This window comes from Carcharodon carcharias, chromosome 5 (assembly GCF_017639515.1).
Source record: "Carcharodon carcharias isolate sCarCar2 chromosome 5, sCarCar2.pri, whole genome shotgun sequence".
NCBI lineage: Eukaryota > Metazoa > Chordata > Chondrichthyes > Lamniformes > Lamnidae > Carcharodon > Carcharodon carcharias.
Window position 1 is genome coordinate 150,471,595 of NC_054471.1, and position 576,716 is coordinate 151,048,310.

At 43.5% G+C, this 576,716-nt stretch overlaps 5 protein-coding genes across 16 annotated transcripts; 3 read left to right on the plus strand and 2 right to left on the minus strand.

The window, feature by feature from the left end:
• Positions 1-9,698: 9,698 nt before the first annotated feature.
• Positions 9,699-213,140, minus strand: usp45 (ubiquitin specific peptidase 45). Of its 11 annotated transcripts, none has more exons than XM_041187566.1 (18): positions 213,046-213,140; positions 211,140-211,248; positions 207,066-207,235; positions 175,324-175,427; positions 167,729-167,826; positions 131,751-131,887; positions 128,538-128,633; positions 116,591-116,721; positions 64,458-64,545; positions 41,357-41,438; positions 40,911-41,002; positions 39,875-39,931; positions 35,364-35,534; positions 33,357-34,068; positions 23,814-23,911; positions 22,647-22,733; positions 14,297-14,450; positions 9,699-10,735 (listed from the first exon to the last, which is right to left on the minus strand). In XM_041187566.1, the coding sequence occupies exons 2-18, from the start codon at positions 211,240-211,242 to the stop codon at positions 10,608-10,610; spliced, it is 2,508 nt and encodes an 835-aa protein (XP_041043500.1). In that variant the 5' UTR covers positions 211,243-211,248; positions 213,046-213,140; the 3' UTR covers positions 9,699-10,607. The 11 variants fall into 11 exon arrangements, with proteins under 11 accessions (XP_041043500.1, XP_041043503.1, XP_041043498.1 ...); XM_041187569.1 differs by having other exon boundaries at positions 33,357-34,065; positions 212,903-213,053; XM_041187564.1 differs by having other exon boundaries at positions 212,903-213,051.
• Positions 213,141-213,191: 51 nt separating this feature from the next.
• On the plus strand, positions 213,192-241,175 carry tstd3 (thiosulfate sulfurtransferase like domain containing 3). The gene is made up of 4 exons (XM_041187576.1): positions 213,192-213,325; positions 220,344-220,520; positions 236,566-236,725; positions 240,386-241,175. Exons 1-4 carry the CDS (start codon positions 213,217-213,219, stop codon positions 240,450-240,452), a joined length of 513 nt encoding a protein of 170 aa, XP_041043510.1. The 5' UTR covers positions 213,192-213,216; the 3' UTR covers positions 240,453-241,175.
• A 2,209-nt stretch (positions 241,176-243,384) lies between these two features.
• On the minus strand, positions 243,385-286,575 carry ccnc (cyclin C). Of its 2 annotated transcripts, none has more exons than XM_041188207.1 (12): positions 286,368-286,575; positions 282,648-282,754; positions 280,595-280,679; positions 274,636-274,705; positions 273,108-273,159; positions 265,102-265,157; positions 259,039-259,074; positions 258,488-258,579; positions 256,426-256,493; positions 254,979-255,058; positions 246,080-246,198; positions 243,385-245,565 (listed from the first exon to the last, which is right to left on the minus strand). In XM_041188207.1, the coding sequence occupies exons 1-12, from the start codon at positions 286,397-286,399 to the stop codon at positions 245,511-245,513; spliced, it is 852 nt and encodes a 283-aa protein (XP_041044141.1). In that variant the 5' UTR covers positions 286,400-286,575; the 3' UTR covers positions 243,385-245,510. The 2 variants fall into 2 exon arrangements, with proteins under 2 accessions (XP_041044141.1, XP_041044140.1); XM_041188206.1 differs by lacking the exon at positions 286,368-286,575 and adding an exon at positions 286,281-286,299.
• A 20,739-nt stretch (positions 286,576-307,314) lies between these two features.
• Positions 307,315-364,421, plus strand: zgc:172323 (uncharacterized protein LOC564165 homolog). The gene is made up of 11 exons (XM_041188870.1): positions 307,315-307,541; positions 315,384-315,534; positions 316,988-317,137; positions 325,629-325,748; positions 326,142-326,237; positions 326,751-326,885; positions 348,757-348,867; positions 356,675-356,785; positions 357,816-357,940; positions 362,537-362,680; positions 364,328-364,421. Exons 1-11 carry the CDS (start codon positions 307,315-307,317, stop codon positions 364,419-364,421), a joined length of 1,464 nt encoding a protein of 487 aa, XP_041044804.1.
• Positions 364,422-409,822: 45,401 nt separating this feature from the next.
• prdm13 (PR domain containing 13) lies at positions 409,823-418,753 on the plus strand. The gene is made up of 4 exons (XM_041188869.1): positions 409,823-409,963; positions 412,029-412,160; positions 412,279-412,399; positions 417,276-418,753. The coding sequence occupies exons 1-4, from the start codon at positions 409,823-409,825 to the stop codon at positions 418,751-418,753; spliced, it is 1,872 nt and encodes a 623-aa protein (XP_041044803.1).
• Positions 418,754-576,716: the final 157,963 nt, after the last annotated feature.

Below are 576,716 nucleotides of genomic sequence, written 5' to 3' on the forward strand. Positions count from 1 at the left end.
TTCACATCCTTCAGACTGGGGAGGTGATGGCGTAGTGGTATTGTCACTGGACTAGTAATCCCTGGGTTCGAATCCTGCCACAGCAGATGGTGGAATTTGAATTCAATAAAAATCTGGAATTAAAACTCTAATGATGACCATGAAACTATGGCCAATTGTTGTAAAAACCCATCTGGTTCACTAATGTCCCTTTAGAGAAGGAAATCTGATCTGGCCTGGCCTGCATTTGACTCCAGATGCATAGCAATGTGGTTGACTCTTAAATGCCCTTTGAAATGGCCTAGCAAGCCACTTAATTTATCAAACCGTTACAAAGTCTCAAAAAAGGAACGAAACTAGATAGACTACCCGGCATCAACCTAGGCACCAGAAACAACATTGGCAAACTCAGCCCTGTTGACCCTGCAAAGTGCTCCTTACTAACATCTGGGGGCTAGTGCCAAATTCACCAAGGCTCCTTAGACAGCACCTTCCAACCCCACGACCACTACCATCTAGAAGGACAAGGGCAGCAGATAGATGGGAACACCAAGACCTGGAAGTTCCTCTCCAAGTCACTCACCATCCTAATTTGGAAATATATTGCCGTCCCTTCACTGTCACTGGGTAAAAATCCTGGAACTCCCTTCCTAACAACGCTGTGGGTGTACCGACACCAAATGGACTGCAGCGGTTCAAGAAGGCAGCTCACCACCACTTTCTCAAGGGCAACTACAGAGGGGCACTAAATGCTTGCCCAGCCAATGAAGCCCACATCCCGTGAATGAATGGAAAAAAAATGGGAGAGCCGTCTCACAGACTAGTTAAGCAACATAGTCATCCTCACGGAATCATATCTTCCAGATAACGTCCCAGACACCACCATCACCATCCCTGGCTACATCCTGTCTCACTGGCAGGATAGACCTAGCAGAGATGACAGCACAGTGGTATACAGTTGGGGGGAAGTTACCCTGGGAGTCTTTAGCATCGAATCCGGAGTTTCCTGGCATCAGGTCAAATATGATGTTCACAGGACTCTCTGTGTTTTCTAAATTAGCTGATGAATCAGTGTTCCTCCATGTTGAGCACCACTTACCACTTAAAAGGTGGCAAGAGTGCAGAATGTACTCTGGGGGACTTCAACGTTCATCACCAAGAGTGGCTTGGTAGCACCACTACTGACTGAACTGGCCAAATCGTAAAGGACAGCTGCTAGACTGGGTTTGCAGCAGGTGGTGAGGGAGCCAACAAATGGGAAAAACATACTTGACCTCGTCCTCACCAACCTGCCTACCGCAGATACATCTGTCCATGACAGTATCAGTAGGAATGACCACCGCACAGTCGTTGTGGAGACGAAGTCCCGCCTTCACATTGAGGATACCCTCCATCATGTTGTGTGGCACTACCACTGTGTTAAATGGGATAGATTTTGAATAGATCTAACAACTCAAGACTGGGCATCCATGAGGCGCTGATTACTATCAGCAGCAGCAGAATTGCATTTGAACACAATCTATAACCTCAAGGCCCGCCATATCCCCGACTCTACCATTACCACTTAGCCAGGGCATCAAATCTGGTTCAATGAAGAGTGCAGGAGGGCATGCCAGGATCAGCACCAGGTATATCTAAAAATGAGGTGTCAACCTGGCGAAGCTATATCACAGGACCACTTGCATGTTAAACAGCAAAGCAGCAGGTGATAGACAGGGCTAAGTGATCCCACAACCAACGGATCAGAACTAAGCTCTGCAGTTCTGCTACATTCAGTCGGAAATGGTGGTGAAAAGTTAAACAACTCATTGGAGGAAGAGGCTCCACAAATATCCTCATCCTCAATGATGGGGGAGCCCAGCACATCAGTGCAAAAGATAAGACTGAAGCATTTGCTACAATCTTCAACCAGAAGTGCCAAATGGATGATCCATCTCGGCCTCCTCCGGAGGCCCCCAGCCTCATAGATGCCAATCTTCAGCCAAATTGATTCATTCCACGTGATATCAAGAAATGCCTGAATGTACAGGATAGTGCAAAGGCTATGGGCCCTGACAATATTTCGGCAATAGTAATGAAGGCTTTTTCTCCAGAACTTGCTGCACCCCTATCCAAGCTGTTCCAGTACAGCTACAACACTGGCATCTACCCAGCTATGTGGAAAAATGGAAGGTATGTCCTGTACACAAAATGCAGGACAAATCCAACCTGGCCCTTGGATCAAACATGGACAAAAGAGCTGCACTCCAGGGGTGAGGTGAGAATGTCTGCCCTTGATATCAAGGCCACATTTGACCAAGTGTGGCATCAAAGAGCCCTAGCCAAACTGGAGTCAATGGGAATCAGGGGGAAAACTCTCTGCTTGCTGGAGTCATACCTAGCACAAAGGAAGATGGTTGTGATTGTTGGAGGTCAGTCATCTCTGCTTCAGGAAATTACTACAGGAGTTCCTCAGGGTAGTGTCCTTGGCCGAACCATCTTCAGCATCTTCATTAATGACATTCGCTCCATCATAAGATCAGAAGTGGGGATGTTCGCTGATGACTGCACAATGTGCAGCACCATTTGTGACTACTCAGATGATGAAGCAGTCCATGTCCAAATGCAGCAAGACCTGGACAATATCCAGGCTTGGACTGACAAATGGCAAGTAACATTCTCGCCACACAAGTGCCAGGCAATGACCATCTCCAACAAGAACCATCACCCCTTGATGTTCAATGGCATCAACATCACTGAATCCCCCACTATCCCCTGGGAATTACAATTGACCAGAAACTGAACTGGACTAGCCATATAAATACTGTGGCTACAAGAGCAGTTCAGAGGCTAAAAATCCTGTGATGAGTAACTCACCTCCTGACTCCCCTAAGCCTGTCCACCATCTACAAGGCACAAATCAGGAGTGTGATGGATGAGTCTGTCCATGACAGTATCAGTAGGAATGACCACCGCACAGTCGTTGTGGAGACGAAGTCCCGCCTTCACATTGAGGATACCCTCCATCATGTTGTGTGGCACTACCACTGTGTTAAATGGGATAGATTTTGAATAGATCTAACAACTCAAGACTGGGCATCCATGAGGCGCTGATTACTATCAGCAGCAGCAGAATTGCATTTGAACACAATCTATAACCTCAAGGCCCGCCATATCCCCGACTCTACCATTACCACTTAGCCTGGATGAGTGCTGTTCCCACAACACTGAAGAAGCTTGACACCGTCCAGGACAAAGCAGCCTGGTTGATTGGCACCATTGACTCCCTTTACCACCAATGCACAGTAGCAGCAGTGTGTACCATCTACAAGATGCACTGCAGAAACTCACCAAGGCTCCTTTGACAGCACCTTTCAAACCCACGACCACTACCAACTAGAAGGATAAGGGCAGCAGATACAAAGGAACACCACCACCTGGAAGCTCCCCTCCAATTCACTCACCATCCTGACTTAGAAATATATCGCCATTCCTTCACTGTCGCTAGGTCAAAATCCTGGAACTCCCTTCCTAACAGCACTGTACACCACGACGACTGCAGTGGTTCAATAAGACAGCTCACACCACCTTCTCAAGGGCAACCATGCATGGGCAATAAATGCTAGCCCAGCCAGCGAAGCCCACATCACATGAATGAATAAAAAAAGACAACAGCCAAAGGAGTCTGTGCATCATTTCATTATTTGCTGTAGAGAAAAGGACAGAGATTGTGATTTTTCTGATAGTTGGCTGAGAATTGGTGATAGAATCAACATCTATTGAGGCTCATCAAAAACAAATCTCGACAAGCCTAAAGGGTACACTCTTGAAGCACTACTGAATGATGGGTTCAAGCATGAGGCAATTCTTGCAGGACGGCAAAGTTAACAAGATCTGTGCGCAGCTTCAACAATTGGCATGTAGCTAGGTCAACCAAACTCAGCAAACCATGTGGAAGATGTGGTCTTTTGCATGCACCTTGCAGTTGTCCGACACATCATGACAAATGCAAGGCATGTGGTAAAGGGCATTGGAAGTGCGACTGTAAAAATCCTAAAAATCCTAACCCAGCAAGAGTCACCAAAACTCAGAAAATTGGAAAAACACTATGGGCAAAGGGTGTCACTGGAACAAGTGCCAATTCCACTCCCTTCCCCATGCTTAGAATTCTAAAAACTGCATCTATCCACAGAATTGAAAGACAATGGCACCGTCAAAAACTCACGGCGTTTCATGGATCAGCAATTCCGTGCGCTAGATCCATAACAATGGAGTGCAGATAAGGGGAATCACAATGGTTGTCGCAGTTATTCTACATCATGAACACCAAAGGTCCAGCAATTGTTGGCCTATCAGTGTGTAGAGACCTGACATTGGTTACAATCCATGGGATTGTTCAGATGCCTTAAGATGTAGAGGACAAATCTATCAATTTGGTTCTCGACCTTACATGACATGAATCTGTAGTACAAGGGCAGCCTTAATAAAACATGCCTGATGTCTATAATTACAACAAAAGATGTCGAGAAACATCTCCAGAACATTGATCCAGAGCACATCCCAAACCATGCACTTAAAACTGCAACAAGTGAATTTACATCAATGTTACAATATATTTTCCAACACATAAACACAGGAGAACTACCCATTAACTGGCTATGAGCTAATGTCTCTCCAATTCACAAGAAAGGATGCCCCATTGATTCAGCAAGTGACTGACCCATTTCGCTTACTTGTGTTTAGTGTAAATTACTGGTGTCTGCTGTAAAGAACACACCATTGATAGTCAGCTAATACGATATCTGGCATGGTGGCACTGTCAATGCACTAGTATTCCAGATGCTCTGGAGACCCAGGTTCGAATTCCACATGGCAGATGGTGAAATCCCAATTCAATAAAAATCTGGAATTGCTGATTGTCATAAAAACCTACCTGGTTCTCTACTGGCTCACTAATCTGCCATCCTTACCTGGTTCGGCCTATATATAACTCCAGACCCACAGCAATGTGGTTGACTCCGAACAAGGGCAATTAGGGATGGGCAATAAATGGTGGCCTAGCCAGCATGGCCCACATCCCGTGAACAAATAATAAAAAAAGGAAGACCTAAATAATCTCGTCAAATTCAAAATAGAAAATATATCATGCGAATCAGCAATACTTGATGACCATCAGTACCAAATTATACAATGCATGCTTCTTTCTTTGAAGTTATTAAAGAATGCCATTACTTAGGAATCTGCATCCAAAATAATTTAAACTGGAATGCACATGTCAATACGCAGCCTCAAAGGCACCCAAGATGCTTAGGTTCGTGAAACAGAACTTCTATCACTCTTCAACTGCAGTAAAGAAAATACTGTACCAGACATTGGTTAGGCCACACTTAAGAGCACGGCGTAGCCACTTGGGACGTTTGTACTCCTAACACATTACCTTCTCGCAACCTGAGTCTCCTCGTGGAAATGCCCTCTGTGCCCTTTAGCACAGCGCAGAGGTGTTTCCTTTATGGGCTGCTGCTGTACACCCTTCACTTGCTTACCCTCGCCTGTTGCACAGACACGCCTTGGCGTGCCTTGTTGTCATAGGGCAGCGGAGATCCCCAATACAGGGTTCTCTACACAGGAGTTCTCCCACTTTCCATTGGAGACCTGGGATGGAAGATATTGCATACAACTGTAAGATATGTTGGTTCACAGACTCTCAAGATGCCTGCATTTTTGGGGCCTTGTGGAGTCCGCGGATCATGTGTCTGTTACTTGTTGTAGGCTGCATCCCCTTTTTAGTTATTTGAAGAACCTTTTGCTTCTGCTTTGTTTGCACTTCAGTCCCTCTTGAACCTGCTCCTGGATCTGGCCAAGTTGGCCATTAACAGGTCTAGGCAGCAGTCGATTGATGGGGTTATCCGGCCCAACTGTCTGTCCCTCTTCCGCGGCTACGTTCGTGGCCGGGTGTCCCTGGAAAGGGAGCATGAGGGGTCTGCTGGCACTGTCGAGGCCTTCTGTGCTTGGTGGGCACTATGGGGACTACAGTGCTTTATTGACCCTTTTGCTCACATTTTGATTTAATGTTGGTAAGTTTCCCTTAAATGTTGTTTTTGTAGTTTCCCTTTAAGGGGCAGCCTTTCACTTTATCCCTGATTTTGTTAATTTAGCTTATTTGGTTTGACTCGAAAGAGTTAAAAACATTACCTTCCTCGAGAAAGTTCAATGCTGGGCAGCTCGTTTTGTTACAATTACTCACAAGATTCTAGTGTAGTCATGGGTAACCTGCAGTCCGTGGGCTGCACGAAGCCCATCAGGGTTCTGAATATGGCTCACAATACATTTTGTTGACTGTTGCCACATGCAGGGTTGCCAGATTCCACTGGTTTCTGTCTGCATAATTTTTTTCCTACCAGTATTACTAAAGCAAGGGCGCGTGAAATGAGGTATCTGCTGACTGCACACACCATTGACTGTGAGAGTTGCATCCAATCAAAGCGCTGCTATGGTTCAATCGGCATGCCCCGCAAATTCTAGGTACGCAAGCACAGTTAACAAAATTACCCTATCCCAGGAGATTCTCTTGGTTACAAAACCAGTGGACATGGAAATTTGCTTTTTGATGTTACTTTTACCAGTAATTTAATTTTCCCTTAATTATACGATAAATCGCTTCGTGTTGAAGTGGCATGATAAAGAAGGAGAATCAAGTACAGAGGAAGAAGCAGCAGCCAAAAAGAGGAAAATCGTTGACGAGGGCAGAATGGCAAAAGAGAGTTGGGAGATGGATTATTTTGTTATTGAACAGAAAGGGAGGCCACTTTGCTTAATATGCAATGATGTGATAACAGTTCCAAAAAAATGTTAAGAAACTTTATAAAACATGCCATTCCACTCACGTAGAAAAATTTCCAGCAGGTTCTGCCCAACGTGCTCAACAGCTTCCAAATCTGAAGTGTGGAAACATTTTCTATAACTCGTTATGAAATAGTCGGTGGGTATTAAATGTATTTAATCTTATTTATTGGTCATGGTTAATACACATGCCTGATTTCAATCTTGCGGCCTACTGAGATGAAGGAGGGCCATTCATGTGGCCCAATCCCTAGCCTAGGTTTCTTTCATTCATGGGATGTGGGCTTCGCTGGTTGGGCCAGCATTTATTGCCCATCCCCAGTTGCCCTTGAGAAGGTGGTGGTGAGCTCATGTGAAATAATGGGCAAAATTTTTACCTTGGTGGGCAGGCGCGCACCCGAACTATTCAAGTGTAAAATGACTTGCATTGATGTCGGACAAGCATCCCAATGTCAACGTGCTGTTGCGTGATATTTCGGTCGGCTGGAATGTGCCTGACTCAGCAGCGTGCCGCCGACAATTAAAATGTCTATTAAGGCCAGTAACAAGGTAATAAAAATAGATTTTGCGCTGCCCATCCAAACTTACTGCTGGTGGGCAGGCGAAAAGGCTAAGCACTTTTTAGGAAACCTTATTCACGGGCAGGATGATGTTTCCTAAAGGTTTTAAAACTTAATTAATAACGTGTCCCTGCTCATGTGACAAGAGTCAGTGAGAGGACATGTTTTATAGCATTTCTTATGTAAAAAAAGCTCATCTCCCTGAGGTACCTCTGAGCCTCAGGGAGATTCTCAAGCGCGCACTTGCAAACATGTGCGAAGTTCACGCTTGCCCTGATTGCACTCTTCACCCTCTGCCCGCACAGGCAGCTTTGAGCCACTCATGTTTCACGCTGGGCAAGCCTTATTTGGCCCAACAGCATGAAATCGCCTTCCAGCATCGATCGCAGGCGGCGGTTGGCTTCCCAACCACCCCCCGCCGAGCTTGCCCGAGAAGGGTGAAATTCTGCCCTATAATTATCTTCTCTGTGGTTTTTGCCCTGTACCTCTTTCTTTTCCTTATCCCTCTTTTATTGAAAGTGAAAAAGGAGGCTACGTTATGCCTCTCCTCTCACGTTTGAGTATGTGCGAATAAACTAACCCTCTGATTTTACCCTATCTTGAGTCTGTTGTGGAGCTATTAATAGAAATTGGATCACACCAAAACTGAGGGGTTGGGAAATTACACCACCCCTTATAAAGCGGGAAATCGAAATCAAAACATACTTCTGTTTATAGAAGGGTGGTGAGAAGAGAAATCAGAGCTATTTAAATTAAACCTCGCCCTCCTGTCTGTAACACTTTGGTAAAACAAAAAAGGAACATGATCACAATGTGGTCAGACAGCACATAGATAGAATTGACTTCAACAGTCGTATGTGTGAACTTAATGTTCAACAAATCAACCCTTTTGGCTCAATTTACCCAAGTAGTGGCATCCATCCAGACCCAAGTAAATTGGAGGATATACATGCAATGCCAGCTCCACAAGATAAGGAGGATCACCAATACTGTTTGGGGTTGCTCAACTTTCTTTTCCACATATTTCTAACTTCACACAGAAAGTGTCGCCACTTTAGGAATTGCTCAAGAAATAAGTGTCTTTTCAATGGCACAAAGACCACCAATATATGTTTAACGAGCTCAAGAATTTGCTATCTGAGGAAACATCCTCACTACAATTCTACAATCTGAGAGAAGAGATTACTATGGAAATAGATGCTTCTCAAAAAGGGCTAGGATGCTGTTTACCTCAAAAGGAAAAGTCAATTGCATTTAGTTTCAGAAGCATATCGGCAGCCTAATCACACTACTCCAACATAGAGTGGAAGTGTCAGGAAGAGATATTAGTGTCTTAATTAAGATATATAAGAGATATATCATGTTATTGGAAATGTTTTTTAAAATAGATGTTTAACCTGTGTCTGTGAGTTTGTGTGTGTGTTAATTGGATTAAAGCCAGCTAGTCTGGGTGCTTTGATGTATAGTAGCCGAGATGTAAACAGTAAGGTAAAGGATGTCTTTGCATTTTGTTGAATAGAGCATTCAAAAGTGGGAGTGAAATCTTGCACCTGGCTAGGAGACACCAAGAAATATGTTTATATTACTAATAAAATTGGTATTATGAAAGGAGTTTTATTGTTAGAAGAAGTGGAGTTCAAAGGGCCTGGTGATACAATGAGAATTTGCATTCAAAGGGAAAGGCTGGGTATAACAGAAAGGAGTTTGGGTATGCAGGGTAGAGGCATATAATATCTAAGCAGCTGTAAGCCTACAATTGTCTGCAAAGGAACCAAATTGAAAGGACCCTCATTTTGAATTCGTAAGGTGAAAATGCTTTACTTGGTGTCTGATTAAATCCATAGGTTATCGTTGCCTTAGTGGAGATTAATTTGGGAATTTGTAAAAAGTTATTATAGGAGTAATTTGTAGCCATGTGTATATGTTTAATATGTTGTAAATAATTAAATGTTTCATTTAGTTTGATTTAAAAACCTCTCGAGAACTAGTGGTCTTATTCCTGAATTTAGAGCTGCAACTCAAAACATAGCAATTGAAAATATAGGCTATGACAATTGTTTAAAGTTTCCCTCAGGGATTTTAAAAAGCTCAGCCTTTACAAACTGCTGTGTCAGAACAGGAAGACATTAGCTCTCGTGATTAGGATCATGCGATTCCATACCTACATCTTCGGAAAGCAATTTGTGGTGGAGACTGACCACAAAACCACTCATTCTTCTTCACTCCGTCTTTGACTTTTTATTGTAAATATATTGCAAATGTTTTCTTTAAAATATAAATTACAGTTGAAAAATTAGATCATATTAGTTCAACTGTTTAATAAAACAAAAGTACACATGCTAGGAGATAATTATTTATTAAAATGTGCTTGAGCATGAAACATGTTTATCATAGCAAGCATCAATAAAGATTAGGGGCAAAAATACATAAGTTAAATGGCATGGTGAAACTGTGCAAGTTAAATCCATAAAGAAATGTATGGGTACCGAAAGAGACCCTCAGTGCATCAAGCATCAGTGTGCCTTTCTGATATTATGTTTTGTGGGAATTAACGCAGATAACATTCCAAATGTACAAAATTCCTCAGGTTCCATTCATTCTTGGGCACCACTATGTTTTAAGATTCAAAATTTGTGGCAATGGTTTTATCATGCAATGCACTGCAAAGTAAACATAGCATGAAGTGAGATGGGTTTCCAATGAACAAAATTATCTCCATTTAAAAAAATAAATCTGTCAGATAATAACTCATAATTACTCAATATGTCAGTCGATATGCCCATTGCTCTTATTTCCGTCTTTGATAGTAAATATCATCACTAATAAAACATGAGAATATAATTGTTTCTACTCTAATACATAGAGAGTAATCTTCCTCACTTTTGAACGTGCATGGTCATTGTCTTTCCAAATGAAATCAAAGCAGCATCTTTTTGAAGTTGAAAAAGATTTGTCAAATGAAAATGACCTTAATGAAAATGCCTGCATTTCAGTAAGTCAAACTATAAATCTGGGGAAAAAAACAATGAAGTATTATAGGTATCATTTGTAAGTAACATCCTTTTTCACTGAATTTACAAACATTCATTTTTTTTGCATTTAATTTTACGACTGGTTGCAATAAATTTTGATCGTGATGTCCTTGTAACTGATTGTAATAAATAACAGGTTTGGAGAAGCCACATGGATTGTTACAAAGTAGAGTGTTACAAGCCTGTTCCATTACAGTACACTTTCCAAATAATGCTTTTATAAAAGTTGTTCATAGAACAATAGATAGGCCTGAGCATTGAGTACTCTGGCTTCAGGAACTATCTGTACATGGGTGTCATTGACATAAACCCACTGCCCTGGTGGTGCTCCAACATCTCTGAAACCTGAAAAGCAAAGATCATGATGAGTAAATCTGTTAATCACAGGCTAGAAACCACATGGCATTCCTGCTGAATTGATTGTTAAATTTTGTGATGTAATGGTTTTTAAAATAAAAATTGAAATAAGGAACAAGTTCAAAATTTAGGGCTCATTGTATGCAGAGGAATATTTTAGCGTACATACCTGGCTATTTTGTTCTAAGTGATTTTCTCCATGACTAAGCTAAAGAATCATGGAGAAAGCTACGTTTTCACAAATATTTTCAATTTTATGCCAATGGAAAGGTAAAGGGTGGCAAATGCTGACCTTAGTTTCTTTTGCTGGGAAAACAATTTTCCTCTGCCTTCCCAACCCACACCATTTTCATCTGACCTTTTAGTGGGTTGGGAAGGCCTTGGGTGCAAAACACACATGCACTTCCTCAGCGATTGGGTTCCCATTGTGAGGGTCATAGAAAAACTGTATTTCCTCCTGCAGCGGTTCAAAAAGGCAGCTCACCAGCGCCTTCTCAAGGGCAACTAGGGATGGGCAATAAATGCTGGCCCAGCTAGTGAAGCCCACATCCCGTGAATGAATAAAACACACTTTTTTCATGTGCTGGTATGGGTTTTGTAAGCCCTAAAAATGCACCACCTTGCAGAGTTCATGATCAATGGAGGAAGCCTGCTGAGGAGTCAGGAACATTCTGAAAGGCAATTATAAAATATTTTTATACCTTCAAGTGTCACTATTAGAAGTTGTATTGTAATGTAGATGTGTCTGTAATGCAGTGGTTCAGCATAGGAATCTGTCATGTAAAGGTAAGTTGATCCTTACGTTGACCAGTATTGTGTGATTGTTGTCATGCATTAAGTGCTTTTCCAATGGTCAGAGGTGCTTAATGCATTAAGAAATGTTTAAATTAGTCCCTTCAACCTCTGCTATCATGTTTGTGCTGTGTTAAATTGACTGACAGCTCTAGCTGTTTTTTTTTAAAAAACTTTGTTTTTGAAAGCTGAAAAAAATCTCCTACTCGCCTTCATTGATTGACAGGCACTCTGCTTTGAAATGGAAATGGGACATAATCTGTTCTGTCAGTTTCAGGCAAAATAGCTGGAAGCTATTTTTTATGATAGCTGTAGCCATTATAAATGTTTGGCTGGGTTTCAAAAGCTTTTAATTGCTTCAGCTCAGCAGGTGGTCTATTGATCCAAGAACGACTGAAATTTTTAAGAGGCTACAATAACAGAAGATGCCTTTGACATGGTTTCTTGTTTGCTTACAAACCTAATAGACACTTAAAGAATTACAATGTTTTAACTGGGAAAAAAGCAGCAGCAGGCTTACCAACCTGGTGAAGCTACAACACAGGACTACCTGCATGCTAAACACTGGAAGCAGCATGCAATAGGCAGCAAGTGATCCCACAACCAACGGATCAGATCTAAGCTCTGCAGTACTGCCACATCTAGTCGTGAATAGTGGTGAACAATTAAACAACTCACTGGAGGAGGAAGCTCCACAAATATGTCCATCCTCAATGATGAAGGAACCCAGCACATAAATGCAAAGGACAAGGTATTTGCATCCATCTTCAACGAGAAGTGCTGAGTGGATGATCCATCTCAACCTCCTGAATTTAATTCACTCCATGTAGCATTAAGAAACGGCTGAAGGCACAGGATACAGCAGGGGCTATAGACACTGACAACATCCTGGCAACAGTACTGAAGACTTGTGCTCTTGATCTAATTGCACCTGTAGCCAAACTGTTCCAGTACGGCTACAACACTGACATCTACCCGACTAAGTGGAAAACTGTCCAGGTATGTCCTGCCAACAAAAAGTAGGACAAATCCAACCCGGATAATTACTGCCCCATCAGTCTACTCTCGTTCATCAGCAAAATGATGGAAAGTGTTGTCAAAAGTGCTTTCAAGCGGCACTTACTCAGCAATAGCCTATTCACTGATACTCAGTTTGGGTTCCACCAAGACCATTCAGCCCCTGAACTCATTACAGCCTTGTACCAAAATTGGAGAAAAAGACTAAACTCAAGAGGTGAGGTGAGAGTGACCCCCCCTTGACATCAAGGCAGCATTTGACAGAGTGTGGCATCAAGCAGCCCTAGTAAAATTGAAGTCAATGGGAATCGGGGAAACTTGTTGGAGTCATACCTAGCATAAAGAAAGGTGATTGTGATTGTTGGAGATCAATTATCTCAGCCACGGGACATCGCTGGAGTTCCTCAGGGTAGTGTCCTAGGCCTAACCATCTTCAGCTGCTTCATCAATGACCTTCCCTCTATCATAAGGTCAGAAGTGGCAATGTTTGCCTATGATTGCACAATATTCAGCACCATTTGCAACTTCTCAGACATGTCCATATGTAGCAAAACCTGAACAACATTCAGGCTTTGGTTGATAAGTAGCAAGTGAAATATGCGCCACACGAGTGCCAGGCAATGACCATGTCCAGCAAGGGAGAATCTAACCATCTCCCTAGGACATTCAATGGCATTACCATTACTGAATTTCCCACTATCAACATTCTGGAGACTTACCATTGACCAGAAACTGAACTGGATCAGACATATAAATACAGCGGCTACAAGAGCAGATTAGAGGCTGGGGAATTCTTCAGGGAGAAACTCACCTCCTGACTCCCCAAAGTCTAACCACCATCTACAAGGCACAAGTCAGGTGCATGATGGAATTCTCTCCACTTGCCTGGATGAATGCAGTTCCAACAACACTCAAGAAACTTGACACCATCCAGGACAAAGCAGCCCGCTTGATTAGCACCCCATCCATCACCTTAACATTCACTCCCCCCACCGCCAACACACAGTGGCAGCAGTTTGTACCATCTACAAGATGGCGATGGTGTAGCGGTATTGTCGCTGGACTAGTAATCCAGAGACCCAGGGTAATGGTCTGGGGGCCGGGTTCGCATACCGCCATGGTAGACTAATGATGACCATGAAACCATTGCCAATTGTTGTAAAAACCCATCTGGTTTACTAATGTCCTTTGGGGAAGGAAATCTGCCGTCCTTACCTGGTCTGGCCTACATGTGACTCCAGACCCAAAGCAATGTGGTTGACTCTTAAATGCTCTCTGAACAAGAACAATTAGGGATGGGCAATAAACGCTGGCCTAGCCAGCGACATCCACATCCCATAAATAAAAAGAAAATCACCAAGGCTCCTTCAGCAGCATCTTCCAAACTGGTGATCTCCATGGCCTTGAAGGACAAGAGCAGAGATGCATGGGAACTCCACCACCTGCAAGTTCCCCTCCAATCCATGCACCATTCTTAGTTGGAGCAGTTCCTTCAGTGTCGCCTGGTCAAAATCCTGGAACTCCCTTCCTAACAGCATTGTGAGTGTACCTACACCACATGGGCTGCAGTGGTTCAAGAAGACAGCTCACCACCACCTGCTCAAGGACAGTTAGGGATGGGCAACAAATGCTGGCCAAGCCAACGACACCCACATCATGTCTAAGAATAAATTAAAAAATTGTAACCAAGGTAGCTGTGAGAGTTAGTGGATAGAATGGCCATTATTTTGCCCATTTTACCTGGGATATTCTTGTTTCCAGAAATATGCTCAGATAATTTTTTGTTGGCTGCTCTGACTTGCACATATGCTGTATAGTGCCCTCCACGCATTGAGCCAGAGTGTTCAACTACTCCATACAAACTGTAGAGCACTTTGTTTCCCTCTCCAACATTCTAAAAAGATAGATGCACAAAAGTCAGAGTTACTCAAGTACATTTGCAAGATACAATGATTAGAATTTTAACATTTATAAGTTTGGAGAACTCATCACCAGTGACAAACTCTAACATGAGCTCAACAGAATGCTTGAACCGTGCAAAGATTGCTTCTGCCTCTTCCCCAAGTTCCACAAACATGCTGTTAGACCTTTATTTCCCCTTACCTCAGCTACAAATTTTTCTCCCTTTTCCAGACCCAACCTATTTCCATTAACACCTCCTGCCACTTTAACAAATTCCAGCTTTCTGGTCCCTAACCATCACCTGCTCAACCCTTTTTTTATTCATTCATTGAGTGTCGTTGACTAGGTCAGCATCTACTGCCCATCCCTATTGCCCTTGAACTGACCATAAGATGTAGAAGCAGAAGTAGGCCTTTTGGCCCATTAAGTCTGCCCCGCCATTGAATGAGACCACGGCTGATCTGATACTTCTCAACTCCACTTTCTTGCCCTTTCCCCATAGCCCTTGATTCTCTTACTGATTAAAAATCTGTCTATCTCAGCCTTGAATATACTAATGACACCGCCCCCCCACCCCCTACCTCTACAGCCCTTTGCAGTAAAGAATTCCACAGATTCACTACCCTCTGAGAGAAGAAATTCCGCATCTCTGTCTTAAATGGATGACCCCTTACTGAGATTATGCCCTCTTTTCCCAGACTCTCCAACAAGGGGAAACAACCTCTCAGCATCTACCCTGTTAAGCCCCCTAAGAATCTTACATGTTTCAATAAGGTTGCCTCTCATTCTTCCAAACTTCAATGAGTGCAGGCCCAACCTACTCAATGTCTCCTCGTAAGAAAATCCCTCCATACCCAGGATCAACCTAGTGAACCTTCTCTGGACTGCCTCCAATGTCAGTATATCTATCCTGAGATAAGGGACTAAAACTGTTCACAGTATTCTAGGTGTGGTCCTGGTATAGTTTTAACAAGACTTCCCTACTTTTACACTCCATTCCCTTTAAAATAAAGGCCAACTTTCCATTTGCCTTCCCTATTAACTGCTGAACTTGTATGCTAGCTTTTTGTGATTCATGCACGAGGACCCTCAAATCCCTGTGCTGCAGCTTTCTGCAGTCTTTCTCCATTTAAACAATATTCAGTTCCTTTATTCTTCCTGTCAAAGTGCATAACCTCATATTTTCCTGCCAGGCCATTTCAGAGGGCATTTTCAATCACATTGCTGTAGGTCTAGAGTTACATGTAGGTCAGACCAGGTAAGGATGGCAGGTTTCTTTTTTATTGAATCTGCCATGGTGGGATTTGAACCTGGGTCCCCAGAGCATTACCCTGGGCCTCTGGATTACCAGTCTAGTGACAATACCCTAACACCACTGCCTCCCCTAACTATGACTATGGTCATACAGGCCCTCCACACCTCGGTTCAACTTATCTGCATATGTCACCACCTCGTTTTACCTTGCTGAACTTGTATTTATTTACCTAAACCGAGGATTCCCTATTACTGCGACGAAAAAAGGCCTTCGCCAAGTCCATCCAATTTCCCCATTCTTCAGCCCTCACTTTCTATCCCCTGCCCAAAACTAGGATTCCAATTAGATACTCCAGCTCCATGATCTCACCACAAAACCATTTTACTGCCTTCCCCTTTCAGCATTCCCAAGGGGCTGGTTCTCTATGATACCCTGGTCCACCCTTCCATCACTCTAAACACCTTCCCCTGGAAACTTCCCTTGTGAGTACAGTCGATACAAAACTTGCCCATTCATCTCCTCCCACATCACCATCTAGGACCCCAAACATTCCTTCCAGGTGAGCCAATTATTTACTTGTGCTTACTCCAGCCTAGTATACTGAATTCACAGCTCGTGATACCTCCTCTGAGATCAAAAGGCGCTTGCTTTTCTGAACAGGTCCAGAAGCACAACTTTGAACTCCCAATTGCCGCTAAAATTCTCTGTTTCTGCCATGAACTCTGTCCTTGGACTTATGCACTGTTTCTGTAATCCCTAATATAAGTTTGGGAAACAGAACCTTGTATTTATACTAAAGATTTTGCAATATCTGGCCTTAATATAAACTTCAATAACTTTAGACCTAAACCATAGCTCTAATTTTGTCTGATAGTAGGTGCTGTTAAAGTGATCGTTATTTTAGTGCCTCTAGACATGTGGGAGTGAACATTGGTACACCACCAGAACTTTGATCTGGACCACTAGTGCTACCATGCCTTTTCTTTCATCAGACTCATCACAGTGTTCTGCTTTACTAGATTTTTATCTGCTCCTTCTCCAAATTAGCTAACCCTGCTTTAACTATTCACACATCTCTGGGTCTTGTATTTCTTTTAGTGTTTTCATTTCTCTCATTGTGCCTCTTTCTTGTCACACAGTATTATTGTTTCTGTCAATTAATCATCTTCTGCTTTCAACACTTTACAATTCATCTTTTTCTTTTCTTGGATATATATTTTTCTTGATTCCTTTCCCTCATTCTGTTTCTTCTTACAAGCTGTTCGTCTGTGATATTTTTCAGTTCTGATAAAGAACAATGCCCAAAATATAAATTGTTGCTGCACATGTTTGAGTGTTTCCAGCATTAACTGTTGATACACGTAGAAGAGATGCAAAAAACTGTCTTTATCTCATAACTATCAGTTTCTGAAATTAACAAAACTTTGGCCAGGATTTTATTTATGGCAGGCGGGCTGGGTGGGAACGGAGCTGATCGTCACCCGCGATCAGCTCCGTGCCACCATTTCACGCATGGGCCAATTAAGGCTCCCAAGAATAGTGGGAAGGGGCGGGCAGTGGTGGGGGTTCCAATGACCGCTGGGTCCAATGGCGACTCAGCGGCCTATTCAAAAATGGCGCAGGCAGCCTTCCAAACGCTGCCACCGATGTTGCACAGGAGGATGTCAAGTAGTGCTCTCAGAGAGCAGGACAGGCGGGAGGGCAGGTTGGCGGGGCAGTCGGCCCCGAGGTTTTCCAATGAGTGCCTCGCTGTCTTCCTTGAGGAGGTGGCAGCAAGCCACGAGATCCTTGTGCCAAGGGACGGGAGGAGGAGACTCCCCACATAACAAAACATGCCTGGGAGGAGGCGGCAGAAAGGTTCAGCTCCCACGATATGGTAAGACGCACCTGGGTGCCACAAGTGGTTTAATGACCTCTTGCGATCTGTAAGGGTGAGTACCGTGTCGGCATGGGTCACTTATCACAGCAGTTAGGTTGGCCACCCCCGGTCCCATCAGAATTTTGTTTCTGCATTCATTCATTCACAGGATGTGGCCTTCGCTGGGTGGGCCAGCATTTATTGCTGCCCCTGAGAAGGTGGTGCTGAGCTGCCTTCTGTATCCACTGCATGTGCTGTTGTAACACCCATAGTAGTGTCTGGGAACGAGCTCCAGGATTTTGACCTAGCCACAGTGGTGGAACACCAAAACATTTCAAAGTCAGGATGCTGAATGACTTGGAGTGGAAGTTCCAGGTGGCGGTGTATCCATCTATCTGCTGCCCTTGTCCTTCTAGGTGGCAGTGCTCGTGGGTTTGGAAGGTCTTAAAGTGAGAGTGGCAAATGTGATAGAGGCAGCATCTGGGCAAAGGGGTCAGCCCTGGCTGCTTCGAATGAGTGTATGATGGCTCCAGGGTCACGAATTGGTTGAGCCCTGCAATGTTTCACTCAGGTGGGGGTGGCAAGGCTGCAATGGCAATGCAGGTACAGGGTGGACTAATCAATGTTCCTCTCTCCTTTCAGGAAAAGATATCCCATAATAATGCCGAGCAGCTACAGACTGGCGGAGGGCAGTCCCACCTTCTCATCATGACCAGATACGAGCAGGAGGCACTTGAGCTGGAGAGGCACCAGGTCAACCGGCTGCGGTGAGGTTGGGGTGCCACTGGGAGGTAAGAGTGCAGTACACTGAGGTCACAATGTTTGTCAGTGCAAACATTCCACTGTTGACTGTACATTGAGTTCAGCATCCAACATGGGTTGCCCATTGATAATGGAAGGAGGAGCGCATCCTGATCTGGGTGTCAGGCATGCACATTAACAGTGTATCAACTTCTACTAATCAAGTGTCCTTGTTCTTCCTTTCAGCCCCTCTGGAGCATGCCCAGGCTCAGGAGGCAGATGGACCGCCACTGACCTCTGAGGGCCCAGAAGATATAAACGCACCAGCATCACACCCTCTCAGCCAGGCAGGCACCAGCGCAGATACTAGCACTTCAGTGGGGATAAGATCATTGGCTAGTATCTCGGTGCACAGTGGTGAGGGCACTTCACACTCACTTGAAGTGCAGGTGGAGAAAGAAAGTGCCCAGGCCGCTGGCAGTCGTAGCACTGCTGGGGACCAGGAACATGCTCAGTCGGTGGCTTATGATTGTGCCTCTGAAGTCGTCCCATAGGCAGCAGATGCTGGAAGACCAGCAGGGTCTGCGGGAGGATCTGGCGGAGATACAGGAGGGAATGCGTACCATGATCTCCATGATGGAGGAGTCCATGCGGATCGTGAGCAATGCAATGACCCTCATGGCTGAGTGCAATGCCTCCTCCATGAAGAAAGTGGTGAATCTCATGGAGAGGCTTCTCCAGGAGAACAATCAGGGCTTCCTGGGGATCCACTCGGACCTGCAAGCCCTCATAATGGCATTGACCTCAGGTGGTCAGTGTCAGTGTGGGAGATGGATTGGGCACCCAGTAGCCCAGCTAGGTGCCCAGCCATTAATGGTGACAGGGAGGTCCAAAGCAACATGATGATGGCGCACGAGCTGCCTGTTGTCTCTGCAGGCTCTTCTCAGGGCGCTCCAGATGACGGCAGCAGCTCCTCCGCCCCTCTGCCAGTGACCATGGCATCTGATGAGGTTGCGGCAACTGGGGAGATGCCAGTTGGGGCCAGCACAGGCTCCACGGGCCAGAGGACGCCCACTGAGGTCATCAAGGCCAACAAGACAGCAGAGTGAGCAGGCTGTCTTAAATGCCGGTGCCAGCAGAGCGGTTGGGGGGGGGGGGGGGGGTGGTGGGTGGGGGGTGCGGGGAGGGGGTGTGGGGTTGCCGGGGGAGCACCTAGACATAGTACCCACAAACATAAAGATAAATCACCTTAGGCAGAACACGGACTTATCATTGATTTCTTTTGCCCCCCGTTTCAGTTGTTTTTAAGTAGGTATGCTGTTCAACACCTTTTAGTGGACTTTGATTTCTGTATGCAATCATTAAATGTTTTGGTTCTCAACAAGCCTCTGGGTGCTTCATTAATTCTGCAGGTAAAGGGGAACTCATGATGTTATGAGTGACTTGTTTGTCATTGACCTTTATTGACAAGGCACATAGTTAATGTTCCTGATTAGGCAAATGTTGCTCTCAGGTATCGAGTGTGGAACCTACAGCACTGGCATGTGTTGGAGGTTCATCTTTGGTAGGCTAGCTGAAGGAGTGTTGGATCAAAGCCTCTCAGGTGTCCCTGCCTCCCTGGAGGTTGCCTGGGTCAGCGTCTATCCCCTTGGCATTCTTCTCAGCGTGCTCATCCTTGGACTCACTACTGGACTTATCGTCTGCAGCCAGAGCATCTGTGTCTACATCTTCTTCCTCCACTGTGTCCCCCCTTTTCATCGCCAGGTTGTGGAGAGCACAGCATGCAACCACTATCAGAGACACACGATCTCCAGTATTAGATGTCAGACAAACAATGTGACAAACGGTCACACAACTTGAGATAATGGAAAGGTCGAGAGAGGCTGGTGAAGTAGCACCAAGTGTCATCAGAGTAATTGTGGAAAATAACATTGCATTTTCAGATGATGTCACCAAGGGGCAGCATGTAGATGAGAAATAGGAGAAAGCGAAGGAAAGATGCTTGGGAGCACCAGAGGTTTAAGGTGCAGTTGCAGGAACAGAGGCCATTAGAAGTGATTCTCTGCTATGATGAGATCAATAAGGATGGAACCATGCAAATGTAGTTCCACTAAGCTGGACGACATTGGGCAGGTGTTGGAGGACGAAGATGTGGTCAACCATGTCAAAGGTTTCAGATAAGTCAACAAGGATGAGGAAGAATAATTTATCATAGTCACAGTCACATCAAAGCCACAAATGACATGTTATAAGAACCATTTCGGTATTGTGGCAGAGCTCATCATCACCTTCTCAATGGAAAATAGGAATGGGCAATAAATGCTGGCCTTGCCAGTGACATCCACATCCCATGAACAAATAATAAACAACTGATTAGAGGGATTGAAACATGGAGTTCTGGGAAAGATGGGCAGCAAAAGTTTTTGGTGAGAGCAGGGAGGTGTGGGGAAGAACAAAAAGAAAGGCTTGTGATTTGGTGAAGGCAGCAGAAATTAAATAACGAAAGGAGATGATAATGGGCCAAGTATAGAAACACAAGATGGGTCTAGAGAAGGTTTATTACCCCCCCTCCCTTTCCCTGCCTCTGTACTTGCTTAAAACCTGTTACATCTTTAACTTGTTGCAGTTCTGACGAAAGGATGTCAACCTGTTAACACTATTTCTCTCTCAACAGATGCTACCTCATCTGAAGTCATGTTAAACTTTTATAGAACCTTGGTTAGTTGCACTTGGAGTATTGTGCACAGTTATAGTCTCTATCATAAAACTGATATAGAGGCAGATGACAAAGTGCAAAAAAGATTAACAAGGATGATACAAGAATTGAAAGGTTATGACTAGCAGGAAAAACGTAACAGGCTGGGGCCCTTTTGGCCAGAAAAGAGAAGGGTGCAAGGTGAACTGATGTCGGTATTTAAAATGATGAAGGAGTTCAATAATGAATTTTTGAGAAGATGGGCTGGATTTTACCAGCCCTCTGAAGAAGGGCAGGAAGGCGGACAGCCTGGTAAAATGGCAGCAGAAAGTATGGGGTGGAGAGCTTGACACTATGGAATATTCTGAACGATGGAAAGGGCAGCAATGCAGCCACCTGCCAACCAGCAAGCAATAAGCAAAAGTGATATGAGAAATTTTTTTTCATGCAGTGAATGGTTAAGGTCTGAGATACACCGTCTGAGTGTATGGTGGAGGCAGGTACAATTGAAGCGTTCAGAAGGGAATTAACGCTGTTGTCTGAAAAGGAAGAATGTACAGGTTTATTGGGAGAGGGAGGAGAATGGCACTAAAGGAACTGCTCATTTGAAGAGCAGGTGCAGACACGATGGGTCGAATGGCCGCCTCCTGCACTGTAACAATTCTGTGTTTCAGAATTAGGTGGCCAATTAAACCAATTAATAGACCAATTAAAGGTATTTTACTGGCATCAGGACAGACTCCCACTGCATTTGAAGACCACCAGTCAAATTGTGACGGCCTCCCTGCAGGTTCTTGGGGGAGGGGCCTTCCTTAGTTGCCACTCCATGACCCATAGCAGACCCCCCAGGTCAATGGCCACCCTTTGTGGCTCCAACGCCACTGCTGAAGAGTTAACCCCTCTAATTGCTGGGACCTGTCTGCCTGGTCTCAGCACATTCAATAAAAGAAACTTATCTGTCCTTCATGGATGCTTCATGGATACAAGGCACCCTCTTCTTCCTGCAGCTTCAAAAGCAGGCACGTCTATCGGCGGCACTGCTGAGGCTGCCAACCTGCCAGTCCTCTGATTGGGCCAGCAGCTCTGAGAGGAATTGAAAGGCGGCCCAGGCAGCAACCTCTTAATTGGCTGCCACCTGTAAATTGCCAACAGCCTGCATGAGCTCGTGACCACTTTTGGTCCAGGCTGCTGGACAACCCTGGAATTGAGAAAATTCCAACTGATGTTTCCAATTTTAGAGAATTCATAAACTAGGAGCCAAAATTTAAAAAATAGTCCCTACCAAAGAATAAAAGAGTATGTTGCTAAGGTTAGATGAAGAGGTGTAGGAGGCAGCTTTTGGGGTTTTGTGCAAAGTGGCATTGACCACTTAGACCAAATGACCCATTTCCTTGCTGTAGAATCAATGTAATCACGCTGGTCAGTAACATTATTATTCCATTTTGAAGCAATTCACTTTATTTTATGCAGTTTGAATCACTGCTGGTATAAGACATCCTATAAATGTATTTTTTCGTTTCAACAGCTTCATGTAAACATAATTACAAATAGAAACAAACAGCATTCCTTATTGAATGGTTTTAAAATGAATAGGGTAAAGTAAACAGAAAAAACTGTACTTTGCATGCAAACAGTGTACCTTGCAGTTGGATGAACAGAATGGTGCCAAATCCAGCACTAAAGGGAAATCCACATGCCTATTAATTTTCCGCAAACTCAAACCTGTCTAAGGAATAATACAAATTATTAAAATAATAAGTTAAATTTATATTCTTGTGGGTTTATAATGCAATATGGCAAATTTAAAATATGTTTTCTTATTACTTTAAACAAATAACTTAAATTGGGAAGTCAAGTTGATGAAATTATCAAAAATATATGGGAACCTTTGCTTTATATACAGGGTCACACAGTGCAAAAGCAAGGAAACAATGCAAAATTCATATAACTCATTGCGTACACACGCAATATAATAATGTATCTAATTTTGAGCATCTTGCCTGATGAAGGATATATGGACAATGGAGAAGGTGCATTAGAGATTCACTGGCATAATTCTAAGGATGAGAGGCTTTAGATAAGCGGAGCGACTAGAGAAACTGGAGTACATTAGAACAAAGAAGCCTGGGAGATCTAACACACATAATCAAAATTATGAGTTTTAATTCCGTAAATTGGAAATAAAGCAACTTCCACTAGTCAGAGAGTTAGTCATTTTAAGATTATGACTAGAAAAATGAATGAAGTTAGCCTTTTTTTAAAGCAGAAACTTGTTAGAATATGGAATATTCTACCAGAAATAGTGATGCAAGCAGAATTCATAATATTTTATCCACTTACTGTTATAAGGTATGTGGAAAATAAATATTTTAAAGGTATGAGAAAGGACAGGAGAATGGGACTAAATGCATTGTTCTTTGAGAGCCAGCACCGGTGCGATAGGCCAAAAGGCCTCCTACTGTGCTATAAAGTTCCATGACATAATTTTCTATGATTTGGTGGGAGGAGTTTAATTTTAAACCAATAATTGCTAAGGCATGCTGTACTTCATTGTTATGAACTTAAAAATCTAACACCACCAACTTTTTCAAACCAATTTTTGAAATTATTAATAATACCATTATTAGACAAACCATCCATTTAATGAATATACGTTCAGATATGCTTAAATAACTTGGCACAAGAAGAAAAGTCTGAGAAATTTTACAAAATCTAAACACAACAGTTTCCTTTTAAGCTGATTACCTAAAATGATCAAGGGGGAAAAGAGCACATCGGTGCCTGCTGACAACCTATTGAGAATTACCTGGTGGAATCTTTTAAGGTGAAGATTTAATACAGGTGGGACTGCAGAAATCAACATTTGCTTGCGAGCATTTGTATACATATGTTCTGATTTCTTCTCTATTAAAACAAAATGTTATTAAACAAAGTAAAATGCAACAAAATCTTAAACCCAAGGAAACATACTTGACTCTGTTCAGATAGCTGAATAGTTAAGGATTTACAAGAAGCAATGTCCAGGAATAATTTACTAAGATCACTTAGCTTTAGCAATCCATTCAAAAGATTAATACCTTGGTTTAATTTTTATATATCCTTCACCTTTTTGTCAATCTTCTGTCCCCTCATAATATCTAGGAAAAGTATTGACTTGAGAGGGGGGGTGATGGGAGGTGGTGGAAGAGGAGAAAGAGATAAAAGATCTGCCAATCTACAATCTTACTACTCCATGGCACAGTTCGATTATGTAATAGCTCTGGGAAATGTGCAAATTCAGCTCGACACTTCTCCCAGATGCTCCGTTTAAAAAAAAACATGGAACTGGACAATCAGACATGTAAAAGTACATTTCTAAAATGTTTTCATTAGTCACTTTGGCTTGTATTTGACACTTGCTATAGACAAATTTTAATTTGCTATTAGATTTCATCTTTAATTAATCTATACTTTTGAGGAAAAATATAACTAACCTTTAACCACAAACCAGGAAGCAGGTACATAATTTTAAAATGGCTTAAGGGTACAGTCTAAACAAATTGATCTGGTAGTGGTGTGGCAACGTTACACAACAGCATTTCAACACATAACAAATGGAAGATTTAAATGCATAATGCTCAGCATGCAGGATAAACACATACCTAGGATCAGCAAGGGCAGACTAAATAAAAATAGCTACTAAATGGATTAATTTCACTTCTGATTACTTAAAGAAGAAAAAAGGCACTCCAAATTCTGCAAAGAGAAGGGCCCACTGGGAACATCGGTGTCTATGGTGCCACCCACAACGCAACTGTACCGAGCAGGAGGCATCAAACTCCTGGGGCAGAATTTTGCCGTTGGCGAGCAGGGGGCGGGGCCCTCTCGCCAACACATAAAATGACATGGGATGACGTCAGGCGGAACCCCCGACGTCACCCCGCCCATTTAAATTTTCTGGAAGGCGGGTCCGCAGCAAAATCAGCTGCGGGCCGGCCGACCTATCAATGGCCAATTGAGGTCATTTAAACAATTAAAGGACCTGCCTATCCAACCTTAAGGTTGGCGGGCAGGTTAGGAGCCCCAGTGGCAACTAGAAAAAATACGAACGCTCATCCACTGGCGGGATGAGGTTTAATGCAGGGTTTTAAAAATTTTAATCAAGTTATTGTGTAAATTATGAACATGCCCCAACTCTTGTGACATTGTCACATGAGGGGGACATGTTAGGGAATTTTTTTTTCTATTTTTAATATTTTTCAAAGTCCAGGCAATCTCCCTGAGGCTGCACTTAACCTCAGGGAGATGTGCGCTCTTTCGTGCGCATGCGGAAAAGAGCACACTCCCGCTTTTAGGGAATCCCCCCCGCCCAGGAAGCACATGGCGCGTAAAATGGCAGTGCGGCTCGCTCCGTTGGTGGGGATCGGCTCCCCACATAAAATAGCGGTGCGGCCCGCTTCGCTGGTGGGGATTGGCTCTGTGCCCGCTGGAGATTGGGTCGTTCCCACCCGCCAGGCAGAAAATTCTGCCCTTGGTGAAAGGTACTTTCCAGGTGACACTCAGTAACAAGGACAAAACAATCTGTGAGACCCTGTTGTGGTCCACAACCAAGACTGTTCACTGCTCAGCCGAAAAGCCTGCATTGTCCTTTTACAAAAAATTGACGAGGTCAACCAACAAGGGCCCAGCTCCAAGTATAAAAAGGAGTTCCTGAAGCTCTTTAGAGGGTTGGGGTGACTGAAAAACCCATACGTGATCACACTGAGGGAGGATGCTAAACCCACGTGCCTGTTCACGCCACAAAAGATTCCACACCTATTCATGAAGCAAGTACAACAGCAGCAGATGACAAACATGAGGGGTCATCTCCCCGGTCACACAACCATCTGCATAGTGTTCCAGGATGGTCCCAGTTCCAAAACCGAATGGGTCCACCCCTATTTGCGTCAACTTGACACAGTTCAATAAAGCCGTAGCCAGATGTCCTCAGTGGACGAAGGCCTGACTAAACTCTCCAACAGCACAGTGTTTTCAAAAATGGACACCAACAGCAGTTTTTGGCAACTTCCATTAGATAAAGAGTCCAGGTTGCTGATCACATTCATTACCCCCTTTAGCAGATTCTGCTTTAACTGCCTATCATTTGGAATCATCTCAGCACCGGAAATATTTAACATACAACAAAAGAGGAGCTAGGTTTGAAATGCTAAATTCGTAAATATGGCTGAAGTTTTAGAATGTGAGGTGTGAAGAACATTTGTATTTTTAGATAAATCAGAGTAGTGAATTTCAAAGAGATGGTAAGGTGTTACCCCCAGCCAACAGAAGCTAAGCCAAACTGTGTGTTTATTTTTCCCAAAGATTACTGATAATATGAGTACAACGGAAGATTCATATTATGGGAAAAGTAAAGTTGCAAAGACATATTGGGACAATGGGATTTACATTAAAAAGGGAGAAACATATAAATGAGCTGAGTTATGTGCAAGCAGAAGGAATTCTAAGATCTAACAAGTGTGAAAGGCCTCCAGCCTCAAGGAATCAAGTTGCTGTCTACAGGAACCGAAGCTAAGAAAACGCTCTATGAATATCATTGTCCAGGGTTTTGTGTGCTTTGCCTGGGTCTGTTGAAATTTATTTGTTTTTACTGTTGCCTTAATGGAGGTGTAACCGGAAGTCAGGTTAATTAGGAAGCTAGGAGATATCATTGTAGTAATTTGTAGACCCATGAATGTGCTTAAAATCATTTCTTTTATTAATAAATGTTTAATTTAATTTTGTTAAAAACCTCTAAGACTCGTTGCATCTTTTACTTCTGAATTCAAGGCACGCATCTCAAAATAAAAATACAAATTGCAAAAACAGCTGTGGCAGCTGTTTCAAGTTTCCCTCTGGGATTTGAGCAGCTCAGCATTCATACCATCCGCTGTGCCATAACAAGAGATGAGCCCAGAGTTTGTTCGCCCCATAAAGAGTGGGATAGACCAACCGCCATCTATCAATACATCTGGGGAATCGACAAACAGTGATTTAATGCTAAAGATTGAAAAAAGAGGATGAAAAGACTCCCGGATGCCAGAACAGCGTCCAATTCAATAAAGTTATATCTGCAACGACAGGATCTACCACTCCTCCAACAGTAGTGAGAAAAAGATATGAAAGGGTTATAAGGCCTCCAGGCTGCCTGACCCTATCGAACTCAGAGATTCGAAGAGGGAAGATGGGGTAGTGGTATTAATGTAAATACATGGAGTAAACTGGGATAACTTGTAAGTACAGTATCACAGTATCTTTACATTGCAGGAGATGGCCATTTGGCCCATCAAGCACTGGCTCCCTGAAAGAGCATTCCAACTAGTCCCACTCCCCTGCCTTATCCCCGCAACCTTGAACGTTCTCTCTTTTTAGGTAGCAACCTAATTCCCTTTTCAATGCCTCGATCAAACCTGCCTCCACCACCATTTCAGGAAGTTTGCTCCAGATTCTAACCACCCTCTGGCTGAAAAATATTTTCCTCGTATCAACTTTACTCCTTTTGCCAATTATTTTGAATCTGTGCCCTCTAGTTCTTGATGTTCGCTTGAGTGGGAACAATTTCTCACTATTTACCTTGTCCATACCCCTCAGGATCTTGAATACTTATATCAGTGCCCTCTCAACCTTCTTTTCTCCAAGGAAAACAACCCAACTTCTCCAATCTATTCTCATAGCTACAGTTCTTCATCCCGGGAATCATTCTTATGAATCTCCTCTGTACTCTCTCTGTACTTGGGGACACATTTAGTATAAGGGTCTGATACATAAAGGTTAACATGGGACTGAGTACAGTACCGGCCACACAGTGATGTAAGAGAACACATAACTCACACCTAGGGATGGGTTAAGTGTTGGACAGAGCCGTGTGTAGAAGTAAGCATGTAGATAACTCCTAGCTTGGACCTTTACTGTACCTATGTATATAGTTTCTAGTAGTTAATAAATACTTACTATTGAACTACCTAAGACTCTGAATACCTTAATAAGACCTATCAAACTATGCCCAACACCTCACGACAATTGGGCTTTTTTTTTAAACATTATATTAACAGTAAATAGACAGTCAGAAAAGAGGAAAGTATTATGCAAAATAAGGGGGTGAAGTAGACTATGATCATAACAGTGTGAATATTCTGAATGACTATATTGTCCAAGAAGTCACAAAGTTTTCTCAGCAGCGAAAGCCCAGGCAGAATTAGGGACTTTGAAAAGTGAGATAGGGTACTGGACTCAAAAAATCAATACCCAACAATAGACTGAATGTATTCTTGAGTTCCAAGAGGGGAAGAGATTAATGAGACATTACAAGGTCATTACAAAGGAGTCACTAGAAGATGTACTGTAGAGTAGAAACAAGCAATGGCCATTTTTATAAATTCTCCAAAACAGAATTAAAAACTACAGACTTTAGGATGTCCTGAGGTCAGGATAGGTGCTATATAAATGCAAACTTTTCTTTTTAAAGTATTACTGTGAAAAATTACACTGAACTTCCTATGCAACTTTCCTTGTTGGATATGTCTAACAGGAAGCTTGTCGATGCCACTACTAAGGAGGTCATTAAAAATGTTTAAGAATATGACTTCTACTTTTCACTTCCACAAATTCTCATCCACTTGTTGAAACAATCTTTCCATCATGAGTGTAAAGTGGATATAGTGTATACTATCTATAGGATGCACTGCAGAAAGTTGGTAAGGCTTCTCTGGCAGCACTTTCCAACTGCAACAACCAGAAGACCAATAGAAGGCAATCTGATTGAATTTTTTGAGGAAGTGACAAGAAGGATTGATGAAGGTAGTGCAGCGGATGTTGTGTGCATGGATTTTAGCAAGTCATTTGACAAGGTCCCACATGGCAGATTGGTCAGGAAAGTAAAAGCCCATGGAATTCAGGGTAATGTGGCAAACATGGATAAGAGGTTGGCTTTGTAACAGGAAACAAAGGGTAACGGTCGATGGATGCCCTTGTGAATGGAAAGTTGTCTCAAGTGGTGTTCCACAGGGCTCGGTGTTGGGACCCTTGCTGTTTCTGTGATATATTAACGATTTGGACATGAACGTGGGGTCACGATTGGGAAATTTGCAGTTGACACAAAGATTGGCCGAGTAGTGGATAGTGTAGCGGATAGCCATAATTTCCAAAATGATATAGATGGGTTGGTGGAGTGGGCAGTAAAGTGGCAGATGGATTTTAACACAGAGAAGTGTGAGGTCATACCTTTAGGGAGGTCAGACAGTTACAGGGATTACACAATAAATGGGAATATACTAAGAGGGGTAGATAAAATGAGAGATCTTGGTGTGCAAGTATACAGGTCCCTGAAGGCAGCAGTTCAAGTAGACAAGGTTGTAAAAAAGGCATATGGAATGCTCTCCTTCATTGGTAGAGGTATAGAATATAAAAGTAAGGATATAATGTTGGAATTGTATAAAACACCGGTGAGGCCACAACTGGAGTACTGTGTGCAGTTCTGGTCACCACATTACAGGAAGGACGTAATAGTTCTGGAGAGAGTGCAGAGGAGGTTTACAAAAATGTTGCCAGGGTTAGAAAAGTGTAGCTACAAGGAGAGATTGGATAGGTTGGGGTTATTTTCCTTAGAACAAAGAAGGCTGAGCTGTGACTTGATTGAAGTGTACAAAATTATGAAGGGAATAGATAGAGTGGACAGGATAAAATTATTTCCCTTGGTGGAGAATTCTAGAACAAGGGGACTTGGTTCAAGATAAGTGGCAGAAGGTGTAGGGTGGATATGAGGAAGAACTTTTTTCCGCAGAGGGTAGTGGGTGTTTGGAATTCACTGCCCAAGTTGGTGGTAGAGGCAGAAACTCTAAACTCTTTTAAAAAGTACCTGGATCTGCACCTTAAGTGCTGTAAACTGCAGGATTAGAAACGGCACCTGGGTGTCCTTGGGCTGGCATGGACAAGATGGGCCGAATGGCCTCCTTCTGTGCTGTAACTTTTCTATGGTTCTATCGTAGCAGACACTTGGGAACACCATCTCCATGTTTCCCTTTAAGTTTCCCTCCAAGCCATATATTATCTTGACTTGGGACATATCCTCATCACTGGGTTGAAACCCTAGAACTCCTTGCCTGTCAGCACTGTGTGATGAGCACCTTCAGCACAAAGACTGCAACAGTTCAAGAAGGTGGCTCACCACCAGTTTTTCAAAGGAAACTAGGGGTAGATAATAAATGCTGACCTCACCAGCAACATTCATAGTCAGAAAATATATAATTTAAAAACTAGCAGGCTGAGTTAGTAAATTGTTATTGGCACCACTGCATTTGCATATGTGCTCATCACTCAATAAATACTGTGCAACATATATCCTAAAATCGACATCTATAATCAACTTAGATTTTAAAGTAGTTCTGCCATCTATACTCCACCAATGTGGGTAACTCTTAAATGCCCTCTGAAAAGGCCTAGCAAGTCACTCAGTTGTATCAAAACTGCTAAAAAGTCTGAAATGAATAAAACCGGACTGACCATCCAGGATCAATCTAGACACTGGAAACGTCAGCCCTGTTGATCCTGCAAAGTCCTTTTTACTAATATCTGGGGGGGCTTGTGTCAAAATTGGGAGAGCTGTCTTACAGACTAGTCAAGCAACTGCCTGACGTAGTTATACTCATGGAATTGCACCTTACAGAAAATGGCCCAGACACCACCATCATCATCCCTGGGTATGTCCTGTCCCACTGGTAGGTCAAACCAAGAAGAGGTGGTGGCACAGTGGTATACAGTTGGGAAGGAGTTGCTCTGGGAGTCCTCAACATCAGCCTCTGGACTCCATAAAGACTCATGGCGTCAGGTCAAACATGGGCAAGGAAACCTCCTGCTGATTACCACCTACCGTGCCCCTGTCAGTTGATGACTTAATGCTACTCTATGTTGAAATCCACTTGGAGGAAGCACTAAGGGTAGTGAGGGCGTAGAATGTACTCTGTCCATCACCAAGAGTGGCTCGGTAGCATCACTACAGACGGAGCTGGAGGAGTCTTAAAGGACACAGCTGCTAGACTAGATCTGCGGCAAGTGGTGAGGGAAGCAACAAGATGGAAAAACGTACTCGATCTCATCCTCACCAACCTGCCTGCCGCAGATGTATCTGTCCATGGCAGTATCGGTCGGAGTGATCACTACACAGTCCTTGTGGAGATGAAGTCCTGTCTTCACACCATGTTGTGTGGGGCTAGAACCGTGCTTAATGGGATAGATTTCGAACAGATCTAGCAACTCAAGACTGGGCAACCATAAGGCACTGTGCGCCATCTTCAACAGCAGAAATGTACTCGACACAATCTGTACCCACATGGCCCAGCACATCTCCTACGCCACTGCCAGCAAGCCAGGGGATCAATGCTGGTTGAATGAAGAGTGCAGGAGGACATGCAAGGAGCAGCACCAGGCATACCTCAAAATGAAGTGTTAATCTGGTGAAGCAGGACTACTTGCATGCCAAACAGCATAAGCAGCAAGTGACAAACAGAGGTAAGTGATTCCACAAATAACAGATCATAGTTAAGCTCTGCAGTCCTGCCACATCCAGTTGTGAATGGCAGCGGACAATTAAACAACTTACTGGAGGAGCTAGAATCCATAAATATCCCCAACCTTAATGATGGAGGAGCCCAGCACATTAGTGCAAAAGATAAGGCTGAAGCATATGCAACAATCTTCAGCCAGAAGTGCCGGGTGGATAATCCATCTTGGCCTCCTCCGGAGGTCCCCAGCATCACGGATGCCAATCTCAGCCAATTCGATTCACTCCACGCGAAATCAAGAAATGCCTGAAGGCAATGGATGTTGCAAATGCTATGGGTCCTAACAATACTCCGCCAGTAGCACTGAAGACTTGTACTCTGGAACTTGCCACGCCCCAAGCCAAGCTGTTCCAGTGCAGCTGCAACAGTGACATCTATCTGGCAATGATGAAAGTTGTCCAGGTATTTCTTGCGCACAAAATGCAGGACAAATCCAACACAGCCAGTTATCGCCCCATCAGTCAACTCTCCATCATCATTAAAGTAATGGAAGGGGTCATCAACAGTGCTATCAAACAACACTTGCTTAGCAATAATCTGCTCATTGACGCTTAGTTTGGGTGCTGCCAAGGCCACTCAGCTCCTGACCTCATTATAGCCTTGGTTCAAACATGGACAAAAGAGCTGAACTCCCGAGATGAGATGAGAGTGACTGCCCTTGACATCAAGGCAGCATTTGACCAAGTGTGGCATCAAGGGGCCCTAGCAAAGCTGGAGTCAATGGGAATCAGGGGGAAAACGCTCCACTGGCTGGAGTCATACTTAGCACAAAGGGAGATGTTTGTAATTGTTGGAGGTCAATCATTTCAGTTCCAGGACATCACTGCAGGAGTTCCTCAGGCTAGTGTCCTAAGCCCAACCATCTTCAGTTGCTTCATCAATGGCCTTCCTTCCATCATAAGGTCAGAAGTGGGGATGTTTGCTGATGATTGCACAATGTTCAGCACCATTTGCCACTCCTCAGATACTGAAGCAGTCCATGTCCAAATGCAACAAGGCCTGGATAACATCCAGCTTGGCAAGATATTCCCACCACACAAGTGCCAGGCAATGACCAACTCAAACAAGAGAGAACCTAACCATCAACCCTTGACGTTCAATGGCATTACCATCACTGAATAGCCTTCTATCAACATAGGGACTACCATTGACCAGAAAATGAACAGGACTTGACACACAATAACTATGGCTACAAGAGTAGATCAGAGGTTGGAATCCTGCGGGGAGTAACACACCTCCTGACTCCCCAAAGTCTGTCGACTATCTACAAGGCATAAGTCAGGAGTGTGATGAAATACTCTCCACTTGCCTGGATGAGTGCAGTTCCAACAACACTCAAGAAGCTTGACACCAACCAGGACAATGCAGCCTGCTTGATTGGCACCCCATCCACAAATATTCACTCCCTCCACCACCAAAGAACAGTGGCAAAAGCATATACCATCCACAAGATGCACTACAGGAACTCACCAAGGCTCCTTCGACAGCACCTTCCACACTACGAGCACTACCATCTAGAAGGACAAGGGGAGCAGGCACATGGCAACACCACCACCTAGAAGTTCCCCTTCAAGCCAGTCACCATCCTGACTTGGAAATACATCACCATTCCATCACTGTCACTGGGTTAATATCCTGGAGATCCCTCCCTTACAGGATTGCAGCAGTTCAAGAAGGCAGCTCACCACCACCTTCTCAAGGGCAATTAGCAATGGGCAATAAATGCTGGCCTAGCCAGCGACGCACAGATTCCATGAATGAATTTTTAAAAAACCCACCTGCTGAATATGGTTTCTTGTGTTGTTTCTGTCTTTTCTCCGTACATTTTTCACATAACAGCTTGTTGTTACCTATTAGGAGATCTATAGATGTGAACTGGCTAAGACAGGACTGGAGAGAACATTCCTTCGGTCTGGCTTCATAGCTCTGGGACAGTGTTTGAAATGCTGTAACTGTTTTCTTTGAAATTACAGATCTTTCTTTTGGGTCTTGAATGCTGGATGAAACACAATCTGTCTGTTCCTCATAAACAGAATCAATTATTAGACTTTCATTTTTGGTACTACCAAGGTTGAGTTTTGATACTGCGCTGGAAATAGAGTCATTACAATTGAACTCTGCTTGTTTAGTTTGCACGAAATTACTGTTCGACAGTTTGTGGTTGACAGTTGTCAAATCAAATTTGGAATTAGTGCTGTAACTCAGGGGCTCAACGGGTTTTGAAGGATTCTCAGTCTCTGACGCTTCGCTGTCTGCATCGTTGCTTCCATCTGACTGATTTCCATCTTTATCACTACCTTCTGACTGACTAAAGTTATTGACTTCTAATAGATTAGGGCAACAAAGTGACATGTTACTCTCCTCCTCTTGGTGTCCATTACATTGTTCAGCAGAAGCTCGCCAATTCCTTGCATCATCATCATTATCATCATCATCGTCATATGTTGATCTCTTCATTTCCTTCACCCTTTGCTTCTTTGCATGACTCTGCTAGAAGTATAATAAAGATATGTTAGCTTATTGTGTTAATACATTGCCCTGGAGAAATTCTTGCAGTTAGGACAGAATGTTTGTCGGCGCCCTCTACCTCTACATATCATAATAAAGAATAGTGAAAAAAAGTGATTTTTTTTTTGCTATGGTAAGATAAGTTATCATTGTCCATGTCAGACACTAAGATGTGTCAGAGTAGCCTATATTTGAGACCAACTGTCAAGAGGATTTTTTACTGAGTCTAAACATGCGCAAACAAAATAGAAATAAGCACTTTAGGGTTACTTGTTTATAAATATGTTGGTAGCTTGCTAGGGAGTTTGATTTATGCTTCCACAATGCCACTACATGGCATTCATATTTATCAATCATGAGCAAATTTCTGAATGATCATCATCCAATGCTGCATGTTTAAAGCAAATGTATCAGAAACCTCACATGGTCTAATCGGTCCTTATTGTCCAAATATTTGTGACTTCTTTGTGTATTAAAATGAAGATTAAGGAAGGGTGTCTAACTTCTGTACATGCTGGAGGCATGTCCATGACCCTATCTTAAGTTAACCACATTTTCCTCCAGCACAAAAAGCCCTGTATCCATAAAAAAGCAAAAACCCTATATAAAGAACAAGACTTCTACATACACAAAACGCTCCATGCCAAAATCACAACACCTTCCCACTCACTGCAACATAACAATCTTTGCTCTACTTGAAACGTGAAAACTTTGAAGTGGCAATATGTTAAAGCTCTTGGGCCTGAAGGTTTGATCAAAAAAAAAAGGCTCACTGTTTATTGAGAATAGCAAACTGAGAAATACAATCAGTTGAAAGTCAACTTTGCACATACACAGAATGGAACAGACAGAAGCTTCACAAGCCTAATCAAAAGAATTTGACCTATGGCCTGCATCACAGATAACCTCAAACTAACAGATTCTAAGATTCTAAAGGCATTATGAATGTGCCTACCTGACATGGAGAATCACATAGCAAGGCATATATCAGTAATTGAAGTGTAGAAGTAAGTACATCTCGCAGAATTTCCTGTGCATTCATTTTAATACTAGCAAATTTTGTGGGCTGCTCATCTCTGTGCCTGAATTCCTAAAATGTACTCATGCCCAATGGAACTCCGTACTGGGGGCACTAATCTGTTAACAGCTCAAATTAAGGAGCTCGGAGATGCAAATATTGAAGACTTCAATTATTTAACAGACTGGCAATACTATGATCTTGTTAAGTATAGTTACAAGGTATTCTCTCAACAATGAAAAAAATTGCATACCCTTACCATGTACTTTGTTGAAGTTGGTTTCTTAGAACTCTTTGGTTTATGATTGATTGAGGTAATAGATGTAACAGGAGTGTCCTGTTTACTTGAAGCCAAGATATTTTCCTCATTTTCTGTATCTTTTGCTTTCTGATTTTTACTTATTTTCCCTGATGGCACTGGTTTGGCTGCCTTACCAGTTATAAAAGAAAAGCATTTATAAAACATTGCTTGCACTGTGAAAGCAATAAAGAAACTATTTCAAAAATGCATATGAATTGAGTGAGCTTAAAGATCAGTTTAGAATCTGCCACATACTGACATTCAAATTGCAGTAGCCAGAATATCAAATACAGGTAAACACTAAATTCAGCACCAAGAGTTATGCTGGAGAAATGTAAACATATACTTTTTAGGTCAATACGCCATTTACAATGGAAAACCGTGGTGTACCTAGTTCATTCTACAAGTGAGGAAAACCCACTGACAAAGCTGCTAAACTCGGACAATAGCAGTCATGCAGTAAGTGAGATGGTGTCACCACCTCTGACTCAGATTGGAAAGAGGGTGGCTTCCACATGTGGCTTTGGACGCACAATTACCCAATGATCCAAAATTATGTTTACCATGGAGGTTGTGCTTCCTGACCACTGGCAGGCTAAGTGGTTTGGCCAACCGACATAAGTCTCCAAAACTGTTCTGTTATGCCTACAACCGGCTAGACCAGGCTTGTCCAACCTTTTAGCATGGGGGGGGCCACATTTCAAAATTTGTCTCACTGAAGGGGCTTTTCAGCAAATTTTGGAAGGATAAACATGTTGTTTGGCACAACATTAAACATGAATTTCAAAATAAAACTGAAATATGAAAAGAAACAACTTGCTGAGCAAAAAAAAGAGTAACAGCAGGGTGAGCGTGAGTGTGCGTCTGGCATGGCTCACCGTCAGTCTCAAGGTGCTCACTCACCCTCACCCACTGAGAGAGAGTGGATGAGAGTGTATGATGGAGTGTGGGGGTGAGGGCGAATGAGAACCCTGATAACTGGGAGTGAGACAGACTGATGGGGACACACTCCCCTCACACGCTGTCGCCCATCACACACAAACATTCTGCCCCTCTCTCCTCCCTTGTACTCTCGCTCTCACACTCCTCTCCCCTCTTAATCTCTCTCAAGCACCCTCCCTCGCACTCCCTCTCAATCCCCCTGCTACCTCACACTCCCTCTCAATCCCCCTGCTACCTCCAACTCCCTCTCAATCCCCCTGCTACCTCCAACTCCCTCTCAATCCCCCTGCTACCTTGCACACCCTCTCAGCCTGCTACCTCGCACTCCCTCTCAGCCCGCTACCTCTCACTCCCTCTCAATCCCCCTGCTACTTTGCATTCCCTTTCAAATCCCCCTGCTACCTCGCACTCCCTCTCAATCCCCCTGCTACCTCACACTCCCTCTCAATCCCCCTGCTACCTCGCACTCCCTCTCAATCCCCCTGCTACCTCGCACTCCCTCTCAATCCCCCTGCTACCTCGCACTCCCTCTCAATCCCCCTGCTACCTCGCACTCCCTCTCAATCCCCCTGCTACCTCGCACTCCCTCTCAATCCCCCTGCTACCTTGCACACCCTCTCAGCCTGCTACCTTGCACTCCCTCTCAGCCCGCTACCTCTCACTCCCTCTCAATCCCCCTGCTACTTTGCATTCCCTTTCAAATCCCCCTGCTACCTCGCACTCCCTCTCAATCCCCCTGCTACCTCGCACTCCGTCTCAATCCCCCTGCTACCTCGCACTCCCTCTCAATCCCCCTGCTACCTCGCACTCCCTCTCAATCCCCCTGCTACCTCGCACTCCCTCTCAATCCCCCTGCTACCTCGCACTCCCTCTCAATCCCCCTGCTACCTCGCACTCCCTCTCAATCCCCCTGCTACCTCGCACTCCCTCTCAATCCCCCTGCTACCTCGCACTCCCTCTCAATCCCCCTGCTACCTCGCACTCCCTCTCAATCCCCCTGCTACCTCGCACTCCCTCTCAATCCCCCTGCTACCTCGCACTCCCTCTCAATCCCCCTGCTACCTCGCACTCCCTCTCAATCCCCCTGCTACCTCGCACTCCCTCTCAATCCCCCTGCTACCTCGCACTCCCTCTCAATCCCCCTGCTACCTCGCACTCCCTCTCAATCCCCCTGCTACCTCGCACTCCCTCTCAATCCCCCTGCTACCTCGCACTCCCTCTCAATCCCCCTGCTACCTCGCACTCCCTCTCAATCCCCCTGCTACCTCGCACTCCCTCTCAATCCCCCTGCTACCTCGCACTCCCTCTCAATCCCCCTGCTACCTCGCACTCCCTCTCAATCCCCCTGCTACCTCGCACTCCCTCTCAATCCCCCTGCTACCTCGCACTCCCTTTCAATCCCCCTGCTACCTCGCACTCCCTCTCAATCCCCCTGCTACCTCGCACTCCCTCTCAATCCCCCTGCTACCTCGCACTCCCTCTCAATCCCCCTGCTACCTCGCACTCCCTCTCAATCCCCCTGCTACCTCGCACTCCCTCTCAATCCCCCTGCTACCTCGCACTGCCTCTCAATCCCCCTGCTACCTCGCACTCCCTCTCAATCCCCCTGCTACCTCGCACTCCCTCTCAATCCCCCTGCTACCTCGCACTCCCTCTCAATCCCCCTGCTACCTCGCACTCCCTCTCAATCCCCCTGCTACCTCGCACTCCCTCTCAATCCCCCTGCTACCTCTCACTCCCTCTCAATCCCCCTGCTACCTCGCACTCCCTCTCAATCCCCCTGCTACCTCGCACTCCCTCTCAATCCCCCTGCTACCTCGCACTCCCTCTCAATCCCCCTGCTACCTCGCACTCCCTCTCAATCCCCCTGCTACCTCGCACTCCCTCTCAATCCCCCTGCTACCTCGCACTCCCTCTCAATCCCCCTGCTACCTCGCACTCCCTCTCAATCCCCCTGCTACCTCGCACTCCCTCTCAATCCCCCTGCTACCTTGCACTCCCTCTCAATCCCCCTGCTACCTCGCAAACCCTCTCAAATCCCCCTGCTACCTCGCAAACCCTCTCAATCCCCCTGCTACCTCGCACTCCCTCTCAATCTTCCTGCTACCTCGCACTCCCTCTCAATCCCCCGCTACCTCGCACTCCCTCTCAGCCTGCTACCTCGCACTCCCTCTCAATCCCCCTGCTACCTCGCACTCCCTCTCAATCCCCCGCTACCTCGCACTCCCTCTCAGCCTGCTACCTCGCACTCCCTCTCAGCCTGCTACCTCGCACTCCCTCTCAGCCTGCTACCTCGCACTCCCTCTCAGCCTGCTACCTCGCACTCCCTCTCAGCCTGCTACCTCGCACTCCCTCTCAGCCTGCTACCTCGCACTCCCTCTCAGCCTGCTACCTCGCACTCCCTCTCAGCGTGCTACCTCGCACTCCCTCTCAGCCTGCTACCTCGCACTCCCTCTCAATCCCCCTGCTATCTCGCACTCCCTCTCAATCTCCCGCTACCTCGCACTCCCTCTCAACCTGCTACCTCGCACTCCCTCTCGGCCTGTTACCTCGCACTCCCTCCCGGCCTGTTACCTCGCACTCCCTCCCGGCCTGTTACCTCGCACTCCCTCCCGGCCTGCTACCTCGCACTCCCTCCCGGCCTGCTACCTCGCACTCCCTCCCGGCCTGCTACCTCGCACTCCCTCTCAATCCCCCTGCTATCTCGCACTCCCTCTCAACCTGCTACCTCCCACTCCCTCTCAGCCTGTTACCTCGCACTCCCTCCCTGCCTGCTACCTTGTACACCCTCTTAGCCTGCTACCTCACACTCCCTCTTTCACAGTCTCCAGGGACTCACTTTCTCAAATGCCACTGGGCACTGCTCCTGCTGCCTCGTATTCCATTTCAGCTGGCCTGGGCCCCTCTCTGGTCGCCGCACCACCCAAGCCCTGCTCTTGACGCCTGAGCCCCGCTCTCCGGCATATCCACTGCTTGGGCCCCGCTCTGGCAGACACCTGAGCCCCGTTCTGGCGGATGCCTGGACCCCACTCCTCAGTACCTCCCCTCCCTTATCCATGCTCTCTGGTACATCCACTCTCTTGTCCATATTCCTGAATGCCTCTGTTCCCTTGTCCACAGTCTTCGAAACATCCACTCCTTTGTCCACACTCCTTGGCACACCTGCTCTCTTGTCCACAGTCCTTGAAACATCCACTCCATGGGCCACGCTCCTCAGGCCCCAAACTCACCACCGCTGGCATTCGCTGCTCCTCCAATCACAGATTGTTTCTCTATCACATTTGACTTACCTGTTTGACTGGCATTTTAAGAACTAGTTCTGGGGCCACATTTGGCCTGCAGGCCATACATTGGACAAGCCTGGGTTAGACCATTAGCAAACCTAGAATATTAGATGGCTGCCTGTGGAATAAACCATGTATTCCACTGTTTCTATTACAAACTATGCACATAAAGAGGAAAAAAAGATGCCTACGGATGATAAATTCTACAATTATTTTGCACATAAAAACAAAATTTTTTCTTACCCTTTCTTCAATAATAGGAAGTGAAAGGTCAATAAATGGCTCTTTAAGAGTTGAAATCTGAAATAAGATCATTTTAAAGATCATATACAATTGCTGATAATGAAAATCTAAATTCATAATTCAGAAATTCCTTCCACCAGCTAAACATTAAAATAATCTGATGTAATAAAAGTGTCAAATTTAAACGGATGAAGCAAATGTCCTTGTAAAAAGATTTTAGTTCAAATTAACACCAAAAACTGAGATTGTTTATTCTAGATTAATTTACAATTAGATATTGCTTATTTTCTGCACATTTTCAAGAAATTAGTGTACAATGTTTTCTGACATTATATTTCCTTCCACTCCAAGATACATCAAATTTGAAAATTTACAAACCTTAACCAGAGTCCCATGATCTAAAACTTCAAGGATTTCTTGCTTTGTGAAAGGATTTGTTGTGCAACATTTTAAAATGAAAAAGTGTTAAAAGCAGCATTCTACAGATTATGAATGAAACTGTAAATTAAAAATAGATTTTATCCCACTTTGGCGAGTTACAAGCAGGTTGTGCTCTTCCTCATTTCCATATTTTTTAATCTTATTCTGATGTCACTTCTGTGTCATGAGATTATTTGGCTTAGATTATTGCAAGCAATTCCCTGTAAATTTTACTATTGTAAAGGTGCTATATAAATGCAAGTTGCAGTTGTTGCTGCAACTGTTCTGGGTCTGGGTGCCAGCTGCCACTTGGCATTTCCCATTCCAGTTAGTAATAAAGTTTTTCTACAAACCGTTCTAAAAAAATGTATATCCAGAAGATGTTTAGATGGTTGACAAAAGGATATGTAAGCACCTACTTCTTCACAAGAGACCAAAATCACCATACAATTCATGTAGTAACGTACAAAGGCTCTAAAATGATTGAGCAGTTTTGTATTTTGCATATCATACATTTGGCTGTATTCTATTTTTGATCATGATTAGATGGGAAGAAAGTTGAAATGCAGTAATATTCCTTTACAAATAAAAGTCATGCAACTAAATAAATACTTACGTGTGAGCACTCTTCACACATGATAGTATTTATCAGCTCTCCAACAAAAATCTGGTCGATAAAATTCATCTTCACACCTTCTCTGCCATATACTGTAACATCATATTTAACAGTCAAATATTTGCACATTTAACTCTCAAACTCACAGCTTCTCCTATAAATATATTTCTTTATTGTGAGGACTCCAAAGCATGCATTTGGTTCACTGCACCATAATTTCTAGATGCTACATCCTCAAAAGCAACCTTGTAGATTTAAACAAAATTATGAATTTACATTATTTGTTGAAATGTGTAATGGTTGATAATTGTGATTTTTCAAAAATATAACTAACCCTACTCAATGTTACAGGCATGAAATGGTTACAGATGAAAGGTGTGACTTGCCAAACTTAAACTAATATAAATGCACTAGATGGCGCCCTTCAGCCATATATAAATCTCTACCTTTTACTTTTCGTTTTGTCTCCTCATCAGCAGTTTTGACCGTTGGGCTGTTGAAGGCTTTCAAGATAGCACTCTGTATTCGCTGCACCATAAAATAAGATATAGCATCCATGAGTATAGAACTTACATTTCACAGATAACAAATTATTAGCATTGCTCTGAACATTTGATAAATCAAAAGCCCAGATATTCTGGTCAGCAGTGATGCTGGAGTCACGTCACTGCCTGTAAAGATTATTATGGCCTTACCTTTTACCATCCTTGCAGCCTGGTCTTCCTGCCCCTGCTGCAGTAGCCATCCAGGGAGAGCAACGACAAAGACGAATAGCAGGGAAGACTGCACTGACTTTTGACGGTGCCAGCTCCCATGTTCACATAAGTTTTCAACGGTCTAAAGGATTTTGGTGGGTGTGAAGGGAGTGAGTGAGGGGTATAGGAATGGGATTAGGGGGGATAGACAGTCATGGGGGTATGGGTAGTAAGAGGGGATGAGTATAAGTAGAGGAATGGGCAGCGAGAAGATGGGCAACGGGCTGAGGGGGTGGCCAGTCGGTTCATGTGCATGTGGGCTCCGCTGTTAATCACTAACATATCTAGGTAAGTATTGTGTAGCAGGCCCACGCCTCTGACACCAAGGTTAGTGTCAGAGATATTTTCGGAGGGGCCCAGGCAGCGCAAATCTGCCTTTCAAAAGTTTTAACTCCCTGGGCAATTGTCGCACATGAGCATGAGTTAGGACCTCTGAAGGGTCCCAATATGCAATGGCAACTAATGTCTCAATATTTGCTGCTATTGGCATTGGAAAATCCAGCCCGGTATGTAGCCATCATGTCATCTCAGATATTCAAATGTAAAGCATAAGGATATATAAACTATGAAAACAAAAACTACCAGAATAGGGCAAGCTTTATAGTACAAAACACACAAGCCCATAACTCCAGATCTTCCGATCTCCGGGGTGCTGTACCCGAAGAAGCACACTGGGGTGTCTCCTCTCATGGAAGTCCCCATGTAATGATTGCATGACAATTGCCCAGGAAGTTCAAACTTCTGTTGGGCAATTACCCTGCACTGGGAACCATCTGATACTCCGATTTAAATTGCAGATTTCTGATCTTACAGGAATAATTTCCCAGGAAAAGTTAGAATTAAAACCATTTCTAACTCCTGGGAAACTATATTATTGACCCACCCAAGCTCCCCACCGGACAGCCAACTACCCCTCACCCCCAGCTTACCCTCCCGACCCTCACGGGGTTCCCTGACCACCCCCCATACCCTGATTAACTCCATGCTCCTGACTATCCCCCCCCCACAACCAACTTGACTACCCTCACTGACCAATCCCCGCACCTCCCAGAATCACTGGACCACCCCACTGCCCACGACCACCCAGCCACCCCCTGACCAACTTCCACCACCCTCCCACCCCACCCCTTGACCTCCCCTCCTGCCTACTTATCCTATCGCCAGCTTCTCAATGTGGCTGGACCTTTAAATGTACCTGCTTTACGGCTAGTACAGTAAAATAAAGTGTCTTCCTTTTGTCCAACTCTCCTGCACTCAATTGAGAAGATTCCTGGACAGCTGCACAGCACTTTTCTCACCCTGTCCAAATAGAAATGTCAGGCGAGAAAGGTGTGACTGCATTTTTGTGTAAGTAAATAGGATCTGACTGAGATGCAATGCATAGTTTTCTTACAATCAAATTTAGCTGGATTCCACTATCAGTTAGAACGCTCCAATAACTTGCATTTTTGAGACATCTTTTGTAATGTACTTTTTCATTTCACAGCTGTAGTCTAAACATAGAAGATCAATGGTGCTTTAGTTGGCTTTAAGACATATAAAATAGATAGGTTTGCAAAGTATAAATAAGAAGAAAAAATTGTGACTGCTGGAAATAGGAAATAAAAACAGAAAATGCAAATATTTTACAGGTCAGTCTGTATCTGTAAACACTGGACAGTTAATGTCCTTTAATCTTCTAATCTCCCTTTCATCTCCTCATTTATGGTTTCTATATTGGAATTAAGGAATAGTACAGCATAGGAGGTGGCCATTCGGTCCACTGTGTCTGTGCCAGATTTAATCCTCAAGATTATTGTGTAAAATTTATAGTACAGAAACTTACCATTTAACCCAACTGGTCCTTTATGGTCCACACAAGGAAGCTCCCAGCTCAATTTACTTAACCGTTTTTGCGCAATCTTTTATTTCTTTCTCCCTATCTATCTATCCTTAAACGCCATTCAATATAGGCAAAACCCAGGCTTGGGCTGACAAGTGGCAAGTGACATTCACACCACAGAAGTGCCAGGCAACGACCACCTCCAACAAGAGGGAATCTAACCATTGCCCCATGACATTCAATGGCATTACCATTGCTGAATCCTCCACTATCAACATCCTGGGGGTTACCATTGTCCAGAAACTGAACTGGACTAGCCATATAAATACGGTGCCTACAACAGCAGGTCAGAGGCTAGGAATCCTGAGGCGAATAACTCACCTCATGCCTCCCCAAAGCATGTCCACCATCTACAAGGCACAAGTCAGGAGTGTGATGGAATACTCCCCACTTGTGGATGAGTGCAGCTCCAATAACACCCAAGAAGCTCAACACCATCCAGGACAAAGCAGCCTGCTTGATTGGCATCCCATCCACTAACATTCACTCTCCACCACCGACACACAGTGGTAGCAATGCGTACCATCTACAAGATGCATTGCAGGAACTCAACAAGCCTGCTTAGACAGAACCTTCCAAACCCACAATCACTACCATCTAGAAGGACAAGGGCAGCAGTCACAAGTGAACACCACCACCAGGAAGTTCCCCTCCAAGCCACTCACCGTCCTGACTTGGAAACATATTGCTGTTCATTCACAGTCGCTGGATCAAAACCTTGGAACTCCCTCCCTAACAGCACCGTACCTACAGCACAAGGGCTGCAGCGGTTTAAGGTGGCAGCTCACTACCCCCTTCTCAAGGGCAATTGGGAATGAGCATTAAATGCTGGCCCAGCCAGTGATGCCCATATCCCACAAATGAATAAAGGAAAACCTCAACCATTCTTTATGGCAAGTTCTACATTTCGACGTTCTACAGTCTAAACACTAACTGGGTAAAGGCGTTTCTCATCAAATCCCCTATTGGATTCATCAGTTACTATCTTATATTTATGGACCTTATTTTTGGACTCCCCTACAAGTAGAAGCATTTTACCTATGTGTATCCATCAGAGCCTTCCACAGTCATAAACACCTCCATCAGGTTACCTACAGGTAAGAGCTCCAGACTGGTTGCTCTTACTATTGTTCGCCTAATCTTATAATATGCCTCTTTCTAAGTTTCAATTTGGTTTTCGTTTCTCAACTGATCCATTGAAATTCTTTGATGCACCTCTTTGTTTTACCTTACAGGAATGTATTCTATACTCCATCCATCTCATATTTGAAGATTTCCATCACTGATCTCTTTGTTAAGTTTTATACCCTGAAAATTTGGGCCAAACCCCCCTCTATGATGTTAAGAACGTCCTTAATTCCCACCTCTTTGACTAAGCTTCTATTCACTCAACCTAATATCTCCTCCTGTGGGATTCAGCGCTTTTTAAATTACATCTATATGAAGTGAATTGGGGCATACAAAAATGCTAGTTTTTACTACAAAAGAAAAATACTGCAGATACTAGAAATCTGATTTAACCCAGAATATGTTGTGGAGAGATGTTTCATGTCAATGAAAGGTCCAAAAGTAACCACTCCTGAAGTCTCCTTCAGTTCTGTTGAAGGGTCATGAGGACTCGAAACGTCAACTCTTTTCTTCTCCGCCGAAGCTGCCAGACCTACTGAGTTTTTCCAGGTAATTCTGTTTTTGTTTTGGATTTCCAGCATCCGCAGTTTTTTGTTTTTACTCCTGAAGTCTTGTTTTTTAATCTTTTGCCCTCCCTCCTCAAGCACCCTCTGCAAAATGTCAAGCATACTTCTATTTAATTGGTTCCAACATGGAATATGACTTTTAGTTGGTATTCCATTTTTCCACCTGTTCTATGATGTCCTTCACTTTGCTACTTTGAATCAACATTCTATTTGGACTTCTGGTAAAGACTACAAAAAAGGCCTTTTATTCCTGACTACAGAATTTGCCACAACTACAAATTTCCTAGGCTTGTAAGTCTACTAGCTTTTCATTGCACCCACCACCAGTAAAGAAACGGAAAGAAAGATTACATTTACATAATACCTTTCATGGCCACCAGACATCACAAAGTACTTTACAGCCATGGAAATAAATGTGGTCACTGTTGTAATGTAGGAAATGTGGCAGCTAATTTGTGCGCAGAAAGCTTCTACAAACAGCAATATGATCATGGCCACATAATCTGTTTTATTGCGATGTTGATTGAGGGATAAATGTTGACAAGGGCACCAGGGCTAACTTCCCTGCTATCCTTCAAAATAGCACCATAGAATCTTCTACGTCTACCTGAGAGGGTCATCATCATCTCATCTGAAAGATGGCATCTCTGGCAGCACACGACTCTCAGTACTGCCTTGATTTTGGTGCTTAAGTCCTGGATTGGGACTTGTACCCACAGCCTTCTGAGCCGGAGGCAAAACTGCTACCAACCGCAACTGACACCTAACACCAGATAGTGCCTCGCCCTATGATGTTATAACATTTGCCAGGTCCACCATCCTCAGAGTAACTGTCCATCTCTTACTTGTTCAACAACTTTGTAACATTGCTTACCTCAACTTTTACCTCACTAAAACCCTTGTATCTGTCCAGACTTGATTGCTCTAATGTTCTGCTTGCTAGCCTTCCACCTTCTAGCCTCTAATAGCTACATCTCATCCAAAACTCTGCTCTCCATATCCTATATATTACACAGCAAATATCACTCATCTCTCACCCCTGCCTTGGTTGCCTTATATTGACTCCTTGTTTCTCAATGCCTCAACTGTAAAATTCTCACCCTCCCCACCTCCGAAATTCTCTAACCTTCACCAGCCTTAGAATTCCTCACTCCTATATTTTCAGTTATTCTGACTATCCTCCTGGGTACCCCTTTCTTTTCACCTCACCAGTGCCCATCTGTTAGGTCCCATGCTTTGGAATTCCTCCCTTAAACCTCTCCATCTTTCTTTTGAGATCATTGTTAAAACGAACTTCTGACTACGCTTTTGACCAACCCTTCCAATCACTCCTTCCTCAGCTTAATGTTATTTTTTTACGCTTATGTGAAGTGCTTTAGGATGTCTATTACTGAAAGGTGCTATATAAATGCAAATTGTTGATGATGGAATGCAGGTGGATGGAGGTGGGAGGTTAGCTCCCAAAGAGTATACTTAGAGACAAGATCAGCAAGAGAGTTGGGGGGGTTACTGCTTTCCAGGAGTTATGAAGGACTTTTGGAGAATGCTGAGAAAGGCAGAGAGGGTGCCAGTTGTCTTGTTCAAGGGGGGATAGAGAAGGAAAGCACAGAAGTATTGATGGATTGGGGTGGCGATTAACGGCAAAATGAAAAGTTATGTAACAGCGAGGAGAAGGGAAGAAGAGAGAAACAAAGCATGTAAGAGATTAAAGAAAGGAGATAAAAATTAAGGATTGTGGTCCGAGGCAGCAACCAAAATGTTCATGGAATTTATTCATCACATGTTTCTCACTGTAATTTTGTAGGTGGAAGCATCATTCGCAACTTTGATCTCAGATTACATGAAAATGACATTCCCCCTTTCAACTGAATACCACTAGTGTAAATATTGGCGAGGTTATACACAGACTTTGTTGATGCGTTTTTACCTTTTTTTCTCAGGTGTGAATATCATATTCAGTATGTGGTTTCAGTTATGGATAAAACTTGACCAAAATAAACTCAAGCTTGTTTTAAGTTTTGTTTTCACATTTGCCAGTATACAATGTTGTTAATTAGGGGAGCTTTAGTAAAAGCAGAAATCTATAAGCTTAAAATTTCCAAGTGACAGAGTTTTCCATGGAACAGAAGCTCCTTGTTTGAACAATTGGTTCAAATTGGGTCAGGTGATGGCGTAGTGGTAGTGTCGCTGGACTGGTAATCCAGAGACCCAAGGTAATAGTCTGGGGACCTGGGTTTGAATCCCACCATGGCAGATGGTAAAATTTGAATTCAATAAAGATCTGAAAACCAATGCCGATTGTTGTAAAAACCCAAACGGTTCACTAGTATCACTTTAGGGAAGGAAATCTGCCGTCCTTACCTGGCCTGGCCTACATGTGACTCCAGACCCACAGCAATGTGCTTGACTCTTAAATGCCCTCAGTTGTATAAAACCGCCCTCAGTTGTGTAAAACCACTACAAAGTCTCAAAAAAGGGATGAACCCGGCATCGATCTAGGCAATGGAAACGACAATGGCAAACTCAGCCCTGTCGACCCTACAAAAGTCCTCGTTACTAACATCTGGGGGCTAGTGCCCAAAATTGAGAGAGCTGTCTCACAGACTAGTCAAGCAACAGCCTGACATAGTCATCCACACGGAATCATATCTTACAGATAATGTCCCAGACGCCATCATCACCATCCCGGGGTTGTCCTGTCTCACCGGCAGGACAGACCCAGCAGAGATGGCGGCACAGTAGTATACGGTTGGGAAGGAGTTGCCATGGGAGTCCTCAACATTAACTCCAGGCCCCATGAAGTCTCATGGCATCAAGTAACCTCCTACTGGGCAAGGAAACCTCCTACTGATTACCATGTACCGCCCTCCCTCAGTTGACCAATCAGTGCGCCTCCATGTTAAACACCTCTTGGAGGAAGCATTAAGGGTGGCAAGGCCACAGAATGTACTCTGGGTGAGGGACTTCAATGTCCATCACCAAGGATGGATTGGTAGTACCACTACTGACTGAGCTGGCTGAGTCCTAAAGGACATGGCTGCGAGACGGCAAGAGGGAAAAACATACTTGACCTCATCTTCACCAACCAGCCTACCGCAGATGCATCGGTCCTTGACAGTACCAGTAGGAGTACCAGCAGGACCACTGCACGGTCGTTGTCGCCTTCACATTGAGGATACCCTCCACCGTGCTAAATGGGATAGATTTCGAACAAATCTAGCAACCCAAGATTCGGCATCCATGAGACACTGTGGACCATCAGCAACAGAAGAATTATACGTGAACGCAATCTCTAACCTTGTGGCTCGGCATGCCCCTCTCTACCATTACCATCAAGCCAGGGGATCAACCCTAGTTAATGAAGAGTGCAGGAGGGCATGCCAAGAGCAGCACCAGTCATACCTAAAAATGAGGTGTCAACCTGGTGAAACTATAATACTGGACAATGTGCGCACCAAACAGCATAAGCAGCAAGTGATAGACAGAGATAAAAACAAAAAACTGCGGAGCCTGGAAATCCAAAACAAAAACAGAATTACCTGGAAAAACTCAGCAGGTCTGGCAGCAGTTAAATCTTTTCTGCTCCCCCCACCCCCACTAGAGCTGTACCTTGAGTGCCCTACTATTCATTCTTAATTAGCACATTCGTTTAGATATATATCACCAACTTCAACACCTATGTGTTCTTTTGTTCTTTTGTCTGTGACATCTTTTGATGATCTGCTTCTATCACTGCTTGATTGTCCCTACAACCACACCACCCCCCTTCACTTCTCCCCTCCCACACAACCTGCACCGCCCTGCCCCCCCCACCCCCCCACCACACACACACACACACCTTAAACCAGCTTATATTTCACCCCTTCCTTGGATTCACCTAGTTCTGTTGAAGGGTCATGAGGACTCGAAACGTCAACTCTTTTCTTCTCCGCCGATGCTGCCAGACTTGCTGAGTTTTTCCAGGTAATTCTGTTTTTGTTAAGTGATAGACAGAGCTAAGCGATCCCACAGCCAATGGATTAGATCTAAGCTCTGCAGTCTTGCCACATCCAATCGTGACTTAAACAGTAATTCAACAACTCACTGGAGGTGGAGGCTCCACAAATATCACTATCCTCAATAATGTGGGAGCCCAGCACTTCACTGCAAAAAAGCATTTGCTGCAATCTTCAGCCAGAATTGCCGAGTGGATGATCCATTTCGGCCTCCTCCAGAGGTCACCAGCATCACAGATGTGAGTCTTTAGCCAATTCGATTCACTCCACATGACATCAAGAAACGGCTGGAGGCACTGGATAGTGCAAAGGCTATGGGCCCTGACAATATTCCGATGAAATTCCAGCAATGGTCCAGAAGACTTGTGCTCCAGAACTTGCCGTGACCCTAGCCAAGCTGTTCCAGGATAGCTACAGGACTAGCATCTACCCAGCTCCGTGGAAAATTGCCCAGGTATGACCTGTACACAAAAAGCAGGACAAATCCAACCCGGCCAACTACCACCCATCAGTCTACTCACGATCATCAGAAAAGTAAGGAAAGGGGTCATTCATAGTGCTATTAAGCGGCACTTGCTTTGCAATAGCCTGCTCACTGACACCCAGCTTGAGTTCCACCAGGGCCACTCAGCTCCTGCCTTAATTACAGCCTAGGTTCAAACATGGAAAAAAGGGCTGAATTTCCGAGGTGAGGTGAGAATGACTGCCCTTGACATAAAGGTTGCATTTGACCGAGTGTGGAATCAAGGAGCCCGAGCAAAGCTGCAATCAATGGGAATCAGAGGAAAGATTCTCCACTGGCTGGAGTCATACCTAGCACAAAGGAAGATGGTCATGGTTGTTGGAGGTCAGTCATCTCAGCTCCAGGATATCACTACAAGAGTTCCTTAGGGTTGTGTCCTCTGCCCAACCATCTTCAGCTGCTTGATCAATGACCATCCTTCCATCATAAGGTCAGAAGTGGGGATGTTTGCTGATGATTGCACAATGTTCAGCACCATTTGTGACTCCTCAGACACTGAAGCAGTCCATGTCCAAATGCAGGAAGACCTGGACAATATCGAGGCTTGGGCTGACAAGTGGCAAGTAACATTCACGCCACACAAGTGCCAGGCAATGACCATCTCCAACAAGAGAGAATCTAACCATTGCCCCTTGACGTTCAATGGTATTACTAACAATGAATCCCCCACTATCAACATCCTGGGGGTTACCATTGACCAGAAACTGAACTGGACTAGCCATATAAATACTGCGGCTACAACTGCAGTTCAGAGGCTAGGAATCCTGCGACAAGTAACTTACCTCCTGACTCCCCAAAGCCTGTCCACTATCTACAAGGTACAAGTCAGGAGTGTGATGTAACTCCCCATTTGCCTGGATGAGCTTGACACCATCCAGGACAAAGCAGCCTGCTTAATTGGCACCACATCCTCAAACATTCGCTCCCTCCACCACCAATGCACAGTAGTAGCAGTGTGTACCATTTACAAGATGCACTGCAGGAATTCACCAAGGCTCCTTAGGCAGCACCTTCCAAAACCATGACCACTACCATTTAGAAGGACAAGGACAGCAGATAGATGGGAACACCAACAACTGGAAGTTCCCTCCAAGTCACTCACCATCCTGACTTGGATCGCCATTCCTTCGCTGTTGTTGGGTCAAAATCCTGGAACTCCCTTCCTAACAGCACTGTAGGTGTACCTACGCCACATGGACTACAGCGATTCAAAAAGGCAGCTCACCACCACCTTTTCAAGGGCAGCTAGGGATGGGCGATAAATGCTGGCCAAGCCAGTGAAGCCAACATCCCGGGAATGAATAATAAAAAAAGCTCTAAATATCTGCATTAGCTTTTAAGGGATTGAGCTAAGAATTTCAAAACATTTTGGCTGTGATTTTCCAGTCCAAGGCAGCGCCCCAGCCAGGAGTCCACTGACTTGCGGCAGGAGCGGAAGATTCCAGCGGCTGGCTGGGCTCTTATTAAGTGAAAAACAGCATCTCCTGTATTTATAGAATTCTTTTGGAATCACATACTTAAAACTGAGCTACATGCCCCAAAACAAACAGTGTACAGACAGTGATTTTCCGGTCCAAGGCAGAGCCCCAGCCAGGAGTCCATTGACTTGCGGAGGAAGCGGAAGATTCCAGCGGCTGGCTGGGCTCTTATTAAGTGAAAAATAACATCTCCTGTATTTATAGAATTCTTTTGGAATCACATACTTAAAACTGAGCTACATGCTCCAAAACAAACAGTGTACAGACACACCTTTAAAAAAAAAGTTTATACGGTATATACAAATGAATTGTTTGTTGCCCTACTTTAATGCAGTACTGGCCCATTTGAGAAGGTGACGTGGTCAGTGAGTTTGTTTTCCATTTGCCCTTTCCACCCTCTGACCAACAATATAGTCACACTAGCAGTCAATTGGTAATTGCTCAGCTGAGTACCCCTAAATAGGTTTAGGAATATCAACAGCCCCTTTTGTGAAGTCTTGTGTATTGAACCATTTATTTAGGTCAAACAAAGACATCATCCCTGCATGGTCAGGGTGCTAGTGACAGTGGTGAAAGACATTAATCAATTAGCAGCAGGCTTCAACTATTTCGAAGCCTCTGCACTAACCAATCTATTGCAGATTATATTGGAAAAAATTGCCCTGCAGGGCTTGTCGATTGTCATCCCCCCATCATTTTTATGTTCCCTCCCCCTTTTCTCCAACACAAAAAACAAGTTGCAACTGTGATCTCTAGAATTGGGTGTGTGTAATCAGCTTAAGAATAAAGTATCTGAACAAAAAAGGTAACAATAATCAGTTTTACCCCTTATACTATGTTTCTTGAAAGGCAAACACAGTCATCAAGTTTGAAGGGTTTTGTTAAGCTCACTAGCAAGGATAATTCATGCACGTTGCAACATATCCTTCATGGGGTTTTCTAAACAAGCCTGAACAAGAGAATGTCCGTGGTGGTAATCTTGCTAAAGGATTCTGGTGGCAGGCACATCGCTGCAGGCTCTCTCCCTCTCTCGACACCACATGGTTATGACACTCCACAACAATAACTCGATTAACAGCTGTGGTGTTCCCAGGACAGACAATGCTGCGCTGCTCGGGTACCCGCGGTTCTGACTGGCACAACTGTCACTGCTGTGCAGTTTGAATAGATCCATAGACCTGCCAGTCTAATTTTGTCACACCGTCTAGAGCCCTTCAAGTCATTGCTATGTCTCTGCCTAGTAGCTGTGTCCCTCACTACTCTGCCCAAGGATATACAATGACAGTCAAAAATAATTTACAGTTTAAATTGAAAACAGACTTCACTGCATGATACAAGACATTATCAACTGTAGGCACCAATCTATACATGATGTATTAATAGTAAATGATTACAATTAGAATCAATTTGAATGCAATGTTACCTTAGTATATATTCTTTTATATCTAATAAACATTTTACTGAAAAAGGGCTTCAAATAATGCCAAGGATTTTTTTTAGTCTAATTTTTCCTCACATTTGTTTTACCCGTTAAGATTTCCTGTGCCACTTCCAAGCTGAGACAGCAGGCAGAAGACCCACTTGAAGATCTCTGCATGGTATCTCTAAATTGGTCAACGGAGAGGAATCAAAATGACAAAGATTAACTCTCTCTTTGATTTTTCTCTCATTCATTCAAGAAAGTAGCTTTTTTAGTACATTCCCAGGTGACCTCTTCCAATATTGGAAAATCTTGATGCTGCCAATTGAAGAGAAATAATGCATTGGGATACTCTAGCACACCAATGCATTGCATCCTTTAAACCAAAGCTAATGAAGAGCTTATGACAAAATAGGAAGATTCTGCATTTTATTCCATAGTTTTGAAATAGCTATTGTTAAAATAGAGTAATTCTGTCCTTCTTCCAAATCAAAATAAAGGCTGGATACATTATCTACAGGACCAGACCAGATTGAAGATCGGGAAATTAGTCAGGACATGGGGGCTTTATTATTGGTGCTAATCAAATTGTATATAGTTTGGACATTAACAGGCACTTAGAAACCAGATGTGTATGCAGCTTCTGATCAGTATTATACACATGGATGACTGCCAACTGTGGCTTATCAGGCTTTACAACTGGTTAACTTAACATTTTAATTTTGGGAGGTTTTATACATTATTCAAATATAAAGTGAACCATGCTAGTTGAAAATGTTGTTTCTCCCATCAACTTTATTTCTGGCAGGAAGTTCAAACTTCATGATTGAAGGAAAAATTAGGTCAAACATATACAACCTTCTAGCTGCAAGATTGACCAAGAGACAAATCGCACATTTTAAATTCAAATGTATTACAGCTTAATTGACTGTCAAAGAAATGCATTCTAAGAGGGTATTTAGCCCATTATGAGTTGGTTCCAACTTTAAAGCACTGTGCTGCTGTTTTGGCTTGTGTATTAATTAGACTGTAAATAAATAATTTTAGATCATGCATTCTGAATTGCAGTTTTTTAACCTTTCAGAGGAGGTAGAAAATGTTTTGGGCATCTTACATGATCTTCCCTAAACTATATACCTCATTAGGGACTGTTAGACCAGAGTTCATTGTCCAGTACAGTAGTAGTATAAGGGCACAGGTATCTGATCAAAGGAGCCTTGGGCCAGGATATTGTCCTCGTTGGGCGGGCTTGGCGGGGGCGAGTGGGAACGATTGGGAAGCCGACCGCCACCTACGATCAGCCCGTGGCCATGCTTTCACGTTGGCAGGCTGATTAAGGCCCGCCCAGCATGAAATGCGTGCTGCAGCACTTAGCACTGCCTGTGTGGTGGTGGTGGGGCGGGGGGTGGGGGTGGGGGCGTAGTGAAGAGGAGGGCGAGCAGGGAACTTCCACATGTATGCGCAGGTAAAGCTCCCTGAGGCACAGAGCTGCCTCAGGGAGATGAAGAGTTTTGAAAATTAAAAATAAAGAATTGTAAAATGTTAGAAAAAGTCCCCTCATATGACTATCACATGAGCAGGGACATGTTATTAATGAAATGTTAAAAATTTTAATTTTATTTTTAATTGCCGTTGGAAACCTCATCCCGCCCGTGGACGAGGTTTCCTAAAAAATGCAACGGCTGTTTGGCCTTTTTGCCTGCCCGCTAAATGTAAGGTTGGGCAGGCAGCGAGAAATTTCATTTAATTGGTAATTTAGTGGCCTTAATAGGTCTGTTAATTGTTGGCAGGCGTGCTGGAGTCCCACACACGTCCGCCAACCGAAATATTGTGCAAATACGCGATGATGTTGGGACGCTTGCCCGACGTCATCATGTGTCATTTTACACTTGATCGGGTCGGGCGCATGTCAGCCCGATGAGCGTAAAATTCTGGCCCTGGTCTCCCTACAGAAGCTGTCCTTTTGTTACAAATTCAAAAATGCTAAATGAAACAATGTTTACAATATCAGACATTTCCTTTTCTTATGAATTCAGTTTTTAAAAATCACTATGGACCTACAATTAAATTTTGTTTTTTCAAGGTGGATTTTCCAAAATTCAGAATAAAAAAATTGTCTTAGCCCAGCTAAATACCATCTTATTCCCTCTTCACACTATCAGCCTGGTCCATTGCTCCAGTTCTAACTTTCTCTGTTAGCATATTTGATCTGTTAAGGAATAATGGAGATATTTATAGACAAATTCTGCCCTGGGCGAGTGCTGAAGATACATCATTAAACATTATGATATTGTGTAAGCTTAAGTAATACAGGAAATAAATTACTTCAGGAGTTGACAGCTGCATCATATAGAAATACTGATCAGTAAATATGAACTTCTTCAAAAATTTATTCATTCACAGGATGTGGGCTTCACTGGCAAGGTGAGCATTTGTCGTCCATTTCTAAATGCTCTTGAGAAGTTGGTGGTGAGACACCTTCTTGAACAGCTGCAGTCCTTGTGGTGTTGGCACACCCAACAAGAAAGAAAGACTTGCATTTACATAACGCCTTTCTAGCCACCAGATGTATTGAAGTGTTTTACAGCCAATGAAGAACTTCTGAAGTGCAGTCACTCTTGTAATGTGGGAAACACAGCAGCCAATTTGTTCACAGCAAGTCCCTACAAACAGTAATGTGATAACAGCCAGATAATCTGCTTTTTTTTTATGATGCTGATTGAGGGATAAATATTTGCCAGGACACTGGGGAGAATGTAGCATATTGGAGTGTCAGCCTTGTTTTTTTGTGCTCAAGCCCTGATGTGGGACTTGAACCCAGAACTTTCTGACACAGAGGCAAGAATGAAACCAACTCAGGAGATAGACAGGAGATAGATATTAAGTTAAAGAAGAAAAAGTGTGCTTATGACAGGTGTCAGGTAGCAAATACAATTGAGAACCAAGCTGAATTCAGAAGGGATGTGAGAAAGCAATTATGAGAAGTAAAGAGGGATTATGAAAAAAGACTGGCAGCTAACAGAAAACGAAATCACAAAGTATTCTACAAGCACATCAACAGTAAAAAGATGGTAAGAGGAGTAGGGCCGATTAGGGACCAAAAAGGGGATTTACACAGAGGCAAGAGGCATGTTAAATGAATACTTTGCATCAGTCCTTACCTACGAGGCAGATGCTGCCCAGGCCATGGTAACAGAGGAGGAAACTCAATCACCAGAAGGGTTTAAAATTGATAAGGTGGTGGTAATGGAGAAGCTGTCGGTAACTAAAGTTGATTAGGCACTGGGACCGGATGAGATGCATCCATGGATATTGAAGGAAGTGACAGTGGAAATTGCAGGGGCACTGGCAATAATTTTTCAATGTTCCCTGGATTCAAGGGAAGTGCTGGAGGACTGAAGAAATGCAAACATTACACACCCATGTTCCAAAAAGTTTGTAAAGATCTGCTCTGCAATTACAGACCAGTCAGTTTAACTTTGGTGGTGGGGAAACTTCTGGAAACAATTATTCGGGATAGATTAATAGTTAAGTGGAAAAACGTGGATTGATTTGGAAGAGTCAGCATGGATTTGCTAAAGGAAAATTGTGTCTAACTAACTTGCTGGAGATTTTTGAAGAGGTAACAGATGGTTGATGAGGGCAGGGCTGTTGATGTGGTTTATATGGACTTCCAAAAGGTATTCGATACAGTGCTACACAACAGACTTGTGAGGAAAGTTACAGGATATGGAATAAAAGGGACAGTAACAACGTGGATACAAAATTGGCTGAGGGGTGGGAAACAGAGAGTAATGGTTAATGGGTATTTTTCAGCTGGAAGAGGGTTTGTAGTTGAGTTCTCTAGGGGTTGTTATTGGAACCCTTGCTTTTCCTGATATATATATATATATATATATATATATATATATATATAAAAAAATGATCCAGATCTTGGTGTGCAGGGGACAATTTAGAAGTTTGCGGATGACACAAAACTTTGGAGAATTGTAAACTATGAGGAGGACAGTGTAGAACTTCAAAAGGACATTGACACATTGGTGGAGTAGGCAGATAGGTGGCAGATGAAGTTCAATGTGGAGAAGTGTGAGGTGATACAATTTGGTACAAAGAACATGGAGAGACAGTATAAAATAAAGGGTACTATTCTAAAGGGTGTGCAGGGGCAGAGAGACCTTGGTGTATATGTACATAAGTCATTAAAGGTGGCAGGACAGGTAGAGAGAGCGGTTTCTAAAGCATGCAGTATTCTAGGCTTCATTAATAGGGGCATAGAGTATAAGAGCAGGGAGGTTTTGATGAACTTATATAAGACACTGGTTGGACCTCAGCTGGAGTATTGTGTACAGTTCTGGGTGCCACATTATAGGAAGGGTGCAGAAGAGGTTTACAAGAAGGTTCCAGGGATGAGACACTTCAGTTATGAGGAAAGATTGGAGAAGTTGGGACTGTTTTCCTTAGAGAGGAGAAGGCTGAGGAGACTTGGTAGAAGTTTTCAAAATCATGAGGGATCTGGACAGAGTAGATAGGGAGAAACTGTTCCCGCTCGAGAATCAGAGGGCACAGTTTTAAAGTGTTTTGCAAAAGAAGCAAATGCGAGGTGAGAAAAAAAAAATTCACGCTGCGAATAGTTAGAGCTTGGAATGCACTGCTTGGAAGTGTGGTGGGGGTAGGTTCGATTGAGGCATTCAAGAGGGCATTGGATGATTATTTAAATAGAAACAACATGCAAGGTTACGGGAAAAAGGCAGGAGATGGGTACTAAGTTAAAATGCTCAAGAGTGCCAGTGCAGATACAATGGGCCGAATGGTCTCCTTCTGCACTGTAACAGTTCTGTGATTGTGATAAAGCACACTGTGACTTTTGCATGCATACACGAGAAGTTCACTTGTACACAAATACAGATTACTGAGAAAGATAGGTTGGCCAAATTAGAGTCCGTGAAAAGTAAGAAGGAATATGCAGTTTTTAGTTTGGTGACTTGGGTGGCTTTATACTTTCCTTTGGTGGGCCCGATTCATCCGATTTGAGAGTGTGGCCAGCTGATTTGGTTGTTTTTCTGGAGATGTTAGTGATAGCTGAATTTCTTTGAGCGTCCCTGGACGGTCACAGTCAGCAAACAGAGCTTGAAGCTTACCAGGTGGGTTGGAGAGAGAGGGAGGCAGGAGAGACCCCACTTAGGTTTTCTCTCTCAGCTCCTCAGCTGCTTGTTCTCTGTCCTGCTGAGAAAATATGTGCTTAAAATAATTCATCATATGACCTTCCTTCTCCAACTGCCAGGGGATCCCAAATAAGATCATTGTCCAAGGGTAACTTCATGAGCTCATGTCTAGAAAGCTATCTTGGCCAGGGTCCCATTGTCCAATTGATGAGTCTTAATGGTCCGTCTCCAACAGTTGAATACCTCAGGTGATTGCCTTAATGCCTTGTTAATGGGGCAGGAGATGTGATTCCTTCCTTCCTTCCATTGTTTTTGATGCATTTTGCAGACAGGCTGTGTCCATTCCAATGAATTGAAATATGGCCATGGTCTCAAGTCGTCTTTAGTCTATATTTTAAAAAGTTTGTTTTTAAAAGTTCAATTCAGATTTCCCAGCCAGTGGATTAAAAATATTTTTTTGACATAATGCAGATCTTCAGGGGAGATGATGGTGCAGTGGTATTGTCACTGGACTAGTGCTCCAGATACCCAGGGTAATGCTGAGGGCCTGGGTTCGAATCCCACCACAGTAGATGGTGGAATTTGAATTCAATAAAAAATCTTGAATTAAAAGTCTAATGATGACCATGAAACCATTGTTGTAAAAACCCAGCTGGTTCACTAATGTCCTTTAAGGGAAGGAAATCTGCCATCTTTACCTGGTCTGGCCAACATGTGAGTCCAGACCACAGCAATGTGGTTAACTCTCAAATGCCCTCTAAGATGGCCTAGCAAGCCGCTTAGTTCTCAAGGGCAATTAGGGATGGACAGTAAGTGCTGCTGGCCCAGCCAGCGACGCCCACATCCCATGAACAAATAAAAAAAATATAAGTATATCATTGTGAGTGATATTCACTGTCCAGGTAAGACAGGCACTGATTATCTCTTCATTGCCTAAAATTGTCAGGGCAAATATTTTGGATCAGTATAAATTTTTTTAGCTGTATTTTTGCTGATTTGCAACAATAATGAATGATGTACTTGTTATGATTATGCAACTAGGGCCTGGATAATTATCTGGAGACTTGAGTTCAAATCCCACACAACAACTGGGGAATTTAAATTTATTTAACTAAATAAATCTGGAATTAAAAATTAGTATCACAAATCATTGATATCCTTCCATCTATGTAAGATGATGGACATTCAGCAAATCCACTGGAGTTCGAGTAGCTTTATATGGTGCACTTTTGCTGATGCTTGAAGAGATCCAACCACGAGAGGCAGGTTCTGCCACATTTGTTGCATGTGAACTGGTTATCAGATGTTGTTGTGGGTTGTTTTCAGTGTTGCCGCCTATTGCAAATCTGCTGTAGTCCCTGATTGTTGTGTTGGCATAGGTGATGTCACCATTTCTCTCTGTTGTCGGCTAGTGTCTCCCAGGTGTGAAAATTGGCATTTTCATGGCCTTCATGTCATGCTTGCAACAATCCTTGAAGCAGAGGTTTGGGCATCCTACTGGTTTTCTGGCTGCAGCTACCTTGTCATACAGAAAATCTGTCTTCCGTTCTGTGAACGTGCCTGAGCCAGCAAAGCCATCTCTGCCTGATGATGCTTATGCGCTTGGGAAATTTGCATTTTAGAGCACTGTTGCATTTGTGCCTTTGTCCTTCCATGACATGCCCAGAATGCGCCGTGTACAGCAAAGACAAAGGTCATTGAGCTTCCTTTGTTGATCGCTGTAAGCTGTTCATGTGTCACTGTTGTACAACAGGGTGCTGAGAACACAGGCCTCATAAACCAGCATCTTGGTCTTAAGAGTCAAATTAATGGTTTTTCTATGCACGTTTTTGAGAGTCAGCCAGACGTGTTAGCTGCTTTCCCTATGCCTGTTCAGCATCAAGAGACAAATTGTCTGTCACTGTGGTCCCAAGGTAGCAGAATTTGTTAACTACTTTCAGCAGTTGTAATTTAGTATGATCAATGGCAGAGATGTAACTCTTTGAGTGAAGAAATTTCTTCTTATCTCAGTTCTAAACGTCTTCTCATCTCAGTTCCCCTTATCCTGAGACTGGCCCCGTGTTCTAGATTCTGCAACCAGGGGAAACATTTACTCAACATTTATCCGTTCAAGCTCCTTGAGAGTTGGATGTTTCAATTCTTCACTTGTTATTCTTCTAAACTCCAAGAAATATAGGCCTAGGTTACTCAATATCTCCTCATTGGTTTCTGGAATTTGGGGATTGTCCAGTCTGGTGAACCTTTGTTGCACTCCCTCTATGTCCTTCCTTAGGCAAGGAGGCCAAAGCTACACACAATAATCTAGGTTTTACTTCACCAATGCCACGATTAATTGTAAGAAGCCCTAGTAAAAGTGAAGTCAATAGGAATCAGAGGGAAACTCTATACTGACTATTATGGCGGTTATTGAAGGCCTATAATCTCAGTCTCAGGACATCGCTGCAAGAGTTCCTCAGAGTAGTGTCCTGGGCCCCACCATCTTCATCTGATTCAGCAATGACTTTTCCTTCATCATAACATCAGAAGTGGTGATGTTTGCTGATAATTGCACAATGTTCAATATCATTCCCGGCTCCTCAGATACAGAGCGAGCCTTGTGCCCACATGTAGCAAGACCTGGACAGGGCTAATAAGTGGCTAGTAACATTTATGTCAGACAAGTGCCAGTCAATGATCATCACCTACAAGACAGAATCTAACCATCTCCCCTTGACAATCCACGCATTACCATTGCTGAATTACCCCACCATCAACATCCGGTGAATTACCACCATTGACCAGGAACTTAACTGGACTATTTATCAATAGCAGGAACTATAGGCCAGTTAGCCTAACATCTGTCATAGGGAAATACTAGAATCTATTACTAAAGAGGTTAAAGCAGGGCACTTAGAAAATCTTAATGCAATCAGGCAGAGTCAGCATGGTTCTGTGAAAAGGAAATCTTGTTTGACTAATTTATTAAGAGTTATTTGAGGAAGTAACATGCAACATGGATAAAGGGGAACCTGTAAGATGTGGTGTGCTTGGATTTCCAAAAGGCATTTGCTAAGATGCCATATCAAAGGTTACTACACAAAATGAGAGCTCATGGTGTAGGGGTTAACATATTAACATGGATAGAAGGATTGGTTAGCTAACAGGAAGCAGAGAGTAAGGATGAATTAGTCATTTTCATGTCGGCAAGTCGTAACTATTAGAGTGCCACAGGGATCAGTGCTGGGGCCTTAACTATTTACAATCCTTACGAATGACTTGGGTGAAGGGTGGAAGGTATAGTTGTTAAATTTGCTGATGACACAAAGATAGGTAGGAGAGTTGGTTGTGAAGAGGACATAAGGAGTCTGCAAAGAGATATAGATAGGTTAAGTGAGTAAGCAAAAATTTGGCAAATGGAGCATAATGTGGGAAAATGTGAATCCATCCAGTTTGGCAGCAAGTGTAGAAAAGCAATATATTATTTAAATGAAGAGAGATTGCAGAACTCTCCGGTACAGTAAAATCTGGATATATTGGCACATGAATCACAAAACGTTGGTGTGCAGGTACAGCAAGTGATTAGGAAGGCAAATGGAATGTTGGCATTTATTACAAGGGGAATTGATTAGAAAAGTAGGGAAAATAAAAGCAAAATACTGTGGATGCTGAAATCTGAAATAAAAACAGAAAATGCTGGAAAACTCAGCAAGTCTGGCAGCATCTGTGGAGAGAGAAACAGAGTCAGCTCTTAAGAAGAGTCATACGGACTCGAAATATTAACTGTTTCTCTCTCCACAGATGCTGTCCAGACCTACTGAGAAAAGTAGGGAAGCATTGTTATAGTTCTACAGGGCACTGATGAGACCACACCTGGAGTACAATGTACAGTTGGGGGAGATGGTGGCGTAGTGGGAATGTCGACTGAACTAGTATTTCCAAAGACTAGGCTACTGATTTGGGGACATGAGTTCAAATCCCATCGTGATAGTTGGTGGAATTTAAATTTGATTATCTGGAATTGAAATCTGGAATTGAAAGCTAGCATCAGTGATGGTGACCTTGAAACTATTGACTATTGCTGTAAAAATCCATCTGTTTCACAAATGTCCTTTAAGGAAAGAAACTGCCATCCTTAGCAGGTCTGGCCTACATGTGACTCCTGATCCAGTGATAAGTTGACTCTTAACTGCCCTCTAAAATGGCACTCAGTTCAAGGACAATTAAGCATGGGCAACAAATGCTGGCCTTGAGAGTGATACCCATATCCCATGAAAGAATGAAGAAAAAGAAAAACTTTGGTCTCCTTACTAAGAAAGGATATAATTGTATAAGCGGTTCAGAGAAGGTTCACTCGACTGATTCCTGGGGTTAAGGAATGAGGAATTCTTATGTGGAAAGGTTGGACAAGTCGAGTCTGTACTTTATAAGAATGAGGTGATCTTATTAAAACATATAAGATTCTGAGGGGACTTGAGGGGATGCCAAGAGGGTGGTGGGAGATGCTAAAACTAGGGGACACCTATTTAAAAATAAGGGGTTTCCCATTGAAGATGGAGATATGGAGATTTTTTTTCTGTCAGAGGCTCGTTAGACTGTGGATTCTTTTCTCCAACGAGCAGTGGAGGCAGGGCGGTTGAATATTTTTAAGGCTGAGTTAGACAGATTCTAAATTAACAAGGGAGTCAAAGGTATAGGGGTAGACAGGAAAGTATTGAGGCCACAATCCAATCAGTCTTATCAAATGGCGGTGCAGGCTGCAGGGGCCGAATGGCCTACTCCTGCTTCTAATTCGTTTGTTCATATGTATGTTTGTCTGATACTGTGGCTACAAAAGCAGGCCAGAGGCTGGAACTTCTGCAGCGAGTAACTCACCTCTGGACTCCCCAGAACCTATTCAGCACTTACAAGGCACAAGTCAGGAGTGCAGAAGTGCAATGGAATACGTTCCTCTTGCCTAGATGAGTGCAGCTCCAATAACAATCAGGAAGTTTGACACTATCCAGGACAAAACCGCTTGATTGGCATCCTTTCCACTACCATAAGTGCCAAGCAATGTCCATTTCCAACATGAAAAAATCTAATCATCTCCTCTTGCCATTCAGTTGTTTTACCATTGGCGAATCCCTACTATCAGTATCCTAGAGGTCACCACTGATCAGAAACTTAACTGGACTAGCCACATAATACTATAACTACAAGATCTGGTCAGAGGTTTGGTGTTCTGTGATGAGTGACTCACTTGACCCCACAAAGCCTGTCCACCATCTGTAAGGCAAAAGTCAGGAGCATGATGGAATTCTCTTCACTTGCTTGGAAGAGTACAACTCCAACAACACAAAAAGCTCAACACCATCCAGGACAAAGCAGTAGGTTGATTCACACTCCATTTACCACTGTAAACATTCACTCCCTCCACACCAGCATATTACAAGATCCACTGCAGCTACCCATGGCTTCTTCAACAACACGTCCCAAAATTGCAGCCTCTACCACCTAGATAGACAAGAGCATGAGGCACATGGGAACACCACACATGCAAGTTCTCCTCCAAGTTGCACACCAGCTTGACTTGGAAATATATTCAGTGTCACAGGGAACTCCCTACCTAACAGGGCAGTATGTCAGCTGTGGCTCAGTTCACAGAATCACAGAATTGTTACGGCGTAGGAGGCCATTCATGTCTGCACCGGCTTTCTGAGCATTTTAACTTAGTGCCAATCTCCTGCTTTTTCCCCATAACCCTGCACATTGTTTCTATTTAAATAATCATCAAATGCTCTCTTGAATGCCTCATTTGAACCTGCCTCTGCCACACTTCCAAACAGTGCATTCCAAACCCTAACTATTCGCTGTGTAAAAAAGTTTTTCTCACCTCGTGTTTACTTCGTTTGCAACATCTAGATTATTTACATATATCAGGAAAAACAAGGGTCCCAGTGCCGAACCCCTAGAGAATTCCACTACAAATCTTATTCTAGCCTGAAAAATACCCATTAACCTTAATCCTCTGTTTCCTATCCCGCAGCCAATTTTGTATCCACGTTGCTACTGTCCCTTTTGTTCCATGACCTATAACTTTCCTCACAAGTCTGTTGTGTAGCACTGTATCGAATGCCTTTTGGAAGCCCACATACACCACGTCAATGGCCTTGCCCTCAGCAACCATCCCTGTTATCTCTTCAACAAACTCCAGCAAGTTAGTTCGGCACAATTTTCCTTTAACAAATCCATGATTACTCTTCCGAATCAATCCACATTTTTCCACGTGACTGTTAATTCTATCCCAAATAATCATTTCTTGAAGTTTTCCCACCAGCGAAGTTAAACTGACTGGTCTTTACTTTACTTAGATTGGTTTGGATGTAATAAAGCTAACCTCTTTCTTTGTTAAACTCAAGACAACCTGCCCAATTGATTATTTTATGATCACAGTGCATAAACAGCTTAATAGTCACTGAATTGGCAAGTTTATCATTTTCAAACAAAAAACACCTGCTGCAGTCAAACAAGGGAAGGGAAGAGAGGGAACCTTTCGATCCTTTCTCACCTGGTTATAACAATATGACAATATCAGTACAATATGAATGACAGAGTTTTTAACTGCCTTGCTCTTCTATTTTGCAAAGGAGTTCTGTAATAGCAGAATTTAATGCAATTACCTTAGTTTCTTCAATCCGCATGGCATCCAACAAATAGTGAAGCAATTCTTGGCTGTCCTGCTGCTGGAACCCCCTGAAACGTGGAGCTCTGTTGGGCAGAGAAGTAAAGTATAACAACCAAATCAAGCAGAATAGTAATATTCATGGTACTACAGCATAACTCTTATGCTGTTACATTGTTTCACCTTTGAATCATCACATACATCTGAAGACTTACTGAGTAATAATTTCTGGTCCAGTGCCAAAGGATTTCAAACAGTATTTAAAATTATACAATCTGAAAAATACAGAACTATCAAAAAAATCTTCAATTTTGTTTTAAATCGATACTAAACACATGGAAGGGCATGAGGCAATATTTAAGTGTCTTCTTGAAAGATTGGTGGATAATGTCCATCCACAACAGCCTGGGCAGCTTTCCAGCACCCACGAAGCAATCTCAATTTACAGCTGCCCACTGGTGGTGAAACATTAAATAGTTGCTGGTCAACTTTCTCTACATTCAGAGAAATGCCTGATAAAATTCAGGCAATAGGTGAGCAGAAGTTAGTCTCATATCTGCTGCAAAAGTTGCCTGATTCCTGGGTGCTTCTTTCCAACCAGTACAATTTGGAGGCTTCGCCTTAGTAGGCAAAGACTTAGTAGACAGTAAGATTTCAACTGCTTTAATTAACATTACTTATTAAAATTAAATGCTCAAAATTTGCTATAAGGCTGGATTGCCCTCTACAAATCAGTAGCAGCTCAGGACACAGGAGTTGCTCATTGCCACATGAAACTCAGTCAGGATTTGAAGATTCAAACAATAATTTATATTAATTTAGCACCTTAAATGTACAAGGACCTTCAAAGGAATATTACAAAGCAAAATTTGACACTGAACCACATTCGGAGCTATTAGGGCAGGGGAGCAAAAGCTTGGTTTACAAGTAAGGTTTTAAGGAGCATCTCAACGTAGCAAAAAAAGGTAGGGAGGTGGAGAGCTTTAGGGAGGGAATTTCATAGCTGAGGGCTTTGGCAGAGTGAAGGTATGTCCACTAATGGTGGAGCAATTAAAATTAGGGCAGCTCAAGCATAAATATTAGAGGATTGTGGGCCTTGAGGAAAATGCAGGGATAAGCAGGGGAGAGTCCATGAAGGGGTTTATAAACAAGTTATAAAAATTGAGGCACTGCTTTAATGACAACATAAATCAGTAAGCACTGGGGTAATGAGTGAACGCGGCTTGGGGAGAATTAGGACACAGCAGCAGAGTTTTGGATGACTTCAAGTTTATGGAAGGTAGAAACACGGGAGGCTGGCCAGGAGTGCGTTGGGATAGTCAAGTCCAGAGTTAACAAAAGCAGATGAGCTGATGTAGGGGCAGAGTTGGGTGATGTAATGGAGGGGAAAATAGGCAGTCTTATAGCCTTGGAATCACGGTGGGCATTCAAATAGCAACAATATTTTTTCTTTTATTTTTGCTCCAATTCCCACTTTGGAGAAGGCATTCTTGAAGCATATTGCAATGCTTATGACATATTTATTATACATAGAGTCATAGGCTGGTGACAGCAAAGGGGGCTATGTGACCTGTTGTATCCATGTTGACTTTCTGTAAAAGCAACTCAGTGAGGCTTTCTTCCACAAAGCCTTGTAAATTTTCTCCCTTCAGATGCTTATTCAATTAACTTTTAAAAACCACAATTGAATTTGGCTCTACCACGCTCTTAGGCAGTGCAATCTATATCCCATCCACTTGCTACATAAAAAGGCTTTTCCTCATGTCGTGTTCATTTTTTTGCCACGTGTTTCATTAAGATTCACCATGACTTCCTTCTTCTTGTATTCTTTATAACCACTTTCTGAATGTGTCTAGCCACATTCAATGATTTATGCACATATACCCCCATGTCCCTATGTTGCTGCACCATCTTTAAAATTACAACCTTTATTTTATATTGCCTTTCCTCATTCTTCTGACCAAAATGCTTCACTTCACACTTCTCGGCATTAAATTTCAGCTGCCAAGTCTTCCCATTTCACCAGCCTGTCCGTGTCCTCTTGAAGTCTATCACTATCCTTCTCATTGTTCACAATAATTCCAAGTTTAGGGTCATCTGCAAATTTTGAAATTGTGTCCTATACACCTAAGTCTAAGTCATTGATATATATCAATAAAAGCAGTGATCTTAATGCTGATGCCTGGTGAACCCCACTGTATACCTTCCTCCAAAGTGAAAACAGCCATTTCACTACTGTTTGTTGCCAGTCATGGAGAAGTGGTGGTGTAGTGGTAATGTCACTGGACTAGTAATCCAGAGGCCCAGGCTATGCTCTGGGGACACGAGTTTAAATCCCACACAGTAGCAGTTAAATGCAACTAATAAACCTGGAATTAAAAAAGGCTAGTCTAATGGTGACCACAAAACCATTGCCACAAAAACCTATCTGGTTCACTAATGCCCTTTAGGAATCGCTATGAAGTCTAAAAGGCGGATCAACCTAGCCACTGGAAACGATAATGACATAGTGACCCTGCAAAGCCCCTCCTTACTAACATCTGGGACCTGTGTCAGAATTGGGAGGGTTGTCCCACAGACCAGTCAAGCAACAGCCTGACATTGTCTGTAAGGCATGATTCCACGAGAATGACCATCACCATCCCTGGATGTCCTGGGCAGGATGGACCAACCAAAGGTGGCAGCACAGTGGAATACAGTCGGGGAAGATTTGCCCTGGGAGTCAGGTCAAACATGGGTAAGGAAACCTCCTGCTGATTATCATCAGCCATGCTCCCTCAGCTGATGAATCAGTGCTTCTCTGTGTTAAACACCAGTTGGAAAAAGGTGGCATATACTCTGGGTGGGGGTCTTCAATATTCATTACCAAGAGTGGCTCGGTAGCCACAAAACCATTGACTAACTACTGGCTGAGTCCAAAAGGACATAGCTGCTAGCCATGGGTCTGTGGCAGGTGGTGAGAGAATCAATAAGAGGGAAACGCCTACTTGAAGTCGTCCACACCATATTTTAGTGGCAGATGCATCTGTCTATAACAGCGCTGGTAGGAGTGACCACGGCACAGTCACTGTAGAAACAAACTGCTGCCTCCATGTTGAGGATAACCTCCACTGTGGTGTGTAGCATTACCACAATGCTAGATGGAATAGATTTCAAACAGATCTAGCAACTCAAAACTGGGCACCCATGAGATGCTGTGGGCCATCAACAGCAACACAATTGCATACGGCCACAACCTGTAATCTCATGGTCTGGCATATTCCCCACTATACCATGACCATAAAACTGGGGAATCAACCCTGGTTCAATGAGGAGCGAAGGAGGGCATGCCAGGAGCAGCACCAGGCATACCTGAAAATAAGGTGTCAATCTAGTGAAGCTACAACACAGGACTACTTGCGTGTCAAACAGTAGAAGCAGCATGTGATAGACAGGGCTAAGTGATCCCATAACAAACGGATCAAAACTAAGCTCTGTAGTCCTGCCATATCCAGTCATGAATGGTGGTGGACAATTAAACAACTCACTGGAGGAAGAGACTCCAAAAATATCCCTCTCCTGCATGGTGGTGGAGCCCAGCACATTAGTGCAAAAGATAAGACTGAAGCCATTGCAACCATCTTCAGCCAGAAGCGCCAGGTGGATGATCCATCTCAGCCACATCCTGAGGTCCCCAGCATCATAGGTGCCAGTCTTCAGCCAATTTGATTCATTCTATGTGATATCAAGAAACGGCTGAAGGCACTGGATACTGCAAAGTCGATGGGACCTAACAACATTCCAGTAATAGTACTGAAGATTATGCTTGAGAAATAGCCATGCCTCTAGCCAAACTCTTCCAGTATAGCTGGAACACTGGCATCTACCCAGCAATGTGTAAAATTTCCCAGGTATGTCCTATCCACTAAAAACAGGACAAATCAACTCAGTCAATCAACCCACGTCATCAGTCTACTCTCGATCATCAGCAAGGGTCATTAACAGTGCTATCAAGCTGCAGTTAGTCAGCAATAACCTGCTCACTGATGTTCAGTTTGGATTCCACCAGAGCCACTCAGCCTTAACCTCAAAACTAGCCTTGGGCCAAACTTGGACAAAAGAGCTGAACTCAAAAGGTGAGGTGAGAGTGATATCAAGGCAGCATTTGACAGAGTGTGGCATCAGGGAGCCCTGGCAAAACTGAAGTTAATGGCAGTCAGGAGAAAACTCTCCCCTGATTGGTGCCATACCTGACACAAAGAGAGATGGTTGTGGTTGTTGGAGGTCAAACATCTCAGCCCCAGGACATCACTGCAGGAGTACCTCAGGGTAGTGTCCTAGGCACAACGATCTTCAGCTGTTTCATCCTTACGTCATAAGGTCAGAAGTGGGGATGCTTGTGGGTGATTGCACAATGTTCAGCACCATTCACAATTCCTCAGATACTGTAACAGGCCATGTCTATATGCAGCAAGACCTGGCCAATATTCAGGCTTGGCTGAGAAGTGGCAAGTAACATTCCCACCTCATGTGCCAGACAATGACCATCTCCAACAAGAGAGAATCTAACCATCACCCTATGGCATTCAATGGCATTACCACCGCTGAATCCCCTACTATTAACATCCTGGGGGTTACCATTGACCAGAAACTGAACTGGACTAGCCATATAAATACTGTGGCTACAAGAGCAGATCACAGGCTGGGAATGCTGCAGAGAGTAACTCACCTCCTGACTCCCCAAAGCCTGTCCATTATCTACAAGGCAAAAGTCAGGAGTGTGATGGAATACTCCCCACTTGCCTGGATGAGTGCAGCTCCAATAACACTCAAGAAGATTGACACATCCGGGACAAGGCAGCTCGCTTGATTGGCATCCCACCCACAAACTTTCACTCCTTCCACCACCAACGCACAGTGGAAGCAGTATGTACCATCTACAAGATGTACTGTAGGAAATCACCAAGGCTCCTTAGACAGCGCCTTCCAAATCAAAGATCACTACCATCTCAAAGGGCAAGGGGAGCAGGCAGATGAGAACACCACTGCCTGGAAGTTCCTCTCTAAGCCCACTCACCATTCTGACTTGGAAATATATTGCCATTCCTTCACTGTTGCTGGGTCAAAATCCTGGAACTGTCTCTAACAGCACTGTGGATAGACCTATACCACATGGACTGCAGCGATTCAGGAAGGCAGCTCACCACCACCACCTTCTCAAGGGCAATTAAGGATGGGCAATAAATGCTGACCTAGCCAGCAACACCCACACACCATGAACGAATTAAAAAGGTAACTCATTTTTGACTCTCAAAGTCTGCTCATCATCTACAAGATGCCTGGATGAGTGCAGATCCAACGACACTCAATAAGCTCAACAACATCTAGGACAAAGCAGCCTGCTTGATTGACACCCCATCCACCACATTCTTCAACATTCACGCCCTGCATCACCAATGCACAGTGCCAGCAGTGTGTACCATCTACAAGACACACTGCAGCAATTCACCTAGGCTCCTGAGACAGCACCTTCCAAACCCACGACCTCCACCACTTAGAAGAACAAGCACAGCAGGTGCATGAGAACACTGCCACCTGCAAGTTCTCAAGCCACACACCATCCTGACTTGAAACTATATCACCATTTCCTTCACTGTTGCTGGGTTAAAATCCTGGAACTCCCTTCCTAACATCACTATGGGTGTTCCTACAACACATAGACTGCAACGACACAATAAAGCAATAAGGCTTCTCAAGGGCAATTAGGGATGGGACAATAAATGCGGCCCTAGTCAGCGATGCCCACATCTCATGAAAGAATGAAAAAAAACCTCAGCCAACTTTGTATCCATGCTACCCACTGTTCCTCTTAGTCCATGGCCTCAAATTGTCTGACAAATCTGTCATATATGACTTCTTCAAACATCTTTTGGTAGTCAATATACAGAACATAACCTGCATTAGCTTCACAAACCACATTTGTTACCTCATCAAAAAACTTAATCAAGTTAGCCTTTAACGAATGTGCTGGTTTCCTTAACTAATCCAGCCTTGTCCAAGCAATGTTAATTTTATCCCATATTATAGTTTCTAACAGCTTTCCGAGCAATGAGGTTACCCTGACAAGCTATAGTTGTTGGTTTATCCTTGCACTCTTTTATGAAAAATGGCTAATATTTTTAATTTTCCAGTCCTCTGATTCTATATCTCCCTTATCTAAGGAGGATCAGAAGATTATGGCCAGTACCTCCTCAATTTCTGCTCTTCTCTCAGCATTTTCTGATGCATTCTAACTGATCCAGGTGGCTTATCAACTTTTAAGTACAGCCAGCCTTTCTAATACCTCCACTTTATCAATTTTAACCCATCCAGTGTCTCAATTATTTCCTCCTTCACTATGACTTTGGTGATATGCTCATTCAATACCTCAGTCTTGCCACTGTCATCCTTTTGGACCTTAATCAGCCAAATTCCTCCTCTTATTACCTTTTTACATGTCTATAGGAGACTTCTAGATTCCCTTTTCTGTTAGCTGCCAGTCTCTTCTCATAATGTCCCTTTGCCTCTCTTATTTCCTTTTTCACTGCCCCTCTCAACTTTCCATTTTCAGCCTGGTTCTTTAACTTTAATTATTCTAATACAAACTGGGATGGCATTAGTGTAAAGAGCAGAGGGGGACAATTTTTTGATCAGTTACATTTCTGACCTGATTAGGATTGAGGCATTGCTGGATCTGATTATTTGCATTATCAACCTGACCTCTGTCATATGCGCCCTTTTTGCTTTACCTTACTCTCTATCTCTTCCATCATCCAAGGAGTTCTGGCTTTGCGCTAACTTTCCCCTCATGGGAATATACCTGTACTGCACCCAAACCATCTCCTCTTTAAAAACAGGCCATTGTTCCATTACAGGTTTGACTACCAGTCTTTCATTCCAATTTATTTGACATTGATCTGGTCTCACCACACTGAAACTGTCACTCCTCCAATTAAGTATTTTTATTCTAGATTGCTCTTTGTCTTTTTCCATAGCTAATCTAAATCTCATGATTATTGTTCCCTAAATGTTTGCCGGCTAACACTTGATTCACCTTATTCCACAAAACCAGGTCCAGCAATGCCTCTTTACTCATTAGGTGGGAAATGTATTGGTAAGAAGATTCTCCTGAACATACTTCAGAAATTCTTCTCCCTCTCTACCCTTCATGTTATCGCTATCCCATTTTATATCAGGATAATTAAAATTTCCCACTATCACAACTTTACAGTGCTTGCACCTCACTGTAATTTCCCTGCAAATTTACTCCCCTATATTTTTCCATTTGTTGGTGGTCTGTAGAATACACCCAGTGGTGCAATGGTACACTATTATTGCTTAACCAAATAGATTCTGTCCTTGAGCCCTCCAGGACATCAATCCGTAATACTTTACTCTTACACTTCCAAGTATTATAAAAATTTTATCACCAAGATACCTTCACTGCTTTCCTTTCTCAGCCTCTGCACCAATCATCCTTAGTGAGTTCAACTTCCATCTCAACTCATGTTCTCTCTCCTCTGAATCCGCTATCCTCATCATTGCTAACTCTCTCACTTCATGTAAACTCTCCAACCCATATTCACAGCTATTCCCTTGCCAACTCATGTAGTCTTGCTAGTTCCACTGTATCTACTACAAATAAGGCCATCTCTGATCACTTTCTTATATCACTCACCACCCACATCCTTGCCCTAACCCTATCTCCTTATGTCCCTTGAAAAACTATCCACCAATTTATTATGACTACAGTTTCAAAGTCACAATTATCCAGCCTTTGGCCCTCTGTTCATCACAACACTGGTGCTACTGATTTACTCAACTGTACCCTCACCTCCACTTTTGATATCCGAGTCCCTAATATTGGTGACGTAGTGGTAATGCCAGTGGCCCAGGCTAATGTTCTGGGAACATGGATTCAAATCCCACCATAGCAGCTGATGGAAACTAAATTCAATTAATAAATCTAGAATATAAAGCTATTGTCATTAATGGTGACCGTGACAACTACCACCAATTGTTGTAAAACCTATGTGGTTCACTAACACCCTTTAGGGAAGGAAACCTGTCATCCTTATCTCGCCAGGCCTGCATGTGACTTCAGAGCCCAACAATGTGATTGATTCTTAAATGCCCTCTAAAATGGCCTAGCAAAACACTCAGTTCAAGGACAATTGGGGATGGCAACAAATGCTGGCCTTGCCAGTGATGCCCACATCCCATGAAAGAATATATTAAAAACTGGCTTTTCCACCGGTTGATAACCTTATCACTGCTTCATTAAGACCAACAGACGCAGACTTGAAAGAATATGGCCGACAGCTAGTTGAGCCATCCATTTCCAGGTCTGGCTGGACCACTTAAAATACAATTGGGTCCTGTTCTCGTCTCCCAAAACTGTTTGCTGCACCAGGGTAATAGCAGAATGCAAAGGTAAACCTAATTTCTTTTCTCTACTGCAAACTGTCTTTAACTTCTCTCGCCTGTCTCCTCCACTGCCAACAGTGTGAGATTGCGCCTGTCTGTTCGCAACTTTGGTATCGAATTTGATCCCGAGATGGATTTCTGACCCCTTATTCGTCTTATTTCACTTCTATAACATCGCTCAACTTTATTTCCGTTTCAGCTCATCTGCTGCTAAATCCCTCATTCATGCCTTCGTTAGGCTTGACCATTCCTCGTTGATCTCCCACATTCTACCTTCTGTTAACTTGAGCTCATCCAAAACTCTGCAGCCTGTGTTCAGGCCAAGGCTAAGAAATTGTATGGGAGCTTAAAAATGCAAGGGCACATTCCAAGTTGAAGGTGAGAAACCAGTAAATCATCCCCAAGAGAATATAAAGAGAGAGACATTTTCTGTAATCCAGTTACCCATCGAAACTCGAAACTGTCTAAGGAAGAGACATTGAAAATGCAAAGTACTGGGTATTGAAACAAAGCCTGCCACAGACAGACCCACCTTTGGAACTATACATTGGGTTAAGTATTTCAAGGTAAGGCTCCCAATCAGTAGAGGGAGTTTGCAAGTGACATTGGCGGTGTCCAGAAAACCTTCAGAAGAGGAAACAAGCTCAGGACTGCTCACTCGTTCCCTCTCTCTTTCAGAACAAGCGTGTCACCCAGTTGAGAAGCCAACTCTACAAGAAACCTACCAATGAATCAAGATCTCGCAATAATTGAGACATCTTCTGAGCCTGACCGCATCCAAGAAACCAGCTAACTAAATTGGCCGCAACTTTTAAAATCTATGCTTCAATGACAATCAAAGAACACTTAACCACATATTTGTTTACTGTTTTTCTATTGGAATCTAACTCCCTATTTTGATATGTGTGCGTGTACACATGCGCATGTTTGTACCCTAATGATTGCATGCCGAACACTTGACATCGCATTTTTATTATTTTTCTCAGGTATAGGGGTTAATATATTTATCCTTTCTTTGACTCAAGAAAACCCTGTTTGATGGCTCCTTACTGCTGACAGCTTAAATAGTTAAATAGTCTGATTTGGAAAAGCCATATCCTCATAAAAAGAAACATAAACCTTTGTTGAGACCAACCAAGGAGGTTGAATCAAAGAGAGCCAGTTCACCCCTTCTCATTTGATCCTAACACCAGTTTCTCAGACCCCACCTAAAACTTTACTATTTCCTACGCTATTGCTATCATCTCTTCCAATCCTTCATGTTTATTCTTTCTAAATAATACATCCAAGTTCCCATTACCCTGCCAACTGAGTTTAAACTCTCCCCAACAGCACGAGCAAACCACACCACAAAAACATTGTTTTTAAAAAATTCATTAATTGGATATGGGCGCCTCTGGCTATGCCAGCATTAATAGCCCATCCCCAATTCCCTTGCGAAGGCGGTGGTAAGCTGCATTCTTGAGCCACTGCAGTCCATGTGGTGTAGCTGCACCCACAATGCTGTTAGGGAGGGAGTTCCAGGATTTTGGCTCAGCAACAGTGAAGGAACGTCAATATATTTCCAAGTCAGGATGGTGTAAGGCTTGGAGGGGAACTTCCAGGTGGTGGTATTGCCATCTGTCTGCTGCCCTTGTCATTCTAGATGCTATTGGTTATGGGTTTAGAAGGTGCTGTCTAAGGAGGCTTGGTGTGTTCCTACAGAGCATCTTGTAGCTGTCACATACTGCTGCCACTGTGCTTCAGTGGTGAAGGGAGTGAATGTTTGTGGATGGGGTACCAATCAAGTGGGCTGCTTTGTCCTGGATGGTGTCAAGCTTCTTGAATGTTCTTGGATCTGCACTCATCCAGGCAAGTGGAGAGTATTCCTTCGCAATCCAGATTGGTGCCTTGTAGATGATGAACAGGCTTTTGGGAGTTAGGAGGTGAGCTACTCACTGCAGGGTTCCGAGCCACTGATCTGCTCTTGCAGCCACAGTATTGATATGGTTCAGTTCAGTTCCAAGTCAATGGTAATCACCAGGATGATGATAGTGGGGGATTCAGCGATGGTAATGCCATTGAATGTCAAGGGGCGGTGGTTAGATTCTCACTTGCTGGAGATGGTCATTGCCTGGCATATGTGTGGCGTGAATGTTACTTGCCACTTGTCAGCCCAAGCCTGGGTATTGTAGAGGTCTTGCTGCATTTGGACATGGACTGCTTCAGTATCTGAAGAGTCACAAATGGTGTTGAACATTGTGCAATCATCAGGAGCATTCCCACTTCTGAACTTATGATGGAAGGAAGGTCATTGATGAAGCAGCTGAAGGTAGTTGGGCTTAGGACACTAGCCTGAGGAACTCCTGCAGTGATATCTTGGAACGGAGATGATTGACCTCCAACAACCACAAACATCATCTTTTGTGCTAGGTATGATTCCAACTAGCGGAGAGCTTTCCCACTGACTCCAGTTTTGTTAAGGCTCCTTGATGCCACACTCGGTCAATTGCAGCCTCGATGTCAAGGACAGTCACTCTCACCTCACCAATTGAGTTCAGCACTTATGCCCATGTTTGAACCTAGGCTGTAATGAGGTCAGGAACTAAGTGGCGCAGGCAGAACCCGAGCTGAACTTCAGTGAGCAGGTTACTACTAAGCAAATGCTGCTTGAAAGCGCTACTGATGACCCCTTCCATCACTTTACTGATGGTTGAGAGTAAACAGATGGGGTGGTAATTGGCCGGTTTCAACTTGTCCTGCTTTTTGTGTGCAGGGTATGCCTAGGCAATTTTCCATCTAGCCGGGTAGATGCCAGTGTTGTAGCTGCACAGGAAGAGTTTGGCTAGGACCTAGGGATGTTCTGGAGCACATATCTTCAGTACTATTGCCGGAATACTATCCGGGCCCATAGCCTTTGCATTATACAATGCCTTCAGCTGTTTCTTGATATCATGTGGGGTGAATAGAATTGGCTGAATACTGGCATCTGTGTTTCTGGGGACCTCCAGAGGAGGCCGAGATGGACCATCACTCAGAACCTCTGGCTGAAGATTGTTGCAAATGCTTTAGCCTTATCTTTTGCAAATATGCTGGGCTCCCTCATCATTGAGGATGGGGATATTTATGAAACCACCTCCTCCTCCTTTTCCCTGAGTTGTTTAATTGTCCAGCACCATTTATGACTGGATGTGGCAGAACTGCAGAGCTTAGATCTGATCCATTGGTTGTGGAACCTCTTAGTTCTCTCTATCACTTGCTGCTTATGCTGTTTGGCACGCAAGTAGTCCTGTATGTAGCTTCTCCAGGTTGATACCTCGGGCAAAACTTTCCCAGATTCGCAATACGTAGGTAGCAGGCGGGTAAAATGGAGTCCCACCCGCCAACGAAAATGGCGGGTTTTCACCCCATATTGTCCCGAGCCTACCTCATTATCTATTCACTCCGACGAAACACACCGTTTCCATAGCAGACGGGCTCTCATTCTCCCGCATGCCATCACCCCACTGTTGCATCACATCAGCCTCCAGGACAGTGCTCATCGCCACCAGCTCACCAGCGCTGCCTGGGAGTAATGGCCAGCAAAGAAAAAAAAGACTGCTGCCCCGCTTCAACAACGGGTCCCTCGAGCGACTTATGGATGCCGTGGAGGCCCACCGGGATGTGATCTGGCCGCAGGATGGGCAAAGTCACCAGCCGGCTTGCGAGGTAGTGGCAGTGATGTCAGGGCAAATGGCCTGGAGAGGAGGACAGCCACCCAGTGCCGCAAAAGGATGAGTGATCTCCTCCATTCCGCCAGTGTAAATCACTCTTTTCATCACTCCCAACTCACACACTCACAAACCATCACACATCCAAGTGCCCTCACTCACTGCCAGTGCAAGGAGCATCACCATTCACTCTTTCACACACACCTGCATTTTCCTCAGCCCGTCCATGGGACAACTCACCACCCACAAAGGCCAGGCATACTTATCATCTGGCATGGCCTGGTACACTCTCCCCATCTCAATCCATGCAGGACAAACTGGCACAATACAGGAGGGAAAGGTTGCAGGCAGGTGGAGCAATGCCGGAGATCAAAGTTCTGACAGAATTCTAAAATAGAACCAGCCAGCTGGCCGGCGATGACCCGGACCGTTCCTGCGCTGACAGTGAGGTCGGCGCTGCTCTATCAAGTGAGGATCCAGCAGTGCAACATCAATCAGACAACCATGTTGTGAGTGATGTGTCCTCTTTCACAGGTCACTGCCATGCAGTAATTATCCCCCCTTGCTTTCGCAGGCACATCTGCCCAATAGCTGACAGACTCCATGACCCAGGGCCTCCAATCAAGCTCCGAAGAAACCTCTGAAGGGGAATCTGAAGGCACCCTCCCTTAAGACCTACCACAGCACTCATCCACACCTTCCACCAGCGCAGAGTCACACATCCTGGTGGGATCTAGATTTAGAATAGCCTCGGGATTACAATCTGGTGAGCACATCGCACTCTCTAATCCACAGCAGGCAGAGGCAGGGACTTCCCAGGGCCCCGGCACTCAGAGGACTGCTGGAGGCCAGAGGCCAGAACATTGCTGAGTCCGAGTCAGATGGCGAGACTCTGGACTTGGTCATATGGCAAGCTCGGGAACGTCAGGAAAGGATGCCCATTGCACTGCTCATATTGCAAGGCATGATGGAGGAGTCTGTCCGTCTTTAGGCTGAGGTGATACCGCTGGCATTGCAACGCACCGAGGTCAACACTGGCAGGGCGGGGGCCACCAAAGAGACCTTGGTCCAGGACATCACTCCTGCATTGCTGCGCCATCGGGCTGATGCCATAGTTGGCCTCCAACAGTGTGTATGCGAGAGGGGTGCTCGACAGCTTGATCTCATTTCAACTACCCCTTCAGCTCACTGAGTTATCCAGGAGCCCCTTGGGCACCCATAGACAGGAGGATCAGCAGGTGCAAACTCGGGGGCCATCCACCCCTTGTGACTCTGGGAGTGACCGGCCCATCCGAATCCCCTCTTTCTGTGACTTCCGCAGCTCCAGCTTCACAGGCCGAGGGTGCCACTTCCACACAGCAGGACTCCAAAAGCAGGCCGGGGCCCACCAAGTCTCGGCCTTCCAGAGGACACCCAACAAAATCAGCACAGACAGGGCGTCACACAGTGAGCAGGCTGCCTCCACCTCTACTGTGGATGTCCAGGGAGCACAAAGGCATGGCGGCAGGGTTAGGAAAATTAAGTAAAAGTAGTTGCACAACTTGGGCACAGGTGTTGATCATTTGTACATACCGTTCACTATTGTCAATAAACTCCTAAGAGTGTCTCCCTGCCTGTGGCTCCTTGTTCTGATGAGCAGTTTTCTTGTCACTCAGATGTGAAATCTTTCTGCACAAGATAAAAGGCAAGTGTCTCAGTCCGGGGCCTCTTTCCTGTGCTCTGTGCAGCCTTCAGACCACAATGATAGTCCAGCCTCACACTCCCTGGAAATATTACTGATGCCTGCACCTTGGCGGTGCTGGTCATTGCTGCCAGAATGTAGTGGGCAGGAGCCGCATAGTTCTCTCATTCTCTCTTTGCGCTCTCAGCACCTTTAAAGTGGGGCTGGCCCCCATCACACCAGCATATGCAACCAGTGATGCTGTGCACCAGCTCCTGATGAGCTAAGGTGCTAAGGCAGACAAAGCATCAGATGCGTCTAAAGTTTCATGGCTGCGTCTCTGAGGTGGCCTTGATCATGGAGCACAAGCGAGTTGCCCTTGGCCAGACAGGAGTCAGACATTCTCAGGGGCTATGTGAAGGTCTATGGATTGTCCTCACTGCATGTTGTCATCATCCGACTGCCATCAAGTGACTATTAGTGCTTCCACTGCATCCTCATGACAGGAGCATTCTCACAGAGGGTATTGGTGCTACCATAAGCCAGGCTGGAGTCAAACGTTCACAACTGTGGTGTGAGGATCTATGGGGACACCCCACTGCATGTTGTCCTCCACAAAACTGGCAGCTATGAGGGCCTCCCGAGCATGCCTGCCTCGTCTAGCCAGTGCGAGAGCTTAATCCAGTCATCGTCATCACCAAGGAGCCCCTCACCCTCATCCCCCTTGGCGTCCTCCTCATCCAAGGAGACCTTCAGCTCCTCCTCTGCCAGCTCGTCTCCCTGTTGGGAGTACCAAGTTGTAAATGGCACAGCAGATGACAAAGATGCATGACACCTTCTGCGGACTGTATTGCAGGGTTCCACCAGGCCGGTCCAGGCACTGGAACAGCATCTACAGTGTTCCGACAGTCTGTTGCACCAAGTTGTGAGCTGCTGCTTGAGCCTCATTATAGCATCTCTCTGCTGCAGTCTGAGGCCACCGCATGAGTGTCATCAGCCACAGCCTCTGCAGGTAGCCCTTGCCCCTAAGGAGCCAAATCTGCAGCCTCTGTGGCCCTGGAAGATTGCAGGCATCTGTGAGTGACTCAGGGTGTGGGCATCGTACACACTCCCCGGATGGCCAGAGATGAATGCATGGGGAGACAGGTCCCAGCTGGGGTGCTGAAATTGCAAGCACCTGTGAGCACCTCCAGCAGTGACTGCTACATGGCCAGTGTTGGCGAGGACAATGTACAATGTGCGCAGTCCAACTGCTCCGCTGCCCAATAAAGTGGAGGAGGACTCAAAGTCTGTGCCGGGGGGGGGGATGGGTGGGTAAGGTATGGAGCGCTTAGTGGCCCTTTAGTGCCTCCACGTTGCTTGTTTGCATGAGCAGGTAAGCTAGGAGCCCGACCCCAATCATATCACTGTGACTGCGTCTGATCTGTCTCAATTGCAAAAGCATGGTCGGTTTATACAGGTGTTCCTAAAGCGTGCCCACTTCCTTTGCTTACCCTGATCCCCATCTTGATTGCCTGTGTGCGGGACGCAGCGCCAGAGCAGCACTTGACAGCCCCCAACCGATAACAGTTGCCTCCGAGGCTGGCCAGCACTTACCTCCCGACAACCCTGCCCCCCCCCGCCACACAGCAGTCACCTCCGGAGCCAGGCATCAGTTGCCCCCGCCGCCCCAGTATCCCTGAGGCCTATAAACAACAGGTGAGCTGTGGAGAACGCTGCTGCTCACTCAGCTGAGTTCCCCCAAAGTGAAGGCCGCCACGTGCATGTTGCCTGCGTGCTGTTGTGAAACATGTCGGTGTGCTTTCCCGCCAACATGGACGGACAATACGGCGGGGTTCCAAGAGCCTGGCAGGATGGCCTTTTAATTATATGCTGATGTATTACAATTAGCTCACCACCGACCGATGGTCGTACGTGGTAATCAGCAGGAGGTTTCCTTGCCCATATTTGACCTGATTCCATGAGACTTCATGGGGTCCAGAGTTGATGTTGAGGACTCTCAAGGCAACTCTGTCCCTGCTGTGTACCACAGTGCTGTCACCTCTGCTGGGTCTGTCCTGCCAGTGGGACAGGACATACCCAGAGGTGGTGGTGGTGGTGACTGGGACAATGTCTGTAAGGTACAATTCCATGAATATGACTATGTCAGGCTGTTGCTTGACTAGTCTGTGAGACAGCTCTCCCAGTTTTGGAGAAGCCCCCAGGTGTTAGTAAGGAGGACTTTGCAGGGTCGACAGGGCTGAATTTGCCGTTGTCATTTCCAGTGCCTAGGTTGATGTTCCTGGCCCTGCTGAGGTGCAAACCATCCAGTCTGCATAGGTCCCTCCTCCCCAGAACTGGTCTCAATATCTCCGGAATGTAAAACCCTCCATTTTGCACCATCGCTCTAGTAACATATTCATAGAGTCATTATGACACAGAAAGAGGCAACTTGATCCATCAAATTTTTGCCAGCTCTCTGTAGAACAATCCTGGCAACCCCTGTCCCCCAATCTATCCCCATAGCCTTGTAAGTTTATTTTCTTCAAGTGCTCATTAAGTTTCTTTAAAAAATCATGGTCTCCACTTCCACCAAACTCAGGCAGCAAGTTCCAGGTCATTATCACTCACTGCATAAAAAAGTTCTCCCTTTCATCCCCCCTGCATCTCTTGCCCAAAAGCTTAAATCTGTGCCCCCCAGTCCTTGTACCATCAACAAAATGTCTAATTTGCAAATATAACCCCTCTATTCAAGAAAGGAGGGAGGCAGAAAACAGGAAACAATAGGGCAGTTAGCTTGACTTCTGTCATGGGGAAGGTTAGTCCATCATTAAGGTGGTTTTCGGCTGGGCACTTAGAGAAACTCAAGGTAATCAGCATAGTTTTGTGAAAGAGAAATCATGTTTAACCAATTTATTGCAGTTCCCTGAAAGAGTAACATGTGCTGCGGATAAACGGGAGCCAGTAGATGTGCTGTACTTGGATTTCCAGAAGGCATTTGTTAAAGTTCCATGTTAGGAAATAGGGATAGCTTAAGTAAATTATGCTTGTATTTTTGGGTGTTAGGAATGAGTTTTAGTTTTAAAATTTAAGTTTGGTTTGTATTTCTGTATCTGTGTGTTGAGGTAAAATGGAGTTTTAGTTTCACTTTAAAAGGCTGCTTGCATTTCTAATGAGATGTTTACGACCCCTATAAAGTGAAAGTAAACACAGGAGTGGGAAAAACAGTGCTGTGGCCTGGCAACAGGGGGGCCAGATAAGCAGGCTCCTCCCACAGACACACACACAGAAGTAAAACAGCAGTTGTTTTGAACGCTGTTTAATTTCAGTTGGTTTGAAGGCAGCTGTGAAGCAGAAGCAGCCTAAAATGGGAAAGATAGCAAGTCCAAAGCTAAGAAAAACCCCAAAAGTCCAGGTAAGTGGAAGAAGAGAAAGTCCAAAGAAGACCTTCTGGTTAGAGGGAGGACAGGAGCCTGGGAAAAGGTCCTGTTAAGTGGAGTTAAGAGTGAGGGGCAGAGAGAAAGGCTCCAAGCTTCAGATTTAAAGTGAGAACAGCTTGCAAGAAGCAAGAAGGTTCAAAGAGACAACTGAAGGTCTGTAATTCTTTGGGGAGGTAGCAGCATAGTGGTATTGTCACTGGATTGGTAATCCAGAGACTCAGGGAAATACTCTGGGGACCTGGGTTTGAATCCCTCCATGGCAGATGGTGGATGATGAGCATGAAACCATTGCCAATTGCAGTAAAAACCCATCTAGTTCATTAATGTCCTTTAGGAAAGGAAATCTGCCATTTTTACCTGGTCTGGCCTACATGTGACTCCAGACCCACAACAACGTGGTTGACACTTAAATGTCCTTTAAGCAATTAGGGCAATAAATGCTGGCTGAGCTGGCAATGCCCACATCCCATGAGTGAATAAAAAAAAAATAATTATTTGCTGTGGGCATGTGAAGCAGTGGTGTACTGCTAAGACTGAATTGGTGGGACAGAGCGCATGGAAGACAGCTTGAGTGCGTATGATGACCCAGGGAAGAGGAACATCAAAAGGAGAGTTCAAAACCCTTGTAGAATGTGTCTGAGAGAAAACGTTGGTTTGGGAGAAGATTTCAAGGCGAGGTCGTGAAGATTGGAATACCTCATGTGAAGGACGGAATTCAGTGAGACTGGTTGGCTCACGGTGTGACAAGCATCTGGGGGGAGTTGAGGAGCGATCGATGGCATCTGCTTGAGGTGGCATCTGTCACTTGGTTTCAGAGTGCGGTGTGTGACCACAGGTGCCAAGGACTGTGTATTTACTGTGAACATTAGAGTATAACATAGCTTTTGTAACTTGTGTTATCCTTCCAAATCTGTATACACCTGTGAAAGTATAGTTATGGGTGAATGAGTTTTGTAATATAGTTCATCTTTTCTTGTTGAATAAATGTTTTATTCTTCTAATAAAAGTTCATCAGCTGACTTCTATGCCTCTGTTCAGTAGCTACTCTCCAAGTGCCTAAACAAACAAAAATGAAAGTTAGGATCTATCAAGGTGGGTTCCACTCTGGGATCAGGCTTGTCCAGGGGTAGCCTTAGCTTGGATCATAACATGCCACATCAAAGGTTCACGTGGAAAATAAAAGCTCATTGTTTAGGGGGTAACATATTAGCATGGATAGAAGATTGTCTGGCTGGCAGAAAACAGTATGCATAAATGGGTCTTTTTCTGATGGCAGGATGTGATGAGTGGAGTCCTGCAGGGGTCTGTGTTGGGGCTTCAACTTTTTAAAATTTATATCAATGATTTAGATGAGAGGATTGAAGGCATGGTAGCTAAATTTGCAGATGACACAAAGATATGTAGGAAAGTATGTTGTGAAGAGGACATAAGGAGATTGCAGACGGATATGTTGAATGAGTGGGCATATTCTTATGCTCCTTGTTAGCTCCCTAAGATCTACCTGCAGGACCTTCATCCCTCTTTCCATGTTGTTGGTACCAATATGGACCACAAATTCTGACTGTTTACTCTCCCCCCTCCAGAATGCTCTGCGGCTGCTCAGTGGCATCCTAGATCCTGGCATCAGGGACACAACACACCATCCTGGAACAGTCGCAAAAACACCTGCCTGTCCCCTAGTTATGGAATCCCCTATCACTATTGCTTTCCCAATCTTTCTCCTGCCACCCTGCACAGCTGAGCTCATGTGATGCCATGGACTTGACTTTGGCTGTACTCCTAAAAGGAACTATCACTCGCATCAGTAGTATACCAGTTGGAGAGCGAGATGCACTCAAGGGGCTCCGGCACTATCTTCCTTGTCCTTTTTGTCCATCTGGTGGTCACCAAATCATGTAACAAAAGTCATCTGCTTCAAATCTCCTGTACAACTGGATCCATATCCGTTCCCCCCACATCACCAAAGGCTGTAGTATGTAAGATAGACTACAGTACCTCAAGAAAGTTATGTTGACAACATGATATCACAGTATCTTTACAGTGCAGAAGGAGACAATATGGCACATCAAAGCTGCACTGGCTCTCTGAAAGAACATTCCACATAGTCTCACTCCATGCCTTATTCCTGTAACCTTGCACAATCTCTCTTTTCAGGTAGTAATCCAATTCCCTTTTGAACACCTCGATTGAACCTGTCTCCACCATCCTTTCAGGGAGTTTGTTTCATACTCCAATCACCCTCTGGGTGAAAAAGTTTTTATTCAAATCACCAAATATAAAAAATACCTGGAAAAACTCAGCAGGTCTGGCAGCATTGGTGGAGAAGAGTACAGTTGACGTTTTGAGTCCTCATGACCCTTCAACAGAACTAAGTAAAAATAGGAGAGGGGTGAAATATAAGCTGGTTTAAGGGGGGCAGGGGGGAGAGAAAGGGGGGGTGGTGGTTGTTGCAACAAGCAAGCAGTGATAGGAGGAGATAACCAAAAGATGTCACAGACAAAAGAACAAAGAGGTGTTGAAGGTAGTGATATTATCTAAAAGAATGTGCTAATTAAGAATAGATAGCAGGACAAGCAAGTACAGATAGTTCTAGTGGGGGTGGGGTAAAATAAGACTAAAAGGGCATAAAAGGTATAGATAAATTATCGGTGGAATACATTAAAAATAATGGAAATAGGTGGGAAAAGAAAAACCTATATAAATTATTGGAAAAAATAAAAAGGAGCGGGAAGAAACGGAAAAGGGGTGGGGATGGAGGAGGGAGTTTAAGATCTAAAATTGTTGAACTCAATATTCAATCCGGAAGGCTGTAAAGTGCCTAGTTGAAAGATGAGGTGCTATTCCTCCAGTTTGCGTTGAGCTTCACTGGAACAATGCAGCAAGCCAAGGACAGACATGTGGGCAAGAGAGCAGGGTGGAGTGTTAAAATGGCAAGCGACAGGGAGGTCTGGGTGATGCTTGTGGACAGACCAAAGGTGTTCTGCAAAGCTGTCACCCAGTCTGCGTTTGGTCTCTCCAATGTAGAGGAAACCACATTGGGAGCAATAAATGCAGTAGACTAAGTTGAAGGAAATGCAAGGAAATGCTGCTTCACTTGAAAGGAGTGTTTGGGCCTTTGGACGGTGAGGAGAGAGGAAGTGAAGGGGCAGGTGTTGCATATCTTGCATTCGTGTGGGGAGGTGCCGTAGGAGGGGGTTGAGGAGTAGGGGGTGATGGAGGAGAGGACCAGGGTGTCACGGAGGGAACGATACCTACGGAATGCCACCGGGGGGGTGGGGGTGAAGGGAAGATGTGTTTGGTGGTGGCATCATGCTGGAGTTGGTGGAAATGGTGGAGGATGATGCTTTGAATGCGGAGGCTGGTGGGGTGATAAGTGAGGACAAGGGGGACCCTATCATGTTTCTGGGAGGGAGGAGAAAGCATGAGGGCGGATGTGTGGGAGATGGGCTGGACACGGTTGAGGGCCCTGTCAACTACCGTGGGTGGAAAATGTCGGTTAAGGAAGAAGGAGGACATGTCAGAGGAACTGTTTTTGAAGGTAGCATCATCAGAACAGATGCCACGGAGGCGAAGAAACTGAGAGAATGGGATGGAGTCCTTACAGGAAACGGGGTATGAGGAGCAGCTTATATTTCACCCCTCTCCTATTTTTACTTAGTTCTGTTGGAAGGGTCATGAGGACTGGAAACGTCAACTGTACTCTTCTCCACCAATGCTGCCAGACCTGCTGAGATTTTCCAGGTATTTTTTATTTTTTGTTTTGGATTTCCAGCATTCGCAGTTTTTTGTTTTTATCTTTTGTTTTTATATTTTTCCCTCAAATCACATTTACTCCTTTTGCCAATTATTTTGAATCTGTGCCCTCTAGTTCTTGATGTTCTCTTGAGCGGGAACAGTCTCTCACTATTTACCCTGTCCATACCCCTCAGGATCTTGATTATTTCTATCAAGTCTCCTCTTAGCCCTCTTTTCTCCAAGGAAAACAGACCCAACCTCTCCAATCTATCCTCATAGCTACAGTTCTTCATCCCGGGAATCATTTTTGTGAATCTCTTCTGTACTCTCTCCAATGCCTTCACATCCTTCTTCAAGTATGGCACCCAGAACTGGACGCAGTACTGCAGATGAGGCCTAACTAGTATCTTATACATGACCTCCTTACTCTTGTACTCAATTCCCCTATTAATAAAGCCTAAGATACTATATGCTTTATTAACTGCTCTCTCAACATGCCCTGCCATCTTCAATGACCCATGTACATATACATCGAGGTCCCTCTGTTCCTGCATCTCCTTTTGAGTATCTCCCTTTATTTTATACTGTTGCACCATATCTTTCCTGCCAAAATGAATCATCTCACACTTCTCTGCGCTGAACTTCATCTGCTAGTTGTCTGCCCAATCCACCAACATATCTATGTCCTTTTGAAGTTCAAGGCTAGCCCCATCACAGCTGACAACATTTCCAATCTTCGTATCATCTGCAACTTTTGAAATCATGCCCTGCACGCCACAGTCTAGGCCATTGATACATATCAGGAAGGGCAAGGGTCCTAATACTAACCCCTGAGGAACTCCACTACAAACCTTCCTCCAATCTGAAAACCAACCATTTATCACTACTCTCTGTTTCTTGTCACTCAGCCAATTTCTTATCCCAGTGCCAAGTGCAACACCTCCGCAAGATCTATCACTGAGAAAGACAAGACCAGTTCCCAAAAGTTGTGGAAACTTCATCATCTCCAAGTCACTATTTTGACCTGGACATACATTGATGCTACTTTGCAGTTACTTGGTCAATATCCTGGAATTCCCTAACACTGTGGTGAGTGTGCCACCTCCATAAGGGCTGCAGTGATACACTTATGACTGCGTTTTAGTGTTGAACAATGCATTTCTTCTTAAAGCAACTAAGAGTAGTAACATTTCAAACCACTGTAAATTAACTGTATGTTTGTGAACTTTAAAATTCCACATTAGGAAAATTCCATAGAACATTTACTATTTGAAAATCCTTTCATCATGAAATACATAGTTATCTGACAGTTAAGTATATACACTCTCTTCTCCTTGAAAACTTGCTGCAAGCAAGATCATTGCTGTAGCTGAGGACTCTAGGATGGTTGGTTGAATGCAACATTCACAGATGTGCTGACATATGGAAGCCAGTGCCAAAGCACCACAACCTGTTGTACAGTGCCAGCAGTATCATGACAGAACAGGTCGAACTGCTGTTAATAGCAGAAATTGTCTCAAATGTGAAGGTATGGTTTTAAAAAGGCCATTTGCATTTTCCTGTTATGAAAATTAAAAGTGACTCAAAAGTGCAATGCCGAGCCTTAATATTCAGTTTCAAGCCATCAACCATTTTCTCTGAAAAGCAGTGCAAAATCAATAATGGTTCAATGAAACAAATGCCACTATTTGAGAGTAGAATTTAGCATGCTGTCAATTTCACTCAACACCTGAGTTTACACTGTAATATTTGTTAAGTATGCAAAGGGTTTGTCCTTTTAGGAAACCAGAGAATATACAATATAGCACAGGAGAAGGATATTCTCCATCATTGCTGCTCAGCTATTAAACTTGCAGAATGTGCACATAAATTGGCAAATGAATTTCAACATAGATAAATGTGAGCCATTACAGTTTGACAAGAAAAATGCAGTTGGATATTATTTAGAAAATAAGAATCTAAATGGGGCAAAGGAGCAAGGGAATGTGGAGGTGCTATTACAGAAATTGCCAACACTTGCATCATAGGTTAACAAGGTCATTCAAAAAAAGCAAACCAGGGCTAATTTCTAGAGGGGTACAATTGAAAAGTAGGGGAAGTTATGCTAAACTTGTATTGAACCTTGGTCACACCAGACTTGAAGTACCGCATACAATTTTGGTCACTATATTGTATAGCGCACTGGAGAGGGGGCAAAAAGGATTTATGAAGATGATACAATAAATTACGGGGGTGTATCTAACAGGAGACAATGAACAAGCTCTCTTTTCTCATGAAAAGAGGGCGGGGGTGGCTTAATATTAAGGAAGGTATGGTAGAGCAGACACGGAAAATGCTAGCGTTAGATAAGGAATGACAGTAAAAGGCTTGAGTGGAGCATAAACTGGTTGAGCCGAATGGCCTGTTCCTGCACTATATATCCTATGTAACCCCACCCTCACACTCCATACCATTTGCCTATCCAATCCTTATTAAAAACTTACTCATTTCCTGTTAAATGTACTTTTTAAATTCCTTTTTGTCTGTATCATAGCAGATAAATATTCATCCATTTGTGTCAAAGTCACAAATGATATCCTATGTGATTGTGAAAAAGGTAAACTATTCCTCATCATCCACAGAGCATGCGGACGGTCAACAAAATGCAGGATGAAAGAGGCGAGACCCCCAGCAGAGGATCAGCGTGCAGACGGCCTTATGCAAGAACCAATGCCTCGTGAGGCTCAGCCTGTTATGGCAGATCACTGCTGACATTTGCATCCTCATGGTGAAAGACTGCCTTCCCAATGGATCAGGACATCCATTGCCAGTGGCTGGCAAAGTGTCTGTCACTGGAGGCCTACCCACACCTGCATCTCACAACACGTGCCTGACTCTTGAAGTTGTGTGATCTCTTATTTCGCAAGGAAATAAAGCAAGGAGATAGGATTGTTAGGGCTGGTTTGTGCTCAGATGAGCATCTCACAACATTTTTGTATGGTGACTATGAGGCATGGGTGCTGAGGGTCATTGAGAGTGCTGGCTGCTCAGTTGGGCACATGAGAGAGAGAGAATCAATGTGGCTGTAAGGTGTTTTGACCTGAGACGCACTGTGCAGGAAAATGACGTACAACTCAGAGTGTGGTTGTTGGCACCTGACAGTGTCATGCCACTAACCTGTCAAGTCCTCCTGCGGTCCTGGATCCTCCTTATTCACTATTCCCAGGTTAAAAGGATACACACATTGTGAGAAGCAGGTGAGGGTAGGCCTCCAGTGACAGACAATAAGAGATCACACAACTTTTCAAGAGTCAGGCACGTGCTGTTCACTTCCTCAGCCACTTCCAACCATCCCTGCTTGGTTGAAGAAGGTGCGCTCTCTCTGTCTTCTGCCCTTAGGAAAGTTCACCTCACTGCAGCCTGTCAGTTCCTCCAAGTGGTCTTCCAGGCATGACTGGGAGACCTAGGGGGCCAGCCTTGCTCGGACTCCCCATCACATTTGTGGGTGCTGCAGCCTAAGAAAATCAAGCCCCGAGCATCGCTGAAGTATGCCATGGTACCTTTAGTTAGAAATCTTTCCTGACAAAATGCAAAATAATTCTGCATGTCCTGCTAATTGGCCAGGAAGCCTGGAGGTGAGCTCCTAATTGGTTTGCTCTGATAAAGAACAATGGGGAGAACTGCTAGTGCATCAATCAGGTTTGAGAGCCGAGAAAGGTCCTGACATCCAAATAAAACTAAGCTGGGAAAGTTCAGCCCAATGCCTTTCAATTACAACTTCTAGTGTACCAGTAATTTCTCCCCAATTTCCCATATTAAACTCATGTCCAACTGAATGACACTAGTGGTTAAATATGGACAGTTTTATGCTTAAAAACCACTGCTAACTAGGAACTGGATTGAGACAGCCCAGGAAATCAAAGAATTGTACAGTAAAGGAGATACCAATTTGTTCACTATGAGTGGTACAATTACCACATCATTTTCTTTTTCAAATATTTGCACATCTTTTAAAGCAGTAATGGATTTTGCTTCCATCTGTTTCTTATAAGTCATTACATATCCCAAAAAGCTCGTATGAAAAAATATTTTTGGTGATGATCTGAAATTTATGCTGACTAGTTACTGAAGTTTTTTGTTTTAAGTTTAAGCTTCATTTATATTTTGTATGTGTATGTCCAGGAAGGGGAAACCTGGGTTTTGGTCACTTTAGAATGTTGCCTGCAAGTCTGTGGACTTGTTTATAGTCCTTCATGTTAATGAGGTTTTGTGACCTTTGAAGTGCTTTAGGGAAGTTAAAGCAAAGAAGGAAAAACTGGGCTGTTGCCCAGCAACAGGGGACCCACAGAGACAAAGAAACAGAGAGCAGTTTGAGTTTAGTTGGTGATTATGCTCTAAGGTGAAGGGAGCAGTCTAAGTCTTTCTCTAGCTGGACATACCAGCAGATTGCTGAGGAAAATAACAAAGAAACATAGAAAAATAGAAGCAGGAGTAGATCATTCGGCTCTTCGGGCCTGCTCTGCCATTCAATATGATCATGGTTGATCCTCTCCTCAAAGCCATACTCCCATCCTCTCCCCATGCCCCTTGATGCCTTTAGAGTCTAGAAATCTATTTCCTTCTTAAATATATTCAGTGACTTGGCCTCCACAGCCCTTTGTGGTAAAGAATTCCACAGGTTCACTACCCTCTGAATGAAAAAGTTTCTCCTCATCTCAATCCTATATGGCCTATCCGTATTCTGAGATTGTGACCCTTTGTTCTAGACCCCTCAGCCAGGGGAAATGCCAGCCCTGCATCCAGTCTGCCCAGTCATGTCAGAATTTCCTACATTTCAGTGAGATCCTTTCTCATTCTTCTAAACTCCAGCAAATACAGGCCTAGTTGGCCCAATCTCTCCTCAAATGACAATACTGCCATCCCAGAAACCAGTCTGTTAAATCTAAGAATCTTAGATGAGTTGCTCTAAAGGTAAAGTAACAGTGAATATCGAGTGAGTTCTGGATCTCAAGGGAGGTATCAAGTTGTCAGCAGTCTACTGGAGAGGGAATTGAAGGGGGCAGGTCCTAAAGGGAAAGGAGAAAAATCCCAAAGGACTTTTAAGTTATGTCAAAGGGCAAGGACAGGAATCTTGTACAAGATTCTGTTCAGTAAGGTTAAAATAAGGAGTTGGGGAAAAGGCTCTGAATTAAAGAAAGAAAGCTGCGGGGAGCAGAATCAAGGCAAAGTGGGTTTGTGAGAAGCCAGAAGATCCGAACAGACAGCCAAAAATTTGGTGACTCCTTACTGCAGACCTGTGAAGCAGTAATGTTCTGTTGGCATGGCTGAGTGTCTGAGAGAGAATGTGTGGAAGGCAAAGCTTGAATGCACATGGCGATCCAAGGGAAAGGAACATCAGGAGGTGAGGTTGAAACCCTGGAGGTGAATCCTTGTGGAAGATGACCAAGTGAAAATGTTGTTTGGAGGAAGATTCCAAAGCGAGTTCTTCGAGTGTTGAGATTGGGAACCCCCATCGTGAAAGACAAAGGGCGGAATCATCCCAGATTTGCACTAAGTGCGGTAGTAGGTGGGGAAAACAACGTTTTACCGACCTACCTAGCACAATGGCGGCTTGTCACGCCATATCATTCCAAACCCACCACATTAATTATGCATTTCTGGGAAACATGCTGTTTTGATGGCGGTTGGGTTTTCATTCACCTGCCATGCCATCACCTCGCCGCTTCATCACGCCAGGAGCTGCATTTAAAGTGCAGCTGCACACACATCTCTTTGTGCTTCCTGCCAGGACTGCTGCACAGAAGACAGGATGGCCCTGAAAAGCAAAAAGACTGCAGCCCCCTGGTTTGGTGACATGTCCCTCAAGCGCCTTTTGGATACCGTGGAGGCCTGCCTTTATGTCCTCTACCCCTGCTCTGGCTGTATGAGGGGCAGCAGCATCATGAATCCAGCATGGAAGGCGATGGCAGCAGTGGTCAGCACCAAAGCCCTGCAAAAGCCACCCAGTGCTACAGGGTGAATGGTCTCAACCATTCTGGCAGGGTAAGTCACTCCCCTCATCACTCTCAACTCACACTCACAAAACCATCACACATCCACAAGGGATCTCATACCTCAAGGGACAACACCACTAACTCTCTCACACACACACATATCCTCTGGAGCTCACGTCTTATTCTGGGTATGGCTCCGCTCATCATACATTCTACAGTGCCATGTGTCCTGCTCAGGCTCTCTCCATCTGTTTCCATGCAGGAGAAGCCTGTTCAGAAGGAAGAAGTCCCAGACAGGGGGGGTAAAGTAGCCCACATTAGGCCCCTCACTCACTTTGAGGACCATGCCATCGTGCTTACTGGTGAGGACATAGTCCATGCCTGTGGTGAGGTTGGTGGCGAACGCCCCTGTGAGGGTCCTGCATTACATCATCCCTGTCTCAATGCAAATGTGAGTACTCTCTCTCCTGCTTTTCACTGTGCTGCCCTGCACTAAAATCTCTACTTTGGTTCACAGGGAACTCTGCCAAGCGACTGACACCCTCAGCCAGCCAGCCCCTCCACTCCATTCAGGTCCTCATCTCTAGCCAAGAGGGCAATTCCTCCATTGAATAGGTGGAAATAAGTAGCTTGGAAGACTCATCACAGCGCTTACCCACGCCCTCCACTAGTGCAGAGACGCACACCTCAGTGGGGCCTAGATCTAGAGCAGACTCAGATTCACAATCTGGTGGTAACTGCACGGACATGTGTCCCCAGCAGGAGGAGGCAGGTTCACCCAAGTTCTCTGGCACTCGGAGGACTGCTGGGGAAGCGACATCTGTGAGGTCCAAGTCATAGGACAAACCTCTGGATTTAGCCTTCCAACTTATCCTGGAGAGTCGGCAGAAGGCATGGGAACATCACATAGAGCTGTTGGAAGCCCTCAACAGAGTGGCTCACGAGTCAGTGGAGTGTGTCTGCCTGCTCTCTGATGAAGCGATGCCCACATGTGTATTTGGGATGGCGGACGCCATAGAGACTCTTGTCCAGCAGAATGCGGAAATGTGTGCAGACCTGCACTCCATTGCAGGAATCGTGGGCAAGTTCCTGCAATGGCAACGGGAGAGGGAAACAGGGCACCTTGATGTCCCTCCAGGTGCTCCTTCCCCTCAAGAAGTCAGGCTGGGGCCCCCGGGCATCTGAAGGGAGGAGGAGTGGCGGCTGGACACCCCTGCGTCATCCACTCAGATATCTCAGAGGCTGTCCTCACCCTCCGAGTTCCCTTTGCCTGAGGCCCTCAATCTCATCCTCTGTCACTGCAGATGGAGCAGCTGGCCAACGAGTGATTCTGGAGGGGGAAGTGTGTGTTTGTGACAGGGCCTTTTGGAGCACTTTCCCATGCAAGAGGATCCTTCCATATCACACTCACCTCAATGTCCTCAACATTTTCAATACTGCCTGCTGGGGTTCGCTTTCAGTTGACCATCTGAGCTGACCTGCATCTCTGCCCATCCACTGATCACATTCCCATGCAGCACCTGTTCTCGCCTACCATGACTCTCGTTTCACTTTCGTTTTAGACAGCATGGTGGTGGTTCAGTTTTCTCATTCACTCCCCTGCCCTTTCCCCTCCCCCAGTCACCCATTTCCTTTCCCCCAGCACTGTTGCTACCCTCCTGCATCACCTTTCACCTCCCTTCCGTGATCGACCAGCCACAACCCATTTCCCCGGGGATGATCAGGTGAACATGCATAGTTCTTTCCTTTCCAATAATCCCGCCCCCATCCACATTCACCTCCCTGACCTCCACGCCCACCCTCAATTCGTTCCCCAGGAGGCAGTCACGGTCTCATCAGAGCCCTCCCTTGCACGTTCACCTGGACATCCCTCAGAAACCCTTCCCCCCCACCCCGGACTCTCTCTCCTTTCCCACTCCTCCGGTACATCTTCCTCTCCCAAACACAGCTGGACCTTCTGCTCCATCCCCTCAATCATTATCCGTTGTGAGCAGGCTGTCAGCGGTGACTTTCCAAACTTCTGTGGGTGCTTCGCAGCAGAGCCACGTCCATGAGAATCCTCCCAGCATGCTACGGACGTTTCTCCAGTGTGCCGTTGCTGTCAGGCTCCAGTATCTTCTGCTCCTCGATGTCCACGATGTGAGCAAGGCCCTGGTGGTAAGTCCCGACTTCTGCACTTCTCACTTATGAAGACGTGTTCTGCACCAGTGTGTTTTCCCACCAACATGGGCGGACAATCCAGCGGGGGGGAATGATTTTGGCAGGCTGGCCTTATAGTGATATGCAGATGTATTACAATAAGGTTCCCGACATCCGATGGCGGGAAACGTGGCCTGCCATTGACAGGCTGAGTGGACGATCGCAAACTGGTTTCACAACGCCGAGAAACCAATTTTTGACCTCGCCATCTTGTTTGTTCACTCTGCCGAAAACACCCAGCACCAGCGGGCACGGAAAATGCCACCCAGAGTTTCTGAGAGACCGATTGGCTCACAGTGTGAGGAGCACAAGGAGAGTTGATGAGAGATCCGTAGCATCTGCTTTGGGTGGCATCGGTCACTTGATCTTGAAGTGTGGTGTGCCCTACCACAGATCACCTATTGGTTTACATGGACTGTACATATAATGTGAACATTAGAGCATAAGATAGATTTTTTGTAACTTGTGCTATTCTTATGAATCTGTATTTATCTATAAAGATATGGTTGTGGGTGAAGGAGTCGTGTAACATAGTTAATCTTTTTCTTGTTTAATGAATGTTTTATTCTTTTGTTAAAAGTACATCAGCAGATACTGTGACTCTGTTCAGTAGCCACCCTCCACGTTTCTAAACAAAAAAATAAAAGTTAGGATCTATCAAGCCAGGTTCCACCCAGAGATTGGACTTCTCCAGTAGTATCAGCTGGGATCATAACAGTAGCTACTTGTAATCTCTTCCAACATACGCTAATGGCAGGTAGTAGGAGGGGCAAAAGAGTCCTGGTTGGCCAAGCGATGGAAAGAAAATTGGAACTTCTACCATCACGATTCATAGCTCCAGATTACAACATGCATGTAAAAATGTGTGTTGCCATAGTAGGCTGGCTCAGTTGACAGGACGGTTGGTATGCATCAGATTGGTGCCAACAGCACGGGGTTCAACATTTCATATTTGTTTGAAGTACCTCATTAGCTGTGAAAGATGCCATATAAAAATATTTATTTTATTTTTTTCTTTCTCTTTGCTCTTTCCTGAATCGAATTCCCATGGCCATGAAGCCAACAGGTGCAAAGCTGCCTCACACCTGCCTCTGCACTGATTAGTGGAAGTTGATATTTCCATTGACTTTCTCTGAACATTAAAAATTAACCCACTCTTGAGCAGAATACTGTGTGTAGAAGTCATTTGCTTCTGGCTACTGTAGTATGGGTAGCCAGCAGTAGAACTCAGATCTGTCAGGTATACGAAGAGTTACTGGTATCTATTATCGAATGTAAATCCCTAAAACAAAGCAAAACCTCATTTGCTGAGTTTAAGGTGTTTAGTCTACCACTTAGTCTGTAGAGGGGATACTACAGCTTTGTTTAATGTATCTCCACAACTGCGTAAGTGTTTTGTAATGAGGCCTCAGCGGTGGAAGTTGGATGCACAGGGGCCCTGGCCTGTCCTGAACCTTGGTTTAGCAAGGACCACTCTTGCCATGGTAGCTCAAAGCCTGCCATTCGACAGATAGGCTTTGTCACAAGGAACTTGCAAGTGACTTCCTGTGTTCCCCATTCCTTGCTCTAAAGAATATCTGCTGGTATATCTTGCTCAGGAAGGTTGCTCCATATGAGGCACCAAGATGGAAGATGGGTAGTCAGTGGGTAGAAAAGTCATAATGGAGCAGTACGTGAAATGCAGTATGAATGGTTTTAAACAGCATGTGGGTTTTTGTCAGTCGGTGATGTTTGCAAAGACAGGAAGCCAGAGGAGGGGTGTTGAGTGGAGAGTTCCAGTTATGATGTGCATTGTTGTGTTCAACTGAGTGTTGACGGAATACTGCAGCACATGGCATCTCATGCTGAATCCTTCGAAAACCACATCCAGTGTAGTCCATCTCCACAATGCCAGTGCCAAAAAGAATGTCATGTCTAAATGGATAGCCACAGACAAAAACATGTTTCCAACCCAACATTCTTGGGACTGACTCGAGATAGGACCAGATGCTCTGGGAACATCTGAAGAAAACAGCAGCAAAGATCAAAATCAGAAACAATCTGCTAACCAAACTTTCTGTATTCATGTGTGGCGCTGCTACTACAACACTTTGGACCTCAGCACTTGTCCTATTATACTCCGTATCAAAGTACTGTGCACCTGTCCGGCAAAGGTCATCACTCACACACACTGTGTGGACACGCAACTGAATGCAACAATGTCTATCATTACTGGAACTATTATATCATATAATATATATGTAATATATACCGTATAATAGCATCCCTGAATTCATGTTATGGACTAATTTCACAGAACATGAAATACCAATATTTAAAAGTAAAGCAAGCTTTTGATTGCTGTAATCACAGTAAAGTAACATGGTGTTTTAAGAATACTGAGAAACAATCCACAATTATTTGTTTGCTTTTCCTCTGAAACTAACATATACAATATACTCCTGTTAATTCAAAGGTACTTAATTTGAATTATTAAGAAGTGAATGGTAGGAAAGTTTTGCTGGGATGTGGTAGGAGTTGTGCAAAGGAAGGTAGTAACTGAGAGGACCGGAGAACCTGTGGACAGGAAAAAGTAGGAGAATTACGTTGGAATGAACAGGCATCCAGCCAGTTTTCAGGCACGTGAAAATATTGGGTTTGGATTGGCAGAGTTTCTCCTGATCATCCACTGTAACTTTGGTGGAAGATTCGTAGACACTCTGGAGAAATAACATTGAAGTTCTGTGTTTTTTTTGTTGGAGCAAACTTTGCAATGTTAGGGAATTACAATGCCTGGTATACACATGAACTAAACTTCATTAGCTTCATTGTACATCAGAAACAAATATCAAGGCGGCGAGGAATAATGCTTTTTAAGTGAATAAAATCAAGTCAGCCAGGAGCACTCATGCCCTACAGACATGACAAAAATGTCTCCATGTTCATTGGTTATTTTTTGCCTTGCTTATATCTGCTAGAGATTAAGGTAAGTAAACATTTACAAAAGTAATTAAGAAAATTATTAAGTCTACATCAACTGCCCAAATTAAAACAAAATGCATTAGACAAACTATTTGCCAGTAATCACCAGTTCATTGTTTTTATCAGCAGGAGCATCAAAAAATTGATAAAATTTGCTGTTGGGAAACACAAATTAAAAAGTAATCAAATGTAGAAAACATGGCTCATTTTTAATAAAGATACTTCAGATCCCTTGTGTTTTACAGGATATTTAAATAAATTAGAAGTTTAATCAGTGGAAATAATTAATTTCAAGTTATGAACAATTCAGTAGTCATAGATACACATGCTTTAAGTATTTATAAAAAATGAACTAGATATGAGATAACATGGTTAAATTAATCAACTTTCTTTAAGTTCTTACTTTATGAGGTACTTTATATTCATATTTAACAGCAACGATATTTCCAATGACAGCCACTTTTACTTAAATATTACAATATACTAATAGGTTGTTCAGTCCAACCAATCCCAGTTGGTGTTTTAATCCTCCACTCAAGCAGTAGTCCAAATCCCATGTCCTCTCTATTCTCTATCTCTTTATCTTCTATAACCTGTCTAACCTATTAATAGTGGACATTGTCTTTGCTTCATTCGCTAACTCTAAAAGCGAATTTTGCAACCTGCCATTCATACGTAAAAAGTATTTCTCCTGATTTTCATTCCAAATCTTTTACTTTCAGTTTTAATCTATGTCCTCACATTTTAGACCCCACTATATAAAGTTTTATATAGATTTATTACTACATCTCAACTTTAAATACTATACCTCTTGCCATAATACCCAGCATATGTCCTTATTTATTTGAGGTGCTGCTTTGATGTTGCGAGCTTCAAAGACAAATCTTTCTGTTCTTTCGCATCATCTGACCATATCCCAATCAAAATATAAGACTGGCAAGTAATAAACTTTCCAAGCTTGGCAAAAATATCATAGGTTATGATCACATCAGTGTTTAGAGAGTGGTGAATAGCACACAATTTACTTTCAGCATCTTAATTTCAAAAAGAGCACTGATGAAAAAAATAATATAGCTTAAACCAAGAGTATGCAATTTGAATTTACTGTGATGAGAACATGATCAAGAATGAAGAAAAGAATGAGTGTAAGGGAAAAAGAGAGACAGGGAGATAACAGGAGAAAAGGAAAGAATACACATAAAGCAAAACCAAAAGAGGAAAATTTCAGCAATATATAGTGGCTGTAATATATTCAAAGTCAGTAACTTAAAAATTTACAAAGAATTCTCTTTTAGATAGGAACACAAATGTACCATAAATTTCCATGCAGCAGAAATACACAAGGAACCACGGTCAACAGAAATTTTGTGTAACCTTTATTAAATGTGCTTAATGACTAATTGATGTGTCAATCACTTGTTCATTTGATCAGTCAGAAGTCAGCAATCCTAAAATTCAATATAGTGGAAAACAAACAGAAGGGCCCTGTAGCAATGTACACAATCTGCCCCAACATAACGTTTGCCAGCTGTAACACTAACAAAATTAACAGCGGATGGATTAGTACCAGACGCTAAGCAGCCTATTACAAAAACAGCCTATCCCACTTCAGAAACTACTAACTTTAAACAAATCCAAAGAAGCCTTGCACACTATAGAAGGCATAATCTTTTAAGAAAATCTGTTAAGGCACATTTGTTATTTGGAAAAAAATAAATGCTGTTTCACAAAGTGCTAAGAATTCAAATTTTATCCATTATAGCCACCACCTTATTCCTAAATACTTTACTGCATTGGTTATGTAATAAACAAGTACATGTGCAATATAGGTGAACATCAGCTGAGTTGGTTGCTATATTTGATATTGGGAAAAACCAATGTACTAAAAGCCTCAAATCTTTCTGATAAATCTGTAAATCAGTCAAAAATAGGTTCCAGAAATCTCTCATCACTCAGAACACTGGTCGACAGTTGCAAAGGCAGTTGATAAACAGCAGTCAAGGAGTAGCGTTATTCTAGTTCACCCAAAAGAAATGTAGAACTCAGCCATCTTCCATAAGGTTCAGATACATACTGCACATGTTACATGTATCTTTTATGTCAGACACAGTAAAAAGAAAACTACTGGACAGATTCCTGCCAAATGAAATCTTAACTAATAAAACACATAAACAAAACACCTTTCCCCCTAAAAAAGAACCAGCGCTCAATATTCTTGAGCCATAGAACAGATACAAAAGATGTGGACCAGGGAGCTATTTTCTCACACCCAACAGCAGTGTGGTGAAACACTAATAAACCATTTGTGCATTTCCTCCAGAATGAAATATTTTTGATGCATGTCCTTCAACTGGGATCTCAGCTATTGACAACAATGATCCAAAACATGTGCAACAAATGTCAAGATCCTCCTCTGAATTCACTACATCTAGATTGCACATCAAAGCATTTCCATTACATGAAGCTAATTTGATATAATAATTTTGAAAAATGAGTAAAGAGACAGCCTATGTTTCATTAGAAGAAAGAAGGAAGACTCCAGTGCCATTAAGGGCATCATAATTTAAACCTTCAGAGGTTCTTACACATAAAATACACAGTAACTGAAGAAACCTATGGTCTACTGATGGATGACTAAAAATCCACAAATTCCCAGGATCTGATGGCTTACATTCTAGGGTTTAAAAGAGATGGCTACAGAAATAGTGGATGCACTAGTTTGGACCTTCCAAAATTTCCTAGATCCTAGAACGATTCAAGTGAGTTGAAAAATAGCAAATGTATCCTTGCTATTCGACAGAAATGACAAAACAGGGATAGACCATTTGGCCTGGCATCAGTAGTAGGGAAAATGCTGGAATCTATTATTAGAGATGCTGCAAAAGGACACCTGGGAAAAGCAGAGCGCAGTCAAAAAAGATTTATGGAAGGGAAATTGTGTTTGGCAAATCTGCTTTTTGAGGTTGTAGCTAGCAGGGTAAATAAGAAGGAACCAGTGGATACAGTGTACTTGGATTTTCAAAGAGCATTCAATAAATTGTCATAGGAGAAACTTTACACAAAATTAGTGGTTATGGTGGTGATACATTAAAGGGTCAACTTGTGTGCAACCTATGCAGGAATATGTGCATTGCTGCATGACTGCACAGCTTAGGGAGAACATTGCATACGAGTTGCAAATTTGAAAAGGTAAAAAAAAAAGCCTTAGACACTTATCTTGCATTAACAATAATTGGATGAATAGAGGAAATATAGATCCCAATAGGCCTTACTCTGAGGCACTAAATGCAAACAGTTGACTAGGGGAATAAGATTTCTAAGATGACAGGAATGGAGATCAAAGTTCTATAGTGTCTGACTTGGTAGAATTAATCTTCAAGTCCAGAGCACTGCACTTTGATCAATGCAACAATCTTCAGCCAGAAGTGCAGAGTGGATGAATAATCTCGACCTCCTCCGGAAGTCCCCAACGTCACAGATGCGAGTCTTCAGCCAATTCGATTCACTCCACATGATATCAAGAAATGACTGAAGGCACTAGATAGTGCAAAGGGTATGAGCCTTAACAATATTCCGGCAATAATACTGAAATTTGTGCTCCAGAACCTGCGGCACTCCTAGCCAAGCTGTTCCAGTACAGCTATAAGACTGGCATCTAGCTGGCAATGTGGAAATTGCACAGGTATGTCCTGTGCACTAAATGCAGGACTAATCCAACTTGGTCGCTGCTCGCTGACGCTCAATTTGGATTCCGCCAGGTCACTCAGCTCCTGACCTCATTACATCCTTAGTTCAAACATGGACAAGGAGCAAAACTGGAGTCAAAGGGAATCAGGAGCAAATCTCTCAGCTGGTTGAGTCGTACCTCACACAATGGAAGATGGCTGTGGTTGTTGGAGGTCAATCATCTCAGTTCCAGGCCATCACTGCAAGAGTTCCTCAGGCTAGTGTCCTAGGTCCAGCCATCTTCAGCTGCTTCATCAATGACCTTCCTTCCGTTATAAGGTCAGAAGTCAGGATGTTCACTGATGATTGTACAATATTCAGCACAATTCGTGACTCCTCAGATACCGAAGCATCTATGCCCAAATGCAGCAAGGCCTGGACAACATCCAGGCTTGAGCTGACAAGTGGCAAGTAGGATTCATGCGACACAAGTGCCAGGCCATGACCATCTCCAATAAGAGAGAATCTAACCATTGTCCCTTCACATTCAATGGCATCACCATCATTAATTCCCCACCATCAGCAGCCTAGGGGTTGCCGCTGACCTGAAACTGAACTGGGCCAGCCATATAATTACCATGGCTACAAGAGCAGGTCAAAGGCTGAATATTCTGCGACAAGTAACTCACCTCCTGATTCCCCAAAACCTGTCCAACATCTACAAGGCACAAGTCAGGAGTGTGATGGAATACTCTCCACTTGCCTGGATGAGTGTAGCTCCCACAACACTCAAGAAGCTTGACACTATCCAGCCCGCTTGCTTGATTGGCATCCCAACCACCAACTTAGACCTTCACTTACTTCACCACCAACACACAGTGGAAGCAGTGTGTACCACTGCAATTCACCAAGGCTCCTTCAACAGCACCTTCCAAACCCATGACCCTCTACCTAGAAGCGCAAGGGCAGCAGATAAATAATAACACCATCACCTGCAAGTTCCGTTCCAAGCCAGGCACCATCCCCACTTGGAACAATATTACTGTTCCTTCACTGTTGAGGGATCAAAATGCTGGAATTCCCTTCCTAGTATCATTGTGGATGTATCGGCATCAGATGGGCTGCTGCGGTTCAAGAAGGTGGCTCATGACAACATTCTCAAGGGCAATTAAAGATGGGCAACAAATACTAGTCTTGCCAGCAACACCTAAATCCCTCGAAAGAAAATAAATTGCCAGATACTTTTAATTTTCTATCCATTGTTGGGTATCACCTTTATATCTGTGGGCTTGCTGTTTCCTCTTCCAACAGGCTTTATCATACATGTACATTTGTACATTAAAATTCATCTTCCAGCCCTTAGCCCATCTGCTTAATTGGCTCAGTTCTTCTTTGTATCTTGTTTAGCTTATGCTCCTTACCTGGTAAATTGGCTTGATATCATTGGCAAGTTTTATATTGCAAGTAGTAAGATGCGTCAGAGTCAAGCAGCTGGACGTTCAAAATCCTACAGAGCCTTTAATCTGGGCAAGCAGGGAGTACTGCATTGTGAAAAATGTCATTCAGATGAGATGCTTAACTGAGTTCTTATCTGCCTATTCCAGTGGCACTATACAAAGAGAAGGATTCTTCTGCTGTCCATCCTTAAAAAGCCACCAAAAATCGGTTAATTATACCTGCATTTCACTGCTAATTGTAGGATCTTACTGTGCACAAACAAGACAAACTTGCATTTGAAGTCACTGCATCTCAACCTATTTCACTGCACATGAAGTACTTTGAAATATTTGTTTCAGAATGTGAAAAGACAAAGCCAGACTTCCTTACTATCATCCAAGTCTTTCTGTCTGAGCAGCAGGAAAACCAGTACAGAACTATACAGAATTTCACTAGTTACTTCCCCATTCAGAGCTTTATCCTTTGTGACAAGATTTTATCCACTGACAAGTGTTACGGACAGGGAGAGTTAGTGGGATAACTTTTCCCCTCTCTTCTCACCTCTAAGGTGCCTGCAACAAGATGCGTTTTAGTGGGAGTGTTTAAACCTTTTTTCTGTTATGATTTTCAGTAATAAGTATGAAGCAGGCTTTCGGGTAAGTTTAAATAAAAATAAAGGATAATGTTTATTCACCCTACACCCCAAAATGTAAACACAACTAAACATACTCTCTCATGCACGCAGATATGGACACAAGTAAAAATGGATTCTAGGTACAAAGTATGTACTTAGGTTATTAGCACAAGAAAATACAAGTAGTAAATAATGTATCAAAATTTCAGTCCTTTAAAAATGCATGTGTAACTGGCCTGGATAGACTCTCTCTCGTGGTTCTGTGGATGAATGGAAGTTAGAAGCCTCTGGATCTCTAGTCGAAGTCATGGCCAAGTTTCGTAAAGGCAAAGCTTTGCAGGTGAAAACAAATTGGTTCCTCTCTCTCACTGCCTGGATTGACTGGCTATTAGGAAGAGTTCTGTTCTTCTTGTTGGAGGATGGTCCACTTTGTCCTGTTGGTTTGCAGACTGCTCTGTCCCTCCCTGGTTCTGGGAGTAAAAGAATTTGTGATCTGAAGTCGGTTTTGCTCATATGGCCCCCTGATCAATACCTTCATTGTCCACGAAACTGATTCAAGACTAGAAGCCACTGCTACACAATGGGGTTTTAATGGTGGCTATTTACACCTTCTAACAATGAATTGTTTTCTCTGTACCTTTCTTTAAGGCTTGAGCTCGCAGACACTGCAATGATTTAGAGTTTTGATAAAAATCAAGTCAAAAGGAGGGTAAATTCATAAGTAGTTTCACATTGCGAATATCCATTCAAGGATACTCCACCCACCAGCACTTACATTTTAAGAACTTTCCGGAAGCATGTTCAGGCATTCTTTGTGCAGAAATCACAGAAGGTCACCTGACACTTGGCAACCATCTTGGTCTGCTTTACCACTTTTTAAAGTCAATTTTCAAAAGTTCACATTGACTGATGTCCACACCTTGGAAGTGAGGAATATGATATCCTTGAATTCGTGACATGGCCATCCTATAACCCAGTTCCATTCAAAGTAAAATATGTATTAAATTCATGAATCTTAACCTTCTTTATAGATCTCAAATGTAGAACTTTATCAAATGTTTCTGAAAATCCAAGGAAATTATGTTTGCATACTGAAGATACCAAGGTGATTTTCACTGAATTTGTGTTCTCTTAAATAAATTTGCTTTTTGTGAGAAGTAACGAAAATCTATGAGTAAACATGAAAAGATTTTTAAATCTGTCATTAAAATTAATCTACATTGTAAATAAAACAGGCAACATTTAGCGTTCAGAGTTTTGGGATTGAAAGCCGATTTAGCACAAGAACATTTCAGCAAATTGAGTCATGGCCAACAACACTGTTAAGTGTAGAAGTAACTCAATATTTTTGTTTTATTAATAAAATGCAGAAACTTCATGAATTAAAGAAACAAGTAGATTTTAATGTAAAAAGAAATTTTGCTGAAATGAATCTACTCCTTTCATCAATATATGTACAATTGTGTGGGCACACAAAATGTGACTTAGAATAGAAAGAAAAGCCCCAACAAATTCAACTATAAATAAGGTGTACTTCTAACTGTAACATTTGGCTATTTTTGGAACAGATAAGCTTGTTCGCAAAATTGCTTTATCAGCTATATAAAATATTGAATGGCATGGCATTACACAGAAAATTGCCTTTAATTTGGAGTACTAAGAAACAACAATGGTCCAGATTTTGCAGTAGTATTGACAGCAAAACTATCAGCATTGCCATCATAACTCCGTGGAAACTCTCAACAACTTCTGGTGTCTGCACATGCACTGATAAACATGGAAATCCAGAAGTTCTATGAGTACTCTATGCTTCTCCATAGGCTGCGCTGTTGGAGCCAGGAGACTGCAAATAATTAGAAATCACTGAACTGACAATTAAAAATCACTGAGCTGAGAAGAACTTGTCTTTTTATGCTTTTAGTCTTGCTGAAAAACCCTTGAAAAAGTTACACCTTGTCAAATGAGGTGTAACTGGCTTTTAATGGCATACTAAATTCATAACATAGGAGGCAATGGCATTGTGGTATTGTTGCTGGGCTAGTAATCCAGAGACCCAGGGTAATGCCCTGGGGACCTGAGCTCGAATCCCACCACAGCAGATGATGGAATTTGAGGTCAATAAAAATCCAGAATTAAAAGTCTAATAATGACCACGAAATCATTGTCAATTGTTACAAAGACTTATCTGGTTCACTAATGTCCTTTAGGGAAGGAAATTTGCTGTCCTTACCCGGTCTGATCTACATGTGACTCCGGACCCATAGCAATGTGGTTGACTCTTAAATGCCCTCTGAATAAGGGCAATTTGGGATGGGCAATAAATACTTGCCTAGCCAGCAATGCCAACATCCCATGAATGAATTTTTTTTTTTAATTACTTTGGAGAAACCTCTCTGGCTATAGAAAACTAATTTTCGATTTGTGGATGATTAAATTTCTCCACTATGTTAAAAGTTATTCCACATTTTAAAAGAAAATAAAGTTTGTTTATGACAAATCAGCTTCTCCCTTAATCCCACATGTATATCCATTTTTTCACTTTCTGTAAATTTAATTAAAAGTGAAGGATAATCTGTGCATTTTACTTCCTGGTTTGCTGTCTGTGAGAATACTTGAATGTGAATGGCTGCTTACTCTGATGATGACGACATCACTTTTACATGACACTTGGGATGGATTTTCCCTTCCAGACACTGAGCATACTTGCGTTGGGAGGCATGCGGGGCTGCAATTTCAAAGTTGCCAGGCCATTCCTGTCACCACCATTTTCCATGGAATAGGATAACATGGTGGATCATGACCCGATATGCACTTAGTGACCTCAGGTTCACAATTTAAATCCCTGCTGGAAATTCAAATTTCCCTTTTGATGGCATTTTCTCTGAAGGGGATGGGTTACTGAAGGCTGTGGGAATGCCACCTGGGAAGTTAGTTCCTCAACCTTGGAGGAAACCTGCTGTGGAGTTGGGAACCTATTGACAGGTACATTTAAAAGATCTCATCAATGTCCTCTCAAATCTGCCCCCGTCCCTTCATTTTCCCAAAGCTTCCTTCAAACCTCATTTGCGCTCCACCCTCTCATGCCCCTTCCACAGCCCAAAGTCTTTGAGATGCTCCTCATCATGAATGCTTGACTATGTTCCAAGAATGGTTAGTGGCCTCAACTCAGCAGGACTCTGTTTACACACTTGCAAAGGGGAGTTCCAACTTTGTTTAATTGATTGTAATAAGTCACTCTTTCGTGGGTTTAGTTTTCAATGCCTGTTTATTTATTTATACATTCATTCATCCACCCGATGTGAGCTTCTGGGTCAGCATTTATTGCCCATCTATAGTTGCCCTTGAGAAGGTGGTCGTGAGCTGCCTTCTTGAACCGCTGCAGTCCATGTGGTGTAGGTACACCCATAGTGCTGTTAGGAAGAGAGTTCCAGGATTTTGGCCAGCGACAGTGAAGGAGCGGTGTTATATTTCCACATTAGGATGGTGAGTGACTTGGAAGGGAACCTCCAGGTGTTGGTGTTCCCATCTATTTGCTGCCCTTATTGTTTTAGATGGTAGTGGTCGTGGGTTTACAAGGTGCTGTTGAAGGAGCCTTGGTGAATTCTTGCAATGCATCTTGTAGATGGTACACACTGCTGCTACTGTACGTCGGTGGTGGAGGGAGTAAATGTTTATGTGCTTGTGCCAATCAAGCAAGTGGGCTGCTTTGTCCTGGATGGTGTCAAGCTTCTTCAGTGTTGTGGGAGATGCACTCATCCAAGTAAGTGGGAAGTATTCCATCACACTCCTGACTTGTGCCTTGTAGATGGTGGATAGGCTTTGGGAAGTCAGGAAGTAAGTTGCTTGTCGTACGATTCATAGCCTCTGATCTGCTCTTGCAGCCACAGTATTTATATGGCTAGTCCAGTTCAGTTTCAGGTCAATGGTAACCCCGAGGATGTTGATAGTGTGGGATTCAGTGAGAGTAATGCCACTGAACATCAAGGGGCGATGACTGGATTCTCTCTTGTTGGAGATAGTCATTGCTTGGCACTTGTGTGGTGAGAATGTTACTTGCCACTTGTCAGCTCAAGCCTGGATGTTGTCCAGATCTTTCTGCATTTGGACATGGACTGCTTCAGTATTTGAGGAGTCGAGAATGATGCTGAACATTGTGCAATCATCAGCGAACATTCTCATTTCTGACCGTATGATGCAAGCAAATTCATTGATGAAGCAGCTGAAGATGGTTGAGCTGAGGACACTAGCCTGGGGACCTCCTGCAGTGATGTCCTGGAGCTGAGATGACTGGCCTCTAACAACCAGCGGAGAGTTTTCCTCCATTGACAACAGTTTGGCTAGGGCTCCTTGAAGCCACACTTGGTCAAATGCAGCCTTGATTTCAAGGGCAGTCACTCTCACCTCACCTCGGGAGATCATCTCTTTTATCCATATTTGAACCAAGGCTGTAATGAGGTCAGGAGCTGAGTGGCCCTGGCAGAACCCCAAACTGGGCGTCAGTGAACAGGTTATTGCTAAGCAAATGCCGCTTGATAACATTGTTGATGTCCCCTTCCATTGCTTTACTGATGATCTGATGAGGCGGTAATTGGCCAGGTTGGATTTGTCCTGCTTTTTGCGTATAGGACATATCTGAGCAATTTTCCACATAGCCAGGTAGATGCCAGAGTTGTAGCTGTACTGGAACAGCTTGGTTAAGGGTGCAAGTTCTGGAGCACAAGTCTTCAGCACTATTGTTGGAATATTGTCAGGGCCCATAGCCTTTGCAGTGTCCAGTGCCTACAGCCATTTCTTGATATTATGTGGAGTGAATCGAATTGGCTAAAGACTAATGTCTGTGATGCTGGGGACCTCCAGAGGGTGCCAAGATAGATCATCCGCTAGGCACTTCTGTTTGAAGATTGTGGCAAATGCTTCAGCCTTTTCTTTTGCACAGATGTGCTGGGCTCCTCCATCATTTAGGATGGGGATATTTGTGGAGCCTCCTCCTCCAGTGCGTTGTTTAGTCCATCACGATTCACAACTGGATGTGGCAGGCATGCAGAGCTTAGGTCTGATCCATTGGTTACCTCTATCACTTGCTGCTTATGGAGTTTGGCATGCAAGTAGTCCTGCGTTATAGCTTCATCGGATTGACATCCCATTTTTAGGTATGCCTAGTGTTGCTCCTGGCATGTCCTCCTGCACTCTTCACTGAGCCAGGTTTGATCCTTGGTTTGATGGTAATGGTAAGGTGGGCGATATGCCTGGCCATGAGGTTACAGATAGTGTTAGAGTACAATTCGGCTGCTGCTGATAGCCCACAACACCTCATGGATGCCCAGTCTTGAGTTGTTCGATCTGTTCTAAATCGATACCCATTCAGCACAGTGGTAGTGCCACACAACATGATGGAGGGTATCACCAATGGGGAGGAGGGATTTCGTCTCCACAACGACTGTGTGGTGGTCACTCCTACTGATACTTTCATGGACAGATGCGTCTGTGGCATCCAGGTTGGTGAGGTCAAGTATGTTTTTCCCTTTTGTTGGTCCCCTCAATATTTGCCGTGGACCCGGTCTAGCAGCTATGTCATTTGGGATTTGGCTAGCTCCGTTAGCAGCAGTGCTACCGAGCCACTTTTGGTGATAGGCATTGAAGTTCCCCACCCAGAGTACATTCTGTGCCCTTGCCACCCTCAGTGGTTCCTCCAAGTGATGTTAAATATGGAGGAGCACTGATTCATCAGCTGAGGGAGGGCGCTATGTGGTAATCAGTAGGCAGTTTCCTTGCCCATGTTTGACCTGATGCCACGAGACTTCATGGGGTCCAGAGTCGAGGTTGAGGAATCCCGGCTGTATACAACTGTGCCGCCACCTCTGCTGGGCCTGTCCTGCCAGTGGAACAGGACATAACCAGGGATGGTGGTGGTGGTGACTGGGACATTTTCTGTAAGGTATGATTCCATGAGGATGACTATGTCAGGCTGCTGCCTGACAAGTCTGTGAGACAGCTCTCCCAATTTTGGCACTAGCTCCCGCATGTTAGCAAGGGTGGCTTTTGCAGGATTGACAGGGCTGAGATTGCTGTTGTCGTTTCCGATGCCTAGGTTGATGCCAGGTGGTCTGTCCAGTTTCATTCCTTCTTTATTACTTTCTAGTGGTTTGTTACAACTGAGTGGCTTGCGAGGCTATTTCAGTGGGCACTTAAGAGTCAACCACATTGCTGTGTGCCTGGAGTCACATGTAGGCCAGATCAGGTAAGGACGACAGATTTCCTTCCTTAAAGGACATTAGTGAACCAGATGAGTTTTTACAACAATTGACAGTGGTTCCATGGTCATCATTAGACTTTTAACTCCAGATTTTTATTGAATTCATATTCCACCATCTGCCATGGCAGGATTCGAATCCGGGTGCCCAGAGCATTACCCCGAGTCTTTGGATCACTAGTTCAGCATTAGCACTACGCCATCACTAGGGCAAGATTAAGAGGTATGAAGAGGATTAAAGCTTTTTTCATTGATGCAATGAATGGCTGTGGTTGACTGACACTTTTATAAGGTTATAAGGTGAGCGTTTTTTCTCATAGATGAGTTTCAAAGCATGCTTGCTTTTCTTGTCAGTTTCAGGAGAATTTCAAAGACTTGCTAGCTGTTCACTGGTTCTGTACATATTGGCTACTGAGTGGGTATGGAGGATGCATGGGGGCATGGAACGGACATGGGATATGGAGGGGTGGTGGGGCGAATGAGGGGTGGTGGGGCGAGTGAGGGGTTGTGAAGCAAATCGGAGGGTCTGGGGTAAATGGGGTGGGCATGGGGCAAATGGGGTGGGCATGGGGCAAATGGTGGAGCATGGGGTAATGCGAGGGCATGGAGTGAGGGTGGGGGGGGGGGTGAAGGATGAAGGCTAGTTGGCTAACAACCACGTACAGGACCAGGGCAACATCCCAGCGAACCAAGGCAGACCTTCTAAACAGCCCATCTTGCCAACTGCACAGCTCAGTTGCCACTGTGAACCTGCTTCTGGGGCCGGTGTTCCTGATTCCAGCCCACCCCCTGGCTCCCAGAGATGAAAATATCTTGGGATTTCCCGACTTTTAGAAGTCAGGCACACAACATCAGGAAATGGCCCAACACATCATTTATGACTCTGAGGGGAATATCTGGCCCTTGGGGTCAGATTCATATCAGCACGATAGGAGAAATCCATGTCACAGGCATTGTTGAAAATCCAGGTCAATATTTTATGTAGTTAATAGATCGGAATGTACTTTAACACTTCTTTTTCCCATACGTCTTGCTGTCAAATACGCACATGGTATACAATGGTAAACATAGACTTACACGGAGAACTCAAAAGCCGCTCAAAATGAAACAAACACGATTGACATTTTGCTGAAAAGAAAGACATGTTGCCGAAGCTTTTTGCCTTACAGTCATTAGGTCAAATGGAAGAATGCCAAATTTCAAACAATTTATACTACAAGAGAAAAGGATGCTGATGAGGTCGACTCTGATTGGCCAAGGCACTGCCATGGAGAATGCAATGGGGAACTATAACCTTCACAAGTTCTCGGGTAATTCAAAAAAGGGGCTAGGCTTGAACATTTTCCTTTTGTTTGCATAGAATGGGTCCCTGCGTATGAATGTATGTCATTTCTAGCGATTGTAAATGAATCATGTTACAAGCTCAACTGATTATCTCAAATTGGTAACAAAAACAGAAACAGAAATACCTCAAAAAACTCAGCAAGTCTGGCAGCATCGGCGGAGGAGAGCACAGTTGACGTTTCGAGTCCTCATGACCTTTCAACAGAACTAAGTAAAAATAGGAAAGGGGTGAAATATAAGCTGTGTTAAGGCAGGGGTGCAGGGGGTTGTTGGGACAAGCAGCCACTAATAGGTGGAGATAACCAAAAGATATCACAGACAAAAGAACAAAGAGGTGTTGAAGGTGATGATATTATCTAAAGGAATGTGCTAATTAAGAGTAGAAAGCAGGACAGACAAGGTACAGATCCCCACCCCCTTTCTGTTTCCCCTTTTTTTTTCCCAATAAATTATAAAGATTTTCCTTTTCCCACCTATTTCCATTATATAAAAAAAAACCCACTAGAGCTATACCTTGAGTGCCCTACCATCCATTCTTAATTAGCACATTCGTTTAGATAATATCACCAACTTTAACTTTAACACCTATGTGTTCTATTGTACTATTGTCGTTGACATCTTTTGATGATCTGCTTCTATCACTGCTTGTTTGTCCCTACAACCACACCAACCCCCTCCACCTCTCTGTCTCTCTATCTCTCTGCCCCCCCACACACACACCTTAAACCAGCTTATATTTCAGCTCTTTCCTGGACTCGAACTCAAGTTCTGTCGAAGGGTCATGAGGACTCGAAACGTCAATTCTTTTCTTCTCCGCCGATGCTGCCGGACCTGCTGAGTTTTCCAGGTAATTCTGTTTTTGTTTTGGATTTCCAGCATCCGCAGTTTTTTTGTTTTTATTAAGGTACAGATAGCTCTAGTGGGGGTGGGGGAATACTAAAAGGTAGAGATAAACAATGGGTGGAAATACATTTAATAATAATGGAAATAGTTAGGAAAAGAAAAATCTATATAAATTATTGGAAAAAACAAAAAGGAGAGGGAAATAAACAGAAAGGGGGTGGGGATGGAGGAGAGAGTTCAAGATCAAAAATTGTTGAACTCAATATTCAGTCCGGAAGGCTGTTAAGTGCCTAATTGGAAGATGAGGTGCTGTTCTTCCAGTTTGCGTTGAGCTTCACTGGAACAATGCAGCAAGCCAAGTACAGACATGTGGGCATGAGAGCAGGGTACAGTGTTGAAATGGCAAGCGACAGGGAGGTTTGGGTGATGCTTGCGGACAGACTGAAGGTGTTCTGCAAAGTGGTCACCCAGTTTGCGTTTGGTCTCTCCAATGTAGAGGAAACCGCATTGGGAGCAACGAATGCAGTAGACTAAGTTGAGGGAAGTGCAAGTGAAAAGCTGCTTCACTTGAAAGGAGTGTTTGGGCCCTTGGAGGGTGAGGAGAGAGGAAGTGAAGGGGCAGGTGTTGCATCTTCTACGGCTGCATGGGGAGGTGCCGTGGAAGGGGGTTGAGGAGTAGGGGGTGATGGAGGAGTGGACCAGAGTGTCATGGAGGGAACGATCCCTACGGAATGCTGCCGGGGGGGTGAAGAGAAGATGTGTTTGGTGGTGGCATCATGCTGGAGTTGGCGGAAATGGTGGAGGATGATCCTTTGAATGCGGAGGCTGGTGGGGTGATAAGTGAGGACAAGGAGGACCCTACCATGTTTCTGGGAGGGAGGAGAAGGCGTGAGGGCGGATGCGCGGGAGATGGGCCAGACATGGTTGAGAGCCTTGTCAACCACTGTGGGTGGAAAACCTCGGTTAAGGAGGAAGGAGGACATGTCAGAGGAACTGTTTTTGAAAGTGGCATCATCAGAACAGATAAGACGGAGGTGAAGGAACTGAGAGAATGGGATGGAGTCCTTACAGGAAGTGGGGCATGAAGAGCTGTAGTCGAGGTAGCTGTGGGAGTCGGTAGGCTTGTAATGGATATTGGTAGACAGTCTATCACCAGAAATTGAGATAGAGAGGTCAAGGAAGGGAAGGAAAGTGTCAGAGATGGACCATGTGAAAATGATCGAGGGGTGGAGATTGGAAGCAAAATTAATCAATTTTTCTAGTTTTTATCTCAAATTTGTTGCTAGTGCAGCTATTAGCACATACAGGATTGTTCAAGAGATGCTGCCCAATTGCAAAATCACATCTAACAGTACACATTTTTATTTTGAGTTTTGTAATTGCAGACTGGTTGAGTACGATCTGTAGTCTGCCTATTACAAACAACCGAAGGATCATGCTGTTTGATTCGAGCAGCCTACCGCAGGAACACATGACCCATGTTCCTGGCATTGCACCAGCACTGAAATTCATACACGATGTTGCTCAACTGTATAGTAGGCAGAATGTCTTTTTGAAATGCTGGCAGTATCCTGTCAATGGAAAATAGCCACTGCATATTAGCGGCATGAAATGCCTTGTTTAACCTGTTATTCAATCAGCACCCTTTCCTCCTATGGTATAAATTGTTGTGATCATTTGAAATTTGGCAATCTTGCATTTGTACTGATGAGTGCAAGCTTTGGCAAAGTGCCTCACTTTTCTGCAATATTCAAGATATGTACTACCAGATGACTGTACATATTGCATAGATTTCTATTGAACTCTTCTATTGATCTCAGAAGGAATATGAGTTAGAAAAACAACAAAAGCTTTATTTATACTGATCTTTAGCTGCAACCTGCAACATCAAGATAAAAATATCAGAATTTTTAAAATTAAAAAGCTGGGTGCTGGATGTTCTTGACTATTGCAAGTCTTCCTGAAGTTAGTAAGTGCACTGCATGAGTGAAAAGTTGGTAGGAATATGATATTGTCACTCACACACAAGGATAGTTTCTGTGTATTGATATTATGACATTACGAAATAATTAACGCACGGGGGCCAGAATGGCAGTCATTCTTGAATAGGAAGTCCCAAGTGCAACTAATGAATTTTCTGAAGATACAAATTACAAGTTAATCATCACTTATAACTGACAACTGCAGTACTGCATCCAAAGGAAAACATATTACTAGGTCTACATACTCCTACACAACAAAAACAGAATTGAAGGGTCATGAGGACTCGAAACGTTAACTCTTTTCTTCTCCACCAATGCTGCCAGACCTGCTGAGTTTTTCCAGGTAATTCTGTTTTTGTTTTGGATTTCCAGCATCCGCAGTTTTTTTGTTTTTATCTACATACTCCTACGTTTAGGCTGTTATTGTTTTAAATGTCACATGCTCAGAAGTCACGTGACCAGAAAGGACTACTGCCTACAACTGTAGATTTCCTCCTAAGGGCAAAAGTCCCAAGTGGAAGACACCGCTGGGCAATTATAAAAGATTATTAGCTTGGGATGTCAACCACTCAGGATTGTTGCTCAGCTGATGTCAGACACTAGTTACTTTCACTGCTACACTCACAGATCCTTAGGCAGCAGATGTCCTTGCTGCACAGAAGAAAGAAATGACATTAATTAATGAAGGAAATATATGCACACACTAAATACACAAAAATGTGAACTATTTCCATTACACATTTTTGACTAAGAGTTGCACAATTTTGTTATTATTCCCTTTCCTGTCTCACACTATATAAAAGTTGCAAACTATTCTGGATTTAAAATCAATGCCTAGTTTTGGAGGGGTTAAAAATTTTTTTTTAAAACTTTGAAAGAAGGATTTAGGGATGTCATCTTAATATTAGATTATTACTAGTTGGCAGAAATTGTAATTGTCTATTTAAATAAAGTTCAAAATTAACTTTACAACAAACAGTAGGAAATCTATGGATAACATTTTTGCCCATCAATTGTCCTTGTACATAATATTTGCCCAACAAGGATTAAGGGCTGCAAGTATGTGTAAGAATAAATCAACACAAGTAGCTTTTGAAACCATAATATATCACGGCATTTCTGAAAGTATTGAACATTTTAAGAAAAATATTAAAAGCATACAAGGAGGATATAGGAAAAAAGAATTTAGGAGTAGCAGACTCAGGTGTGGAGCTAACACTATGGACCAAATGTACATACATTTTTGCATTTGATTCAATGATTTTTTTATCTGAGCTTGCTTCTGTCAAGTGCCTTTGGATGTTTTTCTATGTTAAAGGGCTTCTATAAATCTAAGTTGTTGTGTTTTCCAAACTGACAAGTTTTAAATTTTAGTTATATTTTCATTTTACATGAAATTTAGCTGTTCTAAAAATGATAAATCCATAGGGAAAATCTTTGATTTTCTTATTAATGATATATCATATGTACACACCCAATTTCTTACTTCACTGGTTCCTTATACATTTCACCTTCCCAGATGTCTCTACAGGTGATTCTCAGACAGTGAATTACAACGTGCAACAATTAACACACCTACAGCATGGCACCGTAGAAATTTTCTGCCCCAAGAAGCATGCAGTCCTGCAGGGCAGGCAAGCTTTGTTCAATCTGAGTCCATATGCCACCTCAGTACTCCGCTAACATGCGAAGAATCCTTTATATGGGAACACAGCCAAAGTATTTAACTGAGTATCTAAGTAACGAAATATCTGAACATTCATTTTGCAATTTCATAAATGCTGACATTAAATTTATCTACCAACAATCACGAAATATCATGTCCTGATTCATGTTTTTCAAGTATATTAAATGCTATTGACTCATGGAATGCAAGACCTCAAAGATGCTTGTTTTCATATGATGATTAGAAACTGTCATGGGAGGTATTTCATTTCAAAGAATGTACTATCAGTACAAGTTTGACAAAGTTGTGATGGGCGAATGGCCTCTTTTGTGCTGTAAACTTCTAACAGCCCGCATGGAATGCTCCTGGAGAAGATGGGGTGAAGGAGGTTTGAAATTTATGTAGATGTGGAAATAGGCTTGTAGACGATTAAGATAGGGAGGCCAACTAGGAGAATAGTAAGAGGGGCTGTGCCTCAAAAAACAATGACTTACACTAAAGGACATTTGACTCTCATTATGCCACCACAATCCCAATATCTGATGTACAAACTGCAAATTGGGCTATAAAACATAAATCAATTAATACTTGGAACTTCTTTAGAAGATAGAGAGGTGCTGCTGATGATAGAGACATTAACTAAGGTTAGGCTCAGAGCAAGGTCTTCTAAAATGGAAAAGTGATGGGAGGAAACCTAATTATATGTTATACTTAATGAGAATGTCCTTATAAGGTTTTCTCCTACAAGGCGATGGCTAAAACCAACTTGTACATGAAAAGTGAATGAATGAGGGAAAAAAAGAGATGCATAAGCTCCATCTTACTTCCATAGTCTTTTCCATGTAGGGGAGTTTAATTTCAGAATAAAAAACCTGCAGGTATGAGTTTCACAAACATCTTGCAGGTTTAAATCTTTTTTTCATTCATTTGGGGATGTGGACATTGTTAGTATTGCTGGCATTCTTTGTCCGTCCCTAATTGCCCTTGGGAAGGTGGTGATGAGCTGCCTTCTTAAATCACTGCAGTACACGTGACTTACATGGCTGTTCCAGTTAGGTTTCTGGTCAAAGGTGACACCTGTTATGTTAATAGTAGGGGTTCAGCCAAGACAATGCTGTTGAATGTCAAATGGAGATGGTCAGACTCTCTTGTTTTGGAGATAGTCATTCCCTAGCACTTCTCTGGTGTAAATGTTACCTGTCATGCATCAGCTCAAGCCCAAATGTGGTTCCAGTCTTACTGCATGCAAGCACAGGCAACTTCATTATTGGAAGGGCGGGAATGGAATTGAGCACTGTGCAATCATCAGCAAACATTCTGACCTTATGATGGAGGGAAAGTTAATTGATGAAGCAGCTGAGCATGCTTGGGCTTAGGACACTGCACTGAGGAATTCCTGCAGCAATGTCCTAGGACTGAGATGGTTGGCCTCTAGCAACCATCCCCACCTTCCTTTGTGCTTGGTATGACTCCAGCCAATGGAGAATGTCCCAATGTCCCATCCCCCCAGAACCCTCTCTTCTCATACCTTTTCCTATCACCCCAACCCAATTCCTATTAACTTCAATATTACCAGGACTCCTTGATGCCACACTTGGTCAAATGTTAATGGTAGTAACTCTCAACTCATCTCTGAAATTCAGGTCTTTTGTCCATTTTAGGCCAATGGTGTAATGAGGTCTGAAGCCAAGTAGTTCTGGCTGAACCCAAATTGGCGCAAGTTATTGTTGAGTAAGTGTCACTGGATAGCACTGCCGACGATGCTTTCCATCACTTTGCTGATAAGTCAGGGCAGCTTGAAAGTCAGTAACTGGCTGGATTGGATTTGTCCCCTGGACAAAACATATTTCTTAGGTTCTCTTCCCCTACCCTTCGCTATAATCAAAGGAAAAAAGGTTCTTCCATTTTACCTGGCATATACCTACATAATATTTGTCCTGGAACAGCAGTGCAAACTTCAGCATTACAGCTGGATTGCTGTGAGAGCCCATTAATATTGTTGTATCCAATGTGTTTGAAAAGCAGTTCTCCCGGTGTCCTAGCAACATACCTCCTTCAACTACAATTAAAAATAAATTAACTCATAATATATGATTTTCTGTTTGTGGGACCTTAAGACACTTAAATGGGTTGCTACAGCTGTTTATACAACAGTGACTACACCTGAAAAGTAATGCATGTCTGCAGAATGTGATAAAGTACATAAATGCATTTCTCTGATATACTTACTTCTGACATAACTGACTGAAAAGTATTCTTGGAACCAATGGTCCTTTTCCTGCTTCTTTCATACTATGAAGGAATAAATACACAGCTGAGGTCAAAGATCCAGGGCTAGGGAGTATTATCATCAATGGATCCTGCACATAAACGAAAAAGAACAATATGAGAGTGTTATAGCACTACTTTCATTCTTACCTGCATTGTAAATTACAAGTATTTAAGAGTAATGTCAAATCATTTTTCTTTGCTTATAGTGGGATGGAGAACATAATATGAGAAGTAGTTCTTTCAGCCCTTTGAGCTTGCTCTGCCATTTGATATAATCATGGCTGACCTTATACTTCAGTTACACCTTTTCGCAAGATCGCAATATCTCTTATTTCCCTTAGCATCCAACAAATGAGCATTCAGAGCTCTCTGGGCTAGAGGATTCCAAAGATCCACAGTGAAGGAATTTTTCCTCATCTCAGTCCCCTTATTCTGAGACTGTGGTCCCCAGTTCCACAGCCAGGAGAAACATCCTGTCACCATCTAATGCAAGAGTACAGATTAGTGTACAGTTTACTGTAACTTGACCAAACTTAAGGATCAACCAAATTTCACGTAACTGCGTGTTTCTCATAACTGAAAAACTTTTCAAAGCAAAATCATGCAGAGACGGAGGGGAGGGCTGGGTGGACACACAGAGATGGAGGAAGAGGGCCAGGCGGAGAGGCAGAGATGGAGGGAGAAGGCCAGGCAGACACCCAGAGGTGGAGGGAGAGGGCTGGGCGGGCACGCAGAAACTTCCAAATGCTGTAAGCTGTTTTTCACAAATAAGGAAGATCCTGGGCAGGAACGAACCTTGAATTGTTACATAAAACAAAAACATCTCCAGACCATGGCATGTCCAGCTTTGAGATTCATGGATGATTAACAAACTACTGAAAGAGAGGAACTGGAAACAACTCTCGCTGGAATGTGCAAATTAATTAGTGTGAAAGAAATGAGAACAGCTGGACTAGACAGCCATTATGAACAGCTTACCAGCAGGCGTGATGAGCAGCTCTAAGCATAAACAACTGATAAAAGGCAAACACAAATAATTAAGCCCCTGAAAGTTGCCTTGAAGGCCAAGATAGGATGTTTCAAGGGAATTGTGGCATTAATTATAGGAATAGCATAAGGTAAGGGAAGAGGATGTAACAGGCTGATTGATCAAGGACAGAAAGTATATGCAATGTCTCTAGAAGCTCATGGAACATGGATAACATGAGACTGGTTTTACCCCATGGTTTAGACAAAGAACTGGATATTCCATTTGGGAATTTTGTATTCAGGAGAACATTTTAAAGACAATAATGCTCAATCAATATATCACCCAGGTCCAGCCCTGAAGAAGAGTATACAAGTGTTGTAAGAAGATACTCGGGGTTGCAGCTCACAGAACTTTTACAGCACAGGAGGTCGTCATTGAACCCATCATGTCTGTGCAAGCTTTTCAAATTCACCTAGTGCCATTTCCCCTCCTCCTCCCTGTAATCCCGCACGTTCTTCCTTTTCAGATAATGATCCAATTCCTCCTGGAATTTCTCAATTGAAGACTTGTAATTAAAGAGCTACACTGAATTGATGGTGAACTGACCACTTGTTCAAGTTTGTATGAAGTGGGTTATAATCCTAGCCGTTTTTTGGGACTATTCTGGATCAGGCGTACTCCTCAGATGATCACTCTCACTTAAAAATGAGAAGATAGGCCTCAGACATTTAAATGGGTCTGGAGAACTGATCCCACTCTCCCTGAAAGAAAGGAACCAGCAGAAAATATTACTGTCCTCCATCAAAACAAACAAGAACATGTTTATATCGCTTTGGACCAATGAAATCAACAAAATATTTCTGCATTGAGTAGGCATTACTGAAACCAATAGTGGTGGTTTAATAAGTGATGACTTATTAATTAAATGGCATGGATCACAATTAGCCATGTATGTTTTATATACTTCAAGCATGCAGGGCCATCAATATAAAGGAGTTAAATTCCAGAAAGCTGTTCTGGCACCAAAATGTGCTTGACCTATACCCTCATGAGCTTCTATTACAGCTGTTCTCATTTTGACTTGGGGGTACTTCTTGGTTTCCTCGAGGGCAACTTAACTAGTAAAATATCAGCAGAGGATTCATAGTAAAAGTACTTCGAAGGATATCCTGGTGGATTCTCTTTTATTGGATTTAATAGACAAATCAGTTCCCCCACACAAAAACAAAAATACCTGGAAAAACTCAGCAGGTCTGGCAGCATCTGCGGAGAGGAACACAGTTAACGTTTCGAGTCCGAATGAACCTTTAACAGAACTAAGTAAAAATAGAAGAGAGGTGAAATATAAGCTGGTTTAAGTGGGGTTGGGACAAGTAGAGCTGGATAGAGGGCCAGTGATAGGTGGAGATAACCAAAAGATGTCACAGACAAAAGGACAAAGAGGTGTTGAAGGTGGTGATGTTATCTAAGGAATGTGCTAATTAAGGGTAGAAAGCAGGACAAGCAAGGTACAGATAGCCCCAGTGGGGGTGGGGTGGGGTGAAGGAATCGAAAAAGGCTAAAAGGTAGAGATAAAACAAAGGATGGAAATACATTTAAAAATAATGGAAATAAGTGGGAAAAGAAAAATCTATATAAATTATTGGAAAAAAAAGGGGGGGGATCGGAAAGGGGGTGGGGATAGAGGAAAGAGTTCATGATCTAAAATTGTTGAACTCAATATTCAGTCCGGAAGGCTGTAGAGTGCCTAGTCAGAAGATGAGGTGCTGTTCCTCCAGTTTGCATTGAGCTTCACTGGAACAATGCAGCAGGTCAAGGACAGACATGTGGGCATGAGAGCAGGGTGGAGTGTTGAAATGGCAAGCGACAGGGAGGTCTGGGTAATGCTTGCAGACAGACCGAAGGTGTTCTGCAAAGCAGTCACACAGTCTGCATTTGGTCTCTCCAATGTACAGGAAACGGCATTGGGAGCAACGAATGCAGTAGATTAAATTGAGGGAAGTGCAAGTGAAATGCTGCTTCATTTGAAAAGAGTGTTTGGGCCCTTGGACGGTGAGGAGAGGGGAAGTAAAGGGGCAGGTGTTGCACCTTCTGCGGTTGCATGGAAAGGTGCAGTGGGTGGGGTTGAGGTGTAGGGGGTGATGGAAGAGTGGACCAGGGTGTCATGGAGGGGCCCTGCAGAATGCCGCCGGGGGGGGGGGGGTGGGGGGGGGGGGCGGCGGGGCGGGGTTGAAGGGAAGATGTGTTTGGTGGTGGCATCATGCTGGAGTTGGCGGAAATGGCAGAGGACGATCCTTTGAATGCAGAGGCTGGTGGGGTGATAAGTGAGGACAAGGGGAGTCCTATCATGTTTCTGGGAGGGAAAGGAAGGTGTGAGGGCGGATGCGCGGGAGATGGGCCGAACACGGTTGAGGGCCCTGTCAACCACTGTGGGTGGAAAACCTCGGTTAAGGAAGAAGGAAGCCATGTCAGAGGAACTGTTTTTGAAAGTGGCATCATCAGAACAGATGCGACGGAGGCAAAGGAACTGAGAGAATGGGATGGAGTCCTTACAGGAAGCAGGGTGTGAGGAGCTGTAGTCAAGTAGCTGTGGGAGTTGGTAGGCTTGTAATGGATATTGGTGGACAGTCTATCATCAGAAATTGAGACAGAGATGTCAAGAAAGTGTCAGAGATGGACCATGTGAAAATGATGGAGGGTGGAAATTGGAAGCAAAATTAATAAATTTTTCCAAGTCCAGACGAGAGCATGAAGCAGCACCGAAGTAATCATCGACGTACTGCAGAAAGAGTTGTGGGAGGGGGCCGGAGTAGGACTGGAACAAAGAATGTTCCACATAGCCCATAAAGAGACAGGCTTAGCTGGGGCCCATGCGGGTACCCATAGCCACACCTTTTATTTGGAGGAAGTGAGAGGAGTTTAAGGAGAAATTGTTCAGTGTGAGAACAAGTTCAGTCAGACGGAGGAGAGTAGTGGTGGATGGGGATTGTTTGGGCCTTTGTTCGAGGAAGAAGCGGAGAGCCATCAGATCATCCCGGTGGGGGATGGAGGTGTAAAGGGATTGGACGTCCATGGTGAAGTGGAGGCAGTCGGAGCCAGGGAACTGGAAATTGTTGATATGATGTAGGGTGTCAGAGGAATCACGGATGTAGGTGGGAAGGGACTGGACAAGGAGAGAGAGAATGGAGTCAAGATAGCAAGAAATGAGTTCCGTGGGGCAGGAACTGGCTGACATGATCAGTCTGCCGGGACAGTCCTGTTTGTGGATTTTGGGTAGGAGGTAGAAGCGAGCCATCCGAAGCTGGGAGACTATGAGTCTGGAAGCTGTGGGAGGAAGATCTCCAGAGGAGATGAGGTCAGTGACAGTCCTGGAAACAATGGCTTGATGTTCAGTGGTGGGGTCATGGTCCAGGGGGAGGTAGGAGGAAGTGTCTGCGAGTTGACGCTCAGCCTCTGCGAGATAGAGGTCAGTGCGTCAGACAACAGCACTACCCTTGTCAGCGGGTTTGATGACAATGTCAGGGTTGGACCTGAGAGAACGGAGTGCAGCAAGTTCAGAGAGAGACAGGTTAGATCTGTTCCCCATCCTGATTAGCTGCCCTTTTTGCCCATGTGATAACATTAACTTTGGCAGGCCCCTCTCAAGGGGGTGTCATGCAGACTGAATGATTCGACTGTTCATCTGCAAGACTGTTGCCCTTTGAGTGTACTGTACCAGTGATATGCCCGTTTAGATGAATAATCTGAAAATTTTGTTTTCTCGTCCTCAAACAGAGAATGTCCTCCCAAAATGACTTATGATTTATGGGTTTACCCCTATGATTGATAAAGCCTTCCTGTTCCCAGAACACTTAAGTCCTGGTTGTATCTTCGTTTACAATACTCACTATCTGTACAGATCGATGTGGGTTTATTAAGGTCTGCCTTTTCTAAAATATACCATAGTGCTGCTGCTTCAGCATACTGTGTTGTCTTATGGCCAAGCTGTATGAATAGTAATTCTTCTGGTAAAAAGAATAGGAGTCTAGAAAAGTCCCTACTACTTTACCCATCCCAGCTGAGGATTGTTGGGATGTCCCGTTTTTAGTCATCAGTGATGACCCATCACAGTAAATAACCTGATGGCGTTTTGTAAGTGATCTCATAAGCACTTGCTTAATTCCCTCCTCCATGTCAGCAACCTCCATGATGGGGTCGGGGTGGGGGAGGTGGTGCTCTGAGCCCATGCCTGAGGATAGGATTTTAAAAATGAGTGTAGAATCATTCTGAAATGATGCCCATTTATCATATCAGATCTGGGTAGCTTTTTTCTCATCAGAAGCCATCCTCAGTACTGATCTCAAATCTGGTATCTCAGTATAGATGGGAGTGGGATGTTTCCCTTGAACAGGTCATGCCTTAATGAGGCATTGAACTACCATTGTCATGATTCTCTTTTTTTAAATGTGCCTTCTCTCAACATTGGAAAAATTATAAGGATTGAACTGAAAAAGCATAATGTGAATCTCATTATGTAAAAACAGCAGCTGCCACTTTAGGGGACATCCTCATGTGAATATTGAGAGGCTCTTGTAAGCCCCTTTGCTCTAGGTCTACAGCCTTTTGTCCAGCATGGCATAATGCTGCGGTTTGGAGTAATCATCTGGTGAAAAAAGTGAATGATCCATTCACCACCTCGTCCATCCGGGGTTGCTGAGAGTTCAGCAAAGATTGGTGTTAAAGAGTTAATAAAGTTCAGGAATCCTAAACGTGCTTATATGTTTTGTATCTCCTTGCCCTGAGGATTAGCTTCAATAGTGCCATGGGCTCTAATGGCTCCATCGGTATCAAAACCTTCTATCTCGAAGACCAACTGCCTGACCTTGTGGACTTTTTGGGATAGGATTATTTGCTTTAATAAAGCAATTGTTTGAGTTTCCTAAAAGAGAGGCTTGGCCAATTCCAACAGCGTTTGCCATTTTGTCATGATCTAACCTTGGTTAGGATTTATACTGATCTTTATAAGAAATTTCTAAACTTCAATGTGAAATCAAGGGAGTTCTGATCTACAAGGCCGGATCAGGGACTTGTTGTCTCTAGATACTTAAATCTGCATTTTGGTACCACTGTCAGTAAAACACTCCTTCTATACTTAGTAATCTAAGGAATACTTTTTAGATATAAAGATAAGTATAGGTTTCTGTATCAACTCAGGCCCCATGTTGGCACCAGCTGAAGTGGATTATAACCCTAGTCCATTTTTGGGACTATTCCAGATCAGGTGCACTCCTCAGATGATCACTCTCACTTAAGGATGAGAAAGACAGGCCTCACAGATGCTTAAATGGGTTTGAAGAACTGATCTAACTCTCCCTGACGGAAAGGAACTACCAGGGAATATTACCTCCACCAGATAGCCCTTTTAACAAATTTTAGCTAGATTATAACAACCCAGATATTATAAAGGTCTTGGCATCTTTCCTCAACAACATGCCTACAAACAAACCAGAACACAGCAGCAAGCCAAACACCATCTCAACACTCCGCTCACATCCAGGTGTTGTAGGAAGTGCACCAAGAATGGATTCAGATCTGAAATAAGTTCAAAAAGATTTATGTTTCCACCCACATCCTGAGTTAAGAAGGCCACTCTATTCAGAATCATTGGCGGTTGAAAGAAGTGCAAAATGTCAGAAAATGCTGGCAATCCTCAGCAGGACAGTCAGCATCTGTCAAGAAAGAAACAAGTTAATGTTTCAGGTCGATGACCAATAGTCCACCTTTCCATGCAAGCATAGCAGATGCAACACCTGCCTTTTTACCTCATTTCTCTTCACCATTCAAAGCCCAAAACATTCCTCCAGGTGAAACAACAAATTATATGTCCTTCTTTTAATTGATTGGGTAATTGCTTTGTGGAACACCTTGCTCAGTGCACAAGCATGGCCCATAGCTTCCTGTCACCTGACATTTTAATTCTCAGTGCTCTCTTGTTGACCCCTCTGACCTTGGCCTCTTGCAATGTTCCAATGAAGCTCACCGTAAGCTTGAGGAACAGCACCTTATGTTATGATTAGACACTTTAGAGCTTTCAGATTCAACAATTAGTTCAACAACTTCAGACTGTAACCTTTGCCTCCTTCAGTTTCCTGTTCCATAAAGGTTTTAGTTTTGGTTTCGTTTTTCACTTGTTTCTATTTCTGGATGACAGCTGTTCATTATTCTGCCATTCACACCTCCTCTGGATATATCTTTTGTTTCTTTACTTGTTCCTTTACCTTTGGCCTTTCACCATCAACTCTTTTGTCATTTAATCTTTCCTGTCTTCAACTCTATCACAGACCTTCCTTTTTGTTCTTTGTCCCTCCCCACTTTCACTTGCTTAAAACCTATGACATTTCTAACTTCTCCCAGCTCTGATGAAAAGGCATTGACCTGATACATTTTAATTCTGCTTCTCTATCCACAGATGCTACCTGGCCTGCTGAGTATTTCCAGCATTTCTTATTTTAATTTCAGACTTCCAGTGTACATAGTACTTTGCTTTTGTAAACTATTGTTAGTTAACATTGAGAGCCCCTGGGTGGTGCTACCTGACAATGTCATACATGGTCAAACAGTCTCCTGATTTGTGGCTCCAGAAACATGGCTTGTTGGCACTGACTTGGATCTTTTGCTATAGGAAAGAGTGTGAGACAAAACCGAGCCCAAGACATGCACAATAAGGTCTAGCACCAAGGATCCAGTGCAGTTTGATTGAGATGTGGTAGCTAGTTTTCCACTGGCTCTTTTTCTGAATTTTCTCCTGAGTAGCACAGAATATCCTCGTTAGTTTGTACCAAGGCAGGCATTTTTCATGGCCATCAACCATTGTGTAAACTGGTGCATTGATTGCAATGATTAAAGGCCATTGATTGATTTGAGATTCACAACTTGGAAGGTATTGGTCAGCATCAGATGATGCAAAGCATGGAAACTACAAGAAAATGGAGAACAACCAGGAAAGCAAAAGGTTTGGTCAGTTAATAAGGAAAGGAATTCAACAGCACATAGTAATGACAACAAAAAATTAAGAATTTAATTTCAAAATTCTGGCAATGATTGCACTAATAAGAGTTGAACACAATTAAGCTTTGATTACTCTCAGCTGTTTTGAAAATTTTATTTTAAAAATACAAACAATTAAAATGTTTAAAATTGCTTCCTACTTTATAGACAAGGCTTGTCCAACTCCTGGCCTGCAGGACATAACCCAGCTCTTAAAGTCTCCATATCCGCCCCATGGGATCACTGTTCAAATTACCACAAGTTGCATGAAAGATCTACAAGGATCCGTTCCTCCAATCAGAGACCGAATCTCTCCTGCATTTGCGGCTGATAGGCTCACTGGTGAGCCTATCAGCAGCAAATTCAGGAAAAAAATCAGTCTCTCATTGGACAAACAGCGAGTAGTGTGAAGGTGAATGGCTGCTCCCTTGTTTTCAGAGTGTACGTTATCTCCTGATCTCCTGCACAGGCACTGGCTGAAGGAGCAACGGGCCAAGAGGGCAGAGCAAGTGGGGAGGCCACGAGGAAAAGCAGAGCGCGAGAGAAGAAACCAAGGGATCAGGAGAGGATCCGTAAGCAGAGTGCCACGCAGGAAGCGACAAGGTCCGGCAACTGGGGAGGCCCAGGAGCGGCTGGAGGTCAGGTAGGTTCAGGAGCGGCCAGAGGTCGGGTAAGCCCAGGAGCAGCCAGAGATCCCCCTCCCCAAAAAACTATCCACAAAGCAGGTCAGGCCAGGAGGAAAATCCAGGCTGAAAGGCAACCCGTGTCTGACCCCTGCTTTTGTATGAATTCTTTGGAGGCCAGCACGGAATGTGCGCCACCAGAAGCGAATGTAAGGTTGGTGTTTGTTTCACCCAACTCCTTAACTAAGGCCTGGTCCCTACCACTTCCCTGATGACCCTGGGGCCTAGTCTGTCTCCCTCTAGCGCTGCTTAAGTGAAAAGAAAAAATAAAAGGTTTTATTAGTGAACTTTGCAACTTGGCACATTTTAATGGGCATTTTTATTAATTATTTAAAAAAGAATTATGCTTTGACATTGATATTTTTAAAACTCATACTTAATGTTGTATTAAACGTGATCTTACTGAAATTTGATCATTGACCCCTTGAATGAGGAAAAAAATTTAAATGTGGCCCTCCAACATGAAAAGGTTGGACAAGCCTGCTGTAGGCTAACAAATAATGTGAAAAAAGATTAAGATTCCACAAATGAAGGATGCAACTTGTAGATTTTTAAAAATTAATTTACGGGATGTGGGCATCACTGGCTTGGTCAGCATTTATTGCCCATCCCTAATTGCCCTTGAGCAGGTGGTGGTGAGCTGTCTTCTTGAACCACTGCAGTTCCTGTGGTGTAGGTACATCTACAGTGCTGTTACGGCGGGAGTTACAGGATTTTGACCCAGCAACAGCGAAGGAACGGCGATATAATTCCAAGTCAGGAAGGTGAGTGGCTCGGAAAGGAACTTCCAGGTGGTGGTGTTCTCATTTATCTGCTGCCTTGTCCTAGATAGCAGCGGTCGTGGGTTTGGAAGGTGTTACCTAAGGAGTCTTGATGAGGTTCTGTGGTGCTTCTGGTAGATGGTACACACTGCTGCCACTGCTTGTTGGTGATAGAAGGAGCGATTGTTTGTGGAAGGGGTGCCAAGCAAGCAGACTGCTTTGTCCTGAATGGTGTCAAGCTTCTTGAGTATTGTGGGAGCTGCACTCAACCAGGCAAGTGGGGAGTATTCCATCACACTCCAGACTTGTGCCTTGCAGATGGTGGACAGACTTTGGGGAGTCAGGGGGTAAGTTACTCGCCGCAGAATTCCTAGCTGCTGGCCTGTTCTTGTAGCCACAGTATTTATATGGTTAGTCCAGTTCACATTCTGGTCAATGGTAACCCCCAGGATGTTGATAGTGGGGGATTCAGTGATGGTAATGCCATTGAGTGAAGGTAATTCTGTTCCTGGCTGAGGGGAAACAAGCTCTGACATATTCAATGGCTTTGATACAGCATTAGGATCAAAGGTAATTTGGTCCCAATTGATGATGCACACCAATGTCAATAAAAGGTTAAAAACAAAAAAACTGCGGATGCTGGAAATCCAAAACAAAAACAAAAACAGAATTACCTGGAAAAACTCAGCAGGTCTGGCAGCATCGGCGGAGAAGAACCCGCATGGGCCCCAGCTATGCCTGTCTCTTTATGGGGTATGTGGAACATTCCTTGTTCCAGTCCTACTCCGGCCCCCTTCCACAACTCTTTCTCCGGTACATCGATGATTACTTCGGTGCCGCTTCATGCTCTCGTTGGGACTTGGAAAAATTTATTAATTTTGCTTCCAAACTCCACCCCTCCTTCATTTTCACGTGGTCCATCTCTGACACTTCCCTTCCCTTCCTTGATCGCTCTGTCTCAATCTCTGGTGATAGACTATCCACCAATATCCATTACAAACCCACCGACTCCCACAGCTATCTCGACTACAGCTCCTCACACCCCGCTTCCTGTAAGGACTCCATCCCATTCTCTCAGTTCCTTCGCCTCCGTCGCATCTGTTCCGATGATGCTACCTTCAAAACATGTCAGTTCCTCTGACATGTCCTCCTTCTTCCTTAACCGAGGTTTTCCACCCACGGTCGTTGACAAGGCCCTCAACCGTGTCCGGCCCATCTCCCGAGCATCCGCCCTCACGCCTTCCCCTCCCTCCCAGAAACATGATAGGGTCCCCCTTGTCCTCACTTTTCACCCCACCAGCCTCCGCATTCAAAGGATCATCCTCCGCCATTTCCGCCAACTCCAGCATGATGCCACCACCAAACACATCTTCCCTTCACCCCCCCTATCGGCATTCCGTAGGGATCGCTCCCTCCGGGACACCCTGGTCCACTCCTCCATCACCTCCTACTCCTCAACCCCCTCCTATGGCACCACCCCATGCCCACGCAAAAGATGCAACACCTGCCCCTTCACTTCCTCTCTCCTCACCGTCCAAGGACCCAAACACTCCTTTCAAGTGAAGCAGCATTTCACTTGCATTTCCCCCAACTTAGTCTACTGCATTCGTTGCTCCCAATGTGGTCTCCTCTACATTGGAGAGACCAAACGTAAACTGGGCGACCGCTTTGTAGAACACCTGCGGTCTGTCCGCAAGAATGACCCAAACCTCCCTGTCGCTTGCCATTTTAACACTCCACCCTGCTCTCTTGTCCACATGTCTGTCCTTGGCTTGCTGCATTGTTCCAGTGAAGCCCAACGCAAACTGGAGGAACAACACCTCATCTTCCGACTAGGCACTTTACAGCCATCCGGACTGAATATTGAATTCAACAACTTTAGGTCGTGAGCTCCCTCCCCCATCCCCACCTCCTTTCTGTTTCCCCCTTCCTTTTTTTTCCAATAAATTATATAGATTTTCCTTTTCCCACCTATTTCCATTATTTTTTTAAAAAAAAAATTTTTTTACATCTTTTATGCTCTCCCCACCCCCACTAGAGCTATACCTTGAGTGCCCTACCATCCATTCTTAATTAGCACATTCGTTTAGATAATATTACCAACTTTAACTTTAACACCTATGTGTTCTTTTGTTCTATTGTTGTTGACATCTTTTGATGATCTGCTTCTATTACTGCTTGTTTGTCCCTACAACCACACCAACCCCCTCCACTTCTCTCTCTCTCTCTCTCTCCGCCCCCCACACCCACACCTTAAACCAGCTTATATTTCAACTCTTTCTTGGACTCGAACTCAAGTTCTGTCGAAGGGTCATGAGGACTCGAAACGTCAACTCAATAAAAGGTTCCTAGGTGCTTCACACCATGTCCCTTCCCCAGAACTGTGAATCTAGCTTAATTCAACTTTAGCAATCTGTGCCCAATATTCAAGAGTGATATGTAGCACAGCAAGTTTATTCACTTACCAAATTTGACTCTGTGGGTGGACAGATCTTCAGCTTTGTCCCCTTTTCCTTCATCTCATGCATAAAGTCGCCAAGTAAATGGGTTTGAGCCACGTTCTGAAAAAATGAACAAAACTCATGTGATAAAATAAACAACAGGTGTGAATAAGAAGAAACTTAACTGACCTATCCGGGAACCAAAGATTTCAAATATTTGCTAGGTTTAATTTTACACTTTCCAGTTAGTTTGCATAGCTTCAAGTTCTAGGAACTGTTCCTGATATGAAGTAGATCAGAGTGAAATATTCTAAGTAATAGAAATATACTACCTTTTGATACATTGATTCTAAACTTTCTCTGGAAACAAATTTTGGCTCGCTTCAACACAAAGTGTTTTGTGCATTTTCTGCCTATCATTCCTTATGCTAAATTCTGCATCAAATTAAAGAACTTAAGAACGCTAAAAAATAGGAGAAGACCATAGGTCCCATTGAGCCTGCTCCACCATTCAATACAATCATGGTTGAACTTCTGCCTAAACTCCACTTCCTGTCTACTCCAGATATTCCTTGATTCTCTGAGGGCAAAAATTTGTTTATCTCAGCCTTGAATTTGATTGAATTTTTTGAGGAAATAACAAGGAAGGTTGATGAGGGTAGTGTAGTTGATATGGCTCACACGGATTTTAGCAAGGCTTTCGACAAGGTCCCAACATGGCAGACTGGTTAAAAAAAACTGGCTCAGTGGCAGGAAACAAAGGATAATTGCTGATGGCTGTTTTTGCGACTGGAAGACTGCTTCTAGTGGGATCCTGCAGGGTGCAGGACTAGGTCCTCAGCTTTTTGTGGTATATATTAAATGATTTGGATGTAAATGTAGGATGAACTATCAAAAAGTTTGCAAATGACACAAAAATTAGCTGCATGATAAGATAGCGAGCAGGATCCTGTAGACTACAGGAAGATATGAATGGATTGATCAGGTAGGCAGAAAAGTAGCAAATGGAATCAACCCAGAGAAGTGTGAGTTAATGCATTTGGGAAGGTAACGTCTAACAAGGCAAAGGATTACACAATAAATGGGAAGGACACTAAGAGGGATAGAGGAAGTGAGACACCTTGGAGTGAATGTCCAAAGATCCCTGAAGGTAGCAGGACAGGTTGATAAAGTGGTTAAGGCGGCAAATGGAATTTTTGAATTTATTAGCTGAGGCATAGGATATAAAAGCAAGGAGGTTATGCTGGAACCAAATAAAACATCAGTTAGGCCACAACTTGAGTACAGTTCTGGTCACCTTATTATAGAAAAGATGTAATTGTATTAGAGGGTACAGAGGAGATTTACGAGGATGTTGGCAGGACTAGAAAATTGCAGCATTGAGGAAAGATTGGATAGGCTGGGGTTGTTCGCTTTGGCACAGAGGAGGCTAAGGGGAGATTTGTTTGAGACGTACAAAATTGTGAAAGGTCTGGATAGAGTGGATGGGACGGCTATTTATTTTAGCAGAGAGGTCAGTGACTAGGGGGCATAGATTTAAAGTGATAGGTAGAAGGATTAGAGGGGAGAGGGTTCACCAAGATGGTTGTGGTAGTCTGGAACTCATTGCCTGAAAGGGTAGTAGAGGCAGAAATCCTCAACTCATTTGAAAGGTGTCTGGCTATGCATCTCAAGGCTACAACCAAATACTGGAAAATTGGATTAAGGCTGGGTGGCTAATTTTTTGGCTGGTGCAGACACGATGGGCCAAGTGGCCTCTTTCGGTGCCGCAAACCTTCTATAATTCTACGAAATATATTCAATGATGGTGCATCCACAACCCTCTGTGATAGAGAATTCCAAAGACTCACAACCCTTTGATTGAAGAAATTTCTCTTTTCACGCTCTGAAGAGTCATACAGACTTGAAACATTAACTCTGTTTCTCTCTCCACAGATGTTCCCAGACCTGCTGAGTTTTTCCAGCATTTTCTGTTTTTATTTCAGATTTCCAGCATTTGAAGTATTTTGCTTTTATTCTCCTCATTTCAATCCTAAATGATCAGCCTTTTATCCCCAAACTGTGCCCCTTTTTTCTACATTCCCAAGTCAGGGGAAGCAATCTCTCAGGATCTATCCTGTCAGGCCCCTTCACAATCTTGAATGTTTAAATGAGATCACCTCTCATTCTTCTAAACTCCAGAGAATACAGACCCTATTTACTCAGCCTCTCATCACAGGACAATCCCCTCATCCTAGGCGCCAATCTAGTGAACATTCATTGTACTGCCTCAAATGCAAGTATATCCTTTCTTGATTATGGAAACCAAAACTGCACACAGTATCCTAGGTGTGGTCTCACCAAAGCCCCGTAAAATTCTTGTAATCTCCTTGCAATAAAGGTCAACATGCCATTTGTTTTCAAAATTGTTTGCTGTATCCGCTTGCTAACTTTTCATATTCCTTGTACAAGCACAAAGTTTCAAGCCTTCTAAAAAATATTCTGCATTTCTATTCATATGGCCAAAATGAATAGCCTCATATTTCCCCACATTATTCTCCATCTGCCACCTTGTTGCCCACTCACTTAGCTTGTCTATATCTCTTTGCAGCCTCTTTGTGTCCTCCACATGGCTTGCATTCTCACCTAGCTTTGTATTGCTGGCAAACCTGTTTAATTTACTATCTGTCTAAGTCATTAATATAGGTTGTGAATAGCTGAGGCCCGAGCCCTGATCCATGTGGCAGTCCACTGATCGGTCTGCCACCTTGAAAATATCCTGTTTATCCCTAGTCTGCGCTTCCTGCCTGTTAAGCAATCCTCTACCCATGCTAATGCATCACCACCAACTCCATGAACCCTTATCTTGTGTATTCGACTTTTGTGTGGCACCTTATCAAATACCTTTTGGAAATCCAAGTATACATCATCTATTGATTCCCCTTTGCTAGTTATATACTCAAAAAACTCTAATAGATTTGTCAAAAAGGATTTCCCTTTAGTTGACTTTTCTATTCATGCTATACTTTTCTACATGAATCATTAAGACTTCCTTAATAATAGATTCCAGCACTTTCCTGATGGCTGATGTCAGGCTAACTGGCCTGTTGTTCCCAGTTTTCTCTCTCCCTCCCTTCTTGAAAAATGGTGTTACTCCAGATGCTCACAGGTGCAGAGATAATGAAATGGAAGTAAAAAACAGAAGTGAACAAACTAGGAACATAGAGAAGAGGGAAATATTTTGTTCCAGTTTCTTACTTGCATAACAGCATTAAAGAAGCAAGTGTTTCCTAAATTGCATAGTCCTTTGACTGGAATAGCCACGTGTTTTCCTCTCACAGTTTCACTGCTATCTGTATTTTCATCTCGAACCTTCATCGATTTAGAATTCGAACCTATAAAAAGAGTCAAAGATAGGTCTCACAAAAATCGGCAATATTTTGTACTTTGGCATTATTAAACACGTGTTTAACGTGTTTGTGGACAACAGACACATTTAGTATCCAAAAACATTTCAAACTTACTTCAAATTTTCTTTTGTTTAAAATAATACACAAGGATTTATCCCACCAATCCCCTGCCTTAAACTTCTCACACTTACATACTATAGAACTGTATTTTACATTCTGATCTGCTTGAAGTCAAATATACAGAAATCCTGAACTATGTTCAGAATATACAGCAGCTAATCTGTCTACTAAATTAAATGTTTTTACGTTTGAAACTGTAGGGTTTGAAACAGCTATGAGAATCAAGAACTGGAATGCAGAGTGCAGAATTGGCAATGACACAAACAGGAGGAACAACATCAACAAGATATGGATATGGTTCCATCCACAGACTTTCATGTTTCTAGATTCTAATGAGGCAGTTTATTTAAGACACAACCAAATTAAGCACATTAAGCCTCTACAACTATATCATAGTTGAAGTTGCAAACAACAGGGAGTTTGGGGGTGTACTTGTGAACAGGTGGCAAAGTGGTGCTTTAATCTGTGTTTGGCTGCTCCAGTATGGAAGAAATGCAATGTGAACTGTTATGATATGGCAAGTGGTAATTGCCGAGCTGTCCAGATCCCAAAGAGAAACTCCATCTGAACAGTCTGGCATTCTGGTTTCGAAACTTTTACAGAAATCTAAAAGATTTGAAGTCTGTATAAATAGTCATTTCTGAAGAATTACTTGCAACATAAACCTTGAAATGCTGCAATGCTAACACCAGACCTTAAGTCTCTTTTCTGATGGTTGAGTATCTTTTCTAATGTACATTCAGCTTCTGTGAAAAATATCCTGCCAGCTTTTCAATTCCTGTTTCATCTTCTTGTAACTCACATTACTTGCATCAATAGCCAACTTAAACTGCTTGCCATAATTAGGTGCTGCCAAAACTTGTGTAGTAATCAACACAGTTTTTAAACTGTCAAATGCATTCTGACACTTCTGTGTCCATTGAAATTTCTTGTTCCTTTTTAGTAGTTCAGTCAATGGAGCAATCACACTGCAAAAACTTGGTACAAACTTCCAATAAAATCCACTCATGCCTAGAAATCTCAAAACTTCCTGTTTTGTTGTAGGCACTGGGAAATTCATGATGACTCTTACTGTCACATCTCGTGGAGCCACCTGACCATATCCTAGATATGTAACTTGCACTTTCACAAATTCATTCTTAGCGAAGTTCACTATCAAATTTGCTTCCTGCGGTTGATCAAACGGTTCTTTTAGATGTTGTAAATGCTCCTCCCACGTTTGACTGAAAACTCCCAAGTCGTCAATATAAACAGCATAATTGTTCAGTCCTGCAATTACTTTGTTTGTTAGTCTTTGAAATGTTGCAAGTGCATTCTTCATACCAAATGGCATAACTTTGAACCGATGTAGCCCATCTGGTGTTATAAAAACTGATATCTCTTTCGCTTTTTCCGATAAGGATACTTGCCAATATCCTCGCGGCAAGCCATTCTTTGTGATAAACTCCGATTGTCCCACTTTCTCAATGCAATCTTCCAGCCGTGGAATAGGACATGGATCTGCTTTTGTCACTGCGTTCACTTTTCTATAATACACACACAACTTGTATGTTCTGTCTGGTTTCAGTACTATCATGATGGTTGAACTCCAGTTACTGCAACTAGACTCTATGGTGTAATTCTGAAGCATGAATTCAGTTTCTATTTGCACTTGGGGTAATTTTACTGGATTTAATCTATAAGGATGTTGCCTTATTGAAATTGAATTCCCCACATCTACATCATGTATAGCCAAATTTATTTTCCCCAGCTTACTTGCACAAATAGCTTTGAGTGACTGCCATATCTTTTTCAAATCATTTTGACACTTGTCTGGAAGGTAATTCAGTATCACATTTAGATTCTTAAGCACTCATCACTGTCCAAATTAATCAGAGGAACGTCAATTTCAGAATCCTTCACTTCTATCTCCTTTTCTTATCTACCACTACTAATACCTCATTTTGGTTATCTTCCCTATCAAAGTACTTTTTAAGCATATTTACATGACACAGACTCTAGCTCTTTCTTCTATCTGGGGTATTTATCAAATAATTTACTTCACTCAATTTCTTTTCAACCCAGTAAGACCCACTAAACTTTGCCTTTCATGGTTTACCTGACACTGGCAACAAGACTAACACTTTTCCTCCAGCAACAAATCTATGAGCCTGTGCCCTCTTATCTGCATTTGTCTTCATCTCTTCTGTGATATCTTTAAATGTTCCCTAGCTAATTCACATGCTCTGTTCAATCTTTCTCTGAATTTTGTCTCATAATCCAGGAGAGAGGTTTCCGCACTTTGACCCACTAGCTTCTCCTGAATCAGCTTGAATGGTCCCCTTACTTCATGACCACAGATTAATCCAAAAGGGCTAAACCCTGTTAATTTGTTAGGGCATCCCTAATAGCAAACAAGAAGGATGGAATCTCTCAATCTCAGTCCTGAAGGTAGTCTTGACTATATGCTCTTTAAAGTTTCTTTAAAGTATGTCTTTAAAGTTTCATGCCATCTTTCTAAAGCACCCTGTGATTCAGGGTGATAAGCAGAGGGCTTAAACTGCTTTATTCCTAGGCTGTTCATTACTTCCTTAAGTAACTGTGATATGAAATTCAAACCCTGATCCGACTGTATTTCTTTTGGTAACCTATATCTTGTAAAGAATTTAGTCAACTCCTCTGCAATCCTCTTTACTGTAATATTTCATAAAGGCATTGCTTCCAGAAATCTAGTGGACATATCCATGAATTGTCAGCAAATACTGATTTCCACTTTTGGTCTTAGGAAGGGGCCCTTCACAATCATCAGGACCCTGGTAAAAGGTTCCTCACATGCTGGAATCAGAATTAAAGGTGCAGGTTTAATTACTGCTTGAGGTTTCCCTATCAACTGATATATGTGACATGTTCGTCAGAATTTGACTACATCTTTACGCAGTCAAGGCCGATAGAAATGCTTTTGTATTTTATCATGAGTTTTCCTAATTCCTAAATGTCCAGCTATTGGAATTTCATGAAACACTTTTAATATTTTATTTCTATATCCAGATGGAATTACCATTTGATGTACTACCGCCCACTTTTCATCTGCCAGAGCATGAGGAGTTCTCCATTTCCTCATTAACACATTATTTTTAAAGTAATAACACTCTAGAATACATTCTGCCTGTTTCAGAATAAGCTGTCTGGTATAACTGCTTTATTTGTGAATACTTCTGCTGTAACTATACTAACTTCACTGAGCTAAATACTTCAGCATAATTTCTCCAACCTTCTCTTCCTGAACAATCTTTTCAAAGGCAGATGTCAGCATTCTTCCCGTCTTTTAGATTCTTTCTCCTCTTGTTTCAACCGTGAGTTTATGATCTCATTACAACACAATCTGGAAACAATCAAGGATGCTCTTTCTGCAAGACCTCTGGTGATTGCATCGCCACAGGCTGCTTGATTACAGTAGGCATCACCAACATCTGTAACTCAACCAAATTATTTCCTCAGATAAATTGAACCCCTGAAGTGGGCAATTTTTCCACTACCCCAACTATCATCTCACCTACTGTTTTCAGCCTTTTTAACTTTACCTTACACAATGGATTTTGTTTAGTTTCTCCATGATTTCCACTTTGTTAATGCTCTTTCCTCAAAAACGCCTCTGGACAACAAATAGTACCATCCCATAACATTAAGCACTGATTAGCCCGTGTCCCTTAAAATTTTGATATCTTCGCCTGCTCCACCCTGTACACATGGACAGACTTTCCCTTCACATATAAAATCTTTAAAAATCTCTGTAGTCTGCTTTCGACATTCCCTTGGGTAAGTTGTGAACGTATTCCCACTTCTTTAGGCACTACCTGTCCCTTCTTTACTACTTGCACAAAAGCAACTGGTTTTCCATGTAACATCCAACACTTGACTTTGTGTCAAACCTTATTACAATGGAAACATTTAAGTCTTCAAGTGTCACTTCTACCCTCAGCACCTTCCCTTCTGATCTGAGGGGAAATTTCCTGAGAATTCCCAGTTGTCCCTTTGCTTCCCTGACTATCTGCCTTTAATCTTCCCACCTTCTATCCTTCTAGGATTTAAAGGGGTGACGGAAAAAGGGTTTTGATCTATGGACCAGCTCATAATCATCAGCTATCTCTGCTGCTTGCCTAGTTGTTTTAACCCTCTGCTCTTCGCCATAGGTTCTAACTATCGAAGTAAGTAAATCTTTAAATTCTTCCAAAAGAATTACTTATCTTAGAGCTTCATATGTTGTCTCTACTTTTAATGTCCATATCAAACCGTAAAAATTACTTTGTTTTACTCTCTCAATAGCAACACCAATCTGTCCAGGCTGTTTCCTTACATTCTGAAATTTCTGCCTGTATCCCTCAGGAACCAACTCATATGCACAAAGAATAGCCTTTTTTTTACTGCATCATAATCCACAGAAACTTCTACTGACAGCAATGCATTTATCTCATGAGCTCTACCTATGAACGCACTCTGTAAAAGCAATGTCCAGATTTCTTGCGGCCATTTCATTTGCTTAGCTATCTTCTCAAATGAAATAAAGAAAGCCTTTACATCCCTTTCCACAAACTTTGGAAGAGCCTGCACAAACTTAAATATCTCCCCACTAGGATTTGGGTTGAAGGTGGTCATTTCACCATCAGAACCTTCCTCATATCTGAGGTCTCCTTTTTAAAGCTTGCGCTAGGACTTCAACTACGTCTGCTTTCCTCGCCCCTGCAATTAATCCTATCCACCAGCTCTGTTAACTGAGCCTTAGTTACTTATTGTAAAGCAGTCAGGGTTACATCTTCCACTTCCAGGAAAGCCTTAGCAATTGCTAAAGCCATGTTCGCAGTCTAACCACTTTAAAATCGCTCAACACCAACTCCTGAATTCAGTGTTCTTCTCGCACTCGCGGCCTTCAGATTCACCAACTCCAAGCCAATCAAGGATTTTTTTTTAAATCCCGCAAAGAGCCCCCAATTTTGTTATGCTATGGCAGGTGGTAACTGCTGCGCTGACCAAATCCCAAAGGGAAACTTGGTCAAGGTATCACAACAATTTGCAATTTGTATTTATTACGAGAAGGTATGTGTCCTGAAATCAGAAGTAAATATTCCACTACCACTTTTGGAGATTTTAAATATTAAATTAAAACATTTATTAGCAAAAGAAAATAAAACTTAAACATACACAAGGCTACAGTTTCACAGTTAAATTTAGTCTTATAACATTTCACAAAAAAATTCTACTTAGCTAGGCTCACAAATAAGCATCTTTTCCAGGCAACAATCTATATAGATTCTTAATCTATAAACAAAATCCAGTAATATTACTGCAAGGCACCCACTGTTGCTACAGGGAAGGTACTGCACAGGCTTCTCTCTCCCTCTCACTCGACAATGGAAATCCAAGGCTTGTAACAAAACATTGCCTTCTGAAACAAATAGACACTTCTCTGGTAAAGGCAAAATACTGCAGATGCTGGAAATCTGAAGCAAAAACAAAAAATGCAGGAAAGACTCAGCAGGTCTGGCAGCATCTGTAGAGAGAAAGATAGAGTTAACGTTAGCTCTGTCTTTTCCTCCACAGATGCTATCAGACCTGCCGAGTCTTTCCTGCATTTTTTGTTTTTGAAACACTTCTCTGGGTTGGCTAGAGGCTGCTTACATCACTGGTCTGTGCTTGCACAGCACACTCTTCAAGATCTCACATGGCAACACCCCTCATATAGCTTTCAATCTTTCCTTAATTATGCTTTTTCCTTTTCATCTTTAAACACATTGTTCTTAAACTTTCTTTGGAAGTTACCTTTCCCAGAATATAAAATCTTTCCTGTTGTCTTTATGGGCACTACTTTCTGGAAAAACAAACTTAATAACTTTGCTTTATTCATTTATGATCTTTGCCACTTGTAAAACTTCCTTTTTTCTCTTTGAAATTCAACAGCTAAAAATTCAACTCCTCATTTATCTCCTAATGCAAATTCCTATTCATATTGTTTCTACTGGTATCCTATGTTAGTTGTTCATCTCAACTTCAAATTGCCTGCTTTTACACCTAACCCTTTGATGATTTAAACCTTGCAGTCTGACGGTCTTCAGTTTAATTAAATTAGTCTCACACACACACATACACACAACCCCCACAAGCCTGCTTCACAGTGTCTCACAGAAACATTTGAAAAATGGTATTTTCTTTACAGAACAGTGGAGTTAGTGTATGAGAATCAAAGAAGTACATGCCAATTGCTTCCTTACATGTACAGGGTTTCTGGGGACCTTGTGAGAGGTGGTGAATGGACAGATATTACAATGCCTATGCAAATGAGGTTGTTACACGAAAGGTAACAGAGGAGTGAGCCAGTGCATCATGAAGATAACAGTACCTTCAGAAAATAGAGAGCGGAGTTCTGTTTGGTATTGGGATTAGGTTGGGAGCTATGTAAATTACTACAATATGTTATGTGAAATTAAACAAATTTATAAAAGATATGCAAGTACTATACATCTAAGAAAAAACAGTTCCTTCTAGTTACTTGACAACATGGAAGCATTACAGACTCAAAAAAATAGCATTTTTCTGATTTGCCCCAAATTACTTGGAATAATTCTAAACAAATCAGAAACAAAAACTCTCAAATGTCTGAGAGGAAGGCAAAAAATGAAAGGAATTTTCGTCAGCATCATTTATTAAAGCATAGAAAGAGCATTTTAAACATAAATAGATCTTCAAGAACCTGGAATCCCAAACATCTTAATTTATGCTAAGAGTTGTTTGCAACTCTAGGTTACCTATTGGTTAAAAACTTAATAAATGCAACATTTTAAGTAATTAAATGTTTCAAATATCCAATAAGTGACACCCAATGTTTACTTTGGTGCAATCATACATATATCCTAAGCTGCTGTGTAAAAGTACTTATCTTAAGGCTCAATAGGGATTGGTATTAAATATTCAACTGTGAACATAGTTGCAGTCATCTGTGATCACAGATGACAGCTGAAAGTTTTTCGCCGCCAGCACAAGATCTGTTGTGTTGGTCCCAGCTGCAAAAGAAAGCACTGTTTGATTCAAACTAGAAAGCTAAACAGATGTCTGAAATTTCCCAGCAGTAACTGCAACCAGCATGGAGACCTAGCTGATCTATTTGCCATATCACTTAAGAGCTGAGTGGGCAAGGAGATGGGCTTCATTAATTCCTAGCCTAAGGAATACATGGAGTTGGCTGGATTTGTGCAATATTTCACAACTTTTATAATGCCAAAGCGACTGTCAACAACTAGTAAGAACACTTTGCATCTAGTCTTAAGTATTGATGAGAAATACATGTCAAAAATAAGAAGCATGTTAAAAACCTAAGGATTTAATAGGTTCTGGAAACCACAGTGTAAAGGTGAATGGAGTAATGTCTCAAATTGGAAAATAAGAAATCGTCATATACTTCATTGGTGAATTAACAAAATGGTCCCTTTATAGCATGTTATTTAAAGATGGATATAATCACTACGAAGCTTATTTACAGAGAATAAGTAATTTGACTGTTTGCTTCAAATTTTTGTATTTACACTGCAGCTTATAGAATTTTTCATAAATGTCCCTTGTACAGGAAAATGAGGTGGCTGGTAATGTTAACTAAGGCCAAAGCTATTTAAATGAGGCTAAAGACAATGGGTTAACAGGCAGACGTTGTGACCCAAATCAGTGTCATTGGCATATGTAGAATGTGTTATAACGCAGCAGATGATGTGTGCCAGGCAGGTCAAATCCACAAGGGGAACTTGATCATATGGTCACAATGGTTTTGCAATTTGTATAACAAGCAAATACATTTGTCTACAAATTACTACTATAATAACTCCTAAAACCCCTAATTAATCTGGCTTCCAGTTGCATCCCCATTAAGGCAACAGTGAAAAAAATAGATTTTAAACAGATCCAGGCAAGTCAACACAATACCCTGGACAGTAGAATTCAAAGTGATGTTTCCCAGCTTCGGTTTCTGTAGACAGTAGGCTTAATGCACAAATACTGGAGGCTTCTCACACTTCTGGTAGATCTTACAATGCCTTCCCTGACACAGCTTCATTCTCCTTGATACATGTTTCTCCCTTTTAATGTAAATTCCATTGTTCCCATATGTCTTTGGAACTTTATCTTTCTCATTATATAAATCTTTTCAAGGTGCTAATATTATCAGTAAACTTTGGGAAAAATAAACATGCTGCTTGGCTTACTTCTCTGGCTAGGAGTAAACATCCTACCATCTCTGAAATTTAAATTGTCCTGATTTATCTAAAAATGCGAGTTCTCCTCATCTTACATTCTAACACTTCAGCCATGTTAAGATAATTAGCATTTCAAACCTAGCTTCTTTTGATGAGTCATAGCCTCCAGACCAGCTGTCTCCAATTCGATTAAATCCCACACACACAATCCAAACCCCACTATTAACCTACTTTTACAATAAATCATAATAATATGAGAATTATTATACTTTCATGACAAATGCTAGGTGAGTTTCTGCAAGCAGATTTTAGGGAGCTGGAATTAATATGGGGGAGGTGGTGGCATAGTGGTATTGTCACCGGACTAGTATTCCAGAAGACCCAGGGTAATTCTCTGGGGACCCAGGTTCGAAATTTGATGATGACCACAAAACTATTACTGATTGTCGTAAAATCCCATCTGGTTCACTAATGTCCTATAGAGAAGGAGATCTGCTGCCCATACCTGGTCTGGCCTACAGGTGGCTCCAGGCCTACAGCAATGTGGTTGACTCTTAAATGCCCTCTGAACAGGGCGATTAGGGATGGGCAATAATTCTTGGCCCATGAACGAAAAAAAAACCCCCAGAATCTCAGTAGTTATCTCTGAATTACTCCTATGCCACATGCTGATGAAAATAAGCACGTGAGTGAGGGAGAGCAAGTGAGAGAGAGAGAGAGAGAGCACAAGAGAGAGAGGCGTGCGTGCGTGCGCGACAGCACACCTGCAAGAGAGATCACACAAGAGAGAGAGCACACACAAGAGAGCATGCGAAAGTGAGCGGGTGTGACAGCGCATGTGCATACAAGAATGAACAGTTAGCTCAAGGGACCAAATGGCTTACTCCTAATTCCTCTGTTTGTTTGTATTCAGAGTTATGAAAAGGGATAACATGCTAGAAGGATCATCAAATGAGGCCATATGAGTTGAACTGGAGAACAACAAAAAGGGGTTATCAAATAGCTTGGAATATACTACAGGCTCAAAAACAGTAAGGGGAGATAGCAGAACATGTAAGGACGGTGGTGTAATGGTTATGTCACAAGTTTAGTAATCTAGAGGCCCAGGCCAATGATCTGGGGACATGATGGGTTGAAATCCCATCACAACGGCTGATGGAATTTAAATTCAATTAATAAATCTGGAACATAAAACTAATCTCAGTAATGGTGACCATGATAACTATCATCGATTGCTGTAAAAAGCTATCTGGTTCACTAACATCCTTTAGGGAAGGAAATCTGCCGACCGGACCCGGTCTGGCCTACCCGTGACTCCAGACCAACAGCAATGAGGTTGACTCTTAACTGCCCTCTGAAATAGCTGAGCAATTCACTCAGTTCAAGGGCTATTAGGGATGGGCAACAAAGGCTGGCCTTGCCGCATCCTGCAAAAGGGTTTTTAGAAAAGCAGATTTCTGGGAATTGTAAGCAATAGGTCAGTAATAGTAGAGGGATTTCAGCTACCCTAATATTAACTGAGGTGGAATCGTTATGAAAGGTATAGGGATAAAAATTCTTAAAATGCACTCAAGAAACTTTTTTTTAGCCAGTACCTAATATGGAGCATACAGGGTAGGATAAGGCAAAAAAGGAAAGCTTATGTCAGTTGGCAAGCACTGAATACTACAGAAAGCTTAGAGTATTGATTAGTGCAAGGATGAAATTAAAAAGGAAATTACAAAAGCAGAGAGAGCATAAAAAATATTGTTAAGTAAAATCAACGGGGGAGGAGGGCAGACAGCATTGAAACAACATTGCAGACAATGTAGTTAAGGAGAGGAGTGTGAAATACTGGATGGGAAAAACAAATTAGAGAGGAAATATTAAGGAGTTTAGCATCTTTGAAAGCGGATAAATCACCAGGCCGAGATAAAATGCACCCTAGGTTGTTAGGAGATGCAGGATAGAAAATAGCGGAATCTCTGACCATCATTTTCCAATGGCCTACAGACATGGTGCAGACAGCTGATGATTGCCCCACTGTTTAAAGAGGGAGAAAGGGATAAATCCAGTAATTACAAGCCAATCAGTCTAACCTCAGTGGTAGGCAAATTACTGGAAAAAATTCTGAGGGACAATATTACTAGTCATTGAGAAATGCACGGATTAACCAGCATGGATTTGTCAGGGAAAGGTTGTGTCTGACAACTTGGTTGAATTTTTTGAGGAGGTAACAAGGGGTTTGGGTGGTGAAGGTACAGATACAAGACCCCGTATGCAGGAAGCTCGGGACTGGAAGTGTGCCGTATTTGGGAATTGAATGGATTTTGGGTCCTAGGCCTAGCATGTACTTATAATTCATAAAATAAAGTACTAAAAAAAAGAATAAATGAGTTTTATTCAAATTGCTACCCAGGGTGCAATGTTAATTTCTATAATTGTATGTTGAGGAAGAATGAGTCTGAAGCTAGCTTGTACCTTCAAACAGGTTTATTTCCAAGCAAAGTCACACTCTCCCAGTTCCCCCCAGTCAGCCAGCATGAACTGGTTTATGTATTCTTGCAATGACTCCCTAATCCTTTCCCAGTTGGGGACAGCTGTGTTTAATTACCAACTTAAAGCATGTATTCTATTGCAGCACAATTTCAACATTAACAGATACCCGTTTTTTTTTGCTTTTAAAAAAAAGTGCATTTCCTTTTCAGAAAAAACTGAAAATAGACCAATAAATCACCCATATTAACATCCTGAGTCATCATTCTGCTAATACCTCCCACAATTTTTCACTACGAGCATTCCTTTTGGTGAAATAATCTGATAACTGTTGGCTTGTATCAACTCACCAGAGCTTAGAAATTTCCTTTTTCTCCACCATTTGTTGAAGACTTGCAACATCAATTCGTAATCTTTTTTCATTCACACTCTTTGTGGAGTGTACGTTATTCCAAAGGGATCGATTGTCAATACAGCATTCTATTGGAAATTTATTTCATCATTTCCCTCATGTAGTATTTCACCTAACATTTTAGATAAAAAGAATGCTATGTCAACCATCCTCTGCTACCATGTTAATTCCAATAATGTTATGATCCCAGCTGATGTTACTATTGGACAAGCCTGATCCCAGGGTGGAACCCAGCTTGATAGATCCTTACTTTTATTTTTCGTTTAGGTACGTGGAGAGTGGCTACTGAACAGAGTCACAGGAGTCAGCAGTTGAACTTTTAACAAAAGAATAAAACATTTATTAAACAAGAAAAGATGAACTATATTACAATACTCCTTCACCCACAACTATATCTTACAGATATACATAGATTCGTAAGGGTAACACAAGTTACAAAAGCTTTTACACTCTCTTAAGTACAGTCCATGTAAATCAATAGTCAATTTGTGGCCAGGCAACCCACACTCAAACACATTCTGACAGAGGCCACCCCAAACAGATGCTATGGATCTCTCCTCAACTCCGCCCAGATGTTTGTCACACCATGAGGCAACTAGTCTCACTAAACTCCATCTTTCACACAAGGGTTTCCAAACTCCACTCTCGAAGAACTCGCTCTGGAATCTTCTCCCAAACGTTTTCTCTTCGATGTCTTCCACAATGGTCCACCTCCAGGATTTCGAAATCTCTTCCCAATGTTCCTCTCCCTTGGATCGCATTCAAACTTTCTTCCACACACTCTCCCTCACTGACTCAGCCATGCCAACAGAACATCACTGCTTCATATGCCCATACTAAAGAGTTCATCATCAGACATCTTCAGCTGTCCTCCTGGATCTTCTGGCTTCTCGCACGTCTATATCGCTTCAAATCTGCGTCCTGCAGCTTTCTCGCTTTAAACTTGAAACCTTCCTCTCTGCTTCTTATTTTCACTTCCACAGAACAGGACCTTTTCTAGATTCCTGTCCTTTTCCTTTGACTAGGCTGTCCACTTGGGACCTTTCCTGTTCCACTCACTTGGATTTGGGGACTTCCTTCTTTAGTTTCTGGAACCTGCTTCTGCAGTTCCTTCTCCTGTGTCCAGCTTCTCCTGGCAGATGGCTTCAATTTTAGTTTGGGACTTGCTATCTGTCCCTCTGCCGTCTAGCCTCTGGAATCCTGGCTTCAACTGAACTGAAACTGCTTTTATAATTTTCTTTGTCTCTGTGGGGCCTCCTGTTGCCAGGCAACAGCACAGTTTTTTAAAAAATCTGGTGTTTGTTTTAACTTCCCTTCAAGAGTCGTAAAATCTCCTAAGAATGCTGGCTCATGAACAAAGCCTGAGACTTGCTGTCTCCATTCAAAAATGAAACTCGATCCCAGGTTTCATCTTTTAAACCAGAAATAGAAAAAACTGGAAATTAAACTTAAACTTTAAGATATACCTTACACCCAAATACAAATATAACTTACTTAAACTATCTATATTTCCCGACAATAATTGTATGTTGAGGAAGAATGAGTCTGAAGCTAGCCTGTACCTTAAACAGAGTTATTTCCAAAACAGTAAAGTCACAGACTCCCTCCCAGTTCCCTCCAGTCACCCAAGTTTATATACTCTTGCAATAGGAGGAGGCAGTGGCATAGTGGTATTGTTACTTGATTAGTAATCCAGAGACCCAAGATAATGCTCTGGAGAATCGGCTTCGAATTCTGCCATGGCAATGGTGGAATTTGAACTCAATAAAAATCTGGAATTAAGTCTGATGATGACCATGAAATCATTGCTGATTGTCACACGTTAAAGGAAATCCGCGGTCCTTATCTGGTCTGGCCTACATGTGACTCTTAATAACAAGGGATGGGCAATAAATGCTGGCCCAACCAGTGAAGCCCACATGCAAGTGAACGGATTTTTAAAAAAGTGACTCCCTAATCCTTCCCCAGTTGGGGTCGGCTGTGCTTAAGTACCAACTTGAAGCATTATCTACTGCAGCACAATTTCAACATTAACAAGGCAGCTTCGGATGTGACCGGTTTTCAGGTCCTTCTGGATTTTGGGATTGGTAGAAAGACTTTTCACACAGTCTTAAATGGTAGACTGGTCAGAATCACTGGATCCATGGGATCCAAGGGCAAGTGGATTAAAATTTCTAAATTGCAGGAAGCAAAGGGTGGTTCAAATGTATAGCCAAGGTGGTTTTGTGACTGAACAGCTCTTTCCAGCAGGGATCTGCACAGTACTACGTTCTTTGCTTTTCACAGAATATTTTAGTGATCTGAACTTGAAAGGAGCAGGCATTAAGAAGTTGGCAGATGATACAAAAATTGTGTGGCTGATAATAAAGAAGAAAGCAAGAAAATATCAATGAAACAGACTGTACAGGTGCAGATAAGTGGCAAATAGAATTCAGACCCAAGAAGTGCGAAGTAGGTAGGGCAAATAAGGCACAGGAATACACAACTGATTGTAGGACAATGAAAATTGTAGGGGAACAAAAGGACCTAGAGTGCATCTCCACAGATCTCTGAAAAGGACTGGCAAATAAGCTGGATAAGAAGGCATTTCCCTTGATTAGCTGAGACTAAGTTATGATAAAATTGTATAAAACACCAGTTAGGCAACAACTACCGTACTAAGTACAGTTCTGGTCACCACATTACAAGAAGGATGTGGTCACACTTGTGATGGTACAAAAGTTGGTTTACAAGGCTGTTGCCAGGAACAGAGAATTTTAGCTATGAGGAAAGATTGGATAGGACGGCTTTGTTTCCTTTGGAGCAGCAGAAAGTGAGTGAGATTTAATTGAAGTGTATAAAATTGTGAGGAGTGTAGATAGAGTAGCAAGGAAGAACCTATTTCCCTTATCAGAGGTCAGTAACCAGAAGGTATATCTTTGAAGCAATTGGTCGTATTCATTGAGAAGAGAATTTTTTCACTCGGAAAGTGATGGAACTCACTCCCTGAAAGAGTAGTAGAGGCAGAAATTCACATTGCATTTAGAAGATACTTGGCTATGCATTTGAACTGCCATGCCCTACAAGGCTACAGACCAAGAACTGAACCATAGGATTAGTTTGGATAGTCTTTTTTGGCTGGCACAAACATGATGGGATGAATGGCCTCTTTCTGTGCTGCAAATTTCTATGATTCTATTCAAGTGATAAAAATTTTGGCATGATAGATGTACTACTATGATAAATTTTGTAACAAAAAAAGTAATATTAGCAAAGCTTTGGAAGGACAGGGAATATGTCTTTCTAATGGATGTCAGACAGTACTTGTGTATTTTCTTACTGTCCATGATCAATGTGTTTGGTAGGTGAGATGGGATAATAAATAAGCTTCTTTATTTTTAAACTCAGAAAAAAGCTTGCAGCTGGAATGTGATAGTTCTTGGTGAATAATTATTTTGCAATAAAAATACCTGTTGATGTTCCATCCTTAAACAAAGAGATGTGTGAATTTCCCGGCTTACTGTGAACGTACATATTCAATTAGCTATTGCCTGAGAGTTCATTAGAGCATGGCACAGTTCTATCGTAAAATAAATTTTCTTAGTACTAAATATCTTTGGTTTCTTTAATATTTATGCTCTTTAGTTTATACTTTATCAGAACACGAAATAATCAGAAAAATAGCATGTTTCATAGTTTCTGAATAGTCCACATCTTCAAATTCTTCAGATAGTGCTCTGAAAAATTGTTTGAATTCTAAACATTCTAGAAACATTTTGGGTTATATTGTTATGAATTTAGCAAATTTTCTCCTTACAAGTTACTGTACAGTAAGTTGCCATTTTAAATGGCCCAGTTTTAAAGTTGTTCCACTTCAACGTCGATCAGTTAACAGAAGTTTATTTTTAAAGCTGTTTTGCACCAGGTCTGATGTAGGGCCACGTGACCAGTTTGCTGCCATTTTGGAGCAGCCTCTGTCAATCTTTGACTCTTCCTCTTGCTGCTGATCCTCCGGCTCACTGTTTCTTCCACTCCCTGATGCTCCCTCTTGCTGCCACCCTCTGGCTCACCACCTGTGCCACTCCCTGATGCTCCCCCTTGCTGTCGACACTCCAGTTTGTGGCTTACACCTTGCAAATCGAAGCTGCTCTTCCTGCCTCTTACCTCCTTGCCCACAGCAAGGGTTCAGGAGAGGAAAGCGGCAAGCAGCAGAGGCAAGGAGAGGGAGGTTCACAAAAGGAAAGGTCCACAGCAACTGGGAGGGCCAAATAGCAGGAGAGGCCACAAACCAGGGGGTTGGCAGCAAGAGAGAGGGTTGGCAGCGAGAGAGAGGGTCAGGAAGCAGCAGAGGCATTGGGAGTGAGAGGAAGGATCAGAGAGTAGCAGAGACCATGAACTAGAGGGTCAACGAGAGGGAGGGTCAGCGAGTGGGTTGTGTGGCAAGTGGAGGTTCGGAGAGCAGAATTGGCTGCAAGCAGGAGAGGCAGTGAGTGGGAAGTTCAGCAAGCAGGAGGTTCAGCAAACAGGATTGGTGGCAAGCAGGAGTTAAGTAGAAAGTTAGCATATTTCTTTTATATTGTTAAATTTATTTTATTTGAAAAAGTTATTTAATTTATCAATTTAAGAATTTAGCAATGTAAAGTATTACAACTTACAGAGTATAAAGTTTTATTTTTTTTTCTGATGGTAAGGGTCTTATAGAACCTAACAGAATGTTCTTATGCTCATATTACAACAGTTTTTCCATTGGTTTTATTGGGAAAATCGGATTTACAAAGTTGTTTCATTTAAAGCTGCATTTTCAGAAACACAACTTCAATTTTAAGTGTGGGCTTACTGTACAAGATCGAAATTAATGGAAAGGGGAAATGCAGCTTTTTTTAAAAGGCAATGTGGCAAAAAGGTTTTTTTTTTGCAAAATAATTATTCACCAAGTTTTCACAAAATACAATTACTAATTAACTTATTGTTGTGAATCTCAATATTAATCTGAATTTTTTGCCTCGAAGTTGCCCAACACACCAAGGAAATCATCATATTCCAAAAGTGGATCTGCTTAGCTGATACCACTCATAATTCCAAACAGCAAGTTTGGCAGGAAAAACATATGTTAACCTAGCTTTGATACCTGAATGTCTACAGGATGCTGTTGGCTTCTTAAAACAGTAACTAGAGGAATTCTGCTGCATTACAATAAAATTCACGCAATGCATTATTAGGGAATTAATTTACAGCTCCTGAATATTATTCAGGAAAAAACATTGTGCTAACCATTCCATCTGGTGGATGTCCTTAAAGAAACATCAGGGGTTTGTATTATGCAAGCACATCTATGCTCGTCAAATGGTGTGCGTAAAACTGTAATGATCCCTTTCATCTCAAGATTATTCTCCATCGGTACAAACCAAGAGCATAAGAAATAGGAGTGGGATCATAGGGCCCCTCAAGCCAGTTCCCCCTTTAAATATAACCAAGGCTGATCTTCTGCCACAACTCACTCTCCATGCTGTTTGATTCTGAGAGACCAAAAATCTGTCGAACTCGAACTTAAATATATTCAATGACTGAGCATCCATAATCCTCTGAGGATAGAAGATTCCAAAGATTCAAAACCCTTTGAGTGAAGAAATTTCTCCTCACTTTAGTGCTAAACAATCTGCCCCATGAACTTGAAAAATAGCCTTTAAAAACAGGCAAGGGGAACATTTAAGTAGCTACAACGTAGGACAAAGTATTCAAGAGAAAATATTGTTTGCCTGTGATAAAGGGATGGCAATAATCATAGGTGATTTTAATCTACACGTGAACTGGAAAAATCAGATTGGCAGTGTAGCCTGGATGAGGAGTTCTTAGAATGCTTTCGAGCAGCATGTTCTGGAACCAACCAGAGAGCAGGTTATATTAGATTTGGTATTGTGTAACTTGACAGGTTTAATTAATGAGCTCAGAGTAAAGGTGCTGCTAGGTATCAGTGACCACAATATGATTGAATCTTACAAAAGTGGGTCTAAGGCTAATATCTTAAACTTAAATAAGGGCAACGATGTGGGGATGAAAGCTGAGCTAGCTGAAGTGAACTGGAAAGCTATAAAGAAATATTTTAAGGGGAGGACACACCATGAGTGGTTAAATAAAGAAGTTTAAGAAAGCATCAAACTTAAGGAAAAATCATACAACTCCGCAAAGGTGAGTGGCAGAACAGACAACTGGACAGAATATAAAGAACAACAGAGAATGGCTAAAAGGTTAATCAGGAAAATGAAATTAGAGTATGAGTGAAAGCTAGCTAAAAATGTAAAAACAGATAGCAAGAGTTTTACAGATACTTATAAAAGGAAAAGAGTAAGTAACGTGAGCGTTGGTCCTCTCGAATGTGTCGGTGGAGAGTTAATAAGGGAAAGGTGAAAAAAATGAACAAATATTTTGCTTCTGCGTTCACTTTTTTAAAAATATTCATTCACAGGATGTGGGCTTCGCTGGCTGGGCCAGCATTTATTGCCCACCTATAGCTGCCTTTGAGAAGGTGGTGGTGAGCTGCCTTCCTGAACCACTGCAGCCTGCATGGTGTAGGTATACCAGCAATGCTGTTAGGAAGGGAGTTCCAGGATTTTGACCCATCGACAGTGAAGGAACGGGGATATATTTCCAAGTCAGCATGTTGAGTGACTTGGAGGGTAACTTCCAGGTGTGGTGTTCCCACGTATCCTTGTCCTTGCCCCTGTCCTTCTAGATGGTAGTGATCGAAGGCTTGGAAGATGCAGTCTAAAGTGCCTTGGTGAATTCCTGCAGTGCATCTTGTAGATGGTACACACTGCTGCTACTGTGTATCGGTGGAGGGAATTAATGCTTGTGAATGTGCTTGTGAAAGCGAGCTGCTTTGTCCTGGATGGTGTCAAACTTCTTGAGTGTTGTGGGAGCTGCACTCATCCAGGCAGGTGGGGAGAATTCCATTATACTCCTGACATGTGCCTTGTGGATGGTAGACAGGCTATGGGGAATTACTCGTTGCACGATTCCTAGCCTTTGACCTGCTCTTGTAGCCACAGTATTTATATGGCTAATCCAGTTCAGTTTCTGGTCAATGGTAACCCCCAGGATAGTGGCTGAACATCAAGGGATGATGGTTGGATTCTATCTTGTTGGAGATGGTCATTGCCTGGTACTTGTGTGGCGTGAAAGTTACTTGCCACTTGCCAGTCCAAGCCTCGATATTGTCCAAGTCTTGCTGCATTTGGACATAGACTGCTTCATTATCTGAGGAGTTGCGAATGGTGCTGAACATTCATCAGCAAACATCCCCACTTCTGACCTTATGATGGAAGGAAGGTTATTGATGAAGCAGCTGAAAATGGTTGGGCTGAGGACACTACCCTAAGGAACTCCTGCAGTGATGTCCTGGTGCTGAGATGACTGACCTCCAACAACCACAACCATCTTTCTTTGTGCTAAGTATGAATCCGACCAAAAGAGAGCTTTCCCCCGATTCCCATTGACTCCAGTTTTGCTAGGGCTCCTTTGATCAAATGCGGCCTTGGTGTCAAGAGCAGTCACTCTCACCTCACCTCGGGAGTCCAGCTCTTTTGTCCATATTTGAACCAAGGCTGTAAGGAGGTCAGGAGCTGAGTGGCGCTGGTGGAACCCAAACTGGGCATCAGTGAGCAGGTTATTGCCAAGTGCCACTTGATTGCACTGTTGATGACCTCTTCCATTGCTTTACTGATGAGCAAGAGTAGATTAATGGGGCAGTAATTGGTCTGGTTGGATTTGTCCTGCTTTTGTGTACAGGACATACATGGGCAATTTTCCACAGAGCCAGGTAGATGCCAGTGTTATAGCTGTAATGGAACAGCTTGGCTAGGAGCACGGCAAGTTCTGGAGCTCAAGTCTTCAGTGCTATTGCCAGAATATTGTCAGGGTCCATAAGCTTTGCAGTATCCAGTGCCTTCAGCCATTTCTTGATATCACGTGGAATTAATCAAATTAGCTAAAGCCTGGCATCTGAGATGCTGGGGATCTTCAGAGGAGACAGAAATGGATCATCCACTTGGCACTTCTGGCTGAAGATGGCTGCAAATGCTTCAGCTTTATCTTTTGCACTGATGTGCTCTGCTTCTCCATCATTGAGGATACAAAAGAAACTATAGAGGATACAAAAAAATTCCAGTAATAGCTACAAATCAGGAGGCGAACGGGGGAAAGGACCTTGGTGAAATTGAAATCACTAGGGAAATGGTACTGAGCAAATTGATGCAACTGCGGGCTGGCAAGTCTCCGGGTCCCAATGGACTACATTCTATGGTCTTAAAAGAGGTGGCTAATGAGGTAGTCGATGGACTGGTGTTAATTTTCCAAACTTCTGGAATAATTCCATCAGGTTGGAAATTAGCAAATATAAACCCTCTATTCAAGAAGGGAGGGAGGCAGAAAAGAGGAAACTATAGGCCAGTTAGCTTGACGTCTGTCGTGGGGAAGTTGTTAGAATCGATCATTGAGGAGGTTATAGCTGGGCACTTAGAAGAGCTCAAAGCAATTGGAAAGAGTCAGCATAGTTTTGTGAAAGGAAAATCATTTTTAACCAATTTATTGGAGTTTTTTGAAGGAGTAATATGTGCAGTGGAAAGGGGAGCCTGTAGACGTACCGTACTTGGATTTCCAGAAGGCATTTGATAAGGTGCCATATCAAAGATTATTACGGAAAATAAAAGCGCATGGTGTAGGGGGTAACATATTAGCATGGTTGGAAAATTGGCTGGCAGGCAGAAACCAGAGTATGCATCAATTAGTCTTTTTCTGATTGGCAGGATGCGATGAGTGGAGTCCCACAAGGGTCTGTATTGGGGCCTCAACTTTTTACGATTTACATCAATGACTTAGATGAGGAGTTTGAAGGCATGGTAGCTAAATTTGCATATGACACAAAGATAAGTCAGAAAATATGTTGTGAAGAGGACATGAGGAGGTGCAGATGGATATAGATAGGTTGAGTGAGTGGGCAAAGATCTAGCAAATGGAGTTTAGTATGGGAAAATGTGAAGTTGTTCACTTTGGCAGGAAGGACAAAAAAAAGCAGAGTATTACTTAAATAGAGAACGGCTGCATAATTCTGAGTTACAGAGGGACCATAGGGTTCTAGTACACGAGTCACAAAAAGTTAATATGCAGATACAGGAAGTAATTAAGAAGGCTAATGGAATGCTATCCTTTATTACAAGAGAGGTTGGACATAAAAATAAGGATGTTATGCTTCAGTTATACAGGGCATTGGTGAGACTACACCTCAAATACTATGTGCAGTTTTGGTCTCCTTATTTAAGGAAGGATGTAAATACATTGGAGACAGTTCAAAGGAAGCTTACTAGACTGATACCTGGAATGAGTGGGTTGTCTTATGAGGAAAAGTTGGAAAATCTGGGGCTTGCTTCAACTGGAGTTTAGAAGAGTGAGGGGTGATTTGATTCAAGTGTACAAGGTAGACGTTGAAAGGGTGTTTCCTCTTGTGGGTGAGTCCAGAACTAGGGGGTGCTGTTCTAAAATTAAGGGGTTCTCTTTTAGGACAGAGCTGAGGAGAAATCTTTTCTCTCACAGGGATGTGCAACTTTGGAACTCTCAGCCTCAGAAGGTGGTGGAGGAGGGGGTCATTGAATATTTTTATGGCAGAGGTAGATAGATTCTTGTTAGACAAGGGAATCAAAGGTTACTGGGGTTAGATGGGAATGTGGAAATCGAAACACAAGATGATCAGCCATAATACTATTGAATGTCGGCGCAGGCCCAAGGGGCCGAATGGTCTGCTCCTGTTCCTATTTCTTATGTTCTTATAATTTGCATTAAGTTTTTTTTCCCATACACTATATTCCTTGTATTAGCTCAGTGACAAGATTTATTGGACCAAGATGTCATCCTTTCAATTTCCAACATTGTTTGACATTAGCGCTATAGAATTTTAATTTGCTAAATGGTTGTAAACCTGCCATCCATCATAGAAACCTTGCAATTTTTTTCCCATTGAAAAAACAAAGGAAAACCAAGCGGTTTCTAAAGTAAACAGCCAATCTGTTGGTTTTACAGCCAAGTGACAAGTTGAAAAATCTACCTCAACATTTCTTTTAAAAAAATAACTGATTTCGGGATTCGTTTGGCACCAACAAGGCAGTATTTATCGCCCTTAGCTACTCTAAGCACGTAAAGAGTCAACCATTAGTACATCACATGTAGGCCAGAACAGGTGGGGGTGGCAGGTTCCCTTCATTGAAGAACACTGATGCATCATTTGAATTTTTACTATAATCCTGCAGTTTTCACTGCTATTTTCTGGCACAAACAAATTTGTAGATTTTCTTTGAATTCAAATTTCACAAATTGTGATTCTGAGATTTGAATTCATCCCATATGGCTGCTAGATCAATATCACAACAACTGAATCACCATTCTCATAATGCTCAGTATCTGGAGTTATCAAACTAATCTGTACAGCAGAAACAATTAAAACGTCAAAATTAATGAAATTAAATTTTACTCATTCTTGCATTCAGTATTTCTTCCCTTTCCTGATGTCATTCTGTGGGATGTGTTATTTTCAGATTTGGAGGGCTGACAAACAACTAATTTGCAGGCCTCCAAGTGTCAGCTTAGCTCAGTTGGTAACACTCTCATCTGCATCATAGAGGCTTAAGGACTCTAGGTCAGGAACACAAAACATGTCACTTCAGTGCAGCACAGAGGGAGCGTTGCATAGTGGGACACACTACCTTTTGGTTAAGACATTAAACCGATACAGTGGCTGCCTGCCCCACGGATGTAAAACATCCTTGACATTATTTCAAAGGGCAGGGAATTCTCCATGTGTTTTTAGTCAATATTTCTCCATCAGTCAGCACCCACAGAAACAAATTGTCTGGTAATTAATTGATTTGCTGTGTAAAAATTGACTGCTACGTTAGTCTACATTAAACACAAAAAGTCCTGTACAAATGTAGCAAAACTTCTTTATTCTAATACTCCCATCTCATTGTAATAAAGGCCAACATGCCATTTGCCTTCCTAATTGCTTGTTGTACTTGCATGCTAACTTGTGTTCTTTGCATGAGTATAAAATAGTGACTCAAAAGAGTGCAACTCTAACTCTTTTAATCTTTCTTCTCTCCTTCAATTTTCAGGCGTGGCATTAGCCTTTACTTCTTTATTAAATCATCTTGCCTTTTATTCATTTCAGCCTCAATGGCGTCCTGTTCTATTGGCCTCGGCACTACATTTATTTACTGAGAAACACAGGTACTTAAAAGCAAAACTGCTCTATATAAAACTTAGAAGTGGTGTCATGCACAACCAGTCATAAAGCTGACATATTTCATTGCAATGTCACATTTTTATTGGTATTTAGTACCTAGAATGACTGCAAAATTCAATTCCAGTGTCAATGCAATCTCTGCACACTTACACAACAGATCTTGGGAAATTAATTACATAGATGTGAAATGACTTTAAGTCTCATACAGGCATCTTTTGCTGCCTGGAGGCATGCAAGGGAGGTAAATTATCAGACCAGGCCCACATTTACACCACCACAGTACTGGTGTCATACTGGTAGAAATAACAATGACCAGAGGGATAACTCTTAATACTGGTACAATACAAATTGGCAGAGTCTTTTTGCTGAGCGGCGTCATTCCAATATAAATTTGCAATATAACCAAGACAAAAGTTCTCTTCAAGAAATTATCCAAACTAAATAAGTCTTGTACTTGCAGAATTTTAAATGCCAAATAATGGACAATTAGAAAAAAATATCCAGACGTTTTTAATGCATGCCATGAATTTGTAAAATTACTCTTGGGAAGCAATGTGTAGTTTTGCAAAATACAATATTTGCAAGATGTCAAAAAGATTATATATAGAAAAGTAGATTTTACCATTACTCTGAAACATTCTTAGAAAGAGGCAGAAAACTGTAAAATGCCCATGGATAAATCCCACATCTGGGACAGCATCTTAAGGTAAACAATGTTCACAGTGCCATCTGGACAAAACTGCAGGCAAAAAATAAACCAGAAACATATGGAAAAGCAGATTTTTCTCTTCCCTGCAGCACTACAGAATGGCAAATGTCAAGCCTGAATTTATCTACGCTTCACTGTACTAAGCATTGCAGCACCACCTGGTTCTTCTTGCTCAGCCACCAAATATGGATTGCACTGGCGCTGTGGACCATATCTGCAGGGCAAACTCAATAAATACATTCCACTTCATAGCTAAATGACATCTTAGCACAAGTAGCATAGACCTCATTTGTTCTTCAGAGCCTTGCTCTTACTAAAACAGAAAAGGAGCAACTTAATCCACAATACACAATTGTTAAATGATATACGCAAGACATCTGTTTAATATAAATTCAAGTTAATTAAAATAGTTTGAGAACAAGTTGACCATAAAAAAAGTGCTGCAGAATAGAGACTGCATCCTGACGGCAACAAAGAACATTTCTTAGTGATAAATATACTTTCTAAGCCACGAGCAATAAAATCATTGATGGATTCTGAAACTCCAGGTTACTCATGAAATATTTTCCACGTTCAATTAATTTTAATAATTTTTATGATGGAAACAATAATAATTTTTGCAACATTAAAAAAAGACACAATTGCTCACTATTTCAGAAGGAAGCTAGTTGTTCCAATCATGTGAAGGGTCCAGGTGAATGAAGGCAAAAAAGCTTACAATTTTGCACTGGTATGAGACAGATTTGCATAGTAGTAGTAACACAGTACTGCATTCTTTTGGGCATGAAAATAACATTGTTACTTCTTGCCTATTTTTCCAAACTTCTTATCAGTTGCCTTGCCATGATTATGGAACCAGTAGCCCTGTGTCATTTTTTTGTATTCATTTACAGGATGTGGGCTTTGCTGCCGTCCATGTGGTGTAGGTACACCCACAGTGCTGTTAGGTGGGTGGAGGAGAAGTCGGGGGGGGTGGTTCCAGGATTTTGACCCAGTGGCAGTGAAAGAAGGGTGATATATGTTCAAGTCAGGATGGTGAGTGGCTTGGAGGGGGACTACCAGATGTTCTCATGTGTCAGTTGCCCTTGTCCTTCTCTTTGGTAGCAGTCATCGGTTTGGAAGGTGCTGCCTAAAGAGCCTTAGTGAGTTCCTGCAGTGCATCTTGTCGATGGTACATACTGTTGCCACTGTTCTTAGGTGGTGGAGGGAGTGGATGTTTGTGGAAGGGGTGTCAATCAAGCGGGCTGCTTTGTGTCCTGGATGGTGCAAAGCTTCTCGAGTGTTGTGGGAGCTGCACTCATCCAGGCAGGCAAGTGAAGAGTATTCCGTCACGCTCCTGACTTGTAGATGGTTGGCAGGCTTTCGAGAGTCAGGAGGTGAGTTGCTTGCCACAGAGTTCCTAGCTGCTGACCTGCTCTTGTGGTCACAGTATTTGTATGGCTAGTCCAGTTCAGTTTCTGGTCAATGGTAACCCCCAGGATATTGATAGTGGGGGATTCAGCAATGGTAATGCCCCAAAGAAAAATTTATTAAGTCTTTGTTTAAAACTTGTCATGATTTAGGAATGTAGAGTCAGGAGTAGGCCACTTAGCCCCACTTGCCTGCTCCACCATTCATTGAGATGATAGCTGATCTGTGACCAAACTCCATACGCCCACCTTTGCCCTATGTCCCCCAATGCTTCTGGTTAATAGAATCTATCAATCTCAGATTTAAATTAACAATTGATATAGCATCAATTGCCACTGCAGTAGGTGCCAAATTTCTATCGCCCTTTGTCTGTAGAAGTGTTTAATTCCACTCCTGAAAGGTCTAGTTCTAATTGTTAGACTATACCCCCTAGTCCGAGACAACCCAACCAATGGAAATCATTTCTCTCTATCTACCCTATATGTTCCTCTTAATATCTTGAAAATATTGATCCAATCACCAGTTAACCTAAATCCCAACCATATATTCTGTAATCTCTCTTTGCAATTTAACCCTTGGGAGTACAGGTATGATTCTAATAAATCCACACAAGGATTCCCCCATGATCCATGGATCCTCCCTAAGGAGTGGCACCCAGAACTGCTCATAGTAGTCCAAGTTTGTTCTAACCAGGGTTTCATAATGCAGTAGTATGTTTCAACCCTCGCATTCCAGTCCTCTAGATATAAAAGCCAGCATTTCATTAGCCTTTTTGATTATTTTATGTATCTCTGCATGATACTTTAATGGTGTACCTGGATCCAGAAGACTCTTTGGACCTCCACTGCTTCTAGGTTTTCCTAATTTAGAAAGTACCGAGCTCTATCTTTTTAGGTCCAAAGTGGATAACCTCACATTTACCTACAATGAAATCCATTTATCACAGTCATGCCCATTCATTTAATCTATCAGTATCTCTTTGTAATTTTACACTTCCATCTACGCTGCACAAAATACCACCGACCTTTCTGTTACTGGCAAATTTGGTTACATAACTTCTTATCCCATCTAAGTCATTAATAAATACGGTTAATAGTTGAGGGCCCAAAACAGATTGTTGTGGGACACTACTAGACAGATCCTATCAATGAGAGTACCAGGAGATGCACTGGGGACACCCCGGAAATCCATACACAATGACTGCATGGGAATTGCCCAGGAAGCTTCAACTCCCATTGGACAATTACCCTGCATTTGGAACCATTTGAAACAGATTTAAATCAGAGACTTCAGATGGTTCTGATTCTCTTAGCAGAGCTGTTCCCAGAAAAGTTAGGAGAATTAAAATCACTTCTAACGCCTGAGTAATTATGGTACTGATCTCCCCCCCACCCCCCTCCACCGCCCCAACCTCCCGACTGCCCTACCCCAGGACACCCAGGTCCCTTTGTGCATCAACATTTACCAATCTATCACCATTTAAATTATACTCTGCCATTCTGTTCTTCCTACAGAATTGGATAACTTCACACTTATCCATGTTATACTGCATCTGCCATATATTTGCCCACTCACTCAACCTGTCTAAATCGCCTTGAAGCCTCTTAACACCCTCCTCATTGCTTACGTTCCCACCAAGTTTCACGTCATCAGCAAATTTGGGAATATTACATTTCGTTCCCTCATCCAAATCATTCATATAAATTGTGAATAGCTGGGGCCCAAGCACCAATCCCTGCGATACCCCACTAGTCACCGCCTGCCATTCTGAAAAAGACCCATTTATTCCTATTCCGTTTCCTGTCTGCTAACCAGGGATAAGGGGTATTTAACTTTTGGCAAAAATGTGAAATGGGCAATATTGGATTGACTGTCCACTAGACACCTACCTGATTTTCCTTTCCACTGAAGTCAATAAAAAGGATAATCAGGCGCAATTTATAATGGGTGGCCAATCTGCTACGCTCATTTTATATTAGCTAAAAGTTAGAATTACCCCATAATTTAAAATTTTACATTGCATCCCAACCCCTTGATAACCCATTTTTTGAACTAAATATAAAACCTTACCCTGAAACGTTTAATTTTTCACTTACATACCCAAAGAAAATAAAATGTCTCAAATATAATCCTCTATATGAAAACACAGAACTAAAGTATCATGGTTTTTAGGAATTCATCACAAGGTATTTGCCTGCGATATCTTTAATCCACTTGCCTTGATAATAGATCACCATCAGGATATCAGCTTTACAATTACCATAACAGATATAAGTGATGCAAAAACTTAAACAAACTGAGAAACATTAAAATCTCATGACAAATCCCATTTTTTATCCCAAAAAGCAACAATTTTCATCAATTTCTTTGCTGACAACTATTTTACATTTAATAGATTGAATTTTTGAAATTGTTGGAAGCTTTGCTGCTCCCTGTCTACCTTCAAGTGAAAAGAGTTTTGGGCAGATTCCTGTAACAGCTGCTTGTACAGTTGGCATGATTCCTTTACTAGTACTCAAATCTGAACTCTAAACTTAAATGGTGCTGATGCTTGTTGACTGTACGACCAGCTGCTACGGTAACTTGGAAATTTCCTTGCCTATTAGGTGTACGATGAGAAGGAGATTGCTGGCACTTTAAAACATGCTGATTAATATTGATCACAGGAAATGCTAACCTGCAATTAAATGAAAAGCAACCACCCATTATCTCCACCAATTTTTCCCCTTAGAGATAAGCCATGATTTATTATGTCAAATTATTGTCCTATAAATAATAATCATAGTTTGAAATACAAAAATGATCAAGTTAATTCTAAGGACCAGCAATCTAATGGTTGTTGGGGAGGCCTAAGTGGCATATTTAAAAAAGAAAAAGTGAAACAGAAATACAAAATACATTTTATGCTATCCCAGCTAATATAGACTTACATATATCCATTAAGTCTGATGTACAATGGCTTGAACAACAGTACATCCAGGTTATCCTTATGCTTTGATAAAGAATGCTGCAGAAAAATATTTTAACTTGATGAAAATACATGAAAATGTGAGATCTTGCACAAGCTTTCCATTTTAAATCAAGTTTCTTAAAATTCTACATATCCTTCGACAGGCATATAGATTTTTTAATAACTACACAGTTGTGTTAAAGACAATACAGTCCATTAACCCCATAGTCTAAATGTCCTTGTGGCAATAGCATTGCACAGCACCAGGGTTTACTTCCCACAGTTCTTCCGTGTGTCAAATATGAAAAGATTGCACTCTTTCAGCAAATCTAACCTTCAGTAAATGCTACAGTTGGAGCCTTTATATAGGAAATCACAAACAATTATTTCAGGAAAACAAACTTTTGATTCCAACAAGCATATTGCCAAATCATTTATAATGTATTGAATCCAGAAATAAAAGCTATATTTTCCAACAATTGCAGCAGGTAATGAGAAAACATTGACAGCAATAGGTCTCTACTGCTATATAGTACTCCCCAGTTATTCAACCTTCAATTTAATAGCACATTGAACGATTAATAAAAGTTTCTATGGTTGAGTAGTCAATGCCAAAAATAACATACAAGAGTTGCTTAATACATTCATTTTATTTTTAAGAAATTTTTACGAACAAACACCTTCAATTCAAGGTACCTAATCATTAAAAAGATAAAAACAAAATCAGATTTTATGTCTACAAGCTCATACTCTTTCCTCCTGTAGCAAGCGGGTATAGTACAAAACTTTGTCAACTGCACTCATCCGAGGAATCTAATGATATTACTTTTCAGCATTGCCTCTACCTGCTCCAAAAAGAATTACTTCTCTTAAGAATATCTCAAACATCATTATCCATAATAAATAAAAGCTAAAATGACATATTAGGTATGTCTGTGCACAATTTCCTGCAGCATGCTCAGTGATATTATAAAGGAACAGCTTGCTTTACACAGGGCAGGGAAGCCTATGAATGCCTACCTAATGTGACATCAATTTTCCTATGCCTGATGAAATTGTCAGACGCCATTTTAGTTTTTCATCTTTGCTAATCCTCAATCCTAGGACTGCAGTTAGCTGCCGCTCCCCTAACTGTAATGTTTTTTTGATGCCACAGGCAAGCTTCATATCTTGGTAGTGGAACACCACATTTAATGCATACACTGCAGATTATTGCAAGAGTTCAATGTTTCTGACCACAGTGTTCCTTTATTGCATCAGGTTGACAATTTATTTATTTGAACATATAGGTTGTATTAATAACAAATCTCTTGGGTTTTAACACAACATTTAATATTAATCAGCAACACATTTAAATTTATATACAATGCAGTTGTAAAACTTACATCTCCTACTGAATACCAACAGACATTTTGGCTGGATTTTCCATACCCGCTGGCGTCGGGTGTGTTCAGTGGCATGAGCAGACAAAATGATGAGAAGGCCAAAAATCGGTTTCACAACGTCATGAAACCAGCTTGCGATCATCTGCTCAGTTCATCAATGGCAGGCCGCGTTCCCCACCATCAGACATCAGGGACCTCAACGTAATACATCAGCATATCATTATAAGGCTGGCCTGCTGGACTCACCCCGCCGCTGAATCATCCGCCCACGTCGGTGGGAAAACACGCCGACATTTTTCATAACAGCATTTATAAGGCATGCATTTGATGGGCTGCACTTCACTTGGGACCTCAAGGTTTGTCTGTCTATCTTGCTCCAGTCAGCAGTGCCAGGCTTCACAGGCAGCACCACATCACTTTTAGGGGGGCTCATGGGCTGGACTCCACTTACCAGATCAGCCATATGTGGTTGGATTTTCAATGGCAACAAGGCTAGGGCTTGCTTGGGAAATGGGGAGAAGTGGCCTCAGGCAAGGGAAGGGGCTGCAGGACAAGGGCTGAACTGCGGAAGGAGGGTATCCTAGTGTGTGTGTGGGGGGCACATGTTGATCTGTCCAAGAGGCCTCAAGGTCATGAGGAGGCAGTCTTCGCAAGAGATGAGGTCAAATGGACATGTGAGGATATGTGTGTGAGGATGGGTGGTGATGTCCCTTGAGCTGGCAGTGACTGAGATGCCAGTGAATGTGTAATGGGCTTGAATGTGAGAGTTTAGAGTGATGAGATGGTTGCCACACCCTGGCGGCACAGATGAGATCATTCATTATCTGCATTGGATGGCCAACCTCTTCTGTGCAGTATTGGCACTGATCCCCACTGCCATCCAAGCCTACCAAGCCATAGTGGTAATATAGCTGTCCCTCCTGCAGCCAGAACGGGGGTAGAAGACATCACAGCAGGCCCCCACGGCATCTAAAAGGCACTCGAGAGCTGCAGTCTTCTTGCTTTTCGTGGCCATGTCTTCTCTGCAGCACTCCTGAGGTGGAAGCACTGAGCGCGGCTGTACTTTAAATGTGGTACCTGGTGTGGTGAAGCGGTGAGGTGACAGCGTAGCAAGCGAATCGTAGCCCGCCCGCCATAGAAATGACACGTATCCCGGGAACACATAATTAACGTGGCGGGTTTGACATGATACGGTGTGAAAAGCCGTCATTACGGCTGGCAGGTAAAGCGTCGTTTTTCCGCCCGCTACCACACTTAGTGCAAATCTGGGACGATTCCGCCCTTCATGTTTCATTGTTATTTTTAAAATATAGAACTACTTAAAAGTACACTTTCAAATTATGCATAGACATTGCAGTGGTATAGTTATCACACTGTTTGCAACATGGACATGAAAGTCACAGCCGGATTCCCAAGAGTTGCTTATTTGCAATATAACTTCAATTTGCCTATTTTAGAGCAATGACTACAATTCAAAAGTACGTAATTGGCTTTAAAGTGCTTTGGTACAACCTGAGCTTGTGAAAGGCACTATATAAATGCAAGTCTTGTTTTTTTCCCTTCCTACTCTGAAATTTTTTGTATTTTAATGGAATCTATTATAAGCCCATAATAATCAACATAAATGAACATGGAGAGACATGGGCATAAGGCACTGAAGACTAAAAGTTGAGAAATAACATTTTATCTGACAATTTTATCAGGCTCATTCACACTGTAGCTCACGTCCTGGGAAATAATGCCAAGCATGGGTCCCCACTGCTATTGGCTTATCAGAAGTATTTATGTTCAGGAGTGCTATCATTAGCATGAGAACCATCTACCTTCAGTCAATTGTACTGCATTGCAGTTAAACTGTTAAAGTAAAATAACAGTTCAAAGGCACGGATATTCTCATTACAGCCAAAGCCATTTTTTTGTCGAATAGTTACAGAACTCCAGTCATCACTTTTAAATTAATTCAGCTTGGCAGAATATGAAGAAACTTACTCAGGATCTCAGATCCCATAAAGATTCTTGAGCACAGTATGAAAAATACTACAGCATAGCTTGCAGGTTCTATTCTACTTACATTCTTTCTTCTTTACTTCAAGGAATCTCATTTTCACACCATATCAGAATGAAATAGATCATACAATGATTTTTTTTCCATTTCATTCTTGTATAAGCAAGTTTACATTCTATAAGGAATTAAGCCAGGAACGCCCAGTATTGTCAAAAACAATCAATAGTATTAAAGTTATCATTTCGACATTGAGATATAACAGAATCTCTGGGTCAAAATCCTGGAACTCCCACCCTAACAGCACTGAGGGTGTACCTACACCACATGGACTGCAGCAGTTTAAGAAGGCAGCTCACCACCACCTTCTCAAGGGCAATTAGGGATGGGCAATAAACGCTGGCCTAGCCAGTGACACCCACATACCATGAATAAATATTTTAAAAATCACCAGTTTGCATTCACCGGTGCTCCTTGTTCTGCAAAAAAAAAAATGTCAGTCTCACTAGTAGTTACTGGTCCCACTCAGAACTAAACACCAGTCCCACTTCATTGAAAATTGTGCTCCCACATAAAATGGCAATTCTCTCATCGGTGTGTAGTAATTGGAATACTGCAGTCACTGAATTGTACAGCCTCACTATCCATCTTTTTGAAAAGATCAAAAAGCCATTTTGAGCAACATGAGGCTTACGTGCTCATGTTAGACATTTCTATTAAACAGAAACAATTTTCACTCTGAGATCATGAAACTCAGCACCAAGATCAGCAATTTTTTTTGCTTTTGGCACATCTGATTTAACAAACATTTGAAAGAGAGAGTACTGTTGCTTGTTTAAATCATTTAAGTGAATTGTAGCAGGATAATGGAATTCCCACAAGCACATATGGGACAAAGCTTCATGAAAGGGCAGCCATTCATGTTAAATCTGACTACAGTGTCCCAACCCTTAAAATTTAACTGCAACCACCCGTACTATCACTCATTATTTAAGGCTAATGTTTCTTTTTAAATAAAATGCTGAACACGAAATCTCTACAGAAACTGCTTCTAGTAAATGGATGTTGACCCATACACTTGACTATGATAAATAACAAAGCTTCATTTTTCATGCAGCGGGAGAGGTAAAAGGAAAATGCAACTATTTGCAAGATAATCAACAAATCAAGTTTTTAAATATCTTTTCCATCCAAGTGCATGAATCTTTATCCAAATTATAAATCCAATAACACTAAAATATGTATTTTCTAAAATTTAAGATCTCAAAATAGATTTCAAGATCATTTACAATTATTTATATTATTAATACCAACTAATGAAATATTTGTTTGCAGTGTTAATGATGCAGTGTTACTGTGCACAAACACATAAAACATGAAAAACATTTAAGTGTACTATGCTGCCAGTACTGCACCTGTTTTGACAGCAACTGATTTTGTGAACTGCAACCTGTAATGCTACAGTTGGCCTGCTATCCTACTCAAGAGTACAACATTCTGGGTGGCACATCTTGAAAAAAAAGCCCTTGGCCTCGTCTTTTTATGTGGCTAATGAGATCTCTCTTTTCTCTGACAATCTGACAGTGTTCCCTAAACGAAGCTGGGCTAGTTACAGAAAGCCACTGAATTGGCAATGCATTGTTAGCAGCTGTTTACATTCTTTTGGGATCCCAGCATGGAGGTAGAAGGGGTGATTTCAACCGATTAATGTAATTACTGCAACCATTCATGTAGTAATAATATAATTAGAACATTTTTGCAGCTGAAGCCAAGTACAATGGAGATCACATAGAAAACAGGGAGTTTACTGACAACCTACTTCCTTTATATTGCTACCAGATGCTGTGAAATTTTGCTTTTTTGGTACATTTTTATAAGAAATCTTGGTTTACTATGCACAAAGTAATAAAATCAAATATTAAAAGTCAATACATGCAGACACCTGTCATCACCAATTATTCTGGACAAACTAAATTCATATGGAATTTATTCTGGTTTTACAGAATTGGAATATTTAACTCATGGGAGTATGGAATGTCTTTTATACATTGATAATTAATAGCTGTATTATAAAAACATTGAGTTTAGGTTATTTTCTATAAATCTGATTGATCCGTTCCAACTCCATCCTTAGCTCTCTCCTCTTCCTCATCTTGACAACATCATATAAAGACATTTCAGGTTCCAAATGTATGCCAACGACATCCAGCTCTAACCTCTGAACCTTTTCTAATGACTCTTATGCTGCCTGCATTGCCAACCTTCTTGACTAATTCAGCCACAACTTCCTCCAATTAAAACATTTGGTATACCAAAGTTCTCATCTCTATACCCTCACCTCCAATTTCACTGCATTCCCAACCACTGTCTCAGTTTGAAGTTGCAATCTCTGCGTGGTATTTGACTCAGAACTGAGCTTCCAGCCACATATCTTTACCATCACAAGGACTAGCTACTTTCACATTCCAACGTAAAAGAGAAAAAGAAAGAACTTGAGCACCTTTCACATGTCTGAAAGCATTTCACGGCCAATGCAGTACTTTTAAAGTTTAGTTACTGCTATTATGTCAGGAAATATAGTAGTCAATATGTGTAAAGCAAGATCCCACAAACAGCAAAATGATAAATGATTAGAAAATATCTGTTTTTGAGAGTGTTTGTTGAGAAATAAATAGATCAAGTCAGCAGGAGAACTACAATTGTCTTCTTTAGATATTACCATGGGACCTTTTACATTATGAAAAGGCAGATGGGCTTCAGTATTCTGTTTCACCCAAGAGAAGGCATTTCTGACAGTGCACCATGTCCTTAGTCCTGTACTTAAATGTCAGCCTCGGCTACATGATCAGAATTCTGAAGCGGGGCTTGAATCTACAGCCTGACTCAGAAGAGAGATGAAACTATCCATCCAAGTATGCACTTGACAGCGATAATGATGCAAGCAGCTGGATGAGAAACTAAAACTCATGTTTCCCCCAGAATGCAAAAATAACAACAATGAACATGTTACATTAATATAATATAGTAATGCATAATACAATAAAACTATTACATTCAATTAAATAGAAGATATTTTTCAGAATAGTTCATATTTGAGTTACTTCTGCAAATTGAGATTTAATCTACATTTGTCGTTGTTCGGAATCAAAATGGATAACTTAAATAACAAAAATGTTTTCAACCACTTTAGATCAGGTGGATGCAATTTCCATCTTATACGTAAAAGCTTGGATCAAGCTACTGTAAAGAGAATTATAATACCCCCAGCTTTCTCTTGCTGTGCCCAACACATCAATGCATAGAATGGTTATAACATAGGCAGTCACATGTGGTTTGGGGATGAGAGAAACAAGAGAGCAATCAAAGCTAGAGGGATAAATATAAAAAACCTCGGCTAAGATGTTGCTGACATTGAAGAGATGAGAAAGACCAGAGCTTCCTTAGCCCTCTCTCAGCAAGGTACTGAAGAATTGTGCCCAAGCTAAAACTGGCCTACAGAAAAATCTACTGGTACTCTTTATAAATCAACAGGTAGGGCAGGTACACCTTATACCTAGCAAGTCAATAGCTCTGAGATACACTAGAGTAGTGCAGAGCCACTTGGGAGTCATCCAGCATCATATTCTAACTATTAACCTATTTTTCAAGATCAATTGCTTTCCATGAGAGCCAGTAGCAACATATCATATGCAAAAAAATCTCGACAATTTCAAATACTAGTCTGGTGCCTTTAATAAGAATCATGCATCACAAACCATAAGTGGTCGTTTTCACTGCTCCCGGTAAGCCGAAGAGACATACTTAGTCACTATCTGTTTACAGTCTGATCCGGAGAACATATTTAACTTGTATATAATTTAATGCAGCTGTCCTTTCTCCTATGAAAAGCAGCCTCATGCCTTGACCTAGTGCTGTAGGGTGCCCGTATTTCAGAGTTGGATTTGTGGTTTTAGTACTTATAAGTTTAAACATAGTGTTTGAACCTCAATTGCTAACTGACAGTTTCCAAATAGTGAGTTTATAGGCTCTTGCCTGTATTATTAGATAAAGGTAACAAGTAAAAGGTTTACATTTGCCAAGTAGAAGGAAGTGAAATACAAAAACAAGTCAGCTCGAGTTACTTTCAAGCAGAAACAGTCAGATTTAGATTGTTGTTAACAGAGATTTGTGAGCATGCTGCCTATCTATGTCTTACACAGTAAATGGTACACAGAAAAAAAGGCAGGTGGCCAGTTGTGAGGGTTGAAAAAATTCAAACAAAATAAAATTTTACTCTTCTACAAAAAGCTATATTAAAAACTTTAAATATTAACATTTGACCAAATGCAATGCTCACCTTAAGAACATGATATAACGGGGAAGACTGCTGTAGGGTTAAGCATTAGTAAACAAAGACAATCTCACCAATTATAGGAATTGCAAAAGTTCTTTCATCTGTTTAAAAGAGAAGGAACTTACAACAGTTTTTCCACACTGAAAGAATATCTGCTGCGATATTCTATTTTTGGTCATACAGCCCCAATAAAATCTGAAGCACATTTGATGACAGGTATTGCTAAGTAGAATCTCTGTCATGGTTAATATGCGGCCATCCTACTGCACTGGCATAAAGATATAATCAGATGATAGCCATAAGAAAATTAAAATATGAATTTGAACAGTATAACTTGCAGCAGTTTGTCCACCTCCAACAAAATGTTCTAACATTCATTTAACTTCTGAATCATGTCCTACATAGGTGAAATTTGTTTTCCACATATAACAAAATATAGATTCTGTAATTAGATCTCAGACGTTCTAAATTCCCTTAAGCATCCCTTTAATTGGGCAAATTATATCTGAATAGAGTTCAGCTGCATTGAATGTGATACATGCAAAAAGCTTTACCTGAACGGGTCTTAGTAGCATGCTTTTGCAGAAAATCCAGCAAATGAGCAAGAACCTTTTTATTGCATGGTATTAATGCCTCACCACACTCATAGCACCTGTGAAATTAAGAGATTTAGAATAAACAATGCTAAAAATTAAATTCTGTACAGAACTTATTTTAAAAATACAGCCTTTTCATTTTTTGACTTTCATATCAAAAAGCACTATAGATGAAACACACTCTGAATTAAGCATCTCATATTCCAATAGATCTATAATATAGAATAATTATAAGGGGGGACTTTAATTATCATGGTATAAACTGGGATAGCAATAGTGCAAAGGGAAGACGGGGGAAGATTTTCGAAAGTGCATTCAGAGGAATATGTTTCCTGTCCAACAAGGAAGGAGGTATTGCTGGATCTCTTTCTGGAGAACGAAGTGAGCCAAGTGGATCAACTGTAGTGGAGCATTTAAGGGATAGCAATCATAGTATCATAGTGTTTAGGTTAGCTATGAAAAAGAACAAGGAGCAATCCAGAGTAAAAATAATTAATGGGGGAATGGTCCATTTCAATGGGGTGAGAACAGATCTGACCCAGGAAAACTAGAATCAAAGACTGGCAGGCAAAACTGTAATTGAACAATGGGCTGCCTTTAGAGAAGAAATAGTTCAGGTACAGGCAAGGTATGTTCCCACAAGGGGGAAAGGTAGGACAAACAAAGTCAGAGCACCCTGGATGATGAAAGGGATAGAGAGTAAAAGGGAGCAGCAAAAAAGGTGCAAATGACAGATGTCCTGTTGATAATACAAGTGAGAACCAGGCTGAATATAGAAAATTGAGGGAGGAAAAAGAAATAAAAGTAGCAAAGACCGAGGATGAGAAGAGACCGGCAGCCAAAATAAAAGGGAGTCCAAAGGTCTTCCATTGGCATATAAAAAATAGGGCATTTAACCAAGGAAGCAGAAGGCTGTCTGAAGTATTATGTGACTGCTTCGTATCTATATTTATCAAGGAAGAAAATGCTGCCAAAATCATAGTGAAGGAGATAGTTGAGATGTTAGAAGGGCTAAAAATTACCTTTCATCAGAGCTGGGAAGAGTTAGAAGTGTAAGAAGTTTTAAACAAGTGAGGGGGATGGGACAGAGTGTACAAAACTAAGGTCAGATAAGGTCAGAGGTTACAAGAATCTAAGACAAAACTAAAGGTTCTGTATCTGAATGCACATAGCATTATAACAAAACAGATGAATTGACAGCACAAATAGAAATAAATATACATGATCTGATAGCCATTACAGCGACATGGCTGCAGGGTGACAAAGACTGGGAGCTGAATACTCAAGGATACGTGACATTTAGAAAGGACAGGGTGCTAGGAAAATGTGTAGAGGTTGTCTGTTAAATTTTATTTATTTATTCATGGGATGTGGGCTCTGCTGGCAAGGCCAGCATTTATTGCTCATCCCAGCTCAAGCTGCTGGCCGCCAGTTGGGTAAGGAACTATGAGTAACTCAGGGGGGAGGAAGCAGGACCTCTGGCAGCACCCGGCTCCTTGTGCGGCACCTCCCCACCCCAGCTCCATGCGAAGCCACATTCCCCCCCAACATTGCCTCCTCCCCACCCCCCTCACGCCTTGTGTGCCCAACCATCCCCACCCTCCCCCAGCCCCCGGCTCCCTGCGCGGCCCTCCAGCCCCCGGCTCCATGCATGGCCCTCCCGCCCCCGGCTCCCTCCCGGATGAGATGTATCCCAGGCTGTTGAGGGAGGCAAGGGCAGAGATATCAGGGGCCCTGGCAGTAATTTTCAAATCCCCTCTGGCCACAGGTGAAGTGCCAGAGGACTGGAGGACTGCTAACGTTGTCCCATTATTAAAAAAAGAGAGGAAGGGATAGACCAGGAAATTACAGGCCAGTCAGTCTAACCTTGGCGGTGGGGAAGTTACGAGAAAGAATTCTGAGGGATTGTCACCATGGATTTGTTAAGAGGAGTTTGTGTTTGACAAATTTGATCGAATTTTTTAAGGAGTTAACCAGGAATGTTGATGAGGGTAATGCGTTTGATGTGATCTGCATGGACTTTAGCAAGGCTTTTGATAAGGTCCCTCATGGCAGACTGGTCAAGAAAGTAAGAGCCCATAGGATCCAAGGCAAAGAGACACATTGGATCCAAAATTGTCTGAGAGGCACGAAGCAGAGGGTGATGGTAGAGAGATGTTTCTGTGATTGGGAGTCTGTTACCAGTGGGGTTCCACCGGGCTCGGTGCAGGTACCCTTGCTGTTTGTGGTGTACATAAATGATTTGGACTTAAATGTAGGGGGTATAATCAAGAAGTTCGCGGATGACATGAAAATTGGTAGGGTGGTAAATAGTGAGGAGGATAGCCGTAAACTGCAGGACGATGTCCATGGACTGGTCAGGTGGGCAGAGCAGTGGCAAATGGCATCCAACCTAGAAAAGTGTGAGGTAATGCACTTGGAGAGGGCTAACAAGGCAAGGGTTTACACTATGAACGGTAGGACCCTGGAAAGTACTGAAGATCAGTGGGACCTTGGTGTGCATATCCACAGATCCCTGAAGGTAGCAGGGCAATAGATAAGGTGGTTAAGAAGGCATATGGGATACTTGCCTTTATTAGCTGAGGCATAAAATACAAGAGCAGGGAGGTTATGCTGGAATTGTATAAAACGCTTATTAGGCCACAACTGGAGCACTGCGTGCAGTCCTGGTCACCACATTATAGGAAGGATGTGATGGCACTGGAGAGGGTGCTGAGGAGATTTACCAAGATGCTGCCTGGGCTGAAGGGTCCGAGCTATGAGGAAAGATTGGATGGGCTAGGGTTGTTTTTCTTGAAGCACCGAAAATTGGGAGGGGACCTGATAGAGGTGTGTAAGATTCTGAGGGGCATAGATAGGGTGGATAGGAAGGCATTTTTCCATTAGTAGAGGGGTCAATAACAGGGGATTTTAAGGTATGAGGTAGAAGACTAAGAGGGGAGTTGAGGTGAAATTTTTTCACCTAGAGGATGGTGGGAGTCTAGAAGTCACTACCTGAAAGGGTGGTTGAGTCAGAAACTCTCATAACATTTAAGAAGTATTTAGATATTCACTTGCATTGCCATAGCCTCCAGGGCTATGGGCCAAGTGCTGGAAAATGGGATTAGTGCAGTCAGAACTATATTGACCGGCACAGACACGATGGGCCGAATGGCCTCTTTCTGTGCAGTAGATGTCTGCGAGTCTGTGTGGCCCTCCCGACCTGGCTCCCCACGCGGTCGCCTCCCTACCCGACTCCCCGCGTGGTCCCCTCCTGACCCGGCTCCCCGCACGGTCCCCTCCCGACCTGGCTCCCTGTGTGGTCCTTCCTCTCCCCCAACTCCTTGCATGGTCCCCTCCCCGGCTCCCTGTGCGGCACCCCACAGGACAGGGGCTTTGCCCCTACAAACTATCAGGAAGGGGTTCAAGTTCCGGAGACAAATAGACAGGGACAGAGTGAGAAACGAGACAGACAGAGCAGGGAAGGAGAAAGACAGAGACAGAGGGAAAGGAAGGGACAGAGAGAAAGAGACAGAGGGAAAGGAAGGGACAGAGAGAGAGAGGGAAAGGAAGGGACAGAGAGAGAGAGAGACATAGGGGGAGGCGGCCGAGAGAGACATAGGGGGAGGCGGGCGAGAGAGACATAGGGGGAGGCGGCCGAGAGAGACATGGGGGAGGCGGCCGAGAGAGACATAGGGGGAGGCGGCCGAGAGAGACATAGGGGGAGGCGGCCGAGAGAGACATAGGGGGAGGCGGCCGAGAGAGACATAGGGGGAGGCGGCCGAGAGAGACATAGGGGGAGGCGGCCGAGCGAGACATAGGGGGAGGCGGCCGAGACAGACATAGGGGGAGGCGGCCGAGAGAGACATAGGGGGAGGCGGCCGAGAGAGACATAGGGGGAGGCGGCCGAGAGAGACATAGGGGGAGGCGGCCGAGAGAGACATAGGGGGAGGCGGCCGAGAGAGACATAGGGGGAGGCGGCCGAGAGAGACATAGGGGGAGGCGGCCGAGAGAGACATAGGGGGAGGCGGCCGAGAGAGACATAGGGGGAGGCGGCCGAGAGAGACATAGGGGGAGGCGGTCGAGAGAGACATAGGGGGAGGCGGCCGAGAGAGACATAGGGGGAGGCGGCCGAGAGAGACATGGGGGAGGCGGCCGAGAGAGACATAGGGGGAGGCGGCCGAGAGAGACATAGGGGGAGGCGGCCGAGAGAGACATAGGGGGAGGCGGCCGAGAGAGACATAGGGGGAGGCGGCCGAGAGAGACATAGGGGGAGGCGGCCGAGAGAGACATAGGGGGAGGCGGCCGAGAGAGACATAGGGGGAGGCGGCCGAGAGAGACATAGGGGGAGGCGGCCGAGAGAGACATAGGGGGAGGCGGCCGAGAGAGACATAGGGGGAGGCGGCCGAGAGAGACATAGGGGGAGGCGGCCGAGAGAGACATAGGGGGAGGCGGCCGAGAGAGACATAGGGGGAGGCGGCCGAGAGAGACATAGGGGGAGGCGGCCGAGAGAGACATAGTGGGAGGCGGCCGAGAGAGACATAGTGGAAGGCGGCCGAGAGAGACACAGGGGGAGGCGGCCGAGAGAGACATAGGGGGAGGCGGCCGAGAGAGACATAGGGGGAGGCGGCCGAGAGAGACATAGGTGGAGGCGGCCGAGAGAGACATAGGGGGAGGCGGCCGAGAGAGACATAGGGGGAGGCGGCCGAGAGAGACATAGGGGGAGGCGGCCGAGAGAGACATAGGGGGAGGCGGCCGAGAGAGACATAGGGGGAGGCGGCCGAGAGAGACATAGGGGGAGGCGGCCGAGAGAGACATAGGGGGAGGCGGCCGAGAGAGACATAGGGGGAGGCGGCCGAGAGAGACATAGGGGGAGGCGGCTGAGAGAGACATAGGGGAAGGCGGGCAAGAGAGGCATGGGGGAGGCAGGCGAGAGAGACATGGGGGAAGGAGAGCAAGAGGGAGACAGAGGGAAAGGAGAGAGACACAAACAGACACAAAGGGAAATGAGAGAGAGCGATAAAGTGTAATCGGCAAGACGGGGGACACACACAAAGGGGGAAGGAGAGAGGGACAGACAGACAGATGGAATGAAGAGAAAGAGAGACAGAGTGAGAAAGGAGAGTGAGAGAGGCACAAAGGGGGAAAAGAGAGCAAGAGGGAGAGATACACAAAGTAGGAAAGAGGAGGGAGAGAAACACACTCATACAGTGGTAAAAGCAAGCAAGCAAAAAGTTGTGCCGAGTTTCAGGAGTGCTGTGCGTGAGACACAAGCTGTGCTACTCGGGACTTGTTTGGGTGATTTAGTGTTACAGTAGCTAATTTCAATGTGTATAGTATTTTTGTTATATTCAGTGATTTATTTTATTTTGCAAGTTATTCCAGCTAGGAATGCACAGTGCCGCACACGTATAGAATAGTATTTCATCCAGTATATTGGTTTTTCCGAGCAAGAAACGTCTGAAGGAAACTCATGATTTACATTGTTAAAGTCAGAATGAGTTCGCATAGGAATCAAAGTTGTTTCATTTAAAGTCACGATTTTCAGGAATGCAACCACAACTTATTGCGAGGGCTTACTGTAGTTTAAAAATAAGAGATCTCCCATTTAAGAATGAGATGAGAAGAAATTTTTTCTCTGAAAGTCGTGAGTCTTTGGAACCCTTTTCCCTGGAGAGCGGTGGAGGCAGGGCCATTGAATAGTTTTAAGGCAGAGGTAGATTGACTCCCTTGATAGTCAAAAATCTAAGGTTATCAGATCTAGGCAGAACGTGGAGCTGAGGCCACAGTCAGATCAGCCAATATCTTATTGAATGGCGGAGCAGGCACGAGGGGCCAAATTGCCTGCTCCTATTCCCAATTCATATGTTTGTATGTAGGGGTGGGTGGGGAAAAAGAAGATAGAGAAAGGTCAGACAGAGAAATTAAATGACAAAAGGGCTAGTGCTACAGGCCAAAGGGAGTGGTAAAAGGCCAATAGAGAAACAAAAGATGTGTTTAGAGACGGTGAGAATGGCAGAATGATGAAAAGTTGTCATTCAAAAGCAAAAACAAGAGAAAAATGAGTTAAAACCAAAACCTGCAAAGCAAAAGGAAACAAAATGGGAGCAGAGATTATGGTCTGAAATTGGTGAACTCAATGTTGAGTCCAGAAAACTATAAAGTACCGAATCAAAAGATGAGACACTGTTCCCTGAGCTTATGTTGAGCTTCACTGGAACGCTCTTGCAGTGTTCCATTCAACATTTAACATTCCAATCAACATCTCCTGTCTTCTACCTTATTACAGGCCTTCCCTTTTCTTCTTTTTCCCATCTTCCCCCTTTCACTTGCTTTAAACCCATTACATTTCAAACTTTTCCCAGTTATGATGAAAGGTCATCAACCTGAAACCTTAACTCTACTTCTCTCTCCACAGATGTTGCCAGACCTGCTGAGTAATTCCAGCATTTTCAACATCCCCAGTATTCTGTTTTTAAATCCATTATATATATATATATTTGGCTTACAACTGTAAACAAGAAAATGTAATTTAAAATTTAAAAAGCCTAAGAAGCAAAAACTTTAGAGGAAGATTTACATAAAGCTGCAGGACACCAGGTCAGACTTGTGAGTCTTCAGAAGGTAAATTGTCTATTACAACTAATGCACTGAGCAACTTATGAAAACGATATGATTCTTTGTTCTCATGTTCTTCAAATTGAACTATTTACATTAATTCCATTTTGCTACACTTTCCAAGTATCCTTTTCCATTCTTCCTTTTCAAATAACTATCCAATTCCCTTTCAAAGTCAGTCATGGCTTCAACAGCCATTTTAGGTAAATCATTCCAAATTCAGTTCTAAAGGAAAAGACGGAAAGGTCAATGAATTCAACAGGAAGAAAAGGCTGGGAAACTGTGTAGATGCCAGTGCAACAACAAATTTCCAGTTTCAGTACTGTTCATTGTCTAGTACTGCCAAGATGCCTGGTTTTTTCCTCCCATAGAGGGTGTTTTCTTCAGTACTGATCCTTTAGAGATGTACAGATATACCATTCTGTGGAATAAATAGGTCAGGAATCCTGAGAATGCCAGTACACTTTTTAGATGTCAGTTAAGCAAATGAATTGTACAAGACCCCAAACAGAAATGTAGAAAGAAATGTAAAATAAACTGACAAAAACTTAAGCAACTTTTAAATTTTTAGTCAACAAAAAAAGTTTTGCATGCAGTGCAGTTCCTTGGTAACTCAGTTAATAATGTACAGCATTGATGGCACTTGGTGATAAGGGAAGGCCCTCAGTTCAATCATTGGTATGACAATTGACTTCAATGACTCCATGGTCATTCCCCCTCCTAACTTTTATGTTAGAATGTTCTTAACTGTGATGCTATCTGTTGACACTGCTACAAGACCTATACCCACCATAAATTACCAGCTTTAACAAGACGTAAGAACAGAAAATTAAACAAGCAGGGAAAAGAAAGGGTGTTACGTAAGCTCATTCATTTTACATTAAAATTATGCTTGTGAAAATTGTGATAATGAATGAATTGCACTTATAACACTATTATTACTTGTATTTCCTTACCAAACAGTCCACGTATCCAAACTGATCACAATACAGTGTGGGTCCAAGCGAGTAGTCTGGAAATGCTTCCAAGAATGCTGACCTTGTGAGCTTTGACTGCAACCCTAAGTGTAAGAGACACTATGCATAGTCAATCTAAAAATGTAAGAGATAAAAAGAAAAAAAAACTGCGGATGCTGGAAATCCAAAACAAAAACAAAAACAGAATTACCTGGAAAAACTCAGCAGGTCTGGCAGCATCGGCGGAGAAGAAAAGAGTTGACGTTTCGAGTCCTCATGACCCTTCGACAGAACTTGAGTTCGAGTCCAAGAAAGAGTCGAAATATCAGCTGGTTTAAGGTGTGTGTGTGGGGGGCGGAGAGAGATAGAGAGAGAGAGAGAGAGAGGTGGAGTGGGGGTGTGGTTGTAGGGACAAACAAGCAGTAATAGAAGCAGATCATCAAAAGATGTCCACAACAATAATACAAAAGAACACATAGGTGTTAAAGTTAAAGTTGGTGATATTATCTAAACGAATGTGCTAATTAAGAATGGATGGTAGGGCACTCAAGGTATAGCTCTAGTGGGGGTGGGGAGAGCATAAAAGATGTAAAAAATAAATAAATAAATAATTTTTTTTTTTCTTTTTCTCTTTTTATAATGGAAATAGGTGGGAAAAGGAAAATCTATGTTATTTATTGGAAAAAAAAAGGAAGGGGAAACAGAAAGGGGGTGGGGATGGGGGAGGGAGCTCACGACCTAAAGTTGTTGAATTCAATATTCAGTCCGGATGGCTGTAAAGTGCCTAGTCGGAAGATGAGGTGTTGTTCCTCCAGTTTGCGTTGGGCTTCACTGGAACAATGCAGCAAGCCAAGGACAGACATGTGGGCAAGAGAGCAGGGTGGAGTGTTAAAATGGCAAGCGACAGGGAGGTTTGGGTCATTCTTGTGGACAGACCGCAGGTGTTCTGCAAAGCGATCGCCCAGTTTACGTTTGGTCTCTCCAATGTAGAGGAGACCACATTGGGAGCAACAAATGCAGTAGACTAAGTTGGGAGAAATGCAAGTGAAATGCTGCTTCGCTTGAAAGGAGTGTTTGGGTCCTTGGACGGTGAGGAGAGAGGAAGTGAAGGGGCAGGTATTGCATCTTTTGCGTGGGCATGGGGTGGTGCCATAGGAGGGGGTTGAGGAGTAGGGGGTGATGGAGGAGTGGACCAGGGTGTCCCGGAGGGAGCGTTCCCTACGGAATGCCGATAGTGGGGGGTGAAGGGAAGATGTGTTTGGTGGTGGCATCATGCTGGAGTTGGCGGAAATGGTGGAGGATGATCCTTTGAATGCGGAGGCTGGTGGGGTGATAAGTGAGGACAAGGGGGACCCTATCATGTTTCTGGCAGGGAGGAGAAGGCGTGAGGGCGGATGCGCGGGAGATGGGCCGGACACGGTTGAGGGCCCTGTCAACCACCGTGGGTGGAAAACCTCGGTTAAGGAAGAAGGAGGACATGTCAGAGGAACTGTTTTTGAAGGAAGCATCATCGGAACAGATGCGACGGAGGCGAAGGAACTGAGAGAATGGGATGGAGTCCTTACAGGAAGCGGGGTGTGAGGAGCTGTAGTCGAGATAGCTGTGGGAGTCGGTGGGTTTGTAATGGATATTGGTGGACAGTCTATCACCAGAGATTGAGACAGAGAGGTCAAGGAAGGGAAGGGAAGTGTCAGAGATGGACCACGTGAAAATGATGGAGGGGTGGAGATTGGAAGCAAAATTAATAAATTTTTCCAAGTCCCGACGAGAGCATGAAGCAGCACAGAAGTAATCATCGATGTACCGGAGAAAGAGTTGTGGAAGGGGGGCCGGAGTAGGACTGGAACAAGGAATGTTCCACATACCCCATAAAGAGACAGGCATAGCTGGGGCCCATGCGGGTACCCATAGCCACACCTTTTATTTGGAGGAAGTGAGAGGAGTTGAAGGAGAAATTGTTCAGTGTGAGAACAAGTTCAGCCAGACAGAGGAGAGTAGTGGTGGATGGGGATTGTTCGGGCCTCTGTTCGAGGAAAAAGCTAAGGGCCCTCAGACCATCCTGGTGGGGGATGGAGGTGTAGAGGGATTGGACGTCCATGGTGAAGAGGAAGCGGTTGGGGTCAGGGAACTGGAAATTGTTGATGTGACGTAAGGTGTCAGAGGAATCACGGATGTAGGTGGGAAGGGACTGGACAAGGGGAGAGAGAAGGGAGTCAAGATAACGAGAAATGAGTTCTGTGGGGCAGGAGCAAGCTGAGACGATCGGTCTACCAGGGCAGTTCTGTTTGTGGATTTTGGGTAGGAGATAGAAGCGGGCCGTCCGAGGTTGGGCGACTATCAGGTTGGAAGCTGTGGGAGGGAGATCCCCAGAGGGGATGAGGTCAGTGACAGTCCTGGAAACAATGGCTTGATGTTCAGTGGTGGGGTCATGGTCCAGGGAGAGGTAGGAGGAAGTGTCTGCGAGTTGACGCTCAGCCTCCGCGAGGTAGAGGTCAGTGCGCCAGACCACAACAGCACCACCCTTGTCAGCGGGTTTGATGACAATGTCAGGGTTGGACCTGAGAGAATGGAGTGCAGTAAGTTCAGAGAGAGACAGGTTAGAATGGGTGAGAGGAGCAGAGAAATTGAGACGACTAATGTCGCGCCGACAGTTCTCAATGAAAAGATCAAGAGAAGGTAAGAATCCAGAGGGAGGGGTCCAGGTGGAGGGAGAATATTGGAGATGGGTAAAAGGTTCCGTTGAACTGGGAGAGGACTCCTGCCCAAAGAAGTGAGCCCGGAGACGAAGCCGGCGGAAGAAGAGTTCAGCATCATGCCGAGCCCGAAATTCATTGAGGTGAGGGCGTAATTCTCTCAGTTCCTTTGCCTCCGTCGCATCTGTTCCGATGATGCTACCTTCAAAAACAGTTCCTCTGACATGTCCTCCTTCTTCCTTAACCGAGGTTTTCCACCCACGGTCGTTGACAGGGCCCTCAACCGTGTCCAGCCCATCTCCCGCGCATCCGCCCTCACGCCTTCTCCTCCCTCCCAGAAACATGATAGGGTCCCCCTTGTCCTCACTTATCACCCCACCAGCCTCCGCATTCAAAGGATCATCCTCCACCATTTCCGCCAACTCCAGCATGATGCCACCACCAAACACATCTTCCCTTCACCCCCCCTATCGGCATTCCGTAGGGATCGCTCCCTCCGGGACACCCTGGTCCACTCCTCCATCACCCCCTACTCCTCAACCCCCTCCTATGGCACCACCCCATGCCCACGCAAAAGATGCAATACCTGCCCCTTCACTTCCTCTCTCCTCACCGTCCAAGGACCCAAACACTCCTTTCAAGTGAAACAGCATTTCATTTGCATTTCCCCCAACCTAGTCTACTGCATTCATTGCTCCCAATGTGGTCTCCTCTACATTGGAAAGACCAAACGTAAACTGGGCGACCGCTTTGCAGAACACCTGTGGTCTGTCCGCAAGAATGACCCAAACCTCCCTGTCGCTTGCCATTTTAACACTCCACCCTGCTCTCTTGCCCACATGTCTGTCCTTGGCTTGCTGCATTGTTCCAGTGAAGCCCAACGCAAACTGGAGGAACAACACCTCATCTTCCGACTAGGCACTTTACAGCCATCCGGACTGAACACTGAATTCAACAACTTTAGGTCGTGAGCTCCCTCCCCCATCCCCACCCCCTTTCTGTTTCCCCCTTCCTTTTCTTTTTTTTCCAATAAATTATATAGATTTTCCTTTTCCCACCTATTTCCATTATAAAAAGAGAAAAAGGAAAAAAAAAAATATTTATTTATTTATTTTTTTACATCTTTTATGCTCTCCCCACCCCCACTAGAGCTATACCTTGAGTGCCCTACCATCCATTCTTAATTAGCACATTCGTTTAGATAATATCACCAACTTTAACTTTAACACCTATGTGTTCTTTTGTATTATTGTTGTGGACATCTTTTGATGATCTGCTTCTATCACTGCTTGTTTGTCCCTACAACCACACCCCCACTTCACCTCTCTCTCTCCACCCCCCACACACACACCTTAAACCAGCTTATATTTCAACTCTTTCTTGGACTCGAACTCAAGTTCTGTCGAAGGGTCATGAGGATTCGAAACGTCAACTCTTTTCTTCTCCGCCGATGCTGCCAGACCTGCTGAGTTTTTCCAGGTAATTCTGTTTTTGTTTTAAAAATGTCAGAGTCTCTTAAGGTGCTAGTCTTAACTTACAACAGGTTTTGATCCTGCCAGCATAATTCAGTAAAGCAGAATAGTGAACACAGCAAATTTTCACACTTTCACTTGAACTCTTGAGATAGCATTTTCAACTGCTGTTTGATACAACATCAACTTTCTTTTATGTGGAAAGGCCTCACAGAGGTGTAATCAGACAAAAATGGATGCCGGTCCAAAGGAGAAGATATTCGGAGGTAACAAAAAGCCTTAAAGACAGAACAGTGTGAAGTATGATGCCCAACTCAAAGATTTTAAGAAGGGTCCTAAAGGAGGAGAGAGGTCAGAGGCAGAAAATTTAAACTTTTCCAAGTATGGGGCCTAGATAGCTGAAAGCACAGTCACTCATTGTGAGGCAAAGGGATAGGGAATGCACACAAGTCCAGAATTGGAGGAACAGGTGGGAAGTGCAGGAATTATGGAAGGTTACAGAGATAGGGAGGACCAAGGCCATGTTGGGATTAAACATGAGGATGAGAATTTTAAATTGGAGGTGCTGGGGCAGGAATCACAAAATCATGGGGCGGAATTTTCCGGCCCCCTCCCGCCAGCGAGATTTTCCAGTCCCGCCGAAGTCAATGGACTTTTGATCAGCCCTGCCACCGCCATGACGGGACCATAAAATTCCCCCCATTGAATCCTCTCGCACAGAAGCAGGCTTTAGAACCCATCATGCCTGTGCTGGTTCTTTGAAAGAGAAATCACACTTAGTTCCACACCCCTGCTTTTTGTCCTTTTGTATGTGTGCATGCGATATGAGCATCGCTGGTAAGCCCAGCATTTATTATCTCTTCCTAATTGTCCCTGTGATGGTGGTAGTGACCAGAATTGTTAAACTGTTGCAGCTCATGAAGTGTCAGGACACAGTGTCATTAAGGAGGGAGTTCAAGGATTTTGACCCATGTGATAGTGAAGTAACAGCAATATAGTACCAAGTCAGGATGGTGAGTGGCTTGGAGGGAGAACTTGCAGGTGGTGGTGTTCCCATTCATCTGCTCCTCTTGTCCTTCTAGGTGATGGAGGTCAATCATTTCCCAACCATCTCTGGCTTTGGTGTGATGCCAGGTGACTGGAAGACAGCTAACACTGTACCATTGTTGTAAAAGATAGACCAAGTAATTAGAGGCCAGCAGCTTAACCTCAGTAGTGCGAAAATCATTGGAAAAAATTCTCAGGGACAGTACAATTCATCATTTAGAAAAGAACTGGTTAATCCAAGACAGACAGCAGGGATGTGTTAAGGGAAATGTGTGTCTCACTTACGTAACTGAATTTAAGTAGTCGCTTGATATTACAGAACTTGAGCATTGCTGAAAAAGAGACATGCTGATTGGTTGGCAAGTTTCCTCTGATTGGTCGAGACATTGATATGGAAAATGCACCAGGGAACTAATAACCCCCATGCATTTGTGTAATTCAAATAGTCAGAATGCCTAGGCGTGTTCCTTTTGCCTGCAAAATAGTTCCCTGGTGCATTCTCCATGGCAATACCTCCAATCAGAAAACTTACCGACCATTCAGCACCTTTTTCTTATGCAATATAAACTGTTGTCACTATTGAAATTTGGCATTATTGCATCTATCCTTTTGCCTAAACTTTTTCAGCCACCAGGAATTGATTCTTGGTCTGCTACAAGAGAAGAAGCTGGTTAATTGGTGGGTATCTGCTAAGTGATTAAAGTTTATTCCGCTCCTAAGGTTCAAAATAGTATATTCTGAGTGAGGGGTGAGCGGAAAAGGATAAAAGGATCGAGAGGCCTACCTGCAGTGAGACCAGTGGCAGCATGATTTCACAAACCACAACGTGATGCAAGTGCAGGGAAAACAGCTGGTTGATGAATGGGATTGGTGAGTATTTCTAGTCTTTAAAGTAAAAGTAAGGGTGTTGTGTTTAGGTCACGAGTCCTTTTTTTTCTCTCTATTTCTTAAAAATAGCTTAAGTATAAGATCGATACTTGTGTGTAAAAAAAATTACAATAAAGTTTAAAAAGCAGGGATACTAGAGTAATTAATTAATAAATTAAATCAAATACGATAGTGGTGGCAGGACAGGAGATGTGTTGCTGCTGCAGCATGTGGGGTCTGCTTGACACCAAGGTGATCCAGAGCGAACAGATCTGTAGTAAGCATTTGCAGCTCAAGGACCTATGGAACCAAGTTGAGGAGCTGGAGTCTGAGCTGCAGACATTGCGCCACATCAGGGAGGGGGAAAATTACCTGGACACTTTGCTCCAGGAGGCGGTCACGCCCCTCAGATTAGGTGATTCAAATTTGGTCTGTATTCAGGGATAGGAGGGTGTGACTGCAGGTGAAGAAGAAATGGGGACCGGGGGTGGGGGGGGGGGGGGAGAGCCTCGGCCCCTGCAGCTGTTTAACAGTTACGAGGTTCTGGCAAGTTGTGTGGACAAGAGTGGGGACTGCAGGAAGGATGAGCGAACTGACCACAGCACTGGGGAAAAGCAGACCATTCAAGTGGAGGCAGAAATATGAACGTAGTAGTGGCAGGGAACAGTACAATTAGGGGGATAGATACTGTTCTGCACAGCCATGAGCACGAGTCCCGAAGGCTGTGTTGCCTGCCCGGCACCAGGGTTAAGGGCATCTCCTCAGAGTTGGAGAGGAACTTGGAGTGGAAGAGGAGGGATCCAACTGTTGTTGTCCACATTGGTGCCAATGACATTGATAGGGGTAGAAAGGAGATTCTGCTGAAAGAGTTTGAATAGTTAGGAGCTAAATTAAAAAACAGAACATCCAAGGTGATAATCTTGGGATTACTACCTGAACCACGGGCAAACTGGCATAGGGTAAATAAAACGAAGGAGTTAAATGCGTGGATCAAAGATTGGTGTGGGAGGAATGGGTTTCAGTTCATGGGGCACTGGCACCAATACTGGGGGAGAAGGGAGCTGTTCCAGTGGGCTGGGCTTCACTTGAACTGTGCTGGGACCAGTGTCCTGGCGCATCGAATAACTATGGCTGTATTCAGCAGGGGTGGGGTGGGTTCTGGAGAGGGGATATGTGTGCTTACAAAGCAAAAGGATATGGCAGTATTGCAGGGCAGCTATTTAGGTAATGATACCCAGAGTGTGACAGGAAGGGAGAGTGTATAAATTTAAAAAAAACAGCAGCAAATAGGGTCAAAGGGGAAAAAATGGTAAAAAGGCAAAATTAATGGCTCTTTATTTAAATGCACATCGTATTCGGAACAAAATAAATGAATTAATGGCACAAATAGAGGGTATGATCTTATAGCCATTACGGAGACATGGTTACAAGGAAATCAAAGCTAGGAACTATATATTCAGGGGTATGTGACTTTTTGAAAGGACAGGCAGGAAGAAAAGGGTGATGGGGTAGCTTTGTTAGCACGAGATGGAATAAGTGGGACAGCCAGGAATGATCTTGGATCAGAAGATGTGGAATCCATATGGGTGGAGGTAAGAAATAACAAGGAGAAGAAGTCACTGTGGGAGTAGTCTATAGGCCCCCAACTGAAGATATACTGTAGGACAGAGAATAAATCAGGAGATAATGAGGGCATGTAAAAAAGGCTGTACATTAATCATGGGTGACTTTAATCTTCGTGTAGATTGGGAAAATCAAATTGGCAGAGGTAGCCACAAGCAAGAATTCATAGGCTATAACTGGGACAGTTTCCTAGAACAACATGTTGTGGATCCAACCAGGGATCAGGCTATTTTGGATCTGATAATGTGCAATGAGGCAGATTTAATAAATGATCTCAGAGTAAAAGATCCCCTAGGAAACAGTGACCATCACATGGTAGAATTTAGCATTCAGTTTGAGAGTAAGAAACTTGAATCAGAAACAACTATGCTAAACTTAGGTAAGGGCAATTACAAAGGAATGAGGGCAGAGTTGGCTGGAGTAGACTGGGAAAGGAGTTCAGCAGAAAAGACGGTTGATGAACAATGGCAGAATTTTAAGAAAATAGTTCATCATTCACAGCAAAGATATATTTCAGTGAGGAAGGAGGATTCTAAGAAGGGGATAAACCAACCATGGTTAACCAAGGAAGTTCAGGATAGTATCAAATTGAAAGAAAAAAAACATACAATGTGGCAAAGATTAGTGGTAAGCCAGAGGATTGGGAAAGTTTTAAAAACTGACAAAAGATGACCAAAAAATAATAGAGGAGAAAATAAACTTTGAGGGTAAACTCGCAATATAAAACAGACAGTAAGAGCTTCTTTAAATATATAAAAAGGAAGAGAGAAGCCAAAGTGAACATAGGCCCCTTAGAGAATGAGGCTGGGGAAATAATGCAGAACCAGGAAATGGCAGAGAAGTTGAATACTTTGCATCGGTCTTCACAGTAGAAGATATTAATAGCATTCCAAAAATACTAAATAATCAAGGGGCAAAAGGCAGATAGGAAATAAATACAATAACTATCACTATGGAAAAAGTACTAGAGAAACTAAAGGGGCTAAAGGACAATAAGTCACCTGGACCTGATGGATTGCATCCTAGGATATTAAATGAAGTAGCTACAGAGATAGTGGGTGCACTGGTAGCAATCTTACAAGAATCCTTAGATTCTGGAAAAGTTTCAGAGGATTGGAAACTGCCAATGTAACAACCTTATTCAAAAAGGGAGGGAGTCAAAAAACAGCTAACTATAGGCCAGTTAGCTTAACATCTGTCATTGGGAAAATGTTAGAGTCTATTATAAAGGATGTAACAGCAGAGAATTTTGAAATACATAATATAATCAAGCAGAATTAGAATGGCTTCATGAAGGGGGAATCATGCCTGACAAATTTATTAGAATTCTTTGAGGAGGTAACAAGCTGGATAGATAAAAGGATGTAATATATTTGGATTTCCAAAAGGCTTTTGATAAGGTACTACACATAAGGCAACTTAATAAGATAAGAGCCCATGGTGTTGCGGATAGTATATTAGCATGGATAGAGGATTGCCTAACTAACAGAAGACAGAGTTGGGATAAGGGGGGCACTTTCAGGATGGCAACCTGTGCCACAAGGATCAGTGCTGGGGCCACAATTATTTACAATATATATTAATGACTTGGATGAGAGAATTGAAGTTTGCAGATGGCACAAAAATAGGTGGGGAGGCAAGTGCTTAGGATGACACAGAGTCTAGAGGATTATAGACAGGTTAAGTGAGTGGGCAAAAGTTTGGCAGATGGAATATAATGTGGGAAAGTGTGAGGTCATGCACTTTGGCAGGAAGAATAGAAGAACTGAATATTATTTAAATGGAGAAAGCTGCAGCAGAAGAGGGATTTGGGGGGTCCTCATGCATGAATCACAAAAAGCTAGCATACAAGTTCAGTAAGTAATAGGGAAGGTAAATGGAATGTTGGCCTTTATTTCAAAGGGAATGGAGTATAAAAATAGGGAAGTCTTACTAAAACTATACAAGGGACTAGCTGATCCTGGGTATGGAGGGATTTTCTTATGAGGAGAGGTTGAGTAGTTGAGTCTGTACTCACTGAAGTTTAGAAGAACGACAGGCGGCCTTATTGAAAGAGATAAGATTCTTAGGGAGCTTGACAGGGTAGATGCTGAGAAGTTGTTTCCCCTTGTGGGAGAGTCTAGGACCAGAGGGCATAATCTCAGAGTAAGTGGTCGCCCATTTCAGACAGAAATGAGGAGGAATTTCCTCTCAGAGGGTAGTGAATCTGTGAATTCTTTACTGCAGAGGGCTGTAGAGGCTGGGTCATTAAGTATATTCAAGGCTGAGACAGACAGATTTTTAATCAGTAGGGGAATCACGGGTTATGGGGAAAAGGCAGGAAAGTGGAGTTGAGGATTACCAGATCAGCCATGATCTCACTGAATGGTAGAGTAGACTTGATGGACCAAATGGTCTACTTCTGCACCTATGTTTTATGGTCTTATCCTGATGAGTGCAAGGTGAAAATTTTCAACAATATGTCTCTTTGCTCAGCAATATAATTGAATTCTTTGAGGAGGTAACACGGAGGGTCAACAGTGAAGTACATTTGGTGTAGTTCATATTAATGTTAGCAAGGCTTTTGATAAGATCCCACATGGCAGACTGATTATAAAAGTAAAAGTGCATGGAATCCAAGACAAGATGGTTCCAAAATTCGCTCAGAAACAGGAAGCAAAGTTGATAGGTGCTTTTGTGACTGAAAAGTTGTTTCCAATGGGTTCCGCAGGGATCATCGTTTGCTTTTTGTGTTTGGAATTGAACATGGGGTATAATTAAGAAGCCTGCAGATGGTACAAAAATTTGCCACGTGGTTGATAATGAAGAATGAAGCTGTAGACTGCAAGAAAATATCAACAGACTGGTCAGGTAGGTGGAAAAGTTGTGAATGGAGTTCAATCTTGGGGAAGGCCAACAAGGCAATAAATAAAAGGATATTGAAAAGTGTGGAGGAACAGAGGGCATTTCCACAGATCTCTTAAGGCGTTTGGACAGCTAGGTAAAGTAGTCAAGGGGACTTAAGGGACACTTTACATATTAGCCAAAGCTTAGAATTTAAGAGCTGAGAGGTTACTCTGCAACAGTATAAAATACTAATTAGTCCACAGCTGGAGTACTGCATGCAGTTCTGGTCTCCATTCTATAGGAAATATCTGAGGGTATACAGGGGAGATTTATGAGAACTCCAGAATTTTAGTTATGAGATTAAATTAAATAGGCTAGGGTTCTTTTCTTTGGAACAGAGGATGCTGAGAGGGGGACATATCTGAAGTGTATAAATTTATGAGGGGTCTAAAGAGAGTGGATAGGAAGGCCCTATTTCCCCCTTGGATGAGAGACTAGAACCAGGGTAAAAAGGTAGGAGGTTTAGAGGGGCTTTGAAGGGAGATTTTTTTTCACCAGGAAGTGGTAAGATCTGGAGGTGAGGTGAGAGTGACTGCCCTTGACATCAAGGCAGCATTTGATTGAGTGCAGCATCAAGGAGCTCTAGCAAAAGTGGAGTCAAAGGGAATCAGGAGGGAAACACTCTGCTGGATGGAGTTATGCCTAGCAGAAAGGAAGATGGTTGTGGTTGTTGGAGGTCAATCATCTCAGTTCCAGGACACCCTGTAGGAGTTCCTCAGGGTAGCGTCCTCGGCCCAACCATCTTCCGCAGTTTCATCAATGACCTTTCCTCCATCACATGATCAGAAGTGGGGATGTTCGCTGATGATTATACAATGTTCAGCACCATTTACAACTCCTCAGATACTGAAGCAGTCCATGTCCAAATGCAGCTTGGGCTGACAAGTGGCCAGTAACATTTGCGCCACACAAGTGCCAGGCAATGACCATCTCCAACAAGATAGAATCTAACCATTGGCCCAGGATGTTCAATGGCAATGCCATTGCTGAAGCCTCCATTATCAACATCCTGGGGGTTACCATTGACCAGAAACTGAACTGGACTAGCCAAATAAATACTGTAGCTACAAGAGCAGGTCAGAGGCTAGGAATCCTGCAGCGAGTAACTCAACCCACTTGATTGACACCCCATCCACAAACATTCACTCCCTCCAGCACTGACGCACAATGGCAGCAATAGGCTTGTCCAACCTTATCACATGAGAACACACACACACACACACACCTCTCATCTCCTTTCTCTCTCTCTCACACACCCAGTCCCCCTCACACCCAACCCACCCCCACCAACATCCCAAAACCCCAACACATCCCCTCATACTCACCCACTCATTCATTCACCCACACACACTTGCACTCGCCCGCTCACCCCAACACCCTCCCTCGCACTCGCCCACTCACCCCAACAACCTGCTGCTCGCCTGCACAGCTGTCCGCGTGTTTGCCCACCCGCTCAGCTGCCCTCGCACTCGCTCACTCACCCTCACACTCTAAATTGGCTGGCGAAGAGCGGAAGGGAGTCCTGAAGTGAGGGCTAGTGGTGCCCGAATGCAGATCCTGCCAAGGTAAGTGTCGGGAGATCAGGAGGAGCACTGGGAGAAGCAGGGGCGCTAGGACAAACAGTGGGAATCGGGCCAGAGCACCAAGAGTTGGGGTAAAACGGCTGGAGTCATGAGACAGCATGGTGAGCGTGCACTCCAGGACCTCTGTCTCCATCTTTATATACTCGTAGTTGCCAGTGTTCGCTGCTTCTCTAATCACGTCTGTTTCTCTCCCTTGTTTGCTGCTGTTAGGCCCAATAGTGAGCCTACAGAAAGCTTCAAACTCACTGACCTATCTTACCAGAATTTCAACCATTGCCCCGCAGGCTACATAGAGGGGTTCCACTGGCTGCTACGGGTTAGATAAGCCTTATCTACAAGATGCACCACAGGAACTCAACAAGGCTCTTTAGACAGCACCTTCCAAAGCCACGACCTCTGCCATCTAGAAGAGGCAGCTTATGCAATGGGAACACCACAACCTGGACATTCCCCTCCAAGCCATTCACCATCCTGACCTGGAAATATATCGCCGTTCCTTCAGATGTGCTGGTTCAAAATCCTGGAACTCCCTCCATAACAGGATTATGGGTATACCTACCCAACATGGACTGCAGCGGTTCAAGGAGGCAGCTCACCATCACCTTCTCAAGGGCAATTTGGGATGGGCAATAAATGCTGACCTAGTCAGTGATGCCCACATCCCATTAATGAATAAAATAAACTAGTTTGAAAGAGTAGTCAAGACAGAAATACTCATAACATGGCGCTAAGCTGGTTGCTCATTCGGAGAGTTGGTGCAAACACAATGGACCAATTGCCTCCTATGCACCGTAACAATTCTGTGATTGAAGTGCCTTAACCTACAAGGCTGCAGACCAAGAACTAGAAAACAAGATTACACTGAGTGACTACTTGTCAGCCAGCAGGGACATGATGGGCTGAACAGCTTCTTTCCAGCTGTAAATTTCTACAATTCTATGCTCATTGCCTGGCACTTGTGTGGTGCAAATGTTACTTACCACCAATCAGCCCAAGCCTGAATTTCATCCAGGTCTTGCCGCATGTGGACACAGACTGTGTGAGAATCCGAGAAGTTGTAAATGGTACTTAACAATGTGCATCATCAGCGAGCATCCCAACTTCTGAACTCATGATGGAGGGAAAGTTATTGATGAAGCAGCTGAAGATGGTTGGACTAGAGTACTACTCTTAGGGTCTCCCGCAGCAATATCTTGGGACTAAGATAATTATTCTCCAACAACCACAACCACCTTCCTTTGTGCTCTGTATGACTCCGACCAGTGGAGAGTTTTCTACATGATTCCACTAACTTAAGTCCTTGCTGGGGACATGGTCAAATGCTCCTTTGTTGTCAAAGACAGTCACTTTCACCTCATCTATGAAATTTGGATCAAGGCCATAGGAGATCTGGAACAGAGTTGTCCTGGCGGAACCCAAGCTGAGCATGGATAAGCAGGCTATTGCTGAGCAATTGCTTGTTAGCGCTATCAACACTTTCCATCAATTTCTTGATAATTGAGAGTAGGCTGGCCAGATCAGATCTGTCCTGCTTTTTGTGGACAGGGCAAACCTGGGCAATTTTCCACATTGCTGTGTTGATGCCAATGTTGTAGCTATACTGAAACAATTGCCAGGGCCCATAGCTTTCGCTGTATGAAGTGCCTTCAGCCATTTCTTGAGATCACATGCAGTGAATTGACCTGTCTACCATCCATAAGGCACAAGTTAGTAACGTGGCAAAATACTCTCCACTTGTCTGGATGAGTGCGGCTCCAACAGTCAAGAAGCTTGATACCACCCAAGACAAAGCTGCCCACTTGATCAGCACCTCATCTACCGCTATCAATGTTCACTCCCTCCACCCCCAGCACAGAGTGGTAGCAATGTGTACTATCTACAAAATGCACCACAGCAACTCATCAAGGCTTCTTGAACAGCACCTTTCAAATCCGTGACACTATCAACTAGAAGGACAAGGACAGCAGAGGCATGGAAGCACCACCACCTGCAAGTCCTCCCCCAACCCTGCCCCCGCTGGGTAACACACCAACCTGACTTCGAACTACATTGCCACTTCTTTACTTCTGCTGTTTCATAATCCTGGAACTCCCTCCCTAACAAGCATTGTGGGTGCACCTATACATGGACTGCAGTGGCTCAAGGAAGGGTTTCACCACCACCTTCTCAACAGCGGTTAGGGATGGGTATTAAATGTTAGACTTGCCACCAATTCTTGCATCCATGAATAAATTTAAAAAAAAAACACTTGCCTCCATAAGGACTGTGCGGTGGTCATTCCGACCAAGACTGCCATGGACAGATGCATCTGTGACAGATAGACTGGTGGGGATGAGGTCAAGTAGCTCACCACCATCTTCTCAAGCGCAATTAGGGATGGGCAATAAACACTGCCTTTGCCAGTGACATTCACATGTTTTAGATATAGTTTTGAGTAAGTTATAGTTATATTTGTGGGTGTTAGGAACAAGATATAACAGTTTAATTTGCTTTTAATGCACGTGTTAAGAAAGGTGAAACCTGGGTTTAGTTTTATTTTAGAGTTCTTTTTAAGATGGAGACAGGAAGTTTCCAAGCCCTGCTTGTACGCATGCATTTTTAAAGAGGTTTTACGACTCGAAGTGAAAAGATGGGTTACCAAGGAGTTGGTAGTTTAGGGAAGTTAAAGCAAACACAAAAAGTTGGAATAAACTGTGCTGTTGACTATCAACGGGGGATCAGAGAAAGACACACAGAGAGACAGAAAGGCAGATTTTTGTTCAGTTGGTATATGTATACCACAGAGTGAAGACAGAAAAGGTCTAAGACTCTTTCTAGCTGGAAATGATGCCAGACTGCTGAGGAAATGAGTTTAAGGGACTCATATATATTGCTCTAAAGTTAAAGTAATGGTGAATATAGAGTGAGTTTTCTCACCATCTTAGGGGAGATACCAATTGTGGAAGGACTTCTAGTGAATGTTCAGAGATCTACTGGAAAAGAAACCTCTTTACAACTGAACCAGCTCTAGCCTTAGTGTGGAAATAGTGGTATCTCTTTACTGGAGTGTTGGATTTGTAAGAGTATTGCTGGGATAAAAGAGATAGTGTGGGTTTGAATCATTTTTTTCTTTTGTGTCTGTGTTGAAATCTTTCCAACTGTTTTTGTTGTGTTATACAGTTAGTGATTCTTGTTTAATGTTTCGTTTTGTTGAAATGTCAACAGCAGATTCCTGTGAATCTGCTTCAGTAAGTACTCTCCACGGTTTAAAAAAAATTATGGTCCATCAAGCCAGGTTCCATTCTGGGATCTGACTTGTCCAGTAATAACATCTGCTGGGGTCATAACATACACTCAAAGAACAAATAAAACAAAAAAGACCTCAGGAGAAGGCTGGAATGGATCATCTACTTAGTGCTGCTGCTGAAGGTGGCTGGAAATGCTTCAGACTTGTCTTTTACACTAGCATACTGGGCTCTTCCATCATTAGGGATGGAAATGCTTGTGGAGCCTCCTCCTCATGCTCGTTGTTTAATTATCCATCACCATTCAGGACTTCATGTGGCAGGATGAGAGAGCTTTGATCTGAATAATTGGTTGTGGAATCATTTAGCTATGTCTATGGCATGCTGCTTCCACTATTTAGCATGCATGCAGTTCTGTTTTATAGCTTCACCAGGTTGGCATCTCATTTTAGGTAGGTCTGGTTCTGCTCAAACCATGCTCTTCTACAGTCCTCAATGAAGCAAGGTTGGTCCCCTAGTTTGATGGAAATGGTAAAGTGAGGGATATGTCATGAGGCTACAGATTATGATTGATTATAAGTCTGCCACTGCTGATGGTCTATAATACCTCAACAACGTCAAATTTTGAGCTGCCATTTCTGTCCTTTTTTTCATTCATTTGTTCTTGGGATGTGGTTGTTGCTGGCTACACCAACATTTTTTTGCCATCCCATTGCCCTTGAGGGCATTTAAGAGTCGACCACATTGGTGTGGGTCTGGAGTCATATGTATGCCCCAGTTAAGGGCAGCAGATTTCCTTCCCTAAAGGACATTAGTGAATGATTGTTTTTATAACAATCGACAAAGGTTTCATAGTCACCACTAGACTTTTAATTCCATGTTTTTATTGAATTCAAATTCTACCATCTGCTGTGGTGGGATTTGAACCCGGGTGCCCAGAGCATTACCCTGGGTCTCTAAAATGCCAAACTATGATAATACTACTACTACACCATCACCTCCCCTAAATCTGCATCTATCCCATTTAGCTTAGTGGCAGTGCTACACAACAAGGTGGAGCATTTTCTTTGTGCGAAGATGGGAATTTGCCTCCGCAAGGACTATGCACTGATAACTCCTACCAATACTGACATGGACAGATGCAATTGCGACAGATAGATTGGGCAATACACAGTAGATTTTTCCTTCTTGTTGGTTCTCTCATTGCCACAGACCCACTCTGGCATCCACATCCTTTAGGACTTGACCAGCAGTGGTACTAGCAAATCACTCTTTGCACAGGACATTAAAATCCCCCACCCAGAGCAAATTCTGTGCCCTTGCAACCTTCAGTGCTTCTTCCACATGGTGTTCAACATGGAAGAGTACCAATTCATCAAATGAGGGAGGGAGGTAGATGGCCTGATGTTATGTGATTCGTGGGGCTCAGAGTCAGTGTTGAGGGCTCACAGGGCCACTCTCTCCAGACTATATATCCACTTGTACCACCACTTCTGGTGGATCTGTTCCACTGATTCAACAGGACAAATCCAATGATGGTAATGCAGGAATCTGGGACATTGGCTGCAAAGTATGATTCTGTGCGAATGACAACGGACAGCTGTTGCCTGACTATTCTGTAGGATAGCTCCTCCAATTTTGGCAGAAGTGCTCAGATTTTAGTGTAGAAGACTTGCAGGGTCAGTTAGGTAGTTGTGCATTTGTAGTTTCCAGTGCCTAGTTTGATGCCAGGTAGTCTGCACGGTTTTATAATTATTCAGGTTTTCTGTAATGGTTAGATACAACTGAGTTGCCAGGTTACTTCAGGAGGCACTTAAGGGTCAACCACATTGTAGTCTCAAGTCACATTACTGCAGGCTTCCTTCCCTGATGGGCATTAGTGAACCAGGTGAGGTTTTATGACAATCCAGTAAATTCATGATCATTAGAGACTTTTTATTCCAGATTTATTAATGAATTGAATTTTTAAATTTCCTCAGTTGGCATGGTGAGATTTGAACTCTTATTTCTGGAGCATCAGTCCAGACCTGTGAACACCCTTCTAAAATTATTTAGACAATCTGCTTCCACTACTTTTTCAGGTAGTGTTCCGAATCCCGACAATCCTGACAAAGCCCTCAAACCAGGTACCATCCTGATAAGGCTCCTCTGTCCACTTTAAGATCTTTACCTCTTTCCTGAAATGTGGTGCCCAGATTGTACATATTACTCCTGCTGAGGCCTAGCCAGCGATTTATATAGTTCTAACACGATCTCCTTGCTTTCGACTTTATGCCTCTTTATATGTAAATCCAAATAAAAATATGGTCTTTAAGCCACCTTATCAACCTGCCCTGCCACCTTTAAGGATGCGTAAATATGGACACCAAGGTTTCTCTGCTCATCTACACTTTTAAAAATCTTAAACATAATAAATCTCCCAAAGTGCATCACTTCACACTTATCCACATTGAATGCCATCTGCTGTGCTTCTGCCCATTTCACCATCTTGCCTATGTCACCCTGAAGCCCACAACTATCCTCACCACTAGCTATGTTGCAAGTTTCATATTATCAGTGAACTTTATAATGCTGTTACCCACAACCAAGTCTGGGTTGCTTGTAAAAATTGAACAATCACTGAGCCAAAACTGACACATGGAGAATACCAACACAAACCACCTCTCAGTCCAAAAAACATTTATTCACCATCATGCTCTGGTTCCTGTCACTGAGCTAATTGCGTATCCATAGTGCCACTTTCCCCTCAATTTCATGGGCTTCTATCTCATTTATAGCTGTGTGGCATGTTGTTGAATATATATAAATATATATATATATATATATATATATATATCTGTCAAGTTAGGCAGATACAATTCGGCTTTAACAAATCCATGCTGCCTCTCCTTGATTAACCAATGCCTTTCCAAATGAAAGTTATTTATTTCATCCCTGACAAGGGTTTCCAATACTATCCCCCTCCAACCAAATATTGGCTGACTGGCCTGTAGTTTCCCAATTTAACCATCTCCCCTTTCTCGCATTGTGGTATAATATTAGCAACAGTCCAGCACTACTCCTGTATCCAACGAGGATTGAAAAATTACTTTTGCTTCTTTAAACAACCGAGGATGTATTCCATCCACAGCAACTGACTCATCAATCAGTAACACCTTGGGATATCAGGAGGTGAATCACCTGCCACACAATACCTAGTTTCTGATCGAAGGAAATTGCGGGTCTTCCAAGTAGTTCAAGATCATAGAGATATTGAAGGGGTCAAGAGAGGTGATGGAGAGTAGGATGTTTTCAGCATACATATATTATGTCTTCAGATGAGATGGTCAAAGCATGCAGAAAAGGCACTTAGGAGAGATCCTCAGGGGATACCAGAAGTACCAGTACATTTGTGGAAACAGAAGCCATTACTAGAGATATTTCAGCTACCCTCGAATAGGTAAGAATGGAACCAAGCAAGGGTCACCTAACTAGACAATGGAAGTGAGGATTTGTAGGAACGCTGTATGGATGATGTGCCAAAGGCTACAGAGATTGAGGACGAGAAGGGATAATACATCCCAGTTACATTCACAAAAGGATGTGACTTGGACTAAGGATGAATCAGTGCAATGGCCTGGGCAGAAGCCCGATTCAAAGAGGGACTTACAAGAAAGGTGGGCGTGGATTTGGGAGGTAATTCATTCAAGAACTTTGGAGGAAAGGAAGGTTAGAGATGCAGCTTTTATGATGCAAAAACACAAAAGGTAGTCAAAAATGGTTACAATAAGATTTCTTTATACCATTTATAAAAATACCATTTAATACACAACTCAATGCAACACGACAGCAAAAGATATGAACAAGATACTCCAAGAAAAAGCTTCTGAAACACAAAAGTCAGTTATGGAAACTCTTATCAAGTCAGTCATTCACATTCAGTAAGTTTTTGTTTGCAAAAAATTTCAAAGCGTTGTCTGAACATTTCTCAAGATAGAATCCTATTTTCCTCTGTTAATCTTAGTAAAAAGGTAAATGTATTAAATGTTTCTCCCCACTTTATATTTTCATTTGTTTTAGTAAATTAGATACTAACGTGTGTATTTTTTAATCCATAGACTAAGTTACAGTATTTCCAGTATTATTAGATGGTCTTTCTTTGATTTTCTTCCATGGAATGCTTCTAATGATTTGCTATGTTACAGTGTTTGGATGCAGATTACTGAATCTAATTAAGACTTATAGCATCTACATTACTGCAGTAGGAAAAGAGGAATTCGGTGACATATTAGATAAAAGTGAAAGAGATACATTTAACCCTAGCGATATTCTAAAAAGTGAAAAAGAAGCAATCTGAAATCTTGGCAATCCATACAGCACAATTAGCTACTGGTGAGTGTCCCTTTAAATGTTGCTTCAGTGACTCCTAAAGACCAATCCTACTGGTGAGCTAGGCACTGGAAAGGACTTCTGCAATTTGTAGTTAAAATGGCATTGTAATCCTAATTAAGTCTGGGTCCAGCTTGTTAAACAATGCTGTCAAGGTAAAGTGGATATCCCACCAGCAGTAAGGCCTGACAGACCATTCAGGAAAGGAGGGAATATGGGGCAAAACTTCTATATTTAAAGCGCTCCTTGAAATAACTGAAATGAAAAAGAGGGAACGGGGTGAGCTAATTTTTCAATGACTGATCTGGAAGTGCTGCTGGTACAATTTAAAGAGAGTGAAAGAATGCCATTGTTGAAAACCTACAATAGGCTATCACATGCAGCAGAGGCAATATGGATGAAGGTGGCTATGGTTGTGAATGGCACCTTGGTAACCTCACATACTTTGCAGTGTCAGAAGTAGTTTAATGACTTTGCTAGGTCAGCAAAGGTTAGTGTTTTCAGATGACTATCAGGGTTGTGCCAAGCACAATAGTCAAGCAGTGCTCTTTAGTGCATCACAAAGATTTCTCAGCCAGAGTGCCACATCTGGGTAGGGAAATTGTATGAAGGGGCCATTAATACTCAAGAAATTAACAATTAAAATAAAGAAATTTTGGTACAAATGAACGAAACCTTAATTATGACAATTATACCATCATAACAATATATTACAATAATTAAACGAAACATTGCCCCTTTTCCACGCCCTCTTGGCTTAATGTGAACAATGCAGTTGGTCCAAAAACGAAGTACTGCAGATGCTGGAAATATACAGATCTGGCAGCATCTGTGGAGAGAGAAAAGTTTTGGGTTGTTTTGGCCTAAAACATTAAAACTTATAACAACCTAAAGCCTTTTCTCTTCCCACAGATGCTGCCAGACCTGCTGTGTATTTCCAGCATTTTCTGTATTTATTTAATACAGTTAGTCACCACTCTTTACAATAGTACCAAAGTCCAGTGTCACTGTAGTTGTGGAAAGCGATGCTGGGCAACTAACTGGGATCTGTAGCGAAATTAGTTGTTTTCCCTGCTGAAATACATCTGTTCACGCACGTAGTTGGAGCTGAACAAAACAAGGATTTTCTGAGCCATCTTGCCGATATTTGGGAACTTAGATTTGCTCAAGGAAACATAAAACTCGTCCAGTTTTTCTGGGTTGTATTTTTTCTTGAAGTTAGTATCTTGTTAAAAAATGTCCGGTCACGCCAGCTCTTTGTTATATTCTGACATTCTCTGGCCCTCCAACATATTGTAGCATTATGCTGATTTATGGGAATCTTGTCTGTTACTTTTCATGATTACAGGGTGTTAGGAGAGCAGTGGATTGCAGCCAGAGAAAGTTAAACAAAGGAAAGAATCAAGTCAGAAAAACTGATGTAAAAAGTAGTCAGGTGAAAGCCAAAACTGAATTTGACATTTTACCTTGTGACACTCTACTGCTTCCAGTCAAAGGTTAAGAGAACTTGTAATTTCTCTAAAACGTCTGAGTAATCCATTTGCTTTGAAAATGTGTGAAAAGGACTTAAGAGTTTATCAACTGTAATTTTCTTGAATAAGAAGAAATGCTGGTCCATGTTACATAGCAAACCTTGACCTGGAATCAGTGCCAACAGCAAAGAAGATAAGAAAGAAGACTTGCGGCTTTCACACATAAAAAGGAGAGCTGCAGATACAAAGGAGACCTTCAAGCAAACAAGCTGCCGGGTGTGGGCCTAGATGGAGATAGGAGGAGCAGACAGAGCCAGAGAAGAATTCTTGAGAAGAGTCTCAGGAAGAGGTCAGCTTTTCTGTTTGGCACAAAAGGAGACAGGAGCTCTTGGAGGCAATGCGCATGTTGGCTAAAAAGGTCCAAAACCTCAAAAGTTGTCTGAGTAGCTCATAGACACTAAACAGCTGGGTGTTTTCCCAGAAATAGCCAAGGCCTGAACCAGGGTGTTATTGGTTGGTCAGCAGAAAAGGAACTCATTTCACAAAGAATGCAGAGGGTGGTTCTCGTTTGCGGATGGCGGGGGGCGTTGTTCTCATTTGCGGAGGATGTTGTTCGCGGAGGGCAGGGGGGCGTCGTTCGCATTCGCGGAGGGCGTCGTTCACGTTCACAGAAGCGGGGGGGGGGGGAGGGGGGGGGGGGCTTCATTTGCAAAGAGCACAAAAAGCCCGGGGGGGGGGGGGGCATCATTCACGAAGCCCGCAGAGAGCAGGACCTCATTTACAAAGAGCAAGACTTCATAAAGAGGCGCGAGAGGGAAAAAGCAGCGGGACTTCATAAAGAATGCGGTGGGAGGGGAGAAGACAACTGGTGAGTTAAGATGAGTAAACACTTTATATAAAATAAGGTATGTCAGTGCAGCTCGGCCGTGTGGAATGTGCATCTTGCAGGATGTGGGAAGTTGTGCAGGCACAAAATGCCCTTGATGACAACATCTGCAGAAGTATTGCCAGCTGCAGAAACTTGAGCTCCAGATTGCAGAGTTTGAGCAGTGACTGGAGTCACTGTGGTGCATCCGCAAGGCTGAGGATACGTGGATAGCATGCTTAGAGAAGTGGTCACACCGCAACTAAGTGGTACACAGGCAGAGAGGGAATGGGTGACCGCCAGAATATTTAAGAGAAACAGGCAGGTAGTGCAGGAAACCCCCGAGGCTCTTTCATTCTCTAACCACTTTTGCTGTTTGGATACTGGTAAGCAAGATGGCTCCTCAGAGGACTATGGCAAGAGCCAACTTCATGGCACCACAGATGGCTCAGCTGCACAGGAGGGGAGGTGGAATAGTGCAAGTGCAATAGTGGTTGGTGATTCCATAGTAAGAGGAGCAGACAGGCGTTTCTGCAGCCATAGGCATGACTCCAGGATGCTATATTGCCTCCCTGGTGCCAGGGTCAAGGACGTCACAGAGTGGCTGTAGGACATTCCTTTCAGGGAGGGCGGGCAGCCAGGGATCATGGTCCATGTTGGGACCAATGACATAGGCAGGAAAAAGGACGAGCTCCTGAGAGCAGATTTCAGGGAGTTAGAAAGGAAATTGAAAAGCAGGACCTCAAGAGCAGTAATCTCTGGATTACTCTCAGTGCTAGTAATCTTACATGCTAGTAATCTTAAGAATAGGAAGACTGAGCAGTTCAATACATGGCTGGCCAAATGGAATAAGAGCACGGGCTTTAAATTTCTGAGGTATTGGGACCGCTTCTGGGGTAGGTGGGACCTGAACAAGGACGCGTTACACCTTAATAGGGCTGGGACTAATATTCTCGCAGGTAGGTTGGCTACTGCTATTGGGGAGGGTTTAAACTAGATTGGTAGGGGGATGGGAATCTGAGGGGTAATTCAGAGAGGAGAGGAGAAAAACTGGCAGTGGGAAGTAGAGAAGTATGAACTGATAAGGAGGATATATCAGAGAGTAATATCAAGGTAAATAGAATACTTGGAGATTTCAATAGAATTAGTATTGGCTATAGTAAGTCTTTAGATGGGGTCAGAGCAAGAGGGAAAGTTAAAAAGCCTAAGTCAGAATTAATGTGCATGTATGTGAATGCACAGAGTGTGGTTAATAAGGTTGGTGAACTCCAGGCACAGATTGATAAACGGAGCTATGATATTATTGCTATAACAGAAGCTCCCACGGGCTGTAGTTTGTCCAGGTCTAGGGTGCTGCATGTTTTCTATCCCAGTAATAAAATCGCTTGGTAGCATATATTAAATATATTAAATATACCGGTACATCGATGATTACTTCGGTGCCGCTTCATGCTCTCGTCAGGACTTGGAAAAATTTATTAATTTTGCTTCCAATCTCCACCCCTCCATCATTTTCACGTGGTCCATCTCTGACACTTCCCTTCCCTTCCTTGACCTCTCTGTCTCAATCTCTGGTGATAGACTGTCCACCAATATCCATTACAAACCCACCGACTCCCACAGCTATCTCGACTACAGCTCCTCACACCCCGCTTCCTGTAAGGACTCCATCCCATTTTCTCAGTTCCTTCGCCTCCGTCGCATCTGTTCCGATGATGCTACATTCAAAAACAGTTCCTCTGACATGTCCTCCTTCTTCCTTAACCGAGGTTTTCCACCCACGGTCGTTGACAGGGCCCTCAACCGTGTCCGGCCCATCTCCCGCGCATCCGCCCTCACGCCTTCTCCTCCCTCCCAGAAACATGATAGGGTCCCCCTTGTCCTCACTTATCACCCCACCAGCCTCCGCATTCAAAGGATCATCCTCCGCCATTTCCGCCAACTCCAGCATGATGCCACCACCAAACACATCTTCCCTTCACCGCCCTTATCGGCATTCCGTAGGGATCGCTCCCTCCGGGACACCCTGGTCCACTCCTCCATCACCCCCTACTCCTCAACCCCCTCCTATGGCCCCACCCCAGGCCCACGCAAAAGATGCAACACCTGCCCCTTCACTTCCTCTCTCCTCACTGTCCAAGGACCCAAACACTCCTTTCAAGTGAAGCAGCATTTCACTTGCATTTCCCCCAACTTAGTCTACTGCATTCGTTGCTCCCAATGTGGTCTCCTCTACATTGGAGAGACCAAACGTAAACTGGGCGACCGCTTTGCAGAACACCTGCGGTCTGTCCGCAAGAATGACCCAAACCTCCCTGTCGCTTGCCATTTCAACACTCCACCCTGCTCTCTTGCCCACATGTCTGTCCTTGGCTTGCTGCATTGTTCCAGTGAAGCCCAACGCAAACTGGAGGAACAACACCTCATCTTCCGACTAGGGACTTTACAGCCTTCCGGACTGAATATTGAATTCAACAACTTTAGGTCGTAAGCTCCCTCCCCCATCCCCACCCCCTTTCTGTTTCCCCCTTCCCTTTTTTTTCCAATAAGTTATAAAGATTTTCCTTTTCCCACCTATTTCCATTATATAAAAAAAAAAACCCACTAGAGCTATACCTTGAGTGCCCTATCATCCATTCTTAATTAGCACATTCGTTTAGATAATATCACCAACTTTAATTTTAACACCTATGTGTTCTATTGTACTATTGTCGTTGACATCTTTTGATGATCTGCTTCTATCACTGCTTGTTTGTCCCTACAACCACACCACCCCCCCCCCCCCACCTCTTTGTCTCTCTATCTCTCCGCCCCCCACACACACACCTTAAACCAGCTTATATTTCAACTCTTTCTTGGACTTGAACGCAAGTTCTGTCGAAGGGTCATGAGGACTCGAAACGTCAACTCTTTTCTTCTCCGCCGATGCTGCCAGACCTGCTGAGTTTTTCCAGGTAATTCTGTTTTTGTTTTAAATATCTCATTGTTGCTTGCACATTTAAGTCTTACAACCTTGGTCCTTGCTCTGTGACAACTGCCATACCTCCTTCCTGCCATGAACCCTGACTGTTTACACCTGCAGGATCTAGAGAATGTAGCAACTAGATAACACTCTGCATTTCTCTTGTACAAGGGAACAGTGCTGACTACCTACAATGCCAGGAATCAATGACCATAATTGGCTTTCACTCTGGTCTGGCAGTTGAGAAATGGAGTTACACTTGCCTCTGTGCCTTCAGTGAGTTCATGATGATGAATACTTTTCTTTATTGTTTTCACGTTTTCTTCAATCTCTTCACCAGTTACCATTTTCCTCATAAGAAATCCAAAGTAGTTGATGAAGATAAAATGCCGCTTATATGTTATTTTTCATCCAGAGGCTGCAAACCCGGAGATAGTATTGCTGCTGAGTAAGCTATGCAGTGCCCTCTATTAAAGTAACACTGTTAACAGTTTGATGTCCCTTGAACTTAGAAATTCAGAGATATTCACTTTAAGTGGTGCAGGTAATGTAGGTGAGGAACAGACACATCTGAGAAACAGAGCAAACGGAAGCCAGAGGATTTAGGATGGGGAAGTGGGAGCCTAATGAATAAGCATAGGCAAAACGCATGTCAGACCCAAGCTACAGAGCATACAAATAATACCAGTCTGGGGTTCTGCCATGAAGAAAAGGATTAGACATATAGGGAAGGTCTAAACGGCTCTTCTGAAGATGTATGGCAAAAAAGACATCAGTGGACATCACTGCCTTGCTGTGCTCCAAAAGCCAACAGGAGTTCAACTCATTACAGGCAGCCGAGAGAAAGTGGCAGTTGCAAAATCACCTTCAAGCCTTCAACCACTTCATGATATGCCAAAGCAAGTCGATTAACTCAATATGGTGGCATTAAATGAAGGACTGCAAACTTGGGGAAACTATATAGAGAAGTATTTTCTTTCATGTTTTCATGGGATGAGAGCACTTCTGGCAAGGTTAGCATTTGTTGCCCATCTCAAATTGACCTTGAGAAGGTGGTTTTGAGCTGCTGTCCATCTGGTGTAGGTAGAACAAACAGTGCTATTAAGAAGTGATTTCCAAGTTTTTGACCCAGTGACAGTGAAGGAATGGCAATATAGCTCCAGGTCAGAATGGTAGTGTTCCCATGTCTCTCCTGCCCTTGTCCTTTTAGCTGGTAGAGATCACAGGTTTGGAAAGTGCTGTCAAGGGCTTGGTGAGTTGCTGCAGTATATCTAAGAACAACGAATTAGGAGGAGCAAGCCATTCAGCCTCTTGAGCCTGCTCTGCCATTCAATAAAATCATGGCTGATCTGATTGTGGCCTCAACTCATATTCTGCCTACCCCCAATAACCTTTGATTTCCTTGTTAGTCAAGAATCTATCTCTGCCTTAAAAATATTCATTGACTCTGCCTTCACCATTCTCTGGGGAAGAGTTCCGAAGATTCTAACCCTCCGAGAAAAAAACTCTTATCTCCGGTTTTATTGGAAGACCACTTATTTTTAAACCGTGTCCACTAGTCTAATCTCTCCCACAAGGGGAAACATCCTTTCAACATCCACCCTGTCGAGTCCCCTCAAGATTTTATATGTTTTAATAAAATTGCCTCTCAATCTTCTAAAATCTAATGGAGACAGGTCCAGACTGTCCAACCTTTCGTCTTAAGATGACTCCCCCACCCCAAGTATCAGTCAAGTGAGTTGCTCCCAATGCGGTTTCCTCTACAATAGAGAGACCAAACACAGACTGGGTGACCGCTTTGCAGAACACCTTCGTTCTGTCCGCAAGCATTCCCCAGACCTCCCTGTCGCTTGCCATTTCAACACTCCACCCTGCTCTCATGCCCACATGTCCATCCTTGGCTTGCTGCATTGTTCCAGTGAAGCTCAATGCAAACTGGAGGAACAGCACCTCATCTTCCGACTCGGCACTTTACAGCCTTCCGGACTGAATATTGAGTTTAACAATTTTAGATCATGAACTCTTTCCTCTATCCCCACCCCCTTTCCGATCCCCCCCTTTTTTCCCCAATAATTTATATAGATTTTTATTTTCCCACCTATTTCCATTATTTTCAAATGTATTTCCATCCTTTGTTTTATCTCTACTTTTTAGCCTTTTTCAATTCCTTCACCCCACTCCACCCCCACTAGGGCTACCTGTACCTTGCTTGTCCTGCTTTCTACCCTTAATTAGCACATTCCTTTAGATAATATTACCACCTTCAACACCTCTTTGTCCTCTTGTCTGTGACATCTTTTGGTTATCTCCACCTATCACTGGCCCTCTATCCAGCTCTCTTGTCCCAACCCCCGCCCCCTTAAACCAGCTTATATTTCACCCACTTTCTATTTTTCCTTAGTTCTGTTGAAGAGTCATGCGGACTCGAAATGTTAACTGTGCTCCCTTCCACAGATGCTGCCAGACCTGCTGAGTTTTTCCAGGTTTTTTTGTTTTTGTTTTCAATTTCCAGCATCTGCAGTTTTTTGCTTTTATCAGTCAAGTGAACCTGCTCTGAACTGCTTCTAACGCATTTATATAATTTCTTAAATAAGACGACTAAAACTGTACACAGTACTCCAAATGTGGTCTCACCAACACTCTGTATAGCTGTAGCAAAACATCCCTACTTTCATATTCCATCCCCTTGCAATAAACGACAAACCTTCCATTTGTCTTCCTAATCACTTGCTGTACCTGCATTCTAACTTTTCCTGACCAGGACATCCTGGTCGCTCTGTAATGTAGAGTTCTGCAATCTCCCTCCATTTAAATAAAATGCTGCTTTTCTATTCTTCCTGCCAAAGTGGACAAGTTCACATTTTCCCACATTATACTCCAACTGCCAAATTTTTGCCCGCTCACTTAACCTATGTCCCTTTGCAGACGCCTAATATCTTCTTCACAACTATCTTTGTGTCATCAGCAAATTTAGCAATCATACATTTGGTCCCTTCAGACAAGCCATTGATATAAATTGTAAATCGTTGAGACCCCATCACTGATCCTTGTGGCACTCGACTGGTCACACCTTGCCAAGCCGAAAAAGACCCATTTATCCCTATTCTCTGTCAGCTAACCAACCCTCTATCCATGCTAATATGTTACCCCCATGCCATGAGCTCTTATTATGTGTAGTAACATGTATAGGTTTCACACCACTGCCACTCTGCGTCAGTCATGGGGGGAGTAAATGTTTAAGGTGATGAATGGGGTGCTGATCGAGAGAGCTGCCTTGTCCTGGATGGTGCCAAGTTCCTCGATTGTCATTGGAGCTGCACTCATCCAGACACGTGGAGAGTATTCCACTCCTGACTTGGGCCTTGTAGATGGTGAAAAGCCTTTGGGGAATCAGGAGGCGAGTGACTTATTGCAGAATTCCCAGGCTCTGGCCTGCTCTTGTAGCCACAGTATTTATATAGCTGGTTCAGTTCAGTTTCTGGGCAATGGTAACCCCCTAGGATGGTGATAGTGGGAGATTCAGCGATGGTAATGCCATTGAATGTCAAGGGAAAATGATTAGATTCTCTTGTTGAGATGGTCATTGCCTGGCACTCGTGTGGCATGGATGTTCATTGCCACTTATCAATCCAAGCATGAAAATCATCCAAGTCTTGTTGTACACGGACATGGATTGCTTCAGTATCCGAGGAGTCAAGCATGTTACTGAATGCTGTGCAATCATTAGCGCACCTCTCCACTTCTGACCTTATGACGGAGGAAAAGTCATTTATGAATCAGCTGAAGACAGTTGGGCCCAAGAGCACTCCCCTGAGGAACTCCTGCAGCCATGTCCTTCGTTTCAGATGATTGGCGTCCAACAACTACAAATATATTTCTTTGTGCTAGGTATGGCTCCAATCAGTGGAGAGCTTTCACCTCAATTCCCTTTCACTTCAATTTTACAAAGGCTCCTTGATGTCATACTCAATCAAATGCTACCTTGATGTCAAGGGCAGTCACTCTCAACTAATCTTTTGAATTTAGCTCTTTGGGCCATGAGTGGATCAAAGCTATAATGAGGTCTGGCACAGAGTGGCCCTGGTAATACCCAAATTGCACATTGCTTAGTGGGTTATTGCTGCGGAAGTGTGGCTTGTTAACACTGTCGACAACAAGGTCCATCATCCCGCTGATGATCAAAAGTAGAGTAATGTTGGTAATTGGCCAGAATGGATTTATGCTGCTTTTTGTCAGACATACCTGAGCAAGTTACCACACTGTTGGGTAAATGCCAGCATTTTAGCTGTACCGGAATAGCTTGGCTAGCTGTGGTGCACAAGTCTTCAGTACCACTATTGTTAACGATATTGCAAAGGCAGCAGCATCTAAGAAGACTTGAGGATTTTGGGGTGACCTACTTCCACACCACTCCCAGAGATACAGGGATTTTCTTGCTTCAACTTATTTCTGGTAAACAGAATCCTGCTTCCAGTATCAGTGGTAAATTTGGTGTGCCACACAGCGGTTGCATCACCTCATGGCAGCAGTACAGAGACGCGCTCCATCAGTTCCCCATGGAAGCTTTCACCTTTGCAGGCACAGGCTGCCAAGGAGCACATGACTAATACTCTGCCTCTTTCAATTTCATCCGAGGACTTTGGGGACCCTGACAAATAGGCATCTTCCAGTCAAAGAGGCTCGTGGTATTTTGCAGTAGCCACCTATATCTCAGGCCTCAGCTGCTCAAATAACTCACAGAATAAGTGTTAGCATAGGGCCCAGAAAAATTCAACTGGGCACAAGGGGTGTGTACAGAGGTGGAACTTGCAGTTAACCACTGTAACAATAGACGTACAGACTACTTGGTATTTGGTTCTTTTGTATGTCAATGTCATCATCAGGCTCTCTGGGATGTTTATATGCTTTCCTGATTCCAAAGTTGTGAGGCACACAACATACTACACAAGTTTTGAGATAATTGAAGACATCCCAGACCTATCCAAACGTTCAGGCATTTCTTTGAGCATCCAAATGACTTTCAATTCAGAATTCAATGAAAGGCCATCAACCTGAAATGTTAACTGTTTCTCTCCAATATTGTTCAACTTGCTGAGTGTTTCCAGCATTTTACATTTTTATTTTATACTACACACTCTTTACTTGCTTGTTTAAGTCAAGTATTTGTTGGTTCATAGTTTTAGTGTTAATCTGAAGAGTGTAGATTCAGTCAGCTTCTTGTAGGTGGCAAATTCCATTGTCTGAAATACAGATGAGCTCTCCGTTTCATCCTTTTATCTCACCATATCTTACCTAGATATTAGTCCAGCAAAGGAACATCTAGGGAACATCTATGGAGAAGTCTACAATGCTGATCCCAATAAAATAGCTACAGAACGGGTTCCCCCCCAAATAAAAAAGCTTTCATAATCTCAGGTCGTCCCAAAGTGCTTCAGAGCCAGTTCATCACCTTTGACGTGCAGTCACTGGTGATTTGGAGGCAAATGTGGCTGCTAATTTGCATAGCAGCATCTCACAAACAGCAAAGCAACAAATGGTCAGAGTACTTGAAGAACTCCCTGCTCTTCCCAGTTTGGAATATACGCTCAAGTCTTACAGTGTGGCTTGTACCTGTATTCATGTGATTCAGAAGATGAACATGTTACTATTTAGCTAAACTGATGCTAGGCTCTTATCAATTATTTACATATCAACTTTATTACTGATTAGATCAGTTCCAATGAGGCTCACCTCTTCCTGCTTAAAGAAAAAGTTAAGAATGAAACTAGATGGATCTAAGGACCACTCTGGAGAGAACATGCCAATGCTCTTGTCTGACCCGACAGAACACTTCTACAGGCTGGGGATTTCACAATAATGCCACATTAGAGATAATATCACTGGAGTGTGCTAGAAGTGATGGAAGCCTTTCTGTAGTATCTCCAGCTTTCCACTAAAATTGGTATTTTCATATTAAAGCAAAAATATTGAGTAAAAATACTACTTTGCTGCTAAAGATACAAAAAATACAACAGACTAACATTTAAATGATTGATTCCATTTAAGTGGATCATTTTAATGCAAAGAGCAAGCTTATGAAGATGAGAACAGGAAATATTCTAACAGACTTCTTATGGCATTGTAGGAGTGGGGGAAATCCAGATAATTGTAGCTGTTTGTAAATTCCTCTAGTGAAGTTGAGATCAGTAAATTACAAGTAAATCTCAGGCTTCAAGTCAGCAAAACCCAGAATGAAATGCTAAAGTATTGAATCAAACTGTTACAACGATGTTACAGTAAGCATTATCATTATTTAACTAACTTCAAATTAATTATGCTAACCTTGCATAGTTTAGAAGGCAACATCACTTTGGCAATAAATCACAATTACCTGACACCCTACCAAGGGCATTCATATGTTGGAAAGCATTTGAAGAAAAGCAACAAGGGATGATTTCAGGACTTCAGACTCTAAATTATCAAGAGCTACCTTACAAATTTAAGCTGATCTTGAGGTGGAGTCAATGATAGTGAGAATTGTAATGGTATGTGAAAGGAATTGGTTTGATAAGCTGAATGGCTTTTACTTATTTCACGTTTAGTCATCCTATAAATTGAGCTTTCAATTACAAATTAATTCCCTATGAAGGAAACAAAGTTGCAGATTTAAATAAAATAATAAAACACTTTTTGTTGCTTACCTGGTAACCACATTTCAGACACATCCAAACATTTGATGAAACATCAGGCTCATCGTCATGTACTTTCAAACTTTTGGCACACTCTGCACAAACTGACCAGTGGTTCTGAGTAACTGCCTTCTTCACTTGGATTAGATCTACTGCTCTGCCAATATGCTGGCAGGCAGAGCCTAGAAACATAGATACAAATATATGTGTAATTTAGAAGGTAGATTTACTGCATGTTTCTAAAGTTTGCTTCGATTTGGTTATAGCCAAGGTGAAATGTGCGTCTATAATATCAGTCTTAAATTGCAGCTCAGAGTTCACATTACTTTTAACTAAGTTAAACAATGGCAAGTTAAATGGTTTCTTTGTAATAATCCCATCATTGTTTAAAGGGCAACTGTGGTACTAATCAAAGCTTTGATTTTAGTTTCAATTTATACCCTGCAATAAAATAAATATAAACAGATATGTGAAAATTAAAAAAAAACAAATAAATATTCCAGGGTACACAATATTTTGGAAAGACAGGTAGAATGGCAAAGGAGAAGGGGTAGCCCTGATTGTAAAGGATGACAGAAGGACGTTAGTGAGAAAGGATCTGGCCTCCAAAAATCATGGAGTAGAATCGATAAGGGTGGAAATTATGAATAGTAAGAGTCAGAAAACTCTGGTAGGAGTAGCTTACAGGCCCCGATAACAGTAGGTATACAGTTGGGCAAAGCATTAAACAAGAAACTATTGGAGCCTATAATAAAGGAATTGTAATAACTGTGGGGGACTTTAATCTTCATATAGGTTGGAACAATCAAATTGGCAAGAGTGGTTTAGAGGTGAGTTTGCAGAATGTTTTTGTCATGGTTTCTTGGAGCAATACGTTTTGGAACCAACTAGGGATAAAGCTATCTTAAATCTAGTATTGTGTAAAGAGGCTGGGTTAATTAGTAATGCCATAGCTAAAGGTCCACTGGGAAATAATGATCATAATATAATTGAATTCCATGTTAAGTTTGAAAATGACATATTCCAATCAAAAACAAGAATCTTAAACTTAAACAAAGCCAGTTATTTACGTACGATGGGAGAACTGGCTAAGGTTAATTGGGTAAATTGACTAAAAGGTATAGAGGTAAATGAACAGTAGGAAACATTTAAAGAAACAAATCAAAATGTTCAACAAAAATACATTCCATTTAAAAACAAAAACTCAGCAAGAAAGACCCACCGAAGTTTGCTCAGAAACTTAAGGATAGTATTAGATTAAAATATGAGGCTTATAATATTGCAAAAAATATAGTCCCAAGTCTGAGAATTGTGAATGTTTTAGAAACCAGAAGGCCAGCAAAAAGGGGGGAAAATGAGGTAAACTAGTCACAAATATAAAACCAGGTTGTAAGAGTTTTTATAAGTATTTAAAACGGAAGACAGTAGCTAAGGTAAATGGCTCCTTAGAAGCACAGAAAAGAAAAATTATTCTGGGGAATGGGGAAATGGCAGAGACATTGAACACATATTGTGTGTCTCTCTTAACAGTACAAGACAGGTTTCATACCAGAAACTGATGGTAACCTAGCAGCAAAAAGAGCGAGGAAATTAATATCAGCAAAGAATAAGTGTTGGAGAAACTTAAGGGACTAAAATCTGACAAATTCCCAGGACCTGAACTCTAGGTGATAGTAGATGTGTAGGCTATGATTTCCCCAAAATTCCTTAGATTCCGGAACAGTGCCATTAGATTAGAAGTTGGAAGATGTTACACCACTTTACAAGAAAGGGAGGAGAGAGCAAACATTGAACTACAGACCAGTAGCCTAACATCAATCGGTGGGAAAATGCTGGAATCTATTATTAAGGAAGTCTTAACAATGCACTTAGAAAAGCATAGCATGATTAGAACAGGTCAACATTGTTTACTAAAGAGAGATCCTGTTTGACAAATTTATTGTTTTTTTTTGAGGATGTAACTAATAGGGTAGATAAAGGGGAACCAGAAGATGGTGTATACCTGGAATTCCAAAAGGCATTCAATAAAGTGCAAGACTAGAGGTTAATACACAAGATAAGGGCTCATGGAGTTGTAGGTAATATTTTAGCATAGATAAAGGATTGGTTAACAGATAGAAAGCAGGGAGTGGGCATAAACAGGGCTTTTTCAAATTGGCAGGCAGTGAATAGCAGAGTGATTACTCAGATATTTATAGCACAGAAGGAGGCCATTTGGCCCATCGTGTCTGTGCCAGTGAACAAAGATCTGACTACACTAATCCCATTTTCCAGCGCTTGGTCCATAGCCCTAGAGGCTATGCCATTGCAAGTGAATATCTAAACACTTCTTAAATCTTATTAGAGTTTCTGACTCAACCACCCTGTCAGACAGTCAGTTCCAGACTCCCACCACCCTCTGGGTAAAAAAAGTTCTCCTCAACTCCCCTCTTAGCCTTCCACCTCTTACCTTAAATCTATGCCCCCTGGTTATTGACCCCTCCACTAACGGAAAAAGTGCCTTCCTATCTAGTCCATCCAAGCCCCTCACAATCTTACACACCTCTATTAGGTCCCCTCTCAACCTTCGCTGCTCCAAGGAAAACAACCTCAGCCTATCCAATCTTTCCTCATAGCTCAGACCCTCCAGCCCAGGCAGCATCCTAGTCAATCTCCTCTGCACCCTCTCCAGTGCAATCACATTCTTCCTATAATGTGGTGACCAGAACTACACACAGTACTGCAGTTCTGGCCTAATGAGCATTTTACATAGTTCCAGCATAACCTCCTTGCTCTTGTACTCAATGCCTCGGCTAATAAAGACAAATATCATTATTTTATATTATTATAATCCATATTATTTCTATGGAATAGCAGGTATTTCAATTTGTAACTGTACCAATAACAATCATACGTTTCAATTGTATAAATGAAAATCTAACTACTACACATGAATAAAGTACATGTTTAAAAAAATATTAATGTATAAAAATATAACCCTCTCAACTTTGGGATCCATGCACTATTTGACTTTTTCTGCAAGAATGCTTTTTACGCACTCAGTAAAGCAGTTATAATAAAACAAAAATCTATTTAAATGGAGAATTAACTAGGGGTCGCTTTCATTAGTTTCCCCGCAATGTTAGGAACATTTTGGAGTTACTGGAAGATTAATCAAGATACCACCACTAAAATTATGAGGTTACTTTTTTTTAAAAGACCAAGCTGTAGTGATTAAAAATCATGGCAGCTCAAAGATGATCTTTTATACATTTTAGATGGACATGGTTCAATTAATTGACCATATATACAGTGTTTGGTTTTAAACCAATCAACTGGCTACTGATGGCAATTTCATCAACCTAGCTAGACCAGTGAAATCCAGCCAGGTGACACCACGGCCATGAATAGGAATTTTTACACTCATATTTGTCAAAGTTATATATACTTATTGCATCATTAAACATTTTTTAAATCAGCATACAGTCTTCTCAAACAGGAGGATATGGAGCATTTTTGGGAAAGAGGCAAGTCAGCCATACAATTTTCACCTTGTTTATAAACAAGTCAGGGCAATTTTCTATTCACATATATTGGTTAGTCTGCTGTGTATTTTGATCAATTTTTGTTTTAATTTTAAATTCAGTCACTCCAAAGCAACAATAATCAAACAACCCTGTTTTAAACCTAAACAAAACTGCAAGATTATAGATATATCATACCACATGAGCTTAAATAGAAAATTTTCAAGTGTAGCCCCTTAAACAGCATAACTAAATCAGTAAATGCCTAGCTGAACAACTGATAGGTATTACAGTGGATTAATGCACTCCAATTACTCTAATGTTACTGCTCAAAATATATATATTAGTACATGGTAGAAGCTTATTTTCAAAGTATGGATTGACCAGATGAAAAAAAATTGGTAAAATTCTTAAGTTGCCAGGTTCTGAAACACGATTTGAAAAAAAACTTTACAAGTGCTTACAATGAACATTCCATTATACTTTGTACTGGCTGTGCCTACTGTCCAATTCTATCCAAGGAGAACATATACTGTCCCCACCACAAAAAGTATTACTCTTGTAAAAAGAACAACTGCCTTACTGGAGACTTCATCAGATGAATCTTCATCTTGATGTTTTTCAGGCCTTCTGCTTTTCTTTGTCATTTCACCATTACGCTGGGAGAATGGATCCTTTACCCGCATCTGTCACTGATAATTTAACATGCTGCATAAATAACTTTACAAGAATGCACTAGTACAATAAACAGCTGAAGACCGATAATTAGTAAATATTTTTTAAAATTAAATAACTAAGACCCAGAGTGCAGGACAAGCTTAAAGTGAAATGAAATAAACAAATGGGGCTTGAAATCACAGTTTTTCCAGAATTTCAGATCAAAATGACTACGAGGGCTACTTTTATTTACACACTTATAGTATAAAACAGAAAGCTGGATTGCCTAGCCCCTCGATGCCTCCACGAGAACTAGGATTTGTGTTCTAAAATGCTGAGTGAAAGCAGCCCCACTTAACGTGGAAGTGTGGCTTTGGCATAAAAATGTTAAGAAATGCAGTTTATTTTAATTCAATGCAATGTTTTGACAACAATTGCAGAGCTGATCTGTACCACAGAAAATACAAGTATACAACACTGCCCTAAGGAAAAGCTAATATATTTACTAGTATTTTCATAAACAAATAAATATATATATAGAATTTTCAGTTCTCTTGGGGCAAATAAAAAAAAATGAAGACGTTGCAGGTGTTGTTCAAAGGCAGTTTGGGACCTGTAAGATGATACCTGAAAATTACTAGGCTTGCAATAGCCGAACAAGTGCAGGCCAATTTGCCGAAGCCATATATGACTGGCGAGAGGTAGAAGTATTACATGCATTACCGAAAACAAGAGATAAAGGTGTCTTTTTTTTCAGGTTTCAATGCTTAATTTTAGGATTTTTTTTGCGTATACTAAATCAGTCGACGTTTTCATTCCATTGTAAGTAAAAATCGAACCATAAGCAGAAGCTTCGGTGAGTTCGGGAGGTGTGCTTAAATTTTGACTTACTTTGCTCCAATATGAAAATTAAGTTTATGGTACAAAAACAACCAGAAGTTAATTCAATGGAGCATGACTTTTCAAACGTAATTGAAATAATGTGGAATGGTTTAATAAATTTACCCCACAAACTTTAAGAAATTCAAGGAACTTGTAACCATAGCAACTTGCACCCAAATACCATGGAAATTTCAGTTGTATTTTTACCAGGAAAAAGGAGGGAAACTTTCATAGTTGATATTTAGTAAAAGGAAAACTTTTTTTTAAACTGCTGACCCACAATTTCTGTTAACAGCTTGTCACCGTGACATGACTTTATAGCAATCCCCTCCATACAAAATGAAGTTTACATATCAAACTGAATTGCGGTTTTTGTGGCAGTATTCGAGTCAGCACATTAAAAGGCATTTGGATGAGTTACCGCAGGTAAATATTCTAAATAGCTAAAGATAAATCCATAGGTACCAAAGTAACCAGACACAACTGATTAAAAAAAATCATTAAAATTAGATCTAATTGGAACTCAGTTGGTGTAAATAGTGCAAGTAAAACATGGTTAGATTTATCCGCAATGCCTCGGGCAGAGAAACTATTCTAAAACTGCAGTCTATTTAAAATCGGTTGGTCAGGAGACGCGGGCCTTGCTCTTCGGTTTTTCCTCACTGAGTGAAATACCACCAGCTCTCGGTCTGCCTGCCTGCCTATCACCTTTGTGGATCTGACTGTCTCACACCGGTCTCCGGAGATTCGGCACGTCCCGGGAAGGGTCAGGTTACCACCTAGCTTGTAGCCCTCCTGGAATCCTACCCGAGGGTGCCACCGCTGAGGGCCGGGTTCCCAATGGGAAAGAGGAGGCCTCCCACTGCCTTCTAGCAGCTTCGACGTGCGGAACCCGACAGCCAAGCTCCAACTCCCGCGCTGACCGGAAGCCCAGGCTGGCCGAAACCCACCTCGCGACGCAGCCCACCTTCCCGTTAGAAATCAGTCGGCTTATTTCCGTGTGCGCATGTGCCAGCACCCACTCCACAACCCCCGCCGGAAATACGGGCGGTTTTATTTCCTCTGGTGACGGTTAATTTTGGAAGCTTGGCCCAGGCCCCGGAGGGTTTTGGTTCTGCAGTATGTCCCGTGTATTGGGCTTCGTCTCGGCGCTGCTCTTGCGGACGGTGAGCCGGGGTTCGGCTGCAGAGTTCTGCCGACAGGAGCGAAACCAACGGCCGCTCTCTTGGGGTGAGTGAGAAGCGGCCCAGGAATCGCCTGGAGCTCGGGAGAGGCCGGGCCGGAAACTTGAGCATTACCGAAAGTAAAGTACCAAGAATTCTGCAAAATAACACTCAATTCAGCTTAATGTTAATGCTGGGGTATGATTTATATATTTAAATACGTTGATGGTTTATGCTTAGAGTAATTTTGTAAATTTCACTTGTGAAGTGTGCATTTTTACACATGCACATTGTGCATACACGTATGTGTATTTTTACATACTATGAGAAATAGTTCTAATATGGTTCTCAGGATTGAGGGAAACAGAGTCGTTCCAAGTGGATCTCTTTGTTTTCGGCACTGGGAAATGTTTTAGCTGTGACTTAGTGAATATCTTTCTCAACTCTTGAGTCAGAAGCTTGTGCGTTCCCCCTGGAGACTTGAACACACTAACCAGGCTGATACTCCCAGTGCTACACTGGCGGAGGTACCATCTTTAACTAGTGGCATTCATTAGGAAAATAGTGAGGGCCAATTGGGATATTGGAAAATTTTGATAGGGCCACAAGTAGAATTTTAAAAATACTTAATGATTTATTTCTTCTATGTAAAACAGATTATATAAGTGTATACCAACTTATTAACTCTATCTACTTACTTCCCACTGCTCACTACTTCCCTCTGCTGAACCTATGAACGAAGGCTTGAGAGAGGGGGATGGTGAAAGGGAGGAAGTGAATGAGAAAAGGTCAGAGAGGAAAGACAAAGGTATGACCCAAGGACTGCATGTTGAATACAGCTGCCTAAACCGATATCCCATATACCCTCTCGTGGCCATAAACAAGCCCTTGACATTATTGTGAAGAGCAGAAGTTCTCTAATATTCTAGAATATTAATTTCCTGCACCAGCCTTGCTGAAAACACATTATCTACTCCATCACATTGCTGTTTGTGGAATCTTTTCATAGAATGGTTACAGTACTGAAGGAAGCCATTTGGCCCATTGTACCTGTGCTGGTTCTCAGCAAGAACACCTTGTCCTACTCCTCCACCTTTCCCTGTAACCCTGAAAATGTTCTCTTTTCAGATAATTATTCAGTTCTCTTTAAAGGCCTAAATTGAATCAGCATCCATCATACTCGGGCAGTGTATTCCAAATCTAACCACTTGGTGTGTAAAAGCATTTTTCTTAATGTCGCCATTACTACTTTTGCCATTCACCTTAAATTTATTTCCTGTGGTTCTTGACCCTTCTGCTAATGGGAGTAATTTCTCTCTATCATCTCTGTCCAGACCCCTCATCATCTTGAATACTTCTATCAAATCTCCTCTTAATCTTCTCCAAGGAGAACAGCCCCAATTTTTCCAATCTAACTGAAATTCCTTATCCATGGAACCATTCTTTTTTGCACCCTCCTTTGCATCCTTCCTAAGGTATGGTGCCCAGACTTGGACACTACTCCAGTTGAGGTCAAACCAGTTTTGTATAGTTGAAGGTTGAAGTTTGTTCTGTTGAAGGGTCATTCAGACTCGAAACATTAACTGTGCTTCTCTCTGCAGATGCTGCCAGACCTGCTGAGTTTGCCGGGTATTTTTGTTTCAGTTTTGTACAGGTTTGTCATAACCTCCTTGCTTTTGTACTCTAAAGTCCAGGACTCATGCTTTTTAACAGCTTTATCAACCTGCCATGACATCTTTAATAATTTGTGCACTTATACCCACAGATCCCTCTGCTCCTGCACACCCTTTTAGAATTGTACCCTTTTATTTATGTTGCTTCTGCTCATTCTTCCTATAGAATGAATCACTTCGCACTTCTTTGCATTAAAGTTCACCTGCCATTTGTCTGCCCATTCCACCAGCTTGTTTGTGTCTGCCTGAAGTTTATCACCATCATCCTCACAATACTATCAAGTTTTGTGTCATCTGCAAATTTTTAAATTGTGCCCTGTGTACCAAGCCTAGGTCATTAATATATCAAGTAAAGCGGATGCCCTAACACAAACCCCTCAGGGGTCTTGCTATATATCTTCCTCCAGTCTGGAAAAACCACTGTTCCCTGTTTATGACCATAAGATGTAGGAGCAGAAGTAGGCCATTCGGCCCATTGAGTCTGCTCTGCCATTCAATGAGATCATGGCGATCTGATAATCCTCAACTCCACTTTCCTGCCTTTTCCCCATAACCTTTGATTCCCTTACTGATTAAAAATTTGTCTGTCTGAACCTTGAATATACTTAATGACCCAGCCTCTACAGCACTCTGTGGTAAAGAATTCCACAAGAAATTCCTCCTCCTGTCTTAAATGGATGCCCCCTTACTCTGAGATTATGCCCTGTGGTCCTAGACTCTTCTACCAGCAGAGACAACCTCTCAGCATGTACTCTGTTAAACCCCCTATCTTTTATATTTCAATAAGGTTGCCTCTCATTCTCCTAAACTCCAACGAGTACAGGTCCAACCTAATCAACCTCTCCTCATAAGAAAATCCCTCCATACCCAAGATCAACCCAGTGAACCTTCTCTGGACGGCCTCCGATGCCAGCATATCTTTCCTTAGATAAAGGGGTCCAAAAATGCTCACAGTATTCTAGGTGTCTGTTTCCTGTCGCTCAGCCAAATTCATATCCATACTACTACTGTTCCGTTTGTTACACAGGCTTTAACTTTGCTGGCAAAACTTTTGTTGAGATTTAATCTCTATACTAAATCCCATAGTAAGAAAATTCTTGTCAAAGACTAATTGGCAAAAAGGACAAGCACTAATTTAGAATGCAAACTAACATGGTTTATTGAGCAACAAAGATTAATACTTAACGTTCCATTAGTCGAGTTATGGCATGAGACAAGTTCAACGCATGCTGGTCTGTCTTTGTGGATCCCAGGACTTATGGGTTTTCTCTTTCTTGGTTCCTCCTGCTCTTGACTCCAATGTCCTTTAAGATTTTAACTTAGTCAACTTAATTCTAACATGCATACAAACCCTTTTTCAGCTTTAAGACTTCAGCTCTAGTTTCCCAGTCTACCACCTCCAAGCTGAAAGCAGCTTCCTAACAAAGAAAATTCACTTTGTCTTAAAAGCAATTACCCTTACCCCTAATACTGGATTCTTATGGCAATCCTCAACTTGTGACAAATACATCAACTGACAAAGTCCTACGCAAGTGCTAACTTCCTAGTAAATGCACTACTACTAGTTTCTCTCCTAACAAATATCTAATGCCTCCTCACTTTTTAGCCCATCAACTATCTCAAATAATTGCTCTTTCATTGTGACTTGGGCAGCATCTCACACTGTCATCCAGCAAGCTCTGGGTTTGTTTGCCTTACCTTTTCCCCCATCATGGGAATGTACCTTGCCTGTACCTGAACTATCTCCTTTAATGGCAGCCCATTGTTTACTTGCAGTTTTGCCTGCCAATCTTTGAGTCCAATTTATCCGGGACGGATCTATTCTCACTGTCAACAGTACACCACTGCTTCATTTCCCCATAGCAAAGAGTTACAGACCTAGAGTTGTCTCTTTGGACTTTGACTTTTCTGCAGCTTTTATCTCTTTAAGCTTGGAGCCTTTCTTGCTGCATCTTTCTTTCACTTCCACAGAACAGGACCTTTTCCAGGACCTGGTCCTTCCTTTGGCCAGAAGGTTGTCTTCTCCAATTCTACTCCCCTGGATTCTTGGGGACTTTCTTCTTTAGCTTGGGACTGGCTATCTACCTTTTTCTCCACTCTCTCCCTGGCAGCTACTTTCAACCAACTTTAGCTCGGAACTGGCTTGGAGCCTTCCAGCCTGCTCCTGCCTGGCAGCTGTTTTCAAAAACTGCTGTTTCTATTTTCTTCTGTGTGTCTGTGGGAGGGGCCTGCCTCTCTGGACCCCTGTTGCTAGCGCAGTTTTTCTACTCTTGTATTTGCTTAACTTCTCTTACAGTTGTAAACTCTCATTAGAAATGCAGGCACCTTTTAAAGCGAAACTAAAACTCAATTTGATCTTTTCTTAACACATATACAGAAATACAAATCAAACTTAAACATTAAAACTAAAACTCATTGCAAACACCCGCAAGTACTAATATAACTTAAACTCTCTATTTCCTAGCAATGGCAAAAGTGATGGTGCAAGGTTAAGCTTGTGATAATGAGGCTAAAAAAAAGATGGGTCCAAAGGAGGTATAAATGGTTACATCATAATAGCAGGGAAGCATGGAAAATCTGGTCAGATGAGAAATCCACAGTGGCCTGGAAGTGTAACAGGCAATAGACCCCAGGGGTGTGGACTGACCTCTGGCTTTGTACTACTAATAGGAGATCTTGATCTCAAGCACCAGTCTGATCTCCTCCACTCCCAGTGCTTCTGGTGCAGCCATCCTTCATAATGAGCAACAAAAACCGAAAAGGCTGGAAAGACTCAGCAGGTCTGGCAGCATCTGTGGAGAGAGGAACAGAGTTAATGTTTCAAGTCTCTATGACCCTTCTTCAGAGCCTTCATACGGACTTGAAAAGTTAACTCTGTCTCTCTCCACCGATGCTGCTAGACCCGCTGAGTTTTTCCAGCATTTTCAGTTTTTGTTTCAAATTTCCAGCATCCGCAGTATTTTGCTTTTACTTCATAAGGAACACTTGTTCGAAAGCAAATAGAAGCTGTGGTTAAGTTTGAAAGTTGTTAACTTCGATGCTTTAAAGTGCCCAGTAGAATTGAGGTGTTATGCCTCAAGCTTGTATTGAACTTCATTGGAACAGAGTAGGAAACAATTATGGGATAGAGAATCAAAGTAACTTGGAGACATCCAGGAGGCACTGTACAAGATGTTCATCAGCATGGTAAAGGACATGCAGAACATTACTTTGAAGTAAGGGGCATGAATACATTGAATCTTCTATGACCTTTGGGCACTGCAAAGCATTCATTCCACAATTGAAGTTTCAAAATGTTTTAGGACAAATTTCTTGGTTTACGGTTGATCTATATCCCCATCCTCGTCTATGGTCATGAGCTGTGGGTAATGACCGAAAGGATAAGATTGTGGGTACAAGCAGCGGAAGTGAGGTTTCTCCACAGGGTTGCTGGGCGTACTCTCCAGGACAGGGTGAGGAGTTCAACAATCTAGGAGAGCCTCGGAGAAGAGTCACAGCTCCTCCGGATCAAGAGGGTCCAATTGAGGTGATTTGGGCATCTGATAAGGAGGCCCCTGGTAGGCTCCTGCTGGAACTGAACAGGGCATGGCCCACAGGGCAGAGACCTCAAGGCTGAGCCAAGACACGATGGAGGGATTACATCTCGCGGCTGACCTAGGAATGCCCGGGAATCCCCCAGGAAGAGCTGAACCCTGGCTGAGGAAGGAAGTGTGGTCAGCCCTGCTCAGCCAGCTGCCACCGCGACCCACACCAGAAGAAGGTGTTCAAATGGGTGGATGTTGATTTAAGCCTTTGTTAGTTTGATTAGATCTGGTTAGATAATATTTTTGTGGTTCCCACTTATTGGGAGCACTTGCATTTCTTGACACCCAGTGTCCCTTAGCAACCTAATTAAAAAAGGTGCAACTGGTGCCTGTGGTGTTGTCATTAATAGTTCCCGCTAACAATACACAGCTAATATTGATTTCTAACCCTAGCACTAAAACCCCAACCCCTAATCTTAATTTCTAATTTTTATCCCTAATCTTAATCCCTAACTGTAACCGAACTTTAATTCAAAACAACCCAAATCCTAATTCACAGTTATTAAATTACGAATCAGTAGTGTGGTTCTGGGCCACCTTTGGAGCCATTAACCATTGTAACATTACTGATGTCCACATTGTCACAATTATAAATAAGCATACAAACCCTTGGCCTTCCAGGTGGATGTTAAAGATCCAATGATACTATTTTGAAGAAGAGTGGGGGCGTTATATCCGGTGTTCTATCCAATATTTTTGCCTCAATCAAAATCATGAGAACAGATCATATGGTCATTGTTAATTGCTGTGCACACATTGGCTGCAACGTTTCCTACTTTACAACAGTGACTGCACTTCAAAAAGTGCTTCCTTATCTGTAAAGAGCTTTGGAATTTCCTGAGGTCATGAAAGGTTCTGTAAAAATGCAATTCTGTTTTTGTTTTTATATAAGTAAACCTACATTTTGTGCCTCCTTGTTATTAACTCACCAAGCAGAGGAAATACTTTCACTGCTATTGCATTTGATATGTAGACAGTTTTCCATTAGCATTAGTTTTAGTGACAGTTATCTTCATTTCATGTTATTGATGCACAGTAATGTTTTCAGAATTGCAATTTATCTTATACGATGAATGTTTTTAATATTTTATGCCCAGTATGCAGTAGATTGGAGAGAAGTAACACAAGCAAGCATATGCAGCCCTGAACATTTTAAAGGAGTGTCCTACAACAATTCCTATCACAGTGAAACACAGATTTCTGGTCATCTTGAATAACCAGAAAAATTTAAAGGGCCCACGAAATGTGAACTGTGCTGATTAAGGAGGAAACTTCTTTTGAGAGAATTTTGCCAAATCAGAAGACCAGTTTCTGCAGTGTGGTGGTGTTTTCTCCCTTGGTTTGAGGTTTGGGGGTGGGGTCGGGGGGAACTCCTGGCCTTGGTCAAGCAAAGCATTTTGACCACCTTTATAACCACCCACCCCAGAAAATACATAAGGTGACATTTATAAACTTTAACAAAATTGTGATTATGATTTTATTGTAATTACCAACATATCACTAACTCTGCTTATATTTATTTTCACACAAATTGTAAGTTCCTATGCACCTATGTTTCCTTGAGCAATGTAATGAAGAGTCTTTAAGTAATGTGATTTAAGCATATACTTTAGTCATATGATGGTAAAGGCATCTTTTACTGAGATATTATATTACATACTACTCGCTATCATAGAAATTGAAATTATTAATTATTGTATGGTTAAATCACTTAATGGTATTCATGCTTCCATTTTGTATCAAAATCCCTGTAATAGATTTAAAAATATCTAAAAACTTGTCAGATTTTCATAACTTTAGACTTTTAATATTTCATTTTTATATACAGCTCCATTTTACCTAAGTCAATCCAGCAGCTACCGGAGTGTTTGTACAGCTCCCTCTGAATCTGTCACCTACCAGGAATTAAAACAGTTGCTCAAATCAAATACATTCGTGATCGATGTTAGAGAACCCTGGGAGATCAGGGAGTATGGACAGATTCCTGGATCTATAAATATACCACGTGAGTATATTTTTTGTGGGTTTGGGTATAATCTACCCTCTGGTGTACTGTAAGTTTTAAACTATTGCACTAGTGTTAGGCAATTATGAAGCAAATAGGATTCTGAATTATATTGCCAAATTCTTTGAATTTGGACCCCACAACTAATGCTGGAGCCTTATTGTGCCCTGCCCAGTCTGTACCTAGAGTGTTGTGTACAGCTCTGGTCAGTGGGACATAAGTGGGTCATGCAGGCCCTAGAGAGTGTGGAGGAAAAATAACAGTGTCAGAATAATTTGATAAGCTAGGGTTCTTCAGTCTTGAAAACATAACTCTGAGGGGACCTCCCAGGGAATATATAAGATACATATCAGAATAGCTAGGATGAATTTAACACAATACTTTTCAGAAGTGTATGGACCAGGAAAAGAGAACCCATATTCAGTGGTACATGTTGAAGATTGGCGTGATCAAGTATTTCTTTTTGTGGAAGGTGATCAACATCAGGAATAGGCTGCAGCATTTAGGAAGCAACAAAATTAATGGGAAAATGGTAGAGCTGATGTTCTAGAAGGTTGAGAAAAAATGCCACATTTACCTAGTAAATTAGCAGCCTAGAAATTGAGTTTGCATTCCACCATAACAAGTTGTGGAATAAAATTCAGTCTGCATCGTAACAAAACCGAAATTGGTTTGCTTGGAGAGTCAGCCACCCCATACGTGTATACATGTGACTTTCATTGCACACTGACTCTTGATGCCTTCTAACCTGGTGAAAAGTGTGAGGTGATCCACTTTGGAAGGAGTAATTTGACAAGGAAGTACTCAATGAACGGCATAACACTAGGAAGTTCTGAGGAACAAAGGGACCTTGGCGTGTCTGTCCATAGATCTCTGAAGGCGGAGGGGCATGTTAGTGGGGTGGTGAAAAAGGCATATGGGACACTTGCCTTTATCAATTGAGGCATAGATTACAAAAGTAGGGAGGTCATGTTGGAGTTGTATAGAGCCTTGGTGAGGCCACAGCTGGAGTACTGTATGCAGTTCTGGTCGCCACATTATAAGGAGGATGTGATTGCACTGGAGGGGGTGCAGAGGAGATTCAGCAGGATGTTGCCTGGGATGAAACATTTAAGTTATGAAGAGAGGTTAGATAGACTTGGGTTTTTTTCCTTGGAGCAGGGAAGACTGAGGGGCAACCTGATTGAGGTGTACAAGATTATGAGAGGCATGGATAGGGAGCAGCTGTTCTTCTTAGTTGAAGGGTCAGTCCCGAGGGGACGGGAGATGTGAGGAAAAATTTTACCCAGAGGGTGGTGGAGGCGTGTTGCCTCACATCCTTTAAAAAGTACCTGGATGAGCACTTGGCACGTCATAACATTCAAGGCTATGGGTCAAGTGCTGGTAAATGGGATTAGGTAGGTAGGTCAGTTGTTTCTCACGTGCCGATGCAGACTCGATGGGCCGAAGGGCCTCTTCTGCACTCTGATTCTGTAAACTGGCTATTTGTTTGGAAGCATTTCAAGGCAAAATATAGACAATTTCATCCTCATTATCATTGCTAAACATGAAAATCAGAAGGATATATTCAGCTGATGATGATGAGGTTTGTGAACTGCCATGATATTGCAGATTGTAATGGTGTACAATTCTGCTGCTGCTGATAGCCCACAGAACCTTATGGATGGTAAGTTTTGGATTCTTAAATTTACCCTCAGACTGTCCCAATTGGCAAGTGGTAGAACAGCACTACACAATGGAGGTAATCTCAAGTGGAGACAAGATTTTGCATTCATGTGATTGTGGTTTGGTCAGTCCTACGAGTATTCTCGTGGATAGTTGCAGTTGCGATAGGAAGGTTGCTGAGGACAAAGACAAATAGACCACTTCCTCCTATAATTTTCCTTATAACCTAATACTGGCAGCTACGTTCTTCAGAACTCAACCAGCTCAGTCAGTGGTAGTAATGCAGAGCCACCCCCACCCCCAGTATACACTTTTATCTTTTCTTCCCTCGGAACATCCTGCAAATGCTGTTCATCAAGGAGAGTTTGCCACTTGAGTTGCAGCAGGGATTAGAGGGAGCAGGGTGCCGTGTAGATTGTGGTAGGTGGTAACTGTTGAAATGTTTTCTTCACCTGATTTCCCTGGTGCGACAGGACATAACCAGAGATGGTAATGAAAATGAATAAGTTGTTGGTTGACTGGTATGATTATGCAAGTATGACTGTATCAGGCTGTTACTTGACTAGTTTGTGGGGCAGTTCTCCAAACTTTGGCACTAGTCACCAAATGTTAGTTAGCGCTTTGCAGGGTTGACTGGGCTGAGATTGCCCTACTTTTTCTGTCTTTTTATGTGAAAGAATATCCAGTATGATGACCTCCAACTGAGCGGTGAGTTGTGTATTTATGATTTCTGTGACCTCCAGTTTAGGATTACTCCCTTGTTTAATTTCACCTTGTAAGTGTTCTTGAAATGATGTACGTTGAAGGCGCATGTACAGTGACCACCATGTAACCTTTCCTGGATATTCGTAAGTGGCCCTACATTATGCAGCTAGATCGTTATAGTGATCTGATGTGTAATTCCCTGAAAAAAGTCAGTAAGTCTAGTCATTTAGTTGTAAGTTATAATTTGAACGTGTTACACATGAGAATCTATAACTGTAAGTTACGTGAAAGCCGAGTATGATTGAGAACCACATATGGAATAGCTTTGATGACATTTAATCTTGGGCCGTGGACCAGCTACATGGCATTGTTCAACATTATTACCTTGCCTGGTTCTGTATGCTTCCTCCTCCAATGCCTGTCTGCTGCACTGAACTTGACTGTAACAGGATGCAGTAGTCTGGAAAGTGTCTCCTGCATTGTCAAAATGGGCAACACCTCATGCAACATTTCCAATCCACTAGCCAAATACCCAGTCAGATGTTACATTGCACTGTCACTTGCTGAGAGACTGTTTTGCAGCTCCATGATTCTGAAGTGTGCACAGGGATGGAGGGACCTGCAGGGGAGGGGGGTGTTATGTACATAGGAGTTGTTAGCAGAACATGTGGGATTTTGGGCTTCATAAATAGAGCTATTGAGTACAAAATCAGGCAAGTTATGCTGAACTTGTATAAAGCTCTGTTTAGGCCACAGCTACAGTTTTGCATCCAGTTCTGGTCACCTTACTTTTGGAAGGATGTGAGGTTTGAGTGGGTGCAGAGGAGATTTATCAGAAAGATTCCAGAGATGAAGGATTTTAGCTACAAGGTTAGGCCTGAGAAGCTGGGATTGTGCTTCTTGGAGAAACAGAGATTGAGGGAAGATTTGATAGCGCTGTGCAAGATTATGGTAGGTTTAGGTAAGGTAGACAGAAAAGCTGTTCCCATCAGCTGATAGTTCAAGATCTAGGGGACACAGACTTAAGGTTTTGGGCTAAAGATGGAGGGGGAATGCAAGGAAGAAATTTGTTACAGTGCGAGTGGTAATAGTGTGGAACTCACTGCCCACAAGAGTGGTGGAAGCAGAAATGATGAGGAAATTGGATCAGCACTTAACCTTCAAAAGCATTTAATACGAACATATAAAATAGCAGCCCATTCAGCCCCCTCCAGCCTGCTCTGCCGTTCGACAAGATCATGGCTGATCTGGTTGTGTTTAGAGTTCCACGTTTCCATCTACCCCAGATAACCTTTGATTCTCTTGCGTAACAAGAATCTTATCTACCTCCGCCTTAAAAATATTCAATGACCCTGCCTCCACCGCCTGAGCCAGAGAGTTCCAAAGTCATACAGCCCTCAAAAAAATTCTCCTCCTCCGTCCTAAAAGGGAAATCCCTAATTTTAAAACAGTGCCCCTTGTTCTGGACTCACCCACAAGAGGGAAACATCCTCATATCTACCCTGTCAATACCATTCAGGATATTTTATACAAGCCACCCCTCACTCTTCTAAACTCCAGTGGAAACAAGCCCAGTTTGCCTAACCTTTGTTCATAAGACAACCTGTTCATTCCAGGTATCAATCTAGTAAACCCCTTCTGAACCCCTTCCAATGCATTTACATCCTTCCTAAAGGAGATCAAAATTGCGCACACTATTAGAGATGCAGTCTCACCATTGCCCTGTATAACTGAAGCATAACATCCTTATTTTTATGTTCAATTCCTCTCTTAATAAAGGATAGCATTCCATTAGCCTCCTTAATTACTTCCTGTACCTGTAAACTAACTTCTTGTGACTCATGGACTAGAACACCTAGATCCCTCTGCATTTTGGAATTCTCCCTTTTAAGTAGTATTGTGCTTTTTTATTCTTCCTGCCAAAGTGAACATCTTCACATTTTCCCACAGTATACTCCACCTGCCAGATTTCTGCCCACTCGTCAACCTATCTATTTACATCTGCAACCTTGTTATGGGCTAGTCAGATGGCTGATCAGTGGCAAGTGGAATTTAATCTGGATAAGTGTGAGGTGATGCACTCAGGCAGGACAAACAAAGCACGGGAATATACGATGAATGGTAGGACCCTGGGAAGTGCCAAGAATCAGAGGGACCTTGGTGTATATGTACACTGGTCTCTTAAGGTAGCAGGACAGATAGATAAGGTGGTTGAGAAGGCATATGGGACACTTGCCTTTATTAACCGAGGCGTAGAATATATGAGCAGGGAGGTTATGCTGGAACTGTATAAAATGCTGGTTAAGCCAGCTAGAGTATTGCGTGCAGTTCTGGAATCTGCATTATAGGAAGGCTGTGATTGAATTAGAGAGCAGGCCGAGGAGATTTACCAGGATGTTGCCTGGACTGGAGAGTTTTAGTTATGAGGAGAGATTGGATAGACTGGGGTTATTTTCCCTGGAGCAGAGGAGATTGAGGGGGAACATGATTGAGCTGTATAAAATTGAAGGGCGTAGATAGGGTAGACAGGAAGGAACTTTTCCCCTTGGTGGAGGGATCAAAACCAGGGGGCATAGATTTAAGATAAGGGGCAGGAGGTTTAGAGGGAATGTGACAAAGAATTTTTTCACCCAGAGGGTGGTGGGAATCTGGAACTCACTGCCTGAAAGGGTGGTAGAGGCAGAAACCCTCAACTTCTAAGTAGTATTTAGATGTGCACTTGCGATGCCATGGCATACAAGGCTATGGGCCTAGTGCTGAAAAATGGGATTAGAATAGTTAGGTACTTGTTTGACAGGCACAGACTCGATGGGCCGAAGGGCCTCTTTCTGTGCTGTAGACCTCTATGACTATGACTCTAGCCTCTTCACAGCATATTTTCCTACCTATCATTGTGTCATCTGCAAATTTAGCTACCATGTCTTCATTCTCCTCATCTAAGTTACTTAATATAAATTGTAAAACGTTGAGGCCCCAGCACGGATACCTGCAGGACTCCACTCGGCACACCCTGCCAGCCAGCCAATCTTCTATCTACGCTAATATATTACCCCCTACATCATGAGCTTTTATTTTCCGTAATAACCTTTGACGTGGCACCCTATCAAGTGCCTTCTGGAAATCCAAGCTGAGCAAGTCTATAGGCACCCCTTTATCCACAGCACCCATTACTCCTAGAATTCCAATAAATTGGTTAAACACGATTTCCCTTTCACAAAACTATGCTGACTCTTTCTGATTATCTTGAGCTTTTCTAAGTGCCCAGCTATAACCTCAATGATCAACTCTAATGCCTTCCCCAATATAGATGCCAAGCTAACTGACCTATAGTTATCTGTTTCCTGCCTCCTTCCCTTCTTGAATAGAGAGGTTATGTTTGCTAATTTCCCGTCTGATGGAATCTTTCCAGGATTTAGGGAATTTTGGAAAATTAACACCAACACACCTACTTATCTACTACATCTGCAGTAAGTGTTTGCAGCTTAAACTTCGGTTCAGAGTTATTGAGCTGGAGGCTGAGCTGCACACTCTGCGACACATCAAGGAGTGGGAAAGTTACCGGGATGCTTCATACCAGGAGGCAGTCACACTGCTTAGAATGTCTTCTGATTTGGCCAGTGGCCAGGGAAAGGAGGGTGAGAGTGCAAGTGAGACAGGTAAGGGGACCCAGAGAGCAGGAGTGTGAGCCTCTGCAATTGTCCAATAGATTTGAGGCTCTCTCAGCTTGTCTGGATGAGAGTGGGGACTGCGGGGTGGATGAGCAAACTGTGGTACAGGAAGCCATCCAAGTGGGGAGAGCAAAAAGGAATGTTGTAGTAGTAGTAGTAGACAGTATAGAACGGGGATTGACACTGTTCTCTGTAGCAAAGAGTGAGGGTCCAGACAGCTTTGTTGCTTGCCCAGTGCCAGGGTTCGGGCCATCTGCTCAGGGTTGGAGAGGAACCTGCAGTGAGAGGGAGAGGATCCAGTGGCTGTGGTCCATGTAGGTACCAACAACACAGGCAGGGTGAAGAAGGATGCTCTGCACAGTCAGTATAATGAGCAAGGCACCAAATTAAGCAGCAGAACCTCAAAAGGTAATAATTTCTGGATTACCACCTGAGCCACATGCAAATTGGCATAGGACAAATAAGTTTAGAGAAACTAATGTGTGGCTCAAAGACTGGTCTGGGAGAAGTGGGTTCCAGTTTGTGGAGAACTGGCACCAGTATTGGGGAAAGTAGGATCTGTACCATTGGTTGGTCTACACCTGAATTGTGCTGGGGCTGGTGTCCTCACAAGCTGACTAACGAGGAAAGTAGAGAGGGTTTTAAACTGAATAATGGGGCCAAGGGATCAAATTTGAGAAGACGTGGTAAACCAAAGAGTAGTGACAAGGCAAGAGAGACAGGCATTAATATGGGAAATGATAAACCGACTGACAGATTTGTACTCTCTGCCCCTTCCTAAGAGTAAACAAGCAGATAAGGCTAGACACTACAAAAATAATAAAGGGACAAAACTAAAGTCTCCATCTTAATGCACATAGCATTCAAAACAAAACAGGTGAACTGATATTTATTTCTATCTGTGCTAAGTATGACTTGATAGCCATTATAGAGGCATGGCTACAGGATGACAGATTGGGACCTGAATATTGATGGGTAAGTGACGTTTAGGAAGAACAGGAAGTTAGGAAAATGTGGAGGGGTGGCTCTGTTAATTAATCATGGTATTAGCACATTAGAGAAGGATGACCCAATTTCAGGAAACCTGGGGGCAGAAGTGGTTTGGCTTGAGATGAGGAATGATAAAGGCAAGAAGTCACTTGTGGGAGTGGTGTGTCCAGGCCTCCTAATTGTAAGTACACAGTAGGACACAGTATAAAAGAAGAGATGATGGGAGCTTGCCAGAAGGGTACAGCAATAATCATGGGTGATTAATCTACATATAGGCTGGAAAAACCAAATGAGCAAAGGTGGCTTCGATGAGGAGTTCATAGAATGTTTTCAGGATAGCTTCTTAGAGCAGCACGTCTGGAGCCAACCAGATAGTGGGCTATACTAGGCCTGGTATTGAGCAATGAAACAGGATTAATTGATAACCTCATAGTGAAGGTTCCCCTAGGTGGCAGCGATCATAATATAATTAAAGTTTACATTCTTCATTTTGAGGGAGATGTGAGTGCATCCGAGACTAGTATTTTAAACTTAAATAAGGGCAATTATGAGGACATGAAACCAGAGCTAGCTAAAGTAAACTGGCAAATTAGGTTAAGGGTTATGTCAGTAGAAGTTCAGTGGCACACATTTAAAGGGATATTTCAGAATACACAATATATACATTCCAATGAGAAAGAAAAACTCCCAAGGTGAGGGCCCACCATCCATGGTTAACTAAAAAAGTTAAAGACAATATCAAACTTAAAGAAAAAGCATATAATTACTCAGATGGGTGGCAGGTCAGAAGATTGGAAAAAATATTAAGAACAGCAAAGAATGACAAAAAGCTTAATAAAGAAGGAAAAATTAGAGTATGAGAGAAAGCTAGCTAGTAATATAAAGACGGATAGTAAGAGTTTCTATAGATATTTAAATAAGAAAGGAGTTAACAAAGTGAGTGTTGGTCCTATAGAGAGTGCGTCTGGGGAATTGACAATGGAAAGTAGGAGATGGTGGACAAATGAGAGGTATTTTGCTTCGGTCCTCACTATAGAGGACACAAATAACATCCCGGAAATAGCTGTAAATTAGGAAATGGAAGGGAGGGAGGAACTCGGGAAAATTACAATCACCAGGGAAGTGGTACTGAGCAAATTTTTGGGGCTGTGGGCTAATGAATCCCCAGGTCCAGATCGACTTTGCCCTAAGGTCTTGAAAGAAGTGGTTAGTGAGATAATTGATGCACTGTTTTTAATTTTCCAAGATTCCTAGATTTGGGGAAGGTTCCATTAGATTGGAAAATAGCAAATATAACTCCTTTATTCAAAAAGGGAGGGAGACAGAAAGCAGGAAACTATAGGCCAGTTAGCCTAAAACTGTCTCGGGGAAAACGTTAGCTATTGTTAAAGATGTTATAACAGGACACTTAGAAAAATTCAAGGCAATCAGGCAGAGTCAACATGGATTTATAAAAGGGAAATCATGTTTCACCAATTTATTGGAGTTCTTTGAAGGAGTCACATGCTGTGGATAAAGGGGAACTGGTGGCTGTACTACCTTAGATTTCCAGAAGGCATTTGATAAAGTGCCACATCAAAGGTTATTGCAGAAAATAAAAGCTCATTGTGTAGAGGGTAACATATTGACATGGATAGAAGATTAGCTAGCTAACAGGAAGCAGAGAGTTGGCATAAATGGATCTTTTTCTGCTTGGCAGGATGTAGTGTGCCACAGGGATCAGTGCTGGGGCCTCAATTTTTTTAAAATTTATATAAATGACTTGGATGAAGGGACCAAAGGAATAGTTGCTAAATTTACTGACGACATAAAGATAGGTAGGAAAGTAAATTGTAAAGAGGATGTAAGGAGGCTGCAAAGTGACATAGGTTAAGTGAGTGGGCAAAGATCTGGCAGATGGAGTATAATATGGGCAAATGTGAAATTGTTCATTTTGGCAGGAAGAATAAAAAGGAAGCTTATTATCTAAATTGAGAGATTGCAGAGCTCTGAGATTCAGAAGGATCTGGGTGTCCTAGTGCATGAATCACAAAAAGTCAGTATGCAGGTACAGGAAAGCTAATGAACGTTATCATTTATTGTGAGGGGAATTGGTTACAAACGTAAGGAGGTTATGCTTCAGTTATACAGGGCACTGTTAAAACCACATCTGGAGTACTGTGTATCGTTCTGGTCTCCTTATTTAAAGAAAGATGTAAATTCAATAGAAGTAGTTCAAAGAAGGTCCACTGGACTAATACCAGGAATGGGTGAGTTGTTTTATGGGGAAAGATTGGACTGGTTAGGCTTGTATCCACTGGAATTTAGAAGAGTGAGAGGCAACTTAATTGAAACCTTTAAGATCCTGAGGGGTCTTGACAGGGTGGATGCAGAGAGGATGTTTCTTCTTGTGGGAGAATCTAGAACTAGCGGGTCACCATTTAAAAATAAGGGGTCACTCATTTAAGACAGATGAGAAATTTTCTCTCAAGGTTGCGAGTCTTTGCTTCCCCTGTGTTTTGAGGAAGAGAGTTCTAGAGTCTGAATATTTTTAAGGCAGAGCTAGATAGATTCTTAATTAACAAGGGGGTGAAAGGATTATTGGGGATAAGCAGGAGTGTGGGGTTGAGGTTACATTCAGATCAGCTATGATTTTATTGAATGATGGAGCGGGGCCAAGTGGCCTATTCCTGCTCCTAATTTGTATGTTCGTATATACCTCATTCACCACTCCTTTTAAGACTCTAGGATGAAGTCCATCAGGGCTGGAGATTTGTCAACCTGCAGCTCCGTCACTTTGCTCAGTACTGCTTCCCTAATGATTGCAACTTCACCATGTTCCTCTCTCCCTTCCACCTCTTGATTTACAGCAATTATTGGAATTTTTTTGTATCCTCTATAGTGAAGACAGAAGCAAAGTATTTATTCATTTCATCCACCGTTTGCTTATTACCTACTATTAACTCCCCATTGCTCCTCTAGAGAGTGACAACACTCACTTTACTTGTTCCTTTTTAAATACCTGTATACTCTTGCTCGATCTGCCTTTACATTTCTAGCTAGCTTCCTAATAGTCCAATATAACTTGCTGTCTGGTTGTTTCCAGAATGTGCTGCTCGAAGAAACTCGAAAGCATTCTATAAACTCCGCATGCAGGCTACTACTGCCAATCTGATTTTTCCATGATTATTACCATCCCCTTATCACATACACCCAATATTTCTTTTTGTATATTTTGCCCTACATCATGGCTATTGTTAGGGGGCCTGTAGACCACTCCTCTAGTGACTTCTTTCCCCTACTTTTCCACATCTCCAACCAAACAGATTCTACATCCTGATCTCCTGAACCAAGGTCGTCTCTAACTATTGCACCATTGCCATCCTCAATCAACAGCACAACCCCTCCACCTTTACCTAGCTTCCTATTTTTCAAGTGTCATATACCCCTCAATTTTCAGGACCCAATCCTTGTCATCCTCCGTAATCACAATCAGATCATATTAATTTACTTCAGTATGCGCTATCAATTCATTTACTTTATTATGAATGCTATGCACAAATACAGAGCCTTTAGTTTTGTCTTTATCTTCATAATATCCAGTCTTCTCTAATGGTGTATTTTTAGGTTTTATCCCTGTCTCTTCCTGCTATTCTAAGACCCTCATTTCCCATTTTTCGATTATGGTCTCCTTGAATCTACCCCTTGATTTGCTACATCTTTCTAAGCTTGATCCCTCACCTCCCTTGTTTGGTTTAAAGCCATCTCTGCTTCCCTAGTTATGTAATTTGCAAGAACATGCGTCTCAGCACAGTTCAGGTGTAAACTGTCCCAACGGTACAGCCCCCACTTTCCCCAGTGCCCATGAACTGGAACCCACTTTTCCCACCAGTCTGAGCCATGCATTCATCTATCTAACCTTACTTCCTCTATACCAATTTACACATGGCTCAGGTAATCCAGAGATTATTACCTTTGAGGTCCTACTTAATTTAGTACCTAGCTTCTCATACTGACTATGCAGAACTTCTTTCCTTGTCCTGCCTATGTCAGTGATACCTGCAGAAACTACGACAACTGGATCCTCCCCCTCCCACTGCAAGTTCCACTGGCGCTATTGACATCAGCTGAGTGAAAAGTTAAGCAGTCCAAGCTAATAATTTCTGGAGTTGCAGCAAGTTGTGGATTTGAGAAGAGGAAGTTCTTTTAGCAGTCATGTGCATTGCATTGCAATCTTTGTTAAAGATGTTCTGAATGAGAGGTCTATTTGGCTCAACATCTGATCGTGAATTTCCAACCCCTGCCATTTCCATCGGTTGATCCTGCGCTTGAAAGCCTGAAGCTGGGACTGTGTCACTGACATCACTATGATTAAGTGTCTGGGGAGCCTAACACCACATACCTATGCTAGCAAGCCCTTCCCATTTCTAACTTGTACATTTGTATGTAAAGCTGATTTTGATGTGATTTTTTGTGTGGATGGTTGCTTCATAGAATCTTAACAGCACAGAAGGAGGCCATTTGGCCCATCGTGTCTGCACTGGCTCTCCAAATGAGCATTATGACTTAGTGCCATTGGCATGCCTTTTCCCCATACCCCTACACATTGTTTCTATTCAGATAGTCATCTAATGCCCTCTTGAATGTCTTGATTGAACCTGCCTCCTCCACATTTTCAGGCAGCGCATTCCAGATAAAAGCAAAAAACTGCAGATGCTGGAAATCCAAAACAAAAACAAAAATCCCTGGAAAAACTCAGCAAGTCTGGCAGCATCTGCGGAGGAACACAGTTAACGTTTCAAGTCCGAATGACCCTTCAACAGAACTAAGTAAAAATAGAAGAGAGGTGAAATATAAGCTGGTTTAGGGGGGTGGGAGGGGTGGGTGGGACAAGCAGAGCTGGGTAGAGGGCCAGTGATAGGTGGAGATAACCAAAAGATGTCACAGATAAATGGACAAAGAGCTGTTGAAGGTGGTGAAAGCAGATTTTAGTAAACACCTTGTCAAACACCAGGAGAGAAATGGAAAGCAATGAAGGTGAGCAAGGCAAAAGAGAGATACGAAAATCCTGTCGGAGAGAAGAGCAATACTTCTTCAAGGTAGGCATTCCTTGAAGAGAAGCGGCAGTCAATTAAACACTAAGATAAAAGCAAAAAACTGCGGATGCTGGAAATCCAAAACAAAAACAAAAATACCTGGAAAAACTCAGCAGGTCTGGCAGCATCTACTGAGAGGAACACAGTTTAACATTTCGAGTCTGAATGACCCTTCAACAGAACTAAGTAAAAACCCTAACCACTTGTGTGAAACAGTTTTTTCTCACGTCACATTTGCTTCTTTTGCAAATCACTTTAAATCTGTGCCCTCTCGTTCTTGGTCCTTTTATGATTAGGGACAGCTTCTCCCTATCTCCTGTCCAGCCCCCTCATGATTTTGAAAACTTCTATCAAGTCTCCTGTTAACCATACTTCTCCCCAAGGAAAACTGTCACGACTTCTCCAATTTATCCTCATAGCTGAAGTTTCTCATCCCTGGGACCATTCTTGTAAACCCCCTCTGCACTCTCCAATGTGTTCACATCCTTCCTATAATATGGTGCCCAGAATTGTACACAATATTCCAGCTGAGGTCTAACGAGAGTCTTATATAAATTCAGCATAACCTCCCTGCTCTTGTATTCTATGCCCCTATTAATAAAGCCCAAGATACTATATGTTTTATTAACTGCTCTCTCCACCTGTCCTGCCACCTTCAATGATCTATACACATGTACACCCAAGTCTTTCTGTTCCTGCTCCCCTTTCAGAATTCCACCCCTTATTTTATATTGTCTGGCTATGTTCTTCCAACCAAAATACAACACCTCACAATTCTCCACATTGAACTTTCTCTGCCACTTATCTGTCCACTTCACCAACTTGTCTATGTCCTCTTGAAGTTCCACACCGTCCTCCTCACAGTTCACAACACTCCCAAGCTTCATATCATCCACAAACTTTGAAATTGTCCCCTGCGCACCAAGATCTGGATCATTAATATATATCAGGAAAAGCAAGGGTCCCAATACCGACCCCTGGGGAACTCCACTACAAATCTTCCTCCAGCCCAAAAAATATCCATTGACGTTACTCTCTGCTTCCTATTTTTCAGCCAATTTGTATCCATGTTGTTACTGTCCCTTTTATTCCTTGAGCAATAACTTTTCTCAGGTCGGTTGTGTGGCACTGTGTCGAGTGCCTTTTCAAAGTCCATTTACATCACATCAACAGCATTACCTCCATTGACCTTTTCTGTTACCTTTTCAATAAACTCTTAAGTTAGTTAAACATGATTTCCCCTTTAGAAATCCATGCTGGCTCTTCCTTATCAACCCATGACTAATTTTATCCCGAATAATTGTTTCTAAAATCTTGCCCACCACTGAAATTAAACTGGCTGGTCTGTAACTGTTAGGCTTATCTTCATAAACATTTTTGAAAAAGAACGTAATGTTTGCAATTCTCCAGTCCTCTGGCACCACCCGCGTCTAGGGAAGACTGAAAGGTTATGGCCAGTGCCCCTGCAATTTCTACTCCTCACTTCCTTCAATATCCTTGGCTGTATCTGATCTGGTTCCAGTGCCTTGTCAACTTTTAAGTACCAAGAGTCTATCCAACACATCCTTCTTATCAATTTTGAACCCTTCCAGTGACAGAGTTTCCTCATTTGTTACCATGGCTTGGGCAACATCTACCTCCTTGGTGAAGACACATGCAAAGTATTCATTTAATACCTCAGCCATGGCCCCTTTGTCCATGTGTAAATTCCCTTTTAGGTCTCTAATCGGCCCTACTCCTTTTAGCACTCTTTTACTATGTACTACAGAAGACTTTGGACTTCCCTTTATGTTGGACGCATACTGCTGTAGAAAATTCTCCTGAACACAATCTGGGAACTTTTGCCCCTCCCCACCCTTTACACTACCACTGTCCCAGTCCAGATTTGAGTAATTAAAGTCCCTCATTATAACTACTCTATAATGCCTGCAGCTCTTATTTCCCTGTAACTCCTCAATTTTATTATACTCCGTACATTCACATACATGCATAGTAACCCTGATTTAGATTGTTACTTTCTCCCTTACCCCAACTTTACCTATTAACTTACTATTCTCTGCACTTGTGTTATCTGCCTCTCCCAGTATTTTGTGCACCCTGGTATCCTCTAATATTTTTTATTCATTCCCACACCCCTGCCGAATTAGTTTAAAAGCCCTCCCAACACCACTAGCAAAATGCCCCACAAGGAACTCAGTCCCAGCTCTGTTCAGACGCAGCCCGTCCGGCTTGTACAGGTGCCATCTTCCCCCAGAGCCTGTCCCAGGAATCTAATGCCCTCCCTCCTGCACCATCTTCCCATGCATTCATTTGCCTTATGCTCCTATCTTTGTACTCAGTGGCACATGGCACTGAGAGCAATCCAGAGATTACTACATTAGAGGTCCTGCTTGCTAATTTTCTACCTAACTCCCTAAATTCTGATTGCAGGACCACATCCCCCTTCCTGCTTAAGTCATTGGTCCCAATGTGGACCATGACCTCTGGCTGATTACCCTCCCCCAGAAGAATGTTCTGACATCCTTGACCCTGGCACCAGAGGCAACATACCATCCTGGAGTCACATCTACTGCCACAGAAACACCTGTCTGTTCCCCTAACCAGCGAAGGCCCTATCACTATAGCCCTCCCTTTCTTCTTCCTCCCCTCCTGTACAGCCAAGCCACTTGTGGTGCCACAAATTTGGCTCTTGACTGCACTTCTCTGAGGAACCAGCATCCTCGCATGCTTCCAAAATGGAAAACCGATTTGTGAGTAGGACCCCAGGAGACTCCGACACTACCTACTTGGACTGCCAGGTGGTCACCCATTCCCTCTCTGTCTCTAGGCCCTTTAAGCTGCAGTGTGACCACCTCTCTGAACGTGCTATCCACGTAGCTCTCAGCCTTACGGCTGCACCACAATGACTCTAGCCACCGCTCGAGCTCTGAAACCTGGAGCTAGACTTCCTATTGTGTAAAATATATAAGGAAGTGGATATATAAAAAATAGTAATTTAAGCAAAAACAATATTTTGTACCATTTTAACTCAGTTTCAAGCATTGAGCATGGGAACCATAATTTTTAAATGAAATGGTGCATGCTTACCAATTTTCAGAGGATAAAATCTTGTCATCATTGTACCAAAAACACACACTTTCATAACAAAAGTAAAAACAGGATATCCTGTAAAACCAGATTATTACAGTTTAGTGAAATCTCCTTCCAGACCCATGACCTCTGCCACTGAGAAAAACAAGGGCAGCAGCCACAAGGGAACACCACTGCCTGCTACCTTTACTCCTGTAGCCTGACCTGGAACCAAATCATCGTTCTTTCACTGTCATTGAGTCAAAATTCTGGAACTCCATCTCATTTAGTAGTGTTCGTGGACAATTAGAGATGGGCAATAAATGTTGCTTTTGCCAGCGTGCCCACATCCCATGAATGAATTGGGGGAAAGAAATGATAAATGGAAAGAAAAAGCTGTGAAGAAACTTGTCTCTGGAATAACCTTCCCTGGTCCTTTCATGAGGAGGACACAAAATTTCAGCAATCAACATGGAAACCAATAAACATGGAAATTATTCAAGTTTGTAAACGTGGTGAAGTTCAAGCTATTCAACTGCATATTTCTGATGGTTAGAAGGGTGATATTTGCATTCGGATACTGCAAAGTTGATTTATAAGGGCGCAACCTTAATGATTTTTTTTAGTGCATGGTGCTATTTTGTAACTGGATTTATACATTACTACAGTTCCATGTGTAAAACTAAAACTGCCATATTAAAAACGTCACTTAACCTATAAGAGCCACAATAAAGGAAAGCGACAAAAGATTGTGTTCTTTTGGATCTGTGATCATGTTTTAAAAAAATACTATTACCCATCTTTATAATAAGTACCATTGGTGGAACTGTTTAAATAAAGATTGCACTGATTTGTTTTTCCATTTATCCAAAGTGGGACAATTGGAGCAAGCCTTGAAGTTGAATCCCAGCAAATTTATGGAAGCATACAATGGGAAGATGCCGTCCACATCCGACAAAATCGTGTTTTCATGTTTGGCAGGAGTCAGGAGCAAGAAGGCTTTAGATGCTGCTGTATCAATGGGCTACAGTAGGTGAGCACTGACACCATAAAGTATCATGTTACTTTTGTATCTGATTAACTTTTCAGTTACCCCCAAGTGAAACTGCTGGTTGGAAGTGAATCATATCTGCATAATGAAATGAGGCTGGATTCATAGACTGTCATAGAACAAGAAAAAGACCATTTTCCTATCCTGTCCAGTTTGCCAGCATTTTTTTTTCCATGAAAGCCACTTAGTTGTAATCCCATTCTCGTGCTTACTCCATACCTTGTATTTCTTTCTTCATTGCAACCAATATCCTGTTTCAACAACAGCAAAGAAAACAGTGTCTAACCATTCAAGATTTTATATTCTGACCTTCACTTTAATTTATTGTGACTCTTAAAGTGTGTTTCCTCTTACCATCTGACTGGTCAGTGGATACAGTGTTTGCTATTTACATTATAGTTCTTCAAAATGTTGAAGACTTCTATTAAGCCACTAAGCCTTCTCAGCTCTGGTGGAAAAAATTTCTAACCTCCCAAGTCTCTTCATATCTGTAACCCATAAAGCCTGGTAACTCTGAATCTATGCTGTAGTTTTTCAATTGTTTTGATGTTGTAATGGAAGTCCAAATTGCAATATTCCCAACTGCAGCCAAAGCTCTTGTTTGTGTCCTTAATTTCAGATCCAAGCTTTCAGTTTGCCTTTTTATGGCAGCCTCAACTTGGCCTGCCACCTTTGACCTGAGTATCTACATTCCAAGATGCCTCTACCCCATTTAAAATCTTACTGCTTGATGAGTATTTTTTTCAGTTTTTCTATAATGCATTAATTCATATTCTTCTACATTGAACTGCAACGACAACCTATCTGATAATCCTCCGAACCTCTATGTCTCCTCCAACAGTTTTCATAGTCCTTGTTACAATTTCCCCTGCCCTCCAATTTGATGTAATCAGCAAATTTTAATAATTTTCAATCCCTAAATCTGATCATTTATTTATATAGCAATTGAGAGTTGGAGCAATTGGCCCCAATAGATCTCAATGAACATCATTCACCGTATCCTTCTAGTCCAACTTTGCTTTCCACCCGCAATCATGTGACTATTCATTTACCTATATTTAACTTAATGCATTGTGCCATTACATTTAATTTAAAGACTGTTGTGTGATTTTCTTAATGTTTTGTGAAAGTCCATATATATTTAACTATTCAAGTTTTTCTTTATTCTTTCACGGGATGTGGGCCTCATCCCTAATTGCCCATGAGAAGGTGATGGTGAACCGCCTTCTCCAACTGCTACAGTCCATCTGAATCAGGTACCCCCTCCCACATTGCTGTTGGGAAAGAGTTCCAAGATTTTGACCCAGTGACAGTGAAGGAATTTCTATATAATCCCAAATTAGGATGCTGAGTGGCTTGGAGGGGAACTTGTAGTTGGTGGTGTTCCCATGTATCTGCTGCACTTGTCCTTCTAGTTGGTAGAGGTTATAGGTTTGGAAAGGATCTTGGTGAGTTGCTGCAGTGCATCTTGTACATGGTACACACTGCTGCTACTGTGAATCTGTGGTGGATGCGATACTAATCAAACGGGCTGCTTTGTTCTGGATGGTGTTTTGCTTTTTGCGTGGTTGTTGGAGCTGCTGTCATTGAGGCAAGTGGAGGTTATTTCATCACATTCCTGCCTTGTGCTTTGTAGATAATAATCGACAGGCTTTGGGCAGTCAGGAGGTGAGTTACTTGCTGCAGAATTCCAAGTTTCTAACCAGCTTTTGTAGCCATAGTATTTATAAGCCTGGTCTAGTTCAGTTTCTGGTCAATGGTAACCACCAGAATGTTGATACTGGAAAATTCAGTGATAGTAATGCCATGGAATGTCATGGGAGGATGGTTAGATTCTCTCTTGTTTGGAGACGGTCATTGTATGGCGTGAATATTATTTGCCACTTATCAGCCCAACCATGATGGTTGTCCAGGTCTTGCTGTATATAGACACAAACTGCTTCAGTATCTGAGGAGTCACAAGTGGTACTGAACATTGCGCAATGATCAGTGAACATCCCCACTTCTGACCCTTGTGATGGAGGGAAGATCACTGAGGAAGCAGCTGAAGAAGACTGGGCCTAGGACACTACCCTGAGGAGCCCCTGTAGCATGGGAATCAAGGGCCATGGGAAAACGCAGGAAAATGGAGTTGAGGATTATCAGGTCAGCAATGATCTCATCGACTGGTGGAGCAGACTCAGTGGGCCAAATGGCCTACTCCTGCTCATATGTCTTAGGATCCTGGGACTGAGATCCTTTGTGCTAGGCAAGACTGCAACCAGTGGAGAGTTTTCCCCCTGATTCCTACTGGCTTCAGTTTTGCTAGAGCTCCTTGATGTCACACTTTGTCAAATGCTGCCTTGATTCAAGGGCTGCCACTCTTTTCCGGCCTCTGGAGTTCAGCCCTTATCCATGTTTGGACCAAGGCTGTAATGAAGTCAGGAGCTGAGTGGCCCTGGCAGAACCCAAATAGAGGATCAGAGAGCAGGTCATTGCTGAGTAAGTGTTGCTTGATAGCACTGTCGATAACACCTTCCATCATTTCGCTGATGATCAAGAGTAGATTGATGGGGTGGTAATTGTTGTGTTGAAGGGTCATGAGGACTCGAAACGTCAACTCTTTTCTTCTCCGCCGATGCTGCCAGACCTGCTTAGTTTTTCCAGGTAATTCTGTTTTTGTTTTGGGGTGGTAATTGGCTGGATTGGATTGTCCTGTTTTTGGTGAACAAGCCACACCTGAGCAATTTTCCACATTGTTCGGAACAGCTTGGCTAGAGATGCAGCTAGTTCTAGAGTACAAGTATTCAGTACTGCTGGAATATTGACAGGGCCCTTAGTCTTTGCAGTATCCAGTGCCTTCTGCTGTTTTTTGCCATTAGAAGATGTAATGTGTTTTCAGTAAATATGGATTAGCTTCCACATCTCCTTAATAAGAATTACAGAATTGTTACTGTGCAGGAGACTATTTGGCCCGTCTTGTCTGTTCTGGCTCTGAGTGATTTCACTAGTGCCATTCCCCAGCCTTCTCACTGTAAACTTGTACATGCATCCTTTTCAGACAATAGTTAAATTCCCTCTTGAATGCCCCGATTGAATCTGCCTTCACCACACACTCAGGCAGTGCTTTCTAGATCTTAATTACTCACTGCACAAAAGGAAATTCTCATGCCTATTTTGCTTCTTTTTCCACTCATCTTAAATTTGTGCCCTCTTATTCTTGATCCTTCCACCAGTGGGAAGATTTTCCCTATCTAATCTGTCCGGACCCCTCATGATTTTGAGTATGTCTATCAAATCTCTCAACCTTCTCTTCTTGAAGGAAAACAGTCCAAACTTCTCTATCTATGTAACTACGTTCCTCATCCATGGAACTATTCTCATGAATCTTTTCTGAACCCTCTAAATGCCTTCACATCTTTCCTAAAGTGTGGCACCCAGAGCTGGATGCAATACTCCTGTTGAATGAAAGCAAATAGATATCTTTAATTCAGTTCCAGAATTCCTGTACTCCAAAAACAATTCAGTATATGAAGTGCTTTGAGACAATTTGATGTAGCTTTACTTTGTACTAGTCCAAGTATTTATCGGTGAAAATATAAATTCATACAGCTCTGTTACCACAAGATGATAAAAGGGCTAATTGCTATTTTTTTGTTCCAGAGCTCTACATTTCCCTGGTGGTTGGGAAGAATGGGTGAAACGTGAATTTTCTGAGAAGCAACATTAAACTGTTCTAAGAGATTGTTCTGGAATATTTTCCTAAAGCATTTGAAGAAATATATCTAAAAATAGAATATAAATTATCTTTATTGCAGAAGGTTCTTGCAAACTTATAATATGCTACATCGTGATCACTACTCAGGAATAGTAAATCTGCACTTGTTAATACTTGAGCTTTTCTTCACTTTAGCTTAAAAATTGAATGTTTTTCTATATTTGTGATTATGAAATCTGAAGGACCTTTTGTGAAACTTTACATTGTTTTGTTCATTTGCTCAGTGCTTCAGGTGACATGAGTAACACTAGCAATGTTTATGGTGGTGCAGCTGATAAAATGATCAGTTTTACCATGAGTATTCTTTTGGAATAATTAAATTAATCATATTTACTGTTTTTTAAATTAAGTCAAATCTGTATTAAAGCAATTCTTACCACAACAACAACCAAGATTCAATCTCAAACCCACCTTATGCCGTTTTAAGCATATACCGTATTACGGAATTACAATTTTAAAGTTGTTACACCTGTGTATTAAGGCACAACTAGTAAACATAATATTTTGAAACTGAAGTCTCTGAAAATAGAAAAGTAAAACTTTGGTTCTGTCTAGATGTTCTGTAACCTGTTGTACTTTATATGTTGAAAGTAATCCTGGCAGCGTCACTGCATGTATAATTTTTGTGATGTACTGTTTTGCACACATTTGATTATAATAAATCTGTCCCATGTTCAGGAGGCTCTTGTTTCATAGGGATTTGAACTTTTATTGGTAATGACTGCATATTTGACTATATTCAGAACTGTTTTTAGCTTTGATGCATTTAATTTTTATCGTGGAATTAGAGTAAAAGCATTCAGGCACGTTATGTACCTCATTAGATGCAGCATAACCTCAAGAGAATCTTACTATCATTGCAAGATTTTTGTTTTCATCATCATGGTTGTAGTGCTGATTTATAGGTACCCCTTGCTAAATGTTACTTGCTCCTAATGGGACAGGATTTAGACTACTCCAATTTAGATCACTGGAGTCATGAATACAAGATATAGGGTAGCTGGTGCTACATATGCTAGAGTGAGCATTAGGTCTGGGCTGAGAGCAACAGTTGGAGGTTGGGATGCAGTTTTTTTATTTCATGGGATGTGGGCATTGCTGGCAATGCCAATATTTGTTGCCTATACCTAATTGCTCAAGGTGGGTGATGGCGATCCACCGTCTTGAACTACTGAAGTCCATCTGATGTGAGTACTCCCACAGTGCTGTTTGGAAGGGAGTTTTAGGATTTTGATATTGCTGTTCCTTCACTGTCACTATAGTTCCAAATCAGGATGGTGTGTGGCTTGAAGCAGAACTTGCAGGTGGTGGTGTTCGTCTGCCTAGGTGGTAGTGTTCGTCTGCCTAGGTGGTAGAGGCTGCAGGGTTGGAAGGTACTGTCAAAGGAGCCTTGGTGAATTGCTGCAGTGCTTCTTATATCTAGTGTGCACTACTTAATGGAATAGTGGAGATGAGGTAGTGACTGAGAAAGACTGGCCAGTCTATTGATCAGACCTAGGTTTGGGTGTACCAATGGTCAAGCCTGGTGGCATGTAGCTGGAGCTTGGACTGGAAACGGTCAAGTTACTGGAGTCTCAGCTCACCTGACACCACCTGTGGAAATGTAAAATGTTCCTATCAGGGCTATGCTTTCATGAATAGCTCTGGATTTAGAAGATTGTGTGCTTAGTCCAGAACCATCACTAGGAAATTTGGGGGGGAATAACATTTTAATAATTTGAGATAACTTAACCAGTTAATTGAAGTAGAATTAAGGACACACCAGGGACACACTTTTTACCCCTTCAAATAAGTGCAATGCCAAACAATTAAGCAGTCATTAGAAACATTTTTGATATCAAAGTTTTATTGCCATTAAATTAATGAGAAATTATTTTGAGTACAGCATATATTTTGGTGAGCAGAAGCAGAGAAAAGTATTTCATAAACCACTCTGGCTTGGTCCCAAAGTAATCTTTTTCTAAATTGATGGTTCTCATTTGTGCTGGGCCAAGGTTTATCTGGAGATTGACCATTATACACACACACGTACATAAATCCTGGGGAAGCAAGTCTGACAGTAGCACTCATAACTATAGGTACTCGTTTAAAAAGTGCTTAGAAGGATCAACCCCCGATGAAGGCATAATGCCCAGGATCTAAGATAGCTGCGTCAAATGAGTTGTTTTGAGTAGAGCTCAATGGCGTGTACAACTGAAACATAACCTCCCTGCTTTTGTATTCAATTCCCCTCCCAATAGCAACAATTCGATTAGCATTCCTAATTACATGCTGTACCTGCATACTAGTCTTGTGATTCACTAGGACACCCAGATCCCAGCAATTTCTCACCATGTAGATATGCTTTATTCTTTCTGCCAAAACAGACAATTCCACATTTGTCAGGTCTTTGCCCACTCATTTAATTTATGTCACTTTGTAGCCTCCTTATATCCTCTTCACAACTTACCTTCCTATCTTAATGTTGTCAGCAAATTTAGCAAACATACTTTCAGTCCCTTCATCCAAATCATTTATAGAAATTGTAAAAAGTTGATAAATTTAATAAATATTTAATCAGATGCAAGTACAGTATAACATTTTCCTTGGAAGCTGACAGTCAGATGACCATTTTTAAAAGTTCTGATTGGAGAGTGGAGTTTCCCAAAACACTGTTTCCAAGTGGTACATGCTGTTTGTTTACACTTTCTTTCCGAGCAGGGTGAAGTGATGACTTGCAAATGCTCCATCCATAGTATAAAATTGAACAACAATGCATTCAGTTTTTATAAAATGTTTCACCCTTCACTTAGGTACATCTGTACTTTGCACCATTCCCTATTGAAGGGAGAGGCAAACCTGTAGAAAATGAATACAGAACATTAAACCTGCAAAGACCCATCTGTTACTATTGGTTAAGATCTTTATTTTGAACATCTTTGTAAATGTCACCAACTACTGAACAAAGGTATAAAAACTCCAAATTTTAAACTATTGGAGAAATAGTTTAAGAATGCTCAACTGGCATTCTTACTTATAGTCTATTCTAGTATAGATGATTAACAGACATGATACATTCGATCACCTTGATCTCAAAAAGTCTTTGAATTTTTTTTTAAGCGCAAGCGACTAGCTCAAGGACATCTTTAGACCAGTATTTAACCTACCACTGATAGTTCTATTTAAGGACCAATATGGTAGATTTCTTAAGAGAAAGCACCACCAATGTGCCACAGTGAAAACCATGGATAACAAGTTGTTCAAACTATCCTAGTTTTGGCAAGTATAGTTCTGTGCTAGTCCATATTTATGATATATTCTGTGCTGGGTTAAAAATTCAGTCTAAGACATTTCAAGCATATGAAAACATTGATGTGATGTGACAGTTGGTTTGCAGTCTTAGATAAGTGACGGCAGTTGCAAAAACAAATCCTTTTTGCCACAAACCAATAAAGAATCTAGATCAGGCATCAACAATTTGTAAACTGTAAAACAAACCTTAACAACAAAAAAAATGAAAATGTGCCAATTTGTCAGTAGTAAAGTTTGTCGCTCTTCACTTATGAAATTTTCTCTGTCATGATTGTTTTCCTACTGTACTTTCAGAAAATGCTATTTTTCCCCTCAAGTAAGGTCATAGATATTTGAAACAGTCATGTTTTAGCATGGCTCAAAGAACCAAATGTAGAAATACCTCGTCAACACAAATACGTGCATCACTCTCTGTAACAGCAACTTGATCAAAAATACTTGCATTTATATAGTGCCTTTTACCTCAGGATGTCCTAAAGCACTTTTTAGTCAATTAAGTACATAAGTCTAGTCACTTTTATAATGTAGGAATAACATCTGTAATCTCAACAATTATACCAATAATCTGGTACAATTACACTTTCATAAAATCAGCATTTAAAATTGGTGCCATGCAAATGCTGGCAAATTTAATTTAAAAATGTTAGAACCCAAAGGTGGGGGAATGGAGAAAGAAACCTCATTGTATCGTGGGACACAATTTAGCCAGACGAACAGAAAATACACAAATGTTTATGCTATACCCGTGACAAGACAGTGAAAAAGCAGCCAATAAACTCACTATGGCACTGGTCCATTTAGTTTATTTTTTTTAAAAAGTTGTCAGCTACGTTCAAGTTATTGAACAAATACAGTAGCCAAAATAAATTTAACCTTACTAAATATGACCATAATTGACTATGACCATTTTATATAGACCACTGTATCTAACAAAATAGAAATAACTCCTTTTAAAGTTCCATTTTAAAAATGGTATTTCTTCAGATTTTATTTTTTCACATGACGTAAAATGAGGAAACAACAGTTTTACTCCAAAGCTTTTAAAATACGGAGGATCAATGCTTAGCATTATATCTGGAAACTTCAGTGGGAGGTCTAACCTTGACCTGGTTATATGGTTAGAAATATATCTACCCCAACCTACACAGATTATATTTCAAAATTATGGGAAATTAATTCCACATAACAGTTCAAGTACCAAACAAACAATACTTCTAGTTTTCTTTAAAGGATAAAGAAATGTACTGTCTGAAAATTATTTTCAGGAGCTTACAAATATAATTAAGCTACTGCATCATTCCCTTGTCTACCATAATTGCTCACTTTTTCTTGGATTATCAGAAACAAACTGGGGAACTTGAATGAATCTTATAGTTTGGAGCAGATTTGATTATACACAATTCTAAAGCACAGTTTGAGTAGGACAATAAGTACAATGCCCCCTCTGAAACACATGACAAAGTTACAAACATAAATGATCAAATGAAACTCAAGTGTTTGTTTTTGCAGCAGCAACTCTAAGGAGTAATTTCTGTAGCTTTTCTTTCTTTGAATAATTGTGATAATTCACGCCCAGTCTCTCAAACCACACCTAAGTGTCTTCCCTTCACCACACTAACTGGCCAGAAGTCTTTATGAAGTGAAGGAATTTCCTTGTGTATCAGACAGTCCAAATCCACTTCTTTCCACATCTTTTGGTATATCAAACTGCCAAGTTTCTTAGGACTGATTGTAGGTTGAATTTTGACTGCCGTTAGGGCCCTGCTCTCCTTCACTGTTTATGATAAAGAGGAAGAAAATGAATTAAAACAAAGTAAAATATCAAAAGATTGCAAAGATTATGAAAACATTTTTGCAAGCTATTTCTCTACTTTCTCTCTTGTCTCTCCGTGTCTCCTCAAAATATTCAAATATCAAGACAGTCAACTGACCCACTTCTAGATCTCTACAATTGCCATCTAGCCAGAAGGTATAGGCAACTTATTCAGATATTCCCTGTCTCATGGTGAAATATCAATCCGTCCAGATGTCAGCTGAAATTAGGAACTCACTTTCTGGGAAATCAAAACAGCTCATTTTGCATCTTGTAATCCCACTATATTGTAACAACTCAAACAGCTCTTTGTCCTACAATTTTGCTCCAGTACTGCTAATGCTTTTTTAGCAAATCTAACCTTATATTTAAAATCCCACTTCAAACAGCCTAATCTTCATTAAGTAAAATGTCCTTTTCAATATACCAATAGGCCAAATGGCCTCCTGTGCTGCATCATTCTATAACATTCTACCTGTTTGGAGGTGGTTTCGGTTTTGGCATCTTGTTGAGGATTGCAGCCATTTCTTTTCGGTCATCAAAATTCTTCCATAGATCATATAGCTTTAGAATGACTCTGATTATCTCAAGGATCTGCCCACACAAGAACCAGAATGTTAAAACTAATTAAAAACCCAAGTAATATGCCTTGTGTTTCTCTCCAGTTGCCATAAACAGCTTAACATAATAAAAGATAATGGGCCTGTACTTCCACAGAGTAGCAACCAAGGTCGGACTCCCCTACTTTCTTACCTCAAATCTTTTGATCCTACCTTGCCCGGCCTTCCAACGGAGGCCAAGTGAGATCCAGGCAGTGCAAGTGCATCCCCAGGGCCTAGTGTTGAGGGCAGATTAATCGTATGTAAGGAGTACATGACCCCTTTTTTCACAGCACTAGTTGTCATAACCAGGTAAGTTAAAAGTTCAGCCAAATTTAAAGGTCCTTGACAGGCCAGGGAGAAGATAAGTGTATAAGGTAAGTGGGTAGAATTTGGCGGGATGGGATTTTAATACAAAAGCAGGGGCGATGATGGTGGAACTGTATGAAACACTGGTTGGGCCACAGCTAGAGTTATGTGCACAGTTCTGGTTGCCACATTACAAGAAGGTCATAATTGCTCTGGAGGGGGTGCGGAGGAGATTGCAGCTATGAGGCAGGATGGGGTAGGCTGGGGTTGTTTTCCTTGGAATTGAGGAAGCTGAGGGGTGACCTGATTGGGGTGTACAAGATTGTGGGGAGCTTGGATAGAGTAGCAGAGAGGTCAATTACCAGGGGGCACTGATTTGGAATGACTGGTAAAAGGATTAGAGGGGAAATGAGGAAATACTACTTCACCCAGAGGATGGTGGGTGTTTGGAATTCACTGCCTGGTTTGGTGGTGGAGGCAGAAAGTCTCAACTCATTTAAAAGGCACCTGGATTTGTACCTAAAGTGCTGTAACCTGCAAGGCTATGGACTGGGTGCTGGAAGGTGGGATTAAAATGGGCTGCCAGTTTTTAATTTTTTTTTTTGGCCAGCACAGGCACAATGGGCTGAATGGCCTCTTTCTGTGCCGTAACTTTATGGTTCTATGGATTTTGGGAGGCATAGTCAGGTTGGGTTGTGCCTTGAGGGGGGGGTCTCGGTGGTTGGTGGTAAAAGCTGGGACTTTGACGGGGCATGGGGGTGGGGTGGGGGGGGGGGGGGGTGTTTAGGGCTGAGTCTTCATGAAGATGGGGAGTCCCTGTGAGGATTCAGGTGTGTGTGTGTGTGTGTGTGTTGGGGCGGGGGGGGGGGGGGGGGGGGGGGGGGGGGGGGGTGGTGGTCTTGGAGTGGACTGCACAATAGTTACCCAGAAGGTAGAATTGCTTTTAATTCTAACTTTTTCTGAGTCACTATTGATGTAACACAGTCGGAACCATACAAAGATTGTGATTTAAAAGTCACTTTTTTGGGTGGGTCCCAGTGCAAGGCAATTACCCAAGGGAAGTTTGCACTTCCCAGGCAACTGCCATGCAAACCTTACCTGGGAACTCCCAGGCAGAGTTCCCCCAACACACCTTTGGGGTACCTACCCAGTTACACTGCCCTGGGGCTCAGAAGTTATAGCCCCAATGTTTACTGGAAATCTCTCTGATGGAAAGGCTTTACTTACACAAAGGAGGGGGAGGGAAACAACTATCAACATTTGTTTTTTTTTAAAATGATCTGTACCAAAAGGGCTAATAGCCAACAAAAAGAAATTAAAAATAAAATGCACTTGTATTTTCAGTTGCTGCCAACTTCCCCTCAAAGTCTGTCTCTGCCTGTTGCTCACCCAAATGAGACTATACACTACTTCTCATCTCCAAGTTTTCCCAGACCCATGCACTCACCACTGCTCCAATAAAAAGAATCTGAATTTATATCACACCGTTAATATTATGAAACGTCTCCAGGTGCTTCACAGGAGCATTATTAAAGAAAGTATGACATTGAGCCACATAAGATGATATTGGAACAGATGATAAAAAAAGCTTGGTCAAAGGGAAAGGTTTTAGCAGGTGTCTTGAGGAAAGTAGAGAGATAGGAAGGGTATTCTAGAGCTTAGGGCCTAGGCAACTGAAGGTACAGCCATCAGTGTGGGACAATTAAAACAGGATTCACAAAAGACCAGAATTAGGAGGAGCATGGGTACCTCAGAGGGGAAATTACACATAGGGAGGAGCGAGGCCATGAAGGAATTTGAAAACAAGGATGAGAATTTTAAAATCAACATGTTGCTCAACCAGGAAACGATGTCGGAAAAGTCGAATCTCAAGGTAACAAAGGTATGAATAAGGGTTGTAGCAGATGAGCTGAGACAGGGACAAAGTCAGAGGTAGAAGTAAGCAACCTTAGTGAATGTATGAATATGAGATTGGAAACTCATCTCAGGATAAAATGTGATACCAAGGTTGCAAATAGACTGGATTAATCTTAGACTGTTACCAGGGAGAGGGAAGGAATCAGTAGCTAGGGAATAGAGTTTGCATCATGGACCAAAAACAATGGCTTCAGTCTTCCCAATATTTAATTGGAGGAAATTTTTGCTCATCCAGTACTGAATGTCAGAAAAGCAGTCTGATAATTTAGCAGCAGGGGACAGTTGAGAGGGGCGATAGCAAGGTAGAGCCGGGTGTCATCAGCATACATGTGAAAACTAATGGATGATGTTGCTGAGGGGCAGCATATAGATGAGAAATAGCAAGGAGCCAAGATCAACCCTTGGGAAGATACCAAAGGTAACAGCATGGGAGCAGGAAGAAAAGTCATTGCAAGTGATTCTCTAGCTATAATTACACAGATAAGGATGGAACCAGGTGAGAGCAGTCCCACCTAACTGGAGAATAGTGGAGAGATTTTGGAGGAGGATTCTCCCTTCACCTCCCCCACCCAATTCTCCTCCTCCCTAGGCACTCATTCATTCCAAACCATACCCACAAACACTCCTTAGGCCCAAGTCAAGACCCCCTTCCTCCACTGTATTCACTAACCCCAGACCCATCAGCTCCATTTAAGCTGCTCAAATCTCAAAGCACCATTCTCTCCCAGACTCCTACTCTATGGCCCTCCTCTCTACAACATCCTAAATACATGATCCTTGAGCTAAGGTGCTAGTTGTCACTTGGTGGTACAGAACTTTAGTATTGCTGAAAAACAGAGTCATGTTGAAGCTTTTTGGCTTACACTCATCAGGGCAGTTGCAAGAATGCCAAATTTCAAAGGGGACAACAATTTATAGTGAATAAGAAAATAGGTGCTGATTGGTTGCCATGGCTGGTTGAGATGTTGCCACAGTGCATACAGCAGTAAGCAACTGCCCCCATGCTTTTGTTTATTCAAAAAAGACGCAATGTCTGGACATATTTCTTTTAACTGCAGAGGACAGGTCCCTGTATATGCATATATGTAGCTTCTAGCAAGCCCTAAGTGAGCTACATTATAAGCCAAAGCAATATTTAAAAATTGTTAGTGTAATTCTTAGCACACTCGGGATTGTTCAGCAAATGCTGCCCAATTGCAGAATCACATCCAAAGTTAGACATTATGTTCCAAGTTTTGCAAGCACAGACTGGTTGAGTACAGTTAATACTCTGCCTACTACAAACAGCCGAACGTGCTGTTTGCTACAATCCACCAGTCATTGGAAGGTACAGCCTATGTAACTGGCATCGCACCAGCACTGAAATTCATATACCACGTTATTCATTTGTGTTGAAGACAGAACGTCTTCTTGGCTTGACTACAACATCCTATTAGTATTCTCATACAATATAAGTTGTTGTTCCCTTTGAAACTATCCTATTAAGTGCAAGACAAAAAGCTTCAACAGGATATCTTTATTTTCAGCAATACATAAGGCACTAGTCTTGGTTCAGTGAGCACGTTCTAGCCTCTAATTTGGGAGGTTTTGAATTCAAACCTCACTCTAAAGACTGGAACACAAACTGTTGACATTCCAGTGCTTTACTGCGAGATTGCTACACCGTCAAGTGGTGCCAACTTCCAGGTATGGCCTGCTCAGAGGGCCGCGAATAATCCCATGGCACTACTTCAAGAAGAATAGGGGAGTTCTCCTAGCATGCTGGCCAACATTTATCCCTTCGTGTACATTACTAAAACAAATTGGTTAATTATCTCTTTGCTGTATATGGAACCTTGCTGTGTGGCCTGTGTGGAGATCAGCTGCCTGTTTCCTTATGCTACAATAGTGATTATTTTTTTTAAGTATTTAATTGACTGCAGTGCTTTGAGACATCCTGGGATGATGAAAGATGCTATAAGAATGTAAGTTCTTTAAGATAAAGGGATGCCACCAGAACATTGATTGAAATTACAAAATTTGAGGCAGCTCTGTTAAAATCTATGGTCTTTTGACATTGAAATTCTAACAAATATCAGAGCTACGCTGTGTAGTCAGACACGATAAGATATCCAGAGTACAACTTCAGAAGATAAACTCTCAAACAAGTCATTCAGCCCCTCTCCACTCTTCCATTAGATCATGGCTGATCCATATCTTAACTCCATCAGCCATCTTGGTTCCATAATCCTTAATACACAGGATTACATAGGATGTATGGCACAGAAACAGAGCAGACTATTCAATCCATGCCAATGTTTATGCTCTACTGGAGCCTCTCCCATTTTTCTTCATCTACATATACTATCGTAACCCATCTCTTCCCTTCTCCCTCAAACACTTGTTTAGCTTCCCCTTTAATACATATTGCAATATCCTTGCATAAAAAAATCTATTTCAGTTTTGAAATTTCAAAATTGACCTAGCCTCAACAGCAGTTTGAGGAAGTATTTCAGATTTCCAATACATTTTGTGTGAAGAAGTGCTTCCTGACAGCACCCCTGAACAACCTAGCTTTAATTATGCACACCTTGTTCTGGAATTGGAGAAAATAATTAATCTACCCTATCAACTCCTTTAATCATATTAAACATCTCAATTATATCATCCCATAACCATCTATATTCAAAGTGATACATGTCTAGTCTATGCAACTTGTCCTCCATAATAAGTCTTATAGCCACTATATCATTCTGGTGAATCTGTGCTCCAAGGCCAATACATCCTTACTGCAGTCATGCCCAGAATTGAATGCAGTATTCCATATGGGTTGAACCAGAGCTCTATTATAGCTGTGTCATAACTTCCACCCCTTTGTATATCAGCCCTCAAGATAAAGGCAAAAATTCCATCAGCCTTTTTTGCAACTTTAGTCTTTTGTCCACTAATTTGCAATGATTTTCTTACCCAAATCTGTCTGCTCATCCTACAGCTCCTAGCTACTTCCCATGTAGAAAATGCACTGTTTTATCTATCTTAGGTCCAAAGAAGGTGACTTTAATTTCCTGCTGCGTTTGCCAGTTTTGCTCAGTGACATAATATAGCATTGTCCCTTTGCAACTTTCTGCTCCCAACTATGATATTTACTGTCACCTAACTTAGTGTCATCAGCAATCTTAGACATGTGGCTCCCTATTCCTTCATCCAAGTCATTTATAAATATAGCGAAAAGCGGTGGATCCAGTATAGATGCCTGGGGACATCACTAGTCAAAGGTCTCCAGTTTGAGTGTACATCCTTTATCTCTGCTCTCTATTTCCTACCTCCAAACTAATTCCCTTCCCAAGCCAATTGGTTCCAATTCCCCACACTCTCATTTTTGGTACAATCTCTTCAGTAGAATCTTGTTGAATGCATTCTCGAAGTTTATATAAATCACATTCATAGGCACTCCATTATCTACCAAATTAGTTACTGCTTCAAAAAAATTCAATAGGTTCAGTAGACCCTCTACAAATCCATGTGGGCTCTCTCTGAACAGCTCAGTCACTCTGTCTCCAACAACAAATTCTATTAACTTCTCCACAGCTGGTATTAGACTAATAAATCCCTAGTTTTTCTCTCAGGCCCTTCCTAAATAATGGTGTGATATTAGCAATTTTCTACTCCAAGGGACAACTTCTGAATCAAAAGAGTTTGGAAGATCACAATTAATGCATCAACAATTTCCTCACCAATGTCATTTGATACCCTGGGGTAGAAACCATCAAGTACTCGAGATTCATCTATCTTTAACAGTAATTTCTCCATTGGCATGTTTTTAAACTAAGTTAGTTCCTCCCTGGATTTATTTTTAGTTTTCCTTATATCTGTGGTATTTTATTTTCATCCCCCACTATGAAGATTGACTCAAAGTAGCTATTTCCCAATTTCCAATTACAATATCACCTGTATCTGTTTAACGGGCAGTCAGTCTTAGCCTTGCTTTTTCTTGTAATATAGTCATATAAATCTTTAGTGTTGCTCTTGATATTTCTTGTAAGCTTTTTCTCATATTCCCTATTAATACTTAATTGGTATCACTTTGGTATTATTTATATTTCTCCCAGCCCTCTGTTCTTTGCCTTCATATAAGTCCTTTCTTTTAGTTTTATACTATCTCACTTCCTTTGTTGACCAAGGCTGTTTAATTACATAATCAAAACTTTTGTCCTTTAGGAATATGTACAGTTCTAGCATTCTATCAAATACTTTTTTGAGCAGCTGTTCATCCATGATGTCATCAGTTAGTAGTTCTGACCAGTCTATGGTGGTCAAATTCTCTGATTCATCTCTCCAAAGTTAGCCTTACCTAAATTTAAAATCTTAGTTTGTGACTCATTCTTTTCCCTCACAAGCCTAATGTTGAATTCTGTCATATTATGGTCACTGTTAACTAGGTGTTCCCAATGATCATAAGATTATTGACCATTTCAGGCTCATAATTCAATAGTAAATTTAAGATGCTTTTCTCTTGTTCTAGAGCATATTGTTCCAGAAAACTGTTCCAAATATACTCAAGAAATTTACTGCCTTTAGAACATTAACCATTCTGATTTGCCCATTTTATGAAATTAAATTCGAACTACCCTGTTTTTGCAACAAATTTATCTAATCTCCATATTTATTTATCCTGCTAATTTATAGGCCTCCAAATAACAGTGATAAAACAATTTTCACTAAAGCTTTGTATCCTTTTATGCTCCTCAGTTCTTCCCATTGTGTTTCTACTGCCTGCTCACCTTTACTGGTATCCAATCATTCTACTGCCGTCAGTGCCCCTCCTCTTCTGGTTCCCTTTCCTTTCTGACCTTATAACCCAGAAAATTTATTTCCCATTCATGCCCAGCTTGAGGTAAATTTACACTTCTAATTCACTGGTTTTATTTATTATGCCATGTATATTAGTGTACAGAACTATAAATTTGGCAATGGTCCCTGGCCTGCCTTTACAGCCTTAAGTTCAGAAAGACATTTTAACTTATCACTTTACTTTTTTAAATCACTTCTGTTGTTTTTTGATTAGTTGTTTTGTTATTATTTCCTATATTTCTTTCTGAAGCTATTTTTAAAAATATACCCTTAACATTATTGATAGCCTAGACTTTGTTTGTGTTCCTTTTTCAGTCTTAAGGCAATTTTTATTTCTGTTTCTGTGTGAGCCCTCCCTTACCAGCCTTATAGATATTGGTTGAAAATGCTTTCTACAGTTCCATTTATCCTATCAGCCAGGACCTGAATCCCAATTGAGTTCAGGTGAAGCCAGTTCCAGGGATACAGTTCCTTCCTGTCCCAGTGTTGGTGCTAGTATCCCATGAAATGGAACTCCCGTTTCCCATACCAGTCCTTTAGTCACATGTTAATTTTCATAATCCATTTGTCCCTATGCCAATTTCTACATGGCTCAGGTAATATTACCCTTGAATTAGCTTTTAAGTTAGCTCCTACCTCTTAGTAGTCCCTCAGCAGGACCTCATCACTTTTCCTCCCTATCTCATTGGTCTTAGATCATGACAACTGGTTCTGCCCCCTCCCGTTCCAAATTTCTTTTCAATCACGCTGAGATGTTCCATCCCCCTGCAATAGCTAAGCAATTCACCCTTCAACTCTTGCTGCAGAGGATGCTATCCATCCCCCTCAATATCAAATGCTCTACATCTATGTTTCTATTCTGCTGCTCCCACCTTTGGTCAGTCCACTGCACTGTGATACCTAGGTCAGCATTGTGGCTGTCCTATGCGCTCTCTCTTTCTTTATTCTCAGAGGTAGCAAATACATTGGTTCCGTTGGTCAGGACCAGCATTTGTGTGGTCTCTTCCTCTATCTCCCCACATTTCACTTTACCTTGCTAATTGACAGTCAACTCTTCCCCTTCCCAGACCTGTGGTTTACCCTTGAGGTGTGAGTAAACTATCCAGAAATTCCTCCCCCTCCCCTATGTGTTAAGTGTCTCTAACTCACTCTACCTTAACAACTCCAAGCTGCTGTGATTCAAGGCAGAGACATACCCTACAGATGCAACAGTCTGGGATAGTCTTGCTATTTACAAACTCTCACATACTACAAGTAGGTGCTCCATCTCACACTACCAAACCCTTGATACTTTGTGAACAATGTAATGGAAAATTAATTAGTAACTTTAAAGAAAAACAGATTTGATGCAATAACTATGCAGAATACTGGGGGTAAAGGAGGAATTACACAGTAGTAATGTGATACCATTAACTGCAATAGAGATTAATATAATAGAATTAATATATGAACACATAAATAAGATTTAAAATTTTTCCATGCATCTTCTATAATGTGTACTGGAGTTTGAGAGGGTACTTTTATTCTACTTTCTTAATGACAAATGATGTGAAGGACTAAACAATTGATGCAATAATATAAACCTACCTAGCAATAATCAATACTTTGTAATATCTGGTTATGCTTCTTATTTTAAAACAATTCCTTCCAAAACTTTGAAAATTGGAAAATTAGAAGACAATATAGACAATCAATTTGATTACTACACATTTGCATCACCTTCTCCATATCCACTGAGAGCTCAGCAAACCACTGACGTGCATCTTTTTGCTGGACCACACATGCCACGTGCAAACAGGCTGTAAAGGGTAAATCAAACCAAATTCAATATATTATTTGTTTACTCTTTATATTTTACACGTTTCCTTCACTATAGCAATGTATATGTAAAACTATGTGTTTGCAGCATTCCCAACATGAAACCAAACACTAAACTTCGTTGTTAATCACATGGTCCAAATTCTAAGTGGTACTAACATATCCATATGCGAACTTAAAAGGGTGTGTGCAAATGTGATTATCTCACTGATCATTCCTTTTATATAAAAGTGAGCAAGCAAAAGCCAACCATTTGTGTTTCTGTGGGTCTCAGAAACATGACTTGCACCTACAATTTGAAAAAGAAAGTAGGAAAGTCAAAATAATTGCAGTGACCCTGATACATTAGAATACAGTTCATGAATTAAGTAGAATATTAAAACACAGGTAAATAGACACTTTTTAAAAAAAATCTAAGTGGGTGGACAGCCTAGCAGTTTACAATACTTAGTACTATCTTGTTAATTAATTTAGAGAGTGCACGTACTTGGCCAGGGAATCAAGCAGTGAATTTGAGGTTTCAAGGCTCCATGCATGCAGGCACCTCCAAAACCTGATTTGGGCTTGTGGGGATTTCTATGATGGTAACATCATGATGTCACAACATGTAGTTTAGCTGATCTTTAGCCTTCTGAAAATGGCTCAACCTTTGCAGTCAGGAGGGAAAACAGAAGTTTTTTGAAAGTTTTTTTCTTCTATTTCCTCTAAACTTTGCCTTTTCGAACTTGAACTACAGGATTGAGGTCTGGTGATCTGCAGTTTGTCTGAAATCAAGAGATTTCAGAAGTAGATAGTCAGGTCCAGAAATTTATTCAGTCAACCACTGACTCTGTTTAGTGTCACTGTAATGTGGGAACTACAAACAAAAATTATAAAATGTAGCAGCTAGCTTTTAGATCACGTACTTCACTGTTGGATATTCATTTAATCTTATGACCAAAATGGCTAACAAAACACTATTATCCCTCCCTTCCTTAATTACACCATGTAAAAAGAAAATATAAATTTACCGTATTCATCTGTGTAACACAAATAACTCTGAAATGCTCACCGACTCGAGCATAACTTCTTTCAAAATAAATCATGTTCCTTATTTTAACCCCAATATTCTATTCAAATCTGATTTCCAAATATATAACTTGCAGTTCAATTGTTAACAAAGTATAAAATATTTTTCCTGTTTCCTATCGTGAAGTGCTAGTGATTTTATTAGTATTAATTCACAGGGAACTATAAATCTATTAAAGCCCATTGAAAACATCCATTCAGAAATCATTGAAAGAACAAATTTAGATTTAATGATGATACCCAACAAACTTTATGTCAAGTACAGTGACTCCATACTCACCCAAGGCTATCATGAATGGAGGATACATGAGGCATAGGTCTGTCCTGTAGGTGTCATTCACTATCCTCCTGTGCAGATTAAGGCATGTAGTTTAAAAAGATACTCCTGAATGTAGCTACAAAGATTTATAACTGATCTGTCTTATAAGCTAAGCAATGCTATTTCCAATAAGCCTTATGGCCAGAACCCAAAAGCTCATTGGTAGTAGCATATCTACACCTAACCTAAATACCAGTCAACTTTTGGTATGTGTTCCTGCAAGTAAGTAGCAGGTATATATAAAAAAAATGTTTCATTTATCTTTGGCTCAGTTGCTAGTAGTCTCACCTCCAGGACTGGCCCACATAATCTAGGGTGACACTTCAGTGCAGTACTGAGGTAGTGCTGCATTGTTACAGATGCCATCTTTCAGACGAGGCTCTGTCTGTCTGTTCAGGTGGTCGTAAAAGATCCCATGGTACTTTTCCAAAGAAGAGCAGGGAGTTTTCTCAGTGTCCTGCCGAACAGCCAATACCACCAAATCAGATTAATCGATCACTTATCCAGCTACTGTGTGCAAATTGGCTGCCATGTTTCTCAACAAGAAAGTGACTGCACTTCAAATGTAATTCATGGATGTGAAGCTCTATGGGATATTTTGAAGACATGGAAGGTACTATACAAATACAAGTTCTTTCTTCTTTACGTGTCATGGCATTTTGATAGGTATGCTCGTATAGTAGGCAGATTGTTAATGAGCTGGTCATCACCTATGTTTCACATTAAACATGCGACATACAAGTTTAAGTGGAAAAGTTCCAAGAAATGTGGCTGGTACTACCATTCTTCTGTTTTAACGCACAAGTCTTAGAACTAGAGTTCAGCAGTATTGATCACGAAAAACTCCATTCTGCACAATCACCTGTCACATTATTCACAGAATAGCAGTGCAGAAGAGGCCCTTTGGCCCATCGGGTCTGCATTGACATGTGAGAAACACCTGACCTACCAACCTAATCCCATTTACCAGCACTTGGCCCATAGCCTTGAATGTTATGACGTGCCAAGTGCTCATCCAGATACTTTTTAAAGGATGTCAGGCAACCCACCTCCACCACCCTCCCAGGCAGCGCATTCCAGACCGTCACTAGTTTTTCCTCACATCTCCCCTAAACCTCCTGCCCCTCACCTTGAGCTTATGCCCCCTTGTGTCTGACCCTTCAACTAAGGGGAACAGCTGCTCCCTATCCACCCTGTCCACTCCCCTCGTAATCTTGTACACCTCGATCAGGTCGCCCCTCAGTCTTTTCTGCTCCAACGAAAACAACCCAAGTCTATCCAACCTCTCTCCATAACTTAAATGTTTCATCCCAGGCAACATCCTGATGAATCTCCTCTGCACCCCCTCCAGTGCAATCACATCCTTCCTATAATATGGTGACCAGAACTGCACAGTACTTCAGCTGTGACCTCACCAAGGTTCTATACAACTCCAACATGACCTCCTTACTTTTGTAATCTATGCCTCGATTGATAAAGGCAAGTGTCCCATATGCCTTTTTCACCACCCCACTAACATGCCCATCTGCCTTCAGAGATCTATGGATGTACACGCCAAGGTCCCTTTGTTCCTCAGAACTTCCTAGTGTCATGCCGTTCATTGAATACTTCCTTACCAAATTAATCCTTCCAAAGTGTATCACCTCACACGTTTCAGGGTTAAATTCCATCTGCCACTTATCTGCCCATTTGACCATCCCGTCTATATCTTCCTGTAGCCCAAGACACTCAACCTCACTGCTTAGTATTATTGCTTAAATATCAAAAATAGTCCTAAAATTAATATATTGGTTGTAATGAACTTTGAGAAGTCCTGACATGTGATAAGGCACTATATAAAAATGTAAATTATCTTGCTGAAGAAAGCATTTTGTTGGAAGGGAAAAGAGCTAGACAAAAATTCCTAACATTTATAAATATAAAATACGAAATTAAATCAATATCTGTTAACAAAGTAAACCCATATATTTTAACCCAATACTAGCACAGATGTATAACAAGGGTACTGATCATTAGATCTTACCATGCTAATGGCAGCAGCATGTCTTCTTGTCCCATATCTTGTACATATTGTAGCAATGGTCTATATGGATGGTATACTATTAGACAACAATCCTAAGAAAGAACATCAAATAGTATTAATTTATTAATTAGCTGGAATGCAATTGCCAAACAGTTTCAAAAGAAAGCCAAAGCTACAATGGGTTAGCAAAATATTTTTTCACCTCTGGGATCAGAGCTCGAAACCAGGCCAAATTGAAGATGGAAATCTCCTATGTTTATGGCTGTGAGGGCTATACTTGAACTTTATTTGGCCATTTTATAGTTGGCTCAGTGACAGTACTGATCTATTTACATCGAAATCTCATTCAGAGGGGTCACAAGGATGTCAATGTTATACTGATATTGGAGCTTAGAGATGAGACACAGTTACAATAAAGTAGAGGGAAGTGTGTTTTACATCTACAATTGACTTAGGAATGTTGACATTGACAATGGGTGCCTTAAATAGGGGAGTGGTCTGTTTCCAGATCTAACATACCCTGACAAATATAAAAAAGCCAGAGCACTCACCATTAGCTCTAACAAATAAAATTCACATTCCAATATCTGCAAAACATTAAATAAAAGTTTTCATTAGTAAAAGCACTTCTGCAAAGTTAGAAATATTCATAATGTTCAGGGATTCCATAAATAGATGCTTTTAAACACCTTGATGACTGCTGCCTGTCTGTAGGTGAAAATTTTTTTGAAGGAGGAAGGAAAGGATAGATAACAATAAGCATCTTAAAAGCCACTGTGATCAGAAATTATTCCATTCACTGTTTATCAGGTGTCTATTTCTGGAGCAGTGATAGCAGGAATAGGTGAGAAATTCACACACACAAGCACAGCACAGTAGCATTTGTTTAGGAACAACACAGAGGTCTGGGAGCAGCTATTTCACCAGCACACATTAGTGCAACTGTATACACTCCAGGGAAACCTAAAAGAATGGAAAGAAAATAATTCACAAAATAAAGATATTTTATTTTTCTATCTTCATTTTAAGAATTATTTTGGCAATAGCAAACTGAACAAATTAAATCCTGCACACAAATGGCAAGACAGAATAAGAACAAAAAAAACTGTATAGACTTCCCCACCAGATGCAACAGAAATTTTCAATGCAGCATATGTAGCCAGAGTAATGCACCACATCGCCTATAGATTAAAACATTAATCTCATTCACTCAGCACAATACTTTCATTAATATAGTGCTATTAACATAGTATAAAGTTCCATGGTGTATCAAAAATTTGACACAATGAGATAGTAGTACATGGTCAATGATGTGAGTTTTATGGAACGTCTTAAAAGAGGAGATAGGGGTCATGAGGTAGAGGGGCTTAGGCAGGCAATTCAAGAAAGCACAGCGGACAATGGTGCAGCGATTAAAATTGGCATAATTTCTAATTGGGCATATTTAAAACTTTAAATAAAAACAAAAAATGGAGATACGAAGCAAGTCAGGCCACATCTCTGGAGAGGAGAGAGATAACACTTCAGACCAATGATCTAATGAAAGGTAACTGACCCGAAACATTAACTCTGTTTTTCTCTCCACAGGTGCTGCCTGACCTGCTGAGTATTTCTAAGCTTTTTAGCATACTCAGTATTTTGCTTTTACAATATTTTAACTGCACTTCAATGTTCCTTTTTGGGTTTTCTTCTGTCTCTATAATCGGTCATATAAGTAAGAGTAATAGTTATTTTATCCTATCCAAACACCTCATTAAATTTCTAATTGACACACTTTGAATATTTCGAAAAAGCAAAATACTGTGGATGCTCCAAATCTGAAATAAAAACAGAAAACAGTGGAAATATTCAGCAGGTCTGGCAGCATCTGTGGAAAGAAAAATAGTTAACATTTCAGGTCATGGACCTTTAATCGGAACTGGAAAAAGTTAGAGATATACCGGATTTGAAGCAAATACGGAGGCAGGAAAAGGGACACAGAGGAAAAACAAAAAAGGAAAATCTGTGATAGGGTGGAGGGCAGGGTTGATTAAGTGATACAGAAGAAATGGTGCAAGACAAAAGGGAATAGCAACAGGACCAGTAAAGAAACAAAAAGACGGGTATACGGGAGGTGTAAATAACAACAACAAAACTACAGCCCCGCTTTTCCAAAAAAAAAACTGGAGCAGTGATTATGAGCTGAAATTGTTGAACTCAACATAGAGTCCAGAGGGCTGTAAAGTGCCTGACTGAAGGAGAAGATGCTGTTCTTCAAACATTTCCACTGAGCTTCATTAAAACAATACAGGCAAACAAGGACAGCAAGGTCAGACTGGGGCCGGGATGGAGAATAAAGCAGCAGCAGGAGACAACTATTTAGTCTTTCGAACGTTTCCTGTAATTCAATAAGATCACGCCTGATCTGATTATAGTCCTAACTCCACTTTCCTCTCAGCCCCTATAACATTTGAGTCCCTTGCAGATCAAAAATCTGTCTAACTCTGCCTTAAATATATTCAATTGCCTCCACTGATCTCTGGGAAAGAGAATTTCAAGGATTAATGACCTTCAGAAGAAATTCCTCCTCACCTCTGTCTTAAAAAAGACCCATAATTTTTAAACTGTACCCCTAATTTCAGGTTTCCCCACCAGGAGGACATCTTCTCAGCATCTGCCATGTCAAGCCTCCTCAGAATCTATGTTTCAATAAGATCACCTGATATGGCTAAAACAAAAACAGAATTACCTGGAAAAACTCAGCAGGTCTGGCAGCATCGGTGGAGAAGAAAAGAGTTGACGTTTCGAGTCCTCATGACCCTTGAACAGTACTGATCTTTCTTTACAAGGAGAGGTGAAAAACCAGGAGAGAAATGGAAAGCAATGAAGGTGAACAAGGCAAAAGAGAGATATGGAAATCTTGTCGCAGAGACGAACAGAACTTCTTCAAGGTAGGCATTTCTTGAAGAGCAGTGGCAGTCAATTAAACACAGATAAAAACAAAAAACTGCGAATGCTGGAAATCCAAAACAAAAACAGAATTACCTGGAAAAACTCAGCAGGTCTGGCAGCATCTGCGGAGAAGAAAAGAGTTGACGTTTCGAGTCCTCATGACCCTTCAACAGAACTGATCTTTCTTTACAAGGAGGTATGTTATGGCTGTTAGACTTAATAAGATGGTTATGTTTTAAGCTGTCTCTTTTAATTTAAGGTAATAAAGAATGCACTGGAACAGAGGATGTGTTGGGGTGGGAGGGGGGGTGGAGAAATGGTGTGAAGTCGTATTGAACTTTGCCCAGCGATAAGCTCATGTGACTTGTCATGGGGATGGGGGCCCAGGTCAAAAAACTTATTCATACACAGATACGAGCTTTAACACCTGGACAAAGAGGAAAAACAGATGGCTTTACTGTTGCTGACCTGAATCAGGCAGACAAAAAGGACTACTGTCTACTGCATTCACTGCTCCCAATGTGGTCTGCTCTACATTGGAGACACCAAACGCAGACTGGGTGACCGCTTTGCAGAACACCTTCGGTCTGTCCGCAAGCATGACCCATACCTTCCTGTCGCTTGCCATTTCAACACCCTATCCTGCTCTCATGCCCACATGTCTGTCCTTGGCCTGCTGCAATGTTCTAGTGAAGCCCAATGTAAACTGGAGGAACAGCACCTCATATTTATAGCTTTATAGCTTTCCAGCCTTAACACTGAGTTTAACAACTTCAAATCATGAACTCTCTGCTCTATCCTCACCCCTTTTTATCCACTTTTTTCAATATTCATTCTCATTTAATTTTTATTTTTTCATTTTTTTTATCCACTTATTATTTTATTTTCATTTTTATTCATTGTTTTATCCCCACCTTTTATCCTATTTTTAATCTTTTTTTCCCACCACCGTTCCCTCCCCCCACAAGGACCATCTGTCACTTGCTCATATTCTTTCCACAGTGCTTACCCTTGCCCTGCCATTATCACATTCTGCTTTCTGACCTTAATGCCACCATCAGCACCTCCTTTAGCCAGTATCATAATTATTAACACCCCTGGCAATCTCTCCTTTTCCTCCACCTATCATTGGCCTTCTATCCAGCTTCACCTGCTCCACCCCTCTTAGTATAACTTTCATTACAGTTTTACTTCTCTTTAGCTCTGAAGAAGAGTCATAAGGATTCGAAACGTTAACTCTGATTTTTTTCCTCTCCACAGATGGTGTTAGACCTGCTGAGTTTTTCCAGCATTTTGTTTTTTTTTTTTCCAGACAAAAGGAGTCAGGAAAAGAGAACCGACAACAGGTGCTATGCCAAGAAGAAAAGGACTGCTTTTACATGCTAACTTTTGGTGATTTATGTACAAAGATACCCAGATCCCTCTGTACCACAGCATACTGCAATCTCTCTCCATTTAAATAATATTCAGCTTTTCCACTCTTTCCGCCAAAGTGGACAACTTCATATTTTCCCACATTATACTTAACTGCCAAATTTCTGGCCACATGCATAATCTATATCCTTTTGTAACCTCCTCACAACCTATCTTGTATTGTAAGCAAATTTGACTACAATACACTCAGCCCCTTCATCCAAGTTATTTATATAGATCATAAATAGTTGAAGGCCCAGCACTGATTCTTATGGCACTCCACTAGTTAGTTTGCCATCCTAAAAAATGACCTAATTATCCAGACTCTGTTTCCTATTAGTTAGCCAGTTCTCTGTCCAAGCTAATATGTTAGCCCCAACACCATAAGCTCTAATGCTGTATGGTAACCTTTTCATGTGGCACCTTATTGAATGTCTTTTGGAAATCCAAATGGACATTTACTGGTTCCCCTTTATCCACCCTGCTTGTTACATCTTCAAAGAACTTGGAACAAATTTGTCAAACATGAAATCCCTTTCACAAAACCATGTTGAAAATGGCTGAATGTATTTTGATTTTCTAAAACGTCCTGCTACAACTTCCTTAACAATGGATTCTAGCATTTTCCCAATGACAGAAATTAGGCTAACTGGCCAATATTTTCCCGATTCTGTCTTCCTGCTTTCTTGAATAGAGGCGTTACATTTGTTTTTCCAATCAGCTGGAACCTTGCCAGAATCTAGGCAATTTTGGAAGATTGCAACCAATGCATTCACTATCTCCACTATCACTGCAGTCACTTTTAATATCCTAGGATGCAGGCCATTAGGTCCAGGATACATTTCAACCTTTAGTCCCATTAGTTTTCCTAGTACTTTTTCTCTAGTATTAAGTTCATCCCTCCCTTTTGTCTCTTGATTTTCTACTATTCATGGAATGCTTTTTGTCTTTTCTACCATGAAGGCAGATACAAAATACTTGTTCAAAGTCTCTGCCATTATTAATTCCCCAGTCTCATCCTCTAAGGAAGTAACACTTACTTTAGCTAAATTTATTTTTATATACCTGTAGCAGTTTCACCGTCTGTTTAAGACAGACGAGGTGGAATTTCTTATCTGAGGGTCATTAGCCTTCAGAATTCTCTTCCACAGACAGCAATGGCGTCTAGTCATTGAATATATTCATGACTGAATTAAACAGATTTTTGATCTACGAGGAAGTCAAGGATTATGGGGTACAGGCAGGGAAGTAGACTGAAGGTCACAATCAGATCAGGCATATTCTTATTGAATGGCAGAGCAGGTTCAATGGGCTGAATTTCCAAGCTCAAAATTAATTGAGAGATGGTGTAAGAGATGAAGCTGGTACTTTTGTTGCAGACTGATTGTTCAAGGAAGAGAAGAAGCACAGAGTGGGGAAGATTGGGGGATTGTGAAAATATGGCCAAGGGTGAGATTGGAAGGAGGGATGGGGTCAGAGGAAAGTGAAAGGGAAGAAGTATTTGGAGGGGTTTTGGTGGCCAAGAGCTGTTGGAGCTTATAATCAATGACGTCTGTAAAAAAGGGGGTAAAAAAACAACTTTTTATTAAAGCACCAGATAAAGTGAAAGATGAAATGGAGTTCCGGATCAAGACAACTCTAAAATAGATTGCTCTTCAGCAGGACTGACTCAATGAACATTTACCTTGTATTATTGGAAATTAACTGCTTTAAGGATAAAGCAGTTTTTTAGAAAAAAAACAATCAACTGAATAAAACAAAAAATGAGCAATACTGGGCAAGGTTTTCCTTAAAGACAAAAGGAGTTTTAAAATTTGAAGATAAAATTTGGAACGTAAAATTAAGGTTGACAATATAATCTAAATGCAATGTTAGAAGTAGAACGCTAAAATTTGTGGTGATGAAATATCTGTAGAACTTGGGCATTTCACATCATATCAGTGTCTCAGACAGGAATTCACAATTTAACAAATACATCTGAAATATGCAAGGGTGCCTAACCTCAAATTCTCTATCTTGTAAATATAATTATTTCCACTGGCTGTTCTATGAAGCATGGACGGCATGTAACAAGTTCCTGGAATATTGTGGACATGTTAAAACCCACCCAAAATGAATCACCTCTTCAACAGTCAGCCAAAGCAAAGGAATTACAGATACAAAAAAGCCTGAAGATGATTAGTTCCATCTGGGCTACTATCACTGAAATGACAAAGTTTATAATGAGTAATTATATTCCACAAAAAGAAGAAATAAATTTTGACACTTACATGGTTCATTCTGTAAGGAAATTCCTTAGGAAATGCATAAGAAAACCTGGTTTTCACTACATTGTAAAAGAAAAAGTGACAAAATTTAAAAAGCTCAAGTCCAATAGATTTACAAGAATATATACAACATACGTGTCCTCTCTAACATTCCTCTCTAGCACTTCTCTATTCACAAAGGACAAAGAACACTGTTTGAAGCAGATAACCAGGAAACTAAATTATGCCACTGCATGGGATACAGTAACATGTAATTATGCTTTTCAAAAAGCATGAAAAGCTTTTAGCATTCAATACACTATTTTCTCAATTCTACTGGCTCAAAATTACCAACTTAGTTGACTGCACCAGAGCTAACTTGCTAAAGCTTCAAATATTTCTGTACTCCAAGCAATCAACATAGATGGACCGAAAAAAACCTGATACACACTAGTAACTTCAATTGTGTGGACTATACACACATTTTTGAAAACAATTCCAAAGTAATGCAGCCACGACTATTTTACCATGGGCTACTGAAAGTTTAAAAATACCTCAAGCGTCTGTGCATGCTCTCAACATGACTGCCTCAAACATTGTCAATGGTGGAAAAATCTCCATATACTAGCCAATTCAAAGCTGATGCACAAACTAACATGTACATCCTGTAACAAAATTAACCAAAGATCTTCTAAATAAATAGAATCAAATAACTTCAAGATAAACTGAAAGGGACTCGCACACTGTAAACCATACTCTCAGACAGCGCTGATAATGTCACCTGATGACAATGGCTCCTAAGCATTGTGTGTTACAGCTTACAAATATGCAAGGAGTTTAAAGCTTTGTCTCAAAATGCAAGTCCCTCTTGATATTTTAACTGTACCACATACAAATTGAATACATACATAAATACGTAAATAAACCATCATTCTCCATATTTATTCTACGTTTCTTATTTATTTATTCATGGGATACGGGCTCACTTGCTAGGCCAGCATTTATCGCCTTAATTGCCCTGGAGAAGGTGGCAGTGGACATCAACACTCAAGGCTAGATGTTACAAGGGTAACAAAAAGACCAAGACTGAAGGCTCTCTGTCTGAATGCATGCAATATTCATAACAAAGCAAATTAATTGATGGCCCACATTGAAGTAAATAAATATCTGACAGCAATTACAGAGACATGGCTGCAGGATGACAAAGATTGGTCCTTAATGTTGAGGGGTACATGACATTCAAGAAGAATAGGAAACTAGGTAAAGGTGGAGGGGTAGCACTGTTAATCAGAGCACATTGGTGCAATAGTTAGAGGTGATCTTGGTTCAGGAGAACAGGATGTAGAATCGGTTCGGGTGGACGTGAGGAATAGTAGGGGGGAAAAAGTCATTATTGGGAGTGGTCTACAGACCACCTAACAGTAGCCACAGTGTAGGACAAAGTATTCAAGAGAAAATACTAACAGAGTAGCATGTTCTGGAACCAACCAGAGAGCAAGTTATATTAGACTTGCTGTTGTGTAACGTGACAGGATTAATGACCTCAAAGTAAAGGCACCCTAGATAGCAGTGACCACAATATGATTTGAATTTTACATCCAGTCTGAAAGGGAGAAGAGTGGGTCTAAGACTAATATCTTAAACTTAAATAAGGGCAACTATGTGGGGATGAAAGCTGAGCTAGCTGAAGTCAACTGAGAAACTAGGCTAGAGGGTAGAACAATGGAGAAGCAATGGCAAACATTTAAGAAGATACTTCAGAGTATTCAGAATAAGTGCATTCCTATTTATAAAGAAAAATTCTAAGGGCAGGACCCACCATCTGTGGTTAATTAAAGTTAAGGAAAGCATCAAACTTAAGGAAAAAGCATACAACTCCGCAAAGATGAATAGCAGGACAGATGATTGGACAGAATATAAAGAACAGTAGAGAATGACTAAAAGGTTAATCAGGAGAGAAATAAGAGTATGAGAGGAAGCTAGTTAGAAATGTAAAAATGGATAGCAAGAGTTTTTACATGTATTTAACAAGGAAAAGAGTAAGTAAAGTGAATGTTGGTCATCTAGAGTGGCAGTGGGGAGTTATTAGTAGATAATAAGGAAATGGCAGAAGAAATGAACAAATATTTTGCTTCCGCGTTCACTATAGATGATGCAAAAAACATTCCAGTATTAGCTGCAAATCAGGTGAAAGGGAGGGGGGAACCTGGTGAAATTGAAATCACCAGGGAAATGATACTGAGCAAATTGTTGGAGCTGCGGGTTGGCAAGTCTCCGGGTCCTATTGGATTACATCCTAGGGACTTAACAGAGGTAGCTAATGAAGAAGTCAATGCACTAGTGTTAATTTTCCAAAATTCGCTAGATTCTGGAAAGGTTCCATCAGATTGGAAAGTGGCAAATATAATCCCTCTATTCAAGAAGGAAGGGAGACAGAAAACATGAAACTATAGGCCAGTTAGCTTGACATTTGTCATGGGGAAGTTGTTAGAATCGATCATTGAGGAGGTTATAGCTGGGCACTTAGAAGAGCTCAAGGCAACCGGAAAGAGTCAGCATAGTTTTGTGAAAGGAAAATCGTGTTCAACCAATTTATTGGAGTTTTTTTGAAGGAATAACATGTGCAGTGGATAAAAGGGAGCCTGTAGACATTCTGTACTTGGAATTCCAGAAGGCATTTGATGAGGTGCCACATCAAAGGTTATTATGGAAATAAAAGCACATGGTGTAGGGGGTGACATATTATTATGGATAGAAGATTGGCTGGCTGGCAGAAAGCAGAGATTATGCATAAGTGGGTCTTTTTCAGGTTGGCAGGATGTGACGAATGGCATCCCACAGGGGTCTGTACTGGGGCCTCAACTTTTTACGATTTACATCAATGACTTAAATGAGGGGAGTGAAGACATGGTAGCTAAAGTTGCAGATGACACAAAGATAGGTAGGAAAGTATGTTGTGACGACATGAGGTTGCAGATGGATATAGATTGGTTGAGTGAACAGACAAAGATCTGGCAAATGGAGTTTAATGTGGGAAAACGTGAAGTTGTTTACATTGGCAGGAAGAACAAAAACACAGGTTCTTATTTGAATGGAGAACAGCTGCATAATTCCGAGGTGCAAAAGGATCTAGGCGTTCTCATGCACGAGTCACAAAAGAATTTGTCTGCAGGTACAGCAAGTAATTAAGAATGCTAATGGAATGCTATCCTTTATTATCCTTTATTAGAGGGGTTGAACATAAGGATATTATGCTTCAGTTATACAGGGCATTAGTGAGACCACACCTCGAATACTGTGTGCAGTTTTGGTCTCCTTATTTAAGGAAGGATGTAAATGCATTGGAGGCAGTTCAAAGGAGGTTTATTAGATTGATACCTGGAATGAGTGGGTTGTCTTATGAGGAAAGGTTGGACAGACTGGGCTTGTTTCCATTGGAGTTTAGAAGAGTGGGGGTGATTTGATTGAAGTATACAAAGATCCTGAACAGCCTTGATAAGGTGGACATCAAAAGGATGTTTCCTCTTTGGGTGAGTCCAGAACTAGGGGGCACTGTTTTAAAATTAGGACAGAGATGAGGAGAAATTTTTTCTCTCTGAGGGTTGTGCGACTTTGGAACTCTCTGCCTGAGGTGGTGGAGGAAGCAGGCTCATTGAATATTTTTAAAGCAGAGGTAGGTGATTCCCTTGCCTAACAAGAATCTAAAAGTTATCAGGGTTAGATGGCAATGTGGAAATCGACACACAAGATAATCAGCCATGATCTTACTGAATGGCAGAGCAGGCTCGAGGGGCTGAATGGTGTTCTGGTATTGCTGCAGTACATGTGATGTAGGAACACCCACAGTGCTATTAGGAAGGGAGTTCCAGGATTTTGACCCAGCGACAGTGAAGGAACGGCGATATAATTCCAAGTCAGGATGCTGTCTGGCCTGGAGGGAAATTTGCTGGTGGTGTTACCATGCATCTGCTATCCTTGTCCTACTAGGTGGTAGAAGTCATGGGTCTGGAAGGTACTGTCGAAGGAGCTTTGGTGATTTGCTGCAGTGCGACTTTTTGATGGTACATACTACTGCAACTATACGTTGGTGGTGGAGGGAGTGAATGTTGAAGGTGGTAGATGGGGTGCCAATCAAGCATACTGCTTTGTCCTGGATGGTGTCAAGCTTCACGAGTGTTGTTGGAGCTGTACTCGTTAAGGCCAATGGCAAGTATTCCATCACACTCCTGACTTGTGCCTTGTAGATAGTGGACAGGCTTTGGGAAGTCAGGAGGTGAGTTATTCTCCACAGAATTCCTAGCCTCTGACCTACTCTTGTAGCCACAGTATTTATATGGCCAGTCCAATTCAGTTTCTGGTCAATGGTGACTCCCCATGATGTTGGCAGTAGAGGATTCAACAATGGTAATGCTACTCTATGTCAAGGGGAGATAGTTTGATTCTCCCCTGTTGGAGATGCTAATTCCCTGGCTCTTGTGTGGCACGAATGTTGCTTGCCACTTATGAGCCCAAGCCTAAATATTGTCCAGGTGTTGCTGCATATAGACACGGACTGCTTCATTATCTGAGGAGTCGCAAGTGGTGATGAATATTGTGCAATCATCCATGAACATCCCCACTTCTGACCTTATGATGGAGGAAAGGTCATTGATGAAATAGTTAAAGCTGGTTGGGCTGAGGACACTACCCGAGGGACTCCTGCAACGATGTCCTGGAGCTGAGATGACTGACCTCCAACAACCACAACCATCTTCCTTTGTGCTAGGTATGACTACAATTAGTGGAGAGCTTCACTCTGCCCACCCCCTCACCCCAATTCCCATTGACTTCAGTTTTGCTAAGGCTCCTTGATGCCACACCCAATCAATTGCTACCTTGATGCCAAGGGCAGTCACTCTCACCTCACCTCGAGTTCAGCTCTTTAGTCCAAGACTGTAAGTAGGTCAGGAGCTGAGTGGCCCTAGCAGAAACCAAATCTAGTCAGTGAATAGGTTATTGCTGAGCAAGTGCCACTGGGTTGGATTTGTCCTGCTTTTTGTGGACAGGATATTCTTGGTCAATTTTCCACATTGTCGTAACTGTATTGGAACAGCTTGGCTAAGGGCATGGCTAGTTCTGGAACACAAGTCTTCAGTACTATTGCCAGAATATTGTCAGGGCTATGGTCTTTGCAGTATCCAGTGCCTTCAGCCATTTCTTGATATCATGGGAAGTGAATCGAATTGGTTGAAGACTGGCATCTGTGATGCTCTGGAAGAGGTCGGGATGGATCATCCACTCAGCAATTCTGGCTGAAGATGGCTGCAAATCCTTCAGCCCCATCTTATGCACTGCTGTGCTGGCCTCCTCCATCACTGAGGATGGGGATACTTGTGGAGCCTACTCTTCCAGCAAGTTGTTTAATTGTCCACCACCATTCATGACTGGAAGCGGCAGAACTTCAGAACTTACATCCGATTCGTTGGTTGTGGGATCGCTTCACTCTGTTTATCGCTTGATGCTTATTGCTGTTTGGCAAGCAAGTAGCCCTGTTTTGTAGCTTCACCAGGCTGACAGTTATTTTTTGGTATGCCTGGTGCTGCTACTGGCATGCCCTCCTACACTCTTCATTGAGCCAGGGTTGATCCCCCAGCTTAATGGTGGTGACAGAGTGGGAATATGCTGAGTCATGAGGTTACACATTGTGCTTGTACATAATTCTGCTGCTGCTGACAGCCCACAGAATTTCATGGATGCCCAGCTGAGTAGCCAGACGTGTTCGGAATCTATCCCACTTAGCACAGTGGTAGTGCTGCACAATACAATAGAGGGTATTCTCAATGTGAAGACAGGACTTCGTCTCCGCAAGGACTGTGCAGTGGTCCTACCAATACTCTCATGGACAGATGCATCTGCGACAGGTGATTGATGAAGACGAAGCCAAATAGGTTTTTCCCTCTTGTTGGTTCCTCACCACCTGCCAAAGATCCAGTCTAGAGTTACGTCCTTTAGCACTCGGCCAGTTTGGTCAGTAATGGTGCTACAAGCCACTCTTGGTGATGGACATTGAAGTCCCCAATCCAGAGAATATTCTGTGCCCTTGCCACTCTCAGTGCTTCCCCCAAGTAGTGTTCAACATGGAGGAGAACTGATTCATTAGCTGAGGGGGGGGGGGGGTGCGGGGGAGACAGTAGGTGATAACCAGCAGGGGGTTTTCTTCCCATATTTGACCAGATTCCATAAGATTTCATGGGGTCCTGAGTCAATGTTAAAGATTCCCAGGGCAACTTCCTCCAAAATATATATCACTGTGCTACAACCTCTAGAGGGTCTGTCTTTTCGATGGGAAAGGACACAACCCAGGGATGGGGATGGTGGTGCCTGGGACATTGTAAGGTATGATTCCGTGAATGTTATTACGTTAAGCTGTTATTTGACCAGTCTGTGGGACAGCTCTCCCAAGTTTGGCACAAGCCCTCAAACGTTAGTAAGGAGGACTTTGCAGGGTTGACAGGGCTGGGTTTGCCATTGTCATTCCTGGTGCCTAGGTCGATGCTGGGTAGTCGGTCCAGTTTCATTCCTTTTTTTTTAAGGTATCGTAGTGGTTTGAAACAATTGAGTGGCTTGCTCGGCCAATTCAGAGAGCATTTAAGAGCATTTATAAGGAAATGGAATCACATGTAGGCCAGACCAGGTAAAGATGGAAGATTTCCTTCCCTAAAGGGCATTATTGAACCAGATGGGATTTATGACAATCAACAATCATTTTGTGCTCACCATTAGGCTAGTGTTTAATTCAGATTTTTTTATTAATTGAATTTAAATTCTACTAACTCCATGGTGGGATTTGAACGTCTACCCCCAGAGCATTAGCCTAGGCCTCTGGATTACTAATTCAGTGACATTACCACAGTGCAACCGCCTCCCCCATAAATGATTCTTGCCAAGAAGCCTCCAAAGCTCGTTTGTGATTAATGTTCACAAATTATGCAATTTCTTTCATTCACACAATAAACAGAATTTAATAAAGAATTCATATAGTACAGGAACAAGAACAGGAACAGAAGGCCATTTAGTCCCTTAAGCTTGTTCCACCATTCAATGAGATCGTGGGTGATCTGCGATCTAATTCCATAAATCTACATTGACCATATTCCTTTAATAGCTTTGGTTAACAAAAATCTATTAATCTCCATTTTTAAAGTAACCACTGATCTAGCATAAACTTGTACAAAGAGTTCCAAACATCTATCAATCTTTGCATGTACAGGCGCTTCGTAATTTCAATGTAATTTTTTGATTACGCCTTTGGTTTTAGTCTCCTCAACCAGTGGAAATAGTTTTCATCTACCCTGTCTGTTTCCCTCGAATCACCCCTATACCTTCTAAATTCCAGGGAATGCAATCCTAGTTTGTCTAATCTCTGCTTGTATTTTAAACCTTCGAGTCCAGGTATCATTCTGGTATATCTATGTTGCGCTCCCTCCGCAACCCATATGTCTTTCCAAAGGTTTGGTGCCCAGAACTGCTCAGATTGGCCCAGGGCCGGCATTTTCCGGCCCTGTGGTGGCGGGACAACACCGTGAGATGGTCGGCAGCCCAGCCAAAAGTCCGCTGACTTTCGCTGGGACTGGACGACCCCAGCAGTGGGCGGGGCCAGAAAATCCCAACCCAGGGAAGGCTGAACCAGGGCTTCCTACAGCTGAAGTATGATTTGTACCCCCATGTACTCTTGTCCTCTATGTACAAAGACCAGCATTCCACTGGCCTTTTTGATTATATTCTGTATCTGTTCAGGACGTTTTAATGATCCATGTACATGGCCCACAAGTCTATTTGGAATACTACTATTTCTCACTTATCATTTCAAAAGTGCCTTGTTATATCCTTTTTTAGGACCAGGGATGCCCCCACATTGTCTACATTCAAATCCATTTACTGTGGTTTGCTCATGCACTTAAGCTATCTTTTGTTGACTGTATAATTAGGAAATCAGAATTTTTAGCTTTGAAATGTAAAGATTTTAACAGGCAAAAAAGCTTTGTACTCACACACTGAAGTTGAAGCTGAAATCAAACGCGTGTTTGAAACAACACCAAATTCCTAAAAACAAGAAAAAGTTGTGTCCAATATAATATGACAATGACGGCAATAAATTTAATTGGATGCTTTAGTTTAGCTTCCATAGCTCAAAAATTAAAGTTGCAAACATATACTGCTTAAACATTACATTTGCCTCCTAAATATACTGAAATCAAGTCTAATCAGATTAATAGCAACAGCATAAAGTTACAGAACAGGAATAATCATTTTTCCTCTATGACACAAACTTCTTATATTTATCAGTACTAGGTGCTATAAGTCTGGTAATTCAATAATTGCAGCAACTATTCTGTCAATCTTTCAAAGTAGTTGCCATAGGCAAAAGAACATTTTATCAGATATTCACCTATGATTTCCAGAAAAAAAATCCTAAAAGGTCAGAGAGCACAGATCCTTTAACCACTAAAACGGAATATTAATCAAAAAGCAACAGGCAAATCATAACCCTTCACTTTAATTCCTCAGCTAAGATCTGGGATTCTCAGTCCATATCTAGGAACTTCCCTGAGAATTTCTTCAGGAGGGGATTGGGTGGCAGTGGATAATGGGGGTTCAACTTAGCCAGTGTAATTTTGTCAGGAGATCACCAGAAATCCAATTTGTTCATTTATCCAGGATTTCCACTGATCTTCCAAGGCAGTTAATTAAGAGAACTCCTGAGGAAATTCTTGAATATCATTTTAGGTCTCACTGAGTCTCAAAATAAATTTCTCCAATACCACTTCAACCAACCCGAGACACACTTCTTTGAATCTTATCTATTGCACTGTCAGCAAATATAAGTATTTATAATGAACAATATCTTTAATTATTGGAGATAAGCTACAGCTGCTCTTTAGTTGAAAAGACTACTTTGAATTTTTTTTCCGTCTTTAAATAACGGTACAAAATAGCACAAGGCAACAAGGCTTTAAGATCATCCCAAACTCTTAATCAACATAACTCTTCATTCAACACTGAAAATCCTAAATGTAACTAGTGCCAGCCACTAATCAGAACTAGCTGCCTACTGTGAAAGATTGAAAGATACTTTTATCCTTGCAGTGCTGTCTGGAGTATCGTGATTCTTAGCATTAACTCTTGTCTAATTTTCCCGGAGTTCAGTAATATTGCTGCAAACACCACTTTAGGACACCTTTGGATGTTTTTGGATCCTTTAGGTCACTTGTCTTATAAAGGAATCGAATCCCTACGCAAAAATACAACCAGATGTATTAATTTCACCTCAAGGTTCAGAATTATTAGAAACCACTTCAGTGTCATCTCAAAGTTTACAACATCAAATTAGTGCCTTATAATTACTCCTGGATCATCAATTATTCCCCATGAATTTTCAAAAAATTGTAAATTCCTAATCTGTTTGAACATCTCAATAAAATCCTCACCAGAACTAGTAACTCAGGTGATGAGGTAATACTGTCTGAATACCTATGATCAGAAGCTGGATCGCCTATGACAAATATTATTTGAAAATACCTCTACTTTCGATGCTAAAAATACACAAGTTGGTGCCATCAGTACTGGATCTATACTCTTCAGCGAATATCTGAAAAGGTAAAAAGTTGCAGAAACAGCTCATTCACTATAATGAAATAAAAATATTTGTTCCAAGTTATAATGGATAATTCAACTTTCCATTGATAAACCCAGCTGCAATATTGTGTCCAATTCTAGGCACCAGATTTTAGGAAGGACGTGAAGGCTTTGGAGAGAGTACAGGAGAGATTTACTCGAACAGTTCCAAGGATGAGAGGTTACGGTTGCACGGATGAATGGAGAAGCTGGGGTTGTTCAGCTTGGAACATAGAAGGCTAAGAGGGGATTTGATAGTGGTGTTTAAAATCATGAAGGGTTTAAACAGAAATAAAGATTAACTGTTTCCAATGGCTGAAAGGTCAATAATTAGAGGGGTCAGATTTAAGGCGACTGGCAAAAGACATTAGGAAAAGCTTTTTAGAACACAATGAGTGGTTAGGATTTGGAATGCATTGCCTGACAGGATAGTGGGTACAGATTCAATTGTAGACTTCCAAGAGGAATCAGACAAATACTTAAAATGAGAAAAAGTTGCAGGAATATAGAATAAAAGAGTGGGGTAGTGGAATTAAATGGACTGTTCCTCGAAAGCACTGGCACAGACTTGATGGGCTGAATGGTCCTCCTTCCTTGCTGAACTATCTATGATTCTAGAAAGCCTAGTTAAGTCCCAACGTATCATAAAAACAGTAAGTGTTAGAAATACTCAGTAGGTCAGGCAACATCTGTGGAGAAAGAAAGTCAACGTTTCAGGTATTTTGGCAGAACTGAAAAGATTTATAGAGATGTAACAGGTTTTAAGCAGGTATAGAGGTAGGGAAAGGGGCGGGGGGGGGAAAGAACAAAAGGGAAGGTCTGTGATAAGGTGGAAGGCAGAAGAGATTAAATAGCAAAATGGATGATGCAGCATACCAAAAGTACATGGTAACTGGACAAGAAAAAAGAAGGATCTGGAAAAAGGGAGCCAAAAAATTACCAATAACTATTGAAAAAAGTGTAGAGACTACGATCTGAAATTGTTGAACTCAATGTTGAGTCCAGAGGCTGTAAAATGCCTAAGATTTTTTTTTTTAAATTCATTCACGGGATATGGACTTCACTGGCTGGGTCAGCATTTATTGCCCATCCCTAGTTGCCCTTCAGAAGTTGGTGGTGAGCTGCCTTCTTGAACCACTGCAGTGCACGTGGTATAGGTACATCCACGGTGTTGTTAGGAAAGGAGTTCCAGGATTTTGACCCAGCAACAATGAAGGAACGGCGATATATTTCCAAGTCAGGATGGTGAGTGACTTAGATGGGAACACCACCGCCTGCTTGCTGCCCTTGTCTTTCTAGGTGTTGTGGTCGTGGGTGTGGAAGGTGTTGTCTAAGGAGCCTTGGTGAATTCCTGCAGTGCATCTTGTAGATGGTACACACCACTGCTACTATGCATCAGTGGTGGAAGGAGTGAATGTTTGTGGATGTGGTGCCAATCAAGCGGACTGCTTTGTCCTGGATGGTGTTTCAGCTTCTTCAGTGTTGTAGAAGCTGCACTCATCCAGGCAAGTGGGGAACATTCCTGACTTGTGCTTTGTAGATGGTGGACAGGCTTTGGGGACTCAGGAGGTGAGTTACTTATTGCATGATTCCTAGCCTCTGACCTGCTCTTGCAGCCACAGTTTTTATATGGCTAGTCCAGTTCAGTTTCTGGTCAATGGTAACCCCCAGGATGTTGATAGTGGGGGATTCAGTGATGATAATGCATTGAACATCAAGGGGCAATGGTTGGATTCTCTCTTGTTGGAGATGGTCATTGCGTGACACTTGTGTAGCACGAATGTTACTTGCCACTTGTCAGCCCAAGCCTGGATATTGTCCAGGTCTTGCTGCATTTGGGCATGGACTGCTTCAGTTTCTAAGGAGTCACGAATGGTGCTGATCACTGTGCAATCATCAGTGAACATCCCCACTTCTGACCTTATTACGGAAGGAAGGTCATTGATGAAGTAGCTGAAGATGGTTGGGCCGAGGGAACTACCCTGAAGTACTCCTGCAGCGATGTCCTGGAGCTGAGATGACCGACCTCCAACAACCACAACCATCTTCCTTCATACTAGGTATGACTCCAACCAGCAGAGAGTCCTCCAGCCAGCAGAGAGTCCCCCCACCGCCCCACCGATTCCCACTGACTCGAGTTTTGCTAGGGCTCCTTGATGCCACACTCGGTCAAATGCTGCCTTGATGTCAAGGGCAGTCACTCTCACCTCACGAGTTCAGCTCTTTTGTCCATGTTTGAACCAAGGTTGTAATGAGCTCAGGAGCCGAGCAGCACTGGTGGAACACAAACTAGGCATCAGAGAGCAGGTTATTGCTAAGCAAGTGCCACTTGATAGCACTGTTGATGGCCTCTTCCATTTCTTTACTGATGATGGAGAGTAGAATGATGGGGCAGTAAATTGGCTGGGTTTGATTTTGTCCTGCTTTGTGGGTACAGGACGTACCTGGGCAATTTTCCACATAGCTGGGTGGATGCCAGTGTTGTAGCTGCACTGGAATAGCTTGGCCAGGGGCACAAGTCTTCAGTACTTTTGCGGGAATATTGTCAGGGCCCACAGCCTTTCCAGCAACCAGTACCTTCAGCCGTTTCTCAATATCATATGGAGTGAATCGAATTGGCTAAAGACTGGCATCTATGATGCTGGGGACCTCCGGAGGAGGCCAAGATGGATCATCCACTCGACATTTCTGGCTGACAATTGTTGCGAATGCTTCAGCCTCATCTTTTGTACTGCTGTGCTGGGCTCCTCCATCTTTGAGGATGGGGATATTTGTGGAGCCACATCCTCCAGCAAGTTGTTTAATTTCCACCACCATTCACAACTGGATGTGGCAGGACTGCAGAGCTGAGAATTGATCCGTTGTTTGTGGGATCACTTAGCTCTGTCTATCACTTGCTGTTTATGCTGCTTGGCACGCAACTAGTCCCATTTTATAGCTTCACCAGGTTGACCCCTCATTTTTAGGTATGCCTGGTGCTGCTCCTGGCATGCCCTCCTACACTCTTCATTGAATCAGGGTTGATCCCCTGACTTGATGGTAATAGTAAAGTAGGGGATATGTCAGGCCAGAGGTCACAGATTGTGTTAGAGTACAATTCTGTTGCTGATGGTACAGTGTCTCATGGATGCCCAGTCTTGAGTTGCTAGATCTGTTCTAAATCTATCCTATTTAACACGGTGATAGTACCACACAACATGGAGGGTATTCTCAATGTGAACGCGGGACTTCACCTCCACAATGACTGTGCAGTGGTCACTCCTACCAATACTGTCATGGACAGATGCATCTGCGGCAGGCAGGTTGGTGGGGATGAAGTCAAGTATGTTTTTCCTTCTTGTTAGTTCTCTCGCCACCTGCCGCAGACCCAGTCTAGCAGCTATGTCATTTAGGACTCGGCCAGCTCGGTCAGTATTGGTGCTACCAAGCCACTCTCAGTGATGGGCACTGAAGTTCCCCGCCCAGAGTACATTCTGCGCCCTGGCCACCCTCAGTGCTTCCTCCAAGTGATGTTCAACATGGAGGAGCATTGATCCATCAGCTGAAGGAGGGCAGTACATGGTAATCAGCAGGAAGTTTCCTTGCCCATGCTTGACCTGGTGCCTTGAGACTTCATGCCGTCCGGAGTCTATGCTGGGGTCAACTGTATACCACAGCGCTGCCACCTCTGCTGGGTCTGTCTTGCCAGCGGGACAGGACATACCGAGGGATGATGGTGATGGTGGTGTCTGGGACATTATCTGCAACGTATGATTCCGTAAGGATGACTATGTCAAGCTGTTGCTTCACTAGTCTGTGAGACAGCTCTCCCAATTTTGGCACTAGCCCCCAGATGTTAGTAAGGAGGACTTTGCAGGCTCGACAGGGCTGTGATTGCCATTGTCGTTTCCAGTGCCTAGGTTGATGCCAGGTGGTCCGTCTGGTTTCATTCCTTAAAAATGCAGCTGTTCCACATTTATCTTGAACTGCCAGGAACAGCCAGAGAAATCAGAGTGGGAGAAGGATGGAGAATTAAATGTCAGGCAACCAGAAGTTCAGGGTTCCACTTGCAGACTGAGCAGAGGTGTTCCACAAAGCAGTTGCCCAATTTGCATTTGATCTCCCCAACGTAGAGGAGAACTCATCATGAGTAGCATATACTAACTTGAAAGTAGCACAAGTATGTCGCTGTTTTACCTAGAAGGAGTGTCTGGAGTCCTGGACAGTGAGAAAGGAGGTGGAGGTAAAAGGGCAGGTGTCGTAGAGGAAGATGCCATGGGAAGGAGAGGAGATGTTGGGAGTGATTGAGGAGTGAACTAGAAATGTTGCGGAGACACTGGTCCCTTCAAATGTTGAAAGTGTGCTGGGGGTGGCATCACTCGGTAGATGTCAGAAATGATAGAGGCTGATGGGGTGGAAGACGAGGACAAGGGGAACCCTCTTGTGGTTCTGGGAGGGAGGGGAAGAGGCGATGGCAGAAAAGTGGATAATAGAACACAAACAGTCAAGCCACAGTGAGGGGCCAGGATCCTCAGTAGAGGAAAAAGGAAGACAATTTGGAAAAACTTGTATGGAAGGTGGCATCGTTAAAACAGATGCAATGAACATAGAGAAACTAGGAGAATGGAACATAGCCCTTACAACAAATGGGATGGCAGGAAGTGTTATCAAAGTAGCTGTGGGAGTCAATGGGACACGATGTCCCATGAGGTAGTGTGGTCCAGAGTGCAGGACTTGTTTCCTTGTCTTAATGATGTGGCAGAGAAGAAATTGTGACTCAAAGTGTATTGCAGCTTGATGGACAAGCGTAGCCATTTTGAATGATTAGTAGAATGCTCCTCCCAGTCATTTAGATCAATCCTGCCGTGCTTCAAGGTATGTCTTGGAAGTGTATTCTTTGTCCTCCCCTGAACATTGGCCATTTGAGAGTTGAGGAAACAGGACCTGGCAGGAGAGATGCTGTTCAGCCATTCAGACAGTGTCCAGTCCATCAAAACTGATTTTGCATTGTTTTCCTATATAACAGTGACTGTACTCAAAAGTAATTACAGGCTTTGAAGAGTCATACGGACTCAAAATGTTAACTGTGTTCCTCTCCGCAGATGCTGCCAGACTTGCTGAGGTTTTCCAGGTATTTTTATTTTTATACTAGCTTTGAACTGTCTTGGGATTACCTGAAGTTGTAAAGGGCGTGATATAAATGCACCTACTTTCCATGTACACGTGATGCATTTACCTCCTAATTCAGAGACATGGTCTTTTCAGCTACATCACAATTTTGTATTTAGTAGACAAATAAGTGATTTTTTTCATTAGGTAAAATTTGCATAGGCTCTGATTTAAAGTTAGTGGAAAAATGTCAGACTATTTAACAAAATGCTAAAACTAAAATAAAAACTTTTATGCAAAGAGCATAACTACACCCTATTCAGTAAAACCATAAATTGTCCACATCCTGCATTCAATCAACTGGCTACATTGCAGGAATAGTCAGCCATCTGGCACAGAATATCAGATATGGAGCAATGTTTATACCACTGCACACAATAGCAATTTTGAACTGAAATATATAATGTATAAGACAATTTTTCTTAATACACAGTACCACCATGTGAAAACTAACACACATTACAAAGAAGACATGTCCCATTTACATTCCATTTAAGTGACTGCTGCAGCTACCAGATATGCCAAACAAACATCACTAACTTGTAGTGCTCTAAATTATTTGCACCTTTGATACAGCAGATATACAATGTATATGTGGAATAGAATGAGCACCAAGATATATGCAAGTCTTATAACCAAATATGGTCTTTGTTCCAGTATATTCTATATATTGATGAAAAGTTTAAGGTAAAATTTAAGTTAAGAAGCACCTCACCTGGCATAGAATCTCTTGAAATAGACTGTTGCAGTTGCAATAACTTGCTGCCTCAGTTTGAGGTGTTCCCCAAGAGCTTGGATTACTATTGGTGAAACAAGAAGAAATGTTTATGTACAATGCTTGTTCACCCTGCGGTGATATACATAAAATGTATATTTATATACATTGGGATGGATACAACCCAATGTATCCATTAAATTGGGATGGATACAACCTTGCACCTTAACTCTTGACTTTAATTTATGCTATTAGTCACAAGATGTGAAACTTAACATAAAAGCAAAATACTGCAAATACTACATAGCTCTGAAGAAGGGTCATACGGACTCAAAACATCAAGTCTTTCTCTCTCCACAGATGCTGTCAGATCTGCTGAGTTCATCCAGCATTCTCTGTTTTTGTATAAAACTTGATGATTTTTTGAAGTCGATAACTGTAGTACTGTATTTTCTTTTCTGCATTTACAGCATTTTGATTTGAGATTTCCAGCATCTGCAGAATTTGGCTTTTGCAGTACTATAGTCATCTGCTCTTGGCTGTATCTACAGCTTCCCATATAGTGTGACTTAATGTTGTCCTATTTGAGAGTTAAGCTTTTGGGCAAGAGATACAGGGGGATGTGAGGAAGAATTTTTTTTTTTACACAGTAAATAGTAATGACCTGGAACTCACTGCTCACAAGGCTAGGGGAAACAGAACCTTCAATGATTTCAAAAGGAGATTGAATGGGCACATAAAGGAAAATGTTTAAAAACCTTCATCACTGTTACAGCATATTTCCCACTGTATATGGTGTGTTCTAGTGTTCTCACACAACAGTTATTTCCAATTCCATGGAAAGGTTATGGTGGCTGTAACTCGCAGGTTTGCAATTTGCTTGATAATATCAGGCCTGTGAAATGTTAGCAAAAAAGCTTTAAAACTAGGGAGACCTTTCACTGTATCCCCAAAATAAAGCAATAATGTTCCTTGAAAATAAAGTGTATTTTGCTTTTCTCACATAACCTCCCTACTTAGTATTATGACCACAGCCGATGTTATTCGCTGAGCAAGCCAAATCCCAGAGGGAAACTTATCTTACTGATCATAACTTTTTTTTTGTATTTTGAAAATGAGAAAGAACTACTAATCTAAGCATAGAATCCCAGTATCATACGTTTTTAAAATTATTTATGACCAAGAAAAAAAACTTAAGCACACAAGATTAAAGTTACACAGTTAACAGTCTTGCAAAACATCCCCCCAACCCAAAAGAACCTCACTTGGTTAGTTCACAAATAAAATACTTGACAACAGCTCCCTTATAGATTTTTAACCATAAAAATCCAGTAATATTACCCAAGGCAAATACTGATGTCACTTTAGTAAAGGTATACCACAAGACTTCTCACACTCTCCCCCTCTGCTGTGGAAATCCAAAAATTTCAGAAACAAGACTGCTTTCTGAGACAAAGACTTCCCTGGTTTCTGGATGACTGCTTCAGATTTCACACCTTCTCTCAGCACAGAGCTGGTCCCAGGATATCCCTCCCATACAGCCAACATAACTCAGCTCAACATCTATACTTAAATACCCTTTTTCCCTTTCACCTTCGATTCCATTGTCCTCAGCACTTCTTTGAACTTAACATTTCCAAAATAGAAAATCCTTTCACGTTTTCCTACTGCCTCCCCTTTTGAGTCAAATACAATTTAATAAATCTTCCCTTATTTACTTATGAAACATTTGTAAGTTGTCAAAGTCCTTTGTCTCTTCTAAACTCCCCTTTGAAATTTAACAGCTGAAAAGTCAAGTCCCTACCTATCACCTAATGCAAATTTTAAAACTCAACTTATTTACTTGTAGATTCAACTTCACCATAGCCTCTCATTACAAATGTATGCATCTAGCCCATTTTCCTTTCATCTCTCAGTTCCCACAGACAAGCTGTCTTTACCACACAACACACACAGCCTTTACAGAATACCACCATATTCCCAAAAATATTTTAAAAAATAACATCCATCTTCACTTTAGCACCAATTGACTAACATTGATGAACAGCATTACCATTAGCAAAAAATATTTGCAATTTCCAATATTCTTCTTCTGTTAGGAATTTCAAGTCTTTCTGCCGCTCCTTCATTACATCTTGCTTATCAAGGATCCACTGTAAGCTGAAATAGAACAAACACAAGCTTGTTACAGTATTAGATTATAGATGATGTGATAGATGACATTGTGTTGCACAGCAGGCTAATTACAAGTTTCATTATGTTACAAGTTAATTCTATAAGGAATTCAGAAGACTTGGCAGGATCACCTGGACCCTGGAATAGATTACTGCCCTATAACGAATCACATGCACTGGAGGATTTTACAACAAATACTGGTGGAGTTTCCCCCAACAACACTCCCCGCCCCCACCATTGTTCTTGCATTTCTTTTCAGACCATACTGTCAAAATGAAACTGATGAGGAATCTCCCACTAACTGAAGGAGTAGAGAAATGGCTGCAAGATGGCAAAGACTGGGGCCTGAATATTCAAGGGTACATGACATTTGAGAAGACAGAAAGCTAGGCAAAGGTGGATGGGTAGCTCTGTTAATGAAGGCTGACATTAGTACATTAGAGAGAGATGACCTTAGTTCTAAAAGAATCAGAGTGGGAAGATATAAAAAAGCAAAGGTAAGAAGTCACTTGTGGGAGTAGTTTATAGACCCCTTACAATAACTACACTGTAGGACAGGGTACACCAAGAGAAATAATGGGGACTTGTGAGAAAGATAATCATGGGTGATTTTAATCTACATTAGGATTGGATGAATCAGATTGGTAAAGTTGGCCTGAAAGATGTGTTCATAGTTTCTTAGAGCAGCAAGTTCTAGAACCAAACAGAGAGCAGGCTATTCTAGATATGATGATGTGTAATGAGACAGGATTAGTTAATGGCCTCATAGTAAAGGCACTCCCTAGTTAGCAGTGATCATAACATGGTTAAATTTTGCATCCAGTTTGAGGGAGTGAAAAGTGGTTCTAAGACCAGCATTTTAAACATAAATAAAGGCAATTTTGAAGGCACGAAGACAGAGCTAGCTAAAGTGAACTGGGAAATTAGGTTAAGGGATGAATTAGTAGAGATGCAGTGGCAGACATTTAAGAAGATATTCCATAACACTCAGCGAAGATACGTTCCAGTGAGAAAGAAAGACTCTAGAGGAAGGAACACCATCTGTGGCTAAGTAAGAAAGTTAAAGTTAAAGATAGTATCAAATTGAAAGAAAAAGCATACAATTCTACAAAGGTTAGTGACAGGTCAGAAGATTGGACAGAATATTTTAAAAAAGCAAAGAATGAAAAAATAACGAGGGAGAAATTAGAGTTCGAGGGAAAGCTAGCTAGATATACAAAAACAGGGAAAATGCTATCATTAAGGAGGTTATAGCAGGCCACTTAGAAAATCTCAATGCAATCAGGCAGAATCAACATGGTTTTATAAAAGTGAAATCATGTTTGACTAATTTATTAGAGATCTTTGAGAAAATAACAAGCAATGTGGATAAAGGGGAACATGAGGATGTGTGGTACTTGGATTTCCAGAAAGCATTTGATAAGGTGCCACATCAAAGGTTACTACACAAAATACGAGTTCATGGTGTACGGGGTAACATATTAGCCAACGGGAAACAGAGTAGCCATAAATTGGTCATTTTCAGGTTGGCAAGATGTAACGATTGGAGTGCCATAGGAATCAGTGCTGGGGCATCTATTTACAATCCACATCAAATTACTTGGATGAATGTATGGTTGCTAAATTTGCTGATGACAAAGATGGGTAGAACAATAAGTTGTGAAGAGGACATAAGGCGTCTGCAAAGGGATATAGATAGGTTAAGTGACTGGGAAAAAAATGGCAGATGGGAGTACAGTTGGGAAAATGAGAACTTGTCCACTTTGGCAGGAAGAATAGAAAAACAGCATTATTTAAAATGGAGAGAGATTGCAGAACTCTACAGTACAGAGGGATCTGGGTATCCTGGTATATGAATCAGCAAAACTTAGTATGCAGGTACAGCAAGTAATTAGGAAGGCAAATGGAATGTTGTTGTTTATTGAAATGGGAATGAAATATAAAAGTAGGGATATTTTGCTACAGTTGTACAAGGTATTGGTGAGACAATACCTTGAGTCTGGTGTACAATTTTTTATTTAAGAACGGATAGAATTGCATTAGAAGCAGTTCAGAGAAGGTTCACTTGACTGATTCCTGGGATGAAGGTTTTAACTTATGAGGAAAGATTGGGCAGGCTGGGCCTGTATCCATTGGAGTTAAGAAGAATGACAGCTGATCTTATTGAAACATATAAGAACCTGAGGGGACGTGACAGGGTGGATGCTGAAGGGATATGGGAGAGACTAGAGCTAGAGGACACAGCTTAAAATAAGAGGTCCCCCATTCAAGACAGAGATGAGGAGAAATTCCTTCTCCCTCCCTCTCTCTCTCTCAGGGTCATAAGCCTGTGGAATTCTCTTCCCCGGAGAGAGTTGGAAGCAGGGTCAATGAATATTTTTAAGGCAGAGTTAGATTGACTCCCTTGTTAGTCAAGGATCTAAGGGTATAGAAGGTAGTCAGGAAGTGGAGTTGAAGCCACAATCATGTCAGCCATGATCTTATCAAATGGCACAGCACACTCAAAGGGCCAAATGACTTATTCCTGTTCCTAATTTCTATGTTTTATTTCACTGCATTAAGAGAAATCATGTACACTGGCTACAATCAAACTGCTCAAGGTTTTCTTTCACAGTTATACAGAAATATCATTCAACTAACAGTCAATGGAAGTCACGTTTTGTTAATTTTAATCAGCTTTGCGCAGCTCGCCTTCTCTCACAAGATATGTCATACTTTCACCTACCTCTTCCATCCAGCAGACTGGCTGGCAATTAACTTCAAGCAGCCAACAGATGAAACTCACCTCAATCTTAGGATGAAAGTCAAGCCAGCTACCACGTAAGCCTTTTCACATTTAAAGACTACAATAGAATGGATTTTCTTACTTTCTATTTACATAACTCCACTGACTGCAGTTGTGGAGTTCACAAGAACATAAAATGTATCTCATCCTAGAAAAGAATCCATTCATACATCCTACGTACTACATCCCTGAGCTAAATAAATACCTAAAACCCATATTCACAACTTAGAACCTCAAAAATGTGAACATAATAAAATTCCAAAAGTCAAAAATATAAAAGAAACGTACAGAACCTCAAAAAAGTATCACTTGCCAAGCTCTCTTTTCGTCATATTGCAGCATCAAGGCTTTACAACCACAATTCCACCCGTCCCAATGGACCTATCATATCAACTGGTATAAGATAACATTTCACTTACATTTTAAAAAACACTAGATTTTCTGAAGACTTTTATAAACATATCTACTTTTTTCTGGGCAACACCCCTTCTCCACCTCTACCCCAGTACAACTTGCTCTGATCTGTTAAAGTTCTTTCATTGTCTCCCCCAACACACATCCCAGTAGATGGTTTCAATATCAATTCCACTCGGATACAGTTTGTTTTAAAGACCCTGAAACAGGGAGAAAGGCCAATTTATTGCAGCTTCCACCAGAACAGAAATAACACAGACCAGAACAAACTGTACGGTGCGTACAGCTTGCAGTTTAAAATAAGAGGCGTACAACTTTGGGAAATGATCCACTGCAATCAGCTTCTTGCACATTTTCTGCTGCTCTTTAGGCCTCAAACTCTTGAGATCAAACACTCACTAGTGCGAGCTCTGCCAGAAGTTCCCCGCCATCTCCTCTCACCCAGAGCCGGCCACCTGGCCGCTCCTCCCGGGGCTTCGCTGATCTTCCTTTCTCCTTCTGGTTATGTTGTTTTTTCCGAGTGTATAAAATGTAAATCCTAAATTTCCAGCCCAGCTGTCTCTGTAACACCTAAATGTTTCCGTCAAGCAACCCGAGGTCAGGATTAAAGTTCCTGGTTAAAAACCTTCCGGGGCGAGTGCAGGAACTCCGCTCTCTGACTCTCAGCTCCTGGTCATTCAAGGAAACTGGGGGTTGGTTATATTAAAAAACACGTTAAATGGTTGGTTGGTGAGGACTGGTGATTTTTTTTTTAAAACTGCATAATATGTGTTTGTATTCTTTTTTTCCCCCTCTGGCCAGTTAAATTACTTGCGTTTAGTGGAATTTATTTCCCAGTTTGTTGGGAATTGCAGGCACAGTTGTCATTGGTAACACCCCCTTCAGTTGGTAAAGTGAGCTTTGATTACATTTTCAGGTCTTATGGCAGCCGATTAGGGATGATGTGCCTGAGCACTGGGACAAACACGTCCTGCTCATTGAAAGCCAGTATGGATTTGTAAAGGATAAGCCACGCCTTAATGAAACTGGTTGAATTTTATTTTGTAGAGGTAACTAATATGGTAACTAACGGGAGTGTCCATGGATGTTGTTGATACGGAGGCATTCAATCAGGTTCCACATAAGAAACTGTCAAGAAAATTGAGAGCTTATGGAATTAGAGGCAAGCAATTGACATGGGTAGGGAATTAGGTGGTAGAGGACTGAATAGGGAAAATGGGTGTCTTATCTAATGGGCAGGATCTATGCTGGGGCCACAGCTTTTCACTATAATTATAAATCACATAATGAAGAAATTAGTTGAGACAGTAAATAGTGTATATGGGAGCAAAACGTTGATAGATTAAGTGAGTAGGCAAAATTGACAGATGGAGTTCAATGGAGGAAAATGTAAGGGTGTCTATTTTTGACCTAAAATGGATAGATCAGGTTATTTTCTAAATGGTGAGAAGATAGCAACTGTGGAAGAGCAGAGAGATTATGGGGTCCACGTGCTGAAATCACTAAGGACTGGTGGACAAGTCCAAGAATAATTTAAAAGCCTAATAGAATGTTGGCCTTTATTTCAAGAGGGCTGGGTTACAAAGGGATGGACGTTATGCTACAATTATAGAGAGCCCTATTTAGATCCTATCTTGAATACTGCATTCAGTTCTGGGCACCACAGCTAAGAAAGGATTTATGGCCTTGAATGGGGTGCAGTGCAGATTCACCAGAGTTATACTATGGCTAAAGGGCTTAATTTACAAGCACATAGACTAGGCATATATGCCCTTGAGTATAAATGACCGAAGGGTGATCTAGTTGGGAAGTGAAGGTGTATGAAGGAATCCATAATTTCAAAGCTTGTATTTTTAAGACAGACCCTAATTGAAAAGGGAAAAATGAGAAAGGATGATAATGATTCCAATGATGCAGCATAGACAGGCTGAAGAAAACAGAGGTTAGATCTGGAAGCTAAGAATAAGCAAATACTGAGTTGTTGCAGCTGTTTCCATTACTTGAAGATAACATTGCTGGATAAATGTCATCCAGACCAAGTTGAGCAAGTTCTGCAGATGTGTGCCATTTTTGGAGAGGATAGTGGAATTTGGGTTTGTCGTGTACTGCCATCAGATGGGGATCAGGTCACATCCTGAAGAGCACAAATTCTTTGTGAGGAAGACAGAGTCTTGAAGGACTTTGTGACTGAGGTTGCTGACCTGTACACTGAGTAGACTGCTGAGCCAATTTGTAGCTCTGTCTTTGTTTTATCTGCCATTTGAGGTGTAGTTTATAGTTTGTAATCAACTTCAATTTGCCTGCAAATTCATGTTTAACTTAAGTTGATTCAGGGTTTTAGAATATAGGTGATTATGTATGATAGTATTTATTGTTTGCTCTGTTTTGACTCTTGTACAGTAAAAAATTTTGTATTTTAAACTGTGGAATCTTGTGGTCTCATTCTTTCAGTTAATAGCTGGGATTTCAGATTTCATTTTTTTTTAAAGTTACTGGTCTCGACCAGGATTATAATAAAATTGGGGATTGTTTGCAGGTTTTCAAATCCACAGATGGATATGGGTACTAGGAATTGCTAAAGTTTAGGCTAACAGAATTTCATGGTGAATTTTACTGTACCTATTGGAAAGCAGAATGCCTTTGTCAATTGCTAAGACTTTCCTGGAGAGGGAAGATTTATCCGAGTGTTTTGCAATAATTAACAAAGATTATGTCTATAGCATTAATAAAAAAGCTGAAGATAGAACTAAAAGCAGAGGTTTAAAAAAGCAGAAATATTTGAGGCAATGGCACAGCATTTAGGATTGGAAGAAGAAAAACTTGACCCAAGTAGAATGCAGATTGAGTTGCCTAGAATTCATGCAGTGAAGCAACGTGAAATAGGAAAATAGTAAGCTGCTCAAATTAGAAAAAGGAAGCAAAATGAGAAGGCTTGTACTCGAAAGAGAGGGAAAAGGAAAAGAAAGAGAAATGCAGAAGTTTGAAATTGAAATCCAAAAAGAGAAGTTAGCAAGGGAGGAAGGAGAATGGAAAACAGACTTCAAAGAGGGAAAGAAAAGTGGCAACATGAACTCAGGAAAGAAAAGTTATGGTTATATGGTGAAAGAGGAACTAATAGTTTAGGCAATGAGTTAAGACACACTTCAGTCCTGCTTGCACCCCCTTTCAAAGTGCCTCCCCAACGATGGATAATTCTCAACCCCAGCAGATTCTTGAGATGCAAATTTGAGATGTGCTGCAGATTTTTGGAAATTGCTCAAGAGTTAAATCAGTAATTCCCGGATCGATTCAACTGCCCTTATGTAAAGTAACATTTAAGTTTTCCACCTCCACCCAAATGCAACATAGGTTGCCACATGTAGACTGGCACTCATTATACCAGGTGCTCTCAAGGTGCAATTAGCTGGATATATGTCTAGCTATAACATACTCGCTTGCCAGAGAGATGGCAAAAGAATTTTCTGCCACAAAAAAATCATGTCCTTAATGTTCAAAGCTGTGTTTTGAAAATGTTAAGATGCTGTTCTAAGCTCACGTGTGACTAATACAAGTCAGGTAAATATAGAATTATAATAATATCAGTGAATTTTTGTTTCCTGAGCAAATGCGTATGTTCTAAACAGTATTCCAATTTGACATTGTAGATAACAACGACATGCTGGCCTCAATAAAATCACCTTTGTATCTGAATAAAATTTAAACAATGCCAGGATGCCTCGTGTGCTTAATTGTGAGCATTAGGAACATATGCATGTGTATGATACAAAAAAAAACCTCAACAAATGAGCTGCTGAGCACAAGCCAAACTGTGCTTGCAGACCAAACATTAGATTTTGAGGTGGAAAGTAAAAGTGTCTTCTACTCCTGTAACAAATACACAAATGTATTTAATAATATAGTAGTATTTGAAGGTAAATTATTAATTTGTCTATCTGCAACGGGGAAGTTAAACTTTTTTTAGTTTATTTATTTCGAATCCAGGAACCAATCCATAACACTTAACTCACTGTCTCTGAACATGTGTTTTACAATTTTCGGGTGGAATTTTATGGCCAATGGACTTTTCAAAAGTCCATTGACTTCAGCAGGACCGTAAAATCTGCCAGTGTAAAATTACATCCTTCTTTCCAAATCCTTCTACTGAATAATTGTAACCCTTCTCCCTCCAATATCCCACTGTCCCCTTGTAACAGAAACTCACAGGACAGGAAACTCCCAGACCCACTGGGGCAGGCAGGATGGGAAGGAAACCCAACACGTTCTCACCTCCAAGCAATGTTCCCATAGCTGGGTCATCACCAACAGAGCCATGCTGCCCAGCAGTGGCAAATAATCAATTTGAATAATTAACTGCCCAGTTGCAGGCTGCTTGGAGATGCCATCAGGATCTTCCCAGGAGTATAATTTTGAGGGCCAGGCCCAGCAGCAGGAACCTGAAGGTGGATTGCTGCTACAGGGGTAGGGGGCCTCCTTTTCTAAGCTTCACTGCCTCCCCACACCCCATCCCACTGGAGCCACAAATAGCAGGATGGAGGCCATCCCTTCACAGAAGTAGGCTGACAGATTTGGCCAGAGTTTATTTTTAAAATATCTGATCTCCTTAGAGAACGGATCAAAATGGTGGTGCACTGGTGGTTCTCCCTCTTACAGTGGCAGCACCTAAATCTGTTGGTGTGTCTGCCATCCTTCGCATCCTCAGGAACCCGCCCCTTAATTAGCTGTCTCGGGAAAGATCTCGCAGGTGGACATGCTGCCATAGAGTGCGGGATCAGGATCCCAAAATTGTCCCATTTGTCGATTATTTTTAAAGAAGTACCACTAGCGTATTTTTTATTCTTTCATGGGATGTAGGCTTCGCTGGCTGGGCTGGCATTTATTGCCCATCCTTAGTTGCCCTTGAGAATGTGGTGGTGAGCTGCCTCCTTGAACCACTGCAGTCCATTTGGTGCAGGGACACCCACAGTGCTGTTAGGAAGGGAGTTCCAGGATTTTGACCCAGTGACAGTGAAGGAATGACAATATATTTTCAAGTCAGGATGGTAAGTGACTTGGAGGGGAACTCCCAGGTGGTGGGGTTCCCTTGTACCTGCTGCCCTTGTCCTTTTAGATGGTAGTGGTCTTGGGTTTGGAAGGTGAAGCCTAAGGAGCCTTGGTGAGTTTCTGCAGTGCATCTTGTAGATAGTGCACACTGCTGCAACTGTGCATTGGTAGTGGAGGGAGTGAGATTTTGTGGATGTTATGTCAATCAAGCAGGCTGCTTTGTCCTGGATGGTGTCAAGCTTCCTGAGTGTTGTGGGAGCTGCACGCATCCAGGCAAGTGAGGAATATTCCATCACACTCCTGACTTGTGCTTTATAGATAGTGGACAGGCTTTGGGGAGTCAAGAGATGAGTTACTCGCCACAGAATTCGTAGGCTCTGATCTGCTCTTGTAGCCACAGTATTTGTATGGCTAATCCAGTTCAGTTTCTGGTCAATGGTAACCCCCAGGATGTTGATAGTGGAGGATTCAGTGATGATAATGCCGTTGAATATCAAGGGGCAATGGTTAGATTCTCTCTTGTTGGAGATGGTCATTGCCTAGCACTTGTGTGACATGAATGTTACTTGCCACTTGTCAGCCCAAGCCTGGGTATTGCAGTATTTGGACATGGACTGCCTCAGTATCTGAGGAGTCATGAATGGTGCTGAACATTGTGCAATCATCAGCGAACATACCCACTTCTGACCTTACGATGGAAGGAAAATCGTTGATGAAGCAGCTGAAGACAATTGGGCCACGACACTACCCTGAGGAACTCCTGCAGTGATGTCCTGGAGCTGAGAAGATTGACCTCCAACAACCACAACCATCATCCTTTGTGCTAGGTATGAATCCAACCAGAGGAGTGTATTCCCCCTCATTCCCATTGACTCCAGCTTGGCTAGGGCTCCTTGATGCCACATTCAGTCAAATGCTGCCATGATGCCAAGCATCACTCTCACCTCTGGAGTTCAGCTCTTTTGTGCATGTTTGAACTAAGGCTGTAATGACATCAGGAGCTGAGTGGCTCTGGTGGGACCCAAATTCAGCATTTATGAGCAGGTAATTGCTAAGTAAAAGCCACTTGATTACACTGTTGATGACCCCTTCACAGAATCACAGGGTGCAGAAGAGGCCTTTCGGCCCATCAAGTCTGCATTGACACGTGTGAAACACCTGACCTACCTACCTAATCCCATTTACCAGCACTTGGCCCATAGCCTTGCACGTTATGATGTGCCAAGTGCTCATCCAGGTACTTTTTAAAGGATGTGAGGCAACCCGCCTCCACCACCCTCCCAGGCAGTGTATTCCAGACTGTCATCACCCTCTGGGTCAAAAGGTTTTTCCTTAGATCCCCCTAAGCCTCCTGCCCCTCACCTTGAACTTATGTCCCCTTGTGACTGACCCTTCATCTAAGGGGAACAGCTGCTCCCTATCCACCCTGTCCATGTCACTCATAATCTTGTACGCCTTGCTCAGGTTGTCCCTTAGTTTTCTCTGCTCCAACGATAACAACCCAAGTCTATCTAACCTCTCTTCATAACTTAAATGTTTTATCCCAGGCAACAACCTGATGAATCTCCTCTGCACCCCCTCCAGTGCAATCACATCCTTCCTATAATGAGGTGACCAGAACTGCACACAGTACTCCAGCTGTGGCCTCACCAAGGTTCTATTCAACTCCAACATGATCTTCCTACTCTTGTAATCTATGCCTCGATTGATAAAGGCAAGTGTCCCAAATGCCTTTTTCACCACCCCACTAACATGCCCATCTGCCTTCAGAGATCTATGGACACACATGCCAAGATCCCTTTTTTCGTCAGAGCTTCCTAGTGTCATGCCGTTCATTGAATACTTGTTTGTCAAATTACTCCTTCCAAAGTGTATCATCTCACACTATTCAGGGTTAAATTCCATCTGCCACTTATCTGCCCATTTGACCATCCCGTCTATATCTTCCTGTAGCCCAAGACACTCAACCTCACTGTTAACCACCGGGCCAATCTTTGTGTCATCCGCAAACTTACTAATCCTACCCCCACATAGTCATCTATGTCATTTATATAAATGACGAATAATAGGAGACCCAGCACAGATCCCTGTGGTACACCACTGGACACTGGCTTCCAGTCAATAAAGCATCCTTCTGTCATCACCCTCTGCTCTGCCTTCTACAACTAAGCCAATTTTGAATCCACCTTATCAAATTACCCTGTATCCCATGTGCATTTGCCTTCTTTATAAGTCTCCCATGTGGGACCTTGTCAAAGGCTTCGCTAAAATCCATATAAAGTACATCAACTGGTCACCTCCTCAAAAGTTTCAATCAAATTTGTTAGGCATCACCTCCCTCTGACAAAACCATGCTGACTATCCCTGATCAAACCTTTCCTCTCAAAGTGGAGATAGATTCTCTCCTTCAGAATTTTCTCCAATAGTTTCCCTAGCATGAATGTGAGACTCACTGGCCTGTAGTTCCCTGGCTTTTCTATACAACCCTTCTTAAATAGTGGAACCACATTAGCTGTTCTCCAGTCCTCCGGCACCTCCCCCATAGCCAGAGAGGAATGAAAAATTTGGGTCAGAGCCCCTATGATCTCCTCCCTTGCTTCCCTCAGCAGTCTGGGACACAAATCATCCAGACCTGGAAATCTGTCCACTTTTAAGCCTGCCAACACCTCCAATACCTTGTCACTCCCTATAACAATTTGCTCAAGAACCTCGCAGTCTCTCTCCCTGAGTTTGATACCTTAATCCTCATTCTCTTGGGTGAAGTATTCGTTCAACACTCTAACGATATCCTCTGGCTCCACCCATAGGTCACCTCTTTGGTCCCTAACAGACCCTACTCTTTCCCTGGTTATCCTCTTCCCATTGATATAGAATATCTTGGGATTTTCCCTACTTTTACTGTCCAGAGCTTTCTCATATCCCCTCTTTGCTTTCCTAATTGCTTTCTTAAGCTCCACCCTGCACTTTCTGTACTCCAGTAATGCCTCCGCTGATTTGCTTCTCTTGGACCTGCTAAAAGCCTCTATTTTCCTTCTCATCATATCCTGAATATCTCTGGTCATCCATGGTTCCCGGGGCTTGTTACTCCTTCCTATCACTCTCCCCATTTCCTTTTTGAACGACCCCCATTGCTCCTCTGTAGAATTCCCCACAAGTAGCTGTTCCCAGTCTACCTTAGCCAGATTTTACTAAAATCCACTCTCCCCCAATGCAAAACATTTAATGCAACTTGTCTATTTCCTTGTCCATACTAAACTTAAATTGTACCATGTTGTGGTCACTATCACTAAAATGCTCGCCCACCGCCACCTCAGCCACCTGTCCGGCTTCATTCCCCAGGATTAGGTCCCTTGTTGGACCCTCTACATATTGACCTAAAAAGTTCTCCTGTACACATTTCAAGAAATCCACTCTGTCCAAGCCCTTAGCACTATGTCTATCCCAATTAATGTTGGGAAAGTTGAAATCACCTAATATAATTACCCTATTGTTATTGTTTTTACACACCTCTGCAAATTGTGCACATATTTGCTCCTCAATTTCCCATTGACTATCTGGGGGTCTATAATAAGCAGCTAACAATGTGGCTGCCCCTTTTTTATTCCTATGCTCTACCCACAAAGCTTCATTTGATGCCCCCTCCAAGATATCATCTCTCCTGACTGCAGTAACTGACTCCTTAACTAACAATGCAATGCCTCCTCCTTCTTTACTCCCTCCCCTGTTCCCCTTGAAGATTCTATATCCCGGAATGTTGAGCTGCCAAACCTTGCCCCTCCCTCAACCACATCTCAGTGATGGCTACTATATCACGATTCCACGTGTCAATCCTCACCCTTAACTCATCCATTTTACCTGTAATACTCCTGGCATTAAAGTAGAGGTCATTCAGCCTTGCCTTACTCCCCTGAAACTTAATGCAGCTGTACTCCCTCTGACTTGATTGTTTACTGTTTTCTGTGTCCCTATTCTGCTAACATCCTGTGCCCCCTCCCTCTGCCTAATTAGTTTAAACTCCTCCCAACAGCACTAGCAAGCTCACCCACAAGAATGTTAGTCCCGCTCTGGTTCAGGTCCCACCTTCCCCAGAAACGGTTCCAGTGATCCAGGAATCTAAAACCCTTCCTCTTGCACCAACTCTTAAGCCACATATTCATCTGTGCTATTCTCCTATTTCTGAGCTCACTAGCACGTGTCACTGGGAGTAATCCAGAGATTACACCTCGAGAGGTCCTGCTTTTTAGTCTACTGCTTGAATTCTTGATGCAAGACCTCATCCCTCTTTCTACCTATGTCATTGGTACCAACATGTACCAAGTCCTCTGCCTTATCACCCTCCCCCTTCAGGATGTCCTGCAGCCGCTCAGTGACATCCCAGACCCTGGACCAGGGAGGCAACACACCATCCTGGAGTCATGTTGTTGGCCACAGCAGTGCCCATCTGTTCCCCTGACTATAAAATCCGCTATTACTTTTACTCTTCCTCCCCTCCTGTACGGACAGGCTGTTTGTGGTGCCAGAAGCTTGGCTCTGTCTGCACTCCCTGGAGGAACCAGCAACCTCCTCACTCTCCAAAATGGAATGCCAATTTATGAGCGGGACCCCAGGGGACTCTGAACTACCTGCCTGTTTCTCTTGGACTGCCTGGTGGTCACCAATTCTCTTCTTTCCTCATGTCCCTTCAGCTGCGTGCTATCCACGTGCTATCCATGATTCTCTCAGACCCGCGGATGCTTCTCAGTGTCCACAGCCGCTGCTCCAGCTCCGAAACCCAAGCCTCCAGGAGCTGCAGCTGGACACACCTCCCGCACACATGTTGGCCGCGGGCAATGGAAACGCTCCTGGCCCCCCACATGGAGCACGAGGAGCACACCATTGCCCCGAGTTCTCCTGCCATGACTCATCCCCTCAAATTAAACCTTTTAAATCAATTACTCTAGTGTCCTTCTTTCCTGATCCTCGTTACCACAGAATATGCAAACTATAAACCACAAAAAGATCTCAAACTATAAGCGATAAAAGTAATAAATACTTACCTGACCTTACCCACCAGTCATTCCTTTCCCCCGTAGCCTGTACTGCTGCAGCAGGACAAGACCACTCTCTGAGGATTTAAGAAGTTGGATAGCAAAGAAAAAATGCAAAGAGCACCTTTTCTCCTATGCACCGAATTCCCACTGTGCACCAAATTACCAATACCCACACTCACTCTAGCTGTGTCTCACTCAAGGTGAGGTCTCTCCCTTGTTTGTGTGCAAGCACACTGTCCATCACCTTACTGATGATTGAAAATAGACTGATGGGGCAGTAATTTGTCCTGCTTTCTGTGCACAGAACATACCTGGGCAATTTTCCACATTGCCGGCTAGATGCCAGTGTTGTAGCTGTACTGGAGCAAATTGGCTAGGGGCGTGGCATGTTCTGGAGCACAAGTCTTCAGTGCTATTGCTGGAATGTTGTCAGTGCCCATAGCCTTTTCCGTATCCAGTGCCTTCAGCCGTTTCTTGATATCACATGGCATGAATCAAATTGGATGAAGACTGGCTTCTGTGATGCTGGGGAAGCCGAATTAGATAATCCACTTGGCATTTCTGGCTGAAGATTTTAGCAAATGCTTCAGCCTTTACTTTTGCAGTGGGCTCCCCCATCATTGAGGATGGGGAAATTTGTGGAGGCTCTTCCTCCAGTGAGTTGTTTAATTGTCCACCATGATTTGCAACTGAATGTGGCCGGACTGCAGAGTTTATATCTGATCCGTTGGTTGTGGAATGGCTTAGCTCTTTCTATTACTTGCTGCTTATGCTGTTTACCATGCAAGTAGTCCTGTGTTATTGCTTCACCAAGTTGTCACCTAATTTTTAGTTATGTCTGATGCTGCTCCTGGCATGCCCTCCTGCACTCTTCATTGAACTAGGGTTGATCCCCTGGCTTGATGGTAATCATAGAGTGGGAGAATTTGCTGGGCCATGAGATTACACATTGTGGTTGAGTGCAATTCTGCTTAGGCCAATGGCCCACAGTGCAAAACACTTATTATGGTAAGGAAATGTAAAGTAGTTTAGTACAGTCATATATTTAGTCGGTAAAATATGCTATGTCAACGGGGTTTGTTGTAACAGTTGTATGAAATTCACTGGCAGTACTTTGGGTGAAAAGACCAGGGACTTAATTGCAAATTGAAAGGAAAAATAATTAACCTAATTAGGTTAAGATAATACCAACAATCTTTTACTGCCTAAGGACACAATGGCATGAGGATGATAATGTGGAGTACTCAGAAGGACTACATATATACAGCACTATGTTTGTTAGCTCGATAGCATTTCAGCTACCCCGCTCCTTGAAAGTTTTGACACATTCCATTCAAACTTGGTTCAGAGCATTTTAAACTAAATTGGATTTCCTCATCAGAAGCAAACAGCCTTCTTCCCACAATCTGTTTTGATAGCATTGCACAAAGTCTTCTTTTTGCACAGCAAAGGATTCTCATCCAAAATAGCAGTTCAGACTATAGAGATGCAAAGAATATTGGGAGAAACTTATAGAACCATAGCAGCAGATAGTAAGGTATTAGGTGGGTTCAGCATAAGAAGGAAAATAATAAGGTCTAAATTAGGTTGACACGGCAAGCATGTGAATGCACAGATCATGATAAATAAGATTGGTGAGTTGCAGGTGGAGACAACCACATGGAAATCTGTTGTGGTGAAAACAGAGACCTGGCTCAAAAAAGGGTAGGACTGGGTATTAAACATTCCTGGATACAAGGTGTTCAGGAAAGATAGGAAAGAAGGAGGGGTGGCAGTATTGATTAAGGAGATCATTGCAGTGCTGAAGAGAGAGGATGTCCCAAAAGGGTCAAGACAGAATCTATTTGGCTAGAATTAAGGAACAAAAAAGGTACAATTAACATTTCTCAGTGTGATCTATAGGTCACCAATAGTGGGAAAGATATAACAGAAAAAATTTGCAAGGAAATTTCAGAGCGGCACAAGAATTATGGATTAGGTATAATGGGGGATTTTAATTATCTGAATATAGACTGTTATAGTAGTAGTGTAAAGGGTATAGAGGGTGAATGTGTTCAGAAGAACTTCTTACAGCAATATGTTTACAGTCCAATAAGAAAGGATTGGACCTGGTTCTTGGGAATAAGGTGGGTCACATGGATCAAGTGTCAGTAGGGAAGCATTTAGGGAATGGTAATCACTATATCATTAAGTTTAGGTTAGCTGTGGAAAAGGACAAGAAGCAATCCAGAGTAAGAATAACCAGGGAAATGGGATAAGAATAGATCTGGCCTAGATAAATTAGAATCAAAGGTTAGCAGGCAAAACTGTGACTGAACAATGGGCTGCTTTTAAAGAAGGGATAATTTGAGTCCAGTCAAGGTACATTTCCACAAAGGAGAAGGGTAGTGCAAAGAAATCCAGAGCTCCCTGGATGGTGAAAGAGATAGAGATTAAGATGAAGCAGAAAAAGTGCGTTTATGACAAATATCAAGTAGATAATACAATTAAGAACAAGGCCAAATATAGAAGGTTCAGAGGGGAATTGAAAAGCAAGTACCCTGTACATCAACACTTCTGTTATTGAGCATGCTCCAGGAATGGAAAGTGCTGGTTAATCAAAACTGCCCGTTAACTAAGTTGAGTTCTGTGTTTTCATCCAGTTAGAAGGCTTCTGGGTGATCTTGCGGTGATACAGATTTGAGGTCTAATGAGAGGTGTGGAAGCATGTGAATCAAGTGTGGCACTGAGGGAACATGGTGCTGCAGGATAGTGGAAGGTTAAGACCAGAGCAAGAGAAGGCTGTGGATAACAACTACCCATAAGTTTCACAATTATTAGTGGTTGTGTGAGAGTGAGGCTGATGGGGAGCACCAGGGATGAGGGATATCTCCAGTCAAAAAATAAATTCTGGTTACTAGTGTGCTGCTTGGTACAATGTCGGATAACAGACATTTTACTGTAAGAGAAGCAAAGAAAAGATAAGAAAAGAGACTAGTGGCTAACATAAAAGAGAATCCAAAAGTCTTCTATAGCCATATAAATAGTAAAAGAGTGGTAAAAGGAGGAGTGAAGCTGATTAGGGACCAAAAAGGAGATTTACTCAGGCAGGCAGAGGGTATGGCTGAGGTATTAAATAACTGCTTTGCATCTGTTTTTACCAAGGACGAAGATTCTGCCCAGGTCATGGTAAAAGAGAATGTAGTTCAGAAATGTGAAAGATTTAAAATTGATAAGGAGGTATTGGATGGGCTGTCTGTATTTAAAGTTGATAAGGCACCAGGACTAGATAAGATGCATTCAAGGATATCGAAGGAAGTAAGAGTGGAAATTGTGGATACACTGGCCATAATTCTCCAATCTTCCTTAGACTCAGGGGTAGTGCTAGATAACTGGAGAATTGTAAATGTTACACCCTTGTCAAAAGAGGGTGTAAAAAGAAGCCTAGCAACTACCAGCAGTTTAACCTCAGTAGCGGGGAAACTTTTAGTAATAATAATTCAGGAGAAAATTAATAGGCACTTGGGCAAATGTGAGTTAATTAATGAAAGCTAGCATAGATTTATTAAGAGCAAATTATATTTAACTAACTTACTTGAGTTTTTTGATCAGGTCACACAGGGTTTATGTTATGTGGTGTACATGAACTTCCAAAAGGCATGTATGAAATTATTCATTTTGGTTGAAAGAACACAGAGAGACAACATAAAATAAATGGTACAATTCCAAAGAGAATGCAGGAGCAGAGGGACCTGGGTGTATATCTGCATATATCATTGAAGGTGGCAAGATAAGTTGAGAGCATGGTTAATAAAGTATATGACATCCTGGGCTTTATCAAAAGGGGCATGGAGTACAAAAGCAAGGGGGTTATTGAAAATCTGTATAGAACACTGGTTTGGTCTCAACTGGAATATTGTGCCCAGTTCTGGGCACCACATTTAGGAAGGATATGAAGGTATTAGAGAGGATGCAGGAAAAGTTCAGAAAAATGGTTCCAGCAATGAGGAACTTTATTTATGAAGAAAGATTGGAGTCGATGGGACAGTTTTCCTTGGTGAAGAGAAGGTTGAGAGGAGATTTGATCGAGATATTCAAAATCACGAGGGGACTGGACAGAGCAGATAGCAAGAAACTGTTCCCATTGGTGGAAGGATTGAGAACAAGAGGGCACCAAATTAAGGTAATTAAGGCAAAAGGAGCATTAGCAACATAATTAATGATTTTTTTCATGCAGTGAGTGGTTAGGATCTGGATGCACTACCTGAGAGTATGGTGGAGGCAGGGTCAATTGAGGCTTTCTAAAGGGAATTGGATAATTATTTGAAAAGGAAAAAAATTCCAGAGCTACAGTGTAATGGCAGGGGAGTGGTGAATTGCTTCTTCAGAGGGCCAACACTGACACGATGTGTCAAGTGGCCTTCTTCTGTGCTGTGACCATTCTATGATTCTATACTTGCCACAGATGCTTCCTGATCTGCTCTATTTTCTGCATTTCCTATTTATCTTTCGGATTTCCTGCACGTGCAACTTTTGCTTTTTGTTTAAGCATGCCAAAATACTTTATCCCTTTTGAAGAAGTAATATGGCAGTAAGTTAGACCTTTCAAGCAACTGTGCTAGGTTCAATGAAGTTGTTTCAAAATAGTTCTTAAACTCTAAGCAGAAATAAATTGCTGTCACAAAATAAATTTAGTCAATGGTTGATATCTGCTTGAAAGTATGCATGAGTTTGGGAACATGCTGCATTGAAAATTACTGTTGTACTACATCACTACACCATACAAAGGATCATTGCAGCACAACAGCAATATTTGAAGATCTTCATGTGACAGAGACAAGTAAAGAGAGCAATCTAGGATAAATCTTTTCAGGAAAATGCAAAACTTTAATGTCACTTTGTTAGAAACCAAGATAAATCAATCTTTAAGCAATTAATGATTTCCATTAGTTAATATCGCATAATTAACATACATTGAAAATACATCCAGACACTTTACTTATAAAATTTTCTAGAAAAATATTTCCCTGCATGATCTAAGCAGAGGGTGACTAGTTGTCATCAGGAGTAAAAAGGGAAAAGGAAGGAAAAGTGGCAAGAGGGTAGCTATGCAAATGGTCCCAATCCTGTTGAAAATGAAACCCAAGAGCTCTTTGCACATCACATTGGAGGAAAGGGTGGATGAAACATGGGAAAAAGGTTTGGGTAAAAGATTAAATCATAGAAGAAGGGATCTAAACAGTGTTGCTTGAGGAAATCATTGGTTTTCTCCACAGCGTTGCATGGATCTCACTGATGGCCCTTTGACTTTGTATGGTTAAGTGTGGAGAGGGTAGCCCTGGTCATTGAGCAGTCATCGCCTGGATGCCTGGAGATGGTAGATATTTCAGAATGGTGCAGCACAAATGCATCATAAGTGCTGTCAGGATAGCAGACATTCACGGAGGTGAACCTTTTTGTCTGGTCACAAATCAATTAGGTATCAGAGAACAGCACACCCTGCTTTATAATGCTTCTTGTTTCAGGAGTGAATAATGCTGCCTGCACACACATTGACCTTGCATTACATAATCCCATTGGGCTCAATTCATAATATTGTCTATTCAAGATCTTCAGGCACATGCAAGGGATGCAGGGTTTTGCATTTAAGGAAAGTTTCAGTAGGCCTTTGTAGCAGTGCTAGCAGCAACATTATGCTACTCAATTTCATGCCCAAAGTGACACTCTCCCGTCAGTCAAATCCTCTACTACTCTGCTCTATTTTTGATAACAAGCATAACAGACAGCTCCCTTCCTCTATGATTTAAACATTTACCCAAACCTTATTCCCCTGCTTCATCCATCCTTTCCTCAGATATGACCTGCAAAGAGCTCTTGGATTTCATCTTCTATAGGATTGGGACCATTTGCATAGCTACCCTTCCTGCCACTTTTCCTTCCTTTTCCCTTTTTACTTCTGATGACAACTGGTCACCCTCTCACATAGCCTACCTCCAATTCCTACAACTCTACAATTTTCTTTCCACAATTCCACTTTCAAGCATGACAGCAATGATCTACTATTCCCTCGACCTCGTCCTTACCTAATAAGTAACTACTCAATTACTTTTCCTAGATGTCACATTTGTTGACATTATTAATGATGCCCTTCATTCAGACACCATCTCTCTCACTGTCTCTTTAAAACTTTTTTTTAATTCTTTCACGGTGTAGTAATTATAACTTCAAGGAATATAGTGACTGTAGCTTTAAGACTGATTATGTTGTATAGTATCACATGACAGTGTGAATGAATCAGCTCTAAGCATGGGGAACTTTAGAGTGGTGGTTCTTCTTCTAGTTATGGAGCCTGATGGAAGCATGTAACTGCTGCTGCAGCCTGTAAATAAAGTTCAATGTTTCTAATGAAAAACCTGTCTGGAAAATCAAATCTATAACAAACTGCTGACAAGGATAAATCAGGTCCAGCATTTGTCCCTTGCCCAGCAACTGTGAGTATCTTGTTTAAACAAAAGAAAAGGAAGATATACTCACCAGATATGTCACATTTTGGTAGGATTGACCCTTTAGAACCATCTACAGAAGATTGGTGTTAATATATAGAATGCCTCAGGTTCTATTTCCAGGCAAATGAAATAACAAAGGAGGAAAATAGGAGAGCAATTCTCCTAAGCGTTTGCAAGAGTAAAACCTATACTTTATTCCAAGGTTTGATGGCAACAAATGCTCCTGATTTGAAGACCTTCAATTAATTGATTGAAAGGGACACTTTCAACCCAAACCCTCAGTCTCCATGCACAGGTTCAGGTTTAATTCGAGGGTTAGAGCCCCGTGGGAGACCATTGCTATATACATGGTGAAATTGAAACAACTGACTGAACACTGTGATTTTGGGGAGACCCTAAACAATATGCTCCTAGCTTGTTTGGTCTGCAGTGTGCAAGATGATGCCATTCAATGATGATTATTAGCTGAAGTAAACCTCAATTTTAAAAAAAGCATTGGAAATAGTGCTCACGATGGAAAGAACTGAACAGGACATGCAGGCTATACAAGGTGCACAAAATGGCTCTGTTTTCCAGTTGAGGTGGGAATAGACAGCTGAAATGTGGCATGAAATATCAGGACTCCACCACAAAGTGGGAGACAGTCCCCACTACCCGAAAATTTAGAATAAATACAGGAAGCAGCTCAGCAGCAAATCTGAAAATGAAATGTTACCAATGTGGAAGCAATCATACTCCTGAAACCTGCCATTTTAAAGAGGTGGAGGGAGTGCTATTTTTGCCATAAAAGAGGGCACATACTGAAGCATTGTGAAGCAAGATTAAGACAGACTCCCAGGCAGCAAATTAAGTTAATTGAAGTACATAATGTAGAAGAATCAAAAACCACTAATTCTCACATTTATTGGCAATTTACTTAAGGGAAGACAGAGCCAATCACTGTTACTCTGCAGGTAAATGGAAAACCTTTAATGATTGAAGTGGATACTGGGAAAGCACATCTTCAAATCTTTAAACAAAGGTACTCAACACTTGAATTTGGAGCAAACTTCAGCCAAATTGAAAACTTATACTGGCGAAGCTATCCAAGTGAAGGATATTACCTGTTTATTATAAGCACCAATCAGCACAACTACCAGTGATGGCAATAGAAGGGGAAGGACCAAGCCTTCTAGGTCATGATTGTTTCAGAGAAATTAAATTAAATTGGTCTGAAATTTTCCAGTTACGAGTAGGAGGACTGCCAGAGCTGCTTAAGAAATATGACAAGATTTTTCGAGTCAAACTGGGGAGAATCAAATGCCTACAGGCTAAGATCTACATTGAGTTGGAAGCAACTCCTGGTTCCTTTGAAGCAAGGCTGGCGCCATATGCTCTGAGGGAGGAGGTTGACACCAAATTGAACTGTTTAGTGTGGTGGGGGGTCATACAGCCAGTTCAATTCTCAGAGTGGGCAGCACCTATAGTCCCTGTCTTAAAACTAGATCAGACCATCTGGATCTTTGGGGACTATAAGCAAACAGTAAACAAAGCTGCCAAGTTGGATAATTACCCTATCCCCAAGATTGAAGATCTCTATGCTAAATTAGCATGAGGGATAACTTATACTAAACTAGATATGAATCACGCATATCAGCAGCTGGAACTGGATGATGCCTCCAGAGAGTTTGTGACCATAAACACCCACAAAGAGTTATATCAATTCATGCATCTGCCCTTTGGTGTTTCTTCGGCCTGAGCAATTTTCCAGAGGATGATGGAGAGTTTGCTACAAGAACTATATCAAATCATGGTCTATTTGGACAATGTCCTCAAAACAGGTTTCACAGAGGCTGAACACTTGACTGATTTGGAGGAAGTCTTGAAATGGTTTTTGGAAGCAGGGGTGCGCTTAAAAAAAGAAAAGTGCACCTTTTAGGCAAGTGAAGTTGTTTATTTGGGCCACTGGGTAGATTCCCAATGGTTACACCTGGTAGAAGAAAAAGTTAAAGTTATTAAGGAGGCACCTTCACCTAAAAATGTCTCTGAACTCAATACCATTCTTAGGTATGGTTAATTATTATGGTCAACTCCTACCAAACTTATCAATGGTCCTAACCCCTCTATACTCATTATTAAAGAAAAACCAGCATTGGGCTTTGAAGAAGCCTTCACAAAAGTTAAACAATTCTTGCATTCTTCAAACTTGTTAGTGCACTATGACCCGACAAAGCAACTGGTACTAACCTGCGACATGTCCCCATGTGGCATGGGAGCAGTAATATCACACAAGATGGATGACGGTTCAGAAAGGCCGATAGGCTAAGTGTCCAGGACCCTTTCCACAGCTGAAAAAGGGTATTTGCGAATTACGACAGTGTCTGACCACAAACCGCTCTTGGGACTGTTCAGGGAAGAAAAACCTATCCCACGTAGCTTCTGCATAAATTCAAAGATGGGCTCTAATTTTATCCACATATGAATACACTTTTGTGCACAGACCAGGGATGCAAATAGCCAATGCTGATGCCCTAAGTCCTTTGCAGGAGAGCAATGAATATACCCCAATTCCCCAAGAGATGGTATTAGCGATTAATTTCCTGGATTCCTCACCAGTCTGAGCAAGGCAGATAAGAAACTGGATGAATCGTAATCCAGTCCTGTCCTAAGTGAGAGACCAAGTGTTAAAAGGATAGTCCCAGGAACCAGTCCCTGACAAATTGAAGCCCTTCTTCACTCAAAGGTATGAATTGAGCAGTCAAGGTGATATCCTGTTATGGGGTGTGTGAATAGTTGTTCCTTCACAAGGAAGGAAACCACTCTTAGCAGAGTTGCACATGCATCCGGGAATCTCAAGAATGAAGATGATCTCACAAAGTTACAGTTGATGCCTGGGCATAGACGGTGATATCAAGAAGGTGGTTAAACACTGTATACAATGCCAATAACTACATAAGTTACCTGTTGTGGCCCCACTACACCCGTGGGAATGGCCTGGTAGGCCCTGGGTGAGACCACACATAGATTACATCAGTCCTTTTCTAGACACCATGTTCCTACTAATAATTGCCACACGTTCCATATGTCTAGATGTTTATGAGGTTCAGTCACCAACATCAGGCACGACTACAGAAAAGTTACGCCAAAGCTTTTCTATACATGGATTGCCAGAAGTAACCATCTCAGACAATGTTATTGAGTTTATTACCACTGAATTTCAAAGATTTGTGAGCCTAAATGGCATCAAACACATAAAGACAGCACCATATCATCCATTGTTTAATGGATTAGCTGAGAGAGCAGTACAGGCTTTTAAAGCTGGGATGAAAAAATTATCAGGAGGATCATTGGAGACTAAACATTCACATTTCCTGTTTCACTATAGAACCACCCCCCATGCTGCTACAGGTTCAACACATTCAGAGTTACTCATGAACCAAGGCCTATCTATTAGGAGAACTACTTACTTCCACTCTTGCAAAATCACCCACATCTGGGCAACCTTATCCTACCATTTCTGAAATTGACTTGATTTCCCCAATGTTCTTTTAATGCATTATTTTTTAAATCATCAACTTCAAATTTTCCATGACCTCACTCTTTCCTACATTTTTGACCTCCTCCAATCTTCATTACTTCTTATGCTCTTCAGTTCTCTGACCCCCGCCCTCTGTGCCCTATTCTGAACCACTGGTACCACAAGACTAGCCCACCCAAAAATACTACTTGCTGTGCGAATTTGTCTGTAATTACAGAATTTTTTAATCTTTGCAACATTTTTGAACATCTGACTAATATTTGTTTAAAAAGTGAGTATAAGTCATTGTTATAGGAATTTCTCTATCACACAAGTGTTTGTAAAAGGAATCACATAAAAATGCGCATTTCTGAACGTTCGACTAATTCAAAGATGCTTAACTTCCATGTAAATTCCCCCAATCAGCTTCTGTTCAGCAGGACAGACGCAAAATGATACCACGCTGTTTAATGACCTTTCAGCCTGATCACATACAATTATTGCTTGGGCTCAGTGGTCTTTCAAGGAGTAATTTGTGTCCCTGACCGAATTATTTATTATTTAATACATGGAGTTATGAAAGGGAAGTACGAGTTATTAATAATTGTTATTAACGTAGTGGAAAATAATATGGAATGAGCAATAATGGTTAATATCTGTAAAAATATATGTTTTTGCTGACCTACATATTCGAATTAGGTAAATAACCTTTTGCTAAACCATGTAATGCAAATAAAATCTTGCAATCTAATTAGGTATGCACTAAGATCTCGTTAATTTGATTACATCACGTTAGGAGTCAATATTCTCGAAATCTGATACAAAATGTCTTTCCGGCAGAAATGCTGTATGTTTTCTGAAAGCAAATTACAAATACTTGTCTTTCGAAATAACTAACAAACTTTATACACAAAGTCTCCGGCCAGGGGAAAGTATTGAGGCGATTTTGATTGTAGCTAATTAAATACATTTATGTTGTAAAGTGCATGTGCTGCACTTTCTCTTTAGCCCCATCCACAACGATTACATCAATGTGGTGTCTAATTGCTTAAACGCTCTATTTTAAGGTTCTGCGTTCTTTTGTGCCGCTTAACACGACTTTGACAAATATTAAGAGAGAAGGCCCGCCTACATATTTGAACTTAGGTGGAAAAAAATCCAAACAGTCTCATGCGCTGATCTGGCATTGCTGGGAGTGTATAAAATGTCCCTCAGCTGCCTGAGGAAGTTGCACAGCATCAGCCCGCACTGAAGGAAGAACAGTTCAACAGTCAGTCAACCAGGCAGCCAACAAGATGAGTCGCAGCCCAGAAAGGATGTCCTCTTACCGCCGCCACTTTGAGGATGGCAGCAGCAGTAGCGCCTCATACCGCGTGCGGGTGTCTAGCCCGTCCCCGCCTCGCCGCCAAGCACGACATCGCTCGGCCAGTTATAGCCGCACCACTGGCCGGCTGGTAGCAGGAGGTGGCATACAGGCGGGCAGGAGGACCTACTCAGCAGTTTATGGACCTCGCATTACTAGGTAAAAAAAGAGTTGAATTTTTTTCCTTTAATTTTTGATTAAAACAACCGAATTGTGAAAGAGATGTTAAGGAAGGAATTGATTTGATGTGAAACGAAGCTATATCAAAGAGAGCCTTACAAAAAGGCCCTTTAGAGTTGTCAGGCAACACTATTCGTTCAGGCAAGAAGTACTTCAGTTTTCTACGGCGCTCATAGTAGATCCAGTCCGGGGTGGGGACTTCATTGAGATTTGGATCCTGCACCACAGGAAGTATATACAGGATTGACTTTAGAGGAGGTAGTGTGTAGATTCACCAGAGTTAAACTAAGAGTTCAAACGGTTAAATTATGAGGATAGGTTGCATAAACTAGCATTGAATTTTGATAAAAGTAAAATACTGCAGATGCTGGCAATCTGAAAAAAAACAAAGTGCTGGAAATACTCAGTAGATCAGGCAGCATCAGTGGAGAGAGGAGTAGAGTTAATGTGTAAGTTCGATAAACTTTTGTTGGAACTAACAGGTAAAGGAAAGGGGGAGGGTGAAACAAACTAAAGGGGACATCTGTGTTGGGTGGGAGGTAGGGCAGATTAAATGACAATAGGGATAGTCGTTTGGAAATACAGAACCGTAGTACTGCTGAAAAAGAGAGACATTTTGTTGATACTTTTCACCTCGCACTCATCAGGACAATTCGCAAGAATACAATTGCCCATAACTTCCTCAGAGTGCCAATCAGCATCAGATTGCAACTCCATGCCCACTTACCTGTGCCAAATTTCTTATGTGCCTGTCTCACCCAACCTTCCAACATAGGCCAGGCAAAATCTAGGCAGTGCAGCTGTCTCCGAAGTCCAACACTATTGATTTGAAGGAGGTCAGGCCCCCTTTTTATGGCACTAGCTGCTGTAAAGCAGGTAAGTTTAAAAGTTCCACTGAAATTGACAGGCCAGGGAAAAGGTAAGTACCTAAGTGATTTGAGGGATGGGGGTGTTCAGAGGTCGGGTGGGGATGGGGGGACGGGGTCAGACGTTGGTGGTGGTGTGGCGGAGTCAGACATTGGGAGGGCTGAGAAGTTTGGAATTTCGGTGGGGAGTGGGTTGGACATGGGGGTTGGGGGGTTCAGGTCAGGGGGGTAAAAATTGGGCCCGTGTGGGAAGGGTGTCAGGTGAGGAGTCCCATGCAGATGGGGAATACTGTGCAGGGGGGCTGGTTAGTCAGGGGTGGAGGGAGTCCCCTGGGGGATCAGGGCTGTGGGGGAGTCCTGTGGGGGGATTGGCCTGGGTCTTTACAGTAGTTACCCAGAAGTTAGAAGAGGTTTTAATTCTTCTAACTTTTTCTGGGTAACTCTTGGTATAACTCTGGTGGAACCATCTGAAGTTTGCAATTTAAACCACATTTTCGGATGGTTCCCAGTGCAGCACTGTTGTCCAGAGGAAGTGTGCACTTCTGGGCAATTGCCATGCAAACTCTTACCTGGGAATTTCCCAGAGGGATTCCCCAATGCATCTTTGGAGTACCCCCCAAATTCTATGCTGGGGAGCTCAGAGGTTATAGCCCAATGTAAGGGAAACCAACAAATTTATACTGTATGAGAGTGCTGGGTGGTTAGCAAGTGGACTCTGATTGATAGAGTGTTGCCATGGAGAATGCACCAGTTGATTGTGACTGACAATTAACTGCTAAGTATTGTTTAAAAATTTAAACTAATCAGCTTGACTCTGATTGGTCAAGGCATTGCCCTGAGAGATGAACTAGTGAATGGCTGTCATTTATTTAGCTGAAACAGGTGCAATGTGTGTACATGTTCTTTATGTCTGCAAAGAACAGGGCCTTGTGTATTAATATATGTAGCTTCCAGTACATGCCACACTGTGAGCTCGACTAACGATTTTTAATTAGTTGCCAGTATAACTCTTAGCACACTGAGGATTATTTAATAAATGTTGCCCAATCACTTATAATGTTGGGCACTGTGTTTTGCATTCTAGAAGCATGGTCTAGTTGGGTATGGTTTGTATCTTGCCCATTGTGAACGGTGGAAGGGACATGCTGTTTGATATGACCTGTCAGTCTTTGGTACAATGAGGATTAAAATGGTGGGTGACTGGTCACACTTGTAACTCTTTCAAGTACAAACACATTTCCATCTGTTTCAGATGAAATTAGATTGTTTCATAGTTTGCCATTGTGAGATTTGAACTCTTGATCTTGGGGTTACAAACCCAGTACCATAACCACTTAGCTATTTAGGCCAAGCCCTGGTCACACTTGTAGACTAAATAGGCACATTCTACAAAGTGCTTATCTAATCTGCATTTGGTCACCCCAATGTACTGGAGACTGCATCATGAGCAGCAAGTATGGTATATTAAATTGTTAGAAATACAAATATATTACTTTTTCACCTGGAAGGATTGTTTCTACCCCTGGACAGCAGAAAGGGAGCATGTAAAAGTGAAGTTGTTGCATCTCATACCGATGCATGGGAAAGTGTTAATGGAAGGGCAATAAGTCTTGGGGGTGATGGAAGAGTGTTCCAGGATGTCAAAAAGGAACAAGTGCCTTCAGAATGCTGAAATGGGAGGGGATTATATGGTTGGTGGCATCCCACTGGATGGTGTGAAACAGAAGTGTGGGAAATGGGATGGACACTGTTGAAAGCCTTCTGAACCACAGTGATGGCAAATCCTCAGTTGGGGAAAAGGCAGGTAGCAGGATAAACAAGAAAAGAAACACTTGCATCTGTATACAGCCCTTTATAACCTTAGGACACTGCAAAGCACTTTAGAGCCAAATAGTACTTTTAAAGTATAGTCACTGTTGTAATTTATGAAAATGCAACAGTTAATTTGTGCACAGCCAGCTCCCACTGCCATGTGATAATGACCAGAGAACTTAGTAATATTGGTGGAGGGATCAATATTGGGTAGGATGACTGGGGAGAACTATCCTGCTGCTCTTCAAAATAATGCTGGTAGATATTTAAAATAGTGCGGGAAGATGTTTAACAGCCACCTACATGATAGATATAGTATTGGTTTAACTTCTCATCCAAAAGTCAGCACCTCTCAGTACTGCCCTTGAATGTCAGCCGAGACTTTGCCCTTAAATCTCTAGAGTGCAGTTTGAGCCTAGAAGTTTTCTGACTCAGACACTCAGCACTCAGAGAATGCTACCATTGAGCCACAGCTGACACCTATAAATAATCTTAAAATTAGAACTCTTTGTGTGAAATCCGAAAACACGTTTTAACCCGAAGGGGAGTAGAAATCTGGATCTCTTGCTCCCAAAAGGACAGTGCATGCTGGGTCAATTGAAATCTGTAAAACTAAGACCAACAGATTTTTAACGGTTGAAGGTATCAAGGATACCGAGCAAAGGCAGGTAAATGGTGTTGAGATACAGATCAACCATAATCTGATTAAAAAGCAGAACGGGCCCCAGGGACAGGATGTTCTCCTCCTGTTCCTTAGATATTGTACAGTCTTGTTTAAAAAAATCCTTTTACAAAATCGAATTAAATATTTGATTGTATCAGAAACAATAATTCAACATTGTAGATGGTTTGGATTTGTATTGGAAAACGTATATCAGAATAGTAGTTAGGGATGTCATTAAGAAAACCGTAAAATGATTTCGGTGTCGAATTAGAAGACAACTGACAGGTCAAATAGGTCAGGGCGAAAATTTGATACAACATATGCTTTGGGGAAAACAGTCCTGGGAGTGATTTCAGGAAGCTCCAACCTGAGTTAAAAGCAGTCCTGGCGGTGCTGCGCTCTTGTCATTGGGTTGTTTGCACAGTTCACTTCATGGAATTTTTCTGCTCTATTATATTAGGATTGAATGGGAGGGCGGGGGTCCATTTTTTTCAGATACGCCAAAGATCGTTTCATAGAGTCTTCTCAAACCTAAGGGAATGCACAAGTGAGATAAAGTAAAATGGTCGTCAGTGGTTAGACATAAATCAGCCTTATGCAGCCGGTTGTTTCCGACTTCTGACACGGGTATATTTACCAACGAGAGTCCTGACAACATTAGTTGACTGTTTTTTAGCCTCTAAAGTCGTAAAAGGAAATGATCTTGTCAACGTGGCCCCAGGAGGATTTAATATATGCATTTAGTTCAGCCATATCACAAAACCAATTGGTGCAAATACCAAATATCAATGGATCAATTTCTCGGTGATATCTGATGTTATTGATAGAAGCAATATAGCATTCGCAAAGTCCTGCACAATTACTTCAAATCCTATGCAGGAATTAAAGATTGGCGTGACCTATATGTTATTCCTATTAATATAGGCCACTAGAATAATTTAACCCTATGAAGCCTGTAATAGTGATGCCCATCTTTAAAGTACTATTTATTTTCCATTGATCGTCTGTCTTTGTTTCTCTAAATTTCACGAATGTAACTTGAAGTGTTGGAATAGATGTGAAAAGTGCATATAATGTGTTTAGAAATTTGCAAGCGACTGGAAGGGCTGTTTTCGCGATTGTGTCATCTCATTTCACTTTGTTAAATCCATTGTAAATTAATCCTAACCTTAACCTTAATTAACTCCTCTGTCTTTGAATATTCCTTTGTGCCTAACGATCCTGACTGTGGATGGCGGTACAGTGTAAAGTGATTTTTGGATTGATTCACTTTTGTTTAAATCGTCAATTCAAAGTCATGGCAATATATTAATTTCAAAGGAAATGTGCAGTACAATCGGAATTCTATTACAACTTAACCTTTTTAATGTCACATTTTCAATGACCAGCCTGTTCTACTTTCTCTTTGTAGCTTTGTAGTTAGCTCGACAAGTAACTCGGCAAGGTATTCTCGGGCTTTAGATTTGGGCCATGGTTGTTGGTTCCCTTTTTCGCCCCCCGCACCCCCCACCCACCTCGCAATAACTAAACGTAAAGTTGAACCAAGCCCCCGACTCCAGCATCAAAAGCTTGGGGACCTGAAAACTTAAGCGAGTAGTTTTCTTTTAAATATGATTTGATAGGAAACCATTGTGTTACAATAAAGAAACTTTTGAAATTTCTAAATAGTGACAATGAAAAAGGTAATTTTTAAATTAAGACATCGGAAAGTTTTAAAATAGACGCTACCATTCTCGTCACTGTGACAATGGTATTAGAATAATCTAACCTTGTTCACTTTATGTACGTTATACTTTGTGCCATTCAAGATGAACGCTTTACTAATGCTAAGCAAATCATTCAATACTGACAGAGAAGAAAGATATGAGAGCGCAAAGTGAGTTCGGGCTTTCAATGAGCTCCATGTTGTGCAATTTTCCATTCTAGGACAGGTTTTACGTAATTCACTACCATTGGTCATGCTTACTTGCAGCTGAAGCATCTACATTTACTGGATTACTGGGATTTGCTGCTGACCCATTGGTATGGTTGTCCTCTATTGTCGTATTTTCTTTTCTTTTATCAGAAATGAATTGCAATCAAGCACTTGGGCTGGACTCAGCCCTAATGACTGTGCTAGCAAAGATCCCGTTGTTCTTTCATTTGGAATTGAAGGAAAAGGAGAATTGATTCAGCTCTCGGTGTCATTTCCCAAATAAACAATCATGGAACATATATTGTAATATTAATTCATCATTAGTACGTAAAGTTCCACTGTGCTTTGCTGCTTGATCTCTTATCCGTCTGGTTGTTTCTCTTAAATAGGAACTTGGCCAAATAATCAAAAAAAAATCCACGTGCATACCCACAACTTATTTGTAAGTACGGGCTTGGCAGTGGGTGGTGGAGGGTCGGTGAATAAGAGGATGGAGACCAAATCTTTAAATGAACTTTATTTTATCCTCAGCGCTCATCCTTTTTGTGAAACAAAATAATTCTGGCGGATAAAAGCGTATTCAAGGTGAATGGATTTGTACATATTCTCTCAATGAAAATGTCGGGTCAATAGACATTAAATCAGGTAAAAGCAAAAAACTGCGGATGCTGGAAATTCAAAACAAAAACAAAAATACCTGGAAAAACTCAGCAGGTCTGACAGCATCTGCTGAGAGGAACACAGTTAACGTTTCAGGTATCGTGTTTTCACTCTGTTGTAAATCGAGAGAATTAAACCATAGATTAAAATCAGCAGAGTAACGTGTGACAGTTCAGGATAGAATAACGAGAGCAAATGAAAGCAAGAAATGTACAAATACGAAAAAGGCGTTAATGTTAGGCACCATTGACAACATTGTACGACGAATATTTTACTTAGTCTGTCCCAGAAAGTTATTTTTTTCGCACATTGGCTTGAAGGATACCTTGAAATGATCAATTCGTTTTTTATCCTCTAAAACGTGCTTTGTGATGTTTTTAAAGAGGTGCTGACGTACTTGCTTCCATGCTATTGTGAAATCGGTATATTCTGTACTTGACCTTCGGAGCACTTCAAAAGGAATGGCGTGAATGTGTGGCAAAGGTGTAGACTTGTGTCGATCGAGAATCTGACAGTTACTCGAAATATCACATGTAAATGTACTATCATTGCTCATGCCAGGGTGATTTTTTTCTTTTGCAAACGTCTGCTTCGAACTAAATTAGAATTCAATTAAAATGTTCCCCTGTCACATCTACTCTTGAAAAATCCGTACGGATTGAAGGAATGCCAGTGCAATAAACACAGCACTGACACATCGCTGCGCAATGGTAGTCAGAATACTTTACAACATAAAGATGACCTTTTGATGTTTTTTCCTGGGTATTTTACTCATTCATATTGCTATGGTGAAAGTGGTGGAAGTATTAAGGGATCATCAGTTCGTACAAGTCATGAGCTTCATGATCTTTATTATCAACAATAACTGGAACATTAATGATTTATAATTTTAAATCGTGCACGGCCAAATCTTTTGAATTTAATGAGTGACTGGAGCGTTCTTTAAGGATTACGTCTGGAACTTCAGAACATCAGTCATGCAGAATGCCGCCTTCCACACATACACACACACAAACTACAGGACCTTTTGCTGGCCGGTAGCAATTCCACATGTTTATGATTCAGTTTTAAATGATCTAATCTATTAAAATTGCAGGAAGGGTTTCCGTATTGCGTGTGACACTACACGTGAAGCGGGATCCTCGCGCCTGCAAATATATTTAACTCTGACTAGAATGATAGCCTTTTTATTTTTCATCAGTTACGCGAGCAATTGAAAGAAAAACAGTTTTAAATTGTGTTTTAAAAGAGATTACACTAAAACGAATTCAGACAATGACATTCATGCAACTGTGGTTCAGCTGTACTTATATTCGCCCAGACCAGATCTGCTTTGCACATTGCAGCCCTCGCAAATAACCAGTCTCCAAACAAAAATAATGTCCTTAATGCACTCTAAAGTTTTCAAACAATGTTACATATTTAAAACATTAAATACAAAGCTAGGTTAAAGGGATAGGTTTGAGAGCGCAAAAAGAGCTAACCTTAAGGATTTGAAGGCATTTATTGTCAGTGACCCGTGCCGTACGTTTTACCTGATATTGTAATCGCATTTATATCGCTTTTCATCAGCAAGTTTGCAGCGTTATACGTTCGTGATTCCTATAACACTCACAACTATTACAGTGACCCATTGTTGAATTATCTGTCCAATGTCTTTACTTAACACCTATTCTTATTTCAGTTTCTCCAGTCTATTCCAATATCTTGTGTACATCGTTAAGGTACAATATTAACTTTTCATAACTGCAAGCGGAATCCAATTTTATCAAACGTCCAGGAATAATTGAGTTAGACGATTTCGAAATGGAACCGCTAATACATAAGAATTTTGTTTTTGGAACCTCTTTTTTACAAGATGTAGCTTGAATGTTGCTAACATCCTAAACTCTTTACTGTTTCAGCATGGGTACAATCTACCTGGGAGCGGGGATAGGACCGGCTTTGGATCTGGACGCCGCGTCTGCAACAAATCAGGAATTCCTGAGCACTAGAACAAACGAGAGGAAAGAGATGATCACCCTCAACGACAGGTTGGCTGCCTACATCGAGAAAGTAAGAAACGCTTCAAGCTATAATATCCGGAAGATAAATCACGACCCTAGCAGCAGTCTCCATCCCTAAGTACATCTGAGTGTAGTTAGACATGATTAACAAGTATTAATATCCAATCGTAAGTGTTATAAATTGAAAGAAAATCATCAAGCGGGGAATTCCATACCATTGAAGTGGGAATGCTTTTTACAACCTGAATTATCAGTTTAATTGTACTGAAGGTGATCGAGTCAAAATTTAAAAACAGGTGACGTTGACCTAAGCCAGCAGTGGCTGCAATCATCCTATTTGGATACAGAAACAAATCAGTTACTGTGTTTACTCTTACACACGTTTTTTAACAGAGGTGTAACATTTCCAATTCTCCAGTCCTCTGGCACCACTCCTCTATAGGCCAGTATTTCTGCAACTTCTGCCCTTAATTTCCTCAGCAACATTGGATCCATCCTATTTGGTTCTGGTGACTTATCAATTTTAAGTGCAGCCAGCCTTTCTAATACCTCCTATTCATCAATTTTTAGCCCATCCAGTATCCTTCACTATGACTTTGGCAGTGTCTTCTTCTTTATTAAAGATAGATACAAAGTGCTCATTTATTATCTCAGCCATGCCCTCTAGCCCCATGGATAAATCTCCTTTCTGGCCCCGAATAAACCCACACCTCCTCTTATGACACTTTTACTATTAATATGCCTATAGCAGACTTTTGTAAGCACTAGTCTCCTATCCTTGTCTCTCCAATTCCCTCTCTCTTATTTCCTTTTTTGTCCCCCCTCCCAACCACTTCCTCCCCCTTGACATGTGAACTTTCTATATTCCATGTAGTACTCACTGGTGCTATCAACCTGATCTCTCTCATACACTATCTCTTTTACTCTTCATCATTTTCAACTTCCAGCGAGCTCTGGCTTTGGTTCCCTAACTTCCCCCCTTGTGGGAATGTACCTCAACTGTATCTGAACCATCTCCCCATTAAATGCAGACCAATTCTGATACAGTTTTTCCCATCTTTCTTTGATTCCAGTTTACGTGGAACATGACTGAAATTGACCCTCCTCCAATTAAGTATTTTGACTGTAGATTGCTCTTTGTCCTTTTCCATAGCTAACCCAAACCTCATGATGTTATGATCACTGATCCGTAAATGTTCCCCTACTGGCACTTGATCCACTTAACTCATCTCATTTCCATCAGAAAAACCTGATACAATGTCATTGACCTTAAATGTTATCTCTGTTTCTCTCTCCACCGGTGCTGCCTGATCGACTAGGTATTTCCAGCATTTTCTGTTTTTATTCCTGAGTTATCATATCAGATTTTGGATGATATACTCCTGAAACTATGTTGTATCTGTGTGAAAGTGGAAATGCAATTGTCCCAATCACATCTTGTAATATTGATATGTATTGGATTGATCTCTTGAACTGATTGCTTTGTAATGTGCATGCGGCAGGTGAGGAATCTGGAACAGGACAACCGAATTCTGGAGACAGAGGTTGAGGCTCTGAAGAGTCGCTGCCTGCATCCACAAGGCTTGAGGGTTTTGTATGAGGAACAGCTCAGGGATCTGCGCCGGACAGCTGATCAAATGAAAGTGCAACGGGTAACACAGAAGTCAGTTCTTTGAAACAGAGAGACAATTGGTTATATAGTTTGAGGCGCACAGCACCACATCAATGTGTTGTACAGCATAATGTATACCAAATGAATTCCATTATGCTTTGATATAAAATATGTGTTCCAATTAAAATGGGAATCACTAATCTGACTGCATTAAGGTGAATTTCCGTGAGGGGTAATCCCACTCATCTACTCTGGAAAGGCTATGAAAACCTTGTAAAAGTAGCATGAACTGTGTTTTTGCAATTTTTCTGGGGTTTCCAAGGCTAAGTTGGACGAGCGGGAGAATCCCTGTGGAAATTCATCCCCTATCAATTGTTTCTTACAAGCTGTTTGAAAAGCTACTTTTTGTGCTCATCAAGGCTAGTACATCAATGAGAGCCAGATTTGAATTCAGTTCCCAGAGGTGAAAGGCCATTTTGTAAACCATAGTACTATTTTAATCCCAAAATATGTCTTTAAGCAATTTTGTTATTAATAGGAATATACCCCAATCACCTAATTTCATGCAATAGTAAATTTAAATTTAAGTTAAAAGTGCACACAGGGACCAAGCAGTGTGGGTAAGGAAAAGTTTGTGTAGATAAGACCTTAAGGCCTGAATTTTCACTCTCACGTCATGAGTGCAGAGTTGGGAAAATTCCCCACTCTGCAGACCCACCTTGGGAGAAAGTGTCCTGGATGATCTGAATTTTCATTCTGGGGTGTGTGGGTAATAAATGCAATCAGGCCTGCCACCCTCCGGAAAGAGTTTGGAGGTAGCTACAGTAACTGCCGCAAAGATGTGTGAAAGGTCCACCTCAGTGCAATGGGACTTCGTCCCAGCTGTGGAAAAAAAACAAAAAATAGCCCTCACCCCTCCACACTCTCTACACCCTAGCCATACCAACACATACCACATCATATCACCCATCTCGATGGCTCCTCATATCCTCCATGCCAACCTATTTCCCTCTACTCATCCCCATGTCTCTTCATACCCTCCATGCCAACATATGCCCCTCTACTCTCTATGGCCTTTTATAGCCCCTTTGCCAATTTAGTGTTAACTCATGCCAACCCATGCCCCCACCCTTTGCCCTGACATCCTCTATGCCAATTCACCTAGTATCCACCATAGGCAGACCTTGGGACCCATGATGAGATGAAGTAAAATAAAGTTCTAGTCTGATGCAAGCTTTATTTCTTTTAAAAACACTCTAATTAAAAACCCATTCACTACATTTACATTCCTTCCACTACATTCAAATCCTCAATCCTTTATAAAAACAAGCATTTGTATTCAGAGCTCCACATCAATGATTTTATAACCACTTGGAGCTGTCAATCAAACTGTGAACTGACAGGCTACCAACTGTGATAATGAAAGGTTGTGAAATCAGTCATGCAGAACAAATCCTATTATGATAACCCTCAGGCTAATATCAACAGACAGAATGAAATATCAAGCATTGTTTTTTAAAAAAGAACATTTATAGGCCTGGAGATTTAAATCCCTTGACAGTTCCATTGAGATTTAAATGCCTTGATAGCTTAACAGTTCCAATCAGATTGACTGTTCCAATGAGTTTATCCACTTATTACAAAGACTCATGTCTACCTTGAACAATCCCAAAGCCAAAGGGCACTTGACCTTTCTCAAAGGTGTCTCTGGACCTCTCCAAAGGGCTCTGACAGCTTTAGACCTTCTCCTGAAAAGTGTAAAGCCCACAGGTTGAAGTTTAGACACCCTAGTGGTGAAAATTGGATCTGTTTGAAGGCAGCTGTACTTCACATGTGCAGCTGCCTCCATGAATCACGTATGTGCAAATGACAACCAGCCCCCATTCCACCCCTGGTGAAAATAGTGGGTGCCGGGTTTGGGGGCGGGACTTCCAAAATCTTTGGCATCATTTGGGACATACTGGAAACCCTCCTCCAACTTTACGAAAGTTCTGGCCTAAATCTGGATTTTAAGATAACTGGGACATACATTCAACTTTGATAAATCTTCAAGTAAATTTAATACCCCAGTATATTTTTGTCAGGTCTTTCTATATTTTCTAGTAACTCTTAGGAATGATTTGCCATAAAATGAAGGGCTTGCATTTATAAAGCAACTTTCATGACATCCAAGAACACTTTACAATCAATTAGTGTAGTCACTTCTGTAGGAAATGTAGGAAAAGTAGCAGCCAATTGGTGCATAGCCAGCTGCCCCAGAAGCAACAAGATAATGACCAGATAATCTGTTTTCATGATGATGGTTGAGGGATAAATATTGGAAAGGCACCAGGGATAACTCCTCTACTCTTCCCAAGAAAAGTACGGTGGAGAAAGGGAGAGAGGAACTTAAAACAATCATGATCACTAGAGAAAAAGTATTAGGAAAACCAATGTGAGTAAAAGCTGACAAGTCCCCTGGACCTGATGGCCTGCATCCTAGAGTCTTAAAGGAAATGGCTGCATAGAAGTGGATGCACAGGTATCTTCAAAAATTCCCTAGATTCTGGAAATGTCCCAGCAGATTGGAAAGCTGTAAAATGTAACACCGCTATTCAGGAATCAAGGGAGACAGAATGCAGGAAACTAAAGGCCAGTTAGTCTAACGTCTGCCTTTGAGAATATGCTAGAATCCACTGTTAAGGAGGTAGTAGGAGGATATTTAGAAAATCATCATACCTTCAGGCAGAGCCAACATAGTTTTGTGAAAGGGAAATTGTGTTTGACAGATTTATTAGAGTTCCTAGAGGATGTAACAAGCAGATTGGATAAAAGGGAACCAGTAGCTAGAGCACATTTGGATTTCCAAAAGGCATTCAATAAAATGCTACATAAAAGGTTCTGCACAAGATAGAATTCATGATATTGGGGTGCATAGATAGAGGATCAGCTAACTAACAGGAAACAGAGAGTTGATATCAGTGGGTAATTTTCAGGTTGACAAACTGTAACTAGTGAAGTGCTGCAGGGACCTGGGGCCTCAACTATTTATGATATTTATTAATGACTTGGATGAAGGGACAGACTGTATTGTAGCCAAATTTGCAAATGACACAAAGATAGGTAGGAAAGCAAATTGTGAGGAGGATACTAAGAGTCTGTAAAGTGATGTAGATACATTAAGTGAGTGGGCAAAAAATTTGGCAGATGGAGTATAATGTACATAAATGTGAGGCTGTCCACTTTGGTGGGAAGAATAGAAAAGCAGAATACCATTTAAATGGAGAAAGCCTGCAGAATGCTGCATTACAGAGTGATCTGCATGAATTCTGCATGAATTTTAAAAATTCTTTTGCGGGTTGTGGGTATCAATGGTTAGACCAACATTTGTTGCCCATCCCTATTGCCCTTTAGAAGGTGGTGATGAGCCACCTTCTCGAACCGCTGCAGTCCATTATTTTTTATTCATTCATGGGATGTGGGCTTCGCTGGCTGGGCCAGCATTTATTGCCCATTCCTAGTTGCTCTTGAGAAAGTGGCGGTGAGCTGCCTTCTGGAACAGCTGCAGTTCATGTGGTGTAGGTACACGGTGCTATTAGGAAGGGAGTTCCAGGATTTTGACCCAGCGACAGTGAAGGAAGGGCGACATATTTCCAAGTCAGAATGGTGAATGACTTGGAGGGGAACTTCCAGGTGGTGCTGTTTCCCTTGTCCTTCAAGGTGGTAGTGGTCATGGGTTTGGAGGGTGTTGTCTTGGTGAATTCCTGCAGTACATCTTGTAGATGGTACACACTGCTGCTACTGTGCGTCGGTGGTGGAGGGAGTGAATGTTTGTGGATGTGGTGTCAATCAAGTGGGCTGCTTGGTCCTGGATGGTGGCAAGCTTCTTCAGTGTTGTGGGAGCTGCACTCATCCAGGCAAGTGGGGAATATTCCATTACGTTCTTAACTTGTGCCTTGTAGATGATGGGAAAGTCCATATGTTGTAGATACACCCACAATACTGTTAGGGAGGGAGTTCCAGGATTTTGACCTAGTCACAGTGAAAGAACGGTGATATGTTTCCAAGTCAGGATGGCGAGTTGCTTAAGGGGATCTTTCAAATGGTGGTATTCTTGTGCATCTGTTGCCCTTATTCTTCTAAGTGGTAGAGGTCACAGTTTTGGAAGGTGCTGTCGAAGGAGCATTGGTGTGTTGCTGCAGTGCATCTTGTAGATGGTACACGTTGCAGCACTGTGCATCAGTGGTGGAGGGAGTGGATGTTGAAGGTAATGGATGGGGTGCCATTCAAATAGGCTGCTTTGTCCTGCATGATGTCGAGTTTCTTGGGTGTTGTTGGAGCTGCAGTCATCCAGGCAAGTGGAGACTATTCCAGCACATGCCTGACTTGTGACTTGTAGATAGTGGACAAGCTTTGGGGAATCACTAAGTGAGTTACTCTCTGCAGAATTCCTAGCCTCTGACCTACGTTTTTAGTATTTATATGGTTATACAATTCAGTTTCTGGTCAATGGTAAACCCTAGTATGTTGATAGTGGGCGATTCAGCAATGGTAATGCCATTGAATGTCAAGGGGTGATAGTTGGATTCTCTCTTGTTGAGGATGTTCATTGCCTGGCACTTGTGTGGCATAACTGTTACTTGCCACCTATCAGCCCAAACCTAAATATTGTCCAGTCTTGCTGCAGTTGGGCATGGACTGCTTCAAAATCTGAGGAGTTGTGAATTGTGCTGAGCATTGTGCAATCATCAGCGAACATCCCCACTTCCGACCTTATGATGGAGCGAAGGTCATTGTTGAAGCAGCTGAAGATGGTTGGGCTGAGAACACTACCCTGAGGAACTTTTGCAGTGATGTCCTGGAACTGAGATAATTGATCTACAACAACCACAACCATTTTCCTTTGTGCTAGGTAGGACTCCAACCAGTGCAGATCTTCCCCCTGATTCCCATTGACTCCAGTTTTGCTAGAGCTCCTTGATGCCACACTCAGTCAAATGCTATCTTGATGTTAAGGGCAGTCACTCTCATTTCACTTCTTGAGTTCAGCTCTTTTGTCCATGTTTGGACCCAGTCTGTAATGAGGTCAGGAGCTGAGTGGAACTGACAGAACACCAACTGAGTGTCTGTGAGCAGGTTGTTGGTGTGTAAGTGCCACTTGATAGGACTGTCTACGAACCTTTCTTTTCACTTTGATGATTGAGAGTAGACCGATGAGATGGTAATTGGCTCATTTGGATTTGTCCTGTTTGTTGTGGACAGGAGAAACCGGGGCAATATTCCTGGTTAAATGTCAGTGCTGTAACTATACCGGAACAGCTTGGCTAGGGGAGTAGCAAGTTCTGGAGCACAAGTCTTCAGTACTATTGCCGAAATATTGTCAGAGCCCGTAGTCTTTGCAGTATCCAGTGCCTTCAGCATTTCTTGATATCACGTGGAGTGAATCAAATTGGCTGAAGACTGTCATCTGTGATGCTGGGGACCTCAGGAGGCTGAGCTGGATTATCCACTTGTCACTTCTGGTTGAAGGTTGTAGCAAATGCTCCAGCCTTATCTTTAGCACTGATGGGCTCGGCTCCCCCATCATTGAGGATGGAAATATTTGTGGAACCTCTCCTCCAATAAGTTGTTTAATTATCCACCACCATTCATGATTGAATGTGGCAGGACTGCAGTGCTAAGGTCTGATCCATTGGCATTGGGATTGCTTAGATTTGGCTATCACATGCTGCTTTCACTGTTTGGCATGAACCACAAGTTAGCATGCAGCTGCAGCAAGTAATTAGAAAGGCAACTGGAATGTTGGTATTTATTGCCAGGAGGATGGAATATATAAGTAAGGAATTCTTGCTACAACTGTACAGGGCAGGATATACTTACATTAGAAGCAGTTCAGAGAAGGTTCACAAGACTGATTCCTGAGATGGCTAGATAATCTGTTGTCTTATGATGAAAGATTGAGCTGGCTAGGCCTAAACTCATTTGAGTTTAGCAGAAGGAAAGGTGATCTTATTGAAACATATAGGATTCTGAGGGGGCTTGACAAGGTAGGTTCTGAGAGGATATTTCCTGTCATGGGGGAATCTAGAATTAGGAGGCACAGTTTAAAGATATGGGTCTCCCAAATAAGACAGAGAATAGGAGGAATTTCTTCTGTTAATGTATTGTCAGTCTTTGAAATTCTGCACCCCAGAGACCAGTGGAGGCTGGATCATTGAAAGATTCAAGTACCAACCTACTTCTGTCATCTGTATGCATATTGCTGTGTCAGTAGCAGAGCCTATAGAGTAAAGAAGACCTGCTTTCCTGGGCTTCCTTATTACTGCTGGTCCTACTGGCACTAGTAGATCTATTGCTCAAACATGTGTGTTTCAGTAATTATGCCATATTTTGTTACAAGGTCATCACACATAGACGTCTTTGTAGTGACATCAGTAGCCTGCACATAGGTGCTACTCAAATGTAATTGCTGGTCTGTACATGTATGGGGGATCAGGCTCCCATATTGCAGCCAACTCATAGAAATGTGCGACAGTTTAGTTGACTCACTCTCCTGAGATTCAGGACTGCTATGGAAAAGCAATTAGATAATAGTTATGATACCTTTGCCATGCAAATTAATTCTATGGCATTTTAGTTAAGTATAAATAAGTACTAATTTGGTGCAGGAATAGCCCCAGTTAACCTTGTACTTAATTTGGGCAACAGAATTACTTATTTAGTATATCATCTGTGCATTTAACTATTTCAAAGAAGAGTCTATGATAATAGAAGTAGCAACTCTACTTAGAAAAAACACAGATTATCTAGTCATTATCTAATTGTTGTTTGTGGGGTGTTGGTGTGTGAAAATTTGCTCCCACATTGGCACACACAATGGCAGTGGCTACATTTAAAAAATAATTCATTAGCTTGAGTTGCTATCTCAATGCACTTGCTTCCTTTTCAATAGGGAATGCTAATTACGGAATTTGCTGAAGAATGCAAAATAGACTGTGTCATCATTGGTGATGAGATAATGAGGCAGAATGTCTTTTACATTACTGCCTAAAAACAAATAATCCTGGGCTGGAGAATGGAGAAAAATTGAGCGAGCAGCCTTCTGTCACATCTCTCTACATGAAACTGGTTGCCTACATTTTCCTCCACCTTCTCTGCTGCCAGTTGCAGTTGCCCACTCATTGAAGAGAGGAAGTCACAGCATTGTCCACTTTCTAATTTCCTTCATTTTTTGCTCTAGTTTACCCCAAGGTAACAGTGCTGGAATTGAAACAAATGTTATCAAAAGCAGCAGCAGTAGCAAGATCATTTGAAGGGTTCTGGTCTTTTTCTAGAATGGGAAGATTTATAATGATAAGAAAATGGGGCTTCAGATATGTAATTTAATTTATATGTTCAGCTACTCAAATGTAAAGAATACAGAACTGTTATGACATAGAAGGAGGCCATTCAGCCCATTGTGTCTGCACTGATTCTTCAAATGAACATTATGACTTAGTGCCATTTTCCTGCCTTTTTCCTGTAACCCTGCGTATTCTTTCTATTTAAATAATCACCTAATGCCCGCTTGAAAAGCTCGATTGAGGACTCTGGTCTTTTATACTCCTTCAGCAAGGGTTACACTGAAGCTGCAGAGAATTTTCCTCAAGTTGTAGTAGACTTCCAATGCAGAGCATTGATACTGTCGGGAGCTTTTCAATTAATTGTTCTCAAGGGTCATACGCAATCAGACAGGCACCTCAGGTGGTAATCCCATTCTTAAGGAAAATCCAACCCCCAAGTTCCATCTTTTTTCTTCTTAAGCTGTCCTACAACATAAAAGGATGACTTGCTTCCACTCCAGTTTGAAGGGTTCTGAGATGGCTGATAAGTCCAATGGACAGTCTGCAGACTCTGCCACATATGGGGCAGGTGGGCTTGAAGGGTTGGGTTGACGAGTTGTTTGGAGGTTTGTGCACTTTCTCCACTGCCTTAACTTTGCTTCTGCATGTTCCAGATGAAATCTTTCAATGTGTTTGGTGCCTTCCCAAATGAACTTTCTCCAATTTGATTGGTCACAGACCAGGGACTCCCACGTGTCAGCAGATAAGTTTGATTGTTTTATGGATGTTTTGAGGACATCCCCTGGGAGTTTCCTGCTGTGACCGATTTCCGAGTAGAACAGTTGCTTCCAGAGTCCAGTGTTAGGCATGTGAACCAACCTCCAAAGAATGATAATGTTAAAGGTACAGACCTCCCTAGAAATCTGCAGTTTGTTGAGGTGTACCGCAATAAGATGTTGGTGTGTCTTAACAAGTAATGTCTAAGTGTATTATGTTAGCTTAGTTGGAAGAAGACATTTTGATCTATTGTTGAATGAATACTCAGTGGTTTCATCAATAGAAATATGACATATATTTAGTAGTCACTTTCTAAAAGTAGTTTAAGAATTATTTATTAGGGCATTTTGTGGGATAGAATATTATGTTGCACTGTTTCCGTGGAATGTATCATTGCTGAACTATGAAAATTGAAAACGAGGTAAAAATTAAATCTTATTCTATACTCATAAGGATATGGCAGTTGCTGCAAGGGATGCTACAACTGGCCAACTGGAGACAATGAAGATCAAATATGAGGAAACTGTTGTGGCTCGGAAGAAGGCAGAAGATGAAATTGAAGCTTTCCGCCCAGTAAGTAAACTGCTTGCTATCTGTCTCCCTACCTGTCTGTTGGTCTAGTATTTATTTCATGTCTGTATTTTTCACTGTTTGCTTACCTTTTTGCTTCAAAAAGACTCAATATTAATACACGTGGTAATAAATATTCTTATAGGAAACATTGGGGCTGATTTTCTGTGAAACTTCTCTCACTCGTCAGCCGTAACTTCAGTGGAAAAGCTTCATGTTATTTTTCTGGGGTTTCCACAGCTCTTCCATCAAGGTTACAGTAGATGAATGAGAACTCCATTTAAATTAATCTCTACTATAATTATATAAATCAATGGCAACATACATACTGATAGTTTTTCTTCTTTCATTCCTATTGTCTCCATTAGTAAGTAACAGGATTTATAATCACTTTAGGATGTAGATGCTGCCACAGCAGCACGAATGGACCTTGAAAAGCAGCTGCAGAATCTTGAAGTTGAACTAGAATTCCTCCAGAGAGTGCACAAAGAGGTATAGTTTCATATTCAACATAACATAAATCTGATTTTAAGTTACACATTCGTGCCAATTTTGTGATTTCCAGTTACAAGGGAGGAAGACCCTAAAAAGCAAATACAAAATTAGAGATTGAATTAATGGAGGATGCCATGTACAGTAATAATATTGGTCAGCTCAGCTGTTTCAGTTCTCCAAAAATATAATATGAATGTATATACAGAAAGAAACACTTGTGTATGAATAGGCAGATGTGGGCATATAAAAACTTTGTGTTATGTTTTAATGAACTATTTGAACAGTTAAACATATCACATTGACAATGACTGCATTAAAAAGTTGTTAAAAAAACTTCCTATGCCGATAATTTATCATAGAGCAAATTATAGAGACTGTAAGTGACAAAATATTGCTAAAGAATTGTTGTTTTTCTCCATACCATTCTACTTATGCTGCATGCAGTTATTTACTTGAATTATCTTATTTCTTTATGCAATTATCATTATATATGTTATTTCTCTTAAATAGGAAATTGAGGAACTAATGAAACAGATCTATAGTATTACTGCCAGCGTTGATGTGACATACACTATTCCAGACCTGGCTGCTGCACTCAGGGATATTCAACTTCAGTACGAAGACATATCAGCAAAGAATCTGCAGGTGAGATGGTAAAGAAAGTGAGATGTTGCCCACACCCTGCATACCTCATGTGTCCTACATGCAGTATTTGTATGAGACTTAGTGAACATATACACTGGAACACCATTTTAACACATAGGATGATTTCATCTTAAGGTATAAATCAGTTCTGATTTAGCTTTCACTGCTTTAAGACCTGCTTGAATATCAAGTGCTAATTTCTTTGGTCTAAAAAGGAAAAAAAGACTTACATTTTATATGGCACCTTTCATTGCCACAGGACATCCTAAAGCATTTTACAGCAATAGAAGTTCTTTTGAAGTGTAGTCACTGTTGTAATGTTGAAATTGGGGCAGCCAATTTGTGCACAGCAAGGTCTGACAAACAGTAATGTGGCAATGACTAGATAATTTGTATTAGTGAGGTTGATTGAGGCATGAAAAAAAGAAAGACTTGCATTTATCTAGCGCTGGTCATTAAAAAGTGGAAGGTTAACATGAAAAGAAAGGGACCCCGTGGTGCAGGTATAAATGTGCAGACTACTGACAGCAGCGTCCTGCACCCAACTTTCTCTTTGATTGTTTTGAAGTTGGGTGCTGCTGACGAGGAGTTCGCAAGGAAAATTTTCCTCTGTACTATTTCACAGCACCATCCCATATGTCAACACTGTAGTGGTCCTGCAAGAAAGTGAAGACAATTTCAGGTTACAGCTGATCATTATTGTCCCTCCACATCTGCAGGTGGTATACTGCATTGTAACTGCAGTTGACCCGGCAGCAGCTGGCACAGGTCAGCATCTGCCCATTCAGATACTGAGAAGGCAAATTCCCTCGCCATTCCCAGATAAATTTGCTAGGGCATATAAAAATGCTTGGTGGCATCTTGACAAGTGTGGCCAAATATCCTATGCTGATCCAATTAGGGACCAAAAACGGGATTTAGCATGGAGGCAGAGGGCATGGCTGAGATTCTGTACGAGCGCTTTACATCTGGTTTTACCAACTGTTTTTATGGACTGCAGCAGTTCAAGAAGGCAGCTTACCACCACCATCTCAAGGGCAATTAGAGATGGGCAATAAATGTTGGCATAACCAGCACATCCACATCCCATGAATGAATTTAAAATAAAACCAAGGAAGGTGATGTTGCCAGCATCCTGGTGGAAGCTAGAGGAAGCAATTGAGACATGGGATGAGCTACAAATTTAAAAAGTGGGGGTATTAGAAAGGCTATACTTACAGTTGATGAGTCACCAGGACTGGATGAGGGAAGTAAGGATGGAAATTGCAGAAACACTGGCAGTAATCTTCCAATCCTTTTTTAGATACATGGGTGGTACTAGAGGACTGGAGAATTGCAATTGTTACATCCTTGTTCAAAAAAGGGAGTACGGATAAGCACAGCAACTGCAGGCCAGTCAGTTTAACCTTGATGGTGGAAGAGCTTTCAGAACTGATAATCTAAGACAAAATTAAAAGTCAGTTGGACAAATGTAGATTAATTAAGAAAAGCCAGCATGGATTTGTTAAAGGTGTTTATTATGTAAAGGACTAACTTGATTGAACTTTTTGATGAGGTAATAGAGAGGGTAGGTGAAGGCAATGTGGTTGATGTGATGTATGTGGATGTCCAAAAAGCATTTGATAAATTAACACATAACATGCTTGTCAGCAATGTCAAAGCTAAGGAATAAAACAGACAGTGGCATTATCGATACAAAGTTGACTGAGTGACAGAAAACAGAGCAGTGGTGAGCAGTTGTTTTTCATACAAGAGGAAGATATACTTGGGTTCCACAGGGAAAATGTTTTTTCTGATATTTATTAATATCCTAGACTTGAGTATGCAGTTCACAATTTCAAAATTTGCTGATGACACCAAACATATGAGCAGCATAGTGATAAACTTTAAGAGGACACAGAGGCTGAAGTTATGGGCAGACACGTGGCAGTTGAAATTTAATGCAGAGAAGTGATGTGAAGTGATACATTTTGGTAGGAAGAATGAAGGGAGGCAATGTAAAATAAAGGATACAATACCAAAAAGGATCCAGAAGCAAAGGGACCTCAGGATATATGTGCACAAATTCTTGATGATGGCAGAGCAGATTGAGAAAGTGGTTAAAAAGGCATACAGGTTCCTAAGCTTTATAAATAGAGGCACAGCGTACAAAGGCAAGGAAATTTTGTGAACAAATCAAACAAATGTTCGGCCTCAACTGCACCAATGTATCCAATTCTGGGCACCACACATTAGGGAAGATGTAAAAGCACTGGAGAGGGTTCAGGAAAGTTTTATGAGAATGGTTCCAGGGATGAAGCACTCGAGTTATGTGGATATATTGGAGAAGCTGGGTTGTTCTCCTTGGAGAAGAGAAGGTCTGGAAGAGATTTGATAGAGGTGTTTGAAATCATGAGGGGTCTGTGCTGGGTATATTGAGAGAAACTGTTCCTGTTGGTGGAACCAGAGGGCACTGATTTAATGTGATTGGCAAAAGAACCAAAGGCGACATTAAGAAAATATTTTAAATGCGGCAAATGGATAGGATTTAGAATTCACTGCATGAGAATCTACTGGAGGCAGATTCGATTGTGGCTTTTAAAAGGGAATTGAATAAATATCTGAAGAGAAAAATCTTGCTGCTGGGGAAGTGGGGTGGGAATGGGACTAAAATAAAAGCAAAATACTGCAGATGCTGTAAACTTGAAACAAAAACAGAAAATGCTGGGAAAAACTCAGCAGGTCTGACAGTATCTGTGGAGAGCGAAACAGACTTAACGTTTCGAGTCCGTATGACCCTTCTTCAGAGCTAAAGAGAAGTAGAAATGTGATGAGCTTTATACTGTTTAAGGGGGGGTGGAGCAGGTGAAGCTAGATAGAAGGCCAGTTCAACAACTTCAAACCATGAACTGTCTCCTCTATCTTCACCCCCTTTTTTAAATCCCTTTTTTCTAAATTAATTTTTTATTTTTTATCCACTTATTTGTATTCATTTATTTATGTTTTATCCCTTTTATATCCCCCCTTTTATCCAATTTTCTATCCTTTTCTCTCCACCACTGCCCTCTCCCCCACCGCACCTCCCAAAGGGCCATTTGTTACTTGTTCATGTTGTTCTTTCCAGAGTGCTTACCCATGTTCTGCTATTATCACATTCTGCTTTCTTACTTTTATGCCACTATCAGCACCTTTTTTAGCCCTTACCACTATCATTAACATTCCCTTTGTCCTTTTGTTCATGACATCTTTGTCAATCTCTCCTTTGTCTCCACCTATAGCTGGCCATCTGTCCACCTTCACCTGTTCCATCCCCCTTAAACAGTATATATTTCATCACATTTCTACTTCTCTTTAACGCTGAGGAAGGGTTATACGGACTCAAAACATTAACTCTGTTTCTCTCTCCAAAGATGCTGTCAGACCTGCTGAATTTTTCCAACATTTTATGTTTTTGTTTGGTGTGGGAGTGGGACTAGCTGAGTTGTTCTTGCAGAGAGCTGGCATGGACATGACGGGTCAAATTACGGCCTCTGCTTTAACCATTCTACAATTCAGTGACTTTAGCATGCCTTTTTTATGTAGTACCATGATATGCTGTGACTAGAGTGACTCTGAAGAAGTTTCCAACAGAATCATCAGCCAGGTATTCACATCACATTATAACGGCACTGAGGACTTGCTGGTCCTTTAGCAAGCAGAGCCTCCACCAACATCTGCCAAAGTGAGGAATACTGCTGCTTTCTACAGATGTGGAGCTGCGGGTGGCAGTAACATGGAGCAAAGTAGTCTTCCTGACTTTCCTAGCATCGCTCCATAAGGTGTCCTCATTCTTCAATTGTTTCAGTTCAGACAATCCTTAGTGGCAAATCCTGCAACGCTAATAAAGGCTGCGTGCCTCTACAGTTAGCACTCTGCAACTTTGCATCAAAAATATTTTGTTCAAATCTTATTCTATGATTTTGTGTCATAAGTTTATCGTACAGTAGGTGACCATACTAGGTAGGTACCATCGTACCTGCGCTGGCTCATTTTGTCCCATTCCTCACACGGTTTAATTGTTTTTTTTTCAAATGTTGATCACATCCCTTTTAGAAGTTATAATGGATTCTGCTTTTATCACTATTTCTGATGTGTATTCCATGTGTTAATAATCCAAAGCATAATTTTTTGTCCTGCCCTTCCTGTTCATTCGTTCATGATCCTATCTTTATGTACTGAGGATATATTCTAGGCTGACTCACTCCTGAAATACTGAGAGGGTGCAGTATTGTTAGAGATACCATCTTTTGACAAGGTGTTAAATCGAAATCCACTTTTTTGTTTAGGTGCATACAATACATCTCATGGGGCTGAATTTTCTGGCTGGTGGGGAGGGGTCTGAGTGGGAGTGGGCAAGGGCAGGCATGGACCCAATTGCCGCCCATGACTGGGTCCGTGCCACCATTTTACGTGGGCAGGCCAATTAAGGCCCGCCCAGCGTGAATCGCTGCTCCCGAGGACAGTGAGTGGCGGCGGGACTACAATGATCGCCGGGTCCAATGGCGACCTGGCAGCTTGTTTTTAATAAGTTGCTGCAGCCTTTCCAAGGTTGTGAATCATGGCCTGTGGAAGGGTTTCCCAGAGCGCTGCTGGCGAACAGGCCAGGCAGGAGGGTAGGGCGGGGGGGGCACTGTGCCAATCGTTTTTCCGATGATTGCCTTGCTGCCCTCCTCGAAGAGGTGGCAGCACGGTGGGAGGTCCTCATACCTCAGGATGGGAGGAGGAGGCTCCCCAACATGACCAAATGTGCCTGAAAGGAGGCAGTGGAGGTGGTGAGCCCCTGTTACGTGGTGCGGTGCACCCGGATCCAGTGTCACAAGTGCTTCAATGACCTGTTGCGCTCAGGAAGGGTGAGTACCATGTTGGCATTGGTCACTTAACCAGTAAGCTTTCCCTGGTCACCCCCCCCCACCCCCCAACAAACAAGTCTGAGTGTAGAGACTGCATTGAATCATTGATGGCATGTGTCCTTTGGTGGGTGGGCCAGCAGATATTGCCCACGCCAAGGTCACCCTGAGAGGGTGTTGAAGAGATGGGTTCTGTCCCTGCAGCATGTAGCGCATTGAAACCCATATGACTGTTTTGGGGGCAATCTGGAGGAGCTGCACCCAGGCGCAGAGCTGGAACTCCAGGACATGTCAAAATCAGGGTGCTGGCATGCTCGGAGGGGAGCTTCAAGGTGGCATGGCACCAATCGCTCCAGGTGTTTGCGCCTCCTTGCTATGGAAGGCTGGACCATGTGGCTCCTAATGTGATGTAGGCAGGATTTGGCCAAGGGGGTTGGGGGGTGTGGGGACAGGCCTAGCATCTTTGTGTAAATGTTCGGCAGCGGGGTGAGGTGGCACTGGAGCCCTGCAATGTCCCACTATGGTTGGAGTGGGCCATCCGTGAAGAGAGCCAAGGTATAAGTAGCACTAATCAATGCTCTTCTCTCCTTTTCAGGAGAAGAATGCACATAATACAGCCAAGCGGGTGAGGACTGGTGGTAGGCCGGCTCAGTTAATGATTCTCAGCGGCTTCGAGCAGGAGGCCCTAGATTTGGAAAGGCGCCATGTGCCCAGGTCCACCGGTGTCGGTGAGGCTGGGATGCCACGGGCAAGTATGTTTGTCCAGCAGTGAGGTCAGCATCGTTCTCCCAACAGCCACGGCAGTGTTGAATGTTCAGTGATTGAAGTTTGCAACATGGCTTGACCATTGCTTATGGAAGGATGAGCGCATAATGATCCGGGGACAGGGATACTCATTGATATTGTCTCCATGTTAACTAATCAAATGTTCTTGTTCTTCCTTTCAGCATCAGCAGAGCAGGCACCAGTGCAGATACTAGCACCTTAGCGGGAATTAGAACATCGGCTAGTGTCCCGGGCACAACAGTGAGGGCACTTCACAGTCATTGAAGGAGCTGCCCATGGCGCCAGCAATCAGAGAACTGCAGGGGAGCAGGCACATGCTCAGTTGGTGCCTGATTATGTGCCTTTGGAGTCGTCTGCGACGCAGCAAGCGGAGGAAATGCTGCCGGGTGTGTGGGGCATCTGGGGGAGATACATGAGGCTATGCTTGGCTTGGTGTCCATGGTGGAGGAGTCTACGTGGACTATCGCTGAAGCAATGAGCCTCATGGCCGAGCGCCAAGCGTCATCAATGGAGAGATTGGCGATTCTCGTGGAGAGGCTCCTCCAGGAGACCAATCAGGGCTTCCTGGGGATGCGCTTGCACCAGCAAGCCCTCACATCGGCATTGACCTCAGCTGGTCAGTGCCAGTGTGGGAGATGGTCTGGGCACCAAGTTTCCCAGCTGGGTGCCAATCCATCCACGGTGAGCAGGGAGGTATGAAGCGACCTCACGTTGGCGCAATAGCTGCCTGTCATCTCTGCGGGCTCCTTTAAGGGTGCTCCGGATGAGTGTGGGAGCTCCTCTGCCCCTCTGCCAATGACCGTTCCATCTGGTGAGGCTGCGATGACTGGGGAGATGCCAGCTGTGGATCTGGCAGGTCCCTCCCAGGCAGGGCCAGCATAAGCTCCATGGGCCAGAGGACAACTGCCAAGGTCATCGAGGCCAACAGGACAGCAGAGTGAGCAGGCTGTCTCAGATGCCACTCCCAGCGAAGGGTCAACACCAAGATTTAGCACCCGAAAACATAAACATAAGGCACCTTAGACACACCACGGGTTTATCACTGGTGCTTTCGTGTTGGCCCGCAATGAGGTCTTTATGAGTTGATGTGGTTTTTAACACCTTTGTCATTTTGTTTCATTAAATTTCTTTGGTTGCAATATTAAATTCAAACATGTCACCATGGCTGAGGTTGCCTCTTTTGTTCTGCAGGTGGACAGTTTCCAATAATGTAACGAGTGTTTTGTGGGACATTCAGCTTTATTAACAAGGACCTTACTTAATGTTCCTAACCAGGCGGATTTTGCACTTAGGTCTCGAATGGAGCCTGCAGCCCAGGTTTGTCCTGGAGGTCCATATGTGGTGTGCTAGCTGAAGGTTCATTGAATTAAAGCCTCCCGGATGTCCCTATCTCCCTGGTGTATGCCCGGGTCAGTGTCTATCCACTCAGCATTTCCCTGTGTGTGCTCATCCTCGGACTCACTGCTGGACTCATCGTGTGTAGCCGCAGCCAATGCGTCTACAGCTTCATCATCCATAGCATCCCCCACTTTCCAGCGCAAGATTGTGGAAAGTGCAGCATGCAACCACTATCAGGGACACATGATCTGGGGGATACTGGAATGCACCCCGGGAGCAGTCCAGGCATTGGAAGTGCAACTTGAGAAGACTGATGGTTCTCTCCACCACAGCCTTTGTGGAGGCGTGGCACTTATTGTACCGCTGCTCAGCTTTTGTTCTTGGATGGCAGAGAGGCGTCATGAGGAGATAGCCCTTGTCACCCAGCAGCCAACCATCCAGCCAAGCCAGAGCACTGAAGAGCCCTGGCACCTGGGAGTGTCTGAGGATGTAGGCGTTGTGGGAGCTGCCTGGATACCTTGCATAAACTTATAGAATCTGCATCCTGTGATCGCACACTATTTGACAGAGCACACTCGTGACCCTACTGAGCCCTCTTATCCTGCCCGTGGATGAGCTTTATACAAATGTGCCCTACCCGCCTGCCCGTTGTGCCCGTGCACCAACCCGAAGAATGCACGCGCGCCAAAAAACTCACACTCGATTGGCGCCTCAAGGGCCTTAAGTAGCCCGTTAATTAATGGCGGGCGCGCATTGGAGAGCATTGCAAGCCCAATCAATGAAATATCGTGATGGCGTTTGGTGACGTCAAGATGCTCGCTCACCACGTGTTATTTTACGCGCATGTGTGCGGGGCCCGCCCCTGCATGCCAACGGGGAAATTTTGCCCATGGTCTTATTTGCAGAGGTACAGGTAGATTCTCTGGTCATGGGCAATCTTTTCCCTCGCCTAACATCACCCGAACAGATTGATCAATCCTTTATCCCATTGCTATATATTGCATCTTTAATGTGTGTAAATTGACTGCCATATTGGCCTACACAAGAACATGCACTGTTCTTCCAATTTATTCATTCCATATGAAGCACAATCTACTTTTCAGGAAATGTGATAAGGGGCTGTATAAACGCAAGTCTTCTAATTTAATTTGCTTTTTGTAATTAAAAGTCACAAACCTTTTTATGTTGGTATATTGAAAATCAGCTCTTTTCATTTGCAAGTAAATATAGTGCTGGTACAGCATAGGGGAATAGCTAATCTCTGAATATGTGGTTAAATGAATAATATGCTTGATCTTGTTCTGACACAATATTTAGAGTCTGAGGTAAGGATGTTTATTAGAACATCTCTAATTGTGGCAACATGTTAACCACAAGGTTGTACAAGAGAGAACAAGATCATGAGACATTGCATCACTTCCTGTGATGATTTATACTGTCTAATTAGCATATCGCACAGATAGAATTAACCTCTTACACCACATCCCTCCCAAAGTCTCTGACTCTCCACATGATACTACATCTCCCCCTCATGTCTCTGACTTCGATTTCTTTTTATAGGGAATTTTTATAACTGCTGAGGCAATTTCACTAGTCTACCTGAATGGCTCCTCAGCTCTTTTGTTGGAGATTGGGGATTTGAGTCCTCTGGCTTTGCTGGGCAGGAGGAAAATTTGTAGATGACTCCAGTTCACCAATCTGGATCTCCCAATGAATGCAGCATCTCTTATCTGTTTAGTTGGGTAGACTGCTTTAATTGCGTAGAGGGTTGCTTCTGTGTGGAAACTAGTGCATGTCTATTCCGTCTCACTGTACCATTATCTGTTTGGATGAGGGAGAACAATGGATGTGGCCTGTTCAACCACTTGCCCATAATGAGCTTGGTCCCGGATCCAAATTGACTCTTCTGATTGAAGGTCTGGCAGGTTGCATGCTTTGTGATATTTGTCATAGTTCCACATTTGGCTGGAACAATATTCATCCTCTTTCCCCTTCACCTTGCCCAAGTTATCAGTTTGTACACAAGGCATGATTGTGTGTGGGAGAACAGGAAGTTGAGTTCTCCGTGTTCTTCCTATTAGGAGTTCACATGGTGCTACTCCATTTTGAGGTGGAGTTGAATGATAGCTCAGAAGCACAAGTTGGAGTTCATTGTTTTTCTTCAGCAATGCTTTCACTATATGCACTCCTCTTTCAGCTTCACTATTGGTTTGAGAATATCTTGGTGAACTGGTAGGATGGTCAAATCCATACAATGCTGTGAACTCTTTAATATATACTGCCGTCCATTGTTTGAGATTACAATGTCTGGGATTCCATGCGTTGCCAATGGCTCCTTCAGTGATGTAATCACTACTTCAGAAGTGGGGCCCTGCAGTTACTTGACTGTGTAGGTTACGTGATCAAGAACATTCTACCTCTGTGTTCAAAGAGGTCCATCCCAAAATGTTCCCATGGTCTTGATAGAAAGGATGCTAATGTCAACAGTTCTCTCATCTCCTGACAATGAATAGCACAAGTAATACAGTTTGATATCATCTCTTCCATTGATTTTGAAAGACCTGGCCACCAAACCGAACATGTTCTTCTGGCTCGACCCCTTGTGATTCCCAAATGTCCTTGGCGCAATCGTTGTCATATGTTGAGTCTCAGAACTCATGGAATGACAAATCTCTCATCATAAGATGAGTTAAACTATCAACTAAACGAAGGTGTACTGGCTGAGGATGTGACTGTGCGGCATGTATCCTGGCCATCTTTTGACACAGCACTCTCTGACCTGAGCACATTCTTCATCAGATTTCTGTGCATCTCTGATTTCATTTAGTCATTGAGTTGTTGCTGGTTGTGTTGTGGTTGTTCAACAATTGCTTCATTACCTTGTTCAGGTCTTGCCACTGGGATATGGGACAAAATAACTGCTGTGGTTTGCTGCTTTCCCAAAACAAACTATATCTATGTGTCAAACCTCATCATCCTCAGTCTGAACCAATGTACTCTTGGAAGTATTTTTGCTAATTCCTTAGAATTTAAGAGTGCCACTAAGGGTTTGTGGTCTGACACTACTTGAAGTGGAGACCAAGAACATAATCTGCAAACTTTTCACAAACACATGTAGCAGCTAATGCTTCTTACTCTATAATTGTACATCTCTGTTCAGTATCAGTGTATGGGATACTTAGTAAACTGGTCTACACTTTCCATCTGTCTGTATCTGAAAGAGTACTGCTCCCAACTGTGTAGGAGATGTATCTCCAGAAATGATGGTGGGTATCTCTGGGTCACAGTGAGCTAAAATATCAAGTGATATAAGCATCCCTATGATTTTCTCAAAAGGCTTGAGTTGTGACCTCACAGCACCATGAGTTGACTTGTAACAGTTGATATAATGGCTCATTGACAATAGCTAGGTTGGGCAAGAACCTTCTACTGGTTTACCATATGCATGAATCTCTGGAGCTCAGTCATGTGGTGAGGAACTGGAAACTTCTTCGGTCACTCTTGTCCTCTCTGGGTCAACTTTGACACTGGCTGCAACCATAATATGCCCAAGGAATTTAACAATCGGCTGCAAGAATTTGCATTTGTTGTTGACTGTAAGTCCTGCATCCTGGAGGCATTTTAGCACACTTTCCACCCTCGTTTCATGCTCCATCTGAGTGGATCCAAGGATCAGAACATCATTCATGTGACATACAACTCCATCCAGTCTTTCTAAGATACTTGACATTGTCCTCTGGAAGATTTATGGCGCTGACATGATGCCAGTAATCTGTTGAAACAAAATATCCCAGACAGTGTAATGAAGGTTGTGAGCAACTTAGACTATTCCTTGAGGATAGCTGCCAAAAAACACTATTTGCATCTAGCTTCATGAAGATTTTTTTTTTATTCATTTACAAGATGTGGGCTTCGCTGTCTGGGCCAGCATTTATTGCCCATCCCTAGTTGCCCTTGAGAAGGTGGTGATGAGCTACCTTCTTGAACCAGTGCAGTCCATGTGTTGTAGGTACACCCACAGTGCTGTTAGGAAGGGAGTTCCAGGATTTTGACCCAGCGACAGTGAAGAAATGGCAATATATTTCCAAGTCAGGATGGTGAGTGACTTGGAAAGGAATCTCCAGATGGTGGTGTTCCCTTCAACCTGCTGCCCTTGTCCTTCTAGGTGGTATTGGTCATGGGTTTAGAGGGTGCTGTCTAAGGAGCCTTGGTGAACTCCTGCAGTGCATCTTGCAGATGGTACACACTGCTACTGTGCGTCGGTGGTGGAGGGAGTGAATGTTTGTGGATGTGGTGCCAATCAAGCAGGCTGCTTTGCCCTGGACGGTGTCCAGCTTCTTGAGTGTTGTGGGAGCTGCATTCATCCAGGTAGGTGGGGAGTATTCCATTACACTCTTGACTTGTGCCGTGTAGATGGTGGACAGGCTTTGGAGGGTCAGGAGGTGAGTTACTTGTCGCACGATTCCTAGCCTCTGACCTGCTCTTGTAGCCACAGTATTGATAAGGCTAGTCCAGTTCAGTTTCTGGTCAATTGGTCAATTGTAACCCCAAGGATGTTGATAGTGGGGGATTCAGTGATGGTAATGCCACTTAAAAATAAAGGGCCGATAGTTGGATTCTCACTTGTTGGAAATGGTCATTGCCTGGCACTTGTGTGGTACGAATGTTACTTGCCACTTGTCAGCCCAAGCCTGGAAATTGTCCAAGTCCTGCTGCATTTGGACATGGACTGCTTCAGTATCAGAGGAGTCGTGAATGGTGCTGAACATCGTGCAATCATCAGTGAACATCCCCACTTCTGACCTTATGATGGAAGGAAGGTCATTGATGAAGCAGTTGAAGATGGTTGGGCCGAGGACACTACCCTGAGGAACTCCTGCGGTGATGTCCTGGAGCTGAGAGGACTGACCTCCAACAACCACAACCATTTTCCTTTGTGCTAGGCATAACTCCAACCAGTGGAGAGTTTTCCCCCGATTCCCACTGACTCGAGTTTTGCTAGGGCTCCTTGATGCCACACTCAGTCAAATACTGCCTTGTTGTCAAGGGCAGCCACTCTCACCTCTGGAGCTCAGCTCTTTCGCCCATGTTTCAACCAAGGCTGTAATGAGGTCACGAGCTGAGTGGCCCTGGCAGAACCCAAAGTGGGCATCAGTGAGCAAGTGCCACTTGATAGCACTGTTGATGACCCCTTTCATTACTTTACTGATGATTGGGAATAGACTAATGGGGCAGTAATTGTCTGGGATGGATTTTCCTGCTTTTTATGTACAGGACATACCTGGGCAGTTTTCCACATAGCCAGGTAGCTGTCAGTGTTATAGCTGTACTGGAACAGCTTGGCTAGGGGTGTGGCAAGTTCTGGAGCACAAGTCTTCAGTACTATTGCCAGTATATTGTTAGGGCCCATTGCCTTTGCAATATTCATTGCCTTCAGCCGTTTCTTGACATCACGTGGAGTGAATCGAATTGGCTGATGACTGGCATCTATGATGCTGAGGATCTCCAGAGGAGGCCGAGATGGATTATCCACACAGCACTCCTGGTTGAAAATTGTTGTGAAGGCTTCAGCCTTATCTTTTGCACTGACGTGCTGGGCTCCTCCATCATTGAGGATGGGGATATTTGTGGAGTGTCTTTCCTCCAGTGAGTTGTTTAATTGTCCACCAACATACACAACTGGATGTGGCAGGACTGCAGAGCTTAGATCTGATCCGTTGGATGTAGGATCACTTAAGTCTGTCTATCACTTGCTGCTTATACTGTTTGGCACGCAAGTAGTCCTGTGTTGTAGCTTCACCAGGTTGACACCTCATTTTTAGGCATGTCCTCTTGCACTCTTCATTGAAACAGGGTTGATCTCCTGGCTTGATGGTAATGGTATAGTGGGGCATATGTTGGACCATGAGGTTACAGATTATGTTAGAGTACAATTCTGCTGCTGCTGATGGCCCACAGTGCCTCACGGATGCCCAGTCATGAGTTGCTAGATCTGTTTGAAATCTATCCCATTTAGCACAGTAGTGGTGCCACACAACACGATGGAGGATATCCTCAATGTGAAGGCAGGACTTCGTCTCAATAATGACTGTGCGATGGTCAGTCCTACCGAAACCGTTATGGACAGATGCATCTGTGGCAGGCACGTTGATGAAGATGAGGCCAAGTATTTTTTTCCCTCTTGTTGGTTCCCAACCACCTGCTGCAGACCCAGACTAACACCTAAGTCATTTAGGACTCAGCCAGCTTGGTCAGTAGTGGTGCTACCGAGCCACTCTTGATAATGAAGGTTGAAGTCTCCCACTCAGAGTACATTCTGTGCCCTTGCCACCCTTAGTGCTTCCTCCAAGTGATGTTCAACATGGAGGAGCACTGATTCATCAGCTGAGGGAGGTGGTAGGTGGTAATCAGCAGGAGGCTACTTTGCCCATGTTTGACCCGGTGCCATGAGACTTCATGCGGTCCGGAGTCGATGTTGAGGACTCCCAGGGCAACTCCCTCCCGACTGTATGCCACTGTGCCGCCGCCTCTGCTGGGTCTGTCCTGCCGGTGGAACAGGACATACCCAGGGATGGTGATGGTGGAGCCTGGGACTTTATCTGTAAGGTATGGTTCCGTGAGGATGACTATGTCAGGCTGTTGCTTGACTAGTCTGTGAAACAGCTCTCCCAATTTTGGCACTAGCCCCCTGATGTCAGTAAGGAGGACTTTATAGGGTCGACAGGGCTGTGGTTGTTGTTTCCGATGCCTAGGTCGATGCCGGGTGGTCCGTCTGATATCATTCCCTTTTTGGACTACACTTTTTGGTGTAGCAGTTTGTTAAAATTGAGTGGTTTGTTAGGCCATTTCAGAGGGCATTTAAGAGTGCAGACCAACATTGCTGTGGATCTGGAATCACATGTAGGCCAGACCAGGTAAGGGAAGACAGATTTCCTTCCCTAAAGGACATTAGTGAACCAGATGGGTTTTTACAATAATCGACAATGGTTTTATCATTAGAGTTTTAATTCCAGGTTTTTATTGAATTTAAATTCCACTATCTACCGTGGTGGGATTCGAATCCAGGTCCCCAGAGCATTACTCTGGGTCTCTGGAACTTTTTCCAAATTTTGCTAAGTTCTCATCCACAGAGAACAAATGGTAAGCTTTGCTAGTTCCAGGGAGCAGAGTCGAAGGGGAGAGTTCCAGAGCGGTGAGTATAAAAACCTTACCTCGGGGATTCACGGCCTAGTTCCAGGGAGCAGAGTTGGAAGGCAGAGTTCCAGAGCGGTGAGTATAAAAACCATACCTTGGGGATTCACGGCCTAGTTCCAGGGAGCAGAGTTGGAGGGTGGAGTTCCAGAGAGGTAAGTATAAAAACCTTACCTCGGGGATTCGTGGACCTTGGGTCTTAAAAAAAAAATTAGAAGTGGTGTCACGGTAAATCTGTGACCTGATTGGCTGGTAGAGAATCTACACTGAATTTGAAACTAAACTAATTAAACCAAATAAAATAATCACTTAATTAATAAGTAGAGAATATCTTGACCAGAATCAGGGGATTACTGTTCTTAGGATTTAGCATTTATAGTAGAAATCTAGCCCTAGGGAACGTGTAGTTAATAAGGAGTTAATAAGCAGTTATTAGATTTAAATTAATTTATTAAATAGTTCTAGAAATGGCAGTTGCTGTGGTGAAGTGCTTCACCTGTGGGATGTGAGAAATCTGTGATGCTTCAAGTGCCCCGGACAACTACATCTGCAGGAAGTGTACCCAATTGCAGCTCCTCACAGACCGCATGGATCGGTTGGAGCAGCTGTTGGATGCATAGGAGCATTCAGGTGGCGGAAAGCGTCATTGACAGGAGTTTTGGAGATGTGGTCACACCCAAAGTACAGACAAATAAATGGGTGACCTCTAGAAGGGGCAGGCAGTCAGTGCAGAAATTCCCTGTGGTTGTTCCCCCTCTCTAACAGGTATACCATTTGAATACTGTTGCGGGGGATGGTCTATCAGGGGGGTGGGAACCAGAGCAATAGGTCAGCAGGTGAAATAAATGACTGGGAACCCGTGAATATGGCCAGTACGACTAAGAGGAAGAGCAGGCAGGGAGAAATTACTGAACACAGTGGGACTAGGGGTCTGAAATGCATTTGTTTCAATGCGAGAAGTATAACAGGCTAGGCAGATGAGCTTAGAGCTTGGATTAGTACTTGTGACTATGATGTTATTGCTATTACAGAGACTTGGTTGAAGGATGGACAGTATTGGCAGATAAACGTTCCAGGATTAAGATGTTTCAGGCAGGATAGAGAGGGATGTAGAAGAGGTGGGTGAGTTGCACTGCTGGTTAAGGGGAATATCACAGCTGTATGACAGGAGGACTCAGTGGGCTCATGCAGCGAGACAATATGGGTAGAGCTCCGGAATAGGAAGGGTGCGGTCACAATGTTGGGGGTTTACTATAGGCCTCCCAATTGCCGGCGGGAGGTTGAGGAACAGCTATGTAGGCAGATTTTGGAAAGATGTAAAAACAATAGGGTTGTTGTGGTGGGTGATTTTAACTTTCACTATATTGACTGGGAATCACTTAGTGCTAGGAGTTTGGATGGTGCAGAATTTGTAAGGTGCATCCAAGAGGGCCTCCTGAGACTATATGTAGATAGTCCAAATAGGGAAGGGACAATACTGGACCTGGTATTAGGGAATGAACCCGGTTGAAGTTTCAGTAGGGGAGCATTTTAGGAAAAGTGACCATAATTCAGTAAGTTTCAAGGTACTGGTGGATAAGGATAACAGGAGTCCTTGGGTTAAGGTGCTTAATTGAGGGAAGGCTAATTATGACAATATTAGGCAGAAACTGAGGAATCTCGACTGGAGACGGATGTTTGAGGGCAAATCAACAACTGACATGTGGGGGGCTTTCAAACATCAGTTGATAAGAGTTCAGGACCGGCATGTTCCTGCTAGGATGAAGGATAAGCATGGCAAGTTTCAGGAACCTTGGATAACGAAGGATATTGTGAGATTAGTCAAAAAGAAAAGGGAAACATTTGTAAGGGCTAGAAGGCGGGGAACAGATGAAGCCTGTGGAGAATATAAAGAAAGTTGAAAGAAACTTAAGCAAGGAGTCAGGAGTGCTAAAAGGGGACATGAAAAGTCACTGGCAACCAGGACTAAGGAAAATCCCAAGGCCTTTTATACATATATAAAAAGCAAGAGGGTAGCCTGGGAAAGGGTAGGCCCACTCAGGGACAGAGATGGGAATCTGTGTGTGGAGCCAGAAGAAATGGGAGAGATACTAAATGAATATTTCTCATCAGTATTCACCAAAGAGAAGGACTTGGCGGTCGATTTGTCTAGGGAAGAGTGTGTAGATAGCCTGGATCGTGTTGAGATCAAAAAAGAGGATGTGTTAGGCATGTTGAAGAATATTAAGGTGGATAAGTCCCCAGGGCCAGATGGGATTTACCCCAGAGTACTGAGGGAGGCAAGGGAGGAGATTGCTGGGGTCTTGACAGAAATCTTTGTATCCTCACTGGCTACGGGTGAGGTCCCAGAGCACTGGAGAATGGCCAATGTTGTTCCATTATTTAAGGGTAGCAGGGATAATCCAGGAAATTTCAGGCCAGTGAGCCTTACGTCAGTGGTAGGGAAATTATTGGAGAAGATTATTCGTGACAGGATTTACTACCAATTGGAAGCAAATGGGTGTATTAGTGAGACACATGGTTTTGTGAAGGGGAAGTCATGTCTCACTAACTTGATCAAGTTTTTCGAGGAAGTGACAAAGATGATTGACAATGGAAAGGCAGTGGATGTTATATACATGGATTTCAGTAAGGCCTTTGACAAGGTCCCTCATGGCAGACTGGTACAGATGGTAAAGTCACACAGGATCAGAGGTGAGCTGGCAAGATGGATACAGAATTGGCTTGGTCATAGAAGACAGAGGGTCCCAGTGGAAGGGTGCTTTTCTGAATGGAGAGCTGTGACTAGTGGAGTTCAGCAGGGATCAGTGCTGGGACCTTTGCTGTTTGTAGTATACATAAATGATTTGGAGGAAAATGTAACTGGGCTAATTAGTAAGTTTTCGGATGACACTAAGGTTGAAGGAGTTGCAGATAGTGAAGAGGATTGTCAAAGAATACAACGGGATATAGATCGGTTGGAGACTCGGTTAGATCGGGCGGAGAAATGGCAGATGGAGTTTAATCCGGACAAATGCAAGATAATGCATTTTGGAAGGTCTAATACAGGCAGGAATTATACAGTAAATGGCAGAACCCTTAAGTGCATCGACGGGCAGAGGGATCTGGGTGTACAGGTCCACAGGTCACTGAAAGTGGCAACACAGGTGGAAAAAGTAGTCAGGAAGGCATATGGCATGCTTGCCTTCATTGGCAGGGTTATTGAGTATAAAAGCTGGGAAGTCATGCTGCAGCTGTATAGGCCACACTTGGAATATTGCGTGCACATTACCAGAAGGATATGGAGGCTTTGAAGAGGGTGCAGAGGAAGTTTACCAGGATGCTGCCTGGTCTGGAGGTTATTAGCTATGAGGAGAGGTTGGAGAAACTAGGATTGTTCTCTCTAGAGCGATGGAGATTGAGGGGCGACTTGATAGAAGTTAACAAAATTATGAGTGGCATGGACAGAGTAGCTAGTCAGAAGCTTTTTCCCAGGGTGGAAGAGTCAATTACTAGGGGACATAGATTTAAGGTGAGAGGAGAAAACTATAGAGATGTGCAGGGCAAGTTTTTTATCAGAGGGTAGTGAGTGTCTGGAATTTGCTGCCAGAGGAGGTGGTGGAAGCAGGTACGATAGTGGTGTTTAAGAGGCAGCTTGACAAATACATGAATAGGATGGGAATAGAGGGATACGGACCCCGGAAGTGCAAAATGTTTTAACTGACGGGCAATATGATTGGCGCAGGCTTGGAGGGCCGAAGGGCCTGTTTCTGTGCTGTACTTTTCTTTGTTCTTTGTTCTTAAACTGCTTTGTTCAGCTGTCTAAAATCTACACAAATTCTGATCCATTGGGTTTTGGCATTGGGACCATCCCCGAGCTCTAGCTTGTTGGTTCTGTCACAGGTGAAATAACCCCTTGCTTCAACGTAGTTTACTTCCTTCTTTGACTTTGTCAAGAATGGATGAGGAACTTTTCTGGGTGTAACCTGACACATTGACTTCATATCAGGACATAGAGTGATGTGGTATGTTTTCTTCAACTTTCCTCATCCTGTGAACAGCTTTGGAAATTCATCTCTGAGTTTTTTGGGCTGATCTCCTTGTTTTCCAGTCATCTACTCTGTAAATAAGATGTGAATTGATTTCCTGCTTAAGAGTGAACAACTCTGGTTCAGGATCACAGATAAGGTTACTTTGATTTTTCTCTCTCTATATTGAAGGGATACATTCAGTTGTCCTATGACCTTCAGTTCTGTACTTCATGGCCCATGTAGTTTTCTTGCATGATGGCTGAAGAGGTGACTTTTCTCCAACCACAGTTCGGCATCGGAAAGAATCAAAACGACTGCACCTGTGTCTGTCTTAAAGTATGTCTTGTTTCCCTTTACTAGGATATCAGCACTCTGCTTGTTCCTGGATCTCTCTAAAGAAATGTATCTTGATATCATTGATATCTTCCACTTTATGCCTTTCTTCTTCTACTTTCTGCCTTTTGAAGGCTTCCCTTTTTGCTTATCCTGCATAAGCTTCATGCTGCAGCACACAGCCTGAAAGTGACTCTTCTTTCTGCAAAAATGTATTCGGCCTCTTTGGGACGATTTTGGCACCTGTGATTTTTTTTTTCCACCACACCAATGACAGTTAGCTGGGGATGGTTGGTGGATGCTTTTCCTGTCTCTCCTGCTTTTGAACAGCCACCTGTCTGCTTTTAAATTTAACAAACTCTACTTGAATCACCAATCAGTTTTGCTTCCTGACCTCTGTTTGTCTGCTCAGTTGAATTGCCTTTGTAAAGGTTAAATCATCCAATGACTGCAAGTTGACAGACAATGCTTCATCCAAGACTATGACAATAACTCTGCCCCTGATAAGTTCAGCTTTTAAGCTGCCATGTTCACAGTACTCTGCAAGTCTATATAGGTAATTTATAGATGTATCAATGCTTTCTCCTTGTCTTTGGGTACACTTGTTAAATTTAGCTGGCTTGACAATGGTATTCTTTTGCAGACTGAAGTAGGCATTGAGTACTTTTATTGTTCCATCTTACAAAGCTTCATTGAATACTTTCCTGATTAGGATATCATCTGCATAACTACCCATCGTGAATAATAGAGTACTGACCTGCTCGCCACTCAGCTTCACCACGAGACCCAATGTGGTGCAATATCTGGAAAACTTTTGGCATCAATTAACAGTCACGTTTCTGCCTGGTTGAGACCGCTGACTTGCTTGAAGCTTTTTGGTAATGGTTTTCTGTACTTGTTCTTTTACTCGCTGCCACCGAATTTTATTTCTTAATTCTTTCATGGGATGTGGGTGTCGCTGGCAATGCCAGCATTTGTTGCCCATTCCTAATTACCCTTGAAGGGGCTTGCTTGGCCATTTCAGAGGACAGTTAAGATGCAACCACAATACTGTGGCTCTGGAATCATAAGTATGCCAGACCAAGTAAGGATGGCAGATTTCCTTCCCTAAAAGACGTTCTTGGTCTTGATGTGCTAACAACGAATTTCTTTAAAATTCATTCACGGAATGTGGGTGTCGCTGGCTAGGCCAGCATTTATTGCCCATCCTTAATTGCCCTTGAGAAGGTGCTAATGAGAATTTTGACAGACTCTGCTAAGGTAATGAAAACATGAAATTTATTAGAACATCTCTAATGGTGACTACATCTTAATCATGAGGTTGTACAAGAGAGAGGAAGATCATGAAACACAGCATCACTTCTTGTGATGACGTATACTGTGTCTAATTTATAAGTAACCCCTTATATTACAAAATGAGTAGAACTCAACCACCCTTTCCCTGCAGACACTCGCTTACCAAAGTAAATCTTCAATGGAGAGCTTGAGTCTGGGGCTCACCCTCATGAGGTGCAGTCAAAGGAGGTGCTAAAAGGACACTCTGATGACTTCACGTAGGAGTTTTGGCATTGACTTCGAGTTCTGGGAGAAGCTTGTCCAGGATTGGTGCATTTCCTGCAAACAAATATAAAACAGTGCAGCATCCTTTGGAAGCAAGCCCATAACAAGGGCAGAGAGAAAACACAAGGAGCAGAAATCCCAAGTCAGCAACTCATCCAAAACTCAATCATTCATGGTATCCTGTTCTAATTGCAGCAGAACCTTCCATGCTCAGATTGGCCTTAGCGGTCACATACATACCAACTAGAGCCCTTTCAAACACCCAGATGAAGAAGATGGTTATCTGCGCTTCGAAGGATGAACAGGCACTAAAATAAAAGCAAAATACTGCAAATGCTGGAAATCGGAAATGAAAACAAAGTGCTGGAAATACTCAGCGGGTCTAGCAGTATCTGTGGAGAGAGAATCAGAGTTAACTTTTCGAATTGAATATAACTTTTCTTCAGAACTCGACTTGAAATGTTAACTCTGTTTCTCCCTCCACAGCTGCAGCCAGACCTGCTGAGCGCATTCTGTTTTTATTTAAGAAGATAAGCAGTCTACTGTAAGCAACTGTTAGTACTGAATCACTTCTGGTTGCATTGCTACACAAGTGGTACTGGTAATGTATTAATACTGCTAATTTAATGGATGCACTGTAGAATCTGGGCTGGAGTTATAATGCTGTTGTACAGTATGCCCATTCCATACATATTTGTACTGTACTTTGCTTGAAGGTGATGTATGTTAGCAAATGCTGGATTATCTGATTGATTCAAATACAGCATCAAACTCTTCCAATTCAAAGTTATAAATAGTTCTTATGCAATTTCCCTCATTATGATTGAGGCAAGCATCCAGATGTTAAAAAAATGAAGGTATATCATTTTAAAAATAAGGATTTAGCTATCTAAGTTAACCTTATTTACTTACACAGCATTTAATACAAAAATGTTATTGCTTTCGTAAATTCATGTTTATAAGGACAGTTAAGAGATCATTATCCCAAATAATTTTCCTGATATTCTTGCTCTCCTCAAAAAATGTATTTGTTTTTTAAATAAATGACTGAAGCATAAATCAGAATTCAAAAAAGGGCTATTATTAATAATCTGGTAAATGAAATTTACAAATGGAGAGTGTTGATATGTTTGAGGAAAGAAGCAACCTCTGTCCATTTCAACCTTCCACAGTCAGATTGAAGAACATTGTCAGAGCAATCTGTAGGGAGCTTATACTTAGAATCAATCTTTGCCATACCTGACCAAAACGTTGTTTCATACTATCAGGAGATTCAGAGTGGAAAATATTCTATTCTGCAGCACTACCATCCCTGACCTTGAGGAACACAATAAACCATCTGGTTCTATTCATGCGAATACAGTTACTTGTCAGGCTACTGACAGGGAGTTTGAATATATCTTTATATTGCATTTGTTCGAAGCGCGCTCAAGGTCTTTCTAAGTGGCGTGCCATGCTATTGTGCATGTTGAAAGGCTGTGGGTAAAGATGAAAAGTATGAAATAAAATTGTGAAACCATTCTTATTAACAAAAAAAGCAATAGAATATCTTTTTGATGAGATGGCCATGCCATCAGGTGACAGGCTGCTCTCCGCCTTGGAGTAACTGTGTTTATCCTCAGGTTATTTTCTTATTGTGATTAGAAATTGCCATAAAATGTTTGGTCACTGATTTTGACTAAAAATTATACAAGAACACTGGTGACTAATATATTTATACTATATTGCTTTGCTTGCCTTAATTTACAAACTTTTCTAAATTATTAATGTTTACTATGTTTCTCCCAGGAAATGGATGAATGGTATAAAAGCAAATTTGTTGATCTGAATCACACATCTGCTAAACGCTTAGAAAATATGCGAAGCACAAGAGAACAACTTGCAGACTGTAAGCGGAATGTAAGTAGTTATCAACCCAGCATGGTGCTGCCCCTGCTTTTATTGACAGATTAAAACAAATTCTTGTGCTTGAAAAATATACTTTGAACTCATCAAATTTATCTAAATGCTTTTCCAGTTAGGCAAAAAAAGGATTATTATTAGGTAATAGGGTTGCATGATGATCCAATGTATTGGAGCTTAGGGAGTGGTATTATTCAAGCTCACAGCCATGATTCATCCACACGTAGGGTGGAATTTGTATTGGTGGTGGGGGTCATGCCCACCAGCAGAAGAACCAACAGAAACCCTGCATCACCTCCTTGACAAAGATCCACCAGAATTAAATGTCCTTCAAGAGCTTAACTGGTCAGCGGCAGGCCTTCCCTGAGCTATAGGACCACAGGTGTGGAAATATCCCACCCCCCCAACCTCCCCCCACCTCCCCCCACCAACTCCATTGCCCACCAGTGCCACTGGAAGCAGTGACAGCTGTCAGTAATGCACCCACTAGAGGCCTAGGATCACCAGGTGAGTGAAGGAGGGTTGTGGGGAGGCATGGAGATGGGGTCACTGTGGGGGGAGTATGGTTGGATAAGATTGTGAGGGGGGTGCCTGGTCCCTCAGTCAGGCACGCAGTGCCTTTCATTGAAGGACTTTCCCCAAGAACCAAACAGGATTTGTTTTTCGAGCTTTCCACGTGGTGTCAGCCCCTCCTGCCATAGTTGAATACTAATGGTGATGGGATCAGGCCATTAAATGGGCTATAATATCCATTTAAGGGCTTCAATTAGTGTCTGGGCGGGATGGTTGTCCATGAACCTTCCCGCCCAGGCTTAATCAGGTGGAGGAGAGAAGGCAGTGCAGTCCCCGCCCCGCCCTGTACCCTCCTGCCCTATTAAATGTCCCCCACAGGATCAAACCTGCTGCTGAGGAGGGCATTTAATTCCACCCATAATTTAGCTCTTGCTGTATGGAAGCAAAGGAAAATCCTTTGAGAAGATTTGATGAAAATGTGGGAGCATGTCTCTCATCTGCCCTCTTTGCGAGCAGATAACATAAATTCCTGAGAGAAGAAAAGAAAAGCAAAAATCAATAACTTACAACAAAAGTCTGAAATGCTAGTGGATTTTTTTTGGAGATGTTCAAGATGTGGTGTTTATGAAAGAAGCAACTTGCTTTTGCATAGCATCTTTCATGTCTTCAGAATATTTTAAATGCGATTTACCACCAATGAAATGCTAATTAAGCGCAACTACTGTTGAATTATACAATAACTTGCATTTATACAATGTATTTAATGAAGTAACACAACCCAGTGTGCTTCATAGGAGCATTATTAAACAAGATTTGACACCAAGTCGCAGAGGAGATATTGGTACATGTGACCAAAGTTTGGGAAAAGAAATATGATTTAATGAGCTCTTAAGATAAGAGAGAGAGGTGGAAATGTTTAGGGAGGAAATTCCAGAGCTTAGGGCCTAGGCAGCTGGAGGCACAATTGACAGTATGGAGTGATGAAAGTTGGGATGCACAAGAGGCTGGAATTAGAGGAACACAGAGCTCTTGAAATGTTGAAGGGCTGGAGGAGATTGTAAAGATAGAAAAGTGGTGAGACCTGGAAGGAATTTGGAAATGAGAATGAGAATGTTAAAGTCAAACGTTGCTGGGCCATAATTCAATGTGCGTCAGCCAAAACAAGAGTCATGGTTGAATAGGATTGAAAGTTAGTTAGGATACAGCAGCAGAGGATTAAATAAGCTCAAGTTTATGGAAGATGTAAGGTTGAAGGTCAGCCTGGGGAGTGGTGGAATACTTGTCTTTAGAGAAAGCAAAGGCATGCATCAGGAGCACAAATGAGGCAGGGGAAGAGATAGGCAATGCTACAGAGGCAGAATTAGAATTGATGATGGAGAGGATTAGAAGTTCAGGGGTTAGAAACTCAGCTCAGTGTCAAATAAGAAAGCGTTATAGGCTAAAATTGAACAAATTTGTACAAATTCAGGTTCTACAGATAGCAATGATATAAATAGCTAGTCTATCTTTTAATTCATTCACAGGATATAACTATTGTTGACCAGCATTTTATTGCCCATCCCTAATTGCCCTTGAGAAGATGGTGATGATTTCACTCCTTGAACCACTGCAGTCCATGTGGTGTAGGTACACCCACAGTGCTGTATGGGTGGGAGTTCTAGGATTTTGATCCAGAGACATTGAAATTATGGCAGTATAGTTCCAAGTCAGGATGGTGAGTGGTTTGGAGGGGAACTTGCAGGTGGTCATATTCCCATGTGCCTGCTGGCCTTGTCCTTCATGGGTTTGGAAGGTGCTGTTGAAGCAGACTTGATGAGTTGCTGCAATGCATATTGTAGATGGTAGACATTGCTGCCACTCTGCGTTTGTGGTAGAGGGAGTGAATGCTTAAGATAGTGCATGGGGTGCTGATCAAGTGGGCTGCTTTGTCCTGGATGCTGTTGAGCTTCTTGAGTGTTGTTGGAGCTGCACTCATCCAGGCAAATGGAGAGTATTTGATCACACTTCTGACTTGTGCTTTATAGATGGCGGACTGACTTTGGGGGGCCAGGAGATGAGTTATTTGCTGCAGGATTCCTAGCCTCTGACCTGCTCTTGTAGCCACCATATTCATATGGCTAGTCCAGTTGAGTTTCTGGTCAATGGTAACCCCTAGGATGTTGATAGTGATGATAATGCCACTGAATGTCAAGGGGAGATGGTTGGATTATCTCTTGTTGGAGATGGTCATTGCCTGGCACTTGTATGGTGTGAATGTTACTTGCCACTTGTCAGCCCAAGCCTGGAAATTGTCCAGGTCTTGCTGCATTTGGACATGGACTACTTCAGTATCTGAGGAGTCACGAATGGTGCTGAACATTGTGCAATCATCAGCGAACATCCCCACTTCTAACCTTATGATGGAAGGAAGGTCATTGATAAAGCAGCTGAAGATGGTTGGGCCTAGGACACTACCCTGAGGAACTCCTGCAGCAGTCTCCCGAATTGAGAGGACTGACTTCCAACAACCACAATCATCTTCCTTAGTGCTAAGTATGACTCCAATCAGTGGAGAATTCTCCACCTGATTCCCATTGACTCCAGTTTTGCTAGGGCTCCTTGTTGCCACATTCAGTCAAATGTGGCCTGAGAAGGTTGTGGCGGTGAGCCACCTTCTTTGACCTACTGCAGTCCTTGTGGTGAAAGTAGTCCCACAATGACTTTTTCATAGTAGTTTGGTACAATTAAATGGCTTGCTGAGCCATCAGTCACATCTGGAGTCATATACAGATCAAACCAAGCAGATTTCCTTCCCTAAAGGACATTAGTGAACTAAGAGGTGTCGTGGTAATGTCATGGGACTAGTAATCCAAAGGCCCAGGCTAATGTTCTGGGAGCATGGGTTCAAATCCCACCATGGCAGCTGGTGGAATTTAGATTCAATCCATAAAAATATGGAATTAAAAGTTGGTCTCAGTAATGGTGACCATGAAACCATTGCTAATTGTCTGATTCACTAATGCTCTTTAGGGAAGTAAATCTGATGTTCTTACCTGGTCTGGCCTACATGTGACTCCAGACCTACAGCAATGTGAGTAGCCTAGCAAGCCACTCAGTTGTATAAAATTGCTATAAAACCTAAAAGGAATGAGATTGGTTGGACCACCAAGCATTGACCTAGGCACCATAAATAAAACCGGCAAACCCAGCCACGTTGACCCTGCAAAGTCCTCCTGACTAACATCTAGGAGCTGTCCCACAGACTAGTCAAGCAACAGGCTGATATAGCCATACTCATGGAATTGTACATTCCAGGAAATATCCCAGACATCACCCATCACCATCCCTGGATATAACCTGTCCAATATTGTGCTAAATGGGAGAGATTTCAGACAGATCTAGCAGCTCAAAACTGGGCAGGCATAAGGCCATCAGCAGCAGGAGAATTGTATTCAATCACAATCTTTATCCTCTTGGCACGGTATATCCCCCACTCTACCATTACCATCAAGCCAGGCAATCAACCCTGATTCAATGAAGACTACAGGAGAGCATGCCAAGAGCAGCACGAGGCATACCTAAAAATGACTGTCAACATGTTGAAGCTAAAACACAGGCCAAACAGCAGAAGCATCATGTTTTAGACAGAGCTAAGCAACCCTAGAACCTACAGATCAGATCTATAATCTGTGGTATTGCCACATCCAGTTGTGAGTGGAGGTGGACAATTAAACAACTAACAAGAGGAGGAGACTCCACAAATATCCCCATCCTCAGTGATGGGGGAGCCCAGTGCATCAATGCAAAAGACAAGGCCGAAGCATTTGCAATAATCTTCAGCCAGAACTACTGGGTGGTTGATCCATCTTGGCCTCCTCTGGAGGTCCCGAGCATCACAGATGCCAGCCTTCAGCCAATTAAATTCACTCCACTTGATAGCAAGAAATGGCTGAATGCACTGTAAAGGATATGGGCCCTGACAACATTCCAGTAGTACTGAAGATTTGTGCTCCAGAACTACCCACCCCCCTACCAAGCTGTTCAAGTACAGCTACAATACTGATATCTGCTCGGCAATTTGGAAAATTGTCCAGGCTTGTCCTGTCCACAAAAAATGGCAAAACAACCCAGCCAGTTACTGCCCCATCCACCTACTCTCAACCAGCAAAGTGATGGAATGTGTCGTTGACAGTGCTATCAAGCAGCACTTACTCAGCATTAACCTGCTCACTGATGCCCAGCTTTGGTTCAGGTAGGGTCACTCAGCTCCTGACCTCATTACAGCCTTGGTTCAAACATGGACAAAAGAGCTAAACTCGAGGTTAGGTGAGAGTGACTACCCTTGATGTCAAGGCAGCATTTGACCAAGTGTGGCAGCAAAAAGCCCTAGTAAACCTGAAGTCAATAGAAATCAGGGTGAAAACTTGCTGCTGGTTGGAGTCATACCTAGCTCAAAGGAAAATAGTTGTGGTTTTTGGAGGTCAGTCATCTCAGTCCCAAGACATCAGTGCAGGATTTCCTCAGGGTAGCGTCCTAGGCCCAATCATCTTCAGCTGCTTCGTTAATAATCTTCGCTCCATTATAAGTTCAAAAGTGGGGATGTTCACTGATGATTGCACAATGTTCAGCACCATTTGCAACTCCTCGGATACTGAAGCAGTCTATGCCCATTTGCAGAGAGACCTGATAATATTCAGGCTTGGGCTGATGAGTGGCAAGTAACATATATGCCACACAATAACAACAGGATAGGATCTAACCATCGCCCCTTGACGTCCATTGGCATTATCATTGCTGAATCTCCCAATATCAACATCCTGGGAGTTACCATTGACCAGAAACTGAACTGAACTAGCCATATAAATACTGTGGCTACAAGAACAGGTCAGAGGCTTGGAATTCTGTGGAGAGTAATTCAGCTCCTGACTCCCCAAATCCCATCCACCATTTACAAGGCTTAAGTCAGGAGCGTGATAGAATACTTCCCACTTGCCTGGATGAGTGCATCTCCCACAATACTCAAGAAACTCAACACCATCTGGGACAAAGCAGCCCGCTTGATTGGCGCTCCCTCCACCAACTTAAACATTTAGTCCCTTGACCATCGATGCACTGTTGGCAGCATTGTGTACCATGTACAAGATGGACTGCGTCAACTCCCAGGACTCCTTCAACAGCACCTTCCAAATCCATGACCTCTACCACCTAAAGGGACAAGGGCAGCAGATGCATGGGAACACCAACACCTGCAACTTCCCCTCTAAGCCACATACCATCCTGACTTGGAACTATATCAATGTTCCTTCACTCTTGCTGGGTCAAAATCCTGGAATTCCCCTCTTTCTTTTTCCACACTCAACACATGTTTATTCTCTATCACAGACATCTTTTCCCCTCACTTTTTCTCCCACTCAACAGGATCCCTTTCTCATTGTGTGACAATTCATCCTCTCTGCACTCAGATAAATTGTCTTAAGTGGCACAGCCAGCCCTCTATCTACTGTGTGACAGATGACCTCAGTTATCTGGCATTCTCCTCCTGCCTCCTCAAACTCTTCCAAAGATGAAAGTTTGGGAAGCTCTTGGGATACAAAGAACAAAGAAAACTACAGCACAGGAACAGGCCCTTCGGCCCTCCAAGCCAGCACCGATCATATTGCACTTCCGGGGTCCGTATCCCTCTATTCCCATCCTATTCATGTATTTGTCAAGCTGCCTTTTAAACACCACTATTGTACCTGCTTCCACCACCTCCTCTGGCAGCGAATTCCAGACACTCACTACCCTCTGCATAGAAAATTTGCCCCGCACATCTCCTCTATAGTTTTCTCCTCTCACCTTAAATCTATGTCCCCTAGTAATTGACTCTTCCACCCTGGGAAAAAGCTTTTGACTATCTACTCTGTCCATGCCACTCATAATTTTGTTAACTTATATCAAGTCACCCCTCAATCTCCGTTGCTTTAGTGACCAGTCCTGTTACCAGATAGCATTGTACATGCTACAGTGCCACAAGCTGTTGTGCTTGTACTGAATTTCTTGGATTCTTTGCCTGTGTACGCAAAGCAAATTAGGAATTGGACGAACAGAAATCCAATTTTGTTGGAAGTCCGAGACCTGGTATTGCAAGGGTGGTCGAATTCACCAGTGTGTGAAGAGAAGAGACCATTCCATGCCTGCATTACGGTCCTGACTTTTGTAGTCAATTCTGAACAATTGCAACATGGAAGGTCAGTTCCCTCATAACAGATAAAGAAGCTGCCTCAAAACTCCTGCTGACAAATGATGTTGCCTGTTATACGCTGCCACCCAATCCCGTAGAAACATGTTACTTGGTGTAAATGCTGATATGAGCTAAAAAAAAATACATTTTCCCTGATAAAGTGCAATCCTTCCCATAGCAACTAAGTGAAATATTTATAAACTTTAAACCAATCAGAATGGGTGTTTCATGGACTTCATACAAGATCAGAAAGTGCTGGTAAGAATTATCATCTGTTTGTCTGGCTTCCAAACGTTTCCCACTTTGGACAGTGACCCAACCCTGTGAGACCATCTCTTGGTTGGAAAACCCCTTGAGGGTAGATCTTCCTTTTTGCCATGCTTGGAAAATCAGAGTTCCTCATGTGCACTGAGGAAGATAAATATGTTAGAGTCTTGCTATGTAGCCTCTCCATCCTTTGAGACTTTCCCAAGGTATGGGGTATGGCGCCATTTCTGAATGGCCTCAACCTTTTCTGAATGTCTTCAATCTGCTCCTCACCTGAAGAAACCTGGTGCAGGGACCTGCCCTGGAACCCAGCAGACTGGGGTCCGATAGTATCATGGAGCCTGGAAACTGCAAGGTTCCCAGGGGCAGGCTAAAGACACAGCCAGCAATTCTTAAACCCTTCTTAATCTCCCTCCTCAGGGTGATATAAAGTCCTTGGGGCAGAAAAAATACATCCACCTGCTTCCTCCAAGACATAAAAACAATACTCCAGATGCTAGATGTCCGAAATAAAAACAGAAATGCTGGAAATGCTCAGCAGGTCAGGCAGCATCTGCGAAGATGAGAGAAACAGAGTTATCGCTTCCGGTGTCAAAAGAGTAAAATTGGCTTCTTGATATCCTGCCAACCCAGCTAATCCTCAAATATATTGGCAATAATCTTAACCTCCTAAAAACCCATTGTTCCCAGTGAATACTCAAACCCTACCACTGTGTGTGTGTTCTCAAAATTATATAGTGGTTTTGCAAAATATACATGTGTATTCTTTTACCTTGCTTATATATATTTTTTTTAAATCACTATTTTTCTACTTTCTTTCAGCTTAAAAGCAGTCAAATGGAACTGGATGCGCTGAAGGCCCGTAGGGCAGTGCTGGAGGCTCAGAATAAAGAAGCAGCAAATAAATATAAAAAAGAGATTGAAGAATATCAGGTATTCACAATGGGATTACTTTACTTTTAAGATGAAAATATAATCCAGCGACACAATTTGGAAGCATTTCCAATTATTTCCTCTGAAAATTAAAGAACAGCTAATTAATATTCTGATTAAGGATGAGTTCTCTGTTTAGCAGCAAATCTGTATTGGCCCAGATATTGTGACCATGGTGAAGAAATGGTGCTCGCCATTCATTACGCTGAAAACTGCCTTTAGGATCAAGCTGTACTGGCTGAGCAGGCAGCAGTTCTTGCATATTTGAAAGCACAAATGCAGTAGAGAAGGTTGGTGGAGTGGCATGCAGGAGATTGATGGTCACATCACCTGCAGCTTGTATTTCATGCCAGATAGCAGGTTGAGAGTGAGGTCAGGTTTGAGAACGGGCATTCTGCAGGAACATACTGTCACTCTGAATGTTTTTGTTGAAGCCAGATGCAACAGCTTCATTCACAGCCGTCCCCTATCATAAAATCTATTATGTTTATGTTTATGCTGCCAAAATATCTTTAAATTGCTTAAATAAAGTTACATCATTCCTGCAATTCCACTATATGCTATTTATATAGAATAACTTGTGAAAATGAATCCTGATAACAGCCTGCATTCAGCCATTATACTGTGAGCAGCAAGTGAATACACTGGTGGCTTAAAAAAAAAGTTTCTCTTGTATACAAATAGTCGTTTGGTAGTACAGAACTTAAGTATTGCCTTGACCAGTTAGGATCAAGCTGCCTGGTTTAAGTTTCAAACAATGCTTGGCAGTTAACTGTCAGTCACCCATCACTGGAGCATTCTCTATGGCAATGCCTCTACCAATCAGAGTCCTCTTGCTAACCAATCAGCACTCTCCTCACATACAGTATAAATTGTTGTTTTCCCCTTAAGTTAGTATCCTTGCAAAGTGTGCTGATGAGTTCAAGACAAAAATCTTTGACATGTCTCCTTTTTCAGCAATACTGAAGTTTCTCTTGGTAAATACGTTATTAGCATGCAGTGAATTGATTTTAAAATGTTACTCCTGCAGAGCAAAATTGAAAATTTGCAACAACAACTGAATACCATCAAGGAAAAGATAGCTCTGCATTTACGCGAATATCAAGACCTGCTCAACATTAAAATGGCACTGGAGATTGAAATTATTACCTACAGGTAAGGGAGCTTTCAGATGAAAAAGTAAAACATAAAAGCTTGAAATACATAATGGATCCATTGGTATTTGAAAAGAAAAATGATATGTTAATATTTTAGGTAGCACCTCTTCTTCATCAGATAAGACAAAGCAGAAGTTCCAGTGAAGAGTTTCATTTACCCTGGGTGCAAGTTGGAAATTCAATTATATACCAAGCATGAATTTCCAAGCATTTAGCTGAAGTGTTTGCCTATCACTTATCTTTCCACGAGCAGGTAGATTTACTACAGTTTAATTTAATTTGAAATTAGTTAGAGTAAAACAATGTTTAAATAATGCAAAGGCAAACATGGTTTCTACAGCTTTTCCTCTGAACTTATGAAGGACAAGCAGCAGAACTCCTGGGTAAATTCATCCCATAGACTCTGGAGTGACGTGAGAGAAACTCAGGAAGGATATTTTCATACAGAAATTTATTAAAACAAGAGTTACTATCATACATGTTTATTGAGGTGGAATTATAATATAATTAAAAGTGAATTGGATACGTGTTTGAGAGGTAAGAATATAAAAGGACACAGGTCAAGGGCAGAGAAATGAGACAGTTCCAGTTCAAGAGCTAGGTCCAACATAGCTGTGACTCAATGTTCTCCTCTTGTGCAATTAACTCTGTGGGAGAGGACGATTTTCATCATTAGATCTGTCACTTCTAAACAGTTTGAAACTAGTCCTAATCCAACTTGAAGTTCAAATACAACTCCAGTTCAAGCTAAATTTCATAATTATTCACAAAGCTGGGTGCAGACTCAAACAGGTCAGAGGAAGACACTAGGAACATAGGAAAAGGAATAGACTATTCAGCTCCTCAAGCCGATTCCGCAAACTAGGGATAAACATTATTTAGTGACATTTTATACCATAGATGTCCAACAGTGAAATCAGGTTGTAGGGGTAAGAAAGGAAAATAGGAGGATAGTAACATAATAGTTATGTTACTGGACAACTAAGCTAGAGGTCTGGACTAATGATCTGGAGACATGAGTTTAGACATAACAACTTGGAGTGTCCCCATCAGCAAGTCGACTGATGGTGTCAGTAACAGGAGGGTGGGGCAAACATAAGTAATTATTAATAACTGGCACAAAAGTTCATGAAAGCCTAAATACTAGATTTGTTTTGACAAGACTGGGCCAGAAATGGACTAAAACACCTACCGTTGAAATCAGTAGGTTTTTCAAAGACTCTTCGGCTTGAATTTTCCATGCCCGCCAGTGTCGGGTGTGTTCGGTGGAGTGAGCGGACAATATGACGTGATCAGTTTCACGACGGCGTAAAACCAGCTCGCGATCGTCTCAGCCTGCCGATGACAGGCCGCGTTTCTCGCCTTCGGATGTCGGCAACCTCATTGTAATACATTAGCATATCTTTAGAAGGTCAGCCCGCCGGACTCATCCCTCCCCCGCTAGCTCGTCCGCCCATATCAGCGGGAAAACATGCTGACGTGTTTCGCAGCAGCACATAAGTGATGTGCACCTGGCGGGATGCACTTTGCTCAGGACTTCAAGGTTTGTTTGCCTACTTTGCTTCGGGCAGCACTCACAGTCATCAGCGCCAGGCTTCACAGACAGCACCACATTATGTTTAGGGGGGCTCATAGATGGGTCTCTACTTACCAAATCAGCCATATGTGGGTGGCTTTACAACGGCTGCAGGGCAAGATCTTGCTTTGGGAAGGGGGGAGAAGTGGCCTCAGGCAAGGGAAGAGGCTGCAGGGTGAGAGCTGTACTGGGGAAGGAGGGTATCCTAGGGTGTGTGGGGGGGTACATGTTGATCTGTGCAAGTGGCCTTAAGATGGTGAGAGCTGAGGAGAAAGTCTCCAGAGGAGATGAGGCCAGAAGGACATGTGAGGCCGCGTGTGAGAATCGATGGTGATGTCCCTTGAGCTGGCAGTGAGTGAGATGCCATTGAATGTGTGATGGGCTTGAGTGTGTGAGGTTAGAGTGATGAGATGGTTGCCATACCCTGGCTGTATGGATGAGATCATTCATCCTCTTTCTGCACTTCTTCTGTGCAGCATTGGCACTGACCACCATTGCCACCATCAGCCATGCTGGATTGGTGATGCTGCTCCCCATCCTGTGGCCAGAGCAGAGGTAGAGGACATTGTGGCGGGCCTCCACAGCATCCAATTGCCATTCCAGTAATGCAATTACACCAAGGGGCTGCAGTCCTTTTGCCTTTTGTGGACATCTTCCCTGCAGTGATTGTAGGCTGGAAGCACTGAGATGTGTGTGCGCAGCTGGGCTTTAAATATAGCGCGCAGCATGCTGAAGTGGCGAGGTGATGGCGTGGTGGGCGAATGAGAGCCCGCCTGCCGTGGAAACGGTGTGTTTCATGGGAATGCATTAGTAAAGCGGTGAGATTGGGATGATATGGCATGAAAACCGACCATCATGGCCGGCAGGTAAAATGTCGTTTTACCTGTACACTACCACACTTAGTGCAAATCTGGGATGATTCCGCCCTTCATCTAAAAGCGCACCCAGAAATCCATTTTCTACCAAGTGACTTAAACATGCTAGAAGTTGGTAGCTGCCCTGTCTGAATGCCTGAAAATGGAGTGGCACCCTCCCTGTACCTTCCTAAATAGGCTAATAAAGCATTGGCTCCGTCTGATGGTCACTTCAAAAGTCTCCTCAGGCTTGCCTGGAAAGTGACACGTGGCTCAAATTACCTGGCCCTCTGGCAGAACTGGTCCTTTACACATTGTTTACATCTAAAATCAGGACTTAAGGGACACTTTTTAAAAACATGAATTCATAGGATATGAGTGTCACTGACAAAGTTACGTTTATTGCCTGTCCCTAATTGATGATGGGCTGTCTTCTTGAATACAACTGGCTATTAAGGCCATTTCAGAGGACCAGCTCCCTACCTCTGTAATCCTCTCCCTATTACTGTAATCTCCTCCAGCTCCACAACCCTCCAATATCTGTGCACATCAAATTCAGGCCTCTTGAGCATCCCTGATTTTAATTGCTTCACCACAGGTGGCCCCACCTTCAGTTTCCTAAACCCGAAGCTCTGGAATTCTCTCGCTAAACCTCTCCACCTCTCTACTTCGTTTTCCTCCTTTAAGACACTCCATAAAACATCCCGCTTTGACCAAGCGTCTGATCTAATGTCACCTTATGCGGCTGGTGTCATATTTTGTATTATATTTCTCCTGTGAAGCACCTTGGGATACCTTAGTACGTTGAAGTGCTATATAAACACAAGTTGCTGTTGTTGACAGTTAAGAACCAACCACGTTACTGTGGGTCTAGAGTCACATGTAAGCCAGGCCCAGTAAGAATGGCAGTTTCATCCTTTAAAGGATACTGGTGAACTAGATGGGTTTTATGTAATCTGGTAGTTTATTGGTCACCAATACTGATACTAATACAAAAGCTTTTTTTGCCTTCGCTGAAGACAGATGGTTCAGAGTCAGAAAGGGGAAGGCCAGAGGAGCATAAATACAAAGCAAGGGGTGGGGGTGGGATTCAAAGAAAAGATGGGGTCAGAGGGAAGGAATTAGAGGAAGGGTCCGGAGGGCAGTTGGTACCCATAATTTGGTGTAGCTTGTGATCCTTCACCCCTGAAAGGAAGTTGAAAAGTTTTGTGTTGAAGTGCCAAATGAGGTGAAAGATGATATGAAACTGTGGACCAGGAAAGCTTTGAGATGGTGAGTTGGTGCTGTTAAGAGAGAGGTCGAGAATATGCATGTGGTGGCGCATGGCACTGAGTGGATCTTAGGATGCAGCGAGAACTACTTTGAGGAATTCTGAATATCTAGGAGATATCTGGAAAGGCACATGAAAGGTAGAATTTCAATTGGACCCCATGTAGCATATGTTGGAGCTGGAGACAGTATTAAGGAAGGGTCACCATTGACCTGAAACATTAACTCGGTCTCTCTCCTCAGATTATGTCTGGCCTGCTGAGTATTTCTAGCATTTTCTATTTTTATTACTGATACTAGTTTCTTATTGCATTTATTAATTGAATTTAAATTCCTCAACTGCTGTGGTGGGGTTTAAATTAATGACCTGGATATTCCAAGCCGAAGCAATGATCATTAGATTGCCAGTGCATCCATATTTACTCCCGACTGGATGCTACCATGCATTTCTTGCCATCTCTTCCAAACCTGACTTTGACAGAAATGCACAGCCCAGTGTCTCTCAGCGAACTCCATAGGATCATAGTAGAGTTAGCGGAAGATGGGACATGCCCCTTTATATGGCAACAGCTGCCATATGGTAAATTTAAAGGAATTTGTGGAACCTAGCTGAGTGAAAAGTTACTATTGTGACTCCTTGTCAACAGTGAATACAAGGAAAAAATAACTCATTTTTAAATTGTTTTGGGATGTCCTGAGGATATGAAATATGCTGCATAAGTGTGTGTTATCTCTCCAATAGACCTATTAATTTCTGCTACTATTTTGAATAAAAGCAAGCTTTGCCCTTCAACCATTTTACTGAACTCAAGTACACTGGTACTTCAGGGATGTTAGTTAGAAAATTGAATTCCTCTTGTTAAAGTAAACCTTTTTTTAAAATTTAATCTTACAGAAAGTTAATTGAAGGTGAGGATTCTCGCCTGACAACAGTAATGGGTGGATTCTGCATGATGGGACAAGGGAACCTCAGCACTGTTGAGAGCATTCCCAAGGAACAGGCTGTGGAAATGACCGAAAGGAAAACTGTACTTATCAGGTAAAAGTAATCCACTCCTCCAATGCCTGTAGTGGATGGAGCAAATTATGAATTGGTAATCCCTTTGGGTATTGTAATACACCAGTGATTAATGGTGAAAGAACATTCCCCACTCATTGATTACTGTGCAATAAATGGTAAGGTAACTAAATAAATTATTTTAAAATTACATAACGTGCAGAATTCTAATTTTAATTGTAAATACTTTTTTTGAGAAATTTTTGTATCAGACTGGTGTGCTTTCTTTCATTTTACCCTTTTGGTGAAAAATAAGAAAACAGGAAAATGTGTTTAAAAATAATACTTAAAATAATGCTCAGTAATTCTTTTCAATTGAGATGGCCTCAGATATTCGTATCTATTTTATAATGGCAATTTCAAACCTTGTTTAAACCTCAGTGAATGAATATAAAATAAAACAGTTGATCCTGCGTTATGCTTAAGATAGCTAACAAATGATTGGGAGAAATAATTTATTTAATTTAGCTCCTATTTCAAAGATTAAGGAGGTACTTTAATGAATTTTTTGCTGCTGGCGCTGAGTCTTACTTCTGGGGGCACATATTGGGAATTCAGAGATATATCTCCATGATTTTCTATCCATTCTCTGAGGGGCAAGACTCTACACCAGAAGCACAAGCTCATAAAATTATCCCTGAAATGTTCCAAAACTCATTAGAACTGGAACCATTGCAACTTGGTCTCTAATCCAGACCAGGATAGTGTTCCAACTTTCGTTGCTGTGCTCCAATCATTTATCTACCTATCACTCCATCCCACAAACCAATGAGTTAGGATATTCTGAAAATTCAGGAGAAAGGTTTCTCTTAGGAATCAATAGCATCGACAGCATTGTAAGATGTGAACATTAGGGTGATATTTTTCTCCTGTGTGTTCATTTTAATGAACACAAAAGTCCATTGCTTATATTGTGCTTTAAAAATGATTTAAACTAATACAGAGAAGAAAATATTAGGGTTCGTTCATATTTGATAGTTGCAATTTCATTAAAGAGGGGTAATTGTAACTCTCTGTGCTCTGTAGAAATCGGGTGGGTATGGAGTTAAAATTGCTCAGGTTACTTAACTTCCCTGGAAATATAAGGTGACGACCATCAAGGATATCTGCCAAAGTTGGCAGAGTGCATTTTTCCATATGAAAATGACATTATAAGGACCTGACTGTAAGTTTAATTGGCAGCCTGAATAGAAAGCTATTGACAGGTGAAGACTGTAGGAAAGATCAGAGCCAGGAAAAGCCCAAACAGGATTTTATTTACTTCTGGGGCCTGGAATTATGTGTCTTTGTCCTTTTCTCCTCTATTGAATGTCCAGAAAATAGGATACCAGGTATTAAGCTGAGGAAAACCGCCTCAAATTTTTCCTGATATTGTGAAGTATCACAATTATGTAAAAAGGTATCCTTTCCAGCTGGTATTGATGAATTATGAAGCGTATACAGATAATGTTCCTCATGACTCTTTTATTTCTGCTTGAATACTATGGGTCAGATTTTGCTGCTCCTGTTCCTGGGGGTATTGGATTGCTGGGCACATCAAATAGAGATGGCTATAGGGAAGGTACATCTGATTTTCTATCCACTTCACTGTGAAATTGCTAATTCTGTAACCTTTTCTTTTAATCTTAGAACAGTTAAAACAGATGAAAACACTTTGCAAAAAGATATGCAAGAAAGAACCATTACAATCTCTGGTGCTGCAGATGATAGTGATGAAGAATAAAAGTCTTAAACAATTCTGATGGTCAAACAGTTTTAAACATTGCTGCAGACATTTAAATTTTAATGCTTTGAGTTCCTTAACAAATATGCCATTTAAAATTTAAAGTATAGAGAGTCAAGGACATTGCCTTGGATGCTTTGGTGAGATTGTGATGCTGTTTCTTTAAACAAATAAAATTTCAGGCATTAAACTATTTTGTCGTTATGTCTGCTATATCAAACACTGCAGCTATGTAAACTAAGCTGTTGCATTTTATGATAATTTTTATGAACTTTATGAAAATTCAAAAGCATCAACTATAACAGTCAACAAGTGTTTTCCCCTAATTATGATTTTTAAAATTTATATAGTAGCCTAACAGCCATGTTACACTCATCAGTTCCCAATGCTTTCCCAGCTTAATTTAGCTCAGAGGGTGGCACTGTCACCCCTGAATCACAATGGGTAGAATTTTCTGCCTGCCGGGGAGCTGATCCCTGTTGGAGAAACATGCCCCGCCATCATTAAGGCCCGCCCAGCGTGACATCCGGCAGGAAGCGCTATGTGCTTCTTGTGTGGGCGGGGGGTGGAGGGGGGGGATTCCCCAAATGCGAGAGTCCACTCTTTCGTGCATGCGCATGAAAGAGTGCATATCTCCCTGATGCTAAGTGCTGCCTCAGGATGATCACTGACAGCTGTATAAACATTAAAAATAGAGGAAAAAAAATCCTTAACATGTCCCCCTCATGTGACAATGTCACATGAGGGGGACATGTTCATTATTTACACTAAAACTTTATTAAACTTTTTAAATCCCTACATGAAACCTCATCCTGCTGGTGGCTCTTGGCCTACCCGCCAACCTTAAGGTTGGGCAGGCAGGTCCTTTAATTGTTTCGATGATCCTGTCAATGGCCTCAATTGGCCATTGACAGGTCGGCGGGCGCACAGCTGATTTGGCTGTGCCCCCGCCTTCCTGAAAATTTAAATAGGGCGGGATGATGTCAGGGGTCCCTCCTGATGTCATCCCGCATCATTTTACGTGTCGGTGAGCGGACTCTGCCTCCTGCTCACTGACAGCAAAATTCAGCCCAAGGTTTCAGGTTCAAGCCCTATTCCAGTGCTTGAGCACAAAAATCAAGGCTGACACTCCAGTGCAGTACCGAGGGAGTGCTGCACTGTTGGAGGTGCCATCTTTCAGATGAGATACTAAACTGAAGCCCCATCAACTGACTCAGGGGGCGGGGATGCAAATGATCTCATGGCACTATTTCGAAGAAGAGCATGGGAGTTATCCCGAGTGTGCTGACCGATATCCATCCCTCAATCAGCACCACATAAAAGCAGATTATGTCGACATTGTTTGAGGCTTGAGGTTAATTGGATAGATTGGAGAAGCTGGGGCTCTTCTCCTTGGAGAAGAAAAGATTAAGAGGGGATTTGATGGAGGTTCTGGATTGGCTAGATGGACAGAAACTGTTTCTGCTGGCAGAAGAGTCAAGAACCAAAGGGCCAGAATTTTCACGTTGGTGTGGGGGGGTGGGTGGCAGGCCCCACACGCCAATGCGTAAAATGATGTGTGGTGACATCGGGCATTGTGATATTTCAGTGGGCGGGTGCGCATGCGCGGCTGCCATTAATTAACGGGCCATTTAAGGCCCTTCAGGCAGTAATTGACACTGATTTTTCAGGGCCCGTGCGATCTTCAGGTTGTTTTATGGACACATCGGGCAGGCGGGTAGGACCTGTTTTTATAAACCTCATCCACGGGCAGGATAAGAGGGGTGAGTGGGGTAGCAAGTGTTATTTGTTAGACATTTATTGCTTAAACTTATTGCTACTTGCCTATGTAAGCAGGAATACTTCAAAGCTCTTCACAGCTGCTTGGACAGGAGTAACAGGCTTCAGGTCAGGACTCTAGAGTTAACATCATTTTTGGGGCCTTGCCTGTTCCAGGTAGCCTTCCTTTAGCCTGGGAATGGGAGTTTTGCTCTCCACTGGAGCCACCTCCTCTGAGGAGGACGGGAGGGCCTGAAGAGGGAGGAGGCCAGGAGTCCACATTCAGCCTCCAGGGGAGGCACCTTTGGGAGGAGAGGCACAGGCACAAGGAGCGCAGGACCAACAGGAAGCCCACGGCGGAAGGGGCCGCAGAAGATGCCACTATCCTGCTGCCAGGGTTTACAGGCAGCGAAGCAGCTACCTCAATATGTCTGAGGTGCAGTGCCGAAGGAGGCTCTGTCTCTCAAAGGAGACAGTGACCTCCATTTGCCAGATGATAGGACCTGAGATCTGTACTAACTGTGTGGGTGGGCACCCCATGCCAGTGGTATTGAATGTCACGGCTGCCCTCAACTTCTGTGCTTCTAGCTCTTTCCAGGGGTTGGTGGGTGATCTTTGCAGAGTCTCCCATGCAGCTGCCCACACTTGTGTCAAGCAGGTGCAGGCGCTCTGTTCAGGCGTGCATTGACTTTCATTCACTACTCCTGGGACGAGGCCAGCCAGACAGAGCAAGCCAAAAGCTTTGCAGTGATTGCTGGCTTCCCCCGCATCCAGGGTGCAATAGACTGTACACATGTGGCATCAAGGCGCTAGTGGATGAGCCCAGTGCCTTTGTCAACAGGAAGGGCTTCTGCTCCATTAATGTGTAGATAGTGTGTGATCACAGGATGCAGATTCTACAAGTCTGTGCAAGGTACCCCGGCTGCTCCCATGATGCTTACATCATCAGACACTCCCAGGTGCTGAGGGTCTTCAGTGCTCCAGCCCGGTTGGATGGATGGCTGCTGGGTGACAAGGGCTATCCCCTCAAAAAGTGGCTCATGACGTCCCTCTGCCATCCAAGAACAGAAGCTGAGCAGCGGTACTATAGGAGCCACGGCACCACAAGGACTGTGGTGGAGAGAACCATCGGTCCTCTCAAGATGCTCTTCCAATGCCTGGACCGTTCAGGGGGTGCACTCCAGTATCCCCCAGATCATGTGTCGCTGATAGCGGCTGCATGCTGTGCTCTCCACAATCCGGATGCTCCGGCTGCACACGATGAATCCAGTAGTGAGTCTGAGGATGAGCAGCACAGGAGAATGCTGAAGGGATAGACACTGACCCGGAAAGCCTCCAGGGAGGCAAGGACACCGGGAGGCTTTAATCCAATGAACCTTCAGCTAGCCCACCACAGGTGGACCTCCAACAGACGCCAGGGTTGCAGGCTCCACACTCGATACCTGAGACCAACATCTGCCTAGTTAGGAATATTAACCATGTGCCTTGTCAATACAGCTCAATGACAAACAAGTCACTCATAACATCATGGGCTCCCATCCACCTGCAGAAGTAAGGAATCACCCTGAGCTTTACTCATATAAACATTTAATGAATTAATAAAATAAAGCAGAAAAGAACTTGAATGCAAAGGTGTTCAGCATCACACCAACTTGCCATCAGCTAATAGTGGGGCAACATAAAACCACCAGTGAGAAGCTACATCTAGGTGCTCCACCCTCGCTGGCACTGGCATCTGAGACAGGCTGCTGACTCTGCCGTCCTGTTGGTCTCGATGACCTTGGCGGGCGTCCTCTTGCCCGTGGAGCCTTTGATGGCCCCGCCTGGGAGGGAGCGGCCAGTTCCATGGCTGGCATCTCCCCAATCGCCACAGCCTCATCAGATCCCAAGGTCACTGGCAGAGGGGCGGAAGATGATACCCTCATCCAGAGCATCCTGAGAGGAGCCTGCAGAGATGAAAGGCAGCTGCTGTGCCGATGTGAGGTTGCTTCGGACCTCCCTGCTCACCGTGGATGAATGGGCACCAAGCTGGGATACTTGGTGCCCAATCCATCTCACACACTGGCACTGACCAGCTGAGGTCAATGCCATTGTGAGGGCTTGCAGGTCCGAGGGCAACCCCAGGAGGCCCTGATTGTTCTTTTGGAGGAGCCTCACCACTCTCTCCATGGAGGAAGCATGGCGTTCGGCCATGAGGCTCATTGCATCGGTGATACTCTGTGTGGACTCCTCCAGCATGGGCACCATGCCATGCATTGCCTCATGTATCTCTGCCAGATCCTACCACAGACCCTGCTGGACTTCCAGTGTCTGCTGCCTCATGGATGGCTTCAGAGGCACATCATCAGCCACCGACTGAGCATGTGCCTGGTCCCCAGCAGTCCTCCAATTGCCTGAGCCATGGGCACTCTCTGCCTCTGCCCGCACCTCAAGCAAGTGTGAAGTGCCCTCATCGCCATGCCCCTGGACACGAGCCGATGATCTAATTCCCACCGAGGTGCTAGTATCTGTGCTGGTGCCTGGCCTGGCAGAGATGGTGCGACACTGGGCCCTCAGGTGTCAGAAGTGGCCTCTCTGCCTCCTTCTCCCTGCCCTGCTCCAGTGATCTTGAAAGGAAGAACAAGCTCATTTCATTAGTTCAAGCGGAGACAATGTGAATGTGCATGCCTGTCCCCCAGATCAGTATGCACTCATCCTTCCATAATCAATGGGAAGCCCATGTTGGAAGATTCAGTGACTGAACATTCAACAGTGGGGTGACTGCTGGGACAGACATGGCGACCTCAATGCTCGGCAATCTTACCTCCCGTTGGCACCCAAGCCTCACCGCCACCGGTCGACCTGGGTGCATGGCGTCTCTCCAGCTCCATCACCTCCTGGTGATTATGGACAACTGGCCCTGGCCTCTGCCAGTCCATTTCTGCTCAGTGGTGTTGTGTGCAGTCTCCTGAAAAGGAGAGAGGAGCATTGATTAGTTCACCCTGTATCTGAATTCCCATCACATCCCTGCCACCCCAACCTGAGTGAAACATTGCAGGGCTCCAGTGAATCGTGGCCCTGGAGCAGCCGCACACTCACACCAAGCAGCCTGGGCTGATCCCCCTTGCCCAAATGTTGCCTCCATCACATTTGCCACCACATAGTCTAACCTTGCAGAGCAAGAAGGCTCAAGCATGTGGAACACCAAGGGCAGCAGCTGGATCGGTGCCCCACCACCTGGAAGTTCCCCTCCCAGCATGTCAATAGCCTGACTTTGATATGTTTTGGAGTTCCAGCACTGGACCTAGGTGCAAACCCTTAAGGTAGCCCTCAAAACAGTACTCTGGGTGTCAGTCTACCACATGCTGCGAGTGCAGAGCCCATCTCAGCACTACCCTCTGAGGGTGAGATAGGATTGGGCAATATCTGCTGGTCCACCCAACGGGGGACACAAGGCATGAAGGTTTCAATGCTGTAACTGCACTTAGATTTGGGGAGATGCTGGGGGGAAAGCCTACCTGCTATGTTAAGTTACTTATGCTGGGTGGTTAATAGTGAGGTTGAGTGTCTTGGGCTACAGGAAGATATAGACGGGATGGTCAAATGCGCAGATAAGTGGCAGATGAAATTTAACCCTGAAAAGTGTGAAGTGATACACTTTGGAAGGAATAATTTGACAAGGAAGTATTCAATGAGCAGCATGAGACTAGGAAGTTCTGAGGAACAAAGGGACCTTAGTTTGTGTCCATAGATCTCTGAAGGTGGAGGGACATGTTAATGGGGTGGTGAAAAAGGCATTTGGGACACTGCCTTTATCAGTCGAGACATAGATTACAAAAGTAGGGAGGTCATGTTGGAGCTGTATAGAACCTTAGTGATTCCATAGCTGGAGTACTGTGTGCAGTCTGGTCGCCACATTATAGGAAGGATGTGATTTCACTGGAGGGGTGCAGAGGAGATTCACCAGGATGTTGCCTGGGATGAAACATTTAAGTTATGAAGAGAGGTTGGATGGACTTGGGTTGTTTTCGCTGGAGCAGAGAAGACTGATGGGCGATCTGATCAAGGTATACAAGATTATGAGGGGCATGGACAGGGTGGATAGGGAGCAGCTGTTCCCCTTAGTTGAAGAGTCAGTCACGAGGGGACTTAAGTTCAAGGTGAGGGGCAGGAGGTGGGTTGCCTCACATCCTTTAAAAAGTACCTGAGCATTTGGCATGTCATAACATTCAAGGCTACGGGCCAAGTGCTGATAAATGGGATTAGGTAGGTAGGTCAGGTGTTCGTCACATGTCAGTGCAGACTCGATGGGCCGAAGGGCCTCTTCTGCACTGTGATTCTGCAATTCTATGAACATGGTACTCATCCTTCCTGAGAGCAAAAGGTCATTGAAATGCTTGCGGCACTGGACCCACGTGCATCACACCACATCATGGAAGCTGACTATGTCTGCCACCTCCTCCCAGGCACGTTTGGTCAGATAGGGGGACCTCCTCCTCCCGTCCCGAGGGATGAGGAACTCCCACTGTGCTGCCATCTCCTCCAGGGGGCCAGCCAGGCACTTGTCAGAAAGGCAAGGGGCACAGTGTCCTGCTGCCCTACCCTCCTGCCTGGCCTGCTCTCCAGCAATGCTCTGGTGAGCCCTTCTGTTTGCCATGATGCACAGCTATTTGAACAGGTCGTCGGGTCGCCATTGGACCCGGTGGTCATTGCACTCCCGCTGCCGCCCGCCCACTCCTGCTGTCCCTGGGAGCTGCATTTCACGCTGGGTGGGCCTTAATTGGCCCACCCACGTAAAATGGCGGCGTGGAGCCGATCGCGGGCAGCAATCGGCTCTGTGCCTGCCCGCGCCCACTCCTGAATGGCCCACCCGACGGGGAAAAAATTCTTCCAGGGTGATTGTCAAAACAAGTAACAACAGCATAAGGTAAAAATTTTTACACAGAGTGCAGTGAGGATCCGGAATGCACTGCCTGAGAGTTTGGTGGAGGCAGATTCAGTTGAGGCTTCCAAAGGGGAATTAGATAATCATCTGAGGAGAAACATTTTGCATGCCCAGGGGGAAAAGGCAGGGGAGTGGGACTAGGTGAGTTGTTCTTGCAGAGAGGTCGCCTCCTAAATGGCCTCCTTTGATACTGTAACCATTCCATGATTTTATTATCACATTGCTGTTTGTGGGTGCTTGCTGTGTGCAAAGTGGCTTCTGTGTTTCGTGCACTATAGCAGTGACTACACTTCAAAAAGTAAGGCACTTTGAGATGCCTGGTAGTCATGAAAAGTGCTACATAAATGCAAGGCTTTCATTTCTTTCCTAGCTTTACCTCCTAAGAAGTTTGCACTGGACGATCTCGCGTAAACTCCTTCTGCGCAAAACACTTGTGTACCCCACCATTTATAGAGGACCCTGAAACATGGGGGACTGAAAGAAGCTGTTTGCTAATTTCAATTAAGGGATTCATAACCCTGCTTTTGTAGATAGGGCAGCACATAACAAAGACAAGAAAACTACTCTAGGAAGCATGACCATGTAAGATTAATGATCAGATAAACTGTTTCTTTGATGCTGGTTGAAGGGTAACTGTTGGTCAGCACACTGGGACAACTTCCCCCCTTTTCTTCAGTTGGTGCCAGTGATTAGTTACATCCACCTGAGAGGGCAGGCAGGAGCTTGGTTTAATACCTCATTTGAAAGATTCTTTGACACTGCAGCACCATTAGAAATCAATGTAAACTCATTTGTCTGGTGGGAAATTGACATGACTCTATCAACTAATTTACATCAAGCTCACATTTACTTTCCATTGGTTTCAATTAAAATTACCCCCACTGTGTCAGCCTTAATTATGTGATCAAGTTTCTGGAGTGCAACTTGAACCCATGACCTTGGGGTGGTGACAGGGTTGGGGCTTGGCAAATCAGGTGGTAGCAAATTGACTACCTGTTCTATAAAGGGCCTCATTCCATACTACCTTCTTTGTGTTTCTGTCAAAGTTGAATTTCACCTATTCTGATTCAAAGATGTGAGTGCTCATCTGCTGCTGAAACCCTCATTCATGCTCTTGTTACCTCTAGCCTTGACAATTCCAATGCACTCCTGGCTGGTCTCCCACATTATATCCCTCACAAACTTGAGGTCATGCAAAAATTTGTGTCTTAACTCGCACCATTCCCCATTCACCCATCACTCCTGCTTATGCTGAATGACATTGGCTCCAATCAAGCAATACCTTCATTTTAAATTCTCATCTCTGCTTTCAAATTCCCCCACGGGCTTGACCCTCCCTACCTTTGTAATCTTCTCCAGCTGCACAACCCTCCGAGATATCTGTGCTCCTTTCTCCTTGCCTCCCGAGCATCCCCTATTTTAATTGCCCCACCTTTGGTGGCTGCGCCTTAAGATGCCTCAGCGCCAAGCTCTGAAATATCCTCCTTACATCTCTCCACCTGTCTATCTCACTTTCCTCCTTTAAGACACTCCCTAAAACCTACCTCTCTAACCAAGCTGTTGGTCATCTGATCTAATATCTCCTTACATGCAATATTTAAACCAGATGGATTTTGATAAACGTGTCCACGTAGTAGCAAAGTTCTGACGGCAGAAACACCTTGGAGTAACAGGTTGTTCACATCAGAACTGAGGGGCTACATGCCAATGACTCAAGTACCTTTGACTGTACAACCACAAGTTGATGAATGCTCTCTGCCTTCAGGGAGTTTCCCTTCCGCACTCCCCGTGCATGCGCTGACTTCAGCGCTTGCCCTCCTCCCGCCCCCACTCTGGAGCGCTGAGTCTTTCAGCACGCGTTTCACGCTGGCTGGTAGTTAATTGGCCGGCCAGTGTGAAATGGCGTTCTGGGGGGGCCGAGCGCAGTTGGCTGTCCGTTCCCCAGCCATTCCCGGGCCTGACGATCGCAGCTACCAGCTGACCCGAAAATTCTATCCATTGGGTTTGGAGCAAGGGGAAAATAGCGAGGTGAGAAGGAGAACAAAAGAGAAAGTATGTGAAAGGGTGGAATGCAGGAGATATTAAATGACAAAAGGTTTCATGGGGCAAAGCCAAAGGGAGTGGTAACAGGTCAAATAGAGAAATAGTAGATGTGTCTAGAGGAGGTGTAAATTGCAATATGCCATCTGGAGGCAAAGTAATTCAGAAAGAAATGAGAGAAAAAACAGCAAAAAAAAACACAGAACAAAACGAGGGCCAAACTTATGATCCAAAATTGTTGACCTCAGTGTTCAAGGCTGTAAAGTGCCCAAGCGAAAGATGAGGTGCTGTTCCTTGAGCTTATGTTGAGCTTCACTAGAACACTGTAACAGGCCAAGGACAGAAAGATCAGAATGGGAGCAAGATGGAGAATTAAAATGATGAGTAACAAGTTACTGAGTCCTTCTCTAACATTAACCGAACAAAACTAAACTAAATCGACTCTTGAATCTGACAGTTTTTAGGTTACATCCTTCCACTTTCTGGAAGGATCAAGTGGCTTCAATGGCATAACCCCTTTGTCCAGCATGATCATGGAAGAGGGAGAACAGTAACAGAGGAAAGGATCCCTAAGAGCACTGTACCATGCCAGGAGACAGCGCCCCACTTATTATAACTCCACCCAGATAGGGTACAGGCATCGGGTGTCATTTCAGGATTTGACAACGGGCTGTGCATCAGAACTCTGCACTTCATAAAGGAAGTCACTAGTCACATATGTGAAATTCTGCAGGACTGGATGAGCAGAAATTTCCTCCAGTTAAATATTGGGAAGACTGAAGCCATTGTTCTCAGTCTTCATTCCAAACTCCATTCCCTAGCTACTGACTCCATTCCTCTCCCTGCAGTCTGAGATTAAGCCAGGCTGTTCGCAACCTTGGTGTCACATTTGACTCCATGATGAGCTTCCAACCTCATATTCCTGCCATCACTAAGACCACCTATTTCCACTTCCATAACATCAACTGAGTTCACCCCTGCCTCAGCTTAACTGCTGAAGAAACCTTCATTCATGGCTTCATTACCACTAGACCTGTCTATTCCAATGCACCCCTGGATGGTCTCCCATATTCTACCCTTCGTCAATTTGAGGTCATTCAAAGCTCTGTTGCCCATGTCTTGACTCGCAACAAGTCCCGTTCCCCTATCACTCCCATGCATGCTGAGCCATTGTTTTCCAGTCAAGCAACATCTTGATTTTATGATATTTGTGCTTTTTTCAAATCTCTCCTTGGCCTCGCCCCTCCCTGTCTCTATATTCTCTCCCAGCCTACAACCCTCTGAGATATCTGTGCTCCTCTAATTTTGGCCTACTGAGCATCCCCAATTTTACTCACTTCAACATTGGTGACTGCACCGTCAGTTGCCTAGGCCCTAAGCTCTGGAGTACCCTCCCTAGTCTTCTCACCTTGCTATCTCACTTTCTTCCTTTAAGATAGTCCTGACAATTTCCCTCTTTTACCAAGCTTTTGGCCATGTGACCTAATATCTGATTATGTGGCTCAATGTCATTCTTAATTTTATAACACTCCTGTGAAGTGCCTTGGAGCATTTATTTATGTTAAAGATGTTACATAAGTTGTTATTGTTACAGCCTCAATGCAGTTACTTCACGCAGGATATTATCCATTGAGATGAAGGTCACTACAGTCCTGAATTCTACAATTCTAGATCCTTCTATTCAGCTATGGGGGAATCTATGTATTGTCAGCCTGGAAGCTGTAAGGGTTTTGCTAAGAATCCTGTGGAAAGTAACTCACCGCCAGGTAACAAATGCTCTCTTTTCATAGGGCACCAGAATTAATCTCCTATGCATGTGCTAAGCAGAGTAAAGAAACAGGGCCATTCAGTTCTAGATTTACTGACCTCTCCAGGATGCTTAGGGTGATTAACAGAACCTACATGGTGCAGAAACATCGAAGAAGAATCCTGTGACTTACATCAATAGAAGGGCAACTATTCACTTACACTACAGATAAAAAGAAACAATAAATAGACACTCACAGGAAATATAGAAACAGACAGTAAGAGCTTCAACAAGTTTATAAAAAGGAATAGAGTAACTAAAGTAAATATTGAACCCTTAGGATGAGACTGGGGAATTAATAATGGGAACCAAGGACATGGCAGAGACTTTGGACAAGTAATTGTATCTATCTTCATAGTAGAAGACATTAAAAGCATTCCAATAAAAGTAGAAAACCAGGGGGTAAAAGTGAGAGAGGGACTTAAAACAATTGCTATCATTAGAGGAAAAGTAAGAGGGAAAATAATGGGACTAAAGGCTGACAAGTCCCCTGGACCTGAGGCCTACACCCTAGGGTCTTAAGAGAAGTGTCTACATTGGTAGTGTGATCTTCCAAAATGCTAAGATTCTGGCAAGGTAGCTGTAGATTGGAAAACCACAAATGTAATCCTTGCTCACTGCCACCACCCCGCCCCCCACACCCCACCATCCCCCCCCCCCATCCCCCCCCACCCCTGCCTCCCCACCCACCCCCCCAATCAAGAAGGAGGGATACATAAAGTAGGAACCTATAGGCCAGTTAGCCTAGCATCTGTCACTGGGAAAATGCTGGAATCCATTACTAAGGAAGTAAAACATGGACAAAGGAGTTGAACTCCAGAGGTAAGCGACTGCCCTTGAAATCAAGGCAGCATTTGACCGAGTAGCATAAGGTGCCCTAGCAAAACTGGAATCAATGGGACAGGGGGAAAACTCTCCACTGGTTAGAGTCATAGCACAAAGGAAGATGGTTGTGGTTATTGGAGATGAATCATCTCAGTTCCAGGACATCACTGCAGGAATTCCTCAGGGTACTGTCCTAGGCCCAACCATCTTCAGCTGCTTCATCAATGGCCTTCCTTCCATCATAAGGTCAGAAGTGGGGAAGCTCACTCATGATTGCACAATGTTCAACACCATTTGCAGCTCCTCAGATATGAAAGTAGCCCATGTCCAAATTCAGCAAGACCTGGACAACATCCAGGCTTGAGCTGACAACTGGCAAGTAACATTCACACCACACAATTGCCAGGCAATGATCTCCAACAAGAGAGAAGCTAACTCTTTTACATTCAATGGCATTACCATCACTGAATCCTCCACAATCAACATCCTATCAATAATGGCGTTACCATTGGCCAGAAACTGAACTGGACTAGCCATATAAATATGGTGGCTACAAAAGAAGGTCAGAGGCTAAGAGTTCTGCAGCAAGTAACTCACCTCCTGACTCCCCAAAACATGTCCACCATCTACAAGGCAAAAGTCAGGAGTGTGGCAGAATGGTCTCCCCTTGCCTGGATGAGGGCAGCTCCAACAACACTCAACAAGCTTGACATCATCCAGGACAAAACAGCCCATTTGATTGGCTCCACATCCACAAACATTTACTTCCTCCACCACCGAGACACAGTGGCAGCAGTGTGCACCATTCACAAGATGCATTACAGGAACTCACCAAGGCTCCTTGAGCAGCACCTTCCAAATCCACGACCTCTACCATCTAGAAGGACAAGGTCAGCAGATACATGGGAACACCATCACCTGGAAGTTCCCCTCCAAGCCACTCACCATCCTGACTTGGAAATATATTGCTGTTCCTTCACTGTTGCTGGGTCAAAATCCTGGAACTCCCTCTCTAACAGCACCGTGGGTGTACCTACACCACATGGACTGCAGCGGTTTAGGAAGGCAGCTCACCACCACCTTCTCAAGGGCAATTAGTTTTGGACAATAAATGCTGGCCCAGCCAGCGACGCCCAGATCCCATGAATGAATGAAAAAAAGTAGCAGGAAATTTAGAAAATCACAATACAATCAAACAGAGTCAACTTGTTTTTACAAAAGGGAAATTGTGTTTGACAAATTTATTAGAGATCTTTGAGGATATAATAAGCAGGGCCGATAAAGGGGAACCAATAGATGTAGTACATTTGGATTTCCAAAAGGCATTTGACAAGATGCCACTTAAAAGCTTACTATACAAGATCAGAGCTCATGCTGTTGTGGGTAACATTTTTGCAAGGATAGAGGATTGGCGAACTAACAGGAAACAGAAAGGTGGGATAAATGGATCATTTTGGCAAACTGGTGCTGGGGCCTCAACTATTTACAAACTATATTAATGATTTAGATGAAGGCACAGTTTATATTGTAGCCAAATTTGCTGATGATACAAAGATGAGTGGGAAAGCATGTTGTGAGGAGGACACAAAGAGTTAGCAAAGGGTTATGGATAGGTTAAGTGAGTGGTTAAAAAAAAAAGTAGATGGAATATAAGGTGGGAAAATGTGAGATTGTCCACTTTGATAGGAGGGCAGTTCTCAGCCAATGTTCAGCAACCTGTTGCTTCCATCTTCAGATCACAGCTTGACCACTTTCTCCCTCATTCTAAGACAATAAGGATTGTTGGAAGGCTATACCCACCGAGCACATGTCCTCTGCCTTCTGTGTCAGCCGTGACTCAGTTGTTATTACTCTCACCTCTTGAATAAGTAGGTTGTGGATTTAGATCCCACTCCAAGACTTAAGCACAAGGCTGACACTCCATTATGGTCCTGACGGAGTGCTGCACTGTCAGAGGTGCCATATTTCTAATGCGATGTTAAACTGATTCTGGTCCTGATTGCCCTCTCAGGTGGTCATAAAAGATCTCATAGTACTATTTCAAACAAGAGCAGGTAAGTTTTTCCTGTTGTCCTGTCTAATATTTATCCCTCTACCAATATCAGATCATTTGGTCATTATCATATTGCTGTTTGTTGGAATTTGCTGGATAAACACCATTCTTCAGTGGATGTTTCTTGCACTGCTTTCAAAGTTTGCTATATTAAAACATACATTATTTAACCATATAATAAAGAAATTTTCAATGACAGTAGGCCAACATTAATGAATCAGATTAAGTTAAATGCAGTATCAAAGGGCATAGAGTAATTGCAGTGGCAAACAAAATATTCTCCAATGTAACTGTTATAGTGTACAGTCAACCTTTATATTGCAATGGCCAGAACCAACCAGGTCAACATATAGAACTCTGAACAAAAAAAGTAAACAACCGATAGTCATGAAATGCAAAGCACCCCACAGGAGTAAGATGAACTAAAAATAGGTAGAAGGTTCTTTTGTGCATTCTCAATGGCAATGCCTCTACCAATCAGAGTCCACTTGCCAACCAATCAGCACGTTCTTCTCATGCAGTATGAATTGTTGTTCACTTTACAATTGTTATTCTTGTGAATCTGTCCTGATGAGTGCAAGATGAAATTCTTCAACAGCATGTTCCTTTTTACAACACTTTGGATTTTCACAAGGGGAAGCTTTTAACTGACATGGAGACAGGTTTCCTGTCCTTTTAGAGGCCAGTGGAGGCAGGAATGAAGGTGGGTCAGATGAAGTATGGGATTCATTTAGACATCCCACTGCAGCCATCACTGAGGTTGCTGGTTATGCTGAGGGATAGATTTGTGGTTTCTGTCAAAGTCTTCCACTGCATTAGAGTAAAGTGTGATGTCACAGCGGAGCTAGAGGCCTGGCACCCGGGGCAGGGCAGACTCTTGCTTCATTGATGCCGACCTTGATCTATTGCTGAAGACCATGTGGGAGAGGAGGGAAATCCTCTTCCCAGAGGGTGAAAAGAGGAAGCCACCTCATTATGCAGCAGGGGCACCTCTCTGTTCAGTATCATCTTCCTCTGCCTCCAATTCCTCATCCTCTCTTGCCTACTGGTCCTCCTCCAGCTCTTCCCGTTGGGCTGTGTCCTTCTGGGGCCTCACCGTCCTCTCTGGCGGGCCATGTTATGGATAGCACAGCAGACTACCATAATGACCAAGACCCTTGAAGGAGGGTATTAGAGAGCAGTGCCCAACTGGCCTAGGCACTGGAATCTCATTTTCAGAAGTCTGATGGCCTGCTCAATTTTTGTCTTGCTGATCAGATGGCACCAGCTTATCAAGGGCAGTTATGGGTGCACAATAAATACTGGCCTTGCCAGTAACACTCAGGTTCCATGAACAAAAAAAACGCTGCTTACAGTAACTACTATTATTTTATTCTACCTTCTAAAAACTATTAAGCAAGTTCATTTGACATTTGTGTTAGAATGACTTTTCACAAGCAATGCCCATGATTTATAACACCTTGATTTATAAGTACAATAGCCCTTTATTTAATGCCAGCAACATATCATAAATGTTGCATTATAATGTAAGAATAAATATGCAGATGTTGGTGATTAGCTAGCACAGTGTTCTTGCCATTATGTTCAGCAACACTGTGGTTGTCCAACAGAACTTACTGACTAGCCACAGATGTGGCAATGGAGATACTTTTAATCACATGCACTCATTTTAATAGAAAATGTTTTACATACACTCATACAATACAGATTACTGCACTTTACATATCTACATTTACTTAGCAAACATTTAGCACCATTCCATAAGCAAATAAGTTAATCACTCACAATTATTAATAAAGGCTCACACACTCTGATTTTCCTCTTACAAACAAGTCCAAAAAGAGGCTATAGGACACATAAGATTAAGTATTGAGATCAGATGCCCAATGATGGTGACAAGTGCTCATTTTTTGCTTACTAATCAGAAATGCTAATACATGCAATCAGAATTACATATGTGACTGATGGCTAACCTATTAGACATCACTTGTGTTAACACTTGTCTTTAGGGAGCATAATAAAGGCTTTCCTCAGTGCTGTTTTGGTCTGCACTGAGAGCTGGTGAGTGAGAGAGTTTTAGGGGTTAATTCCTATCTAAAGTCTAGTTTTTTCTTTAATTTGGCAACTAACTAAAAATTACTTTTTAAGTTAAGAGAAGTTAAGTTTTAATCTAGCCTTAAAACAGGGGCATACAAGCTTTCTAAGAGCAGCTGCAGCTAGTTAATTAGGTAGCTGGATTAAACTGGTTTTCAGAAGCTTGAATCAGTCATTTTTCAGGGAACACGAAAAGAGGCCTTCCTCAGTGCTACCTCATATGCACTGGAGTGCTGCTTTGGATGCACAATAGTGTAAAGTAGAGTTTGATGAGTGAGTGAGGGAGTTTGGGTGAATAGGGGAAGGAGGAGCTCCTTTCTTTTTCTACCTTCTTCAGTCTCCAGTAGTTGGTTCTTCCTTCCATCTTGCTCGCTAATTGGTTTTCTATTTTAGATACTGGTGAGGGCAATGGTTCCTCAAAGGGAATAGAGCCAGAGCCAAGTCTGTGGCACCACAGGCGGCTCAGTTGCACAAGAGGAAAGAAAGAAGAGTGGAAGAGAAATAGCGATAGGGAGTTCCATAGTCAGGGGATCAGACAGGCATTTCTGTGGCAGTAAACATGACTCCAGGATGGTGTATTGCCTCCCTGGTGCCAGGATCAAGGATGTTGCAGAATGGCTGCAGGACATTCCTTCTAAGTACCAATGACATAGGTAGGAAGAGGGATGAGGTCCTGAAAGCAAATTTTATGGAGTTAGGAAGAAAATTAAAAAGCCGGAACTCAAGAGCAGTAATCTCAGGATTACTCCCAGCGCCACGTGCGAGTGAGCATAGGACTAGGAGGATTGAGCACTTAAACACGTGGCTGGAGAATTGATGTAGGAGGGAGGGCATCAGATTTCTGAGGCATTGGGACTGGTTCTGGGGTAGGTGGGACATGTTCAAGATGGATGGGTTACACTCTAACAGGACCTAGACCCTTCTCCTCACAGGAAGATTTGCTAGTGCTGTTGGGGTGGGTTTAAACCAGCTTGTCAGGGGGACATTAACAGTAAGAGAGTGATAGGAATAGCAGGGCCATTAACAGCGAGAGAGAGTGAGAGGAGCAGGGGGACATTAACAGTGAGACAGCGAAAGAAAGCAACAGGAGCAGCGGGGCCATTAAAAGAGAGGGGAGCAGAGGGGCCATTAACAGCGAGAGAGCGAGAGGAGCAGAGAGGCCATTAACAGCGAGAGAGCGAGAGGAGCAGCGGGGCCATTAACAGTGAGAGAGCGAGAGGAGCAGCGGGGCCATTAACAGTGAGAGAGTGTGAGAAGAGTGAGAGACCATTAAAGAGTATGGAGTGAGAGGTGAGAGACCATTAAAGAATGTGGACAGCAGCTGTTTGGTGGGTAGGATTGGTCTGTATTTCTAGTCTTTAAAGTAAAAATAAGGTCTTTAGTTTGTGTTTAGGTCTCTAGTCTTTTTTTCTTTTTTCTCCTTTCTTAAAAATAGTTGTTAAGTATAAGGTCGATACTGCTGTGTAAAAAAAATTACAATAAAGTGTAAAGAGCAGGGATACAAGAGTAATTAAATAAAACACAATAGCGATGACAAGACAGGTGATGTATTACTGCTGCAGCATGTGGGAGCTGCTGGACACCAAGATGATCCAGAGTGAACGCGTCTGTAGTAAGTGCTTGCAGAATGAGGAACTTTGGATCCAAGTTGAGGAGCTGGAGTCCGAGCTGCAGACATTGCACCACATCAGGGAGGGGGAAAGTTACCTGGACACTTTGCTCCAGGGGGCGGTCACACCCCTCAGATTAGGTGATTCAAATTTGGCCTGTGATCAGGGATAGGAGGGTGTGACTGCAGGTGAAGCAGGTATGGGGACCCATGGGGTAATGTTCAAGGATCCTAGGCCCCTGCAACTGTCCAACAGTTACAAGATTCTTGCAAGCTGCGTGGACAAGAGCGGGGACTGCAGAGAGGATGAGCGAACTGACCACAGCACGATGGTACAAGGAACCACTCAAGTGGGGGAGGAAATAGGAATATAGTAGTGGTAGGGGACAGTATAATTAGGGAGCTTCTTTAAATATATAAAAAGGAAGAGAGAGGTCAAAGTGAACATAGGCCCCTTAGAGAATGAGGCTGGGGAAATAATAGTGGGGAACCAGGAAATGGCAGAGGAGTTGAATAAATACTTTGCATCAGTCTTCACGGTAGAAGATGCTAATAGCATTCCAAAAATACTAAATAATCAAGAGGCAAAAGGGGTGGAGGGAATAAATACAATAACTATCACGAGAGAAAACATACTAGGGAAACTAATGGGGCTAAATGTCGATAAGTCTCCTAGACCTGATGGGTTGCATCCAGGATATTAAAGGAAGTAGCTACAGAGATAGTGGATGCACTGGTAGTAATCTTCCAAGAATCCTTAGATTCTGGAAAAGTCCCAGAGGATTGGAAACTGCCAATGTAACGCCCTTATTCAAAAAGGGAGGGAGTCGAAAAACAGGTAACTATAGGCCAGTTAGCTTAACATCCATCATTGGGAAAATGTTATTATAAAGGATGTAATAGCGGAGCATTTAGAAATTCATAATATAATCAAGCAGAGTTAGCATGGCTTCATGAAGGGGGAATCATGCCTGACAAATTTATTAGATTTCTTTGAGGAGGTAGCAAGCAGGATAGATAAAGGATAACCAGGTAATATATTTGGATTTCATAAAAGTGTTCGATAAGGAACCGCACATAAGGCTATTTAATAAAATAAGAGCCCATGGTGTTGGGGGTGGTATATTAGCATGGATAGAGGATTGGCTAACTAATAGAAGACAGAAAGTTGGGAAAAGGGGGGCATTTTCAGGATGGCAACCTGTATTTGGTTGAGCACCACAGGGATCAGTGCTGGGGCCACAATTATTTACAATATATGTTAATGACTTGGATAAGGGAAGTGAATGGACTACCGCCAAGTTTGCAGATGACACAAAAATAGGTGGGAAGGCAAGTGGTGAGGATGACACAAAGAGTCTACAGTGGGATATACATAGGTTAAGTGAGTGGGCATAAACTTAGTAGATGAAATATAATGTGGGAACATATGAGATTATGCATTTTGGCAGGAAGAAGAGAGAAATGGAGAAAGACTGCAGAAAGCTACAGCACAGAGGGATTTGGGAGTGCTTGTGCATGAAGCCCAATTTCAACAGGTAATATGGAAGGCAAATAGAATGTTAGCTTTCATTTCAAGGGGAATGGAGTATAAAAATAGGGAAGTCTTGCTTAAAACTATACAAGGCATTAGTTAGACCATACCTAGAACATTGTGAAAAACTTTGGTCCCCTTATCTAAAGAAAGATATACGGGCATTGGAGGCAGTCTGGAGAAAGTTCACTAGGTTGATCCTGGGTATGGAGGGATTTTCTTATGAGGAAAGGTTGAGTAAGTTGGGCCTGTACTCATTGGACTTTAGAAGAATAAGAGGCGACCTTACTGAAACATATAAGATTCTTAGGGGGCTTGACAGGGTAGAGGCTGAGAGCACATTTCCCCTTGTGGGAAAGTCTAGGACCAGAGGGCATAATCTTAGAGAAAGGAGTCATCCATGTAAGACAGAGTTGAGGGGAAATTTCTTCTCTCAGAGGGTGGTGAATTTGTGGAATTCTTTACCACAGAGAGCTGTAGAGGCTGGATCGTTAAGTATATTCAAGTTTGAGATAGACAGATTTTTAATCAGTAAGGGAGTGAAGGGGTGTGGGGAAAAGGCAGGAAAGTGGAGTTAAGGATTATCAGATCAGCCATGATCTCATTGAATGGTGGAGCAGACTCGATGGGCTAAATGGCCTACTTCTGCTCTTATGTCTTATGGGCTTATGGTCTCATCAGCATTATTATATCGGTGAATGAGTTTTAGCCTCTGAAATGGTTTTGGACTTAGCATATCCAAGGGTTGTGGCTGCAAACCCAAACACAATGGAATCATAGCAATTAGCTTGTAATTTGGCCACAGGAGTTCAATGGTCAAAGACAGCCACTTAGATCTGGGCACAGGATTCTCAGATAAGCCATGATCTCATTGAATGGCAGAGCAGAAGTGATGGGCCAAATGGCCTACTCCTACTCCTACGTCTTATGGTCTTACACAATTTCAAAATAAGCAGGAAGCCACTTTGGACCAAGGTAAGGAGAATTTATTTTAGTCAGTGGATTGTGAATCTTTGGAATACTCTAAACCTTGGGGCTGTGGAAGTTCAGTCATTGAATATATTCAAAGTAGAAATTGACAGATTTCTAAATACCAATGATGCAAAGGGATGTGGGGATACTGTGGGAAAAAGGCACTGAAGTGGATGATCACCCATGATCCTACTGAATGGCGGAGCAGGCTTGATAGGCTGAATGGCCTACTCCCACTTCTATGTTCCTAAAAGAACATGTTCACAATTTCACTACAAAAGCAAATCTTCTCCCAGTTGACTACTCCACTAAATTTGCAACAAATTATTTTTGTTGCGGTTTTGTCTTCCTCAGTTGCTACTTCTGGATTTTTTGTGTGGCTATTTTCTGCATTCAACAACTGAATTCTGAGATTTGCTAACAACTTTTTTCTGATAACAGGCAGCTTTTATCTGCCATGAAAATAGTTTTATTGCAGTCATACGTGGTCTAGTAGGTCTGCCCTTGAGGCTGGAGAACGAGGGTGATGGCAGCAGGAAAAAGGCGAAGGAGGAAGGCACTGCACATGACCATACCCTCTGTGGGCCTTTAGGGAGAGGGAGCATTTCACTTACCTCAACTTCCCTGAGGAGCAATGTATGAAATATTTGCACTTCATCAAGGAGGCTGACATTGAGTTATGTCACCATCAAACCAGGGCATGGACAACATTGCCTGTAGCTGTGAAGGTCACCATTTCCCATTTCATGCACTGGGCTCTTCCCAAGCTGCAGCATGTGATATCAGCTGTATCTGATAATTTGCAGTCCACGGCTGTATTCAGGAAGCCACCACCGGTCTCCAAGCTAGTTCGTCTTTTACAACCACAGGCAACACATTCTGCTGGTCTATGCCTGATTTCCTGGCAACAGTAATAATTCATTCATACTCCACCAGCCTCCCTGATGCCTTTGTTCCATCCAAGTTATCAGGTCACAAGGTGGCTATTTGGGGGGCAAAGGATATCCCTTCAGGCATGCTCATGTGCGCAGCTGAAGCACTAGCCTAAAATAAAAGCCATTCTGCCATCAGAAATATCATTGATCAGACTGTTGGCACGTTGAAATGTTTCCATTCTGGGCCATTTGGAAGATCTCTGCAGCATGGCCCTGATCATGCTCCTGGATTCCTAGAATAAGTAAAAACAGAAAAGGCTTGAAATAATAAACAAATCAGGTAGCACCTGTGGAAAGGGAAACAGAATCAATGGGAGAAATTTTCTGTGCCCACTGGTGTCGGGCATCATGCCAGGCGTGAGCGGACAATATGGTCGGAAGACCAAAAATCAGTTTCATGACATTGTGAAACCAGTTTGCAATAATCTGCTCTGCCCGTCAATGGCGAGCTGCATTTTGCATCGTGGGGCATTGGGAATGTCATTGTAATATATCTGCATATCATTATAAGCCCACCTCGCTGGAATCATTCCCCCATGCTCAATCACCCGAGCACGTTGGCATGATTGCACACCGACATGTTTCACAACAGCATACATAAGGTGTGCAGCTGGAGAGCTGAACTCCGAGGGGAACTCGGAGGTGAGTGCAAAGTAACTTTGCACAGCACTTGTGAGGGTCGCCAGTTGAACTTCAAGGTTAAGGTGCCGCGCATTCAGACAAGGGCACAGGCAAGTCGCTTTTTCCTGGCTGGCTGACAGTGTGGTGCCAGGGCAAGGGCAGCACTGCAGTTGAGGCAACTTGGAGCGAGGGGGCAAGGGCTGCCCTGCAGTTGGGGTGAGTTGGGGGAGAGACAAAGACTGCACTGAGGTTGATGGTGGTGCACAAGCACGTGTGGAGGTGTTGAAGGGGGAGGGAAGTGGCCATGCATTAGGGAAACCTTATAAAAGTGACCATTCCTCCTTAGTTGAGACAGTTCACACACAGCCACATTGACATGCTTGGAGTCAGGCTTTTAGCTTCTCTGCCCACTCGAGCAGCGCAGAGGCATGAAAGTGCCACCAAATGTTCCAGAGCTTTTCACCCCTTGGGCACAGACTGCAAACTAATGAGAGTTTTAGTGGACTGTAGAACAGTTGGACACTTATGCATGTTGTACAATCTCCTTGCAAAAACTGGCCATGGAGCAGTCACTGGTGGAGGCACTCACAGACCCTTGCAATGTCATCATCCCAGTTGGGATCAGTTTCCCCCATGGTTCAAGCTAACAGTGCAGTCTTACAGTGTGGGTTAGGAGAATGCCTGCACATGAGCTGAGAGCACAGCATGCAGTCCGGTGGATGAAGCTGCCATCAATCGGTTGGGTGGAGGGGCGGAGTGGGGTGTGGTCTCGGGCAGCCATGCAGCACACTAATCTCTGGCCATCTAAGTGGTGGTCAGCACTCTCCGGGAAGTGTTAAGGACCTTCAGACTTAACCAAGGGGGGTTCTTAGAATGGCCATGCTAACCCATGCGTCGCTCTCTCTTTCATCCAGTAGGAGAAGCACATCAGGAGCATGGAACTTGGTGACCTAACTGAATGCCTCATGGTTAACAGAGATGAAGGAGAAAAGAGTGACAGAGGCGTCTGGTTGGGCAGAGGGAGGAGCAGCACCCTCAGGAAGAAGGGGCAGCTGGGGCTCCTGCACAAGCTGCTGAAAAGTCACAGCGAGCCATCGCTGGTCAGTGCCTAGCTAGACCCAGGGTCTATAGATGCCACCTTTCATCCCTGCAGATGACTGAGAACCAGTGTCGCCAAAGACAGTGCATGTCCAGGAAACTGGTTAGTCACATCTGCCACCTGTTGCAGGGTTTGGCACCATGGGGACATGGAGGGTATCCACTGCCAGTGGCCATTAAAGTAACCAGGATGCTCAATTTTTATGGCAGTGGCTCTTTCAGTGCTCCACAGGTGGCCTCTGTGGGATTTCACAATCTGCCACCCACAAATGCATCCATGAGGTCACGGATACCATCTTCGCAAAGACACACAACTTTGTGCATTTTGCCCAGGACCAGGAAAGCCAGGATGCAAGAACGATTGGATTTGCAGGTGCAGGGTGCCATCAACTGCACTCATGTGGCCTCAGATCTCCATGGCAACAGGCGGTCCACTATGTCAACCTCAAGGCCTTCCCCTTGTTCAGCTGCTGTGTGACCACCACAAATGCACCCTGCAGGTCTGCGCATGGCTCCCAGGGAAGGTCCATGACCTTCACATAGGTCTCAGATCCCTGATGTCCTCCAGGGTCTACAGACCTTGCCGCAGAGGATATGGCTGATGACGCTCTTGCTGCGGCCTCAGAGTGCAGCATAGCGCAGGTACAACGAGGCTCATACTACAACTCACAACTTGGTGGAGCAAACAATCGGGATGCTGAAAATGAGGTTCCGGTGCCTGGACCAGAACTGGTTTGGTGGAGCCCTGCAATACAGTCCGCAGGGGGTGTCACACATCGTCATTGCCTGCGGCACCCTTTACAGCCTGATGCTGCAACGAGGAGGGGAGCTGACTGAGGAGGAGATGGAGGAGCTGAACATCTCCGATGAAGAGGGCATCATCGGGAATGAGAGTGAGGGGGTCCTCGAAGGCAAGGGTGATGGTGATGAGGCCATTGCACTGACCAGATGAGGCAGGTGACCTTGGGGGGCCCTCATAGCTGTTAGATTTGTGGAAGATGGTGACAATATGTATGAGGAGACATCATAATGTTCTCACATTGCATCTGTGAAAATTTGACTCCATTCTGGTTGATGGCAGCGCACATATCCTCAGTGATAATGCTCCTGTGATGGAGATGCAGCTGTTGCGGAGTATTTTAAACCAACACTCAACACAGGTCTTTCGTTCAAACATCAAGCAGCCTTTATTTTTTACACCGGTGGGAAGACAATCTGTACTGGTGAACCAGGAAACTTCTCCAACAATACAGAGTTTCAAGCAGTTTATTTCCTATTCTAATTGCATTATAATCACAGTGCTGCCTATAACAGGAACTGATACCACTAAGAAAGACTGGAATTTAGGGCATCACAACAATGATACAGGATAACCACCATCATGTAATCTAATTAAGAAATGGAGAAGGCAGTTGTCACAACCAAATGGCCCCAGACAACATCCATTCACCCCTATTGCAGGAGAGGAATCTTTTACATAAAGATTGACTTTGGAGCCAGGGACAGCTCATCTTGGTGTGATCCGTTGTTTTCAGTTGTAGAAATAACATCAGCACTAGTGTCTGTCCAGAACAGGCTTGCTGGATCAAAATGGGTGCTAAGCACCAACCATCCAGCAGGATGTCCTCAGGAGATGTGTTTGTGATATTGTTTACGGAAACAAACCATGTGACTCACACGTCTGCAATAAAGTTGCTTTGTTGCTTTTGCACCTAATAAGCTCAGCATTCGAGAATCATTTTAACCCCATAATTGCTGTACGGCTCGAAAGCCCAACTTCAGGCCCCCCCTTTTGGTACTTGGCTCCCTGACCAAGTAAACCAACCTAATGCAATGATGTCCCAGGTCCTCTGCCCCATTGTGGTGATCAGGAATACAGTTTGGAGGACTCAGGATGTACCCTATATCTGATAATGCTCCTGGATACTGGTTCTCGAACAACAAGTTTCGCTGTTCCTTAAACAATGCCTTTGTTTTTTTCCTTTTCCCGTTTCTTCTTACTTGCTGCACATGCTGCAATTCCCCAACCTATAGCTAACAGTAACTGTAACATTACCAAGACATGGGAGATAATTCGGATCCAAGTGTGGATTTTAACACTTACTCCCCAGTCCCCCACTGTCGCTCCCACCAAGTTCTGGCCCTATGATCCTTTCCAATATCTTTCTTCAAAATCATTAGGCTCTGTTTCAAAAAGGTGCTCGCCTATCTGATCCATGACATTTACAATAACCAGCTCCCTGGATTTTATATACACCAGACCAAAAGTAACAGGGACTCGGAGTTTAAAGCAGAAATTTGGCATCGTGATATTACATGTAAGGTTTGTGTATTGATATTTGACTTCGGTGGTTGTAACGCATTAACCCCCTTGGCTCTGTACCCTGAGCGGGTACTGTGATGATCAATGTGGGATGCTTCCAGCATACATCCCTCTGTCTTGTTATAGCCACACTCATCCTTTGTGTCCTGTCCCGTGGGGTGTGGCCATTTGGTTAAGCTGCCTTTCCGGTGACACCCGCTCAGGGATACTCTTCTCATTGCACCATTCTTCTTAATGGCATAGATGTGCATTGGGTAATACCTAAAATAGGTTTCCCCTCGGATCAGGCCAATGTTTTCCACTTGGTATAGAGGATAAGGTTGAACATCTGATTCGACAACAGGATTAATGAGTACCACCCCGACCATTGGGGTAGTACTTGCTATACAGCCTTGGGTCACAGAGTAAACCCTGGTCATACTTTTGAGAATGCAGGTATTCACAAACCCAGTTGCTGTGCGAGGTCATGGAGGTAGGAACTGTTGATCCAACTGGGCACCTCGCCTTGTTGGATCTGAGCCAGGTTGTGTCTTAGTTGTCCTCCTACCCACCAGCCATAGCATGACATAGGTCTCTTTTTTCTCCCACTTCAGCCTGTTCCAGATTTCTGTCGTTTAGTCGGTTAATAATCCCAGCATGGCTTTCTTTTATCCTTACCCCCCCCTTAACAAGTCTGTAACTGTCTGGGTGCCTAACTGTACTCCTGTCTGGGTGGCTTGATTTGCTCTCTCCATTTACCCCTGTAGTACCCCTTTTAGCTGTTCCACACTAGACTGAACAGTTTGTTTATCTAACAGGTTCACAAAGGACGTTCCCGTATTTACTCCTGTCAAAACATCATTGATCAAATCTCTCCTTGCCCTGCCCTGCGGTGGAATGCACCATTCCCTCTAAACCTCGTTGCACCCATGGCATTGGCTGCCTTATTGAATATATCCTTTGTCAGTTTTTCATACAATTTCTTAATACTGTCAAATTCGCCACAATACTTAGGCCATTGTAACATTGTTAGGTTCAGCAATACCAGTACAATTTCATGTTTTACATTGTTTTATGGTAGCTCATTGTCCATAAATAATATCAGTCTGATTGGTGGGCCCAGAGTCAATTCTAGGCACTGTAATGATGCCATCCTCTTTGTTGATGTAATCATTGGTCTAGTCATGATTGATGATGTGGGTGTCCTCATTGTTGTCGGGAGGGTGTTGTAACACAGTATACAAAGGTCCGTCTTACAACCCCGTCCTCGCAGCCCAAGACATATCCTCCCCCTACTTGGCCCCATACGTGCTGCTTTTGTGTGTGTCTCATCATACTGGTAGCATTACTCGTTTTACACGGCCCCTCATGGTGTTGGACTCAAGCTTATCCATGCACTGTTACACGTATAACACCCTTTCTTATGTGTTTCACACTCGAAACTGGTTGACAAAGTGAATCCCGTTTTAGAGTCAACTTTGGGGGATCTCGACCTGCATTCCATTTCTTCCCATACTGTTGCGCTTGTCGTGAGAATCGTTCCGATTGTCAGACTCATAAAAATTAATGCTTTCATGGTGGCCATACAGTTTGGGGATAAGCACAACTCTGGCTGTCACCAGTTGGTTAGTCAGTTCTGTAAAACAAAATCAGTTAAAACGGTATTCGGTAAAGAGCCGACACACACATAATAGGCTCACAGCTTCTTTTTTGGTCGTTCCGGGTCGACGGTTCCTTGGCCCTGTGGACCAGTAAAACGTTTTAGTTGCGACCAATGTTTCCCTTTCACATCCACACAAGCACACGTATTGCTGGTCATCATCACCTCGTATAGGCCTTTCCACCTAGGGGCAAATCCTACCCATTCAGGGGCCACCTGTATGTATACCCTCTCCCCTACCTTGGGCACTGGTTCATTACTGCCCTTATTCCCCTTTTCTTGATCTTTGATGTCTTGTTGTGCTCTCACCCCCTTTTCTCAACTCACGTAGTTGGTTATCTAGTTGTTGTATATTGTTCCTAATAAAGTCCCTTACTGCTTTTAGTTCCTCACTACCAGTTGATATTCCTTCAGGTGGTTGCATAGTATGACCTGTCATTAGCTCAAATGGGGTCAGTCCAGTTGTCTGGTTGGGTGTTGCGCGTAGGCACAAGGGAGGACATCTACTCATCCTTGTCCTGTTTCTGCAATAGCATTTGCCAGAGAAGTTTTTAAAGTTCTATTCATTCGCTTGGCCATACCTAAGCTTTGTGGGTGATATGGGACGTGGAATCTTCGTCAGACTCCTAACAATTTACATGCTTCCTTCATAACCTTCCCTGTAAAGTGAGCACCTTGGTCTGAGTCTATCTGTGAGGGAATTCCCCAGTGGAGAATTATTTCCTATGCCAGTTTTTGGGCTACCATCCTAACGATACAGTCTCAGGTGGGAAACACATCTACCCACCTGGTAAATTGATCAATTACTGCTTAGCAATATTTCTTGCCCCTTTTGTTAATCAGGGGTCTGGTAAAATCTATTTGTAGATTTTCCCGTGGGGCTTTAGGTCTTGGCTGGTTTTAACTTTGATTGGCTTCCCGGTGTTGTACCGTCTGCATGTTGTGCATCGCTGACAGTGTTTGGGCACATCTCTCTCCGTTCTGTTCCACCACCAATCCTTCGTTAGCCTATCATTAATTGCCTGGTGCCGACTGTGTCAGGGCCATGATAGATTTCTATTAGGTTTGTTTGGATACAATCTGGGACTATTACCGGGGAATCTTTCCTCCATACCCCATCTTCTCCCCTAACTGCTCCTTTCTTGGCCCATCGTACTTGCTCCTCCACATTAGCTTCATCCTGTATCTTTGTAATATTTATTTCACATGGTCCCATTGCTGTAGCGGCAACTGGGACTGGTGTTTCTTTCTCGGCCGCTTGTCTGGCTGCCTCATCCGCTAGCATACTTCCTCTCTGTTCCTCAGTTTACATCTTTTGGTGGGCTCTTACTTTAATCACGGCCACCTCTGCTGGCCCTTGTGTTGCCTCCACTAGCCCTCCCACCACATTCTCATGCCTCCTCCTGAGGTGATGTGCCCTCACCTATTCCAAGCTATCATGTAATCATATACCACCCCGAGAGCATATTGGCTGTCTGTATAGATGTTAACCCTTTTGCCAGTTTCAGGGCTTCTGTAAGGGCAGTCAGCTCGGCCACCTGGGCTAAGACACTTCCCTCCAGCCCCCCTTTGGCTACCACTCATTCATCTCCTGTTCACCATTCACTGCCCAACCTGTATGTGGTTCTCTGTATATATATCGTCGAGATCTGTTCACATTAAGGGTGTAGTCGGGGTTTTCCAAAGGTTCATCTGAGACTGTCCCTTGTGTTCCTTTGTCTATTGAGGCCTGACACTCGCATGTCTCCCCTTCCGTTGATATGCCTTTAGCAGGGTTTACTCTAGTATCCCTCACTATCTGGACTGGTCTGCCTCTAGGTATTAGGACTGCTTCCCATGCAGCTCTTCTACTGTCCGAGACAGATTTTAATTTCCCTGTGTTCAGCAGGTCTAGCAGTGTATGTCGCGTGTGCAACACTGTCTGTCCTGACATGATTATTGGCTTGCAGACTCGCACTGCCCATGCTGTACAGTCTAATGTGGCTATGCATCTTTCCATGCCTTGGGCTACCGGGGACTGCTGGGTGGAATAATAAGCTCCTGGCCTCAGGTCTCCGCCATGCTCCTGTAACCCTAATGCATTGTAGAAGTTTCCATCCACATTGTAGTGCATGTGGAATGGTGGGGACATATTGGGCAATCTAAGGGCAGGGGCTGTTATCAGTGTCGTCTTCAACTCTGCATAGGCCTTAACCTGTCCTGGTCCCTACTCTACACTCTACCTTTCCTGTTGCTGGCTTTACTCCCTTTACTAATCGCTGTATTGGCTCCATGGTTGCTGCGAAGTCTGGTATAAAGTTTCTGCAGTAATTAAATAGTCCTAACACCTGCCTCACTCCTCTGATGGTTATCAGTCTTGGCGTGTTTTTGATGGCGGTTTTTCTTTCTTCGGGGAGTATCTTACAATCATGTCCCAGGTATTTAACCTGTAGTAGTCCCTAGTTGTGCCTTTATCGGATTTACTTTAAACCCTGCCTCCTTTAGGGGCTGCAAAATGCATATTAGAGCGCCCAAGTATCCCTTTTCATCCTCTGAGGCTAACATTATATCATCTACATATTGTAGTAACGCACTTTGGTACTTTGCCAAATCCAGTCCTTCCGGGGCTTGGCTCATTACACCGTGGAATATATTACGGCTGCTATGGAATCCTGTGGGACTCTGATCCATGTGTATTGTTTCTCTTTTACCATGAATATGAATTTTTCTTGTGACTCTCCATCCAATGGCATGGACCAGAACTCGCTGGCAATGTCCATGACTGTGAAAAATCTGTGTTTGGGTTTTAATCCAATAAATATCGTGGAGGGACTCACCACCATGAGGTGTTCTTGTGGGGTTACTTTATTAAGGGTAGTATAGTCGACTGCCAGTCGATATGATCCATCCAGTTTCTTTACGGGCCATATAGGGGAATTAGTGGTCGATATGGTTTCTCTCAACACCCCTTGTTCTACTAGATCTGTCACTATATTCTGCATGGCTTCCCTTGCCTCTGGTTTTATTGGGTATTGTCTGTGGGCACGGTGTTTGGCCCCAGTATCTTAATCAGCTCCATCCTTGCCAGTCTGCAGTCTTGTTTAGATTCTGCCCAAACCCTTTCTATCGCCTCACACAGTGGTCCCCACTTACCGTCCTTGGTCCAATCCCAGCTTAGGTGTTTTGCGCTGGATATTGTGCCACTTATTGGTGCCTGGACTTTGGCTCTTTTCCCCTAGTTCCCTCCATATTACTCTCTTAATTTTAACATCTATTATTAAGTTTAGTTCACTCAGTATATCTATTCCTAATATTGTCTCTTCAGGGCTCTCACATACCTATAATTGTACAGGGAGGATTATAACCCCTATCTCCAATAATTGTGTCTCACTTTTATAAGCCCTAACCTGTCCTCCCCCACCTCCATCACCCCCGCCGCCCCCGCCGCCCCCCCCCCCAACACCCCCCGCCACTCCCTGTATTAATATCAAATGTTTGGTGAGAGGAAGTTTCAAATTTGTCATGGACACTGAGGTCCCTGTATCTATTAGCACCTCGCACTGCCGGCCCCCTAACAGCACCACTTAATATAGTTGGGGATCTTGGTCCTCTCTGGGGGCCGCTGCTATCCATTGTTTCTGACTCATGCTTTTGTTTATCTTGATCAGTTGGTTTTGTTCATGTCCTCCATACTGGATGTTTGTCTAGTTGGAGAGACCAATTTTTGTTTAGGGCCCTGTCCTGCTTTGCCTCCCTCAGCCAACTAACAGTCCTTGGCCTCATGGCCAGGCTTGTTATGGTTCCTACAATTTCTCCTATAGTCCTTTTTTGGCACATGGCACTATGTCCTGGATAGACATAGGCGCAATGAATGCCAGAGTCCTCCTGTTTTTGCCACGGCTGTCAATGACTCGGCTACTGCTTTCTGTTCATTATCTATGTCCGTAGCCCATTTAACTAAGGAATCGTAATTCTGCATTGTCACCAGTCCCGTCCTTATTATGTCCTGATGTGCTTTGCTTAGTCTGCCTTTAAGCATTTTTAAGAATACTACATCATTCCTTTGCTTACGTCCCAGAGAGAGAGTGAGAGACAGACAGACAGATAGACAGACCCTGATCCCTGGTATGAAAACTACCGGCTCAGGGGTAAAAACATCATCTGGCTCCGGCATCGTGTCCGCATGTGCTCCTGGGCCCATGCCCAAACCCCAGAGGGCGGAGCGTCCGAAGGGGCTGGATGAGGCAGCGGAGGCCTCACAGATGGAAGTCTCCCTAGCTCCCAGCCTATCCCGGGAGAGATGCCACCCCTCGGAGTGGGAGGACCTCGTGACTTGCGAGGTTGGATGTGTCCCCTCCCCCAGTGAAGTGGTGGTGTTTCCCTTCCATAAGTCCTCGCTCTGCCCTCTGGGGCAAGCCCAAATCCCTGACCCCTTGCTGCAGTGCCCTAAACAGGGCCCCTCGGGGGTCAGTGAGGGTGTCACCCTTGTGGTGGTGCCCCACCCCGACCGACCTTGTACTCCCGAAGTGCTATCTGGCCCGCCCGGGATCTGCGGCAGTCCCTTCATGGCCTCGACTGCTGGGTCATCAGGCGGTGGTGGTGAGGAGGGCCTCCCAACTCCCTCCCAACCTTTACCGCTGGGCACCTCTGTCGTAGGTCCGGAGCTTTTTCCAGACTCGCCAGGCGACCTGGTTCTTGGGGAAGAGCGGGGTTCTGAGCTGCTGCCCCCCTTTGGCCCATATCCCCAAGAGGAGACCAGAGAGGACCCCTCTGCCCTTGATCCTGGGGGTGGGATCAAGGTGGAGGCAGGGCCAACTGGCAGCTCTGAAGCAGCCCCCGTACTCAATACGGTGGAGGAGTTGGAAGCTGGAGGCGACAAACGGGAGGGGGACGGAGTTTTGGTGGCGAGCACCGGGGCCGACTTAAAGTCATTGTCGGGTGAGGTGGTAGATCCCCTGATGCCCCCCGCTGACTCTCCCCTCATCCCTGTACAGGAGCTCTAGGTTTTTTTAGCGAGTAATCGCGGTCACCGAGACAGGGCCCAGTCAGCACTGGGCCGGTGGCATTCTTTTCCTCTTGTGTTCTGGTCCACCTGTGAGGCCCTAAAAGCCCCTGGGCTGGACGGGAACGCCCGGCGAAGGGTCCACGTGTTTCTCACTGGGCTCCTGAAAGAGAGAAACGATTAAAATAGTCCTCTCCTTCTTGCACTTTGCACTAGGTGGTGGTAGCACATACTTCTGACAATGAAGAGTACCATGCCCAGCCTCAACATCCGCGGCAGCAGGGACGCACAGCGAAGGTTCCAGAACTTCTTGGTCCTCAGGGGCAGGAAATATGCGGTATGCTTCCTGCAGGAAACCCATACTGTTCCGGGAGTCAAAGCTACGTGGCTTCTGGAGTGGCGAGGGGGATCTACATGAATCACCTAGCCTCCAATTCTGGCGGGGTGGCTATCTTGTTGGCCCCACATTTTCAGCCGGAGATCTTGGGGTCAAGGAGCCGGTGCCAGGCCGGTTGCTGCACCTGACTGTGCGCCTAGGGGGGGACAGCGCTTCACTTTGTGAATGTGTATGCTCCCCTGGGCACGCAGCTGCAAGCGAGTTTTTTGAGGAAGTGTCTACTCATCTTGGCTCCATCAACTCGGGCGAGTGTATCGTCCTCAGGGGGGATTTCAACTGCACTCTTGAGGCCAGGGACTGTCGCAGTACCCAGCACCGCTCCCTCGGTGTGAGTAAGCTGAGGGTCCTGATTGGGTCCTTTGACTTGGTTTACGTCTGGCAACATCTCCATCCTGACTCCAGCCTTTGTGTCAGTTGGAAGCAGAGCATTCAGATCCTGCCGCCTTTATGTTTCCATAGCGTTCGTGTCCTGCTTCCTTGCGGTGGGTGCCGTGCACGGACCACCATCTGGTGTGGACGGAACTCGCTCCGTTCTGCGCTCAGATGGGGTCTGCGTACTGGCACCAGCTGCTGGAGGATGAGCAGTTCCTGGACTTGTTCCGGCGTTTCTGGGCTGGCTGGAGAAGGAAGCGGGGATGCTTCCCCTCCTTGAGACTGAAGGAGAGGTCAGGGATCATGCTCACCAACAAGGGTTCCTTGACAGTTTGAAATCCAGCCAGGTAGGCTGGTTGAAGTTTTGGGATATGCTTTTTGTGTCCTGTGGGGCCTGCCGTCCCCACGTGGTTCTGGTCTGTGGAATCTGGGAAGGTTCCTCAGTTGGGTGGAGGGTGCGGTTGTGGGTGGTCGATCTTCGTGGAGGGCTGCGGTTGCGGCCTTGTTGTCTTCGGTTGAGCCTGCCACCCCGTGCCCCTCGCCGTGATGTTGCTGCGGACCTGCAAACCTCCAGATCTCCTTCCTCTGCTTGGCTCAGCTCCCTGCTTAAACTTGGCTTCAACTGCTCCCAACTGCTCACTGCCCTGTGTTAGCTTTCAAAACTGCTCACCCTTCTGTGTCCCCTTCCCCCTCATCACTCCTGGCCCAGTTATACTGTTTTTTTAAAATTTCTTATCTGAAACCAAATCAAGGGTAGTTCGTTGTCTGATTTGGGCTTCTTCAGGTGATTGTTGTCTCATTGTTTTTAATGGGCTCACATGGTTTATCATTGTCTTTCTTCCCCTGTTACTAGTCTTGAACTGAAAGCCATTGTATATGTGGAGTATTGATAGGTTCACATAATTGCATTGATTGCTGTCTTCCTGCCTTAGTAGTTAGTATCGATTATTTATGCAAGATTTTGATGGGCTTTAGTTTTGTGTAAGATGAAGTCTTTCTCTGGGTTGATTGTTTTAAAGGGAAGAATGCGTATTCTGTCTCCTCTCGTTGTCTGGTTTCAGGTAAAATCCAAAAGTCATATCCTTGTTGATGATACAAAATATGTGGGAATTTTGAGAACCCTTCACGGTGCAGAGGGGGTGCTGGGAGGGAAGAGGACCTCCTCACGAACCTGCTCCTGGGCCTGGCCAAGTTGGCCATTAATAGGTCCAGGCAACGGGCGATGGAGAGGTTGTCTGACCTGACTGTCTGCCTCTTTTCCGCGGCTATGTTCGCAGCCGGATGTCCCTGGAGAGGGAGCATGCGATGTCTGCCGGCACCATCAAGGCCTTCCATGCTCGGTGGGCACCGCGAGGACTGGGGTGTTTTATTGATCTTGTTAATCACATTTTAGTTTAATGTTTACAAGTTTCCTTTAAATTTTATCTTTGTTTTTGCAGGTTCCCTTTAAGGGACTGCTTTTTACTTTGTCTCTGATTTTGTTAATTTAGTTTATTTGGTTGACTCAAAGAGTTGCATCTTTTTAACCTTCCTAACCCTGCCGCTATGTCTTGCTGCTCCCCGGACATCCACAGCGGAGGTGGAGGCAGCCTGCTGACTGCTATACCCTGTCTGTAATGAACTTGGCAGGCATCCTCTGGAAGGCCAAGACCTGAAGGGCCCTGGCCTGCTTTTGGAGTCCTGCTGTGTGACAGTGGCTCCCTCCTCGGCCTGTGCAGCTGGAGCTGCTGCAGTCACAGGAAGAGGGGGTTCAGATAGGCTGGACATTCCTGGAGTCACCTGGGTGGATGGTCCTGGGATGTGCACCTCCTGATCCTGTTCCCTATTGGTGCCCGTGGGCCCCTGGCTGATTCTTTGACAAGAAGGAGTAGCTGGAGTGAAATCAAGCTGCCCCACACACCTCTTGCATTGATGCTGGAGGACAACTATGGTGTCAGCGATGGAGTTCAGCCTGCACAGCAGTACAGGACCCATGTCCTGGTCCAAGGTCTCCATCCTACAAGTTTTTACCTTGGTGCATTGGCAAGCAGGCGCTATCACCTCAGCCTGAAGGCTCCATTGTGACTTGAAATCTGAGGAGTGCATCAGACATCCCTTCCTGATGTTCCTGAGCTTGCCTTTGCAGCTCCAGCAACTGTGACATGACTGAGTCCAGATGTTCATCATCTGACTCGGACTCAGCAGATTTCTGGCCTCCAGCAGTCCTCCAAGAGTTGGAAACCTGAGAAGTCCCTGCCACCACCTGCTGTGGATCAAACATTGTGATGTGCTCACCAGATTGTGACCTGAGACTGCACTAAAACTAAGTCCCACCGAGGTGTGTGTTCCTTCGCTGGTGGAGGGTGTGGGTGAGCGCTGTGATGGGAGTTCATGGAGGATGCCTTCAGATTCCTCTCCAGAGGTTTCTTTAGAGCTTGATTGAAGGCCCTGGGTCATGGACTCTATCAGCTGTTTGACAGAGGTGTCTGTGAAAGCAAGGGGAGATAATTAGTGCATGGCAGTGGCCTGTGAAACAGGTCCGCATCACTCATGGCCTGGTTGTCTGATGGATGTTGCACTGCTGGATCCTCACTTGGTTGAGCACCGCCGACCTCACCGTCAGCACAGGATCGGTCCAGATTGTCACCAGCCAGCTGAGTGGTGATATTTTCAAAGTCTGTGAGGACCTTGATTTCAGGCACTCCTCCACCAGTCTGCGGCCTCTCCCTCTTGTGTGCCAGCTTGTCCTGCACAATAGAGATGCGAAGAGCATATGCAGGACATCTGCTAGGCCAGATGATACATATACCTGGCATGTGTGGGTGGTGAGTGGTAACATGGGTGGGATGAAGGCCCTGTGGATGTGTGAAGGGTTTGTGAGTTTGAGTTGGGAGTGATGAGAAGAGTGACTTACCCTGGCGGAACTGAAGAGATCATTCATCCTCTTGCACCGCAGGGTGGCTGTTCTCTTTTGCAGGGTGTTGGCGCTGACCACTGCTGTCACCGCCTCCCAAGTAGGATTGGTAACGTTGCTGCCTGCAGCCAGAGCGGGGGTAGAGGACATCATGGCGGGCCTCCACAGAGCCCAAAAAGCGTTCCAAGGATGTGTCATTAAACCTCAGGACTGCAGTCTTCTTGCCTTTCAGTGCCAAGTCTTCTGTACAGTGGTCCTGGGCTGGAAGTACTGAGAGGTGTGCGCATGGCTACACTTTAAATATGGTGCCAGGCATATGAAGCAGTGAGGTGATGGCATGGTGGGCAAATCGGATACCAGCCATCAACCAAATGGTGTGTTTTCCGGGAATGCACGATCAATAAGCATGATTGGGCATGGAGTGAGAAGCCACCTTTATGGCCGGCGGGAAAACCCTTTCCTGGCCCACTACCACACCTAGTGTAAATCTGGAATGATTCTGCCCCTTGTTTCATGTCGATGATCCTTCATCAGAACTTGAGGTGATTCAGCTGTTTCTCTCACCACAGATGCTTTCGTACATGCTGAGGATTTCAAGCCTTTATAGTTTTTATTTCAGATCTCCAGTATCCACCGTATTTTGTCTTTCCCTAGAAAAAAATGTTCATTTGATGTTATTCTGCTTGGTAATAGGAGTTCATTACTATTAACTTTACTTAAGTTGCAGTAAACTTTTACCCCGTACATACATGATGTCCCAGTGTGACGATCAGACTTTAAATTGTTAAAACTTTGATTAGAATTTATGTGAAATTATTGTGACGCAGACTGTACAGTACTTCAATAGATGGAAGTTTTATCCCTTGAATATTTCATATTTTTCATATTCATTTAATCACTGTTGAACTGAAAATAGTACTCCGCTTTAAATTAAAACTAGTACATAATTTATGTTTGGAGTATACTGTCGTCACATCATGACCAGCCTATGCTGTTTACATTCATAAATCAAGTTTAGCAGCACTGCAGTGTGGTCCTCACGTCACAAAGATGGTGGCCTAGAATTTCCACATGTTTTCAGCCCAGTTATCGAAATAATTCATTGAGGTAGCATTAAGGATTGCAGAATTTTTAATGTAAGTCATTTGCGCTCATTGCCACTTTACTCTGGGGTATTCGTGATCTCTTAAGATTTGGTCTGCTCACAAAACTAGTCTCAGACCCCAGGTCGATGTGGCGCGCATCTGCCGATTGTGCCCATTCAATGCTTTACATCGCTTTGTGTCCACATTTTTGGACGAACATGCACCTGTGGTCACGTGAATTCTGTGTCGGTCACCTGAATCGCAGTGACCAGCTGTCAATGGAAACCTGAGAAGGTCTGTTTCTCTTGTTGCTCCTCCAAATACGACAACTCCAGTTTAACTTAGTCCAAATTCAGTCAATTACTGCAAAGCAGGATACAGCTCTGCAGTTTCACACTTGCTGCTCCCCGGGTCTTATATATCAGGGCAGATAAAAGAAATAAATTCAAAACCAATTTAAAAGTAAGAGATTTAAATCAGCTAATTGAAGAATAGCTCATTTTGTGACAATTCCATTCCTCTTTGCGAAGCTGGAGAATACCCTATAACAGGCATCAATTGATTACTATCAATTACACTGCTTGATTGCGCTGATTTATGGGGTAGTATATGTTTAAGCTTTTGCTAATGAGTTTGAATGGGAACTTGGACGTCCCTGCATCAAAGTATAACCAATGCAGCGTTGAGCGCATTCCGAATATGTATCGTCATTAGCGCCCCTAGCGGAAACTCCGCTTTGGCGTGTAAACAGAGTTAAACAATGATGGGCCTAAAGTAATCTCCAGACTCCACTCTTAAACATCTGCTCATCTGGCGGTTTCAGATCCACATTACAAATCTCGGACCTTGGTATGCATCCTTCCCAAGAAGCAACATTCACCAGTTTAAAGTATGAGAAATTGCCACTAATATCTGAAATCAGTCTTCCATTGGCTGTCCTTTCTGGAATAAAGTCGAAAATATTTTTATGTCTCCAGGATTTACTTAACTTTAGGAAGGAGTCCAAAGGAATCCCCAATTCGATCAGGTTTTGAAGACGCCTATGTGAATGGGGTCTCCAACCATGAAGCTAGTTTGCCATTGCCACCAAGTGCCATGCATGGAGTGTGAATGCGCCCTTAAATCAGTTACAAACTCATAACTTAGAAGAGGAAGGAGGATGAAATCTCACTTCACAAATCCAGCCGCTTTCCTTGATCTTTTGTGTTTATACTCATTTTCCTCCTCTATTAATATCCTGTACTTCATCACCATATTCAACATGAAAACAATATTGATGCACCTTTACGGTGCTGCTTACAATACAGTTCTCTCTGTGCACTGTTAATATAATTTTGAGAAACGATGTTTGGTTTATGAAGGCAGGTGATTAAAAGGGTGAAAATTAGAGGAGTAGATCAACACTTTTTGGGAAAATAGTGTTCTGAATGCTGAGGGACTCGTATTAAATTCTGGTGCCCTGAAGCCCATGAAGAACCATTGAGAGGGAGACGAAGAGATCTCATTCATGGGTTCCAAGTCAGAACATGTACAGGACAGAAAATCTTACAATTTCTGCTCAGACTATTATTTTATTCTATGTACAATGGCGGAGTACAGTAGTTTTCTCAGAAAAGACTCCCCATTTACTTTCATTTAAATCAATTTTACTTCCTTTCTTAAAAATCCCTAACATTAGATTAGAGATCACATTTGGAAATCCGGTGACAGTCACTTCTGGCTTTCCATTGCTCGGCACCTGAGGCTCCCCCTGGAAATAAATTCATCAACCAACGGGCCTGAGATAGAGGAGATCAAACTACTTTTCTCCTGTAACCTGGTAGCTGCCCCTGCTGATACTTCACGATGTCCCTGTTCAGTAAAGTTAAGGTCAGCTCTGATCCGTAGTAAAATTCTCATTTTGAAATGGAATATTATTATGGAATATCCTTATTATTTGCTTCCACATACAACAAACCGTTTCATCACCATTTTTGCTAACGTCATTTCAATTTGTTTTTAAAGAGGTAGAACTGGTCAGAGGATTGCTAAACAGAGACGACTAAGGTTATCTCCCACCATCCTACCACTTCTTGCCCGGATCGACCTTTCGCTAAAGTTCGCGGCCCTTTAAATTCTCCGGCATCTGATTTTACCCAATGCACTTTTACGCTTTAATTTTCATGTGCAGGTAAAATAATGTAGATAAACGTAATCAACTGTAAGATGTTCAATCTGAATGAAAAGAAAATGAACTTTGGAAGGAAATTTATCTAAATAAGTTTTTTTAAAAAACTTGTGGTTTGCGGAAGGACTCAGAAAGGACTTAAACAATACTCTTGTGATCGACAGAGGAAGTCAAATTGGATCTGCTCTGCTCCAGCAACCCAATGTACTAGGCCACAGGAATGTGGCTGCTTTGATACATACATATGGATATAACTTTTGGATCCACTTTCCATTTATCTTAATTCTATTTGAAGGTTTTATTTCAGGGGTTACTCAGAAAACAATGGTGTGTCAGTGACAACTCACTCTCTTCATTCAAAGTTTCGTAAAAAGAAAATCTGCTCCCATACAATAAGCGGGATACCATTTTATTTGTGTAAAGCTGTTACGAAATGAACACGATTAATAGAACTGCAGTAAGATTCTAATTGTGCATATAATATATTATAATGTGATAATTATATTATAGAGAGCGCACATGGAGACCCTTATATGGGAGATTTTAAAAAAGATGAATATTGGTGTTTCTGATATTATGAAATTGCAAAAAAAAGTGAAATATAATGTGTAATCTGCACCAGATTGCTGGAGGGTTTGCATTATAAACGTGCAAATCAACTATTATAATAGATTTCTAATTCGGGAAAATAGCATATCTAGATATGTAATTAAATAAGGTAAAATACTAAAATAATGTAGAAGATTCCATTTAAAAGCATACCTGATCTGCGCCTAATTCTGATTCAAGCATGGAATTCTGAAGTACCAAGCCACTTCCCATTCACTCATATTGTATAGAATTCCTGATCCAAGCATAATTGTTCAATACAAAATCCTTATCCAAGCATAAAATTTCCTCCAATTATCCGATAGGTTCTGCTCAGCGCACTGAAAATGCTCAGTTCGCCGCCAAATTTCACCCGCAGCCAGCAGGACATTTCAGAGATGTAATTCCGTCCGTGTAAAATTTAGGGTGTTTTTTGTTAAGTGATTTGTTGTTTCTGTTTGGGTTAAATCGTTGAATTGATTGTTAAAATGGTGGTGGTACAAAGCTTTGACAACTTACTCGTTTTTGTCTGCAGTTTATGGAAATCTTGACCCAAGCATAACATTTTTGGCACACTAATTGTGCCTTTACTAGGATTCAATTGTAGTGTATAATGAATAGTGTAGTCCAGTTGTCATGCACAGGCAATAATTATATATATATATATAAACTCCCTCCATGTATTTTGACTATATGATTGGAGTCTAGCCCTGCTTATAACGCTGACAACGCTAGGTTGTCAATTATCTTAACTAGTTGGTTAATTAGTTAATAACTATGCTTTAATACACAGTATTGCATCCGTGTTAAATCCATAGTACGTGCAATCTGCACCAATTTACAGTTGTCAGCAATACATAAGAACTAATACTTAATTTAAATCAGATTCTTCTCATGGCCCCTACCAGAAATGGACATCACTGTCTCGGCAATCAGGCACGCCTGGCTCATTTGCTTTCCCTCTCTTTTGAAGTGATTGTATTTCCATATGGCAGGGATGAATCCGATTGCGGCACTCAATTGTTCAAGCGCTTGGATCAATAGTTAACAGAACATGCATCTTTCATCAACCATTGGTTCCTGAAATTCACTAGTCCAATAAATGTTCTCGTCCGCTAATACCCTATCTTCAATGTAATGATATTGCGGTTTATAATGGGGATATAGGGGGTGGTGGGGGATGCGGTTGAGGGGTGTACTGAGGCTAGCGGGGGAGAGAGAGAATCAGGTAGGTACGAAGCCTCCCTACATGTTGCTGTGCACTTTGTGGATCCGTAAGATGATAAGAGAACCCGACGAACCAGATCACATAATTACCTAAAATAAGGCTACATAAAAATGGGATATAATTGTCCTGATGCGTCTTGCGCACGCATCAATGCTTTAAAACATTTCCATGTTGCAGTGGTTATAGATCAAATAAAGTTATTAGCCAATGCAAACATCTGATCATACGTTGTGGTCTCACCACAAATACGGAATATAAATCTGTCCAACTTCGTAGGTTTCCAGGTTGCTTTCTTGCAGAACTACCAGGCCTCATTTATGGCGCTTACATGTCATTCAAGTTGCAAGGCATAATCGGGCTTGTTTATTGGTCTACTACAGCGTACTGGCATTTAAAAGGCTGCGGTTCCTTTTGTTTCTCTTCTCACATGTGCTATTCAAAGCAAGGCTCTGAAAGCAAATCGTTTTGTTCTGAGCAGTTCTCCTAACTCTGTAAACTTTGTAAATGACAACAACATCAAATAACCTAGTTCATGACTCCATCCATCCCTTTGGTTCATTTAAAAACTACATTAATCAACATTTTGATCGAAAACTGAACAAAATTATTTATCTCCCAAAGGTCCTTTCTGACTATGTTGAGCAAATGTGATAAAGCTCTATATAACTTTAAATAAAGGCTTCTGAGCACACGGATTAATTTGGCAGTGCCTTAATTTCTAAGGCCAATATATTGAAATAATTATGTTGTACTTTACGCGTGCTGTTTTGCCTATATAGAGCTACAATGGAAACAAGGAACGCTAGTGCCTTTTATTGAAAATGTGGTTTTATTTTTGATTTTTCAATAGAGTTAATAAACGGCCTAGGTATGCCAACAAGTAAGCCTTAGACTGTATTGTGAGCAGCTATGTTATTCAGAAGGATGGCTGGAAATTGGCTGGTTACTGATCTTGTCGTGTTATACAATGAAACCTGAGAATTTCTGTCACTCTGTGCATATGGTCCCGAGTGCTTTAATCCCAATTAGGGGCGGCTGACACACGGTCCTATTCATTGGGCTCAGGCTCTGAATTCATTTGCCTAGAAATGAACTTCATAAATAGACTCTCTCCTAAATGTGCCCAACAGCAAGGAAAATCGAATTGAGTGGAGAATTCATTCTAATGCGATCGAGTGAGAAAAGGTATGAATTTATAAGGTACACCGAAACATTTCAATTCAGCCACAAGTCTCTGGCCTTTTATCTTCACCACGTCAACCGGAAACGAAGTAGAAGTTAGAAAATTCTGTTAAAAAGGCAGTTGACTTCTTGCATACTGAATTCGTGGCATAAAGATATCTTCAACCTTAGGTGCGGGTTTTGAAATCTTAATTTTAGATCCGCTTAACTTGCATGGGAAGAATAATTACTTGTTTATTTACCAGATGTAAAATGTTATATTTTTTCTCGCGTCTAATTTCTAAGTAGGTCATGTGGCTGGATCCACAAATAACCGCAGTTTTGACATAAGCTAAATAAATGACTGGCAACCATCTAAGTGTGCTGTTGTTTCTGTTAACTGATATTAAGCTGCTATATTAGTACAAAATAAAACAAAACATCTATTCAGGGTGTTTTTTTTCTCTTATTGCGTTAGCCTACAACGGGAGGGCGTTTCTCATATATTTGATACTCTTTTCTCGCCTTTGAACGCATTGAATACCTTACAGCAATACGTTACAAGCAATTCCCTCCATTCAAAAGTACAGTAGCAATAAAACGTGAAATCAAAAATGCCTAAGGTTTAGTATAATTTATATTCACCTTTTAAACATTTCAAAGCTGTTTTTAGGAATATTTCAGGAACGCCGCAGGGAGTCGTACAGTGCCAAAGTTTCAGAAGGGTTAAATTAAGAACGATTTCCTTATGCACAGGAGTTTGCGAGAACTTCTGATTTATTCCACTGTTTGCCTATAATTAAGTTGGCTCTATATACAGGCATTCATGCTGGTTTGAAAGTAATGTTGAACCTTCTCTAGCCAGAAGCATTTTGATGTGTTGAATGGAGCTCCCTGGTGGGACATTGGCCCAGGCTGCTGTGGCTCTGGACGTCTGTTGTTCTTCAACATTCATGGCTGATTATCGGGCAACCTGTTAAATCAAAAAGAACATTATGCCAAAAATGTTACTTGATGGCAATGACAGTTCAGCGGCACGCGCAAAAGAGCTCAAGCTGGTACAGGATCTCTTATTAAACTATATTTTGTGTAAACCCGATCATCTTCCGTTGATGCTTGCAAAATATTGTTTTGTCGCCAGTTAAAAGTCTGTGACAGCAAGCCCTGGAATGTTTTGATTATCTCCCAGTCCACAACATTGTCCTGGAATAAAGCTGAAACCATGTAATTAATGTGTCCTTTTATAAGACACAATACAGTCGTTCAAGCTATTTAATTTCATTTAATTTTCCATCCCATTTGCTTCGAACACTGCTTTTACTTTTAACACCCCAGCTTTCATTCTGGCTCCTGCTCCAGTGGACACATTAGATTGGTTTCACCGTTGCTTTTTATTTTTTTTTCAGGGGGAAATATAAAAGAAAACGTGTTTCTTCCCTCTCCTCTAGCCAATTTATTTCACTTGGAATAGTACATCTTTGAGCCAGAGTGGAAGAAAAAATGCCGTGCTGCTGTGAATGATTTCAGAGCAGAGCATTTTTTTATTTTCAGTGGCTGGGAACCAGTCACAATTGGCTTACATTAATAAATAACTTTCCTCCCAGTCAGATTTTACATGGTCCTATTGATAAAATTGTTCGCGTGTCGTTCACGCTTTGAGATCATTAAATAAAGTATGGAAAGGCTCCACAAATGGAACAGTGGGGTACCTTGCAGTCCAAAGCCATCTACCTCTGCTTGCCCAATTTAACTTGGTGTCATCCTAAAGTCGCCAGGCCAGAGGTTACAGGGACATGTTCATGGCTTAAATTTATTGCCCCGAACTTCTTGTTTCTTTTTTCTGCCATTGAGGGAAGGGCCAAGGAAGACTTATCAAAGAGGTCAAACCCTGGTATTTTTAAAAAATCTCTTCACCCATCCAGCATAGTGGTCGAATGTTATCATTCGATATTTTAAATAAACCTAATTATATAACAATGAATGCAAAAGGAAGGAAGAACTCTTCCCCCCAAAAATGTATTGATGTAGACATATACAATCAAATGCGATTGCCATTAAATTGCATTTTGCTCGATACTGACGAAATCGTTAGAAATATAGGCGTCATATCTTTCCGTGACATATGTATTGATGAATAGTTAATAAGTGAATATATCTGATGCAACCATGGCTGGAAGACACCAACACTGATGTGCCTGTTGATTATGTCAAATTAAAATCCCCTTAACAAACGGCGACTGTTAAGATGACAGCTGTCTATAAAACGCACAACTTTTGTAAAATAACATATCTAAGAATTAAAGTTTTTTTTATGCAGACAGGATAACCACTATATAGGTCTTTCCACCGATTGCACAGTTTCACAAAGGATTGTTGACCGTTCTGGTAACACTTCATAATAAAATGGATGTACCAAGTGGCAACAGTTAGAGATATTACAATATAAAATACGACAATTATACGGTCAAGAACTGGGCATTCGGCACAGATCATTTATATTTCCTCCAAATGTATCAAATACATTTATTTTGCTATTTAGCCATTTTATATAATAGATTTAAAGCTGCCCACACATGAGCTACATGGATGTTGTATGGTAATTCAACGGGTTATTGTCAACGCCTTCCAGTGCTGTTGAATCGCAATCCACCTTGAAGTTATTGTTACAATTTAATATCTTTTCTCACTAATGTACCTTTGACAGGATATTAAATGCTAGCCTCAAAAGAATATAAAGCTCACCTGCTTTACATAAAATACACAGTACAAAACCTTAATTTAAAAAGTCGGGATATTTGAAGTGCAGCAGAGGTAATTCTTTAGACTAACATTTCTTTTTTTTAGCATCTTCCTGCGAATAAAGAAAGGGACTTTTTTTTAGCCTGAAGTATAAATAATCTAATGTTAAAACACTTTCCCAATGATAGGAACTGTTTCACTTTCAACAGAAGGTTAAACAGATAAACGATTTATTTCACTTTTATAAACATCTAACTCCCTGACGACCAAAGGACGAGAACCTTTCCAAGTAGCTCAAACTGGCTTTTTTAAAAATCACATTCAAGGTGAGGAATATTTAAAATAAAGGCATTTTATTTCACGTGTAAAACGGTTAGATCCCAAACAATTCATGCCCTAAAAGACATGTAATAACGACAATCGCAAATAAATGTTGTGGAAGAAAATCTGTTTTTTAAAAACAGTTTTTCAAAGGTATAAGATCTTATCTCAAGCTTTCTAATTTTGAAGAAGTGCAACGCTTTATTCAAACGAAGAGCGATTGAATTCCGAGCTATTGCATTTGGCCCCTTTAGGAGAAAAACTGGTCCCACGCTGTTTGTTTTAAGGAAGTAGGTCAGTCTGAACTTCCCAATCGCAGTCCCAAATAGGCTTTAGAATAGCTCAACATTGTCAAAGGTTACCTGGAATCACTGGCTTAAAATGATTTTCTCAATTGGATGGACCAAGGGTTTAACGGAAGAGCTGGTCAAATGTTGATGCTGGTTATCTTGAGACAGTAGCGACTTTTCTTCTGGTGTTTTAGCATCAAGTACCTGCCCTGTTTCTATGCGGCACACGCCGAATCAATAGAAGTTAACAAGTCCTCCAAACATTCCTGCTCTCTTTGTTTAACCGAGATCCACTCCTCTGAGAAAATAAAAAAAAACCGAGGGGGAGAGAAAAATCTTTGAAGTATATTTAACCTGAAAAGAATCAGCCAAGTAGACTTAACTTTAGTCACTTATTTTCCCAAAGTTTTGTTGGTCGCAATAAAAGAAGGCAAAATTTATGGAGAAATTATACAGTGAATTTGTCACTTAAAATATCGTAACTGTCTGCTGGACAATAACACAAGCTGACGATTAATGGTCCCGCCAGACCTTTGATTCACAATCGCCTTTTTTGCGCCCTTGACAAATTGGATTTTGGGAATGGGAAGGTCGCCTGGGCCATTGTTCCTGGCCAGTTCGAGCACTTTATTATTCAGCAGGGTAGGGAAAGTCTCCATGTGTGTCTCTCTGACCCTCTTGGCTGTGGCTCGCAGCTGTGATCGCACCAAAACTCTCTCACCAAACTGAGGCACTCTGTGCACTCTGCTCAAACGCAACCTTCCCCCCTTTGGATAGAAAAAGCGCAGCGCACGGACTCCATCGCGTCATTTTGCAGGCGGAGACCAGTCTGTGCCCATCTCTCTCTCTCTCTCTCTCTCATCTGTCTCATCTCGCTGTCAATCCATCCCTCTTCCTCCGCTCCTTCTTTCCCCCCACCCCACCCCCACCCCTGCATCCCCGGAGCCATGCAAACCCCCCGGAGCTCGGCGATCACCGTGACCGCGGAAAGCATCATCCCAGCCGGTCTGCGCCTGGGTCCCTTGCAGGGCATTTTTAGGCTGGGAAAATACATGTCTGATCGCAAGGAGCAGTGCAACAAGAAAAAGGTAACAGTTTTCGTTGCATTGATATAAATTTCTAAATTGCAAATTTCCCTTTGCTTTATATTTTTTTCCGGGATTTGAGGGAGATAACTCTAACTCCTAACCAGTTAGGAGCCTCGCAGCTGCTCCGAAAAAAATCACCGGAGTTTAATTTTCTCTCTCAAAACCAAGCAAAACACTATTACAAGTCAATTCTTTACGAGAGTAAGTTACTGGGCAGATGCAAATGTCTGGTCTTTGAGTTCTGCGGGTTCTGCTTTAGGTTGTTTGATGCCATGGGTCCGAATTCATCGTTTGCTCGCTAATTGTTAGTTAATTGTATTTTTCTGCAAATTACCATAGTGTGTTAACTTGTGGTAAAGTTATTGACAGGCCGCTTTAATTGGATCTAATTTTTGCTCTCGTGTGCGGATAAAGGGTTCAATTATATGGTCAGTAATTAACCGTGCGGTTAGACTTCAATTAATTTATTTTACTCTTGTCGAGATCCATAACCGAGATCGAAAATGTTTATTGTGAGTGATTCATTATTCAGCTGGGATGGCTGGAATTTTAGCAGCTACTTCGCTATCTCCTCGAATATTCAGGTATCATTAATTTAATTAAAATAATCGAATGATAAGTAATCGGATCATTTTCAGTTTACACACTTGGCAATTACAGTTAGATGAACAATTGTTATTAACCAAACACTGCTTGCTCCATGAAGCCGTAGTTAAGTTATCAATAGCTGAACTACATTGCACAGCACAATCAATTACAATTCATGCAGTTTGGCTACTAATATTACTGTATGTGTGTGCGTATGTATGTGTATAATAAAAACAGAGTCATGCATACAGAGGAAGTCTTATTCAAGTTTAATTGTTTCCAGTTGTCCAATTCCACGTATTGTCATGGGCTTCCTTAAACAGGTGCAGATACCGTGTCGTATGTCATGGTCAGATTTTTAATTTGTTAACCCTCCATTAAACGCTCTGACAAACTAAGTTATTTATTTCTCGTCTGTTTCGATTTTGTTTCTTGCCGAAGCAACGTTCTGTCTAATTATAGCTAACTTTTCCCAAGCGACTCTAAATGGCCGCGCCTGCTCCACCCTAGCCCAATATTTTGTTGGCAACTTCGTTTTATAGCGAATACTGAAACGTCTATTGGTTGGGTTTCTCCAATCGTACGCTAGCATATTTATTAGCGAACTTAATTTCAATGCATGAAAGGTGTAATACAAGTCGAAAGATAAGCCCAGGTGCACTTCGAAATTCAATGATACCATCGGCCAATTGCTAAAAGTGAACAGGTGTCACTAAAACACGCGGCGATGGAAGTTCTTTGTGCACTGCGGTATTACCTAAATATATTTAAAGTATCTGAAAGTTGCAATTAAGTTAACATGAATTTGTGTTTGTAAAGGCGCAACTATGGAAGCTCGGATTTGTAACTGATAAACAAAGCGGCTTTTTTTCATTTTCATTCTTCCGTGGATAATTCTAATCCTTGATCACTCATTCTGAATTCTAAATACCAACATATGTGGAATTTTAATTGAGCCGAAGAAACTTGAGACGTAACAGAAGATAAAAATAACTGCGAATCTTTCTTATTTACAGCGATGTGAAACAAATTGCGACAGTTTGTGTCTTACATGCAACTTCTCTATTTTTTGTTCTAGTTTAAGCGAGGCCGTGTAACCCCAGCTCCTCCGAGTCATTGTAATTCTTAACTGGTTTAGAAGCAGGTCGCCGTCAGGTGTCTTCTGAACACATTCCCTTTAACATTACCATTCCTGTCTGCAGTCTTCACTCGATGGTTTTAAATGCAATTTTCGGTAACCTAAAGTGCCTAGCTCAAACGTTTGGGTGAAAGATGCTTATCAATAAACCTAGTTTTAATCGTGTTTTTATACGGAGCCTTTCGAATATGATTTTAAATGACATAATGGGGTATGTATATGTTGCAAATAGACTAACGAGGTGAATCTAGTGTATGTGAATCAAAAGATTATCGTAGGGATAATGCAGGAATCTTCCATTTGCCTTTCCTAAACTGTGGTGCTGGGGATGTATTTCAGGTACGCTTTGTCAGAGGGGATTTGATTGATGAAGCTGGCGACTCTGTCCCGGAGTGGATAGAGTTAATCCGAGCTGCCAGACACGTCCAAGAGCAGAATCTGGAAGCGATCACTGACCTTCCAGGGGGACAGGTACATCACATTACAATTCTGGCACAATTGTGGCTTTTTATCATGCTAACAAAAAAAAGCCCCCAAAAAACAAAATCGCACACAACCCTTAGACTTCTGCATCTGTTCTCTTCCGCAGATCTTTTACAGAACACTGAGGGATATCCAGCCCGGGGAAGAGTTAGCAGCATGGTACTCCAGAGCTCTGGCTCAGTGGTTCGATATACCAACCACAGCCACACCGACACATGATGAGAAAGGTAGGGGGTATCAACTCAGTCTCACTGGATAAGAGAAGTGGTGGACGCTGAAAAGTATCTTTAGATTGAAAAGTATGCATTACATTAAACAGCATTTTTAGGCAGCTCAGTATGAAAGGGTTTTCTTTCCCGCAGAGATGTTTATGGACATATAAGATTAAGTGAGGCTATATATATCTATTGCGTGCTTTGAAAGCATAAACACAGATTGCTTGTAATCACAAAGTACCTGTGAACATGGATATCATTTACGTATGAATGTATATGGGCATCCATCAGGGTCGATTTACACGCAGGTTTATTGCAGCAATTCAGTGGTTTACCGTGATGTAACGAAAAGCACCAAAATATGATTAAGGACCATTAAATTCTACCTTAATCGATAACGAAATATATTGTCTGAGTGAAATTACGGCAGATGGACGATTTTTTTTATTCCTCAAATGCTAAAGTTATTGGAATAACTGTAATCAACCGGGGACTAATGCAAATTTGCTGTGAGCCTTAATGTTTCCAATGGGCACCCAAGATATGCTTCAATGGACCGTATTACCTAAAGGGGACACATCTTTTTCAAATGTTGAAAACGCGTCATCCATTTTCAGTTTACAGTCAATCATTGCAAGCATTGTTTTGCCTGTATGGAGTGAACGTTCCCCCAGTATCATGTACCATGTGCGCATAACAAGACACGGTCTGGTAAAATGACTCGCACTTTCTGCCCGGCCCAACGTAATTTTGAAAGGCGATGAAATGGGCCACTTTATCTGGAACTTTTAGGTTGTCAACAAAATAGGGAGGTGAATGCATTTCATTGCTGGCCTGCAAGAAACAGTAAATTACAGATATTGACTTATTTGATATTTCTGTTGTTGTACAAGAGTCAATGTGGTGGCACAATGTGTTCAAGGAATAAACTTGAATCCGATAAATGCGTGGGACAATGATGCCTTCTTGGCTTGCATTTGCGAGAATTGGATTTTCGATGGTTCTTTCCTTCTTTGCAAGTGACGTTTTTCTCAGCATCACCCGTTAGAGTTGAGATTGTAACCAGCATCGCTGGGTAGTTGGGGTTGTTGAGAATCGGAAAGTTTCTACCCCATCTTTTTCACAGGCAATTCGTAGGCGTGCGAACATACTCTTAACATCAGTCAACCGAGGATCTACGCTGAGTAGATAGTCCTTGGTTCTATTGCCCTTAAAGTAGAAGAGGAAATGCATCGGAAAGATACAGTTTGTTGCTCAGGACCAAATTTAAGGATACGATTGAAAATTGTAGACATTACAAAAAAAAAACAGACGAATGTATTTTTTAATATCATGTTTTATATCAATCGGAAGAAATTCTAATAAGCTGTCGAGGTCCACCGGGAAAAGGGGTGCTTGAGAGCTCAATGTTTGATTGACTTAGCAAAACTTAACAAAGGCTCACTGGGGCAAATCATCACTAGGATTCGAATTGCAAAATAAGCTGCAATTGTTACCAGGTCACCATTTTACCGTGAAAATATCTTTGAAGATAGATGTGTTTGTGTTTACAGATCGCGTGCACAAATCTCTCTTGTATGGAAAAAAAACTTCAAATGCATGCATCCACATGATTAAATATACATACGTTTTCATACACATGAAACCATATAGGTTTGCATGATTGCAGTTTACTTACGCACATATATGTAAACTATATTTAGTAATAAGGTAGGATTAAAGAGACAGCAAATGGAATATGCAGTATACTTGTTTTGAAAACTTTGGACTTTTTGTTTCATCGTTGCCTGTTTTGATTGATGATTATTAAACTGTTTAAATTCTAGCCAGGTTTGGCAGAAGAATACTTGTTCAAACAAATAGTGTTTTGTGACTGAACAGTTCAAAAGTGGATTTCATGGATATTATTGTTTTGCGTTTAAGGTAGAGAATTAGGCAACAACTATTTATACCAGATTCCAGAGGGGAAAACGGAGAGGAATCCTGGCTCCAAACTGTGTACGGATAACAATATTGCATTCCTCAAAGGATTAACAACGAGAGATCCAGTAGCGAACCCAGCTATTAAATCTCATTTTTCAAACGAGTAGGGAACTGGTGGTCTCTGATGGGGGAGGGGAGGATTGAGGCGCTTCTGTAGTCTCTAAACCAAGCTGTAGAGAAAGTGCAAGGTGATGGGATTACTGAAGTCGTTGTTTCTGTCACGGTAGCTCACGACGCCTTAGCAATTAAAAGTAAGTTTGGCAGGCGCTCCCAAAAATCAACAGGCGGTGTGCAAACCCCTTGCTTCAGGCTTCCAGTTGTGTCCCTACCAAGGCCACCTACTATAATTCACCCTGGATCGATCGTGCAAGAAGAACCATGAATAATCGCAAAACGACTGTTATTTTCCCTTTTTGTGCTATAATGTAAATTTGAAAACAAATAGCTCAACTTGTTGCAAAGGGAATAAGTGTTCAGTCCTTAAGTGTATGTATACGTGTCAGTAGCGTTGACCGAGCAGGTATACTTCAAACAATTCGGCAGTACCTATGACAGTGAAATGCTTCACAGGTATTGTCGATACTATTTTATAGGCCTCTGGTGATATTGAAATCGTGTGTATCGCCTGCTTCCTTTAGTGGCTGGTTCTGATCACTTTCTCTTAAAATCATTTCACTTTCAGCGCGAAGTTATAACACTCCGGCTCTTGCTGATTTTGAATTCAAGCGGTTGAATTGGAATGTCAATGAATTACTGGATCAAACACTGTTCATCTTGAATCATATGCCTGAACCTGGAATTTATGTTCCTGAACACTAGCCTGCTTTGCAGTGCAAACTGAGAGAATAGACAATACAGTGAATCTTTCTGAAGTTAAAGTTTAAAATGCGATTGCAACACCTTAGCTGACTAGTTTGCCTTCCTGCATAATAGTCAACGTATGAAAAGATACTTTTGAACAATAGAATCATTGTTAATTTTTTACTTATAACACAATCACAGTATTTTGGCGCCTGATCTCACGGATTCTTCGCATTACATAATTGTTTTAACATGTAAAACATTTTACACGACGGCCAGATTATCAGCAGGTCATGTTCGGTAAAACTGCATTAGTTTCACAAGTATTGGACATGAACATAGGTTTAATGAATGCATCATCTGTGTAAACCTAACTGTAATTGTTTTTAAAAAATGTAGTTTACTTGAAGATTATAAGTTCAGAACTTACTAAAGTTTTGTTTTTTGAATAGATTTTAACAGCCTGACTGAACATTTTAGGGAAATATACCCCTATATTTCGATTTTACAGATTTTTTTTGGTTTTACCTGTAGGAGTTTGAACGTAGGTATCTGAAATGTAAACAACCTTAAGTTCCCATTCTACTTTCATTGATAAAGGTGTTGATACTTGTGAATACTTTTAGTGTGATTTCGAAATAACAAGTAATAGAACCAATTTCAAGAAACTCAATGAAATATCAGATATCTTAACTAGAAATATGAGAACCATTTATCCAGGAGAATCAAAAGTATCTGATGCACACTTTTGCTAATTGTGCTCCATGGGTAGAATCAGAGCATAATTATCAGTAAAATAAGCGGACTAAATGCTATTACCCGCATTGATTTTCAGCACATGACAGAAGGACTAATTATTATTTGATCCTTTAGAGATTTTTGCAATTGAAATGGCCGGAACAAAGTTGTATTTAATTATTTCAACTGTTCACAAATAATCTACATTGTTGAGGTCAATGCTGGGAAACAGTCGATTTAATTTTAATTATACACGCAATATTAGTTTGAGAGCCATAAAATAAAATTGACATTAGCGCGAATGTAGCAATGGACGAGGAGCAGGATGTTAATTACACGAAGCAACATGAATCGGGGAAATCGGTTTCAGGAATAGAATCGAATAGAAAGCAAAGGAAAAGAAGTGGAAAATAAACGAAGAGACCAGGCAAAACAAAATTAAAAGACAGAAAGAAAGGAAGGGAAAAAAAAGTAAATGCATTGAAGCACTGGGGAAAGAGACCCGTTTATAAAAGGAAACACCAAAAAAATCAGCTATAAAGGAAAGAAAAAGGTTATAAAATGACTGTGGAATATACAGAACCATGCTTTAAATTGTGAAATGACTAGTATGACGCCATCCTTTCGTTCGAACATCTACAAATGAGAGCACCTCAAGGAACTGTAACTCTTTGAATAGCAACGTTTATATCCTAGGCATTGTTCCGATTTTAATGCAAAGCTCATGATATATAGATTGTTCTTTCACCAGTTTGTCCAACTCCTTGCCATACGCCTCCTTTCTTCAACATCAACAGATGGGCCAAGTGCATTGTTTCAAGCGCCCCATGATTTCAAGGAACAGCTGTTATCACCTCCAAGGCCTGCAAAGGCCAAAGCATTAACTGTCTAGATTGTATATGTCTGATCAGGCTTGTGTTTCCTCCTTGGAGAACAGAATCATTAAATAACAGAACTAAGAATTACATATAAATTATCTTACCAAATGATTTGCCTCATTGACTTCCGTCTACATTTATTGCCATTTAATTTGTGAAGTTATCTGTTTGGGTCGCAGAATCTGGGCTGCTGTAGTGGGAGGGAAATAGAAACAGTGACAGTAAGCATTGTAGCATCATATAAGGATCGTGTTAATAACTACACGCTTGTTTACAATCTATATCTGTATTTTTAAATTCGTTCGTGGGATGTGGGAGTGGCTGCATCGGTTACTGCTGAAATGTAGATAATAATTTGAAACGCTGTCACCTATTTACCTTATCCTGCACCTTTTGGGCAGAATTCTTGTTCATATTAATTGTAGTTTATGTGGGAATATGTATAACCTTATCCTAAAACTTAGTCTTCTTCTCATTCATTTCTTTAGGGGAGGAGCGTTATATTTGTTGGTACTGTTGGAGAACATTCAAATATCCGAACACTTTAATAGCTCATATCCACTTCCACTGCTCTCTGAGTAATGGCAGGGGCTTCATCAACAGCGACCAGTGCAGAATTTCGGAGACTTTCACCAAATCTCCGAAGGCAGCCGACATATCCAGTTCATCAACATCCCTGAGAAATAGCCATCAAATCTCCTCTGGCTCCACAGAGGGGCTTAAACGATCGTCGTCGCCGATTTTGGCTAAAATGGTTATGAGCAAGAAAACCGTGGGACACGAGGATGAGCAGGACAGGGCCCTGGACATGAGTGTCAATTCAGCCAGAAGTCATGGAGCCCTGACGGCTATAGGCGGCACTTCAATAGTCAGCGCGATGGGCTTTCATCCTGGGATTCGATCCGCTTTTAAACCCACTGGATTATCAAAATTAATATCGTCTGATCCAAGCGGAGACAGCAACACTAAAACAAATGGATTAGGCTTCAATAAACTCCTGAGCAGTGTGAAATCACCACGTTCCACCAGCGAGAGCATGGGGGGGAGTCACCCAGCCAAATGTATTCATTCCATCGAGCCGCCACTCCCTGCACTGCCATGCAGCAACACAACCAGGGGCTTCCCCTCGTTTCCCAATTTTGAAGAGGCGTCTGCATTCAAACACGTGGAAAGGGGGCTTCACCCCAATTTGTCCCCTAACCGTTACACCCCGATCCCAACGAGCGTTCATTTTGAGAGGTTCTCCATCCCGCCATTTGAAGGAGTTAAACCTTTCTCCGGGGAATGCAACATCCCCATAATGCCCTTAACCGTTTATAATGGTGAACTTCTCTACAGTCCCCCCTATTACCCCTTAAAATTCCACTTCAGCAACTTAATTAAATACCCAGAATCTGTCACCTACTTTGGAGCTCCATCTCTCAACCCCGAACTTGGTTCCATAGCCAATATTGACAGAGAGATTGCCATGCACACCCAACAACTATCGAGTATTGCTGCAGAAAAGAGCAGATCTCGGCTGGAGTCCATGTCCACCACCAGCACATCCAGTGGCAAGCCCAAAAAAGGTCACCTCTGCTTATATTGTGGGAAACTCTACTCGCGTAAATACGGTCTGAAAATTCACATGCGGACACATACAGGGTACAAACCTTTAAAATGCAAAGTCTGCCTTCGACCCTTTGGAGATCCCAGCAACCTAAACAAACATATCCGCTTGCACGCCGAGGGTAACACGCCATACAGGTGTGAATTCTGTGGCAAGGTGCTTGTGCGTCGCAGGGACCTGGAGAGGCACGTCAAATCGAGACACCCAGGACAAAGCGTGCACAAGACTGAGAGCAAAACGGAAACTTCCTTTGACGACGCCGAGCAGAAAAGTGATCATAGTAACGAGAGCGACGTGGACGTATGTTTCACTGATGATCAGAGCGATCAAGATTCAGGAAAGAACAACGATCAATGAATAGCTTGAAGGACTGACGCGAGTAAACACCGAATTGCCAAAAACGAAAATGCTTGAAGCATCTGAAAATGCCTGTTTATTTTGTACATAAGATGATAGGAATTGTGCCTTTCGGTGACTATTATGGTAAACGGTATTTATTAGGGCTGAGCAATATTCATAGTTCCGGCTAATGCAATTTAAGAATGCCAAGTGATGGTCGTTTAATAATTTACTATGAAATTACAAATAAGCTCAAAGCGTCTGTAAAAAAACAAACTCAGCAAATTGAATAACACGAACGTGATTAAATCAAATCCTCAATGCACTTCCTTTCAGATTTTACCCGTCGATGCAATATTATCATAAAGTAAACGCTAATATCACCGACACATTTCCATAAATGGAATGATCCTCATCTAGAAATCATGATGATTAATAAGTCGACAGGTCCAGAGTGAATATCAATCATTTAAGCAAATGTGTGAGGGTCAACATACTTTATTAGCAGACAAAGCTAAAAGTGACCTATGATGTAGAGCTGGGAGCAATTATTCTATTTTGTTTGAACTCACGTCTTTAAAGGGACAAACATTAAAGCACTATAAGACGCCCGCAAAACATGACAGAGTGACTTTTGCTGATAGATTAGTAAGTAGTTAAACTATTTAAAATAGGGCATCCATTATTGGTTTGATCATCTTTATGTACATATGTTTTCTGGAAACATATAGGAGCATGAAACTGAAAGTATGTGATAATGCTATATATAATTTCAAAGAAAATATAATTTTTTGTGAAGTAGAACAATATGTTGTGTATTTTTGTTTTTATATTGAATGATGTACAGTGCACTTGGTATTCGCCCTTTCATTGCAATGCATTGTGCGAGAATTTTCGAATAAACTTACTTAACATTTTGAAGATTTGTTTGCATCAATCTTGTTAATTTTTTGTAAGGGATTATGGATGGGTTTGTTCAAATATTCTGTTGTATGGTTCAAAAATCTAAAATAAGTTATATATGTTCGAAATTGTATTTGGAAATAACATAATCGGATCTTATCAATTTTCTGGATATAATTAAACAAAACATTTTTTCCCCTCCATGGGTTTCCGTTTTCTAAATTCACATCAAAGCTGTAACATATACCATTAGTGACTCTCCTACCAATCAGGGCCGGGTGTGTCAAGCGTCACAATAGTGAAAGATTCATATATTAATTACTGCTGCATTTAGGAATGCCACCATTGAATATTGTTTTGGCTTTTAAGGTTGCATTGCAAACATAATCAGTGTGATTTGAATTATTTTGCCAATTGATCAAAAATGTCAAAGGAAGGTAGAGTTTTTGGAGGGTAACCGCTAACATTGGGTTACTGACGCTATGAATCAATCATTGCAGATCTGTTTAATCTCAGATTTAAAAAAACCCTTCGTAATAATAAAAACGAACTTTTTGAAAAACATAAAATGTTAATGAATCTGTACAAGGAAGTGTTTGAACATTCGGAATATGTAACACTTTGTGTAGATTTACAATCAATTGATGGGATAACACTTTCACCAGATAACGTGGTTAAATATCTTCTGACCGATTGGCCGCACCATAGTCTAACTGTTAACTTATTAACGGCCCATAGATGCTGGCTGATCTATTGAGCCTTTCCACATCCTTTGTTCTTGTTTCAGATTTCCAGCAACTGCAGTTGTTTTATTTTAAGTGTTAAAGAGTTACAGATTCATTTACAGCTTCTGGTCCTCACTAATATTGAGCACTGGAACTTGTCAGAAGTCATGTGGGCCGTCACTTGGCGGATATTACATTTTCGCGGCTATGTGTTACAAGAGGGAGCGAGAATAGATTGGATGGCTGGCCAGACGGCCTCCATGGGAATAAAGCACAGCTTCCGAATGCCACCCCCGATCAGACCACTGCCCCGGTATGCAGTCAAATAGATTGGAAAAACTTACATCCTTTTCAATATAACCCGGCCTTTTATTATAATTTAGTGAAGTGAGATAAATCCAGGGGAAAGGCGCTGAAATAGGGCGTGATTAATCACAGATTGAATGCTTGTGAAGGCCAGTGTATGTTTGGTGAGCCATTGTTCGTTGAAGAACGGGTGAATTATTATAGGGGTGTACACAGTCTGAAGTTTTTTTTCGGCCAGTATAGTTCATGAGTGATGAAGTCAAATTATCCCTAAACTAGCAGGGACTCTTCACCCATTGCTTGTGGTTTTGTATACCGCACATAAAAGTGAGTTTTTAGCCATTTGCTTCCTGTTTGCGAAAAATGTTTAGCAATCTTTTGGGGATGGAATGATTCTCCAGTTAAGAGGCGGTATGTTTGTGAGGTGCTAAGATAACAGAAAATAGGTGTCTGATCCCAGTTGAAATAAACTATATATCCAAATGTAATCTACAACAAAGTTGTTTGCAGGAGAATTATTGTCAGAAAAAATATATCTATCTTACAAAGCAAGATTAGTGGGAAGCAAGCCTTTCAGTTCTGCACAGTTTAGAGCTCTTATTTTTTAAAATTAGGATTTATGTAACACACACACATAGATGTTCCAAGCAGTTCTGATGCACTCTTCAAATGTATTGTACTATGATGTACTGGAAAACCATACCAAACAAAAATACTTTCGATAGACTTAGATTTGGATTGGTTGGAAAGTATAACTAACAGGTGGAAACATTTCAAATATTCCCTTAACAAAATAACAATTTTTACCATTGCTTTTGTTGTTAGTTGTTAGGATGCAATATGTAGATGTTTGATGAAGAGAGCTGACATGTGGGCTACATCCTACCGGTGGACTGACCTGACAATTTGCAAGTAATAAAGCACAAGTATATTAATAGGGTTAATGAGTGTAGTTCACCTCAGGGTAAATGAAATAGGGAGAAATGACATAGGAGTCTTGCAAAAATAGAGGATGTAACACCATTTGGTATACTCCCACTGTTTGTGAAAGGAGAGGATAGGGATTCAATTATACCAAAGACCAGGAGCCAAGTTGATAAACTGAATAGTGCTAAGTTCAAAGAAATGAGAAAAATAGTTCAGATGGATCAATGGAGTACATGTTGCCCAACTCCATAGAAGAGAAATGGAATAATGCTGAGCATCAGTGGAAAATAGGCAGAGCTTTCCAGGGTGCAGTGGAGGTGGTGGGGGTGAGGGGTGGGGGGGGGGGGGGGGGGCGCGGTGGTGTGGGGGGAGATGTGGTGGGGTGGGGGGGGGATGGCAGGGTGCTTGTGAGATCAAACAAAATGATTTCAAAACTTTTTCACTCAAAAAAGGTATTTCACAATAAAGTTCAATTTGAAGCATCATTACTTCAATTAATACTACAATTCAAATAGAACAAAAATAAAAAAAAATAGCTTTGCCAGGCCAAAATTTTAAAGCATGAAGTCCAAGCACCAGTTATGCATCACTAGACCAACGATAACTTTGGTACCAGATACTGCATTATCCTGGTGAAACTTTAGAACAAATTGACTTTTACTGATCCAATTTTCAAACTGACTAGCTCTGGAAGAATATGTTCTTTCTGGGCTCTATCAAGTGATTTAAGGCAGATTGTTTTGAAAGGACACCATAGCATTTTTTGCAAGTGCATACCTAAGATCATGAAACTCAGACTCAACAAACATCAACTTGAAGCGATTAGGAAAAAAAAAGAGTGAAATTAAGAGTGAAAAGACCTCTACAAAGTGTGTAGGGGAAAAAAGAAGAGATTCTCTAGAATTAATTTCAGATAATGGAGAAATGCATCAAAAGGTCGACCAGAGGGGAAAGGAGAGAACCAGAATAAAACATAGCTCCCAAGGCAAACATAATTGTAACAATTATTTCAGTACCATGATAGCATGCAACCTCTTAGTGAAGAGGTGAGAACATTACAAGATGCCAAAGGCCTTGAAACTAAAGATGAACACAAGATAGTAAAGTTCTGAATCATTTGTTAAAGTATTTATAAGGGGATTGAAGAGTTCTTAAAATGACAGTGATTTAGTCACTTTTGTAGTGTCTTGCAGCGATGAACAAGATAGTGATACATATTATCATTTTTGAAAGCTATAACATTTTTATAAAAATTCTTAAATTTGTATTCCTATCTTGAATAGAGCTCGCAACATTCTGTGACTTTAATATCATCCGTCTCTTAATCGGAGAGATAAACGGAGTTATTATTTCAGGTCAAGGACTTTTCATCAGAATGTTTCTCCCCCTGCAGATGCTGCCAGACCTATTGAGTATCTCCAGATTATAAAGGGTTCCGGTTAGAGATGTTATATCAGGGTTGAGGGAGGGTTGAGGAAAGTGCTCCACAGCTTAATGTTGGAACCACCTCTGCTTCTGATTTAAATAATTGAATTGGATTCAGAAACTCAGTGCAAATTGGTCAAATTTATCAATGGTACCAAATACTTTAAGGCAATGGCACCGAATGATGTAGCTCAGAAATCATAGAATGGTTAAACAAACTAAGTGGGCTGATCAATGATAGGTTAAATTTAATGCAGACAAGTGTAAAATATTGCACCTAAAAAAAGAAGTTGGGCAACTTAAAGAATGGTGCTAAAAATGGCTAAAGATGAAATTGGATGAAATTAGCTGACTCTGGGTGAAAACTTTGTTCACATAGTTCCATTTCAAGCAATGCCACACCGACTACATCGATTCTCCAGGTACAGTCAATGCTGTGGGATGTTACCAGTGTGGATCATTGATATCATTGAGGAATACTGCATAGATTGCAAAGGTGGCATCATGCGGCACTGGCTGCCACTGGGGAATCGATGCAAGCCTGCGTAGTGCAACTCTGGCACGATGTGAACCAAATTTTCCCTCCCTTGTGTTTGCCAAGTCAAAGCGGGAATTGACAAAGTCAATAAAACATTGAACTACACAATCGCGACAGTAAAATACAAATCAAAGGAAGTTGTGATCAAACTGTACAGTACTCCGGTCAGACTGCACTTTGAGTAATTTTTATTATTCTTTTATGGGATGTGGGCACTCCTGGAAAGGCCAACATTTGTTGCCCATCCTTAGTTACCCTTGAGAAGGTGGTGGTGAGTCACCTTCTTGAACCATTGCTGAGAGCTGAGAAACAAGGGAGGCAGTCAAGCTCTGTAAACATTGCAGAGAAAAGCCACAATGTTGATCCCTAATGGCAGTGTTATGTTAAAAACTGAAATGAGTTGGGATTTTGAGCCCAGGCATGAGGTATCTGAGAGATGATCTTATAGAGGTGAATAATACAGTAAATGGTATAGAAAATGATAATCAGAATACCAATTTAAATTAAATTACGAGAGTGGGGCAAGGGGATATAGGTTCAATAATAACCGCTGTAAATTGCATTAATTGTACTACTACTACTCCAAAATATTACTTTTGAAATTAATTTGCAAATTCTTTAATACAATAACCTGTTTTGAGTGAGTGACTGATGTAGAATTGGGATGTAAATGATTTAGGGCAGATAGCAGAGAAAAAAAATTCTGACACTGTTGGATGCTGTTGGCAGACGGGGCCAAACCAAAGAAATGTTCATGAAAAATCATACTTATTGTAGATTCCGAGGATGTGAAATGACTGACAGGAATGGCTCTACAGTCTACAACAAATGCAGTCTTCAGCTCTCATTTGCAACAACAAGAAGGAAGTTTTCACTGCATTGTAGATACTACAGAAAGATATAGCATTGGAAACTGCAGCAGTGTGCACATCCAATGTAAGATTTGGCCAGGAAACAGTGTTACTTCTTTCTCTCCAAGAAGGCATAGCTCCTTGTGGCAAGAGGTTAGGGAATAGAAACTGCTGCCTAACTTCCTGACCTTAGGGCTAGGATAAAGGGTTCTACATTTTTTTATTCATTTGTGGGATGTGGGCATCACTGGCTAGGCCAACATTTATTGCCCATCCTTAATTGCCCTTGCAAAGGTGGTGGTGAGCTGCCTTCTTGAACCGCTGGAGTCCATGTGGTGTAGGTACAGCCACAGTGCTGTTAGGGTGGGAGTTCCAGGATTAGGGAGTGAATTTCCAGAATATATACTGGTTCAGAGATCATAGAGTTATCTATTTACGGCACAGAAGGTGGCCATTTGGCCCATTGATTCCATGCTAGCCCTCTATGGGGCAATCTAGTCAGTTCCATTCTCCTGTTCTATTCCTGTAGCCTGCAAGTTTATTTCTTTCAAGTGCCCATCCAAAGCTGTCAGGATCTGTTATCATTAGACCATTGATCAGTGAACCCATTAATAAGGCGCTGAATGTACCAGGCCCGTCTGATCCTGCTGTTCCTCCAGACAGCAGCACATGTCAGGATGGGCACATTTAGGCTGTGCTAAACAAAAGAGAAGGCTGCAGTCAGCCTGTTCTTGCTCCACAGAACTAATTTCTCGCTATCTTGACTCCCTTCTCTCTCCCCTTGCTCAGTCCCTTCCCACCTACATCCTTGATTCCTCTGACACCTTACGTCACATCAACAATTTCCAGTTACCTGGCCCCAACCACCTCCTCTTCACCATGGACGTCCAATCCCTCTAGACCTCCATCCCCCACCGGGATGGTCTGGCGGCTCTCTGCTTCTTCCTCGAACAGAGGCCCAAACAATCCCCATCCACCACTACTCTCCTCCGTCTGGCTGAACTTGTTCTCACACTGAACAATTTCTCCTTTAACTCCTCTCACTTCCTCCAAATAAAAGGTGTGGTTATGGGCCCCGGCTATGCCTGTCTCTTTAAGGGGTATGTGGAACATTCCTTGTTCCAGTCCTACTCCGGCCTCCTCCTACAACTCTTTCTCTGGTACATGGATAATTACTTCAGTGCTGCTTCATGTTCTCGTTGGGACCTAGAAAAATTTATTAACTTTGCTTCCAATCTCCACCCCTCCATCATTTTCACATGGTCCATCTCTGACACTTCTCTTCCCTTCCTTGACCTCTCTGTCTCAATTTCTGGTGATAGACTGTCCACCAATATCCATTACAAGCCTACCAACTCCCACAGCTACCTTGACTACAGCTCCTCACACCCCGCTTCCTGTAAGGACTCCATCCCATTTTCTCAGTTCCTTCACCTCCATCGCATCTGTTCTGATGATGCCACTTTCAAAAACAGTTCCTCTGACATGTCCTCCTTCTTCGTTAATCAAGGTTTTCCACCCACGGTGGTTGACAGGGCCGTCAACCGTGTCTGGCCCATCTCCCGCGCATCCACCCTCATGCCTTCTCCTCCCTCCCAGAAACATGATAGGGTCCCCCTTGTCCTCACTTATCACCCCACCAGCCTCCGCATTCAAAGGATCATCCACCGCCATTTCTGCCAACTCCAGCATGATGCCACCACCAAACACATCTTCCCTTCGCCCCCCACCCCCCCCCCCCCCCCCGCCGGCCCCCGGCGGCATTCCATAGGGATCGTTCCCTCTGTGACACCCTGGTCCACTCCTCCATCACCCCCTACTCCTCAACCCCCTCCCATGGCACCTTCCCATACAACCACAGAAGATGCAACACCTGCCCCTTCACTTCCTCTCTCCTCACCGTCCCTGGGCCCAAGCACTCCTTTCAAGTGAAGCAGCTTTTCACTTGCACTTCCCTCAACTTAGTCCACTGCATTCGTTGCTCCCAATGTGGTTTCCTCTACATTGGAGAGACCAAATGCAGACTGGGTGACCGCTTTTCAGAACACCTTCTGTCTGTCTGTAAGCATTACCCAGACCTCCCTGTTGCTTGCCATTTCAACACTCCACCCTGCTCTCATGCCCACATGTCTGTCCTTGTCTTGCTGCATTGTTCCAGTGAAGCTCAACACAAACTGGAGGAACAGCACCTCATCTTCCCACTAGGCACTTTACAGCCTTCCGGACTGAATATTGAGTTCAAAAATTTTAAATCTTGAACTCTCTCCTCCATCCCCACCCCCTTCCCGTTTCTTCCCCCTCCTTTTTGTTTTTTCCAATAATTTATATAGATTTTTCTTTTCCCACCTATTTCCATTATTTTTAAATGTATTTCCACCCACTGTTTATCTCTACCTTTTAGCACTTTTAGTATTCCCCCACCCCCACTAGAGCGATCTGTACCCTGTCTGTCCTGCTTGCCACTCTTAATTAGCACATTCCTTTAGATAATATCACCACCTTCAACACCTCTTTGTTCTTTTGTCTGTGACATCTTTTGGTTATCTCCACCTATTACTGGCTGCTTGTCCCAACAACACCCCACCCCCCTCCCTTAACCCATCTTATATTTCATCCCTTTCCTATTTTTACGTAGTTCTTTTGAAAGGTCATGAGGACTCGAAACGTCAACTGTGCTGTCCTCTGCCGATGCTGCCAGATCTGCTGAGTTTTTCCAGGTATTTCTGTTTCTGTTTTTGAGAAGGCTGCAGTGATTGTTTGTGCTCTGATGCCCTTTGCAGCAATTTTCAATGGGTCACAGCATTAAATGAGTTTGAGTACTCTCTCTGATCAGTAAGTAGATATAGAAGTTGGAGAACTCCATATATTTCTGAGGGCTTCATTGTTAGAAAGCATATTGGAGACATGGAATTGCTGCAATTTAGATTGAATAGAATTAGAAGTAAGAAAATAAAGTTATGATAAGAGACTTGATTAAAAAGAGATCTAATTGAATTGGACCAAAAGTTTGAAAATATTTTAAAATACAAATAATGAAACACTTTTTCCATTGGTTGACATGTTAGCCAAAACAGAACATACATTTAAGGCTCGTACAGGAGGCATCATGGGGAGAGGTAAGAAGAAATGTTATTTTGGAATGCATTAATGGAATATTGATGCACAACTGGATCAGAAGTCCAGGAGCTCCCTCCCTAGCAATTGTGGTTTGCCGACACCACATCGACTGTAGCCATTCAAGAAGGCACCTTATGAACACCTTCTCAAGGGCAATGAGGGATGGTCAATAAATCTTGCCTTGGCTGATGGCAGATCTACCCCTTTCCCCATGGGGAAACTGCCAGTTAAATGGAGGCAGCCTCCCAGTAGCAGCCTGGTGAAGAGTTTTGTATTAAAAATGGGGCTATGGGCAGTGAAAGCAGCCTCTGTGGTCCCAACAATATCCCCTCCAGTTCTTGACCCCTCAGTTTTTAAAAATATATTTTTGCTTACCTGCTGAAGACTGTAGGGTCCCTGGCTGTCTCAGCAGTGGCCACCGCTAAGGCTGCTGATTTCCTAGTTAGGATGGCAGTCCGGACAACAGTCAGTAAGCTAGCTCCTGCCCTAGGAAGGAAGGTGTGCCGGCCAACCGTGCATGACAATGACATGCATTTCCAACCAACATAGGGCAGCCCACTCAACCAGTAAAATTCAGCCCTCCATTTCAAAAAGTGCTTTGAAATACCCTGAGGTTGTGAAAGGCACTATATAAATGCAAACCTTCCTTTATTTCAACTGCCAGCACTGGCCCAGGCACAACGAATCAAAAGGTCCAATTCTGTGCTGAAATTTCTGATACTTTGGGTGGAATTTTCCGTGCCAGCTGGCGTTGGGCATGATTGGTGGCGTGAGCAGACAATATGGTGCAGTCAGTTTTACGATGGTGGGAAACCAGTTCGAGACTGTACACTTAGCTTGCCGACAGCGAGCCGCATTTCCCACCATCAGATGTCGGGAACCTCATTGTAATACATCAGCATATGATTATCAGACCAGCCCGCCGGAATTGATCCCATCCCCTCCAACCCCCCAGCTGCATCATCCGTCCACTTCTGCGGGAAAGCACGCTGATGGTTTCACAATAGCACATAAAGGACGTGTACTTGGCGGCCTGCACTTAGAAGGGAACTCGGAGGTGAGTACACAATAACGCTGCACAGCACTCGCCAGGTCGCCTGTTAGACATCAAGCTTCAGGGGCGTTGGGGGGTTGTGGTTAAGGGCAGCCTTGCCGTTGAGGCAACTTGTGGCAGGGGGGAGGTTAAGCGCAGCCCTGATGTTGAATATAGCGTACAAGCATTCGGCATGGTGGGGTGGGGTGGTTGGGTGGGCGAGGGAAGTGGCCGCGCATTAGGGAAACTTTTATAAAGTGACCATTCCTCTGCAATGGAGACAGTCCAGGCACAGCCACATTGATATGATTGGGGTTGGGCTCCTGGCTTATCTGTCCACTCAAGCAATGCAGAGGTATCAAAGTGCCACCAAATCTTCAGAGCTTTTCACCCTTTGGGCACAGATTGCAAACTAATGAGTGTTTTAGTGGACTGCAGAACAGTTGGACGATTGTACAAAATCCTTGCTAAAGCTGGCCATGGAGCAATCACTGCTGGAGATGCTCACAGCCCCTTGCAATGTCAGCATTCCGGTTTGGACCAGTCTCCCCTGTGGTTCAAGCTAACAGGACAGCCATGCAGTGCACACTTGGCCAGCTCTCTCTGCAATGCATTAAGCAGCCATCACACAGGTTCTTAGTACACCCATGCTAACAACGTGTCTCGCTCTTTCATCATGCAGCAGGATCATGGAGCCTGATGAATTAGCTGTATGCCTCGTGGCTTACAGAAAGCAAAGACGACAGAGAAGAGAGCGACTGAGGTGCCTGGCTGCACAGAGGGAGGAGCAGCACTTTCAGGAAGAAGGGGCGGCTGGGGCCTCCGCACAAGCTGCCGAAGAGCTATAGCGAGTCATCAAGGGCCAGTGCCTAGCGACACACAGGGTCTATAGACGCTGCCTTTGATTTCTGAAGATGGTCGAGAACTAGTGTTGCCGAAGACTGCGCATGTCTAGGGAACTGGTCTGACACATCTGCCAACTACTGCAGGGTTTGGCACCATGGGGACATGGAGGGCACCCACTGCCAGTGGCTGTGAAAGTGACCATGGCACTCAATTTATATGCCAGTGGCTCCTTTCAGGTCTCCACAGGTGACCTCTGTGGGATTTCACAAACTGCCACCCATAAATGCATCCATAAGGTCACGGATGCCATCTTCTCCATGGGCACAACTTTGTGCATTTCACCCGGGACCAGGACAGCCAGGATGCAAGATCCATTGGATTTGCCCTGATCTCGGGTTTCCCACAGGTGCAAGGTGGATATACTGGACCCATGTGATGCTCAGGTCTCCGTCGCAACACACGGTGGACTACATCAACTGCAAGGGCTTCCATTCACTGAACGTGCAGCTGGTATGCGACCACCAGAAACGCATCCTGCAGGTGTGTGCACAGTTTCCAGGGAGTGTGCATGACACTTACATCCTCAGTCAGTCACAAACCCCTGGAGTCTTCCAGGGTCCACAGAAGCTGCAGGGTTGGCTCCTCGGAGATAAGGGCTACCTGCAGAGGCAGTGGCTGATGACACCCATGCAGCGGCCTCAGACTGCAGCAGAGCAGCACTATGATGAGACTCATGCAGCAGCTCGCAGCTTGGTAGAGCAGACCATCGGGATGCTGAAGATGAGGTTCCAGTGCCTGGTGGAGCCCTGCAATAGAGTCTGCAGAGGGTTTCAAGCATCGTCTGCACCTGCTGTGCCCTTTACAACCTGGCGCTGCAATGGGGAGATGAGCTGGCTGAGGAGGAGATGGAGGAGCTACACATCTCCTCCAATGAAGATGACGGTGACAGGGATAAGGGTGAGGAGGTCCTTGGAGGCGATGATGATGGTGATAATGCCCTCACACTGGCCAGACAAGGCAGGCATGCACAGGAGGCCCCCATTGCAGCTAGTTTTGTGGAGGATAATGACAACATGCAGTGAGGTGACCCCAAAGTTCCTCACATCACATCTGTGAACATTTGACTTCAGTCTGGCTTGTGGTAGCACGAATATCCTCTGTGAGAATGCTCCAATCACCGAGATGCAGTGTCCTCATAGTCGCTTGATTGCAGGAGGATGATGATGACATGCAGTGAGGATACTCCATAGATCTTCACATAGCCTCTGAGAATGTCTGACTCATGTCTGTCCGAGGGCAGTTTGCTTGCATTCCATGATCAGGGTCATATCATAGAGACACAGCTGTAAAACTTTAGAAGTTCTGATGCTTTGTCCACCTTCAACACCTGAGCGCTTCAGGAACTGGAGCACAGCCTCAGTGGTCACACATGCTGAAGACATGGGGGTGGTGGGGTGGGATGGGGGGGTGGGGGGCGGCGAGGAACAAGCCCCTCCTTAAAGGTGCTGAGAGCACACTGAGAGAATGAGAGAACTCTGTGGTGCCTGCCCACTACATTCTGGCAGCAATGACCAGCACCGCCGAGGTGCAGGCGTCAGTAATATTTCCAGGGAGTGTGAGTTTGAGCCATCACTGTGGTCTGAAGGCTGCACAGAGGACAGGGAAGAGGCCCTGGACTGAGACGCCTGCCCTTTATCTTGTGCAGAAAGGTTTCACATCTGAGTGACAAGAACATTGCTCATCAGAACAAGAAGCCATAGGCAGGGAGACATTCTTAGGAGTTTATTGACAATAGTGAACAGTGTGTACAAGTGATTAACACCCATGCCCAGGCTGTGCAACTAATTCTCCTTAACTTTCCTAACCCTGCCGCTACGTCTTGGTGCTCCCTGGACATCCACAGCAGAGATAGAGGCAACCTGCTGACTGCCATGCCCTGTCTGTGATGACTTTGGCGGGCATCCTCTGGAAGGCCGAGTCTTGGAGGGCCCCGGTCTGCTTTCTGGGCAATGCTGTGTGGCAGTGGCACCCTCTTCGACCTGTGGAGCTGGAGCCTCTGAGGTCACAGGATGAGGGGTTTCAGATGGGCCGAACTCTCTCGGAGTCACCTGAATGGGTGGGTCTGGAGTGTGCACCTGCTGATCCTCCTCCTTATGTATGCCCTGGTGCACCAGGCTGACTCCTTGAGGAGAAGGGGTAGATGAAGTGAGATCGAGCTGCCCTGCACCCCTCTCGGATACGTATTTGTTGGAGGCTAACTATGGCATCAGCGATGGAGTTGTGCCTGCACAGCAGTGCAGGAGCGACCTCCTGGACCAAGGTCTTGATGGCAGCTGCTATCCTACCAGTGTTGATCTCGGTGCATTGGCATACATAATGAAGACAGACAGACTCCTCCATCGTGCTTTGCAATCTGAGGAGTGCAGGACATTCCTTCCTGACGTTCCCGAGCTTGCCTTTGCAGCTCCAGCAACTGTGACATGGCTGAGTCTAGAGGCTGATCATCTGACTCAGACTCAGCAAATTTCCGGCTTCGAGTAGTCCTCCGAGTGCCAGAAACCTGGGAAGTCCCTGCATCTGCCTGCTGTGGATCAGACAGTGCGATGTGCTCACCAGGTTGTGATCCTGAGGCTATTCTAAAGCTAGGTCCCACTGAGGTGTGTGTCTCTGCGCTGGTGGAGGGTGTGGGTGAGCATTTTGACGGGTCTTCAGGGAGGGCACCTCCAGATTCCTGTCCAGAGGTTTCTTCGAGTCTTGATTGGAGGCCCTGGATTGTGGATTCTGTTGGCTGTTCCCCAGATGTGCCTGTAAAAGCAAGGGGAGATAATTAGTGTATGGCAGTGGCCTGTGAAACAGGACATATTACTCACAGCATGGTAGTCTGATGGATGTTGCACTGCTGGATCCTCACTTGGTAGAGCAGCACTGACTTCACCTTCATCACAGGAATGGTCCTGGTCATCGCCGGCCAGTTGGTCCTTGATTTCGGCTATTCCGCCACCAGTCTGCAACCTCTCCCTCTTGTTGTGTGCCAGCTTGTCCTGCATGAATAAAGATGGAGAAAATGTAAGCAGGATGCCTGCCCGGCCATATGATATGTATGCCTGGCATGTGCGGGTAGTGAGTGGTCTCATGTACGAGATGCGGACATTGACAGTGAGTGGTGATAACCCTTGAACTGACAGCGAGTGAAGACCCTGTGGATGTGTGATACGTTTGTGAATGTGTGAGTTGAGAATGATGAGAAGAGTGACTTACTCTGTTGGAATGGAGATGATCATTCATCCTTTTGTGGCATTGGGTTGCTGTCCTCTTTTGAAGGGTGGTGGTGCTGACCACTGTTGGCACTGCCTCCCAAGCCAGATTAGTGAGGTTGCTGCCCATCCTGTGGCCAAAGCGGACATCCCGATGGGACTCCACGATATCCAAAAGGTATTCCAGTGACACGTCGCTGAACCGGGGGAGGTTGGAGGTGGTGCTGCAGTCTTTTTGCCTTTCAGGGCCATGTCTTCTTTGCAGCAGTCATAGTCTGGAAGCAGTGAGATGTATGCTTGCAGCTGGACTTTAAATATGGCAACCGGCATGATGCAGTGGAGGGGTGATGGCGGGAGAGCGAATGAAAGCCCGCTCACCATGGAAATGGCGTGTTTCCCCGGGGTCCATAAATAATGTGGCGGGTTTGGGATGAAATGGAGTGAAAACCCACCATCACAGCTTCTAATTAACATTCTATTTGAAGGATGGCACCATTATAGTTCTCTTCTGTTTACAGTCAGAACTTTATGTAGGTAGACTGAGTTCCCTCTGAACTGAAACTAAAGCTCTTGTGATTGCTATGCATGGGTTTGCATATGCAGGTTTACCAGTTAACCCTTAATTAGGGTACATTGGATGCCCACCATGTTCTCCTGTCTGTACCAAAAATCAGAAAATAATTTGCCAATGGATGAATGCACACAAGCTAAAACCTCTCAGTCAGGTTTACTTATAGGTTAATTAATCCACAGCAGCCAATGATACAAGATGCTGAATCAGCATAATATTGAAAAGCAATTCAATTAGGAGGAAAGCAAAATACTGCAGATTCTGGAGACGTGAAGTAAAAACGGAAAGCACTGGAAAAACTCAGCAGGTCCAGCAGCATCTGTGGAGACAGAAACAGAGTTAACGTGTTGAGTCCAATATGACAATGTTCCTTTATATACAATAATATGCACTAAGGAATACAAATGAATCGGGCATTATTTGGTGAAGTTGCGCAAAACAAAAATCAGAAAGGAAAAAGACAACCAGATTTCTCTAATTTGAACCATTTATTCTCATCAGTTTGCCAAATATCAAGAGGTGTTCTTTGGAATAAACATGTAACTATCTCAACACCCAAACCATATACACACACACAATGATGCCTAAAAAAATTAACCAAGTCCTCAAGCTTCTTTAAACAGTGCAAAATTGTCAGATAAGAATCAGTTAACTGAAAGGATTTGTGAAAAAAACAATCCTCAGTGTATTGCTGAAAGGTAATTAATTCTCAAAGGACACCATCAATGTGCTAATCCACTCAACAAATGTTGAACTTGGCTGGAGGGGAAGATTGCAAGGATCTCCAAAATTATTCCTCAGGCTCAAACACCTATCCAAATTCTCCAGAGCTTTAAATTGCAGTTTTTCCTTCCATACAATCTCACAGTATTACAAAATCAAGTGAAAAGTCACTGTGCACAAATGTAGTTTAAACAGAAAACCAGTAACATCCTTAATATATATATGGAAAACCCTTCATAGTAGTTCACAGTTGGATCTCATTTGCATATATAAATCTCTTGTCCAATGATGCCACCAATTCCACACAATACATTTGCTTGATAGTTGGCATGTTGGTTCTTTTGTCTTCTTATATAGTTGCAGTTGAGCTTCTGTCTGCTTATCGGCCTCCATTGCATGTGCTAGGACTACCTGAAAGGAGGCACTGCTGTCTCTGGGGAGGAAGAGTTCCATGCATTTACCAGGGATGCCCACAATCATCTACTGGTTCATTGATCTTGCCCATAGGGGATTTTTTTAGGAGGCTTTGTACTGTCAATTATCCATCATCAGGGGCAGAAGGTAGCCATGTTACATCCTTTTTCCCAACATCCCACAAACTTGTTAAGGCAGTAACATGTAATGTACAATGTTCGTGCCTATTTGCAATCTGGCAACACCAATTTGCAGAAAGCATAAATATGGTAAGAATACAGAATGCCATACAGTTGTATTCAATATTGTTATTGAAGCAGATATCTATACCAATCATTTTGAGTTCTGAAGAAGAGTCAAATTGGACTTGAAGCATTATTCTGTTTCTCTCTCCATGGATGCTGCCAGGCCTGCTGAGTTTACCCAGCACTATCTGTTTTTATTTCAGACCTCCAGCATCCACAGTATTTTGCTTTTATCTATACCAGTCAATCTGGTTAGAAATTTCTCCAAAGCCAGTAACCATGTTGATCATGGATATAGTCATTTAGAGCACTGAAGAGCCATTTGAATGTTCTTTTGTTTGAAACTAGGGGCCACTGACTACTTCACCTGTGATTAAAGTGAGTATTGCCGTAGTATCTGTGAAGTATCATTTAAGTGACATAGCCCATAGTTCATTAACCAGTATTAACTATAAAAGTGAAGCCATCATTAGATTTTTTCTTCAGATGCATCCTGATGATCTTTGGCGTGAGATCGGGTTCTGTTGTGCCATTGGTGCTGGTGCTGAGGAAGGTATGAAGGCAGGAAATGGCATCACCTGCACTACCGGCTACCGGTGGTACGGCCCTCACAGAGCTCCAGGATGAGAAAGACGTAAGCATGAGAATGCCAAGCCTCCGTCAGAAGGGTCAGGATTGACAATACCTTGATGTAGATGGCCATGCTGGCTAATACGAACATTCGAACAAGAAGGAGGAGTAGGCCATTCAGCCCCTCAAGCCTCCTTTGCCATTTAATAAAGTCACTGCTGATCAGATAGTAGTCTGAAAATTGCTTCCCACCTACCGCCAATAACCTATCATCCCCATGCTCACTAGGAATCTATCCACCTCTGCCCTAAAAATATTCAAAGGCTTTGCTTCCACCACCTTTTCAGGAAGAGAATTCCAAAGACTCATGACTCTCTAAATGAAAAAAAATCGCCTCATCTCTGTTTTAAATGGGTGACCCCTTATTTTTAAACAGTGATCCCTAGATCTAGATTCTTCCACAAAAGGAAAAATCCTCTCCACATCCACCCTGTCAAGACCCCTCAGGATCTTAAATTTTTCAATCATGTCGCCATGGATACAAGCCTAGACTGTCCAACCTTTCCTCATAAGACAACCCATCCATTCCAGATATTAGTCTGGTAAACCTTTTCTGAACTGCTTCTAATGCATTTATATCCTTCTTTAAATAAGGTGACCAATACTGTACACATTACTCCAGATATGGTTTCACTAGTGCCCTGTACAACTGAAGCATAACCTCCCTACTTTTGTATTAAATTCCCCTCGCAATAAATGATAACATTCTATTAGCTTTCCTAATTACTTGCTGTACTTGCATACTAGTCTTTTGTGATTCATGCACTAGGACACCCAGATCCCCCTGTACCTCAGAGTTCGGCAATCTCTCACCATTTAGATAATATGCTTCTCTTTTATTCGTCCTGCCAAAATTTCACATTTTCCTACATTAAACTCCATCTGTCAATCTTTGCCCACTCCCTTAACCTAACTATATCTGTTTGTAGCCTCCTTATGTCCTCTTCACAGCTTACTTTCCTACCTATCCTTGTGTCATCAGCAAATTTGGCAACCATCCCTTCAGTCAAGTCAGTTAAACAAATTCTAAACAGTTGAGGTCCCAGCACTGATCCCTGTGGCACACCACTCATTAAATCTTGCCAACCTGAAAAAGACACATTTATGCCTACTCTCTGCTTCCTGTTAGTTAACCAATCTTCTATCTATGCCAATATATTACCCGCCACACAATGAGCTTTTATTCTCTGCAATTACCTTTGATGTGACATTTAGCAAATGTTTCTGGAAATATAAGTACAATACATCCACCAGTTCCCCTTTATCCACAGCACCTTTTACTTTCTCAAAGAACTCCAATAAGTTGGCTAAACATATTTTCACTTTCACAAAACCATGTTGACTCTGCCTGATGACCTTGAGCTTATCCGTGTGCTCTGCTATAACTTCTTTAATGATAACTTCTAACATTTTCCCTATGACGGATGTTAAGCTAACTGGCCTGTAGTTTCCCATTTTCTATCTCCCTCCCTTTTTGGATAATGGAATAATTGAATAATTTGATGTTACTTTTTTAAAAAATCATCCATGGAGTGTGGGCATTGCTGGCAAGACTAGCGTTTATTGCCCATCCCTAGTTGCCCTTGAGAAGGTGGTAGTGAGCCATCTTCTTGAACCACTGCAGTCGATGTGTTGTAGGTACACCCACAGTGCTGTTGGGGAGGGAGTTCTCGGATTTTGACCCAACAACAGTGAAGGAACAGCAATATGGTTCCAAGTCAGGATGGTGTGTGACTTGGAGGGGAACTTGCAGGTGCTGTTCCGATCTATTTGCTGCCCTTGTCCTTCTAGGTGGTGGAGGTCGCAGGTTTGGAAGGTGCTATTAAAGGTGCCTTGGTGAGTTGGTACAGTGCATCTTGTCGAGGGTGTACACTGCCGGCACTGTGTGTTGGTGTTGGAGGGAGTGAATGTTTAAGGTGGTGGGTGGGGATACTTTTAGGAACTATGTCTAAGTATGTGCAATGAACCCAAATGATGATCACTCCCAACTTATTAGGTCTTCAGGCAGAATGAGGGCTCCCCCAGCAGCGCTATTTGGTGGTGCAGACACTGACTTGGGAGTAAGGTGCTTTTGACTTACTTTTGCTGAGGTTGAGATTGTGAAGTACTGTGATGTATTTTTAGAGATGCTTTGGACAGCTGGTGCTTAAATCAGGGCGGGCACAGGATTTAGTGACTGAGGATTGGGGGCTGTGGTTGCAATGCCTTTGGTCTTTGGGAGAAACTGTTTCCATTCTTGAAATGATCAAGAATGAGAGGGCACAGATTTAAATTCATTAGTAAAAGAAGTAAAAGTGGTATGAGAAAAAACTTTTTCACACAGTGGGTGGTTAGGGTTTGGAATGCACTCCCTGAGAGTGTGGTGGAGGCAGGTTCTATCGAGCCACTCAAAAGAGAATTAGACTGTTATCTGAAAGGGAAGGATGTGCAGGGTTATGGGGAGAAGACGGAATGCAGTGAGATGAGTTGCTCAATCAGACAGCCAGTGCAGACATGTTGGGCCAGATGGCCTCCTTCCGAGCTGTGGCAATTCTTGATCCTTGTGCTATGACCATGAAACGGAGCGAAGACTACAGAGGGGAAGCTCTTTGATAAAGGAGGAAGGCAAGGGCTCTCCACTGAAGCCTCACCCATCATAAGCTTTTGGGAACATTTGTCCTGCCCTGTCTCTTATTGATATCACTTAGTAGGAAAAACAGAAAGGCAGTGTATTATTTAAATGGTGATGGATTTGGAAATGTTGATGTACAAAGGGACCTGGGTGTCCTTGTACACCAATCACTGAAAGCAAACATGCAGGTACAAGAAGTAGTTAAGAAGGCAAATGGTATGTTAGCCTTCATTGAGTGAGGATTTGATAGAAACATAGAAGAATAGAAGCAGGAATAGGTCATTCTGCGCTTCGAGCCTGCTCTGCCTTTCAACATGATCACGGTTGATCTTCCCTCTCAACACCATTTACCTGCTCTCTCCCCACACCCCTTGGTACCTTTAGAGCCTAGAAATCTATTTCCTTCTTAAATATATTCAGTGACCCGGTCTCGACAGCCTTCTCTGGTTGAGAATTCCACAGGTTCACCACCCTCTTAGTGAAGAGATTTCTTCTCATTTCAGCCCTACATGGTCTAACCCATATCCTGAGATTGTGACCCCTTGTTCTAGACCCCCCAGCCAGAGGGAACATCACCCCAGTATCCAGTCTGTCCAGCCCTGTCAGAATTTTAAGTTTCAACGAGATCGCCTCCCATTCTTTTAAGCTCCAACGAATACTAAGATAAAAACAAAAAAACTGCGGATGCTGGAAATCCAAAACAAAAACAGAATTACCTGGAAAAACTCAGCAGGTCTGGCAGCATCGGCGGAGAAGAAAAGAGTTGACGTTTCGAGTCCTCATGACCCTTCGACAGAACCTGAGTTCGAGTCCAGGAAAGAGCTGAAATATAAGCTGGTTTAAGGTGTGTGTGTGGGGGGCGGAGAGATAGAGAGACAGAGAGGTGGAGGGGGTTGGTGTGGTTGTAGGGACAAACAAGCAGTGATAGAAGCAGATCATCAAAAGATGTCAACGACAATAGTACAATAGAACACATAGGTGTTAAAGTTAAAGTTGGTGATATTATCTAAACGAATGTGCTAATTAAGAATGGATGGTAGGGCACTCAAGGTATAGCTCTAGTGGGTTTTTTTTTTAATAATGGAAATAGGTGGGAAAAGGAAAATCTTTATAATTTATTGAAAACAAAAGGGGGAAACAGAAAGGGGTTGGGGATGGGGGAGGGAGCTCACGACCTAAAGTTGTTGAATTCAATATTCAGTCCGGAAGGCTGTAAAGTCCCTAGTCGGAAGATGAGGTGTTGTTCCTCCAGTTTGCGTTGGGCTTCACTGGAACAATGCAGCAAGCCAAGGACAGACATGTGGGCAAGAGAGCAGGGTGGAGTGTTAAAATGGCAAGCGACAGGGAGGTTTGGGCTCATTCTTGCGGACAGACCGCAGGTGTTCTGCAAAGCGGTCGCCCAGCTTACGTTTGGTCTCTCCAATGTAGAGGAGACCACATTGGGAGCAATGAATGCAGTAGACTAAGTTGGGGGAAATGCAAGTGAAATGCTGCTTCACTTGAAAGGAGTGTTTGGGTCCTTGGACGGTGAGGAGAGAGGAAGTGAAGGGGCAGGTGTTGCATCTTTTGCGTGGGCATGGGGTTGTGCCATAGGAGGGGGTTGAGGAGTAGGGGGTGATGGAGGAGTGGACCAGGGTGTCCCGGAGGGAACGATCCCTACGGAATGCCGATAAGGGGGGTGAAGGGAAGATGTGTTTGGTGGTGGCATCATGCTGGAGTTGGCGGAAATGGCGGAGGATGATCCTTTGAATGCGGAGGCTGGTGGGGTGATAAGTGAGGACAAGGGGGACCCTATCATGTTTCTGGGAGGGAGGAGAAGGAGTGAGGGCGGATGCGCGGGAGATGGGCCGGACACGGTTGAGGGCCCTGTCAACGACCGTGGGTGGAAAACCTCGGTTAAGGAAGAAGGAGGACATGTCAGAGGAACTGTTTTTGAATGTAGCATCATCGGAACAGATGCGACGGAGGCGAAGGAACTGAGAGAATGGGATGGAGTCCTTACAGGAAGTGGGGTGTGAGGAGCTGTAGTCGAGATAGCTGTGGGAGTCGGTGGGTTTGTAATGGATATTGGTGGACAGTCTATCACCAGAGATTGAGACAGAGAGGTCAAGGAAGGGAAGGGAAGTGTCAGAGATGGACCACGTGAAAATGATGGAGGGGTGGAGATTGGAAGCAAAATTAATAAATTTTTCCAAGTCCTGACGAGAGCATGAAGCGGCACCGAAATAATCATCGATGTACCGGAGAAAGAGTTGTGGAAGGGGGCCGGAGTAGGACTGCAACAAGGAATGTTCCACATACCCCATAAAGAGACAGGCATAGCTGGGGCCCATGCGGGTACCCATAGCCACACCTTTTATTTGGAGGAAGTGAGAGGAGTTGAAGGAGAAATTGTTCAGTGTGAGAACAAGTTCAGCCAGACGGAGGAGAGTAGTGGTGGATGGGGATTGTTCGGGCCTCTGTTCGAGGAAGAAGCTAAGGGCCCTCAGACCATCCTGGTGGGGGATGGAGGTGTAGAGGGATTGGACGTCCATGGTGAAGAGGAAGCGGTAGGGGCCAGGGAACTGGAAATTGTTGATGTGACGTAAGGTGTCAGAGGAATCACGGATGTAGGTGGGAAGGGACTGGACAAGGGGAGAGAGAAGGGAGTCAAGATAACGAGAAATGAGTTCTGTGGGGCAGGAGCAAGCTGAGACGATTGGTCTACCGGGGCAGTTCTGTTTGTGGATTTTGGGTAGGAGATAGAAGCGGGCCGTCCGAGGTTGGGCGACTATCAGGTTGGAAGCTGTGGGAGGGAGATCCCCAGAGGAGATGAGGTCAGTGACAGTCCTGGAAACAATGGCTTGATGTTCAGTGATGGGGTCATGGTCCAGGGAGAGGTAGGAGGAAGTGTCTGCGAGTTGACGCTCAGCCTCCGCGAGGTTGAGGTCAGTGCGCCAGACAACAACAGCACCTCATCCTCCGCCATTTCCGCCAACTCCAGCATGATGCCACCACCAAACACATCTTCCCTTCACCCCCCTTATCGGCATTCCGTAGGGATCGCTCCCTCCGGGACACCCTGGTCCACTCCTCCATCACCCCCTACTCCTCAACCCCCTCCTATGGCACAACCCCATGCCCACGCAAAAGATGCAACACCTGCCCCTTCACTTCCTCTCTCCTCACCGTCCAAGGACCCAAACACTCCTTTCAAGTGAAGCAGCATTTCACTTGCATTTCCCCCAACTTAGTCTACTGCATTCGTTGCTCCCAATGTGGTCTCCTCTACATTGGAGAGACCAAATGTAAGCTGGGCGACCGCTTTGCAGAACACCTGCGGTCTGTCCGCAAGAATGAGCCAAACCTCCCTGTCGCTTGCCATTTTAACACTCCACCCTGCTCTCTTGCCCACATGTCTGTCCTTGGCTTGCTGCATTGTTCCAATGAAGCCCAACGCAAACTGGAGGAACAACACCTCATCTTCCGACTAGGGACTTTACAGCCTTCCGGACTGAATATTGAATTCAACAACTTTAGGTCGTGAGCTCCCTCCCCCATCCCCACCCCCTTTCTGTTTCCCCCTTTTTTTTTTCCAATAAATTATAAAGATTTTCCTTTTCCCACCTATTTCCATTATTAAAAAAAAACCACTAGAGCTATACCTTGAGTGCCCTACCATCCATTCTTAATTAGCACATTCGTTTAGATAATATCACCAACTTTAACTTTAACACCTATGTGTTCTATTGTACTATTGTCGTTGACATCTTTTGATGATCTGCTTCTATCACTGCTTGTTTGTCCCTACAACCACACCAACCCCCTCCACCTCTCTGTCTCTCTATCTCTCCGCCCCCCACACACACACCTTAAACCAGCTTATATTTCAGCTCTTTCCTGGACTCGAACTCAAGTTCTGTCGAAGGGTTATGAGGACTCGAAACGTCAACTCTTTTCTTCTCCGCCGATGCTGCCAGACCTGCTGAGTTTTTCCAGGTAATTCTGTTTTTGTTTCCAATGAATACTAGTTGGCCCAATCTCTCCTCATACGACAATCCTACCATCCCGGGAATCAGTCTGGTGAACCTTTGCTGCACTCCCTCTATGGTAAGTATATCCTTTCTTAGGTAAGGAGACCAAAACTGCACACAATACTACAGGTGTGTTCTCACCAATGTCCTGTACAGCTGCAGTAGGACATCCTTGCTCCTGTACTCAAATCCTCACTCAATGAAGGCTAACATACCATTTGCCTTCTTAACTACTTCTTGTACCTGCATGTTTGCTTTCAGTGATTGGTGTACAAGGACACCCAGGTCCCTTTGTACATCAACATTTCCAAATCCATCACCATTTAAATAATACTCTGCCTTTCTGTTTTTCCTACTAAGTGGATAACTTCACACTTATCCATGGTATACAGGAGCCATGCCTGTGGCAGTTATGTTTCAACAAGGCAGTTGTCAATGAATTATGTCACCTCCTGCAATCCAACCTAAATCAGCATGAGGAAGGTGCTGTCCAAAGCTGTAAAGGTCACAGTAGAGTTGAGCTTGTATGAATCTGGGTCTTTCCAGGCGGGAGTGAGTGACGTCTCTAACATTTTCCAGTGTGCTGTCTGTTGGAGCATTCGAGAGGTGATGGGGATGAACTACTCCAGAAGAGGAGTACATTGTTTTCTCTCTCAGTAAGGCAAAGCAGAATGTGACTTTGCCAGGATAAGGTGATTCCCAATTGTGAGGGAACCATTGAATGCACTCTTATGTCTCTGAGCCACCCCCTCACCCCCATGACCATGGGGAGAGGTACAGGAATCGCAAGGGTGACCAATCCCAATGTGTCATGTTGGTGAATGCCTGCTATCATGACAGCGCTGTATCCACAATTTTCAGGCCTCCAAAGAGAACCAGAAGGTAACTAATCTGGGACAAAGGTGATCCTACGTACATTTTTTTAATGTTCATTCATGAGATGTGGGCTTCGCTGGCTGGGCCATAGAGGACACAGTAGACCACTTTGAAGCCACTTTGGTTGCTTGAGCATGCTCCACAATGTTTTCTCCATACGCCCCCTGTCCTCGGGCAGTTGGACAGTAGAGGGGGGTTCATCAGCCACAGGACAAGGGCAACAGATAGATGGGAACACTACCACCTGGAAGTTCCCCTCCCAGTCACTCACCATCCTGACTTGTGACTTTATCGTCGTTCCTTCACTGTCGCTGGGTCAAAATCCTGGAACTCCCTCCCTAACAGCACTGTGGGTGTACCTTCACCACATGGACTGCAGCAGTTCAAGAAGGCAGCTCACCACCACCTTCTCAAGGGCAACTAGGGATGGACAATAAATGCTGGCTTCCATTCCCACCATGGATCCACCATTCCCCATAGTTACACTTGGCTGTGACAGCTTTGGTCATCATCCAACAATAAAAGCCATCCACAAAAACCTTCTGATTAACATTAGTATCTAACAACATATTCAATTATACAAAAATAATTGAACTCTTCACCCATGTGAATCCTCTTAGTGCCAGTCTTGTAGGTACCTAGTGCTCCTTTTCAAGTGCTATCTCATTGGCTGCAGCATAGCTGGTGTAAGGATGCTTACTCTCAGTTGCAGAGGTAATTTTGGAGAATGACTTTGAGCAGCTCAGGGCTGTGATGCCCTGGCTTCAGGTTGCACCATCTCCGCATGGGCAGCAGAAGTCTGGACAGGCTGGCTGGAAAGTAACAGCAAGGTGGACCGGCAGTGTTGGGAGAAAGAAAGCTGTCATTCTGAGAGGGGACAACAGATTCATGCTATACTGAGCCACTGCCACTCCCATGGGATGCCATCTCAGCAATCCTAGTAACCTTCTACAGCACAAATTGCCAAACTGCTGTGAGAACTTGCCTGATCCTTTGAGTACTGGGATCTGCAGTCATGATGGCAGTAGTGTGCGTGAACCTACATGGCAGCAAGCATGGACATGAGCTTCCAATGCAGAACTGACATGTTGGGTTGCTTCCCTGTGCAGAGGAAGCTGAGACATTGGTCACCAGACTCTGCACCACAGCTGGATCCAATAGTGCTGTCAGGGAGTTGTTCACCACTTCCTTGGATGGACTCCAAGATCTGCACAATACTCTCTGCCATGTTGGAGCTGGACTCCTCCTCTACGCTTCTTGATGCTGACAGGAAGCCACCCGGCAGGTTTGCCAATGCATCAAGCATCATGATATGATTCATCTTGAGCATTTTCTTGTATACCATCCAATCAAAGTCCTTATCTGACTCTCCTGTCGCAGAACTCATCTGCAATCTCACCTTGCAGTGAGCTGGAACATGTGCTATCTTTCCCCTTTAGTTTGGCTGCAGCCCACTCATGCCTGGTGACTCACCACATGCTGATCCTGGCTCTGTGCTATCCTATAAGCAACACATAGTACTAATATCTGACCTGGTGGCTGCGTGTGTTAGATCAATTGATGGTGTCTCCTCATCACTGATGTGGGATTACTCTCTTGTTTCCTCCTATGGCTGGGCAGGTGGCAGTTCTTGGGGCTCTTAAAACATAAAATCAGAAGACGAAAAAGGGTGAGGCAGGTGATGTGGGTGTAAAGTGAGAGGTTCTTGGTCTCACCCTCTGAAGCTTGCACATTATGCCAGATAGCAGGATGAGGGTGAGGTGGGAGTTTTGAAGAATCATAAGACAGAAACACACTGTCATTATGAATGGCCTTAGTAATACTGGATGCTACGAGCTGCAGCGCAGCTAGCACCAGGATTTGGAGCACATCTCCTCCGTTGCACTCAGTGGATAAATGCATGCCTGGCCCCAGTCATTCTCTGATTCTCCCTTCCATTGTATGACACTTCTCCTGCAAGTGAGAGGCAGATTACCAATGATTGTGTAACTCTGTGTTTGGTTGATGTGCCTGCTACAGCTGAATTGCTGGAGGTATATGGAGGCAGCAAGAGGTAGATGTGAGGCTGGGATCGGTGGAATGTTTGTGAAAGTGGGGTGGAGTATGTGAATGCTAGGCGTTCTTCCTGACTGCTAGGAACTGCTGCTGGGTGAGTGATGGGGCTGCTTTGCATTGAGCAGCATGAAAAGTTGGTGGTGTGGTGTGTATGGTTTGTCCTTTGAAGATGCATTCACTGACCTTGACCACTTGCACAAGGCCATTAAGCTTATTGCAGCACACTGTTGTCCTCAGGACTCGCCTGTGGGAATTGATCTCAGTGGCCACCCACTCCCATTCCCTTCAGAGGGTGGTCCGTGAGGGTTTCCTGGCCTCCCATGTGGAAATATTGGCCTTCTTCCTTCTGCCCACCTCCATGTTTAGGTGCTCCAGCACCGCATCCGTGAACCATAGGGCCCTCTCTCTGTCCTGGTATTTCGTCTCCCTTGGTTGCAGTTGCATCAATGATATTCAACAGCAGCCTCTTGTGAAATGACTGCTGCTTCTCTTTACGAGGGGCAGACTGTCTTTGAGAGATGGGGGTTAGATAGGACAGGTACTAGCCTCATACATTATTAAATCTCCTGTTGGGCTGCACACTGAAGGAGACAGCGTGAAGTTTGCGTTCTGTCTGGCTCAATGGGAACTGATGTGGACAGATTGCAAATCACCTGCACCCAAAATCTTTAGCCCATATAAAGACTTCTTACAAAGAAACACAATGTGACAGCAGGTGGGTAACAATAACACCGAGAAACAGCGTGGACCAGAAGTCTAGCAATAATACCACTGAAAAATATATGCAGTAATAGCAATGAGGACCACATTGCAATACCAGACTAGCAATAATAGCACAGTTATATTTAAGAGGTTTCTGCATAATATTTATTTAGTCAAATGAACTGACACAGAGTAATAACTCTAGTCACATGTAATGTACTTATTTACATCATTTATTTATCTGTGATATTTTGCTAGTTATCACAGTAAAATAGGTTTTTCTTTTGAATATCTTCTTTTCTTCCCAATGTTGACCTTTGAACCCAGTTTGTTTGTAACGGCTGCTCTGAGGAATGGCTGATGCTCATTTTCATGGGCAAGCTGTCATTGTTTCTGTAATTGTCTATTTGCACACTCCTTACCTGACATATTGCAACGTAAAGTTGTCCTGTAGTGCCGGTTGCAAAAATGAAAAAAATGGAATTAGGACTTGCTTGTGAAGACGATAAAAACCAACATAGGCTAGCGGGACTGAATGTCTTATTTCTATGTTCATTTTTTTTCTGTTTCTGCAAAGCAACATCTAGCAGGCCTGTCAGTGAGAGGTGAGGGTTGGGTGAGGGTCAAGGATCATTTGAACTTCTTGCTTTGTTAAAGTGACAGACATAATTATCTTAAACTTGACTGAGGAGTTGCTTCCTGGCTCATTGTCTTTAAGTAAACAACAACATTTCATGGTCAGGTTCAAGCTTATCTCGGGTCAAAATGCCACCAAAGTTAAAATGCTGCATTAAACAAATATTCTGGAAGACAATCTATTAAATTAATCTGTCTCTATAGCATTCTTATTTTTCTTTTCAAAGCTACAGATTTTTTTCTTTTTTGTATCAGTAAATATCTAACCCCAATTTTCTTTATTCTGAAGACAGTAAAACATTGATTTGATGGACATTTAGACTGAAGAAATCAATCGTTAAAAATTGACTGAAAAGAGTGAAACTACAGTACTATTCTAAATGGAAGATGCAGTATAATTTGCATCATTATTTGTTTTGTTGCTGGCTACTTAACCGCTAGTCTTCTAATAAAGCCGGTTACAAGAAGTTGAAAAATTTAACAGATTTGGCTTTAATTAGGAACTGATAAAGTTGAGGAAAAAATAATGAAGTTCCACAATAGAAAACATTGGACATAATAAGCACATTCATAACTTTTCTGACAAATATACGTTACAAACTAATGCATCTTCACTGCTGCTGTTAACAGAAAACCAGAGGGCCCTTGACAGGAGCACTATATCTTGTAAAGCACAATGTATTAGTTAGTTGCTCAGGTGTAGCTGTGTGTAACCCAGTATGGCCTGTCCACCTGTTCTCTTTCAATGATTTCCACTAAAAACAGATTTAACTGATCATTCATCTTATTGCTGTCTGCAGTACATTGCTGTGTGTAAAATGGACACTGCACTCACCTAGAAAACACCACAATTGTTCTTTAAGATAAATAATTGCTTGTGAAGCATTTTGGGATGTTCTGACAAATCTGATAAGCCATTATATAAATCCAAGCATTTCTTTGTAAAACCGCAAGGTATTGTTCAGCTTTTCTGAGGTCAATTTGAGGTCAGAAGAAACTAGCAGGAAATTGCTGACATTCATTATATGGTGGTTATTTTAGTAAATGTTACAATTTGTTTGTTACAAAGTGTGATACCTGCAGTGGGGAATAGGATGAGGGTTCGGGGGTTGGGGCATTGTCCAGGCGAGAAATGGCGCAAAGTCAATAGAGTGGCAGTACCACTTGCCCATTGGTGCTGGCATGAGGCTCAATTTACTTGAGGCCTGTGTCTCATAACATGTTGCCGGTGAGCTGCGGGTACCTGGTCGTGGTGAGGGGGTTGGTGTGGGTGGGTGGAGGGGGGGGTGGGGGGGGGTTGCTGGGCATCAGCTAGTCCCCCCGCTGAGCCAGCCCACAGGGCCTGGAGCTGGGAGAGGGGACTGAGAGAAAAGATGATACTGGGAGGGACTTCAAATGGGCCAACATGTGACATGGAGTTTTTATTTGGAGGCTGAGGAGGAGAAGAGTGTTCTACCTGGGCTCACAAAATAAAGATTTATTTTTTTTAAAGCTCATTTACGGACCACTGACTGGTTCTTTTAAAGGCTGCTAAATGGGCCAAATGTGTACAGTTCCATTTGTACCTGAAATATGCAGTTAGGCAGTGTGTTTCAGGTGGGCATGCTGTTTGCCAATTTACTGGCCTGCCTCAAAATTGCATCAGGTGGGACTTGCACACAAGTGGACAGGCCAAGGTGTGTATGTCTCTCTCTCTCTGTGCCTTCCCCATTTCCTGCCCACCATGTTCAAGTGCTTCTTGTCCATTTTTCAGGGAAGAAAACTTGAAAATTGCCTCCGTGAAGTGTGATACGGGCAACTTAAAATCTTTATATTCATGATATATTGCATAAAATGAGTCAGAGGTCACTCTCGTCTGAGGCGAGGGCTGAAGTGATTTGGAAGTGGGAGGTTTTCACATCTCCAGTGAAAGAATTTGGAAAAGAACTTGCCAGAAATCTGACCATTGTCTGCAAAGGCAGCGGTTTTTGATTAGTCAATACCAAAACAAGTTTTTTTTTGCTAAATAAGCAGGAATAGTAAATGATATCTCTAATAAATGTAAACATAACCATAACCAAACAATTTCTAGTATAATTTTATTTACCTGAGGAAACATCTAGAAAGTAATTTTTTCCCCCAATTTTGAATACAAACAATTCAGTCGTCTCACGGGATTTCTGGTTTTTGTGGGACTGCTAGGGGATGGAGTTGACAAACAACCAATTCTCGTGTTCCTACCTGTCTTCTCAGGGCCAAAAGGAAGAACAATTTGTTTTGAATAACATCAACAAAATCCAATAAGGAGGAATCAACACATTTGCAGCAAAAAAAAGGTCAACAAAGCCCAATATAACGGTTCATTTTCTAGTCCTAAATAAGCTTCAGGATGACAGCACCAGGGGTAGAGTTCTCCAAGAAAATCTTTTCCATTAATGTACCAAACCACAGGTAATTCTATGAATAAGGATAAGTATTTTATGCAGATGTTTTTATAGTTTGGTTGCTGCTGCTTCCAGTTTGTTTTATTGGTAATTTTTGTTTGCCGCTCATCCTTGGTTCATTATTTTTATACATGCGCTTCATTGATAGATTTCATTGGGATATTTCCCACCTAATGAGTTCTGGTGTGTATGTTTTAAGTGGATGAGTTTTCAGCTAATCAGACGTAGTATAATGCAGAAGTTTGGAAATGGCACTAAAGTGTAATGCAGGAAGTGTGAGCTTGAGATATGATCAGCAGGAAATCTGGATTAGATGCTATATTTTAACTATGTTAAAGATCAATACTTCTGTTCATATATGGATTTAACAGCTGAATGATCAACCACTCTTTAGCTTAGTTGCAACATCTTCATTTCTGAATCAGAAGGTCAATCCCACCTTGGAAATTAAGCTCGTAATGCTATGTTGGAGGTGCTGTCTTTCGGATTAGATGTTAAACTAGGGTCCTGTGACCCAGCTGAATGCATAGCCCATAGAGTTTTTTGAAGGAGGGCAAAGGCTAATATTTATTTCTTACTAAATTAGTTGCTCATTTACCTGATTGTTGTTTGTGGGATTTGGCTGTGTACAATTCGGCTGCTGTATTTCTCTAAATTACAGCAGGTAAAGAATGTTTCATTAGCTGCAAAGCACTCTGAGATGTCCCAAGATTGTAGAACACATTATACAAATGTAAGTCCTTTCCTTTCTCTCTCCATTCAATGCTGAAACCATCAGGCCTGTGCTTAACCCTATGGAAATGTTTCAATTCTATGTGTTTAACAAAATGATAATGTCAGTATGTTGAAAGATGAACAGATTTATTATGTACAATGTGCTGTTGACCTGTATTCTAAACAATGCACAACAAAGGAACCAGGTACAGAACAAAATGATAGCTAAATGAAAGTACAAATGAGCAGTATATTCAGAAGATTAAGGATTATTATTATGCAACTGATATATTCTTAATTAGAAAATTGTAAATGGGATACTATAATGCTGTTCATTCTGGAAAAAAAATAAGGATTATGATTGCTTTGCAAGTTGAACTTTGGCATCACAGATGTAAACAGATTTCATTACTTTTTGTGTCATGCTCATAAAATATTCCTGAATTTCCTGTGACACATTGGGTAAAGTATAATGTATGAATTACAGTGTCAGTTGTGGTCCAGTTGGTAGCACTCTTTCCTTCGAGCCCCAAAGTTGTGGATTCAAGCCTTATGCCAGGACTTGAGGACAAAAAGTAAAGCTGACATTCCAGTGCAATACTGAGGAGTGTTGCACTGATGGGGTGTGGTCTTTCAGATGAGATGCTAAATCAAGGTCCTGCCAGTCATCTCAGGTGGATGGGAACGGTCCCATGGCACTCTTTTGAAGAAGCACAGGGGAGTTATCCTTGGTTACTGGGCCAATATCTATCTCTCAATTAACATCATAAAAACAGGTTTGTATAGTAGAATACATGCTGGAAATACTGAAATAAAAACAGAACATGCTGGAAATACTGAGCAGGTTGTGCAGCATCTGTGGAGAGAGAAACAGATTATTTGGTCATTATCACTTGCTGTTTATGAGAGTTTGCTGTGTGTAAACTAGCTATCTTGTTTCCTATATTACAACAGTGACTACACTTTATTAGTGCTTCATTGGCTGTAAAGCACTTTAGAACATCTGGTAGTTATAAAAGGCACCATAGAAATGCAAGTCTTACCTTTTTTATTATTCTTCTGATAAAATGTAACTGTATTTACATATAATTACAAACAGTCTATAAAGTAGAAATTGGGCATTCGGACCAACTGCTGTGTGCCAATGATCCTCTTCTCACCTCTCCTTATGTAAACCCATGACTATATCCTTATGCTCTTTTCTCCATTATGAGCTTATCTAGATTTCCTTTAGATGCATCTATGTTAATCATCTCAGCCAATCCTTGTGCTAGCAAGTTCTACATTATTACCACTCTTTTGGGTAAAAAAGCTTTTCCTGAATTTGCTATAGAATTTATTGCTCACTAATTTATATTTATGATCCTTAGTTTTGGTCTCCCACATGTGGAAACATCTTCTGTACTTCTACCATATCAAATTCTTTCATTATCTTAACCACCTCTATCAGGGAATCATGGGCACCTCTTTTCATGAGAGAGAGAGAGAGATAAAGGGACAGGAAGAAAAGTATAATATATATATAAATATATATTTTAAAAATCCCCAGCGCTAATTAAATTCTGAATTTAATGAAAATTTGCACTTATGAAATCCAATTTTCAATGCCAGAGCAGTTATTTGAGGAGTAAGAATGACTTATCTCACTTGAATGCTCTATTTGTTTAGCCTTTCATAACAAGTATATGCTTTCAGTTCTGACCTCATCCTTGTAAATCTTTGTTGCACAATTAACAGTGCCTCTACATCGATTTATAACATGGAGACCCCAGAATGCAGTCTAAGATTTTTTTTAAGCTAGTTTGTTCAAACTTCTCTACTTTTCAATTCTATTCCTGTAGAAAAGAACTCCAGTGCTCGGTTTACCTTTTATAATGGCCTTCTTAAACTCTGTTACTACTTTAGGTAATATGTGTTTCTGTATCCTGAATCCCTTTGCTCCTGTAACTCATTTAGGTTCTTAGCCTGAAATTTCACTCCTTGGTCAGGAGCACAGAGTCAGAACAATTCCTGACTCTGCAAATCCAACCCAGGAGAAAGTGCCCTGGAACTCGGATTTTTGGTCTAGGGATTGCAGGTGAAAGTGAGAGTAGTGGCGGGCGACTCCAGGAACTGCCAGGAGCGGAGGTGGGCTGGGCAGAAGGCCTGTCTCGATGTTTTAGCAGCGTCCAAGATTTTTAAAAAAAGAGCAAAAAACAACTCTCCAGTGCTCACCCTTCACATCCTCTCACCCTCCCACATGCTCCCCATCCATATCATGCCACATCATGCCCTCTACCCACCTCCCATGACCCTTCAGCTCCTCCATGCCAATCACACCACTTTACCCACCCCCAAGGACCTTTAAATCCCTTATGCCAACTTAGTGCCAATTCATGCCCCCCACCCACCACCCTTTACACCCTCCATGCCAATGCTCCCTGTATCCACCATGGGAAGACCTCCGAACCCATGCTGAGATTAAATAAAGTTCAAAGTGTCTAGTGCAGACTTTATTTTTTTAAAAGGACTCTCATTCATAAAAACCCATTCACTACTTTTACATTCCTTCAACTACCTTAATAATACCTTATACTCCTGCTTTGGCAGTAGTTTTTGACAGTTCCTCTTGACATTTGCTTTTGAAACTTTTGAAAATTGCTTTTCACAGGTCTCTTGATAGTTCCAATGAGTTTATGCACTTTTTACACACACCCTTGTCCAATTTTAAAAATTTCAAAGGACACCTTCCTTTTCCCCAAGGGCACCTTACCTCTCCTAAAGGGCACCTGACCTCCCCTCATGGTGTCTTGGGACCATATCCAAAGGTACATAACCATACCTCTTCAAAAGCATACCCTACCTCTCCAAAGGACTCTGCAAAGTTTAGACCTGCTCCCACTAGGTCTAAACTGCACATATCAGTTTCCCACTCCTAGGTAATGAAAAGCAGACATGACTTGAGCCAGCTGCTGTCTTATATGGGCAGCTGCCTCCGCGAAATGTGTTTGTACAAATCTTGACCTGGCCCAATTCCTGTCCCCGTGAAAATGGTAGGTGCCATGTTCAGGGGTGGGACCTCTGGATTTCAGCATCCTTTGCTATTTTCTCCATCATCATGAAAACCCAGGCCTTAATATCAAAGCAGTTTATCCTAGCAATATGCACCAACTCACAATGAATTACATTAAAATTCAGTTGCTAAGTACATGTCCATTCTGCAAGTTTATTGATATATTTGACTTGCTGTAAGGCCATATTGACTCCAATTTTATGGTCAACAGGTGAAGAAATGGTGCTGGTCACTTACAATGCTGACAGCTGCCTGCAGTAATGGTGAGTGAGGGCAACTGTTAACTACCCTTTGGCCTAGCAAGCCACTCAGTTCCAGGGCAATTGGAGATGGACAACAAACGCTGGCCTTGCCAGTGACACCCACATTACATAAAAGAATAAACAATAAAAAAAGAAATTTTGTGAGCTTTTGAGTGGCAAATAACTGTCATCACGGCCAGAATCTTTGGGTTGGCACCTGGGGGTGGGGCCCAATCGCCGACATATAAAATGACACGCAGTGACATCGGGCGGGCGTCCCAACATCACCGTGTGTCATTCAGATTTTCAGTTCAGTGGGCGCGGACTGGCGTCAGCTGCGCACCTGCCGAATTGTCAAAGGCCTATTAAGGCCTGTTTAAAACTAATTAAATCAATCAAATGAGCTGCCCATCCAACCTTAAGGCTGGCGGGCAGGTGAAGAGCCCAGGCGGCCTTCGCGTTTTTCATGGAACCTCATCCACAGGCAGGATGAGGTTTCATGAAGTGTTTATAAATTAAATACATTTTTAAATTAATGTTCCTTGTTATGTCCCTGCTCATGTGACACTGTTACATGAGGGGAAATGACTTACAATATTTTCAATTCCTTACTTCGATGTTTGAATCTTAAACTAATCTCCCTGAGGCACCTCTGTTGGAGAGTTCTGTGCTTTATCGCAAGCCTTAATTGACCCGCTCATGTAAAATGGCGGTGTGTACCCAATCGACATCCTTGTTCCCGCCCGCCCCACACAATCCCACCGACTGGGGGAATGTTGGCCCATGTGATGCTGTCACATGAGGGGACGTGTCTTAAAAATTTCTTTTTTTTTTAAATAAATATTTTTTAAAATCAAACTAATCTCTCTGAGGCAGCTCTGTGTCTCAGGGAGATTTCTGCACGCACAAAAGAGCACAGGCCAACTCGACCTACTCCCCCCGCCTGCACAGGGAGTGCTCAGCGCTTCTCGGTGTGCGTCATGCTGGGCGGGCCTTAATTTGCCCATCCACGTAAAATGGCGGTGCGTAGCCGATCGCAGGTGGCGATCGGCTGTGCACCCGCCCGCGCCTGATCCCGACCAACCCACCCCCAACGGAGAGAAAATTCTCCCCCACGTGTCTGACCTAACACAGTGCTCTTTACAGTGGATCTGGGGTGTGTGTGAGCAAAGCAAGCAACAACATGGTTCTTCAACCAATCAGATTGAAGAATCCCATTGAACCAAGAAATCTATAACAGGAAGTATAATTCAGAAAATATAAATTGGTTTAAATTATGAACAGAAAGATAATCAAAGAAAAGGAAAGAGAGGTAGGATTATGAAAGAGGTAGACAAGAAAGAAAGAAAAAGTTAATTTGCCAGCACTAATTCAATTCTGAAGGAATGAGATTCCACACTGTAAAATTTAACTTTCTGTGAAAAAGATGTTTATGTAAATAATTATTGCACCATTAAAAATTCACCTACACCTGAATGCACCAACGCTATCTTTTTCTATAACGTTTAGTGGGTAAATGCAGCAAATCCACAGCTATATATGGATTTCAATGTCCAGTCTATTAGTGAGGTATTGCTATAGCATAGGCTGTGGAGGAGTAGAGTGGCTACAACAGCAACTTCAGCGTTTTACTGCACATGTGCATACTCTGGAAGTTGCTATTCTCTTTGCTCTGTAATAACAGTGAGCGCTAATATCCTCACCATTATTTTCTCTTTAGCCAATTGGAAAGTAATTCTTGTTAGTGTGGAATTTTTTCTATATTAGAAATAATCGACTCTCTTTCTGTATTTCAGAAGTATATTTCAGCGCAGCACAGAAATTTACTTCGTTGCAATGTGATATCTGATATATGAGTAATGTATTTTTTGGCTTTTGATGCTAAATGTAATTATGCTCTGAAGTTAAGAAGGCATTTTAATCCCTGAAAATGGTATGCAGGGAATTATAGTTACAATGGGTGTCCTAGCATGTTTTATATTGAAATAGGAAATGTGGAACTGATTAAAGACACTAATTATTCACATATCATTCAAATTTCCAAACATAACAATTATCCATTCAAGAAGACAACATGTTGGATATCACAGGGCTTGAGGACTCGCTCCCATGTTATAACAATTCTATGGAGCCCTCTGTAACATTTTCTTTTTGCATAAAAATTACCATACATGTATGTTTATTGTTATTTTTGTTTTAATACAACTTGACTGCTGTCCTTCAGTCTTTCCCCTTCTCTCTTTACCCTACACTTTAAATGCCCAGAGGAATCTCACATAATTATCTTACCAATTGCTTGCGGGGCAAAGACTCAAAAACTTTTTTTGGAAGGTCCTGGGGAGCAGGGGAATTGTCAATCAGAAGTTCAAACTTCCCGGCAATTTCCACATAGTCACTGCATCAGGACTTCTTCGGGGTCCTGAAGCATACCTTGGGGTGGGGGCTGGGTGTGGGGGTGTGGGTGGTTAGGTCCGGTCTTTGGCGATCCAGAGACTGGAAGATCTGGGCTCCCAGCTCTGATTCAGACTCATCGAATGGCATTATTGATTGACAAGGTATCTTGCTCCTGACTTGTCCTAACTCCAATTTTGATTGGTCTAGTGCCACATCAATCTTTTCTCTTCACATTTTCAGATTATTTTTGGTGGCTATTTTGAAACATTCACATACAGCCCTAGAGGGCTTTGGAACCCTCAGTTGGGAACCTCATTTATAGGAACATAAGAGAAGTTGTCAACCATTCAGCCCCTCAAGCTTTGTCCGAAGCTCTATTATATTATGACTGATGGATCTCAACATAATTTACTAACCTTTGTTTGATATCCTTACTCAACAAAAATCTATTAATCTCAACCTTGAAAATTTTGATTAAACCAGTATACTTCACACTATACAAATATTGCTTTTGGGCAAATGGCGCTCCAGTTTTCTTTAACCTTTTGTGTGAAAAAATGCATCCTGATTTCATTCCTGAATGACCTGTCTTTAATTTTAGGATTGTTCTGGAGTCCCCCACCAGCGGAATTTGTTTTTATTTGTTTACTCTATCGATTCCCTTTATCATTTCAAAGGTCTTGATAGATCACCCCTCAATCTTTTAAACTCAACCTCTCTTCATAATTTAACTTTTAAACTCTGGTATCATGCTGGTAAATCTGCATTATGCCCCATCAAGGCCATTATATCCTTCTGAGGTGTGATGCCAAAAACTAAAGCTAGTGTTCCATTTGGGGTCTGATCAAGGCTCTGTGGCATCAGCTCCTCATTTTTGTATTCCAGCCATCTTGAGCTACAGGCCAACATTCCATTAGACTTTTTGTATCTGAGTGATAGCTTTTAGTGATCTGTGTACATGGACATCTGAAACCCTCTGTTCTTCCACAGCTGCTAATCTCTCACCGTTAAGGAAATATTTTGATCTGTCTTTCTTGGACCCAAATCAGATGACTTCAGGCTTCCCCAGGTTGGACACCATCTTTTGTCCACTCACTTAGTCTGTCTATGCCCTTTCTGAAGGTACTTTTCCAATCCAAACAATTTAGTGTACCTCGTAATTTAGTGTCACCCGCAAATTTGGATTTACAGTTCTCCATGCCCTCATTCAAGTCACTGATGTCTGTGTTAAACAGCTGAAGCTCCAGTACAAAACCCTGAGGTACACGTTTGTCACATCCTGCCAATCAGCGTGTATTCCCTTTATCTATACTCATCTCCTACCTCCTAACTTATTACCAACCCCTGTCCTGACAAAATCCGTTTTGACCAAAGGTCATCAACCTGAAAAGTTAACTCTGATTTTCTCTCCTTGAATGCTACTGATCTGCTGAATATTTCCAGCATTTTTGATTTTTATTAACAACCCTTGTCACTAGGGCACCTCCAATCCTATGCACTTACATTCTTACTAATAATCTGTTGTGTAGAACCTTATCAAATGTCTTCCAGAAGGACATTTAGACAACATCCATAGATACTCCCCCATCCACTCTGCTAGTGATCCCTTCAAAAATTCAACTAAATTAGTTAGACAGGACCTACTCCCCATGTTTATTGCTGGAAAAATGATTCCCTTGCCTTGATGGGAGAATCACAAATGCACAAAAATGTGGGAATCTGTGGGTTAGATTTTATGGCCCTCACTGACATATTTGAAGGCAGGGAGCTTGTAAGATAAAGCAGGTGGCCTTCCCACCACCTTTCTGTCCACTCCTGACCTGTCTCCTATATTACAATGGGTGGGGAAGGCATCAGGTAGCCTATTAGGATCCTTAAGTGGCCAATTAGGAACCACTCGAGGGCCTTATTCCGCCTCTGCTGTTATTTTATGTGCAACAGGGGAAGGCGAAGGCAAGGTAGGTAAGCCAGCAGTTTTCACTATGGGGCAAGAAGGAGGTACCTCCTTTAGAGGCTCCCCAGTGTCCATTGGAGGCAACCCCACCCAAGATCTGACCACCACTTTAACCCTCCCCCCACCCGACATCTCCAATCCGGCCACTGCTCCACTACCCCCTCATTGCTCTCACTAGGGTTTCCAAGCCAGGCTCATCCAAAACACTGGACTTACCTCTGAATCTGGGCTCTGCATGACTCTTCTTCTTTGGGGGCTGCCTGTAGCCCCAGCAGCGGCCACCCCTAGATCCTGACGCTGCTGGGATTACAGAGCTCATAGGCATTGTAATTGGCCAGCAGATCTCTAGGACTTCCTCTCAGATGGGGGCATAAGTCCCACTCTGACTCAATTAAGGCTGCTTCCCTTGCAATATCGCTGCAGGGCAGCTGGGTTCTGGCAGACTCAAGATCGACTTTTCGCTTGGGGGGAAGGTGGAGAATATGACTCCCCATAAAATCCAGCTCTCTGTATCTGCCATCTGGGTAAAGGAATCAGATCTAATAATGTAAATATGCAAGTTTGTACATCAATATGAATCTTTTGTGATCCAAACTTCAGAAGCATAATCATAAAAGCTCTTTCATTATTCTTTATGAATTAATTCTCCCTTACCGGTACAGTTACATTTAAGGAACACATTTATAAATTAGTACATAAAACTCTTTAGCTGAAGTGTGTGTGTAAAAATATCACGGTTCTATAGCTGCTTTGCACATTTAAGAATTTGAGGAAAACATTCTTAGTAATTACAATACAAAATAGACATGGATGAGTTGCAGATAATACTGTAATGCCATCAAGTCTTCTGTATTTTCTGCATTCCAAAATAATCCGATATCTGTAGGATCCTAAATTACAGACCAAAATTCTGCAAGGTCATATATCACAGCCCGGTTTTGTGCAAAGTCCTATGACACACATACTCAGTGAAACAGCTTGCTCCAGTTAGCTTCATTAAACAACTACTGATTTTAGTGTCAACCTTGACTCAGTTGTAGAAACCTTGCCTTTAAGGTCTACTCAGAATTTGACCCAATAATCTACCTAACACTGCAGCACAGTACTAAGGAGATGCTGATTTTCAGCTGAAATGTTAAACTCACAACTCTCTGCCATCTCAAATGGACATAAAAAAGTCCCATGGCAATGTTCAAAGAAGAGAAGTGGAATATTCTGGGTTATTCAGTCCTCAAAATGTGCATCTTTCTAATGTACTTAATTGGGAGTTGTACCTGGGTTAAACAACATTTTAGTCATGTATCCATAACTATGCGTAAAAAAACTGAACCTTGTAAGTCTTCTGATTATTTTACCACGAAATTCATAAATGTGAGCAGGGTGGAGGAATTTGGGATCAGACCCAATTCTGACAGACTTTTGTCCCTTTTCTGCCTTTGTGCACGTGCTGCCCCTTCCCACCTATTACGACACAGCTGATGGTAAATGCTGAGCTGATCACATCTCAGACAGAAACTTGAAACAACTGCCATACCAATTTTTGCAATTTGTATGCTTTGAGATGCAGGCTTTGAATTCAGTTATAATAATAGCACTGAGTCTCAAGAGGTTTTTATAAAACTAAATTAAACATTTATTAATTAAAAGATTGGAAGCACTAACATACATATACAAATTATTACTATAATAACTTCTAAAAATCCCCTAATTAATCTGACTCCAGTTACACCACTGTTAAGGCAACAGTAAAACACATAGATTTAAAGAGACCCCTGGCAAAGCACATTCTGGACAGTTGCATTCAAAATTAGTTTTTTTCAGCTCTGGGTCCTTGCAGACAGCAGCTTGAGGCTTACAGGCTGGAGGCTTTAGATCTTAGAATCCCCTTCACACTTCACCGTCTAACTTCCCTATGTTTACCTAATTAACATTTCAAACCTATTCTCTCCTTTACATCAAAGCCTCTAGACCAGCTGGCTTTAATCCAATTAAGACACGCACACACACACACACACACACACACACACACACACACAGGGCAGAATTTTGCCCTTATTGGGCGGGCGGCAGTCGGAAATCCAACCAGCACCTGCACTGGGGCCTGACTGCGATTTCACGCTGGCTAGGAAGGGCCGAATGGGGGTGGGACCTGTCGGCCACCGGTTTAATAATGGCCCAGGCAGCCTCAGAAAGGCTGCCAGGGAAGGACTTCCTTCTGCTGCCACAAGAATGTCAGCAAACGTCAGGCAGGATGGCAGGTCGGTGGGGGTGCACTTGGTCCCCCGTTTTTCTGACGAATGCCTCACTGCCCTCCTGGAGGAGGTGGCTGCCAGAAGGGACACCTTGTCCCCAGAGATGGGAGGAGGAGGCCAGCACACCTCACCAGGAGGGCATGGGAGAAGGTGGCAGCCCTGATGAGCTGCCATAATATGGTGCAGTGCACCTGGATGCAGTGCTGGAAGCGTTTCAATGACCTGTTGCGCTTAGGAAGGGTGAGTACCATGTTGGCTGTCTCGCCGTGGAGCTCAGGGGTGTTAGATTCTGAGGGCCAACTGTCAATGCCGCCATAGCTGGCCGAGGGGGTGAGCCCTGGCTGCTTTGACTGAATGCCTTGCAACTCAAGGCCCATAACTTGGATCTGCCCTGCGAGGTTTTCCTCAGTTGGGATTGGCCAGGCTGCAATGGTGCTGCAGGTAGAGAGTGGACTAATCAATGCTCCTCTGTCCTTTCAGGAGAAGACATCCCATAACAATATTGAGAGATCGCGGACTGGCAGGGGACCCCCACACCTCATCCTCTCCCACTTTGAGCAGGGGGCCTTGGAGCTCAAGAGGTGCATGCACCTTGATCAAGCGGCTGCGGTGAGGCTGGGGTGTTAGTCAAAGATAAGAGTGCAGTGCACTGAGGTAAGATTTTTGGCTTGTGCAACCGTTCTAGTGTAGTCTCTTCATTGATCATTGAAAGACAATGGCACCATGATGCAGATCTCCATCGTCTCACCAGGGTGCCTGACATGCACAGTGACAGTGTGATGACTTAAACTAATGACATGTACTTCTTTTCCCTTTTAGGTTCACCAGCAGGCATTCACTTTCCGGACCCTGAAGGGCCACCCCTGACTCCGGAGGACTACCATGCTCCTCAAACACCTGTGCCATATCTGCTCCCTGAAGCAGGCACCAGTGCAGATACCAGCATTAGTTTGGTGGATAGTATCTCAGTGCACATTGGTGAGGGGACTTCACACCTGCTTGAGGTGCAAGCGGAGGTAGAGGGTGCCCAGGGCGCTGGCAGTCGGAAGATTGCTGGGGACCAGAACGATGCTCAGTCGAAGGCAGATGATGAGCTTATGGAGCCGTCCATTAGACAGCAGATGCTGGACATCCAGCAGGGTGTGCAGCAGGATCTGGCAGGGGTCCAAGAGGGTATGCGTACCATGGTCTCCATTGTGGAGGAGTCACTGCAGTGTGTGCGCACTGTGTTGACCCTCATGGCCGTGTGCACTGCCTCCTCCATGAACAGAGTGGTGACTCTCATGGAGTCGCTGCTTCAGGAACAGAATCAGGGGTTCCTGGGGTTGCGCTTGGATCTGCAAGCCCTCACACAGGCACTGACCTTAGCTGGTCAGTGTCAGTATGGGAGATGGATGGGGCACCCGGTATCCCAGCCAGGTGTCTGTCCATCAGTGTGAGCAGGGAGGTCCAGAGCTGTTTGTCATCTCTGCAGGTTTGTTTCAGGACGCTCTCGATGACGGCCTCCACCCCACTGCCAGTGACCGTTGCATCTGATGAGGCTGCAGCGACTGGAGAGATGCCAGCTGTGGTACTGGCCACTCCCTCCCAGGTGGGGCCAGCACAGGATCTGCGGGCCAGAGGACGACTGTCAAGGACATCAAGGCCAACAACACAGCGGAGTCAGCAGGCTGTCTCCAATGCCGGTGCCAGCGAGGGGGGGAGCACCTAGACGTAGCACCACCAAGTCTCCAGAGGTTTTTTATATAAATTAAATTAAACATTTATTAATTTTAGTAAGAAATTAAACACATACACATCTACAAATTATTCCCAAAATAACTATTAAACAAATGCCCAAATTAATCACTCCCAGGGAATCTTCCCCAAGGCAACAATAACACATGAACTTTAAACAGACACCAGGCAAAGCACATTTTATCTTACAAATTCAAAATGAGGTTCCTTTCAATTTGGTTCCTTCACAGGCAGCTGTAGGTTTATAGGCTATAGGTTTGTAGGTTTAGATCTCACATACCCCTAACTTCCACAAACAAAATTCTTCTGTATATACCTAGACTTCCCTTTGAATGCAAATTCTCATTGTATCACCAGGCTCTTTGAATTTCACCTCTTATAACAATAAAACCCCTTTCATAATACCAATTTTATTAGTAATATAAACATATTGCTTGGTGTCTCCTAGCTAGGTCCAAGAATTCAACCCCAGTTTCTGAATGGTTTATTCAACAAAAATGCAAATGTACCCTCTACCTTACTGTTAACATCTCAAAACTACTATACATCAAAGCACCCAGACTAGCTGGCTTTAATCCAATTAAGGCACACACAGACACACCCACAGACACAGACCCTACTATAAGCCCAATTTAAAACAATTTCCAATAACATTATATACTTTAATATCATCATGACAGCTGTCCACTCACACAGTAGGGGCTGCTCTGATCTGGCCAATGGAGGTCATGTTCTCCCTTGAGAGCCGGAGCCTCCTTTGGCATTGCACCTCGGACATATTGAGGTAGCTGCATCGGATAGTGGTGTCTTCTGTGGCACCTTCTGCCTTGGACTTCCTGCTGGCCCTGCGCCCCTTGTACCTGTGTCTCTCCTCCCACAGGTCCCTCCCCTGGAAGCTGCATAGGGACACTTGGCCTCCTCTCCCTTCTGCCCCCCTTTCCTCCTCAGGGGAGGTGCTTCCAGCAGAGACCACAATCCCCATTACCAAGGTAAGGGAAGGCAGTCTGATACCTGGAAGGGTCCACACGGTCTGAATCCTCAGGGGGCCTGGAAGACACCAATGAGTCCAGAAATGAAGCCTGGAAGTGCTGAGGATGAAGCCCCGATCAGAGAATAAGCTGCCAAGTTTCAATAAGCCACCAGCAGCAAAGTATCTCCAAAACTCCTCACTACCCACACTGACAATGCTGCTGACCCTTCTTATCCCATCCGTGGATGAGGTTTTGCAAATTGTGGCCTGCCCGCCTGCCCATTTTGCCCGTGCGACAAGTGAAAACTCGCACGGGCAATGTTAAATCGCCATCAGTTGGGTTGTCAAGGGCCTTAACAGGCCTTTTAATTAATGGCAGGCGCGGCTGCAACTCCTGTGCGCACCCACTGAGCGAAATATCATGCGAGTGTGCGATGACATCAGGACGCTCGCCTGACGTCATCGTGTTTTATTTTACGCTTGAGCGGGTCAGGTGTGCATGTCTGCACACGGACACGGACACCATTAGAATTCTATTTTAAAATAATTTCCAATAACATTATAGGCTTTATTATATCTTCTTGACATCACCCCACCATCCCATTGCTCTGACATTATAAAAGGTGTAAATGTTGGGATGATGTCCTCTGCCAGATATTCCATTGTTCCATACATCCTGCAACCAATGTAACCAACGGTATGCAAACATATTTGGCATCATCATCATCATCATGTGTGCTCTGCTTGGTTCATAGCCTTCTCCATGTCTCTCTGGCCTGTGCCAGTCTCCTCATTTTCCAGTAACTTCCTTCAATTTTCATGCCAGCATTGATATTCTCTTCCTTCCTCTTCCTCTTTTTCCTTGAAATGTTTTCTCTATTGCGTCTCTTACTAGCCTGTTTCATCTCAAGACCCTTCCCAGTCTTTCTGTCTTTTCCTAATTATTTCAGCAAATTTCTTTTTTTGTTCAGTATCTGCAGCACTTCATCATTTATTGCTTTTTCTGTTCGGCTGGTCCTTTCCATTCTCCTCCATAGCCACATTTCAAAGCTATTTAGTAAATTGATCTCCTCTTTCCATAAGGTCCAAGTCTCACATCCGTGCAAAACAACGCTCCAAATCAAGTTCTTTACAAATTGTTTCTTGAGCTGTTTATTCAGCTTTCCGGTAAGCAACTGTCTCAGCTTACTAACTGCAGCCTTCCCCATTGTCACCTTGGTTCTTATTTCTTTGTTACACCTTCCATCTGCAGATACTATACTTCCTAAATACTTGAATTTTTGCATCTAATTCTTTCCCTTCTGTGAATATATGAATATTTCTGGGTGATTTTGAGATATGCAACGCTTTAGTTTTGCCTATGTTCACTTTCAATCCAAAGTTCATGCCTGCTGTCATTAGTCTATCTACTAGTTCTTGTAAACCTTCTGTGCTTGCCACAAGTGTTTTGTCATCTGCAAATCTAATTGATGTTATCATTCGCACCGCCCCCCCAACATTAACACCAGATTCTGTGTTTTCAAACACTTCCTTAATCATTGTTTTGGCATTGACATTGAGGAGGATTGGTGGTAAGCAACACCCTTGTCAAACTCCACTTCCAATTACACATGATTTTGACTCCTATTGGCTACTCTTACTCTTGCTTCTTGTCCCATATATAAAAATATGAGTCGTCTATCTCTTCAGTCTAGTCCAATGTCTTTCAACACTGTCAAGAGCTTAATCCTGTCAACCCAGTCAAATATTTCTTCAAAATCTACAAAAGAATCATATATTTCCTGTCCAAACTCTAACCTGTGTTTACTCATTAACCTTAATAATGCCGATTGCTTCTCTCGTTCCTTTTCCTCCCTGTATTCCAAAAGGTCATCTCCAGTGTAATCCTACTCCTTCCCATCCACTCGCTTTGTTACAATTTCCAGCACAACCTTTGAAGCATCGACAATCAGACAAATTGTATGAAAGTCAGGGCATCGGCATGCCTTTTGCTTCTTTCTTTGTGTGAATTCAACAATAAATTGTTTTGAATTGACCATCATTAAAAATTGGCACTGTGAGTCTCATTTACGTCAGCGTATGGCAAATATCAATTTAGAATAAAAGCAAAATACTGTGGATGCTGGAAATCTGAAACAAAAAATTCATGGATAAACTCAGCAGATCTGACAGCATCTGCGGAGAGGAATACAGTGGATGTTTCGAGTCTGTATGACTCTTCATCAGAACTAAGGAAGGACAAAGGGGTGTTGATGGTGGCGATATTATCTAAGGAATGTGTAATGGGGACATTAAGGGTAGCAAGCAGGACAAGTTAGTGGCAGATGGCTGTAGTGGGGGTGGGGTGGGGGGAAGGGATCAAAATGGGCTAAAAGGTGGAGATGAAACAATAGATCAAAATAAATTTAAAAATAGGTGGGAAAAGAAAAATATATATTTTTTAAGTTATAAATTATTGGAAAAAGGGGGATCGGAATGGGGGTGGGGTTGGAGGAGAGAGTTCATGATATGAAATTGTTGAACTCAATATTAAGTCTGGAAGGCTGTAAAGTGCCTGGTCAGAAGATGAGGTTCTGTTCCTCCAGTTTGCGTTGAGCTTCACTGGAACATTGCAGCAGGTCAAGGACAGACATGTGGGCATGAGAGCAGGGTGGTGTGTTGAAATGGCAAGCGACAGGGAGGTCTGGGTCATGCTTGCGGACAGACTGAAGTTGTTCTGCAAAGTAGTCACCCAGTCTGCGTTTGGTCTCTCCATTGTGGGGGAGACCGCATTGGGAGCAGCGAATGCAGTAGACTAAATTGAGGGAAGTGCAAGTGAAGCGCTGCTTCACTTGAAAGGAGTGTTTGGGCCCATGGACGGTGAGGAGGGGGGAGGTAAAAGGGCAGGTGTTGCACCTTCTGTGGTTGCATGGGAAGGTGCTGTGGGAGTGGGGTTGAGGTGTAGGGGTGATGAAGGAGTGGACCAGGGTGTCCCGGAGGGAATGATCCATGCGGAAAGCCGCCGGGAGGGTTGAAGGGAAGATGTGTTTGGTGATGGCATCATGCTGGAGTTGGTGGAAATGGCAGAGGATGATCCTTTAAATGCGGAGGCTGGTGGGGTGATAATTGAGGAAAAGGGGGACCCTATCATGGTTTTGGGAGGGAGAGGAAGGTGTGGGGGCGGATGTGTGGGAGATGGGCCGGACATGATTGAGGGTCCTGTCAACCACCGTGGGTGGAAAACCTCGGTTAAGGAAGAAGGAAGGCATGTCAGAGGAACTGTTTTGGAAAATGGCATCATCAGAACAGATGTGACGGAGGCGAAAGAACTGAGAGAATGGGATGGAGTCCTTACAGGAAGCGGGGTGTGAGGAGCTGTAGATGAGGTAGCTGTGGGAGTCGGTAAGCTTGTAATGAGTATTGGTGGACAGTCTATCACCAGAAATTGAGACAGAGAGGTCAAGGAAGGAAAGGGAAGTGTCAGAGATGAACCATGTGAAAATGATGGAGGGGTGGAAATTGGAAGCAAAGTTATTAAATTTTTCCAGATCCAGACGAGAGCATTAAGCAGCACCGAAGCAGTCATTGATGTACTGGAGAAAGAGTTGTGGGAGAGGGCCTGAGTAGGACTGGAACAAGGAATGTTCCACGTACCCCATAAATAGACAGGCAGAACTGGGTACCATGCGGGTACCCATAGCCACACCTTTTAATTGGAGGAAGTGAGACGAGTTTAAGGAGAAATTGTTCAGTGAGAGAACAAGTTCGGCCAGACGGAGGAGAGTAGTGGCGGATGTGGATTGTTCGGGCCTCTGTTCGAGGAAGAAGCGGAGAGCCCTCAGACAATCCCGGTGGGGAATCAGGATGTAGAGGGATTGGACGTCCATGGTGAAGAGGAGGGAGTTGGGACCAGGGAACTGGAAATTGTTGATATGATGTAGGGCGTGAGAGGAATCACGGATGTAGGTGGGAAGAGATTGGACAAGGGGAAAGAGAATGGAGTCAAGATAGCAAGAAATGTGTTCCGTAGGGCAGGAACAGGCTGACGCGATTGATCTGCCGGGACAGTCCTGTTTGTGGATTTTGGGTAGGAGGTAGAAGCGGGCTCTCCGAGTTTGGGCGACTGTCAGGTTGGAAGCTGTGGGAGGAAGATCTCCAGAGGAGATGAGGTCAGTGACAGTCTTGGAAACAATGGCTTGATGTTCAGTGGTGGGGTCATGGTCCGGGGGAGGTAGGAGGAAGTGTATGTGAGTTGACGCTCAGCCTTTGCGAGGTAGAGGTCAGTGCACCAGACAACAACAGCACCACCCTTGTCAGCGGGTTTGATGACAAAGTCAGGATTGGACCTGAGAGAACGGAGTTTGGCAAGTTCAGAAAGAGACAGGTTAGAGTGGGTGAGAGGAGCAGAGAAATTGAGATGACTGATGTCACGCCGACAGTTCTCAATGAAAAGATCAAGATTAGTTAAGAATCCAGAGGGAGGGGTCCAGGTGGAGGGAGAATACTGGAGGCGGGTAAAAGGATCCGTTGAATGGGGAGAGGACTCCTGCCCAAAGAAGTGAGCACAGAGATGAAGGTGGGGGAGGAAGAGTTCAGCATCATGCCCAGCCCGAAATTCATTGAGGTGAGGGCGTAAGGGTATGAAACTGAATCCTTTGCTGAGCACTGAACATTCAGTATCAGAGAGGGGAAGATCAGAGGCTATGGTGAATACACGGCCGGGGCTGGGATTGGAAGACGGGATGGGGACAGAGGGATGGGCAGGGATGGAGGGTCCTGGATGGGCGTTAGTGTCGATGAGTTGTTGGAGCTTGCATTCCTTTGCACCTGAAAGAAAGAGACAAAGTTTCTTGTTGAGGCGTCAGATGAGATGAAGAATAAAATGAAACTGGGGGCAAGGACAGCTTAGAGATAGGGTGCGTTGGTGCTGCTGGAGGGAGAGGTCAGGTGTGTTCATGTGGCGGCGCAAGGCACTGAGTGTGGATCTCCGGATGCGATGAGAACAGCAGTCTGAGGAGTGTTGTATGTCCCGGAGATACTTGTAATCCTGGGTGGGTTTGAAACATGAGGGATGGAACTTCAATTGGAATCCACGTGGGAGATGGAACAGTCACTAACGAATGAAATATGGCTGTGAAAATGAGTTTTAGTTATCACCTTGTCAAACACCAGGAGAGAAATAGAAAGCAATGAAGGTGAACAGGGCAAAAGAGAGAGGTGGAAATCCTATCGGAGAGAAGAACAATACTTCTTCAAGGTAGACATTCCTTGAAGAGAGGTTTAGAATAGTTGAATAATTTAGAATAATTGATTGACATTAAGAAAGCTGCAGAAAAACACTGTTGGCTTATCTGAAAGACGGTTATTTTAGGTCCCATCCCCTAACAGAACAGCAAGGCACCATTCTGAATTTTCTTGACACCCCACAAGTGACATCCCAGGAATACTGGTAGTATTGCGGTTGCCTGTCTCCTTTATGTTAAGGACTCTCTCTCTCTCTCTCTCTCCCTAACAGTCCCTCAAAGTGATGAGGATGCTTGCCTTGGAGACCCTGAGAGTGCTGCTGTATTGTAGCTATCACATGGTTCTGGCTGACGAGAATTGTCGGCCACGTGCATATCAAAAGGGTTTACAGATTGACAATCAACCTGCTTGGCCACACCACAAACATCTTCTGTGGCCATCAAGTTCTGGGGCATAGCTCAAACCTGGAACTTCAGGTTCAGAGGTAGGGACACCACCCATTGCGCCACAAGACCTCTTTACCCCATGGATTTAAGGCGAGGTGTACACTGGTACCGATTCTTGAGGCAAATCTGTACGTCTAGTAGGTTTGCGGCCGGCTAGGAATTTCAAGATTCTGATTTCAATAAAGAAGTTAAAAGCTTTTTAAAATTGCGTATCTACATATTTTCCACTTTTAATATAAAGTTTCATACTGGACCTTCAAAAAGGAGATGGTTTTGTTTCATTCTCAGTTAGGTCAAGCTGCAGAATGCTGACAAGAACAACTTCCTGCCAGACCAATAAATTTCCTTAAAAGTATACATACAGCACCTTTTGCTGAGCTTTCCAAGACAATGACTCTGTTCTAATAGAATTATTGCCTTCAATCTATTAGCACCAAAAGGAAGCAAGGTTACTTTGATGCTGTAAATCTGAGGCAAAAGAAAACATATAAATAACTCCAAGTCAGGAAACTAATGAAGCTGAAATAAAAATTATGGCCAAGATTTTCAACAACTTCAATTCCAACAATGGCCCTGCCACCTCACCTCAAAATAAAGACTGCCTACTTGGGTGGTTTTGTGTTCTAGGAGAAAATGTACTGTAGGGATTAAGGCCAGGTTGCTGACTTCCAGCACGCCTACGGCTTTTGTTCTGAGGCATGACCCACAATCCGCACAAGCAAGAGTTGATGATGGATGTGTCAGTAGAGGCAGTTCATGTTTCAGATAATGGAACCAACAATTCAGAAACTCCTAGAGGTATTCTATAAGGTGAGGATGAAACCAGTTGCTAATCACCTTGTGACAGGTATAGATTAACAGTCACAGGTCAGAAAACAGTATTCAGGGATTTAAGGCTGTTTAAATCACTGCGTACTGAATGTGCACTGCATGGCAGTAGCATTTTATGTTATTGTTACTTCTTAGAGCCACGGGAGAGTAAAAGGCAGTTTCAGAAAATGTTTGTGTGTCATGATTGCTTTGTTTTTGCCATCATTCAGCTGCCAGTCTTACAATAATATGATGCTTCGAGATTGCTAGTTTATTGCTGTTGCATATGTGGAATTAGAAAGCTAATAATTTCTTCTGCAGGGTGGCAATATGTGAATGAGTTCAGTTATTTAACTAGGTTTCCCCTGAACATTGTTTTCTGCACATCATAAGTTCTGAACTGGTTAATTGGTTGCTCAAACTGTACCCTAACAAGAAAAGCAGAGTAGTTACAATGCAGAAGGAGGCCATTCAGGCTATTGAGTCTGCATCAATTCTCCGAATGAGCTTGCAAAAAAGGAAAGTTTTGACGTGAAATATTATACGTTTACTCCAGCAGCTGGTGGTATTTAACTCTGGTTTGGGAGAGCTGACTGGAGCGTCCATCCCCTTTTGAAGCAACACCAATACATTACTTCAATTTATTAATCATTATTTTAGACATCTACCACTACTTCAATGTTGTAAATAATAAGCAATGTTGGAATAATTCTTATGTAAAACTATTGAAGAAATAATGGAATTTTAATTACTTAGTATTACTTCACTTTAATTACTACTTATTCCCATAATAAAATATTTTGATCACTTCTTTATTTAATAATAGTACTGGCGTATATTTCAGTTAGACCTGAGGACTGTTATAAGCAGATGTATTTTCACCAATATACTTTGGGGAAAAAACAAAGGTTTTTGTTCTCCTTAGTGTTAAATTGGACTTTTCTTTTATTACCACTAGTTTTAGTTTTGCATAGGGACTGAAATGGGTATAAGAAGAGTAATGATAAAGAAAACACTTCATGTTATGGAGTGTGAAGCCCTTGTTAAAGCTCTTGTTCAAGGTTGGTTCAGGGAGGAATAGAAACAAAGGGACTGAAAACATACTGGGATTGTGCCTGCTGGTGGCCGCTGGGGTCTGTGGGGTCTGTTTGGGGGGCGGGGGGGGGGGGGGGGGGGGGGGGGGGGAGGGGGGGGGGGGGGGGGGGGGGGGGGGGGGGGGGGTGGGGTGGGTGGGGGGTTTGCGGGAAGGAAGTGGAGGTGAGCATCTGATTTGCTTCCAGGTATCTGCTACATTACAGACAGACTTTGGTAACTACCTGCCTTACATTTCTGGAAACCCTGGTACCAGCCAGTTTTCTGAACCTGGAGGGGGGAGTCAAAGATTCCCTTCCCCCAATCACAAGACCTCATTCTGTCCTCCCTGTCTCATCAATGCTGAGCTAATATTAACATTTGCTTTTAAGGCCAGGATTTTTACCGCGTTGGGTGGTCTTGGTGGGGACGGGTGGGAGCAGTCAAAAAGTCGCCCGCTGCCCGCGATCGGGTCTTGACCGCGATTTCACGCTGGTGGGCCAATTAAAGCCCGCCCAGCATGAAATGCGTGCTGCAGTGTTCAGTGCTGTCTATGTGAGGGTAGGGGTGTGAGGAGGGCAAGTGGGGAACTTGCATGCACAAATGTGCGCACAGGAAAAGCTCCCCAAGGCACAGAGCTGCCTCAGGGAGATGAAGATTCAAAAAATTTAAAATAAAGAATTTTAAAATGCAAAAAAACATATCCCCTCATGTGACTCATTCAAGTGGGCAGGGACATATTACTAATGAATTGTTAAAATTTTTATTTAATTCTTATTTGCTGTTGGAAACCTCATCCTGCCCGTGGATGAGGTTTCCTAAAAAATCCGAAGGCTGCTTGGCCTTTTTGCCTGCTCGCCAACCGTAAGGTTGGATGGGTAGCGAAAAATTTAACTCAGTTGGGACTTTAATGGCCTTAATAAGCCTGTCAATTGTCGGTGGGCATGCTGCCGACTCCTGCTTGCGCCTGCTGACCAAAATACCACATGAGTGTGGGATGACGTTGGGATGCTCGCCTGATGTCAGTGTATGTCATTTTGTGCTCACTTGGGTCAAGTGCACGCCTGCCTGATGAGTGAAGAACTCTGGCATAATGGTGCCTATATACAGAGGTCCAGGCTGTTTCCCTGACTTGAAAATATGGGGCTCACATCTACCTGGAGGCCCGTACACACAATCTGAATTGGGGTACCAGCCTCCAGTCTTACAACAGGTTTGTTATGTATTAGAGAAGCTGGAACTTCGGGTGGAGAGAACTCTGGATCCTGGCCTCTCCTTTTATAAATGGTTACCTTTGTAATGTACGTATGGAGACTTTATTCCTGCCAAGGCTGAGAGGGATTTCCCAGTTGGGGTTGGAACCTGTTGTATTCAGGATCTGACATTTTACTGAGTCATTTTGTCAGAATTGCTTTATTGTAGGTGTTTGGCTGAATGACCAAAGAAATTTGGCCCCTAAAAGCATGTCTTTCATACACTCTCAGAATAGGGGTTACTTACAAGAAGGGTGAGGAGCGCCAGTAGGTGCAGTATTTTTACACTGTATAAACATAATCACTTGTAGGTATTGAAGGGACATGGCTGTGTTTCTCTCATTAACATCACTTATACAGATAGCTTCAATTTGACTCCTGCTGGTACCCTGGCCCAACTCAGCCTGACTGCTGTTGGCAGCCCGATTAAATTAACTGTTCCATAAAGACCACCACCTGTTCCTGGACTCTTTTCCAAACAAATTCCTTTCCATCTTAGTCACCAAGGCATCTTCGGAAGCACCTATAAGTTGCACCCATATAAAGAGAGCACAAAATGTGAGATATGCTGAAACCGGACAGTCACTTAAAGGAACCTGCAGCAAGATGTTTGAAGCTGTTCAGGGTCTTCATGGGTTTCTGGAGTGAGAGTTTTTGTAAGAATTTGTTATTCTTCAAGGCAGTGTACCCTGTAATTTTATTTGGAGCGTGTGGGGCATTTGTTTAATTGTGTAGCTTCTTTAAATTTTGTTGGGCAGCTGGACGGACAAGGTGACTTCTGCGAGGGAACTTGCAGGTGGCTGTGCAGCTTAGAAGGAACATTACCCCTGGGTATACTGGAAGGAAGCATGTGTTGGGGAACTTTGGGTGCATGGATAGACAATATCCCTGTATACAAAATGCCTCTTCCCTTACCCAATATCAAAAAAACTTGGTGAGTTGCTGCAGTGCAGCTTGTAGATGTTACACACTGTGCGTCGGAAGTGGCGGGAGTGTTGTTGGAGGTGCAATCATCCAGGCAAGTGGAAAGTATTCAATTTCATTCACCACTTGTGCCTTGTAGATGTTGTCAGGCTTTGGGGAGTCAGTAGGTGAGTTACTCAGCACAGGATTCCCAGCGTCTGACCTGCTCTTGTAGCCACAGTATTTATAATGGCTAGTTCAGTTCAGTTTCTGGTCAATGGTGACCCCCAGGATGTTGATAGTGGGGGATTCAGCAATAGTCAAGGGGCGATGGTTGTGTTCTCTGTTGTTAGAAATCATGGCAATGTCTTTGCACTTTCCAGTGCCTTCAGCCGTTTCTTGATATCACCTGGAATGAATCAAATTGGCTGAAGACTGGCATCTGTAATGCTGGGGACCTAAGGAGGAGGCCAAAATGCATCCTCCACTTGACCCTTCTAGCTGGAAGATTGTTGCAAATGCTTCAGCCTTATCTTTAGTACTGATGTGCTGGGCTCCCCGTCATTGAGGATGGGGTTATTTGTGAAGCCTCCTCCTCCAGTGAATTGTTTAATTGTCCACCACTATTCACAAATGGATGTGGTAGGGCTGTAGAGCTTAGATCTGATCTGTTGGTTGTGGGATCACTTGGCTCTGTCTGTCACATGCTGCTTTCCCTGTTTGGCACACAAGTAGTCCTTCACCAGGTTGATACCTCATTTTTGGGTATGCCTGGTGCTGCTCCTGGCATGTTCTTCTACTCCCTTCATTGAGCCAAAGCTGATCCTCGGCATGATGGTAATGGTAGAATGGGGGATATGCCAGGTCATGAGGTTACAAATTGTGTCAAGTACAATTCTACTGCTGCCCCACAGAACCTCATAGATGCCCTGTCTTGAGTTGCTAGGTCTGTTTGAAGTCTATCCCATTTAGCACAGTGGTAGTGCCACACAACACAATGGAGGGTATCCTCAATGTGAATCCGGGACTTCACCACCACAAAGACTGTATGATAGTCACTCCTACAAATGGACAAATGCATCTGTGACAGGGAGATTAGTGAGGACAAGGTCAAGTGGGTTTTTCCCCCTGTTTGTTCCCTCACCAATCCAGTCTAGCAGCCATGTCCTTTAGGACTCAGCTAGCTCAGTCTGTTGTGGCACTACCAAGCCACTCTTGGTGATGGACATTGAAGTTCCCCCATCCAGAGTACATTCTGTGCCCTAGTAACCCTCAGTGCTTCCTTCAAGTGTTGATCAACATCAGCTGGGAGGGGGCATGGTAAGGTGGTTTCCTTGTTCAAATTTGACCTGATGCCATGAGGCTTCATGGGGTTCAGAGCTGATGTTGAGAACTCCCTGGGGAACTGCATATCACTGTGCCACCATCTCTGGTAGGTCTGGACATACCCTGGGGTGTGGTGTCTGGGACATTATCTTTAAGGTATGCTTCTGTGAGTATGAATATGTAAGGCTTGTGAGACAGCTCTCACAATTTTGGCACAAGCCCCCAAATGTTAGTAAGGAGGACTTTTCAGGGGCACCAAGGCTGAGTTTGGGGCCATTGTTGTTTCTGGTTTCTAGGTCAATACAGGGTTATTTGTCCTGTTTCATTCCTTTTTATAGGCTTGCTAGGCCATTTCAGAGGGCATTAAAGAGTCACATTTAGGCAATGATATCAGATTTCTTTCCGTAAGGGACTTTAATGAACAATAGCTTTTTAATACAAAAACAGAATTACCTGGAAAAACTCAGCAGGTCTGGCAGCATCGGCGGAGAAGAAAAGAGTTGACGTTTCGAGTCCTCATGACCCTTCGACAGAACTAGTTCTGTCGAAGGGTCATGAGGACTCGAAACGTCAACTCTTTTCTTCTCCGCCGATGCTGCCAGACCTGCTGAGTTTTTCCAGGTAATTCTGTTTTTGTTTTGGATTTTCAGCATCCGCAGTTTTTTTGTTTTTATATTAATAGCTTTTTAATTCCAGATTTATTAACTGAATTTAAATTCCAGTAGCTGTTGTGGTGGTGGGATTTAAACCTGTGTCCCCAGAGCATTAGCCTGGGCCTCTAGTTTACTAGTCCAGTGACATTACCACTACACCACTGCCACCTGTCACCCACCCTACCCCGCCTTACCTCCTTTCCCACTTACCTTACTCAACCTGCCCCCTTATCCACTTATCTTCTCTCTGTGGCTTTTCAAAGAAGCTTCAAAACATTTAAGTTCTTTGCTTACCAGAATACGGCAGCCAGTGGGGTCATGAAGAGATATCGCTGTCTGTAATGCTATTGGAAATTATTTTTAAATTGGAATTGTAGTAGGTTGCACGTCTTTGTGTGTCTGTGTGTGTTTTAATTGGATTAAAGCCAGCTAGCCTGGGGATTTGATTTATAGTAGTTTGAGATGTTAATTAGATAAACATAAGGAGGAGAAAGTTAAGTGTAAATTTGCATTTATTGAATAAGCCATTCAAAAGAATGGGTAAATCTTGCACCTAGCTGGGAGACGCCAAGCAAATGTGTTTATATTACTCATAAAATTGGTGGAATGAAAGGATTATTGTTAGGAGAGGTAAAATTTAAAAACCTGGTAATAAAATGGAAAATTTACATTCAATGGAAAAGCTAGGTATAAGCAGAAAGGAATTTGTGTGTGTAAGTCAGAGGCATTTAAGATCTAACCAGCCTGTAAGCCCTACAATTGTCACCACCATCAACACCTCTTTGTCCTTTTGTCTATGACATCTTTTGGCAATCTCCACCTATCACTGCTCCTCTATCCAGCTCTACCTGTTCCACCCCCCCCCCACCCTACCTTAAACCAGCTTATATTTCACCTCTCTTCTAGTTTTCCTTAGTTCTGTTGAAGAGTCATACAAACTCGAAATCTTAACTGTATTCCTCTCTGCAGATGCTGTCAGACCTGTTGAGTTTTTCCAGGTATTTTTATTTTTGTTTTTGTTTTGGATTTCCAGCATCTGCAGTTTTTTGCTTTTAGCTCTACAACTGTGTCTGCAAAGGAATCAAATTGCAAGGAACATCATTTTGAGTGCGTAAGGTCAATTGTGCTTTGCCTGGTGTCTGTTTAAAGTCTATGGCCAGAATTTTACTGTCGGCGAGCGGGAGACTGGGCCCACTCACCGACGCATAAAATGACGCGGGATGACATTGGGCAGAACCACCGACGTCATACCGCCCCATTTAAATTTTCAGGAAAGCGGGCCAGCAGCAAAATCACTTGAGACCATTGACAGGATCGATTAAGCATTTAAAGGACCTGCCTGTCCTTCCTTAAGGTTGGCGGGCAGGCCAGGAGCTCCGGCAGCAAATAGAGAAAACATGAAACCTCATCCAACGGCAGGATGAGGTTTCATGTAGGGTTTTAAAAATTCTAAGAAAGTTGTTATGGAAATTATGAACATGTCCCAACTCATGTGACATTGTCACATGAGGGGACATGTAAGGGATTTTTCTTTTCTCTATTTTTAATATGTTTAAAACTCAAGGCGACCTCCCTAAGGCTATGTGCAGCCTCAGGGAGATGAATGCACTCTTTTTTGTGCATGTGTGAAAGTGCACACTCTCAATTTTAGGGATTTCCCTCACCTGCACAGGGAGCGCATAGTGCTTCCCGGAGGACGTCACGCTGGTCGGGCCTTAACTGGCCCACCTACATAAAGTGGCGATGCAGCCCCGATAGCTGGCAGCGATTGGCTCCATGCCCACCCTTGATTGGGTCAGGCCCGCCCGCCCGATGAACGGGAAATTCAGCCCTATGGATTATTGTTGCCTTGGTGAAGATTTACCTGGGAATGATTAATTTGGGGAATTGTTTAAAAGTTATTGGGGCAATAATTTGTAGACGTGTGTGTTTACTTTGTTGTTAAATTAATAAATGTTTAATTTAATATTATATTAAAAAAAAGCTCTCGAGGCTTGGCGGTCTTATTTCTAAATTCAGAGCTGCATCTCAAACATTGAAAATAAAGGTTATGACAGTTGCCCAAGTTTCCATCTGGGATATAAACAACTCAACCCTTACCATCGGCTGTGTCATAACAGTGGATTCTGCTGTTTCCTCCGAGGTTTTCTGCGCTGACTGAGTTCTGCAGGATCCTGCATTGGAAGATTGCCCAGAAAAATTGGAGGAAACTAAGTGGGTATTTTTTTGTTTGATCAGAGTTGGAAATAGGGGTTCAGATCCTGAATGGAAGAATTAGGCCAAGGTGAAACATATAATTTGATTAAACACAGAGGGCAATTTTAACCCTACCTGTCTCATGGAAATTAGAAGGGTGGGAAGTTAAACATGAGCAATTACTTACATGTTCAAAACTTAACTCTTTCCAGCAATTTCTGATTTTTCACCTGCTGGATTCTGCAGGCAGATGGAGAGCCCACCAAAGGCAGATGGGGGGCCTCAGGAATTTATGCAAATCAGTATCCTATTAGGTTAATAGGACCTCACTTTGGAGGAGGTGGCGGCATAGTGTTATAATCACTGGACTAGTATTCCAGAGACCCAGGGTAAGGCTCTGGGGACTAGGGTTTAAATCCCACCACGGCAGATGGTGAAATTTTAATCCAATAAAACAAATCTGGAATTAAAAGTCTGATAATGACCATGAAACCATTGTTGATTGTTGTAAAAACCCATCTGGTTCCCTAATGTCCTTTAGGGAAGGAAACCTGCTGTCCTTACCTGGTCTGGTCTACATGTGACTCTAGACCCACAGAAATATGGTTGACTTTTAATGCCCTCTGAACAAGGGCAGTTAGGGATGGGCAATAAATGCTGGCCTAGCCAGTGACACCCACATCCTATGAATGAATAAAATATAAATTGCATTTTAAATGAGGCTAGAGTGGCTTATCCAACTGGCTGAAATAGGCCTATAGTCATACTGCAGATAGAAGAGTTCCTCCATGGTAATTATATGACTTCTCATTGTGGGTCAGGAGTAGCAGGATCACTCCTTTGGGTTCCACAAAAAAAGTGTTGGGCCCTTTTGCCCTGGACTCCTTCCTCCTTTCCAATAAGACCCTCCTAAAGCTCTCTCCCTACCACCTAACTGTAAGCTGATAGGCAACTAATGGCAACCTGATCTTTCCCAGTAGGTAGCTGCTCTGCTCCTTCTTCCCCCAACTCCTATAAGCTCCAGGCTGGAAGTGAACTGGGGGCACTTAAATGAAAGCTGGAAGTTAAAAGCCCTGTGCCATAAAATTAAGCATTTTGGGCCCAACACATACCCCAACGCCTGCTTAGGGTCAAGGTCAACCTCACAGTCCTTTTTCTCGCATCTTCTGTCACAGGTTTAAATTGCCATTTATTTTATGTGAAAGGTCTATACTGAATACTCGTGTAGTCAAGTGGGCAGTAAAATGGCAAATGGAATTCAATTTGAGAAGTGTGAGGTAATGCATTTCTCGAGGATAAACAAGGAAGGAAACATGCAATACATGGTAATAAGCTGAGAAAGGCAGAGGAATAGAGAGCCGTTGGAGTGCATATCCACAGATTCCTGAAGGTAGCAGGACAATTAGATAAGGTGGTTAAGAAGGCAGACTTGAAGAAGAGATGATTTCCATTATTATCTGAGGCATAGAGTACAATAGCAGAGTGGTTATGCTGAAACCAAATAAAGTACTAATTAGACACAAACAAAAATACCTGGAAAATCTCAGCAGGTCTGGCAGCAGACCTGCTGAGTTTTTCCAGGTATTTTTGTTTTTGTTTTGGATTTCCAGCATCTGCAGTTTTTTGTTTTTATCAAAGTACTAATTAGGCCACAGCTAGAGTACTTCATACAGTTCAGGTCTCACGTTACAGGAATGAAGAGATTGCACTAAAGGGGAATGGAGGATATTTACGTGGATGTTGCTGGCAATGGAGATTTTTAGCTATGAGGAAAGATTGGTTTGGCTGCGATTGTTTCCATTGGAGCAGAGAAGAGATTTAATTGAGGTGTAGAAAATATGAGCGACCTAGATAGAGTTGATAGGAAGGATTTATTTCACTTAGCAGAGATGTTGATAACAAGGGGTCATAGCTACGAAGCAATTGGTAGAAGAGTTAGAGGGAGTCGGGGAGAAATCTTTTTATCCAGTAGGTGATGGAGGGGGCGGGAACTCACTGCCTGAAATGGTGGTAGAGGTAGAAAACATCGCAGCACATGAAAAATTCTTGAATGTGCATTTTAAGTGCAGTAACCTGCTGTAACCAAGAGCTGGGAAATGGGATTAGGCAGAAATGTCATTTTTTTTTTGCTGACACAGGCATGGTGGACCAAATGACCTCCTTCTGTGCTGTAAATTTTCTATGGTCCTCTCTGTTAAGCCCTACCTTTGGATTCTGTATCAAGACTGACTAGTTATCAAGTGTCAGACAGTCTGGTAAGCAGCAGGTACTAAGTACAGCCCACACCAGCTGAGGAATACTGGTAGGTACTTTAACAGGGCAACAAACACATGCAAATGAGATCCACTTTGCAATTTAACCAGAATGAAGGTACATTCATTTGTAAATGAGTTTTTTCTCTGTTTGATGTGAGAATAATACAAAGCATTTTATTTGAGCCCTCAGAGAGATGTACAGGGTTTGTCAATGCACCTTGTTGCAGAACACTCTTTTATAGAGTGCATCACGAACTATAAAGAAATATTTTTAGATTTTATACAAGACTGCACTTTATTATCATTTAATCAAGATTACAGTTCATAATTTTGAACAAAGAGCACTGGAACATTTTTATATCTCAGAATCCCGAATGAAAATTGCCAGGATTTTAACTTTGGTTCAGAAAGTACCATTTCAGGTCTTGAATTGAACTAATCTCGATGTTATTGTTTCGTTGGGTTTGATTGAAACTGATGGTTTGAATAGAAGAATCTATGCTTTCATCTTTAGTTGTTCACCTCAGGTGATATGGCAATTCTGTCAGTTGGCATTAATCCAGGAGGAGAGTTTATTAACATTTGATGTTATTTCCAGCTGGGACCTGTGATCTGGAAATCAGTCTAGTATACAGTACTAAGAACGATCCAATTCTTTGATGGAGTTACATTCTCTTTAGCTCTATGAATGAGTGAGGGCAATTTGTTCAAGGAATTTTGCTCAGAAAAAATTATGGTACAGTTACCATTTTGTATGTAATACAGACTTTGGAATTATTGGTCTAAAAAAAATCCTGGTAAGTCATTGCAGCTATAAATAGAGGGAGATATTGCCCCTGAAATTCTGCAGAGTTCTCCTTGCTTCCATTCGTAACTTTGGGAGGAATTGCTGGAAACTTCATAGAATGTTACATCTACAGATGGGGGGCCATTGGGTCCATTGTATCTGTGCTGGCTCTCTGCAAGAGCAACTCAGCTAGTTCTAGTCCCCCAGCTTTTCCACTTGGCCCTGCAATTTTTTTTCTCTTCAAATAATTATTTAACACCTTTTTTGAAAGCCATAATTGAATCTGCCCCCACCACTGCCTCCTGCAGTATATCCCAGAGCCTAACCATTAGTTGCATAAAAATGTTTTTCCTCATGTTGCCGCTGGTTCTGGTGATGATATCTTTGTTGTTTCCTAGCTCTAACCAAATGGATTCGGCCCTTCACCCTTCTAGTGCATCCTCTCTCTTCAGTACTTTAATGGCCAGCATCTTCCGGTTGGCGAGCCGAGGTGGGGCCCTCTTGCCGACACGTAAGATGATGCAGGGACACGTGGTGGGCGTCCCGATGTCACCCCGCGTCATTTAGATTTACAATTTGGCGGGCAGACAGCCGAATTGGCTGCACGCCTCCCAAGCAGTCAATGGCCTATTAAGGCCATTAAAAAACTAATTAACCTGATTGGGTTGACGGGGAGGCCGGAGCCCTGACAGACCTTGGAGAAAGCATGAAGCCTCATCCATAGGCGGGATGAGGTTTCATGAGCGCATTTAAATTTTTATCAAATGCTTTAATAAAAGTCTTGGACATATCCCAACTCATGTGACAGTGTCACATGAGGGGACATGGCAGGGGAATTTTTTCATTACCTTTATTTCAACTTTTGAATCAGAGCCGATCTCCCTGAGGCAGCAATTTGCTTCAGGGAGATCTGTGTGCTCTTTCGTGTGCATGCGCGAAAGAGCACACTCCCAGCTGAGGGAATGCCCCACCCCCCCACACAGGGAGTGTATAACACTTCCTGGAGGACGTCATGCTGGGCGGGCCTTAATTGGTCTGCACATGTAAAATGGGGGCGTGCCCACAACTGGGGGCGCCGATCAGAGGCTCGCCCGCCCACTCCCACACTTCCCCCCCGACAGGGGGAAATGTCGCCCAATATATTCTTTAATTAATACTGCACCCCTAATTCATTCTTTCCTTCCCGTCCATGGAATGTTGTAAACAGCCATTTGCAGGTGGTTATACTTTTCTCTAGGTTGCTCCAATCTCTCACCAAAGCATCTCTGTAAAATTTCCAAGCAATGTAGTGCAGCAAGATGTTTAATGACTTTTCCCAGATCTAGCTCCATAGGAAGAGGAACCTTCCCAGAATGCTTTTTCTTAAATTACTCATCGATTTGCAATGGCCTGTCCACTCATTGTATCTGGAAGTCCCCAGCATCACAGGTGCCAGTCTTCAGCCAATTTGATTCACTCCACATGATATCAAGAAGCGACTGAAGGCTCTGGATACTGCAAAGGCTATGACAACATTCCAGCTTTGGAACTGAAGACCTGTGCTCCAGAACTTGCCACACCCCTAGCCAAGCTGTCCTAGTGCAGTTACAACATTGGTATCTACCTGGCAATGTGGAAAATTGCCCAGGTATGTCCTGTACACAAAAAGCAGGGCAAATACAACCTGGTCAATTACCACCCCACCAGTTGACTCACCATCATCAGTAAAGTGATGGAAGGGGTCATCAACAGTGCTATCAAACAGCACTTGCTTAGCAATAACTTGCTCACTGATGCTCAGTTTGGGTTCTGCCAGGGCCACTTAGCTCCTGACCTCATTATAGCCTTGGTTCAGGCATGGACAAAAGAGCTGAACTCCCAAGGTGAGGTGAGAATGACTGCCCTTGACACCAAGGCAGCATGTGACCAAGGGTGGCATTAAGGAGCCCTAGCAAAACTGGAGTCAACTGGAATTGGGGGAAAAATCTGCTCTGGTTGAAGTCCTACTTAGCACAAAGGAAGATGGTTGTCGTTGTTGGAGGTCAATCATCTCAGTTCCAAAACATCACTGCAGGAGTTCGTCAGGGTAGTGTCCTAGGCCCAACCATCTTCAGCTGTTTCATCAATGACCTTCCTTCCATCATGAGGTCAGAAGTGGGGATATTCACTAATGATTGAACAATGATCAGTGCCATTCGTGACTCCTCAGATACTGAAGCAGCCCATGTCTAAATGTAGCAAGACCTGGACAATATTCAGACTTGGGCTGATAAGTGGCAAGTAACATTTGTGCCACACAAGTGCCAGGCAATGACCATCTCAAACAAGAGAGAATCCAACCATCGCCCCTTGATGTTCAATAGCATTACCATCACTGAATCCCCAACTATCAACATCCTGGGTGTTACCTTTGATCAGAAACTGAACTGTATGAGCCATATAAATACTATGGCTACAAGAGCAGGTCAGAGGCTAGGAATCCTGTGGCAAGTAACTCACCACCTAACTCTGCAAAGCCTCTCAGTTCTCTCAGTTCCTTTGCCTCCGTTGCATCTGTTCTGATGATGCTACCTTCAAAAACAGTTCCTCTGACATGTCCTCCTTCTTCCTTAACCAAGGTTTTCCACCCACGGTTGTTGACAGGGCCCTCAACCGTGTCCGGCCCATCTCCCGCGCATCGTCCCTCATGCCTTCTCCTCCCCCCCAGAAACATGATAGGGTCCCCCTTGTCCTCACTTATCACCCCACCAGCCTCCGCATTCAAAGGATCATCCTCCGCCATTTCTGCCAACTCCAGCACGATGCCACTTCCAAACACATCTTCCCTTCACCCCCCTGGCGGCATTCCGTAGGAATCGTTCCCTCCGGGACACCCTGGTCCACTCCTCCATCACTCCCTACTCCTCAACCCCCATCTATGGCACCTCCCCATGCCCACGCAAAAGATGTAACACCTGCCCCTTCACTTCCTCTCTCCTAACCGTCCAAGGGCCCAAACACTCCTTTCAAGTGAAGCAGCATTTCACTTGCATTTCCCCCAACTTAGTCTACTGCATTCGTTGCTCCCAATGCGGTCTCCTCTACATTGGAGAGACCAAACGTAAACTGGGCGACCGCTTTGCAGAACACCTGCAGTCTGTCCGCAAGAATGACCCAAACCCCCCTGTCGCTTGCCATTTTAACATTCCACCCTGCTCTCTTGCCCACATGTCTGTCCTTGGCTTGCTGCATTGTTCCAGTGAAGCCCAACGCAAACTCATCTTCCGACTAGGCACTTTACAGCCTTCCAGGCTGAATATTGAATTCAACAACTTTAGATCTTGAACTCCCTCCTCCATCCCCACCCCCTTTCTGTTTCTTCCCCCTTCCTTTTGTTTTTTCCAATAATTTATATAGATTTTTCTTTTCCCACCTATTTCCATTATTTTTAAATCTTTTATGCCCCCCACCCCCACTAGAGCTACACCTTGAGTGCCCTACCATCCATTCTTAATTAGCACATTCGTTTAGATAATATCACCAACTTCAACACCTCTGTGTTCTTTTGTTATTTTGTCTGTGACATCTTTTAATTATCTTCTCCTATCACTGCTTGCTTGTCCCTACAACCATACCCACCCCCTCCACTTCTCTCCCCCCACCCAACCCCCCACCACCCACCCCTACCCCTCCCACCTTAAACCAGTTTATATTTCACCCCTCTCCCTAAGTGGATTCACTTATTTCTGTTGAAGGGTCATGAGGACTCGAAACGTCAACTCTTTTCTTCTCCGCCGATGCTGCCAGACCTGCTGAGTTTTTCCAGGTAATTCTGTTTTTGTTCCACAAAGCCTGTTCACCATCCATAAGGCACAAGTCAGGAGTGTGATGTAATACTCCCCATTTGCCTGGATGAGTGCAGCTCCAACAAATTCAAATCAGAATTACCTGGACAAACTCAGCAGGTCTGGCAGCATCGGCGGAGATAAAAAGAGTTGATGTTTCGAGTCCTCATGACCCTTCACATGAGGACTCAAAAAGTCAATTCTTTTCTTCTCCGCCAATGCTGCCAGACCTGCTGAGTTTGTCCAGGTAATTCTGTTTTTGTTTTGGATTTCCAGCATCTGCAGTTTTTTGTTTTTAACATTCAAATCAGTCTGCTTGATTGACACCACATCTACAAGCATTCATTCTCTCCACCACTGACGCACAGTAGCAGCAGTGTGTACCATTTACAAGATGCACTGCAGAAACTCACCAAGGCTCCTGAGCACTCACTTTGCAAACGCACAACTGCTACCATCTAGAAGGACAAGGGCAGCAGACACATGGAAACATCACAACCTGAAAGTTTCCCTCCGGGCCACTCACCATTCTGACTTGGAAATATATCGCTGTTCTTTCACTGTCACTGGGTCAAAATCCTGGAACTCCCTTCCTAACAGCACTATGGGTGTACCTACACCGCATGGACTGCAGCGGCTCAAAAAGGCAGCTCACTACCACCTTCTCAAAGGCAATTAGGACAATAAATGCTGGCCCAGCCAGCGACACCCACATCCCATGAATGAGTAAAAAGGTTGGGAATCTTTATGACACGCATGCAGGGGAATGCTTCAGCAAACCGAAGCATCTCAAAGAACATTTATAATTACATACATTTACTCACAGCACAGTTGCAGCTGGCCGGCCCGTTTTGTCTGCAAGTTTAGTGGGAAAGTACAGGACGTAAGGAAAATAAATGCAACTTGAAAGTAGCATGGGCATATCTGCTATAGTGACTAAATTTCTTGCAAAACACACCTGGAAAAACAATAGCAGATCTATAGGACAAGGGCTTTAGTGGAAAAGTACAGTAAGAGACAGCTTTCATGAATACACCCCATATTAATCATATTAGCCCTTTATTCCTCACTTCAGTACCTCCTGTTGGCCTCAAATTACATCTGACCCAGATGAACACAATGACTAGACCCTCAGCCAACACAGTAGTCCAGGGATCCTACTGGACTCCTGTGGGCATCAAGTCATTGGTTCTATTTACATCTCTAGTCAATTTGCAGTTCTCTTACAGCTTTATTGGTCATCCTAAAGATGTCCACCTAGGTTTGGAACATGAATGGCCAAATTAAACACTATAAATATCATCTTGACATCCCTTCTCTAGAGGTGGTGCTGAGGCAGCAAGTGGGGCGGATCTCTTGTTTGACATCATTACCATTTGCACAGTGTGTGAAATCATCTTCTCTTTTGGTAACAATAAATGCAAATGCTGATGATCAGGACGAGCACTAAAGTGACAGCGGCAGCTATTGCAATTATATTGTATTCGGCATGCCACAGCGCTAGCACTAGCAGAGTCCCCTAATACGCTGGCCTTCCCGTTGGCTAAATCCACTTGCATTCTCCCCTTTACTCTGTAACCTGCTAAATCTGATCGATATAGTTTCTAGCTGACAGTAGGGCCTTTTAACTGCATATCGAACAGCTTTTGCTGCTGTGTATTGTTGTTCCTACAGCACAATCTTCCATAGAGGTAATTATTCTCAGCAATCAGGTTCAGAGATTTAGACTGCCTGAAATGCCTTCTTCAAGGGCTCTGCTGTGACTGTCACTGAGAAATTGCCATTTATTGACCTTGGGGTATTGTCATGATTGAGGTATTGTTGTGACTCAGAACAGCACCAGTGCGTGGTCATGAACAACATGCTGTCTGCACTTCTTACCATATATCCATGGGGAGGAAGTGGCATAGTGGTATTGTCACTGGACCAGTATTCACGAGACCCAGGGTAATGCACTGAGGACACCTCACTCTATTGTATTCCTTATTCTTTTGTAGGATCATTGCTAACTTCTGGGCTATTATCATATAAGTACATACAATTAAAACAGATGATGGGCGGAATCATCCCAGATTTGCACTAAATGCGGTAGTGGCAGGTAATCCGTCAGCCTCAATGGCGGCTTCTCTCACCATATCATCCCGAACCCACCACATTAATTATTCATTCCTGGGAAACACAACGTTTCCACGACGGGCAGGCTCTCATCTCGCCCACCATGCCATCACCTTGCCGCGTCATCACGCCACATTTAAAGTGCAGCCGTGTGCACACCTCTCAGTGCTTCCAGCCCACGGCTGCTGCACGGAAGACATGGCCCCGAAAGGCAAGAACATTGCAGCCCCCAGGTTCAATGGCGCATTCCTCGAGCACCTTTTGGACGCAGTGGAGGCTTGACGTGATGCCTTCTACCCAGCTCTGGCCGCAGTATGGGAAGGAACGTCACCAATCTGACTTGGGAGGCTGTGGCAGTGGTGGTCAGCGTCAATCCTCTGCAAAAGTGGACAGCCACCCAGTGCCGCAAGAGAATGAATGATCATCGTTCCGCCAGGGTAAGTCACTCTTCTCATCACTCTCAGCTCACACACTCACAAACACATCACACATCCTCAGGGATCTCACTCACTGCCAGTTCAAGGGACATCACCATTCATTCTCTCACACACGTGCTCATTGTCCTCATCCCGTCTGTGGGACTACTCACACATGCCAGGCACACATCATCTGGCCTGGTAGGCATCCTGCTTACACTCTCTCCATCTCTATTCATGAAGGACAAGCTGGCACACAACAAGAGAGAGAGAGATTGCAGACCGGTGGAGGGATGCCTGAAATTAAGGTCCTCATGGACTTTAAAAACAGAGCCATGCAGCTGGCCGGTGAGGATCGGGACCATTCCTGTGCTGACGGTGAGGTTGGCGGTTCTCTACCAAGTGAGGATCCAGCAGTGAAATAACCATCAGACAACCATGCTGTGAGTGATGTGCCCTGTTTCACGGGCCACTGCCATGTACTAATTATCTCTCCTTGTTTTCGCAGGCACATCTGAGAAACAGCCAAGAGAGTCCATGACCCAGAGCCTCCAATCAAGCCGATGGAAGCTCAGAAGAGGAATCCGCTGAAATCCTCCCTGGAGTCCTGTCATAATGCTCACCCACACCCTCCAACAGCGCAGAGACACACCTCGGTGGGACCTAGCTATGGAGTAACCTTTGGATCACAACCTGGTGAGCACATTATACAGTCTGATCCACAGCAGGTGGCGGCAGGGACTTCCTAGGAATCCGGCACTCGAAGGACTGCTGGAGGTCAGATATTTGCTGAGTCCGAGTCAGATGAAGAGCCTCTGGACTCGGTCACGTCACAGTTACTGCAGCTGCAAAGGCAAGCTCGGGAACATGAGGAAGGGATGTTTACTACACTCCTCAGATCGCAAGTCACAATGTAGGAGTCTGTCTGCCTTCAGGCTGAGGTGTTAGTGCCAGCATGCCAATGCAGCAAGGTCAACACTGGTAGGATGGCGGCCACCATGGAGACCTTGGTCCAGGATGCCGCTCCTGCACTACTGCGCGGGCTCAACTCCCTTGCCGATGCCTTAGTTAGCCTCCAATAGTGTCAACATGAGATGGGTGCCGGGCAGCTTGATCTGACTCCAGCTACCCCTTCTCCTCAAGGGGCCCTTGGGCACCCATAGGGAGGAGGATCAGCATGTGTGTGCTCTGGGGTCATGCACACAGGCGACTCCTGGGGCAGAATCTTTGGCTCCGCTTGCCGAGGCTTAAAATAGTGTGGGGTGACGTCAGGCATGTGTCCCGACGTCACTGCGCATCATTTACATTTTCAGTTCGGAAGCTCGGCGCTTCCAGGTGCACGGCACACTGGGTGGGCCACCTACATAAAATGGTGGTGCAGACCCGATCGGAGGCATCAATTGGGTCTGCGCCCGCCAGCTCCCGCTCCCACAACGCCCACCCGACATGCAGAAAATTCTGCCCCTGAAGTGTCCAGCCCATTCAAATCCTCTCTTCCTGTCACCTCAGCAGCTCCATAGGCCGAGGAGGGTGCCACTGCCACACAACAGGACCCCAAAAGCAGGCGGGGCCCACCATGCCTCGGCCCTCCAGAAGATGCCCACCAAGGTCACCACAGACAGGATGTAGCAGGCTGCCTCCACCTCCACTGTGGATGTCTGGGAAGCACCAAGTTGTAGCAGCAGGGTTAGGAAGGTTAAGAAGATGTAACTCTTTTGGAGTTAAACAATTAAACTAAATTAACAAAGTAAGGGATAAAACAAGCACAGCTCCTAAGTCAGGTCAGCTGTAAAACTAAGGACAAAGTTTAAAGGAAACTTACAAACATTAAACCAAAATGTGATTTAACAGCGTCGATAAAACACCCCAGTCCCCGCGGTGCCCACCGAGCACGGAAGGCCTCAAGAGTGCCGGCAGACACTGCGTGCTCCCTCTCCAGGGACACCCGGCTGCGAACATAGCCACAGAAGGGGGACAGACAATCGGGCGGGACGACCCCCTCGATCGCCCGCTGCCTGGACTTGTTAATGGCCAACTTGACCAGGCCCAGGAGCAGCTTCACGAGGAGTTCCTCCTCCTTCCTGGCCCCCCACCGCATCGGGTGTCCATAGATCAGGAGCGTGGGGCTGAAGTGTAAACAAAATAGTAATAAAACATTTTTTAAATAACTAACAAGGGAGTGCAGCCTACCACACCCTATATAAGCATGGTCCACGGACTCCACAAGACCACAAAAAGGGCAGGTGTCCTGGGAGTCCATGAACCTATACATTCTCCAATTATAGGGGATTGCTGCATGCAACACCCTCCAACCCAGGTCCCCGATAGAAAGCGGGAGGACACCTCCTTAAAGGGCCTCCCAACAGGGACCTCCGCCGCCGGATGGCAACAAGGTGTGTGTCCGGGCGGTGGATGAGGGTGAGAAAATGGAAGGTGTGCAGCAGCAGTCTGTACAAAAAGCTCCTCCGTGCCGTGCCAAATGGCATGGAGGGCATGTCCCCGAGGCGGCTCATATTGCGGGGCACCGGCACCCGAGGGAGGGTTTGGGTCTTGGGGCCAATGTGGAATTCCGTCCGAGCAGGGGAACGCTCAGGCAGAAGACCACCGCGCACCTGGGCCACCTCCAGACCTAAAATTACATCGGGTCCGAGCATGACCATCCTTAGGTCTTGGATGGCATTGGCTGCGAGCCGGACACTCACAGACGCCGATGCGCCAACTCCTGTGGGATACACAGCCTGGGCATGGGTGTTAATCACTTGTACGTAATGTTCACTATTATAAATAAACACCCAAGAATGTCTCCCTGCTTCTTGTTCTGATGAACAGTGTTTTTGTCACTTAAATGTGAAACCTTTCTACACAAGATAAAGGCAGGTGTCCCAGTCCAGGGTCTCTTCCCTGTGCTTTGTGAAGCCTTCAGACCAAAGTGATGGTCCAGCCTCACACTCATTGGACATTTTAGTGGTGCCTGCACCTCGATGGTGTTGTTATTGCTGCCAGAGTGCTGAGGGCAGGCATCACAGAGTTCCGTCATTCTCTCTGTTTGCTCTTGGCACCTTTAAGGTGGGACTGGCCCCCATGTCTTCAGCATCTGTGACTAGTGACACTGTGCTCCTGAAGGGGACTGGTGCTGAAGGCAGACAAAGGATTAGATGCTTTTAAAGTTTCACAGCTGCGTATCCAGATCACAGAATGCATGCGGGCTGACCTCAGCCAGACAGGAGTCAGACATTCTCAGAGGCTATGTGAAGATCTATGGAGTGTCCTCACTGTATGTCATCATCATCCTCCTGAAATCAAGCAACTATCAGGGCCTTCACTGTGTCTCCATGACAGGAGCATTATCACAGAGTGTATGTGTGCTGCCATTAACCAGACAAGAGTCAAACATTTATAAATGCAATGTGAGGATCTATGGCGTCTCCTCATCCTGCATCGTCATCACTTCACAAATCTAGCAACAATAAGGACCTTCAGAGCGTGCCTGCCTCATCTGGCAGTCCAAGGGCCTTGTTGCCGTCATCATTGCCTTTGAGGACCTCCTCATCCTCATTACCTTTGGAGCCCTCCTTATCGGAGGAGACCTTCAGCTCCTGCATCTCCTCCTCAGCCACTCTGGCACTCCTGTCTCTGTTGCAGTGCCTAGTTGTAAAGGGCACAGCAGGTGAAGACGATGCGTGACACCCTCTGTAGACTATATTGCAGGGCTCCACCAGAGAGGTCCAGGCACCAGAACCTCATGTTCAACATCCCGATGATTTCCTCCAGCAAAGTGCGAATTGCTGCATTAGCCTCATTAAACCTTCGCTCTGCTGCACTCTGAGGCTGCCTCATGGGTGTCATCAGCCATGCCCTCTAGGGGTAGCCCTTGTCCCCGAGGAGCCAACCCTGCAGCCTCTGTGGAGCCTGGAAGGCATCAGGGATCTGTGACTGACTGGTAATGTAGGTGTCGTGGACAGTTCCCGGAAACTGTGAGCGTACCTGCAGGATGCATTTATGGTGGTTGCACACCAGCTGCACATTTAGTGAATGGAAGCCCTTGTGGTTGAGATAGTTGACTGCATATTGTGACAGAGATCTAAGAGCGACACGAGTGCAGTCGATGGCACCCTGCACCTGCGGGAAACCTGAGGTCTGGGCAAATCCAATCGCTCGTGCATCCTGATTGTCCTGATCCCAGGTGAAATGTACAAAGTGGTGTGCCCTTGCGAAGATGGCATCCGTGGATGCATTAGTGGGTGGAGGCTTGTGATATCCCACAGAGGTTGCGTTTGGAACTCTGAAAGGAGCCACTGGTTTAGAAATTGATTGTCATGGTCACTTTCACGGCCACTGGCAGTGGATGCCCTCCATGTTCCCATGGTGCCAAACCCTGCAGTAACTGACACACGTGACCAACCAGCTCCCTAGACACGCGCAGTCTTCAGTGATACTTGTTGTCGGTCATCTGCAGGAATGAAAGGTGGCATCTATAGTCCCTGGGTCCAGCTAGGCACCGACCAGTGATGGCTCACAGTGGCTCTTCAGCGGCGTGTGTGGGAGCTCCAGCTGACCCTTCTTCCTGAGGGTGCTGATCCTTCCTCTGCACAGCCAGGCACCTCAATCACTTTCTTCTCCGTCGTCTTCGCTCTCTGTAAGCCACGAGGCATGCAGCTAGTTCACCAGGCTCCATACACCTGATGTACTCCTCCTGCAGGATGAAAGAGAGAGATGTGTGGGTTAGCTAGGGTGTACTAAGAACCTCTCTTGGTTATATCTGAAGGCCCCTTAATGCATCCCGGAGAGTGCTGGCCACCACTTGGATGGCCAGAGATTAGTGTGCTGTACGGCTGCCCGAAAGCCCCAACCACCTCTGCCCCTCTACCCGACTAATTTTTGGCAGCTTTGCCCATTGGATTGCATGCTGTGCTCAGCTTAGGGGCAGGTATTCTCCTAACCTGCACTGCAGGGCTGGGCTGTTAGCTCAAACCATGGAGGAGACTGGTCTAAACTGAGATGATGACATTGCAAGGGGCTGTGAGCACCTCCAGCAGTGACTGCTCCATGGCCAGCTTTAGCAAGGATATTGTGCAACGTGCCCAATCGTCCAACTGCTCTGCAGTCCACTAAAACACTCATTAGTTTGCTGATTGTGACCAAGGGGTGAAAAGTTCTGGAGCACTTGGTGGCACTTGCATGCCTCTGCGTTACTTGAGCGGGCAGATAAGCAAGAGACCCGACTCCAATCGTATCAATGTGGCTGCGCCTGAAATGTCTCAGCTGCAGAGGAATGGTTGCTTTGTACAAGGTTTCCCTAATGCGTGGCTGCTTCCCTCGCCCACATCCTGCACATGCTTGTGCACTACCTTCAACCATAGACTAGCTCTTGCGACGTCGTGAAATAGATTGTTATCCTTCTCGCCATATTGTCCATTCACGCCGCCAAGCACACCCGATACGAGTGGGCAGGGATGATTCTATTGTATACATGGGCTTAAAGATTCTCCAGGTCTCCCTTACCTATATTCATCTTGTGAATAATCCTTATCACAGAATCACAGAATCACAGAATCACACAGTGTAGAAGAGGCCCTTCGGCCCATTGAGTCTGCACCGACACTTGAGAAACACCTAACCTACCTACTTAATCACATTTACCAGCATTTGGCCCAGGGCCCTGAATGTTATGATGTGCCAAATGCTCATCCAGGTACTTTTTAAAGAATGTGGGGCAACCCGCATCCACCACCCTCCCAGGCAGTGCATTCCAGACCGTCACCACCCTCTGGGTCAAAAAGTTTTTCCTCACATCCCCCCTAAACCTCCTGCCCCTCACCTTGAACTTACGTCCCCTTGTGACTGACCCTTCAACTAAGGAGAACAGCTGCTCCCTATCCATCCTGTCCATGCCCCTCATAACCTTGTACATCTCAGTCAGGTCACCTATCAGTCTTCTCTGCTCCAACAAAAACAACCCAAGTCTATCCAACCTTCATAACTTAAATGTTTCATCCCAGGCAACATCCCGGTGAATCACCTCTGCACCCCCTCCAGTGCAATCACATCCTTCCTTTAATGTGATGACGAGAACTGCACACAGTACTCCAGCTGTGGCCTCACCAAGGCTCTATACAACTCCAACATGATCTCCTTACTTTTGTAGTCTATGCCTTGATTGATAAAGGCAAGTGTCCCATATGCCTTTTTCACCACCCCACTAACATGCCCCTCCGCCTTCAGAGATCTATGGACACACATGCCAAGGTCCCTTTGTTCCTCAGAACTTCCTAGTGCCATGCTGTTCATTGAATACTTCCTTGTAAAATTACTCCTTCCAAAGTGTATCACCTCACACTTTTCAGGGTCAAATTCCATCTGCCACTTATCTGCCCATTTGATCATCCCGTCTATATTTTTCCTGTATCCTAAGACACTCAACCTCACTATTAACCAGCCAGCCAATCATTGTGTCATCCACAAACTTACTAATCCTATCCCCCACATAGTCATCTATGTCGTTTATATAAATGACAAATAAAAGGGGACCCAGCACAGACCCCTGTGGTACGCCACTGGACACTGGCTTCCAGTCACTAAAGCATCCTTCTGTCATCACCCTCTGTCTCCTACAGCTAAGCCAATTTTGAATCCACCTTATCAAATTACCCTGTATCCCATGTGCATTTGCCTTCTTTATAAGTCTCCCATGTGGGACCTTGTCAAAGGCTTTGCTGAAATCCATATAAGCTACATCAACTGCACTACCCTCATCTACACACCTGGTCACCTCCTCAAAAAATTCAATCAAATTTGTTAGGCATGACCTCCCTCTGACAAAGCCATGCTGACTATCCCTGATCAAACCTTGCCTCTCCTAGTGGAGATAGATTGTCTCGTTCAGAATTTTCTCCAATAGTTTCCCCACGGCTGACGTGAGACTCACTGGCCTGTAGTTCCCTGGCTTATCTCTACAACACGTCTTAAATAGCGGAACCACATTAGCCGTTCTCCAGTCCTCTGGCACCTCCCCCATGGTCAGAGAGGAATTAAAAATTTGAGTCAGAGCCCCTGCGATCTCCTCCCTTGCCTCCCTCAGCAGTCTGGGACACAAATCATCTGGACCTGGAGATTTGTCCACTTTTAAGCCTGCTAAAACCTCCAATACCTTGTCACTCCCTATATCAATTTGCTTAAGAACCTCGCAGTCTCTCTCCCTGAGTTCGATATCTTCATCCTCTTTCTCTTGGGTGAAGACGGATGTGAAGTATTTGTTCAACACTCTAGCAATGTCCTCTGGCTCCACCCATAGATTGCCCCCTTGGTCCCTTATGGGCCCTACTCTTTCCTTGGTTATCCTCTTCCCATTGATATTCTTATGGAATATCTTGGGATTTTCCATACTTTTACCAGCCAGAGCTTTCTCATATCCCCTCTTTGCTCTCCTAATTGCTTTCTTAAGCACCACCCTGCACTGTCTGTGCTCCACTAAGGCGTCCACTGATTTGCTTCCCTTGTACCTGCTTAAAGCCTCTCTTTTCCTTCTCATCGTAACCTGAATATCTCTGGTCATCCATGGTTCTCTGGGCTTGTTACTCCTTCCTATCACCCTAGAGGGAACATGTTGAGTCCGTACCCTCCCCATTTCCTTTTTTAATACCCCCCACTGCTCCTCTGTAGATTTCCCCACAAGTAGCTGTTCCCAATCTACCTTAGCCAGATCCTGCCTTATTTTACTAAAATCCACTCTCCCCCAGTCCAAAACATTTTTTTGCAACTTGTCTATTTGTTTATCCATAACAAACTTAAACTGTACCATGTTGTGATCGCTATCACTAAAATGCTCACCCACAACCACCTCAGCCAACAGTCTGTCTTCATTCCCTAGAATTAGGTCCAGCAATGCGCCGTCCCTTGTTGGACCCTGTACATATTGATCTAAAAAGTTCTCCTATACACATTTCAAGAATTCCACTCCATCCAAGCCCTTAACACTATGTCTATCCCAATTAATGTTGGGAAAGTTGAAATCACCTAATATAATTACCCTATTGTTAGTGTTCTTACACACCTCCGCAAATTGTGCACATATTTGCTCCTGAGTTTCCTGTTGACTATCTGGGGGTCTATAATAAACACCTAACAATGTGGCTGCCCCTTTTTTATTCCTAAGCTCTACCCATAAAGCTTCATTCGATGCCTCCTCTAAGATATCATCTCTCCTTACTGTAGTAACTGACATCTTAACTAATAGTGCAATGCCTCCTCCTCTTTTATCCCCTCCCCTGTTTCGCCTGAAGATTCTATATCCTGGAATGTTGAGCTGCCAATCCTGCCCCTCCCTCTACCACGTCTCAGTGATGGCTTCTATATCACAATTCCGCGTGTCAATCCTCACCCTGAACTCATCCGTTTTACCTGTAATACTCTTGGCATTAAAGTAGAGGCCATCCAGCCTTGCCTTACTCCCTTGAAACTTAATGCAGCTGTACTCCCTCTGACTTGATTGTTCTACTGTATTATGATGTGTCCCTATTCTGCTAACATTCTGTGTTCCTTTCCCCTGCCAAATTAGTTTAAACTACTCCCAGCAGCACTAGCAAACCCACCTGCAAGGATGTTAGTCCCGCTCTGGTTCAGACGTAGACCGTCCCGCTTGGACATGTCCCACCTTCCCCACAAATGGCCCCAGTGATCCAGGAATCTAAAACACTACCTCTTGCACCAACTCTTAAGCCATGTATTGATCTACGCTATTCTCCTATTTCTGGGCTCGCTAGCACGTGGCAATGGGAGTAATCCAGAGATTACAACCCAAGAGGTTGTATCAAGTATTATTTTTACTTAACCTTCAACTGTTCCAGTACAAAATTCCTTGTAATTTTATTTTAATTTTACTTCCCCTGACTATTGCCATCTTGATTGTTTTAAAGTCAATTTGTCTATGGAGTGTATTTCTGATCATTTAAAAATGTTTCCTTATGCTTCAGACCATATTAACCATTTCATATCACATTGTTTGTCAAGTTGCTGAACATGTCTGGGACCTGTTCCTCAGTGTAGCTGCACCATGTATTCCCACATGTTCGTTAAAGCTTTGATTGAAAAGCTCCCTTTCACCTATCATTCTTGGTGATAATCTCTCTGCCCTCTCCCACAAAACCTTGTTTTACATTTGTGGGAGGTTTGTCAGGTCCGTAGGTGTCGTGCTGTGTATTCTGCCAATCAACTTCATTATCCAGGATTTCACTGTCATAAAAGAATGAACCATTAGATAATTCTTCCTGACTTTCAAGTAATCTCATAAGATCAAAGGGTTTTTCTGTCTCAAGATTTTTGCTTATTCCCCTCTGTATGGTCCCAATTCTCAGGTGATGGCCAGATTATCAAACTCAGTTCTCTTAAAAAGCTTATAGGCAAAGGCACAAATATCTCCAAGAAAAAGCTATCACTTTATTCGTCTCATCTACACTTCCCTTTCATTAGGATGTATATTAGATTGATATATTCCACTGAGCTACACCCAATGTGAGACATTCTAATTCCCAGTTGGTGTTGTGTCTTTTTCCCTTCACTCTATCTTGTACCCTCAATCATTTCCTCATATCATTTGACACAGGCAATAGTTACCATGTTATCTCATCCATGAGCTCTTGAGAAACTTTATCGTCCAACTACATGTTTTGTAATATCTTTAAAACAGAAATTAAATAGTGCCACTTGATTCGAGGCATTAACAAATTTTGCTTGTTTGTTCTTTCACTTAAACAGCATTTTATTTTCTCAGCAGTGACCCAATAGATTGTGCCTGACTTTTCCATTTAAAAATTATCCCTAATTCAGATGGCAGTGTTGTTGGGCCGACAGGTTTTGTTAGTGTTCAATTTATTCTTTCCAAAAACAAACTTTTTTTTGATACCGAGAAATCACCTAGACTTTGTTTCCATTAGGTTTTTTTTGGAAATTAGAATTTGTTTATCCCCTTAAATGTTAAATTTCCCTTTGAATGCTTGAAATAGCAACTCATGTCAAGTTAGTTTAACAATTCTAATTTCAGAAACAATGGTGATTTTGAAAAGCCTGATACTCATTGGCCATTGAGTTTGCATCAGATCTCCCTCTCTGAAGCACTTTGGCTCAAAAGATAACAAATAGTAACAAACAGCCTGAATTGTTAAGGCAAGTCTCTAAAAGGCAAAGGCTTTATGCTGTAAAATATATAAAAAGATAAAAACAAAAAACAGCGGATACTGGAAATCCAAAACAAAAACAGAATTACCTGGAAAAACTCAGCAGGTCTGGCAGCATCGGCGGAGAAGAAAAGAGTTGATGTTTCGAGTCCTCATGAGCCTTCAACAGAACTGGGTGAATCCAAGGAGAGGGGTGAAATATAAGCTGGTTTAAGGTTGGGTGGGGGGGGGGGGGCGCTGCGGGTGGGAGTGTTGGGTGGGGGGAGACAAGTGGAGGGGGGTGGTGTGGTTGTAGGGACAAGCTGTACTTTAAATCTTTAATTGGGTTCACTTCGAGCTGGAAACCATCACCACTGTTTAAAATAACACAAACAATCCACTGTGTTCTGACCAAAAGCTCAGTGGGTTAATATGTCCAATTATATCTGTAAATTTAGAAACTTAGCGTAAGAATTTTATGTCAGTGGGATTTTATGGTCCTGACAAAGTCAATGGAGTTTAAAATGGCTCGCCACATTTTATGGCCCCAGCTCCATCTCAATGGAGCTGTAAAATTCTGGCCTAAAGTAATAATGTTCAACGTACTTTTAGTGATCAGAAGGTTCTGTGATGAATTAAAAAGGAAGCAGCTATCAACATAAAAGGGTTATTTTTTATTCATTCTCAGAATGTGGGCATCACTGGCTAGGCCAGCATTTACTACCCATCCCCAATTGCTCTTGCTCAGGGTGCATTTGAGAGTCAACTACATTGCACTTGTCCCCAGACACTCCCCCTCACAGTTGCCTCAGAGGCTGGCCAGCACTTGCACACAGACACACCTACCTCCCTCAGCAGTCGCTACTTCGATGTTTGCTACTTTAATCAGATTGAAAGAAGTAGTCAGTAAAACATGTCATTAATTTGAATTTTTAACAGTTCTTTTTAAACTCATATGTTTAGAAAAGTACAAATTGGATTGCTGCCAAACTTCTTCAAGACTTCAGGCTTATCTTTATATTTGGGAACAAACCGTGTTGCTTTCTTAAATTCAGCACAAAAACTTATAGTATTTTAAATTAATATCAGTTGTTTCTAAACTTTAAAAATTCCCTTTTCCTCTTGAGAACTTTGTCAGGTGCCAAACCTTAAAACTTTAAACTTTGTAAGAAGTTACTAACCTGATATCAGTCCAACTCAGGATTCAATTGTTTCCAAATTCCGATGTACACTGTTGAATATTAAAACTACCCTGTTTTCACGTGTGTGAATTTGTATCCAGGTTAAAAATCCCACGTGTTTATCAACACATGTTTGACTTGTGATTTTTGGCCGTAAGTCTCAACTCAAATTTTATGACTTGAAAATTTGGTTTGCTTAATTACGCTTTCCTTTAATCCAACTCATTAAAATTCTCAAAGTGCTGAGACTCCTTTTGCAAAATTGCAGTTTAGGGACGAAAGCACATCAAAGCTCATGCACACACTTCATCCACACAGATTCTTTATGACACACTTTGCATTTTTCTCCATTCATATGATATGTGTCTTAACATACCAAAACTTAAGAAAAGTGGTCTTGATTGTTCTTTCTTCAAATAAAATGTAATTAAAACTAAAAGGAAAAGTAAATAATAACACTTTCATATTCTCAAAACATACTCCGAATTAACCATCAAGCTGCAGTGAGGAGAAACGGGGATCTTTGGAGGTTTCATCCTACAGGGACAATCCAAAGAGACCAAAGCTCACATACCCTCTGCCCTCTGGTGTAAAAATGCAGCCATTTAAACTACAGTACGCAAGACCAGAGCACAACAGGTTAACCACTTTTACTGCAGAGACCTGTAGATGTTTGACATTGGCTGGAATTTTCCGTCGCCGTTGGCATTGGGCTTCATGGCTAGCATGAGTGGACAATAGGCGAGAAGGCCAAAAAGCTGTTCCACGCTGCCTGCGATCACCTGCTTCACCAATCAATAATGGGCCGGGTTTCCTGCTGCTGCATGTTGGGAACGTCATTTAATATATCTGCATTTCATTATAAGCTGTGCTCGCTGGAATCATCCCCCCACCAGGTCAAATTTACCGTCCTCGGTGGTGACGTGCAGAAGTCAGGAATTACTGTGAGGGCCTTGCTCACATCATGGATATCCGAGGAGCAGGAGATGCTGGTGCCTGACAGCACCGGCGCTCTAGAGGAACACATGCATCGCATGCTGGGTGGATTTTCATTGATATGGCTCTGCCGTGAAGCAGATCAAGGAAGGTAAGAGGTCCCCGTTGATGTCTGGGGTCTGCTTTGAGACATCACGGTCTTCACCATGAGGTGCTACAGATGATCGTCGATGGGGCGGGGGGGGGAGACGAATGTTTAGGTTTGACTAGGAGAGGAAGGTGTACCTGGGGGTGGGTGGGGATGAGATTGGTGGTGGGGGGGAGGGAGTACGGGGCGAAGGAGGAGGGCAAAATTGGGGAGAATGTGGCACCTGAGGAGGTAAGTGTAAAGGTGGAGGAAGCTATAAGGGGAGGAGTTTGGAGACGGGAAGGAATCCAGATGGAGGAAGGAGTCCAGGGAGGACTTGGGAGAAAGAGTGGAAGAGGGAGAAAGGGGGAGGGGTCATATCCAGGTGAATATGCATGGGAGGGATCTGTGGAGTCTTCCTCCTGGGGAGTGAACTGAGGGTAGGGCATAGTAGGAGGCAATGGTTAGTATGAGAGAGGGCAGAGTAGGGTAGGATAGGAGGGTGAGGGTGTGATGGTAGCAGTAGAAGGGTGATTGGTGGGGACACAGAGGCAGACACAGACCCTGGGGGTGGGCAGGAGGTGGTCGGGGAAGTGAATGTCGATGGGGTGGGATTCCCGGGAAGATAGGGAATCACCTGGATATTCTGGAAAGAAAGGGGTTCTGGTTGGTGGGTGACAATGGGGCAAGTGATGCGGGGTGATGGGGGAAGGACATGGGCGACAGGGGGAGGGGAAAGGTTTGGGGAGTTGAAAACAAACCTTACAGAGACCATGCTTCTGAAATCGAAAGTGAGTGGAGCCTTGTGTTGGGCAGGCACAAGTGCTGCATGGGTGGGTGGAGCTGTAAGTTATCTCAGATGGACAACTGAAAGAGAACCCCAGCCAACAGCTTTGAATATGCTCGGGACATTGAGATGAGTGTGATAGATGAAGACTCCGCATGTGTGGGAGAGAGCTTAAACGACTCTCCAAAAGGCCCTGCCACACTCACCCTTCTCCCTCCAGAATCCTTCGTGGGTTGCTACATACAGCTAAACTGCTAGCTGGGGTGGGTGCAGGGGGAGGACTCGTGAAACCTGTAAATGAAGCTGAAAGACACCATTACACATTACTCAGTGAAAGTGAATATATTTTCAGTTTATAGAGTGACAAAATCTGTTCACCTGTGCAACCACTTGTAATCAGAATTTCTTAACTTTCCTGGACCTAATACTTCTTATAGTTCCTGCTCTGACATCTGCAGCAGGGGTGGAGACAGTCTGTGCAATGGTTGGCCCTGTTGCCTCTGATGACTCCAGCATGGGTTCTCTGGAGAGCCGAGGCCTTGAGGGCCCTAGCGTGCTTTGGCTGTCCTCCTGTGGGCCAGCTGCTCCCTCTGCGGTGATGAGGGGGGGACAGGGAGGCAAAGACTCAGAGGAAAAGGACAGCACCTGACATTCCTGTGTGGATGAGCCAGGGGTGTCCAGCTGCTCCTCCTCCTCCCTTCGGGTGCCCAACCTGACTCTTTGAGGGGAAGAAGCGTCTGGAGGGTCATCGAGGTGACCTGTTTCCGTCTGATATTGCCACTGCAGGAACTCACCTGTGACTACTGTGATGGAGTGCAGGTCTGCACACATCTCCATGTTCTGCTGGACCTGGGTCACCATGGTTTCTGCCATCCTTCCCATGGAGACCTCCATACGTGCACATGTGGGCATCACTTCATCAGAGCACAGGCAGATGCCCTCTTCCAATTCATGTGCCACTCTGTTGAGGGTTTCCAGCAGCATGGGTGATGTTCCCACGCCTTCTGCTGACTCTCCATGATAAGTTGGAAGGCTGGATCCAGACGTTCATCATCTGACTTGGACCTCACAGATGCCTCTTAACAGCAGTCCTCCAAGCACCAGGGAGCTCTGCTGAACCTGCATCCTGCTGAGGACACATGTCCATGTAGTGACCACCAGATTGTGAACCCGAGCCTGCTCTAGATCTAGGTCCCACCGAGGTGTGTGTCTCTGCGCCGGTGGAGGGTGTGGGTAAGTGCTGAGATGGGTCTTCCAGGCTGCTTATTTCCAGCTCTTCAATGGAGGAGGTGTCCCCTTGGCTGAAGGTGAGGACCTGGAGGGAGCCGAGGAACTGGCTGGCTGAGGGTGTCGGTTGCTTGGCAGAGATCCCTGTGATCCAAAGTGGAGATAATTAGTGCATGGCAGTAGAGTCAAAAGCAGGAGAGAGAGAGCACTCAAGGTTGCATTGAAAGAGAGATGATGTGCTGCAGGTTCCTCATGTGGGTGACTGCTGCTGACCTCACTGTCACCGCAGGCGCAGTCCACATTCTCACCAGTCAGCATACTCCTCAAAGCGAGTGAGGGGCCCAATGTGGGCCACTCCACCCCCAGTCTGGGACCTCTCCCTGCTGTTGTGAGCCAGCTTCTCCTGCATGCAAATAGATGGAGAGAGTGTGAGCTGGACACATGGTGCTGGAGAAACATAGAAAAATAGAAGCAGGAGTAGGTCAATCGGCCATTTGAACTTGCTCCACCATTCAATATGATCATGGCTGATTCTTTATCTCAACACCATGCTCCTGCTCTCTCCCCATGCCCCTCCATGCCTTCAAAATCTAGAAATCTATTTCCTTCTTAAATATATTCAGTGAATTGGTGTCCACAGCCCTCTGTCTTAGAGAATTCTCCAGGCTCACCACCCTCTGAGTGAAGAAGTTTCTCTTCAGCTCAGTCTTAAATGACCTACCCTGTATCCTGAGATTGTGATCCCTTACTCTAGACCCCCACCACCCCACCCCACCCCAACCCAGCCAGAGGAATCAGCACCTCTACACCCAGTCTGTCCAGGCCTGTCAGAACTTTATATGTTTCAATGAGATCCCCTCTCATTCTTCTAAGCTTCAATGAATATAGGCCTAGTTGGCCTATCTCTCCCATGACAATCCTGCCATCCCAGGAGTCGGTCTGGTGAACCGTTGCTGCACTCCCTCTGTGGAAATTGCATTATTTCTTAGGTAACAAGACTAAAACTACATACAATATTCCAGGTGTGGTCTCACCAAGGCCCTGTATCGCTGCAGTAAGACATCCTTGCTCCTGTCCTCAAGTCTTCTTGCAACCAAGGCCAACATAACATTTGCCTTCATAACTGCTTGCTGCACCTACTTGCTTTTTAAAAAAATTCATCCACGGGTGTGGGCTTCACTGGCTGGGCCAGTATTTATTGCCTATGCCTAGCTGCCATTGAGAAGATGGTGGTGAGCTGCCTTCTTGAACCGCTTCAGTCCAAGTGGTGTAGGTACACCTACAGTGCTGTTAGGGAGGGAGTTCCAGGATTTTGAGCCAGTAATAGTGAAGGAATGACAATATTTTTCCAACTCAGGATGGTGAGTGACTTGGAGTGGAACTTCCAGGTGGTGGTTTTTTCATTTATCTGCTGCCCTTGTCCTTCTAGATGGTAGTGGTCATTGGTTTGGAAGGTGCTGTCTAAAGTGCCTTGGTGAATTCCTGCAGTGCATCTTGTAGACGGTACACTCTGTTGCAACTATGCATCGGTGGTGGAGGGAGTGATTGTTTGTGGATGTGGTGCCAATCAAGTGGGCTGCTTTGTCCTGAATGGTGTCAAGCTTTTTGAGTGTTGTGGGAGCTGCACTCATCCAGGCAAGTGGGAAGTATTCCATCAGACTCCTGACTCGTGCCTTGTAGATGGTGGACAGGCTTTGGGGAGTCAGAAGGTGGGTTACTCATCACATGATTCGTAACCTCTGACCTGCTCTTGTAGCTAAAGTATTTATACGGCTAGTCCAGTTCAGATTCTAGTCAAATGGTAACACCAGGATGTTGATAGTGGGGGATTCAGTGATGGTAATGCCATTGAACGTCCAGGTGAGATGGTTAGACTCTCTCTTGTTGGTGATGGTCATTGCCTGACAATTGTGTGGCACGATTATAACTTGCCACTTGCCAGCCCAAGCCTGAATATTGTGCAGGTCTTGCTGTATTTGGACATGGACTGCTTCAGTATTTGAGGAGCCGTGAATGGTGCTGAACATCGTGCAATCATCAGCGAACATCCTCACTTCTGACCTTATGGTGGAAGGATGGTCATTGATGAAGCAGCTGAAGCTGGTTGGGCCAAGGACACTACCCTGAGGAACTCCTGTGGTGATGTCCTGGAGCTGAGATGACTGACCTCCAACAACCACAACCATCTTCCTTTGTGCTAGGTATGACTCCAACCAATGGAGATCCCCCCTGATTCCCATTAACTCCAGTTTTGCTGGGGCTCCTTGATGGCACACTCAGTCAAAGCGGTCTTGATGTTGAGGGCAGTCAATTCACCTCACCTCGGGGGTTCAGCTCTTATGTCCACGTTTGAACCAAGGCTGTAATGAGGTCAGCAGCTAAGTGGCATTGGCAGAACCCAAACTGTGTGTCAGTGAGAAGGTTACTGCTAAGCTATGGCTGCTTGATAACACTGTTGATGACGTCTTCCATTACTTTACTAATGATTGACAGTAGACTGATTGGGTGGCAATTGGCCAGCTTGGATTTGTCCTGCTTTTTGTGTACAGGACATACCTGGAAAATTTTCCACATAGCCAGGTAGATGCCAGTGTTGTAGCTGTACTGGAACAGCTTGTCAAGGGGCATGGCAAATTCTGGAGCAGAAGTCTTCAGTACTATTGCCAGAATATTGTCAGGCCCCATAGTCTTTGCAGTATCCAGTGCCTTCAGCAATTTCTTGATATCACGTGGAGTGAATCGAATTGGCTGAAGAATGGCATCTGTGATGCTGGGTATCTCCAGAGGAGGCTGACATGGATCATCCACTCGGCACTTCTGGCTGAAGATTGTAGCAAATGCTTCAGCCTTATCTTTTGCATTGATGTGCTGGTCTCACTCATCATTGAGGATGGGAATATTTCTGGAGCCTCCTCCTCCAGTGGGTTGTTTAATTGCTCATCATCATTCATGACTGGATGTGGCAGGACTGCAGAGCTTAGATCTGACCTGTTTGATTGTGGAATTAATTAGCTCTATCTATTGCTTGCTGCTTATGCTGTTTGGCACGCAAGTAGTCCTGTGTTATAGCTTCACCAGGTTAACACCCCATTTTTAGGTATGCCTGGTGCTGCTCCTGGCATGCCTTCCGGCACTCTTCATTGAACCAGGGTTGATGCCCTGGCTTAATGGCAATGGTCGAGCAGGGGATATGCTGGGCCATGAGTTTACAGATTGTGTTCAAGTACAATTCTGCTGCTGCTGTTGGCCCACAGAGCCTCATGGATGCCCAGTCTTGAGTTGCTAGATCTGTTCAAAATCTATCCCATTTAGCACAGCGGTAGGGTCACACAACACGATGAAGAATATCCTCAAGGTGAAGGTGGGACTTCGTCTCCACAATGACTGTGCGGTGGTCACTCCTACCGATACTGTCATGGACAGATGCATCTGTGGCACGCAGATCAGTGAGGATGAGTTCAAGCATGTTTTTCCCTCTTGTTTTTCCCATCACCACCTGCCGCAGTCTCAGTCTAGCAGCTATGTCTTTTAGGACTCGGTCTGCTCGGTCAGTAGTGGTGCTACCGAGCCACTCTTGGTGATGGACAATGAAGTCCCATACCCAGAGTACATTCTGCACCCTTGTCACTCTCAGTGCTTCCTCCAAGTTATGTTCAACATGGAAGAGCACTGATTCATCAGCTGAGGGAGGACAGTACGTGGTAAGCAGTAGGAGGTTTACTTGCCCATGTTTGACCTGATGCCATGAGACTTCATGGGGTCCAGAGTTGATGTTGAGGACTCCTATGGCAACTCCCTCCCGACTGTATCCCACTTTATCGCCTCCTCTGCTGGTCTGTCCTGCCGGTGGGACAGGGCATACTCAGGGATGGTGATGGTGGTATCTGGGACATTATCTGTAAGGTATGATTCTGTGAGGATGACTATGTCAGGCTGTTGCTTGACTAGTCTGTGAGACAGCTCTCCCAATTTTGGCATTAGCCCCCAGATGTTAGTAAGGAGGACTTTGCAGGGTCGACAGGGCTGAGTTTGCTGTTGTCATTTCCAGTGTCTTGGTCGACACTGGGTGGTTCGTCCGGTTTTATTCCTTTTTTGAGACTTTGTAGCGGTTTGATACAACTGAGTGGCTTGCTAGGCCATATCAGAGGGCATTTAAGGGTCAATCACATTGCTGTGGGTCCGGAGTCACAAAGGCCAGACTAAGTAAGGATGGCAGATTTCCTTCCCCAAAGGACATTAACGAACCAGATGGGTTTTTACAACAATCGACAATGGTTTCATGGTCATCATTAGACTTTTAATTCCAGACTTTTAAAAATTGAATTCAAATTCCACTAACTGCCACAATCGCGTTCCCAGAGCATTACTCTGGGTTTCTATATTACTAGTGCAGCGGCAGTACCACTACTCCATCGTCTCCCCAACTTGCTTTCAGTGATTGGTGTTCAAGGACACTCAGGACCCTTTGTAAATCAAGATTTCCCAATCTATCACAACTTAAATAATACTCTACCATAGTTGGGGCCCAAGCACTGACCCCTGCGGTACCCCACTGATCACTGCTTACCATTTTGAAAAAGACCCATTTATTCCTACCCTCTGTTTCCTGCCTGCTAACCAATTCTCAAACCATGCCAACATATAACCCCCAATCCCATATGCATTAACTTTGCACACTTAACCTCTTATATGGGACTTTATCAAAAGCTTTCTGAAAATCCAAACATACCATGTCTACTATTTCTCCCTTATCTATTCTGCTAGTTATGTCCTCAAAAAACTCCAGTGGGTTTGTCAAACATGATTTTCCTTTCATAAATCCATGCTGACTTTGTCTAATCCCACTTATATTTTTTAAGTGTCCTGTTACCACATCCTTTATAATAGACTCTAGCATTTTTCCTACCGGTGATGTTGGGCCAACCAGTCTGTAATTCCCTGTTTTTACTCTCCGTCCTTTTTGAAATAGTGGGATTACATTTGCCACCCTCCAATCTGCCAGGACTGTTCCAGAATCTACAGAATTTTGGAAGATGACAACCAACGCATCCACTATTTTCATGGCCACCTCCTTTAGTAGAATTCTTTGAAGAGGTAACAGGCAGGGTAGATAAAAGGGAACCAGTAGATATAATATATTTGGATTTCCAAAAGGCATTCGATAAAGTACTGCACATAAGGTTACTTAATAAGTTAAGAGCCCATAGTGTTGAGGGTAGTTATTATCATGGGTAGAGGATTGGCTAACTAATAGAAGACTAAGAGTTGGGATAAGGGAGGCATCTTTAGGATGGCAGCCTATAACCAGTGGAGTGCTAGAAGGATCAGTGCTGGGGCCTCAAGTGTTTACAATGTATATTAATGACTTAGATGAGGGAGGTGAATGTACTATTGCAGTTTGTGGATGACACAAAAATAGGTGGGAAGGCAAGTGGTGAGGATGATACAAACAGTCTACAGAGGGATATAGGTTAAATGAGTGGGCAAAAACTTGGTAGGTGGAATATAATGTGGGAAAAATATGCACTTTGGCAGGAAGAATAGAGGAGCTGAATATTATTTAAATGGAGAAAGACTGCAGAAAACTGCACAGAGGGATTTGGGAGTCCATGTGCATGAATCCCAAAAAGCTAACGTACATATTCAACAGGTACTAGGGATGGCAAATGGAACGTTGGCCTTTATTTCAAAGGGAGTGGAGTATAAAAATAGGGAAATCATGCTAAAACTATACAAGGCACTAGTTAGGTCACACCTAGAATATTGTGAACAATTTGGTCCCCTTATCTAAGGAAAGATATACTGGCATTGGAGGCAGTCTAGAGAAGATTGATCCCAGGTATGGAAGGATTTTTATATGAGGAGAGGTTGAGTGGGTTGGGCCTGTACTCATTGGAGTTTAGAAGAATGAGAGGCGACCTTATTGAGACATGTAAGATTCTTAGAGGGCTTAACAGGATAGATGCTGAGAGATTGTTTCCCCTTGTGGAAGAGTCTAGGACCAGAGGGCATAATCTCAGTGTAAGGGGGCGCCCATTTAAAAAGAGATGAGGAGGAATTACTTCTCTCAGAAGGTAGTTAATCTGTGGAATTCTTAACCGCAGAGGGCTGTAGAGGCTGGGTCATTAAGTGTATTCAAGGCTGGGCAGAGATGGATAGAATCGTTAAGGGAATCAAAGGTTATGGGGAAAAGACGGGAAAGTGGAACTGAAGATTATCAGGGCAGTCATGATGTCATTGAATGGCGGAGCTGGGCTGAATGGCCTATTTCTGCTCCTACGTCTTATGGTCTTATGGTCTTAGCATCCTGGGATGTAGATTATCAGGCCCTGGAGATTTATTGACTTTCAGTCCCATTAATTTCTCCAGCACTGTTTTTTAAGTAATACTAATTTCCTTCAATTCCTCCTTCTCACTGGACCCTTGGTTCCCTAGCATTTCTGGAAAGTTATTTGTGTCTTCCTCTGTGAAGACAGAACTGAAATAGCTGTTTAATTGTTCTGCCATTTTCTTATTCTCTATGATAAAGTCTCCCATTTCTTACATACTTATGGAAGCTTTTACAGTCCTCTTTTATGTTCCTTGCAAGTTTACTCTCATACTCTATTTTTCCCCTCTTAATCAATCTCTAGGTCCTCATTTGCTGAATCCAAAACTGCTTCCAATCCTTAGGCTTGCTCCTTTTACTAGCCACTTTATATGACTCCTCTTTGGATCTAACACTGTCCTTAGTTTCTTTTGTTAGCCATGGTTGGCCCACTTTTCCTGTTGTGTTTTTGCACCAGAATGGAATATATAACTGCTGCAGTGCATGCATTCGTTCCTTAAATATTAGCCATTGCCTATCCACCGTCATGCCTTTTAATGAAGTTCCCCAATCTGCTTTAGCCAACTCAAGCCTCATACCTTCGTAGTTTCCTTTGTTTAGATTTAGTATCTAGTTTCGATTGGATTACTTCACTTTCCAAACTAAGGAAGAATTCTATCATATTTTGATCACTGTTCCCTAAAGAACCCCACACAACAAGATTATTAAGTAACCTCTTCTCATTGCATAATACCAAATCTAGGATAGCCTCTTCCCTAGTTGGTTCCTTGATGTACTGTCTAAAAAACCATCTTGTACACATTCCAGGAATTCATCTCCCACAGTATTACTGCTATTTTGGTTTGCCCAGTTTATATGTAGGTTAAAGTCACCTATGATTACTGTAGCACCCTTGTTACATGCATCTCTATTTTCCTGTTTAATACCATCCCCTACCTTGTCACTACTGTCTGGAGGCCTATAGACATCTCCCACTAATGTTTTCCACCCTTGTTGCTTTTTAATTCCACCCAGACTAATTCTACATCTAGATTTTCTGAGCCAGTATCCTCTCTCACTATTGCACTGATTTCATCCTTAACTAACAATGCCACCCCACCCCCTTTTCCTTTTTGCCTGTCCTTCCTAAATATCGAGCATCCTTGGATATTCAGTTCCCAGCCTTGGTCATCCTGCAGCCATGTTCCACAATTGCAATCATATCATACCCCTTTACATCTATTTTGCTGTTAATTCATCTATCTTATTGTGAATGCTCTGTGCATTCAGATACAATGCTTTTAGGCATGTCTTTTTACACATTTATTTGTACTGCAGCCCTATTTGCTGCCAGCCCTTGTTTCCTCTGCTGTCTACTTTTGCTTTTTACTTTTCTGTCTTTCATTTCTATCTTTGTTTCCCTCTCTTGTGTATCCCCTCTCAGGTTTTCATTCCCCATCACTCTAGTTTAAACCATCCCCTACAGTACGAGTGAATACCCCTGTGAGGATATTGGTCCCGGTCCTGCTGGGGTGCAGCCTGTCCATCTTGTACAGGTCCCATCTTCCCCAGAATTGGTCCCAATGCCTTAGGAATCTAAATCCCTCCCTCCTACACCATCTCTCCAGCCACACATTCATTTGTTCTATTCTCCTATTCCTGATCTCACTAGCATGTGGCACTGGGAGTAATCCTGAGATTACTACCTTTGAGGTCCTGCTTTTTAATTTATTTCCTAGCTCCCTACATTCTGCTTGCAGGATCTCATCCCTCTTTTTACCTATGTCGTTGGTACCAATACGAACCATGCCTCCAGCTGTTTACCCTCCCCCGGCAGCCACTCAGTCACATCCTTGACCCTAGCACCAGGGAGGACACATACCCCATCCTGCTGTCACGCCTGTGGCTGCAGAAACACGGACCTGTTCCCCTTACAATAGAATCCCCCATCACTATTGCTCTCCCACTCTTTTTTCCTCCCCCATGGACTTGGCTCTCGCTGCATTCCCCTGAGAAACCACCTCCTCCAGCAGTATCCAAAATGGGAAATCTGTTAGAGAGGGTGTTGGACCTGCTTAGTGCCTTTACTCTGTCTGGCCATCATCCATTCCCTTTCTGCCTCTTTACTCTTTTCCTGCAGTGTGACCACCTCACTGTATGTGCTATCCATGAAGATCTCAGCCCTGCGAATGCTCCACAGTGACTCCAGCCACTGCTCCAGATCCAAAATACTGATTTCAAGTAGTTGTAGCTGGAGACACTTCCTGCACACATGGTCACCCAGGACACTGGAAGTGCCCCTGATTTCCCACATTGCACAAGCGGAGCATTCCACATGACTGAGCTGCCCTGCCATGACTTACCCTTAAATTACTCGTTGACCTTTACTTCCTCTAATTTAGAGAATATTAAGGACTGTAGAAATGCTCACCAAGTCCTACTTACCAAGGCTGTTGCTCTTCTTTCAAACTCTAACTGAAACATTCAAATGCAGCCCAAAGCAGCACTCCAGTGCATTCAAAAGCAGCATTGTACATGGCTTGCTTTTATGCTTTGTGGAATGTTTGTGTGGTGAACGGAGCCATAGACAGGACAAGACGTGGGCTCCAGAGGATATGAGCAGGATGGAGATATGAGGGTGTGTGTGAGAGTTAGTGGTGTTGTCCCTTGAGGTGTGAGATCACTGTGGATATGGGATGGGTTTGTGAGTGCATGATTTAAGAGTGATGCGAAGAGTGACTTACCCTGGCAGAACGGACAAGATCATTCATCCTCTTCCTCCACTGGGGTGGCTGTCCTCTTTTACAGGGCATTGGCGCTGACCACCGCTACCATCGCCTCCCATACTGAATTGGTGACCTTGCTTGCTGGTCTTCACACAAGCAGGGAAGGGGACTTTGCGGCAGGCCTCCATTACACCCATTAGGCGATCAAGGGAGGCGGCACTAATTTTGGGGGCAGCATGTTTCCTCACTTTTGCAGCCATCGGTTCCCAGCAGCTTCCTAACCTTTGCAAAGTGCTAGCTCTATGCAGGGGCGAACTTTAAATCTGGTGCCTGGTTTACTGAAGGGCTGAGGGTGGACAGATCAGAGGCCGCCCCGCTAGTGACCCAACATGTTTCCCGGGAATGAATTGTTAATGAGGCCAGGAATGGGGCAATATGGCGTGAAAAGCCGCCATTGCCGCTGATGGGTAATATGTCTTTTTCCTGCCCGCTACTGCACTTAGTGCAAGGCTGGGGTGATTCTGCTCATTGACATGCAATGTAAATTTTTACAGGACACTTCGTGAAATACACAAACAACAACTTATGCACAAGTTTTTATTTTTGTTGGTTTGAGGTCCCAACCATCCTTTATCATATTATTCTTTACTTTCAGGTTACATTCTGTAGCACGACTGGCTCTTGCCTATCTAGTGCTTGCAACATTAGCACAAGGCTCTTCACCTTGTTCCATCCCAAACCTAAGATAAAAGCAAAATACTCCGGATGCTGGAAATCTGAAACAATAACAGGAAATGCTGGAAAAACTCAGCAGGCCTAGCAGCATCGGTGGGGAGAGAAACAGAGTTAACGTTTTTGAGTCCGATATGGACTGGAAATGTTAACTCAGCTTCTCTCTCCACCGATGCTGCTAGACCAGCTGAGTTTTTCCAGTATTTTCTGCTTTTGTTCTGGTCTCAACCCTGTTGGGGTGACTGACAGTCACGAGTCTGTTCACCTCAAAGGAGCACCTGCTGAGTCCCCTCCCCCAGCCTGTATGTCAGCTGTCGGTGATTCTCGTCACGAGGCTCTTGACCTCAGAGGGGCACCCGCTAAGCCTCCTCCCACCACCCCCCCACGGTTGCCTGCCAGCTTTCAGCGATCTTTACACAATGTTGTCTCACTTTATTATCTTTTACCTTCCCTTTCCCTTACTATCAACCACTCCAACTCAAATGTTCGGGATCCCTGGGGTTCTGAGGAGGCCCCAGTGGTCAGTCAGACCTAACTAAACATGGGTGGTATAAAATAAACAATACTCACCCTGGTGTCTGCTGTCCACAGGGTCTTTCCTTTAATCAGAGCTGTCAGTGGATCTGTTCTTGATGCCAAGTTTTATGCACAACACAGTTTCAGCTGGCCAGCCTGTTTTGTCTGCAAGTTTAGTGGGAAAGCACAGGACGTAAGGAAAATAAATGCAACTCGAAAACAGCTCGGGCTTATCCGCTACAGTGACTGCATTTCTAGCAAAACACATCTAGGAAAACAATAGCAACTCTTGCCTCAGGGAGATTCCTGCGCTCGTAAGAGTGCAGGCCCCAACTCTCCCTCCTCTCCCCGCCTGCACAGGTAGTGCTGAGCGCTACTGACCGCGCATTACGATGGGCGGGTCAATTAAGGCCTGTCCGTGTAAAATGACAGCATGCAGCCAATCGTGGGCGACGACTGGCTCTGTGCCCACCCTGCCCGCTCCTGCCCAGCCCACCTGCCATAGGAAAAATTCTCCCCATGATAACCAAAGAAAACGTTCACAATTTGCAGTCTTTTTCAAAGATTAGGAAACCTATACTACCAGAGAGAGAAGAGAAAGAGCGACTGATGACAGACCCCAACCTTTTGAGCTGTCACCCACTATATAAGGAGCAGGTTCTTCAAATCTTTAGAAATATTGGATCCAGGAGATTGGCAAATAGTGGGGCAGGAGCCCATTGTAGGTTTGTGAGGATCTTTGAATTGTCATCTCTCCCACTTTATCATACCCAGCCTGTGTCAAGAAACAATATAATTAAACCTTCATGTCACCTACTAAAAGTAAAACGTGAACTCTGCTCTTCAACTAACCACTGTAGCTTCTCTTTTCTTTCCTCTAGCTGTGCCTGAGGTAGCTGAATCAAGTTTTGTCAATGTTTCACAGTGTATACCACTGTTCAGTCTCCTTCACAACTACGGCCCAGAGACCTCTACCTGGAGACAAGTAGAGGCTGAAGTAAAGCAGCATTGTTCAATTCATTACCCTCAAACCAGATGTGCTGAATTGGTCATTAGGCCTAGGAGATTTGTTGGCATTTAGTCCCATTAACTTCTCCATGCATTTTTTTAATCAATATTTAATTACCTTAACTTCCTCATTCTCATTAGACCATTGGTTCTCCATTATTTCTGGTATTATTTATTTGTCTTGCTCAGCAAATAGAGACACAAAACATATGTTTCACAGCTTTGACATTTCCTTATTGCCCATCAAAATTTGACCTATTTCAATTTTGCTACTTTATTCACGTGGCCATGATTTACATCTGATTTCCTTCACAACAGTAAAAACTGGTGGGTAAGCCAACTCTAATCCTCAAATGTCTATCCAAATTTTGTTCCCAACCACCAGAGGCAGGCAATTCCACCAATCGCTGGAACTTAGGGTGGAATGGGTTGGACTCTGAAGGGGGTGGAGACTGACACAGTGGACCACTTTCTTTTGACACTCGCACAATTAATGGGACAAAGTTGGGTGGAGTTCAGCAGAAAATTTAGGCTTTTGTCTTTTAAAGCTGTACTGTTTCTCCTTGTTGTGTTTGAGGGCATTGCTGTCGAACCTGTTGCTGTGATGGCCTCTTTTATGATAAGAGTTGAACAGATCTCCTTGTCTTTGAGAACCTTCTATTGCCAAGATGTCTGAATGTTATATATTTCAATTTTTTTTCAGCCTCATTTAGCAAGCTTTTTGTATCTGAGGCCACTTTCTGTAGAAAGAGGCAGCTTTTGCGCCAAGTTTTTCAAGAAGTGCAGTTAATCATGTCTCCACAGGAGTTCTTTCATTGTTCACTGATAGCTATTTAGTATCCGTTTACAGGAACTTCCTCATAGTCCCTGCTGAAATTACAGAGCTTCTTATATTGGAGGTGGTTCTCATAAAAGCAGTTTCCTTGTTGCCAAATCTGCTATATTCATATTGGGGTGGGGGGTGGAGGGGCGGGCAGACTGATGATGGGGAAATGAATCATTGCTTGGAGGCATGAGCAGTTATTTCACTTGTGACCAGAACCAAGACAGTGATCCAACATAAGCACAGTCGAGGCATCTGGCAAAATTCCCTCCAAAGAGAAGTTTCACTGCTGACTAGAAAACTGGTACAGTTTTTATTCATTCACAGGCATCTCTACTAAAGTGGCCTTGCTGTAAGTAAAGTAATGGGATACACAAGGTCTATTCTAAACTGGAATTTAATTGCGAGTGGGATTACAGGGAGACCTGGTACATACATAATGTAGTGACAAGGGAAAATGATATTCTTGTAACTCTAACAGGGTTTAAATCAACCAGATTTACACGGGTTGGCAGTCATTTTGTTCCCTAAAATCCAATGTACTCTGCATTGCATCTCAGTCCTCTGGTTTCACTTGGCAAACTGAAAATAAACTGACAAGCAAGTGTACAGGGTAGAATTTTGACCTGAACGAATTCAATATATTAAACACATTCAATATATGTTTGATAAGCCAGGTTTTTTTATTTAAACTAGCAGATAGGAAATTCAGATGACTCAGTCGGAATTGAGACAGAGTGGGACTTCCACCTACCTTGAGGTCACGGCACAGATGTCATTGTTCATTATGGGGCTGGTTCATTTACATACATGAAGGCATACACACTGCGTAAGTACAATCTGCAGCACTTCAGATACACTGGAGGAAAATTGTTGAGTGGTGGATATGAGGCCCCAAGTTGGCAAATGTTTAACTGGCAAGGTTTGAGGGCTGGGACGAGCTGAAAAATGCCTTGGAGGAGCTGAGAATACCTGGAACTGACCAGAGTGTATTGCAGTATGTGACCAGAGTTGATTTGTAAATTGTGGTCACATGTAACATGCTTTACAATTTTGCAATCATGAAAGGACTGATGTTAGATATCCCAAAGGATGTCTAAAAGCTTGATGATTGCACTGTTGCTGTAAACCTATGAACAATAGGAAGCAGGTATGGTGGCAACAGTGTCTGGACGCTTGACAGACAGACTCACAGATGAATACAGCATTATTATTTGGAATTCTCAGCCCCTTAAAGATCTTCTTCCTCGCATCAAATGCCTCAGAGCTCTATGTAATATCCTTGGTTATCATGATTGATCTCATTTCCTAAAACCGAGTCATAATGTTACCTGTTCACCATTAGTACACAAGAGAACCTAACACCAAAAATCCTTACATGAAATATTCTAGTACTGTATTACAACCATTTACCAAAACTTCATTTAGTTTTGTCACCATGCACACCACTTCTAATCACTCCAGTTATCTGTGCCCTTTTCTAACATTTGTGTATGCCAGCTTTGGATTTGGAATCTGAGATGTAGATCACTGTTACTTAATTATATGAGCTTCTTGGGATGGGAGTTGTCCTCCTTTCAGGGTCCCAAGTCCTTGGAAAGGGATAGGACAGGTTGATTTCTGTACTCCTTGGCAGACTAATTCTACAGCACAAAAGGCATTTGCAGAGAGCTCATCTTGTGTTCCTTTCTGCTGCTACTGTGAGGGGGACACAACCTCTAATAGTCACACACTAGTTCCTCTGAAACAGGAGAAGAAACCTTTGGAATTGGGAGGATCCTTTGTCCCTGGAAGAAAGTTAACCAAATGTCTTGTCGGTCTTTTGAGATGTTGCCCTGTATACTTTGCATTCCAGTTGAAAAATCACCTCTCCAGATAGTCCCCCAAATGCTGGCAGTATTTGAGTAATGTGTTGCAATCTCTGCTGAAGTGGATGGAGGTTTGCAGATGTTCCTGCAGCTGCCATTTTCTCCAGACCGCTGTGCAGTCAGTTGAACCCCTCTTGGCTTTTGCTGTTGACAGGGCAGGGCACCACTATCCCAGCTATCTGCTGTACACCTTGAAAAAGGCCATATGGAAAATATATTTGTATAATGTTCCCCTAAATTGGGAGACTTTCTGAGGTGATAATCCTGTTACTATCCAGCAAGGGGTTGGAAAGTCTTTCACCTTTGTTCAATGACATCAGATTCCACTTCAACCTTTGCATTCTCTAGCATCCCTTGTTCTGTGTTTCGTTCTGCGTTAGTTCCTCTCTTAATTTATTTGTATTTCCTCAAGGGAATGTATCTGGGTTGCTGCATGCAAAGGAGATGAGGTGGGTAAATGGCTGTCCATGTTTCCGATGGCAAAGGGCGAGGCATTGTTTTTCATCAACATTCTCTGTTGTCTTCTGGTTTGTAAGCACTGAAAGGGGAAGCTGTACTGTTAAACCTTGAAGTGTGCTTGAGCAACATTCTATCTTCATCAGCTATTTTGTGGATTTCTTATAAGGAATACAAAAGCTGGTAAAGCATTTGAGGAAGATATCATAACATTAAAAAAAAGACATGGTGTGTGTGCTCATGAACCAACTGAAGACCCAGAGGCTTGCACAGCTCCTGATGGCCCAGAGATTCACACATCTCCAGCTCCAAGTACCATCCCAGAATGGAAACCAATTATATTCATTACTTCCTCATTATGTGACATTAAATGCCAGTTGTGGGCATGTCCTCCTCTAAAAGCACGGTATTCTCTGCCATTATTTGCTTTCTTCTCCTGCAGCATAAACGCATGTTTTAATTGGCTACAGGAGACTCCAGATCTATGATCATACGATGATATGAACAAGAAGCAGAAATAGGCCTTTCAGCCCCTTGAGCCTGCTCTGCCATTTAATAAGATCATGGCTGATCTGATAGTAACCTGAAATCTGCACGTCACCTACCCCTGATAACCTATAGCCTATATATAACCTTTTGTAGCCTTTATAAGCTTGCTTACCAAGAATATATCCACCTCTGCTTTAAAAATATTCAAAGACTCTGCTTTAGCCACCTTTTCAGGAAGGGTGTTCCAAAGACTCACGACACTTAGTGAAAAAAATGTCACCTCATCTCGGTTTTAAATGGGCGACCCCTTATTTTTAAACAGTGACCCCTAGCTCTAGAATTTTCTACAAGAGAAGACACATTCTCCACATCTACCATGTCAAGGCCACTCAGGATTTTATATCACAGAATCACACAGTGCAGAAGAGGCCCTTCAGCCCATCGAGTCTGCACCGACACGTGAGAAACACCCGACCTACCTACCTAATCCCATTTACCAGCACTTGGCCCATAGCCTTGAATGTTATGATGTGCCAAGTGCTCATCCAGGTACTTTTTAAAGGATGTGAGGCATATTTTTCAATCAAATCATCTCTTACTCTTCTAAACTCCAGTGGATACAAGCCTAGCCCGTCCAACCTTTCCTCATAAGACAACCCATCCATTCCAGGTATTAATCTGGTAAACCTTCTCTGAACTGCTTCCAAAACATTTACATCCTTCCTTAAATAAGGAGACCAATACTGTACACAGTACTCCAGATGTGGCCTCACTAGTGCCCTGTGCAACTGAGGCATAATCTCCCTATCTTTGTATTCAATTCCCTTTACAATAAATGATAACATTCTAGTAACTTTCCTAATTACTTGCTGTACTTGCATTATGGCCTTTTGTGATTCATGCATTAAGCCACCCAGATCCCTCTGCATGTCAGAGCTCTGCAATCTCTCACCATTTAGATAATATGCTTCTCTTTTATTCTTCCTGCCAAAATAGACAATTTGACATTTTCCCACCCTATGCTCCATTTGCCAGATCTTTGCCCACTCACTTAAGCTATCTATATCTATTTGTAGCCTCCTTATGCCCTTTTCACAACTTACTTTCCTACCTATCTTTGTGTCATCAGCAAATTTGGCAACCATCCCTTCGATCCCTTCATCAAAGTCATTCATATAAATTCTAAAAAGTTGAGATCCCAGCACTGATCCCTGCGGCACACGACTTGTTACACCTTGCCAACCTGAAAAAGATCAATTTATGCCCACTCTCTGCTTCCTGTTAGCCAGCCAATCTTCTATTCGTGCCAATATGTTATCCCCTATACCATGAGCTTTTATGTTCCACAAAGGAATTTCTAGGCCAACATGTCAATAACAAAGACTTCAGGAACTTTGTTGAGCATTTTCACTGCGTGCATTTGTGGTATTTACCTTTCATTGTTTGATTGCTTTTCATGAATATTCATAGTTTTTCAGTGAAGACATTTATAAATCAATGTTGTATAATTTTTAAAGTATTTGATTGGTGCACTTTTCTTCACTGGAACATTTGAGTTGCCATATCCAGTAAGGGTCATTTAATAATTTCTGACTTATAGTTTGCTTTGTCAACGGGATAGTTCAATGAACCATGATTTTTTAGATTTTGGCTATTATCCTGCTAGATACAAGACTTTATATAGATTGAGAAAACGGCATTTATTTATTACACTAATAAAATAGCTTATAGGCCCCCCTATCAGTAGTTATACCACTGGACAGAGCATTAAGCGAGAAATAATTGGAGCTCATACTGAAGGCAATGTAATAATCATGGGGAACTTTATATAGACGGAACAAATCAAATTGGCAAAGATGGACTGGAAGGTGAGTTTGTGACAGTTTCATGCTTTTGTGACAGTTCCCTACTTTTCTAGAGCAATATGTTGTGAAACCACCTCGGGGTAAAAATATTTTAGATCTAGTATTGTGGAATGAAGCAGGGTTAATGAGTAATCTTGTAGTAAAAGATCCACTGAGAAAAAGTGACCATAATGTAATTGAAGTCCATGTTAAGTTTCAGAGCAACCTATTCAAAGCCAAAATTCAAATCTTATAGTTAAACAAAGCCAATTATATTGGTATGAGGGGGCAGCTGGCTAATGTTCATTGGATAATTAAACTAAAAGGGATGGTGGTAGATCAACATTCAAAGAAATAATTTAAAATTTCCAAAAAAAATTCCATTAAAAAATAAAAAAAATGCAAGTGAGAAAGATCTATCTGTGACTTCACTAGGTAAGTTAAGGCTAGTATTAGATTTTAAAAAAGGTCTTTAATGTTATGAAGAATAGTAGCAAGCCTGTGGATTGAAAGAGTTTTAGGAACCAACAGGGTAACCAAATAGTTGCTAAAAGGGAAAACATAGAATATGAAAGTTAGCTAGCCAGGAATGTTAAGATGGATTGTAAGAGTTTTTACAATTATATTGTAAGGACGAGGGTAACAAAAGAAATCATTGATCCTGTAGAACAGGAGAAACTACCATGGTGAATGAAGAAATGGCAGAGATGATGAAGAAATATTCTGTAAATATCTTCACAGTAGAAGACACAAATTACATACCAGAAATATAGGATAACCAAGGACCAGCAAGAGTGAGGAACTTCATGCAATTAATATTAGGGGTGGGGGTTGCTGTAGAGTCTGGGGGAGGGGGGTCTGGAGGTGTGGTCTAGGGGAATGGGGGCCTGAGGGACTGACTGAGAAACAGTGTGAATCTTTGGTGTCATGCGCCTTAGGAATTTGAACATGGAGGAAATGATCTTGCCCCTGCTCGTACAGTATTGCTAAGTGAGTCTGCAGTCCTTAGGACTATTAGCAACATGGAGCTTTATCTTTTTTTTAAATAATGCAGCTTTGTTTATATTGATGTATTCAGGATAAGGGAAGGTCAATTAATATCAACAGTGAAAAGTATTAGAGAAAGTTAAGGGAATAAAAGTTGACAAATCTGCAGGACCTAATGGCCTGCATCCAGGAGTTCTAAAAGAGGTCAGCTAGCCTGACATTTTCTTCGGGAAACTGCTGGAATTTATTATTAAGGAAATCGTAGCTAATTGCAATTTATATAATGACTTAGGCAAAGAGACTGAGAGTAGTGCATTCAAGTTTACTGACAATACAAAGTTAGGTGAGAATGCAAACAGTGAGGAGGACATAAAGAGGTTGTAAAGTGATATAGACAGGTTGAGAGAGTGGACAAAAAGCTGGCAGATATATAGGGAGGTGTGAAACTATTCACTTTGGTAATAGAAAAACAGAATCTTTTTTTTTAAATGTGTTGGGAGACTTGGGTGTACCCATACAAGGAACACAGAAAGTCAACATTCATGTACATCAGGCAAGTAGGTAGGCAAATGGCATGTTGGCTTTTATTGCAAAGGGTCTAGAGTACAAATATGGGAAGTCTTGCTACAATTTGGTGAAACTACACCTGGAGTACTATGTGCAGTTTTGGTCTCTGTATCTAAGCAAGGGTACATTTGGAGGTAGTACAGCCAAAGTTCACTAGATTGGTTCCTGGGATGAGAGGGTTGTCCTAGGATGACAGGCTGAGTAAACTGGACCTTTAGTCTCTGGGATTTAGAAGAATGAGAGGTGATCTCACTTAAATATACAAGATTCTGAGAGGTCTTGACAGGGTCAATACTGAGATAGTGGATGATATTTAATCCGGGTGATGGGAGTCTTGACTTTTTTTTATTCATTCATGGGATGTTAGGGTCACTGGCTAGGTCAGCATTTATTGCTCATCTCTGGTGAGCTTCCTTCTTGAGCTGCTGCAGTCTATAAGGTGTAGGTACACCCACAGTGCTGTTAGGAAGGGAGTTCCAGGATTTTGACCCAGCAACAGTGAAGGCGATATATTTCCAAGTCAGAATGGTGAGTGGCTTGGAGGGGAACTTCCAGATGGTTGTGTTCCAATGTGTCTGCTACCCTTGTCCTTCTAGATGGTAGAGGTCATGGGTTTGGAAGGTGAGCTGGAGAGCCAGCAAGAGTTCCACATTGCCTCCTTTGGAGAAGGTCCGTTGGTATTAAGTGCCTCTCAGGCATTTAACTGACCAGTGGTGGGTGTTTAGTGGGATCAAGGACCTCGAGAGCTGCGGGCTGGCAGCAGCGGTGGGAGCAGTGACAGCTGCTGGCAATGAACCCAGGGAAAGGTTTACAATTGCAGAGGGACCAATGCCACATTTAAGTGAGGGTGGAAGAGCAGTCATGGGGTTGGGGGATCATGGGAAAGGGAGAAAGCGGGATGAGCAGCAAGGGCAGGGTGGTTGGCTCTCAACCGGAGTTCCCTTCCCAATGCTAGATCCCTTGATCAGGTGCTAAGAGCCTTTGAATGAGGGAGCCCCCTGGAAGCCCACAAGCTAACGCCATAGGGTTTGCTTTTTCGGCTTTCTATGTGGTGACTGCCCCACCTGCTGCTGGTTGAATATCAGCAGCAGCAGGATGAGGTCCTTATGTGGGCGTTAATTGCCCACTTAAGGATCCTCAATTGGCGACAGGGCAGTAAGACCCTCCACGAGCCTTCCCACTCCAAGCTTAATCAAGGCAGAGACGGGAAGGCAGTAGGTCCCCACTCCTGATTAAACCCGCACCCCCGACCCCCAACCCCTGCCCCCAACGCCTCCAACTTAGCCTGGGTGGCGGGTGGAGCATTAAATTCTGCCCACATTTTCCCCGGCTGGGAAATGTAGAACACATGGGCACAGTTTCAGGATAAGGAGTCAATCATTTAGGACTGAAATGAGGAGAAATTTCTTCATTCAAATGCTTGTGAATCTTTAGAATTCTCTATCCCAGTGGATACTCCATTGTTGAGTATATTTAAGGCTCGGGTAGAAAGTATCTCACGGAGTCAAAGAGTATGGGGATTGATCAGAAAAGTATAGTTGAGCCAGAAGACCAACCATGATTGTATTAAATGGTGGAGCAACCTAGAGGGACCATATGATGTACTCCTGTTCCCATTTCTTATGTTCTTATGATTGGTTTATTACTATGCTATTAATGCTAATTGTATGTGGCACAAGATGTGCCTAAAAATATTTTTAAAAACTGGCTGCGGAGCCATGAATTTCATGTGTTTGCCAGCACACTAATGGTTAAAATGGATTATTTTAGAAATCATTGCAGAATATTGAAAAATTTTCATGTGTGGAGGATTCATGCTATATTTAATCTGCTTGATGCTGACACCATTATAAATGGTTTTGGTTGAGTAACTAAGGAGAAACTGTTTGCACTGGCAGGAAGGTCAATAACCAGAGAACACAGATTGAAACTAATTTTCAAAAGAATCAGAAGTGACGTGAGGAGAATTTTTTTGCACAGCAAGTTATTATGATCTGGAATTCATTGTCTGAATGGATGGAGGAAGTAAATTCAGGAGTAATCTTTGAAAGGAGTTGGAAAAAAGCTTGAAAAGGAAAGATTTGCAAGGCTTCAGGTTAAGTTCAGGGGTGTTGGACTAATTGGATAGCTCTTTCAAAGAGACAGTATAGGCATGATGGTTGAATAGCCTTCTGTGATGTACAAATCTATGAATCTATGGTTGTATCATTCGACTGTAAAGTAAAACATGATGATCCCAGCATTGACGTCTTTACTCGGATGAAAATAAACGGAGGCATTTTCTGCACTAATGAAATCATAAACATGGCTTATATAAAAAAAACCATTTCACTACAAATCCTGTGAAATACCCAACACCAAAAAGAGTATAGTTTGCAGATTAGGCTGAGCGATATTATTGTATGAATGCTTAATGGGCTTGGTCCAAATTTCCATATCCACAAATTTAATGTCAGTGTTCACCCAATAATGACACTTGTGTTGGAATAACGAACAGGAGAGTTTGATAAGAATCAAATTTAACTTGATAAGTTAATTAACTTGATAAGAAGTTATGTTCCTACATTGTACTCCTGGTAGAGGGGCTTGACCATTGAGACCGTATGTTGGAAATTTGGCATCACTGTGTATGCCTCTCCAATCATTAATTTAAATGGCTGAAATTCACACACAGCATGGCCCAAGTTGTTGATATGCATTCCTGCCCCATGTGGCTCCTCTCTGCCAGGAGCACGAGGGTGGAAAGTGACCACTTCAGTGCTAAGGTTAAGAACAAATATTACTCATCCCACAATGTTTCTGTTATGAAGAATTTAGAACTTAAAAAAACGGGTATCATGAGATAGATTTTTTTGAGGATTGTGTGGTTTGGATTTGCAACATTTTCAACAGAGGTTGTCTGAATTCCATGGCAGCCAGTTCAAAGAACTAGCAGCATGAGAATCAGTTAGCAAAAAAAGGGTTTCAAAACAGTTAATGTGAGGATTTATTGACCACTTTAATTCTCTATTGTTTTGATTGGACATGTGTTCACAATTGTTCTATAATTAATAGGGTTTGGGAAGAAAAACACTATTTACTGAGGGAATCTATTTAATTATAGTTCTTAATGCCTTGAGGTCAAAGAAACCAGAACATTTGTAACGCTTTGATGTCCGTACTACCAAAGTCTGTGTCTATGCAGTATATTGTAGAGCTCATGGCTAATAATTAGAGGAGTGCACACATTTTCCAAATTTAATACCTGTAAGTGGACATGAACAAAATGTCATTTGTGCAAATATTTAATAATAACATATGCATTTTGAATGCTATTATTGAAACTCAGCCCATAAACATTTCATAGTATTAATTTAATGGAATTAACATAATTAACTTTGATGTTTTACTCCTGTTAATGTTTCATGACTTAATTCAGCAGTTACCAAGTACACATGAAAGATTCAGTATGAGATTCAACTTCGGTAGGGGCACAGAATGGCTGGTAATGAATTGTCTGCCAGTTATACACCCATTGAATGAAAGGGAAATTGGGCACGGTGCAAAATGAATAACTAATCAGTAAATGATCATTTGGTACAACCCTCTGAAGTTTAATTTCATCCCTAGAGACTCCTGGCATAACATCAACTGTAATATTGAGGCTATAGCCAACTGTAATACTGAAGCTGAGCCAGTGAAGTTTCCTGATTAATCACATTTTAAAAAAACTTAAACAAAACACAGAAGCTTTAATGAGCATTGAAGCCAGAAGATAAGTGGCATATGGAAGGGTGAGTGCATGGGGGTGAATTTTGAATCACTAACATTTCATTTTTGCTCTGAGAAACAGTGGAACAAAAATGGAATGAATGCCAATCCTGCCGACTTACTGCTGCTTTGGCTTCTCTTCTGGGTTTCGGGCAGACTTCAATCCTGGCAATACTGAACTCCCATAGCAAGGGTTGGCAACCTTTTACACAGAGTAACCTTTTTTAGAAAAAAACGTTGCCTAAAATACAAAGTATTGCGAGCTGCAAGGCAAAATAAAATTAAAGAATGGAGTGAAAGCAAAAGTATACCTTAAGAGGAAAAGATTGTTGTTGAGAATCTAAGGAATGCTATGCAGTGATTTGATGCTGTAAAAAAGTAATTTGTTTTAACTTCTCCCTATTGCTTAGCAGAATAACTGCAATGACTACTGAATTTTATGCAATTTCAATCTTGTACATAGGTCAGGAAAAAAAAAATCCAGTTTCTACATCCCTAGGATAGGTAAAAACCATTATTTTTGTTTTCAAAGTTGAGTCTTGATGCTGCCCAAATGTTAAATTTGCTTTCGGCTTAACCAAGTTTTCCCCAGAGAATCATACCCAGATATTTTCTTTAATTTCTGGGTGGATGTTTTTTGATAAAGGTTTTGACCTTTGCTGAGCAGAATTGCTGAGCAGAATTTCATTTTTTGTTAACATGAAACATTTCTTCCTATAACAGACATATGCAAATCCTACTTGACTTGGTAGTCATTTTCTTGACTTGGATATTTTAGGCCTTTTTCAAGGTAATGCAGTCCAACTGGAAAATCTTGGGAGCCACAAATGAGATGTTAAAGAGCTGCATGCAGCTCCAGACTGATGGATTACTGACCCTTAGACTACAGCATACAAGCTAATAAAGATCAAGTGATGTCATTTAGACCCAACAACGTTTTGGTCTCTGCCAGTTTGACTACCGCAAGTTCCTGCTCCCACTCACCAACCATATGGGATCCAAGGTAGGATTTGGCTATCTGGAGCAATAGTTACAGAAATCCTGAGCTCCTATCAACTAAATCAATATATCTGAAATCTTCTGTGTCTGCTACTGTTGGTTCTACACTTGTTTTACCTACTGCTTCACAGTGCTGCATTTCTCTGTTCCTGCCAAAATCCAGCTCTGTTTCATCCAGTGCCTGAACGAAGTTATAGACACCAAAGGCCTAAATGTTCAATTTTATATTCAGGCCCTCAAATTGATGCAGCTAACTGGTGATTTCCAATCAAATGGCTTAATTGACAGGGTACATAAATTATTTAATTTAATGATTAATATCACAAATTTCAACAAAGGATAAAATAAATTTGACAAAAGCGCTTTTTCCATGTGGTGGGTGAGGGGAGGATGGGTGGTTGCAACTTTGCTGATGGCTCTAGCGTTGCCACATGCCACATTGTGGACTGGAGGGTTTCAGTCCATTGCACCAGCACATCCCATATGTGGCTAAGGAACTCCTTTATTCTAGCCTTGAGTGTGAAAACTGGCATACATGCTCTCTAACGACTGCTGTAATATTTCTTACTCATAAAAGCAAGACCCTTGAGTTCTGCATTTCTGTCCTCAGCAGCTGAGAATGTATGAGCTGATTGATTGGTCAAATGGCACCTGCATGTATTTGTGCTGCTACTTTGGGATTTGATTGTATGACACACCGTTTTGTGGGGATCATGTTTCCTCAACTTCTCTGGTCTCTGCCCCAGACTCCTTTCACATACCTTTAGAAAAAGGGGAACAAATGATGTGTTCATGGCAATTGAGATGCAACATCCATTTAGGTGACAGATGCAAAGTCATTCTTCCATCATTGATTCAGTGGTATAATGACAGAGAACAAGTGATAGATCATTTTTCTGACTAATCCTACTTCTTGCTCTTTCTATAGTCCCTATTCACCGGGTCTGCATATCTAATCACTGAAATGGAGTAAATGAGATCTGGACATTCTCCTCTCATGCACATTCTTTATCTCTTGTTATACTCAGTCTTCTCCTGCCAAACCAGTGGAATTACAGGTGGTTTTGGCTTAAGTCATCCTGAGTATGTACAAACATCAATCCTGATTTATGCTGGGCATAACTGTGAGTAAGCTTGCCTTCAATGTATTTGTACCATAGACCATTAATGCAGAATGCTTTTGAAATTTAAAGGCAGCTTGAAAATGACAGTTTAGGTTTTGGAGGGAAATATTACTCTTCAGTCAAGAAGTCAGTTTACCACCACCTTCTCAAGGGCACTAGGGATGGGCAATAAATGCTGGCCCAGCCAGCAAAGCCCACATCCTATGAATGAATAAAAAAAGTTAAAGAAAGGGAAGTTCTGCTGAACTTCGTAAAGATCTGGTTTGGCCCCAACTAGAGTATTGCATCGAAACGTCAACTGTTTTCTTCTCTGCCGATGCTGCCAGACCTGCTGAGTTTTTCCAGGTAATTCTGTTTTTGTTTTAGAGTATTGCATCCCATCCTGGTCACCACTAGGAAAGATGTGAAGGTCTTTCAAAGGTTGCAGAGCAAATTTACCAGAATGGTTCCAGGGATGGGGGATTTTAGTTACAAGCTTATGTTCCAAAAGCTGGTGTTGCTCTCCTTGGAGCATTGAGGGGAGATTTGATAGAGGTGTGCCAGATTATGGCAGGGTTAGATAAGGTAGACAAGGTGATGGTGCAAGGAATAGGGGGCACAGCTTTAAAATTTTGGGCAAGAGATGCAGGGGGAATATGAGGAAGAACTTTTTAACATAGCAAGTGCTAATGACCTGGAACTCGCTGCCCAAGTGGGTGACGGAAGTAGAAATGAATCAATGATTTTATAAGGTTATTGGTTGGACTCTTCGAGGAAATAAACTTGCAGGACTATTGGGATTGAGCAGGAGAGCGGGACTGACTGGATTGCTCTGTGGAGAGCCAGCTTGGGCTCAATGGACCAAATGGCCTTCTACTGTTCTGTAAATGTCTCAATGCATGGAATCTTCCTCTCCTGCTAGCAATGGGGTTCATGGCGGGTAGGGGTGGGCAATGTGTCAGGAACTGAAAGATTGGTTTCCCAAAGGCATAGAATGATGGTGGGAACTTGCAGTCCAACTGGAATTTTCCTCCACCACCATTCAATTGATTGTCCTGCCAGCAGGATTTCACGCTGGTCCATCTGGGTGAATGTGGTGTGCACAAGTCGAGACTTCCCTGAATGGACACCTGGAGCAGCAAGTGGAGCCTAGAGTTGATGTTGGAGCAGGAGCTGCAAGTGGAGCCTGGAGTTGATGTTGGAGCAGGAGTTGCAGGTGGGGCCTGGAGTTGATGTTGGAGCAGGAGCTGCAGGTGGAGCCTCGCGGTGTTGGAGCAGGAGCTGCAGGTGGAGCCTGGAGTTGATGTTGGAGCAGGAGCTGCAGGTGGAGCCTGGAGTTGATGTTGGAGCAGGAGCTGCAGGTGGAGCCTGGAGTTGATATTGGAGCAGGAGCTGCAGGTGGAGCCTGGAGTTGATGTCAAAGCAGGAGCTGCAAGTGGAGCCTGGAGTTGATGTTGGAGCAGGAGCTGCAGCTGGAGCCTGGAGTTGATGTTGGAGCAGGAGCTGCAGGTGGAGCCTCGCGGTGTTGGAGCAGGAGCTGCAGGTGGAGCCTGGAGTTGATGTTGGAGCAGGAGCTGCAGGTGGAGCCTGGAGTTGATGTCAAAGCAGGAGCTGCAGGTGGAGCCTGGAGTTGATGTTGGAGCAGGAGCTGCAGGTGGAGCCTGGAGTTGATGTCGAAGCAGGAGCTGCAGCTGGAGCCTGGAGTTGATATTGGAGCAGGAGCTGCAGGTGGAGCCTGGAGTTGATGTTGGAGCAGGAGCTGCAGCTGGAGCCTGGAGTTGATGTTGGAGCAGGAGCTGCAGGTGGAGCCTGGAGTTGATGTTGGAGCAGGAGCTGCAGGTGGAGCCTGGAGTTGATGTTGGAGCAGGAGCTGCAGGTGGAGCCTGGAGTTGATATTGGAGCAGGAGCTGCAGGTGGAGCCTGGAGTTGATGTTGGAGCAGGAGCTGCAGCTGGAGCCTGGAGTTGATGTCGAAGCAGGAGCTGCAAGTGGAGCCTGGAGTTGATGTTGGAGCAGGAGCTGCAGGTGGAGCCTGGAGTTGATGTTGGAGCAGGAGCTGCAGGTGGAGCCTGGAGTTGATGTCGAAGCAGGAGCTGCAAGTGGAGCCTGGAGTTGATGTTGGAGCAGGAGCTGCAAGTGGAGCCTGGAGTTGATGTTGGAGCAGGAGCTGCAGGTGGAGCCTGGAGTTGATGTTGGAGCAGGAGCTGCAGGTGGAGCCTGGAGTTGATGTTGGAGCAGGAGCTGCAGGTGGAGCCTGGAGTTGATGTTGGAGCAGGAGCTGCAGGTGGAGCCTCGCGGTGTTGGAGCAGGAGCTGCAGGTGGAGCCTGGAGTTGATGTTGGAGCAGGAGCTGCAGGTGGAGCCTGGAGTTGATGTTGGAGCAGGAGCTGCAGGTGGAGCCTGGAGTTGATGTTGGAGCAGGAGCTGCAAGTGGAGCCTGGAGTTGATGTTGGAGCAGGAGCTGCAGGTGGAGCCTGGAGTTGATGTTGGAGCAGGAGCTGCAGCTGGAGCCTGGAGTTGATGTTGGAGCAGGAGCTGCAGGTGGAGCCTGGAGTTGATGTTGGAGCAGGAGCTGCAGGTGGAGCCTCGCGGTGTTGGAGCAGGAGCTGCAGGTGGAGCCTGGAGTTGATGTTGGAGCAGGAGCTGCAGGTGGAGCCTGGAGTTGATGTTGGAGCAGGAGCTGCAGGTGGAGCCTGGAGTTGATGTTGGAGCAGGAGCTGCAGGTGGAGCCTGGAGTTGATGTTGGAGCAGGAGCTGCAGGTGGAGCCTGGAGTTGATGTTGGAGCAGGAGCTGCAGGTGGAGCCTCGCGGTGTTGGAGCAGGAGCTGCAGGTGGAGCCTGGAGTTGATGTTGGAGCAGGAGCTGCAGGTGGAGCCTGGAGTTGATGTTGGAGCAGGAGCTGCAGGTGGAGCCTGGAGTTGATGTCGAAGCAGGAGCTGCAGGTGGAGCCTGGAGTTGATGTTGGAGCAGGAGCTGCAAGTGGAGCCTGGAGTTGATGTTGGAGCAGGAGCTGCAGGTGGAGCCTCGCGGTGTTGGAGCAGGAGCTGCAGGTGGAGCCTGGAGTTGATGTTGGAGCAGGAGCTGCAGGTGGAGCCTGGAGTTGATGTTGGAGCAGGAGCTGCAGGTGGAGCCTGGAGTTGATGTTGGAGCAGGAGCTGCAGGTGGAGCCTGGAGTTGATGTTGGAGCAGGAGCTGCAGGTGGAGCCTGGAGTTGATGTTGGAGCAGGAGCTGCAGGTGGAGCCTGGAGTTGATGTTGGAGCAGGAGCTGCAGGTGGAGCCTGGAGTTGATGTTGGAGCAGGAGCTGCAGGTGGAGCCTGGAGTTGATGTTGGAGCAGGAGCTGCAGGTGGAGCCTGGAGTTGATGTTGGAGCAGGAGCTGCAGGTGGAGCCTGGAGTTGATGTTGGAGCAGGAGCTGCAGGTGGAGCCTGGAGTTGATGTTGGAGCAGGAGCTGCAGGTGGAGCCTCGCGGTGTTGGAGCAGGAGCTGCAGCTGGAGCCTGGAGTTGATGTTGGAGCAGGAGCTGCAGGTGGAGCCTGGAGTTGATGTCGAAGCAGGAGCTGCAGGTGGAGCCTGGAGTTGATGTTGGAGCAGGAGCTGCAGGTGGAGCCTGGAGTTGATGTTGGAGCAGGAGCTGCAGGTGGAGCCTGGAGTTGATGTTGGAGCAGGAGCTGCAGGTGGAGCCTGGAGTTGATGTCGAAGCAGGAGCTGCAGCTGGAGCCTGGCATTGATGTTGGAGCAGGAGCTGCAGGTGGAGCCTGGAGTTGATGTTGGAGCAGGAGCTGCAGGTGGAGCCTGGAGTTGATGTCGAAGCAGGAGCTGCAAGTGGAGCCTGGAGTTGATGTTGGAGCAGGAGCTGCAAGTGGAGCCTGGAGTTGATGTTGGAGCAGGAGCTGCAGGTGGAGCCTGGAGTTGATGTTGGAGCAGGAGCTGCAAGTGGAGCCTGGAGTTGATGTTGGAGCAGGAGCTGCAGGTGGAGCCTGGAGTTGATGTTGGAGCAGGAGCTGCAGGTGGAGCCTGGAGTTGATGTCGAAGCAGGAGCTGCAGGTGGAGCCTGGAGTTGATGTTGGAGCAGGAGCTGCAGCTGGAGCCTGGAGTTGATGTCGAAGCAGGAGCTGCAGGTGGAGCCTGGAGTTGATGTTGGAGCAGGAGCTGCAGGTGGAGCCTGGAGTTGATGTTGGAGCAGGAGCTGCAGGTGGAGCCTCGCGGTGTTGGAGCAGGAGCTGCAGGTGGAGCCTGGAGTTGATGTTGGAGCAGGAGCTGCAGGTGGAGCCTGGAGTTGATGTTGGAGCAGGAGCTGCAGGTGGAGCCTGGAGTTGATGTTGGAGCAGGAGCTGCAGGTGGAGCCTGGAGTTGATGTTGGAGCAGGAGCTGCAGGTGGAGCCTGGAGTTGATGTTGGAGCAGGAGCTGCAAGTGGAGCCTGGAGTTGATGTTGGAGCAGGAGCTGCAGGTGGAGCCTCGCGGTGTTGGAGCAGGAGCTGCAGGTGGAGCCTGGAGTTGATGTTGGAGCAGGAGCTGCAGGTGGAGCCTGGAGTTGATGTCGAAGCAGGAGCTGCAAGTGGAGCCTGGAGTTGATGTCGAAGCAGGAGCTGCAGGTGGAGCCTGGAGCTGATGTTGGAGCAGGAGCTGCAGGTGGAGCCTGGAGCTGATGTTGGAGCAGGAGCTGCAGGTGGAGCCTGGAGTTGATGTTGGAGCAGGAGATGCAGGTGGAGCCTGGAGTTGATGTTGGAGCAGGAGCTGCAGGTGGAGCCTGGAGTTGATGTTGGAGCAGGAGCTGCAGGTGGAGCCTGGAGCTGATGTTGGAGCAGGAGCTGCAAGTGGAGCCTGGAGTTGATGTTGGAGCAGGAGCTGCATGTGGAGCCTGGAGTTGATGTCGAAGCAGGAGCTGCAGGTGGAGCCTCGCGGTGTTGGAGCAGGAGCTGCAGGTGGAGCCTGGAGTTGATGTTGGAGCAGGAGCTGCAAGTGGAGCCTGGAGTTGATGTCGAAGCAGGAGCTGCAGGTGGAGCCTGGAGTTGATGTTGGAGCAGGAGCTGCAGGTGGAGCCTCGCGGTGTTGGAGCAGGAGCTGCAGGTGGAGCCTGGAGTTGATGTCGAAGCAGGAGCTGCAGGTGGAGCCTGGAGTTGATGTCGAAGCAGGAGCTGCAGGTGGAGCCTGGAGTTGATGTCGAAGCAGGAGCTGCAGGTGGAGCCTGGAGTTGATGTTGGAGCAGGAGCTGCAAGTGGAGCCTGGAGTTGATGTTGGAGCAGGAGCTGCAGGTGGAGCCTCGCGGTGTTGGAGCAGGAGCTGCAGGTGGAGCCTGGAGTTGATGTTGGAGCAGGAGCTGCAGGTGGAGCCTGGAGTTGATGTTGGAGCAGGAGCTGCAGCTGGAGCCTGGAGTTGATGTTGGAGCAGGAGCTGCAGCTGGAGCCTGGAGTTGATGTTGGAGCAGGAGCTGCAGGTGGAGCCTGGAGTTGATGTTGGAGCAGGAGCTGCAGGTGGAGCCTGGAGTTGATGTCGAAGCAGGAGCTGCAAGTGGAGCCTGGAGTTGATGTTGGAGCAGGAGCTGCAAGTGGAGCCTGGAGTTGATGTTGGAGCAGGAGCTGCAGGTGGAGCCTGGAGCTGATGTTGGAGCAGGAGCTGCAGGTGGAGCCTCGCGGTGTTGGAGCAGGAGCTGCAGGTGGAGCCTGGAGTTGATGTTGGAGCAGGAGCTGCAGGTGGAGCCTGGAGTTGATGTTGGAGCAGGAGCTGCAGGTGGAGCCTGGAGTTGATGTTGGAGCAGGAGCTGCAGGTGGAGCCTGGAGTTGATGTTGGAGCAGGAGCTGCAGGTGGAGCCTCGCGGTGTTGGAGCAGGAGCTGCAGGTGGAGCCTGGAGTTGATGTTGGAGCAGGAGCTGCAGGTGGAGCCTGGAGTTGATGTTGGAGCAGGAGCTGCAGGTGGAGCCTGGAGTTGATGTTGGAGCAGGAGCTGCAAGTGGAGCCTGGAGTTGATGTTGGAGCAGGAGCTGCAGGTGGAGCCTGGAGTTGATGTTGGAGCAGGAGCTGCAGGTGGAGCCTGGAGTTGATGTTGGAGCAGGAGCTGCAGGTGGAGCCTGGAGTTGATGTTGGAGCAGGAGCTGCAGGTGGAGCCTGGAGTTGATGTCGAAGCAGGAGCTGCAGCTGGAGCCTGGCGTTGATGTTGGAGCAGGAGCTGCAGGTGGAGCCTGGAGTTGATGTTGGAGCAGGAGCTGCAGGTGGAGCCTGGAGTTGATGTCGAAGCAGGAGCTGCAAGTGGAGCCTGGAGTTGATGTTGGAGCAGGAGCTGCAAGTGGAGCCTGGAGTTGATGTTGGAGCAGGAGCTGCAGGTGGAGCCTGGAGTTGATGTTGGAGCAGGAGCTGCAAGTGGAGCCTGGAGTTGATGTTGGAGCAGGAGCTGCAGGTGGAGCCTGGAGTTGATGTTGGAGCAGGAGCTGCAGGTGGAGCCTGGAGTTGATGTCGAAGCAGGAGCTGCAGGTGGAGCCTGGAGTTGATGTTGGAGCAGGAGCTGCAGGTGGAGCCTCGCGGTGTTGGAGCAGGAGCTGCAGGTGGAGCCTCGCGGTGTTGGAGCAGGAGCTGCAGGTGGAGCCTGGAGTTGATGTTGGAGCAGGAGCTGCAGGTGGAGCCTGGAGTTGATGTTGGAGCAGGAGCTGCAGGTGGAGCCTGGAGTTGATGTTGGAGCAGGAGCTGCAAGTGGAGCCTGGAGTTGATGTTGGAGCAGGAGCTGCAGGTGGAGCCTCGCGGTGTTGGAGCAGGAGCTGCAGGTGGAGCCTGGAGTTGATGTTGGAGCAGGAGCTGCAGGTGGAGCCTGGAGTTGATGTCGAAGCAGGAGCTGCAAGTGGAGCCTGGAGTTGATGTCGAAGCAGGAGCTGCAGGTGGAGCCTGGAGTTGATGTTGGAGCAGGAGCTGCAGGTGGAGCCTGGAGTTGATGTCGAAGCAGGAGCTGCAAGTGGAGCCTGGAGTTGATGTTGGAGCAGGAGCTGCATGTGGAGCCTGGAGTTGATGTCGAAGCAGGAGCTGCAGGTGGAGCCTCGCGGTGTTGGAGCAGGAGCTGCAGGTGGAGCCTGGAGTTGATGTTGGAGCAGGAGCTGCAAGTGGAGCCTGGAGTTGATGTCGAAGCAGGAGCTGCAGGTGGAGCCTGGAGTTGATGTTGGAGCAGGAGCTGCAGGTGGAGCCTCGCGGTGTTGGAGCAGGAGCTGCAGGTGGAGCCTGGAGTTGATGTCGAAGCAGGAGCTGCAGGTGGAGCCTGGAGTTGATGTCGAAGCAGGAGCTGCAGGTGGAGCCTGGAGTTGATGTTGGAGCAGGAGCTGCAGGTGGAGCCTGGAGTTGATGTCGAAGCAGGAGCTGCAGGTGGAGCCTGGAGTTGATGTTGGAGCAGGAGCTGCAAGTGGAGCCTGGAGTTGATGTTGGAGCAGGAGCTGCAGGTGGAGCCTCGCGGTGTTGGAGCAGGAGCTGCAGCTGGAGCCTGGAGTTGATGTTGGAGCAGGAGCTGCAGGTGGAGCCTGGAGTTGATGTTGGAGCAGGAGCTGCAGGTGGAGCCTGGAGTTGATGTTGGAGCAGGAGCTGCAGGTGGAGCCTGGAGTTGATGTTGGAGCAGGAGCTGCAGGTGGAGCCTGGAGTTGATGTTGGAGCAGGAGCTGCAGGTGGAGCCTCGCGTGTGTTGGAGCAGGAGCTGCAGGTGGAGCCTGGAGTTGATGTTGAAGCAGGAGCTGCAGGTGGAGCCTGGAGTTGATGTTGGAGCAGGAGCTGCAGGTGGAGCCTGGAGTTGATGTTGGAGCAGGAGCTGCAGGTGGAGCCTCGCGGTGTTGGAGCAGGAGCTGCAGGTGGAGCCTGGAGTTGATGTTGGAGCAGGAGCTGCAGGTGGAGCCTGGAGTTGATGTTGGAGCAGGAGCTGCAGGTGGAGCCTGGAGTTGATGTTGGAGCAGGAGCTGCAGGTGGAGCCTCGCGGTGTTGGAGCAGGAGCTGCAGGTGGAGCCTGGAGTTGATGTTGGAGCAGGAGCTGCAGGTGGAGCCTCGCGGTGTTGGAGCAGGAGCTGCAGGTGGAGCCTGGAGTTGATGTTGGAGCAGGAGCTGCAGGTGGAGCCTGGAGTTGATGTTGGAGCAGGAGCTGCAGGTGGAGCCTGGAGTTGATGTTGGAGCAGGAGCTGCAGGTGGAGCCTGGAGTTGATGTTGGAGCAGGAGCTGCAGGTGGAGCCTGGAGTTGATGTTGGAGCAGGAGCTGCAGGTGGAGCCTGGAGTTGATGTTGGAGCAGGAGCTGCAGGTGGAGCCTCGCGGTGTTGGAGCAGGAGCTGCAGGTGGAGCCTGGAGTTGATGTCGAAGCAGGAGCTGCAGGTGGAGCCTGGAGTTGATGTTGGAGCAGGAGCTGCAGGTGGAGCCTGGAGTTGATGTTGGAGCAGGAGCTGCAGGTGGAGCCTGGAGTTGATGTTGGAGCAGGAGCTGCAGGTGGAGCCTGGAGTTGATGTCGAAGCAGGAGCTGCAGGTGGAGCCTGGAGTTGATGTTGGAGCAGGAGCTGCAGGTGGAGCCTGGAGTTGATGTTGGAGCAGGAGCTGCAGGTGGAGCCTGGAGTTGATGTTGGAGCAGGAGCTGCAGGTGGAGCCTGGAGTTGATGTCGAAGCAGGAGCTGCAGGTGGAGCCTGGAGTTGATGTTGGAGCAGGAGCTGCAGGTGGAGCCTGGAGTTGATGTTGGAGCAGGAGCTGCAGGTGGAGCCTGGAGTTGATGTTGGAGCAGGAGCTGCAGGTGGAGCCTGGAGTTGATGTTGGAGCAGGAGCTGCAGGTGGAGCCTGGAGTTGATGTTGGAGCAGGAGCTGCAGGTGGAGCCTGGAGTTGATGTTGGAGCAGGAGCTGCAGGTGGAGCCTGGAGTTGATGTTGGAGCAGGAGCTGCAGGTGGAGCCTGGAGTTGATGTTGGAGCAGGAGCTGCAGGTGGAGCCTGGAGTTGATGTTGGAGCAGGAGCTGCAGGTGGAGCCTGGAGTTGATGTTGGAGCAGGAGCTGCAGGTGGAGCCTGGAGTTGATGTTGGAGCAGGAGCTGCAGGTGGAGCCTGGAGTTGATGTTGGAGCAGGAGCTGCAGGTGGAGCCTGGAGTTGATGTTGGAGCAGGAGCTGCAGGTGGAGCCTGGAGTTGATGTCGGAGCAGGAGCTGCAGGTGGAGCCTGGAGTTGATGTTGGAGCAGGAGCTGCAGGTGGAGCCTGGAGTTGATGTTGGAGCAGGAGCTGCAGGTGGAGCCTGGAGTTGATGTTGGAGCAGGAGCTGCAGGTGGAGCCTGGAGTTGATGTTGGAGCAGGAGCTGCAGGCTGGAGCCTGGAGTTGATGTTGGAGCAGGAGCTGCAGGTGGAGCCTGGAGTTGATGTTGGAGCAGGAGCTGCAGGTGGAGCCTGGAGTTGATGTTGGAGCAGGAGCTGCAGGTGGAGCCTGGAGTTGATGTTGGAGCAGGAGCTGCAGGTGGAGCCTGGAGTTGATGTTGGAGCAGGAGCTGCAGGTGGAGCCTGGAGTTGATGTTGGAGCAGGAGCTGCAGGTGGAGCCTGGAGTTGATGTTGGAGCAGGAGCTGCAGGTGGAGCCTGGAGTTGATGTTGGAGCAGGAGCTGCAGGTGGAGCCTGGAGTTGATGTTGGAGCAGGAGCTGCAGGTGGAGCCTCGCGGTGTTGGAGCAGGAGCTGCAGGTGGAGCCTGGAGTTGATGTTGGAGCAGGAGCTGCAGGTGGAGCCTGGAGTGATGTTGGAGCAGGAGCTGCAGGTGGAGCCTGGAGTTGATGTTGGAGCAGGAGCTGCAGGTGGAGCCTGGAGTTGATGTTGGAGCAGGAGCTGCAGGTGGAGCCTGGAGTTGATGTCGAAGCAGGAGCTGCAGGTGGAGCCTGGAGTTGATGTCGAAGCAGGAGCTGCAGTGGAGCCTGGAGTTGATGTCGAAGCAGGAGCTGCAGGTGGAGCCTGGAGTTGATGTTGGAGCAGGAGCTGCAGGTGGAGCCTGGAGTTGATGTTGGAGCAGGAGCTGCAGGTGGAGCCTGGCGTTGATATTGGAGCAGGAGCTGCAGGTGGAGCCTGGAGTTGATGTTGGAGCAGGAGCTGCAGCTGGAGCCTGGCGTTGATGTTGGAGCAGGAGCTGCAGGTGGAGCCTGGAGTTGATGTTGGAGCAGGAGCTGCAGGTGGAGCCTGGAGTTGATGTTGGAGCAGGAGCTGCAGGTGGAGCCTGGAGTTGATGTTGGAGCAGGAGCTGCAGGTGGAGCCTGGAGTTGATGTCGAAGCAGGAGCTGCAGGTGGAGCCTGGAGTTGATGTTGGAGCAGGAGCTGCAGCTGGAGCCTGGAGTTGATGTTGGAGCAGGAGCTGCAGGTGGAGCCTGGAGTTGATGTTGGAGCAGGAGCTGCAGGTGGAGCCTGGAGTTGATGTTGGAGCAGGAGCTGCAGGTGGAGCCTGGAGTTGATGTTGGAGCAGGAGCTGCAAGTGGAGCCTGGAGTTGATGTTGGAGCAGGAGCTGCAGGTGGAGCCTGGCGTTGATATTGGAGCAGGAGCTGCAGGTGGAGCCTGGAGTTGATGTCGAAGCAGGAGCTGCAGGTGGAGCCTGGAGTTGATGTCGAAGCAGGAGCTGCAGGTGGAGCCTGGAGTTGATGTTGGAGCAGGAGCTGCAGGTGGAGCCTGGAGTTGATGTCGAAGCAGGAGCTGCAGGTGGAGCCTGGAGTTGATGTTGGAGCAGGAGCTGCAGCTGGAGCCTGGAGTTGATGTTGGAGCAGGAGCTGCAGGTGGAGCCTCGCGGTGTTGGAGCAGGAGCTGCAGCTGGAGCCTGGAGTTGATGTTGGAGCAGGAGCTGCAGGTGGAGCCTGGAGTTGATGTTGGAGCAGGAGCTGCAGGTGGAGCCTCGCGGTGTTGGAGCAGGAGCTGCAGCTGGAGCCTGGAGTTGATGTTGGAGCAGGAGCTGCAAGTGGAGCCTGGAGTTGATGTTGGAGCAGGAGCTGCAGCTGGAGCCTGGAGTTGATGTTGGAGCAGGAGCTGCAGGTGGAGCCTGGAGTTGATGTTGGAGCAGGAGCTGCAGGTGGAGCCTGGAGTTGATGTTGGAGCAGGAGCTGCAGCTGGAGCCTGGAGTTGATGTTGGAGCAGGAGCTGCAGGTGGAGCCTCGCGGTGTTGGAGCAGGAGCTGCAGGTGGAGCCTGGAGTTGATGTTGGAGCAGGAGCTGCAGGTGGAGCCTGGAGTTGATGTTGGAGCAGGAGCTGCAGGTGGAGCCTGGAGTTGATGTTGGAGCAGGAGCTGCAGGTGGAGCCTGGAGTTGATGTTGGAGCAGGAGCTGCAGGTGGAGCCTGGAGTTGATGTTGGAGCAGGAGCTGCAGGTGGAGCCTGGAGTTGATGTTGGAGCAGGAGCTGCAGCTGGAGCCTCGCAGTGTTGGAGCAGGAGCTGCAGGTGGAGCCTGGAGTTGATGTTGGAGCAGGAGCTGCAAGTGGAGCCTGGAGTTGATGACGAAGACGGAGGAGAGGCAGAAAGTGGCGGGGTGGGGTTGGATGTAAAAAGGGGGCGGAGAAGATGGAAGTTTTGCGGGGGTCTTGGACGGGTGTGGTGGGGAAGTGGAAAGGGAGCAAAGGAAGGGTAATGGAAGTATAATGGGACTGTGAGTGTGGGGGTGCAGGTGGACCAGGGGGCCATGAGAGGTGGAGGAGGGTTCAGAGGGAGGGGTCGTTGGTAACAGTTGAAGAATCCTGGTGGGCAAAGCTAGGGAATTGGTGGTATAATGGAATACCTATAGTTAAAGGGGGCAGTAGTATGAGGTAGGGTGGGAGGGTGACGTCCTGCAATGACGGGTGAAGGGGTGGTCAGGGTTGTTGGAGGGGAGGCAAAATGACACATTTGGGGTGGGAAGGACAAGGGTGGGCATTTGAACGGTGTCTGGGGTGGGCTCTTTGGGGAGGGAGGGGATGTGGACATTCGCTATAACAGGCCAAAGGGTGATGGCGGGGGGGGGTGTTGGTTAAAGGGTGAACTTTGGGAGGTTGACAGTGATATCGGGGGATCAAGGGTGATGGAGGGAAGATGCGGGTAATGGCGGGAGGGTAAAAGATGTTTTCGTGAGCCCTGAAGGACGCACACCATGGCTGCTCCAGACTTATCCAGTGCCTCGAAGTTCAGATATGGAAATACAGGATGGGAGTATGGTCATTGCTGGGTGGAGCTGCGGGTCAGCTCAAAAGAACAGCCAAAGGGGAACCCCAATATGTTGTTCTGACAAGGTAAAGGCGATTATATCCAAAAAGTTGTGACGAGCAAAGGAGCTGTTTGCGTGGGAGGCTTCTCGTGCATGGCTCACAAGGGTCACGGCAAAGATCAATGCCTACCTGCACATGCATGATTCCTGAGATGCATTGACCCAGGCAGGGTTGTCACCTTGAACATAATTGGTGAGCACAGGCATTAAAGCGAACAGACACAATGAAAAGACACCAGACTGCCTTAAAGTACAACTGTACATATATTAACAAGTGTGCATCAACAGTAAGCAATGATACTGCACCCGTGCCACCATCGTACAATCAATACTTCTTAATTTTACTTTCCCTGTCACTGCGTCCAGCTTCTTCCCTGATATCCACAGCAGGGGAGGCCCTCTGTTGAGGACCTCCAGCTCCCCGCCACTTGCTGTATCTCAGAATGTCTACCTTATCTACCTTTTAAAAATGGCATCTGGGTATGACAGTGGGGCACACGTCTTCCTGCCTGCCCCACTGTGAACAATGTTGGGAAAACCCTGGCTGCATAATTAATGAGGCCAGCACTGCGCGATTTCCCACTGGGCTCTGAGTCAGATAACGTTCTCGCTTCCCACCCCTTCCGCAGGACTTAGGCTCGAAGTGGTAAATCCCATTCTATGGGCAGAATTTAGCCGTCAGCGAGCAGGTGGCGGTGTCCACTCGCCGATATGTAAAATGATGGGGGATGACGTCGGGCTGAACCCCCGACATCATCCCGCCCCATTTAAATTTTCAGGAAGGCCGGCCCGCAACAAAATCAGCTGTGCGCCCGCTGACCTGTCACTGGCCAATTGAGGCCATTGACAGGATCATTTATACGATTAAAGGCCCTGCCCGTCCAACCTTAAGGTTGTTGGAAAGGCCAGGAGCCCTGGTGCCAAATAGAAAAAATATGAAACCTCATCCACCGACGGGATGAGGTTTCATGCAGGGTTTCAAAAATTTTAATAAAGTTATTATGTTAATTATGAACATCTCAAGTGACATTGTCACATGAGGGTGACATGTTAGGGAATTTTCCTTCCTCTATTTTTAATATTTTTAAAAGTGTAAGTGATCTCCCTGAGGCAGCACTTAGCCTCAGGGAGATGTGCGCTCTTTCATGCACATGCTCGAAAGAGCGCACACTCGCTTTTGGGGAATCCCCCTAAGCCTGCACAGGAAGTGCATAGAGCTTCCCACTGGATGTCATTAATTTACGTGGGCGGGCCTTAATTGGAGTAAATTAGCCTGCTTCGCTGGTGGGGATAGGCTCCGCGCCTGCCGGAGAATGGGTCAGGCCCGCCCACCCGACAGGCAGAAAATTCTGCCCTATGTCTCTAAAATCTTCCATTTATTGAATCATTCAAAGTGAAATAGACAACTGGCTAATTAATTGAAGAAATTTATTCCATAACTTAAGATAGTGAAAAATAAAATCAGATTTATAACCTGTAGTTCAACTTTTTTAATGATGGACATGATATTTCACGAGTTAACTTAACGCCCAAGTAATTTGCAATACAGTTTATTTTTGGGTTAAATTTTTATCCAGTATCTTTGAAAAGGATCTGTAATTGGATAATGGTTCCAGCCATCACATTTTGACCAACAGAAGAAATAAATGAATTTGTTACACTGTTACGTCCACCTCCAATTTTCATGTAATTACAGCGATGAATGAACTTTCTCAGTGTCCGTAATGACTGCCTTTTGTGTCTGCTGAAAGGTTTAGGTGTTTTCATTTGGGTTTTTGTTCTCTTTGCACTTTCGGTGCTGGTTGCGAAGATATGAGCAGACATCTTCTGACATGTTATACAATTCTTCATCAGGCGAATGAATGATGTTCCTTTGAAAGCCAGCTGGCATATTCTCTTACTGTCAAACTCAGTTCCCTTGAACAGAGGAATGGTGGGATAGCATGTGGGAAGCCTGCCAGTATCAGGAGACTTGATTGTGGCTAAAAATGTGTCCTTTTAGCCTGGCTTTTACTGTTGTAGGTGATCCAAATCCTATTCTTAATTTATCAGGGTTTCATTGGTGATAAGACAGACTGACAATGAATAGATGATGCACAATCAACCTTGATATTAATTGAAGCTTTTCTTTTCCTGATTTATTTTCTTGAATTCTTATTTTTGGGGCTAAATTATCAGTGCTAAACATCACTTTGGTCTCCTTTCAAATAAATCCTGCTGATTTCTACCCATCACCCTCCCTCAGCTGATGATTCACTGCTTAGGATAAGCATTGAACAGCACAGAATTTAATCTGGTGGGGAGTTCAATGTCAAGCGCAAAGAGTGTCTGGGTAGCGCCACCACTGTCAGACTGGGCCTACGACAGGTGGTGAGAGAACCAGCATGAGGAATAAAAACCTACTTGGCCACTAATCTACCTGTCACAGAAGCATCTGCCCATGACAATATTGGTAGGAGTGACCACTGTGGAAAAGAAAGCCCAGATTTTCGGCATGAAGGAGAGAGCCTTTCTGTTGTTACAAAAATAGTGGAACTGCCAGAAAATTGAATTACCTGCCCCTGAGCATGGCACTTCCCATTTTTGTAGAGGCAGGAATAGGGGAGGGGTGTGTTTTGTGCCTGTGCATTTTACAGAGGCAGCTGGCCATTTAAATCATCAGCTGCCTCCACTGAAGTGTGATTATGGTAGGCAGGGAGTGTCAAACCCGAAGTTTGCAGATTAGACCTGGTAACAGCAGGTCTAAGCTTTATGGATTTGTTTGGATAGGCAGGATACCCCTGTGGAGAGATAAGGTACCCTTTTGGATCTGGTCCCAGGGCACTTTGGGGGAGGTCAGGAGCCCTTTGGAATTGTTAAAAGTGGACATAAATGTGCATTAAAAATTGTATAAACACATAACTGTCAAGCTCATTGAAACTGTCAACAGACCTGTAAAAATCAAGTTAAAATTATCAGAAGTACCTGACAAGAGGACCTGTCAAAAGGACCTGTTAAAAGTGTAAAGAGGATCTATCAAAGGGAACCATCAAAGGGAACTATCAAAAGTATCAAGAGGAGCTGACAGAAGTGTCACGAGGACAAATCAAATGTGTCAAGAGGATCTGTCAAAGGGAGCCATCAAAGGGACCTGTCAAAAGTATCAAGATGACCTGTCAAAGGGAGCTGTTACGAGGACTTGTTAAAGGTGTTAGGGGACACCTGTCAAAATCACCTATCAAAGGGAACTGTTAAGGCCTCAAGACATTTAAAAGTTCTGCCATTTAAATCTTCGAAAAAGATGTTTGGAACGTAAAAAAAGTGCTTGCTATTTCACTGACTGCTGACATAAGCCTGAGGGTTTCCATTACTGGATTAGTGCTGCATGATTGATTTCACAGCCATCCTTTATCACAGTAGGGTGCCTGCCATTTTACAGTTTGATTGATAGCTACAAGTGGTTTTAGATTCTGATTTAAAAAAAAATTCTTTCATGGATGTGAGCGTCACTGACAAGGCTAACATTTGTTGCCCATCCCTAATTGCCCTTGAACACAATAGTTTGCTAGGCCATTTCAGAGTGTCAGCCCAGGCAAAGATGACAGATTTCCTTTCTTTGAGGAAATTAGTGAATCAGATGGGTTTTCATGACAGTCAATGGTCACTGTCATAGTCACCAGTAACATTATTGAGACAAGGGGCGGAATCATTCCAGATTTGCACTAAATGCGGTAGTGATTGGGAAAAAGGACATTTTACCCACCGTCTGCAATGGCGGGCTTTCATGCCATATCATCCGCTTCCCACCTCATTAATTATGCAGCCACAGGAAACAAGCCATCTCATTGGCCAGCAGCCTCTGAATTGTCCATAAGACCAGAAGACGTAGGCAGCAGAAGTAGGCCATTCAGCTCATCGAGTCTGCTGCCCCATTCAATGAGATCATGGCCAATCTGACAATCCTCAACTCCACTTTCCTGCCTTTTCCCCATAATCTTTAATTCCCCTACTGATTAAAAATCTATCACAGCCTTGAATGTACTTAACGGCCCAGCCTCTGCAGCCCTCTGCTGTAAAGAATTCCACAGATTGACTACCCTCTGAGAGAAGAAATTTCTCCTCATCTCTGTTTTAAATAGGCCACCCCTTAATCTGACATTATGCCCTCTGGTTCTGGACTCTCCCACAAGGGGAAACAGCATCTACTCCGTCAAGCCCCCTAAGAATCTTACATGTTTCATGGTCACCTCTCATTCTTCTAAACTCCAATGAGTACAGGCTCAACCTACTCAGCCTCTCCTCATAAGAAAATCCCTCCATACCCGGGATCAACCTAGTGAACCTTCTCTGGACTGCCTCCACTGCCAGTACATCTTTCCTTAGATAAGGGGACCAAAACTGTTCACAGTATTCTAGGTGTGGTCTAACTAGTGCCTTGTATAGTTTTAGCAAGACTTCCCTATTTTTATACTCCATTCCCTTTGAAATAAAGGCCAACATTCCATTTGCCTTCCCAATTACCTGCTGAACTTGTATCCTAGCTTTTTGTGATTCATGCACAGGGACCCCCAAATCCCTCTGTGCTGCAGCTCTCTGCAGTCTTTCTCCATTTCAATAATATTCAGCTCCTATATGCTTCCTGAAAAGTGCATAACCTCATATTTTCCCACATTATATTCTATCTGCTAAGTTTTTGCCCATTCACTTAACCTGTCTATACCCCTTTGTAGACACTTTGTGTCATAGGCCAGAATTTTCTGGCTGGTGTGTGGGAGGTGGAGCCCCTACATCAGCGCTTAAAATGTCACACGCTGACGTTGTGCGAGCATCCTGACGTCAGTGCACAGCATCGCAATATTTGGGTGGGCGGGCGCTATAAAGCACAATGCACGCCCACCATTAACTAAAGACCTCGTTAAGGCCCTTAACTCGGCAACTGAAGCAGATTTTGAGGAGCCCGTGCTATCTTCACATTGGCGCATGGGCCCAATGGGCAGGTGGGTAATTGATTTTTTAACAAACCTCATCCATGGGTGAGATATGTGGGCTCAGAGAGGTTGTTAATGTTTTTCATGAAGTATTTAATGCAGAAAGTGTTTTAAACTTGCCTGTGTGATTGTTAATAGTTCAGATCGATTTCCAATAGCTTTCTCTGTACTTTGAAGCTTCAGCTCACCAGTCTGCAGGCAGTAATCTTTATTGGGCCTGCAGCTTTCTGGAGGCCTCCATTTAGCCTGGGTATGGGTTCTGACATCTCCACTGGAGGCAGCTCCTCTGAGGAGGAAGGGAGGGCTAGAATAAAGAAGAAGCCAGGAGGGGACAATCAGCCTCCAGGGGAACCACCTTTGGGAGGCTAGGCGCAGGTGCAAGGAACGCAGGGCGAAGAAGTTGTCCAAGGTGAAAGGGGCCGCAGAAGACACCACTATCCTGCTGCCAGGGTATACAGGCAGCGAAGCAGCTACCTCAGTATGACTGAGGTGCAGTTTCCCTGTCAAGGGAAACAGTCAATTATATCTGTCAGGTGATTGGCCCTGAGATATCCCCTAACTGTGTGGGTGGACACCCCATTGCTCAGAGTGGCTTGTGAGACAGCCTGCTGACTCTGCTGTCCTGCTGGCCTCTATGACCTTGGCAGCCATCCTCTGGCCCGTGGAGCCTGTGATGGTCCTGCCTGGGAGGTAGTGGCCAGTTCCAGAACTGGCACCTCCCCAGTTGTCACAGCCTCAACGGATGCAACGGTCACTGGCAGAGGGGCGGAGGAGCTGCTGCCCTCATCCAGAGCACCCTGAGAGGAGCTCGCAGCGACGACAGGCAGCTGCTGTGCCGACGTGAGGTCAGATGGATGGGCACCGAGCTGTGACACTTGATGCCTAGAACATCTCCCACATTGGGAATGATCACCTGTGGCCATTAGTGCTGTGAGGCCTTGCAGGTCAGAGTGTAACTCAATCAGAAGAGTCTCAACCCGATTGAAGCCCCTTTCCATGAGAGTTGCCAATCTCTCAATGGAGGAAGCTGGAAGCTCTGTCCTGAGGTTAATGCCATCACTGACACTCTGCCTGGATTCCTCCACCACAGAGACTAAGTGAAGCAGATCCTCATGCATCCCTGCCAGATGCTCCTGCGCACCCGGCTGCTTGTGCTGCAGCTGCTGCATGGCGAACAACTCCAGAGGCACATCATCACTGCCAGACTCAGCATGTGCCTGGTCCCCTGCAGACTTTCGGCTACTGGCACCATTGGCACTCTCTCCGTGCCATCTCCTCCAGTGTTTGTGAAGTGCCCTCCCCACTGTGCCCCGGGACACTAGCCAATGTTATATTCCCCACCGAAGTGTTTGTCGCTGCGCTGGTGCCTGGCTCACTGAAAGAATGTGATGCAAGTTACAAGTCTTGGCCCTCAGGTGTGGAGGGGAGGGGGCTCTGGACGTAGCCATGAGGTGGTGATGCTGAAATTAACAACAAGGACAGTGCATCAGTTAGTGTTCAGTCAGTAACACCTTTCATCCCTTATCCCCCCAGCCTCATAAGCTGCTCACCCTTCAAGAACCTAAGGAGACGAACATTGGTGGGGTGGTAAATAGTCAAGAGGAGGCCCAAATACGCATACAGACTGGCTGGTCAGTTGGCCTAAGGAATGCCACATGGAATGTTATGTGGGTAAGTGTGTGGTTAAACACTTGGGCAAGACAAGCAAGGCATGGGAATATATGAGTAATGGTAGGACCGTGGGAAGTCATGATGATTATAGGGACCTTGCTGGGCAGACCTGTTAAGGTAGCAGAACAGGAACATAAGGCGATTAACAAGGTCAAAGCCAGACTTGCCTTTATTAGCTGAGGAAAAGAACGTAGGAAAAGGGAGGTCATGTTGCAAGTGCAGAAAATGCTGTCGAGGCCACATCTACACTTCTGCGTTCAGTTGTGACCTGCACTTTATGGGAGGGATGGCATTGGAGTGGGAAGAGTGCAGAGGCTTCTGACCTGGATGCATGCTGTCCTGGAGAGTTGGAGTTATGAGGAAACATTGCAAACACTTGCGACATTTGCCGTGGAGCACAGGAGATTGACAGGTCACATTATTGGCCTTCATACTGTAATGAGGGACATAGACCCGGTGGACAGAAGGCAACATTTCCCCTTGGCACAGGGATGACTAACGTGGTTGCATTTATTTAAGTTGAGTGCCATGAGTTTGACAGGTGAAGTGCTGAGGACCTTTTGGACAAAGTAATGTGGGATGCACTGACTGAAAGGGTGGTGGAGGTACAAACCCTCCTAAGATGCAATAAGTCTTTGGATGTGCAGCAGCGATGCCATGGCATGTTAGGCCATGGGGATAGTGGTCACAAATGGGATAAGGCGACTTTGGAAGGTGCTAAAGACGCGCATCCTCAAGGGGCCGAGGGACCTTTGTGTATGACCCAGACGTCTGACTGTATCAACCTGTGAATGAGCAGTGTTGCTGCATTAACGATTGCAGCAATCATCAGTGCTTTGGATGGTGGGGACACAGAGTGAATGGGACTGTGGGCTTCAAATACCTGGCTGCTGCACCCCAGCCTCGCCGACACCTGCCAACCTGGCTGCCTATCTCCTCCTCAGCTCCATGGCCTGCTCCTCATACATGGTGAGGTACTGCAGCACAGCGTGCCCACCACCAGTCCACTGACACTCCCAGATATTGCCCTCAGTTTCTGCCTGCATTTATTGGGGCTGATTGCTCATGTTCCCTGCATGCACACACCACACCCCAACCACAGTGGTCCATCTGAGGCCTCCAGCGGCTCCTGTCCACACTACTGGTGATCAGTCACCAGAAGATAATACAGCTGCTCCCAAACCCCTCCCCCAACGGCCACCTTAGACATATTTGGTGTCCATCACTTTGAATAACACAAGCGTCTTAGTGCCCATGGCAAGGAGGCGCAACTAGTTGTGGTGCTGAGGCCAGAAGATGGCTCTTGGCCACGACACCTTGGGGCTCCCTTTCTACCATCTCATCATCACCAATATGACATGTGTTGGAGTTCTGAGTATGTGCCTAGCTGCATCCCCTGCAGGTTGCCTCCAGACTACTCAGATGCAACAAACACCAACATACGCTGCGGGGAGAACCCATCTTCTCCTCAACCACTCAGGCTGATGTAAGCATGGTCACTATCTGTTTGCCCACCCAGCATGCGCCAAATTCCCAATGCAGGAACGACAATAAGGCGTTGGGGGGATGGGGGTGGGGGGGTGGGGGGGGTGATGGCCTCAAAGGCTAAGGCTACCTGCTGGGTAAAATAGCCAAGGTTGACATGGTACTCACCCTTCCAGAGTGCAGCAAATCATTGAAGCCCTTGCGGCACTGTGTTCCTGTGCACTGCACAGCATCTTGAGAGCTTACAGCCTTCGCCACCTCCTGCCACGCCTGCCTGGTCACGTGGGGGCCCTCCTCCTCCCATCCTCTGGAAACAAGACCTCCCGATGGTTGGACACCTCTTAGAGGAGGACAGCAAGGCAGGCATCTGAGATCCGAAGGGCACAGTGGCCCCCTGCTGGCCTACCTACAGCCTGCCCCCCTCCTCCTCCTCTGCCCTCAAATCTTGTGCTGCCCGGTGACTGGCCATAGTGAACAGCCTAAATGAGGCTGCCTGGCCGTTCTTTATACAAATGGTCTGAACACGCCCGCTGCCGATTTAATTTCCCCGATGAATGCGGGAGTCTGAAATGCCCTGGGCAGGCCTTAATTGGCCCGCCTGTGCAAAATGGCGGGGCGGCCCGTTTCAGCGGCAGGGATCGGCTGCCCGCCCACTGCCAATTCTGTCGGGCCTATCCGGACAAACGCAAAATTCAGCCCATAGAGTCATAGACTTATACAGCACAGAAACAGGCCACTTGGCCCATTGTGTCCATGCTGGCCATCAAGCACCTATCTATTCTAATCCCATTATCCAGCACTTGGACCGTAGTCCTGTATGCTATGGTTTTTCAAGTGCTTATCTAAATACTTCTTAAATGTTGTGAAGGTTCCTGCCTCTACCGCTCTCTCAGGCAATGTGTTCCAGATTCCAACCACTCTCTGAGTGAAAAAAATTTCCTTCAAATCCCCCCTATACCTCCTGCCCCTTACCTTAAATCTATGCCCCCTGGTTATTGACACCCCCGCTAAGGGGAAAAGTTTCTCCCTATCTACTCCATCTATGCCCCTCATAATTTTGTATACTTCTATCAGGTGTCCCCTCAGCCTTCTCTGCTCTAAGGAAAACAGCCCCAGCCTATTTAGTCTCTCTTCATAACTGAAACGCTCCAGCTCAGGCAACGTCCTCGTGAATTCCCTCTGCATCCTCTCCAGTGCAATTTCATCCTTCCTATAATGCGATGACCAGAAATGAACACAGTGCTCTCGCAGTGGCCTAACCAGCATTTTATACAGCTCCAACATAACCTCCCTGCTCCTATATTCTATGCCTCAGCTAATAAAGGCAAGTATCCCATATGCCTTCTTAACCACATTATCTATCTGTGCTGCTGCCTTCAGGGATCTCTGGACATGTACGCCAAAGTCCCTTTGATCCTCTGTAATTCCTAGGGTCCTACCATTCATTGTGTATTCCTTTGCCATGTTAGTCCACCCAAAATGCATCACCTCACAATTTTCAGGATTAACTTCCATTTGCCACTGCTCTGCCCATCTACCAGCCTATCTATAGCATCCTGTAATCTAAGGTTTCCTCCTCACTATTTATGACACCACCAATTTTCATGTCATCTGCGAACTTACTGATCATACCTCCCATATTCATGTCTAAATCATTAATGTACACTACGAACAGCAAGGGCCCCAGCACCAATCCCTGTGTTACACCACTCGTCACAGGCTTCCAATCGCAAAAACAACCTTCGACTATTACCCTTTGCCTCCTGCCACTGAGCCAATTTTGGATCCAATTTGCCAAATTGCCCTGGATCCCATGGGCTCTTAACTTCTTGACCATTCTCCCAAGTGGGACCTTGTCAAAAGCTTTACTGAAGTTCATGTAGACTACATCAGCTGCACTACCCTCACCTACACAACCAGTCACCTCTTTGAAAAATTCAATCAAATTTGTTAGACATGATCTCCCCTTGACAAAGCCATGCTGACTATTCCTGATTAATCCCTGCCTCTCCAAATGGAGATTAACCCTGTCCCTCAGAATTTTTTCCAATAGTTTTCCTACCATTAGACTCACTGGCCTGTAATTACCTGGTTTATCCCTACTACCCTTCTTGAACAATGGTACCACATTCGCTGTCCTCCAGTCCTCTGGCACCTCTCCAGTGGCCAGAGAGGACTTAGTGCCAGAGCCCCTGCAATCTCGTCCCTTACCTCACATAGCAGCCTGGGATACATCTCATCTGGGCCTGGGGATTTACCCACTTTAAAACCCGCTAAAACCGCTAATACCACCTCCCTTTCAATGCTAATTTGTTCAAGTATATCACAGTCCCCCTCCCTGATTTCTACACCTACATAATCCTTCTCCATAGTGAACACAGAGGAAAAGTAATTATTCAAAACCTCACCTGTGTCCTCTGGCTCCAAGTACAGATTGCAACTTTGGTCCCTAATTGGCCTTACTCTTTCCCTGGTTAACCTCTTGCCCTTTATATTTATAAAATGCCTTGGGGTTTTCCTTTATCTTGCCCGCCAGTTTTTTCATGCCCCCTCTTCGCCCTCCTAATTATTTTTTTAAGTATCCGCCTACACTTTCTATAACTCCCTAGGGCTTCCGCTGTTTTCAGCCCTCTCTGTCTGCCATAAGCCACCTTTTTCCCTTATCCAATCCTCTATATCCCTTGACATCCAGGATTTCCTGGACTTGTTTGTCCTCCTCTTCACCGTTATGGGAATATGTTGGCTCTGAACTCTCACTATTTCCTTTTTAATGACTCCCACTGGTCTGATGTAGACTTTCCTACAAGTAACTGCTTCCAGTCCACTTCGGCCAGATCCTGTCATTTCATATTGAAATTGGCTTTTATCCAATTCAGGACCTTTCTTTCTGGTCCATCTTTGCCATTTTCTAAAACTATCTTAAATCTTACAGTGTCACTATCCCTAAAATGCTCCACCACTGACACTTCTACCACTTACCTGGCTTCATTTCCTAAGATTATGTTCAGTACCGCACCTTCTCTTGTAGGACTTTCTATGTGCTGGCTCAAAAACCTCTCCTGGGCGCACTTCAAGAATTCTGCCCCCTCTAAGCCTTTCACACTAAGTCTATCCCACTTAATATTGGGGGAAGTTGAAATCCCCTACTTTTATTACCCTATTATTTTTGCACTTCTCTGCGATTTGCCAACATATCTGCTCCTCTACCTCCTGCTGACTTTTTTGGAGGCCTATAGTACACTCCCAGCAAAGTGATTGCAACCTTTTTGTTTTTAAGTTCTACCCATATAACCTCATTTGACAAACCTTCAAAGATACCAGTCCTCCTTACCGTAGCACTTGACTCCTTGATCAATAGTGCAATGCCACCTCCTCTTTTACAATCTCCCCGCTCCCCTGTCACACCTGAAGATTCTATACCTTGTAATATTGAGCTGCCTGTCCTTCCCTTCCCTCAACCATGTCTGTGTGATTGCAACAATATCACATTCCCATGTGTTAATCAATGCCCTCAATTCATCTGCCTTACTTGTAAGATGTCTGCATTAAAATAGATGCAATCCAGTATTGCATTATTCCCTTGTGCCATAACAGGTCTATACTTGCTCTGCCTTCCAGATTGACTTAGTTTCTCTTCTATATTCTACTGTACCTCCACTCTGTATCCCAGCCCTCTGCCAAATTAGTTAAATCCCCCAGCAGCACTAGCAAGCCTCCCCGCAAGGATGTTGGTCCCATTCCAGTTCAGGTGCAACCCGTCCAACTTCTACAAGCCCTAACTTCACCAGAAACACATGCAGTGATCCAAGAAACTAAAGCTGTCCCGCCACGCATTCATTCTCTCTATCCTCCTATTCCTATACTCACTAGCATGTGGTACAGAGAGTAATCCAGAGATTAGAACCTTTGAGGTCCTGCTTTTTAATCTGCTACCTAGCTCCCAAAATTCTTGTTGCAGGACCTCATCCCTCTTTCTACCTATGTTGTTGGTACCATTGTGAACAACGACCTCTGACTGTTCACCCTCCCCCTTCCAAATACCTTGCAGCCGTTCTGTGACATCCTTGGCCCTGGCACCAGGGAGGCAACACACCCTCCTGGAGTCACATCTACGGCAGCAGAAGTGCCTGTCTGCATCCCTCACTATTGAGTCTCCTACCACTATTGCTCTTGCACTCTTACTCCTCCCCCCTTGTGCAGCTGAGCCACCCACAGTGCTGTGAACTTGGCTCTGGCTGCACTGTCCAGAGGAAACTTCACCCTCACTGTTTTCCAACACAGAAAAAAGGTTCTTGAGTGAGATGCACTCTGGAGATTTCCTGACTACCTGCCTGCCTCCCTTGTTCTGACTGACCCATTCCCTCTCTGACTGCACTTCCTTAAGCTGCGGAGTGCCCACATCTAAAAATATGCTATCCACGTAACCCTCAGCCCCACGGATGCACCGCTGTGTCTCCAGCTGACTCTCAAGCTCCGAAACCCGGTGCTCAAGCTGGTCAATCCAATAGCACTTCCTGCACATGTGGTCATCCAGACTGCAAGGAGTGTCTGAGAATTCCCACATGCTGCAGGCTGTACAACACATGGGACTGAGCTCCCTTGCCATACTGTTTGTTTGTTTTAATTAAAAGGCTATTTCTTTGAATTTAAGCCAAGTAGAAAACGATTTAGATTTCCTTAAAAAAAAACACTGAAACTCTTACCTTCTGTAATGTCACTTTAAAGTGGAAAAAAAAACTATTTACGCACTACCTACCAATCAACTCTCTCGCTTGTCCTGATGTCACTACTTTCAAATTCCAGCTCCGCTGAGTGTCTGGGTGAGAACTGGTTCCCTCACAGGTAAACTCCGCTCTACTCTTTATATAGCTGCTCCGCTCCCTCACAGGGAGAAACTCCCGTTCTTTAGATCCTCCTTTCATACTCCCCTCTAGGTGCTGCTGACTGCCTGGCTTTGGGTCGTCCTCTTGCGTTCTCCTCTAGGTGCTGCTGACTGCCTGGTCAGGGTCCTCCTCTTTGCACTCTCCTCAGCACTTGCCTTCCCACCTATTTTTGTGTCATCCGCAAACCTGGCGATAGTACATTCAATTCCCTTATCCAAGTCATTAATATATATTGTAAGTAACTGTGGCCCCAGCACTGATCACTGTGGCGTTCCACAGTTACAGTTTGCCATCCTGAAAATATCCCCCATATCCCAACTCTCTGTCTTTTATTAGTTAGCCAATCCTCAATCCATGCTAATATACAACCCCCAACGCCATGGGCTATTATCTTATTAAGTAGCCTTATGTGCAGTACCTTATCGAACACTTTTTGGAAATCTAAATATATTACATCTATTGGTTCCCCCTTATCTATCCTGCTTGTTACCTCCTCAAAGAATTCTAATAAATTTGCCAGGCTTGATTACCCCTTCATGAAGCCATGCTAACCCTGCTTGATTATATTATGCATTTCTAAATGCTCTGCTATTATATCCTTTATAATAGACACTAACATTTTCCCAATGTTGCATGTTAAGCTAACTGGCCTATTGTTACCTGTTTTTTGTCTCCCTCCCTTTTTAAATAAGGGTATTACACTGGCAGTTTTCCAATCTTCTGCGACTTTTCCAAAATCTAAGATTCTTGTAAGATTATTACCAGGGCATCCGCTATCTCTGGAGCTACTTCTTTTAATATCCTAAGATGCAACCCATCAGGTCCAGGGGACTTTAAGGACTTTAGCCGCATTAGTTTCCCTAGTATGTCTGCCGCGCTGTCAACAGTTTCACTCTGGGCACTATATCTAAATTGCAGCCGCCCACACAGTTCTCAATGCTTGCAGCCTAGGACTGCTCCAGTGAAGACATGGCCCTGAAAGCCATTACAGAACAGCAACCTGTCACTAGAATACCTTTCGTATGCCTGCTGTGATGGCTTCTATCCCTGTTCTGGCTTCAGAAAAGTCCAGCAATCTCTCTGCTCCAGCTTGGGAGGGGGTGGCAGTGGTGGTCAGTGCCAATGCTGCACATAATGGGAATCAGAGGGAAAAAGCTCCACTCGTTGGAGTCATACCTAACACGCAGGAAGATAGTTGTGGCTGTCAATCATCTCAGTTCCAGGACATCACTGCAGGAGTTCCTCAGGGTAGTGTCCTTGGCCCAACCACCTTCAGCTGCTTCATCAATGACATTCCTTCCATCATAAGGTCAGAAGTGGGGATGTTCGCACTGTTTATGACTCCTCAGATACTGAAGCAGTCCATGTCCAAATGCAGCAAGACCTGGACAATATCCAGGCTTGGGTTGACAAATGGCAAGTAGCATTCATGCCACACAAGTGCCAGGCAATGACCATCTCCAACAAGCGAGAATCCAACCATCGCCCCTTGACATTCAATAGCATTGCGATCGTTGAACCCCCCACGATCAACATCCTGGGGGTTAAACATTGACCAGAAACTGAATTGGACTAGCCATATAAATACTGTGGCTGCAAGGACAGTTCAGAGGCTAGGAATCCTGCCGCAAGCAACTCACCTCTTGACTCTCCAAAGCCTATCCACCATCTACAAGGCCCAAGTCAGGAGTGTGTTGGAATACTCTCCATTTGCCTGGATAAGTGCAGCTCCTACAACACTCAAGAAGCTTGACAGCAAACAGGAAAAAGCAACTTTCTGGATTGGCACCACATCCTCAAACATTCACTTCCTCCATCACTAACGCACAGTAGCAGCAGTGTGTACCATCTACAAGATGCAATGCAAGAACTCACCAAGGCTCCTTAGACAGCACCTTCCAAACTCATGACCACTACCATCTAGCAGGGCAAGGGCAGCTGACACATGGAAACACCATCAATGTTCCCCTCCAAGCCACTCACCTTCCTAACTTGGAAATATATCACGGTTCCTTCATTGTTGCTGGGTCAAAATCCTGGAACTCCCTCCCTAATAGCACTGCGGGCGTACCTACACCACATGGATTGCAGTGGTTCAAGAAGGAAGCTTGCCACCACTTTCAGAAGGACAATTAGGTATGGGCAATAAATGCTGGCCTAGCTGGTGATGCCCACATAAGTTATTCATGAATGAACAAAAAAAGGAGTTTGGTGATCCAGTGCAGGAAGAGGATGAATGATCTCATCTGTGTCGCCAGGGTAGGGCAGCCATCTCACCACTTTAAACTCACACATTCACAAGGCCATCACACATTCACTGGCGGCTCACTCACTGCCAGCTCAAGGGACATCACCACTCACTCTCTCACACATACCCTCACATGTCCATCTGGCCTCATCTCCTCTGGAGACTGCCTCCTCAGCCCTCACCATCTTGAAGACACTTGCACAGATCAACATGTGCCCCACACACAACCTAGGATACCCCCCTTCCCCAGTACAGCCCTCGCCCTGAAGCCTCTTCTCTTGCCTGAGGCCACTTCTCCTCCTTCACCAACCAAGCCCTAACCCTGCAGCCACCCCTGCCTAATGGCTGGTCTGGTAGGTAGAGACCTGCCTGTGAGCCCCCCTAAAAGTGATGCCATGCTGCCTGTAAAGCCTGGTGCTGATGACCTCGAGTGTTGCCCAAAGCAAGGTGGGCAAACAAACTTTGAAGTCCCAAGTGAAGTGCAGCTCACCTGGTGAACATCGCTTATGTACAGTCGTGAATCTTGTTGGTGTGGATGATGCAGCATCGTGGGGTGACTCTGGCAAGCAGGGCTTACAATTATATACAGATGTATTAAAACAGGCGCGGCCTGCCCAGCATAACGCGTGGCCAGTAGCGCTCAGTGCTACCTGTGCGGGCAGGGAGAGAAGGGAGAGTCGGGGCCTGTGCTCTTTCGTGCATGCGTGCGAAAGAGCGCAGCAATCTCCTTGAGGCACGGAGTGACCTCGGGGAATTGAATAGATAATAAAAAAGTTTAATAAATGATGTAAAAATTTATTTAAACATGTTCCCCAGTATCACATGAGTTGGAACGTGTTTATAAAGGTGAGAAAATTTATTTATTTATTTTATAAAAGCTTCAGGAAACCTTATCCCACACATGGATGAGGTTTCTTGAATAACGCAAAGCCCAGTTGGGCTTTTCGCCTGCTTGCCAACCTTAAGGTTGTACATGCAATGTTCTTAACTACTTTAACTAATCTCTTGATGGCCTTAATAGGCTGTTTACATTTCGGCGGGTGCGCAGCCAACTCCGGCGCCTGCCCGCCGGACGAAATGTCGCCATGGTGTGTGATGACGTCGGCACACACACCCGACATCATCGCGTGTCATTTTACGCGTCAGCGTGACGGGCCCGTCCTCACACGCCAACCGGAAGATTCTGCCCCATGTTCCCAATACTCGACAGAGGGAAACGTGGCCCGCCATTAACAGGTGGAGCTGAGGATCGCAAACTGGTTTCACGACATCGTGAAACCACTTTTTGGCCTTGCCGCCATATTGTCCACTCCTGCCCGCCATGATGCCCTACACCAATGATGACAGAAAATTCAGCCCAAGTTTTATAATTCCAGATTTGTTAATTTAGTTTAAATTCCACCAGCTGCCGTGGTGGGATTTGAACCCATGACCCCAGAGCATTACCATGATGCCATCATTGTCCCAGGACTATCAATGCCAATGTTTGTTGTTATAAGAGGTTGTGTACCTGAATGAAATGTTGTTGTGATAAAGTTTTATTTAGTTGAAGGAACGTAAATATAGTAAATGAGTCTTTAACAATGAGAGTGTTTTTTTCAAGATAGTGAATTTTCCCATCCTGCCCACAACGGTTTTCATGGTGGGCGGGAGCAGAGAATCTAGCGGAAGCCAAAAAATCAGAAACTCACCAACATAGTTTGTGATTTTCCCAATGGTGGTTGGGTATCCTGCTGCCTCGTAGCGTGACTGCCATTTGCATTCATTAACATCTCATGAATGCTAATTAAGACAGCTGTCCGCTGGAATCACGTACCACCTTTCGACCTTGCATCACGCCAGCAGGGAATCACGCCGGTCTGAATCTCATTTGAAAAAGAATAGCGTGCACTTCTCTCACGGCTTCGAGGTGAGTGCAACTTAAATAGCCTACCAGCCAGGCTCGTTGCGATTCCGGTGGAACGCCACAGTGCTGGGACTGTAGGATTGGTCTGCTCCCAGTGACTGTCCACGTAGTCGCAAAGACAATATTGTGCAGCAGTACTCAAGCAGGGCTCAATTTTTGGACGCTGACCAGTGTTGTGACTAGGGTCGGGGGTGGTGTAGGGGCAGTCTGCTCCAGGTGAGTGTCACTGTTGCTCAGAAGGAAACCACAGTTCAGCAGTACTCATACAAGGTTGAGTGTTCAGAGACCAGCATTTCGATCCGGATGTTGGAGGGGAAGGGGGATCACGTGGAAGGCAAAGGGGGAGGGAGGCTTGGCAAGGGGTTGGGGGGAGGGGCATGATAGAAGGCAGAGGGGAGACCGAGGGATGGGAAGATGGAATTGGCAAGGGAAACTGGAATGCTAAGAAACAAGGGGGTGAATGGGATACCGCATGTATGAACGGGAGGGGATGCACACAGACTCTGGAATAGGTAAGGGGAGGTTGTTAGTGTGGCACATGAGGGATGGGTCACACGGAGACTCATGGGGTGGGGAGGTGGTGTTGGGAAGGGGGGCAGGGTAGTCTTCAGTCATAAGGACAATGGGGAACTCTGTGACAGTCAAAGTCCTTGGTCTGGGGCTTGCAGTCAGGACTCAGAAAGTAGAGACAGCCTGGAACTATGTGGAAAGGAGTCAGAGAATAGAGACAGTCCTGGGAAACTGTGGACCTCATGGTCAAAAGTCAGAGAATTGAAACAGTCATGGGGTGCAGCGGGTCATGCCGCAGGAGTAATCATTGGGAGCATGGTATACTCCAGCTCTAGGGAAGGGCAAGGGCTGAGCGCTCAGTAGGAATAATGCACAGCTTGTTGTGCAGGGTTGTTTCACAATTGCTGTCCATGGGCTTGTCTGTCTCTGTACTGGGCTGCAGATGGTATGCTTATGGTTACAACACCTACAGCCTGTATTTGGGAAATACATAATAAATGGATGTGTGTGTGGGGGTGGGGATGGGTGGGGGGGTGTGGTATGTGGAGCTTTCCTGGAGGGGGGTGGTTTCTCCTCTGTAGGTGACTGTGCACAGGATCTATATGGGGAGGGTAGAGGTCCACATGGGGAATGGGTACATTAGTAGTGATAGGCTCAGTGGGGAAGGTAGGGATGTCAATATGGGATCCAGTATTACTGGGGAGGCAGGAAAATAGCAAAGGGGAGGTCCACCTTCACTTTGTGAGGTCCAATATATTTCTGGGATGCAGACATGGGAGACAAAGCGTCGAAGCTGGTCTCAGAACCACAATCTTGCTCTATCAAAGTTATGGCACAGTTATAAATCAAAACTAGACTCAAAACTCTGAAAGGGAGAGGTCTGAGGCAGTGTGGGAGGAGCATGCTGCTAGACTAAGGGGCCCTTTCTGGGTGCACCCTTGTTGGTGCCACAAGAGTTAACTGGATTCTGATTAGAGAGATTAAGACCTCCTTGTGAAGAAACCCATTGGAAGCCAATGCCTTTATCAGTGTTGTAAGAAGGATATTCAGGAGGCTTATGTCACAGTTGCTGCATCTCAACATTAATATTGTTATGTTCTACCACAATGTCACTTAGCTCATGAACCGGTTGTGCGCTTGTCTGTTGGCAGATGAGTTGATTACAATATACTGCAGACGCCGAGACCAATATGAAATGAACCAAATGCTATTTATTTACGCAAACAACAGAGCACTAACACGATGTGTGTTTCTCCAACCAGACGCTACTGGAGACAAGCATTAACATGGTAGCCCACACTATACAGCTATTGGGTCTTACAGTCATGTGGTCAATCTGCTCATGGTCTCGTAAAGCTGTATTACACCTCAGATTACCACATTCCTCCCCTCTTACTTGAAAGTACATTTTACAATATGTGAACTAATTATATAAATAAACTGTTTACAAAGCCAGTCTCTCAGGAGGCTTTTTCAAACGTGTCGACCATCGTAGTTCTACAACATCGGTTTATTTGATGCCTCCCTCTCAGGAGTTATTGAACTGCGTGGCGGGCACTGCCAAAACTGCCCACCTCTGCACTTAGTCTCATTTATGGAAAATTCTGCCCAAAGAATCTGAGAAGAGTTATAGATGGGTTAAGTGAGTGGGCAAAAATTTGGTGGATGGCGTACAATGTGGGGAAATGTGAAGACTTGTCCACTTTAGCAAGAAGAATAGAAAAGCAGAATATTATTTAAAAGGAAAGAGAATGCAGAATTCCGGGGTACAGAGAGATCTGGGTGTCCTCATACACGAGGCACAAACAGGTAGCATGCAGGAATGGCCAATAATTAGGATGGCAAAAGGAATGCTGGGAGATGGAGAACAAAGTAGGGAAGTTTTGCTACAGCTGCACAGCACATTGGTAAGACCACACCTAGAGTATTATGTACAGTTCTGTTCTCGCTTTTTTTTAAGTGTATCTTCACACACTTTTTTCCCTTTGGGGAATAGTGGGACAATTCCCAGGCTGATTATCAGCCTATTGAACCATGTCATGAATACTCCTTCCATGGCCAACAAGTTCTGGCATGGGACTTGAAAACAGAGCTTCTGACCCAGAGGTAAGGATGCCAGCACTGCACAGAAGGCATCGGTCTCCTTACTTAATGAGGGATAAAAGAGCATAAGACCACAAGACATAGGAGCAGAAATTAGGCCATTCGGCACATCGAGTCTGCTCCGCCATTCAATCATGGCTGATAAGTTTCTCAGCCCCATTCTCCCACCTTCTCCCCGTAACCTTTGATCCCCTTACCAAACAAGAACCTATCTATCTCGGTCTTAAATACGCTCAATGACCTGGCCTCCACAATCTTCTGTGGCAATGAATTCCATAGATTCACCACTCTCTGGCTAAAGAAGTTTCTCCTCATCTCTGTTTTAAAAGGTCTTGCCTTTGCTCTGAGGTTGTGCCCTTGGGTCCTAGTCTCTCCTACTAATGGAAACATCTTCCCCATGTCCACTCTATCCAGGCCTTTCAGTATTCTGTAAGTTTCAATCAGGTCCCCCCTCATCCTTCTAAACTCCATTGAGTATAGACCCAGAGTCCTCAAACGTTCCTCATGTGTTAAGCCTTTCATTCCTGGGATCGTTCTCGTGAACCTCTGGACCCTTTCCAGAGCCAGCAGATCCTTCCTGAAATACGGGGCCCAAAATTGCTCACAATATTCTAAATGTGGTCTGACCAGAGCCTTATAAAGCTTCAGCAGCACATCCCTGCTTTTATATTCTAGTCCTTTCGAAATAAATGCCAACATTGCATTTGCCTTCCTAACTACCAACTCAACCTGCAAGTTAACCTTAAGAGAATCCAGGACTAGGACTCCTAAGTCCCTTTGCACTCCAGATTTCTGAATTCTCTCCCCATTTAGAAAATAGTCTATACCTCTATTCTTCCTACCATAGTGCATGACCTCACACTTCCCCACGTTGTATTCCATCTGCCACTTCTTTGCCCATTCTCCTAACCTGTCCAAATCCTTCTGCAGCCTCCCCGCCTCCTCAGTACTACCTGTCCTTCCATCTATCTTCTTATCATTTGCAAACTTAGCCAGGATGCCCTCAGTTCCCTCATTTAGATCATTAATGTATAAAGTGAAAAGTTGTGGTCCCAACACTGACCCCTGCGGAACTCCACTAGTCACTGGCCGCCATTCTGAGAAGGATCCCCTTATCCCCACTCTCTGCCTCCTGTCAGACAGCCAATCTTCTATCCTACCTTACCTCTAACACCATGGGCTCTTATCTTACTGAGCAGCCTCCTGTGCGGCACCTTGTCAAAGGCCTTCTGGAAGTCCAAGTAGATAACATCCATTGGCTCTCCTTTAACTAACCTACTCATTACCTCCGCAAAGAATTCTAACAGATTTGTCAGGCATGACCTCCCCTTGATGAAACCATGCTGACTTTGCCCTATTTTACCATGCACTTCCAAGTGTTCTGAAATCTCATCCTTAATTGTGGACTCTAAAATCTTACCAACAACCGAGGTCAGGCTAATTGGCCTGTAATTTCCCGTCTTTTGCCTCACTCCCTTCTTAAACAGGGGAGTTAAATTAGCGATTTTCCTCTCCCTGACTCCAGTGATTCCCGAAAGATCACCACTAACACCTCCACTATCTCTTCAGCTATCTCCTTCAGAACTCTGGGGTGTAATCCATCTGGTCCAGGTGATTTATCCACCTTCAGACCTTTCAGTTTTCTTGGCACCTTCTCCCTGGTAATGGCCACCATACTCACCACTGCCCCCCCGACTCTCTTGAACTTTGGGGATGTTACTCGTGTCTTCCACTGTGAAGACTGACACAAAGTACCTATTCAGTTCCTCTGCCATTTCTTTGTTCCCCACTACTTCTCCAGCATCATTTTCCAGTGGCCCAATGTCCACTTTTTCCTCTCTCTTACCCTTTATATATTTAAAAAAACTCTTGCAATCTTCTTTTATATTACTGGCTAGTTTACCCTCATATTTAATCTTCTCCCTCCTTATTTCTTTTTTAGTTATCCTCTGTTGGTCTTTGTAGGCTTCCAAATCCCTTGGTTTCCCACTGCTCTTCGCCGCATTGTATGCTTTCTCTTTAGCTTTTACGCTGTCCCTGAATTCCCTTGTCAGCCATGGTTACCTCGTCCTCTCTTTAGTATGCTTCTTCTTCCTAGGGATGAATTTTTGGTGTGTCTCGCAAATTACTCCCAGAAACTCCTGCCATTGCTGTTCCACTGTCTTTCCTGCTAAGATCATCTCCCAGTCAATTCTGGCCAGCTTTTCCCTCATGCCTCTGTAGTTGCCTTTATTCAACAGTAATACCGTTACATCTGATTCCACCTTTTTCCTTTCAAATTGCAGGGTAAATTCTATCATATTATGGTCATTTCCTCCTAAGGGTTCCTTCACCTTAAGCTCCCTTATCAAATCTGTCTCATTACACATCACTAAATCTAGAATTGCCTGTTCCCTAGTGGGCTCCACCACAAGCTGCTCCAAAAAGCCATCTTGTAGACATTCCACAAATTCCTTTTCTTGGGATCCACTACCAACCTGATTTTCCCAGTCTACCTGCATATTGAAATCCCCCATGATCACTGTAACCTTGCCTTTCTTACATGCCTTTTCTATCTCCTGGTGTATCTTGTGCCCCACATCCTGACTACTGTTCGGAGGCCTGTACATACCTCCCATTATGTTTTTTTTACCTTTGCGGCTCCTCAACTCTACCCACACAGATTCCACATCATCTGACACTACATCATTTCTTGCTATCGATTTAATTTCATTTCTTACTAACAAAGCAACCCCACCCCCTCTGCCAACCTGCCTATCTTTTCGATAGGATGTATATCCTTGAGTATTTAGCTCCCAGTCCTGATCCCCTTGCAGCCATGTCTCCGAGATGCCCACCACATCATACCTGCCAATTTCAATCTGCGCCACAAGCTCATTTACCTTATTTCATATACTGCATGCATTCAGATACAACACCTTCCTTCCTGTATTTCCCGTCCCCTTTCTCATTGTCGTCCCTTTATCTGAAGTTAGATTCCTAGCCCTTTCCAAACACTCTGTCCTATTTTGTGTTCTGGAGACTTTAATAGTCTCCCCTGGGCTCTCCTTTCTTTTCAGTTTTCTCATAATTTTCCATAAAGTTGAATCCACCCCCCCACATGCTAACCTACTGCTTTGTTTCTCATTAGTCAAACTTCTTGGAGTTTTACCCTTCCCTCCTCGCCCCCCCCCCCCCTCCACTTTCTAATTTAAAGTCCTGTTCACGACCCTATTTACCCTCTTCGCTAGAATATTGGTCCCAGATTGGTTCAGGTGGAGACCGTTCCAATGGTACAGATCCCTTCTATTCCAATACTGATGTCAGTGCCCCACGAAATGGAACCCCTCTTTCCTGCACCACTCCTTTAGCCATGTGTTTACTTCCCTTATTCTCGCGTCCCTATGCCAATTTGCACGTGGCTCGGGTAGTAATCCGGAGATTATAACCCTTGAGGACCTATTCTTTAACTTAGTTCCCACTTCCTGAAAATCCCCAAACAGGTCCTCTTTCCTAGTCTTACCTGTGTTACTTGTCTCGACGTGGACCACAACAACTGGATCCTTGCATTGAAAGCAGTTCAGAGAAGGTTCACTAGACTGATTAAGATTCTGAGGGGGCTTTACAGAGTAGATGCTGAAAGGATCTTTCCCCCAAATCTAGAACAAGGGAACATGAATGATTAGCTGACTCTTGTATCCATTATAGCATGATTTCTTTTTAAAATTTAGTTCGGAGTGTTTATTATTCGGAGTGGTTTCTAATTTTGAATTGTGGCCAAATAGCTGCTGCGATGGTCAGTGACAGGGGAGTAGGTAAGGTGTGAGAGTGTTGGTGAATAGGGAATTGAAGTCAAAATTACTCGTTTCATACTCATCTGAGTTCTTCATGGACAGCCTGTCCAGTGAGGGGATTCCTTGGTTGCCTCGCCCCTTCCTCTTCCTCCTTTTCCTCTTATACCTCCTCCTCCTTATACTACTGCTCCTCAGCTGGGTGCCTTATATAGCTGGTAGTAAGGACTGAATCTTTCACGATGACAAGGATGTATAACAAGACTCACACCACCACAAAACATGACACTCATGAGGAAGATGTTTTGCCAATATGGCTTATTGGTTTTCTTTGAGTGTGTAACAAGGGGCCTTCTTAAGGATAAAGAACTGTGTACTTGGTAAAGGAAAGACTAAAACTAGATTGACAGCTGTTCAAAAATCAAAGACTAAGAGTGGAAAGTTGGATTCCTTAGCACCTGTTTTTTTGGGTGCTGTGAGTTTCCTTCAAGCTCACAATCATGCTCATTGTGGGTTATATCATGCTAGATAAAACACTGGTGAGAGCATTAGTATGTGTCATGAACATCCACCAGAAGTATACAGAGCAGGTAGTTCAAGACATCAGCAGGATAATTTGACTCCAGCAGTGCTATTTTGAGAAGTTAGGATCTAAGCTAAGGGGCAGGACCTCAAGGATATTATTCCCAGTGTTGCTGTATACGGTTGGGGCATTTAGAGAAAGATTATACTGATGGGTTAAAAATGGCGCAAGTAGAAGGATTCAGATTTCTAGAGCACTGTGGTAAATTCTAGGAAAGGTGGACACCATACAAAGGAATGTCTTTACACGAGCCAAACAAGAAGATTTAAACTTCTGCATGAGAGCTTTTTTATTAAGGGCAGAATTTTACGTCCCGTGGGCAGGCGCGAACCCGACCTGACAGGGCATAAAATAACGCATGATCACGTGGGTGAGCATCCCAACGCCATCGCGAACACGCGTGATATTTCGGTCGGCGGGCACAGACGAGCGCCTGCCGACAATTAAGAGGCCATTAAAGTTTCAATTAGGGCAGATTTTTCGCTGCCTGTCCAACCTTACGGTTGGCAGGTGGGCGAATTGGCCAGGCGGCCTTCGCAAACCTCATCCCAGGGCGGGATGAAGTTTCCGAGATTAATTTAAAAAAAGATAAAAATGTTTGGACACAAATTTCCTCATCCATAGGTTTAGGTGACTCGTTCTGATGCGTGGACATTATTTTCAGGATTTTAAATTCTGTTTTTATTGATTTTAAATTGGTCAGCTCCCTGAGGCAGCCCTCTGCCTTCAGGGAGCTTTCCTTCAGCGCTCGCCCGCCTCCTGCCCCCACCCCAGCAAGGCTGAGCCGTTAGTTGGCCAATGTGAAATCACGGTCGGGGGCCAATCGCAGGCGGCAGTCCGTTCCCCAGACACTCCTGGACCCGCCAATCACGGCCGCCCACCAGCCTGAAAATCCTACCCTAAAAGTGATATAAGGAAAATACAAGGAAGCAGGTTTAGTAATATTAATTAAAGAAAGATTTTTACAACTGTAGAACAGGAAGCTATTGCAAATAACAATATGAAAAGAGCCTTTTTGGATTCAACTGAGGAATAAAAAAAGCACATGCTACAGTAAGTCCAAATTTCCAATTGGGTGCAATCTTTAAGTTGAAGTGAGAATTTCACCAGTCCAAAATCATAAGGTCTTAGATTAAATTAACTTCAGGGACTAGCTATATTTCAATATTTTATGCAAACAAATTACCCCAGAAACGTCTTCATTTGAAAGCTTAACCTTTGTATCTGGGTAGGGCAGGGTGGGGGACAGAAATTAGTGCACTGTTTCAGAATTCATATATCTGCAGTCATGTAAAAGAACAGGCAACATCACCATTGTTCTTAGTACTTTTTTTTCTTTATTCTTCCATGGGATGTGGGTGTCACTGGCAAGGCCAGCCTTTGTTACCTATCCCCAATGCCCTTGAACTGAGTGGTTTGCTAGGCCATTTCAGAGGGCCGTTATGACTCAACTACATTACTGTGGATCTGGAGTCACATGTAGGCCAGACTAGGTAGGGACAAGTAGATTTCCTTCCCCAAATGATCAGTTTTTAAAAACAATGGTTTCATGGTCACCAATATTGAGACTAGCTTTCCATCCCAAATTTTATTAATTGAATTTAAATTCCACCAGCTGCCATGATTGGATTCAAATCCATGTCCCCAGAACCTCTGGATGACTAGTTCAGTGACATTACCACTACACCATTATCTCCTCCTTAGATGCACTTGATTTGTTAAAATGCCAGTTCAACAGGAACTGTCCTCAGATTGTCCAATGCCGTTGAGAAAGAGCTCCTGGTGGAGGTCAGATAGTGAAGGGATGTCTTGTTTGGCACCTTGTTTAGCACCCAGCAATGAAGATGGCGGCGATGAAGACAGACAGCAATGAAGATGGCGGTGATGAAGACAGACAGCAATGAAGATGGCGGCGATGAAGACAGACAGCAATGAAGGCAGCGGCGATGAAGACAGACATCAATGAAGGCAGCGGCGATGAAGACAGACAGCAATGAAGGCAGCGGCAATGAAGACAGACAGCAATGAAGGCAGCGGCGATGAAGATGGTGGCAATGAAGACAGACAGCAATGAAGACAGCGGCGATGAAGGAAGACAGCAATGAAGGCAGCGGCGATGAAGACGGCGGCGATGAAGACAGACAGCAATGAAGACAGCGGCGATGAAGATAGACAGCAATGAAGACAGCGGCAATGAAGACAGAGAGCAATGAAGGCAGCGGCGATGAAGACAGACAGCAATGAAGGCAGCAGCGATGAAGACAGCGGCGATGAAGTCAGACAGCAATGAAGATGGCAGCGATGAAGACAGACAGCAATGAAGGCGGTGGCAATGAAAACAGACAGCAATGAAGGCGGTGGCAATGAAAACAGACAGCAATGAAGGCGGCGGCAATGAAGACAGACAGCAATGAAGACGGCAGCGATGAAGACAGACAGCAATGAAGACAGCAGCGATGAAGACAGACAGCAATGAAGGCAGCGGCGGTGAAGACGGCGCATTGAAGACAGCGGCGATGAAGACTGACAGCAATGAAGACGGTGGTGATGAAGACAGACTGCAATGAAGGTGATGGCAATGAAGGTGGCGGTGATGAAGACAGACAGCAATGAAGATGGTGGCGATGAAGACAGACAGCAATGAAGACGGTGGTGATGAAGACAGACAGCAATGAAGACAGCGGCGATGAAGGTGGCGGTGATGAAGACGGCAACGATGATGCAAGGAAGGCAATGACACAAAATGAATCTAAAGGGAAAATCATGACTTAAATCAGGGAAAACAAAAGCTACTTTAAAACAAAATAATTTAAAGTGAGACAACTTAAAACCAGCTCGTACTGTAGTGGCATTTAGCATTAGGGCATGTTGGGCCAAGTGAATACAATCAATGACTCCTTGCACCCTCAGAAATCCTGTCATTCTATAAAATTCCAGTGCCCTGACATGCCACGGCCAATTAACTCCATAGGGAAAGATATGAAATTACTTGCTTCAGCAAACAATGCCTCTGTTCCTTGTTTAATGAATCTGTGTTCAGCTGATTGAGAAATGTTAGTAGCATCATAACTGGCAGAACTGAAGTGAAACCATCACATTAAAATTAAGCACAGTTGTGAATTTATCAAGCACTTGGAGTTCAGCGTTGGTCAGTGGATGACTTTGGGTCTGCTTGTAGCACTTGGTATTAACTCATTGAAGGTTTCCATTACAAGGAAAAGCTTCTGCAGGCACTACCCTTCAATCAAATGCAAGTGTGCGTGCCTTTCTTTATGGATGCCTGAACAGCCTAATGTTATACCAATGTTCATCCTAATCTTCTAAAGAGCAATAATACAGGAGAATTCTCAAATGGGAAATCTATTGTGTTCAGTCTGAAATAGTAGGTGGACAATGGCAGTCCCACTGCAAAAGGAAAAGAGGTTGTCACTAGTAAAAATCTAAATAAAATCTTCAAAGACAAATTTTAAACTTGCAAATGCTAAGCCCTCTAAGTTCCCTTCTACCACTAGCCCAGCAACCCTTGATGGTTGCTTTTAATTAAAGGGAGCAGTGAGCAAATGAAGTGGACAAGACAAAAAAGTGAGGTGAATGACGCCATGAATATTTCTACCTCATTAGCATCGATTGTCCAGAAGATGGTGGCATTTCATACATACCCTGGGCAGGCACAAAAGTAGCAGTAGGCATCCATCTGTCTCAGGAAACAATGGACTGTGCCCAGGGTGTATGTCACCCCAACAGTTGGCTGATGCTTTGCCCTACCAGAGGGCTCTCTTTTCTGCCATCTACTCCCCTCTTTTTGCCACTGTTCTTTCCACGCCTCTCCTGACTGCTTGGCTCCAGGCACTCCATTCAGCAGCAAGGACTTCCCATGCATCAAATCACGATCAAATGAGGTCTCATTTGCTGATATCTTGTGCCACAGCCTGGGACATGTTGGTCTGGTGCTAATAGCAAGCTCACCATAGAGCATGTCTTTGGGAATGTGGCCATCATCATCTGTTTGGCCCATATGATCTAGCCAATTGAGTCGCCGCTGATGCAAGAGGACAAATGTGCTATGGATTCCTGCACACGAGTGTATTCGGCACTCTCCCCTGCCGGGAGGTCCCAGTATTTGTCTCAGGCAGAGGAAGTGGAAGCTGTTCAGCTGCTTTCCTTGGCTTGCATAAGTTGTCCATGTTTCGCTACTGGAGGCAAAAAAGGTAACAGCATAACAGAACTACTTTCCTGGGCCTGTCCTAAATTTACACTGGTTACTTAGATAGAAACCGTCAGAAAATTGAGACCAGAATCTCTGAAAAAATGTAATGCAGTTTTTGTTGTTTCAAGAACATTTAATTTTAGTGCAGGTAGACTGATCAAACTGTTAATATCACACAAACTGTCAAGAGATTTTTACTATTCAAAACCTCAACTTGCAGGTAAAAGCTGACATAACATCACTATTATTATCAGTCTAGTTTGACTAACGTATTTCAGTAACTTTTCATTTGTAACAGCCAACCTTAAAGGAATCAATGCCAGAGAGTGAAATTGAAAGGAAACTTTTAAAGCTCATTTATATTCTATTCGCTCTGAGTTAATGGACTACGGTGTTAAAGGTCAAGGAATGGGATACGCCCAGCCTACTGTATTGGAATAACTTTGTAACGGTGTGTGCAAGGCCACAGCAACCAGGGAAACGGCAGTAATACCAATCATGGTGCTTTGTCACAGGACAAAATGGATTTGTTGCATACCCATTTTAGGCTTCTAATTAATTCTTTTAACTGTTTTGTGCTGTGAGCTATCACAATAAACAGCTGTAGCACAAGAGCATCATTATATTCATTTGTGCAAGGGTTGGTTTTAAGCAAACACATAAAGGCTGACAGTATCATTTAAAGTGACTTCATCCTCCACATGCTTCCCCATGAATGTATTTAGCATTTGTGATGCTTTTCTTCAAAAGGATGGCAAGAAGGTCCAACATTCTCTCTTCTCCTGGAGTGAGTCTCCGCTAATGAATTATTTAATGCCCACCCAAATAAAAAAGATACAAATATCCACGTATTATTCAGTTAAAATCAAAAATTTTTAGAGGTATTACCAGCGTTTTGAGGAGTGTAATTATGTTTACTTATTCATTTTGAGTTAGAGGCCAGTCTAATTTTTTAAAAAGTTTAACACACATATTCAGAGGAGGGAATTCTTTTGGATCTGTTTTCAGCCTCTCGTGCCTCCACAGGCAGTTTGTCAATTTTATAAGCATGAAGGTTAGGCTGCTGGAAGTCCAAAGGTTAAAACCTGGAGGAGGCGGAGAATGGGATGGGGTACAACTGGGTGGCCATTAAGCCCCTCGGGAATGATGTAGGGCGAGGGGAGCACTCCTACTCCTTCAGGCTCCGCATTAAACTTTATGGGCAGAAATTTTCGCTCGGTATGCGGACACGCGCCCGACCCGCTTGAGCGTGAAATGACGCATGTTGACATCAGCCAAGTGTGTCGACGTCAAAATGAGTGGTCATGTGATAGTTCGGTCGGCGGGCACACTGCCGACGCTGGCCCACCCGCTGACAATTAAAGGCCTGCTAAGGCCATTAAGTAATCAAATAACGTAATTTTTTCGCTGCCCGTCCAACCTAACGGTTGGCGAGCAGGTGAAAAGGCCAAGCAGCCTTTGCATTTTTTTGGAAACCTCATCCATGGGCAGGATGAGGTTTCCAAAAGCAAATAAAAATAAAATAGAAACTTTAATTTTTCATTAATAACATGCCCCTGCTCATGTGACAGACTCACATGAGGGGACATGTTTTATCACATTTTTATTTTCTTTAATTTTTTGTTAACATCTCTTCTCCTGGAGGCAGCTCTGTGCCTCAGGGAGATTATGAAGTGCTCACTTGTGAGCATGCGTTAAGTTCGCACTCGGCCCGCTCACTCTCCTCCCCCACCCCCTGCACAGGCAGTGCTCAGCGCTGCCACTCGCATTTCACGCTGGGTGGGCCTTAATGGCCCTCCAGCGTGAAATCCTGGTGCGGTGCCATTTGCGGGCAGTGGTCGGCTTCCCAAATGCATCCGCTGAGCACCCCCACCAAGCCCGCCCACCAAGGGCAAAATTCTGCCCCATTAAAATATTACTCAATGCCTTGGCGGCAGCCTACACCTGAAAAACTTGAGCAGAGCAAGCCCAATGGCAGTTTTGCTCAGTACAGCTTCATTTCATTGAGGGGTCTTAAAAGAGGTATTATGCCTCTGTTTAACATATGCAAGGAGTGTAACACCTGCTTTAAGCAGCTACCCAGACCCCTATAAAGTGACATGACTTAATATCAGTTCAGATTTCCTACAGATATCCTTCGCGGCACAGGGTGGGACCACCAAAGTTGGACTTTATTGCGCCTGTTTTACTCCTGTTCAATTTCTACACCCTCATATGAAAAATTTGCATCCCTCATTTCTTTCTTCCTTCTTGTTTTCGTAATTCAAGTTTCAGGAAATAAGTGAAATAGACCTTCCCAATTCGGCAAAATGAATCTGAAGTTTCGGATTCTAAAAGTACGATCAATGGTGTATAGGATGTCAGAAAATTGCCCCTGATGTTTTTTGATTTTTGAAAATTGGCACACTCTATGTTTTGATCATGGAATTTGCTGGTAATCAATTGGAAATGATGTTTTATCAGGTTATTAGGTTGGTAACACAGTATAGATTTTCAGCCAGAGGAAACATTCCTGCCTGTGCGACTTGAGCTTGCAGGATCCAAGAAATTGAGTGATCTTTGATATGATCAGATCCCTGCCCGCCCCACGTGTGCAATTATGCAATTGGTCGAACACCATGGTAGCAAGAATTATACCTTATGTGTGGTCCGTTTTAATGTTTAAATCAACGCATAAGTGAAAGGCTGGGTATGCACGATTCCCCATTGCAGAATCACATTACGTGCTTAGCCACCTTACTTAACTGTGAGTGTTCAAAGAGACCCCATGTGTCATTGAACTGTGGTTTAATATTTTTCAGCCTTTTCTGCTGCTGTTTTAAATGTTTTTTAAAATATTATTTTGTTTTTTTTTGTAACATGCTGGGAATATTTATATGGAAAGAAAATCCACAGAATATTGGCCTAGGTTCCTCATCTGCCCCTGTTGCTTACTGCGCAGATCTTGGACAGACACGAGTGATGTGTTCCTTACTTCCTCACCTCCTACTGTGCAAACTTGCTCTCACATTTCAAGTGCCTGGGACCTAGGGTCATTTTGTACATTGAAACATTTACAAATGAAGGTCATATGTCCTCCAACAAATTTCCCTCTGTTCGCCTTGCCTGAAGACTGAGGCAAAGAACGCCTGGCAGTCCCAGGCGACCAGCATTCTAAAGTTGGTGGAGGCAACCCAGAAATGTTTTACTCCAGCAGAGTATTCTTCTTATCGTGTCCATGTGGTGGTGGTAGAACTGGTTGAAACAGGGCCGCGACGTGAACCTTGGCCCCAGTGTAGTGCTCACGGTGCATTGCCTTGCACAGATGAATGATGAGAAAACGTGTTCTCTTTTTTTCAGATAGTACAGAAGATCCCACCCGTGGCTGGGCCTTGAAAGCTGCTAGATACTGGATATCTTAACAGCAGCACTTGGGGCATGTGGCTTGTTCTTGAGGGTGACCTGTAAAAACTACCTGTACTAGAAGGCTGGCTGCATGTTTCTCTATCAAATATCACTTACATGATCATACACTGTGCTCGAGTGCAAACCAAAATGATAGTGAGTAAATCTGGCAATTGAGAGAAAGGAAAAGGAACAAGGGAAAGATACTTCTAGGCTTCTGGCTTTACCATCTCCCACTTCCACTACACTCTAATTCCCAAGGATTTGAAATGTGGCTTCTTAAAGCCACTCATGAGCAACTAACTTTGGGGCCCTTTTCCACTTGTGGTTTCTTCCTATCTGTCATGTGACACTTTGCCCTTCCAGTGATTTTTTGATGTTAGAAGTGTCAAGCTGCAGCTCATCATGGGTGTGCGTGCAGGAACATGAATCATGCAACTAGGTTGTTATATATGGTTATATTATCTGTGAATATCTGTAAAGACCGAGGAACTAATTGACAGGTGTAAGAGTTCCAGGGGTCCACATTTCACAGCTGCACTAGAGACGGATGTGCTGTGTGACAGAACCAGTTCAAATCAGTCCTTCTTGTGTACAAGGCAACATGGCAAGTTAATGATAAAAGAGTTCTAATGTCTTCAAGCTTAAAGTGTGATTATTAACAACATCTGGGAACCAAAAGACAACAAGAACACATAGCGTGGTGGCAGCAAGTGTCTGCGAGTAAACCTCAAGCATTTTAAATTAATTTCATGCTGATTTGGAAAATCGACCTACAGCAGTGCCAGAAGAAAAACCTAGTGAATTGTGCAAGAACGAAACAAAGAAATGTCAACCTGCACACCAATGAGTGTGCAGTGACAGCCCGCAATGAATTGGGAAGCTGATGATGTTGTAGAGGCATTTGTGAAGTTTAAACAAAAGTGCAGAATGACATTCGGTTGTTTCCTAAAAGGTACTAACATTGAAGAGAGGGTCAGCTATATCCTTTTGTGGGCAGGAGATATGGGATAACATTTATTTAACAGCTGGGAGCTTACTGAAGAAGGCAGCGAACCATCAGACCTACTGATATGAATTTCAAGACCTCGGACAGGAATTGGGTGAGCCTGTTGATAACTTTGTAACAAGATTAAAAAATGCAGCTAGAAAATGTAAGTTTAAGGACACAAATGAAAGACCGATAGATCAATTAATTTGGGGTTCTGCACACCCTAAAGTATTAAATGCACTGATTGGGAAGGATGAGCTCACAATATCGCAGGCTGTAGACACTGCCAGAGCACATGAAGCCACAAGTAGACAGATGAAGACACTGATTACCTGAATGGCTAGCCTTCAGTTAAACCAAGAGGAAGGCTGCAGGGTTGATGCTGTGCAGCAGAAACAAAATAATGTACATCAGACAGAGAGAAAGCCATGCAGGAGATGTGGACAGATGAATTCACAGACAGAAGGAAATGTCTCACATGTGGATCAATCTGCCAAGCTTGTGGAAAGGCTAATGATTGAGCAAAGATGTGCAGAACAAAAGGAGATTGTGGCATATCCTGGAAGATGACAGTGAGTCGGAGTACGTGATAGATATAGGAATCATTCAACTGCATCGGATGGCTGGATGCAACATTTCCCAGAGAAAAGAAATTCACGTAACCATTCAGATCGGGATGAGGGTGAGACAAAAGCCCACGGTAAGAAATCTGAAGGTGAAGATTGCTACTAGAGCACAGAGTAGCATCATCCCACTCAGACTATACCAGAAGATCTTTTCTGAAAATTTGGAAGAAAATGGTTATCCAAAGAAAGCTGTTCTGAAACTGAGCAACACCATGCTAATGGCATATGGGGGAACTGGGATTCGCCAGCTAGGAACAACCCAAATCAGAGGGACACACAAAGGAAAAGATGTTAACTGTATGTTCTACATCACTGAAACAAATGGTCCTCTATCCTGGGGTTGATAAGTTATGAAGAGCTGCAGATTATCTCAATAAACCATGAGGTAAAGGAGGCAACACTGAGCATTGAAGAGAGAGTACACCCATTGAAAAATGCCTTCCAATCAGATGTAAAGGAGATCTGGCACAAATGTACCCAGGGTAATGAAATGGAATCACATCACTATTGACACCAGTGATGAAACCAATGATTCATCCCCGACATAAAGTATTAATAGAACTGAAAGGAAAGCTTGAAAGAGAATTCCAAAGATGAAAGAAAGGAAAGTAATGCCAAAGTTACAGATCCTACAGTTTGGGTAAATTGCAGCATGGTGAGAGCTGAGATGCTAAATGGATGGCTAATAATTTGCCTGGATCCCAAAGTCCTTTATCAAGCCATTAAGAGGCATTACCCCATTCCAACACTGGAAGAGATCACACCAGCACTGGCAGGGGGATAGGTTTTCAGCAAGCTCGATGCCAGGTGAGAGTGGCTGCTCTCGACATTTGACCGAGTGTGGCATCAAGGACCCCTAGTAAAACTAGAGTCAATGGGAATCAGGGGAAAACTCACCACTGGTTGGAGTCATACCGAGCACAAAGAAAGATGGTTGTGGTTGTTGGAGGTCAATCGTCTTAGCTCCAGGATGTCACTGCAGGAGTTCCTCAGGGCAGTCAGTGTCCTCGACCCAACCATCTTCAGCTGCTTCATCAATGACCTTCATTCCATCATAAGGTCAGAAGTGGGGATGTTCGCTGATGATTGCACGATGTTCAGCACCGGTCATTACACCTCAGATACTGGAGAATTCCATGTCCAAATGCACCAAGACCTACACAATATCCAGGCTTGGGCTGACAAATGGAAGTAACATTCACGCCACACAAGTGCCAGGCATTGACCATCTCCAACAAAAGAGAATCTAACTGTCGCCCCTTGACATTCAATGGCATTATCATTCCCCACTGTCAACATCCTGGGGGTTACCATTGACCAGAAACTGAACTGGGCTAGCCATATAAATACTTTGGCTACAAGAGCAGGTCAGAGACCAGAAATTGTGCAATGAGTAATTCACCTCCCTGACTCCCCAAAGCCTGTCCACCATCTACAAGGCACAAGTCAGGACTGTGATGGAATACTCTCCACTTGCCTGGATGAGTGCAGCTCCCAAAACACTCAAGAAGCTTGATACTGTCCAGGACAAAGCAGCCCACTTGATTGGAACCCCATTCACAAACATTCACTCCCTCCACCACCGACGCACAGTAGCAGCAGTATGTTCCATCTACAAGATGCACTACAGAAATTCACCAAGGCTCCTTAGACAGCACCTTCCAAACCCACGACCACTACCATCTAGAAGGACAAGGGCAGCAGATAGATGGGAACACCACCACCTCTCCAAGTTACCCATCATCCTGACTGAGAAATATATCACCGTTACTTCACTGTCTCTAAGTCAAAATCCTGGAACTCCCTTCCTAACAGCACTGTAGGTGTACCTACACCAGATAGACTGCAAGTGTTCAAAAAGGCAGCTCACCGCCACCTTCTCAAGGGAAACTAGGTGTGGGCAATAAATGCTGGCCCAGCCAGCAAAGCCCACATCTCAACAATGAATTTAAAAAATGAAATGGCTGCAGGAATGTGAGACTAGATGCAGAATCTTCGCTGTTGACAACATTCAACACACCTTTTGGACGGTTCAAGTTCATGAGTCTACCTTTTGACCTTCAAGTGAGCCAGGATGTGTTCCAGCAGAAAGTAGATGAGAAGTACAGGGGATGTAAATGAGCAGTCAGCATAGCAGATGATATCCAGGTATATAGTATAGAAGAGAAGGATCATAAATGACCATCTACATAAAGCCATGGAGAGAACCAGGAAAGCTGGGACCAAGTTAAACACAGACAAATGCATTGTGAAGGTGACACAATGCCAGTTTTTCGGAATGGTGTACACACCTAACCAAATCAAGTTGCGCCCTGAAAGAATCATGGCTATCTCTGGGATGGTAGCCCCAAGAAATAAGAGATTTGAGAAGTTTGCTTGGCTTGATCCAATACCTGAGCTCTTTCATACTGTCAGAGCACACAACAGACCTGCAGGAGCTGATGAAAGAAGGTGTACAGGACCAGTGATAAGAGTCACACGACAGGAGTTTCAACAAATTCAAAAAGCTAATATGCCAGGGGACATTTCATGTTATGACAGAAAGAAACCTGTCACTCTGCAAGTAGATGCTTCTACAAAAGGAATAGGAGCAGCCTTGGTACAAGAGGGAAAGTCAATAGCATTCTCATCCAAAGCTTTGAGATCAGCTGAGATCATGTATGCCAATAGAGAAAAAGAGTTTTTGACAATCATGCGTATCTTTATGGAATAAAGTCCATAGTAGGAGAGTGATTATCATCCACTGGAGCAGGTCTACAAGAAGAATCTGTATAAAACACTAGCAAGACTACAGAGGTTAACTCTTGAGACTTCAGGGTTGCGTTTTCATTCTGAAATACAAGCCAGAAGAGAAATGATGCTGGCAGGTGCCCCATCTTGGTTATCGCCGCAGGAGAAACACAAGATAGAAAATCTAGGTATAAAGATCCATCACCTAGTGAATGGAACACCACAAAAACTAAGTCAAGTTAGAGATGAGGCCAGCAAAGATGAGGAGTTACAGATGCTCTCTCAGCAAGTGATCCTGGGATGGCCTGATAAGATATTGCAAATACAGCCAGCAATATGGCAGCCCTGGTGTATCAGACATAACATTATCTGGAAGGTGGTGCTTTGCTAGCCGAATCCAGAATAATCTTACCCAAAACAATGAAGGAGGAACTTCTCCAGAAGATACATGAAGGCCACATTGGAATGGAGAATTGTAAATTCAGAGCCAAATCAGCAATGTACTGGATAGGCACGTACAAAGAGTTTGAAAGAATGGTGTCTGCATGTAATGTATGCCAGAAGTACAGAAATACACAGCAGAAAGAGGAGATGATAGCTAATGAAGTACCACTCAGATAATGGCATACTGTGGGAGCTGATTTATTCACACACAATCAAGAATGGTATCCCATAGTCACAGACAACTGCACAAAGTTTCTTTTTATTCTGAAGGTGAAAGACTTCAGAGCCACAACAATTATCTCAGTAGTATGAGTTCTGTTTGATGAGCGAGGGATTCCTGAAAGATTAATATGTGACAATGGCACTCAGTTCACATCCAGGGAAGTTAAGGAATTCGCTGAATAGTACGGGTTCAACACCTTATCACCACCTTACCCTTGAGGGCATGAGTTTATAGAAAGACACATCCAAATGGTCAAAAGAACCCTTGTGTTCCAGGGGGCTACATTTCATGGTTGCACTAGAGATGTGATGTGCAAAAGAATCAGTTCAAACCAGTCCTTCTTGCGCACAAGGCAGCATAGTAAGTTAAAGATAAAGATTTCTGACCTTTCCAAGTTTAAAGTGTGATTATTACCAACTCCTAGGAACCAAAAGACAACAAGAACACATGGCAAGCTTTATTAGATAGTTTGCTGGATGAAGCATTTTGAAGGTATCAATGTGTCATGAGTTTCAATGTTGGATTACAGGTGGAATTAGGATTCTGCTGCCAGGTGCACAAGCACCTCGGGCTTATAAGACTATTTCATATAGGGCTGCAATTAATGCACAATAGGGCACATGTACATAAGAACATGAGAAATAGGAACATGAATTGACCATTCAGCCCCTCGAGCCCGCTCTGCCATTCAGTAAGATCATGGCTGATCTTCTTGTGTTTCGATTTCCATATTGCCATCTAACCCTGATACCTTAAATTACCTTGCCTAACAAGAATCTATCTACCTCTGCCTTAAAAATATTCAATGACCCCGCCCCCACCACTTTCTGAGGCAAAGAGCTCCAAAGCCACACAACCCTCTGAGAGAAAAAAAATTCTCATTTCTGTCTAAAACGGCAACCCCTAATTTTAAAACAATGCCCCCTAGTTCTGGACTCACCCACAAGAGGAAACATCCTTACAACTTCCACCTTGTCAAGACCATTCAGGATCTTGTACACGTCAATCAAATCACCCCTCACACTTCTAAACTCCAGTGGAAACAAGCCCAGTCTGTCCAACCTTTCCTCATAAGATAACACTCTTTCCAGGTATTGATCTAGCAAACCTCCTTTGAATCGCCTCCAAAGCATTTACATCCTTCCTTAAATAAGGAGACCAAAACTGCACACAGTGTTCGAGGTGTGATCTCACCAATGCCCTGAATAACTGAAGCATAACATCCTTATTTTTATGTTCCATCCCTCTCGTAATAAAGGATGGAATTCTATTAGCCTTCTTAATTACTTGCTGTACCCGCATACTAACTTTTTGTGACTCATGTGTTAGAACACCTGGATCCCTCTGCACCTCAGAATTATGCAGCTGTTCTCCATTTAAATAATACTCTGCTTTCTTGTTCATCCTGCCAAAGTGAACAAAACAAACACATTTTCCCACATTAAGTTCCATTTGCCAGATCTTTGCCCACTCACTCAACCTATCTATATCCATCTGCAATCTCCTCATGCCCTCTTCACAACATACTTTCCTACCTATCTTTGTGTCATCTGCAAATTTAGCTACCATGTCTTCACTCCCCTCATCTAAGTCATTGATGCAAATCGTAAAAAGCTGAGGACCCAGCACAGACCCCCACCTGTGGAATGCCACTCGTCAGATCCTGCCAATCCAAAAAAGACCCATTGATGCATACTCTCTGCTTTCTGCCAGCCAGCCAATCTTCTATCCATGCTAACATGTTACCCCTACACCATGCGCTTTTATTTTCCATAACAACCTTTGATGTGGCACCTTATCAAAATGTTGTAAAGACATTAAGGCCACTGTGCAACTCCTTATTTTGAGCGGAAATCTCAGATTGAGGGAAATTATATTCATGCAACTAGTGATTTTCCATGTGTTAAGATTAATTCTCTTAATTCATTCCTCATGAGGCTAGCTGTATGTTGGGGACATAGGATTGCAAAATATATACTTATGTGATAGGCACCTTTTTGCCCATGTATTGGTAGAAGCTAACAGTGCATAGCTTTACCTTTGCTAATTCCTTCAAGTCTGCACTTTTTTTTTTGTCTGGCTCCACGCCCTCTGGGCAGTGCTGACCACACTGACCATTTGCACCATCTCCTGTCAGGCAATTTGTACCATTCTCTTGTGGGGATGGAGCTCTGGTGTGTCAAACAGGATAACATTCCTTTCCCACACTTCTTACAGCAGCAGTGATGGCATAGTGGTATTGTTGCTGGACTAGTAATCCAGTGACCCAGGGTAATGCTCTGGGGACACAGGTTTGAATCCTGCCATGGCAGGTGGTGGAATTTGAGTTTAATAAAAGTCTGATGATGACCATGAAACCATTGTTGTAAAAACTCATCTGGTTTACTACCCCCTTTTAGGGAAGGATATCTGCCGTCCTTTCCTGGTCTGGCCTACATGTGACTCCAGACCCACAGCAATGTGATTGACTCTTAAATGCCCTCTGAACAGGGGCAATTAGGAATGGGCACATCCCATAATTAAAAAAAAGCTCTATATTAGCATCGGGAAATTCAACAGATCTACATTGTTGGTTCTTCCTAATAATACTGCAGAACACAAGCAGATAAATAACTCTTTTACCCAAAATTTGCCTGAAATAAATGATTTTCCCTTTAAAAAGTAGCTGCTATCCAGTGCCAAATATAATAGCCCTGAATCCATGCATTAATTGTTACATTAAGCCAATGCCCCCTACATTAACAACACTGTTTCCACAAGTACCTAATTTGCTGTAAAATGAGGTCAAAAATGAGCAAATAAATGCAAGTTATTTTTTGCTTCCTTACTGTGGTTGATGACTTACAAGACACAGGTTAGTAGCAAATAAGTCAGGTGAATGGAAAGTCCACGTTCAACATTTCCTGACTGAACTCACATTGTAAAAATCTTGCCCTCACTATTATTAACCTGTAGTGTGAATATCAACATGGATCAGCTACATTAATTATGCTGTCAATCAGAACAGTGGCTAAAATCCACTGAGCATTGTTGTACTAAGTCAAGGAAACTCTGCGGACGTTTCCTGTTGTTCAAGTATTACTATGTGCAAGCTGCATGAAGAGACACTAGTTTATTTTCATTAACAGGTTGTTTTTAACCCTACAAGGGTGACCAGGAAATTTAAACATCAGTGTGATTTCCCACTGGGAACTCGCAGGTACTTAAAATCTAGGCAAATGTTTTCTTTGCTGATCTAATACCTTTAATGATCTAAGTTCTACATAACAGCTTCTTCAATCTATTCCTACATACTCAGTTACAAAACCTCTCTGTTGCTGCACCACGTTACTTTATTTTACTATTTTCTCTCGTCTCTCCTTTTTCACTTCATGGATGCTAGATACCCTCCCACACCTCACTCAGTTCTTCAACAACATCTTACATTTATATAGCACCTTTAACATAGAAAAGCACCCCAAGGTGCTTAACAAGGGTGACAGCAATAAAAATTTGATGCCGAGCCACAGAAGGAGATATTAGGACAGATGGTCAAAAGCTTACTTAAAGACTTAAATTTTGAGGAGAATCTTTAAAGTAGGAGAGAGAGGAGGAGAGGTGAAGTACTTTAGGGAAGGAATTCTAGAGCTTAGAGTCAAAACATTCAGAACAATGAAAATTGGGGGTGTACAAGATGCCAGAACTAGCAGAGTATGGAGATCCTGGAAAATTGTGGGGTTGGAGGAGATTACAGAGATGGAGAGGTGAGGCCATGGAGGGATTTGAAAACAAGGAGGAGGATTTTAAATTTGATGCATTGCCCGAACTGGAGCTACATGTTTGCCAATGCCAAAAAGATAAGTGGCATTGTAAGCCACCACTGTAAGTCTAAATGGAAGCATCAAGTTACAAAGTGATATTTATAGATTAACTGAACAGGCAAAACTGTGGCAAATGGATTCCAATGCAGGCATCCACTTTGAACCTAAAAAAATGATAGAACAGAGTACTTTTGAAATGATGAAAAGCTAGAAATTCTGGTGATCCAAAGGTCATTAGCCTTGTAAGGGCATTTGACCACTAAGGGCAAGCACTATATTCACACATATGCACTTTTCAGAAG

What these genes read in the sequence shown, in the direction of transcription:
- prdm13 (XM_041188869.1), top strand. Translation starts at nt 409,823, where the DNA reads ATGCAAACCCCCCGGAGCTCGGCGATCACCGTGACCGCGGAAAGCATC. An exon ending in AGCAGTGCAACAAGAAAAAG is followed by an intron (nt 409,964 to 412,028) that starts GTAACAGTTTTC and finishes GATGTATTTCAG; the next exon opens with GTACGCTTTGTCAGAGGGGA. An exon ending in ACCGACACATGATGAGAAAG is followed by an intron (nt 412,400 to 417,275) that starts GTAGGGGGTATC and finishes TCATTTCTTTAG; the next exon opens with GGGAGGAGCGTTATATTTGT.
- zgc:172323 (XM_041188870.1), top strand. Translation starts at nt 307,315, where the DNA reads ATGAGTCGCAGCCCAGAAAGGATGTCCTCTTACCGCCGCCACTTTGAG. An exon ending in TATGGACCTCGCATTACTAG is followed by an intron (nt 307,542 to 315,383) that starts GTAAAAAAAGAG and finishes TTACTGTTTCAG; the next exon opens with CATGGGTACAATCTACCTGG. An exon ending in AAATTGAAGCTTTCCGCCCA is followed by an intron (nt 325,749 to 326,141) that starts GTAAGTAAACTG and finishes TAATCACTTTAG; the next exon opens with GATGTAGATGCTGCCACAGC.
- ccnc (XM_041188207.1), bottom strand. Translation starts at nt 286,399, where the DNA reads ATGGCGGGGAACTTCTGGCAGAGCTCGCACTA. An exon ending in TTCTGGCAGAGCTCGCACTA is followed by an intron (nt 282,755 to 286,367) that starts GTGAGTGTTTGA and finishes GTTCTATTTCAG; the next exon opens with CTTACAGTGGATCCTTGATA. An exon ending in TTCCTTACAGAATGAACCAT is followed by an intron (nt 259,075 to 265,101) that starts GTAAGTGTCAAA and finishes AATGTTTTGCAG; the next exon opens with ATATTGGAATGTGAATTTTA.
- usp45 (XM_041187566.1), bottom strand. Translation starts at nt 211,242, where the DNA reads ATGCGGGTAAAGGATCCATTCTCCCAGCGTAATGGTGAAATGACAAAG. An exon ending in CAAGAAACCATATTCAGCAG is followed by an intron (nt 23,912 to 33,356) that starts GTGGGTTTTTTA and finishes TTGTTTTAATAG; the next exon opens with AGAAGAAATCAGAACATATG. An exon ending in TGGAAACAAGAATATCCCAG is followed by an intron (nt 10,736 to 14,296) that starts GTAAAATGGGCA and finishes TTTGCTTTTCAG; the next exon opens with GTTTCAGAGATGTTGGAGCA.
- tstd3 (XM_041187576.1), top strand. Translation starts at nt 213,217, where the DNA reads ATGTCCCGTGTATTGGGCTTCGTCTCGGCGCTGCTCTTGCGGACGGTG. An exon ending in CCAACGGCCGCTCTCTTGGG is followed by an intron (nt 213,326 to 220,343) that starts GTGAGTGAGAAG and finishes TTTTATATACAG; the next exon opens with CTCCATTTTACCTAAGTCAA. An exon ending in TGGATCTATAAATATACCAC is followed by an intron (nt 220,521 to 236,565) that starts GTGAGTATATTT and finishes ATTTATCCAAAG; the next exon opens with TGGGACAATTGGAGCAAGCC.